We start from the raw sequence: 576,716 nt of genomic DNA, 5'->3' as shown, positions 1-576,716 counted from the left end.
AGCTCATAAGCTTATAGCCTAATTACTACCCTTTTACTATTTCGTGTTGGTACGAAACGCCTGTAAAAGGCTTTATATCTTCTAAAGATCACGTCGTCCATAAACAGACCCAGGCATCTTCGATAGGGTTCATGTCTGGAGAACATGCTGGCCACTCTAGTCGAGCGATGTCGTTATCCTGAAGGAAATCATTCACAAGATGTGCACGATGGGGCTCGAATTGTCGTCCATGAAGATGAATACCTCGCCAATATGCTGCCAATATGGTCACACTATCGGTCGGAGGATAGCATTTACGTATTGTACAGCCGTTAAGGCGCCTTCTATGACCACCAGCGACGTACGTCGGTCCCACAAAATGCCACCCCAAAACAGCAGGGAATCTCCACCTTGCTGCACTCGCTGGACAGTGTGTATAAGGCGTTCAGCCTGATCACTTTGCCTCAAAACACGTCTCAGACGATTGTCTGGTTGAAGACATATGCGACACTCATCGGTGAAGAGAACGTGGTGCCAATCCTGAGCGGTCCATTTGGCATGTTGTTGGGCCCATCTGTACCGTGCTGCATTGTATCGTGATTGCAAAGATGGACCTCGCCATGGCCGTCGGGAGTGAAGTTGCGCATCATGCAGCCTCTTGCGCACAGTTTGAGTTGTAACACGACGTCCTGTGTCTCCACGAAAAGCATTATTCAACATGGTGGCGTTGCTTTTGGGGTTCCTCCGAGCCATAATCCGTAAGTAGCAATCATCCACTGCAGTAGTAGCCTTTGGGCGCCCTGAGCGAGGCATGTCATCGACAGTTCCTGTCTCTCTGTATTCCTCCATGTCCAAACAACATCGCTTTGGTTCACTCCAAGACACCTGGAAGCTTCCCTTGTTGAGAGCCCTTCCTGACACAAAGTAACAATGCGGACGCGATCGAACCGCGGTATTGACCGTCTAGGCATGGTTGATCTACAGACAACAGAAACCATGTACCTCTTTCCTGGTGGAATGACTGGAACTGATAGGCTGTCGGACCCTTCCATCTAATAGGCGCTGCTCACGCATGGCTGTATACATCTTAGGGCGGGTTTAGTGACATCTCTGAACACTCAAAGGGACTCTGTCTGTGATACAATATCCACAGTTCTGGGAATCGGGGTGCTGCAAAACTTTGTGATGTGTGTAGATTGAATCACCCAAACAGTAATTCTACTTCATTATCCCAGTCTGTATCTTTTAAGAAATCTACACTCCTGGAAATTATAATACGAACACCGGGAATTCATTGTCCTAGGAAGGGGAAACTTTATTGACACATTCCTGGGGTCAGATACATCACATGATCACACTGACAGAACCACAGGCACATAGACACAGGCAACAGAGCATGCACAATGTCGGCACTAGTACAGTGTATATCCACCTTTCGCAGCAATGCAGGCTGCTATTCTCCCATGGAGACGATCGTAGAGATGCTGGATGTAGTCCCGTGGAACGGCTTGCCATGCCATTTCCACCTGGCGCCTCAGTTGGACCAGCGTTCGTGCTGGACGTGCAGACCGCGTGAGACGACGCTTCATCCAGTCCCAAACATGCTCAATGGGGGACAGATCCGGAGATCTTGCTGGCCAGGGTAGTTGACTTACACCTTCTAGAGCACGTTGGGTGGCACGGGATACATGCGGACGTGCATTGTCCTGTTGGAACAGCAAGTTTCCTTGCCGGTCTAGGAATGGTAGAACGATGGGTTCGATGACGGTTTGGATGTACCGTGCACTATTCAGTGTCCCCTCGACGATCACCAGTGGTGTACGGCCAGTGTAGGAGATCGCTCCCCACACCATGATGCCGGGTGTTGGCCCTGTGTGCCTCGGTCGTATGCAGTCCTGATTGTGGCGCTCACCTGCACGGCGGCAAACACGCATACGACCATCATTGGCACCAAGGCAGAAGCGACTCTCATCGCTGAAGACGACACGTCTCCATTCGTCCCTCCATTCACGCCTGTCGCGACACCACTGGAGGCGAGCTGCATGATGTTGGGGCGTGAGCAGAAGACGGCCTAACGGTGTGCGGGACCGTAGCCCAGCTTCATGGAGACGGTTGCGAATGGTCCTCGCCGATACCCCAGGAGCAACAGTGTCCCTAATTTGCTGGGAAGTGGCGGTGCGATCCCCTACGGCACTGCATAGGATCCTACGGTCTTGGCGTGCATCCGTGCGTCGCTGCTGTCCGGTCCCAGGTCGACGGGCACGTGCACCTTCCGCCGACCACTGGCGACAACATCGATGTACTGTGGAGACCTCACACCCCACGTGTTGAGCAATTCGGCGGTACGTCCACCCGGCCTCCCGCATGCCCACTATACGCCCTCGCTCAAAGTCCGTCAACTGCACATACGGTTCACGTCCACGCTATCGTGGCATGCTACCAGTGTTAAAGACTGCGATGGAGCTCCGTATGCCACGGCAAACTGGCTGACACTGACGGCGGCGGTGCACAAATGCTGCGCAGCTAGCGCCATTCGACGGCCAACACCGCGGTTCCTGGTGTGTCCGCTGTGCCGTGCGTGTGACCATTGCTTGTACAGCCCTCTTGCAGTGTCCGGAGCAAGTATGGTGGGTCTGACACACCGGTGTCAATGTGTTCTTTTTTCCATTTCCAGGAGTGTACATTGAAATCTCCACAAACTACTAACTGTTTCCTCTTATCTGACAGGTAGCTCATTAATGCATCTGGGTTTCTCGTTTATAGCTGGAAGTTTTCTAGAGGGGATCTGTGGACAGTTACATTTATCAGTGAAGTAATCTGCAGTAGCAACTCGCATATATATGATTCTAGCTTCTGAACAACACAACAACTATCTGTTCATATATTTTTTACTTTGTTTCCAACTTTTACATATGTTGCAACCCTTCATTTTTCCGTGTTAACTCTACATAAGAAAGGTGCAAGTCTATTATCCTTGATATTTAAGTTCTGTGTCTCAGTTGTTAAACGTTGATGAGAGACGGACAGAGCATCTATCACTTCAAAATTTTTATGCATCTTCCAGGCCCACATCTATCTTGTTTTTTAATCCTCTAATGTTCTGATGAAACAAATTAACAAATTCTTGTGGAAACTTAACATACATTATGATCTTTTTCTGCACTATTTTCTTTCTAAACTGCCTGTCTTTAACATGATTATAACGTAAAAAGCGACTCCTTTGACTCCAGCAATCACAGGGATTTTGCGTTGTGTGCTTGCGAACCCCCATTACACTTTCTGCAAGATGCTCTGCGAATCTTTCCTACCTCTGCTGTTCACATGCAAAGGATGAAAACAGTAAGCAGTTCAAATATATGTAGATTGCAATAGTTATTCTGAGATGAAGAGCCTGCGCAGGATAGAGTAACGTGGAGAGCTGCATCAAGCCAGTCTTCAGACTGAAGGCCATAACAACGATAGCAACAACAACGATTTTACTTGCAGAAAGTATGATTTATAAAATTCTGTACGATTGTGGACGCAAGGTAACATAAATAATTAAAATATGTAGTCAGGTGTAAGTACTCGTAAATCTATGAATGGAAACAGCTTAGAAGACATTAAAAATAAGACTGGACAAGAAAAACGTGTTAATCGACAATTAAACTCATTTTCGTGGTAGTATACTGGCCATAAATAAAACGAAAACAATTACGTACAAAACAACATTAGAATGAATAGGAGTATATATGGGTGAGAAGTTTGGGCAATAAGAAAGACAGAAAGATCAACTGCTATCCGTTGAAATGGATTACTAGAGAGAGAGAGAGTTCTGGAATGTCAAGTTAGACCACATCAGAAATGAAGAAATCAGAAAAATTAGAGAAGTGGAGGGAAATGAAGTGAACGCTTTTCACGGGAAGAGGTGATTTAAAATAAGTGGATGATAATACATTCCTGGAAATTGAAATAAGAACACCGTGAATTCATTGTCCCAGGAAGGGGAAACTTTATTGACACATTCCTGGGGTCAGATACATCACATGATCACACTGACAGAACCACAGGCACATAGACACAGGCAACAGAGCATGCACAATGTCGGCACTAGTACAGTGTATATCCACCTTTCGCAGCAATGCAGGCTGCTATTCTCCCATGGAGACGATCGTAGAGATGCTGGATGTAGTCCTGTGGAACGGCTTGCCATGCCATTTCCACCTGGCGCCTCAGTTGGACCAGCGTTCGTGCTGGACGTGCAGACCGCGTGAGACGACGCTTCATCCAGTCCCAAACATGCTCAATGGGGGACAGATCCGGAGATCTTGCTGGCCAGGGTAGTTGACTTACACCTTCTAGAGCACGTTGGGTGGCACGGGATACATGCGGACGTGCATTGTCCCGTTGGAACAGCAAGTTCCCTTGCCGGTCTAGGAATGGTAGAACGATGGGTTCGATGACGGTTTGGATGTACCGTGCACTATTCAGTGTCCCCTCGACGATCACCAGTGGTGTACGGCCAGTGTAGGAGATCGCTCCCCACACCATGATGCCGGGTGTTGGCCCTGTGTGCCTCGGTCGTATGCAGTCCTGATTGTGGCGCTCACCTGCACGGCGCTAAACACGCATACGACCATCATTGGCACCAAGGCAGAAGCGACTCTCATCGCTGAAGACGACACGTCTCCATTCGTCCCTCCATTCACGCCTGTCGCGACACCACCAGAGGCGGGCTGCACGATGTTGGGGCGTGAGCGGAAGACGGCCTAACGGTGTGCGGGACCGTAGCCCAGCTTCATGGAGACGGTTGCGAATGGTCCTCGCCGATACCCCAGGAGCAACAGTGTCCCTAATTTGCTGGGAAGTGGCGGTGCGGTCCCCTACGGCACTGCGTAGAATCCTACGGTCTTGGCGTGCATCCGTGCGTCGCTGCGGTCCGGTCCCAGGTCGACGGGCACGTGCACCTTCCGCCGACCACTGGCGACAACATCGATGTACTGTGGAGACCTCACGCCCCACGTGTTGAGCAATTCGGCGGTACGTCCACCCGGCCTCCCGCATGCCCACTATACGCCCTCGCTCAAAGTCCGTCAACTGCACATACGGTTCACGTCCACGCTGTCGCGGCATGCTACCAGTGTTAAAGACTGCGATGGAGCTCCGTATGCCACGGCAAACTGGCTGACACTGACGGCGGCGGTGCACAAATGCTGCGCAGCTAGCGCCATTCGACGGCCAACACCGCGGTTCCTGGTGTGTCCGCTGTGCCGTGCGTGTGATCATTGCTTGTACAGCCCTCTCGCAGTGTCCGGAGCAAGTATGGTGGGTCTGACACACCGGTGTCAATGTGTTCTTTTTTCCATTTCCAGGAGTGTATTTGCGGCAAGGTAACTGCAGGAAAGGCACTATGAGTACGGGAAGGACTTAATCATGGCCTTTTTAGATATTGAGAAGGCGTATGATAGTATCTGTAGGGACAAGCTCTGGGATGTGCTGAACGCAAAAGGGATAGATGAAGAGATAACACGAAAAGTCAGAAAAATGTATGAGGGAAGTGAGAGTTGTGTGAAAGTGGGGAGGGAACGTACTGCATGGTTCAAGCTGGAAAATGGTCTGCGACAGGGAAGTGCACTTTCGCCTATATTGTTTATTATTGTTATGGATGAAATCCTACAGCAAGTATCAGATGCAATTGGAGATCATAAAATGAAAGCAATGCTTTTTGCCGATGACCTGATGTTAAGGGGAAATTGCAAGAAGGAGGTGCAAGAGCAGTTAGATGCATGGGAGGCAAAGGCAGCTCAATATGGAATGCATTTCTCTGCAAAGAAAAGTGAAATAATTGTCACAACAAGGAAGAAGAATAGGCCAAATGTGGATATAACTTGTGGAGGGGAAAAACTACAAGTGGTAGAGAACTTCAAGTACTTGGGAAGCATGATTGAAAGTAAGGGGGGAAACGCAATGGAAATAAATGAAAGGTGCAGAAAAGCAGGGCAGTTCTACAAATGCATTAGGGGGCTTATTTGGAGCAAGGAGGTGCCACAGAAATCCAAGGGAATTATATACCGAACCTACTTTGTCCCCATATTGGCATACGGAAGTGAGACATGGGTAATGCACAAAAGCGACAAAAGTAGAATGCAGGCTAGTGAAATGAAGTTCCAGAGGAGCAGGTTGAGTGTAACAAGACGAGACAGATTGCGAAATGTGTATGTGAGGGAAAGACTAAAGGAGGAACCAGTACAGGACAGGATAGAAAAATCAAGACTGCAGTGGTATGGACACATGAAGAGAATGGATGAGGGAAGAATTCCAAAGAGGATGTTTGATCAGCAACTGGAGGGGAAGAGGCCCAGAGGAAGACCAAGAGATAGATGGGTGAAGGGAGAGAAGGAAAGTGTGACGAGAAGAGGAGAGAACTGGACGAAGGTGGAAGAGGGGGAATGGTGGAAAGACAGAATACGATGGAGAGGCTTGTGTTCCCGACAGACCCAGCCAGTGGCTGGAAACTGTCCAAGATGATGATGATGATGATGATGAGTGTGTAAGCTTAGGGACTGATGACCTTAGCAGTTAAGTCCCATAAGATTTCACACAAATTTGAACATTTTTGAATTTTTGACAGATGTTCAGGAAGTTATAGACTCAGGGAATCTCCAAGAAGGGATTGGGAAGACCACAAATAATGGGGACTGAGAAACAAGAAACGGCATTAACTGTAAACAACTCGGGAAAATATATAAAGTATTTGGGTGACAGCGGTCGTCAGAGAATTGCTCTACCTAATATGCCTCTACCGCCTTTCTTGGTCTAGCTAGTCAGCTAATTAGTACCTTAACGGTTCCATTATTTTAATTTGTTCTGGTATGTCAAATGTTTACTCTTTGTGGTAGAATCCGACTGGGAATTCCAGTGCTGGTACATCGTCTTTGACAACATAAAGTTTGTACACTACGAATCAAAGTCCATTAGTGACTAATCGACGCTCGGTAATTTTCCTCACATCGTATTCAGACAGTATCCAAAATGTGTCCAAATATGTCGAGCATAGTACAGTCTGAATGTTTAAATTAACCGGAGACTATGGAGGTAGGACAAGGCTCTAACGGTTCAAGTTTCATCGTTTCACGAGACTGTGAGATAACGTAGAATATAAAATTAGAATGATTAACAGCTACACCTACTAAAAGTTTCTATCGTTTTGCACAGCATGATGTCTCAGAGAATTATATTGGCTTCATTAACATATGTTCACTGTCTTAAATGAGTCTCTTGAGAGGATAAATCAGTAAAATGCTTGAGTAAAAATAGATAAAGCTATAAAATAAAATAAAAAGTAAATATTTTAACGCATAAGTATTTCCCGTTGTGATAAAATTTCTGTAGTACGCCATAGATACACGAAAAATAAAAGAAGCAAACCAATAGATGCATTGTGAAAACACATACAGTTAATTCAGCTGCTACTGATTACAGGTGATTTGCGTGAATGCGAAAGGTAACTGTGCTCCAAGGCTGTGGGAATTTTTCACATGGTGAGAAAAACCTAGAAGTAACGAACATGACTCCTGTGCAGATCAGATTGAGATAACAATGAGAGAATCTCTTTGTCTGCGCCTCGTCTTTAGAGACATTTATTTAGTGTATAACAGGGAGATATTAGCAGTCAAATGATAATACAAACAACTAATAACTTAATCTTGTGTATATGATGCTGAAGGATTTTGTTTCTAAGTTTTCTTTCAAATCGTAGCCATAGAAGTGAGCAGATTAAATTTTTCTTCTTCACGGAAGACTCAGAGACAAAGTAACTCACTCATTTCTTGAGCAATTCATCCAAGAAAAGGATATGGACCGGAAGGACGTTGAAATCAGTGGGAAGGATAATTTCCATCGCCAATAGAACTTCAATAAAACTTCTTGAATTTGTTAAAGATCTAGCCTTAAACGTCAGAGAGATGATTTAGAAAAATAGTTAGCAGAAAGTGAATTCAATGGTGCTGCTCGGAGAAGTTGTTCAAATTGTACCACTAAACGTGGGAGAATGTATTTTCTGTAAGGTTCAGTAGTCACAACTAACTGCACCCAGGGATTAATCAGTGTATTATGAATACGAATATTTCAGTGCACAACTATATTATAGCTACTTTACAGCTATATGAAGAAGAGACCATGAATCACTAAGAAAAAGATGAACGGCTGTTAATACTTGAAAGCGGATTCTTTGATTTTAGGACTGTTGTGTGGTTGCTTGATACGGAGAAAGAATCAAGGGTTCTATGGCATGCTTCATCATCCACACAATGTGCAAAGAAACCAAACAGTATAAGCGACAACATTCCGCGCTTTGATTTTAAAGCTTGATGAGATAAATCCAAGCGGTCGAACAAAGGGTAGGTAACAGGATCGTATTCTGGAAAACCTGGTACTGTGAGTCTGCGAAAACAGGTAAGAAGCAGCAGAATGTCGTGGTTGCCGTGGACCAAATATTAAAGTGGCCGCTTGATATTCAGTGTCGTTGAAAATCAGACATGTACGTTTGTGAGCAAGCAGTCAGCTGAAATTCGATACCGCCTCCATCGCAAGACAAGCTGAGTTGAGACCTGAATTGCTTCCAAAAACACGCAGTCTACAGTTGCAGGAACGCCATGAAAGAAGTATCCTTGAAAGACATTGTACAACAGCGCACACAAAAAACATGGCGTTGTCGAGCTGCATTATTTACACTGGTAAATACAGTACCATACAGCAACCATAGGGAGAATCTAGAGTTATTCGTGTTATGAGAAAACTAAGTTGGATGTTTAACAAAAGTGTTAATTTGTTGGAATAGTCTATTTGCATTTTTGCCACTTAATATTACAAGGCGACCTGTGGAACTCGCAGGTTTCCATTCGCTGACTTTTTCCATAACATTCGCAACGCTTTTACAAATTACGCGCCTCATTAAGAAACAGCGTCCGGCCTGTGATCATAACTTCGGTGGGGCATACTCCCCCCCCCCCCCCCCCCCCTCGGGCATGGATGTATGTGATGTCCTTAGGTTAGTTAGGTTTAACTAGTTCTAGGGGACTAATGACCTCAGAAGTTGAGTCCCATAATGCTCAGAGCCATTTGAACCTTTTTTCTAAGTTCTAGGGGACTGATGACCTCAGATGTTAAGTCCCATAGTTCTCAGAGCCATTTGCACCATTTGCACAAATGTGATTTTTTTTTATATTTAGTACAGAACAGTTGCCTTATTGTATTTTCAGAAGCTAATGTGAGCTTTTATACGGGGTTCTACACATGATTAGATCCACGTCCAAGATCTTGCATGTCACGCTATTTTACATTAGTCTTACAACTGAAAACCTGTTACTAACGGAGAACACTGACGGACCAGGTAACCATGTAGTAATATTCCTGGTAAACACTTGGGCCAAGAGAAAAGTATTTCCTAAGCGGCTATGGAAAAAAAACTAGGACATATCTAGCATCCCGAGCTTGAGCACTAGCTTGTTGGAATATGGCGCCAAACATGTTACGAAAGGCGTGATGGGTACGACTCTCAAGGGGAAGGCCTGAGACACGGCCAGCCGATTCGGCTCAAATTGGGAAGGTCGCTTGTGTACGACATAAAATGAAGGACTCTAACATATTTTGGCTCAACACCCCACCGTTTTTATGAAAATCACCCATAAGGGTTATGATGAACAATCGACTCAAAATTGGCGGGATCGACAGATAATTGTAAATAGAGCATTTTTCATCATCAGGTATGGCGTCTGGAAACGCATACTTTTCCAGAAATCGAGGAAAGAAACTTGTACAACTGCCGCCTATGTAACCACATGGTAAACGCTTTTCGCCGAGAGCGCCGATAGCGTAACACCCAAGGTAACGTCGGCTCTAGGCCGTGTTGTGAAGAGGGCGTGCGCGGGGCTCTATGCGGCGCTCCGTAAGCGGGCCGTTGTCTACTCGCACGGGTAGTGGTATTGCAGTCTAAACAGATCGCCTCGAACGCCGATGGCGCTTTCTTATAGAAAGGCCACGACTTTTTTTTACACTATCGGACTTAACATCTGTAGTCATCAGTCCCCTAGAACTTAGAACTACTTAAACCTAACTAACCTAAGGACATCATGCCCGAGGCAGGATTAGAACTTGCGACCGTAGCAGCAGCGCGGTTCTGGACTGAAGCAGCTAGCACCGCTCGGCCACAGCGGCCGGCTCGATTTATATCTCCCGGGGTCTTCGGGCAGCAACTGTCGGTGCTGAGCTGTGGCCCACTGTATTCACCAACCATCAAGCCTTCATCTGCGCCGTGACTCTGCCACAACAGACGAGCAGTAGTAGAGGACCTTGGACTCTTAACATTCTTCTGGAAGAGGCTTGCCGTGTAGCCGTCACTGATACCTGGCATAAATGTGAGTGACGGCGTCATACCTGTGATTCCACAACACAATGGTGGACATACTGCACCAAACCAGCTCTTCGCCGCACGCTCATGGCGTATGGACGAGACAGGGCGCTTTGGCTCCGATCCACCTCTGAGTTTTACTACGCGGTCTTACGGGAACTAGCGTCGCAACAACCTTCACCAGAGCGCCAAATGGCCGTCCACAGAACGCAGGCAAGGCTTCTGCAGATCACGGCTGACAGATTGGACGACACGCGGGTTCGATTGAGACTGCAAGATTCCATCCTAGAGGAACGTGCCTCTCTTTATCACATCGTCGGAGAACGGAGACACCGTAAGAGACGACTCATCGCGGCAATTATTTCTACGGACGGGCAACGCGCAGAGACACACAACGCCATCTCCAATGCCCTCTCAGATTATTATTGCACTCTCTATCTTGAAGAACAACGGCGTGACAATGACATTGAGGACGTCCTGCACGAACTGTCACCTTCGGGTAGGGCGCAAGCTGACGCCACATTCTTGGAGGCTGTCACGTGGGAAGAAATACGCATGGCCCTCTCGCTTGAATTTTATAGCACCTTTTCTGACCTGATGGGGGAAAATTGGCAGATGTGCTGCGAACTCCTGGATCCGGACACCAGCGTCCCCCTCCCCCCACCCCCCACCCCGAATTTTTGGAGAGCATGCTCATCCCTGTGTCAAAACCAAACCGAGGGGGGAGGGGGGGTGCATACAGCAAGCTTACGGCCGTTGACGTTATTGAATTCGGATTACAAGCTGTTCGCTCGCATTCTTCGTGCTCGTCTCCTCGCTATTGTCAAAGATGCCATTCATGCCGACCAAACATATCTGGGAGGTGGCGGTAATATACACACGGCGTGAAGCTCTTATAGAGATGCGGTGGCGCTCATGTCGGCATGCCGCTTAGAAGGCACCCTCGTGGCCGTTGACTTAAACCACGCATTTGACCGAGTTGAGCACCATTTCTTGCAGGCTGTCTTACAGAAGATGGATCTGTCCCCAATATCGACAGGAGTGGTTCTCCGCCTCATCCACGGAGCCCATTCCACAGTGCTCGCCATTGTTTACTATTGAGCGTTCAGTGCGACAAGGATGTCCCCGGTCAGCCTTTCTCTTCGCCGTCACCCTCGAGCCTGCACTTCATGGTCTACGACAGCGTTTGGAGGGCATTCGCCTCCGCGATGTGCATTTTAAATGTTGTGCCTATGCGGACGATGTAGTATTTTTGGCGAGGTCAGCAGAAGATATATGTACGGCGATCGCGTGGCTTCAGCAATACGGAGAGGTGGCCGGGAGCCGTATCAACCTGCGAAAGTGGATGTGGACAGAGGATTGCATAAGAGTACGCCAGAGCCCATTACCAGAGTCCTGACGATGAAGTGTTTGGGAGTGACCTTCCATGGGAACGTGCAGCGTACAGCAGCAGCAACGTATCGCAGACTACTTAATGTGATCCGCACGCAAGTTCGTCTCCATAGCTTTCGAACACTCGACTTGATCATGCGGGTACATTTTGTCAACGTCTACCTCGCTCCGAAACTTAATCATTAAACACACGTTCTCCCGATGGCCGCTACGGTAACTGCCAAGTTCCAGGCGGCGTTCGGTTATTTTGTCAGCGAGAGTAGGGTGTTCAAGAACCGTTACGAGACGCTAACGTTGCCCACACATGCAGGTGGCATTGGAATGATAAACGTGCACAACAGGGCGCGTGCTCTCTTCCTGCGGACGATGCATCGCCTACGTACTTCGGACAAGGACACCCTCCCTGGTACACTGATTCAGAAGGTGTTGCCTCAGTCCCTCCGGTCGCACTGTGTCACATTCGCACCTATCTGTTCGAAATATCTGTTGAATGTCTTACCGACCACGCGGGATCCTAGAACCAAGGACTTCTAACGCTTTTCTCAACGGACGCTGCCTGCTAATGTGGTTGAACGCCGACATCCGGCCGCTGGCTGGAGGCAGGTGTGGAGTAACATACACTCGTCTTTCCTTCCCACCACGGTCAGGGCACTGTGGTATGTGATAACGACTGAAATTCCCCACCCGACAACGTTTACACATGATACATATTGCCGAGGATCCTCTCTGCCCCAGATGCGCCGCTGTCGACACCGACATGCACCGTTTCATTTGTGGTACGGCTGCCGACTGCTGGCTCCTCACACGGCGCATGTTGGCGTTGTTGCTGCGACGGACGCCTCAGTCAGTAGAGCCCACCGAACTGATCCATCCCTACGTCACTTACTTCCCTGCTACTCGTCATAACGCCACGGTGTGGTTAAGGGTATGGCATTGTCATACTTTTTTAATGAGAGCGTTGCAGGTTTGTTAGATTACCTACATTATTGAACGAGTAACTACACGATTTTACGGCGCAAAGTGTCGTATGGCACGCTCTTTGCGTTGTTTACGCGCCCTCCAGACCATTTGAGGTGTACCGGGTGTGAGAACAGACTGAGATATTGCACATGATGGACTGATGAGAGGCATAAGCGGTAATAATAGGGTGTTTCACCCTCGTTGAACGGGATGACGACCAGGACATCCCGCCGTCTGGCTGCTGTGGACACCCCCGAGAAAAATAAGGATGAAAAAAAGAATTACAAATAAAAACATAAGAACAAAATGAAGAACAATAGCATATAATAATGTGTTGTACCCATTCCTTTATCCTTTTATTCTTTTTTTAATAAAATGTTCAGAGGCATATTTAATTTTTGTTCGTGGGCGGAGCCTGAAGTGGTGGAGCACGACCGTCCTACTTAGCTGTAGGGCGAAAGCGGCGGTGGCACTAGCTATGTTTTTGTTTTTAGGTCAGATAGGTTTCTGGGGGTAGTATGGGTGATAGAGGCCAACGCCTGAAGTGGAAGATGTCCAAACAGTGCATTAAAACCTATTAAGTTTTAAAAAATAAAAAATACAAAAGAAAAAATTTTTACTTAAAAATGTGGTCAGCGCATGTCCCTAAAAAGCAGGAGATGCAGGTTCGGAAAAAAATAATAAAAAATGATAATAAAACAAAGGTAACGGGCTGGGAAGTGGAGAACCCGGGTTCGAATCTCGAGGAAACTGTACGGTTTTCATTTTTTAAATTGTATTTCGTATCAGAATTCGTAGGGATAGGGGGGTTAATAAGGTACGCAACTGAACACGTAATAATAATAGTAGCGAGGTAGGCAAACTAATTTCCCAAACGACATGATTTAGTAAAGAATGAAACTTTCAACCTTTGACACAAGAAGACAACTCCGAGTAGGAGTGCTGCGAATTCCTCACGGGGGACCACAGACAGTCACCCGCGTGACGATTGTTTACAGCGAAGCACGGGACAGGATGCACGCGGGGAGAGTTACGTTGCCTCCGCTGCCTGTTCGTCATGTCATAGTAGTGTGTCCAGCACGAACCTTATAGAAGTTAATCGGAAATGGTTGTTTTTCCCTCAATAGGCTATCGCGAACCTCAAGGGTACATGTAATGATTTTTCATCGTTAATCCGCCGAATAAAATATGTTTTGTGAAAGAATACAGTGATCTTCCGTAAGTAACGTGTTTTGTACTGTATGTAGTTTGTAGTAATTAGCTTCTCTCTTTATGCTGTAGTAACTAGCTACTTTTTGTTTGTTTTATATCTTTTAGTTGCATAATCTGAATAATGGAGGATGTACACCCTTCGACCAGCGCTGAAATAGATAGATGGAAGCGTGAAGCAGACGATGGCAAGCGGGAAGTTACCGACGTTGCGCTTTGGTTTGTAAAAGTGTTTCAAGGAAGATGTATTATTAGTGCACTACCAGAAGCACACAGTTCTGTTTCTCGACGTTCCAGATTGATAGGAGCGGCTATCGTCGAGCGATTTGTGTAGCTGACGAACTAAATGACTTCTGTTGATCCTGAAGAACTGTACCATGAAGGCGAAGCAGAAGGTGATTCAGTGGAAGATATCATGACTAGTGAATCGCAAAATGGTCATAACACTTTGGAAATGTCCACGTGGCAGGCAATATGTGCTTCATCTGTTTCCCGATGAATATTACGAACCGGTTACTAAATGATTGAACTACGGCGCTATACCGCATGTAGTAGAAGTAAATGCGGTAACGCTAGCCAGGAATCATCCAAACTGGAACCTACAAACACTGGAAAAACATGGAGTAACAACAGCTCTGAAGAGGAAGAAGGGATTAAATTATGGAAAAATTATATCGTTAAAGGAGGGACAAAATACGACAAATACCAGGCTATAAATAAGTGGACATTCGACCGATTTGTCAAATCTCGTCGTCGTAACGAGAATATAACGACGAGAATAATCCAGGAAGGGGCTGCAGCTGCAGCGCTTCAGTATTCGACCAAAAAGGATTTTACGTTTGCTGCATCATTATCTTGGGCAAGGAATTGCAAATCGGAATATAAAATTTGTCAACGGCACGTCACTAAATACGTCTCCACAAGGAGGTAAATAATATAGAAGATATACAGAAAGTGGCGGCTCTTTTCAGCGCACAAACGGTGGCACTTATGACCGGTTTTAATCGTGATTACGTGATCATCATCGATCAAACAGGATGCGAGTATCGGGTGAACATTCGACGCACGTTATCGGATAAGGGAAAAACAAACCTAACACACTCGTACACGGCGCAATAAGCCATCACAGCCTCCGAAAAGTGTTGCCTAGGGTTTTGCTGTGTTTACAAGAAACGAATGTTACATTTTGTCCTCGGGTTGTAGAAGAAGTCAGTCGCTTAACCGACTCGTTGAAACATGTTTACATTAATTGCTCCAAATCCAGGACATTGACAAACGCGATTTTCACAACCTTTCTTGAGAATGTTTTAAAACCATATATTGCTGATAACAAATTTTGTCTAATATTGGATTTCTGGCCTGGACAAACTAATACTGTAATGTATGACACGATGTTTATAGACGACGAGTGGCAACCGACATGAACGGCAAAAGTAATGACGCCAAACTGCACACCTGTGTGCCAGCCGTGTGATGCTTATTTCTATCGCAAGGTTAAAGACTTTATTTCGAGGCTTCAGAATTGCAGTGTGCTTCTGGAAACCCAGCGGGAATTGCACAACCGCAAGGATGAAATAGCTATTCACGGCATAATTCATAACAAACTTTCAGCGCCGATTTCCGAGGCAATGATATCGTATGCGTGGTACGCATCAAAATTATTTCCCGAAAGAGACATATTTTAAAATGTAAACCAAGTCTGTTTTCCGCCGACTCTTCGGAAGGTACAGTGTAGCTGTCGAAAAATTGCATTCATTACATGTTCTTGGTGCCGTGAGTATATTTATTTCGAATGTTTGTATGAGAATACCATCCATCTAGTAGTTTGAAGAAAAGTGATTACACGTGACAGTGACTGGAAGAGCCACTGTAAAGTGACCATGAGTAACATTTTAGTTGTTTACTATCCAAAGTGGCTTGAGAAATTTATTCCCCTACCTTTTTATCATTCCTTATTGATTTACTTCTCTTATTGACCCTCCTATGCCTTTCAGTTAAGATGTGGGAAAATACGAAGAGAGGAATAACATCCCTCGAGATTCGAACCCGGGTTCTCCGCTTCCCAGCCCGTTACATCTTTTTTTAATCTCATTTTGTTCGTTGCATTTGTTCGAGACGGACGTCCCATGACACCGTTTGTAGTTCATTTTAGATCAATTCACTCAGTTTTCTTTATTATAGAGGGGAACTAATTCTCTGACCGAACACGCTGAGCTACCGTTCCGGTGTTACCTTGGCCGTTGCGCTGTTGGCGCTATCGGTGAAAAGCTTTTACCATGTGGGCAGTTGTAAAAGTTTCTTTCTGGAAAAGTATGCATTTGTTGACCCCATGCCTGATGACGAAAACTGCTCTGTTTACAATTATCTATCGACCCTGCCAATTTTGAGTAGATTGCTCGTCATAACATGTAGAGGTGATTTTCTCAAAAACGAGAGGGTGTTGAGCCATCTTAGAGTCCTTCATTTTAGGCTGTACACAAGCGGCGAGCCAAATTTGAGCCGAAGCGGTTGGCCGCGCCTGAGGCCTTCCCCTTGTCAGCCTTTCCCAGTTCCCGGAAGTAGTGGTGACGGGTGGGGGTACTCGCACTTCACCACTCACGACAGTCCACGATAACCCATTGTTCGGCTAGCGTTAAGTACCACGCTGCCCGATAGGTGGTTACTCTTATCCCTCAGCGCCTAAAGCGTGTCTTATCGACTCAGGAACGAGTAAACGGCCGACCACACTATTAAGTTACGAGTTGGCAACGTCGCTGAACAGCACTTTCTTCCCAGACCCGCCGTCAGTGACACAGAAGTGCGCGCAGTAGTCACCCCTACAGCATTCCGCCATATTTTTAGAACTGAAGCGATCCTGAAGATACTTTAAACATTCTATGGTTGTCTCCTGACCTAATACATTGACATATCATGAACTGAACAATGCAAATGTAAGTGTCGTATGGGACACGGTGTGGGTTCACCGCTTGTCGGAAAGGGTGTTCTTGCTCCTCACACGTTAGGCCCCTTTTCTTGCGGGTTTGTGACAGTTGTGTCCTATCTGTAGTTGTAGAACGTGGATGAGTGCAACGGATGCACGTGTAGCGTTATGTTACCTCCCAATTCAGTGGCGCCCGGGCAGGGGGCGGTCCCGAGTGAGCTGCCCCTACTGTGAATTCATTTACTTTACGAATAAGAAGCGGACCTGTAACTGCAGGGCCCGGATTTTTATGGCCTAAAATACCGGAAATTATCAATAAAATAACCTCAAAATATCTATACAATGGTGTAAAAATAATATGGTTCATATGTAATGTGAGTTATATAGCAGAGTAATAAAAAGATTTATAGGAGGTTGGAACCGAAATTACAGAAAGAATAATTAATTTAAAATTACACTTAATGAATTTCATTCGTTGAAGATGTGCGAAAATTGTTGTAGAGCCATCTTTAGAGCTATTGCAATGTATGGCAGTCAGCATGCAGAGGTCCTGGAAAGTGAGAGAATTTGTAGTGAGATAACTTTCATCAATTTTTAAAACAATTGAAGCTTGCATTTTGATATTCTCATTTAATTTCGAATATGAATGTAAAATATCGATATTTCAGAAATAGGCATTGGTAAAGTACCTATATAATATATCGATAATTAGTTTCTATACTCATACCTGGTACAAACTGACACTGTAAGTGACGCGACATAGAGGATGAGCAGATGAACTACCGATTTATTTTCAACGCGCACAAATGCATTCTCGGACAACATTGTTGCCTTTTTCCTAGGGGAACAAGCATGTTCGTTCTTCCCAACGTTAAAAGAATGAATTGTTGTTCCATAAATGGACGTTTAACACAAACATGCAAAACATAGAATAGAATCATAAAAATGATATCTTTGAAAAATTAAGTACAGTATGATACCTATATGACGAAAGCTGCAAAATTAAATTTGCATTTTATAGTCTAAATTTTCAGTGCGTAGTTATAGAGAAAGAAAGATTACTTGTCAACAAGCTCGCTATAAGCTATAATAAAATGAAATGAAGCTGTCGATCGATTGAGTGACGAAACTACTGCATGTGTCCCATTAATAGTCCTGGAGCCAGGTGGCACTTCTGATGACAAAAAGTAAGAAAGCTACGATTCTTTCCTATGGTTTATTTCATATTGCCAGTGAACGCATTTGCGGTCGGTGAAGAAATGTGAGACATTGCTGATATGAATATTATGTTGAACACAAACGAAAAGAAAAAAATAATAATAATCACTCTTAAACATGAGAAAAATATGCACTGAGTAGAATGATACTAGGAAAACTGAAATTTGTCTGAGTTATGGTTAACTATGAAAGTTTAATAAAAAAAATAGTTCGCTGAGTATTCCGCGGTGTTAAAGTGTTCTGCTGGCGATTGAAAAATACGGCGCATCGCTATGCCCGCGGGTGCGTGTTATTTTACACTGCATCAGCTGAGCACTGTTCCACTGCGAAATACTCAGCGGACAATATATTGAGTGTAACTGTTAATTATAACTATTATTTTATGAAGTTGCAGCTTTCTTGATTTCCGATATCTACGAGGCCTGTCCAGAAAGTAAGCTCCGATTGATTGCCAAATTGAAACCACAGTGAACATCAGAAATGTTTTACTTGTAACAATTAGCTACACCTTTCAGCTACTTCTCTACGTAGTCGCCGTTCTGACTTAGACTTTTGTCATAGCGTTGTACCAACTTTTCAATAGCCTCATCATAGAAGGCAGCCGCCAGTGCTTTCCGCCAATTCTCCACGCTGGCCTACACCTCGTTGTCTGTGTCAAAATGTTGTCTTCAAAGACAGCGGTTCATATGACCAGAGATGAAACTCAGGGGGAGACAATTGCGGACTGTATTGTGGGTAATCTCACATTTCCATTTGAAAACGAAGCAGGAGCATCTTCATTGCCCCTGCAGAATGCGGCTGAGAATTGTCTTGAAGAAGAAACAGCACGACAGTTATGTAATGTTAGCTGCATAGCTTCAGGCGAAATTTCTCACCAGGCCCTCGTACTTGGCGGCAGACACTATTTTCTAGACATCTTTACGCACTCACTGCGAGCTCAGAAATGAGAAGAGCGACGTGATGCTAACTGGGGTTATACTAGAGACACTACCCAACACATCTGTGCAAAGCTTTATCGGATTTTCATAGTCGTTTCCATTTCGCGACCGATCGGAGCTTACTTTCTGAACGCCCCTCGTATTAATTTTGATTAATATGACAAGTGCTCGTATGTGCGCGTATGCGTTGCATCCATGCCACTGCATCAGTTGTTTCTCTCTCTGGCTATCAGCCTAAATTATATTGTTGATTATGTTAAAGTACATAATTTAGTTTAATGCACTTACTGAAAAACAATTTATTTACAAATACATGTGAGAAACGAGAGACATAGTTTATTATTCGTCATCATCGTCCCCAGAGCTATGAAAATGGCGTAGCAGTGACTGTGGTACTTTTGATAATTACTAATGCTTGCCAACAATATAACGTTGTTGTTGTTGTTGTGGTCTTCAGTCCTGAGACTGGTTTGATGCAGCTCTCCATGCTACTCTATCTTGTGCAAGCTTCTTCATCTCCCAGTACCTACTGCAACCTACATCCTTCTGAATCTGCTTAGTGTATTGATCTCTTGGTCTCCCTCTACGATTTTTACCCTCCACGCTGCCCTCGATTGCTAAATTTGTGATCCCTTGATGCCTCAAAACATGTCCTACCAACCGATCCCTTCTTCTAGTCAAGTTGTGCCACAAACTTCTCTTCTCCCCAATCCTATTCAATACCTCCTCATTAGTTACGTGATCTACCCACCTTACCTTCAGCATTCTTCTGTAGCACCACATTTCGAAAGCTTCTATTCTCTTCTTGTCCAAACTATTTATCATCCATGTTTCACTTCCATACATGGCTACACTCCATACAAATACTTTCAGAAACGACTTCCTGACACTTAAGTCTATACTCGACGTTAACAAATTTCTCTTCTTCAGAAACGATTTCCTTGCCATTGCCAGTCTACATTTTATATCCTCTCTACTTCGACCATCATCAGTTATTTTACTCCCTAAATAGCAAAACTCCTTTACTACTTTAAGTGTCTCATTTCCTAATCTAATCCCCTCAGTATTACCCGATTAAATTTGACTACATTCCATTATCCTCGTTTTGCTTTTGTTGATGTTCATCTTATATCCTCCTTTCAAGACACTGTCCATTCCGTTCAACTGCTCTTCCAAGTCCTTTGCTATCTCTGACAGAATTACAATGTCGTCGGCGAACCTCAAAGTTTTTACTTCTTCTCCATGAATTTTAATACCTACTCCGAATTTTTCTTTTGTTTCCTTTACTGCTTGCTCAATATACAGATTGAATAACATCGGGGAGAGGCTACAACCCTGTGTCACTCCTTTCCCAACCACTGCTTCTCTTTCATGCCCCTCGACTTTTATAACTGCCATCTGGTTTCTGTACAAATTGTAAATACCCTTTCGCTCCTTGTATTTTACCCCTGCCACCTTCAGAATTTGAAAGAGGGTATTCCAGTTAACTTTGTCAACAACTTTCTCTAAGTCTACAAATGCTAGAAACGTAGGTTTGCCCTTTCTTAATCTTTCTTATAAGACAAGTCGTAAGGTTGGTATTGCCTCACGTGTTCCAACATTTCTACGGAATCCAAACTGATCTTCCCCGAGGTCCGCTTCTACCAGTTTTTCCATTCGTCTGTAAAGAATTCGCGTTAGTATTTTGCAGCTGTGACTTATTAAACTGATAGTTCGGTAATTTTCACATCTGTCAACACCTGCTTTCTTTGCGATTGGAATTATTATATTCTTCTTGAAGTCTGTGGGTATTTCGCCTGTCTCATACATCTTGCTCACCAGATGGTAGAGTTTTGTCATGACTGGCTCTCCCAAGGCCATCAGTAGTTCTAATGGAATGTTGTCTACTCCCGGGGCCTTGTTTCGACTCAGGTCTTTCAGTGCTCTGTCAAACTCTTCACGCAGTATCTTATCTCCCATTTCACCTTCATCTACATCCTCTTCCATTTCCATAATATTGTCCTCAAGTGCATCGCCCTTGCAAAAACCCTCTATATACTCCTTCCACCTTTCTGCCTTCCCTTCTTTGCTTAGAACTGGGTTGCCATCTGAGCTCTTGATGTTCATACAAGTGGTTCTCTTCTCTCCAAAGGTCTCTTTAATTTTCCTGTAGGCAGTATCTATCTTACCCCTAGTGAGACAAGCCTCTACATCCTTACATTTGTCCTCTAGCCATCCCTGCTTAGCCATTTTGCACTTCCTGTCGATCTCATTTTTGAGACGTATGTATTCCTTTTTGCCTGCTTCATTTACTGCATTTTTATATTTTCTCCTTTCATCAATTAAATTCAATATTTCTTCTGTTACCCAAGGATTTCTATTAGCCCTCGTCTTTTTACCTACTTGATCCTCTGCTGCCTTCACTACTTCATCCCTCAGAGCTACCCATTCTTCTTGTACTGTATTTCTTTCCCCCATTCCTGTCAATTGTTCCCTTATGCTCTCCCTGAAACTCTCTACAACCTCTGGTTCTTTCAGTTTATCCAGGTCCCATCTCCTTAAATTCCCAACTTTTTGCAGTTTCTTCAGTTTCAATCTGCAGTTCATAACCAATAGATTGTGGTCAGAATCCACATCTGCCCCTGGAAATGTCTTACAATTTAAAACCTGGTTCCTAAATCTCTGTCTTACCATTATATAATCTATCTGATACCTTTTAGTATCTCCAGGATTCTTCCAGGTATACAACCTTCTTTTATGATTCTTGAACCAAGTGTTAGCTATGATTAAGTTATGCTCTGCGCAAAATTCTACCAGGCGGCTTCCTCTTTCATTTCTTCCCCCCAATCCATATTCACCTACTATGTTTCCTTCTCTCCCTTTTCCTACTGACGAATTCCAGTCACCCATGACTATTAAATTTTCGTCTCCCTTCACTACCTGAATAATTTCTTTTATCTCGTCATACATTTCATCAATTTCTTCATCATCTGCAGAGCTAGTTGGCATATAAACCTGTACTACTGTAGTAGGCATGGGCTTTGTGTCTATCTTGGCCACAATAATGCGTTCACTATGCTGTTTGTAGTAGCTAACCCGCACTCCTATTTTTTATTCATTATTAAACCTACTCCTGCATTACCCCTATTTGATTTTGTATTTATAACCCTGCAATCACCTGACCAAAAGTCTTGTTCCTCCTGCCACCGAACTTCACTAATTCCTACTATATCTAACTTTAACCTATCCATTTCCCTTTTTAAATTTTCTAACCTACCTGCCCAATTAAGGGATCTGACATTCCACGCTCCGATCCGTAGAATGCCAGTTTTCTTTCTCCTGATAACGTTAACAGGAGGCAAATTATTATCCTGCCGAACTGTTAACACGTCTAGGAACTTGTTTAACGTATCCGTTTAGAAACACTTTAATTTTCCACTTTTTTTGGAGCAGAATATACAAAAACCTTCAACGTTTGTCATTATCGAACAAGCTCTAGGCCTTTAGGGCTTAACGGCCTCACGGATTTCGTAGCAGATGAGACGCTCAGGTGAGGAAAAGCGCGCGCAAACTGGACACAGGTTTCCCAGACGCGCGCGTAGCGGTGTCATCAGCTGAGCATTTGTCCTACTGCGAAACACACACTGAACTATTTTTTTTCATTAAACTGTTATAAATAACTCTTATGCATCCAAATTTCAGCTTTCTTAATATCATTCTACTCAGTGCATGTTTTTCGCATGATTACGCGTGAAGCTGACGTGTAATAACCTAAAACAAAGTCAGCTGACTACCTTTTTCCGTTTGTTTGCAACGTAATAAACGTATCAACAAAGTCTCAGCTTTCTTCGTAGTGGCTTTTTTTTTTTTTTACCACTGATACGCTTGTGTGGGAGGCTGTCGAGGCTACGCTCATCCCTAGCATGCAAGTTGACGATCACTTCCTTTATTACCAACACGAAATGAACTATAGCCCAAATTTTGAGTTTTCTTTAGATAATGTACTAACAGTGACAGCTGGTTTCCGTACTATAAGAAGGTTGTCCGTGGTCAGAATTCAGTCTCAGAAATGTTGTCTTCCTAGGGAACGAAAAGGCACTCTCCCATTTCCTTCATCAACAGGTGCGCACATGGCTGTATATCTTAATGGGTATTTGTGGAATAAAACAGCTGCACGTTTAACACGCTCGACAAAAGTTCAGGGTCTACTCCTTCAAAATTAAAATCATAACCGCCAGGCGCTAATTCAAAGTAGCGTATTGTGTTCTATTTCTTTTCAGTTGTTGGAGGGGTGTTAATTTCTACTATGTGGCCTCTGGTCGGTACTTGTCCATAGAAATAGGAAGTCGTTGTCATCGAAACTACTGCCAATCTATGCGATCTAACCGTGGGTGCGACTCACTGAATAACTGTTGTAGATCAGCCTTCATTTAATTATTTCATGACAAATACCATCAATGAACAAAAAATTTGAATGTGGAAGTCTCTATGACGCGCTGTCACAAACTCGGCTGATCGGTATGGCGCAAGAAGGTTGTCGGCAGTGAATGAAGTTGCGTCTGAATTTTTCAGTTTTCCATAGTCAACAGTGAGTTGTAATTGATCAGTGGGGCATGACTGTGGTTTATTTAGGATTTTATGCATTGTAAGTCCAAAAGCATAGTGAATAGATAGGAAAAATAACAGACATTGGTGAGCATTTTGTACCTCATAAACCAGTGCTGGCCAACAACTGCGCTCCCTGCGAACGCAGTCGAGTCTGCTGAGCGCTCTGGCTTCCCCCACCGCTGCAGGTGTGTGAGTGAGGCGGCTATTATCCTGAAGGCTATACACGCGGGAAACTTAGGAAGGCACGTTTACAACACATTGCAGCTACTTCTAATAGAAGATTATTGCTGCATACTTTTATAAACAGGCATTTATCACGTGAATCTATTTTCAACTTGTCAATTTTCTGCCAAGGCAATTACCTTTATTACTCGATTAAATAAATACATCATATAGTGCTAATATGGCGAGGAGAATTACAAACACTAAAATATCTATAGTGGCTTGTCTGTGCAGTTGAGGACATTGCTCTTTAGGTAACATTGTATAAAATTATTGTAAATTCCTGGATTGGCAAATAGATAGTTGAGCTGGGTGCTCCACTGTACATCTATCACTTCAAGTCTGCACTGGTCTAACAAATAAATCAAAATCCATTTTAGCCATGTAATGTAATTTAGTTGAAAACTCACTATTACTTAATTGCTGAATCACATACAGTCCTGTCTGGTCCACAATGGCCGCCTTGAGTTATGGGAAACGTTTCATGTCATGAACTTGAAGCTGATTTTTTCACAAGAATATTTATTGTTTTATATCATCAGCCATGTCCACCATATCTGTTACCAAGTGCTTCTCCCGTTGCATTACGTCACTTAAGGAATTCAAAGAATTTGTGATGTCAACAATAAAAGATTTTGTCACTGCTCCAGTTACACTTAACTCAGTTTTATTCCCTAACGGCCGCTTTCAGTTGAGCCCGCGTTCACTGTCGTTCATCATTGAAATTGTTTATTATATCGTCGTTGTGGCTTGACTTTTAATGACTTTCTACTAAATGTTTTTCCATCTCATGATAGTATGATGGCATGTTAAGCCCTTTGCTTGGCCTTTAAACGATACGAAAAGTAAGGCAGTTTCCATTCAGCACTGAACGAGAGGCTTCTCCTAACGTTCCTACATGACAGACGGAACGCCATCAACTGTGTCACATGTCCTCACTTCATGAGACGATGCAGAGAGTAATCCAGAGAGCTTTGGAATTTAATTAAGGGCATGGACGCAAAAATTGTGATCTGGAACTTTACACCAACATATCACTTCGCGCTGTCATCCAAATACCAGCAATGAAAGTTTCACCCACTACCAGAATTCGAAATGGCTTACCTTCGAGTCGAGCGGCACCACGCAGGGGTGAGTAAACAATCTCGACTATGGAAGTGAGTCTACCCGAACAATTATACTAGGTAGTCGTGCTCAGTGGGTCAGTCCGCTGTCGGCGGTGGTGGTATGCGCTCCCGTCGCCTTGGTGACTCCGCACTTTGTTACTGGCGTTCGCTGCCAGGTGGAATTTGTGAGTACTGACTTTAGAGTCACCCAGTGGATACGAAGTACAGGAAGTTTTAGTTAAAGTTTTCCTTTCCGTATGGGTTACAGAGGTCCAAAGGTGTTCGAAATTGTCGATTGGTTTTACGATAAAATTGGTTTGGAAGATGGGAATGTAGTCGCTTACACTTGCGATTTTCTCCCTAATGCTGTGCATGCAAAGCTAATAGACATCGGCACTTGTATTCGAATAATAACGCAGATATATCGTTCTGCGAAATTTCAGAATTCTGAAGGTGTTGTGAGTGCTGCAATCAGCTAAGCTGAGATAGGTCTTCGATCAGTTCGAGTATTTAATTTTCAATTTCAAACGGAATTCGAGTAGATTGACGGAAAAAATCTTAACAACAAAAAAATTAATGTGGAGTAATGAAATGTTGGGAATACATTTGTTTGAGTAGCATATTTAAGTGATTAACATTCTAACATCACAGGTTGATGTGAGTGTGAGATAAGCTAAGCTGGTACATTAATAATCGGCGTGTAACCGCCAGAATGTTGAATGCAAGCTTTCAAACGTGCATGCACTATGTTATATAGTTACCGGATGTCAGTTTGTGGGACGGAGTTCCATGCCCGTTGCAGTTGGTCGATCAATACAGGAATGGTTAATGCTGTTTGTGGGTGACGCTTGAGTTGTCATCCGATGATGCTTAATATGTGTTCGATTGGGGCCAGATCTGGTGATCGATCAGGCTAAGGGAACTATCGACACACTGTAGACCATGTTGGGTTACAACAACGATATGTGGGCGAGTGTTACCCTGTTGAAAATTAACCGCTAGAAAATCGTTCAAGAGTGACAGATGAGCAGGACGAATCACCAGACACACAAATTTGCAGTCAGAATGCGTGGGAGAACCACGAGAGTGCTGCTGCTGTCATACGAAATCGCAACCCAGACCATAACCCCAGGTGTATGTCCAGTGTGTCCATCACGCAGACAGGTTGGTTGCAAGCTCTCAGCTGCCCTCCTCCCAGCCAACGCACGGCCATTACTGGCACCGAGGCAGAAGCAAATTTCATCAGAAAATACAAAAGACCTCCACCCTGCCCTCGAATGAGCTCTCGCTTGGCAGCACTGAAGTCGCAAATAGCGGTGCTTTGCGGTCACTGGACACTGGAATGCACTCTACAGGGAGACTGACTCGAAGACGTCCTTGAAGTAACCGACTTGCAACAGTTCGCTGTGTCACTATGATGCCAACTAATGCTGAAATTGCTGCTGTAGGTGCATTACGATACGCGAGAGCCATATGCCGAACACAACGGTCTTCCCTCTCCGTAGTGCCACGTGGCCGTCCGGAGCCCAGTCTTCTTGTGACGGTACTTTCTCGTGACTACTGCTGTCAGCAGACATGCACAGTGGCTTCTGCAGTATCGCAGAAGGAACATCAAGTTTCTCGTAGTGCTGTTACATGACGTCGTACAAGGCATTCCTGACTAGCATCAACTCACCACTTCTAGGCGGTTACAGCCTGTATTGAAAGCAAACACTATGTGCACCTACATAGACGCGCTACTAGCGCTACTCTTATGCTACTGGCGCGAAATACGAATAGACATCTTTCAGATGTGGAGGCACACCTACCAACTTCAGCTCCTTCTCGGTGTTGCGATTTTCTTCCGTCGATGTATATTCGAAACGCCCTGTCATCGTACGGCAACGTTATACAAGTAACAGCCGAGAAATGGTAAGGATACGAACACTTTAACGTTTACAGTGGAGTCACCCTAGTGGTAAGTTGGCCGAAGTGGCCTAGCGGTTCTAGGCGCTACAGTCTGGAACCGCGCGACCGCTACGGTCTCAGGTTCGAATCCTGCCTCGGGCATGGATGTGTGTGATGTCCTTAGGTTAGTTAGGTTTAAGTAGTGCTAAGTTCTAGGGGACTGACGACCTCAGCATTTAAGTCCCATAGTGCTCAGAGCCATTTGAATCTAGTGGTAAACAACGGGCATCCGCGGACGTGCGTCATTTGCGGCTCCACAGTACATCTGAAAAGCGGATGACCGAGTATCAAACCGCAACGTCAAGACCGACTCCATGAAGCAGGAAGAATAGCATATGCGCAAATCTAGCAGATCCGCTGTCGCCAGGCGTAGAGCCGCCAGAACCGAATACAAAGCCGGCCAGGCACACTCGGGGCGGCGGGAAACTACACAGTAGGATCGCGCGAGCGGGCTGCCCTTAGCGAAAATTACTTATTTTTTTATTGAAAAAGTAAGTTACAATTTTCATTTGCCTTTTTTTGTAGTTTTTGTTTCGTTTTCATCTTCATCATTTGAAAAAAGAATAATATTTAAAAAAAAAGAAATAATTTGAGGTTGAAATATAAACAAATTTTTGTGGTTTTGACGAAAATGTAAAAAGATGACAGGACAGATTTTTCAGCGCCATCATCTAGTGTGATTGTCGACGAATATCTCGGAATGGTTTCTTCGAGCTGGTGACAGCCAGTCACAACAAAGAAGATTAGTTAGCAGTGTGAAGTTGTATTGCTAATGCTATGCATTAACGGAAGGTACTCATCTGTGTACAACACTGGATGCCTTCTTGGCTAGGTAGCCAACATCTCACACTGCATTTACTCTGATATTCGCTATACTTAACAATTATTTGACTAACATGTACAGTTTGTCAGTGCATTTGGCATATTATGTCTGTTCCATAATTCTAGTTGTCTTATTTACTGCTGCATCTCGCCTTCCTCCTCCTCCTGTTCCTCTTCAGTGAGCCTGTTTTCGCTGTGACTGTGGGCATCGCTGTTCACCCTCTGGAGATTACTGTTACGTTGCTTATAGGCATGTCTCTTATGTCGTGTCCTCAGGTGCTCTTCAATTTTTTAAAATACTGTTTGTTAAAGCAATTAGTTGTGCCCATTGTTCTTCGTCTCTTATTGCTGTTTATATATGTATGTCTGTTTCTGTGTAGTCTAAGTTTAGCGCATGTCTAGCGTTCGCATATTTCCCGCTGAAGAGGATAGTGTTTTCTGGGGAATCTTCTCCTCTGCATTTGGATATTGTAGGTGTCTGTCTCAGACTCACCTCGTTTAATTGCGTAGTATAAGGTCCATGTCCACTTAAGAAATGTACCATACCGCGGCTGGGATCGATAAGTTTCATTCTCAGCCGCTCCCTTATGTCAGGGAAAAAGTCGTATGTACAGTCTACGTCCCTCATCATTTACATGCCACTCACCTTGCTACGTGTCCAAACGCTAACTTCTAAGGTTTTTTTTTAATTTAATCGTATGGCTAGTGCCCTCCGTCGGGCAAACCGTTCGCCGGGTGCCGGTCTTTCAATTTGACATCACTTTGGCGACCTGCAGTCGATGAGGATGATAGGATGACGATAAAGACAGCACAACACCCAGTCCCTGGGCGGAGAAAATTCCCCGACACAGCTGGGAATCGAACCACCAGGTTTTAACAATCTGTCACGATGACCATTCAGCTACCGGGGGTATACTACTTCTAAGGTGACGTGTCATCTGTATCGGTACACCAGTTACCATGTATCTCATCTAGTCTCCTTATCTTTAACTAGTACATTGCAGCTGTGTATTTGATCGTGATATACACTCCTGGAAATGGAAAAAAGAACACATTGACACCGGTGTGTCAGACCCACCATACTTGCTCCGGACACTGCGAGAGGGCTGTACAAGCAATGATCACACGCACGGCACAGCGGACACACCAGGAACCGCGGTGTTGGCCGTCGAATGGCGCTAGCTGCGCAGCATTTGTGCACCGCCGCCGTCAGTGTCAGCCGAATTGCTCAACACGTGGGGCGTGAGGTCTCCACAGTACATCGATGTTGTCGCCAGTGGTCGGCGGAAGGTGCACATGCCCGTCGACCTGGGACCGGACCGCAGCGACGCACGGATGCACGCCAAGACCGTAGGATCCTACGCAGTGCCGTAGGGGACCGCACCGCCACTTCCCAGCAAATTAGGGACAGTGTTGCTCCTGGGGTATCGGCGAGGACCATTCGCAACCGTCTCCATGAAGCTGGGCTACGGTCCCGCACACCGTTAGGCCGTCTTCCGCTCACGCCCCAACATCGTGCAGCCCGCCTCCAGTGGTGTCGCGACAGGCGTGAATGGAGGGACGAATGGAGACGTGTCGTCTTCAGCGATGAGAGTCGCTTCTGCCTTGGTGCCAATGATGGTCGTATGCGTGTTTGGCGCCGTGCAGGTGAGCGCCACAATCAGGACTGCATACGACCGAGGCACACAGGGCCAACACCCGGCATCATGGTGTGGGGAGCGATCTCCTACACTGGCCGTACACCACTGGTGATCGTCGAGGGGACACTGAATAGTGCACGGTACATCCAAACCGTCATCGAACCCATTGTTCTACCATTCCTAGACCGGCAAGGGAACTTGCTGTTCCAACAGGACAACGCACGTCCGCATGTATCCCGTGCCACCCAACGTGCTCAGGAAGGTGTAAGTCAACTACCCTGGCCAGCAAGATCTCCGGATCTGTCCCCCATTGAGCATGTTTGGGACTGGATGAAGCGTCGTCTCACGCGGTCTGCACGTCCAGCACGAACGCTGGTCCAACTGAGGCGCCAGGTGGAAATGGCATGGCAAGCCGTTCCACAGGACTACATCCAGCATCTCTACGATCGTCTCCATGGGAGAATAGCATCCTGCATTGCTGCGAAAGGTGGATATACACTGTACTAGTGCCGACATTGTGCATGCTCTGTTGCCTGTGTCTATGTGCCTGTGGTTCTGTCAGTGTGATCATGTGATGTATCTGACCCCAGGAATGTGTCAATAAAGTTTCCCCTTCCTGGGACAATGAATTCACGGTGTTCTTATTTCAATTTCCAGGAGTGTATATGAGGCATATTCTGAGCACCACACAAACAGTGCATCCAATGAGGTGGCGTCGAAGGCTCAAGATAGCCTAAGCAGGACACTCCTCTGCCCTTGTCTGATTGGTGCTTTGTTGGTGACCAGGTTCAGTCCGTGTGCCCAAGTGCTAGCTAAGAAGCTGAATGCGCATTCGAAGAGCCCACAGTGTTATGTCCGTATGATCGATAGAGGTAGTCTGTACTGTTCTGAGCTCAGCATCGCCAGTTTATGTCGTATTTTTTCTGCTTTGTCTCTTGTTAGACTGATGTGTTCGTGGAAATACAGTTCCTTCTATGTGTACCTCAAGATAGCATGTTACATATTGTCGTTTGAAGTTTATGTCCCCTATTTTAACTGAAGGGTTCCTTTAGAGTGATTCTTTCAGTAATGTGTACGTCGTTTTGTTTTCCGCTCTCCTGGGTTTGTTGTTGTGACACCATTGTGTAATTCTTTGTAGTATAACACTGACTTTCGCTTCTAGCTGGGCTCTGTTGTTTGCAGTGACTGCAACTAATAAATAAGACAGTGGAATCCATGGACGCAGCAACTACCGACGTTCCTTGCAGTGTGCCTGAGTGGTTCGTCGTTACATCTGGAGAATAGATGCCTCACAATCATGCAATCATATGCAGTAGCTACTATTAATATCAGTAGAACTGAATCCGACGTGAAGGTGAAACGTCTGTGGTACTATTTATATCGAGCCGATGTGGACATAGCTGTGCTTCAAGAGGCGGTTGAAAATAAAATCGCTGATATACTCCAACGGAAAAAAAAATCGCGCGACGTAAACGAAAGTTGCTAGGCGTGTTTCTACATCTGAAAGATGATGTCTATTCAGATTTCGCGCCAGTCGGCTAAGAGAGGCGCTGGTAGCGCCACTAAGAGGATACAAATCTGGTTTGCTTTAAATACGCGTTGTAACAATCGTGCGCGTTAGTTATCTTCAAAGTCGGACGTGGTGAGTTGATACTTGTAAAGAACGCCTTTGAAGCGACAAAGACGCCATTGCAAAACATCACCGTATTTGAACGAGGTCCTGTAACAGGGCTGCGAGAAGCTGGATGTTCCTTCTGCGATAGACTTGGCAGGAATGTAGCCACTGTACATGACTGCCGGCAGCGGTGGTCACGGGAATGTACGGTCGCAGTAAGACTTGGCTCTGGACGGCGGAGAGTCGTACTGCGTCTGCAGCAGCAACATGAGTGACAGCTGGCTCCAGAGTAGCACAAGGAACTGCTACAAACCTGTTACTTCGAGGACAGCTCCGGGTCAGACGCCCTGCAGCGTCCTTTCCAATGATCCCAAAGACAGCTGTTTGCGAGTTCAGTGGTGTTAAGCGAAAGCTCATTGGAGGGCAGGGTGGATGTCTGTTGCGTTTTCTACAAGCTCATTCTGCCTCGATGCCACTGATAGCGATGCGTTTGTTAGAAAGAGCCCAGTTGAGAGCTTGCAACCAGCCTGTCTACATGATAGACACACTGAGCCTACACTTGTTGTTATGGTCTGAGGTGCGACTACGTATGGCATCAGGAGCACGGTCATGGTTATCCCACGCAACTGACTGGAAATTTTTACGTCAGTTTGGTCATACGACCTGTTGTGCTGCCATTCATGAACAGCATTCCAGGGAGTATTTACCAACAGGATAACACTCGCCCAAACACCGCTTTTGTAACCCAATATGCTCTACAAAGTGTCGACGTGTTCCTTTAGCCTGATCGATCTCGAGATCTATCTCCAACAAGCACATATGGGACATCATCGGATAACATCACCAGCGTCATCCACAACCAGCATCTGTTTTGATCGACAAACTGCAACATGCACAGAACTCCATTCCACAGACGGACATCCGGCACCGGTGCAATACAAGACATGCACGTTTGCAAGCTTGCATTCTACGAGTACATTCTGACGGTTACACGCCGGTTATTAATGTATCAGCATTAGACATTTGCAATGGCTTATCTCATGCTTATATTAACTTATGATCTTACATGTTAATTACATAAATATATTACCTAGACAAATGTGTTTCCGAAATATCATTAGTCTACATTAATTATTTTTTAGTGTTGCAAATTTTTCAAATGGTTGAAATGGCTCTAAGCACTATGGGACTTTACATCTGACGTCATCAGTCCCCTAGACTTAGAACTACTTAAACCTAACTAAGCTAAGGACATCACGCACATCCATGCCCGAGGCAGGATTCGAACCTGCGATCGCAGCAGGTGCGCGGTTCCGGACTGCAGCGCCTAGAACCGCTCGGTCACAGCGGCCGGCTGCGACTTTTTCCGTAAGTGAGTTTGGATAGGATGCTATCATGAATATGGGACAGGAATGCGTGACTGTAATACCGTATAAGGTGCGCATACCATGCGAAGCCACAATCTAGACTCTAAACTGGCAGAGGGATTGCGGAAAGTATTTATGCTCGGATTGGCTCCGTAGGCAAACGTGATAGATGCGCTTTGTTTCACGACGAAATAATGAATCTCATTCGAGTTGATGTAATTTTAGGAGGAGATTTTAATTGCGTGAAGAGCTGAGTGTCTTAACGACCGGAATAGACTTAATAGACACTTGGAGCCTCCTTCGCCCACGATCTATAGGCTATACGCAGTACTACCACCTCCACAATTAGGCTAGAGAGGATTTACGCCACTACTGATTTTCACATAATGTGGTTCACCGCGAGATACAAATAATTAATTTTTGGACCACTGTGCGTATCACACCACTGCTCACTACTTTAAACAGCAATGCTTTCTGGTGGTATCAGATGCTGGAATATTATTTTCTATGTTTACGAGACTTGTACAGAGTACAAACGAATTGGGGGCAAATAGTCTTCGAATGATACACATCAAAACGAAAATTATTGCTTTGGAACGGCAAGGCAAAAAAGTGCCGCTCACAAGGGAGACCAACTAATAATGTATGTTGGTATACCGTATTATAAGGAAAGCCAAAAGAGGCAAACAGAAAACTATTACTACACGGATCTCTATTCTGAATCAGTGACAGACCTTACTATGTTGTCGAATATAAGCGTGGAGGATAAGGCCACAAACGACGTTAAAAAAAAAGAAAAAAAGTATTTTTGCTACTCAGATTTGAGACTAATTTTGTCAGTTACAATAATCCGAAATTTCGGTGGTTAATATTCGTCACTAACCGGAAATTGTGGCATACATTTTATACATTTCTAAAATGTCATCTACTTACCAGCTTTTCTTTTTTATCGTTCTTATCCAGCTGTGTAGGAAATAGAGACGTGGCCTGGAGAAAACAAGAGGCAGAAATACTATAGCAGAAGAAAAGGAATTATGTAAGTTAGGAGACAAGCTTGTTTATGGGACCGTAGCTGTTAGAGAAGAACATAGATGAAAATACAGGAGAACACGCTGTTGAAAATAAAGACGTTTAACAGAAACGCGACTGCGGTTGGCATGTAAATGGAGCATGAAGCCGAGGGCAAGCTACTTAGTTTTTCACTACAGATAGCGATTTCCACGTAAAAATATAGAATATAAATTGATAAAGATTCTTCTTCACTCAGGTGCCTGTCACGTCTAGCAGGCTCACTCACGCTGACGGTTTATACACTGAGGTAACGAGAGTCACGGGTTTGTCCTAGTATAGTGTGTGATCTCCATTTGCCCGGTTTAATGCAGCAACTCGACATGGTATGGACTCGAAAGTCGTTGAAAGTCCTATCGAGCCACGCTTCATCTATAGCCGACCTCAACTGCGAAAGTCTTGCCGGTGTTGGATGTTGTGCACGAACTGGCTTTTCGATTATGTCCCATAGACGTTCGATATGGTTCATGTCGGGCGATCTGGGTGGCCACATCATTCTCACGATTTGTACAGAATGTCCTTAAAATCAATGTGAACGATTGTGGCCCGGTGACATGCTATCTTCAATTGGGCACATGAAATCCATGAATGCCTGCAAATGTCTCCAAGTAGCCGAATATAACCATTTCCAGTCAATGATTGATTCAGTTGGATTAGAGGATCCAGTCCATTCCCTGTAAACACAGCCCACAACATTATGGACCCACCACCGGCTTGCACATTGCCTTGTTGACTCACTGGGTCCATAGTTTCATGGGGGCTGTGCCACACTCGAACCCTACCATCAGCTCTTACGAACTGAAAACGGGCTCAGCTGACCAGGCCATGGTTTTCCAGTCGCCTAGGGTCAAACAGATATGGTCAGGAGCGCAGGAGAGGCACTGCAGGCGATGTCGTTCTGTTAAAAGGCAATCGCGTCGGTCGTCTGCTGCCACAGTCCATTAACGATAAATTTCGCCGTACTGTTCTAATAGATACGTTCGTCGAACGTCCAACATTGATTTGTGCGCATTGTTGCTTATGTGTTAGTACTGACGTCTCTAAGCAAACGCCGCTGCTCTCGGTCGTTAAGTGAATAGCATCGGCCACTGCGTAGCCCATGGTAGGGGATAATGACTAAAATTTGGTATTATCGGCACACTCTTGACACTCTGGATCTCGGAATACTGAATTCACTAACGATCTCCGAAATGGAATGTCCCAAGTGTCTCCCATTCCGCATTCAAAATTTATTAATTCCCTCCGTGCTGCTACAACCACATAAATCTCCTTTTACACCCTGTGTGTGTGATACTACCGCCACATGTATATGTGCATACCGCTATCCCATGACTTTTGTCACATCGTTGTAGTTTAGGATAAAGCGAATGATTTGTCACGGTCATAGACCATGTGTAGCCTATCGTATGCTATAGAACCGTTATCTGTATCCAAAACCCATCCTTACTATGAAGGGCGTTAATAAGTATTGCAACACGCTTTTTTCAGACAGCAGGTTGGTTTTATCCAGAATTCCAATACGTCATATTATTCTTCAGTCTTTTGCTACATAACCCTATTTTTCAAAATAATCTCCATTCAATGAGAGGACATTACGTCACCTTACTGGGAGGTCCTGTATGCCCGCGTGGTGCCACTTTACTGGTCGACGTTGGAGAGAACGTCTTACTGCATCTGTAACCACCCCATCATCCACGTTCTGCTTTTCGCGGAGTCCGTTCTTCATTGGGACAAACTGAGGAAGTCGGAAGGCGCGAGATCCGGGCTGTAGGGTGAATGAGGAACAACTGCCCAATGTTGTTGTCAGGTCTTTGAGTGTGAGCCGTCGATCACTTTGAATGAGAGTGTCCGCACGTTCAAAGACTGCAGGAGTCACAGCTATGTGCTCACCGGCACCCGGGAGATGGGATATCTTTGCGCGATCTTGTTGCGATGAAGACAGACGCCTCGCCTAACGACTCACCGTGCTTTTGTTCACTGCTGGGTCTCCATAGACATTCTGCAAGCGGCAAAGAATATTTTTGATGACCTGGTTTTCCGCCGAAAGAAGCTCAATGACAGTTTTCTGCTTGGAACACACCTCTGTTACAGATGTCAGCCCACGTATAGCGTCGCCACCTATTGGAACTTCACGAAACTATAGGCACTGAAGAAGGAATATTCCACGATTCCCCACAACTTCCAAATTTTTTCAACATAAATTGGCCGAGAAAAAAGAATACAGACATAGACCATGTGTAAGCTATCTTATGCTACAGAATCACTACCCGTGTCCAAAACCCATCCACGCTACGAGCAGCGTTCAATAAGTAATGCAACACTTTTTTCTGAGAGCAGGTTCCATTACTTATTGAGCGTCAGTGGTGTATTCGATATTATAGAGTGTCCCGTGAGTTACCAAGCTAGATGCTGATACAGCAGGGTGTTAGGGCGAGATTGTTTAAATTTTGGAAGTTATTTTTATCTGGAAAATTTCTTTACCTTTCTTGTAGTTCCTATATGCAGAAAGCATAAACCTGTTCTCCTGTCCTGTCCGCTACAACGTTATTTCTTAGAAACGCGGTTTATTTCAATTATACATGAGTATACAGTTACTGAATTTTTTTCTTCTGACTACGTTTCCTCTAAGTTGTTTCCGTTTGGTAAAATTTATTGGCATTGTGCTGTAATGTTATCTGTTGTTCTTTCTTAATAACTTTTGAACGAGCATTGGTGTTGTCATTACCCTGCTTTATTGCCTGTCGAAGTGTATAATCGAGCACACAGCCACCAAAAACGTTGCTGTGAGTAACGTGATAATTGTATGGTTGGCAAAGGATTCTTCTTCTTCTTCTCCTCAGAGATCACAGGCCATGTAGACCAAGCGCTGCATCAACTGTCTGCTTCCACCGACTTCTATTTCTCGCAGTCTCTCTCCACCCTGCGGAAATTCCTAATGCTGCGATGTCCTTCTCTATGTCATCTTTCCACCTTGTACGAGGTGGGCCCAATGGTCTTGTTGCCTGGAGTCTTCCTTCAAATGCTTTTTTGGTGATTCTGCTGTTTTTCATTCTAGCCACATGTCCAGCCCATTGCAGTCTCATACTTTCTAATTTCTGGATGATAATGGGTTGCTTCATTAGCTGATAAATTTCATTGTTCTTTCGAATTTTCCATGCGCAATTCTCCAACACAGGTCCCCAGAGTTTTCTTACTTTTCTTTCGAAAACATTCAGTTTTCTCTTTCATTCTTTGTAAGCTTCTAGCTTTCTGAACCATACAGTACTATGCTGCAGATGATTTGTATATCTTCATCTTTGTGCTGACTGACAAAGCTTTACATTTGAGTGGGTTTCTTAGTGAGTACAGACATCTTGACCCTGAGGCTATTCTTCCGTTTATATCCATTATTATGATATTTTTACTGTTGAAACGTGATGCAAGGTACCGTATTTAAACTGAAGAACTTTTATGACTTTAGAATGTTGGTCAATTTCAAAGTAAGGATTTGGGTTTATGACTCGACCTATTTCCATATATTCTGTTTTCTCTTGGTTAATCAAAAGCCCCATTTTGCTTGCACTGTGCCAGAGAGATCTGTACATGTCTTTCAGTTTTTCTTCAGTTTCACTCAGCAACACTATATCATGTGCATAAGCCAGGAGTTTCACTTCACTGTGTTCGAATCGGAGACCATTGTGTAGATGTAAATTACTCTCCCGAAAAACTTTCCCTAATGTAAGGTTGAAGAGGACACATGAAAGAGCGTTTCCTTATCGTAAGTCTGTTTTAACTGGAAAGGCAGGGGATATGGATCCTCTGAACTTCACTGCTGCCCGGGAGCCATCCACTCACGGTTGTATCATACTAATGATTTTACTGGGTATACTAAATTTTCGTAACGTGTTGTAGAGGCTACTTCTTTGGATGCTGTCATAGGCTCGCTGGAAGTCAATGAAGAGACAGTGGATGTTTTTGTTGAATTCCCAGTATTTCTCAAAGATCTGTCTTATAGTAAACAAGTTATCAGTTGTGGAACGGTTTGTTCGAAATCCAGCCTGGTAATCTTGAATAATGCTTTCTGCGTAAGGATTTTTTCCAGAAAGAGCTTTGACAGGATTTTGTATGTTAAGTTCAGCAAACTGATTCCTCTGTAATTTCCACATTCCATTCTGTTTCCTTTCTTGTTTGTGGGGCAAATTATTGCAGTTCTCCAATCTTCAGACACTGTTTCAGTTGTCCATATCATTGTGATAAGGTTATAAATTTGTTTGTGTAGTTTGTTTCCGCCTTCTTTTAACATCTCTGCTGATATTTGGTCCTCACCTGCTGCTTTGTTGTTTTTTAACTTTTGAGTGGTGTGGATCACTTCCTGTTCTGTGATTCTTCATTCGTCATTATTAATACTGACACTCTCAGACATTGCGTAATCGAAGGTTATGTGTGGATCAGTGGAATGTAACATTTCTGAGAAATACTCTTTCCATTTTTCGAGGATATCTTCCAGCTGTGTTAGCATATTTTGATTTTTATCTTTTATGAATAGGTTCTTACTTTGATAACATGCAACGTTAAGTAATCATGAAAGCATAAAAGTAACAGTTCTGCAACAGTGACGAAAGAATTGTAAGAAACAGATGTAATTTTTTAAGAAGATAAGTTAATGGTCGAAGGTGAAAGCAGTGATTATTGGATCTTGAAGAAGACTTCAAATGGACAACATAACGCACAACATAGCAGAAAATTAAGGACGTCAGAATGAAAGTAGCTTCGATTAGCAAATGACGCGCGGGCTGTTGACCACCTTTTACTTTCTATCCGCCAAAGCAATATGGCGAAGGCCATTTCATTTTTAGTTTTTGACTTCCATTTCTGCATGGTTTCTTTTTTAGCCGTTGCTACACGTCTCTGTTTTTAGCTGTCTTCTCTTATGTCAACTGGGAGTGAGGTATAGTCGATTTTTAACTCCTCTCTGTCTTCGTGTTCTGTAGTTTTTGACTTGGGCGCTTATGAGCCCAGTTGTTTTTTGTGCCATAAAGCAAAACACAACATCATCAAATATCTTCAACACAAGAAGAATATATTACTTTGCCAACAGTTACAACAGTTATTCTGTGGCTGAAGAATCTTCTTGAAAAATTTAAAATATTCATTAAAACTCAAACTTTTATGAAGATAATCAGTCATTCACACGTCTAATACAGGAGTAGTAACAGAGACGACAGAAGCATGTGGATATTAAATACTGTTTCAGTGTCTGTGTATAGCGAAGGTCATCTGGATGTTCAATACATCTGAGGGAAAGGTGGCAGTTATTTTAACAAAAACAACTACGAGTGTACAGTTCAGTAGACTTTGTCCGCAGATGGGGATAGTGAGATTTCCAGATACTTAATGAAATGATTAAATTCGGGGAGACGATGAAGTAATGACAATTTAATAATTATGCTTCGCGTTATTGCCTCTTTGCTTTTTATTTGTGCTTTTCTCTGTGTTTTACGAGGGCTGGAACTAACAGTGGCAACTATTTATTTACAGCTCGAACAAAGAAGATAAATGTTTCAAAGTTTTACTGACCTTCAAAGTAGTCACCAGCATTGTGTATAACCCGTTGCCAACGATGTGGAAGTCGTAGGATACTCTTAGCAGTGCCAGTTGTGTTAACAGTTCGAGCGGCGCGGTCTATTGCCCAACGAATTTGTAGCAGTTCTGAAGCGAATGGCGTGAAGTGTCTCCTTCAGTTTAGAAATTGAGTTGAACTTACGAGGGGAGTGCATTAGGTTGTATAGCATTTAGCAGCACCATCAGTCATACAAATCAGTAACAGCTTGCACTGTACGTGCTTGAGCATTGTCCTGCAAAATGATGGTCAGGTCCTGCAGAAAGTGTCATCACTTCTGTCTCTATGCTGTTCATTTTTGGAACACAACCTAAGACCAGCTTAGAGACAGAAGTGCTTAAGGGGACCTGCATGTTGTGACTTGTAGTCTTTACTTGTATTTTGAAATTTAATAGCTCATAAATTTTAAGAGTCACTGGAGTCAAACTTTAACCAAATAATTGGTATATTGTGACCTCAAAGTAAAAAATAATTTTAACAGTGGAATACATACCAGAGTGAATATTTATTTTTATCTTACATATTGAATTACACGTAATTTTTATTTTAGGTACACTGTACTTCCATACTATTCAAAATAAAAGATCAAAACAAATTTTATTCCTTTCATTATAAACTTGCTGAAACAATAAATCAGGAATATTTATCAATTTTGATGTTTTGTGTATTTTTTAAAAATATGTTTTCACAAGTAAACTTTTTCTCCTAATAATTTAAGAATATATGACATGCTCCAGCTTAAAATATTTGATACATTGCGGATTAATGTGGTTCTCTGCGCAGACAAACACTGTATTATTATTCAAGCAAAATTTTGTTTTTGTAGCTTTAATACTGGATGAGATAATGATACTTAGTATGCAAAAACGTTGATCGCTGGAAACAGGAACTCAGGTTTTTCATGTTATTTTCTTCTGAATGATAACATGTCAAAACATTCCAGCTCCATAATCTTGTTGATTCTGGGTGTCTTTTCATCTTCTTTAATTTCCTTTCTTTTCTTTGTCATTCTGGCTGGTCTCCTTTGTCACTCTTTCAGCAACTTGCGTGTCCTCTCGTAGCAGCCCACTCCTCGTGTTGTGCCCAGTTTTGGTGCTTACTCCGCTCATGGTTTTTAATCTGCTTGTTACTCCATCATTGAAAAAACATATCATCGCGTCAATCATTCCAATCTGGAAAACTGACATGCCACCAAACACAGTTTTTGGCAAGCGTTCCCAAATAGCAGCTATTGAAGCTTCCATTCAGATTCTGTGTTTTCCATGTAAACATTTTTCCAGGAATTCAGAAACTGAAAACAACTATATATTGGCTTTAGTTCTACCACAACATTTTCTGGCGTGGGGTGTGCATACGTATGTTTTTGTCCATTAGCTTCACACCTGTTATACTTGCACCATGAAGTATTTCCTTTGGGCAGAGGCCCTGCTATGGATGCTCGTCAGTGGATGTTCTGTGAAAGGGCATTGGCCAAACTACTTTCCTCGTCTCACTGACAAATGGCTCTGAGCACTATGGAACTTAACATCTTAGGTCATCAGTCCCCTAGAACTTAGAACTACTTAAACGTAACTAACCTAAGGACATCACACACATCCATGCCCGAGGCAGGATTCGAACCTGCGACCGTAGCAGTCCCGCGGTTCCGGACAGCAGCGCCTAGAACCGCACGGCCACCGGGGCCGATCTCACTGACATTTTGGCTGTTTCTCCCAATGGTTAGACCACATATTCTGTGAGGTTTTCTATTTCTGATTTGATGACTCTACCTTGTCCACCAATTGCTCTGCCATCTGAGAGTTTTTTCCTGTCATATCCATGCAGAGTTTCCTAAGTCTTGCCCCCATTCTCTTCAGGATATGTCCTATACATATAGTTTCCTTTTTTTAAATTTCAGTTTCTCTATATGATTTATCAACCACAATACTTCTGAAGCCTTTAGAGTCACCAAGTTAGTGTATCGTAGACCACATCTAGCAATTAACTTACTAAAAGTGGAGACTGCTCCCTTGTTTTCCCTGCCACCGCTGACACCTTCAAAGTTTTTGTCACATTTGTGTTCATTTGCCTTATTGGCACAACCTAGGCAGTGTTATGTCAGACATTCACAGTCCAGCACCTTGCCTATATCTACAAAGGCAACTATGACAATTCCACTCACGATATATGGTCTCTCCCGCCAGGAACAATTCCAATGCTGAAACGTTATCAGCATTTCATCAAATATCTACAGCTTCTTTCGCTGCCCTCTGCATAGATCCTTCACTGACTTCTGTTAGGGCAGTACGCAAACGTTTATAGTGCCTCTCAGATTCGACAGGTGGCAGTGGGAGATCCATCATAGTACAGAACAGCTGGGCTGCTTTCCTTCCCTTCCCAGTACACCTTATGGCATAAGCAAGACGATATTCACTTCACTATATTTTGTGCATTTTAGAAGAGATGTCGTACATTTCGTTCGTTTACAAACTTGACATTACCCCACAATTTTGCTGGATAGGCCTCTTCTCTTACGTATGTCCTTAGTAAATTAAAGGATTTTTCACAATTACAGCATTTACATTTGCAATAGACAAAAGCGATCCTAAAAGCTTGTATTTACTAATTAAAATGTATCCGTTAATTTCACCATTTACAACACCAATATCTTCTGACTTTCGGTAAGATGTTTTGAAGCACTGCCTGGCGAACTTTTTGACTTATACTCACTTGGCTGCGGCGTAACAATGTCTTCATTTTTACAATATCCAATATCATACCTGTGTTGATCACCATAAAATTTACTACTGCAATTAAACTTCTTCTTTTTTGGCATTTTGCGATGTAAAATGGTTGAAATATGCAGTTAGAACAACAAATTTATAATACAAACTCCGGCTAAAAACATAAGTAGTATTGCAGTGAAAGTGTTCCCCGAATTGCGATGTAAAGTTCCTTCGAACACGCATGTCCGAAGAAACTATGCATCGTAATTCGGACTAACACTTTCACTGCAATATCATATTTAGCCGCCGACGCCGGGCAAGCGACTTTCAAGTAAAACATCTGTATAGGAGTATACATAATGGATGTATGAGTACAAGTTGTAGACACATGGTTGACGACAAATGGAAGTTTGGATGTGGTCTGAGTCACAAGTTGTAGACACATGGTTGACGATGAATGGAAGTTTGAATGTGGTCTGAGTCACAAGTTGTAGAGACATGGTTGACGACATATGGAAGTTTGGATGTGGTCTGAATCGCGCTCGGATAGCTAAATGGTAAGGCGACCGTTCGCGATAAGCGGGAAATCCGGGTTTGAGTCCCGGGCCGGCACAAGTTTTCAATGTCGTATTCCATTATACAGTTGATGGTTGTCCATATTCGCAACTGTGAATACGTTTCTTGTAAGTAAACTAAGTCTACTTGCATCGACAGAAAGATAGGTTGCAATTAATCCCTGCTCATAGTACAGTCTACGTATGTTTTCTTCAAGGATATTACACAAACGACTTGCTGTGGAAATAGTGGTGCTAAAATTAACCAACGAGACACTGTAGGCAAGGTTTCTGTTTGACAGTAGTGTGACAGCTAGGCATTCACGCGTCGCATCTGCTATAGAAAGTAATTTAATCACGAAAATGACTAGGTGTTATACATAAAGTATTTATTTTTTGATTCTGGAAGAACTACAGAATCTAATTAAATAAAAAAACATTCCGTTTTTTGGGCCCTCATGACATCCAGAACCCCTTAAATTTTATTTATGCTGCTGGTTGCACTGACTGATTGCTGTGAAAGCATCTATTGAAATTACGTCTTTCATACAAGGAAGCTAATGATAGTCAAAAGCAGTAAAGGTTGCCACACAACAAATGTCAGACAATTTCAACTAAACGTACCTGCTAAAATGCCATGCTACGCACAATAATGTAGGGATATGTGGCATCAAGAATTTCAACCACCATTTTCACAAATTTTTCGACAGATTGACACAAATATTAGAAAATAATGGAACAAATATGGGTTAAGCAGACTGTAGCATCTATTTAATTTGTCAGCATCTATTTAATTTGTGATTTACAGTGGAGTGGAACTGTGGTTTTTAAAACTGTGTAGACAGTAATAATGGAAAGATTAAGCTAATTTAACTTTCATATGATTTATATGAATTTGTCTTACATATATGAATTTGGTTTACTTATACAACTGTGACACTACAAACGTCTTTGTTGATATCGTCTAGTCGTTTACTAAATGGTAGATATATACTACATATTTCCGCCCATTATGTTGCCCCAGATATCACCGGCGTTTTCAATTGGTAGTTCATGAAATTTATTTCTTGTATGACTTATTATATGTGTATGATAACAGAATTTTTATAATTAAAAGGTTCAATTTTGTGCCCAGGTGGCAGGCAATCAAGATTAAAGTGAGTTTGAACGTCGTGTTATAGTCGTCGCATGAGCGATGGGACACAGCATCTCCGAGGCAGCGATAAAGTTGGGATTTTCCCGTACGGCCATTTCACGCGTGTACCGTGAATATTAGGATTCCGGTAGCCGGCAGGGGTGGCCCCGAGCGGTTTTAGGCGCTTCAGTCCGCAACCGCGCTGCTGCTACGGTCGCAGGTTCGAATCCTGCCTCGGGCATGGATGTGTGTGATGTCCTTAGGTTAGTTAGGTTTAAGTAGTTCTAAGTCTAGGGGACTGATGACCTCAGATGTTAAGTCCCATTGTGCTTGGAGCCATTTGAATTTTTTTTTTTTTTTTGTGCCCAGGTGACCTCTACAACCCCAGAGCAATCCTGAATGTTTCTCAAGCAGACAAGTTTTGTTAAGCTTTTGCGCCTTGATAGTAGGAAAATAAATGTGTCGTTAGTAATTAGGAGCTGTGCCCGCCTCCGTAGCTAAGTGGTCAGGGTGCCTGACTGGCATGAGAAGGTCCCCTGTTCAATTCCCGGTACCACCAGGGATTTTTCCTCGGTGGGAGGACTGGAACGGAGTACACTCAGCCTCGCGATGACAATTAAGGAGCTGCTTGAGTGAGAAGTAGCGGCTCCAAGGTCTGGGAAACCGACAACGGCCGGGACAGCCGTGTGCTGACCCCATGACCCTCCAAACAGCATGTATTGCGAGCAGTTAGTTCATGAGCCCACGCGAATAGTAAACGGTTGTGAAAACACACTTGACCTCTTAGCAACAAATAATCCTGAGCTAATATCAAGCATCAAAACGGATACAGGTATTAGTGAACACAGGGATGTCGTAGCGAGACTGAATATTGTAATCCCAAAATCCTCCAAAAATAAACGAAAAATATACCTATTCAAAAAAGCAGATAAAAATTCACTTGATGCCTTCCTGAGAGACAATCTCAACTCCTTCCAAATCAACAATCTAAGTGTAAACCAGATGTGGCTTGATTCAAAGAAACAGTATCAGCATTTATTGAGAGATTTATATCAAATAAATTTACAAACGACGGATCTGATCCTATTTGGTACACAAAACAGGTCAGAACGCTGTTGCAGAAACAACGAAAAATACATGCCAAATTTAAACGGACGTAAAATATCCGAGATTGGCGATCTTTTACAGAAGCCCGAAATTTAGTGTGGCCTTCAATGCGAGATGCTTATAATAGTTTCCACAACGAAACTTTGTCTCGAAACCTGCTAGAAAATCCAAAGAAATTCGGGTCGTATGTAAAGTATGCTAGTGGCAAGAAACAGTCAATGCTTTCTCTGCGGCCGGTCGGTGTGGCAGAGCTGTTCAGGGCGCTTCAGTCTGGAACCGCGCGACTGCTACGGTCGCAAGTTCGAATCCTGCCTCGGGCATGGATGTGTGTGATGTCCTTAGGCTAGTTAGGTCTAAGTAGTTCTAAGTTGTAGGGGACTGATGACCTCACAAGTTAAGTCCCATAGTGCTCAGAACCATTTGAACCATTTGCTTTCCCTGCGCGATAGCGATGAAAATACTACAGACGACAGTGCTGTCAGAGCAGAGTTACTAAACACAGCTTTCCGAAATTCGTTCACCAAAGAAGACGGAGTAAATATTCCAGAATTCGAATCAAGAACAGGTGCCAACATGAGTAACGTAGAAGTAGATATCCTCGGAGCAGTGAAGCAACTTAAATCATTTAACAAAAGCAAGTCTTTCGGTCCAGACTGTATACCAGTTAGGTTCCTTTCAGAGTACCCTGATACGAAAGCTCCGTAACAACGGTATACAACCGTTCGCTTGACGAATCATACGTACCCAAAGACTGGAAAGCTGGACAGATCACACCAATATTCAAGAAAGGTAGTAGGAGTAACCCACTAAATTACAGGCCCATATCATTAACGTCGATATGCAGCAGGATTTAGGAACATATATTGTGTTCGAAGATTATGAATAAAATTACAAGATACAGTGTGTAAAGTTTAACGTCTAGATGTTGTTCATGCTGCCGCTGGTGGACTCACAGAGCATTTGTAAAAGCGTAGCTAAAACTATGAGTGAGTGTTTTGCAATCAATCCCGTGTCTGTAGTATGTTTTTATAAATAAATATGGAGTTTGGAAAACATGTCATTCTTTTTTAAACACCCTATATATGCTCAATTGATCTGAAATCATCGACAGTGCGATGTGTTTCCCTTATTCACCACTGTTCTTATTTACTGCAACGTCGCAGCGTATTTCTGATATCGGCCAAGTGCAATGATATCGTGGCTGGATAGTGTAATACCTTTTGTATTGGCGCGTCCAGCAAACATATCACTTGGACATTCGCTGTGCATCGGGTGGAGGGCATATTGAACGGTATTTTGTGAAAGGCAAACTTTGATCTTAAACGTAACCTTAAAATCTGACAGTTCTATTGAAAATAAAAACTTCGTATTTCTTCTACGTAAGTTAAAATTCACTCCAAGTTGATATTTTCATTTATGTTGAAGATACAATTTTGTGAAACTGGAGGAATCTGTTTGAAGCACCTTGTACAGGGTGTTTCAAAATGAATGTACGGGATTTAAGGCTTTGTAGCACATATTACATTCACCTTGCAATTATAAATAATAAACTAAACGTAAGAGAAACACAAACAGTTTTTCTTACAATTATTCATTGTGAACGCCGGTCACACATCGAGTTGATGGGCGAGTTGTTCCGAAACCTTGATCAATGTGTCAGGAGTAACTGTTGCAATAACACTGTTTCTAAAGTCGGAGAGATCAGTTGGTATCGGAGGCTTATACACATGACAGCGTCAGATCGTATGTGAACGTGGAGGTCGTGCATAAAATGCTGTGGCAATCGGCCGTTTGGGCCCAATCCACCGTCCAGATACAACGCCGTTTAAACAGTCGCGTACTGAGTTATGCCAGTGAGGCGGCGCACCGTCTTGCTCCCAAATAAAGATGTGTTGTTCAGCTTCTTCCCATTGAGGCACGGGCAATAGCTGTCACATTAAGATAAGAACATGTTACAGTTGATTCACCGAAAAAGAAAGGCCCATAAACTTCCTGCGGGGATATTTCTTGGGGATAAGCGTGAAAGACTCGCATTCGTTCAACACGTTTTTTAGTCACTCTTTGTCATTCCCTACTCTTCCCATTGCGCACAGGTATACAAAGAAAACTGTTTGAGTTGCTCTTTCATTTGGTGTATTGTTTACAATTGTAAGTTGAACGTAAGAAATGCTACAACGCCTTTAAACCGACATGTTCCTTTTGAAACACCCTGTGTTTCCCGAAAGCACAGAAGACAGGCTGGTATCTTAAAAGGGCATCAAAGGGGATGAGGAGTGCTCTTGAAGCTGCCAACACGCAGCGACTCAGAGGGTATTCCGCAGCACAGCCTCGGCGCGCTCTCCGCTTTCCCGTGACTCAGCCCCTTCTGTGAGGTGCGGCGCGCGCCGGCCGCCTCTGCCTCTGCCAGCTGTGAATGGAGGCGCCGTGCCAGCGTTACGTCACACACAACCATTTTGCCGCGCCGGTGTAACTGTTCGCGGGTTGCGGACCCTCCAGCTTCCCGCTGTTGTCTGCAACGGAGCAATAACCTGCCGCGCATATCTACAGCCCACGCATGCGAGACCGGTCCATCGGCAGCCCGGCCGCCACACCACAACCTGCGAGACCACGCAGCCACCCACATAACCGGATAGAACGAGGGGGCGCACTGCTTCAAGCACTGATCTCTCAAGTTGGAGGACAGAGATTCAAATCCTCGTTCAACACAATTAAAGAATCACTTTTTCGAAACTGTCTCCCATTGCAGCGTAATAGTTGAAATTTGGCTCAAAGGTAGCTACAATTTTTCTCTGTAATGGTGCAAAGGCGTGGCGTAATGTGAAGCCACCCCCGGGCTTTGCGACGCTTCAAACAGCAAAGTGTCGAAAAGGTACGCACACCGGACGTAAGGGTTGTCAAACCCTCAGGCACTAGAGCAGCAGCGAGGCTATATTGTTGCCGATGTTTCTGAGAGACACATTTTTAAAGTGATCATCAAAGATGTGTGGCTGGCATAAAGGGTGTTGCCGAACTGTGGGTTCTTAGAGGAACCCTTTCCCGTTTTATTCACGCATATGTTAATACTGAACCCCCCCTCCCAGTTCCCCGCCCCCAAGTGATCACACCACAGGAGGACTCGATACGGGAGAGATGAAAAAGCATGAACACCTTTGCTGCATCGGATCTCGTTTAAATTTTGTCGAATGGTTTTGAATGGTGCTTAGTGGTTCCACCTGCACACCAGAGCAAAAACTGCAGTACCGCTACGCTCCAAAGATGTCATATCTCGTTCAGTGGGACAGCAGCCCCGCGATGTACTTAGAGTACGGTTGAAAAGCCCAGGGGATGGCAGCACTGTCGAACCTTGAGTCGCACTTCGTCCTGTTGCTCATCGCACTGCGAACTGTAGTTTTCGACCGATAAATGCGTGGGAATCAACGCCCCAAAGGAAGGGATGGTTTCATTGACGCTCTATACGATTCGTCTTGAGGGATTTTCGCGTCGATTCTGAGCAGCGGTGTGTCTTAAATGCCTGGGGTTGGATTCTGACCTCAATCGCAGACGCGTCAAAAGAAGGCGTGAAATATGGGTAAGAGAGGGTGTGACAACCCACCCATCGTGTGACAACTCCACGGTGGCATTGGCCAGAATTGTGATGAAACTTGGTGCCAATTTGACATCATTAACCCACCTTACCGCTCACATGAAATTCTTTTCTGTGGCCTGTCTTTCGCGTGTTTCAACCTCTTGTTGTTTGAAGCTGAGTAACTACTGCAACCTACATCCATTTAAGATGCGGTTGAAGAGACGTATGGCGGGCGACAGACAGCTTGGTATCCAACCGCTGTCCAGAGCGCCACCAGACACGCCTTTTGCCTGGAATCTCATTGATTGGAGTAGAATTGTCTTCAGTGATGAGTCCCGCTTCGAAATGAGCCCGATGACCAGCGAGGACGTATTTGGAGACGTTCCGGACGGCAGTGGAATACCGATCTGACTGTCGCCCGCCATAAGGCCCCGAAGTGCTGTCCGATCCTGGTAGCTGAGTGGTCCCTGTGACGGAATGTCATACCTAACGGCCCGGGTTCGATTCCCGGCTGGGTGGGAGGTTTTCTCCGCTGAAGGACTGGGTACTGTGTTTTCCTTATCATCATCATTTCATCTCCATTGACACGCAAGTCGCCGACGTGGCGTCAATTCGGAAGACTTGCACCAGACGAACGGTCTACCCGACGGGAGGCCCTAACAACGCGGTATTTCCATTTTACCAGAAGTGATGGTCTGGCGTGCCGTTTCTTTTCACAGCAGGACTTGTTTGGTCATTATCCGAGGCATTTTACAGTGCAGCGGTGTGTCTACGACATTATAAAAGCCGTTTCGTTGCCCTTCATGGCAAGCAATCATCGGATTACATTTCAGTAAGTAATGCCCGCCTGCATACGGCGAGAGTCTCTAACGCTAGTCTTCGTGCTTGCCAGACCCTAGCTGGCCCACCAACGTCCCCGGATCCATCTCCAATTGAGAACTTCTGGAGCATTATGGACAGGGCCCTCCCACCATCTCGGTATTTTGGCTATACAACGCGCCAACTGAACAGAATTTGGCACGATAGCCCTCAGGACATCCAACAACTATATCAATCAATGCCAAACCGAATAACTGCTTGCATAAGGGCCAGAGATGGACTAACGTGTTTTTTACTTACTCAATTTGTGAAGCTCTTTCTCTTGAATAAATCATCCAGTTTACCTGACATTTAATCATTTGTTTCTCTGTACATGTACATCACACCTACCCATGTCCGTCCCATTCGGATATTTCCTTCATGGTGCGTCGCTTTGCTTGTCTTAGATTGTGTGTTACACGGAAAATCGGCAACTGTTGAAGCCCGCGGAGGAGCACATACTGTAAACATATCTGCACTCTGGATGTTGAGAATGAGGGCTGCAGTTGACTATGTAGTAATAAAAAGTTGTTGGGTTTCGTGCAATCCTCAGTCTTTTCGCTGGTGAGCCTATCCTCTGTTTTGAGGTGGGAGTCCACCTCGGCTTGCTGTCGGTTCCTGAACTATGTTATGGACGAAACGTTCTCTACCTGCCCTGGCTACAATGCGGGAACGCAGGCATGCTCACGCCAGTTGCACTCAAGTTTTTCTCAAACGGTTTTAAAGAGACTATTCGGCGAAAACATTTGATCCTCTTGCATCTCGTAGCTTCATTTGTCAGCTTCGTGATTAACTGCCTGTCATTTCGTTAATGGTCATAGTTATTGTGACAGTCCTGCAAGATACCATGGGAAATCCGAATAGTTTGCAATGAAAGATAAGGGTTGCTATGATAACGTGTTTGTTGGATTTTAGGGCATACAGTGGTACGTACGAAATGTTGGAAATTTGTGGTAAGGTCTCATGGGACCCAACTGCAGAGGTCATCGGTCCCTAAGCCTACACACCATTTAATCTAACTTAAACTAATTTATGCTATGGACAACACACAAACCCATACCCGTGGCGGACTCGAACCTCCTACGGGGCGAGCCGCGATCCGCGATCCGCACGGACCGTGACAAGGTGTCCTTTGACCGTTTGGCTACCCCGCGCGGCACGAAATGTTGATAACATATTAAATTTGTCTTTAAACTTGAGACGAGATGTATAACTATTTTTAGTCTCGATAATATAGACTGTATGTTGTGCTCCCACTTTCAATCACGCCCACAAATGATGAAATGGAACTTAAATATTCATAACATTCCTCATGTCTCATAAAAGTCTCGAGATATCGAAAAGAGTATTTGGAGAATGATAGCAAGCAAAGCAAAGAGTATTTTGCGTTACAGGTAACATGTAAAACTTTCTCATCTACAGCAGTATATGAGTAACTAAAGATGTTTCAATGAAGTACTGTAAACATTTTAAGGACCATTGGTAATTGATAACACGACAGTTATTATTGGTTTCTAATAAGATAAAGGAAAAATTACACGTTTATTTTAATACTAACCATGAGGTTTTCGTAAGCTATCGACTTGACTTTTCCTCAATTGTTTGTTTAGTAATACACTGTGCAGTTGCAAATGCAATAGTGACGGTGAGGTGAAATCGTATATATCCCGCTGTATTTTGTCAAACAAAGCTAATTTTAACATGCCAACAAGAGAAAGTCAGGAGAAAATAAATCGTTCCTTCTGTTGCAATTTCGGCATAATCCTGTACACATTGTGTTTTAATAATAAACGGTTGATTTCTCGAATTATTAGTCGTCCTGGCATGACGAGGGTTATGCCGTACAACTACACCTCCCCTACCACGCTGGACTGGCTAAACACAGCTGGCGGTGCCGTCTTTGTTGCTGTTGGAAGTAGTTTGTCCTGTAGAGAAATTGAAGTAGCTAGTTCTCATGTTGGTATGGGTAGATGCCGTTCGTGGCAACCGGAATAAAATAATAATTGAATCCTTTTACCAACCTCCCAACTCAGATGATACAGTTGTCGAAAGGTTCAAATAAATCTATAGTCTAAATCCAAACACGTACCCTACTCATAGAATTGTAGTTGGTGGTGACTTCAGTTTACCCTCGATATGTTGGTGAAAATACATGTTTAAATCCGGAGGTACGCTTAAAACAACAGTCGAAATTCTACTAAACGCATTCTCTGAAAATTATTTCGAGCAATTAGTTCACGAGGCCACTCGAATAGTAAACGGTTGTGAAAGACACATGATGCCTTGGCAACAAATAATCCTGAACTAATAACGAGCATCAAAACGGATACAGGGTTTAGTGAACACAGGGTTGTCGTATAAAGACTGAATACCGTAAATTCCAAATCCTCCAAAAATGAACGAAAACATACCTATTCAAAAATGGAGATAAAAATTCATTTAGACGCCTTCCTAAGAGACAATGTCCACGCTTTCAAAATTAACAATGTAAGTGTAGACCAGATGTGGCTTGAATTCAGAGAAATAATATTGACAACAAATTAGAGATTTCTACCAAATGAATTAAAAAACGACGGAACTGATCCCCCTTGGCACATAAAACAAGTCAGAACACTGTTGCAGAAAGAACGAAAGAAAGCATGCCAATTTTAAATGGAAGCAAAATCCCCAAGATTTTCAATCCTTCACAGAAGCTCGAAATGTAGAGCGGACTTCAATACGGAATGCTTATAATAGTTTCCATAATGAAACTTTGTCTCGAAACTTGGGAGAGAATGCAAAGAAATGCTAGTGGCAAGAAGACACACTCAATGCCTTTTATGCACGACAACAGTGGACATACTATCGATGACAATGCTGCTAAAGCAGATTTACTATACGCAGCCATCTGAAATTCCTTCACCAAAGACGACGACGTAAATATTCCAGGATTCGAATCAAGAACAACTACCAACATGAGTAACTTGGATGTGGGTATCCTCGAAGCACTGAAGCAATTTAAAATCATTTAATAAAAGCAAGTCTTCGGTCCATACGTCTATAAATTAGGTTCCTTTCAGAGTATGCTGTTGCAATAACTCCATACTTTTAACAATGAAATACAATAGCTCGCTCAACGAATAAGTCATACCCAAAGACTGGAAAGCTGCACAGGTCTCACCATCATTCAAGAAAGGCAATAGGAGTAATTGACTAAATGACAGGCCCATATCATTGTGTCCATATGCAGCAGGATTTTGGAACATATATTGTGTTCGAACGATGTGAGTTAGGCCAACCTCGAAGAGATCGATCCTCTGACACAGAGTCAATACCGATTTAGAAAACATCGTTCTCGTGAACCACAACTAGCTCTTTACTCAGACGAAGTGTTGAGTGCTATCGACAACGGATGTGAAATTGATTCGGTATTTCTAGATTTCCAGAAGGCTTTCGACATTGTGCCTCTTAATCGGCTTGTAATCAAATTGCGTGCTTATGGAATATCGTCTCGGTTATGCGACTGGATTCGTGACTTCCTGTCAGGGAGGTGACAGTTCGTAGTAACTAACGGGAAGTCATCAGGGTCAACAGAAGTAATTCTGATGTTCCCCGAGGTAGTGTTATCTATATAAACAATTTAGGAGACAATGTGCGCAGCTGTCTTAGGTTGTTTGCAAACAATGCTGTCGTTTATCGTCTAGTAAAGTCGTCAGAAGCTCAGAACAAGTTGCAAAATCATTTATAAAATCTATCTGTGTGGTGCGGAAACTGGTTCAAAAATGTTCAAATGTCTGTGAAATCTTATGGGATTTAACTGCTAAGGTCATCAGTCCCTAAGCTAACACACTACTTATCCTAAATTATGCTAAGCACAAACACACACATCCAGGCCCGAGGGAGGACTCGAACCTCTGCCAGGACCAGCTGCTCAGTCCATGACTGCAGCGCCTTAGAGCGCTCGGCTAATGACTCGAACCTCTGCCAGGACCAGCTGCACAGTCCATGACTGCAGCGCCTTAGAGCGCTCGGCTAATCCCGCGCGGCCGAAAACTGGTAATGCGCCATAAATAATAAAGAATGTGAGGTCCACAGAAATTTGTTAAACTTCGGTTACAAATAAATTAATCAAGTCTCTCTTTTCTCTGTCCATCGCTTTCTCCGTCCTCCCTCTGCCCATCTCCTCCTCCACGCTGTCTTAATCATCTCCTCCCACTCCCTCTATCCATCTCCTTCTCCCCCACTCATTGCCAAACTCCTCCTCCTGCAGTCTCTGCCCATCTCCTCCTCCCCCAGCCTCTGTCCACCACCTCCTCCCCCATCTCTGTATATCTCCTCCTTCGCCAGTCTCAGTCTCCCACCTTTTTTGGGAACTGATAGTTTGAAACCATCGCGATTTTCGACTACTATTCCGGAAGGGATTTTGTTCGATGAAATTTACAGTTTAAATTTTGAACATAAATGACCATATTTGTCGGCCGAAGGCTTCCTATGTAAAGAGTCGTATTCTCTACTAACAACGGAGGTGCAAACAGAGGTTCAAGGCATTCTGTAGCCCTGAGGAGCAGGGGGGGGGGGGGGGGGGGGGACCGACCAACCCCTAATGGCAGATGAATCAGAATGACTGTGAATGTTAATCAGAGTGAAATAAATAAATTTTTCTGCGTCAGTCATGAAGTTTTATTGTATCCACTATGCATATCGACGGTTAAAAATCATCAGTTTTAAGGTTTCCTTTATACGTTTGCACAAAATCGCCAATGCTTACCACTAATAATGATGTAAAGGACGCCTTCCATTTACGTACATCCTTTATCGACAAATTACGTTTTAATTATTCCCCGCCGCGAATAAGAAAAATGACAAATGCACTATTTTCCATTTGCACGTAGTCTCTCTTCCCGGATCCCTTCTTCGCTCTCTCTTTATCGCATCTCGACACCGAGACAAATGCCCAGGTGGTTCCTATGAAAACGACCCAGCTGATTGCCTTCGGTATCCTTGTCCTGTTGTAGGTTTTGCGTTATGTACTTTCTCCAAAGTCTGTGTTACTTTTAAGCAGTAGATGTCTTGTGTGTTTGATAACTGCTATTAATATACATTTTATTCTTTAAGTTAGATTCAGATCGTATTAGTGTTACCCTAAAACTCCCACAGGTTACCATAAACTACGTCTGTAGCGGAAATCTAAAAATGTAAATAAAAAATATGGGCACTCTCACTTTGCTGCAATATTAATGCATGCACTTTCCTGCATCTGATAGTGCTTCATAAAAATCTTCTACCAGACGACGGTTAACCAGACGCTATGATTTGGATTTCATGCGTACATTAGCGTAAGAAGTACATATTTTTGCGACGTGGGGGTACCGTGTTTACGGTTCACATGCACAAAGGATAAACAACAGAAGATTCACAGCCAAGTCTGAAGGGCTGTGTGTATGAGATGGTTGTATGATGCTCCCTGAACAGAGTGTAGTCCAGTCTCACGTTTCAGGTGGCTCAATGTACGTATCTTGGTTTCAAATGCCTGGCCCGTCCGCGTCGAAGTACATCTTATCATCTTATCGCCTTATTTGCCGAGATTAAATTTCCTTATTGTTACTGAGGGTCTGTTTAGTTTTAACGCGAAAAACGGAAGTTTTACGATAATATTGAATAAGATGCAATGAATGACAGCCCTTGAGGAAGACACGTTGAATATTTTTGAAAGATGCGTGTCCTCTACATAATTTAAGTGAGTTACCTAACGTAATGTGCTATCCGTGACTCAGTGAGTGGAGTCACCACAACTCACAACTTCTGTATGATTGCCTTTGGAACTGACGTATACGAAGCTTCGCTGGGATATTCCTAGTCTGGGTCCAGGATTGCGCCGATTATGAGCGTCCGTACAAGTTGCAAACGCAGAGTGATTCGGGTACAAAAGACTACAAAACCTTTTCGTTCTCTTTCAGTTCGTCGTAGACAGTTTTCCAAACGAGACATCTGTGTTACGTATGAGTGAGTTATATATTCTGTTACTTCTTAGTAAAGACGATAATTTTGTCAAAACACTACAGGCAGAAAGAAAAAATGGCTCTGAGCACTATGGGACTCAACTGTTGTGGTCATTAGTCCCCTAGAACTTAGAACTACTTAAACCTAATTAACCTAAGGACATCACAAACATCCATGCCTGAGGCAGGATTCGAACCTGCGTCCGTAGCAGTCGCACGGTTCCGGACTGCGCGCCTAGAACCGCGAGACCACCGCGGCCGGCTACAGGCAAAAAGAACGAAAAGTTAACGAGGTAGGGTTGCGATAATGACAACCACTTCTACAAAATGATATAATGCTTATGACATTGAAGGTTACCTCTTTTAAGTTATATTAATACACAGAAGGTATCTAGTACTTGTATTTAGTTTTACTGAAAACAGAATTTCTTAGGTTAGTTTCGAAACCGCAACGCTGTTTAATTCTCGACGAGTAAGACCACTGAACAATCTCCAATACATCTTCAGGTGCAAATGTGGCCAATAGGAGAGAAAAACTTCTTTAGCAGAATATAAATAATACCATGAAGTCAGGATACAGTACGCTACAACGGAACAAGCAACGAAAACGGAGACGGAAAGGATTAATGTGTCTGTTATTGAAGCAATACACTATGAAACCGTAAGCATAGCACCGATTAGCTGAGAGACTATTGTGTTCAGCTGGAATCGGCAATAAATGCACGTGAGTGCCAGAAGGCATACCTTAATTTCCTGTGTGAGGTGGAACTTAAGTCATGACTTTCTTGGTAGTTTGATTCCATTAAGGGATAACATCTCACGTAACGGCCTAAAAAAACGTTTTTTGAGAATTTTTCTTAATTTACTATTATTGTTATTATTGGTGAAAAGAAAGGTGATAGAGCAATAATTCTTGAGGTTGATATTGAGCATATATTTAAGCATATTACAAAAGAAAAATTCGTCGGTAAATATTGCAGAATGGCAACACTGCAGCAAGTCTTCCGAGACAAATTGAAACTAACAGCAGTTACAGCACGTGGTATAGATCACCTCAAATTCAATCTGGAAAAAATGAAAAATCTATGCAACGTACATGAGTGTAGCTAGTGAACCACAAAGGGGATTTAAGAAATATTGATTTTTGTGTAATTAGCGAGTGTTTGAATAAAGTCGTCCAATTTGCACCAAAAAAGGACAGTCCTTTGTTAATAAATATTGTCTAAAGTAACTACTCGAAAATCACCTAATTGATTCACTTTGAAATGTTATTTCAAAGTTGTGGTTAAATTCAAAGTTGTGGTTAAATTTCCAAATAAAAATTCTGAAAATTGTTGGAGCTATGCTGCATGCCATTCCGAAAAATAATATTCCGAGAAAAATGCGTTTGAAGTTTTGAAATGTGTTATAGACATGAACAAACGAAATAATTCTACTTTTACAAAGCTCTTAGCATTAATCTGCTATCGCAGAACATGGACCGTCGTACTGATGCCGTTGGAATCGAAATCATATCCGCTAGTTTATCATAGAACGATTGAAATATCGGTCGTGGTAATTGCATGAACGCACAAAAATTTACAATTCTGTTTAGCCATACCCCAAGCAGGCACGTTGCTAGAACGATTAGACGCTTGATTTAATATATTGGTATAACAAATTCTGGGCAGGTCGGAAAAGCAATAAGTAACGTGAAACCTAAGCCTCGGGGACTTCGTTATTGCAACGTGATGTCTACAGTGCACGTTTTACATTTTGTCTGTTGAGAAATAACAAAGTAAACGGCACGAAAATTTATAATCCTATAGGTCAATCCGTAATTCACATCAGAATCCTGGTCACCGTCTTTTAATTTCTTAGCAGAGTCATTGACTCCTTTCGAAATGCTCTCAGACTCATATATGGATGCTTTATGACGTAGTTCTTCGTCGCCTGGTTTGATACGGTGTTTCCGTACCTTTTGTGCCAGCGTACAGTACCTACAGCGCATTCTTACTTGAAAGACGAAACTGTATATTATAAGATCACAAACTATGAAATGTCAATACTGCACACAAAAATCAAGATTCGACGCGAAAGGATTTTCTTTTTTTTACACGTACTGACGCTTGCTGACGCCAAACTAACGTTTTATTGTTTTGAGATGCTTCTGTACCCAGACGGTTCAGGCAATTTCGCGTTAGTGAAGGTAAACTGTTTCAGGCCGTTTGAAGCGCTAAAGAAGGAGCTTGGAATTCCATAGAATATTCTTTTTACGGATTAGACTTTTTTCTTCATATTTTAAAACGTTCAAAGCATCTTTTAAGACAACAAAAATGATTTTTTGAAAATTCTTCTTAAGTCGACAGCTGTAGACCATAGCGGTCAGGAGAGGTAGTTTTAAATTGCGGAGAATTAGAGTGTAAGAACAACAACGTTCTCTTGGGAGGGCCAGAGTGTTTTGGTTTGGTCTAGGTGGTATTATCAGTCGTCGGCGTTCTTGTGTTAAATTTTTGTCTTAATAACGAACTGGAAAAGGTTTTGTTGAAAGAAGATAAACCGAATTTTTGTATGCAAACGAAAATATTTGACTGCGTCTAAAACTCGTATTTTCTGCTATCATCCCGAGACTACATCTATGAGATTTGAAGAACGCTGCAAATATTCAAACTATTGTTTTCAAACCTGTAGTCTGATCTCGAGGTTTCCTGAGTGTATTCGGGTGGCGAAAGACTAAAACCAGTGTTGTAGTTGATGGGTCTAACCCATGTATAATCAAGTTCACATGTATAAGAGTATGAAGTCAACCGTGGTCGAACGATAAACGTTTTCTTTTTCGTGAGCGGCGAAATTAGTAACTACGTCGTGAAGTGAATTCGATTGCGTCACTCATCGTGTGTTTGTGACGTCACTATGGTTGCACAATGGCCTCTTAAAAGCTAACTAAAGAAGGTACAAATCACAGGTGCTGTATTTGCTTCTTTAACGAGATTCGTAGTTATCGATGCGCAAGGGCAGACACGATGCAACGGTCGGGATACAAGTAGTTCATTGAAACATAGGAAAAGCTTACTGTTTCCACGTCAGTTAATCGTGAAAGACACCAGTCATTCCGTCTCTCATATAATTTTGGTGGTTTTTGCCTATTGAGTTCGGCAATGTATCTTTTGTCTGCCTACATTTGGTCGTATTTTCTATGCTCATACTTTCCATGCCAGGGAGGAATATCACGCTGGGAAACTGAATTTTTGTGTCTTCATTCTCATTTTAATAACAGTTGAGACTCAGCTCAACATACACAATCTTTGACATTAAACCTGGCCGGCGAAAGTCCAACGAGATCTGAAACGAACAACAGATCACGAGACGAGACGATCATGGCACTGCTTTCTTTACCTCTTTGTCGTTGCTTTGGTGATGGGTAGTGCAGATATGTTACAACATCATATAAAAAACCATTTGAAATTTAAGCATAGAATATTATTCGAAGGACTGCAAAACTGAATTTACGATCTCGAAGTCACATAAACGCTATGGTTATTCTAATTACTTCATCAATATGAAAAGAGAATATTACGAGTATTTAGCAGGATCCCTCAGCACCAAACCCGAAAGTTAGTGAACGATCACAAGGTGCCAAATGTCGTCAGCGGTACTGCCAAGTCTCAACTCCACGGGCAGCTCACATTGTCCTCACTGCTGCGCACAGCCTATTCCAGACAGCAGTCAGTGGAGCTGCGCTAGTACACCACCAGATGCCGGTCTGCGGGTAGGCTTCAAACCGACAGCAGCTATTACACCATAACAAAAAGAAATGGGTTGCAGACTTACCCTGTTTGGCTTGCAATGAAAGATTATTGCAACATAACTAAAAATGCGTGCAAAACGATCTTGTCTAGAATGTTTACAAACATCAAGGTACTACGCACTTTTGGCCTCAAACAGACTGTATCTACATCTTCTATTGTGTCATAAGTAACTGTAATTTCAGCAATACCACCAGAATGAGGAGATATTATGGATAATAGACTAATTAATTGGTGTCATAGAATAATAAATCGTTTCATGCATCAGCTATCCCTACTCTCACCTTTCACGTTGCAAGCTATGTGCCTCAGCTACAATTACGGCGATGAGAGAGAGTTTTACTGCAGCAATGCCTTCTCCACATAGTTGCAAACCGCTCACTTTCTAAAACGGTAGCGACTTTCAAAATCAGTTCCAATTTTACTGAGAAAGCTATATTTTATCAATTCCTTTCACTACTACTTTAAGTGAGCACGTAACTGTCACAAGTAAGTGACAAATTTTAACGCTCCATGTAACATGTCTCCTGGCAACCCCGCAGGAGTAGCCGCAGTCGTCTGCTTCGCGAATACCAACGAAATGAGAGAAAATCTCTGCACAGATTCGAAGCAACTGTCACTGACAACAATCTGCATTTTGTTCATAACCTCGGTGTCAAACAAGACGGAATAAGTCATTGAATCAATGAACGAAGTTGTTAGTGTGCGTTGCTTGTCGTAGATCTGGACGGGTAAAACCTGTGAAAGCTTCAAACAGGAGGAATTCAAGATTAAATCTAGTTGAATATCTTAAATACAGATAGCCTGAAAGGTGATGTTACTCAGTATCAGGAGATAACACTACACAAAAATCAAATGCACTAGCGTGGAGAGCCCATATAAGACGGGAACAAGTATTTCGGTATACTGCTGCACCTACCACACCTAAGACGTCGCAACGTAGATACAAATACTTGGCAACTCTGTGATAGAGCATTTGTTTCCACATGTGGTCCTGAACCGTTCCGCTATATTCACTTGGTATTCCCTTTCCTCTTCGATGACTTATACTACATAATATTCCTGTAAGACGAGACGCTGAAACAGAAAATTTAAATTTTGGTTTATAGAAATGCCGTACTTCACGTAAGTAACATTTGTTCTCATCTTTAACTTCACGTTATGAGGCTCACCGTCCAATATTACGATGAGGAAAATCAGCTGTCAGCAGCAATGTTTCGTTAGAGGAGTGGTTCCACACGTGTTTTGTGATGCATGTGGGAAAGGAGGGGGGAGGGGGGCGGGAGAGGATCTTCAGTTCTAATCGAGGTGTAGTGGAGGTGCAAATTGTTAGAATAAATTCTGTGAGAAAATCTGAAGAAAACCTTCATATATTAAGTATTTTTACAAATTTGACTCGGTAAGCTGTGTTAATGGTCAAAGACATCTGATTTATGTATACCACGCTTCTTCAGAATATGACTGTCTCTGAAGAACTTGGTCCGCAGCTCGTGGTCGTGCGGTAGCGTTCTCGCTTCCCGCGCCCGGGTTCCCGGGTTCGATTCCCGGTGGGGTCAGGGATTTTCTCTGCCTCGTGATGACTGGGTGTTGTGTGCTGTCCTTAGGTTAGTTAGGTTTAAGTAGTTCTAAGTTCTAGGGGACTGATGACCATAGCTGTTGAGTCCCATAGCCATTTGAACCATTTTTTTTTTTCTGAAGAACTTCGACTCGACCGCCAGCGCCACAAATTTGAGTCATATGCGACCCGTATGTATGAATTTAGTTCCTCCATGTCAGATCCGTTTAATGTCAATGAGGCACTCTTGTAGATGTTTGCTGACACTGTTTCCACTCTGGATAGCTTAAAAAAGGAATAGTTTGGTGGTTAATTCTAATTCATTACCTTAAATATCACTTTTCATCAGCATTAAGTTATCCATGAATCCATACTGGGCCTCAGAATCTGCAGTCTGCCTGTATTGCTGTAAAGCATGGGAAATCAAACAACGAGAGTAAAACTCATTACACTACGGTTACTCATTGTGGTTTGAAGAAAACATACGAATTCCTCACGAAAAATTGCATGAAGAATCGCCTCTAAAAGGAAAGGAATCGATATACAAAGCATTGATAATACACACATCAAACAAGTTTTGAATCATCCCGATTCCCAGAACTCCTGAAGATAGACGTTGACTGCGGATATTATATCACAGGCACAGTCTCTTTGACTGTTCAGAGATGTCATTAAATCCGCCCTAAGACGTAAACAACCGTGAATGAGCAGCGCGTATTAGACGGAGGGGGTTCGACAGCCGATCAGTTCCAATCATTCCACCAGGAAGGGAGGTACACAGCTCGTGTTGTCTGTAGTTCAACCATGCCTAGACGGTCAGTACCGCGGTTCGATCGCGTCCGCATTGTTACTTGGTGCCAGGAAGGGCTCTCAACAAGGGAAGTGTCCAGGCGTCTCGGTGCGAACCAAAGCGATGTTGTTCGGACATGGAGGAAATACCGTGAGACAGAACTGTCGATGACGTGCCTCGCTGACGCCGCCCAAGGGCTACTACTGCAGTGGACGACCGCTACCTACGGATTATGGCTCGGAAGAACCCCGACAGCAACACCTCCATGTTGAATAATGCTTTTCGTGCAGCCACAGGACATCGTGTTAGGACTCAAACTGCGCGCAATAGGCTGCATGATGCGCAACTTCCCTCCTGACGTCAACGGCGAGGCCCATCTTCGCAACCACGATACCATGTAGCGCGGCACAGATGGGCCCAACAACATGCTGAATGGACCGCTCAGGATTGGCATCACGTTCTCTTCACCGATGAGTGTCGCATATGCCTTCAATCAGACAATAGTCGGAGACGTGTTTGGCGGCAACCCGGTCAAGCTGAACGCCTTAGACACCCTCCCCAGCGAGTGCAGTAAGGTCGAGGTTGCTGTTTCGCGGTGGCATTATGTGAGGCCAACGTACGCCGCTGGTGGTCATGAAAGGCGCCATAACGGCTGTACGATGAATGCCGTCCCCCAGCCGGCCGGTGTGACCGTGCGGTTCTAGGCGCTTCAGTCTGGATCCGCGTGACCGCTACGGTCGCAGGTTCGAATCCTGCCTCGGGCATGGATGTGTGTGATGTCCTTAGGTTAGTTAGGTTTAAGTAGTTCTACGTTTTAGGGGACTGATGACCACAGATGTTAAGTCCCATAGTGCTCAGAGCCATTTGAACCATTTGAACCAATGCCGTCCCCCGACCGATAGTGCAACCATATCGGCAGCATATTGGCGAGGCATTAGTCTTCATGGACGACAATTCGCGCCCCTATCGTGCACATCTCGTGAATGACGTCCTTCAGGATAACGACATCGCTCGACTAGAGTGGCCAACATGTTCTCCAGACCTGAACCCTGTTGAATATGCCTGGGATGAATTGAAAGGGCTGTTTATGGACAATGTGTCCCACCAACCACTGTGAGGGATCTACGGCGAATCGCCGTTGAGGAGTGGAACAATCTGGACCAACAGTGCCTTGATGAACTTGTGGATAGTATGCCACGACGAATACAGGCACGCATCAATGCAAGAGGACGTGTTACTGGGTGTTAGAGGTACCGGTGTGTAAAGCAATCTGGACCACCAACTCTGAAGGTCTCCCTGTATGGTGGTACAACATGCAATGTGTGGTTTTCGCGGATCACAAACTATATAATTAATTTTGAGTCATACTCATGTCTTACATATTAGTCTAATAAAGTACTCGTAAAATAAAAATGGGTCGTCTGCCTCCATTGCTATCGAGCGTGAAATGCAAATCATATCCATTTTCTGTGGAGCGTCACTCAGCAACAGTAAAGCAATTAATACTCTCCAAAGTGATGAGCTGTAGTCGACGCTATCGACACAGCGAGGAAGCGCAGCTCCACCGCCTCGGCAGCTGCTGGGTGCAAGCATGTTAGCCCCAGAGAGACTTGGCATGTGTTGCTTTCAGAGGCAGGCAACCTGCCGAGAAATCTGTCGCAAAAATGTTATTGGACGGAACGGTTATTACCGATGTGTAAGAAAGTGGAATACATTGTTTCATTCAGCCAACGTTCTGCTTACTGCTAGACCACGTGGGGAGAGACAGTATAGTACCTCGAACACAAGACAAGACTTTCTTCAGGACCAGCTGCAGCCTACAGTGTTGCCAGATTGTACAGATAGCCAGACTTTCGAGTACTATCAGCGTGACCACATTATACGTCCAATGTTGCGATCGGCGCGAACTTAGACTTTGCAGTGGCCGGCAGCCGTCGAGATTTTATGTAAAAGTATGTATCTACAACTGCCTGTCCCAAACATGGATGCTCACTCATTTTCTGTGAATGTGGGAGTACTAACAAACGCATGTAAGCAAGGGAATTCAGATGGGCAATTGGTTTAGCATTGCAGTAGCAGTCCGGGAAGGCAGTTGCACGGTATTTTCGAAGCTAGCTCCAGTGGCGTCAAATCGGTACCAGACTGTGTCGTTATATACGGGCGCGCGCCCCAAAGGGTGGAGACGCGTCGTTGACTGTTTCGTTACCGAGCACTGGGACGCTGTCTGCAAATTTTCAGCCGTTGAACGCCATGGAAAATTTAAGGCAGAGTAGAGAGCGTTTCTTGTCCTAAGGTTGCAGGAAACATCTGTCTTTCTAAAAGAAGCGTTTGGTGGATGCAGAGGCGACGCAGTTTAAATTAATGGGACGTGGACGTGAAACAAGCAGTCGCTGCTCCATGATCAGGTAAGTAATGATGTTGAATGCTAATTTAGTTTAGATTTCAAGTTATGTTTCTCTAGATGACGGAATACTCGCGACTGACGATTTCAGTATCGTTTTACATCAATTCGTTGTCTGATCAGTCAATAAGTACTACGTGCAATGTGTGTCCAGTTGACGATCGTGATTCTTTCCGCTGTGAGTCACGAGCTGGCTTTGATAGTTCAGTAAGTATGGAAGGTGATGAATTTTGCTTTCTAAACCTTATGTGTGAGTAATTGCGCGTCCATGTTGCACTCGCTCACCCCTTTGCTGATAAAGGACTAGTTTATTAGAATTACTTGCTCGTATGGAAACATAGGTTTACTATTTTTATACATGTTCCATGTAAATGGAATCTCAGAAGAAGGTTGGTTGATTTAAAAGAGAGAGGCGGGGGGGGGGGGGGGGGGGGAATCAAACTGCTAGGTCATCGGTCCCTCGTTCCGATTAAAATAGTTCCACAAAGGTGAGAGTAAAATAATCGAGTCATACAAAGCACAGCTGGAAGAAAGGAGAAAACCACAAGAATGACAGAAGGGCAACAAACACTAAAATGTACAAAATCGGACAAGAAAACCACAGAGACACACAAGAAACGTGTAGAAGAGATCAAAACAAGAGAGCAGATCACCATGGCTGGCTGACCATAAGAATATAAAGGAGAAGGCAGCCACTCTGCAACACATTAAAATCTCAACCCTAAAAGCACTAGGGTAGAGGACACAGAGCGACAAAGCACGTGCGCTAAAACTTAGATCAAAAGATAAAAACCACCCTCAAAATAACACTTAAAACTAAAGCTGCTGTTGAGGCATTGTCGCCCAACACCGAAGGTAGGGTGCTGGGAAAGTTAAAAGTCCACCGCAGAGCGGCTAAACGTGGGCATTCCAGAAAGAGGTGGACCACCGTCATTGGTGAGCCACAGCGACACCGAGGTGGGTCCTCGCGATGGAGGAGATAAACATGCGTTAGCTACATATGGCCAATGCGGAACCGGCAGAGGACAACTGATTCCCTGCAAGAGGACCGCATGGAAGACTTCCACAAATTCGTAGTCTCCTTAATGACACGCAGTTTGTTGTGCGTACTGTTATGCCATTCCGTACTGTTATGCCATTCCGTCTCCCAAATCGAAAAACCCTGTGGCGTAAGACAGAACGAAGGTCAGTTTCGGAGATACCGATCGCCAGAAGCAATTTCTGCGTAGCCTGTTTGACAAGGCTGTGGGCAAGTTCGTTGCCTGGGATTCCAACGTGTCCTGGGGTCCACACAAACATCACTGAACGACGGGACCGTTCCAGGGCGTAGCTGGACTCCTGAAGCGATGCTACCAAAGGATGGCAAGGGTAGCACTGGTCGATAGTAGGTTGCTCAAGGAGTCACAGGACTAACGACTCGCCAGGACATAAGCGGATGTGCTCAAGAGCACGAGATATGGCCGCCAGCTCTTCAATGAAAACACTGCATCCATCTGGCAAGGAATGCTGTTCAATATGTCCTCCATGAACATACACAAAGCCTACGTAACCATCAGCCATCGAGCTGTACGTGTAAACCACTTCATGGCCCAGGTAAATGTCAAGAACAGAGAGGAAGTGATATTGGAGAGCCGTAGGGTTAACAGAGTCCTAAGGGCCATACGAAAGGTCCAGAAGACTCGGAGGTGTACGTGAATGGACCTCGAGGAGAGGTGGTAACGGGGACTCCAGACAGAAGGGGCTGGATGCGAACCACAATCCTAAGCCCTGACCTGGGCCGCCGATGCGGGAGATGAACCGCCGTGGTTCGGAAAAGGAGACGGTAATTCGGATGCGCAGGAAAACTACGAATTTGTGCAACGTAACTGGCGAGCAGTTGTGCACGCCTAACCTTCAATGGAGGGACACCGGCCTCCACCAGGACACTGGTCACCGGGCTAGGTCGAGTAAACGCTTGGGGCGCCGCCGAACCGTAAACCAGACTCCCATAGTCAAGGAGGGACTGAACAAGGGCTCTGTAGAGCTGCAGCAGCGTAGAGCGATCTGCTCCCCAGTTGGTGTTGCTCAGGCAGCGGAGGACATTGAGGTGCTGCCAACACTTCCGTTTAAGCTGACGAAAGTGAGGTAGCCAAGTCAATCGGGCGTCGAAAACCAGTCCTATGAATCGATATGTCTCCACTACATTTAATGGATCGTCAATAAGGTAAAGTTCTGATTCTGGATGAACGGTGCGACGCAGACAGAATTGCATGATACACGACTTCGCGGCTGAAAACTGGAAGCTGTGGGCTAGAGCCCATGACTGCGTCTTGTGAATGGCTCCCTACAGGCCGCTCAGCAACACCAGTACCGGAGAAGCAGTACGAAATGCAGAAGTCATCTGCATACAGAGAAGGTGAGACCGACGGCCCTACAGCTGCTGCTAGACCGTTAATAGCCACTAAAAGTAGAGAGCCCTGCAGAACGCCATTCTCCTGAGTATGGGGTTACTATGGGAGGCACCGACTTGGACATGGAAAGTACGGAACGACAGTAAGTTTTGGATAAAAATCGGGAGCGGGCCCCAGAGACCTCACTCATACAATGTGGCAAGGATATGATGTCGCCAGGTCGCGTCGAATGCTTTACATAAATCTAATCGACGGCAACCAGATGTTGGTGTCTGGAAATGGTTGTTGGGATAGAAGACTAGAGGGACACAAGATTATCAGTGGTAGAGCGACCCTGGTGGAAGCCGCCCTGAGATGGATCCAGTAGGCCACGTGACTCCAGGACCCAACACAATCGCCGACACATCATATGTTCCAGCAGCTTACTAAGAAAGTTGTTGAGGCTGATGGGCTGGTAGCTATCCACATCAATAGTGTTTTGACCGGGTTTTAGCACTGGAAGGATGGTGCTCTCCCACCATTGCGATGGAAAAAGGCCATCGCACCAAATCCGGTTGAAGATGACGAGGAGATGTCACTTGTAGTCAGACGAGAGGTATTTAATCATCTGACTGTGAATCCGATCTGGCCCAGGAGCTGTGTCAGGGCAATGTGCAAGGGCGCTGAGGAGCTCCCACTCTGTAAATGGGGTGTTATAGGGTTCACTGTGGCATGTAGTGAACGAAAGGACTTTCCTTTCCATGCGCCGTATGGGGGTGCGAAAGGCTGGGGGGTATTTCTCCGACGCAGAGGCTCGAGCACAGTGCTCAGCAAAGTGCTCGGCAATCACGTTGCATTTGTAGATAACACCCGATGGGGTCTGGTACCTAAAAAGACGTCTGATCTTCGCCCAGGCTTCGGAAGGTGACGTATGGCACCCAATGGTTGACACGTACCTCTTCCAACACTCCTGTTTGTGTCGTTTCATAAGCTGGCGAATGCGGGCTCGGAGCCGCTTAAAGGCTATTAGATGCTCTAGGGAAGAGTGCCGCTTATATCGCTGTAGAGCTCACCGGCGCTCTTTAATTGCCTCAGTGACTTCCGGCGACCACCAAGGGACTGTCTTTCAGCGGGGGCACCCTAGAGAACAATCGTTGTAGTGGCTTGCTCAACGACAACATCGATCGCACCATGTGGGGCAGATTCAGCGGCGACAGCAGAGGTAAAGGCTTCCCGGCCTGCCTTGTTTAAAACCCATCTGGGTAGGCGTCCGTGAGCATGACACCAAGGGAGTGACAGGAAGATGAGGAAGTGGTCACTACTACACAGGTCGTCACGTGCTCTCCAGTGGATAGATGGGAGAAGGCCAGGACTGCAATCCGAGAGATCAATGGCCGAATATGTGCCATGTGCCTCACTGAAATGTGTGGGATCACCTGTATTTAAGAGGCAGAGGTCGAGTTGTGACAGTAAATTTTCGACCTCCTTACCCCGGCGAGTAAACGTGGCGCCTCTCCACAATGGGTTATTTGCGTTAAAATCTCCCAAAAGTGGGAAAGGTTTAGGGAGTTGATCAATCACTGGAGCCAATACGTTCAGGGGTACTGCACCATCTGGAGGAAGATATACATTGCAGGCAGTAATTTTCAGCATTGTCCTTATCCTGACAGCCTTAGCTTCAAGAGGGGTTTGAAGGGGCATAGCTTCACTGCATACTGAGTTCAGGGCATAGACGCAAACTCCACCTGACACACTATTATAGTCGTTCCGGTTCCTGCAATATCCTTTACAGCTGCTGAGGGCAGGTGTCCGCATAGCTGGGAACCAGGTTACCTGGAGGGCAACACAGAGAGCAGGTGTAAAGCTTAACAGTTACCATAACTCAGCCAGGTGGTGGGAAAAACCGCCGCAATTTCAATGGAAGATTACGTGATCGTGAGACTGGGAATGCATGAAACACTCAATGAGGCAGTCTACGCCTCAGGGTCACCTGCTGCCATCAGTTGAGTACCTGTGCGATCGACATCCATTGTGTCTGAGGGTCCAGCGAGGTCTAGGTCCTCAGCGGACGCCAGAATCTCCACCTCATCCTCAGACACAGAGCTTGTAGGTAGTGGTGATGTGCATGCGACCGCAGTGCCTTGGTTCTTGGGGGTCTTTTTCTTTTTAAGGTTCTCTCGCTGCTCCTTAGGTTTGTCCGGCTGGGAAGGCCTCACTGATTCAATCTCAGGGACTGAGGAGGACCATGAAGCCATACGACCAACTACCAGTGGTTGCTTCAGCAACTGGTGGATGTCAGTGTTGCCACTGGTAGGAACCTGGGAAGGGAGTGACCCGAGGGATCCCTTCCTGGCGAGAGGAGCCGAAGAAGACTTACACTTATCCGGCTTAGAAGTGGGGACTGATGTCCCTTATGGTTGGGGGGGGGGGGGGGTTGCTCCTGAAGTAGGTTGTGGAGGAGCAACAGGGAGACAGGGAGGGAACAGGGAGGGAAGTGCTCCCATCATCAAGGAAGCAGGTGGAGTCTGACAGCTCTGAGAGCCAGCTGTATGTGGCAGAATGGAAGATGGTAAAACAGTTGTCATAGCGGCGGCGTAGATTGATGTCATATGCATAGGATGCAGCCTTTCATATTTTCTCTTATTCTCAGTGTAGGTCAGTCAGTCCAGGATCTTGTATTCCATTATTTTTCTTTCTTTCTGGAGAATCCAGCAGTCTGGCGAGCAAGGTGAATGGTGCTCTCCGCAGCTGACACAGATGGGAGGTGGGGCACAGGGAGTATTGGGCTGTGAAGGGCGTCCCCAATCCCGACAGGTGACGCTGGAAGTGCAGTGGGAAGACAAATGGCTGAACTTCCAGCACTTGAAGCACCGCATCGGGGGAGGGATATACGGCTTTGCGTCATAGTGGTAGACGATCATCTTGACGCTCTCGGGTAATGTGTCAATCTTGAAGGCCAAGATAACGGCACTGGTGGCAACCTGACTATCCCTCAGACCCCGGTGGACGCCCCAGGCGAAATGGACACCTCGCTGCTCTAAATTGGCGTGCAGCTGATCGTCAGACTGCAAAAGAAGGTCCCTGTGAAATATGATATCCTGGACCATATTTAAGCTCTTATGGGGCGTGATGGAAACAAAAACATCCCCCAGCTAGTCACTGGTGAGTAGTGCCCATGACTAGTTAGAGGATGCTGTTTTGATCAAGACCGATCCTGACTGCTTTTTGGATTAGCCCTCCACCTCCTCAAACTTGTCCTCTAAATGCTCCACAAAATCTGAGGTTTCATTGACAAGAACGATTCCCCATTAACTCTCATACATACGAGTTACCGGGGTGAAAAGCTTTGTTGCCATCCTTAGCCTGGCGTCCCTCCCATGGTGTGGCCCTGATGCCACCCGCTCCAACCAGGTGCCCTCCCCACAGGCGCCACCCAGCTGCAGGAAAGGCCACCTGGCAGGATGGCCATTACCAGGAGTCCCGATGCCCCAGGGTGACGGGCATCTACTCCTTGGCATATGTAGGGAGTTAACGGCGCAGGCATCAGCAGAGCGATCCCTGTGTTGTCAGGTGGCTACAACCAAGATGGTACATGGTGGCCCACCACAACGGACTGACTGCCTTGCTGGATATCAGGCGCAAACGAGCTAAGAAGTCCATTATCATCGACAGCGCAGAAAGAGATACTGCACAGAGGATGGAGGAAAACACACCCAGGAGGGTGACCTCGCCTATCAGCTGGAGAATGAGCGGAAGTGCAGGTCTATGTCAACGAAGGATGCGAGAGGTCTCAGCGCATGATGGACACTATGCACCATGTAAGGCGCCATTCCACAATTGGCTCGCTCTTTGCCACATATTTTCGGATGAATGACGGAATGATTTTTTTCAACAGGCCACAGTCACTTCCATATCTCATCCTCCTCCACCTAAGCTATCACTTTCTTACTAACGTCGATTACGGCGACAAGGTCTAATATTAAACTTCCTGGCAGATTAAAACTGTGTGCCGGACCGAGACTCGAACTCGGGACCTTTGCCTTTCGCGGCAAGTGCTCTCCCAGGAAGTTTCATATCAGCGCACACTCCGCTGCAGAGTGAAAATCTCATTCAAGGTCTAATATTTCCTTCTCAAGAAGGAATTTTTCGACATTCTTCTTATACTAACCAATGTAAATAATTTATATTGATGACATAACGTTAATAATACGGATAAGCTTTAGTTTTAATGATACTTTGTCCCACTACTCCTTTCAGTCTTTCATTTCTGAAGTCCAGAAAGCTCGTATCACTGGTAAGCCACTAAAGTAAAACAAACCTGAAAGCAAATACCGTCGGCATTAGCGGAACCCAATGTGCACTACGTCGAGGACTTCGCACATCGTTAGCCCTGAAAAGGGCTGATTAACATGGTTCTCACTGGAAATTTGGGATCTGAGATACTCGATCAATTACCTATTTTGCCTAATGCACATTTGCACTCTCCGTTGGAAACTGGTCTCTCGACATCATTCAATGTCTGAAGGGTGATATCCTGGAAAGCCGCCACAATCCTTTCTCTGACATATTCTGGCGTCGTCGGGGGAGTGGAGTACACCTTCTGCTTCGCAGCTCCCCACAAGAAGAAGTCCAATGGTGGCGATCTTGGCGGGAATTCACGAATTGCACTACCGATACCAATCCATCGATTCGGGTAAGTTGCATTGACGTACCTTCTGACAGGTAAAGCCTGCTGTGCAGCAGTGCCGTCATGTTGAAAGCACATACGGGCTCGTATGTCTAGGGGGATATTTTATGCTAAAGGAAGCACCAGATTCTGGAGAATATGAAGATAGCGCAAGCCGTTGTATGTTTCACCATAAAAAAACAGGACCTATCACTTAATCTCCAACTATGAACACCCAGAATTGATTGACCACCTCGTCGCCAGCGAGGATTTGCTTCCGCCCAGTAGTGTGCGTTATGGAGATTGACTCCTCCCATGTTGTCGAAGTTTGCCTCAACTGTAAAGAGAGTGCGTGCGAAGAAAAAGGGATCACGACGTATTTGCGTATCGGCCTTTCGACTAAATGCTAGGCATCTCTCAGGAACCCCAGGCTCAATTGCGTGGGTGATATGTAAGCGATACGGGTGGAATTTAAAGAATCGTAAAACACGAGAAACCGTTGATCGAGGCACGCCATGCATTCGTTGAATCTGATGAGTCGAAAGGTGTGGATCTTCAGTGACGACAGCGCGAACTCTCAGAGCAATCGCGTCTCTCGGGCCCGTCTTTCGTCCCTGCTTTTTCAAGCTTCCTCTTTCAGCACGTCTTACCAGAGACCCAACTGTAACCTTTGTGGGATGACGGGCATCGAGATACCTCTCGGCATATAATCTTTGCGCGGGTGCATAATTGTCGCGACACTCGCCAACAAATTTTATCGTTCTATTTCTAACGGCGTGTAATCAGCCATTTCGGACATATTAGAGTCGAAAAATAAATTGTAGTGATCACTTTTATTATTATTGGCTTTCTTAGGTTTTCCTTCAAAGAAACATCCGGCAAGCGTGTTAACTTATGCTCGCTGTTGTTTACGCCACAACGTGAAGCCAAAACATATAGTATTCAAGTGCCCTCTTTCAGAAAATTAATTAGGTGTCTAACGGATGTGTGTCTTTCAAAAAGAGGGCATGTTTACATATCTCGATATTGACGTACATAGTAAGTAATGAAATACCTCATGGTAATCTGTCCTTTTCAAATATGGAGAGAAGGCAGAAACGAAAGACGGGCCCGAGAAAATCGATTGCGAGACAAGGAGACTCAGATAAACCTTTCTCTTATGGCCTCCAAACATTCATGTTGAGAATAATTTTGCTTGTACGGATATGGAAAAATTTCACTTCGTAGTAATTCATTAGAGTCTCGCGAGACGAGATTGTTCTGAGTCCCAAGAGGCGTAATTCATGAGTTCGACGAGGTGAATTTTTTCTAAATCCCTTAGCACACATTTTTTCTAACTCGAGAGAGAAAACCTAATGGGTTACGCCAGTCAAGAATCATTCTAAGTGAGCACAGCCGAGAAATTTTCAGAGTCTCCAAAGGTAAAATTTCTCTGAACCCCCAGTCATGACTTCAAATTCCCCGACAATGACGCCTATTTATTAGTTAGCCTCAAAGCTCCACTCTTCTCTTTGATTGTGCCGGCACAAGCACAATGCTGGTCTCTGATTCGGCACCCTCCAAGTGGTGCACATTGGTTTCCGCTAATGTCGACGGTATTTGCTTTCAGATTAATCTCTACTGAAGAATTTCAAGGCCATTTCAAGTTCACGAAAATTTCATCAGTGCACAGAGTTCAGAAACCATAAAAGATTTCCATTGAAAATTTTTTCCGATCTCACTTCGTTCTCGCGATACTGGTAACCTGAGAAAAAACCATGGGTTTTACGAAAAAAAGTTCCCTACAAACAATGGTTTTTTTCACGTGGAATATGAATATGGAATAAAAAATACGGGTTACCATTTGCAAAAATGAACCTGACCTTTGTTTGCCCTGAAAACAAGGTTCAAGGTCCTTTCGAGGTAAGCGTTCCATGACCCTCTTCAAACCTTACAACTTATACTAGAGACTTTTTCTTACAGAATTGTGCCACTCCAGAGGTATCGTCCGGTATAGATTAAAATGGGACACACTATATATGTATAGAAATAATATAGTTTATCAAATAAAGCTATTTAATCACCAGCTGTTGGCGGTCCTCACACACACCTTTTACAAATACTGACGAGTTGAGGGGTACCACGCCCACAAAATACATTGAGATGACGGTTTCCAAGTTTCTGGACACCAACTAAACAGTGGGCAACTAAATCTGCTGTTCACACCTAACGAAGGCAACCAGGAAAGTTGTCGAAATATCGTACAAATATTCAATGAGCATTGCAAATCGAAGAAATCTTTTACTTTCATAAATCAACTTTTCCTTGAAGTTAAAATGTTTTCTTGTGTACTGCAGCAGTCTGACGTCAGAAATAAACTAGTAATGAAGAAATCTAATTCTAGGTATAGTAGTGTGGTGTAAACAAAATAAAAGGAAAAGCAGATGAGAAGAAATTTGCATATACTACCAACAGAAACACAACGTAGCTCCACCTACACGAAAACAGAACTCTCGAAACAAATATCTGACACGGAGTTTTGTTTCGAAAGTTTACTGTGCTGGTGAGTGAAATCACATTTTATCTCTTTTGTTAGCGCGTTTACTTCTAACGTTTACTTCCTTTTATTTTGTCTACATTATCCAATGACGATAGCGCATCTCATATGAAATCCTGCCGACTGCGGTGGCCGAGCGGTTCTAGGCGCTTCAGTCCGGAACCACGCGGCTGCTACGGTCGCAGGTTCGAATCCTGCCTCGGGCATGGATGTGTGTGATGTCCTAGGGTTAGTTAGGTTTAAGTAGTTCTAAGTCTAGGGGACTGATGACCTCATATGTTAAGTCCCATAGTGCACAGAACCATTTGAACCATATGAAATCATCAGGCGATCTAATCGGTGACAATTTATTTCCCCAGAAAGGTGAGACAGATTTTCACGTCTGTTCATTTTATTCTTTTTGTAAATAGAAGGAACTTTGATAGCAGGGGTACTTATTAACACTCCACTTCTTTATTCTTCACGTCTACGTATCTGCTATATTCCACCCTCAGAGGGCTTCGAATTGTAACGTGTGACATGGCGTTGTGTAACTTTACTATGTAGGTACGTGAGAAACAGCATCCTGTAATCAAGTATGTAACCGCAGAAAGAGTACGTCCAGACATGGAGCACCCTCTCCTCCAGTATGAAAATGCCGGAGCACACACGAGCGCTGCGATATCTGAAACAATCCGACGCCTTGGGCTCACTGTCATCGAACATCCTCCATGTAGTCCCTATTCGGCCCCATCCGATTTTCACATTTTTCCAAGACTTAAAGAACACCTTCAAGGGCTTCACTTTGACAGTGGTGAAGTGGCGCAAGCAGAAGCTAGATTGCCGCTCCCCCAACAAGTGACGTTATCAACAAACTGGTCTCTCGGTGGGAGGGGAAATGTGATCATCTCAAGGGTGACTATGTTGAGAAATATATATGTAGGGATGAAGAACAAATACGTAGAATGTTGATAAGGTTTGTCAACTTAAAAAAACTTTAAGAATTTTCGCATAAATTCGGAGGCATTACATTTCAGCACGCCCTCGTATTGTTTGTCACCTGCTACTCTTTTCTGAGCTAGCGATTACCAGTAACTTTTAGCTGAGAAACGATCCAGCTCCGCAGTGCTAGAATCTATAAGTAAAATATCAGTACTCCAGTGCGTCATCTGTATAGCACTGCACGAAAGGATGATATTGAATCAAATATATTTCTATCTTGTTAATGATGATCATTACAGGCCTATGGAGTAATTCAATTCCTTAGACTTCCAACAGTTGAAAGTGAGCCGGATTAGCATGTGTCGTCATTTAAGCTGTCCGATGTCAGTGGTGCTAGCAGGTTGATTTTGTTGACTGCAGAACGGCGCTGAGGAGTAACTTTCGTGCGGGGCTGACCGCCAACCCTCGGACTGGCTGTTGCTTGATAGCGTGGGTGGGGGGGGGGGGTTACGGAAGAGGGGTCGCCAGCAGTCCCGTATTGATCACCCCTGGCTCTGGCCGCAGCCGCGCCGAGCTTCGCCCCAGTTTGGATACCGTAGAAGCGCACCCGCTCACCCAAAGCAGTTCACTACACGGCAATCTGACCTCAGTAAACACTTAGCTACGGAGTTCCGAACAAGACGTCTTGCAGCTAGTTAACGTTACGAACTTCGTACAACCACTTGAAACTTTCTTTTAGCAAATTAATTTAGTGTATAAAAATACATTTTTTTATCTAGGCAGACCAAACTTCCTAGAAAGGCTGTTTATTAAACGACGCCGTGAGTTCCTGCGACTGGCAATTATAATTTCTAGTTGACAGCTGATAATTTTTGTTGACAGTTACCGCCGGGTTTGGAGTCACTTTAAATATTTCTAGCAATTGTAGACCCACGATTAAAGAAAAAAAACATCGTCATAAAGGTAAAAAACGTCTTCCATCATTCCAAAATAAATTAACGTATACATAACTAATTGGATTTTATTTACTTAGTTGCTAATTTATTCATATGTTTATTTGATGTCGAAAATCAGGTCTTTTAGCAATTTTCTCATAACATAACATTAGTGTCAATTGAGTATAGTGACATTCTGACAGTAATGCATGGCAGCAGCGAGAAACAATTAAATCTGGAGATGAAGCAGATTAGTCGAGAAAGGAGCGAGAAATAATAGCGTGAATTAGATGAAATGGAAAGAAACAAAACAAGTAACCGATACGAATGAGATAGTGTTGACAGTGAGGAACGCTGGTTTGCTGTCTGACAAATGACGACAGCTGACATACGCTGATTACAATAGATAAAGCTTTAATTTCCTCTTTAATGCAGCGAGCTTTATTGGACATCGTATATTTAACGAGCGAGGTGACGCAGTTGTTAAGGAATTTGGAAGGACAGGTATCAAACACCGTGCGACTGCACAGGCATATGTTTTGTATGTTTTCCCCAAATCACTACCGCGATTGTGAAGGACCAACCAAAGGGTAAACCGTTGTGATTTTCTAGCTTGGTAACTGACAGTTATGACGAACATTTAATGCTGACTTCAAAGGCTTCAAATAGTACAGTTGTTAGCTACGATCAACATTTCTATTTTTGTGAACCTCACTTTATTTCAGATACAGTCACATTCTATGACACAGTCGTAATCGGTTTCGGCCTACAATGGTCATGGGCGACATTTCCGTTGTCGGGCTGAACTTGAAGTCGAAACCGGTTATCATTGAATCTTACAGTGTGCTTGCATCTAAAATAAAACAAGTTTACGACACGTCATTCAATACTTTCCTTCGAAGAAATGTCTTTTTTTTTTTCAAATTTCTGTCATTCAAAGCAGGCAACCTAGACTGAACCTTACGCTTTGCTGCAGAATGTGGGCTTGAAACAATAAAATCTTTACGTCGGATCCAGGCATAAATCTTGGTTTTTCCAGTTACGGTCTGAGATCTGTGCCATCATGACCCTGTTCATGACACGGCGGCATATTTCAGTCTGGGGTAACGATACAAAGACTAACATGGGCCAAATAAGATTCGAGTGAGCTGAAATAAAAGACATACAAATTCAAGTTCATGTTGAAGGCACAAGGTCATTAAAAACTATAAAGTTAATGTTTTCTATCTGTCACAGAAAACAGCATTTTTTATATAAAAACGAGAGCTTATTTTCAAGGTGCATGGCAGAAAAGGAGAAGAAAAACGTTAAATTTATATTTTCTCCCTGAAACTTGACACCTGTTCTGTGATACTATTTTCTTCCGTTTGAGCGAATCTTGTTTGCAGTAATTAGTTTCAAATCTAGCCCAATGTGGGTGTCAATAATTAAGTATCTGACAAGTGACTTGTTTCTCTTCGTGATGGTAAATAATTGCTCGCTCTGATAAGTGCATCCAAATATGAATACCATATCATATGACAATTTTCTGATATATTCAAACCTGGAAGACAAGCATGTGTAAAATACAGGTACACCCATTACACTGAACTTACAACTAATCTCTGAATCGCACTGAATCTCCTACTTTTATTTGCATTTGATTTGGTATCGGTTCAATATTTATTGAAAAAGCTGATGAAAATAAAGAAACCTTGCCTTCCATAATTTTAAATCTGAGGATCTTGTGTTAAAGTTAGGCCTACAAATCTTTCACCTCATTCCTGATACAATACAAATTCACTTGAAGTGGATTTATTTGTGTTATACATCTGCGTCAAATCTTCATTCTTCAAATATTTTTCCCAAAGAACCAGTTTATTTCCGAATGCCTCAACTTGTTGACACTTGTTCTAAATATTCTGATCTTTTCCTTGCAGTTTTAAATTTATTTTTTGGAAATTCGTGGTAAGTACTTTGGGACCAACTGCTGAGTTAATCGGTCCCTAAGCACTACTTAATCTAACTTAAACTAACTTACTCTAAGGACAACACACACACCCATGTCCTAGCGAGAACTGGAACCTCCGACGAGGGGAGCCGCGCGAACTGTGACAAGGCGCCCCAGACCGCGCGGCTATCCCGCGCGGCTTTAAATTTTAATTGTTTAAGATATTTTGAGATATTCATCATGAAGAATAAATATTTCAACCCTAAATAGTAAAAAACCTGTGTCTTCAGGTTTTAATTATTAATAAACGACGCATTTCTTCTTTCTAATCCCAAAAAACGCATCGCTTGTCGACTACTTGGTAGGGCCATCAAAATATTCTTTGCGTGTCGCATGCGGCCCATGGGCCGCAAGTTTGACACCCATGGTCTCTAAGTAAGTGTCTAGTCCTTATCGAAACTCGAGAGAGGCTATCTTTCACACTTTGGTTAACTAGCACTTTTCTGACAAACGATATGACAAAGAATTGCTTAGCTGTAATAGTTGCTGACAGGATCAACATCAAAATTCACTCTGTCGTGGAGTTGCATTAAGCTTCCAAATATGTTACAAAAGTGTGTCAGAGAAGAATTCGAAACTTGAATATTAGTATTCGCTTTTGATTGGCTTGTGGTATACAGTCCAATTGCTTCGATAATGGAAAGTTACTGCAAAAGACCAATTTATGAATTCACTTTTAAATTTGGCACACAGTTCTAAATTGTTTCGGCGTTTAATGAGAGAAGTCTTTGGCTTACATTATACCTGAGAAAATAATTACAGTAACTGCAGTTACTAATTACTTCCACTTTGCGTGAGAATCCCAACACTTTGTGGCATGTCCGGTTTTAAGATCCTGGATGCACCCTTGTTGCCTCATAACATATTCACGAGTTCCAACACGCAAAAGACTCTCCTATAAGGTTTTTTCTTGAAAAGTGTGAACATGCCAATCGAACTGGCTATGCCTCCTTGCTGTCACAATGATAAGCATCGGCTGGACTTTCCGAGAGCAGGATTCGTGTTGGTTATTTCAAAAAGCATTAATAATCTCAATAAAAGGGGGTTCATCAATCTGCTGAAATAATGTGTAGGTCCAAATTGACCACAGTTTATTACAAAATCTCTATGTCAAGTACACAACACGAATTTTTGTACAAAATGAAATCGAGAGTGATACACAGTCCACCTACATTAATGTGGCCATCACCCGTGTTCGACGTCAACGTGCAATAACCACTCACCGACGGCAGATGGCAGCACTAACAGTGGAGGGTATGTGAAGCGTGACGGGGAGACTCGGAAAATAGTGGAGCCGTCGTCGTAATGCGGAAACGGAGCGATTGTTGTGACGCCCAAAAGGGCATGATTATTAAGCTTTCGAAACAAGCGTGGAAGCATTTTCGAAACGGCTACAGTTTGTACGCTGTTTGTGTGCAGCTGTGGTTAAAGTCACCTTTCCTGGCAAAATGGCACTAACCAAAACCAGATCCGAAGAAACTGTGAAGCACCACAGGCCATAGATCACGCAGGTGAACGACGGCTGCATAGATGTGTACGGGTGAATAGACGTGCAGATGTTGACCAACTGACCACCTAGGTGAACCAAGAGGCTGCCAACAGTGTCTCCTGAACGACCGTTCAGCGTACGTTGCTGTATATGGACCTCCACAGCAAGCGCCTGGTTCATGCAACTGTGCTATCGTTCATCGGCGACGAAGGCTGGAATTTGCACGCGAGTGCCGTAACTGACGTCCACGGAGTGACGACAGGTGGCCTGTTCAGATGAATCACGTTTTCTGCTCCATCTGACCGCTGGCCGGTGGCATGCACGGCGTGAAACGTGTGAATGCAAACGAACTGCAACTAGGAGGAAGCGTTATGGGCTGGGGAATGTTTTCGTAGTATTCCCTGGGTGATCTCGTTATTGTGTAAGGCGCAATGGATTAATACATGTATGCATCTATCCTTTATGACCATGTCCACCCCTACATACAATTCGTTTTTCCTCAGCACGTCGGCACCTACCAGTGGGAAAATGCAACGTGTCCCAAAGCTCGCAGTGTACATGAGAGGTTCGAAGAGCACTAGGGTGAGTTAACCGTCTCCACGGATTTAAATCCAATCTAGAATCTGTGAGACCACCTCGATCGAGCTGTTCGTCCCACGGATCCTCAGAGGTTCACAGAGCACCAGGATGAGTTAACCGTCTCCCCGTATTTAAATCCAATATAGAATCTATGAGACCACCTCGATCGAGCTGTGCCACGGATCCTCAACCAGAAAACCTTGGCACAGCTGACCGTGTCACGGGAGTTGGCATTGCTCCACAGCCCTATCACTAAGTTCCGGAACCTCACTTTGTCTTCCTGCACGTTTCGCAGCGGTCCACGCTCCAAACAGTGGTTATTCAGGCTTTTGAGAGGTGGTCACGTTAAAGTGATTGGATAGTGTAGAAGGAAGGGTAACACGTGGTCGCTGAGGACGTTGTTATAACTTCCTATTTTATGTTCGCAATGACTTGAATGCGCGGGCCAAGTCACGGTACCAAATGCAAACCTCAAAACATCACACAAGCGCCTCCGGTCTGAATAATGCCCTCCACATACTCTGTATTAAACGCCTCATTCGGCAACAGACACCTTGCATCACTGGAAAGAAGCCAATACAACATATTATTTTACAAGCGATGCATGTACTGATTAAAAGCAATTAAGCAAAGACGTGCACAAAACATAAGAACAATACATCATGATAACAGAAAAATTCAATCTTTTTAGGTTACTGAAAGAAATAAGATAGTGAATAGCACGTATACACAAATTTCTTTTGGAAATGAAATTGCTACACAACGCAGCAATAGTTGAAGTACACTACACTCAGCGTCCAAATGGCAGCTTTTACATTAAGAGTACAGCAATAACTTGAGTTGCTATCACCTGATATTTCGAGGAAAGACGTAGGCACTGACAATTCAATTCATGTACAAGGGGCGTTCGGTAAGCAAAGCAACACATTTATTCCTCGGCCAGTTTCGGTTGAAAAAAAGTGAAATTTCTTGTGCGACATCGAGGTATATTCCCGCTTCAGTCCCTACACTTTTATGAAGCTCCGATAGGTCGTGGTGCTACATGTAGCTTTGAACATGGGGTCTGTAACCGAGGTGCGTACCAATCAGAAAGCTGTCATTGACATTTCTTTGGCTGAAAAACAGAACATCGCAGATATTCATAGGCGCTTGCAGCATGTCTACGGAGACTTGGCTGTGAACAAAAGCATGGTGAGTTGTTGGGCGCGGTGGCTGTCATAATCGAACAAGGTCGCGCACACCTGTGTGATCTGCCTCACACAGATGTGGCACCTGCATTGTTGGAACGTGCGGACACTCTCATTCTAGGTGATCGACGGATCACAGTTGGATACCTCGCTGCTCAGCTGGACGTCTCTGTTGGTAGTGCTGACACACTCGCCCATCAGCTGGGGTGCTCAAAGGTGTGTAGCCGCTGGATTTCTCATTCACCCTAGAGCCCAGATCTCGCACCTTCCGACTTCCATCTGTTTGGCCCGAAGGATGCACTCCACGGGAAGCAGTATGTGGATGGTGGGGACGTTATTCAGGCATGAAGACGTTGGCTCCGACGTCGACCTGTAGAGTGGTTCCATGCAGGTCCTCCCAGTACGGTGGCGTAAGGCCGTCGCAGTGAACGGAGATTACATTGAAAACTAGGGTTTTGTCGTCAAAAGAGTGGAGAATAATATAGAGATTGGAGTCTTGAATAAAACCAACCTGATTTCAGGGGAAAAAATGTGTTACATTCCTTATTGGACGCCCCTCGTATGATGAACTGCGGTGCAGTGCGGTAGACGATATGCATTTACCTGGTTTCTGTATCGCAATATACACAGTAATTTTAATTAACATCAAGGGTTGGAACGAGTGAGACGAAGCTAACAGGAAGCTGAATACTAGTCTAGATCTATGTACAAAACTGCTAATAACAAAATTCAACAATCCTGGACATCTGTGTCTAATTACAATGCGGTGACGAAAGCCGTGGGATAGCGATATGCACAAACACATATGGCGGTGGTATTGAGTACACAAGGTATAAAAAGGCAGTACATTGCCTGAGTCGAAACAAGGCCCCCGGAGTAGACAACATTCCATTAGAACTACTGACAACCTTGGGAGAGCCAGTCCTGACAAAACGCTACCATCTGGTGAGCAAGATGTATGAGACAGGCGAAATACGCTCAGACTTCAAGAAGAATATAATAATCCCAATCCCAAAGAAAACAGGTGTTGACAGATGTGAAAATTACCGAACTATCAGTTTAATAAGTCACAGCTGCAAAATACTAACGCGAATTCTTTAGAGACGAATGGAAAAACTGATAGAAGCCGACCTCGGGGAAGATCAGTTTGGATTCCGTAGAAATGTTGGAACACGTGAGGTAATACTGACCCTACGACTATCTTAGAAGAAAGATTAAGGAAAGGCAAACCTACATTTCTAGCATTTGTAGACTTAGAGAAAGCTTTTGACAATGTTGATTGGAATACTCTCTTTCAAATTCTGAAGGTGGCAGGGGTAAAATACAGAGATCGAAAGGCTATTTACAATTTGTACAGAAACCAGATGGCAGTTATAAGAGTCGAGGGGTATGAAAGGGAAGCAGTGGTTGGGAAGGGAGTGAGACAGGGTTGTAGCCTATCCCCGAGGTTATTCAATCTGTATATTGAGCAAGCAATAAAGGAAACAAAAGAAAAGTTCGGAGTAGGTATTAAAATCCATGGAGAAGAAATAAAGACTTTGAGGTTCGCCGATGACATTGTAATTCTGTCAGACAGCAAAGGACTTGGAAGAGCAGTTGAATGGAATGGACAGTGTCTTGAAAGGAGGTTATAAGATGAACATCAACAAAAGCAAAACGAGGATAATGGAATGTAGTCAAATTAAGTCGGGTGATGCTGAGGGAATTAGATTAGGAAATGAGACACTTAAAGTAGTAAAGGAGCTTTGCTATTTGGGGAGCAAAATAACTAATGATGGTCGAAGCAGAGAGGATATAAAATGTAGACTGGCAATGGCAATGAAAGCGTTTCTGAAGAAGAGAAATTTGTTAACATCGAGTATAGATTTAAGTGTCAGGAAGTCGTTTCTCAAAGTATTTGTATGGAGTGTAGCCATGTATGGAAGTGAAACGTGGACGATAAATAGCTTAGACAAGAAGAGAATAGAAGCTTTCGAAATGTGGTGCTACAGAAGAATGCTGAAGATTAGATGGGTTGATCACATAACTAATGAGGAGGTATTGAATAGAATTGGGGAGAAGAGGAGCTTGTGGCACAACTTGACTAGAAGAAGGGATCGGTTGGTAGGACATGTTCTGGGACATCGAGGGATCACCAATTCAGTATTGGAGGACAGCGTGGAGGATAAAAATCGTAGAGGGAGACCAAGAGATGAATACACTAAGCAGATTCAGAAGGATGTAGGTTGGAGTAGGTACTGGGAGATGACGAAGCTTGCACAGGATATAGTAGCATGGAGAGCTGCATCAAACCAGTCTGAGGACTGAAGACCACAACAACAACAACACTGCCGGAGCGGTCATTAGTACTCGAGTGATGCATGTCAAAAGGTTTTAGAAGTGATTATGGCCACATGACGAGAATTAACAGACTTTGAACATGGCATGGTGGTTGGAGTTAGACACATGGAACATTCCATTTCGCAAATCGTTAGGGAATTCAGTATTCCGAGATCCACAGTCTCAATAGTGTGCCAAGAGTACCAAATCCGAGGCGTTATCTCTCAACACTGACAACTCAGTGGCCGATGGTCCTCTCTTAACGACCGAGAACAACGGCGTTCGCGTAGAGTTGTCTGTGCTAACAGACAAGCAACACTGCGTGAAATGGTACGTTGTGGTCTTCAGTCCAAAGACGGTTTAATTCTACTGTATCCTGTGCGAGCCTCTTTATCTCCAAATAACTGCTGCAACCTACATCCTTCTGAATCTGCCTACGGTATTCATTTCATGTACCACCCATACTTCGCTCCCAGTGCTAAATTGGTGATTCCTTGTTGTCTCGAAATGTGTCCTATCAACTGAGCCCTTCTTTTGATCAAGTTGTGCAAATAATTCTTGTCTCTCCAATTCTATTCAGTACTTTTTAATTAGTCACACGGTCGACCAATGTAAATTTCATCATTCTTCTGTAGCACCACATTTCAAAAGCTTCGGTTCTCTTTTTGTCTGAACTGTTTATCGTCCACGTTTCATTTCCACACATGTCTACGCTATAGACAAAAACCCTTCTATCACCTAAATCTATATTCGATGTTAACAAATTTCTCTTCTTCAGAAATGCTTGTCTAACCATTACCAATCTACATTTGATGTTCTTCGACCATCAGTTGTTTTGCTACTCAAATGGCAAAACTCATCTACCGCTTTAAGTGTCTCGTTTCCTAATCTGTTTACCTTAGCATCACCTGATTTAACTCGAGTAGACTCCATTATCCTCGTTTTGCTTCTTTCATGTTCATTCTTTATCCTCCTTTCAAGACACTGTCCATTCCGTTCAAGTGGAGTACATGCTCGTGAAGGCAAAAGCCCCAGTTACAAGTCCCAGCCCGGCACACATTCTTAATCTGCCAGAATGTTTCAATTAGAATTTGATTACTGTACTCGACTGTTTGCCTCCCTCTACAACTTTCACTCCTCCTTCCAATCCGTCTAGTACCAAACTGATTATTCCTTTATGTCTCAGAGTGTGTCCTATCAACCGATCACTTCGCTTAACCAAGTTGCGCAACAAACTTCTTTTCTCCCCGGTTCTATTATTTCCTCATTAGTTAATCGATCCACCCATCTAACCTTCAGCATTTTTCTGTAGCACCTCATTTCTAAAGATTTATTTCTCTTCTTTTTTGAATTGTCTACGTTTCATTTCCGTACAAGGCTACATTCCAGGCAAATGCCGTCAGAAAAGGCTTCCTTACACTTAGATTTACATTCGATGTTAACAAATTCCTCTTCTTCACAAACATTTTTCTTGCCATTCCCGGTCAATATTTTATATCCATTCTACTTCGCCCGTTATCAGTTACTTTACTGCCCAAGTAACAAAACTCATCTACAGCTTTTAGTGCATTTGCTGAGCTAATTCCCTCAGCATCGCCTGATTTCATTACTCTTGTTTCGTTTTTTTTTTTTTTGGTGCTCATATCATCCTTTCAAGGTATTGTCCATTCCACACAAATACTTTTCCAAGTCCCTTGCCGTCTCTGACAGAACTACGATGTCATCGGCAAATCTCAGAGTTTTTATTTGTTCTTCCTGGACTTTAATTCCTACTCCAAATTTTTCTTTTGTTTCCTCTACTGCTTGCTCAATATACTGATTGAATAACATCGGGGTAAAGTACAACCCAGTCTTTCTCCCTTCTCGACCACTGCTTCCATTTCATGCCCCTCGACGCTTATAACTCCTATCTGGTTTCTGTACAAGTTGCAAATACGCTTTCGCTCTCGACATTTTAACCGTGCTACCTACAGAGTTTCAAAGAGAGTATTCCAGTCAACATTATAAAAAGTTTTCTCTATGTCTACAAATGCCTATATACGTAGGTTTTCTTTCCCTTAATCTATCTTCCATGAAAATCTTAGGGTCAGTATTGCCTCGTGTGTTCCTACTTTCCTCCTGAATCAAAACTGATCTTACCTGAAGTTGGCTTCTATCAGTTTTTCCATTCTTCTGTAAGAAATTCGTGTTGCTATTTTGCGACCCTGACTTATTAAACTGATATTTCTGTCAGTTTCACACCTGTCAGCTTCTGCTTTCTTTGAAATTGTAATTATTATATTCTTTTTGAAGTCTGGGGATATTTCGCCTTTCTCATACATCTTGCACACCTGATGTAGTGGCTGGCTCTCCTAAGGCTGTCAGTAGTTCTGATGGAACATGGTCTACCCCCGGGGCCTTGTTTCGACTTAGATCTTTCAGAGCTTCTTCAAATTCTTCTCGCAATATCATATCTCCCATCTCATCTTCACTTACGTCCACTTACCTTTCTGTAATACTGCTTTCAAGTTCATCACCCTTATATAGACACTTCATATACTCCTTCCACGTTTCAGCTTTACCTTATTTGCTTAGGGCTGAGCTCTTGATCCTCATACAGCTGCTTCTTTTTTCTGTAGGCAGTATTTATCTTTCCCCTAGTGGAATATGCATCTCAATTCTTACATTTTTCCTCTAGCCGTTCTTGCTTAGCAATTTTGCATTTTCTATGAATCTCATTTGTTAAACGTTTGTATTCCCTTTCGACTGCTTCATTTGCTGCATTTTTAAATTTTCTCTTTTCATAAGTTAAATACAATGTATCTTGTGTTATCCAGGAGTTTCTACTTGTCCTTGTCTTTTTACCTGTATGATCCTCTGCTGCCTTCAGTATTCCTTTTCCCTGTTCGAGTGAACCGTTGCGAAATGCTGCCTCTGAAACCCTCAACGATCTCCTGTTCTTACAATTTACCCAGGTCCCATCTCCCTACTTTCCTTTTTTTTTCAACTTATTCAGTTTTTATCTACAGTTCATAACCAATAAATTGAGATAAGAGACCACATCTGCTCTTGGATATGTCTTACAATTTAAAATCTGATTCCTAATTCTCTGTCTAACCACTGTGTAATCAATCTGAAACCTTCCGGTGTCCCCAGGTCTTTTCCACGTATACAACCTTCTTTTATGATTCTTAAACCAAGTGTTACCGATGATTAAATTATGATCTGTGCAAAATTCTACCAGGCGGCTGGCTTCCTCTTTCATTTCTTTCCCGGAGTCCATATTCTCATACTATTTTTCCTTCTTTTCCTGTCCCTACTACCGGTTTCCAGTCCTTCATCTCAATTAAATTTTCATGCCCTTAACTCTCTGAATAATTTCTTTTATCTCATCATACATTCCTTCAATCTCTTCATCATCTGAGAGTCTAGTTGGCATGTAAACTTGTGCTAATGTGGTAGGCGTGGTCTTCGAGTCTATCTTGGCGACGATAATGCGTTCACTATCCTGTTCATAGTAGCTTACCCGCATTCCTATTTTCTTATTCATTATAAAACTCACTCCTGCATTACCCTTATCTGACGTTGTATTTATAACCTTGTATTTACCTGACCAGAAGTCCTGCTCCTCCTCCCACCGAACTTCGCTAATTTCCACGATATCTAACTTTAACCTATCCATTTCCCTTTTTAGATTTTCTAACATACCTACTTGATTAAGGGATCCACCATTCTACGCCCCGATCCGTAGAATGCCAGTTTTGTTTCTCCTGATGACGACATCCTCCTGAGTAGTCCCCGCCCGGAGATCAGAATGGGGGACTATTTCACCTCTGAAATATCTTACTGAAGAGGACAGTAGAGCTGCAGCTCCTCAGTAAGTAACGGCTGCAGTTTCCTCTTGCTTTCAGCCGTTTGCAGAACCAGCACAGCAAGGTCGTTTTTGTTAATGTTACAATGCCAGATCTGTCAGTCATCCAGACTGTTGCCCCCGCAACTACTGAAAAGGCTGCTGCCCCTCTTCAGGGACTGCACGTTTATCTGGCGTCTCCGTCGTGGTTGTACCTACGATAAGGCTATCTGTATCGCTGAGGCGCGTAACCGCACTACCGATGGGAACGTCCTCGGTTCATGGGGGAGGATGGGGAAGGGGCGGACTGCGTGAAATAATTATCGCAGAAATGAATCTGAGAAGTTCGACGAAAGTAATCGTTAGGACATTGTGGCGACATTTGACGTTAATGGGTTACAGTAGCAGACAATGAACCGAAGTGTCTTTTCTGACAGCACGGCATGACCTGCAACGTTTCTCCTGGGCTCGTGACCATATAGATTTCATAGTAGACGACTGGTAAACCGTGGCCGTGCTGTATGAGTCCCGATTACAGTTGGTAAGAGTTGATGGTAGTTTCACCCCACGAAGCCATGGACACAAGTTGTCAACAAGGCACCGTGCAAGTTGGTGGTAACTTCATAGCGTTGCGGGCTGTGTTTAAATGGTATTGACTGGGTCCTCTGGTCCAACTGAACCGATCATTGACTGGAAATGGTTATATTCGGCTACCTGAAACCCATTTGCAGTCATTCGTGGAGTCCATTTTCCCAAATAAAAAAGGAATTTTTATGCATGACAGTGTGCCTCGTCACCGGGCCACAATTGCTCGCGATTGGTTTGATGAAAATTCTGGACAGTTCGAGCCAATGATTTGGCTACCCAGATCGCCCGACGCGAATCCCATCGAACACATGTGGGACATAATCGAGAGGTCTACTGGTGCACCAAATCCTTCAGCGGCAACACTTTCGCAATTATAGACGGCTGGAGAGGCAGCATGTCTCAATATTTCCGCAGGGGACTTCCAGCGACTTCTTGAGTACATGTCACATCGAGCCGCTACACTACGCCGCGCAAAAGAAGGTACGACACGATGTTAGGAAGTCTCCTATGACTTCCGTCTCGTCAGTGTAATGTGGTCTATAGCTGCACCGAGACATAAAAAACTGATGCAGTTAGACGAATCTGTCCCAAAGGTAAAAAAAGGGCAACATAAAGCTTTAAAATAGCAACATATACGCACGGTATATTTGCCAAACATTTTCGGGATTTTCTGGAGAAACTCTCCCTGTGACCTCCACATGAGCGATAAAACAGCAGTAGTTTTTGGTACCTTCCTTCATCAAGCTTTTAAGCATGAAGATAGGCTCGAGTGTTCGAATTATTTGTCAACCTCTGACTGCCCGACGCAACTTGACCTACCGAAGGCTCTGTCGTCTACACGTACTCCTTGGTCTTCAGCTGTGTCTTCATGATCTGTTATAATGTGGTAATTTAGGAATTCGCACCAAGAGTCATCCGATAATTTCTCACAGATGTTTAATTTGATCAATTGTGGAATATTGTTCATTGGTTTGTACTTTTCATGCAGAAGGCTGGCACAGCCCCTGATCCAAAATATTTCCGAACCGGGGAAAAACTTGATAGTGAACCCCCCCTCCCACTCGAGGGTTTGAGATACGACATCAAAAACTTTTAAAAAATCGATTTTTCAAAGATTTGTTCATTTTGTAGTGCACATCTTTCTGAAGAGTTTCATATGTAAACTACATATGTTAGAGGAAATGTAAGACATGTTATTTGGTCTTAAGTGTGTCAAAGCGTAGTGCCACGCATCTTCACACAGCTTTCTTCTATCACACGTCACTTTATTGCGCCCTGTGGAGTTCAAATGTGTATATTTTGTAATGGAAACCATCATTCCTATATTCAGGACAGTGGAAATCAAAATGTCCTGTGGCCGGTTTGACATCCTACCCACCTAAAAAAAAAAAAAGAACCTGACAATACTGGGTGGGAATATTTGTGATCGGGAGAGTAAGAATTCTTCAGAAAATCTGCACTCTTTATTGCTAATAACTTTTTGTGGGACATAAAATTAAATATAGGAAACATAAAACCAGTAAAGACAAGAGACATGCAAGACATTACACATTTCTTCACTTCTAGGTCACAGCATTTTTTACTCTCTAATCTTGCTACAGCTTCAAATGTCCTGTTTTCCTTTCTGCGAAAGAATCTATTATCTCATCAAACGTTTTGCTACACGAGGAGTCAAATCGTCGTTGTCGACTACTGAAAAAGCTATTAATACAATAGTACACAAGAGTGGTGGTGTTTCTCGATTTGATTACGTCTATTTTGTCCCTGTCTGCTAGATAAAACGAACAGTTCCTTATAATATTGCAGCAATTGTAATATACACTAAATAAGCGAGACTGTTTTGGCACAAATGATCATTTTTATCTACCTCATTTACATAAATAACACGACAGAATATAAATCAAGAAGTACCAATATCTAATGCCTATTAGGCCTACTACAAGCAAATAGTTTCATTTTAGGAAATAGTTTCGCGTTTAATACATATGCTCCAGTTCCTCAAGCGTGGGATCGAAACGCAGTTGTAGTACGAAATTTTTTTATAAATTTTGAATCGCCACATTCTTCCATATAATTTGTGTGATGTCTCCGTTTCTTCTCGTTTGTCGTTCCAACAATCTTGTCTCACTAATTCTGTAAATATTCCTGACGTTGTCGAAACTTAATCTCCGGTTAACTTCACTAACCCTACCAGAATCACCGGTTTAGTTATCCAGCGTTTACTCTCCGAATATTACGTGTTCGAACAACGCGTTTTCCGCTCTATTCCGAGAATAGAACGTAAGCGGATATTAACCGGCGTCTGTACAACTAGCGCTTAGTAGGCTAGCGATCTGACAAAAATTTTCTGTCAAGATCACCAAGAAGATAATGTGTAATCTTTCTTGCCTGCTATTCCAGTTAGTCGTTTATTTCCACTCTGGTAGTCTGACTATGGATTTCGCTAATAATTAAAAACGATTATCATTCGCACACCCAGTCAACCACATAAACGAACAGCGATTCGTATTCATCCGTTCGGGTTTCTTCGGCTCAGCTCGTATAGTCCCGTCCGCTTTTGACTGCAGCACAGTATCTTATTTCTTGATGCGGCGGGGATTCCGCTGGCAGAGGCATCATGTACACTGTGATCGCATTCATAAATCAACTTATGATTCGTTCAGAAATCATCTTATACTGTGTTCAAAAATGTTCAGAAACCAACAGGGATGCGTTTCAAAATCATATTCGGTAGACTAACGTGCACTGGATGCCAGGCGCTTCAAGAATATGAATTTGGCGGTCCCTGAAACGACCGGGGCAGATACCCCAATTTGCCCTCCCGGCCCCCCGACCCCTCGCTAGATCTGGGTCTGGACTGCCATGCAGAAGATCCGGTTTAAATTGCCGGTGCTGTCAGGGCTTTTTCCTTGTGGGAAGAGCAGAACGGCCCCTACTCAACCTCGTGGTGGCGGCTGAGGAGCTACCTGAATGAGGAGTAGCTGTTCCAAGGTCTGCAAAGTCGGAAACGGCCGAGAGAGCGGTATTTTCACCTCGCGTACCTCCATACCGCATCCAAATGACATTTCTGGCCGAGGATGAAGCGGCTGTCGCTCGGTCCTGATAGGCCCGTCTGCGGCCAGAGCGGTGGAGATATCCTCTTTGACGTGTTTTTATTAGGTAGCTTTTTTGTCTCTCTGTCCGGTAGAAATTTTACTGTTGATTTTAAACAAACATCCAGATGAGACAGACACATAAACTTTTAACGTAGCTCAGAATTGGATGAGAATACAATATTAACTCGCTTTCGTGCCTGGTGTGTTGCGGAGGGTACTTTGTTTCTCTGTCGGTCTGCCTGTTCGGTATAAAGTTTGGGGATTACAGATGTGTCCGATTCCACCCGGCCGCTTTGACCCATGACGTCATCAATATGGCGGAAATGGCCATTCTAAGAGTCTCCAATATGTCGCCTATGACGTCACTACACACACAAGGCAACAAACAAGAAAATACCTATAAATAAGTCAATAACATCTCCCTCCAAAAATACAATCAAACTAACGAGACAACTTCGGGAAATTGGGGCTTTTAGGGTGGGGACAAGCTAAATACAATACTACAAAATAACGCACCACAATCCAAAAACACACAAAAATGACGAAAAAAATTACAACATTCCGCTACACCGACAAAAATCTACAGGAATCGGACACTTCCCTTGACCTAGCTCAACTGCAACTGTATATATCACAGAAATAACACCTACAACTACGAAAATCGGAATCAGACATTTCTCTTGACCTATATAGGCCAACCACAACTGGCGATAGTAAAACACCAATGACTACAACTATAAAAAAACCAACATCGACTACGAAAAGTAAAATCAAAAATACAAAGACTAGCCCCAAAAAAACAATTACTTACACCAACAAATTCCGGCGCTGCAAACTAGGTTTGCTGCCCCCCCCCCCCCCCCCCCCGCCCCCGCTCAATAAAGTTTTCGTGTAGCAAATAGTGAACATAAAAGCCCATAGCCCTTCTGTATTTCTGTTTTTAGGTTTTACTTCCGATACTTTTCGGAAATGAAATCTAAAAACCGAAATGTCGACATTCAATGGACGTAATTCATAAAGTACACTTACTTCACAGTTACCTGTTAAGAAAATCCAGCCTATATCTAAGCCCTCTGCTAAGTGCAGGACATTTTTTTACTGTTCTAACAGTTACTAAATCCTTCATTTCTTATGTATTTGTTCTTGAATTTATTGGACGATGTGTGCCATCCCCATGTGTAGTCCATTTCTTTAAATTTGAAATGATTTTCTTTGACTTACATGTCATCCTTTATGCTAAATACGTAAATGAATTAAAAAGGTTTACATGAACGTTTTTTATTTATTTTTCTTTGCCATGACATCCTTCTTCAGTCAACTGTAAGTCATGTTGCAGGATTCAGGAATCATTTTAGTTAATCACTGAGAAGATACGCGTAAAACTAAGCGTAGTATATAAACTCAATGAATCTGAGATAAACAAATCATAACAATTGAGCGGGTGTAATCTCTGAGTGCAGTAGCTCGGCACTCAATCTGAGGTCCTCTTAACTTCTGCCAATACCTAAAAATCGTAATGTAGCTAACAGTCTCTCTTCGCAGCTTACAACATCTCTCATGACAGTATACTTTTCGTTAAGAATAGTTTAATGATCTTCAGCAGCTACTAAATTCATGACACATCCGTTCTCAGATAATTACGGAAATCATCGGCTCCCAGCTGCTTATGTGAGTGAACTTCTTTCTTTGCATTAGTCACTTCTTTGCCCACTGCTTTTTCTCGGCTTTTTAGTGGCCTTGTTACCTCTAAAACAGGCAAGGGAATCCCCAGTTTTTGTTTCTGCGTAAAACTAAGCGTAGTATATAAACTCAATGAATCTGAGATAAACAAATCATAACAATTGAGCGGGTGTAATCGCTGAGTGCAGTAGCTCGGGACGTGTACAGGCCGGTCGGTCGGCCGATAAATTGGTGTATATTTAGGGGCTTTAAATACTTCCCATGTAGCTTAGGGATATCGAAGTCTACCAGCGATCGGTTGGAAAATATACCAAAGGACTTTCCCGTAATCAATACGGAAAAATACGTAATCTAAATGAATGATGACTGAATCCACAGATAACTTTCAAAATTAACAAAAGTATGTCTATTACGGACTCGTGCAAACAAAACTGGGGAACCTTTTACATATTTTTTAGCATCAAAGTTTTCAGTTACTTTTCATAAATGTTTACGCTCCACCGGTCTCTCGACAATTGACCATACGGCAATGAAACTAATACAACATTTTTGTTAGGTTGTCTGGAGTTACTGGACTTGCTATACGGAGTCACAGTTGGAAGGGCGGGTACATAAGCGGGACCTTTCTCCAAACCTACAGAAAAATGTCGCATATCGTGAGATCAGGCTATGTAAGAGGCCAACGGTGCAGTGCCAGGTCTGTACTCCCCTCACGTCCGATCCATCCTTTAAACAGCTCACTGTTGGAAAGTGCGGTTTCTAGGGAGGTGGCACTCCGTCCTGTTGAAAAATTAAATTTTCAGCGTTTTTTAGCAAGCAAGTTATCGCTGGCTAGACCCTATACGCACTGGGTAATGAACGAGCGGGCGACTTAGTTTCACCAGGGGTTCCCCTACCAGCGTCTTGCCACTGGCGTCACTGTAAACTTTTTAGTTTCGGGACGTAGGTTAAAATTCACCCCAAGTTTCTATCTATTTGAAACTGAATGAATTTTTTTTTAACATTCCGTTATTGTATACTGATCTTCCATGATACATGTTTAGCCTACTAGTAAGTTAGAACCTTAGCATGCTGGCTCATCTTTATAGTTGAGCGTGAAAAGTACGTACTGGAATACGTCGAAAGCAGTCTGGTACGCAGTATGTATCCTATGACGACGCCTGTGGGTATTTACAGGGTGTAGGTGATGGTGGTGGTTAGTGTTTAACGTCCCGTCGACAACGAGGTCATTAGAGACGGAGCGTAAGCTCGGGTTAAGGAAGGATTGGGAAGGAAATCGGCCGTGCCCTTTCAAAGGAACCATCCTGGCATTTGCCTGAAACGATTTAGGGAAATCACGGAAAACCTAAATCAGGATGGCCGGAGACGGGATTGAACCGTCGTCCTCCCGAATGCGAGTCCAGTGTGCTAACCACTGCGCCAACAGGGTGTAGGTTCCCGTAGATTTTTCATTTATTTGCTCGATCGGCATTTACAAGGCGAAATATTAAACTAGGACACTGCAGCATTAAAATGACAAATTCAACATTACATAACACAAAATACAAAATTTTATGCAATATGACATTTTTTAAGCCATTCAATGGCATTGTCCGTGAGATTATGTATATCCTCCGCCATTAAAACCATGCACACTACACTCGATCAAGTGGGCCATTGATTGGTTGACTCCACATTCGCACTGACGGTGGTCGTTGGCGAAGCCCCATGTTTCCATCATCTCCCCGCATCTTCCGACACCCGTCCTCACATGGTTCAGCGTAGTCCACATTCTTCTGGAAAGCTTTAAGCCCTCTATTGGTATGCTTGGGTCAGTAACCAGTTTTCTGTTCTTTACTGTGCTTCTACTCCATAAACTTTTCCATTCATTTTCTGGGTCGAAGGGAAACACCTCTTCACCTTTTTGCCTTAGAGGTGACCTTTATCTCAGGCGTTTCTTTTTTGTGTGTGTCAGGTCCTGATGTATGGGAAGATTTGGGTTTGCCAGTATTTTGCTATATTCTGTTGATAGCAGCTGATTTCTTCTGATTTCAGGTAGGTAGCCAATCAGAAGGTGTAAGTTTAAATGCTCCCGATATTATTCTCATTGTTTCTCTTAGCTGGATATCGATTTTTGAAATGTATGCACACTTCTGGCCCATACAGGAGCACAACGCTCGGCCACGCTCTGTACCAATGCCAGGGCTGAAGTTCTCAATGTATTTCCATCACATAGCCAGGTGGTTCCGGTGAGTGTGGCAAGAATGGCATTTCTAGATTTCAGTTATTGTTTTGTATCCTTTAAATGGGCTCTGTACATTAGGGTCGCGCGGGGTGGCCGCGCGGTTAGAGGCGCCATGTCACTGACTGCGCGGCCCCTCCCGTCGGAGGTTCGAGTCCTCCCTCGAGTATGGGTGTGTGTGTTGTTCTTAGCACAAGTTAGTTTAAGTAGTATAAGTCTAGGGAACGATGACCTCAGTAGTTTGGTCACTTAGAAATTCACACATATTTGAACATTTCTGTACGTTAGGGTCCGCCTCCGTAGGGCAGCGGTAGCGTTGCCGCCTACCACGCAAGGGGGCTCGGGTTCGATTTCCGGCAGGGGACTGGGTGTGGTGTGTCATTCATTGACACGCAAGTCGCCGAAGTGGCGTCAACTAAAAAGACTTGCAATACGGCGGCCGAACCCTGAAGGGGATATCCCGCCAGTAAATGCCATACGATCATTTCATTTCATTTGTACATTAGGGACCGCGGATTATTTTCGTGTTTAATGGTCTGGTTATTCATGCAAATGTTCAGCTTTCTCTTGGCTTCTCTGTTATTGAGATACATGTTTACACTTACTGCCATGATTCGGTTGTAGATGCCATTTGGTGTTGTATAGATGCAACAGATTTAGGTCTTCATTCAATTTCTGCTCTATTTTTTGAAAAAAATTGCTTTGATAAGCTATTGCCATATCGTCCGCGTATATAAACTTACGGGACATTGTTCCTGGGATATCCGCAGTGTACAAGTCAAACAATAAGGGGGCAAGTACCGAGGCCTGTGGGAGTCCCTTGTTGAGCGCTATGCATCTGCTGGTTTTGCCATTAAGAGTTACTCTGATTTTTCTTCCGGTTAAAATGTTATTCATAAGTTTATAGGTCTGGCTGCTCTGAGTTTTTTCTGTCAGTTTATAAAGTAGGCCATCTTACACTGTAATATGCTGAAGTTAGATCCAATAGGACAACGACAATTTCCTTCTTGTCCTGACAGCCTTTTTCGCTAAAGATTCTGAGGGCAAGGACTTAATCACAGGAATTTCTCTTGGGCCTAAAACCTGCTTGCTCCATTGATAGGGAGGGTTCTATACATGGGGAGAGTCTGGTCATCAGAATTCTCTCAAATAATTTATACACAGCGTATAAAAGAGAAACTGGTCTAAAATGTTTGGGGTTGTCCCCATCTTCCCTGGTTTTAGGACAGCGACTACCTTGGCTTCTTTCCATATAGTAGATATTTTTTTCTGCTTGGTGCACTCAGAGAAAAGTTTTGCTACCCAGTTTATTCCTACCAGTCCTAGATTTTTAAGGAATTCTGTTAGGATATCAAAAAAGTTTATACACGTTCCAGTGGAGAAGAACTTGCTTTTTGTTAAAAGCGCAAATACATGTCAATATATTGAAAGGAACTGTATCTTCATCCTTTCATGACATCAAATACGAAAATACACATTTAAAGAAACGATTGAGATGCAATACAACTGATCGTTCATTGTGTATTTAAATTGCTATAACGAAATAATAAGTTTCACGACACGAAAAATAGTTGCAACACCATGAAGAAATTGGGGCTAAGCATAAAGTTTCTGATGCAGATTGCAAATCAGAATGTAGCTAACCAAGTAGAGTTTCATATTATCAGAGCTACAAAGCTACCAAGAAAGATACTCACTCATCCCAAGCTGCTTCACCCCTTGTTAAAATACAGTTTGTGTTCGTAGGATGTTACGTAACGTCTTAATTAGATGAAACGGCTAATTTTAATAGTACTAATTTCTCCAGTGCTTGAAACATGTACCAGAGCACCCTAGCTGGTAAGTATTCGGTTCACGACATACTTGTTCAATAGGTGAAACACATAAGAAACGGTATTTCCTTTGCAGAGAGGGAGGCTTCGTCATTTTCGGTAAGACTTAGTTTACGTCAGTGATGAGGTGGTTGCACTATGACGGAATTGTAGCCTACGATTGTCCATGTAATAAGCCCTGTTAAAACATCCAGGCACCAACCCGTACCAGTACACGAGAAAATCGAAAAAATATGTAATTTAAATAATTTTGATAATTATTCGTGGAGAGGTGCAATAGAATTCTATCCAACCTCCCAGAAGCACACAGATTCCTAAAAACACTGCACGAGCTACTATGTGAGCAATAGATAACCGCATGCTTGATAGAATTGGTAATTCTACCTCCCAGAACTATAGCACCCTTTCCATTAAATGGACCACCCGACAGGACCATCAACATTCAACAGAGCGAATGCACAAGCCAACTCACTGCTAATGAAGCGTCTTTCTTGTAAAGAATTCTCGCAGTATATGTATAATATGTGTACTTAAGTTAGCAATAGTCCACTAAATAACTAAAATACCTCTTCTCGCATTAATATACGACCTTCAGTGATGGTTAAGACTTAAATATTTATATACCATCAATCACTTACAAATCCCAAAAGTGTTGATAAGTGACACAAGTAAAATATTTTCGTAATAGAATCTGACATATAAATCCAGAAATATAAATTGTTACTAAGACAACATAAATAAACTTCTTTAAACACCACCTCTGATTATCTGTCCCTGTACTAAAGAATATTTAGCATTAATCGTAATGTTTCCATGCCAACCTCTTATGAAATTGTTTTAATGTCTTAAGCTTTAAGCCACTAGTTTTTGAAAATGATCATCTTTGGTTTTAACGATTCTCAATTCAGTTGTCTTATCGCTGGCTTGATCGTGCGTATGCTACTTTCAGAATGTCAGCACTGTAACTTTTATTTTCGTTTTTAAACTCTTTCCTTTCTTACAATCATTTATAGAAAGTTCGTTGTGGATAAATAATAACTCTGGGAGTAAAAGTTATTTTTACGAATGAAGGTTTATTTTCCTTTCTTTTTAAATGGAAATGCTTTACAATGATCAAGTGTCAATTGTGAATGAGTGACTGCAGAAAACTAATAACCACACACTAAACGAGATGAACAATACAAAAAAAGACTCAAAATAAATCCTAGGTGGCACCAACTCTTTATATCTGAACTTAAAGTTCAGATTTTCAAAATATCAGCCTCTTCAGGCGTTGGCCTCTCGCTTAATTGACGCTCATCCCTCTACTACAGAAATAATGGTAGCAGTTGGAATTTCCGCTTTTAAATGGTTCAACTATGGCAGTTTAGTCTCAATGGTACGTCACTAATAATACGACCGGGCAAAATACGCTATCTGTAATAATTCATCTCCTATCCGTATGTTCCTGTACTTGATTCGCCAATCAAGAAAAGTTTCGGGAATAACGCTCGATAAGCATTTATTCAACATACACAATAAAGTTACTACCGCGTAGTACAACTCTATATTCAAAAAGTTACACCCACGACTGACACTCAACTACCTTGGTGTGTGCCTTCGTAAATCTACGTTAACAATTTGCTACATCCAAATCAAATAGCGTGTGCACTAACTAATATCACGGGCAACACAACACAGATCACTTCAGACAAAATAACTGAAATCTAAACGATAGTGTCGTTGTATTTTATAGACTCGCGAATTCTACTATTAAATACTGACACAGCATACAAACCGCTCTTAAACTAAGGCCGTACCAACTTAAAATCGCCCGCATCTCGTGGTCGTGCGGTAGCGTTCTCGCTTCCCACGCCCGGGTTCCCGGGTTCGATTCCCGGCGGGGTCAGGGATTTTCTCTGCCTCGTGATGGCTGGGTGTTGTGTGCTGTCCTTAGGTTAGTTAGGTTTAAGTAGTTCTAAGTTCTAGGGGACTGATGACCATAGATGTTAAGTCCCATAGTGCTCAGAGCCATTTGAACCATTTTGAGCCAACTTAAAATCACTTGACCTTTCGTAAAATGTCACACAAAATACGAGCCTGACTATAAAAAGATTCAGAAAATGATGATACGAGTACTCATCATGCCCTATAAACGTTACTGTAGTTTTCAAACCTTGCATTTCAAACACAACTCAGCCCAAGAACAACTTCCTATACTTTTTCAACAAACTCGCCGAAAACTCCACATTGACGAAACAGTCGATACAATTTGCTCCAGGCTGGTATCGATCACGACATTTGTAAAGGTGGCATAACTCACAAGCAGTAACACATATGTCCTCTTACCGACTCAACCTCACTATCTCCTCAGCTCTTCAATCGTGACTGACTCAAAACCGCTTCAGTACCATAGCTGAACCATTAATTAAGACAAATGTATGACGCTACCATTCTTTCTTAACAATTAAAATAGAGAATCTCGTGGCCGTCGAGGATGATAGCTCACTCGCCCAAACTCTGTTATTGGCTAACAATGCTTTAGATGATCTACGCCGTGTCTGTACAACTACTTGCATGGCTGAACACAATACGGATTTTTTCTAGAACATTTTCAACAACATAGACTTTATTTGCAATTAAATAATAAATATCACATCCTTTTCCTTGACTTTCACACTTTTTGACTGCTATTACAACAGAATGAAACGATATATTTAAATCGTGACACAAAAATCGATAAAATAACTTTGATCAGTCATATGGTGTTGCCGTGCGGATTAGACTAGGGTTCATAGGTTACGGTACTGACTTCTCTGTGAGCTTTTGAAAGTGTTGACAAGTAAGACTGTCCATACGTTTCTAATCGGAGAAATCTTAGTCCAGACAGAAACCACGGAAGGAAAGGAATCTGTTGAGTAGCGAAAAATGTTTGGAACTTTCGGGCAACAGGGGTCGTAAGTTTTCCTGCCTATAAACATGTTATAGGATGAAAGTGAGTTTGCGATCTATGACTTCTCTGGCGTTGCAACAGAAGGTTTTACTGTTCCACAAAGTGGGTTGTATGAGTGCAGTTTTCAGGTGCCAATCTGCAGCCCTTATTATTAATGTGGGTGTCTTAATATATGGTAGTGCATATGCGCTGAAGTGAGTAAAGTATGAAGAAGAGAAGTGGTGAGACAACAGTGAAGTGTTAATAATTACTGTTATATCTCGCATGCCGAGATGACAACATCCATGAAAATGATCGGACGAGCGCGAAGCAGAACGACGCGGGGCGCCCGCAGTGAACACCGAGTGTCAACCCAACCGGCGAGCGGAGGGTCCGAAAGCAGTCACAGGCAAACACGGAGTTTCTGCCTCTCCATGACATTACTGCACTTGGCCTCCCCTGTCCGCTATCGGTAACGTTACAGTAAACAAGTACAGTGGTGAGTGAGGAAAACACATGGTACTGTGAATGCTTTCAAGACAGTTGTGAATATATTATCAATGTTTCAGCGTGGTCTCGTTAAATATCATTATAAAAAAACACGTGATAAACCGACCGAAGCGCCCTCACTCTAAGGTGCAACAACATCGTGGTCACTTATAAGTGCGCGACAACCGAAGAATTTGCAACATGACTACAAGCTTGCGTAAGCCAAATAAACAAGAATCCGCGCTTCCGACTTCGGAATGCGCGTGGTCGCACCAGGAAGGCTATGATTCCAAAGGCACTGCTCGTTGTACGCGATACTCACGGCGCTAACGCTGAAATGGCGGCACTCTCCGATTCTCGACAGCGAACAACTCCTCGTCCGACATACAGAAGTCTGGTGGGCACACCCAAATACTATACACAAATGATAAACTACTCAGCTGCGATAAGCCCGAAGATAATTACACTTCACGAACACGACATCAATTCCAGATGCGAAACCGCCTACAGTCACAGAGGTAGATGAAGTTATAAAACAACTAAGAAAACGAACATCCAGCATGCTGGAGTAACTTTGGTCAGAACTTTCAGTTAATCAGTAAAACGAAAAACCACTCCAAGTTGCAAATATTTTATTTTTAATTCGATGACTAGTTTCGGGCCAAGACCAATTTTCAAATCAACATAAAAAAGTCGAAAATGGCATTTCTGATTACAGTAAAAAATGTGTACCGTACATTTATAGTCCATACAGTTATCTGTATTCATTGTAAATGTACATTACGCATTTTTTGACATTTTCGGAAATGGTATTTTCGATTTTTTATGTTGATTCGAAAATAGGTCTCGCCCCGAAACTTATCATCGAATGTACATGATTGCTGGGAGCGGTGGCCACAAGAACGTACGATCACGAGAAGACCGAGCCCCGGACGGACACACGGGGCTACAGAGAGGGAAGACTATCGTGTTCGGCGCACGGTTCTGGAGCATCGTACTGCATCTGCAGCTGCAATTTGAGCACCAGTTGGCACCACAGTGACACAACGAACTCCAAAAAATCGGTTTCTTCAAGGATAGCTCCGAGGAGGACACACTGTAGCGTGTGTTCCACTGACACCAAACCACCATTATTTGCGACTTCAGCATTGTCAAGTGAATGCTCAAAAGTGTCAAGCGAGAGCTCGTTGGAGAGCAGGTTGTGTTTTTTGATGAAAGCTGTTGCTGCTTCTGTGGCAGTGATGCCCGTGTGTTGGTTAGAAGAAGACGAGTGTAGGTCCTGCAACTATCCTGTCTGCGTGTTAGACAGACTGGACCTACATCTGGAGTTATGGTCTGAGGTGCGATTTCGTATGACAGCAGGAGCACTCTCACGGATATTCTACGCACCCTGATTTCAAATTTGTACATCAGTCTGGCAGTTCGATCTGTCATGCTACCATTAATGAACAGCATACCACGGGGTATTTTCCAACAGGATAACGCTTGCCCACATACCGCTGTTGTAATCCAACATGCTCTACAGAGTTTTGTTGTGTTGCCTTGGCATGCTCGATCACCAGATCTGTCTCCAATCGAGCACACATGGGATATCATCGGACGACAACTACCGTCATCCAGAAACAGTGTTACCCTGAAAGGGTACAGTACCGCCCGACATTGAAAATATGTACAACATACTTCATTATTTTTGTCAGAACAACACATTTTTTTTTTGTAAAATAACTCAATTTCAATTAATACAGCGAAGCCGGATACCAGTGTGGGAAAGAATGACAATTTATTTATTTAATTGATCACATGTGCACTCCCACAAAGTAAATCCCTACATCCAGTTTGGTGAGATCTGTGAAATGAATGAATGTATGGTCGTCTGATAACCGCAGATAGTGAATGTGAATATATGATCATCTTTGAGACGATCCTTTGGCCACCTTTGGTGGGACCAAAGAGATGAAATTTACCTTCGAGCGCCTGAAATGTGGCTGACCAATACGGTAGCAAGGTGCTCCCCCACTTCGACAGAGGTGTGAGAGGACCGGGAGAACGGCCATGTTTCAGCACTGCCGCTGGATCTTGTGCTGTTAAGACCTTTTTTAGTTGTGCTCCGTAATGACAAAAGAGTGGAGACATGGTATGCATGTGGAATATTTAAGAGTAGTTTGAAATAATAATTTCTCTATTTCAGGAACTTTTGTGGGGAGAATTAAATGTCAGGCAGGTAATATTAATGGGATTGTAGTAATCTTCGGAAGTGACGAACGCTCACAATGAAACCACGTGTAGCAATAAGTTGAAATACTTCCATGTGCTTAAGTTAAGCTGAATTACTAGCGTGTGTACAATAAGTTGAAATATTTAAGAAATAGCGTGTGTACCATAAGTTGAAATATTTAAGAAATGGCGTGTGCAGGACTTGAAATTAGAGACGAGTACTTCCACGTGGTGAGTACTGTGTGAGTCTCAATCTGTGTATGAGACAAAGGATAAAGAGAAGTACTCGTCCATGGTATCAGTTGAGGACTCGCGTGTGTGATGAATATGTTCTTAATATTACTTTGCGTGATATGATTCCGTGTCACGCTAGATTCAAACTCTGAGAGAGAAGCAAGGTGAGTCGGCCGTCTATCCAGCAACGCCACTTGGCTTGCATTGCACAGGAAGACGTGAGGTATAATAAAAGATCCACCATCCTATCCAGAAAGTGCACTGTAGCGTTAAATAATTACGAGACCATAATATAGAGATTCACCAATGTAAAGCCATGCCCACTGGGCGGAATTTCTCATGTGTTATTGTTGTAGGTTATAGAATTTGTGTGTTTAGGTTATAGAATTAATCGGAATAAATAAGATAGTGAAAAGAAAAAGATTGGTGGACTTTTCCTTCGAATTGTATGTTGTCATGATGTCCCGAATTTATAATGTGTGCGCCATTCATATTCAGTGCGGTGGCCACGTGTTGATAAAAGCCGTTAAATAAAAGAACCTGTTCAACACAATGCCTGTACGTTTGCATGCTTGTATTCAATAATCTGGCGGGTAAACAGGTTACGAATCAATCAGCATTTCACATTTGCCTACACACATACTCGCGCTTGCATTAGCCTGTGATCTTAAAATGTTAATAACTTATACAGGGTGGTCCATTGATAGTGAGCGGGCCAAATATCTCACGAAATAAGCATCAAACGAAAAAACTACAAAGAACGAAACTCGTCTAGCTTGAAGGAGGAAACCAGATGGCGCTATGGTTGGCCAGCTAGATGGCGCTGCCATAGATCAAACGGATATCAACTGCGTTTTTTAAATAGGAACCCACAATTTTTAATACATATTCGCGTAGTACGTAAAGAAATATTAATGTTTTAGTTGGACCACTTTTTTCGCTTTGTGAATGATGGCGTTGTAATAGTCACAAACGTATAAGTACGTGGTATCACGTAACATTCCGCCAGTGCGGACGGTATTTGCTTCGTGATACATTACTGTGTTAAAATGGACCGTTTACCAATTGCGGAAAAGGTCGATATCGTGTTGATGTATAGCTATTGTGATCAACATGCCTAACGGGCGTGTGCTAGTATGCTGCTCGGTATTCTGGACGACATCATCCAAGTGCCCGGACCGTTCGCCGGATAGTTACGTTATTTAAGGTAACAGGAAGCGTTCAGCCACGCGTGAAACGTCAACCACGACCTGCAACAAATGATGATGACCAGTTAGGTGTTTTAGCTGCTATCGCGGCTAATCCGCACATCAGTAGCAGACAAACTGCGCGAGAATCGGAAATCTCAGAAACGTCGGTGTTGCGAATGCTACATCAACATCGATTGCACCCGTACCATATTTTTATGCACCAGGAATTGCATGGCGACGACTTTTGAACGTCGTGTACAGTTCTGCCACTGGGGACAAGAGAAATTACGGGACGATGACAGATTTTTTGCACGCGTTCTATTTAGCGACGAAGCGTCATTCACCAACAGCGGTAACGTAAACCGGCATAATATGCACTATTGGTCAACGGAAAATCCACGATGGCTGCGACAAGTGGAACATCAGCGACCTTGGCGGGTTGATGTATGGTGAGGCGTTATGGGAGGAATGATAATTGGCCCTCATTTTATCGATGGCAGTCTAAATGGTGCAATGTATGCTGATTTCCTACGTAATGTTCTACCGATGTTACCTCAAGATGTTTCATTGTATGACAGAATGGCGATGTACCTCCAACATGATGGATGTCCGGCACATAGCTCGCGTGCCGTTAAAGCGGTATTGAATAGCATATTTCACGACAGGTGGATTGGTCGTCGAAGCACCATACCATGGCCAGCACGTTCACCGGATCTGACGTCCGCGGATTTCTTTCTGTGGGGAAAGTTGAAGGATGTTTGCTATCGTGATCCACCGACAACGCCTGACAACATGCGTCAGCCCATTGTCAATGCATGTGCGAGCATTACGGAAGGCAAACTACTCACTGTTGAGAGGAATTTCGTTACACGTATTGCCAAATGCATTCAGGCTGACGGACATCATTTTGAGCATTTATTGCATTAATGTGGAATTTACAGGGAATCACGCTGTAACAGCATGCGTCCTCCGAATGATAAGTTCACAAAGGTACAGGTATCACATTGGAACAACCGAAATAAAATGTTCAAACGTACCTACGTTCTGTATTTTAATTTAAAAAACCTACCTGTTATCAACTGTTCGTCTAAAATTGTGAGCCATATGTTTGTGCCTATTACAGCGCCATCTATCACAAAGCTAAAAAAGTGGTCCAACTAAAACATTCATATTTCTTTACGCACTACACGAATATGTAATAAAAAATCGGGGGTTCCTATTTTAAAAAACGCAGTTGATATCCGTTTGACCTATGGCAGCGCCATCTAGTGGGCCAACCATAGCGCCATGTGGTTTCTCCCTTCAAGCTAGACATGTTTCATTCTTTGTAGTTTTTTCGTTTGACGCTTATTTCGTGAGGTATTTGGCCCGGTCACGATCAATGGACAACCCTGTATATGTTAACTGGATAAATGTACTACGGAAATTTCATTACTCTACATTAATCACTTTTGGTGTAGCGATTTTTTTCCGTCAGTATATTTTTGCTAAGTCCTTACGTAAATATACCAGGTGATCAAAATGTCAGTATAAATTTGAAAACTTAATAAACCACGGAATAAAGTAGATAGAGAGGTAAAAATTTACACACATGCTTGGAATGACATGGGGTTTTTTAGAACCAAAAAAAGGTATTGCTAGACGCGTGAAAGATCTCTTGCGCGCGTCGTTTGGTGATGATCGTGTGCTCAGCCGCCACTTGCGTCATGCTTGGCCTCCCAGGTCCCCAGACCTCAGTCCGTGCGATTATTGGTTTTGGGGTTACCTGAAGTCGCAAGTGTATCGTGATCGACCGACATCTCTAGGGATGCTGAAAGACAACATCCGACGCCAGTGCCTTACCATAACATCGGACATGCTTTACAGTGCTGTTCACAACATTATTCCTCGACTACAGCTATTGCTGAGGAATGCTAGTGGACATATCGAGTATTTCCTGTAAAGAACATCATCTTTGCTTTGTCTTACTTTGTTATGCTAATTATTGCTATTCTGATCAGATGAAGCGCCATCTGTCGGACATTTTTTAAACTTTTGTAATTTTTTGGTTCTAATAAAACCCCATGTCATTCCAAGCATGTGTGTCAACTTGTACCTCTCTATCTACATTATTCCGTGATTTATTCAGTTTTCAAATTTATACTGACTTTTTGATCACCCGGTAGATGAAATCGGTGATGACGAACAGACGCAGTCCACTTGTCAGAGAGTTTCATTTTAAGTTAATCGATCTGCCAGATATGAGCGGGATCGGTGGGCCGTGTCTCAAGCCTTCCCCTTGTGAGTGATGCGCCTGCGAGGAAGCCCGACAGATCGCTTGACCTACTTAACGGAGAGGCAATGCGACCCGCGAGCGCACGGGCAGCCGTTGCTGCCTCGCCGCCGACGTAAACAGTGGCTCGCAGCCCTTCCGGTAGGCTGACCGCCGCGGCGAGGGGTCGCCCGAGTATCGATTACGGCGTCGCGGCGTCGCGTGGCGTCCCACCCCCGGCGGCGGCGACAGCGTCGGAGGTGGAGGTGGAGGCGGCGGCGGTGGTGGGGGCTGCGTGTCCGGCGCCTCCGCCGCACTCGAGCCGCGGCGCCGCAGCCCGACGGTCGCTCCGGCGCAGCTCCCGCCAGCCTCTACAGGTACGTGCGCTGTTTGCCGCTCGCAGCTGGCCGGCGCGCCGCACTGGGAGCTGCGCTGCCGCTCTACCTCGTCTGCAGAGCTCTGTTCCACACTCGAAGAGTTTTATCGGTGAGGTTCGGCACGACAGGCCGGCTACCGCACGCGACGGCAGCGGACGCGGCAGGCGGGCACAGGTCCTGCGCGGTGCGCGGCCGGCATTAGCACACAATGCGGGCGGCCACGCCTTCCGCTCAGCTGGTGGCCTGGCCCGGACAGCGCCGGCGAACAGCGGCGCCTGGCGTCTCCGCAAAGTGGCCGACAAGGCGCCGGCACGCGGCACAGCGCACAGTACACGCCGCCGGCTGCGAACGGCGCGCGCCGCCGGAACTGTCGCAACCGTTGCCGCACGCACCCCGTCGCGTTTTCCCTTTCGATTGTGCTCCCACGTTTAATTCCAGCCTCGCAACACTCGTACGTCTGTACTTTGGGCGCGTTTACACAGTCGTTTTGACACCCACTCGCTTTCGGTGACGATCTCCGCATGCTGCGTACACTTCCTCGCTTCGCATGTGGCTTCAGTTGTTGTACGAACGGTTCGCAGTGTCGACTATGGATGCTATTACAGCGAGTTTCTGTGGCAGCTTCTCTGGCAGCTTGATAAGGAATTCCGTCTACTGCCTTTGTAGCATTTTTTTTTGTCCCCGTGTACATTTGCAAGCAATAGCTTCATCATCAGGGCTCTCTACTGGTATGTAAGAACCCTTCATGGGAGTGTAAACACTCCAAAAAGGCATATATATCAATTTTGTTGTTTCCTTTTGTTTATGACCGCAGTGACATCCTCAGATACGCGTTTCTAGTGTGGTGACATCATAAATAAAAGTTCCTATCTGTAGTACATACATTACGATGCGTTATCTAGCTAATAAAGAACAGACCTTACAACTGAATTTTAACATAACAACTCTATGCTTTCGTGGCTTCGATTTGCAGTTACAACCACTTTTACTGATACAGTTAACACCCTCTTAGCAAGCCCTTATAATTTTAATTAATATTGTGTTTATACTGGCTGCTGGTGAGGAGGAAAATTAGTTATTAGTATTTTATTAATGATCTCATTCATAAGCAGCCATATCACAGTCATCACAGTCGCTCAGGAAAGTTATAATTAAGCTTTACTTGTTTAATCACAATCGGACGACTCTCCTTCTCCCAGTCTCGATGATTCGAAGCCATCTGCAATCCTGTGTAAATAAAATGTCTTGGTTTTCTTGCGTTGCGTAGTCAGTCGGGAAACCTCAGATCAAGCGGAAAGTTTGCTTTGATAGAGTTTAATTATCCGATGAAATAATGGAGCTCTTGGATCTAATAATTGAAGGTTCGTTTCCAATTCATCGGAAGTTCCCTTCTGATTACCAACGAAATGACACCTCCGGGCAAATTTCCAATTAGAGAATACATATATAATGAAATTCCTTACACACCTTTGATGTAAATGCTCAGTATATATTTTCTTGAGTAGCATACAATATATTTTCAATCTCTTTCTTCCAGTAATCTCGATAGCAAAATTACAATTATTCAATGCGGCTGTTCGGCACGGAGAAGATCCTAGAAGTCCCCTCAACACACCAGAGAGAATATTACAAAGAGTAATTATGCGCTCATGGATTAGTAATAGTACTGTACTACTTTGCGCATCGATTCTGCGAGTATATAGATGGTCAAGTAGGGAACGTAATTCACTCTTAGAATTGTGCAGAGATAATTAGTAGAATATAAAGAGATATTACACCCTCTGTAGAGGCGCCAGTACCCTTCCCTAACTACGGCGAAGTGGCCAGGTTTTACTATCTGCGAAACCACTCCTTAATGGAAAAATCTGTGATAAGGTTTACTCTAAGTACAAAAGAACACAATAATTACTGTACAGGTAAAACATACCTTCAAAAGCCCTGATTTCTTGGAATCGTACGTACTTCTTCTTTAAGTGCATCGTCCTCCATGATCAGCAGCGAGACCTGCTGTTTGTCCGTCCGCAGCTCGTGGTCGTGAGGTAGCGTTCTCGCTTCCCGCGTCCGGGTTCCCGGGTTCGATTCCCGGCGGGGTCAGGGATTTTCTCTGCTTCGTGATGACTGGGTGTTGTGTGATGTCCTTAGGTTAGTTAGGTTTAAGTAGTTCTAAGTTCTAGGGGACTGATGACCATAGATGTTAAGTCCCATAGTGCTCAGAGCCATTTGAACCATTTTTGCTGTTTGTCCATGGCTTTTGTGAACGCCGATTCTGTGCTCAGGCCATCCACTGACTTAAGTTCTTTAGCCAGGACAATCTTATACGTCGTGGAACAAGTCTGCCTTGGAGTATTAGTTGCAACAGGTGGTACTTGTTGTTGCGCATTATGTGGCCAAAGTATTCGCGTTATCTTCTTTTGGTGGCAATGAGAATTTCTAAATCTGTATTAATATGCTGCAGTAGTGATACATTTGTGACTTCATCCATATGTGGTATCCTTAATGTTTCCGCCTCCTTAATTGAGTGGTCAGCTCGTCTGACTGCGATGCAGCGGGCCCGGGTTCGATTCCGGGACCGCTCGGAGATTTTGTCCGCTCGGTAACTGAATGTTGTGTTGCCTTCATCATCATTTCAGCATCATCCCTACGCTAGTGGTCCAATGTGGTGTCACGTGGAAAGACCAATCTCTTATCTACAACTATGGTAGCCGTCAACAACTCAGTTGCATAGAGTTGTATACTAAATACGTAGAATCGAAGTAGCTGAGTGCAAAGCGTAATGGTTGTGTCACGAATAGTCATAACTTTCTTCATTCCTCCGAAAAGAACTTCTGGACTGTTCATTTGTCCAGAGAATTTCTTGAGAGAACTCGCAGTTATCGTTGATTTGATATCCCAAATACTTTTATGGCACAATTCCTTCGATCTTACCATTAACGAGTACAATAGTTCCATGGACGTGAGATGGCTGGACATCTCGTTTAAACGTAAGCTCCAGGTTATGCTGTCTTCGGCAACGCTGTTTAGTACTTCTTGTAGATCCTCACCCTGATTGAAGCGAGATAGTGTATATGGGCACAACAAAAGTGTTACAAAATCTGTAGACGAAATTTATTATTACGTTTTTCATTTACTTCACTCACTCGTTTTGTCAGAAATAGCCACTGTAGCTACAATGGAAAAAAAGAAGTCGTTAGTGACCATATTATTCCGAATGACGTTGTTTTCGACGTGCACTGTTGTTAAATGTGTTCGTTTTCGACCGTTCACACGTGTACGGTGTGCTCTCAAGAGGAGCTATCATTCATTGATGTACTCCATAGTGCGTTGTTAAGGCTGTTTCAGAGTGGCACAGTAGTCAAAATCGTGCTAGTCTTTTTGTGACGTTTCCCTTTTGGCGACAGACTCCATAAGCTACGCAAGATCTCTTGCTTTGCGTATGTTTTGGCTCTGAGCCCTATGGGACTTAACATCTATGGTCATCAGTCCCCTAGAACTTAGAACTACTTAAACCTAACTAACCTAAGGACATCACACAACACCCAGCCATCACGAGGCAGAGAAAATCCCTGACCCCGCCGGGAATCGAACCCGGGAACCCGGGCGTGGGAAGCGAGAACGCTACCGCACGACCACGAGATGCGGGCTTTGCGTATGTTTTCAGTTGTTTGAATAGTCCGGAGCTTCAAATTTTGGACGCGGTTACAGAGAGCTTTTCAGACACTTTCTCTTTCGGTCATAAATTACTAGTCTGTGCACGATTCTCAGTCTGTTTCAACAGTGGGTATTTCGTAACTCTTCGGCAGTTTTGGCCATATTATTGCAAATCACAATATTTTCCGCCTGGACCTTTAGTATTAAATTCCTTATTCACGGTGCCCTCTTTTGAGGAGTGAACTCAACCATTGATGCGCTTCATACTGTGTTATCGTGGCTCCTTGAGAGTGGCGTAAATGAATACGTTGAATACCAATCAAGGTGTCATTCCAAAACACTGCAGGGCTGTGAACACAAGGAAACATAAAATAATTTTACTGGAAATTTATTTGCGCAAGATACGAGAGGTTATATCTACGTAAGTGTGTACTGAGAGGCAAGTAAAGTGAAAAATAAATCATAAAGTTGTCTCCAACTTACAGTGACGTTCTACACGGCCTTTTTGGCAACTAAAAATTGAAATTTTGATTTTAATAATTGCTGGTTTGAGTCAGCCTCTTACTTAGAAACGATTAGTAGCTGATGTGCAGCATTTTGCTCAATTATTTACAATTTATGCGTTATGGTTATTACTTATGTCTCGGATGATAACCATGTATGACATGCTACTTAAAGGAATCACTTAAAAGTCAAAGAACATAGGAACACACATCGATAAGACAGTGTGTTCGATCTTCCAATTATTATTAGTTGATACTAAGCGTTACGTTTTAGAATCCATCATTTTCTGTGGAATTAAAGCCCCGTTTTTCAGAATCGTATTTAGTCAGTTCTTTCATGCTTAAAGTACGGTTTTGAATTGGTCTATGTCCGTATGTAAACAAATATCTGAGCAAAAAGAGTACGTCAACTAAAACGGGAAAGTTATTTCTGATAGGTGGAGGGTCCTATATGAAGTTATGTCCAGCGTGCTAACTACGTATTCACATAAAATGATTTTGAAAACGAACTTTCTGAAAGCGGTTCCAGTGTTAATGTGTTGATGGCTTAGAGCAGCATCATGTCCTTGATAGAAACTGACAATATGTGTTACTTTCGATGGCTATTGCTGGATGAGTTTAGCGTAATCGTTTCATTGTGCTTTATACAGTCACGGTTTCACTTTCATCCGCTAGAGAAGCAGTAGGATCCGAGTTTGTTCCATGCACTATTTACGCAGTTATTTTAGCTATTGTACAGTTACTTATTCATTTGCGGTTTGAGGTGCACCATATTATTTCTTTTACTTGCAATGTACAGATGAACTGTCATAAGGAACTGCTGGCGGAATCTAATTTATAGAGAATAGAGCTGAAGTACTTTCGACGAGACAGCGTTAATTTATTTCATGTTGAGTATTATTCCCACGACAATAACCTTCATTAATTTGCCATTGATGACGTTCCTCCTTCCAAGACATTACACAATCATTATTTCGTTAAGTCTGCTGTGAATAAATTCTACCTCAGAAACCCATTTTCTTTTTGGTCTGTGTATTGGCCAAATGAAATATATCTTATAGAATAGTCTCTTAAGAACATCACTAGCGTTCAGCATCCATAGCACTCCTATCCATGTTTCGTTGAAATGTTCGGTACAAAGTTATATCACCGATAGTACTAAACTAAAACTATAACAGAAACAAGTTGGTGTGTAGAAAAAGCTGAACTACTAGCTGTCCTACGTGGTGATTCGGATATTGTCTTAACGCTCGCCATTGTTTAAGTTGATCACTCACAAATTAATTCGCATTTTTGGAAGGAATGACCATGTCAACGTAATTGATTATCTCATTTGCACCAGTAAGAGGGAACCGGCATTTGATAGCAAAGGGAAGAAAGGTAAGGAATTAACGTCCCGTCGAGGATGACACCATTAGTGATGGATCATTAATTACAATAGGACAAAGATGAGAGAAGAAATCAACTGTGCCCTTCTCGAAGGCAGATATCGTTAAAAGACAGATATCGTAAAAACATTGAAAACCTAAATCCATATCTTCTGATGGAGATTTGTACGCCATTCCTAGATGCGAGTGCAGTGCCTTGCCCACTGCGCGACCTCGGATTAGTTTGTTTATGAATTTATTCTACCTACGACGAAAAACATAAATCAAAATGACTGAACGTGGAGTACAGACTAACCCTGCACCACACATCTTATGTGATAGCGTTTGCACCAGCTTGCTATGTTTGGTTAAACAAACATACAGCATCATTTCCTCGACTGAAACGTGGGTAATACTCACTCTTGCATGTACTGCCCATGTTCTCGCAGTTTGGCGTATCCGTGCCACAAGGGTTCGATTTTTTTATTTTATTTTTAAATCATGTATGTCTTGCTTACATTCTCTTCTGGAAAGTATGTTACCACTGTTCTCTCTAATAACTGTTAGGTACATTAGACTTAAGAGTTGGCACAGAAGATGTCTAAATAGTCTTTTATGTCGTAAAGAAGCTGAGAGTTGCCGTCGCTATAAAACGTTTCTTAAAGAACAGCACACTGGCTACAAGAACGGTGTCGCAATGGTAACTTTCTCGTTTTACTCACGCGCTGAAACGCCAACAAAACTACGACGAATTATTCCACTGGAATTGAATGTGTTCTCGGTAATGTATATGAGCTAATCTGACGGACAAATTATTTTTTTAAATCTATGTTGCGTGATTTCTGGTATCTGTTTTGTAACGCAGTGTTCTTTTCGTGGAGTCGGCTACGAACCCATTTGTTTATACCAATGAAAGGAAATTTCCTACCAGCTGAATTATTTGTTTTTAATGTTTATCTCATGTATGTACAGCCGACTTCAAGACAATACTGTCTACTCTTCAGGTACCAGTTAGACATGCTTCATGAGTCGAATGCCGTAAGTACCGTAACTGTTGTTCCATCAAGGGAGGCGCCCACAATTCGTCTGCCACACAGTTTGGTGAGCCACGTCAAATGCCCTCCACTCTGACGCAGAGTTGATTTCCATTAGACCGAGCGAGGTGGCGCAGTGGTTAGCACACTGGACTCGCATTCGGGAGGACGACGGTTCAATCCCTCGTCCGGCCATCCTGATTTAGGTTTTCCGTGATTTCCCTAAATCGCTTCAGGCAAATGCCGGGATGGTTACTTCGAAAGGGCACGGCCGACTTCCTTCCACATCCTTCCCCAATCAGATGAGACCGATGACCTCGCAGTTTGGTCTCCTCCCCCAAATAACCCAACCCATTAGAATAAAGACATTTCCTTTATTTGGGGATACGCCTTTCCGATTACTGTGTTTTCAGTGCCTTCTTCCCATATTTACGTGATAATCTACAATGAATCGTGCATGCCAGCGAAACGAAGAAAACAAAACCAAGGAAACAATGAACGTGGTGTACATGGAGATAAATTGGCAGTAGAAATCATTTAGCGTGACATAAATCGAGAATACAAATTATAATGCACTTTTGTTCAACATGAACCTAGGTTTGATTTCGTGCAAGTACGGCTCGCACACCAGTGTCCATTAAGTCATGTGCAGTTTTTCCTTTTTTTTTTTTTTTGGTTTGTTTTGAGATGATCGATTTATGTTCCTCATCTGTATTATTATTATTTTCGATTATTACCTTTTAAGAGAGCGATTGAACCTGAGTAGTCATGATTTCTTCTTCTTTCTTCGTTCTTCCCGAATTCTCTTCATTCCTTCACTGTGTTCTGTCTTGCGCTCTTCCGACCATCTTTTTCCAGTTCTGTTCTCCGTATGTTCTTGTTTAAGTGTGTGTTTCTTTATGATGTTTCTAAACTGTTCTCTATTGTTTATGTTGTCTTCTGTGATCCCCAGTTCTTTAATGTCTTGTTCTGTTCCAGTGATCCACTTCGTCTTGGTTTTGCTCTTGTTTACTGTCTCAAAGATTTGCCTTGTGAGCCTGCTTTTATTCATCCTGCTGATATGTCCATAAAATTTCATCCTTCTCTTTCTAATGGTGTGTGTTATTGTTTCCGTGTCTTTGTAAATCTCTCTAGTTGGTCTCTTCATCCAAATTCCTTCCCGAAACACTGGTCCATACATTTTCCTCAGAATTTTTCTTTCCTGCTTTTCAACCTCTCTGGTCTTCATATGACCATGAATCACTGTAGTTTCTGCAGCATGAAGTGCTTCTTGTAGTGGTTAGCGTCTGTTCTACTAGTTGGTGCGGCTGCTCAGTGCTCTTCTTGATCTCAACAATCAAGTCGTAAACATGTGACATTCATAGAAGATCACCACAAAACAAATTTGAACTTGAATAAGCATGACGGAACAAAAAGAAAGAAATCCACTACCCCAGGCATCAGTCTCTAGACTGGTCATCGGATTCTGGGGGACCAGGAACGTCATTCGCAGAATAGTCGGAACTTCTCACCCTGTATATGTTTTAAAATACTTACACGGATTAAATCTACTTGTCTATTTACCTATCCATCTAACCATCAGCCTACCATTTGCCAGGCACTTAATTGTGAATTACAGACTAGTCGCGCAGATTTAGATGTTTCCTTATACTGAATTAATTCTAGAAGCCTTTTGACTACTGTATGTCAATTTATTATAATAAATCATACCTATAACATCTTATATCCGTATCACGCACACTACAAAGTGCATAAAAACAACCAAATACGGAGTTTAGCTCAGTATGGCGTAATAAAAGTTCTGCTAAGTTCGGCCTTTTGGCGACACAAACCCGATGTTGCATCTCATTGGCCACCTTCCTTTCCACGAGACAAAAATCTGACGTGGCAGATCTTCCTTTCACCCGTCGCATTGTAATGGAACGTGGAAATCCACGCTGTGACTTCACCAGCCCCTCGTCCACCAACGTTTTCACGTCGCTTGAGAGGGCGCTTTTAGCGATCTCGGTTGCAAAGGCAGGTTGACGAGAAATGTTTAGACTCACCGCTTGTCAGTAACTTGTCTTGTTGAGTCGACGGATCCGAAACGAGTTGCAGCAGATCACGAATGAGCAGATACTATTTATTGCTGTCAAGGTCAGTATTCTATCTATCAGACCGAAAACGTCTTGTCGAATTTAACACATGTCAAACTACCTTCGACCCAGAAAGTTATTTCAGGTGACTTTCCACCGTCCTCTGTGTTAATATTGGGCGACATCCAAGTTTCTTCTCGACTACTACAACAGCGAATACGAGCAACAAGCGTTTTGCTTCAGCTAAGCTTAAACCTTCCACTGCTATCATGCGTGACACTTTGCAGTGACAGCGTGTAGAATAAGCTAGATACAAACTAAAGCCGCCGCTGACAACTCGGTGTAACGTGATGTCAAACACACAAAATAAAATGAAGTGAGGACCGGAGTAAACGAAACCTTCTGCTTTTAAAGTTAATCATAGTCAACATTCACTTTTCTGACTACCTGCAGGGGAAGATGTAGATTTCTAACATATTATTTCTTCACCTGTGGAAACCCAGTAACGACAATTTAAAAAGAAGGATAGCAGAATAGCAGCAAGAACAAGTCTATGGCTAAAACATTGTCGGGACGAGAAGGAAACAGTCTTACTTTTCAACGGCACAGCTATGTTAAAATCTCTTTCAATTAATAGAGGAAACAGCCGCTTCCATGGTCAGTAGCTTGTCACATTAATGCCTCAATAATGAAACCAAGAAAAGATATAAGTAACAATAATCTCCGTCATGGACTAATCTGGTGTCATAATAGTGATGACAGGAAAAAGACAGCTGTATGCATTAAAAGACCACCAAATTGGATGAATTGGATGTAGTTATTTACACTCGAAGGCCACGATACGAAAAATAATCAAACACTTGGACACTGTTGTAAGAAAAACACGTAGAGCAGAACGTCTGTGGATTGAGCATACCAACATCGGACTGGGATTGTTACATGACTTTCGTATTACGCTGTTTGCTTACATTTTGTGGTACAACCGAAACTATAGTAATGCAAGCACTTTTCATGTTCATACATAATTATTTATTAGTATCAGCAACGGTGAATAAATGTTGCTGCTATGGTTGCAAATCGAAATAAGTCAAACGAGGAAAAGTTAGTTGTCTCAGGTACAAAAGTGTAATTACAGTTTTCAAATCAGAAAGAGACGATGTGGTGAAATTATTGACAATAAATGTAATAAAGAGATTATATAGTAGGTCTAATTTACGACTATATGGTTATATGTTTATGAGACGAGGGTTAGATAACTTCGGTATTGTTTGCTGTTAGCCAATCCGTTGAAAATACACACAGCTCGAACAATCTTCACTTTCAGATCATATTTATTACGACAGACTGAGTGCCCGCAGCTCGTGGTCGTGCGGTAGCGTTCTCGCTTCCCACGCCCGGGTTCCCGGGTTCGATTCCCGGTGGGGTCAGGGATTTTCTCTGGCTCGTGATGACTGGGTGTTGTGTGATGTCCTTAGGTTAGTTAGGTTTAAGTAGTTCTAAGTTCTAGGGGACTGATGACCATAGATGTTAAGTCCCATAGTGCTCAGAGCCACGACAGACTGAGCCTTTATCTCCCTGTTTCACAGGCCTCCAACACGTTTTGCTTATTTTAAAGTACTCACTATAGGAAGCCATAGTACTCGTACGTGGGTCACGGACGATGAATGTGTACGATTAATCATTTAGTTCCCGAAAAATGAAGGAAAATTAAATATATTTCACCAAAAACAAAAACAAAAAACAAAAAACCAGAAGGGTTCGTCCCTAAACGTATTTCAGTGCGTGATAAATCGCCAATTTGTCGCATGTCATAACTCAAAATATTATTTTCTTTTTCGGAAGAATCTCTTTTTGTCACAGAAGGAAGCCATTTCACAATGTTACTGCAACATAATTTACGAAAATGGAGACTCGGAAATACGGTGAAGTGCAATACCAAACATAAAAAAATAGCGGTGGATCTTTTACTCTAACAATAATAATAATAATACCATATGAACTTTGACGCCGACTAGCGATTTGTTCCTGCATTTTCCCTTCAATGTTTTGAGCCACGTTCATCCCAGATATTAAGTTCTCAACGTTAAGATGCCTATAAAACGCGTTAAAAAGTCCAAGTTATTTTGAACTGGACCTGTGTGTACTAGCAATGTAATAGCGTTCAAAATCTGCAGAGTGCGCGTGAGCAAACCTTACTTCACAACATAGTCCCTTGACTTTTTGTTCTGCACACTTGAATGCTCACTCCGTAGATTTTCTAATACTGCGTTTACCCTACTAATGACGTTTAAGTTGAAAGAATCGTCAGATACTGGGGAGATCCTGTTTCTTCTACGTCGCCTGTCGCGTCTGCGGAGTGACAGACAGTCGTCTGTCATTTCAACATAATTAATTTTTGACCTGCAGTACATCAGTAGAATGGCGGCCAATGTTAATTAATATTGTTGCTCTATTTGCTTTGTTTCTCCATTACAGTTATTTAGATAAGTGGCACAGGAAAGGACAACACGACAACAATATATAGTGCAGTACGAAAGAAGACGATCAGTAATCATAGACAATGTACGGCTACATTTGTATTTCATTACATGTCAAAAAAATTGATCAGAATTTCGAGCCGTTTTGGTACGATCGACTTTCATACGTAATGTGGGACTTCTCTTATACACAGGGCGTCACAGGAGGAATGGTCGATAATCAACGCTGTGACAGAAACGACCATTCGAAGCATATTAGAGTCCATATTCACTATTTTTTTTTTTTTTGTTTTCGTCCAAACTACCTCCTCCCAAAATATGGAAAGCAAAGAGCCTGCAGTACAAGAGATTCGTTTCACAAGATCAAAGAAGAAGAAGTGCTTGTAGTTCTTAAGCTCTCTATTGTAGAATCCATGTTTGCTGGACGTTTTTGCTTCGAACGATGGTTCCTGTCATATCTCTGAATACTGACAGTTACTCTGGGTACACACTGTATTTTGCATCAATGATAAGACGACTTTGTCACGAAATGATTGTTTGATAAATTTTGAGTTTGTAGCTTGTGTAATTGTTTTTAATAGCACACAAGGAAAATATGATCAATTTGGCTGAAGAAGACAGCTTGCGTCACGAGGGACAGACAGCGACGCCTCCCACTTAGAGGGTGTTTTCTGTTGGGTTTTCTTATCGCTAATACTTTTTGCTTGCCAGTTACGATACTTGAGCACGCTTCTGTGAAACGTACAACTCTTTCAGACACTCTGAATCGCTCTATGATACTGTTAAACGCTTGAAGAAAGCTTGAAACGTGATAAAGATTGATTGAGATTTTTTCTGTTTCTGCGAAGATTCCATGCGTTATTTCTCGGAAGATTTTGTTGAAATGTGAGAACGTCTGTTGTTGCAAATATTTATAGCAACCGTCCTATTCTCATTTTCATGTTGAAACGAAACAGAAATTCGGACACCAGACGCAATCGGGCATCGAACTGAATTCAGTGGCGACAAGTGGAAATTTTTGCCAGACCTTGACGCGAACCAGGAATTTACGCTTCAGAGTGGGTAGGGCTCGAAACCCGAGGCCTGGTCACACCTCCGCTGAGTATATGGGGCACAGAAAAGTGAGATCCACAGCAATCATCAGAAGTGGAAGGCTTTGTTGTTGTTTATTTATTTTTGTTTCTTTTGTTGTGGTTTTTACTATTATTAGGAAGTTATTTGGAACAGTCACCGGCCACACGGAAAAAAATGACTGGGGAAAAGGAAAGAATAATACATAAAATCCACGTATTTACTGCGCGCTCTCCCATCTGTTGTGGAGATCTAACAAAGACCCCTCGAAGATCGTTGGCAAATAATGTTCGGTAACGTGGCGTATGTTCGAGCGCTGCATGGGCTGTTTGTAAACAGGACCCGAAGTGGAGGCGAGATTTTGGTTCCCCGCATCGGCTGTTCGAGCACGTTTCCCGTCCAACCCAAATTCCAAACTTGTCACACACTACTTATGCAGCGTCCCCTGTCCACCACACTCACTGCTCGCAGCCTCACGCTGATATCCACAAGAGTTCGGGAGAAGAGTGCATCCGCACGGAAACGATCTTAATTCCCGCCAAGGAGTATATGCTTATACAGGGTGTTGGGGTATAAGAGGAGATGTTTCTGCTCATGACTGAGGGCAATGTACTGAACAGCAATGCATCAGTATTTACATCACTTGCAGAATAATAATTATATCTATTAGGAGTAGCATGTTGTTTAAGTTGGTTAGTATCTCCAAGTGCGCGTGACCTAGGAAAGCCATTAATATTGATTTTCCCCTGGGCAGCAGGTCGGGTATTGAAGTAAGGACGTGTAGAAACGAAACTTATACTCTTCACTGACAGGGATAGTCCACTTGCATTTACGACATTGCAGAAAAACTCAGTCAGTAAATTCTGTGACGCGTTTACGGTAAGACCGTTCGACGCAGAGAAAAAATGACTATCGCTGGAGTGGGTACATATTAAATTACCAGTGTTCACAATATCTGTACCTATATCATCTATATGTGCGATACCTGTACTTTCAGACTTGTCAGAAAGAACAAGCACCACACACATGTAAATTCTCATTTTCATAGTTTGTAGTTCAAATGGCTCTGAGCACTATGGGACTCAACTGCTGTGGTCATAAGTCCCCTAGAACTTAGAACTACTTAAACCTAACTAACCTAAGGACATCACACACATCCATGCCCGAGGCAGGATTCGAACCTGCGACCGTAGCGGTCGTGCGGTTCCAGACTGTAGCGCCTTTAACCGCTCGGCCACTCCGGCTGGCTATAGTTTGTAGTCACATTCGACACAGTAACTGTTACTGTATGAACGGAATTTTTCTTACCCTGTAGGTATGGAGGATTCGACTAACAGAACCGTTACTCGTTTTAAATTCAAGAATCGGTGTTGATGTTCCCACCATTCAAATTATAAGGTGATCTTCTATACGTTTCGGCGACGCTTGTGGGCGAATATGGGGCTGGTATATCACCTCTATAGGATCTGTTTCTATGTAAGGTTCAAATAACTCTGAGCACTATGGGACTTAACTTCTGAGGCCATCAGTCCCCTAGAACTTAGAACTACTGAAACCTAACTAACCTAAGAACATCACATACATCCATGCCCGAGGCAGGATTCGAACCTGCGACTGTATCGGTCGCGCGGTTCCAGACTGTAACGCCTAGAACCGATCGGTCAACCCGGCCGGCTCTACGTAAGGGGACTGGCGTAATCGTTAGTTATTCCTCATTAAACAGCACTTTTAACAATATTTGGGCTGATTAGCGACTTCCGAGACGAATTATCAAGAACACGAGTGCGACTGAGGACATTTAACTGGATAAAGTCGTCGTTTATACTCACACGGCTATGATCAGGGATCTCATAAATCTCATAAATCATCCTATATTATTTTGGTTGAAGTAGGTGCCACTGTGAAAAAAAAAAGTTGGCAATGGGCATAAAGTTCTCGCGATAACGTCTACTTTTGTGATACTAGTGGCATGTGATCATGATAGTTATAAGCCCGCAGAGACCTATCGAATATTAATAGTTTTTGTATTGTTGTCGTCATACTATGCGCAAAAATAAACTCATGTAAATGAAATAAATGCGATAACGCTACGATGCTCATCTGAGTAATTATCGAAGAAGATTTTACATTGTTGAAGGAAAAGACTATTTTCCAAAAATATATAAACGTCAGAACAATACTGATAGCATTATAAAAATTATGTTACTAAATGAATTTTCTATTTTAAATTTTACTGATATGTGAGACCCTATGATTAAATTAAAATTATAGGGTAATAGGAATCATTCGATACTAAATAACGTGTGATTTGTATTAATGAATGATCATTTTGCTCATAGTGATGGAAATGCGTTTAATCTAGGAGCGAGATAAGCGCCAACAATAGAAACTTCAGATTGGCTATGTGTGGGAGAATTCAATACTCGAAAATATGCTATTGCTGTTGTGAGGACAAACCGAAAGTTAAAACAATGGACCAGTAGAGAAGAGTAGAAATGTGGCACCCTAGAGATTAAAGTTTTTCCACGTTAGAAGTCACTTCGCTTATGCGCTTTATTATTATGGGAAGGTGAATATAAATAAATCTGCCTTCGGTAGCTGAGTAGTCAGCGCGATAGAATGTCAATCCTAAGGGCCCGGGTTCGATTTCGGGCTGGGTCGGAGATTTTCTCCACTCAGGGACTGGGTGTTGTGTTGTAGTAGTCATCATAATTTCATCCCCATCGACGCGCAAGTCGCCGAAGTGGCGTCACATCGATAGACTTGCACCCGGCGATCGGTCTACCTTACGGGAGACCCTAGTTACACGACATTTACATTTTTAATATAAAAAAAATTAAGTTGGGTGAAGAGTTATAGAACTGTGAATTACTAAAGAAAGCGGTTGTTATAATGTCTACAAGTCGCGCTTACTTATGAACGTAAGTATAAGAGTAACTGAGACAAAGCCGAAAGCAAATATGGTTTCTGATTTGCAGTGATTCAGCTTTCCACGACGCTTTACAAGAATGCCATTGCATTTGAATTTCCCTTTTTTATAACAGGAAATGGCATTCTACAAGTAACACACATATGCAGTAAAATTAAATGTAATTGTCAACTAAGCAGATCCATCTGAAGAGGATCGGACTACTTTCAGCCGGGATACACGACGCTAAATAAAAATCACAGAGTGACTGGTGCGGTCTTGTTAGGATATTCCCATTGTTCTGTCATTCAGTGTAGTGATAATTGTTTAAAGCCCCAACTAGGCTAACGTCAGCGAGAACAAGAAAATTCGACATGTGGAATGTAAACGTACCACCCAGGAAGCGTGTTAGGCAAGGGAGGAGTGGAACCGTTTATCGTCGAGATAAGCAGAGTTCATTGTAACCAGTCAGAAGGAACAGGGCTTGCTGTCGCAGGCCGGTAGGGAGACGCGTGGCCACGCCGGCGGCGGAAGACGTACAACTGCGGGCAGTCGGGCCGGCTCATTAGCCACCCTGCCGGCACTCCTGTTGAATCCGTCGGAGCACCGCGGGCAACACGAGGCCCCATTTGTTCTTCAGGACAAACGGCAGGAGGCTAGTTTTAATTTTAATTCGCGAGGCGTCCGCCGTCATATTCCCGGTGCGCTCGTGCGAATTAATTAAAAAAAAAAATAACGGTAAGTCTGGGAACCATCCAGCAGTTGTTAGAAGTCCCTTCTTTTAAATTTTATGTCTTTTAATTTATGGTCACACCATAAAATAAATACATAAATGATTTGGCGGACAGGTAGAGCATCAGTCTGCGGCTGTTTGCTGATGGTACTGTGGTGTACCGGAAGATGTCGGCGTTGAGTGGCTGCAGCAGGATACAAGACAATATATTCTAGCTGGTATGAAAAGTGGCAGCTGGCTCTAAACGTAGAAAAATATAAGTTAATGCAGGTAATTTTAACTAGACTACGGATAGGGCACTGTGTTTTTAGCCATCGACATCTTTTAAGTGGCGATCCTCCCCCGCTTTGTCCCTACTGCTCTCAACTGTGGACGGTGAGACACCTTTTACTTCAGTGCCCCTATTTTACTCCGCTACGCGCCCGTCTACAGCTGTCGCCTGATATATCTTCCATTTTAGCAGATGACACACGCGCACCCGTTCGCGTCCTCGAGTTTATCAGTGTCAGTGAGATGACGTCGGTCATTCGAAGCTCTTTTTGGGAAAAAAAACCCCTTCTATAATGGTTTTCTAAGATTTCCTTCTGTTTTTCAGTTTCCTCACTTTTTGAGTTTCGCTCCCATTGCTGCTGATTTACAATTTTTTTTTTTTTTTTTACCTTTCCCTAAGCCACAGACCGGGCGCTAATGACCGTAGCAGTTTTGCGCCCTAAAACAGTAACAAAAAAAGACACAGTCAGGTTCATTAAATATGATCGACGTTCTATAAACTTTTTTTTTGAAAGCAGGTTGGTTTTACTCATGATTCCAATACACCATATTATGACCCACTCTTTTGGCTACAAAGGCCTGTAATCCGCGTGATACCACTTCACTGGCCAACATCGGAGCCAATGTCTTGCTGCATCAATAACCTCACCATCATCCATGTAGTGCTTCCCGCGGAATGCATTCCTCATTGGACCAAACAGATGGAAGCCGGAGGGTGCGAGATCCAGGCTGCAGGGTGGATGAGGAAGAACAGACCAACAAAGCTTTGTGAGCTCCTCTCGGGTGCACAGACTTCTGTGAGGCCTTGCGTTGTCATGTAGAGAAGTTCGTTTGCATTAGTTTTGTGTCGACGAACAACTGAAGTCATTTCTGTAGTTTCCTCAAGGTGGCACAATCCACGTCAGAGTTGATCGTAGCACCATGAGGGAGGACATCAAAAAGAATAACCGCTTCAGTGTGCCAGAAGACTGTCGCCATGGCTTTACCAGCTGAGAGTGGGGCTCTGAACGTTTTGTTCAGAGGAGAGATGGTGTGGCGCCACTCCATGGATTGGCGTTTTGTTTACGGTTCGAAGTGATTAACCCATATTTGATCTCCTGTAACGCTGTACGACAGCAAAATTGTCACGATTAGCGTCGTGATGCTCAAGCAATTCCGCCCAGATGGCCCTTCGTTACTGTTTATGGTCTTCCGTTAGGCAGGAAACCAGCGAGCAGATACCTTTGAGCACACCAACTGATGGACGAGTGTGTCAGAACTACCATTAGATACGTCCAATTGTGCAGCGAGATGTTTGAGTGTGATGCGTCGATCACCTCGAATGAGAGTGTCCGCACGTTCCAACATTGCAGGAATCACAGCTCTGTGCGGCCGGTCGGCACGTGGGAGATCGGACAGGTTTGCGTGACCTTGTTGCGGTAATGACAGAAGCTTCATGCAACGAGTCACTGTGCTTTTGTTCACTGCCAGGTCTCCGTAGACATTTTACAGGCGCCGATGTATATCTGCAGTCTTCTGGTTTTCCGTCAAAAGAAACTCGATGAGGTTCTGTGCTTGCAACGCACCTCTATTACAGACGCCTCTGAAGGCTACGTATAGTACCGCCACCTATTGGAACTGTATAAAACTATAGTGGCTGAAGAGAGACTATTCCACGATGTCCCAAAACAAGTTCCGCATTTTTTTTTCAACCGAAACTGGCAGAGAAAAAAATATATGGCATTACTTGATCAATGCACCTCGTATCTACGTTTAACGTTAGAAAGCGATATGAAATGGAACGAGCGTGTAAGGATTTTCGTGGGTACGATGCATGGTCGACTTCGGCTTGCTGGGGGAGTGGCTCATCTGTGAAGGAGATCGCGTTCTTGAATACTGCTCGAGTGTCTAGGATCACCACCAGATCAGTTTAAAGGAAGACATGGAAACAATTCAGAGGCGGGCTGCTAGATTTGTCAGAGGTTCTATCAGCACTCAAGTGCTACAGAGATGGTTCGGGAACTAGAGTCCCTGTAGGGCAGGAGACGTTGTTTTCGAGGAACACTGTTGAGAAAATTTAGAGAATCTGCATTTGAAGCTGACTGCAGAACGATCCTACTGCCACCAATGTACACGGTGACCCAAATGTTCATTAACTCTTGAAAATGCAATAATTCAGGGAAATTGAAAATGAGCGTTTGGCGTCATTGGCCGGGAGGCCCCTTGCGGGGCAGGTCCGGCCGCCTTGTTGCAGGTCTTATTACATTCGACGCCTCATTGGGCGACCTGCGCGCCGGATGGGGATGAAGTGATGATGAAAACATCACAACACCCAGTCCCTGAGCGGAGAAAATCCCCGAACCAGCCGGAATCGAACCCGGACCCGTAGGACGGCAATCCGTCACAGTGACCACTCAGCTATCGGGGCGGACATTCAGGGAATAATATAGGTAGAGAGGTAAAAGTTGACACACATACCTGAAATGAGGTGGGGTTTTACTGAACAAAAATGAGTGCAAAAACTGGCAACAAAAGGCACTGGGCAGCAACACGTCAGTGACTCTGCCTGAGAATGGTGCATAAATTGAACTGTAGTAAGAGATTCAGTTAGGTCATCCCTAGCGTGGCTGATAAACATCTGCTGGAAGGTACGACTTTTATGCAGGATGGTGCTCCACCCCATAATGCTACACTTGCTCTCTTGCGCACATCGTTTGTTGAGGATCGCTTGCTGAGCCGCCGTGCCCATCATGCTTGGTCTCCCAGGAGACCAGAGATCCATCTGTGTGATTATTGGTTGCGGAGGGAGCTGAAGTCGGAAGTCTACCGCGATCCTCCGACCGCGTCAGGAATGTTAAAAGAAAAGGTGCGATGGCAATTTCTCACTATACCTACAGTGCTATTCAAAACAAAGTCCTTAGACTGCAGCGATTGTTGATAAATGACGGCCGGCTTGCTGAGCATTTATTATTGTTATGCTAATTCTTGCTTTTGCATCATATGAAGCGCCGTCTGCTGTCCATGTTGTGCACTTTTTTGGCTCCAGTAAAACCCCACGTCATTTCAAGCAATTGTATCAATTTTTACCTCTCTGCCTGATTATTCTGTGAAGTATTGAATTTTTAAATGTTAACGGGATTTTGGGTCACCCTGTACATTTCACCTAAGGGCGATGGACACAAGATAAATTAGGGCTCGTACGGAAGCTTATAGACAGCTTACAGACAGTCGTTTTGCTGTCGCACTGCTTGCGAGTGGAACAGGGAGGGAAATGATTAGTAGCGGTACAACACACCCTCCGCCGTGGACCGTACTGTGGCTTGCAATTTATGTATATAGATGTTGATGCAGCTGTAGTATTGGAAATGTAATATATTATTCGTTATTCTTCATCTCTATGTACTAACATCCTGGGAAAACCATTCAAGTGCATGACAGAAGATGCTTATCACTGGAAATTGGTTAGGATTTCTACCTACTCCAATTGCTCAAGGAGAGCGGGAACAACGACTGATTAAAGGTCTCAGTGCACTCTGTAATTAGCAAGGAAGTATAGTAAGGGGAGTTGCGATGACGTCACAAACTTGAAGCCAATGTCCGGAATGTTAGTAAGGCCAAACATTAGCTTATGGTGGAAGAGTATTGGTAAAAAATGCCAGCTTGCCCCATTTACAGGTGTACTAATCGTTCTGATTATAATCTGAAGTGTAAAGGAATCGTAATACATTCATAAGTGTACTCACTCAAGCGATATTTTCTTTATAAACACGAATTTTAGTTGCGCTGGTTACTTTTTGTGTAGTGGTTTTATTTCCATCATTTGACTTTAAACTTCCCATCAGTACAACTCGACCAGCGCCAAAATATGTTCTCAGCATTTTGGGAAGAGCACATAGACAGGATATTGGTTATTAAGGAAAATGCTGGTTTATAATAGTAGCCTTTTCACATCTCATACTTCGCTTCTTGGCTATTCGAAACACGTGTTAAAAAAGAAAGTGACAATAATGTGGCCAAATGCGTTGTGTAACTGGATGCCTTTAGGACCAGAAAAACGTCTGAGAATGTCTTCTGGACACTGTGTTACTCACGAAAGCACTGTAATATTTACCGTTTAAAACTACTGTTGTATTAATACGACAGACACCAAGAACAGAAAGCAGTTGTCAACAGTAATCTGTTAATGCTTAGCGGCTACTAATATGGCGGCGCAAGCTTCAAAGCAATGCACAACGTTAAGTGTGTAGTGCCAGCTCCCCTTATTATACGTCGACGGTAATTAGCCTACTCTTACCTTCGCGGTCCTTTAGGGAGCGCTACATACGGGGCTGAAGCATGGCAGGCAGCATTCCTGCCTAGCGCTCCGAGAGCTGAGGGCTGACGACGAACAGGAAAATGAAGGCTGCAGCGGACGCCGCTATGCCGAGACCGCCTTGTCTGGCGCCAAGTAGTTTTCTGACAACACTACTTGGGTTAAACTAGATCTGCGTTCTGTATTAGGAATACGAGTACTATGACGTCTACGTACTTGTCCAAAAAAGAAAAAGTGGAAAAGCCACATCCTTTGATGTCGGATGGGAATTATCTTGCTTTTTGTAGCGTTTAAGAGCCACGCAAAGTGCTGAGTATGCCATCGCACTAATGTAAGCTGAAAAAATACTTACTGAAACCTCATTACAAAACCAGCCGCGAAGACAAATATGATGCACTTGTTTTTGTGACAGACGACAGTGAATAACGGAATAGCGGAAAAACAGATTTAAGAGTAAGCAAAGTGGTGATAAAATCTCTTACGGTCGACGTCATCAATTCTCTGAGTTCATTAAATACCTTAGTGTAAGGAGACAATCATTTGGTAAGAGTTATGGCAGACAAGATTTATGCTATGAAACAAAAAGTAATCCTTTGGAAACATCAGCTTCAAGCTCATGTCATGGAGCATCTACATCGTACTCCACAAGCAAGCTAACGGTGTGTCGTAAAGGGTACTTTTGGTACCTCTGAAACCCTGCTTGCTGTTCCACTCGCGAATGGCGCGTGGAAAGAATTATTGTCGGTAATCTCCGATATTAGGTCTAATTTCTCGGATTTTCTCATCGTGGTAATTTCGTGAGACGTATGTGGGAGGAAGTAATATATTGTCCGACTCTTCCTGGAAAGTGCCCGCTCAAAAAGTCAATAGTAAACCTCTCAGTGATGCACAGCGCCCCCTCTCGTAACGCCTGCCACTGGAGTTCGTTGAGCATCTCGGTAACGCTCTAGTGCCGACTAAACGATCCCGTGACGAAAAGTGCCGCTCTTCGTTGGATCTTCTCTATCTCTTCTACTAGTCTATCTGGTAGGGACTCAAGAATCGGTCGAAAAAGTGCCTTGTAAGCCATGTCTTTCGTGAATGAGTCACACTGCCAGCACATTCTTCCTATGAGTCTCAGTCTGAAATCTGCGTTTCATACCATTTGCTTTATGTGGTCATTCCGCTTTAGACCGCTTTGGATAGTTTCTCCTAGATATTCTACGGTAGAGACTGTTTCCCGCATTTTTTCATAAAAAAAATGGTTCAAATGGCTCTGAGCACTATGGGACTTGAGGTCATCAGTCCCCTAGAACTTAGAACTACGTAAACCTAACTAACCGAAGGACATCACGCACATTCATGCCCGAGGCATGATTCGAACCTGAGACCGTAGCGGTCGCGCGGTTCCAGACTGTAGGGCCTAGAACCGCTCTGCCACTCCGCGCGGCTTTTGTCATCAATAGTGTAGTTGTGCAGTAGTGGGTTTCTTTCCTGTGTACGCGCAATATGTTACATTTATTTACGTTCGAGGTTAACTGCCAGAGCCTCCACCTTTCAGCAATCCTCTGCAGGTCACTCTGCAAATCGACACTGTTTTCTCGCGTTGCTACTTTCTTACAGGTAACCACAACACCTACGAACAGTCGGTCGTTTGCGGACCAGATATAACTGTTTTAGTAACTGAAGCATTTTATATGCGTTCTCATAGAGATTCCAAGACAGTGCACGACTGAACACGGATGGTCAAACCATTCTCGCTTTTGGCTGCTAATGCATCTTATTACTTGCAACTTGAGCTGATAGACGTGCTGTGTAGCACCCTTCTCGACCATCTGTTTGTCCAATCCAGGAATTTACAATACCTTTGTAAAAAGTTATCTCAAGAGCAATATCCTCGACTGCACAGGCAAACTGCTAAATCTAGTTGAATGTTTGATTCAGTACTCATGTGTGAAGGTTTTTTTCTGTTATGAATTTGACACAGTCCCGCCAACGTTTACATTTAACATATTTTAATCTGCGTAATTCCATGCGTCTGATATCATCGCGAACCGTAGTCCCTGATATATTACATACTCTAAAATCGAAACGGGTATAAGTAAATTACCATCATATCTTAATGTAAAATGTCTATATGTAAAGCGTTTTGTAGTCCTGCTCGCCGTATTAGCGCTATTTAATGTACTTATTTTATCAAGTAATAAAAATTATTACTTTGCCAGAAAAGTAAAAAGCTGGAAATAAACACACTTGTTAAACTTTTGCATATAGTAGTACGCTGCAGTATTCGCCTGTGTAATGTGTCCCTCGAAAGAATAGTCATTGTTAAAGAAAATATTTGAAATTCAGTCCTCGGAAAGCTAATTTTTCTGAGTCGGGATATATCACACAGTTATCACATGAGGAATACAATAAAGAATACAAGTGTTCACCAATGTCAAACATCCTAGTCTGCTAAAACGCCTCCGTTAGCTGTTATTATATTTTTTTCTTTGGGATCAGGTGCACAATCGTCCCTGGGGAGTGGAAAAGCTTGATGACGGCGTACTTGATGTTTGATGTATAATGCACAACTGTGTTTTGCATTAGACAAAAATCAGTAATCGGACTTCGTGACAAGAAAGTTAGATTGCAAGTTAGACTTACAAAGAATGCAAATACGCTAATAGCGTGTGTATGACGCGCAATCGACACATCACCAAACCAATCGCTTCCCAACGTTACTGAAGTGCTGAAACATATACAAAGCCTTTACATATTATTAGTAGAGGATACTAGCACCTTTTCTAAAACATAACACATATCTCAGCTTAATTATCATTATTATTATTATACCAAAATTACATAGAGCAAGGAAAATGGCTTGCTTACATGATATAAGACGTAAGAAAAAGGGTGAAGAGCACGAGATGTTTTGTGCTCAGTTATTTTAAAAAAATAAGAAACTAAATTACTTAAACGATTATATGCATTAGTAGTAGTATAAGTTACAACTTGATCTCTGATGTTGAAGAGAGGTTAATTGTAACACCTCTTAGAAGTAGTTGCGCTGTTTTGCTAACACTTCTTCCTAAGTTTCCCACTTCTGCAGCCTTTGCACGTAGCCATCTCTCTGATACACTGATCTGAATAGCGCAATGGTGGGGGAAGCCAAAGCCCTAAGCAGACTCCGCTGCGCTCTGGGAGCGCATATCTTGGCCTGGCGTCATTCAGATTCTTTGCTTAATACTAGTTATTGAAACTTTGTAAGTAGCTTTCTCAGTGATAAGTGGGGGTCTATCTTAAAGCGTCTACCAATTCAAGATTTTCAGCATCTCCGTGACACTCTGCCGTGAACCAAATAAAGCTGTGACCATTTCTGCTGCCCTTCTTTGTGTACGTTCAATGTTCCCCGCTACTTCTGTTTGGTATAGCTCCCGCACACATGAGATGCGACGCAAAGGTGTTTTGTTAGCAGTCTCCTCTATAGACTGACTGTAACTTCCGAGCATTCTGTAAATGAATCGCTGTCTGCCACCTACTTTACTTACGACTGTGTTTATGTGATCACTCCATATTTGTATAAATTCATCAACTCCAACAGTGACTAATTAATGTTAAGAGTCATAGAATACTACTGATTTTCTGAGTTTTGTGAAGTGGGCAGTTTCACATTTTTTTACATTTAAATTAAGAGTCTTTGTACCACTTTGAAATCTTACCGAGATCTGATTGGACAGTTGTGAAGCTTTATTCAAAAAGCACCATGTTACAGGTAATATGATTATTTACAAAACGTCTAAGGTTATCATGAATATTGTGTGCCAGATCATTAATATAATACATGAACATCAGTGTTCCTAAACACTTCCACGGGGCACACCTTCAGTTATTTCCATTGACTCCAATCAAGAAGCACTCTGCTTCCTCTCTACCTAGAAATTCTATCAATTCAATCATGAATTTCATTCCCTACACCATATAATTGTACTTATGTTTACGAACGTTCGTGTGGTACCGAGACAAACGCTTTTCGAAGTCAAGAACTACTGCGTTTACCTCACTGATTTGACCCGTGGTTCTTAGGCTGGAGTCTCAGGAAAGTGCAACTTGCGTTTCGTGTGACCAGTGTTTTCTGAATCCACAATAGTTGCCCTGGAAGAGATTTTTCTGTGCTAGATATCTAATTAAGTTTGAGTCCACGTGTGTTCTGGGATTCTACAACACAACAGACGGTCGTTGACTTTTGTCAAATATTTATCCTTTCTTACGTAAGTACAACACATTTCGGAGATAAAACTCCATTTTCAACGTCTACATTCTGGTTTGAGGGAAAAAATGCAAAAAGACTGTCTACGAAAGGCTGTGACTGAATATACATACAGCTGATGAAAATGTTTATATTAGTTTCATCGAATATTATTACTACCGCCTTTCTCCACTAATGCTACCTTAGAAATTACTACATTGTTCGAAGTTGCGACTGACTTTTTGTACACTATCTAGATGCAGAAATTACCGATGAAAATTGTGGATGAAAACAATAAATACTGTATTAATATTTATTCTGTGGAGTCAGTAAATATTAGAACTGTAATATTAGCAGCACAAACTTGATGAAAAAACTACCGTGATTTACTAAGCCTCATGAGCGAAACAGAATTAGAGGATATGAGGACCCAACATCCTCATACGAACAGAGTCTTTTACGGGAAATAAATAAATCTCATACCATAAAGATTAGCTAAGATAATAATGTGAAACCAAAGTTTGTATTGAGTCGCGTATCAGTTACGCAATTTCAAAATACGTCAAATTTTGTCTCCTGTGCTATACAGGTATGGCAGAGAATAAAAATATGCTAATAATGTGATAGGTTTATATTATTACCATACCATTAATAAGAATAAGTAGCTCCGCTTTTACTTTCGTCATAGTGTAACATCATACACTAGAAGCGACTATTCATCTCACATCAGATTTGCAGCCTGCGTCTACAACGAGATTCTAGACTTTATCCTAAGAAAATTATCTTGCCCTGAATAACAAACATGAATTATGAAATCATTGTTCTAGCAAACTCATTTTCTGCTCTTCAAACATTATGTCAGAAAAGCAAAGGGAGGAAGTACTTCCATGGTATTTCACTTTCGAAAAAGCTTCTATCTAGTAAGACAACCGACAGCTATTACTGACGTATTTAGTGTATGTAAGACGAGCGCCCAGCAAGTAAGTTCCGTTTGGCAACAAAAACCAAACGAGTACAGACACAAAAAACTATTTATTGGAAAAAAATACGAATCTTAAACTATCTTTCTACTTAAGTCCTACTGTTCTGTACGCCCTTGTCATGGCTTGACACAAGTTTTTGTATGCCTCCCGCGTAGAACGTAGCCTCTCTGACGTCAACCACTTACGGTTACCCTTTACGAGTTCTTCAACTGGACAAGCCAGCTCTTCATTAACCATCAAATGGTTCAAATGGCTCTGAGCACTATGGGACTTAACATCTGAGCTCATCAGTCCCCTAGAACTTAGAACTTCTTAAACCTAACTAACCTAAGGACATCACACACATCCATGCCCGAGGCAGGATTCGAACCTGCGACCGTAGCGGTCGCACGGTTCCGGACTGAAGCGCCTAGAACCGCTCGGTCACACCGTCCGGCTCATTAACCATCATTCATTGACTACTTCGCTCGTCGTCGTACACTTGATCACGTTCTTCATGAAATGTTGGACACATCTCCTTACCACTGAATGACTTATCGCATTTTCTCCGCAAACCTCGCAAATCAGTTGATGAATACTGACTGGTTTATTGTTCTTCACGTTCATGAACTTAATTACAAGTCTAATCTCAAAGGTGACAGGATTTTCAGTCAGTTTCGCCATTCTAAACAAGCTCTATGCAACATAAAAGGCACACAGAGAACTCAAAAATGTTTGGTCTCCGACGCCTTGCTCCGAACTGCGACTGTAGCGCTGCCACGGAAATAAAAACAAACGGAACTTACCGCTCTCTGTATTAGGTTGAAGATCTCTCGAAAGAAAGAAGTGGCTTTTTATGCTGTGAAGAGACGCATCAACAAGATACCATCTTTGGATGTCCCTCAGCGAACTATTAAGATAATTTGTCTTCATGTTATACGCTAACGAGTTCTCGGAGACATTAGGCGTAGCCTCAGATATTCCACTGGTCATGCTTATCCAACAAAAGCGAAGTATTCAGTGTCATTCGTGAGTCACGGCTGAAACTATTGCGTTACTTTCGCAATAGAACCCTTGTCGCCAACATTGCCAGTCATGCAGCAAGTAAATCTAAATGTGCTAAACAACAGACGTAAGCCTAGTGTAACAGCGACCGCACAGCTGTGTTGTCAGCCAGAGCTGAGGAGTGCCGGTGCTCAGTCCTCAGTGGATGTGCTCTCGCAGGCGAACCACGGCAGCCGCTGCTCGCCTGCCTCGTGAACAATGGTCTTGGGAAGTATTCAGCCCAGTAATTGCGCCTGCCTTGAACTTCGCTGTGCACACGTTCACCTTCACCCCATTGGTGGGCTGGCACCGGATGTCGGCGACAGTTGGGTGCGCTGCTCTCAGGCCCAGACCGGAGCGACTTCTTTTGGGTCGCCCTGTGCACATCCCGGAGCTACAACTCGGCAAAACACGTTTAATCATTTCCAACCATTACCATAAGTGATAGAGGTGAAACATTTCAAGTGCACGACGTGGTAAATCTTTTCAGATTAACCTTCATCTCCTCTTCTTAATGAATCTGACTCCTAATTGGAAACAGATTTGTTTTCAAAAATAGTTTTATCCCATGCAGTTTTCAGAATGAATCTTTGATTTTGCATCGTAATGTGAACTGTACTGAAATTTCCTGGCACATTCAAACAGCGTATCGAATCAGGACTCGAACCCGGAACCTTGAAGTTCTGTCGGTAGGAGAAAAGTACTGGGGTAAGAAAAGCTGTGACACCAGGAATCGACACCAGGAATCGAGTCTTGCCTATATAGCTCAGTGGCGAAGAGTAGTCCTCGGTGAAGCCATGGTCCCTGGTTAGACTACTGGTCCGGCACACAGTTTTAATCTGCCAGCAAGTTTCAATGCAACAACTCGTTCAGCTTGTCTTGGAAACAACTCTTTATTGTAAATTCACTGCCAGACTTTTTTGCGCCGTAGTACTCCGATAGTGCACAGTTCCATCAGCAGAACATGCCCCTCTTCCTGGTGATGTTCTATGTACAAGGATTGGACAAAAATGTGCCAACATTGCGAGAAATATATGCTTGAGCATAGACGCAAGTGCTAGCCAGATCTGTGGGTTGCGGTCTTGTATTTGACCAAGCGCGACACATTTGCAGTGTCCTTAATAGCGTCAGTCGTGGCCAGAACAGTGTTCTGTGTAGTTGAGTGTGCATTATATCGGAGTCAACTGAATTGTTGGTGCTCTTATGGTGCGAGCTTCAGTAACCAAGGTAGCCGAAGTGTTTGGTTTTCCAAGAACTCATTATAGTGAAGATTTATACCCTATACAGGGAAAGTAAAAAAAAAAAAATCATCAGCTAAGTCACGACCTTGACGAAAGTGTGTGTTGAGTGATCGTGACAGAGAGTCATTGAAGAGAAGTGTGACGCAAAGTATGAGGACTACAGCTGCAAAAGTCACTGCAGAAATGAATGTCGCACTCGTGAACACTATCAGCGCCAAACAACACGAAGGTAGTTCGATAAGCAGGTCATTGCAGAGCGTGCTGGAATTACAAAACCATTCATCAGTGATGCAAATGCCAGTCATGCTACATACAAACCGTTATACCTCTTACGTCGAAAACTGAACTTAAATTTTGTTGTACGACTAGTAATCAGTAAGACTTCATAATAGCAGATTACAGTAGACGATGCAATTCTCGTTAGTATGTACACACCCAGTTGCGAGTTAACAGGCTTAGAAACTCATTTTGTCTGCTGAGTTTAAAGCGAGCGAGCGAGCTCAGGCCTACCTTCGTGACGTACGTGCCGGGCCTGTCTTTCTCGTGAGCCTTGGTCTGTGAGGGATTGACGTCACATTCGTCCATCACACACTTGTGGTCACCCTTGCGCCGGTTTCTTTGACATTGAACATCTGCCCTAGACAATGTTGGAATGTGAAACCCGCATTCTTGTGTAATTTCCGATAAGCGATGTCCCACGCTCCCTGCACCGATTACAATACTAAAATGTAAACTTTCACGGCCGGAAATATCATGTCCATTATAATTATCCGGGCTGTTATGCCGTGGTCGGCTGATGAATTCTGAGGTGATTCCCAACGTTTCGTCTCCGACTGCGGGAGACATCTTCAAGGGGGTCCGTAGCATGATGGTCCAACACACACACTGGCTCGCTACTGTAGCGAGCCAGTGTGTGTGTTGGACCATCAAGCTACGGACCCCCTTGAAGATGTCTCCCGCAGTCGGAGACGAAACGTTGGGAATCACCTCAGAATTCATCAACCGACCACGGCATAACAGCCCGGATAATTATAATGGACACCGATTACAATGCCACATCCATAGTCGCTTAACTCTCGACACGCTGCCATGGTGCTAACAGGATGCTCAGATATCGTTCATACACTCGCGTCAAACGCCGTAACATTCGGACGCCAGTACATTGCACTCTTTATTTGGAGTGAGGCTCTTGTCACTGACAAGGGTACAGCGCCTACTCGGCATCACCGTTTTCATCTAAATTTATGCTGTATGCAGGGCTTGGACAAAAATGAAAGCGACAGAAATGGAAACTCCAGAACACCAAGCGTTTAAAAAGACATAGCATTTTTGGTGCGGATCGGGCGAGGCATAAGCCATTTAAGTTAGCCTACTTTGCAGGCAGCAAATGTCGCAGCGGGAAGAGTACACCACCGTAATACGAGTGCCCAGAGTTGGGTCATTACGCGCGATCTGTTCTCTTTATTTTCGATTTTTATGTTATTTTCACTGCAAATAAACCACAATAAGGTTCATTCTATGGTATTTATTAATATTCACCTAAAAGGCTTGGGAAGGAAATGCAAAGGAAAATTTCGGATTGCAGATAAATGCCTAAGAAAGGATTGTACTTCTAGGGTCGACGAGGACTTTGCAAATAAGTTTCCAGATCGGTCAATCGGCCGCTGGGGACAACAGCCACGGAGCTCGTTCGCTTGCTAGCTATGAAATAATAAAAGTATCTATTTTTATATAAGAAGCTGTCGTGTATCCTTTGCAATCCCTTCCTGGAAATTTACTTACGATTCCAAATTTTGCTTTTCTTTTCTTTTTCACGCCTTTTATGCAAACATCAATAAATACATTGAGCGTTACCTCGGTTTATTTGCGGTGCAAGTAACCTAAAAATTGAAAATACAAAATGGAAAAGAAACTTCTGCATGGTGGACTCGATCCCAAGACCCACGAATTATCATTCTACACTGTTCCTGTTGCGCCAAGCGCGGCCTGGAAACTAGGTTAATGTAAGTGACTCAAGTCTCGTCAGACCAGCGCCAAAAATGTTGTTTCTTTTACCGTCTGGAGCTTCCACTTCTTTCACTTCCATTTATGGACAAGCCCCGCCTACACTCCAAATTTGGACGAAACAGGTGATGACTAGTAGGCGCGGTTCCCTTGTCAGTTTGCTACGGAATTTTCCTTGTGTGTTTATTTTTTTCTTTATATTTATAATTAATATTATTTGCGTTACCTGAATTATGTGAATTTGCTTGTATCTAGACTTTCTACATGTATATTTTCTGTTGTACCGGTACTTGGCTCTGAGAGGTTTAAATGTGTGTAAAATCGGAGGTACAGACAGTTGCCGGCCGGTGTGGCCGAGAGGTTCTAGGCGCTACAGTCTGGAACCGCGGCACCGATACGGTCGCAGGTTCGAATCCTGCCTCGGGCATGGATGGGTTTGATGTCCCTAGGATAATTAGGTTTAAGTAGTTCTAAGTTCTAGGGGACTTATGGCCTCAGAAGTTAAGTCCCGTAGTGCTCAGAGCCATTTAAACCATTTGAACAGACAGTTGAAGCACAGTGATTAGAGAGACAGCAATGGTGTTAGATTCTATGGACGTTGAATGTCATAAAAATTAAAGTATGAGCGACTCAAGGACTAACAGTTAAGGAAATAGGTGTATAAGGAACGTGTGATTCAAAGTGATTAAAACTGTTGAATGTTTCCAAGCAAATTATGAGCTATAAATGACGGAAGAATGTGGACTTTTACTGAATACCAGCGAGGAACGATTGATTACTTAATGAAGTTTGGGTGCATCACGTCTAACTGCTTCATGTATCTTTTCTGTATATTAAAGGATCGTACAAGTCATAAATCGGCCGTGCGTTCAAATATTGAAAATTGAAGAATGTGAGTAAATCAGAGATATTAGTCCTATGTGGGCGTTTATTCAGATAAACTACTGCTCCGAATTTACTTGTACTTTCAAGAAAAGTTGTTTGACTCATACCAATTCGTCGTACAAGAATGTGAAGAATCATTTTAATGCACGAGTATATTCGCATTACATCAAGAAAGGCTCCACGCCACCTCACCAATATCAGCGAAGGCAGAGACAGCAGCATCAGTAGCCGTCTTTCTACGTTACGAGGTAGGAGAGACTTCTCTCTATACATTTTTGGAACATTTGACAAAGGAAAAGAAAAAAATCGGAAAGTTCCTACTGTTACGTAAGAAAAAAGTGTTATTTAGAAACAATGTCGCAGACAAATATAACTAGGAATCTGACATACTCGTATTTAATAAGTAAGTAATAATCTGAGTCAAAAATTACCACGATGCTTTGAATATATTTATTAGGTTTTGATTGGAGGCAGGTGTTTAATAAGCAACAATCAGATTTAATAACTGCAAGACACTTCGTAGCTAGCGATATGTTAAAAGATAAAATATTTTGTTCCTAGTAACAAAGTAATTGCAAAGTGTAGCATATCAATTCTACTGGTAAAACTGTTCATAATTATGAATATGCTATAAATGTTGATATTGTGTATTTACTAATATACCAGGTGATTATAATTAAACTTTCCGTATTTAACACGTTACAACACGGAAACTAATTACCGTACGAGTAGCAAACTTGGTAGCATTAATGTCAAGGACATGGAGAAGAGAAATAATGCAGAATCAGTTCAAGTGAAACACTTTTAATGTGCTGCTGCAATATCATTACTGCTACAAAAGGGGATCAATACGGCGCCTATCAGTGTCCAGAAGGGTCTGAAAGCGCAGGATTGCAATCTGTATAGCCGAACGAAACATGTTCGCAGATAGGCTGGCTACCTCTCTAGATATGCTGCGCTTCAGATCAGCATATGTGTGAATGTTCCCCTGGTAAACCCTGTCCTTCAAGTAGCCCCACAACCAGAAATCACAGGGAGTGAGATGTGATCGTGCCGTAGAAGCATTTGATAACGATCGGCTGATAATTCGAACATTTCCAAATGTGTTTCGGAGAAGCGGTTGAACTTCACGAACGATGTGCGGTGGGGCCCCATCTTGCATGAAAACTGTAGAGTTCAATGCGTCTCTCCCTGTAGGGCGGTTATGACATGCTGGCGAAGCATATCGCAGTGACGCTGGTCAGTCACTCTGCACATCTTTGGTCCTTGAACGCCAGCCTGTTCAAAATAGGATGGGCCAATGATGAACGTAGCCGGGAAGCCACACCATACGGTGTCACATTCACCGTAGAGAGAAACTCCATGCACAGTGACTGGAGGTGAAGATCCCTACACTCGGCAATTCTGCGTATCCACCTCACCCGTCAGAGAAAAATGAGCTTCGTCTGTCCACAGGATGGTCCAGGGAGAGCTCTCGTCAACTTCAATCCTTGAGAGAAGCCGGCCGGAGTGGCCGAGCGGTTCTAGGCGCTACAGTCTGGAACCGCGCGACCGCTACGGTCGCAGGTTCGAATCCTGCCTCGGGCATGGATGTGTGTGATGTCCTTTGGTTAGTTAGGTTTAAGTAGTTCTAAGTTCTAGGGGACTGATGACCTTAGAAGTTAAGTCCCATAGTGCTCAGAGCCATCTGAACCTTGAGAGAAAGTGGAGAGCGAAGTCAACACGTCGCTGTGCGCCCTGTAGTGCAAGCTGCTGTACGATATGGATCTTGTACAGATACCATTTGAGAACGGTTTAAAGCACCTCCCGTACAGTAGTCCAGTGGATGTTCAACTGTCGTGACACAGCACGCGCACTGCCTGGTAATCGGGAATTGCGCGCAGCGTTGTCAGCCATAGCAACAGCGATTTCAGCAACAACCTGTGGTGCAGCTGGTTGTCAGCCTCTTCCCGGCGCGACGTCCAATTCTCCAGTTGATTTGAACTTCATCATCGTTCCGCGCACAGCAGTGGGGGGAGGGGGGGGGGAAGGAGGACCCTTCCATAATCCTTTCAACCGGCGATATTCTCGAAGAACAGCTGCAGCATTACTGTTATTTCGATAATATAGCTTCGTCAGTATTACCCTGCTCCTTTTGTCCAAGCTCATGTTGACAAGTCAACAAGAGCACTGCGACTGGTCAGGTGTGTGAGACTATGAATCACTATGACTGATCACGGCACCCGGTGACCATAGTTGGAACTGTACGGCGGAGCTGTGACGCATGGAAGTCATGCACCGCATATTCTGGACATTAACATTACCAAGTTTGGTATTCGTATGGTAATTAGTTTCCGTGTTGCAACGTGTTAAGGAGGCTAGGACATCAAACGGGCTGACTTGGAGCAGGAGAGGCATCACAGAACATTTTAATAACTAGTGTCTAAACTTTTACAAATAAATTCACAAAACTTCGTCAGCCTCACCAGGAAGGATTCAGGATTCACACTCATTGCAGTGGAAGTTCGAAAATATAACAAAATACATTTTTTTACGTGTGAAATTTCATCATTTTTCTCACTTACTAATGGCAACATTTGTTGCTATAGGTACACTTTTCTTCATAAGTTAGAGAGATTCTTCGATGAATTTTGCACAGCATGCTTATCATACTTACAGGTGTATGAAACTCTAGAATTTATTTAATTTATGAAAAATCGAATGAGCTTTTATATTTTAAACTTCATGATTAGAAAAAACACAAATTTTATAGGCATTTACCTCAATTTTTACCACAGTTTTTAATAGAATTGGAAAATTCTAGAGTTTCATACACCTTAAAGTATCGTTTGTATGCTGTGCAAAATTCATCGAAGGATATATCTTACTTGTGAAGAAAAGTGAACCTATAGCAACAAATGCTGGCATTAATAAGTGAAAAAAATTATGAAATTTCACATGTAAAAAAATTAATTCGTTATTATTTTCGAAGTTCCACTGCTAAGAGTGTGAATCCTGAATCCTTCCTGGTCGTGCTGACAAGGTTTTATGAATTTATTTGTAAAAGTATAGATAGTGGAAATTAAAATGTCCTGTGGTGCCTCTCCTGCTCCAAGTCGGCCCGTTTGACGTCCTACCCCCCCCCCCCCCTTAAACAGAGAAAGTTTAATTATAGCCACCCTGCATGTGTTTTGAATACAGTCTTTCCACCGGAATTAAGCTGATTATAGCGAGACTGTTACTAACAAGGGAACCTCCCCATCGCACCCCCCTCAGATTTAGTTATAAGTTGGCACAGTGGATAGGCCTTGAAAAACTGAACACAGATCAATCGAGAAAACAGGAAGAAGTTGTGTGGAACTATGAAAAAAATAAGTTTGTATAAACTGAGTAGTCCATACGGAAGATAGGCAACGTCAAGGATAGTTCAAGCTGAGGAGCGCCGTGGTCCCGTGGTTAGCGTGAGCAGCTGCGGGGCGAGAGGTCTTTGGTTCAAGTCTCCCCTCAGACAATTATCAAAGTTCAGGGACTCACACATAATCAACTTCACTCTCCAAAATTCCAGGACATGTTCAGATTTGCTTGGACATATGCAGAATTTGACGGTCTACACACGGAAAAATTTGAAAACGTTAAAAACATATGTTTGACAGAGCACAGGGAAAACTGTGCGACTGTGAAACTGTTGCATTCATTTGTTGCAGTTTATGTGACAAACTCTTATATTTTCATCACTTTTTTGGGAGTGATTATCACATCCACAAGAAAACCTAAATCGGGCAAGGTAGAAGAATCTTTTTACCCATTCGCCAAGTGTACAAGTTGGGTGGGTCGACAACATATTCCTGTCACGTGACGCACATGCCGTCACCAGTGCCGTATAGAATATATCAGACGTGTTTTCCTGTGGAGGAATCGGTTGACCTATGACCTCGCGATCAAATGTTTTCGGTTCCCATTGGAGAGGCAGGTCCTTTCGTCTACTAATCGCACGGTTTTGCGGTGCGGTCGCTAAACATAGACACTAAACTTATTACAGTGAACAGAGACGTCAATGAACGAACGGACAGATCATAACTTTGCGAAAATAAAGAATGTAAAATTTTCACTCGAGGGAAGACTTGAACGAAGGACCTCTCGTTCCGCAGCTACTCACGCTAATCACGGGACCACGGCGCTCCTCAGCTCACATTGTCCTGGATGTTGCCCATCTTGCGCATGTACTACTCAGTTTGTATATTTTGCTTATTTTTTTCATAGTCCCACACAACTTCTTCCTGTTTTCTCGATTGATCTGTGTTTAGTTTTTCAAGGCCTATCCACTGTGTCAACTTATAACTAAATCTGAGGGGGGTTCGATGGGGAGGTTCCCTTGTAAGAAAATAAAATGAAGAAAAAGACCGATATAGTCATAAGTTTACTTTGCAAACGCTGGCTTCTGTAATGTAGTGATCGTCACTCCTTCATAAGGCGATTGTATGCGAGTACTATGCGTACAGGTTTGACGCTAAGTTGAAATATATGTGTGCTGATTGTGGACAGAAAAAAAAACTAGGAAGATCCGTGGTTGACCTGAAAGGTAACAGCGTGGCCTAAAAAGCAATTGCCGTGTGAGAAAACTAATAAAAGTAAGAGAAACTAGTTGTGCGTTTCGTCGGTACGTCCAGCGACAGTGTCACTCTCGTTGTCAACCAATTTAATGTTGGTAATAGGTAATCGTCGCACTTGTGCGTGAGCATTTGCGGAACCATTTCAACTGGAAAGTGTGTGCGCCTGGCTACGTGAGTAGGTTGCGGCAGGACAACGGTGTGGATGATGGGACAGTAAGTAGAGGCGATCTGCGCCACACGGAAGAGGAGCGCGCGCGTGCCTCCTTTGCGCCGAGCGGGTCACGGCGCGCGGCGAGGGTGGGGCGCCGGCTGTACGTAGCGTGCCGTACTCACGGGCAGCGGGCCGCGACCGGCCTTGTGCGCCGCCGATCAAGCGGGCAGCCTCCGTACTGCCTCCAACCGCGCTGCAGAGGCCCCTCCCGTGCTGCGCCGCACATCGCGAGCCGTACTCAGACATCTGCACTACTAAAAGGCTAACCCGATTATTGGCACGCGATCCCAGCTGCAGGCTGCCTATCTAAACGAATGTAAAAATTTAAAACGCTGTCATAATCTACTCGATAAGAGGTATAATCTTATACACTACTGGCCATTAAAACTGCTACACCAAGAAGACATGCAGATGATAAACGTGTATTCATTGGACAAATATATTACGTGACATGTGATTACATTTTCACGCAATTTGGGTGCATAGATCCTGAGAAATCAGTACCTAGAACAACCACTTCTGGCCGTAATAACGGCCTTGATACGCCTGGGCATTGAGTCAAACAGAGCTTGGATGGCGTGTACAGCTGCCCATGCATCTTCAACACGATACCACAGTTCATCAAGTGTAGTGACTGCATATTGTGACGAGCCAGTTGCTCGGCCACCATTGACCAGACGTTTTCAGTTGGTGAGATATCTGGAGAATGTGCTGGCCAGCGCAGCAGTCGAACATTCTCTTTATCCAGAAAGGCCCGTACAGGACCTGCAACATGCGGTCGTGCATTATCCTGCTGAAATGTACGGTTTCGCAGGGATCGAATGAAGGGTAGAGCCACGGGTCGTAAGACATCTAAAATGTAACGTCCACTGTTCAAAGTGCCGTCAACGCGAACAAGAGGTGACCGAGACGTGTAACCAATGGCACTCCATACCATCACGCTGGGTGATACGCCAGTATGGCGATGACGAATACACGCTTCCAATGTGCGTTCACCGCGATGTCGCCATACACGGATGCGACCATCATGATGCTGTAAACAGAAATGGATTCATCCGAAAAAATGACGTTTTGCCATTCGTGCACCCAGGTTCGTCGTTGAGTACACCATCGCAGGCGCTCCTGTCTGTGATGCAGCGTCAAGGGTAACCGCAGCCATGGTCTCCGAGCTGATAGTCCATGCTGCTGCAAACGTCGTCGAACTGTTGGTGCAGATGGTTGTTGTCTCGCAAACGTCCCCATGTGTTGACTCACGGATCGAGACGTGGCTGCACGATCCGTTACAGCCGTGCGGATAAGATGCCTCTCATCGCGACTGCTAGTGATACGACGCCGTTGGGATCCAGCACGGCGTTCCGTCTTACCCTCCTGAACCCGCCGATTCCACATTCTGCTTACAATCATTGGATCTCGACCAACGCGAGCAGCAATGTCGCGATACGATAAACCGCAATCGCGATAGGCTACAACCCGACCTTTATCAAAGTCGGAAACGTAATGGTACGCATTTCTCCTCCTTACACGAGGCATCACAACAACGTTCCACAGGGTAACACCGGTCGACTACTGTTTGTGTATTAGAAATCGGTTGGAAACTTTTCTCATGTCAGCACGTTGTAGGTGTCGCTACCGGCGCCAACCATGTGCGAATGCTCTGAAAAGCTAATCATTTGCATATCACAGCATCTTCTTCCTGTCGGTTAAATTTCGCTTCTGTAGCACGTCATCTTCGTGGTGTAGCAATTTGAATGGCCATTAGTGTATGTTAAGTACTGAATACAGTTGGATAAATATTACAGTTAGAAACTGTGTTTATGTCTTGAGGCAGAGCAACTTACGGTGCGCACATATCCGGACGTTACTCATACAGTATTTGAGAATGAGAGCACTTAGCGACTATAAAATTTACACATTAACTTCAAACCTTTAAGAATCATTTTCCCTCAGCTGTCCTCAAACTGGGGGACTTGGGGAGGGGCTTGACCCCGGGGGGGGGGGGGGGGGGAGAGGTGCAGAGAATAATGGTGTGGGGGCTCCAACTTTAAAATTGAAAGATTAATATTTAATATTATGTAAGAAAAAGAGTTCCGGTCAACAAATGTTGCTAGCCTCAGATTCTTGTTTCCACAAACAAAGTTAAGAAACTCCCAATCATAAATTTGCTGTCTTATTTCACAAGGACTCACCACCTGATCCTGTCAGCAGGAATGCAGAAAAATACAATAATAATAATATCATCACGCGGCCCCTGTTAGCCATCACCAGTGGTGTTAGCTACCAACCAATCATTTAACTACTAATAATCAACACAAGTGAACTTTTTACGCAACGGCATCAACCAAGGGGAAACGTGGGTCTTAACTGCAGCTGGAAAAGAGTCTCCTAGTCGCTGTTTCAAAGATATTACCAAGAACGGATCTGTTGCCTTCACAAATTAAAGCACTCATATCACACAAAGTGTAGAAAATGTCAGAATATTTCCGAATTTTGAACCGTGTGCATTTTTATTCTTGTTTATTTCTTTCTTGGATGATCAATTTGAAAATAACGGTTTTCAAATTGGCATTTAAATGTTGGCTATTCTTCTTCCGTCATTTGTACGTTGTGATGTTCGAAATATCAGAACATTCTAAGTGAACTGAAAGGAATATAGATTTAAACAGTTAAATTTTCACAACTAATTTACGAACTAATTTCTAAAAAAAATATATGTAGTGAAATACACATACATGCTTAGTTCCAATAATTGCACTAGTTGTATTTTTTACCTTTCGCTACCTTTGAAAAAACGTTTACCTCCTATGTGCTCAAAGGGTTATCGTTAATTGTTGCTATTGTTGTAACTAATAGTTGCAATTGAAGCACTACTTTGAGTACGCTTCATGAACGCAAATCATGCCTCAGTTGAATAAATCCCAGTCGAGGGACATCGGAAGTTAATCAGCTGATTGCAGCCTTACCATATGATCCTCATTCGTAAGTCTATAACCAACCAATGGACACTAAGAAGGCTGCTAAGTGTCTTATTGCGATTACTTTTTCAGTGTGTCACACTTTTCGATCCTCTGCGTATCTTTCCAATATGTATGAGCGGATGCTGTGTAAATGTGTTGGACTTAGAAAGGAGAAGGGCTGTTTAAAAGAGTGTCAGAAGATGCAGTAGGATTCTCAAAAGAGAAACTAGGTCGGCTACACACAGGGATTGCTTGAAAGAATTCAGAAAGATCGTTTCAAAGAAGTGTAGAGGGCAGAAGCTGGCCTTCAGCCATTAGCAACGTGATAATGCGAACGAGGGCCGGGGTGGTGGGTCGGTAGCGTGGGTTGGGGACTGGTAGCAGGAACGTGCTGAGGTGAGCACGCAGTTTGGAGACGCTCCGTCTGGAAGGTGGTAAGATGTGAAATGCAATATATCGTGGTAGGTACAGTTCGCGAACCAGCAATTATGTGCTCAGGCATCTCTGTGGGTAGCTTCCCAGCCCTGTGCGACTGCTCTTTTGCATTAATTTATGTAGTAGCGGCATTTTGCATTGTGCTTCGCGGTGTACTTCAGCGCGTCGACCCACGGAATGGTTGTGGCCTAGTGTGAGATAATGAATTCTCTTTGGCCTCTCTACAGTGTGACAATTAATAGGTTAATGATACGAGACCAATTAGATATTTCAGTACTTATCAGCACCGATAGCACTGTAGACCAATGGTTCCAGATTATGTTAAACTATGCCATCTTAATTTGTAACAAAATTTCCGTCACGTGAAATCAGTCTTAATTGATTATTATCAACGTCAAATTCATAATTATAAAAGAGTAAGAAGCCCATATTACTTTATTAAATAGTTCCAAATCAACTAGCCTCCCCCCTCTTGATGACCCAGTAGGAATATGAGCGTAGGTCTGAATAATGCTAGAGGTTACCGCCTCCGTTAACGAGTATCATGGTCGTTGTTAGTAATCACACGACGAAATTCTCACGCTCACTCAACCACAGAATACAGTAGAGGAGAAATATAGACAAGAATACAATGCCATACTAGTGTATGTGCACCAAACAAGCAGGCAAGCAGCACAGGCAAGCACGTACGAAAAGACTGTCACCGCGCATAATAATTAAATAGCAGTATATAGATTTCGTGGGACGTTTTTGTAGCAAGTATGAGTAATGCTGAGTAAGGGAAAGGATAGGGGTTGGCAAAACAATTTATGTTTCAGAAAGTTGTCGCGACGGAAAAGCTTTCAGGACCCCTGTGGTTGCTAACATCCCCCACTAAAACGATGAAAGGAAAAAAGTTGATCGCTTGATACATTTTCGCTGTCCATGCAATGAAACTTCAGCAACAGGCCCAACGCTTTAAATTATTCCTTCTTTACTAGTAACTGTATTCGTAGCACATTGTGCAGACAGTATACACAATACTCTACTTAATGCAGCTCCAAAATTTTATCACCGCGCGACCACGCTTCAGGAGATGTGACCTCGTGAACACTGAGATGCGTGAAAAACTAGCTTTTGCTTAAAACGGACCGCAAATTATCCACTCTATATTCACCCTGCGTTTGATAATGAAAGCACTTAGCGATTTCCAAAAAACTTTAAAAATATCGTAAGACTTTTCTAAGCTTTTTTTCACTTACATGCCTAAGGTCAACTATTTAACACAGTAAATCATTTGCAAAGTAATCAAAAGTTGGAAGCTGTTTTACATGGGAGAATTCGATTCTTCAAAGTTCGATTCTGGGTTTATTGGTTCTACTTAAACTTGTAATGACATCGGCTCTGACGAGATTAAACTTCTCGCCTTTTTACTCAAGAACTCTAAGTATGCTGGGTAAACTAACGAACTTTAACAGTGAATGTGCCTACATATTTTACTCGGAACTGTAATTAATTAATATTGATTCACTTGAGAACTGGAATAACCCATTGCTACACCGAAGTTACTGAACATGTCACAAACACAATGAGTAAACAATACCACCGAAAAAAATTAAATCACCGAAATCCCATAAGCACCTGATGTCAATAAATCATAATATTGCCCAAAAAAATTGAATAAGTTGTTTACAGGACAGCTACCTCAGAAAACAGCCAATCAGAGAAAGAGTTTGTTCTCACCTCCCGTCTTGCACACATTTATTACGAATAGCTGCTCTGCTGTTTCAGCTGTCGGTTACCAGTTAGAGGGGCACAACTGCCGTCTATAAGGGAATTGTTGTCACTTGTTCTTAAATCCTACCGTCCTCAGTGCGTTACCTTCTTCTATAGGGTCTCCGAATATAATTGTGAAACTGCGTAAGAAATTGATAAAACTATTCTGTTCTGCAAAGCGAACTCAATACTACACTTTAACGGGGAACGTATTCAGCAATACGGATCTGTACAAGTTTGCATTTGCGTTTGCATTTGCACTGCGGTAACAATTGTGCCACATTATACAATTACTACGCTCAAGTTTTTAAAGCGTTTAGAATGTCGTCAACTCCCACGTTCTACATTTATGGAGGAGGGAAAACTGTACTGTTTCTCAACAAGCCCGAGAAAACTTTCACAGTTTCCCTATATCTTTTAAAAACTCTAATGTGACAGCCTAATCAGGAAATTGATCACGATTTATTTCAACTTTGCTTTACTCGATCATGTCGTCATCGTGCAAAACGACGTGCGAGATGCAATAAAAACTGATAAACTTGGTATTAACCAAACCTTTAAGTAATAGCAAGTGTCCCAAACAATGTAGACGACTATAGAATAAAGTGTAAATCGTTCGCTCAGCTATGCTACTACTTTTAATACAAACTGCAATTGAACCACTGCAGGAAGTAGGAGTCGATTTAACATGTTAAAGGGACCTATTTCACACACTTCCTATTAAAGTGATACATTGCTTGCTAGCATTTACGTAGACATTCAGTGTCATAGATATACGTCAGCAGCTGTAAGCATGCATTTCTCTCAAATGGAAATTAAATGGTGCGAGAGAGAAGTCTCTATCAGGCTGCATATAACCAATTTCTGGAACAGTGTTACAAATTCTTGTCAATGTTCTTCAGGATACACACAGTTAATGCTCCTCGCCACTTTAATTTAACTAGTTTGTCGTAATTTTCTATTTCCAGTATCAAGAAGAAAATCACAGGAGTGTTAGTAAAGTTCTGAGCATATGTGAAGGAACAAATGATTCTGGGTATGTGGCGGATATATGGTACGTATACTATGTGATCAGAAGTATCCGGACAAACACGAAAACATATGTTTTTCATATTAGGTGCATTGTGCTGCCACCTACTGCCAGGTACTCCATATCAGCGACCTCAGTAGTCATTAGACATCGTGAGAGAGAAGAATGGGGCGCTCTGTGGAACTCACGGACGTCGAACGTGGTCAGGTGATTGGATGTCACTTGTGTCATATGTCTATACGCTGTATTTCCACACTCCTAAACATTCCTGGGTCCACTGTTTCCGATGTGAAAGTGAAGTGGAAACGTGAAGGGACACGACAGGACAAAAGCGTACAGGGCGACCTCGTCTGTTGACTGATACAGACAGCCGACAGTTGAAGAGGGTAGCACTGTGTAATAGGCAGAAATCTATCCAGACCATCACGCAGGAATTCCAGACTGCATCAGGATCCACTGCAAGCACTATGACAAGCGGGAGGTGAGAAAACTTGGATTTCATGGTCGAGCGGCTGCCCGTAAGCCACAAATCACGCCGATAAATGCCAAAAGACGCCTCGCTTGGTGTAAGGAGTGTAAACATTGGACGATTGAACAGTGGATAAACTTTGTGTGGAATGACGAATCACGGTACACAATGTGGCGATCTGATGGCAGGGTGTGTGTATGACGAATGCCCGGTGAACGCCATCTGCCATCGTGTGTAGTGCCAACAGAAAAATTCGGATGCGGTGGAGTTATGGTGTGGTCGTGTTTTTCATGGAGGGGGCTTGCAGCCCTTGTTGTTTTGCGTGGCACTATCACAGCACAGACCTACACTGATGTTTTAAGCACCTTCTTGCTTTCCACTGTAGAAGAGCAATTCGGGGGAGGCGACTGAATCTTTCAATACGATCGAGCACCTGTTCGTAATACACAGCCTGTGGCGAAGTGGTTACACGACAATAACATCCCTATAATGGACTGGCCTCATAGAGACCTGACCGGAATCCTGTAGTACACCTTTGACATGTTTTGGAAAGCCGACTTCATGCCAGGCCTCACCGACCGACATCGATACCTCTCCTCAATGCAGCACTCCGTGAAGAATGGGCTGCCATTCCCCAAGAAACCTTCCAGCATCTGACTGAAGGTATGCCTGCAAGAGTGGAAGGTTTTATCAAGGCTAAGGGTGGGCCAATACCACACTGAATTCCAGCATTAGCGATGGAGGGCGCCACGAACTTGTAAGTCATTTTCAGCCAGGTGTCCGGATACTTATGATCATATAGTGTATAATGAAGCATTGGAATCTTTTGCTGCTCTGGAATTTCCCTGCTTCAGATTTATAGCCAGTCACTTAAGTAAAAAAGTCCGGTTAACTGCCAGAGGATTCGGCTACCGAGGGTTCCGTAAAAGCTTAGTTATGAATACAGATAGTTCATCCATCCCTGGGTCAGTGGATCTCGACGATTTTCGCCTGTTATCGATATCAATACTAGCAAGGTAACGTTCCCGGAATTTGAAGACTTTCGAGAATGACAAAAAATTTTTTTATATAAATACAAATTAGCTATTTTCGAATTTTATCCTTTACTTTCCCTATAATCCTTGCTTCTTGACAAATTTCATGTTTCTTGGTCAGCGAGTACCCCACAGCTTTCATAAGAGAGTTTGTGAGTATCGAAATGAGTGAGTTAAATGGCCGTGTCTTTTCATTACACTGACTTAGAAGCTTAAATTTTTAACATCGCCAAGGGACAATATACCTAGTTATGTGACATAAACTTCAGTTTGGTACGTCTAGGTCAGCGGGAAGTACCCTGTGAGTTTGAATGTGTGAGTTTGCGAGAGCTAAAATATGTGACATAAGTGGCCGTACCTTTTGATAGCATTGACTTAGGAACTTACGATTTTTACACCATCAAGGGGCGATAGACATTAGTAATGGTTAATACCAAGTTTATCAGTTTTTATTGCCTACCCGTTCCTGAGAAACGATTTTTAACAGACAGACAAGAAAGTAATCATATAAGGGTTCCGTTTCTACCGATTGAGGTACAGCACCGTAAAACATCTTTAATACATACAGATGACTGGAAATTTTTTACCTTAACAGTAATATCGTCGGTCTTGCAGACAGGTATGTGCAGACAGGCGGAAGTTATTACTCCAACAGCGGAGTTGTCCGTCTGGTCTTTGGAGGCATTGCTGGTCATACCGCAAAGTTGCACTGATTTCTTCCTATGATGCTGTCCTTGGTCTCATTACACGACGGGAAGCGTGTTCCGCCAGCTACCGTCACCTCGCACATCGATTCCGTTGCTGACCCTGGCTTGTTAGTCCTTAGCAGTGGTCGCTGTCAATGCTAGCACGAACTGGAACTCGGTTACCGGCCTTCGGATGCGGCAGCTGACAGGAAATATTGTAAATCAAGTTCTGTGCACATGTGCACGCGTACCCAGTTGACATATAAATGTTCTGAGTCAAGAACTTCGTCATTGTCTAAGACGTACTAACGATTCGATCAGTGCTGCAAGTGGCGCTCCTGAAGATGTATCATGTAGCGACATAAACTGAGAAGACCAGTTCCAGTAAATACCGAACCGGTGGTTTGTTTTAAAGCTTGAAACTGCAACGTGCCCAGCAGTATTTACCAGAAACATAATCTGTACATTTTCATATCGGATTGCTTCTCAATGGTAAAAACAGCTAAATTAGCAGAGCACCAGTGCGACTGGAGCGGGTGCTGAGCCCGTTGGTTTGTTTGTGCTGTGTGTAACTGAATATGTTTGAGAAACTAATATGTAAAGAAGTCGCAAGTGCGTTGCCTATATCATATCATATATTTGAAAAACTAGATGTTTAATCGAGTTATTGGCTGTAAAGCCCCTCGGAGGTTATCCGTCTTAATGGGAAGATTTTCTTTTTTCGCCTGTACTGTCATCTTTTCATTGTTATCCGTGTTTCGAGTGTAGCTGTTTCCTGTGCATAACTGACTGTGATACAGCAATCATACCGTGACCAAGCTGCAGCCGTTCTGAAAGAACGCAGAGACCAACATGTGAAGACTCGACAAGGAATGGCAAGTCACTGCTATGTGCAAAAAGGCATCAGTACCTCCCCATGTCCTACAAAAACATAAAAAGCTCTTCCCTCTTGACCTGAAAAAGAAACTTGTACAAACACTTACACTTTCAGTTGTTCATTACAGCGATGTTATCCTGCAAGGTCTTTCTCCATTAAGCTCACGGCGCCTGGAAGTGGTTATGAATGCCTGTGTTCGTTTTATCTGTGTTGTTCGACTCTTTGATCATATTTCACCATCATATGCACAGCTACCCTGGCTGGGTGCAAGTAAGCGCGGAGATTTCCATTCCCTCTGCCTTCTCTACCGTCTTGTCAACCTATAATGCCCCGCCCATCTCTCCTCGACCTTAATGCCCTTGTCTGAACAACTTGGCAGAAACACTCGCTCCCATCAGAGTAAAATCATTTTTGTCTAACTTTCTCGAAGTCCTTCTCGGCAGCAGCAATCCGACTCTGGAATATACTCCCGCAGTATATTAAAAAAATTGGATAACATTTCAAGCTTCAGAAGACAGTTAATAACATACCTGCTAAAGCAACATAAGGATTACCATTATTCCTCTACACACTCGTTACCCCTGTATATCCTCTTTCCAGCCTGATCTTCCTCATTTCCCAGTATTCTTAGCCGGTACAGTCTCGTTAAATTTCCTTTTTCCGGAACTCGCTGTATCAAAAAACATTAATTCTGTACACCTATAAATTCTTTTTATGTCTGTCACTGTCATTATTATTATTGTCACCATTAATAGCAGCAGTAGCACATGTACTACCAGTATTATTTTTATTAGTTGATTGACACTTTTACCTGCTCACATTGTCACTGTAGACTCTCAAATAGTTTTAATAGCATTTCCCATTTTAGAATTGTTATTTATTAGGTAAATATGATGTAAAAAAGGTACTATGTAGATGAAACCTTGGTACAATGTAAGAGAGGGCCTGATGGCGGTAATAAGATCGAGTTTAATAAATACATAAAAGCGATTGTTATAGGGCCAGCGTGAGAACAATGTAGAACCGTAGATGGAGCACAGCCTGCCTCTGGAGTGATTCGTTACCACAGAGAGCGATGACTACCTGTGAAAGGGATCTCCGATTACCTGGACCACTAGGAAGTTGGAAGCAGAGTTCTTGTACTTGTCAGATGTTATAATTGTGAATCCATTGGCTGTCAAATTTTCTAAAGGGAGACTTGGAGATACACTTGTATCTCTTTCGAAAATATCACTGCCGTTCACTGTCAAAGGGTCTGCTCGTGGCCAGTAATCGGTACCTAATTCAGCCAGTGCTATGACACCTGCATTAAAATTAGTAGGATCATATTCACAGTTACCTGATCGTGTGTTATTAATACAACATCCTGGCCCCAGTATTCCGCTCCAGTCGTTGCAGGTGATCAATTAATAATTGTGGTTCAGTGGCAGGACTCCGCTCCCTATGGATTGTCGTTTCTACATCTGATCTCACGAAACGAATAATGTTTTTAGTTGACAACTGGAGATACGGTACACCTTTGAATGGGAGATTGGAATGCTTTCTGATGACGATCAGGATGCAAGTTCTGAGCTAATACTCAGACGGGCAACTGAAAAGTTGTTGTCGTTGTGGTCTTCTGTCCTGAGACTGGTTTGATGCAGCTCTCCATGCTACTCTATCCTGTTCAAGCTTCTTCATCGCCCAGTACTTACGGCAACCTACATCCTTCTGTATCTGATTAGTGTATTCGTCTCTTGGTCTCCCTCTACGATTTTTACCCTCCACGTTGCCATCCAATACTAAATTGGTGATCCCTTGATGCCTCAGAACATGTCCTACCAACCGATCTCTTCTTCTTGTCAAGTTGTGCCACAAACTTCTCTTCTCCCCAATCCTATTCAATATCTCCTCATTAGTTATATGATCTACCCATCTAATCTTCAGCATTCTTCTGTAGCACCACATTTCGAAATCTTCTATTCCCTTCTTGCCCAAACTAGTTATCGTCCATGTTTCACTTCCATACATGGCTACACTCCATACAAGTACTTTCAGAAACGACTTCCTGACACTTAAATCTATACTCGATGTTAACAAATTTCTCTTCTTCAGAAACGCTTTCCTTGCCATTGCCAGTCTACATTTTATATCCTCTCTACTTCGACCATCATCAGTTATTTTGCTCCCCAAATAGCAAAACTCCTTTACTACTTTAAGAGTCTCATTTCCTAATCTAATTCCCTCAGCATCACCCGACTTAATTTGACTACATTCCAGTATCCTCGTTTTGCTTTTGTTAGTGTTCATCTTATATCCTCCTTTCAAGACACTGTCCATGTTTCACTTCCATTCACACTCAAACATAGCTTGCAATCTTCCATTAATTCTTTCCACTAACGAAATATTTAGTTTTACGCTATTTTATTTTTCTAAAGTTAAGTGAGTAATATAGAAATTGGCACGCACTGGCGATTCCAAATATCATGACCACTGCCCGCGGCGAGAACAACTACCAGCTTGTTGTAGCGTTGTGAGCGTGTGTCGTGGTTGTTGTTGTTGTGGTCTTCAGTTCTGAGACTGGTTTGATGCAGCTCTCCATGCTACTCTATCCTGTGCAAGCTTCTTCATCTCCCAGTACCTAGTGCAACCTACATCCTTCTGAATCTGCTTAGTGTATTCATCTCTTGGTCTCCCTCTACGGGTTTTACCCTCCACGGTGCCCTCCAATGCTATATTTGTGATCCCTTGATGCCTCAAAACATGTCCTGCCAACCGATCCCTTCTTCTGGTCAAGTTGTGCCACAAACTTCTCTTCTCCCCAATCCTATTCAATACCTCCTCATTAGTTACGTGATCTACCCACCTTATCTTCAGCATTCTTCTGTGGCACCACATTTCGAAAGCTTCTATTCTCGCGGTAAGGAGAGTATACTGGTGTGCGAACCTCAACAGCGAAATTAACTTTTGCGTGATGTGCCACTGTCAAGTGACAAAGATGGATGAAACTTGGACCATACGTAGATAGAACTGCTGTAGTATAGTACATCTACATCTACATTTATATTGCGCAAGCCACCCAACGGTGTGTGGCGGAGGGCACTTTACGTACCACTGTCATTACCTCCCTTTCCTGTTCCAGTCACCGGCCGAAGTGGCCGTGCGGTTAAAGGCGCTGCAGTCTGGAACCGCAAGACCGCTCCGGTCGCAGGTTCGAATCCTGCCTAGGGCATGGATGTTTGTGATGTCCTTAGATTAGTTCGGTTTAACTAGTTCTAAGTTCTAGGGGACTAATGACCTCAGCAGTTGAGTCCCATAGTGCTCAGAGCCATTTGAACCATTTTGTTCCAGTCGCGTATGGTTCGCGGGAAGAACGACTGCCGGAAAGCATCCGTGCGCGCTCGAATCTCTCTAATTTTACATTCGTGGTCTCCTCGGGAGGTATATGTAGGGGGAAGCAATATATTCGATACCTCATCCCGAGAAGCAACCTCTCGAAACTTGGACAACAAGCTACACCGCGATGCAGAGCGCCTCTCTTGCAGAGTCTGCCACTTGAGATCGCTAAACATCTCCGTAACGCTATCACGCTTACCAAATAACCCTGTGACAAAACGCGCCGCTCTTCTTTGGATCTTCTCTATCTCCTCTGTCAACCCGACCTGGTACGGATCCCACACTGATGAGCAATACTCAAGTATAGGTCGAACGAGTATTTTGTAAGCCATCTCCGTTGTTGATGGACTACATTTTCTAAGGAATCTCCTAATGAATCTCAACCTGGCACCCGCCTTACCAACAATTAATTTTATATGATCATTCCACTTCAAATCGTTCCGTACGCATACTCCCAGATATTTTACGGAAGTAACTGCTACCAGTGTTTGTTCCGCTATCATATAATCATACAATAAAGGATCCTTCTTTCTATGTATTCACAATACATTACATTTGTCTATGTTAAGGGCCAGTTGCCACTCCCTGCACCAAGTGCCTATCCGCTGCAGATCTTCCTGCATTTCGCTACAATTTTCTAATGCTGCAACTTCTCTGTATACTACAGCATCATCCGCTAAAAGCCGAATGGAACTTTCGACACTATCTACTAGGTCATTTATATATATTGTGAAAAGCAATGGTCCTATAACACTCCCCTGTGGCACGCCAGAGGTTACTTTAAGGTCTGTAGACGTCTCTCCATTGAGAACAACATGCTGTGTTCTGTTTGCTAAAAACTCTTCAATCCAGTAACACAGCTGGTCTGATATTCCGTATGCTCTTACTTTGTTTATCAGGCGACAGGGCGGAACTGTATCGAACGCCTTCCGGAAGTCAAGGAAAATGGCATCTACCTGGGAGCCTGTATCTAATATTTTCTGGGTCTCATGAACAAATAAAGCGAGATGGGTCTCACACGATCGCTGTTTCCGGAATCCATGTTGATTCCTACAGAGTAGATTCTGGGTTTCCAGAAATGACATGACACGCGAGCAAAAAACATGTTCTAAAATTCTACAACAGATCAATGTCAGAGATATAGGCCTATAGTTTTGCGCATCTGGTCGACGACCCTTCTTGAGAACTGGAACTACCTGTGCTCTTTTTCAATCATAACCTTCCGTTCCTCTAGAGACTTGCGGTACACGGCTGTTAGAAGGGGAGCAAGTTCTTTCGCGTACTCTGTGTAGAATCGAATTGGTATCCCGTCAGGTTTAGTGGACTTTCCTGTGTTGAGTGATTTCAGTTGCTTTTCTATTCCTTGGACACTTATTTCGATGTCACACATTTTCTCGTTCGTGCGAGGATTTAGAGAAGGAACTGGAGTGCGGTCTTCCTCTGTGAAACAGCTTTGGAAAAAGGTGTTTAGTATTTCAGCCTTAAAGGAAAACTGTAAGAAGGAAACTGTAAGAAATACTCAATGAGGTGAACAGAAATAACACTCTTATTCAGAGTCAATAACTACACTGAAACCACCGTGATCCATGATGATCGTAGACGTTACAGAAGGCGAGACATGGTTCGAAATATTATGTGTGAATTCCACGGATGGCGGTGCTTGTTATGTAATGTCCTCCCACGCTGGCTTCGAGGTTGATAAGGAGTTCTTGTAGTAGGGCGTTCCATTCCTCCACCAGAGCAGATGGCAGCTGCTTGAACGATCATAGGTGCACGTGAACGTGCATCTCAATCGTGTTCAGTGGTATTTAATTCGGGAGAACGGGGAGCCCGATCTGTTCGCCGAACACCCTCTCGTCCCAAGAGCTCCTCCACCTGCGCTGTTCGATGCGGTCGCCCATTGTCGTCTAAACAAATAGGACAGGAGCGAGCAGCACTCGCGCTCTGAAGAATTCGTACAAACATAACTGTGTATATAGATATTTCGTCTACGGTTTTTGACGAGAGAGTTTGGAGTGTCAAAATACGTGATATAAATAACCGAACCTTTTGCTTGCTATTGACTTGAAAGCTTAATTTTTTTACGTCGCTAAGTGACCGCAGCCCTTAGCATTTGACATAAATTTCAACTTGCCTACCTTTACCTGTTCCTCAGCAAAAGGGATCTTAACAGACGGACCCACAACAAAGTGATCCTGCGAAATTTCCGCTTTTTCCTCCCCACATGTTAACACCCGGACCACCAAAACTGTGTGCGTTACGTCTTCGCACCTCTCGCCATATAACCATCCGTAATGCACCCAGGAACATTATCAGGCGTGATTGTTTTGATAGTCCAGATATGCGGAGTGGCATAATGTTGCATGGGCGTACAGACTTCCAAACCTTTGAACCTGTCAGCGTTATTGTGACACGATACACCTACCCTGTGTTTCTCTTTTAGGAGTGCATTTGGCCCTGACTTAATTTTTATGGATGACAATGCGAGTTGAACAACGCAGGTGGAGATGCTCTTCGAACAAGAGTATATTCGGCGAATGCATTGGGCTGCCCGTTCTCCCTATTTAAATCCCATCGAGCGCCTGTGGGAAGCGTTGAGCGGACGTATTGGTACATGTCCACATGCACCAACGACCATCCAACAGTTGTCAACCACGCTGGTGGAAGAATGGAACACCCTACCGCAAGCATCACCTACCTTCTGGCCAGCACGGGACCACGTTGCGAATCATATATTGTCATCTGTGGTGATCACAGATCCTATTGCAAACCATGTCCCGCCTTCTATAACGTCCGGCCGACCATAATGGATCACAGTGATTTCAGTGCGTTATTGTCTTCGAATAAAAGTGTCATTTCTGTTCGTCTCATTACGTATATCTTTCAGTTACATTCTGTTGCTCTCATCGCATGTTGAGACAATGGCGCTGTCAATTACAATTAGGCGCGAAGGAAAAAATGTAAGTGGAGAAGAGTCGAATTGAAAATAATTCGTTCATAGATACGGACCCGCAAATGGGGAAATCCAAAAACATACGCGGTTTTCACAAAGGACAGATTGTTATGACCCAGCACCTGTGAACGAGCATCTCGAAAACATCGAAAATGGACATTGTATCAGTGGAAACGTGTCACCTGCTCATATGAAAAACGTTTCTGATAAAAATACCTGGTCGATGCTCGTGTCCGCACATTTTGTGATTAAATCACATCTGCTGGAAACACGAGCCGCGCCAGGGATGCAGGCCGGTGGGGAATGCTATGGTAAAAGTTCATCTGATCCTTCATGGGACCTATGGTAGTAATCTAAGCTCCACGATGACTATGGACAACATCAACGTCTTCCCGCAAGGCAATGGCATGTTCCGGCGAGATAACTCTTCGTATCACAAGGCCAGAATCGTGCTATGGTTGATTGAGGAGCCTGACAGTGAAGTTACGTAGTTATCTTCGCCACTACATTCGCCTGATGTGAACCTGATGGACAAAGTGCCCGTAGACCACTAGCCTGTAATTTATGGAATTGCATGACCTATGCGTAGACATCTGGAGCAACATAACTCCAGAAATCTATCAACAACATGTCGAATCTATGTCACACAGAATCGCTACTCTGTTGCATTCGAGGAATAGACCAAGACGCTATTAAGCAGGTGGTGTTAATGTGTTGGCTCATCAGCTTGTGTAAAAATATAGACGTTCGTAGAAAAAAGCCCCTCATGACACCTCCAACCCCCCCGCTCCCCCACCCCACCGACTCGAGACCACGCCTGACAGGAATGTAAGAGGAGGAGCGGAGAGCAGCAGGCGAGGCTTCATTGCCAGCACGTGCGGGCGAACGGCCTCTCTCAGCGCCGCCAGCTGGTGAGTGAGCCGGCGGCACGCACGACCCACGCGAACCGCACGACCGGTTTGCGCGGGGCCCACCTGATGCTACGACCTGGGGTCGAGGTTAACGCGCTGAGCCAGCGGGCTGTGCGGACCGGCCAGCTGTAGCGGCGCCGACGGGTCACTGCTAGCCGCAGTACCTTCTTGCGCGCAGAGGGTCAAGGTGTTAGAATTAGTTACAGAGGTTTACCGACAATCATTCTTCCCTCGCGCCATTCGCGAATGGAACAGGTAAGAGGAGGGGCGGATTAGTTAGTGTTACCACAGGTACTCTTCGGCACGCACCGTCAGGTGGCTTGCGAGCTATCGATGTAGATGTAGGCGTTAGCACGCGCGCGTGGTATTGCCCTGTCTACAGTCGAGGTAGTTTTAACGGGGTTCGTAGCAACACTACACACACTAATCGAAATGTAAAGTGTTAGAGAAGAGTCGTGCATTATCGGCCAGCTTAAGTTTTTTGACTTTACTGCGTAACTATGACGGTTAACTGAATTATTGATATACTCTTCTCTTACTTCAAGAGATGTTCTATGAATAGCATAATGTAATTATTTTTATTTGTAGTACTTAATTACAGGGAAATTGAAACAGCTACAATTACAGAGCTTGTGGAAAGTGCCTTGCAGTATCGGCCTATGTCTTTTCTATGATAATAATGCCTGTTAATGATATGCTGCCGCGTGGGATTAGTCGAGCAGTCTGGGGCGCTGCAGTCATGGACTGTGCGGCTGGTCCCGGCGGAGGTTCGAGTCATCCCTCGGGTATGCGTGTGGGTGTTTGTCCTTAGGATAATTTAGGTTAAATAGTGTGTAAGCTTAGGGACTGATGACCTTAGCAGTTGAGTCCCATAGTACTTCACACACATATGAACTTTTTTTTTATATGCCGCTTTGATACGTGTTGAGTAATAACACAACACATGAGTATGGGAATTTATTGTTACTACACACATCGAAATAAGTTTTGCATCACCTCGGTTCTGAAATTTCCGGAACCTGTACAGAAAATTGGAATAGAGATCAACATAAACATCATTGCATGTTGTACCACCATACAGCGAGACCTTCAGAGATGGTGGTCCAGATTGCTGTACACGCCGGTACTTCTAATACCCATGTACTCTTGGATTAATGTATGCCTGTATTCGTCGTGGCATTCTATCCACAAGTTCATCAAGGCACTGTTGGTCCAGATTGCCCCACTGCTCAACGGCGATTCGATCTAGATCCCTTACAATGGTTGGTAGGTCGCGTCGTCCATAAACAGCCCTTTTCAATCTATCCCAGGCACATGCGATAGGGTTCATGTCTGGAGAACATGCTGCCCACTCTAGACGAGCGATGTCGTTGTGCTGAAGGAAGTCATTCACGAGATGTGCACGATGGGGGCGCGAAATGTCGTCCGTGAAGACGAATGCCTCGCCAATATGCTGCCAATATGGTTGCACTGTTGGTCGGAGGATGGCATTCACGTATCGTACAGCCGTTACGGCGCCTTCCATGACCACCAGCGGCGTACGACGGCCCCACATAATGCCACCCCAAACAGCAGGGAACCTCCACCTTGCTGCACTCACTGGACAATGTGTCTAAGGCGTTCAGCCGGCCGGAGTGACCGAGCGGTTCTAGGTGCTACAGTCTGGAACCTCGCGATCGCTACGGTCGCAGGTTCGAATCCTGCCTCGGGCATGGATGTGTGTGATGTCCTTAGGTTAGTTAGCTTTAAGTAGTTCTAAGTTCTAGGGGACTGATGACCTCATGAGGTAAGTCCCATAGTGCTCAGAGTCATTTGAACCATTTTTTAAGGCGTTCAGCCTGACCAGGTTGCCTCCAAACACGTCTCCGACGATTGTCTAGTTGAAGGCTTATACGACACTTATCGGTGAAAAATGTTCAAATGTGTGTGAATTCCTAAGGGACCAAACTGCTGAGGTCATCGGTCACTAGACTTACACACTACTTAAACTTATGCTAAGAACAACACACACACACACACACATGCCCAAGACAAGACTCGAACCTCCGGCGGGAAGAGCCGCGCAGTCCGTGACGTGGCACCTCAAACCTCACGGCCACTCCGCGCAGCCTCATCGGTGGAGAGAACGTGATGCCAATCCTGAGCGGTCCTTTCGGCATGTTGTTGGGCCCAACTGTACCGCGCTACATGGTGTCTTGGTTGCAAAGATGGACCTCGCCATGGACGTCGGAAGTGAAGTTGCGTATCATGCAGTCTATTGCACACAGTTTGAGTCGTAACACGAAGTCCTGTGGCTGCACGAAAAGCATTATCAAAAATTGTGACGTTGCTGTCAGGTAACGGTCATCCACTGCAGTAGTAGCCCTTGGGTGGCCTGAGCTAGGCACGTCATCAACAGTTTCTGTCTCTCTGTCTCTCCTCCATGTCCGAACAACACCGTTTTGGTTCAAATGTTTGTAATTAATTTTATTTATTAATTTAAATTTAATTTATTTTGTTTAATCACCGTGTTTTTTCGTTCACATTATTGCGTTCTATTTATCATTTTGTTTGGAATTCGTCATATTTATAAACCCTTCTTTCATTAAATCTTCATCTGCGTTATTTTGTCCCTAGTGCAATAGGAATTTGGGTTATGTTCTAAAAATTTGTATGACGATACCATGCAAAAAAAATTGCGCATCTGGTAACGAAAAATACATTTTTCCCGCCACTGCACAGTCAATATAAATACACTCCTGGAAATTGAAATAAGAACACCGTGAATTCATTGTCCCAGGAAGGGGAAACTTTATTGACACATTCCTGGGGTCAGATACATCGCATGATCACACTGACAGAACCACAGGCACATAGACACAGGCAACAGAGCATGCACAATGTCGGCACTAGCGGTTAAAGGCGCTGCAGTCTGGAACGCAAGACCGCTACGGTCGCAGGTTCGAATCCTGCCTCGGGCATGGATGTTTGTGATGTCCTTAGGTTAGTTAGGTTTAACTAGTTCTAAGTTCTAGGGGACTAATGACCTCAGCAGTTGAGTCCCATAGTGCTCAGAGCCATTTGAACCATTTTTTTGTCGGCACTAGTACAGTGTATATCCACCTTTCGCAGCAATGCAGGCTGCTATTCTCCCATGGAGACGATCGTAGAGATGCTGGATGTAGTCCTGTGGAACGGCTTGCCGTGCCATTTTCACCTGGCGCCTCAGTTGGACCAGCGTTCGTGCTGGACGTGCAGACCGCGTGAGACGACGCTTCATCCAGTCCCAAACATGCTCAATGGGGGACAGATCCGGAGATCTTGCTGGCCAGGGTAGTTGACTTACACCTTCTAGAGCACGTTGGGTGGCACGGGATACATGCGGACGTGCATTGTCCTGTTGGAACAGCAAGTTCCTTTGCCGGTCTAGGAATGGTAGAACGATGGGTTCGATGACGGTTTGGATGTACCGTGCACTATTCAGTGTCCCCTCGACGATCACCAGTGGTGTACGGCCAGTGTAGGAGATCGCTCCCCACACCATGATGCCGGGTGTTGGCCCTGTGTGCCTCGGTCGTATGCAGTCCTGATTGTGGCGCTCACCTGCACGGCGCCAAACACGCATACGACCATCATTGGCACCAAGGCAGAAGCGACTCTCATCGCTAAAGACGACACGTCTCCATTCGTCCTTCCATTCACGCCTGTCGCGACACCACTGGAGGCGGGCTGCACGATGTTGGGGCGTGAGCGGAAGACGGCCTAACGGTGTGCGGGACCGTAGCCCAGCTTCATGGAGACGATTGCGAATGGTCCTCGCCGATACCCCAGGAGCAACAGTGTCCCTAATTTGCTGGGAAGTGGCGGTGCGGTCCCCTACGGCACTGCGTAGGATCCTACGGTCTTGGCGTGCATCCGTGCGTCGCTGCGGTCCGGTCCCAGGTCGACGGGCACGTGCACCTTCTGCCGACCACTGGCGACATCATCGATGTACTGTGGCTACCTCACGCCCCACGTGTTGAGCAATGCGGCGGTACGTCCACCCGGCCTCCCGCATGCCCACTATATGCCCTCGCTCAAAGTCCGTCAACTGCACATACGGTTCACGTCCACGCTGTCGCGGCATGCTACCAGTGTTAAAGACTGCGATGGAGCTCCGTATGCCACGGCAAACTGGCTGACACTGACGGCGGCGGTGCACAAATGCTGCGCAGCTAGCGCCATTCGACGGCCAACACCGCGGTTCCTGGTGTGTCCGCTGTGCCGTGCGTGTGATCATTGCTTGTACAGCCCTCTCGCAGTGTCCGGAGCAAGTATGGTGGGTCTGACACACCGGTGTCAATGTGTTCTTTTTTCCATTTCCAGGAGTGTAGATTATTTGGTCTGTTCTTTTTAGCTGATAGGTCAGAATTTTCAAACAATTGAATATTTTAATAGGTAAATATAAATAAATTTATATTCATGAAAATTTCGACTGGAAAAAGAGTGATATAAAGAAAAAATTAAAAACATTAAAATAAGTTCCTACAGTGATTAAAATAATGTGACAAAGGAATAGAAATAAAAAATTACCTTTAAACGAATTAATTGAAGAAAAATAATGATCAAACTCGTTTCGATGAAGACTGAAAACTAAAAATCAATTACTACTCCAGAAGAGATTCGAATCCACAATCACCTATTATCCTACCCACTACACCATTCAACCAGGCTACGGGATTCGATTTTTTAATATTATTGAGCATCGTGCAAAATTCCGAAGTTTTTTCGTCAGTTATTCGAAAACGAGGGCCCACGAGAGCGAATGGCTGCAGGGTGTGATAACTGGGATTTTAATGTACTTCACCGTATATTTGCTTTCAAAAAGTCGATCCTATCGCTGGGGACCTCTCTTTATTAGTCGGCCTTCGATGGCTTGCTCGTGCATTAGTAGCGGGAGCCACATACTACACGATGCTTTAGTTGCTTCTTGTAACAGCTGTATTGCTTTTTGTTCTTCTGTCAAGTTTCTTCGGAACGCTTGGAGAAAACTACAAGTTAAGTAAAATTAGTGTTTACTGTATTTACGTGTTCGCTAAACATTTCTGCTCGTGTGTCCTTGGAGTCTTTCGCGACGGCATACATGAATAAAACGTTCTCGGTTTTCCAGCCGCGTCAATTCGAATAAAATCCTCGAGTTTTCGATGGCCATCTCCGCCATCGTCGTCAGGAGTTCACTGACGACGATGGCGGAGATGGCCTTCGAAAGCTAGAGAATTTTATTCGAATTGTCGCGGCTGGAAAACCGAGAACGTTTTATTCATTTCTGCTCCTGTCCAGCTTCCCTGCACCACTCTGTATCCGACGTCTGCTTACAGTTGTGTACGAAGTAGTACACAACAAAGAGATGCTGACGGTACGCAATAATGTTTACCTAGTCCACAACTGTCATTGCACCCTCATTTATTTATTAATTTTATTTATTATTTATTATCTTGACTAGATTAGGACTCTGTCTTACATGAGACTGGGGACAGCACAGACAAAAAAGGATTACAAAAACTATTTTAATTTCTGTTTACACTTGTGGTTCATTTAGGTACATCTAGCAAATTATTATGAGACCAATTATAATTACCAATACAAATAATAACCGTGTGTAGTAATAATTCGCAAAAATACGAGGGGCGTTCAGAAAGTAAGCTCCGATCGGTCGCGAAATGGAAACGACTATGAAAATCCGATAAAGCTTTGCACAGATGTGTTGGATAGTGTCTCTAGTATAACCCCAGTTAGCATCACGTCGCTCTTCTCATTTCTGAGCTCGCAGTGAGTGCGTAAAGATGTCTAGAAAATAGTGTCTGCCGCCAAGTACGGGGGCCTGGTGAGAAATTTCGCCTGAAGCTATGCAGCTAACATTACATAACTGTCGTGCTGTTTCTTCTTCAAGACAATTCTCAGCCGCATTCTGCAGGGGCAATGAAGATGCTCCTGCATCGTTTTCAAATGGAAATGTGAGATTACCCACAATACAGTCCGCAATTGTCTCCCCCCTGAGTTTCATCTCTGGTCACATGAACCGCTGTCTTTGAAGACAACATTTTGACACAGACAACGAGGCGTAGGCCAGCGTGGAGAATTGGCGGAAAGCACTGGCGGCTGCCTTCTATGATGAGCCTATTGAAAAGTTGGTACAACGCTATGACAAAAGTCTAAGTCAGAACGGCGACTACGTAGAGAAGTAGCTGAAAGGTGTAGCTAATTGTTACAAGTAAAACATTTCTGATGTTCACTGTGGTTTCAATTTGGCAATCAATCGGAGCTTACTTTCTGAACAGGCCTCGTAATAATACAGGGCATTCAGAGTAATAATAACGTTGATTAGTCTATCACTTTTGAACCTGTGTGTAGTATCATGAGAAGCACAAGGGATAATGGAGTCCCATGTCCACATGCCCCATGACAGCCAGGACGAATGCCTCCCTCCCATGGCACAATACTGCACCCACTGACCTGCATCTTCCGAACATCCTTTCCCCTCGATGACGGCGTATCTGAACACGATCATCTACCTGATGTAACCAGAAATGCGATTCATCCGGCCAGCAGACACGTTTCCATTCATCCATGATAATCCCATGCCACTGCAATTATAATTGAAGATGTCGTGTGCGCCGAACGATGGGCTCTGACTTGCGCATACAATTTCCTTTCATTGAAGGTTTTATATAAAATAAATTTAATTTAATTTAAAACAGTAATAACAAAAAAGATAAACGAAATCAATAAGAATAGATTTAAAACATTTAAAAGACGAAACAGACACTAATCTTAAAATGAATCTCTTCAGTGTTACTAAACCTTGATGAACCTACGGTGGGAAAGTCTGTTGTTGAGGGGGAAAAAGTTAGATGTTGAGTAGGATAGGAGGGTGGGGTATAAGTATGTAGGATGTAGTATCGATGGAGAAGACTTGGATGCTGGGAGACAGGAAGGGAGAAGTACACTCCTGGAAATTGAAATAAGAACACCGTGAATTCATTGTCCCAGGAAGGGGAAACTTTATTGACACATTCCTGGGGTCAGATACATCGCATGATCACACTGACAGAACCACAGGCACATAGACACAGGCAACAGAGCATGCACAATGTCGGCACTAGTACAGTGTATATCCACCTTTCGCAGCAATGCAGGCTGCTATTCTCCCATGGAGACGATCGTAGAGATGCTGGATGTAGTCCTGTGGAACGGCTTGCCATGCCATTTCCACCTGGCGCCTCAGTTGGACCAGCGTTCGTGCTGGACGTGCAGACCGCGTGAGACGACGCTTCATCCAGTCCCAAACATGCTCAATGGGGGACAGATCCGGAGATCTTGCTGGCCAGGGTAGTTGACTTACACCTTCTAGAGCACGTTGGGTGGCACGGGATACATGCGGACGTGCATTGTCCTGTTGGAACAGCAAGTTCCCTTGCCGGTCTAGGAATGGTAGAACGATGGGTTCGATGACGGTTTGGATGTACCGTGCACTATTCAGTGTCCCCTCGACGATCATCAGTGGTGTACGGCCAGTGTAGGAGATCGCTCCCCACACCATGATGCCGGGTGTTGGCCCTGTGTGCCTCGGTCGTATGCAGTCCTGATTGTGGCGCTCACCTGCACGGCGCCAAACACGCATACGACCATCATTGGCACCAAGGCAGAAGCGACTCTCATCGCTGAAGACGACACGTCTCCATTCGTCCCTCCATTCACGCCTGTCGCGACACCACTGGAGGCGGGCTGCACGATGTTGGGGCGTGAGCGGAAGACGGCCTAACGGTGTGCGGGACCGTAGCCCAGCTTCATGGAGACGGTTGCGAATGGTCCTCGCCGATACCCCAGGAGCAACAGTGTCCCTAATTTGCTGGGAAGTGGCGGTGCGGTCCCCTACGGCACTGCGTAGGATCCTACGGTCTTGGCGTGCATCCGTGCGTCGCTGCGGTCCGGTCCCAGGTCGACGGGCACGTGCACCTTCCGCCGACCACTGGCGACAACATCGATGTACTGTGGAGACCTCACGCCCCACGTGTTGAGCAATTCGGCGGTACGTCCACCCGGCCTCCCGCATGCCCACTATACGCCCTCGCTCAAAGTCCGTCAACTGCACATACGGTTCACGTCCACGCTGTCGCGGCATGCTACCAGTGTTAAAGACTGCGATGGAGCTCCGTATGCCACGGCAAACTGGCTGACACTGACGGCGGCGGTGCACAAACACTGCGCAGCTAGCGCCATTCGACGGCCAACACCGCGGTTCCTGGTGTGTCCGCTGTGCCGTGCGTGTGATCATTGCTTGTACAGCCCTCTCGCAGTGTCCGGAGCAAGTATGGTGGGTCTGACACACCGGTGTCAATGTGTTCTTTTTTCCATTTCCAGGAGTGTAGTTATGATGTCCGTAAGGCCATAATGTGTCGGGGAAACTGGTTAGGGAAAGAAGGGGAGGGGATGGAAGGTGTTATGGAAAGCTGGGCATGGAAGAAAAAAGGAGTCACGATGAGCTGGAATGGATGAGGTGGATTATAGTTGGTTAGATCGGTGTAAGGGCGGAGTTCGTGATCTGGGAGAGGGATACGACTGAAATTTCGTTGGGAGATGATGTGGAGCGTGTGGGGGTGTATGGTTGGTAGGATAGATCGGTAGAGGAGCAGCAGTGTACCGTACCTGGAAGTTAGGGGACACACAGTAGGAATATCGGAGTTACGTTTGTGGATGGTTTAGGTTGTTCGAAAGATGAGGTGAGAATCCGATGAAGATCCATGTGGGGGAAGGTAAACAGATGTGGAAAGCGAGTTAGAGTGTATGGCGTTTAAATATCTTGGTGGATTTGTAGAACGTAGTTGAAGCGGTTATCCATGCAACTTTTGCATAGGAGAGGATGGGTGGGATCAAGATTTGGTATGTGTGGAGGACAACGGAAGGGTTCAATCCGCAATCCTGGCCAGTTAGAAGTTCAGTCTATTGTGGGCTTTCTGCTAGGTTGTTAGTAGATGGTTCTGGTCGATATTTAGTTCAAAATATTTTAATGTATAAGCTGTTTGGACAGGACAATCGTCAATGGTAAGGTATAAAATATGGAGGCGGAAGGTACGTTTGGTTCATCCTATAATTACTGCCTGGGTTTTGGAGCAATTGATTTTGAGGAGCCATTGGTCACGCCAGGAGGTAAACTACTGAGATGGAGTTCGAATGATAGTGGAGATTTCTGCAGCATAGGATAAAGAGCGAGGAAGTGCGTAAAATAGCTTGTCAATTGCTCGTGGTTTTAGCGACCTTCAGTCACTTGCCATAGATTCTCATGACAGTAGCAAGCGAATAGCCGACCACCTCCGCCGTTTCCGATATGCTCGTCCCTGGCGCCGTGCGATAAGACTCGTCGAATGACCTGCACGTCGACGAGGCACTAGACTATTACTTTACCTCACAAACAACAAAGGGAAGGAAAAATGAAAGAAGTGTCGTCGCGGCGCTGTAAAACAAAACAGAAATCTTTGTGAATCCCATAAGATTGTTTTCACCACGTCAGTCGGAAGAAGAACATCAGCGTTCGCAGCTCGCCTGGGTATCTGCCACTGGCGCGGCGTCGCAGAGTGTAAGCCGTGTCGCGGGCTGCCGGCAGCGGCGCCTTACAAGGCAGGCGGCTGGGCTTTCTCCTCCGGCCGCTGGCTGGCTAATTACGCCGGAAGCTGGACCGACAGGTCGGGTTCTGCTTTTGGCGTCCACTGCACGACAACCCATCATGTATGCGGTGAGGCATGCGCCCATCCGCTGCCCATTATGAAGAAGCGACATCGGTCTCTAGCTACTGGGCAATGAAATTAAAAATTACGTTATTCACTTAGTGGGCGTCCTAATTATCTTGAACACCCCAAATAACTTTTTGTCCAGAAGCAAAATAAAAAAAAATATGTATCCTGCACTAGCACATAGTACAGGTATCCAGCGTAACGTAACTCGCCCACTTGCTGGAGTTGACGGTAAACTAATAAAAATACAGGGATATTCATACCGGTCATGGAATCGACCATCTTCAATTGAATATATGTGTCGGAACAATCCTCACCAATGAACAGAAGGTAGAAATGCTCATCTATGAAAAAAAAAAGTTACAGAACAGTAATTGAGTTTTCACATTGTTTCCTGCAACACCAGCAAGTACACGTCCATTCACATTAATGCGACCACAGCCTATATTCGACGTCAACGTGCAATACCCACTCAGAGACGGCATTTGGTATCACTAGCTATGGAGAGTATATAAAGACGGTGCGATTTATCTGACGTAACAAATGACATGATCATTGCCTTTCGGGACAAGAGTGGTAGCATTTCTGAAACGGTTAAGTTTTTAAGCTGTTAGAGTGCCGCCATGGTTGAAGTATACCACGGATAACAAAATGACGGTATCGAAAACCAGTGCCGAGGAAACTGTGGTGCACCACGGGTCATAAAATATGTTCAAATGTGTGTGAAATCTTATGGAACTGATAAGGTCGTCAGTCCCTAAGCTTACACACTACTTAACCTAAATTATCCTAACGACAAACACACACACCCATGCCCGAGGGAGTACTCGAACCTCCGCCGGGACGAGCCGCACAGTCCATGACTGCAGCGCCTCAGACCGCTCGGCTAATAACGCGCGGCTTGGGTCATAGATGACACAAGTGAACGACGGCTGCGGAGACGTGTACGTGCGAATAGATGTACAGCTGTTGAGCAACTGACTGACCCGATGGACCAAGGTGCTACCAACAGTGACTCCTCATCCACCATTCAGCGAACCTTGCTGCGTGTGGAGCTCCGCAGCAGGCGTCTGATTCATGAACCAATGATAACTGCTGTTGACTGGCGAGAAACGCTGGAATTTGCCCACCAGTAGCGCAACTGGACGTCCACTGACTGACAAGAGGTGACATTTTCAGAATCGCGTTTTATGCTCCATTACACAGATGGCTGTCGGCGTATTCGACGTGAAACGTCTGTAAGCAAACACTCTGCAACAATCGCTGGAAGGGCCCAGATCGGAGGAGGAAGTGTTATGGTCTAGTAATTTTTTCGTAGCATTTCCCGGGTGATCTCATCATTGTGGAAGGCACAATGGATCAAGACAAGTACGCATCTATCCTTGCGGACCATGTGCCCTTCACATGCAGTCTGTCTTTCCTCGGCACAGTGGCATCTACCAGCAGGACAATGCAACGTGTCACACAGATTGCAGCGCCCATGCGTTCTTCGAAGAGCGCCAGGATGAGTTTACCGTACTCTCCTGGCCACCAACCAAGAATCTGTGGACCACCTCGATCAGGTTTTCAAGAAACCTAGACCAGCTGGCCACGCCTCTGAATTCGGCAATGGTCTACATCCCTGTCGATACCCTCCAGAACCTCACTGACTCTCTTCCTTTACGTTTGGCCGCGATACGTGCTGTAAAAGCACATGTGGTCACATTAATGTAAGTGGACACTGTAATTTGCAATTACAAAATGCGTGTTATCACTTACTTTGATGTTTCCTATTCTTTTGGTATGCCTATTGGTTCTCCTGTAGGTACTAGATGAATACTAGTTTTTAATTAACTTATTGTTACAATTAAGCAGTTCATTGTACGTAGCCTTGGTTGCTTTGATTCTTGAGAGTCACTACTTATCTTTACATAAACATAATTTGGAAACAACCGGAATTTGAATTCAACAAAAAGTGTGAACAATATTACTTGATTCCAAGAGCTGAAAGGTTATGTAACAGTAAGAAGTTTCTTGCAATATGAGAGATATTCCTTCTCCATGCTGAAAACGGCACGAGCCAGTTATGTGATTACATTACCAGCCTTAGCACAGCTTCACTCTGTTTGAGTCCATCTGGTTTGAGTGAATGGAACTAGGGTTTTCTATTTTCTAAATAAGGTAGTAATTAGAAATACATTTTTAATGGAAACCTAACGTATCGCTGAAGAAGATTTTATTATTATCCACTTGTTGCTGGGTCATAATCCATTCAACAAATGTCCTCCGAGCAAATGGAGAAACATGGTCAAACATCGCAGCTATTCCAACTGCATAGAGCGACATTAATTCGAGTGCAGAGGATTCACTACTATTGGAATCACGCACAAGGTTGACCACAGACCGAAAATTGCGTAGAAAATTTTCGGAGGGCTTCTGAAGTTCACTATAGAACCCGTTTCTTCGTATCAATAAATCATATTAGGCGCAATTGCCTCATATGTTGTTTCTCTGTGAATGATCAAAGCGCGAAGACATCACATTTAGTCTCTCTGTTCTTGTAATAGCCTCCTTCGTAGCCAAGGTCGCTAAATCGTGCTTGTCCGGTGGGGTAGCCGTTTGAATCCTGATTGTGGAAGAAATTTACGTGGACAGTATTTGTTAGGCAAGGGGAGGAGAGTTGGTGGCCTAAAGTTCCTGATCTCCCCACTTTGTGCCAGTTTGCTAGGCTCCCTGTACTGTCTCTCGGATTGAGGGCGTGTGATGTTGTTGATAGTGCTATTTAATAGTAGGTAACAGGTTTTAACTCGCCATTCCCCATAACAACTTAAATTGATAACAGTACAAGCACTAATCACAGCACTCCACACGACACAGTATACGCGACACTTCGTAACAGGTCGGAAGAAGGAAACAGAAAAACACCTCCACTACGACCTTCCACAAGATGGCAGTGCGGGAATCCCGAATCTGCCTTCATCCCTAATTTTCTGAACATGGAGCTGACTGACTTTTCTGAGTTTATTCTCCTTATGCGTGTTCACTATCAACACTCGTGTCATAGCTGTAATTCATGCTGTCTAATATTTATTTACTGGTATCTTATTATACAATTGCTGTCTTATTATCCAATTATATCAATAAGTCCACTAAATCATTTCTAAGCGTTTATTTACTGTCTAAAGCTAAAATATTTTAATAAATCACTGTCTAACGTATTAAAACTAAGTATCAGCTACATGTAATGTAACTTTACGTAGTTGTGCCGTTTTGCATAGGAATTATGAGAAGGTATTTCTGAAACTTCTGATGCTCCGACAGGCAGAGCGTATAGTAAACCATTCACAGATAACAAATCATGACTATAAGAGCGTAGAACTTTGCAGCCACAGTCTACTCAACAACATTCTGCTGTGCGTATATATATATATATATATATATATATATATATATATATTGTGTGTGTGTGTGTGTGTGTCTGTGTGTCTGTGTGTATCACCGCGGCTTGATGTGATGCAGCTACCGATTCTTGGGCTACTATTACAGTTACCGTGATGAAATCTGCCTGCAATTGTAGCCAAAACGTCGGTAGTTGTACCACATCAAACGTAGGTTGTTGTATCACATCATAATGTGGTCACACATCTAGAAGTATTTTAATGGAAAAAGTATCAGTACTCCCTACAGCTATATACTATATTACTACAGTGAGATTAATGTCGAATTCTTTGATCAGGCCATCCGTTGTGGCCGAGCGGCTCTAGACGCTTCAGTCTGGAACCGCGCTGCTGCTACGGTCGCAGGTTCGAATCCTGCCTCAGGCATGGATGTGTGTGCTGTCCTTAGGTTAGTTAGGTTTAAGTAGTTCTAAGTCTAGGGGACTGATGACCTCAGATGTTAAGTCCCATAGTGCTTAGAGCCATTTGTACTATTTTTTCTTTCATCAGTGTTACATTATCCAAACTGTGTCGTTAGAAAACCGTCGCGTAGAATGTATCACATGGGTGCCCCTGCACCATCGAGTGCACATTAGTCTCACAATTGCGTGGTGCTGGCATCCAATACCGGATCATTATTGGACTTGTCAGCAGATATTTCGTCTGGGGCCTCCAAGGAGAACATGGAAGCCGACGCCCCGTTGCGCTTCCTTAATGAGACTAAAAAATCATCTTCTGTAAAGATTTATTCCGTTAATCCTAGGCTACTGGCATCGTTTAAAGCACCACTTATTGGTCGCGTCATAAAACCTACTCATACTCTTCCTTATTTCTGGTCTGCCTTTCCTAATGAACTCTTTCGACTACTATTGATTTTTACCTTCTTGCAAAAGATATTTTGCATTTTGGTACTCTGCTAATTTAGCCTTACATACCGGTGGCTTAGTGGGCAAACGTTAGGTTACAGATCCCAAGGATTCGAGGACAAGTTTCAGTCGGTCTTAAGATTTTTTTCTGTCACTATTCGCTTTTTTCACCATTAGTAATGGTATCTCCAAACCAAACTACAATGTGATTCGGAGTGCCCGTTGAACTTTAGGACCCCTATAATTGCCTGGATAAGTCAGTTCAAAGGTCGGAAGGTGGAAAACGCGTACCAGCTATAACAGGACTACGCATGGCAAAGAATTGCGGTTTTCAAAGCAACTTACGGATTGAGAAGCTGCCAATTTTCCTCACTACAAAATTACACGATACACACTATCAGAACCCCCATCCTTCCTTGAGTTGTAAGTAAGAAGTTTGTTCAAGTTAATCAGGAACAACTTTAAGTTCCCAAGCTCTATGGATTTCACTCTGTTTGTGGATTTCACCCAGAACATAGAGCAGTCGGTGCTGCCAGCACACTTTATCTTCTTTCATAACTGAGATAAATTAATTATAGATATATTTTATTTCTCACTCTATCGTAATATAGTAAACCCAAGAAAATCAAGAAACGGGCTTGCATTGAGTTGTCTAGAAGCGTACCCTGTCATTCGTTCGAAAGTTTTTTGAAACACTAATACCTTTAGTTTTGCCCGCTTGTAAACGTTACTCGTCTGCAAAGGGAACTGGAAACATTCGTCCATGGTATCTGTTACCAAGGAAAGCGTGTGATTTACGACCTGTGAAAGAATGTCCGGTTTTATGAGTCAGGCAACACGAAATACGACGGACGAGTTTTTGTCCTTCACAACAAAAACGATAAGGACACTTCAGTGTCATACTGTTCTTTTTTACAGGCGTCTAGGGTGACGACATTTTTTCCCCGTATTACTCGCGGTGGTGTTTACAACTTCCGTAGCAGGTAGCCGCCCAACCGCCGTCAGTGAACAAACATCGATGCCTCACATGGTGTTCCTAAGCAGAGTGAAAATGAGAAACGGGGGAAACAGTTTCAGTAAGGAAAAGCATTACGTGATAATTATGTCCGAAGACACGTGATATTTCAGGACTAAAATATTGTTTGTATGGCTGAGTAGGAAAAATTTCTTTTGTAAATATGGCTTCACTAATCCATGAACGCTATAAAGTATTGATGTATGATTGCACAGTGCAGAAAAAAATGACTTCACCAAACCTCTCGCTTTACAGATAAGTGGAAATATTGTCTATTCATAAGTGCACATGACATATTGTGTCCACAATGACTGTCCTCAAACCGTGTGTGAACGAGTACATTATGATGTTCAGAGTTGACAATGAAAAGTACAGAAAGCAATCACGGGAGAGAACGCAGGAAATGTAACCAAATTGCTAATCGATTTATATTTAAAGAGCGGAATACTTGGCTTCAGGTCTGAAGGTTTATTAGAGAGAATTTACTTCTCACAGCGTTTATGTGACAGAGAATGAGAGAACCAACGTGGACGTCAGATAGCCCCTTTCATTTACGTTCGTTATAACAATGACCATTTCGCACATAATTCATATTATGTCCTTGATTCTATTTCTCTGTGATTTATTACTGTGTGTATACCTTAAAATTTTCGTACTACAAGACAGCCATCTAATTTTCTTTTACGAACTACACGCTGTAACGCAGAAAGTTGAACACACATGAAGGCCGCTGATACTTTAAATATGTAGGGTCTTTTTTTTATAAAAAAAGTACAGTGTGTTAGAAAGAACAGGTAATTTTGTAGTCGTGATTGACAGAATGAGTGAGTCCATCACAGCAAACAGGACTGATTGGTTTACTGAACAGAATAATTTAGTTTAGAGAGAATAGCCTGCTGTCAAAAGCAGGCTGCACTCTGTCGGGCGTAACAGTACACGATATCCTGGAGGGGAGAAATCGTAGTCGTCCGGGTATTACACGTGCATTGTCTGAAAAATAAGTGACATCCTTGACATGGGCAGTTGTGAGAGCAGCGTCAGGTATGTTAACGTATTCATACTTATTAGAAAAGATCTCGAAACTGTCTACATCTACATCTGCACAAATGTTCGGCAAGCCACCGTATAATGCGTGGCGGAGGGTAACTTGTACCACTAACATACATGTAACATATTGCGTATACATAGGAAAAGAAATCCACTACTGTACAGTTACACGATTTATGACAAATTGCTGAAAACAATATCTGTCGTAAAATATGTAGAAGTAACTATCCAGATCAGTCTTAAGTGAAATGACTAAATAAAACAAACAGTAGGGAAACAAGAAGCCAGACAAAATTCAAATGGCTCTGACCACTATGGGACTTAACATCTATGGTCATCAGTCCCCTAGAACTTAGAACTACTTAAACCTAACTAACCTAAGGACATCACACTCATCCATGCCCGAGGCAGGATTCTAACCTGCGACCGTAGCGGTCACGCGGTTCCAGACTGAAGCGCCTACAACCGCACGGCCACACCGGCCGGCAGAAGCCAGATAGATTGATGGGAAGAATCGTAAGGAAATGTAACTCACCCGCGAAAGAAGCGGCTTAAAAGGCATTTGTTTGAGCGATTCTTGAGTAATGTTCATCGATATGGGACGCTTACCAGATAGGACTGAGAGAAGAGATGGAGAAATCCAACGAAGAGTGGCGCGTTTCGCCACGGGATCGTTTAATCGGCACGAGAGCGTTACAGAGATGCTCATTAAAGTCCAGTGACAGACGCTACAAGAGAGGCGTTGTGCATCGTGAAGAGGTTACTACCGAAATTTCGAGAGAGTACTTTCCGGGAAGAATTGGGAACATGTTACTTCCTTCCACATACCACTCGCGAAATGTCCACGATGAAAAAATTCGAGAAATTGGAGCTAATACAGAGGCTTACGGACAATCACTTTCCCCACGTGCCATTCGCGAGTGGGACAGGGAAGAGTAGTTGGTGGTACCAAGTACACTCTGCCACACAGTAGATGAAGCTATTTCCTGTCCTGTTCCACTCGCAAACAGGGCCAGGGGAAAACGATTATCTACAAGCCTCCAAGTGTCCCCATTTGAGTTGGTGCAATATCTCCATAAGACTCGCGTGTTGATCGAAGCTACCGGTAACAGATGTAGCAGGAAAACTCTGAATTGCTTCGATATCTACCTTTGATCCGACCTGGTGGCGATCCTAAATACTCGAATACTCAAGAATGGGGCGCACTGGGGTTCTGTAAGTGGCCTCCTTTTACAGATGACTAAAGTTCTCTCAATAAACCGAAGTCGACCATTCGTCATCCTTACCACAATCCTCACATACTCATTCCATTTCATACTGCTTTGCAACGTACGCCTAGATATTTAATCGACGTGACTCTGTATCAGAAAAGATACTACTAATGCTGTATTCGAGCATTACGGTAGTGTTTTCTTAATCATCTGCATTAAGTTACACTTTTCTACATTTAGTGCAAGTTGCCATTCATCACACCAACTAAAAATTTTGTCGAAGCCATCTTGTATCCTCCTACAGTCCTTCCCGTATGCCACAGCGTCATTAGAAAGGGGCCGCAGATTGCTGCTCACCCGTCAGTCACTTATGTATGTAGTTTTATGATACTTCCGTGGGGGACTCCTAACGATACCCTCGTCATTGTTGAACACTCGCCATCGAGGACAACATACTGGGTCCTAATACTTCCTCGAGCCACCCTCGTATCTGGAAACCTACTCCGTATGGAATCTGCCAGTTGCCCTTTGTATATGGTTTTCAGAATTCCATGTAAGAAAAGGGCAACCTAAGTTTCGCACTAACGATACTTTGTAAATCCGTGCCAATCGGTGCAGAAAAACATTTTTGTCTCAAAGGAAATTTGTTGTATTCGAAATGAGAATATGCTCACGAATGCTGCGACAAACCGATGTTGAAGATATGGGTATTTAGTTTTGCGGTCTTTCCTCTTAACTTTCTTATATACAGGAGTGAACTGGGCTTGGGACTTAGCTCTGGGCGAGAGATTCGCGATAAATGCAAGTTAAGTAAGGGCCTAATGCCATAGAGGACTCTTTGTGAAACCGAACTGGGATTCAGTTCGGACCTGGCGACTCATTTGTTTTCAACTCTTTCAGTTGCTTCTCTACGCCAGCGATGCCTATTCCTACGTCCTCTATATCGGAGTCTGTGCGATGATCAAACGTCGGTATGTTTGTACGATCCTCCTGCGTTAACGATTACTTAAAAACAAAATTTAAAACTTCAGCTTTAATTTGGCTATCTTGTGTTGTCATACCAAAAATGGCTCTGAGCACTATGGGACTCAACTGCTGAGGTCATTAGTCCCCTAGAACTTAGAACTAGTTAAACCTAACTAACCTAAGGACATCACAAACATCCATGCCCGAGGCAGGATTCGAACCTGCGACCGTAGCGGCCTTGCGGTTCCAGACTGCAGCGCCTTTAACCGCACGGCCACTTCGGCCGGCTTGTTGTCATACCAGATTGGTCAACGAGTGACTGGGTCTGTCGACTCCTATAGGAACGTAGGCTATCGGTATTTTAACAGTGATATACCCATACACCGTGATATGAATCATCTCTGCAAATGGAGTTTGGTGAGGACCTCTGCGACGCTTTCGTGGTTACTAAACGAACCAATGACATAACAGCATGGCTATCTTTGGACCTCCTCTATTTCTTCTATTAATATGGTAATGGTTCCAGATTCACAAGCAATGTTCAAATAGCAGTCGAAGAAGTGTTTTATAAACTACCTCCTTCTTTGGTAGACGACACCCTTTGACGATTCTTCCATTGAATCTCACTCCAGCGTTTATCTTCCTTAGATTTGTTTCACGTGATAGTTCTATTTTAAATCACTCCGCACGTATAGTCCCAGATGTTTAATGGATGCCACTGCTTCCTCTGACTGTCCGCCAATATTGTAAGCATTCGGCAACGAAGATTTCCGCATATTTAAGTGCGACACATTGCATGTGTTTATGTTGAGGGTCAATTGCCAATACTTGCAAGAAGCACCGATCCGATGCAGGTCTTCCTGCTTTTGACTAAATTTTCTAGCATTGCATCTTCTGCATATACAACAGCATCATCCACAAAAAGCTTCAGGGGAATTCCGACGTTATCCACTAGACCATTTGTTTACCAGGAGAACCCGAACTCCAGCAACAACATTTCGGAAGTTGTTCAGGGTTTTTTTCAGAGTATTTTGATAAGAGGAACCCAAGATCTCCTATGATTCGCTACAAAGAAATTGCATTTCCGTTGATTTCTTACCCCATTTTACTTTGTTCCGTGTCGCACTGAAAACATCCGCACAGTAGTGTGAATTCCGACCGTATGTACTGTGTGTCTTGTTTGGAAACTCACATGTTTCGTTCACCCGCAGTTCTTGTTGTTGACACAGCTAATGCCCCATTACCTCCTCCCTGAAGCTTGCATTTAGACCTGCTCGGTTGTCTCTCGTGTTTGATTTTCCATCTGTATCAGTTGTGTGTTAACAGCGATACGTAACGAATAGGTAGGTTTGCCTATGAAGAGTTGGCCGTTATGCAACTCGTTTATGGGTACCTAAGGAATGCAATGTAAAGAGCGCCACAACAACGCTATGCTCAGATGTTCTCGCAGCGTTGGCAACATCACAGTACTAGAGCACATGTAAATAAAACCCTACTCTGAGACTTTTTTTATTGTACGTTTTTGTGACTGCCTATTGCAGGTGTTTTCATTGTTGCGAAGGTATATTTGGACACGTTAAAGGTAAATGGGGTAACAAATCGAATTAAGTGTAACAAAACTTTTGCTCTGCGACGAGCCATCAGAGATCAAGGGTCCCTTACGCGAAAATACTCAGATAATATTTCTGAATAACCTCCATATTGTGTCCGTAATGTTAGGAGACCACTGTATATTCCGAACAGTAATGGTGCTATTACACTCTCTTGAGGTACACTGTAACTTACTTTTACGTCTGATCACTCCAATAACAATAACATGCTGTGTTCTACTTCCGAGCAGTTATATAACAACAATTTGAATTTTTTAAATCAATATATGAATTTGAATGAGTCCTTTACATATTTTCATCGGTGCTGTATCTACGTCAACTCAAGTGGTGCTGTAAGTCAACTGCTTTCCTAATATAAGGTGTAAACATAAACAGATCGTGCACAGGAAGGTCATGCTCGCAGTGGTCAATATCCATTAAGTAATTAGGCAGTTTATTATAATGACAATATCGATGAGTTTCGCAAGAATACTGTGTTGAACATATTTAGGGGGAAAGTTATGGGACTCCTTACTCCATTACTGAATCGATAGTAAGTAGCTGGGTGTCTGACATAAGTCTACGCATAAAACAAGAAACTTCAAGTTGACCGAGAGGGGCATTTTTGGAGAACGACAATCTGCTTAATAAAAATCAGCACGGATTCCGTTAACAGGGATCTTGTGAAACTCAGCTGGCTCTGTTCCCCCAGGGATCGATCTCGGTGCAGACAAAGGCGTTCAGATTGTTGAGATTGATGCCGCGTTCCTTGACTTGAGGAAAGCATTTGACACTTCCCGCACTGCCGTTCACAAAAAAAAAAAAAAAAGTAACAGACTACCAGACCTGGATTCACGACTTCCTTGCCTACGCAATTCGACACACCGCTCTTAGCGACACAAAATCTACAGATATAGAGGTAATAGACCAAGGAAGTGTGATAGGTGCGTTACTGTTTACAGGTACATAAATGATGTAGTAGAAAGCATCGGAAGCTCTTTATCATTGTTCGCAGATACTGCAGTTATCTACAAGAAAGTAGCAAAGTAGAGGATCGATGAATGGTGCATGCTGGCAGCTGACCACGAACGTAAATAAATGTTACATACTGCGTGCGCATACATAGGAAAGGAAATACTCTACTGTACAACTACAATATTGATGACAAAATGCTGGAAAGTCTTTACCGTAAAATATCTAGCAGAAACTATCCAAAGCGACACAAAGCGAAATGATTACATAAAACAAATAGTAGAAAACGCAGATTTCAGACTGAGATTCAGAGCAAGAATCTTAATGAAATTTAGCACATCCAGGAAAGAAGTGCCTTACAAGGTGGTTGTTCTACCGATTCTTGGGTACTGTTCATCAATCTTGGATCCTTACCAGATAGGACTGGTAGAAGAGAGAAAGAAAATCCAGCGCAGAGCGGCTCGTTTCGTCAGCGATCGTTTAATCGGCGCGAGAGCGTTGCAGAGTTGCTCAACAAACTCCAGTGGCATACGCTGCAAGAGAGACGTTGATAATGACTAAAGGGTTTACTACTGAAATTCCTGGTGGGTATTTACCGGAAAGTGTAGGGGCAACCTCTTCATAAGTCTCTCCAAGTGACCACAACGAGTGAACCCAAGAAATTAGAGTTCCAAGGAGGTTTACCGACAATCACTCTTCTCACGTGTCGTTCGCGAATTGAACAGGTGAAGGCGGTACCACAGGTATCCAGTACCACACACGTAAGGTGGCCTTCGGAGCACAGATGGAGATGTGGAGAGAAGCCCTATCTCGCAGTGCTGGCGGTGAATGAGTTGTTGCCATTTGGCGGACCTGGAATTAGCGGAGCGTGCTCTCCCGCACGCTGGGCCTCGCCCCACGCTGACGCACGCGAATAAACCTGCGCGAAAGCGGCAATAAATAGCCCTGCCCGGCGCGCCACGCCGGCGCCTGTGCTGGCCGACCCGGCGCGCTCTTCCGCGCGGCTGGTTGCCTACAGAGGCTAGCGGCAGCGGGAGGCGGCCGACTGCTTTGACGCGAGTCGCGACGCGCAAACACAGAGCACACTAGGCGCACGATTCCGATAACTCCACTCAGCATCCCCGCTGCAACAACAGGGAAAGTGTTCGCACCCGTCGATGTCTATCGGCCACAGCGAAATCACAAGTTTCATTGTAGAATCATGTGACTCCAACTTGTTACTTCTTCACAGGGTTCTCCACACAAATCGTAGTCGCCCTTTAGCCTTGCCAATCTTCCTCCACCGTCTTTTTCGGTCCACGTGTTTTTCTCCAGCTAGTTCCGTAGTACTCATAACCTCTGTGATCAATTCATCTCAACCGTGGTCTGTAATATCTGACATCTTCCTTCATCGCCCGTCTGGTGATCTGCCTTTCTTTGACCCATTACGTGCCCATGCCACCTCAGTTCTCCTCTGTTTAATCACAAGCGCGCTTTCTACAACTCCTTTAGTTCCTCCGGTCTCTATCCTTCACTGCTCCAAAAATGTGTCTCAGTAGTTCATTCTCAAATATCAGTATTTTTCTTTCTATCTATTGAATAGGAGTCCAGGTCTCTGCTCCTTATAGGGCCTGGGATCTATTATAATCTTCTAGATTCTAATCTTCGTGTATGTCGATAGAATCCGGAACTTTAGTAGTTTTCCGACTGTAAACATTGATTTGTTTCCTGCTTGAATCTTGGCCATTATTTCCTGGCTTGGCTCATTCCTTTCGCTGATTACTGCCCAAAGATATATGACCTCAATATATGCTCAGAAGGTGGTGTACCACAGCTCGTAAAAATTTGGAGAACGCTATGATTACCGCCAGAAATTGCTCATGAAATTACTTTATTTAACAAGAATTTTCGGTCCACGGACCATCATCAGGCGCATAAAAGCTTTTACATCACATCACGCGATAAAATACCATTGGCAGCAGCTAATAAGAACCACGAATTCGTCACTGCTGTCACATAGTAATATTTTAATGGTGGTTGCAATATCCGTGTTTATACAGTGTCTGTTTCTTCACACTACGATGGCCTTCAGACATGAGTGCATGTCTGAATGAACAGACTCTGTTCTGACGAATTCTTGTGAATTAGACCACTTACGTAAACACAGTCACGCAAACGTAACTCAAACACACATGACCACTGTCTACCGCCGCAGAAGCCAGACAGTCTGGCTTCGACAGCCAGAGACAGTGGTCATGGGTGCGTAAGTTGCGTTTGCGTGAATCTTTGCATATGTGTGTATGAGGTATAATTCAGAAGAAGGCCTTTTGGCCGAAAGCTTGCATGTTTCAACTCGGTATCTCCACCATGTGATGAGTAGCGGTCTATCATTTTCAAAATACTGTCATATTTTAACGTCTCTATGATTTGATTTCATAACATACAGAAACTTTTGATACAGCCTATTGTGTCTTCATGAACTACTGCCTGAGATGTGGTTGGATTCATCTGAAACTTGAACAAGATACCTATATCGATGTTAGTCATTTATACCACTGTTTTCATACTTTTCCATCTCTTCGTCTTGCTGCAGTCTTTGTTCCAGCTACGTCATGAATGCTGAATGCCTATCGTTGCAAGAACTAAGTGCTTACAGAAAATACTTTTAATTATGACGTAAAATGCTCGATGTAATAAAATCTCTGTCTTCCTCTCCAGTCACTTCTGCCTCTGTGATGTTCATTTTTTTAACACAACCTACGGCCACCTTAGAGACAGAAGTGATGACACTTTCTGCAGGACCTGACCATCATTTTGCAGAGCAATGCTCAAGCACGTGCAGTGCAAGCTATAAGTGATTTGTTTGACTGATGGGGCTGCTAAGTGCTATACCACCTACTGCACTCCCCTGAATTAAGCCCTCGTAAGTTCAACTCGATTTCTAAACTGAAGCAAACACTTCACGACATTCGCTTCGGAACTGTTACAAATTCGTCGGGCAATAGATCGCGCTGCTCTGTCAACACAACTGGCACTGCTATCCTACGACTTCTATATCGCTGGCAACGGGTTATACACAATGCTGGTGACTACTTTGAAGGTTAGTAAAACTTTGAAACACGCATCTATTTTGTACGAACTGTAAATAAATAGTCGCCACAATTAAAGTTACAACCTTCGTATATCACTGTCCATACGTTTACTTTCCAGTAACTTTCCTTTTCTTTACTGTTACCATACAAAGCTATGCTCTTCAGTATCTAATGCAGACGAAATGTTGAGGTAGTTACGTTACCAAGGCAAAGATTGATGAAAACACCAAAATGCTTTACCAGAAATAGTTCTGTTTGAGCTTTTGTGCCCTCCCTCTCCTCTGACCTCTGAACTGGCTTACCCTGGTGGATATGCGTTCAAAGCCGACTACGAATTATGGTGCAATATGGTATTCTTACATTAACAAATCATCACCATTGCTGAAATGAGAGATAAGCGACAGAAAAAGACCTTGGACTAATTCGAGACTGAACATCGGACCATTGTATTTCTACCCTGATATTTACCCACCGCATAACAATACAAATCATAGGAACACAGGTGTGGATATTAGTATTTCTTTATCTACTCGCCGCAAGTCGAGGATAGGCAGGAACCTACTATCGAGCATAACTCTAGCTCGATTGTCATTTGCTATTTTTTTCAGAGCCGTTTTATATTACGCAAAGGAGTATCTAATTTCCTTTTGAAAACACTTGACAACTGCAGCTATACTTATTAGGTCATTTTAACGTACTCAGACAGGACTCACTGCAAATCCATTATGGAATCACATGTATATGAAATGTGTCACTGATTCCATAATACCTACAATCTACATCTATCTTAAATAATATCATTATTTTCATATTTCTTTGATATGCAGACCGAGTATACTGGGATTCATAGCTACATAATCACAGCCGGCCGTTGTGGCCGAGCGGTTCTATGCGCTTCAGTCCGGAACCGCGCTGCTGCTATGGTCGCAGGTTCGAATCCTGCCTCGGGCATGGATATGTGTGATGTCCTTAGGTTAGTTAGGTTTAAGTAGTTCTAAGCCCAGGGGACTGATGACATCAGATGTTAAGTCCCATAGTGCTCAGAGCCATTTCAACCATTTTTACATAATTACAATACGTGGCTTTTCATTCACGTCGGGTAACAATAAGAGTTTGGCTCTCCAAGACAAGCGTAACACGCGTCACTCAGTTTGTGTAACGCTGGGTTCACTGTCATATCCTTTCATGACTATGTAGCCGTAAACATTTTTGTTCATATCTGTGAAATATTCAGGCTACGTTTCATAGTCTTAATATCTATGCACGTATCGCTATAATTTCTAACAAAGCCCTATTACGACAGTTTACTCTTCTATTTCCATTCGTATCTACATGCAGCAAATGAGTTCGGAGTTTCTACTGCACGTTAATCTGAGGCACACACCGTGTATCCACGACACGTGGCCTGTAACTGAAAAGGTGTCATGATCATCTATCCATTGGCAAAAGATTACGGGATAGTCCCCCATTCAGATCTCCGGGAGGGGACTGCTAAGTGGGAGGTGACCATGAGAAAAAGATTGAATAACCAACGGAAGGATAACGTTCTACGACTCGGGAAGTGGAATGTCAGAAGCTTGAACGTGGTAGGGAAGCTATAAAATCTGAAAAGGGGAAATGGAAAGACTCAATCTAGATATAGTAGGGGTCAGTGAAGTGAAATGGAAAGAAGACAAGGATTTCTGGTCAGATGAGTATACGTTAATACCAACAGCAGCAGAAAATTGTATAACGGTAGTAAGATTCGTTATGAATAGGAAGGTAGGGCAGAGACTGATTTACTGTGAACAGTTCAGTGATAGGGTTATTCTTATCAGAATCGACAGCAAACCAGCATTGACAACAGCATTTTAGATAGACATGCCGACGTCGCAAGCTGAAGGTAGAGAGATAGAGAAAATATATGAAGATACTGACAGGATAATACAGTACGTAAGGGGAGATGAAAATAGTCATGGGGGACTGGAATGCAGTTGTAGGGGGAGGAGTAGAAGTAAAGGTTACAGGAGAATATGGGCTTGAGACAAGTAATGAGAGAGGAGAAAGACTAATTGAGTTCTGTAATAAATTTCAGCTAGTAATAGCGAATACTCTGCTCAGGAATCACAAGAGTTGGAGGTACACTTGGAAAAAGTCGGGTGATACGGAACGATTTCGGTTAGTTTACATCATGGCCTGACAGAGATTTCGAAATCAGATACTAGATTGTAAGGCAAACCCAGGAGCAGAAACAGACTCAGATCACAATGTAATAGTGATGAATAGAAGGCTGAAGTTTATTAGTCAGGAAGAATCAATACGCAAAGAAGCGGAATACGGAAGTACTAAGGAATGACGAGATGCACTTGAAATTCCCTAAGCCTATAGATATAGCAATAAGGAATAGTTCAGTAAGCAGTGCGGTTGAAGAAGAATGGACATCTCTAAAAAGGGCAATCACACAAGTTGGAAAGTAAGACATTGATACAAAGTAGGTAAGTGCGAAGAAACCATGGGTATCAGAAGAAATACTTCCGTTGATCAATGAAAGAAGGAAATACAAAAAAGTTCAGGAAAATCCAGGAATACAGAAAATCAAGTCACTGAAGAATGAAATAAATGGGAAGTGGAGGGAAGCTAAGACGAAATGGCTGCATGGAAAATATGAAGAAATCGAAAAAGAAATGATTGTCGGAAGGAGTGACTCAGCCTATAGGAAAGTCAAAACAGCCTTCGGTGAAATTAAAAGCAAAGGTGGTAACATTAAGAGTGCGACGGGAATTCCACTGTTAAATGCAAAGAAGAGAGTGGACAGGGGGAAAGAGTACATTGCAGGCCTCTATGAAGGGAAGATTTGTCTGAAGTGATAGAAGAAGAAACAGGAGTCGATTTAGAGGAGATAGAGGATCCAGTATTAGAATCAGAGTTTAAAAGAGCTTTGGGGGACGTAAGGTCAAATAAGGCAAAACGGACAGATAACATTCCATCAGAAGATCTAAAGTCATGGAGGGAAGTGCAAACAAAACGAATATTCAGTTTATTGTGCAGGATATATAAGTCTGGCGATATACCATCTGACTTACGAAAAAATATCATCCACACATTTCCGAAGATTGCAAGTGCTGACAAGTACGAGAATTATCGCACAATCAGCTTAACAGCCCATGCATCCAAGTTGCTGACAATAATAGTATGCATAAGAATGGAAAAGAACATTAAGGATGTGTTTGATGACGATCAATTCGGCTTCAGGAAAAGTAAAGGCAAGAGAGAGGTAATTCTGACATTTCTGTTGATAATGGAAGTAAGGACACGTACATAGAATTTGTCGACCTGGAAAAAGCGTTCGACAATGTCAGATGGTGCAACATGTTCGAAATTCTGAGAAAAATAGGGGTAAGAAGATATAGGGAGGCAATATACAATAAATGCAAGAGTCAAGAAGAAGTAATAATAAGAGTGGACGACCAAAAACGAAGTGCTCGGTTTAAAAAGAGTGTAAGACTAAGATGTAGACTTTCGCCCCTACTGTTCAATCTTTTCATCGAAAAAACAATGATGGAAATAAAAGAAATGTTCAGGAGTAGAATTAAAATTCAAGGTGAAGGAATATCAATGATACGATTCGCTGATGACATTGTTATCCTGAGTGAAAGTGATGAAGAATGAAATGAACAGTCTAATAAGTACAAAACATGGACTGAGAGTAAATCGAACAAAGACGAAAGTAATGAGAAGTAGCAGAAATGAGAACAACGAGAAGCTTAACATCAGGATTGGTGATCACGAAGTAAATAAAATTAAGGAATCCTGCTACCTAGGCAACAAAATAACCAACGACGGACGGAGCAAGGAGGACATCAAAAGTAGACTAGCACTAGCAAAAAGGGCTTTCTTGGCCAAGAGATGTCTATTAGTATCAAACATAGGCCCTAATTTGAGGAAGAAATTTCTGAGAATGTACGTCTGGAGCACAGCACTGTATTGTAGTGAAACATGGACTGTGTAACTGAAGAGAATCGAAGCATTGAAGAGGTAGTGCTACAGACGAATGTTGAAAATTATGTGGACTGATAAGGTAAGGAATGAGGAGGTTCTGTGCAGAAGTGAAGAGGAAAGGAATATATGGAAAATACTGAGAAGGAGAACGGACAGGATGATAGGACATCCGTTAAGACATCAAGGAACGATTTCCATGGTACTAGAGGGAGCTGTAGAGGGCAAAAACTCCAAAGGAAGACAGAGATTTGAATACATCCAGCAAATAGTTAACGATGTAGGTTTCAAGTGATACTTTGAGATGAAGAGGTTGGAACAGGAGAGGAATTCGTGGCGGGCTGCATCAAACCAGTCAGAAGACTGATAACTCAAAAAAGGAAAAAGAAAAAGAGAGAAAGAGAAAATCTGAGGCTCTGATGTTTTTGTGTTCTGTATAGCACGTGCAGTCATGTTTATTCATGAAAAGTCGATGGGTATAATTCTGTATCTATCATAGTTCGAGATCTAACATACCATGACTGTAAAATCCGAAGATAATACTGACGAGTGTACGGAATATAAATTACACTCACTTAAGTAGCTACTATATCCCTAAACTATAGCTCTTCTCGGTTAGAAAATAAATGAAGCACAGTACATTTCATTTCTTCTATATCCGTCGTCGCTCTCTCATGCCGTGCACAGAGCGTCTTTAAGATCGTACTTGTTGCAACTGTTTCCACTCTTCATTCGTTGCACAACTGCTCTTGGGAGGCAGCTGTGTGAAACGTGATAAACATTCTCAGAACTACCAGGTGTCTTGGAAAGGTCTTCCTGTTCCTCTTTGGTGACATTGCTTCTCCTTTCACCATTTTGTGAAATTGATGTCAAGTGTACAGGTATTGCAGTTGGCAGTAGTATTGATTCGTTATCGCTTACGTCAGAAGTAGTAACGCTATCGTGTTTATGCTTAACTTTCACGCAATGTGCAGATAATAATGATCCCGACAGCTTCGTGAATCAGATCGTCTGCTATACGCTTAGGAACCACGTTACTGAGACGTGGGTGGAACTCTGTGATAAGGTAACTGCCTGTCAATACAGTGTACGAACTCAAGCTAAGGAAAGAATGAAAGACTGGCAGCCATAGAGCTGTGATCCTGTCGGTCGTCTGCAAACCACAACGGCTTCCTGTGAGAGGTTATTCAATTAGCTCGCTGTTGTAGCGACCAGGATAAACCAAAGAATGGACGAACAAGTTTAAAGACAGATAGTCTGTAGCAGTTTTTTAACTATTCGACTCAAATAAAATACACAGTAATTATCATTAAAAACAAGTGAAACAAAGAATTATCAAACTACGCTACTGTAGACCAATATCATGCAACTTCAGCTGCGCTCGGAATCGCAAGCACAGGAGCTCCCCCTCTGCAAGATGCAGAGCATAATAGACAATCCACTAGATGCTGCATGGTTTGTAGTTCTCCACAGTCACAGTTGGGGGTATTCATAGGGAAGTGCCATTTCTAGAGATTATTCTTGGATCTTCCAACTCCGGAACGAAGACGGTTGAGTGACCTCCACACGATCCAATACTGTTCATAACCAGGTGAGACTGTTTCCGAATGGAGAGGCGAAGGAGAGCCGACACGATTCAAGTTGCGTACACAACGCCCAAAACTCTGCCGTACACGAGGAACATGTAGTTTTAGTTCATTCTGAGAGGAATTCGGTTGGTTCCGTCTTCACCCAGAGACTAAACGGCCCGTAATATACGTTGGTAAACAATCAGTGAGTCATAGTCATGTCTATAGGCAGATTCACAAACCGCCTCAGAAACTGTCCCAGAAAAAATCACGCTGTTGAAGGGGCAGTATCTCTGAGGAGGAGCACATTTAGCCAAAGTAAAAACCGTTGGAGAGTGAGAATCTCTAGGTGGTATTGCCACGTAAGTAACTCCGTTGTGAGGGTGAGCTCAAACCAGAAACATCCACTGTTGTGTCCAGCTCACCACAGATTCTTAGCCAGTCTCCTTGGATACTATCTGCCCGTGCTGACGACGTTTCACTCCTCGCTGTTAACTCGCCGCCGATGACGTTTATGAAGAGCATACAGTAGCCAGTGTTGAGTAGCGTCACGCACGATGCAGACTTCAGCCCGGCCAACCCGCGTCTCCAGGTCCAGCCTGCATGCTGTACATGCGAGCTCAGCCACACAGCCAGCTTGCCGCCACCCTCCCCCCACCCCACCCCCCACCATCCAGCCCCGCTTGTTTCGTTCTCTCCGAGCTTACTCTGGGCCAGTCTATACTTCCTTTTCCGTCACCAAAGCTCTATCTTTTATTTTGATTGACTATGCAGGAGCAGATTGGCCGCAGTGTCAATGGATGTTCGAGACTGCATGGTTCAGTATGGAGCCAGTTTATCCACTATTTTATATCCATCCAGTTAAAATACCTCCAGTATCTACGTAGGTTTTTTTTTTACTAGTAGGTTGTATGTGACAGAAATGACATTTAAGAATTTCTTTACTGATAGATTTTTGTAATTATGTTGAAACGTCCCCTTAGAAAAATTAATTAATTACTGTGCTGATAAACCTCTTACATTATTTGATTTTCAAACAGCTGAGCAGAACTGAACGCACTCAGACATTTCGCTCTTTACCTATTCTGATCAACACTAAACTGACACACAATATTTTTTAGCGCAACGCAATCTGACTTCCACTAATCCCTACAAAAGAATGGCCCTGACTAACATTAACCTATACGTTTCACAAATCACTTACCTCACAAAAATCTTCGTTACTCGAACTACTGCAATACAGCGAGCGCCACTACTGCCAGCTAAATAAAAGATTCTAACTACTGAAGGCACTAACTACTGATAGGCATAGTTAGCAAATGAAAGATTTTGATATAGAACAAACAATGTATTTACCTCAATAGTGTTCAAAAGTGATAATATATATACAGCAGTTCATGACATCCATTCTTACAAATGTACTGTTTCTGATGGACACACGTCCAGATCATCCGCTCTCAAAAATGCGCCATCTCACTTCCCCACATCTACCACTGCTGGCGGCTCACCTCCAACTGCGCAACGCTACACGCTGTTAACATCCAGCTGCCCAACACTACAATGGCAGACAACAATGCAAACTAGCCACAGACTGCACACAGCACAGCCAGTGATTTTCATACAGAGCGCTACGTGGAGTTACCAATAAGAAAACCTAAACAGCCTACTTACATAGCCCCCATGTTCCCCACAAAAATTTTTACAGACCCACCATACTCTCTACCAAGACTATAGTGGGTCTGCTCTGTGATGACCTACCTACCAATATTCTTCAAAACTTCGACTGACTCTGCGGTGGGTTTGCTCTGTTGTGGCCCATTACCTGTCAGCATGTCAAGAGTCAGCACTGTCTTTCCGTTGGAAGGACAACACTACTTCTTCAAGACTGCATGGAAATCCACTACTTCCGTGTGCATTTTCTTTTACTAATGAGACTTTGTGAGAAAAAACTGTAGTTACTACTGTGATGAATGATCAGGACTGTCTTTGCGGACTGTAAGAAAATTTTAGCTTTTGACCAACATTGTAACAATAAGTTTGTGCATTTGATATCTTTGTTATTGTAATTATGAAAAAAAATTTCAAATCTGTATTGGCCACTGCCCAAAACAATTTGTAAAATTTTTTGTGGGGAGCGTGGGGGCTATGTAAGTAGGCTGTTTAGGTTTCTATAATGGTAACGCCACGTATCGCTCTGTATGAAAATCACTGACTGCTGTGTGCAGTCTGAGGCTGGTCGGCATTGTTGCAATATTCTTCATTGTAGTGTTGGGCAGTTGGCTGTTAAAAGCGCGTAGCGTTGCGCAGTTGGAGGTGAGCCGCCAGCAGTGGTGAATGTGGGGAGAAAAATGGCGGAGTTTTGAAATTTGTAAGATTGGATGTCATGAACTGCTATATATATTGTGACATTTGAATACTATTAAGTTAAATACATTGTTTGTTCTCTATCAAAATCTTTCATTTGCTAACTACGCCTATCAGTAGTTAGTGCCTTCAGTACTTTGAATCTTTTATGTAGCTGGCAGTAGTGGCGCTCGCTGCATTGCAGTAGCTTGAGTAACGAAGATTTTTGTGAGGTAAGTGACTTGTGAAAGGTATAGGTTAATGTTAGTCAGGGCCATTCTTTTGTAGGGATGATTGAAAGTCAGATTGCGTTGCGCTAAAAATATTGTGTGTCAGTTTAGTGTTGATCAGAATAGGTAAAGAGCGAAATGTCTGAGTGCGTTCAGTTCTGCTCAGCTGTTTGAAAATCAAATAATGTAAGAGGTTTATCAGCACAGTAATTAATTAATTTTTCTAAGGGGACGTTTCAATGTTTCTTAACGCTAAAAGGTGAAACATGCTAGGAATATGTAGAGAGTCATTACAATGAAGCAAACTTGAATACAATATTATAGAAAGAGAAAAGGAAGTAGATGATAATGAGATGGGAGATATCATACTGCAAGAAGGATTTGACGGAGGTTGAAAAACCTAAATCGAAACAAGGCTCTTGGAGAATTACTAAGATCCTTGCGAGAGTCGACCAGACACATCTATTCCACCTGCTGCGCAAGATAAATGAGACAGGTGAAATAACCACCGACTTCAAGAAGAATGTAATAGCCCCTATCCGAAAGAAGGCATATGTGAATATTAGGAACCATCAACTTAATGAGTCATGGTAGCAAAATACTGTGACGAATTATTTGCAGAAGAGCGTAAAAAATGTAGGAGCCGATCTCGGGGAAGATAAGTTGGGGTTCCAATGAAATGTAGGAACACGCGAAGCAGTAACGCCATTACGTCTAATAAAACAAGTTGAAAAAAAAGTAAACCCACTTTTTTTAGCATTCGTAAATTTAAAGTTAACTTCTGAGGATGGCGACTGGGCTAAATTTTTTTAAATTCTGAAGGTAACGACTACAAAATACAGGGAGAGAAAGATTATCTACAACTTGTACAGAAACAAGACTGCAGTTATAATACTCGATGCACGTAAAAAGAAAACATTAATTGAGAAGAGAATAAAAAAAGATTGAGTCTGTCCCCAATGTTATTTAATCTCATCATTGAACAAGCAGTAAAGGGAAACCAAGGAGAAAATTGCAAAGGGATTTCCAGTTCAGGGAGAAGAAATAAAAACCTTGAGATTTTCCGTTGACGGAAAAAGACGTAGAAGAGCAACTGAATGGAATGGATAGTGCCTTGAAAAGAGATTGTATGGAAGCATCGACAAACGTAAAACAAGGGTAATGGAATTTAGTGGAATTATTTCAGCTGATGCTGATAGATGAAATTTGCTATCTGGGCTCCAAAGTAACTGACGATGGCTGAATTAAGGAGAATGTAACGGAAGGAATCAGTCTCTAAAAAAAAAGAAATTTGCTGAAGACGAATGTAATTTTAAATGTTAATAAGTCTCTTCTGAAGGTGTTCGTATGGAGTGTAAGATTGTGCGAAAGTGAAATGTGGACTATTAACAACGATGTGGTGCTACAGAAGAATGCTGAAGGTTAAGTGGGTAGATCGTATAACCACACTACTGGCCATTAAAATTGCTACACCAAGAAGAAGTGCAGATGATAAACGGGTATTCATTGGACAAATATATTATACTAGAATTGACATGTGATTACATTTTTATGCAATTTGGGTGCATAGATCCTGAGAAATCAGTACCCAGAACAACCACCTCTGGCCGTAATAACGGCCTTGATACGCCTGGGATGGCTTGTACAGGTACAGCTGCCCAAGCAGCTTCAACACGATACCACAGTTCATCAAGAGTAGTGACTGGCGTATTGTGACGAGCCAGTTGCTCGGCCACCATTGACCAGACGTTTTCAATTGGTGAGAGATTTGGAGAATGTGCTGGCCAGGGCAGCAGTCGAACATTTTCTGTATCCAGAAAGGCCCGTACAGGACATGCAACGTACGGTCGTGCATTATCCTGCTGAAATGTAGGGTTTCGCAGGGATCGAATGAAGGGTAGAGTCACGGGTCGTAACACATCTGAAATGTAACGTCCACTGTACAAAGTGCCGTCAATGCGAACAAGAGGTGACCGAAACGTGTAACCAATGGCACCCCATACCATCACGCCGAGTGATGCGCCAGTATGGCGATGACGAATACACGCTTCCAATGTCCGTTCACCGCAATGTCACCAAACACGGATGCGACCATCATGATGCTGTAAACAGAACCTGGATTCATCCGAAAAAATGACGTTTTGCTATTCGTGCACCCAGGTTCGTCGTTGAGTACACCATCGCAGGCGCTCCTGTCTGTGATGAACCGTCGAGGGTAACCGCAGCGATGGTCTCCGAGCTGATAGTCCATGCTGCTGCAAACGTCGTCGAACTGCTCGTGCAGATGGTTGTTGTCTTGAAAACGTCCCCATCTGTTGACTCAGGGATAGAGACGTGGCTGCTCGATCCGTTACAGCCATGCGGATAAGATGCCTGCCATCTCGACTGCTAGTGATACGAGGCCGTTGGGATCCAGCACGGCGTTCCGTATTACCCTCCTGAACCCACCGATTAAATATTCTGCTGACTGTCATTGAATCTCGACCAACGCGAGCAGCAATGTCGCGATACGATAAACCGCAATCGCGATAGGCTACAATCCGACCTTTATCAAAGTCGGAAACTTGATGGTACGCATTTCTCCTCCTTACACGAGGCATCACAGCAATGTTTACCCAGGCAACGCCGGTCAACTGCTGGCAACCTTGTATGAATGCTCTGAAAAGCTAATCATTTTCATATCACAGCATCTTCCTGTCGGTTAAATTTCGCGTCTGTAGCACGTCATCTTCGTGGTGTAGCAGTTTTAATGGCCAGTAGTGTAATAAGGATGTGTTGAATTGAATTGGGGAAAAAAGAAATTTATTGCTCAATTTTACAAAAATTAGAAATCAGTTGATAGGAAACCTACGGAGATATCAAGAAGTATTCAATTTGTCAATGGAAGGAAGTGTGGGGAGCAAAGATTGTACAGGAAGACCGAGATCTCAATACAGTGAGCAGGCTCAAATGGAGTTAGGTCGCAGCAGTTGTGCAGAGATGAGGCGGCTTGCACCGAATGGGTTAATGCGGGCTTCAAATCAGTCTTTACACTGAAGACTACAGCTACACAATTTCGAAATAGTACAAATCAAGCACCCATGAAGCGAATTAAGGGTACACCCTCGTCGTAGAATGACGTTACTGAAAATAACATCATAAGAATCCACTGACTTGTAGTTGCAATCACTTAATATACAACGTCAGGGAGTGATATTTAGAACGTTGTAGCTAGAGGCAAGGCGTGCAGCAGTCCAGTAGCATTAAAGGACACGTGGATGGAGTGTCCAGAGTCCACAGCACGCCTGGCTGGCGAGCTATCACACTTGGCGTGTTGACCTGCTAGAACAGCCCCTCTGCCTTTGGTGCGGTGGGTTGCGATCATTGTCAGCTCCCATGCCTGCTGGGCGGGTGCCTGAGGCCATACGGGCCAGCGAGCGACACAGGGGCTGTGCGGTCCGAAACCTGCACCGTGCATCACTAGATCTACATCTACATCTACATAGATACTCCGCTATCCACCGTTTGGCTGGTGGCGGAGGATATCCCGTACCACTACTAGTCATTTCCTTTCTTGTTCCAGTCTCAAATTGAGCGACAGAAAAACGATTATCTATATGCCTCCGTATGAGCCCTAATTTCTCGTATCTTATCTTTGTGATCCTTCCGCGCAGTGTATGTTGACGGCAATAGAATCGTTCGGCAGTCAGCTTCAGATGCCGGTTCTCTAAATTTTCTCAATAGCGTTCGTCGCAAAGAATACCACCTTACCTCCAGGGATTCCCATTTGAGTTCGCGAAGCACATTTGTAACACTTGCATGTTGTTCGAACCTAACAGTAACAGATCTAGCAGCACGTCTCTGAATTGCTTCGATGTCTTCGTTTAATCCGACCTGGTAGGGATCCCAAACACACGAGCAGTACCCAAGAATAGGTCGTACTAGCGTCCTACATGCGGTCTCCTTTACAGGTGAACCACTCTTCCCTACAATCCTCCCAATAAACCGAAGTCGACCACTCGCCTTCCTTACCATAATACTCACTTGCTCGTTCCATTTCATATCGCTTTGCGACGTTACGCTCAGATATTTAAACGATTTTGTGTCAAGCAGGACGCTGCTACTGGTGTTTCCAAAGATTTCCTTTTTCCTTGTCATCCACATTAATTTACATTTTTCTCCAGTTAGAGCTATGTGCCATTCATCACATCAATTACAAATTTTGCGCGCGAGATTAGCCGAGCGTTCTAAGGCGCTGCAGTCATGGACTGTGCGGCTGGTCCCGGCTGAGGTTCGAGTCCTCTCTCGGGCATGGGTATGTGTGTTTGTCCTTAGGATAATTTAGTTAAGTAGTGTGTAAAGTTAGGGACTGATGACCTTAGCAGTTAAGTCCCATAAGATTTCACACACATTTGAACATTTTTGAACTACAAATTTTGCTCAAATGGTTCAAATGGCTCTAAGGCACTACGGGACTTAACATCTGAGGTCATCAGTCCCCTAGAGTTAGAACTACTTAAAACTAACTAACCTAAGGACATCACATCTATGGCCGACGCATGATTCGAACCTGCGACCGTAGCAGCAGCGCGGTTCCGGACTGGAGCCCCTAGAAGCACTCGGCCACAGCGGCCGGCGACAAATTTTGTCAAAGTCATCTTGCATTGTCCTAGAGTCACCCACATACGACACCTTACCGTACTACACAGCATCATCATCAAACAACCGCAGATTGCTGCCCACTCTGTCAGCCATATCATTTATGTATGTAGAGAATAATAGCGCTATTATCACACTTCCCTAGGGCACTCCCGGCGATACCCTTCACCCTCATGAACATTCACCGTCAAAGATAACACACTGGATTCTGTTACTTGCGAAGTCTTTGAACCGCTCATATATCTGCGAACCTAATCGGTAGGCTCGTGCCTCCTTCAACAGCCTGAATGAGGCATCGTGTCAAGAGCTTTCCGGAGGTCTATTAATATGGAATATGCCTGTTTCCCTTCATCCGTAGTCCGCAGTGTATTATATGAGAAAAGGGAAGGCTGAGTTTCGGACCGGCGATGCTTTCTAAAATTCCGCTGATTCGTGGACATAAGCTTCTCGGTCTCAGTAGAATATGTTCCAGAATTCTTCAGCAAACCGATGTTAAGGGTACCGACCTGTAATTTTGCGTGTCCGTTCTTTTACCATTCTGATATACAGGAATTACCTGCGTTTCTTTTTCCAGATCATTCTATTTAAAGGAATGAAGGGACGATATAATTATGCTACCAAAGATAGAGGAGCTTTGCAATACTACCGTGGGGAAGACGAGCAATTTTTCGTCCGGTGACCTCAGCGTTCGCCTTTCGCAATAGGCAGGAAGGCGTGAGTGGCAGAGTGGAGAGCTGTGCTCCCCGCGAGATAGGAGTCTGCGCGCGGTGCGTAGGACAGGTGCGGCGGCCCACTGCCAAGGCCCCCGCCGCGCGCCGCGCCTCTGTTTACAAACGCGAGCACGCGGCCGCGATAGCGGCGCAGCGCAGCGCAACGCTTATCGCGGCAGATGCCGTCCAGCGGCGGCGCCCGCCTGACTCACCGCCACGACCCGAAATCGATTACGCGTCTGCCGGCAAGTCGATTGCTTGTCTCGTCACAGATGATAATCGCCTAACAGTTTATCCCCACACTAGACAGCGTGCACTTTCGCAAGTGGTTGTGAAAGACAGCGATGTGATCCCACGTCAAACTTACGGAGGGGAATATTGCAACGAGAGTTTCGTAAGCGGCTGCAGTTTCACCTATTGACGCTGAAACTCGTAGTAACCGCTGGGATATTGTACTCTTCTACCGGTCTCTGCCTGAGCTCAATTAATTTTTCACGACACCGGCTGCGCTTACCCAGCGAGTTGAAATAATTCCGCCGCGCGGGATTAGCCGAGCGATAAAAAAAAAAAAAAAAGCTGTCTAAGGCGCTGCAGGCATGGACTGTGCGGCTCATCCCTGGGGAACTTTGAGTCCTCCCTCGGGCCTAGGGGTCCGCAGCTCGTGGTCGTGCGGTAGCGATCTCGCTTCCCGCGCTCGGGTTCCCGGGTTCGATTCCCGGCGGGGTCAGGGATTTTCCCTGCCTCGTGATGACTGGGTGTTGTGTGATGTCCTTAGGTTAGTGAGGTTTAAGTAGTTCTAAGTTCTAGGGGACTGATGACCATAGATGTTAAGTCCCATAGTGCTCAGAGCCATTTGAACCATTTTTTCGGGCATGGGTGTGTGTGTTTGTCCTTAGGATAATTTAGGTTAAGTAGTGCCTAAGGTTAGGGACTGATGACCTTAGCAGTTAAGTCACATAAGATTTTACACACATTTCAACATTTTTATAAAATAATAATTTCAGAAGATACTTTCATCAGATTAATGAAGTCCCAGCATTCCTGTGGAGGAGTATTCCAGCACATTTATAGAAACAGAAATCCTCTGGATCAACGGGTGTCGGTTCGATCCTACTTGCAGAGTTGGACAGCAATACTGTGATTGCGGAACTAATACAGAGCAGCAAAATGAGTCGGGCCGGCAAAACACACTTTTTTCCTTATCAGGGTGTAAAAAAGAATTTATAAACACAGAAATCTAATAGGAATTGCATATTTTCTTAATGGTTTTCAATGAACAGGCTATAATAATAAAAGCGCACAGAAATCCCATGTGCTTGGAAGAAAACAGAGTTCAAAGAAAAAAAAAGTGTCATTTCAAAGAGCTACGCCACTCATACAAATACAGTCGGTGGTAACTTCTATTTACCACCGGTATGTAGGCGAAAATTCGTGTTCAAATCAGGTGGTAAGTATAATGCAGCGTCAGAAATTGTTCTAAATGATTTCTCCGACAGTTATTTTGAGCGATTAGTTCAGCAGCCCTTTCAAAGCGTAACTGGTTGCGGAAACATACAGAACCACTTAGCAACAAATAATCATCAGCAGATAGGGAGCACCGTGACGGATACACGGATTAATGAACACAAGGTTATTGTAGCGAGACTGTCCACCGCAACAGCCAAATGCACCAAACGTAAACGCAAAATAAATACATCTATTTTATAAAAAATTAGATAAAAATTCGATTGACGCCTTCCTGAGAGAAAATCTCCACTTCTCCCTAACCAACTGTGTGAGTGTAGACCAGATGTGGCTTAAGTTCAAAGAAATAATATGTGACGCAATTGAGGGATTTATAACGAAAAAATTAATAATGGATGGTACTGATTCCCCATGGTACGCAAAACAGATCAGAACACTGTTGCAGAAGTAACGGAAGCCGAATTTCAAAGAACATAGAATCCCCAAAACTGGCGATGCTTTACACCCGCGCCAACACACAATCAGTACCATCACTGCGTAATACCAGTTGTAATATTACACATGACAGCGCCGTTAAAGTGAAATTATTGAACACAGTTGCGAAATTCCTTGACCAAAGAAGACTTAGACACGGTATCCATATGGTGACAAAAATGCCAATTGTCTCCCAATAATGAAAAGTGTGAGGTTATCCACAAGAGTACGAAAAGAAATCCGTTAAATTTCAGTCACTTGATAAATCACACGGATTTAAAGGCCATCAATTAAATTAATTACCTAGGAATTACAATTAAGAACATCATAAATTGGAACGAACACATACGGATTGTGGGGAAAGGAAACCAAAGAATGCGTTTTATTGGCAGAACGCTTAGAAAATGCAACAGGTTTAGTAAAGAGACTGCATACACTACGCTTGTTGGTCCTCTGCTGTCTGAAGGCGGTTCGAAGAACTCTCTGCCAGGCACTTAACTGTGAACTGCAGAGTAGTCACGTAGATATAGGTAATTTACGCCAGTGGTTTGTTATGCACGTAAAGCTTACCGTCATGCTGTAACATGGATCGTTGATCTTAATGCCCCACGGAACCGGCGTCGGAAGCAGAGACTCACCCATCATGTAGGCAGCAACACGACACATCTTCTACGTAACGCTGTCCGTCTACAAGTCGGCTCATGTAAATCTCCGAAAGTCGTTGGCCTATCTTGGAGGTTGACTTCAGAGAATTTACTACACTGGCCAAACCAGATAGGATAGACACGCTCCTCCACACGGGAACAACATAGGGATTTGTGTCTGTTAAATTTCTGGTGAGGCCAATTTTGCACGCGGCCTGAGACTGGCAGTATCTCTTTCTTCTTCGCAGAGCTCTAACTTAACGGCCTCGTTCTTATTTCCTGTCCAAACCAACCACCAAAGTGCAAAATCGTCCTGAAAAGTAATTGTGTCTCATCAAACGCGCACCATGCTGTTATTCTGTCATCTCCCCCAATGACATCACTGACAATTTATACATTACGCGATTACGAATCAAAATATTTGTGTCGCTTCAGTATCTCTGACAGACCGGACAGAAATTGGTAAATGTGTGAATTAAGTTTGCCACATTGTAGAGTGCAGACCATATAATTCACTGATACGACTATATGCTTTCTTTTCACAAAAAGATCAGTTTAAATTGCATATGATTCGTTGGAAAGATACATCCGACTTGACAAGAATATCATACATACTCCACAAGAGCGAAGAAAGATACTTGGGGTGGAGTTTTAGCTTACGCGAAGGTTTTATTTTGAAAAGAACCATCTGATTTTACAACAGTGAATACATTCACATGGATACACACAGTCTTGCGGTACCTATCATATTTATGTTCAGGGTCAATGCTTTCGTTTATGTTCCACCAAAGCTCAATGTGGCCCTCAGTGGACGCACACAGCCATTCAGACGAGAGTCAAAGTGACCCCATACATCTGCGAACGTGTTTGGACAATGGATTCGCTGCAGTTGCTACGCAGTGCCGCATATCACCAAACGTTTCTGGAAGGGGAGGCACACAGATACAGTCTTTCACAACCCCCCCCCCACAAAAAAAAAGGAAAATCACGTACCTGGACAGCAGACGTTCCTGAAATCCAGTTACGAGATACGGACTCCCCTTGTAGCTGATCTATCGGCGAGGCACCTCACCGTTAAGATATGCTCTTAATTGTGGATCCTTCGACGAGGCACCTCACTTTTAATAAATGGCTTACATGCTGGTATCAGTGCGGAAAAGTTCCGTCCTATTGAAAAGTGAAATTTTCGCCGTGTCACCGCAATTGTGCAATGAACGAGCGAGTGAGCGAGCTAGCTCCATCAGGGAATTCCCTACCCGCCGACTACGCGAGCCAGGAACTTACAACTAACGCTAAGATAAATGGTTCAAATGGCTCTGAGCACTATGGGACTTAACATCTGTGGTCATCAGTCCCCCAGAACTAAAATTGCCTCCAAGTGTCTATATTCATTCATCTAGAAGAAACCGTCTCGTAAATAAGACGATGATTTTTGAAGCATGCTTACTTCCACCATTATTGCATATCGTCTACACATGTGAAGTTACTTCAGAGTCGTAGCAATCGCCTATTCTGAAAACGTCGTAGACTCTGTAAAGCTATGCCAGGGAGAACATTGTTTTATGGAGTGTCGGAGTTGATGATCTTAGCAAGGTAATCGTTATGGTACACAGGACTTTCTACACATCTTTTCTGTCCCGTCGATTCCCAGCCATCAGTCGGCAGAAATCAGGAGACTTCGTTCACTTAGCCGGCCGAAGTGGCCGTGCGGTTAAAGGCGCTGCTGTCTGGAACCGCAGGACCGCTACGGTCGCAGGTTCGAATCCTGCCTCGGGCATGGATGTTTGTGATGTCCTTAGGTTAGTTAGGTTTAACTAGTTCTAAGTTCTAGGGGACTAATAACCTCAGCAGTTGAGTCCCATAGTGCTCAGAGCCATTTTGAACCAACTTCGTTCACTTCGAGTCTTTTTTCCCCTTCTTTCTCCGACATCTGTCAACTTTTGGGGTGAAACGGTGTTGTACTACTTCAGTAGATGTTTCAGAATGTCTCGTTGGGCTATGTTCAGTTATTACGCCATAAAGTGTGATGCAGCAGCTCCCGTGCCAATGTAGGCTTGCAGCGCCAGTGTTCACTTCCGTTAAAATTTCCGGACAGAGAGGCTGGGCCCCCAGTATAATGCTATACACTACGGAAGGCGGTTATCACTGAAACAACCGGTTTTCGGTTATATCTTTTTTTTCAGGCTAGTTTAACCTGAGTGCTCAAACTCAAAATAGCCGGTTTCTGAAATAACCGATTTTTGGTTTTTATTCTTATTATTCCCTGTAAAACTTAGAAATCGAACAAAGACTGAAAAATTTTGACTCAGTTTCAAAATACATATAATCGAGAGACGAGTATTAAATTAAACAGGCACATAAAACAAAACTTAGTGAGTCCACTTTTCTCTGCGTTTCTTCAGAAGTGATAAGTAATTGAATACTACAAAAAATTGCAGGTATTCTCCTGTTGATTCTAATATTTTGAAACTTTGTTCAAAAATCGTGTTGTAATCGGGGATCGTTTTACTACACTACTGGCCATTAAAATTGCTACACCAGGAAGAAATGCAGATGATAAACGGGTATTCATTGGACAAATATATTATACTAGAACTGACATGTGATTACATTTTCACGCAATTTGGGTGCATAGATCCTGAGAAATCAGTACCCAGAACAACCACCTCTGGCCGTAATAACGGCCTTGATACGAAAATGGTTCAAATGGCTCTGAGCACTATGGGACTTAACATCTATGGTCATCAGTCCCCTAGAACTTAGAACTACTTAAACCTAACTAACCTAAGGACATCACACAACACCCAGCCATCACGAGGCAGAGGAAATTCCTGACCCCGCCGGGAATCGAACCCGGGAACCCGGGCGTGGGAAGCGAGAACGCTACCTCACGACCACGAGCTGCGGGCCTTGATACGCCTGGGCATTGAGTCAAACAGAGCTTGGATGGCGTGTACAGGTTCAGCTGCCCATGCAGCTTCAACACGATACCACAGTTCATCAAGAGTAGTGACTGGCGTATTGTGACGAGTCAGTTGCTCGGCCACCATTGACCAGACGTTTTCAGTTGGTGAGAGATCTGGAGAATGTGCTCGCCATGGCAGCAGTCGAACATTTTCTGTATCCAGAAAGGCCCGTACAGGACCTGCAACATGCGGTCGTGCATTATCCTGCTGAAATGAACGGTTTCGCAGGGATCGAATGAAGGGTAGAGCCACGGGTCGTAACACATCTGAAATGTAACGTCCAACGTTCAAAGTGCCGTCAATGCGAACAAGAGGTGACCGAGACGTGTAACCAATGGCACCCCATACCATCACGCCGGGTGATACGCCAGTATGGCGATGACGAATACACGCTTCCAATGTGCGTTCACCACGATGTCGCCAAACACGGATGCGACCATCATGATGCTGTAAACAGAACCTGGATTCATCCGGAAAAATGACGTTTTGCCATTCGTGCACCCAGGTTCGTCGTTGAGTACATCATCGCAGGCGCTCCTGTCTGTGATGCAGCGTCAAGGATAATCGCAGCCATGGTCTCCGAGCTGATAGTCCAAGCTGCTGCAAACGTCGTCGAACTGTTCGTGCAGATGGTTGTTGTCTTGCAAACGTCCCCATCTGTAGACTCAGGGATCGAGACGTGGCTGCACGATCCGTTACAGCCATGCGGATAAGTTGTCTGTCATCTCGACTGCTAGTGATAGGGGGCGTTCCGTATTACCCTCCTGAACCCACCGATTCCATATTCTGCAAACAGTCATTGGATCTCGACCAACGCGAGCAGCAATGTTGTAGTTGTCGCCACCAGCGCCAACGTTGTTTGAGTGCTCTGAAAAGCTAATCATTTTCATATCACAGCATCTTCTTCCTGTCGGTTAAATTTCGCGTCTGTAGCACGTCATCTTCGTGGTGAAGCAATTTTAATTTTTAGTGTATTTGAGCGTCACGAACAGTGAAAACTGAGGTTGAAGAACTTGTTTTTCGTGCTAATTTGTCTGTTTTCAAGAACTACAAACAGATAAAGGCATATTATGTAAATACAGGCAGAATTTGAGCAACTTTCTATTTTAATTGTATACTATTAATGAATTACTGTTAAGTTTTTATTGTATTACTGTTACCGTAATTTCATTCTTCTTTTACTATTTCATAGAAATCGCAGACAAATTGGTAGAGTTTTAAAGCAAATAAACGGCTATACTTCACTGCTATGTCACTTCGTAAAAATATTTCCTATGGTTGGTGCCGTTCTGCAATAGAACGGATGTCCGGCGACGGCAGCGAAAAACTACCGTAAAGACCCGGCGCGGTCCAAGTCTTGCACACTGCACGTACACGGCTACCTTAAGCCACGACACACGGCAACAGGAATGCTGTACCTACTCTTACGCCACGTCTCTGCTGCTCGATTCTTCCAGCATTGTTATCAAAATAGGAATAATCGCTTTTCCCACTTTCATATTTCGAACAAATACAAATTTTGCGAATAAAAATTATTCTTTTTTAGGCTTATTTAAAAAGGAAAAAGTTTAGTCCTGTTGCTATGACTAACTGATATTTAGGTTTTTTATTTAGTTTTCACACAAAACAAATATCGAAATATACTGGTTATTGAGAATTAAAATTCCGGTATATGTTTTAACCGGTCGTTTTTTTGCAATAACTAGCATTCACTGACGTTTCGCCCCCATTAGAAAGTGACATCTTCAGAGATACATCGGCGATTGCATCCAAAGCTGAAGGGGTCCCCAAATTGATAGGCCCATTAATAGCTGTGTGGAGGGAATCATCATACGTCCACACGACTCTGCTTACTATATTTGCCGAAAGCCTCGTCTCGGTATTTTGAACCAATCACGAAATAGCAGGTCTGTTACGCCTTACGCGACTCGCGGTGCATACCACTGAACTTAGCGGTACCGCAGTGACTTACAGGGGCGGAGGGCACTCTGTGCTCCAGTGGCTGCAGACTGCGCTGGTGACGCCAGCGGCCGGAGAGCCACCGTGGCGTCATCCGGCTATTTCGCGGTCGATCCCCCAGGGACCTCCCATAGTCGGCGCCGCCTTATCGGCGCTCTTCGGCTCCACTCGGAACGCCTCGGGGAACACCGCCGATATCAACAACGTGCGCCTTGTGCAAAGGCTTATCTGCCACGAGCCATCTGTCAGCCGGCGTCATCCAGCCTACGTTCTAGGGTCCTTACCTGGCTTTACAAGGCACGATCGTCAACACAAGCTGTTTGAAACGACCAAAGCTGGACACCTTGACCCGTCGCGCCACTTCCTACACTGTATTCGACTTTGTTTGTAGAGTTCCGTACCTAAATCGGTAAAAATGGAACCTTTATAGGAGTGTTTTGCTGTCTGTCTGTCCTTCTATTAAGACCCCTTTTTCTCAGGAACAGGTAGGGATATCAAGTTCAATTTTACACAGCATACTAAGGTTATGGATCCTTGGCGGTGTAAAAAAAATTAAGCTACTAAATCAAATCAATCAAAAGATACGGCCATGTGTGTAACATGAGTTGAAACTCGCAAGATCACTCATCAAAATCTATAGGGTACATTCCGTTGACCCTGAATCGTGAAATTTGGCAAGAAGCAAAGCTTCACAGTGAAAGCAAGGGAAACAAATGAATATTGTTAATTTGTAATTATATCACACGAAAAAGAAAGCTTTTTTGTCATCTGCTATTGGACTGTCTGTCCGCCTGTTGAGACCCCTGTTTCTCAGGAATGGGCAGATGTATCAAGCTCGGATATATGTCACGTACTACTTACAGTACCTTGGTGGCGTAAAAAAATATAAGTTTCTGCTACGATGAAATCTAAGTTTACGGTCACATGTTTTGATACAAAATCATAAAATTACAATATCAAAGCGAAATTACACAAGGAATTTTAAATTTGATATTAAAATATTCCGAAAATCTCGGAATTCCCGGCACCTATATCTTGCCAGTGTCGATATCGACAGCCAACAAAAGTCGTCGAGATTCTCGAGCCCCAGGACGGATGAACTGTCTATATACACTGATGAGCCAAAAAATTATGACCATCTGCTTAATAGCTTGTTTGTTGGTAGGTTTGTGGATGTTTGTGCCATTAGAAGTCTACGCACAGGTCATCTAATTCGCGTAAATAACGGGCCGCTGATTTGCGTACGCGTGTTGCAGCCCGATAGCGACCCAGCGACTCCGTAGGATTTACATCACGTGAATTAGGTTACTGAGACATTAACATAAGTTCACTATAATGCTCCTCAAACCACCGTAGCAAAATCTATAGGGTATATTCCGTGGCTCCGATACAAGGACAATTATACTGCTGAAACATGACATCGCGGTCGGCTAAGAACCAAGCACAGAGAAATGCAGGTGGCTGCCAACTGCCAGCATGTCTTTGATTACTACCATAGGTCCCATGCAAGCGCAGGAAAATGTCTCACACTGCATAATACTGCTTCCACCAGCCTGCATTTGTGGCACGCTGCGCGTTTCGAGCCGCCGTTAGCTCGATGACGGCGTTTGTGGAGACTACCATTGACTTTGTGTAGCAAAAATGTGATTCATCCGAAGATCCGAGACATTCCCGTTGATGGACAGTCAAATTCCGATGGCACCGTGCCCACTGCAATCGTAACTGACTGTGTCGCTGGGTCAACATGTGAACATGTATGGGTGGTCTGCTGCGGAGCTCCACGCCCAACAATGTACAATAAAAGATGTAGTGCTCTTTTCCGCACAGCAGATAAGACTCGGAACCCCACGTTCTGTGAAGAGTCGTGGACATCCAACCATTTAGCGCCTAGTGGTAGTTTCACTTCCCTCCTGCCTCTTTCCGTAGATGCTTACGTCATAGCACGTGAACATTTGACCAGCTTCGTGGTTTGGGGATACTCGTTCACAGGCTCTGCGTCATAATAATCTGCCCTTTGTCAAAGTCCATTATCTCGATGGATTTCCCCATTTGCAGCCCTTATCTTCGCTAGGGTGATCCCCCGTCCATGTCTGCTCCGCTTACACACTTTTGTTACCGCGTCACGAGCCCACAACGCCTCCAGACGGCATCCAACGTCGCTGTGGGTAATGGTCAGAATACGTTGGCTCATCGTTCTGTATCCAGTAATAAGAAAACGTCAAGTATTTCATAAAACTTAGAAAAAAACATTTACACCCTATATCAACATTACTTTCTGAACGCACAAGAAGCTACAGTACTCACATAGACACAGGACATTCTTATTTACAATCACCATGAAGCTCCAAAAAAGTGTATTGTTCTGCATCTGCTTTCCACAGTATGTCGTCATCTTACAGACTAATCACGTTTAAAAGTAACACATACCATAGTTCTATGATCGTAAAATATTTTGTTTCTATTTACCACTGTATATACAGCGTAGTTTTCGTAAGAGTCATCAGGAGCATTTTCTCTGGTGTTTCGGCAGACATTTGCAGTTTAGTTTTTGAAGTGGAATCGGTACAAACAAACACTGCTCATGCGGCCCCCAGTATAAACGGAAAGCGTCGGTCTGTCTCCCATTACATACAAAACGATTCTTAAAGCGGAATTTTACGTACCCATTCGAAAGAGCGGTTCCCAATTTGTCTAGTGCGACACTCGTTATATCGATATGTGTTAAAAAGGACAGTAAAACATTAAGAATACTATAACTCTAGCAGCGGTTGAATAGCGCTGCTGCGCGGCGGTAGCAATCACTGTGGGCCATGGCGGTGCTGTCATTGATGGAGCACTGGCTATCCTTTGTGTTTTACTGTTCTTGTTAATATCCATCGATGAAACGAATGTCACGTGAATTTGTTTTTCTTTGGACTGACCTCACCTACAAATTCCAAAAACGAAAATGCATATATCTCTGACGAAATACCCAAGAAAAGGCAATGGAAGACTTAGGAGAGACATGTAGTATATTTCAAAATTACGTAGACGTGGTATACATCACTGGTTTGAAAAAAAAGAAATTAAAGTTTTCGTGACTATGAGGCATTATCAAAAGGAGTTGCTTGAGTTGATATATTTTAGCATCTTGGTGGTGGTTAGGTATAAAATGTCATTTATAAAACTGTGGGGTGCAACACAAAGAAGATTGAGCCATGACATAAAGACAGAGACAGCACAAAACTATAGTGATTAGTGTGATTGGGATAACTATCAGAAACAGTTACTCAAAACCTGCCATGCAGAACACTGGCCACCAGTTAAATAATATAAGTCGTGATTTTCATATCCATATTACATTAAATCGATATAAAGCGGACTTACATAAAGAAGTAAAATATTAGTTAGTGATACAGTACATGGAAACAATTTGCTGTACGTTATAATATAAATTCTCAAAACTAATTTTCTCAAAAAGTTCGTCACAGTCGAATGCTTGCTTCATTAATAGCAGGAGTACTCTGAAATACCTAGTACTTCTAACAAAATGGTGTGATTTAATTAATATAACATTTGTCATAGCTTGAATGGCTATGTAATATGAGCTATATGCCCTTCGTACAGAATGCTGGAATTCTAAAAAACATCGATCATCTGCATCCACTACATTTTAATCGTAAATACAAAGAATAACTATGAAGAGATTTTCTTGTCGGCGTTTTCGTATTCATTGCGTCGGGTATAGCATATATGCTCCCATAGAGGATTAGCTTTTTTTCTCTAATTGGAGTATAAATCAAAAATATGAAGTGACGTATGAGCACCCCACGAAACGTGTCTTGCTATACTATGATCAGAAATGAAAAGTGACTGAAGCAGAAAAGTCTGAAGTTGCGTAAAGTTGATAGTTATTGCCTTCACCATTCGTAGCGTTAGCTGCCTTTCCCTTCCCTAGGCATTGATTCACATTCAATTCTGTTGTCACATACTTGACGTCCCGCTTTTCATTTCAGCACCGATGGAAACCACAGCGTTAGAACAATGGAATTTTCACACTTGTCACTGACGGTGTGGTCACAATGCGGAGAAACGTGTAATGTAAATGTCTAGGAGAACTCGAAGGCCGTTGCAGCAGCCTTTCGCCGGCGGACGCACAGTGGCTGTCGGTAACTCAGTCCTTAGGCCGTGACGGAAAGACGCGACATGCCAAATCATTTCCATCGATTACACAAAAAGAGCGCGGAGCCGCTACTGTAAGCGAAGAAGGTCACGGCTGAACGCGGGTGGCGGACGATTTCTCCTCCCGCAGCTGTAATATCTCACACCTCAAAACAGTTTCACTGCTGAGATTGCGGTGCGGAACGTACAATCTACGTAGATACTCGCACAGTACGACCCCCGCAGCGTCGCACGAAGAGTGCCTCCCTACTCTCGCGATCACCATGTGAGACAACGTAAGTATATTTCAAACGTTCTTTTGAGCGTATGAATGTACGTTTTTCTTCGTTTCTCTAAAGTATTTCATACAAATGTCGGGATGGTTTCTCCGAAAAGACCACGGAGGAGTAACTACGCAGAATGACCTGGAAGTGGAAAGGCCTCACAAAACAAACAGTAGGAAAAGCAGTTGCCGGACTGAGATTCATTGGAAGAATCTTGAAATGTGATTCATCCACGAAGGATGTGGCTTGTAAGGCTCTTGTTCGACCGAATCTCGAGTACTGCTCATGAATCTGGAATCCTTTCAAGTTAGGGTCGGTAGAAGACATAGGTAAGATCCAACGCAGAGGGACGCTTTTCGTCACGGGATCATTTAGTCAGCACAAGAGCGTTACAAACTCTCGTGGCAGACGTAACAAGAGAGGAGTTGTGCATCGCAGCTGGGTTTACTATTCAAATTTTCGAGAGAGGACTTTCCGGAAAGAGTCGGGAAACATTTTACTTCCTACCACACACATCTCGCGAAATGACCACCACGAGATAATTCGAGAAATTATTCATACAGAGACTTACCGACAATCGTTCTTCCCACGCGCAATTCTCGAGTGGAACAGGGCAGGGAGGAGTCAGTTAGTGATACGAGAAGTACCCACCGCCACTTACCGGTGTGTGGCTTGCGGCGTATGATGCAGATTATGCTAACGTGTACTCAGCAGCTTGATGCCTGCATACGATTCGTCTAATTTTTTCATTTATTATTAACTTTTCTGATTTAAATTCAAATATATTTATTTATTTACTATAACTTTTCTGATGTAATTTCAAATACTGACTCGTTACATGACAATGGAGACTGGCTCCTCAATTAGGTCCTACGGAAAGTAAACTAACAAATAAATATCTACATAAACATAGCGTCTAAGATCTTGGACACGTAGGCGTTTCCGCTCGAAGAAAGTGCTTTGAAAGAGCATCGAATTGCTATCCGATTTTTACTTTCGGCAAGTGTACAGCCGTCAGAAATATTCTCTCGGATGAAGAAACAGTTGGGTCAGTAGTTGCATGGACCGTGCGAGCCTTTACGCGTGCGTGGAAAAGTTTAAAACTGGCAATAAAAGTATAATCGACGAGCGCCTCTTTAGTCATACTGCAGTAATTTCGTACTTATTCAGGAAGATCGATGACTTACAGTTGAAGAAATAGCTGACAGATATCGACTGAGTATTGGCACAACTCAATTTAACATTCAAAGCAAACTGAACTACCGTAAGACTTGGGTTCCCAGAGAGCTAATCATTGGTTCAAATGGCTCTGAGCACTATGGGACTTAACATCTATGGTCATCAGTCCCCTAGAACTTAGAACTACTTAAACCTAACTAAACCTAAGGACATCACACACATCCATGCTCGAGGCAGGATTCGAACCTGCGACCGTAGCAGTCGCGCGGCTCCGGACTGAGCGCCTAGAACCGCTAGACCACGGCGGCCGGCTAGCTAATCATTAATCACGAAGAATGGAGACATTAAAATGGTGTAGCAGACAAGTATACGAACACGGGACCTCGTTCTTCGAGTACAGTGCTGTTGCCAACTGTGCTCTCTAAGACTCATCTCATAACCCGACTTCACTGACTGACTGCAACCAGTACCTCTCTCTAACTTTGCAAACTTAGAAAAGTAAACGAAATTCCCAACACTGGAAATGATTGCCATCAGCCTTGCTCGCATACATTAACACGCTGCAAGCTAGTTTGCGAGACATTGACGAGTGCGAGGCACGAATCGTCTGTTGGTCTGGTGCACCGGTCAGCTCGATTGCGGTTTTTAAGCTGTTTTCCAGTGTTCACAAGATCCACAGGCAGATGGCCCACGCGAGTTCCCCCAAAAATCGTCCTCACAGGGGCCGCGGATTCGAAAGTCTACGTGCAACCGGACGAGTTTCTGACGTCAGAGCATGGAAATTGAATGTTGCAGAGCCTTTCAGAACGTGCAGAGCTATGCCATGCATATCAGATATTCTGAAAACGCACCAGAACGTGACCAATGAAATGGAAGAACGCCATCTTCGTGAAAAGAAGATCTCTTCCCGCTTCAATAGAGCACGTCATGCCTGCTTGGATACCGGTAGAATTGTGTGCTGATGGACTCTTCTAAAGAACAGTGCCTACACAAAGTCAGAACTACAAATTATCGCAGTAAGCTCTCTTACGCGTAGGCTCTATCTTGTATCTTTGACAAAGTGGAAAGCTAAGTTATAGTTTTCCCATTCTCAGAACTCGCCTACGTCACCTGCAGCTGCGAATTGCTGCTAGGGGGCGCTGCGGTCGCGTATGATCACGTTCCGCGACACTTACGGCATTTAAAAGCCGGGTCGTTCAGTTAGGGGCGTTGCATTAGTATGTATACGTCACTGATCAAAAAGTATTCCACAGGAATCGAAGTACTGTTTCATAGCTCGCGCAGTACGTACCCTGCTTGACAGTTTTCATATCCCTCCAGCTCCTTACCCTCATCGAATTCGGAGTAACGGAAACGTGCCTTAGTCGCCTGTCTTCTATCCCGCCCTTTCGTACCGACTCGGTAGAAAACATTTTGTCACTCTCCATGTTGTCTTTCCCACATACCATTTTGCCCGACTTGGGCAGAGTCGGCAGTATACCTAACTCTACTGTTGCCGGGTTTCGCTCGCTACGAATTCCACTGTACGGCAAATCGCCGGCTTTTCAATAGTCCGTAGCACTAAACAGGGACTGTTAACATGGGTCTGGCAAGTGACCAGTACAGAGCTGCTGCCGTCCGGCGATCGTATGTCGCCGCTCGTTGTCACAGCAGAATTCGCCTGACAGCCTGTTTGTGGCCTTCGTGATGCAGTGGCTTGGTGTTTCTGTTTACGACTGAAAATGAAGTGATCGTATGACATTATGTGTCGGGAGACCCTTTATCGAATTTTTCGGATTCTTATACAACTCTTTGTAAATGACGCCACTTCGGCGACTTGCGCATCGAAGATGATGAGATGAAATGATAAGAACAACACAAATATATAGCTCTCGAACGAAGAAAATATTTGACCCGGCCCGGAATCGAACCCCCCACTGTCTAGAGGCAGCAACACCAACCAATAAACCACGAGAGGGGCATGACAACGATTTCGACTACTGCAACTTCAGCTATTACCATTAATGCCAGCACAGATACGGTGACTTCATCAGTATATACTAAAGCGACATCTGATCAGGAAATAGAAAGCACTCAGTGGCGTATACAAGAGCACAGTAACACTCACAAGGTGATAGGATAACAAAAAGTATTTATGCGTAGTGGCTACATCAGTAACGTTGTTCAGTAACTAAGATAACGAGTACGTAACGAATGCTTTGTGATAGTTATGGTTTCGACAACACCCAATACAAACAGAGGATGCACAAAAATATGAAATATCACAACACATTACCATACCTAACACATTTTAGTAAAACCATTTGCATTGAAAGCAGCATGCAGAGTCCAGTCTCTGAATGGGTAGGCACAGTCCCTGTATGGCTTTCAAGGGAATCTTATACCATTCTTCCTGCAAAATAGCGGTAAGTTCAGAGATAACGATTATACGTGTGAATAGCGACACACAACCTTGTCTCCAAAGTAAACCCTAAAGGCTCAATAGTATTCAGGTCTGGTGACGTGGTAGCCACATGATATGGGACGAGTTATCATTGAGCTCGGTGACTCAGTCCTGAACGATGTGACCTGGGCGAACAGGGGTCTTGTCTTGGAGCACAGCATCACCTTTGGGGAAGATACATTGTAGCATGGGGTGGACCTGATCAGCCACAATGGCTACATAACCCTTAACAGTAGTGTGACCTTGCTGAGTACCCATGCGACTCAAGGAATACCGCGATATGGTTGTACAAATCGTCACCAAATGCACTCCATGTTTCACTATTGGGAAGGAAACTCAGCGATAATTTGGAAACAGTGTGCAGAAAGACTCGTCCGATCAAGTGACTTCCTTCTAGTTCAGTTTTTATGGCTTTGGCACCAAGTTTGTTTTCCCGTTATTAGGATTTACATCACTGATGAGTGGCTTGTAATTCCAGCGCGTCGCGCTGTTCTCAGCGGTGGTCTAGCGGTTCTAGGCGCGCAGTCCGGAACCATGCGACTGCTACGGTCGCAGGATCGAATCCTCCCTCGGGCATGGATGTGACCACAGATATTAAGTCCCATAGTGCTCAGAACCATTTGAACCATTTTTTGCTGTTCTCAGCTCATAGAGCTTGTCAGTTTCGTGCTGATCGGATTCGTGAATGATTCAGTTCTGCAGTGACTTTTGCAGCTGTCATTCTCTTGTTTTTCGTCACAATCCTTTTCAATGACGTCTCTGACGATCACTCAGCACACACTTTCGTCCGCGTTGTGGCTTAGCGGATGAAGTTTTTCCGCTGTCCCTGCATACTATATAAATCTTTGCCGGCCGGGTGTGGCCGAGCGGTTCTAGGCGCTTCAGTCTGGATCCGCGCGACCGCTACGGTCGCAGGTTCGAATCCTGCCTCGGGCATGGATGAGTGTGATGTCCTTAGGTTAGTTAGGTTTAACTAGTTCTAAGTTCTAGGGGACTGATGACCCCAGATGTTAAGTCCCATAGTGCTCAGAGCCATTTGAACCATTTTTGACATAAATCCTTGATATTGTGCCTCTCGAAACAACATACCGTTCAGCTACCTTCCTTCCGGAAGCACTAACCACAAGAGGAGCACCAACAGATCGTTCAAATGGCTCTAAGCACTAAGGGACTTAACATCTGAGGTCATCAGTCCCCTAGACTTAGAAATACTTAAACCTAACTAACCTAAGGACATCACACACATCCATGCCCGAGGCAGGATTCGAACCTGCGACCGTAACAGCAGCGCGATTCTGGACTGAAGCGCCTAGAACCGCTCGGCCACAGCGGCCGACGAGCACCAACAATTTGTCCCGTTCGAATTCACTTAGCTCAGACACAATGCACTCAAAGCGACATAGAACAGTGTTCTAACCACGACTGATACGTCCAGCGCATTTAGTGAATTGCACAGATACCGTTGGTGGTCAGATACAACGGTGCAATATGCACGCTTGGCTAGCATCTGCATTTATGTTGGAGCATGTATTTCTTGCAGTATTTCCATATTTATGTCCAACCGCTGTACCGCACAAATTTTAATCGTTACATTTACAGCCCCAGTTTCTGGTCTAGACCACGTCAGCGCGCTGCACACGTCCGAACTTTAGGTTAGCTGCGGAAGGAGGCCCACCCGTCCACGAGGTTAAAATAAAATTAATTTTCCAAATCACGGACTGAGCGCACGGTGTACGGCGCGATAAGTGCTAAGAAGAGAGAGAGCTGAAGCGACTGTCATCGGATCGTCGTTGGCGGAAACACAGGAGCCCCGCGTGGAACTGATCTCGTCCCGGCTCAACCACTGCGTGGTCACTATCGGCCCGGCCCGGCAGAGAACAGGTTTTTTCGTCAATGGCGCGGTGAACCGGCTGTGGCCCGTCGTAGAGGCGGCCGGGCCTGACCGCGATCTGGCCGCTATTTCGGGACGTGACCTCAGAGCGCCGTGCCGCATTGTTGGCATTCCCCCGGTCGTGCGCGCCGCTCGCTCTCGGAGTCGCTTCGTTTGCGCTGCAAGTCGGGCGCGCCGGGTCGCGCACGGACCCTCCTCCTCCAGTAGCGGGCCCTGCCTTCCGGTGGCAGCGCGCAGCCGACGCGACGAGTCACTGCGCCGTACCTCGCGTGGCGCCAACGGACCAGCAGAGTTGTAAACAATGACTGGCTTCTGTGCCGCATCATCTGCTGCAGTTAGCCCTAGGACGCCCAAGCCTTTTTTTCTAACTTGGATGCCTAAGGAGGGGGGGGGGGGGGGGGTTCGGCGAGCCCACAGCTATTAAATAAGTTTACTGACGAAAAATTACAACTTTTAAAATGGTTTATGTATTTTAACTAAGGCATCGGTTTATAAATGTTGTTAATTGTTATAAATATTGGACTGAGTGAATAAAAAATTGACATATTACAATACAAAATACAGATGTGTTCATATGTAATAGGCTTCTCTGAGTCCTCAACTTCAAGGCAAGAGACACACTTCACAATTTTTTCTGAATGTATGTTACACACATGTTTATGGCACTGTCCACAATACTGTTTTTGATTACTTAGATTGTTGTACTTCTGTTTCTTTGTTTTAGTATTTCTTACACAAATATGGCACCGACCTATCCCTGCAGGAGGCTGATGTGCTTCTGTTGTCACTTCTTTGATTTTCTTTTGTAGAATAGTCTCCAATGATTGAACAATTTGGTTAGATAACCCTCTTGCATTGGCATTTCTTTCTTCTACCTGTAATTTCACTAGTTCCATCCCAGCTTGCAGAAGATAAAGCTTCCATTTGTTGTGTTTCTTTTCATTCCATCTTGGATGTAGCTGGATGAATATTGTGGTTGCATTGATAGCACAAATGTCGATGAGACAGTAAAATACAGATAGAGGCCATCTCTTAGGTCCCCTCTTGCAGGTGTACATACGCGCCATTTGATCAATGGTATCAATTACACCTTCAGTGGAATTATAATACGCATTTATCTCAGTTTTATTCTTCTCTCTTCCAACAGTGCCTTTATCTTGCTGCATTGTTGACAACGTCAGTAAGGTTTTACTTGGTTTCGTTTTTGCTGTGTAGGACACCAAAGTTACTGGAGGCCTACCTGTTGGGAACTGCACTAACTCACTGCAAGTTTACAAGATAAATAACAGCTGACTGACAGCAACAATCACTTCCTCTGAAAATAAACCGATTGTTGTGAATATCAAGAATATCAACCAACAAGAAACTAACTTGCATTGTTGTAGAGATGAGAAATACGAAATCCTACTAAGGGAAATTTTCTATAGCATGGAAGCCTAAGGAGGGGGGGGGGGGAGGGGTGTTTGTTGGACCCATAATAATTTTATTTATTTTTTCTTTCAAAGCAGGAATTTTCTATAAAATATATTGACACTAACGTTTCATAAAATAGCCAACAAACAATAACTCAAATGGAATATATAGTATGAAAGTTACTTGGGCAAAAGCAGGGGACATAAAAAAATTGTAGGTTGAACGAAACCCCCCCCCCCCCCCCCCCTTAGGCGTCCTAGGGTTATTAAGGAGTGCGCAACGCCAGCAGGGCTACAGTTGAGAGACAGCAGGTGACGGGTCCTCCCTGTGTCATGCACAAGCGTCAGATGTAGAAGTAAATTCGGGTGTGCCCCAGGGAAGTGTATTCGGACCATCGCTTTCCGTGTTGTATATTAACAACCTTGCGGGCAATATCAATAGTAACTTTTGTAAACCCTCCTCGCCAGTTTTGTAAAGGCCTCGTCGCAACTGCTGTGGAGGCCGAGTTACCACTGTAATTACGGTTGGGCGAGTTTGTGAGTTCATGAAACGGCTTCTGGTGCAGTACACCGCTAAAACAATTTCTCCCTGCCACTATTACACAGCTATGCCCCAGGGTCAGGTAACCGGATAGGAGAACGAAGATTCTACAACACTCCAACTAATTAGTAACAAAGTCACACAATTGAGTTAAAATGTTCACTTATCTTCGCGAATAATTGAATAATAAAGTCTGCAACATTGCTAGTAATACAACACAGAGAAGGCTCTCAACACCCAAGTGCAAATAATCGTAGGTAAACTTCACTGTACATAGCAAATGCAATTTACAATAACTGTCTGTTCACCTCTAAGAGTTCACTAAACGACGTTCCCTATCTCTAAGTCTGCCCTGGACGAGGATCTATAACCAAGTGGGCGAGAGCTACTCCTCTCTCTTCTCAATAGGCTGTAAGTAGACTGTTTAGGTTTTTATGCTGGTAACGCTACGTAGCGCTCTGTATGAAACTCACTGACTGTGCTGTGTGCAGTCTGTGGCTGGTTGGCATTGTTGGAATATTCGCTATTGTAGTGTTGGACAGATGCGAATAGCGCGTAGCGTTGTGCAGTTGGAGGTGAGCCGCCAGCAGTGGTGCATGTGGGGAGAGAGATGGCGGAATTTTGAGAGCGGACGATGTGGACGTGTGTCCATCAGAAAGAGTAAATTTGTAATACTGTATATCATGAACTGATATATATGACTTTTGAATATTATTAAGGTAATTACATTGTTTGTTCTCTATCAAAATCTTTCATTTGCTTACTATGCCTATCAGTAGATAGTGCCTTCAGTAGTTAGAATCTTTTATTTAGCTGGCAGTATTGGCGCTCGCTGTATTGCAGTAGTTCGAGTAACGAAGATTTTTGTGAGGTAAGTCATTCATGAAAGTTATAGGTTATTGTTAGTCAGGGCCATTCTTTTGTAGGGATTGTTGAAAGTCAGATTGTGTTTCGCTAAAAATATTGCGTGTCTAGTGTTGATCAGAATAAGTAAAGAGAGAAATGTCTCCGTACGTTCAGTTCTGCTCAGCTGTTTGAAAATCAGATAACGTAAGAGGTTTATCAGCACAGTAATTCATTAATTTTTCTAAGGGGACGTTTCAAGGCTTCTGTCCGTTGTCGTCCAGTCATTGGCGAATTGTACTCGGCCGGCAATTGGCCGAGGCGAAGTAGGTATCTCCATCCTCAGCGCCGCCCGTGGCGCTGGTGGAACTCGCGCAAGTGGTGAGTCTCTACGGCACTGGCACCAGCTCGCATCTTCGCGCCTGTGGTGCTTTTGCCCTGGCTGTGTCTTGTTCGGACGTCACAGCAGAAACATACTTTTCAGGGATGATGCATTGCTCTGTAATAAAGCACTATCTGAAACATACTGCACAAATATTCATTCAGATCTTGATGAGATTTCAAAGTGGTCCAAAGATTTGCTGCTTGCTTTAAACGCTCGGAAACATAAAATTGTAAACTTCACAGAACGAGAAAACGTAGTATTCTATGACTACAGTATCAGCGAGTTATAACTGGAATCGATAAACTCATACAAATGCCTAGATGTAACACTTTGTAGACATATGAAATGTAACGATCACAAGGACTTAGTTGTAGATAGAGCAGGTTGCAGACTTCCGTTTATTGTTAAAATCCTAGGGAAGTGCAGTCGATCTACAAAAGAGGTTGCTAACAAGTGACTCGTGCGACCCATCCAAGAATATTTCTCAGTGTGCGGGACCCATACCGAACAGGACTAAGAGAGGATGTTAAACGGATACAGACAAGGGAAGCACGAATGATCACAGGTTTGTTTGACCCATGGGAGACTATCCTGCAGATACTGAAGAAACCGAACTTGCAGACTCTTGATGATAGATGTGAACTATCCCGAAAAATCCTCCTTTTAAACCTTCAAGACCCTATTTTAATAGATGGCTCTAGGAATATACTACAACCACATACCTATCGTCTCGGCACGGATCGCGAGGATAAGATTTACACAGTCATTTTTCACGTGAATGTGACGAGAAGAAACCGTAACAACCGGTACAACGGATCATACCTTCTACCATGGAGAATGTAGCACAGTATATATGTTAATATAGATCCGTTGCAACAGATGCCGTTAGCTGAGCATGGTCAGTGCTGGATGGTGATTCGCGTGGTAAGATCAGTTCAAGCTACAAACGAGACAGAGGAGTTCTCTTGCAGTTTGAGTGCAAAAATGCCGTACTTTGATAACTGTCGACATGTCAAACAAAACAGTGAATGGCTACAGAATAGAACAAGGGAAGAATTTTCTGTTTTTTATTCAGATTTTAATTACCCGAAAAGTAGATGTTTTATGAAACAATTGCCGGTGTGTCGTCGAGCCGGAAACAACGGAAGGGAGCATGAAGGCTGTTGCAATTCCAGTACTGAAATTTAACGCCCTAAGAACTCAGTCTTGGCTTGGGTTTGACACATCATGTGTCACTTATAAGTTATTTGTGAGTAGACTTTGATTTTGCGTGCCACTATGTTAGTCGCTACTGGAGACAGACACGAGGGACTTTAGAGATATGACACACGAGGAATGATTTTTGGTATAGTACACACAGCTGGAGTGACGGCAGGCACAGGTAAAAAAATGGTTCAGATGGCTCTGAGCACTATGGGACTTAACATCTTAGGTCATCAGTCCCCTAGAACTTAGAACTAGTTAAACCTAGCTAACCTAAGGACATCACACACATCCATGCCCGAGGCAGGATTCGAACCTGCGACAGTAGCAGTCGCGCGGTTCCGGACTGCGCGCCTAGAACCGCGAGACCACCGCGGCCGGCTCACAGGTAAAGTGATTAGAATTTTTCACGAGTTGTTCAATACAAGAGGACAGTCCATCAGTTAATGGTAGCCCTATTTATTATTCAGAATGGCTACACCACAAACCTGCAGTTATATGGTTCACTACTTATGAATACAGTTAGTTTCCTCAAATAAGCGCTAATCTGCGAGGACAGAGGAGTAACAACTGAACGTTACTTATGTTCTAGATGCCACACAGCATCGAATGTGATGTTGGACTGCCTGGGAAAATGAGGGCAGACATACTCGTGGTTAAGGTTCCGGTCGACCACCTCTGACCACCACAATCGGGAATCGCCGTACTGTATACCAGTTATGTTGAAACCACTTCACATCTGCTCCTGCCAAGTTAGAACAAGTAATGGGCTGCCTGTAACATTCTGTATCATTCCACACCATTTTTCGGAGACTAACAGCAGCCGGAGTAGGAAATTACCGTCCTACGCGTAGCTGATGTAACACAACACAAATGGCTGCATTTGTAATGATGCCGTGACGGAAAACATGGGCTGATGTTGAATGACATCACATTGTGTTCAGTGATGAATCGCGATTCTGCACCACCCTGGACAACCATCTTTAGCGAGTATGACAGCGACCTGGGGCGAGGTCCCTTTCTTCCAATATTTTGAATAACCACAGTGGTGTTACTCTTGGCGTCACGGTGTGCAGAACTATCGGGTATGATTTCAGGTCGTGGCTGGTAGTGACTGAGGGGAGTGTGGCGGAACAAAGGTTCGTCTCGTACACCCTGCGTCATCATGTGTTACTTCTCATGCGACAGTATGGCAGTCCCATTTTTCAACAGGGCAATCCTCGTCCGCATGTGTCACGGGTCTCTATGAACTGTCTGCCTGATGCCGACAAGCTCATGTGATCAACAAATTCTCCTATACAGGGAGATTTCCTCCACCGTATACCGACTCTAGGGATCGATGAGAAGATGCGGAACAAAAAAGGTCTAATGAACTCATGTCCGGAAATGCATGGTTTCCATTCCAGAGATCATTTATTCAGTCATACTTTGATACAGAGACTGCAGTCTAATACGCGCTGTACCAAGCAGCCACAGTTACAGTATGCATAGTTTCTTCCTCGAGGGTGATACTGTTCTTCATATGTAATGCCCTAGCGCCCTCTCCTACCATAGTAACTGGTAATGTTGTGTCCGATTCACTACTCTTGCTGACTCACCTTGTAGTGGATGTGATACAGCGTTGCACACAATGGTTTCGTATTCAAATCGAGAACTTGCCGAGTGGTGTTTACTTACGGAAAGGAAAATGGCAACGGGCGGTGGGCAGCAAGGATGTATCAGGAGACCTATCCCTGCCGACAACAACCACAGCATTCAGTGTCTGCCGTTTGTCTCAGACAGCGACGTTTCAGGAAACAGGAAATCATGGACTTATCTGAAATGTTAGGACAGCACACTTGGAGGAAAATGTGATTAACACTGTGAAAGGCGACCGCCGTGTGAGCACCGGGCAGTTGGCCCACCAGCACAGGGCAAGTCATACGACCGTGTGGAACATTCTCCATAACAATTGTTATTGCCCTTATCACATACGCTGTGTCAAGGGATTACTAACGACGAATTTTCCACATCGGGAGCATTTTTGTCACTGGTTCCTTCATAAGGCTACCACGATTCCGGGATCTGTGTCGTCCAACCTATTCACAGATTACGCCACCTTTACGAGGAGTGTTATCTTCAACTTTCACAATAGTCATCTGTGGGATAATATGCAGAACCCCCATGGTATGGTGACAGCGAATCATCAGCGTAGGTGCAGCCGGAATGTGTGGGCCGGGGTAATTGGCGACCGTATTTTGGGACCAGTCTTCCTTCCACTTCTCCTAACTATCGGCATTTCTTGTGTGTGACTTTGCCTCCCCTGCTGGAAGAAGTGCCATTGATGACTCGAAGGATTATGTAGCTGGTACATTATGGTACTCCAGTCCACTTCGCCATTAACGCCCGAACGCATATCAATCGTGTCTTCCCTGGTCGACGGATCGGACGAGTGGGTCCAGTTGCATGGTCTGCTCGTTCACCGGATCTCAACCCGTGCGATTTCTGCTTATGGGGCCAAGTATCGTGTATGCAGAGCCCATTCCAGGTGTGGAGACACTGGTACAACGTATTCATGCTGCCTTCGACACTGTTCGGATGCAGCCTGGCCGATGTGAACGTTTGAGACAGCGCTTACACGCATGCGTTGAAGCACACAGAAACCATTTTCAACACATATTGTAACCGTGGCTGCATGGTACAGCGCATATTAGACCGCAGTCTTTGTAACAATGTGAATAAATGGTCTCTAGCATGGAAACCATGCATTTCCGGACATAAGTTGACCGACCTTTTTTGTTCCGTATCCTCTCATCGATCGGTTTCTAAAGTTTGTATACGATGGGAAAAATCATCCTCTATAAAGTGTGTGGGACCTGCTCAGACGTCAAGTCCAAGGTGTCACGGACTAGTTGTAGACCAGTTTGCATCAGGAGAGGATACAACGGTTTTATCACATTTTTCCCGACTGAATCAGTGGATGCACCCAGGCCAGAAGGGGTGCAACCTCAAACTGATAAGTGGACTCATACTGCCACGTCCTTCGTAAACTGGACTCGATATTTTAATCACCGAAATAGCTCCACATATCCTGTCAAGCCGTGACGTTTCGTTTCGTTTCCTTCTCCCATTTTGAGTGCTTCACCTTTTTGTCAGGCAGAGTACATGACGACCATGGAGGTAGCTTGAAATGTGTCCTTTAGTGTTTCAGGTTATTTTAGGAATGTATAAAGGTACATAACAGATTGCTTCCTGCAGGAAAGCTGTATTAAATTCAGTGGATACTGGATAGCGCTCAAGTCATTTCGCCGTTAGTCAAGATGTAAATATACAATTTCCTGTTTCCCAAAGTCAATTTATGTTTCCTACACGATTTCGTCATTTACCATACAAGGCTGAGAATTCTTCTCTTCTTCATTACCACGTACCCGAAGGCCAACTGATTTACTTTTGAGGTATGTCTACACGGACCATGAAAATTGCATATTGTTGCCAGTATGGCCAGGAGAAAATAGTAGTAAGTGATTAAACTTTTTTTCCATTCGTAGATGATGTGTTTAAGCTCGCATAAGGATGAAATTTTAGTCAACATATCTGACAGAAAGGACGTGCTGGTAGGATTTGGTCAAGCTGTTCATAGAGTAACACTTCCCATTTCCGTCAGTACATAAGTATTGGGATGTCTTACCTTGAAGTTCACTACAAAATGTGCTATATATCTATGATCAATCTGGATACAGCTGACTTCATTTCCTGTTTCGCGTTAATTTTCCCACGATCAGACCATGCCACGCACCTCTCACAACAGATCACGAAGACGGGTCAACATATTTTTAGTTGATCTCTCTGCACCCGTTACTGTTACGGTAGGTGTCTAATAATGGAAAATTTTCGTGGCCCCCTTTAGCACAGACACGGAAAGTGTCGTAGACAATGTCGGAGAATTTAAGTTGTGAGATGTTTAAAACCTTTCACAGAAATCTGATAAAACACAATTTATGTAGAAATAATCCACATATCTCTCCGAAAATTTTATCTGTGAGGTACAATATTATCAGTCGAAGTTGGCTACAGTTTTAGTCCCCTCGGGCAGAGCTGTTTTATTCGTTTCAAGCAGTAGCGTGCGGTGTTCGATTTCCAAAACTATTACATGCTCCACGGTCTTACGGAGCATCGTGCCATCCAGATAGCAAACTATTTCACGAATTTCCGTTGTTTCTGCGAGCCGTCATGCAATTTGCCGCCACGGAGAGACTTCCTGTCCGGTACGCGCAGCTCTGGCAAAAAGCTGCAGGCGGCAGGTGGACGAGAACCTGCAGCACACAACGGCGCGGGCTGAGTCGGCGAGCTTCCTGCGCGAACTTTGCCTACCAGAGAGAGACAGCTGTTAGCTGTACAACATTTAGGATACGTGACGTTGTGGTCGTGTTAACGGAACCATTGTGTCCTCCGATAACTGCTCACAACTCATTCAGTAACGATAAGCAGGAGGACAAAATCGTTCAAATGGCTGTGAGGACTGTGGGACTTAACGTCTGAGGTCATCAGTCGCCTAGAACTTAGAACTACGTAAACCTAACTAACCTAAGGACACCACGCACATCCATGCCCCAGGCAGGATTCGAACCTGCGACCATTGCAGTCGCGCGGTTCCGGACTGAAGCGCCTAGAACCGCTCGGCGACGGCGGCCGGCCAGGAGGACATTGCCCTAGGCATGGTGCGAGTTGGTCCACCACGTTGCTTGCTGATGAATACTTGCCGTCAAGCAACCCTTGTGGGCGGTATCACGAAAGAGAATGACAAGAGCTGCCACTCCATAGTCGCTGGTTTCAATCGCGCCGCCACGGCCCGCGCGGCTCCCCCCGTCGGAGGTTGGAGTCCTCCCTCGGGCATGGGTGTGTGTGTTGTCCTTAGCGTAAGTTAGTTTAAGTAGTGTGTAAGACTAGGGACCGATTACCTCAGCAGTTTGGTACCATAGGAGCTTACCACAAATTTCCAATCGCACGTACTCTGCATTCTTCCAGACGTTAGATCAAACCAGTTGGTAAAACTCTAAGAGATCAAAGTATTATTCACGCATAAGAGTGTATATACAGTGTGAACAACATACGCAGATAAACTTGTAACAGAAATTGTTGTCTTTGTTTATGGTAATGATTGATCAGCAGTGACACATACATTGTGTTTGTGTCATGACACTGGCTTGTGAAGATCATACGTTTAGCCACCGAAACTCTATTTCTCACAGTTCGCATCATTTAATATTTCATCCTTGTACTTCACCGTCTTCAGTGCAGTTTACTGTTTTCGTCGGATCATTAAACTTATGCTATAAGCTATGCCGACGCGAATACTAACAGTAAATACAGCCGAGAATTTTACCTTTACGTAATTTCTGTGCTATACAATGAGCCAAGGCTGTGCGGCAATATGTGTTTTAGGTGGAGAGTCGCATAAGTAACACAAAGTAGTTTCGGGCCCACACAACGTATCGAAACAAGGTTTCCTATATGTAACAGTACAAGAACGAAGTTTCTTCTTTGCGATCAGTATTCCTAACCTTTTTAACTAGAGTGTTAGTGAACCAACAAGGCTTCTCTTTAAGTGTCACCATTTACGTTAACTGTTGTTAAGGGGCTTTGAAAAGAAAATACATAGTGATAGACTGGTTATTATAGTTTTCACTGAAATCTTTGTGAGAATAGCCCATGGTTGTTGCAAATATGAAGACCAAGGCTCATTTCCTTTGAACCTTAAAGTCCGGTAAGAGGTGGGAATATTGCACTGTGCCTTCACACACACCACGTTTCCCGCCTACTGTCTGAAAAAATATCATTAAGTATCATCTTGAATTAAAACGCAGTGTAAAACGTGTCTACGAACGTTGAGGACAAATTTCTGACATCGTTACGTCTAAGAAATGTTACACAAAGATTTATACGTAAATATTTGGTTTACAGGTTGTATGCAGAGAAATTAACCAAAATAAATATTCACTGTTCTTTCTACTAATGACTGGTTTCGCTTTATTCTTAGGACAAATGAATAGTGCTTCCGTTTGAGTCAGCATCAACTGGCACATTGACCCAATCACTTGCGCGATTCAATCGCAATATGACGACCGTATGTGAAAGTGGTCCACAGTTCGACACGGTAAAATTTTTAATTTGTAATACTATTGTAGTGCGACGTTTTGTACACTTATCTGGTTCACGAGTGCTTTCGGGACACGTGTTCCTATAACATTTCGTACTTATCTCGATGTCAGCCACCTTCAACGAGGTGCACATATTTCAGATTCAGTCTTTGTATGCATCTTCTCAAGATTACTCAAATGCTGTTTGTCTTTTATGGGAACGAACTTGTTCCATTCACTCACGGTACTTGTTGTTGACAAAAGCAACGTCTACTTTACTCTTGATCTTGAAGCTTGCATTCTATACCAGTCGCTCTTGTGTCAGGTCAGTCTTTCAGGCAGTGTTAGACGTTCGTTAACGTTGGATAGGTTTAGTGAGGAAGAATAGGCCGATTTGCATCTCGTCTATGGGTTCAGTGAATGCAATGGAAAAGCGACACGACGACGCTATGATCTGTTCCCGCAGCAACGGCGACCATATCACAGACGTTTTGCATCTGTACGTAGGCGCCCAAGAACAACCGGCTCCTGCCGTGCTATACGTTTTGGTGATCGCGTACTACAGACTTTTTTCGCTGTTGTTAAAGTATTTTCACAGAAACGAAGGTAGCTATGGTAAAAAAAGAGGAATAAATCACGATTGCATTATTACTCTGCAACGAAACGCCGGACACCAAGCGTCTTTTATACCAAAATACTCAGAAAACATGCCTGAAGAACCTTTAAAAATTTAACCGCTGCAGTTCTGGATCACCCTGTATGTAGTAAATTCTGAGACAAAAAAAACGACATACCACGAACGAATGGGCCGGAAATCGACAGATGCGGTGTACATGTATAGACAAACAAGTAACTACAATTTCAGAAAAAATGGATGATTTATTCAAGAGAAACAGTTTCACAAATTGGACGAGTCAACAAAGCCTCTGGTCCATATGCAGAGAATTATTCGGTTTGTCATTGACTGATAAAGTTGATGGATGTCCTCCTGTCCTGTCCACGCCAAATTCTGTGGACTGGCATGTTAGATCGTCAAAATCCCGAGATGGTTGGAGAGCCCTGCAGTAATGCTCCTAACGTTCTCAACTGGGGAGAGATCCGGTGACCTTGCTGCCCAGAACAGGGTTTGGCAAGAACGAAGACAGGCAGTAGGAACTCTCGCCGTGTGTGGGCGGGCATTATCTTGCTGAAATGCAAGGCCAGGATAACTTGCCGTGAAGGGCAACAAAACGGGCCTTAGAATATCGGCGATATATCGCTGCACCATTAGAGTCCCGCCGATGACAACCAAAGGGGTGTGAAAATAAATGGCACCCCAGACCATCACTCCGGGTTGTCGGGTCGTATGACGGGCGACAGTCAGGCTGGTACCCCACCACTGTCCGGGGCGTCTCCAGACAACTCTCCGTCCAAGAATCTGACTGACTGGAGCAGAATTGTCCTTTGCAATGAGCCTCGCTTTGAACCGAGCCCCGATGACCATCGAATGATTTTTTAACAGTTTATTAATAAAGTCTGTTTAAATACACAAGATTTACGAGTTAATTTTTTTATTTGTGTATTTTGTGATTCACAGAAATCCTCGTAGAACATCACACTGTTTAAATATTTTCAACGGCCGCAGATTGAACGTGGGTGTTCACATGGCACACGAGCACATCCACATGGCCCGGCGAAAGAAACTACCTTAATATAGGGAATTAAAAACATTGGGAAAATTTCAAAGTCGATATTCTGGAAAATTTTTGAAAGATGCACCGAGCTGATCTGGAGAATTGATATTTGATTTTATGTAACGTATAAAGTGGTCAAAATAAATGTTACATGTTTGTCAAAATTTTAATACTGAACATTGTGATCCAGAAATACATTATTGTATCAGTACACTGGCCCATTTCTAATGTAATTCTAGCTGAAACAGTCCATTTTTCGACCGTGAAGTGGCAGTTTATACAGACTATGGCAAACGTGTCACCTATAAAAATTGCAGTATTTGTGTTGAGTGTCATTATGAGAGTTGTGTTGCTTTAGGATGGTTCTGACAACAGTGAGGAACGATATAGTGTAGTCATTCTGATGGAGCAGGGAATGAGGCTGGAAGTCCACTCAGCGAATGTCGCTGTTACTGAATCTGGTGATTCGACCTGCCTTGCTGCCATTCTTGAGCGGCCTTCCAAGGAGTATTTTCCAACAGGATAAGGCGCTCAGCCGGCCGAAGTGGCCGTGCGGTTAAAGGCGCTGCAGTCTGGAACCGCAAGACCGCTACGGTCGCAGGTTCGAATCCTGCCTCGGGCATGGATGTTTGTGATGTCCTTAGGTTAGTTAGGTTTAACTAGTTCTAAGTTCTAGGGGACTAATGACCTCAGCAGTTGAGTCCCATAGTGCTCAGAGCCATTTGAACCATTTTGATAAGGCGCTCGTCCACATACTGCTGTTGTAACCCAGCATGTTCTGCAGAGTGTCTACATGTTGCCTTGGCTTGCTCGATCACCATCTTTGTCTCCAATCGAGCGCATATGGGACATTATCTGACGACAACGAAAGTGTCTTCCACAACCAGCATTAACCGTCCTTGTGTTGACTGACCAAGTGTAACGGACTTGGAACTCCATCCCACAAACTGACGTCGGCACATGTGCAACACAATGCATGCACGTTATCTCACAAAATAAGCATCAAACGAAAAAACTACAAAGAACGAAACTCGTCTAGCTTGAAGGGGGAAACCAGATGGCACTATAGTTGGCCAGCTAGATGGCGCTACCATAGGACAAACGGATATCAACTGCGTTTTCTAAATGGTTCAAATGGCTCTGAGCACTATGGGACTTAACATCTGTGGTCATCAGTCCCCTAGAACTTAGTACTACTTAAACCTAACTAACCTAAGAACATCACACACATCCATGCCCGAGGCAGGATTCGAACCTGCGACCGTAGCGGTCACTCGGTTCCCGACTGAAGCGCCTAGAACCGCACGGCCGCACAGGCCGGCGTTTTCTAAATAGGAAACCCTGTTTTTTATTATATATTCGTGTAGTACGTAAAGAAATATTTTAGTTGCACCACTTTTTTCGCTTTGTGGTAGGTGCTGCTTTAATAGTCAAAAACGTATAAGTACGTGGTAACACGTAACATTCCGCCAGTGTGGACAGTATTTGCTTCGTGATACATTACCCGTGTTATAATGGACCGTTTACCAATTGCGGAAAAGGTCAATATCGTGTTGATGTATGGCTATTGTGATCAAAATGCCCAACGGACGTGTGCTATGTATGCTGCTCGGTATCCTGGACGACATCATTCAAGTGTCCGGACCGTTCGCCGGATAGTTACGTTATTTAAGGAAACAGGAAGTATTCAGCCACATGTGAAACGTCAACCACGACCTGCAACAAATGATGATGCCCAAGTAGGTGTTTTAGCTGGTGCCACGGCTAATCCGCACATCAGTAGCAGACAAACTGCGCGAGAATCGGGAATCTCAAAGACGTCGGTGTTGAGAATGCTACATCAACATCGATTGCACCCGCACCATATTTCAATGCACAAGGAATTGCATGGCGACGACTTTGAACGTCGTCTACAGTTCTGCTACTGGGCACAAGAGAAATTACGGGACGATGACAGATTTCGCACGTGTTCTATTTAGCGACGAATCGTCATTCACCGACAGCGGTAACGTAAACCGGCATCATATGCACTATTGGGCAACGGAAAATCCACGATGGCTGCGATAAGTGGAACATCAGCGACCTTGGCGGGTTAATGTATGGTACGGCATTATGGGAGGAAGGATAATTGGCCCCTATTTTATCGATGGCAATCTAAATGGTGCAATGTATGCTGATTTCCTACGTAATGTTCTACCGGTGTTACTACAAGATGTTTCACTGCATGACAGAATGGCGATGTGCTTCCAACATGATGGACGTCCGGCACATAGCTCGCGTGCGGTTGAAGCGGTATTTCATGACAGGTGGATTGGTCGTCGAAGCACCATACCATGACCCGCACGTTTACCGGATCTGACGTCCCCGGATTTCTTTCTGTGGGGAAAGTTGAAGGATATTTGCTATCGTGATCCACCGACAACGCCTGACAACATGCGTCAGCGCATTGTCAGTGCATCTGCGAACATTACGGAAGGTGAACTACTCGCCGTTGAGGGGAATGTCGTTACACGTATTGCCAAATACATTGAGGTTGACTGACATAATTTTGAGCATTTATTGCATTAATGTGGTATTTACAGGTAATCATGCTGTAACACTATGCGTTCTCAGAAATGATAAGTTCACAAAGGTACATGTATCACACTGGAACAACCGAAATAAAATGTTCAAAGGTACCTACTTTCTGTGTTTTAATTTAAAAAACCTACCTGTTACCAACTGTTCGTTAAAATGGTGTGCCATATGTTTGTGACTATTACAGCGCCATCTATCACAAAGCGAAAAAAGTGGTCCAACTAATACATTCATATTTCTTCACGTACTACACGAATATGTAATAAAAATGGGGTTCCTATTTATAAAAAAACGCAGTTGATATCCGTTTGACCTATGGCAGCGCCATTTAGCGGGCCAGCCATAGCGCCATCTGGTTTCCCTCTTCCAGCTAGACAAGTTTCGTTCTTTGTAGTTTTTTCGTTTTACGCTTATTTCGTGAGATATTTGGCCCGGCCACGATCAGTGGACCACCCTGTATATTTCCTGACTGGAAATGGAGGAATAAAGGACCTATGAACATGTGTTCTAACTAAAAAACATCTCAGCACCAAAACATAATTAATTTAGAGTTTAGAATATATATATATATATATATATATATATATATATATATATATATATATATATATAATGAAATTTCTGGAATACATTTGTCGAGATAAGGTGTTTAAGTGATTAACATTACAAGGTCATTGGTTAAAAGCAACGTTTACACGAAGATTTCTGCACACCTTCGGCATCAGTGCCTGCACAGGTATCTCCGTTGGTTGTGTGATTGGACCGCACATCCTTTTTCCCCAGCTAACAGGTGCCAGATACTTGATATTCCTGCTACAAGTGATGGCGGAGTTTAATGAAGATGTGCCACTGGACATTCGGCACGAATTGTGGTTCCAGTATGATGGCGCGGCAGTACAATTTGCAGTCGTCTCCGGAGACATGCGGATCGGTCGAGGTGGACCACATGTTTGGCCATCAAGATCCAAAGATGTAACCCCTCTGGACTTTTTCTTGTGGGGCTGTATATATAACGTAAAAACACACATCTCTTCTTATCAGTATAAATGGATTAGCGTTTAACTGAACTGTTGAGATACAAACACGCAGGTTCCACACCAAATCCATAGGAGCCTCCGAGGAGTTCTCGAGCTACGACAGCTCCGTGGACGAGGGTGGGTAAAGGCAGAGGAGGGGGAGGGCGAGACCAGGTGGCGGCAGCGCGCGCGACTCGCGACCCACTTGCAAATCCGCGGCAGGTGCGGCCAGCCAGCCTCTTCCTGTTTCCGCCGCACGCTCTCCCACCCTCCCCGCGCAGAAAATTCGCCTCGAGGACGACTTCGTACGCTTTTATTTTTCCTACGCCCGCTGCCGTCTGGCTCTCGTTGCGCCGCCGCAACGGCGGACACGCCAAACCTTTTTGTGCTTTCCGCCGTCCGCCGGGTACTGTGCGGTGTGCACCGGTTCCTTACGTTACGACGTCAGTACTCTCAGCGTCTTGTTTGTTCCAATCTACTCTGAAACACATTGCTATAGATCACAGATTTTCCTACTCTCCAACCTAGTCAATTTCCGTTCTCTATACTTCATATACAAGGCAACGGCCTTGCCACAGTGGATACATCGGTTCCCGTGAGATCACAGAAGTTAAGCGCTGTCGGGCGTGGCCGGCACTTGGATGGGTGACCATCCAGCCGCCATGCGCTGTTGCCATTTTTCGGGGTGCACTCAGCTTCGTGATGCTCGACCGAATAGTAGCGGCTCCGGTCAAAGAAAACCATCATAACGACCGGGAGAGCGGTGTGCTGACCACACGCCCCTCCTATCCGCATCCTCGCGGAGGATGATACGGCGGTCGTATGGTCCCGATGGGCCACTTGTGGCCTGACGACGGAGTGCTTACTTCACATACAGCGTGATTTAAAAAAATTCACCCGATTGTACAAGCACATATATGAAGACAGAAAGTAAAAGTTCTTGCCTGTAGCTGTGAGTTTCCGGTTTCCGTGGCAACCAGTAGACTTTATATGAGAGAGAGAGAGAGAGAGAGAGAGAGTAAATTACTGAAAACTTGTATCGCAAATATTGCGGGAATGGAAACTGCTATTGATGTGCGGTGTTAGCCAATAAATAGATTGTAATCATAGTTATAAACTGCGTTTTTTGTGCAAACATACACTATTTAAATGGTACACAATGTGTAGTGACTTGAACAAACTAAAAGTAGGGTAAATTAGAATTTCATTGGTGTTTGCTGCAGCATTCTAGTGCGAGTCGTTTACGAATACCGTATTTTGAAAAGCTCCCACACCGACACCTGTATAATACCTGTGGTAGCACACACTAAAGGACAATTGCATACACTAGTTAAGTGAATCTTGACCAGTAACGAGAAAAGTGACCATCATAGGCTGTGTTCAAAACGACCACCGGCATCGGCAGTACACGTTTCCAGTCTGATATGGAACGACTGCTCCACACGTGGTATCATTTCAACAGTGATGTCCGAGCAGCCTGGAGGAATAGTCATCGTATATCATCGGGAGTTGACAGCCTCTTTCAACTTTCCTCACAGAAAAACGTCTACAGGCATCAAATCCGTCGAACGGACCGGCAGAGGTACAGGTCCTCTGGGCCCAATCCAATGACTTGAAAACAATTCGTGAAGATATGCTGTAGTACTTCCTGCACTATGGGCTAGATAGCTATCATATTGGTACCACATGTTGATCCTAGTCTGCAGAGGAACGTCTTCTAGCATCCGTGGAAGAAGATCTGTTAGGAGGCTGTGATAATTGAGTGCGTTCAATTTTCTCTCTATGAAAATCCGGCCTATGGGCTGATAATTAACTATCCCACACCATACGGTTACACTCCATGAACGCTGACGTTCCACCTGACGAAGCCAATGGGGATCGTCAACAGACAAATGTTTCGGCGGCTTATCTGGCCACGATTGATGAATGTGGTTTCAGCACCAAAAAGGGTACATGATACCTCTGTATTATCCTGTCTTAATGCCAATATACAGAAGTTAACACGATACTCATAATCGTTTCCATGCAACTCTTGATGGAGAGAGATGTGGTAGGGATGCAACCTATGTCGATGGAGAATGCGTAGGATACTTGCCTGACTCATGCAACTTCCTCGCGCGATTGTGCAGGAGCTAACGTGCGGATCAACTGCAACAGCAGCAAGAACATTAATTTTACGCTTTCCTTCTGTTACGTTGTCTAGGTGTCACGTTACCACTTTCACGTAACTGGCTGAAGAGGTTGATAAATAATTGCTCCGATGGTCTATTGGGAGTTTTGCACTGTTCCTACCTCTCCATACAACATGAGCATGTCGGCTTTTGCGTGAATGGCAACAGACCTGAAAAGTTATGAAATTCAGGCATGCGTTATCTGTTCAAAGATGGCAACAACATTCCACATATTTGATGAGAATTATGCAAAATTTAGCTAAATTTACAATAATATATATAAATATATAATCCGGTGATGGTCATATTCAATATTTTTGAAAGATAAATGAAAACTTTGTTCCAAAACTTAAATGTAAAAACTGCTCCAAGGTGAGTGCTTATATGTGACAAATATACTACTTTGAAAATAAAAACTTTGTAGCCCAATGCATAAGGTAAACTTTTTCCAAGTTTCTATTTCATTTGTGAGGGAGATGTACTCTTGTCATTTCATACGAATGTTTTTGAAACACCCTGTACATCTGTCGCCAGCCCTGGTTGACCAAAAATTTGCCGCAAAGTAACTGATGAGATGTCGTAAGCAACATTCATGACTGATTAGAGCACCCGGATTTGAAAGTAATTCCCTACCTGTCTTTTCTGATTGAGGCATACGAGAACATGTCTCTGACTGTTATTTGCCATTTTCAAAATTATTTTCTTTTTTCAAGGGTCCTAACCGCGCATAAGATAGCGGTAGTCGTTTGTAACGGAGTGTTAAACAACAGGTCTGAAAAGTTATGAAATTCACCACTATGCATTATCTGTTCAAAGATAGCAACAACATTCTACGTACTTGATAAAATCTATGCTAAATTTACAATAATGTAAATCATTTAATAAATTTCGAGCAGACTAATATAACAACCACCGTCAAGAAAATCTCAAAATTTCATTCAGTGACATATTGTGATATCTTTTGACCTATGCAGTCACTTGGTTATTAGACTGTCCAGTCACATTAATGTGACCACCTACCAAAAGCCCAAATAACCACCTTTTGCAGCGTGGCCCGTTGTGGCAAGTGCAGGAAGAGTGTCAGTGAGGTTTTGGGAGGTACCGACAGGGATGTGAAGCTATGCTGGCTCCAGTCCCGTGGTCAGCTGCGCCGTTCTCGGTCGAGGGTCCATGGCGTATAAAGCCCAATCGAGGAGGCCCTATAGATTATCCAATGGGTTGGAATCCGAGGAGTCTGGTGGCCAGAGGAGTACGGTAAACTCATCCTGGTGCTCTTCGAGCTGTGTGACGCGTTGCGTTGTCCTGCTGGTAGATGGCATAGTGCCGAGGAAAAGTAAACTGTATGTAGGGGTGGTCTATGTCCCCAAGGGTAGATGCGTACTTGCGTTACTCCAATGTGCCTTCCAGAGTGAAAAGATCACCCAGGGAATGGCGCGGAAACATTTCCCAGACCGTAACTCTCCCTCCTCCGGCCTACATCCTTCCGACGATTGTTGCAGTGTTTACTTTCTGACGTTTCGCGTCATACACGCCATCGGCCACCTGTCTGATGGTGCATAAAATGTGATTCGTCTGGAAAGGCCACCTGTCGCCACTTAGTAGACATTGAATTGCGGTACAGATTTCAGCCTTCATAGCCGTTGAACAGCAGTTTACATGGTTGCACAAACGAGGTGCCTGCTGAGGAGGCCCAAACGCAGCAATGTTCGCTAAATGGTATCTGAGGAGACACTGTTTGTAGCCTCTTAGTTCTTATGGGTAGTCAGTTATTCAACAGTTGCACGTAGAGCTTTACGGTTGTCTCGGCGCCAGTTTTTGATAACGACATTTTGCCAAGCAGGGTATACTTTCACCACGGCTGGAAGTGAACAGTTTACAAACTTAACTGTTTCGGAAATGTTTCCACCCTTGACCTGAAAGCCAATGATCATATCCTTTATGACGTCACATAAATCGCTCCGTTTCCGCATTACGACAGTCTCCGCGTCACTCCAACACGCTTCACGTACGCATCATTGCTAGTGCTGGCACCTGCCATCTTGCACCTAGGCGTTGGACACATTAATGTGGCTGGACAGTGTATTTTTATTGGTTAATGTTGCGACCGGTTTGAAGGATGCTCTTAATCACTTCATGTCTGCAATCCTGCTCAAGCCAGAGTTCTCGATAATTTGTGTTGGACTCTCTATCTTTGTATACCTTAAAATTCTCCAGTATCTGATTGTACATTTGCCACTAATCTCTCACCTCATGTAGTAAAAACTTTCCGAGAGGTCGGTCGGATTACCTTTCTTTCTGATGTGACAACGGATTTATTAATTTTTAGGCTTAATAAAGAAGGATAGCGTTTTCTGTCGCAGCTCACGGTAACTGTATACCATAAATTAGATAGTGCTCAGCTATTTCCGTGACAGAAGGGTGAGATAAGGACACTCACAGCAGCTTGCTGCCGTGTGGGAAGGACGGGCCACGAATCTAGAGCTGCACTCTGTTCACTGAGTTTTCTTTGCCGGCCTCACAGATTGATTAAAAGTATGCTCTTAGGGCTACATTTTTACCTGATTTCAACATTGGGAGATTAGGATGTTATTACCTGTACATGAGGAGGTTCCAACAGTTAGTCTTTTTTTTTATGTCTGCTCCAGTAGTGTAATCGGTGAACAGGATATTGACTACTGGTTTGTTGAACACTAAACTACCATACTGAATATGTGCTCTTCTAGTCGCTAAATCATCAATATATTTAGGACTTTAGATTAATTGGACTTCTGTATGTCTCTGGAGTAACAGAACGTCGGAATTTTTTCCGTTACTCATGTCAAACAGTAAAATATTCCTGTCAGATTATCTTCCTTGAATTTCAACAATAAAAGTATCGCTGTTTCAGACGTATCAGCTGTGCCTGTAACTCAGTATCCAACCATGAATCACACTGCAGGTTTCTAGCACTTCAGCAACAAAAATGAAATTAAAAAATTGAATTAAACATATTCATCAATATCTCGATCTTTAAGACGGAGTTCCCTGTCAATTGTATTGTGATTTAGGAAAAACTGTAACCAATGTGTAGCTACAGGAATTATCCTAGATTTTTAAGTACGTTACACATTTCTGCCAGTGAAAACTAGTTTTTCTCGTTTCCTATGACAATGTGGTTCCAAGAACAACTATAATCTAGACATACATGGAGAAAAAACGTAGCGAGGCTGACTTAATTAAAATATCGTTATGGTTAACTATGTTTATGTGTTTTTTTAATGACTGTCATTCATAACAATATCTTCGATTCATTGCAATAAAGTTTACGAACCTCTGCCAGTAGAGATATGAAATTCGAAGCTTTCTCGAGGGATGCAGCAAAGCTTTTAGTTACAGCAGACAATTTTTTTATTTCTGCAAGAGTAGATTTAGATATAGATTTGTATGAAAGAATCCATAAGAATATTAAATATAAAATTTGTATGACATTTATATCATTGCTGCGAAAAGCTTTGAAAAAAGGAATCGAACATTTGGAGCTAACGTCTCATTGCAGATTCTCCGGCGGGTGCATGTGAATGACTGCCATGACACCTTTGAATATAATAAGATGGAGTTTCGGAAAAATTTTAGAGTACCTTGATTCTAAAATCAAATGAAATTTGTTTACGTGTGACAGCTGCTTTCAAATGTTTTGCATGTTGGTTGCCATTTATGTAGTTCGATTTGCTTTAATAGTTTGTTAATTATCATCATTTAAAGATTTTGTGAAGACCGAAAAATGACTAGGGAACTTTTCCATGCCTTAATTTCTGCAGTTCCTTAATCCTCATTCACGCCTAAACGAGGTGTAGATCGGCTTAGACATTAATTTGGCGAAGGAGCCCCACCTAAATTATAATTGGTACAGAGAATTCAAAGGAGATCGGATTTTTCTTAGTGATGAATTTCGTGAAAGGGGCCCAAGAACTGATACTACTGACGAAAATATTCCCGTTTTTCGAGCAATCCTTGAAGAAGATCGACAAACATGTCATACATTTACGCAGGCGTTATTAGGCACTGGTCTGAATCAAATCCAAAACTTTTACATCAACACTAAGACGTGAGAAAACTTTATTGTAGGTAGATTCCACATAAACTGATTCCCGATAAAAAAGATCAACGGCACTGATTGAGGCAGAAAAACTCTGAAAAAATTTCAGAAAGGCACTTTAAAGCTGGTTTGGAATATAGTAACTGTTGGCGAATCTTGGATACTTTATTGTTATCGTGAAATGTCTGTTCACCGCTAATTTTTGAAAATGTTCAAAAAAATACCCAAAAAGTAAAAATAATGTAACATTACGACAACACTTCATCGCATACTGCAAAACTAACAACTGAATATCTGGATGCCAAAAAGGTCAGCACCATTGACCTTCCACCGCACAACACTGATCTAGCATCTAGCGATTTCCTTTTATTTCAGAAAATTATAGATTAAATGCTTGTACTCAGATTTTCATCAGATGAAGCAGTGGACCATGGTTACGAAGTGCATGAGGAAGAGTGGCCCAATAGTTTAAGGACTGTGTTCATTAATTGCAAAATTCATTGAAGTTAAAATGGAATTTTTTTTTGAAGAATAAAATTTTTTGTGTTGTCATCGCATTAGGCCGATAGCAGGCACCGGCGTTCCGCCCAGAAGGGACAATTTACAGACTCTGTAGGACTTTAAACATCAGAATACAAGGGAAGGAACTTGAGAAACAAGCGGGTCGTTAGAGCGTATACTCAGCGACGGAAGTCGGCAGGTGAAAAGAGCGGCGCAGAAGAAGCGTACGAGAGCACCATTCGCGAAACACCCCCGCGGGCCGTGCTTTATGTGCGAACAAGCGTTCGTTAGGCGCGCCGGCCCGCCTTATCGACCAGATGCCTCCGCTGGCGCTGCCGGCGCTGTTGCCGCTCGCTGTCTGCTCGCCGCGCCACGGCACGCCGGAAGCGACGCGGCGAGCTTCTTATCGGCCACATGACGCCGAGCCGCCGCCGTCGCTTCCTCCACTGGCGCAGAGGCGTCGCCAAACGCCAGCGGTCAGCAGAGCCCGGCCTGTGTCCGACTGCTGGTGCTAGACCCGCTCGCACCCACTGGGAGCTCGCTGGCACGCGAGACGCCAAATCAGTAGCGCGCCATCGAGGTTCCATTACATTCCAGTGCTACAAGAGCTGTCCCACGTTGGTACGCCATAAATATAACCTGTTGTTGTTGTTGTCTTTAGTACGAAGACTGGTTTGGTGCAGTTCTCCATGCTACTCTATCCCGTGCGAGCCTCTTCATCTCCGAATGACTACTGTAACGTACTTCCTTCTTAATCTGCTTACTGTATTCATACACTACTGGCCATTAAAATTGCTACACCACGAAGATGACGTGCTACAGACGCGAAATTTAACCGACAGGAAGAAGATGCTGTGATATACAAATGATTAGCTTTTCAGAGCATTCACACAAGGTTGGCGCCGGTGGCGACACCTACAACGTGCTGACATGAGGAAAGTTTCCAACCGATTTCTCATACACAAACAGCAGTTGACCGGCGTTGCCTGGTGAAACGTTGTTGTGATGCCTCGTGTAAGGAGGAGAAATGCGTACCATCACGTTTCCGACTTTGAAGCCTATCGCGATTGCGGTTTATCGTATCGCGAAATTGCTGCTCGCGTTGCTTGAAATCCAATGACTGTTAGCAGAATATGGAATCGGTGGGTTGAGGAGGGTAATACGGAACGCCGTGCTGAATACCAACGGCCTCGTATCACTAACAGTCGAGATGACAGGCATCTTATCCGCATGGCTGTAACGGATCGTGCAGCCACGTCTCGATCCCTGAGTCAACAGATGGGGACGTTTGCAAGACAACAACCATCTGCACGAACAGTTCGACGACTTTTGCTGCAGCGTGGACTATCAGCTCGCAGACCATAGCTGCGGTTACCCTTGACGCTGCACCACAGACAGGAGCGCCTGCGATGGTGTACTCAAGGACGAACCTGTGTGCACGAATGGCAAAACGTCATTTTTTCAGATGAATCCAGGTTCTGTTTACAGCATCGCATCCGTGTTTGGCGATATCCCGGTGAACGCACATTGGAAGCGTGTTTTCGTCATCGCCATACTGGCGTATCACTTGGCGTGACGGTATGGGGTGCTATTGTTTACACGTCTCGGTCACCTCCTGTTCGCATTGACGGCACTTTGAACAGTGGACGTTACATTTCACATGTGTTACGACCCTGCGAAACGCTACATTTCAGCAGGATAATGCATGACCACATGTTGCAGTTCCTGTACGGGCCTTTCTGGATACAGAAAATGTTCGACTGATGTCCTGGCCAGCACATTCTCCAGATCTCTCACCAAATGAAAACGTCTGGTCAATGGTGGCCGAACGACTGGCTCGTCACAATACGCCTGTCACTACTCTTGATGAATTGTGGTATCGTGTTGAAGCTGCATGGGTAGCTGTACCTGTACACGCCATCCAAGCTCTGTTTGACTCAATGCCCAGGCGTATCAATCGCCGTTATTACGGCCAGAAGTGGTTGTTCTGGGTACTGATTTCTCAGGATCTATGCACCCAAATTGCGTGAAAATGTAACCACATGTCAGTTCTAGTATAATATATTTGTCCAATGAATACCCGTTTATCATCTGCATTTATTGTTGGTGTAGCAATTTTAATGGCCAGTAGAGTAAATTGGTGATCCATTGATGTCTCAGAATGTGGTCCATCAACCGATCCCTTCTTTCGGTCAAATTGTGTCACAATTCGCTTTTCTGCCCAATTCTACTCATTAGTTATGTGATATACACATCGTATCTTCAACTTTCTTCTGTAGCTCAATACTTCAAAACCTTATATTCTCTGAACTGTTTATCGTCCATGTTTCATTTACATCCATGGCTACACTCCGGACAAATACCTTCAGAAAAGATTTCCTAACAGTTGAATCTATATTCGATGTTAACAAATTTTTCTTCATACATGCTTTTTTGTCATTGCCAGTCTACATTTTATATCCTCTATACTTCTACCATCCTCAGGTATTTTGCTGCCCAAATTCTAAACAACTATTTTAAGCGTCTGATTTCCTAATCTATTTCCCTTAGCATCACCTGATTTAATTCGACCACGATCCGTTATTCTTGTTTTGCTTCTGTTGATATTCGTCTTATATCCTCCTTTGGAGAGACAGTCCATTCTAATCAACTGCTCCTCCTAGTACTTTGCTGCCTCTGATACAATTATAGTGTCATCAGCGAATCTCAAAGTTTTTATTTCATCTCCCTGAACTTTAATTCTTGTTCCAGATTTTTCTTTCGTTTCCTTTACTGCTGGCTCAGTGTACCTATTGAATAACATCAGCGATAGGCTACAACTCTGTCTCAATTCCTTCTCAACTACTGCTTCTCTTTCATGTCACTCAACTATTATAACTGCCGTCTGATGCCTGTGCCAGTTGGAAATAGCCTTTCGCTCCCGTATTTTATCGCTGCTGCCTCCAGAACTTCAAATAGGGTATTCCACTCAACTTTGTCAAAAGCTTTCTCTAAGTCTACAAATGCTATAAATGTACGTTTTCCTTTCCTTAACCTATATTCTAGGATAAGTCGTAGGGTTAGTATTGCCTCGCGTGTTCCTACATTTCTTCAGAATCCAAAATGATGTTTCTCGATATCGGTTTCTTACAGTTTTTTCTGTTCTTCGGTAAACAATTCGTGTTACTATTTTGCCGCCATGACTTATTGAACTGTTAGTTCGGTAATATTCACACCTTCTCTTGAGGTTTATCTCCGCTGTATAGACCTTCTATACACTTCTTCTACTTTTCATCTTTCTCATTTTTTGCTTAGGACTGAGTTGCTTCTGTTTTTCTCGCAAGCCTCTTTAATTTTCCTGTGCACCGTATCTATCTTCCCCTGTTATTTACAGTTGTGAGCAGGCTCTGGTAAGTAGTGGAGGTGCGACCGTAGTGCGTCAACGTTGTTGTGCCACAAGTCGTAATGCAGCAGCATCTCTGAATCAAGTTCAAGACATGGTCCAGCATGTTTTGGAGAAAAGTCAGTGCAAAGTTTGTACCACACACCTTGACGCCCGAATAAACATGACACCGTGTGAACGCCTGCCGCATCTTGGTTGAAATGCAGAACACGGACAGTTTTTTCTGGAAAACATCATCACGTTGACGAGACTTCATGGTATCAACACCAACCTAAAAAAAAAAGACATTGAAGCTAATTTCTCAACATCTTCCCAAAGAAGGACTTTCCTCACAGCTTCTCATGGCTGTATAAACGCTCTGTGCTTTGCACTCAAGTGGTGGGAGACTGTATAGAACATCTCAGGCTTCAAAATCATCACCTTCGCTTTGCTCCATTTTTTATTACTACACCCTACAAACATTTGGGCTGATGGGTAATGCGTCAGTCTGTTGTACGGAATCAGTGCAGTAAGATGGGTCCAGATGGAGACGACGGAATGGCAGACAGCAGCTATCCTGTTTGGACGTGCTCATAGCCATACCGTCATTGACGTTACCCGATTTGTTGGTGTACCAACGCGGATCGTCCAGTGAGCCATTTAGGAATGGTGTACCACTAGCAACCACGTAATGCGGTGTAAAAAAAATGTGTCGAGAAAAGACCCTAACCGACAGGGACTGCAGACGTGTATCATGCCTTGTCAGTGACAATATTGTTTTCAAACCCGATAGCAAGTGCTGCCGTCAGTGAAGGAGATCCATCTCAACCAGCCTCCGACCGAACAATGTGAAGGTGCCTGCATGCTGTGGACACTTGGAGTCACGTACCTCGCGAATCACCGTTGCCCGCAGTGGCACACAATCTCTTCTGTATGACGCCACGGGACGAGGTCAACGTCCAGCATCGGTAGCAGGATCCCACATAGCTACACATCTTCAGTGAGCCAAATAACACAGGGACCACACTCTAGGCAACTGGGGGTATGTAGTGTGGTCCGATGAGTCTTGATTTAGCCTCTTTACGAGTGATGTAAATCATCGAATATGCCGACAACACAATGAGACCTTTACCACCAATACGGTGTAAGTTCTAATTCAGGCCACTGGTGATTTCGTGATGCCGTTGGGGTGTTCTCCGTACCATGATTTGGGCTCACGAACATGAACTCAGATGTTGATTTCGACATTCTCTATGATCAACTGTTGTAAGAATATGCTGTGGACACTCACGCCTTCAAAATGACGATAGCCATCTTCACAGGGCATTACGCATACGTTCCAGGTTTTACGAACACTATGACGACAATCACATCTCTACTTGGCAGCTAAATCACTCGATCTTAATCCTATAGGAAGGTGTCAGGGACTATTTTGAACAGCGGGTGAAACGCAACAACCCATATACCCGTTAAGTTGGTAGCTCTAAGTGAACCAATGATCAGCGAGGGGCTTCATCTGAACATGGCATACATGGAGAAATGTTTGGATTCCCTTCCTTGGCGAATTGAGGTCATTGTCAACGCAAGAGGCGATGTTTCGCGCTGTAACCTGGAGGCGAGTAATTTTTGGTCTGTTGTGCTTAACCTGCTTTTAACAATCAGAACGTTTATACGGGTATTATTAGCATGTTCCATCACACGAATATACGGGGCGTGCCACGTTACGTGGACAATTACAGTATTCCGCAAACTTTTCGAATATCACAACACGATACTCTGTTAGTGATCATAGGGATTATAATAAAATTTATGTCGTAGAGTTAATACTTGAAACTCTTATCTACCAACGCATTTACACTCTTTTATGGAGTGATATATTACACTCCTGGAAATGGAAAAAAGAACACATCGACACCGGTGTGTCAGACCCACCATACTTGCTCCGGACACTGCGAGAGGGCTGTACAAGCAATGATCACACGCACGGCACAGCGGACACACCAGGAACCGCGGTGTTGGCCGTCGAATGGCGCTAGCTGCGCAGCATTTGTGCACCGCCGCCGTCAGTGTCAGCCAGTTTGCCGTGGCATACGGAGGTCCATCGCAGTCTTTAACACTGGTAGCATGCCGCGACAGCGTGGACGTGAACCGTATGTGCAGTTGACGGACTTTGAGCGAGGGCGTATAGTGGGCATGCGGGAGGCCGGGTGGACGTACCGCCGAATTGCTCAACACGTGGGGCGTGAGGTCTCCACAGTACATCGATGTTGTCGCCAGTGGTCGGCGGAAGGTGCACGTGCCCGTCGACCTGGGACCGGACCATTCGCAACCGTCTCCATGAAGCTGGGCTACGGTCCCGCACACCGTTAGGCCGTCTTCAGCTCACGCCCCGACATCGTGCAGCCCGCCTCCAGTGGTGTCACGACAGGCGTGAATGGGGGGACGAATGGAGACGTGTCGTCTTCAGCGATGAGAGTCGCTTCTGCCTTGGTGCCAATGATGGTCGTATGCGTGTTTGGCGCCGTACAGGTGAGCGCCACAATCAGGCCTGCATACGACCGAGGCACACAGGGCCAACACCCGGCATCATGGTGTGGGGAGCGATCTTCTACACTGGCCGTACACCACTGGTGATCGTCGAGGGGACACTGAATAGTGCACGGTACATCCAAACCGTCATCGAACCCATCGTTCTACCATTCCTAGACCGGCAAGGGAACTTGCTGTTCCAACAGGCCACTGCACGTCCGCATGTATCCCGTGCCACCCAACGTGCTCTAGAAGGTGTAAGTCAACTACCCTGGCCAGCAAGATCTCCGGATCTGTCCCCCATTGAGCATGTTTGGGACTGGATGAAGCGTCGTCTCACGCGGTCTGCACGTCCAGCACGAACGCTGGTCCAACTGAGGCGCCAGGTGGAAATGGCATGGCAAGCCGTTCCACAGGACTACATCCAGCATCTCTACGATCGTCTCCATGGGAGAATAGCAGCCTGCATTGCTGCGAAAGGTGGATATACACTGTACTAGTGCCGACATTGTGCATGCTCTGTTGCCTGTGTCTATGTGCCTGTGGTTCTGTCAGTGTGATCATGTGATGTATCTGACCCCAGGAATGTGTCAATAAAGTTTCCCCTTCCTGGAACAATGAATTCACGGTGTTCTTATTTCAATTTCCAGGAGTGTATTTTAAACGCCAGTCAGCACTTGCAAGGAGAACTGCATACAGATAAGCACGCGTTGACAGCCCCAGCGAAAAGTTTCATAATAATGTCTCGAAAAAACTTTAAATCTTACACCGATATACATGCGCCGAAAAAGCGAGCACACTGTTCTGCACTGGCAGATTTCAGCCTATATGCGTTCGTTGTGAGCCGCAAAAAAAGTCATAGCTCGTGACCTTTTTCGTTATTATGCATTTTCTGCAGCTTCAAGACAACAGCACGTACGCGCGCCGAAAACAGTGGTTGGCGGTGTCCTGAAATTCAGCATAGCTAAACCTCTACACGATCTCATTACCGCGTGTATTCCTGAACGATTTCAATATGAATTCATAAGTTGTCGGATGTTGTTAAAGAATAATGTCATCCCTTTGAAAACAAGTATAATAATACCGCCAAAATCTTGCAATGGAAAATACATGGGGGGGAGGGGGAGGGGAGGGGAGGGGCGGCCGCTGTTGGCCGAGCGGTTCAAGGCGCTTCAGTCTGGATCCGCGCGACCGCTACGGTCGTAGGTTCGAATCCTGCCTCGAGAATGGATGTGTCTGATGTCCTTAGGTTGGTTAGGTTTAAGTAGTTCCAAGTTCTAGGGGACTCATGACCTGAGATGTTAAGTCCCATAGTGCTCAGAGCCATTTGAACAATTTTTTTTTTTTTGGGGGGGGGGGAGGGTGATATTAATAACCTTAACAGTAACCATAGTTTTAATATTTCTTTAAAGTCAGTACCGCCATTAGACTGTTGTTTATTTACAGTCTTACATTTACACTTACACAAAATAGATTTCGGCTGTGCCATTATCAAGCCGAAATCATGATTGTGTAAGTGTAAATGTAACACTGTAAATAAACAACAGTGTAATGGCGGTACTGGCTTTAAATCAATATATTATGACTGTGTGTGACCCCGCTTTATGAAAAAATTGTATAGCTTCAATAGTTTTTACCGTTTACGAAATATTAGAGTGTGCACATTAAATAGAACTTCTTGTGTAACAATAAATTTATGTATTTTTCGTCATTTTCACATACTTACAATTTTATCTATGTGTTCCATCTGTGTCAGAGATTAAAAGTCTTAGCTCCCGGGATTTTCCCTTGTTTATGCTCGCTACTGTTCCGGTACACATATTGGTAATATTGCTTGTCGGTGGCCTGAAATTCAGCGCACTTTTTTTTTTAATTGATATATGATGATGGCGTCCTCTTGGGTAAAATATTCCGGAGGTAAAATAGTCCCCCATTCGGATCTCCGGGCGGGGACTACTCAAGAGGACGTCGTTATCAGGAGAAAGAAAACTGGCATTCTACGGATCGGAGCGTGGAATGTCAGATCCCTTAATCGGGCAGGTAGGTTAGAAAATTTAAAAAGGGAAATGGATAGGTTAAAGTTAGATATAGTGGGAATTAGTGAAGTTCGGTGGCAGGAGGAACAAGACTTTTGGTCAGGTGATTACAGGGTTATAAATACAAAATCAAATAGGGGCAATGCAGGAGTAGGTTTAATAATGAATAAAAAAATAGGAGAGCGGGTTAGCTACTACAAACAGCATAGTGAACGCATTATTGTGGCCAAGATAGACACAAAGCCCATGCCTACTACAGTAGTACAAGTTTATATGCCAACTAGCTCTGCAGATGATGAAGAAATTGATGAAATGAATGACGAGATAAAAGAAATTATTCAGGTAGTGAAGGGAGACGAAAATTTAATAGTCATGGGTGACTGGAATTCGTCAGTAGGAAAAGGGAGAGAAGGAAACATAGTAGGTGAATATGGATTGGGGGGAAGAAATGAAAGAGGAAGCCGCCTTGTAGAATTTTGCACAGAGCATAACTTAATCATAGCTAACACTTGGTTCAAGAATCATAAAAGAAGGTTGTATACCTGGAAGAATCCTGGAGATACTAAAAGGTATCAGATAGATTATATAATGGTAAGACAGAGATTTAGGAACCAGGTTTTAAATTGTAAGACATTTCCAGGGGCAGATGTGGATTCTGACCACAATCTATTGGTTATGAACTGCAGATTGAAACTGAAGAAACTGCAGAAAGGTGGGTATTTAAGGAGATGGGACCTGGATAAACTGAAAGAACCAGAGGTTGTAGAAGGCTCAGGGAGAGCATAAGGGAACAATTGGTAGGAATGGGGGAAAGAAATACAGTAGAAGAAGAATGGGTAGCTCTGAGGGATGAAGTAGTGAAGGCAGCAGAGGATCAAGTAGGTAAAAAGACGAGGGCTAGTAGAAATCCTTGGGTAACAGAAGAAATATTGAATTTAATTGATGAAAGGAGAAAATATAAAAATGCAGTAAATGAAGCAGGCAAAAAGGAATACAAACGTCTCAAAAATGAGATCGACAGGAAGTGCAAAATGGCTAAGCAGGGATGGCTAGAGGACAAATATAAGGATGTAGAGGCTTGTCTCACTATGGGTAAGATAGATACTGCCTACAGGAAAATTAAAGAGACCTTTGGAGAGAAGAGAACCACTTGTATGAATATCAAGAGCTCAGATGGCAACCCAGTTCTAAGCAAAGAAGGGAAGGCAGAAAGGTGGAAGGAGTATATAGAGGGTTTATACAAGGGCGATGTACTTGAGGACAATATTATGGAAATGGAAGAGGATGTAGATGAAGATGAAATGGGAGATACGATACTGCGTGAAGAGTTTGACAGAGCACTGAAAGACCTGAGTCGAAACAAGGCCCCGGGAGTAGACAACATTCCATTAGAACTACTGATGGCCTTGGGAGAGCCAGTCATGACAAAACTCTACCATCTGGTGAGGAAGATGTATGAGACAGGCGAAATACCCACAGACTTCAAGAAGAATATAATAATTCCAATCTCAAAGAAAGCAGGTGTTGACAGATGTGAAAATTACCGAACTATCAGTTTAATAAGTCACAGCTGCAAAATACTAACGCGAATTCTTTACAGACGAATGGAAAAACTGGTAGAAGCGGACCTCGGGGAAGATCAGTTTGGATTCCGTAGAAATGTTGGAACACGTGAGGCAATACTAACCTTACGACTTATCTTAGAAGAAAGATTAAGAAAAGGCAAACCTACGTTTCTAGCATTTGTAGACTTAGAGAAAGCTTTTGACAACGTTAACTGGAATACTCTCTTTCAAATTCTGAAGGTGGCAGGGGTAAAATACAAGGAGCGAAAGGCTATTTACAATTTGTACAGAAACCAGATGGCAGTTATAAGAGTCGAGGGGCATGAAAGGGAAGCAGTGGTTAGGAAAGGAGTGAGACAGAGGTTGTAGCCTCTCCCCGATGTTATTCAATCTGTATATTGAGCAAGCAGTAAAGAAAACAAAAGACAAATTCGGAGTAGGTATTAAAATTCATGGAGAAGAAGTAAAAACTTTGAGGTTCGCCGATGAAATTGTAATTCTGTCAGAGACAGCAAAGGACTTGGAAGAGCAGTTGAACGGAATGGACAGTGTCTTGAAAGGAGGATATAAGATGAACATCAACAAAAGCAAAACGAGGATAATGGAATGTAGTCAAATTAAATCGGGTGATGCTGAGGGGATTAGATTAGGAAATGAGACACTTAAAGTAGTAAAGGAGTTTTGCTATTTAGGAAGTAAAATAACTGATGATGGTCGAAGTAGAGAGGATATAAAATGTAGACTGGCAATGGCCAGGAAATCGTTTCTGAAGAAGAGAAATTTGTTAACATCGAGTATAGATTTAAGTGTCAGGAAGTCGTTTCTGAAAGTATTTGTATGGCGTGTAGCCATGTATGGAAGTGAAACATGGACGATAAATAGTTTGGACAAGAAGAGAATTGAAGCTTTCGAAATGTGGTGCTACAGAAGAATGCTGAAGATTAGATGGGTAGATCACATAACTAATGAGGAGGTATTGAATAGGATTGGGGAGAAGAGAAGTTTGTGGCACAACTTGACTAGAAGAAGGGATCGGTTGGTAGGACATGTTTTGAGGCATCAAGGGATCACAAATTTAGCATTGGAGGGCAGCGTGGAGGGTAAAAATCGTAGAGGGAGACCAAGAGATGAATACACTAAGCAGATTCAGAATGATGTAGGTTGCAGTAGGTACTGGGAGATGAAGAAGCTTGCACAGAATAGAGTAGCGTGGAGAGCTGCATCAAACCAGTCTCAGGACTGAAGACCACAACAACAACAACAAATATATTTTTATTGTAGCAATCGTAGTCTCATATTAAGCATAACGTCCGAAACTGAAGAACGTATAGTTAACTGATACTAGCAGCTGCTACTTGTTTCTCTGCAAATGTGACGTAGTAAGGGGTGAAAGTGACATTCGAAGCAATTAATATGGCGGGGCACAATGTTCACAAACATTGCCAGTTAGCAGTACCGAAAACAGGTGATTTTACAACTTGATCACATTAGTGTAGAAGTTACTTCAGGATCACATACTTCCAAATACATACTCCGAATGCCACTGTGCAGCGCTTAAAGGAGCATGCTTCACACCAGTATCAGTCACTCCTTGTCCGTCCACGTACGGAGGACGGAAAACATGTCACATGGTACTGTACGTGGCCTAATCTCTCTCACGGTACTCTCGAGATTTACTATAGATGTAGTACTGCAGCGGCCTACCTCTAAAACAGTAAATTTATATTTGTCCAACTTAGTTTCCCGAAAACAATGTAGTTGTTCTTCTCACGTAGCACTTTTAAGCTCCAATCTATCTCTGTTACACCATTTACTGTGAAAGAACACAATAATGGAATGAATTCAATGAAAAATGGGAAAGCAGCTAGACTCGATGGTACATATGTGGAATAGATCAAACACTTCGTCCCTGATGGCAAACAGTCAATTTTACACCTCTTTAACCACCGAGCGAGGTGGCGCAGTGGTTAGACACTGGACTCGCATTCGGGAGGACGACGGTTCAATCCCGCGTCCGGCCATCCTGATTTAGGTTTTCCGTGATTTCCCTAAATCACTCCAGGCAAATGCCGGGATGGTTCCTCTGAAAGGGCACGGCCGAATTCCTTCCTCATCCTTCCCTAATTCGATGAGACCGATGACCTCGCTGTCTGGTCTCCTTCCCCGAAACCAACCAACCAACCAACCAACCTCTTTAACCACTGCCTAAATCGTCAAAGATCCCAAATATGTGCAGGAAATCAGAGATGTTAGCACTATTGAAACCTGGGAAAGACGCAGAGCAAGCGAAAAACTACCGCCTAGCAGTGCTCCTATGCCATCCGTATAAGCTGTACGAAGTAATGATCTTAAACCGCATAGCGAATATCGCAGACCACAAGCTCATTCCCCAACAGCCTGGATTCGGTCCCGGAAAATAGTGCATCTGTCAAATCCTGCCCCTTAGAGAACATATAGAGGAAGGGCTTGAAAACAGGGGAACAACAACTGTAGCTCTGGTAGACTTAACTACTTTGCATACGACACCGTCAACCACAGAATGCTCATGAAAAAACACCTACAACACATTTAAGGATCATTAGCTCATACAAGTTCTAGTATCTCTGTTACAAAGCAGTTTTATTTATTTATTTAACCTGATTTATTTATTTCACTTTTTTTACATAACAGTTGCCTAAGAAGTGACCATTTTTACAGTACTAGAATGATTTGAATGCCTATAGTGACAATGTGAGTAAATTAAACTGACTATGAACTGATGAAGTTAATATCGACAGTACTTCTATCACTGCTGCTGCTGCCGCTAATTATGATAATAATAATAATAACAATAATAAATAGAGGAAGATAATATCAACAACAATAACAATATTGATAGTGGCAGATACAAATAGAATTTACAGGTGTACAAAATAGATGTTTTCTGATACAGCGAGTTCTCGGGTAAGAAAAATTAGGGAGACTGCATCAGCCGTGAATACTGGAAAATGAGGAATATCGCGGTGGAAAGAAGGACGTACAACAGTAAAGAGTGTGTAAAGGCACAATGGCAATCATTATTGTTGCTTTAGTAGGTATGTTATTAACTGTCTTCTGAAGCAGGAGATGTTATTCAGTTCCCTAGTGTAATGCGAGAGATTATTCCAGAGTCGGGTTCCTACTATTGAGAAGGACTTCGATAAATTGGCTGAACGATGGAGTGGGATGGAAAGGATTTTGCTCTGATGGGAACGGGTGTTTCGGACAAGGGTGTTAACGTCGAGGACATATTCGGGGGACAGTGTTCGTTGATAAGACAGTAGAAAAGACAGAGCGTATGGAAATCTCTGTGCCTATCTGCACACAGAGGGAATAGCCGTACATATGATGGTGAAATATGATCACAGATGACCGTCACAGATATAATGAACACAGGCATTCATAACCAGTTCCAGGAGCCGTGAGGTTTCCTGAGAAAGGCCTTGCAGGATAACATCGCTGTAATCAATAAGTGGAAGTATAAGTGTTCGTAAAAGTTTATTTTTCAGGTCTAGAGGGAAGGGCCTTTTTATATTTCTGTAACGCTGTAGGGTAGGAAAATCCGATGGTGTCGACAAAAGGACAGTCTCCGTGCGCAAGTAATCAGCCAACATAAGTCTGTAATGCCCATTTCTTGTATGTTGATAATCTGGCTATTACTTCACAAGGAAAGAGCCTTCAGGAAGTCGAAGGCGAAACTGTAAAACTCGTTAAATATCTGTCTGAATATTACTGAGAGAACTCCCTCAAACTAAGCCCCTCGATGACACAAGCTAGCACTTTCCACTGTCACTCGAAACAGGCAAACACGAAGCTGAGCCTCACCTGAAATGGCCACAATCTGCAACACACAGACACACCAACATACCTGGCTGTCGTGCTGGGCAGATCACTGACATACAAATGTCACAGCGCGAAGACACGCTATAGGTTGCTGCCAGGAACAACATTTTGAGGTAAGTAGCGAACAGTAAACGGGGAGCTAGACCAACTTTATTAAGAACAACTGCCCAAGCAATTTGGTTTTCCACAAAGGAATAAGCTTGCGCCGTATGCTCCAGGTCCACAAATGCCAAAATGTCAACTCAAGCCTAAGTGACACAGGTATGCTACCAACAGGACGTATGAAACACACAGTACTTGGGTATTTATATAAAGCGGCCGGACTCTCAGATCCTGAATCTCGAAGACATGCACATGAGCACAAAGAAAAATTTAAACAGTCTTTCATTGAGCGGGACCCTCTACACGTTGCTTCATGCACACTTAAATCCTGCAAGAGATTCCTTAGCAGCGAGCTTAGTGATCCCCCGAAGGATTACGTTGCCTCACAAGGGATGTCCAGAGGCAATACATCAGGTTGGAAGATTTGCAGAACACTGAATCGCGTCAGAACTGGTGTAGTGCCATTTCAAAAAAATCTGCTTCAGTCATCATCATCATCAATGTGCTACCATAGCGGAGGTTTCACACGCAGCTCTCCATGCAGTCCTGTCATTTGCTACCCTCTATCCTTGTTTTCTATCCTAATACTACTCACCATCTGCTTATGTTCTGCGTCGTCCTCCTCCTCCTCATCATCATCATCATTATCTTCTTCTTCTTCTTCTTCCATTTACCGTTTCTTCTATAGCATCCATCAGCAATCATTCTCTTCTCACCGAATATGTGTCCAACCAAAAGTGTTTTCTTTTCCTGATTATCTTTAAAATTTTCCTCCTTCCCCACTCTTCTACACACCTCCTCATTTCTCGCCTTGTAGACGAAGCAGACAACAAATGCGGCTATGGTGAATTCCAGGACATGGAAAATCTTCTATAGCGCTCCAACTGTCACACGAGGTAAGCAAGACCATTGCACTATGATGCGATCTAAACCGAACTGTTAGGATTATGGCAGCTCGTTCCTCCATCATGCCAACTTGAAAAGGGCCTGAAACATTGGGTCAGTACTGTAGGATAGGACACAATAGAGGCTTGTATTCGATTTTCTCAGCAGAGACAATGTACTTTAGAATCCTTCAAACAAGTCTACGTTTCCATTCGTCTTTCCTACCACCGTTTTGATGTGGTCTTTCTGTTTTATCTCGCTTCGTCGTATTACCGCTAGGTATCTAAACGGTATGACATGCTCTGGAAGTTTACTACTAACGCAGTTACCTGATACTATCGGGATCTGTGCCGCATTAATTCCACTGACTCAGACAGCGGGAGGGCGGCGCATTCCACACCCGCGAGGTCATCAGGCACGCCGGCCACAGGTATGCCAAGCCGATTCGCGTATTTTCCTCCCACGCGTCTGCAAAACGCTTCCAGTTCTGTCTCACTTGATAGAAACTGCCAATACTCACTCCGCTTCACTTTCTAGCTACGCCACTCTCCGACTGCAACAAATTATGTTCAACTTCCAAGATAACGTTATGTTGCAGCTCAGTCACGATTAGCCTTGTATTGTGTTTGTTTATCTCAAGCTTCATGCTCCGACAGTTCTAAAGCCAAGTTTCTCAAAACCTCTAGTGTACAATGTTCAAATACTCCATTAAGGTCTAGGGTGAAGTCCAGGAAGGGCTCTTCGCAGTCAACATCTGTATTAAATACATCAGCCAAGGAAGACATAGAAAAACAGTGGGCAGCCCAAATAAGTCAACTCTAAGCAGGGTTAAAGCCAGCGGAATGCTTACCAGACGAATACAGCTAAGACTGGACCACATGGAGATCGCTGTACAGGCTACGCACGGGTGTTGGAAAATTTAAGGACAACGTTATGAAGAGGAGATATTTACGAGGACCAACATAATGTGAATGTAGAGAAGTATAGACAACGAAATATCTGTGCCAGTGTTATATTGCCATTATTCTTGCAACGAGTGGGGGGGGGGGGAAGGGGGCGGAGGTGTGCCGGGAGGGGGAGTAGAGGTGGGGAAGGGAGGGGGAGAGACTGTTCAAGGTGCAAGAAAATGCTATAACAGTTACTCGTATCGTGGAAAAGATTGTGTGATTTCAGTTTTGTATGTGTGATACAGTGAGTTCGGAAATTCCCTCTACAAACTTCGAGGACTCGTTGAGGGGAGTGAGTACATGATATTTTTGATGGGACCCATGCCCGCCATGTACTGTTTCCGCGCTGCAGTCGTTTGAAAACATGTTCGTTCGGTAGGTATTCAACACAGGAGTCGTGGTAGGCGGTGGCTACATCGGATCGTCTGATGTCATTTAAGTTTGTCCTACCTCTCTGACCTAATTCGAGCCTCGTTCAAGCGTCTGTGAAAGAGCGAAATGGTTAAGTATACATTAGCAAAATACACTGACATGATCTCTCTGAAAGTCGAAGCGCACGGTAATTGAAGAACTGCTCGTCGCCTTTATCAAGATCGTTCCCCACAACGTCCGATCCCATCGCACACCCTTTTCGCCACAATTATGCAACGGCTTCGAGAAAGGATACCTTCACCGTCAGTAGGCGTGATTGTGGTGTTCCAGGGAGACTCCGTACACCCGAACTGGAAGAGACCGCAGTACTGCATCACGTTGAACAGAACCCATCAGCGAGTACAGTCACAGTTTCTTTGGCTATTAATGAGTGAAACTGTAAAGTCATGTCTAATTAATTACCTGAAAATTGGTCGCGTTACCAACGTGTTTTCAAATGGTTGTTACACGGGAACGGTACATTTCCGGACATGGGTTCCAATTCAAAATTACTCCCCTCTACAAGTCCTAGAAGTTTGTAATGGGAATTTCCGAGCACCCTGTATGTATAAATTCATCCTATTTCCTTATCTGAAATTTATAGAATCCTATGCCTATGCTTCTGACTCGAGTAAATAAAAAAAAATGTTAAAATGTATACTCATCCACCTGAAAGGTGGACACGTTTCGAAGGAGCTAGTCATCATCATCATCATCATCATCATCATCATCAGAATTATTCTACAAGACTGTTATAACACCGATAAAGATGAAAACATAAATAAAAAATCAGAAATTCATTCTCACACTCCTTCTAACAGTGTTTCCTAAAGTATGGTTCAACGCCACTCGCCCAATCGGTAAAATGAACTAAAATTAGTAGGCGTATGCAGCCCATGAATATACCAGCCAGTATCACAGCAACAGCTACTCGAGTGCACGACCCGTACACCTCCGGCTACAAAAACGTCCAGATAGAAACACACGAGTAGCGCGGCTGAACACTTTGTGTGGATAGTCAGAAAATCAACGACGCCCGCCAATGATCAAAGACAGTGCACACCCATAAGGAGTTGTCCGGGACTTCGAATCTCGTCGCGCGCTAAATGTCAACAATTTTACTGTAATTAAAGTAGCTACTCACATACTGATATCTAGCAGATCTACACTTTTTCTAAAAAGTCGTTTGCATCTTCTTTAATCTGTTCATTTAATGTGATTTCATTTTTACCAATTTTTATCGTAATCTCAAACTGTTCTAGTTGAATCAGTTTCTATTCGTATTCTGTATGTGCATAATTGTGAGGTTTTCTTCATCACCAAACAAAGGATGACCAGTTTCATAGATGTTCATGGCGACGGCTGACTTTTCGAAATTATTAAGCCGAAATATTTCTCTCTGTTCTTTGTACCTCAACTTGAAGGATTAAACTGTTTGACCGATGTAGTTCGCATTATAACTGTTACACTGAATATTGTAGATACCATCTCTGTCATATTTATCGATCTCTTGTTTTAAATTACTTCTTAATTTATATCTTACACGTCGTTGGTTTTCAAAGCGGCTTGATCTAGAAACGGCTTAAAAATTTTAGCTACTTTCTGAGATTAGTAACCGAAATACGAAATCGTAACGCTCTTAACATTCTGTATGGCATTCCCATTTACCTTCATGTATTATTTTATTCATTAAGGTGTTATGGTATCCGTTAGATTTGGCTAGCTTTCTTATAATGTACAGCTCGGTCCTCCTATCCTGTTAACTCATCGAGACTAAACGTTCTACCTACCAGGCAAAGAATGACGGGAAGTCTTAGGCCATTTTGAATGACAAGGGTTGTTATGTATCAAAATATCCGTTATCCTCGCATCCTGTACACTTTCAAGGCCTGCTTACCATACTACTTGATAATATTTAGATCAAGGAATTGCAGTTCACGATTTATTTCTTGTTTGACAGGGAATTCAATTTTACCGTGCACAACATTAAATCATAACCAGTGTAGATAAGTAGCAAACATGTCCGCTGTAGTTCCGAATATGCTAAAGCCCTTAGCCAGACCGTCTTCTTGCATGTAAAATTTATTGTTAAAAGAGAAGCAGTTATATTTAAGAACAAACTGCAGTGGTTCAGTACATTCAACAGTTTATTATTTAGACAATCTTATATTTGGTACAGTCTGCACTATGCAGCAAGTCGTTATTGCGATTTACAACAACGCCCTTGGAAATCGTGTCGTATTTCTCGACGCAGTTCCTACAATGTGTCGCAACACACATTTGCGGTGAAAGCTTTACCTTGAAGCACAACCCGCTAACAATACACCTGTCAGGAAAACTCTATACACATTACTTCCTTGTCGCAAAGAGTGGCTTGGTTTCGTATTTTTTGGCTATTTCGAGTGTGTCAACTAGATGGAGTTACATAGATTTTTACGGCGCTATGTCTGATGGAATGGTGATCCGGCTCAACAGGCAATCAATCACATTCAGGAGTACGCTGATTCCGAAGGTACTTTTCCATTCGTGTCAAAAGCATCAGTACAAAGAAACACAGAAAAATTACAGAATACGCAAAACAAGTAATGTAACATAGACGTGTCATGATGTAAGTGCATGGAAGACTACGCCATAGATTACCAAACGTGGGCAAGCACAAGAGCGTTTGAAGCTGCTTGAAGTATCTTCCTCGGTGCAAGACGCAGAACATATCTGGCAGCAGAGCAAAATGCCCATGGTTAGCAATTTTATGTAGTCACAGTTGGTAGTGACGAAATCTCCATTTTTAAAAATTAGTTTTGGATGTGCCACCTCTAGAGCGCAGGCCATTAAGTACACGCCACGTTTGTAGTCCATTTCTCTCGGTGGAAAGGAGGAAGATTTTCAGATGGTTGGAGCCAAGGATCATACACAACTTGTACTTTCCGCATTTCCGATCTTCCTGTGGATGGAGCTGTTCGGAAGATATTTCTGGTTTTTGTAATCTTTTAGTGGATTTCAATCTCAGGACGGATAGCGCATGATGATGTGATCGACGGCTAGGTTAGGTGACAAGGTTTGTTCTTTCCACATAGTCGTCAACCTCTCAACGAATGTAGGGAGGAGCAGTACATGCCAATGATCTATCTCGGCAATTGGTGTAGTCCGCACACATCTAGTAATAGGCCTGTACGTCTCATTCCGAGCCTTCTCGACCTCTTTGGCGACCAGACAGGGCATGTGCATTCTGTAACGGAGTAACAAACTGATAATGCCGTTGTTCTTGAAGTTCGTGGCTTAACCTCCCCTGTGCACCGATTATCTCCCTCAGGACGTTAGTTCTTGCTTCTACTTTGAACCCTTGACATGGCAGTGTTTATATAAGAGGAGGTGCGATCAAGTGTCACAGACATTTTGGATACGGTGTAGCGTCCAGTTGTACTCCTTGCCATGAGACTCTGAGCTTGTAATGTGCCTGTCTATGTTTAAGACGAAAAACACACAATTTAGTTTTACCTGGATTCGGTAAAAAGTTGTCTTCTTCAAAGTATCTGCAAAGTGGACTTCCTCTTTTTTAAACGAGTTAGCCTAATCTGCGGTAGCCACACTCAATGCAAATTGTTCGAGTAACTTGTAGAAACATATATCTTTGACAAGACAGTCGTTCGAGGCGGAACACATCTTCCGTGTCCTCTTCAATGGAACAGTCCTAGTCTATGTCTTTTCTGAAAAACTACTAGTTTCCGCATAACTGCGTAATGCTCAATAGCTAGTGCTTCACTAATTTTCTCAATTCTGTAAAGTACGCAGATTGGACGAAAAATGGCTGATTCTGAATTTATGCGCTTTGTTACGGAAACTAATTGTTGCTTAAGTCATGTTAGCTGCTCTCATTTCCATTCATTTCATCTTTAGAAACACCTGTCGCAGCTCGTAAATCAGCCACAGTTAATGTAAATGACCTATATCAATGTAAATGACCTATATCCCTTGAAAACAGGACAAACTTCGTGTTTTGCATCTGCAAAACGGCATCCACGCCGACTGTTGCCAGAATTCTGCAAGGTTGCTTGCTATGCTGGTCACCTAGCGTACATTACTTCTGATGTTGTCAGCTTCAGTTTCTACAGAGTTATACGGACGTATATGGAAGAACAAAAGGCCGATGGTCGCACGCAGGCCCCAGTCGAGGTCGCACGCATTTTTGGACTATGGTCATCTTCAATTAGTAGAAGATCATTTTCGAATCGCGAAAACCATTTGTAATACTGCATTAAACCTAAAATTTTACATTTCACCGTTGGTCCCATAATTAAGACATCGCCGCGAACTCTTTACCACCTCTAGGTCAAACAGCAGCAGCTCAAAAAATAGTCGATGTATCACCCACGTAAAACATTTCGGCACTAGAGGCTCTAAAAGGCACAATTCTGCCTGCATAATGACGCTGGAACGATTTCTTGTCGCGTCTTGCATCTTAAACCTGTCTGGTAGAATACAACCTTCTTCTACTGTTTCATGGGCACAGTTTTCACTCAGAATCACAATTCACGTTCCACCCTCCAAGAACGCTATTGTCTCATTAGATATGCTGAAATGCAGCTTAAGCGAATGGAAATTGCAGCATGCAGATGCGTCCACATGACTTGTCTCGTAAGCGTGGTTCGGATGCGAACGCCAGGTAGCCCTCAGTACGTCCTTTATGCTACTTCCCGTACTGCATTACTGGAATCGCTAATGCACGCAAGTAAATCTATCACCTGACCGCCAGTTCGGAAGTTAGCAGATGGAACAATGCTGTTGTAAAGAAGAAATCAAATTCTGAAGAGCCATGTCTCTCGAACAGTTCCTTTAGCTAAACATTCGTTCCTATGCGAGGGTTTTAATTACCACTTCGAAAAAAATCGAGCTGTGGCCATTATAGTTGGCGGTGGTATTAGCCCTCTCCTACATGCTCAATCTTCAATGTGACACGTTTTTCCCAACGACGGATGACTTGGCGAAGACCTTGGTTCTACAAGTCTGCGTTCTTGCTGTTCAGGAAATTTTAAGCTCCGAAAATCACTTAGCAGTCATTGCGGTAATGACTGCCACTCAATGTTTGCTTCATGAGAGGAATGAGGAAGTGAATCAGCTAATGAACTGTCAGGAGAATTTATTTATTTATTGCTTGTTTAGCCCGATCAGGTTAGAGCCTTACCGTAAGGCCCTCTTTTACATCTGACCAGGAACAAAGTATACAAAGATATTACAAATCACTCCCAGTAATAATAATAATAATAACTGAGGTTGATAACAATACATCCACATCTACATCTGCATGCTAACTCTGCAGTTCACAATTAAGTGCCTTGGCAGAGGGTTCATCGAACTACCTTCAAGCTATTTCTCCATCGCTGCACTCTCGAACGACGCGGAGGAAAACGAGCACTTAAATCTTTCTGTGCGGGCTCTGGATTCTCTATTTTATCATGATAAGCATTTCACCTTATGTAGGTGGGCGCCAACAGAATATTTTCGCAGTCGAAGGGGAAAGTTGGTGATTTGAAATTTCACGAGAAGATCCAGCCGCAACGAAAAACGACTTTGTTTTAATGATTATCACCCCAGTTCGCGTATCATATCCAACAGATTTCGAGACAGTTTCGTTGTGGTAGCTAATAAAAGCATCTCAGACTGAAGTCCACGCTAAGTTTAGAGAGTCAGTAAAATATCGCCATTCTTGGAAATTTTGAGTTCTTATAAATGTGGCATGTTTTTTTTCGTTATTTCTGCAACGGTGTTCTGTCCCATTTTGTATGCCATGGAGAATAAGTACTATCCTTGCTAATTTGTTTGGTGTTTATCTCTCAACTGCCGTCTGTACTGTTTCTTTGAATTCAAACCGCATTTGCTTCACGCTTACGTAGATCGGAAGGAGTGGAGACTGTCTCTAAGAAAGGTGCCAGGAGAAATTTTATCAGATTTTTTAAATAAATGGCCTTTGCGCTTATTTTTGGTTGGTTTGGATATTACGGTATCCAGCCTTGCTACAACAGTATTGTGGTTTGCTCAGGATTATTTGTTGCTAAGGCGTCAAGTATGTTTTGGCAACCATTTACATTTCGAGTGGGCTCCTGAACTAATTGTTCAGATTAATTTTCTGAGAAAGCATTCAGTACAATAATAATAATAGTAAAGGGCGTTTGGAACGGTATATAGATTATCTTTGCACATTTCAGCCATGTTTAGTATTATCAGAAGTGCAATGTATGAAAGAAGATGAGAAGATTGAAATGACAGTGACAGTGGCTGTTAGGAAAGAACAGAACATATACAGAGAACTTTACCGACAAAAGGGGAGGGAAAAATTGTGGGACAGGTGGGCGGACGAGAGTGAGCTGCACAGGATATGGGAAAGAAGACTAATATAATAAGTGGACCATTAGCTGTCTTTTGAAGTTTGGAAGAAATTTAATTTCTCTGATGCTTTTAGGGAGATTGTCCCGAAGTTGGGTTCATGATTCGCAAAATTATTTAATGAACGTGGCAGTTCAAATTGTTCAAATGGCTCTGAGGTCATCAGGCCCCTAGAACTTAGAACTAGTTAAACCTAACTAACCTAAAGACATCACACACACCCATGCCCGAGGTAGGATTCGAACCTGCGACCGTAGCGGTCGCGCGGTTCCAGACTGAAGCGCCTAGAACCGCTCGGCTACTGTGGCCGACAACGTGGCAGTGTTGTGTGATGGTACAGAGGGAATCTTACATTGTTGAGAACGAGTATTTCTGCTGTACTGCTCAGAAAGTAGAGTAAGACTTGAAGGCATATAAGGGTGGAGTTCAAAGCTTAAGAGGACGACAGGGAAAACATAGAGTATGATAGACTCTATGCCTATCGGCATGATGATAGTTGTTGGTAGATTTGGTGTGATATGATGGTCGCAGACTCACTCATCAAAACCTACAGATTAACTATTTACATACACAAATAAGTGTATGTGGGACCCTAAGTGCGCATGTCCTACTCGCCCGTGTCCGATATTTTCCTGTATCTCCCAAAGACATGGTAGCATTTTTTTCTAATAACAGTCTGTTACTAAGAAAAATTACAAGCACGTTTCCTGGACAAATAGGACACAGATGTGTGTGTATGGACGGTGTAATAAACGGGAATTCTATATTACACAGCGCTGTAAGAAAGAATTTTTTAACTCCGTGATGCACCGTCTCTTGCAGTTACGTTTGCAACAGGGCGAAAAAAACGGGGAGATAAAAATTTTAAAACAGACTGCAGTAGCTAATGTATATAAAACTTCCGATGTCACTAAGACTTGCAGAGCCTACTGCTTTGTTTCGTTACTGACTGATCAAGATACCTTTTATAAAAAGATATGTTTTTTCGGTTTTTTAAAATATTGGTATATTTCACATAATTTTTCTGTTTATTTCCGTAGATTCGAAGATGGCTGCTAGTCAACTGAAATCGGTAATCATCAAGTTGTAGTTACATTTTGTTGCGTTGAAGACTAAAATTTGTTAAAAACAAAATATTACTTTAGAACTGATAATTAAAAACGTGCCTTAACGTTCCCTGGCTACATATTTGTCCACATGTCACGTACTTAAATAACGTCCAGGCTCACCCATTGTGTTCAGACGTAACTCCATAATTTGTTCCCTTAACGTAATCCACCTCTGAAGGCTACTATGCGGTCTTGACCTCTGCAAGTTAAGAAATTAAGAACCAAAAAATAAGTTGCGCACCAAAGATGTTTCGTAATTTATAGCCGTGGCTTGTCAGATACAAATAGTATCCCGCCAATAGTTGAATAGTGTCTTGTTATTGTTACAGAATCTTTCTAATAGAAGTCGTTTATATCACGGAAGGAACATTTCTGCTGAACATGAAAGATTATTTCGTCTTCCCAGCTATGTTCCGCAAACTAGATAAGTGAGCCGTTGCAGAATAAATGTTTTGAAAGCTCGTATTCTAACTATTGTTGCAGCTTCTGCTTGGTGGAGAACATATTTTCATAATAGAACCGGTTTCATTACTAATTCATTTTTGCCAAAATTTAACGCATGTACCTGACTTCAAAATCATTTTAAATGATTTCCGTGAACAGCAGAAGCGATTAATAACAAAATGCGATTGGCAACAGGCTTTTGAAAAACTTTAATTTAGTAATGGATAAAATATCCACTATAACATCGAGGTGATTCCCTATGAATACTAAATGCCATTGTTCGTCTACAGGTGTGATCAGTTTGGGTTCAGAAAAATGTAGGAACACACGAGGCAATACTGGCCCCACGACCGAGCTTAGAACGTAGAATGTAAGCTGACACAATTATTTAGAGAACAGCCGCGCGTGATTAGCCGAGCGGTCTAGGGCGCTGCAGTAATGGACTGTGCGGCTGGTCTCGGCGGAGGTTCGAGTCCTCCCTCGGGCATGGGTGTGTGTGTTTGTCCTTAGGATAATTTAGGTTAAGTAGTGTGTAAGCTTAGGGACTGATGACCTTAGCAATTAAGTCCCATAAGATTTCACACACACATTTAGAGAACAGTGGAACAAACTCATAGAAACTGACCTCAATTTGGGTTCAGGAGAAACTTAGGAACACACGAGGGAATACTGACTCTACGACTGAACTAAGAAAATAGACTGTAGGGACCAACTTACATTAGTAGCATTCGTAGCTTTAGAGTAAGTTTTTGACGATGTTGAGTGGAGTATTGTCACTGAAATTCTGAAGATAGCAAGAATCAAATAAATGGAGCCATAGGTTACCTACAACTTGTACAGAAACGAGACCGCAGTAATAAGAGTTGACAGCGACGAAGTGAAGGCGTTAGATGAGAAGGGCGTAAGACAGAGCTATAGCTTATGCCGCCACTTTATTCAGTTTGTACATTGAGCAAATAGTGAAGGTAACTGAGAAGGAATTTGTGAAGGAAATTAATATTCAGCTAGAAGAAACAAAAACTTTGTTGACGTAATTCTGTCGAAGATGACATAGGACACGGAAGAGTAGTCGACTATAAAGGACAGTTTCTCGAAAAAGAGGTGTAATTTGAATAATAATTAAACTAAAACAAGATAACGGGATGTGATCAGATACCATTAGGCGATGCTGAGTGAATTAGATTATGAAATATGACACTAAATGTAGTAAGCATGTTTTGTTATTTGTTGAGTAAAATAATTGAAGATGGACGAAGTAGAGAGAGAATATAAAATGCGAACTGGCAAGCGGAAGGAGAGAATTTCCAAAAAAGAGAATTTTTGACACAATATAAATTGAAGTGTCGGGTAGTCTTTTCAAAAGGTATTTGTCTGGAATGTATCCTTGTACGCAAGTAAAATGTGGACGATAAACAGTAAAGAGAACAGGGGATGTTTATGAAGATTGGACGGATAAATCAGATACTTATAAAGAGGTTCTAAATCGAAAAAAATGGTTCAAATGGCTCTGAGCACTATGGGACTCAACTGCTGAGGTCATAAGTCCCCTAGAACTTAGAACTACTTAAACCTAAGTAACCTAAGGACATCACACACATCCATGCCCGAGGCAGGATTCGAACCTGCGACCGTAGCGGTCGCGCGGTTCCAGACTGTAGCGCCAGAACCGCTCGGCCACCATGGCCGGCTTCTAAATCGAATTGGGAAGAAAAGAAATATGTTACGCAACTGTTTAAAAATAGCAATCAATTGGCGGGACACTTCCTAATGCGTCCAGGAATAGTGAGTTTGCTAACAGAGAGAAATGCGGATACTGAAAACTTTAGAGGGAGACCAAAGCTAAATTATAGCATACAGGTTCAATTGTATGTGAGGTACAGTGCTCATGCAGAGATGAAGCGGCGCGTACAAAGTAGACCAGCTTGCAGAGCCGCAGCAGATTTGTCTTCTGGCTTATCAGAACAACAACAACAACAACAAGAACAACAACAACAAAATCACTTCTTTCACCTTTGACAATAAGTTATATCTATGTAAAAGGATGACATGGCCGCCAGGAAGCCGCAGTACGAATTTTAAATTATTCAAATGGTTCAAATGGCTCTGAGCACTATGGAACTTAACATCTGTGGTCATCAGTCCCCTAGAACTTAGAACTAATTAAACCTAACTAACCTAAGGACATCACACACATCCATGCCCGAGGCAGGATTCGAACCTGCGACCGTAGCAGTCGCGCGGTTCCGAACTGAGCGCCTAGAACCGCGAGACCATCGCGGCCGGCTAAATTATTCAACGGCTACCTTCTACGTCACTGTCATTACCTGGTTAGGAAGCCTGTGGCGTACTGTCTAACTATGGCGAGGCATTATCATTAAGTGTGTCTGATTCGCCTTAGTTAGCCAGTATGACTTAATTGTCCTGACCAGATAATGACAATGCTATCGAAACTAATAGCTAAATAAAGTAAGTTATACTGCAGCTTCTCGGCTGTCATGTTTCCCTCTTTTAAATATTCAGAAGCTGTGAAGCATCACAAAACAAAATATATCGAAACTTGCATACGTAAGAAATTCAAATGGTTCAAATGGCTCTGAGCACTATGGGACTTAACATCTATGGTCATCAGTCCCCTAGAACTTAGAACTACTTAAACCTAACTAACCTAAGGACAGCACACAACACCCAGCCATCACGAGGCAGAGAAAATCCCTGACCCCGCCGGGAATCGAACCCGGGAACCCGGGCGCGGGAAGCGAGAACGCTACCGCACGACCACGAGATGCGGGCTAAGAAATTAAGATTGCACCGTGGGTAGAAGTCCATGCCAAGATGTTGGTCCTGTAACTGGCTTGATAAATCAGTTCAAAGTTCAGAGGAGGTCAAGGACCCCTCACCTCCTAACAGGACCTTCCTAAGTAAAGCACATTGGTGTTCAAACCCATTTTCGGTTTCAGCTAGCGAAACAGAAGATTGTAGCGTTATTTTTGTTTCTACTACTCATATTAACACTGTTTCCTTGCCTTTCATGCAATTGTGACTAATGAATACTCGGATAAGGCATTTAGAGATGTAGTGAATTCCCCTAAACATATGATGCTCCGAACGTGCTAAAATTATCTTTCACCTAACATTAGTCGGCGCAATAATATAGCCCAATATTATTAAAAGTACGTCAGCCTTTACATTCTGAATCTTTCCGCTTCCAGTGAACAAAAGATCATGAAGTTTCTCAACAAAAGATGACAGGTCGGTTTCAGGAATAAGTATGTGTGTTGAAGGGCACTTTTTTCACATTATAGCTGTGTTCTTTGGGTACAACGTCGTGAGGGCTCCAGTTTCGTATTTCAGTGGTATTATCATATGCGACGGCATTGTCCGAGCCAGTAGGACGACGTCATCCCTGGATTAAATGAAGTAGCATAAAGCCATTTATTTGAAACCAACCAACTTAGCGAAACCTAATCTTAAAGCAGTGATGATTTGAGCTCCATTCCTCCCGTTGTGAGTCAGTATCTTAATTACTTTAATCACTGAGCAGTCTTTGTCTGTGAGACAAGTTGAGACTCTTTCTCTTCCGTTTATAGGCAGAACTACTGTCATGAAGAGGACTTATGCGGCCTGGAGTACCATTCTTCCTTACAGATGTAATCTGCCACGACTACTCCATAAAATGCTTAGAATGTTCACCTTTCTGCTTTATTTCCCACTAATCTTGCCTGCTCACTACAATTGCAAATAGTATTACGTCAATCTTCATCTCCAACTGCACCGGAAAGGATACTCGAAATAGCGACAGACAGGAAGGAAAGGACGTTAGAACTGTAACACTATTCAAGTCTCACGCCACGTAACGCAGACATGGATAAAAGGTTCAAGTTGAGATCAATATAATAAAAGTAACACAACGATGTCAATATTTATCAAGACTTAAAGATTATCTTCATCAAATATCGATACAAAGCGGCTTACGACGTGTTTATTCGATACTGCTTGCCAGACTGCTTAGACCATAACTCAAGTTTCATGTGTGCATGAAGTTGGAGGACATTCAATGGTCATTTTCGCGATGACAATAAACCGTGAGTGTTTTGGTGTTATTTGAGTTACATGCGTCGGTCGAAGATGAACCAGTGCTGTGGATGGGTCTGTTACGTGTTTTGCCTCTGTCATTTTGTATTTAGTGGCAATGGTGTGCTGAATTTAGCATGTTACCGTTTGGACGATCCGCAGTTAGCATTAGTTTTGTTTGCATATGATAGTCCTTCGCAGTCTCTTGTAAATTCGTTGGTGGTCGCGCTAATGTTCTTAAAGGAACTGCTGAAAGATTACGAGGACAACATGCCGTCGATGGCTAGCTTAATGGCGACCGGTCGAGGTGCCGGAAATGTGTCATTCATGTTATATGATAAATGTTACCTGGATGTGCGCTGGTAGACTGACGTACCCTTCCTTCAGAACGCTTTTGGATTTATATTCCAAAAACACAACGATCTCTTTCCCGTTGACAGGAAAGTGGAAGGTTTTACCAGTGAAACTATTACCGAGAGGAAATATTACTAGAGATTAATATCCCGTCGACTACGTGCCCGTTAGAAACAGAAGACGAGCTCGGCCTGCTTAAGAATGGGGCAGTAGATCAGCTGTGGGCTTTTCGAAGAAAGCATAAAACATCCCGTCTTTTATCTCAACTGATTCTGAGCTATCACGGAGTACCTCCCAAATGACTTGCAAAGTAGATAATTAGATACACACACATATGAGAAGTCTGGTGTCTTTACCACGGCGGCACCTCGATCGGTTTATAAGGTAGAACCTATTTCGTGACAAAGCAAGCATCGCTGCCGTTAAGGAAAAAGAAATTTGATGTCTTGCTTGAGAAGAAATCGATATTCTCAGCTATCGTGTATGGACGGGAGTGAATGTCCTGTACAGGATTTTCTGCGACGTTTGTCATTTAACATGTAGACCTGTGCCATTGACAACCGTCTTATTGTTCGTTAATGCACCACTTAAATGGTTTCTTAGTGTGCACAGTGTGCGTAATTACATCGTAACAATTTGTCGATGTACGTATGGGATCATACTTTGGCAACAAATGCAGGTAAGACCCGGTGCTTGCTCTTCAGCAGTGGTTGTGCACTTTATTAATTAAATCTAGCGTGGGATTTGGTTCTTTCCTGACGGTGTTGTCGAATGGCCACCAAGGTCACCCACTCTTTCTCCAGTACATTACAGCCGCGCGGTCTGAGGCGTCTTGCAAGATCCACGCGGCTCTCCCCGTCGCAGGCTCGAGTCCTCCCTCGGGAACGGGTGTGTGTGTTGTCCTTAGCGTAAGTCAGATTAAGTAGCGCTTAAGCTTAGGGACCGATGACCTCAGGAGTTCGGTCCCATAAGACCTTACCTCAAAATCCAATAAATTACTCTATCTGTTCGTTGAGTAAAAACTGAAGTTTACCGACGATTAATTTTATATGGTCATTCCATTTTAAATCACTCCTACTGCCTACTCCCAGATTCATGGAATTAACTGCTTCCAGTTGCTGACCTGCTGTATTGTAGCTAAATAATAAAGGATCTTTCTTTCTATGTATTCGCAGCACATTACACTTGTCTACATTGAGATTAAATTGCCATTCCCTGCACCATGCGTCAATTCGTTGGAGATCCTCTTGCATTTCAGTACAATTTTCCATTGTTACAACCTCTCGATAGACTAGAGCATCATCCGCAAATAGCCTCAGTGAACTTCCGATGTTATCCACAAGGTCATTTATGTATACTATGAATAGCAACGGTCCTACAACACTCCCCTACGGCACACCTGAAATCATTCTTCAGAAGACTTCTCTCCATTGAGAATGGTATGCTGTGTTCTGTTACCTAGAAACTCTTCAGTCCAATCACACAATTGGTCTGATAGTCCATATGCTCTTACTTTGTTCATTAAACGACTGTGGGGAACTGTATCGAACGCCTTGCGGAAGTCAAGAAACACGGCATCTACCTGGGAACCCGTGTTTATGGCCCTCTGAGTCTCGTGGACGAATAGCGCGAGCTGGGTTTCACACGATCGTCTTTCTTGAAACCCATGCTGATTCATACAGAGTAGATTTGTCTCCAGAAAAGTCATTATACTTCGCGTAATGACCACGACGAGAAGATTTGAGAAATTAGAGCCAATGCAAAAGCCTCGCAACAATAATTCTTCCCGAGCGCCATTCGCGAGTAGAAGAGGGAAGGGGAGGGTCAGTTAGTGGTACCAGAAGTACCCTCTGATACACACCATTAGGTGGTTTGTGCAGTACGACGATGCAGATCCTTGCGTGTGCGATGGTTCAAAAGCGAAGTCTATAAAAGAAAGACAACAGAAGAGACTAACAAAAGCTGATCGGATTGTGAATAGTGCTGCCCTCATGAAAGATAGAAGAGCTGGAAGTGTTGTTATCAAGAGTATTCGTTAAGTGCTTTGGCGTTCGGGGTGGAGTTTTCAATGGTCAACTTCGAACTTAATCATATGCCTTTGCTTAACATCGACTGTTAGTATTAGTCTGTCTTGCATTCTAACAGCTGTACCTCTGTAATCACTAAAAAATGGATACGTTTTGTGTAGAACGTTTTATTCGAATTTGTCTAAGTACCGCCTCCTAAAATATTTAGCATTCGTCGTATTCTGCTGGCAGGAGTTGCGCCTGCGATTACGCGTAGGAAGAGCCGTCGCACGTGAGCAGCGGGTGGAAAGCGCTGCCCCGTTCCCACGTGTGACCTTGCGGCTCGCGCCTCGCGAGAGCAGCGCCTGGGAGACGCGGCCAGCACTGCGTAACGCGCCACCAGCCGGCGAACTCCGTCGTCTTTCCTAGTGGTGGGCCAACACACTGGTCTCACTGACCGATTGGCCAGTCGACCGCTTTTGCGTTTAATCGACTTGATCAGTATGAATGAAACAACCGGACATTAGTCCCTCTGACCAAGTCAGCTGCGTGAATGTTTTCACTCACTCTCCTGGTATGAGTGGTTTTTCACTTAATGTGATACAACAGACTGACACAACTCTCTAACAGTTACGGCAGTTATACGCGACCGAGTCACATTAATGTGACCAACTGTCAAAATCCTGAGCAACGTTCTTTTGCAGCGCGGACGTGCAGAAACAGAGGCAATGAGGTTCTGGAAGGCGCTGACAGGAATGTGCAGCCACGCAGACTCCAGAGCCTGGCCAACTGCGCTAGCTTTCACGGCGGAGGATCCGTGGCTCGATCGAGGTAGTCACAGAGATTCTCGATATAGTTTAAATTCGGGTAGTGTAGTGGCCAGGGAGTACGCTAACTCATCTTGGTGCTTTTCGAACCACGCACGTGCACTGCCAGCTGTGCGACACGTTGCATTGTCCTGTTGGTAGATGCCATCGTGACGAGCAAAAAAACAAATTGCATCTACGGTGGGTATGGTTCTCATTCATTGTGTTCGCATTCGGGAGGACGACGGTTCAAACCCGCGTCCAGCCATCAAGATTGTTTTCAGTGATTTTACTAAATCGCTCCACGCAAATGCCGGGATGGTTCCTTTGAAAGGGCAGGGCCGATTTCCTTCCCCATCCTTGAAACAGACCGAGCTTGTGCTCCAATGACCTCGATGTGAACCAACGTTAAACTCAATCTCCCTTCCTTCCTTGTTCTTCCACACTTGTGTTGATCCATTATGCCTTCCAGAATGAATATATCACCCAGTGAATACCACGAAAACATTCCCCAGACCATAACGCTCCCTCCTCCGGCCTGGACCATTCCTACGATTGTTGCAGGGCCGTACTACATGCCAACGGCAGTCTGTCCAATGGAGCATACTAACTGATTCATCTGAAAAAGCCACATGTCGCCTGTCACTGGACGTCCAGTTGCGGTACTGGCGTGCAAATTCCTGCCTTCGTCGCCAATGAACAGCAGTCAACATAAGTGCACGAACCAGGGGCCTACAACAGAGGCCTATACGCAGCAACCTTCGCTGAACAGTCGTTTAGCACACACTCTTGGTAGCTCGTTGGTTCATCTGGGCTGTCAGTTGCTCAACAATTGCACATCTCTGCAGCTGTCGTTCAACCTTGTCATCTATGACACGTGGTGCATCACAGCTGCCTCGTCGCCGATTTTTGATGGCGCCATTTTGCCATACTCGATGTACTTTAACCATGGACGCACACGAACAGTTTACAAACTTAGCCGTTCCGCGGAAATGCTTCCACCCTTCGCCCGAAAGCCAATGATCATGGCCTTTTGGACGTCAGATAAATTTCTCCGTTTCCGCATTACAACAACGACTGCACTGTTTTTCCACCCCCCCCCCTCCCACCAACATCCCTCCGACACTCTTTATAGACCCTCCATTACTAGTGCTGCCACATGCCGCCCGCGAGTGGTTATTGCACGTCGATGGCGATGCACAATCTCTCCCCAGTTGAGAACGTTTGGAGAGTAATGATCATGGCCCTCCAACCGTAATAGAATTTTGACGACCTAACGCGCCAACTGAACAGAATTTTGCACGATATCGCTCAGGAGGACATCCAGCAACTATGTCAGAGTTAATCAGTGCCGAGCTAAGTAACTGCTTGCACAAAGCCTAGAGTTGAATCAGCGCGTTATTGACTTGCTCAGTTTGTGAAGCTCTTTCTTTTGAATAAATCATCCAGTTTTCCTGAAACTGTAATCATTTGTTTCCTTGTACATGTAAATCACATCTACCGATTTCCCTCCCATTCGGATAATTCCTTCGCTATGCGCCAGATTTTTTTATATTTTTTTAGAATGAATTTCTGATACGAAGAAACATTAACTGATGAAAGGATTGTGGTATTCAGGTTGATTCGAATGACTATTCAGTGGAACAAAGTTTCTGAACTTTGCCACAACTGTATTCACTTATATTTGCGCACACTCATCTGTTAACGAAAGATACTTCTGCATATTGAAACACGAAAATTAATTAACAGAAATTTAAAGAAATGCTTCAACATTAATTCATACATGTTTAATACCAATATGTAAGTGTGGATCAACTAATTTTTCATGAAAAAGTATGTATACAATGATCTTTATATCCAGCTGGAGATATCGTTACTTACCGTTATCGTATGTTTTGTACAATGTTACTGACTTGATCGCGCTACAACTGTCAGGGATTTTTCCTTGGTGGGAGAACTGGAACGCCTCGTGATGCCATCTGAGGGTATACTGAATGAGAAGCAGCGACTCCAAGGTCTGGAAAGCTGACAACGGGCAGGAGAGCTGTGTGCTGACCCCGCGCCCCGCTTTACCACGCCCAAATGACGCCATTGCCAGAGAATGACACGGCGGCAGGTAGGCACGTTTTACTGAGCTGGCTTATTGAAACTGAGCTGAGCAGAGAAAGGATGGTATACCTTGGTGATCACGTATCAACACCGTTGCGACTAGGTGAAAGGCCTGGCTAGGTTTGATGTTCTCGGCCACTGGTCCATTGGAACGTGCAAGAGTTCCGTACACATCCTATACAAACTTTGACAACAGATTCCGATGGAATTAGCACGCACACTGCACCCAGGGAAGGTCGCCAAATCGCCGTTTGTTGACTATCAGTGAAGGTTTCGGTAGTTCACCATTACAGTTCCACCGAACGAGGTAGCGCAGATGTTAGCACAGTGGAATCACATTCGGAAGGACGACAGTCCAAACACGTGTCCTGCCATCTTGCTTCACGTTTTGGCTTGTTTTCGTACATGGCTTAAGGTTCAAAAATGGTTCAAATGGCTCTGAGCACAATGGGACTCAACTGCTGAGGTCATTAGTCCCCTAGAACTTAGAACTAGTTAAACCTAACTAACCTAAGGACATCACAAACATCCATGCCCGAGGCAGGATTCGAACCTGCGACCGTAGCGGTCTTGCGGTTCCAGACTGCAGCGCCTTTAACCGCACGGCCACTTCGGCCGGCCATGGCTTAAGGCAAAAGTCGCGGTTGGATGCTTCCTTTGAAAGGGCACGGCTGATTTTCTTCCCCATGCCGTCCTAATACGAGCTTGTGCTCCGTCTGTAATGACAAAAATGTCGACGGGAGGGTAGACACCAATCTTCCTTCCTTTTTTTCATAACAGTTACAGTTAACGAACCTGGTTTTTTATTTTTATTTCACTTACGGGCTTCTCTCTTGGTTCTGTGCACACTTGGTTCGCGACTACTTTGGCTTGTTTCCTGTTTTCAGTTATCCTACTGATCTATGTGAGCTGACTACTTGCTGACTGGACTGCTCCAGTGGCCGCACCTCGTGCTACTGCGGTTTCACTGCTTCAGTTCGTGACTTCCACAGCTCCACTACTCTACGTAATTCATCACACGCGTGGTTTCTTTAGTTTACAATAAAAGAATATATCAACGATACTGCACCACGTGTGAGCTAAGAAACAAAAGTGAAAACTTCTGTAAACGAAAATGTAAAGATTAACTCGTATCCACATACGAGATTTGTGACAATCGTTGAAAAAAATGGTTCAAATGGCTCTGAGCACAATGGGACTCAACTGCTGAGGTCATTAGTCCCCTAGAACTTAGAACTAGTTAAACCTAACTAACCTAAGGACATCACAAACATCCATGCCCGAGGCAGGATTCGAACCTGCGACCGTAGCGGTCTTGCGGTTCCAGACTGCAGCGCCTTTAACCGCACGGCCACTTCGGCCGGCCATGGCTTAAGGCAAAAGTCGCGGTTGGATGCTTCCTTTGAAAGGGCACGGCTGATTTTCTTCCCCATGCCGTCCTAATACGAGCTTGTGCTCCGTCTGTAATGACAAAAATGTCGACGGGAGGGTAGACACCAATCTTCCTTCCTTTTTTTCATAACAGTTACAGTTAACGAACCTGGTTTTTTATTTTTATTTCACTTACGGGCTTCTCTCTTGGTTCTGTGCACACTTGGTTCGCGACTACTTTGGCTTGTTTCCTGTTTTCAGTTATCCTACTGATCTATATGAGCTGACTACTTGCTGACTGGACTGCTCCAGTGGCCGCACCTCGTGCTACTGCGGTTTCACTGCTTCAGTTCGTGACTTCCACAGCTCCACTACTCTACGTAATTCATCACACGCATGGTTTCTTTAGTTTACAATAAAAGAATATATCAACGATACTGCACCACGTGTGAGCTAAGAAACAAAAGTGAAAACTTCTGTAAACGAAAATGTAAAGATTAACTCGTATCCACATACGATATTTGTGACAATCGTTGAAAAAAATGGTTCAAATGGCTCTGAGCACTATGGGACTCAACTGCTGAGGTCATTAGTCCCCTAGAACTTAGAACTAGTTAAACCTAACTAACCTAAGGACATCACAAACATCCATGCCCGAGGCAGGATTCGAACCTGCGACCGTAGCGGTCTTGCGGTTCCAGACTGCAGCGCCTTTAACCGCACGGCCACTTCGGCCGGCCATGGCTTAAGGCAAAAGTCGCGGTTGGATGCTTCCTTTGAAAGGGCACGGCTGATTTTCTTCCCCATGCCGTCCTAATACGAGCTTGTGCTCCGTCTGTAATGACAAAAATGTCGACGGGAGGGTAGACACCAATCTTCCTTCCTTTTTTTCATAACAGTTACAGTTAACGAAACTGGTTTTTTATTTTTATTTCACTTACGGGCTTCTCTCTTGGTTCTGTGCACACTTGGTTCGCGACTACTTTGGCTTGTTTCCTGTTTTCAGTTATCCTACTGATCTATATGAGCTGACTACTTGCTGACTGGACTGCTCCAGTGGCCGCACCTCGTGCTACTGCGGTTTCACTGCTTCAGTTCGTGACTTCCACAGCTCCACTACTCTACGTAATTCATCACACGCATGGTTTCTTTAGTTTACAATAAAAGAATATATCAACGATACTGCACCACGTGTGAGCTAAGAAACAAAAGTGAAAACTTCTGTAAACGAAAATGTAAAGATTAACTCGTATCCACATACGATATTTGTGACAATCGTTGAAAAAAATGGTTCAAATGGCTCTGAGCACTATGGGACTCAACTGCTGAGGTCATTAGTCCCCTAGAACTTAGAACTAGTTAAACCTAACTAACCTAAGGACATCACAAACATCCATGCCCGAGGCAGGATTCGAACCTGCGACCGTAGCGGTCTTGCGGTTCCAGACTGCAGCGCCTTTAACCGCACGGCCACTTCGGCCGGCCATGGCTTAAGGCAAAAGTCGCGGTTGGATACTTCCTTTGAAAGGGCACGGCTGATTTTCTTCCCCATGCCGTCCTAATACGAGCTTGTGCTCCGTCTGTAATGACAAAAATGTCGACGGGAGGGTAGACACCAATCTTCCTTCCTTTTTTTCATAACAGTTACAGTTAACGAACCTGGTTTTTTATTTTTATTTCACTTACGGGCTTCTCTCTTGGTTCTGTGCACACTTGGTTCGCGACTACTTTGGCTTGTTTCCTGTTTTCAGTTATCCTACTGATCTATATGAGCTGACTACTTGCTGACTGGACTGCTCCAGTGGCCGCACCTCGTGCTACTGCGGTTTCACTGCTTCAGTTCGTGACTTCCACAGCTCCACTACTCTACGTAATTCATCACACGCATGGTTTCTTTAGTTTACAATAAAAGAATATATCAACGATACTGCACCACGTGTGAGCTAAGAAACAAAAGTGAAAACTTCTGTAAACGAAAATGTAAAGATTAACTCGTATCCACATACGATATTTGTGACAATCGTTGAAAAAAATGGTTCAAATGGCTCTGAGCACTATGGGACTCAACTGCTGAGGTCATTAGTCCCCTAGAACTTAGAACTAGTTAAACCTAACTAACCTAAGGACATCACAAACATCCATGCCCGAGGCAGGATTCGAACCTGCGACCGTAGCGGTCTTGCGGTTCCAGACTGCAGCGCCTTTAACCGCACGGCCACTTCGGCCGGCCATGGCTTAAGGCAAAAGTCGCGGTTGGATGCTTCCTTTGAAAGGGCACGGCTGATTTTCTTCCCCATGCCGTCCTAATACGAGCTTGTGCTCCGTCTGTAATGACAAAAATGTCGACGGGAGGGTAGACACCAATCTTCCTTCCTTTTTTTCATAACAGTTACAGTTAACGAACCTGGTTTTTTATTTTTATTTCACTTACGGGCTTCTCTCTTGGTTCTGTGCACACTTGGTTCGCGACTACTTTGGCTTGTTTCCTGTTTTCAGTTATCCTACTGATCTATATGAGCTGACTACTTGCTGACTGGACTGCTCCAGTGGCCGCACCTCGTGCTACTGCGGTTTCACTGCTTCAGTTCGTGACTTCCACAGCTCCACTACTCTACGTAATTCATCACACGCATGGTTTCTTTAGTTTACAATAAAAGAATATATCAACGATACTGCACCACGTGTGAGCTAAGAAACAAAAGTGAAAACTTCTGTAAACGAAAATGTAAAGATTAACTCGTATCCACATACGAGATTTGTGACAATCGTTGAAAAAAATGGTTCAAATGGCTCTGAGCACTATGGGACTCAACTGCTGAGGTCATTAGTCCCCTAGAACTTAGAACTAGTTAAACCTAACTAACCTAAGGACATCACAAACATCCATGCCCGAGGCAGGATTCGAACCTGCGACCGTAGCGGTCTTGCGGTTCCAGACTGCAGCGCCTTTAACCGCACGGCCACTTCGGCCGGCCATGGCTTAAGGCAAAAGTCGCGGTTGGATGCTTCCTTTGAAAGGGCACGGCTGATTTTCTTCCCCATGCCGTCCTAATACGAGCTTGTGCTCCGTCTGTAATGACAAAAATGTCGACGGGAGGGTAGACACCAATCTTCCTTCCTTTTTTTCATAACAGTTACAGTTAACGAACCTGGTTTTTTATTTTTATTTCACTTACGGGCTTCTCTCTTGGTTCTGTGCACACTTGGTTCGCGACTACTTTGGCTTGTTTCCTGTTTTCAGTTATCCTACTGATCTATATGAGCTGACTACTTGCTGACTGGACTGCTCCAGTGGCCGCACCTCGTGCTACTGCGGTTTCACTGCTTCAGTTCGTGACTTCCACAGCTCCACTACTCTACGTAATTCATCACACGCATGGTTTCTTTAGTTTACAATAAAAGAATATATCAACGATACTGCACCACGTGTGAGCTAAGAAACAAAAGTGAAAACTTCTGTAAACGAAAATGTAAAGATTAACTCGTATCCACATACGAGATTTGTGACAATCGTTGAAAAAAATGGTTCAAATGGCTCTGAGCACTATGGGACTCAACTGCTGAGGTCATTAGTCCCCTAGAACTTAGAACTAGTTAAACCTAACTAACCTAAGGACATCACAAACATCCATGCCCGAGGCAGGATTCGAACCTGCGACCGTAGCGATCTTGCGGTTCCAGACTGCAGCGCCTTTAACCGCACGGCCACTTCGGCCGGCCATGGCTTAAGGCAAAAGTCGCGGTTGGATGCTTCCTTTGAAAGGGCACGGCTGATTTTCTTCCCCATGCCGTCCTAATACGAGCTTGTGCTCCGTCTGTAATGACAAAAATGTCGACGGGAGGGTAGACACCAATCTTCCTTCCTTTTTTTCATAACAGTTACAGTTAACGAACCTGGTTTTTTATTTTTATTTCACTTACGGGCTTCTCTCTTGGTTCTGTGCACACTTGGTTCGCGACTACTTTGGCTTGTTTCCTGTTTTCAGTTATCCTACTGATCTATATGAGCTGACTACTTGCTGACTGGACTGCTCCAGTGGCCGCACCTCGTGCTACTGCGGTTTCACTGCTTCAGTTCTTGACTTCCACAGCTCCACTACTCTACGTAATTCATCACACGCATGGTTTCTTTAGTTTACAATAAAAGAATATATCAACGATACTGCACCACGTGTGAGCTAAGAAACAAAAGTGAAAACTTCTGTAAACGAAAATGTAAAGATTAACTCGTATCCACATACGAGATTTGTGACAATCGTTGAAAAAAATGGTTCAAATGGCTCTGAGCACTATGGGACTCAACTGCTGAGGTCATTAGTCCCCTAGAACTTAGAACTAGTTAAACCTAACTAACCTAAGGACATCACAAACATCCATGCCCGAGGCAGGATTCGAACCTGCGACCGTAGCGGTCTTGCGGTTCCAGACTGCAGCGCCTTTAACCGCACGGCCACTTCGGCCGGCGACAATCGTTGATTTCGTAGCGGCAAGTTATCACTTTTTTCCGTTACAGTGGTAGTATGTGCTCTCTCAGAAGAAGGTCCTACGTTTTCAGTCCATGTTCTGGTAGCAATCGTAGGGAGTGGAGACCGGTGAGAAGCCGGCCGCGGTGGTCTCGCGGTTCTAGGCGCGCAGTCCGGAACCGTGGGACTGCTACGGTCGCAGGTTCGAATCCTGCCTCGGGCATGGATGTGTGTGATGTCCTTAGGTTAGTTAGGTTTAAGTACTAAGTTCTAGGGGACTGATAACCACAGCAGTTGAGTCCCATAGTGCTCAGAGCCATTTGAACCATTTTTGAACCGGTGAGAAACGCTCTTCCATTTTCCATCTGACTTTGGTCAACATACAGGCGAGTTCATAAAACGTTTGCCGGCCTGGTGGCCGAGCGGTTCTAGGCGCTACAGTCTGGAACCGCGCGACAGCTACGGTCGCAGGTTCGAATCCTGCCTCGGGCATGGACGTGTGTCATGTCCTTAGGTTAGTTAGGTTTAAGTTGTTCTAAGTTCTAGGGGACTGATAACCACAGCAGTTGAGTCCCATAGTGCTCAGAGCCATTTGAACCTTTTTTTTTCATAAAACAAGGGGACTGATAACCACAGCAGTTGAGTCCCGTAGTGCTCAGAGCCATTTGAACCTTTTTTTTTTTCATAAAACGTTTGACGTTGGCCACACATCATTTCAAAATCAGCCCTTATTACCATTGCCTATGTTTGGAGGTCAACATTTCGAAAGCAGAAACGAAGTGCGCATTTAAGATATGAGAAGTGAGAGACTGGGACGTTTTAAATTATATTGTATCTGAGAACTGTGCGTCCTCCAGGCAAATGCCGGGATGGTTCCTTTGACAAGAGCACGGCCGACTTCCTTCCCCGTCCTTCCCTAATCCAATGAGACCGATGACCTCACTGTCTGGTCTCCTTCCCCGAAACAACCAACCAACTGTGCGTCATTGCTTGATGGTAGTATCTAAACGCTTTCTGTTGGATGAGCGCAACAGAAGACACTTCACATTCGTCTCACTTTCTGTGTTTGCAGCAAGGGATGAGTTATTTCTCATATACACGAAAAATACCTTCACCGGATGACGTCACGAGCGTGACATTACTTTTTATGGTCCCGACGCTGCGGCACGGGCAGTGGTGGGGCGAGCTTTCCTGTGCTGTTGCGCCACTGCAGCATGAGGTATACGTATACTACTCCGGGCTTGCGCAGGGCCTCACGACCCGTTAGCTGCGCGGCCCACGACGAAAGTGAGCCCCAGCTCCGCAGATGCGTATCTCGGCGTTGGCAAACTCTCGGCGGATCCCACGGCGTAAGGCCGAGCCGCTAGCAGCAGAACTCGCGCGCGCTGCGCCCGTGCCCACGTGGTCGACTCACTGCGGCCAGCTGCTGCTCCGAAATCTGCCGACGCCTCTTCTTCGCTTCCTGCCGATTTGGTTAAATCTACCACTCATTTCTTCATGTATTAAGAAGTCGCTGGGGAATTTTCTTCTTTATAGTCAACACCAAGGAAACGAAAACAGCTTCGAAGGAAACTAGTATTTAAATCTTTTATATGAGTCCACGAACAAAGGGGGCCCACTATCACTAGCTCCCCCTCGTTTTTCCTTAATACGTCCACACAGGAAGCAACAAGCAAGAGCGTCCCGCTCACGATGATGGTATTTCCGGATTGCGTCCACCAATTCGAGCAAAATTCTAAAATTGTCGTTACAAGAACAACTTACGAACTGGTGCTTTTGAATTTTCTTCGTACTTACAGAATTTGAACCTTAGTGTCCGGACATCGGTTTCCTTAAGCAGTATCATCATGCAAGTCACGCAAGTAAAAAAAAAGGAAGATGAAGAAGAAAAGAAAGAAATCGCCTTTGAACATTAGAAGATTTCCGAGCTTGAGTACAAAATACCAAGCGAGTGAAAAGAAAACAGCAGCTGACTCCTGCGTATAAAAAGGGTAAAAGAACGGATCTGCAATTTACAGGCCAATATCCTATACACCAGTTTGCTGCAGGATTCTCTAACGTATTCTCATTTCGAATACAAGAAATGTCCTTGAGACGGTAAAGCTTCTGTCTAGGAATCAGCACGGATTTAGAAAGCATCACTCGCACGGAACTCAGCTTGCCCTTTTCTCGCACAATACCCTGAAAACCATGGATGAACGGTAATAGGCGGATTCCGTATTCCTAGGTTTCCGGAAAGCGTTTGAAGCGCTGAGCCACTGCAGGCTCCTAACGAAGGTCTGAACACACGGATTAGCTTCCCAGATACGTTAGTGGCTCGAAGACTTCTTAAGTAATACAACCCAGTACGTTGTCCTCGAAGGCGAGTGTTCAACAGTCTCTACGGTATCGTCAGTAGCTCCCCGGGGAAGCCTGCAGGAGCGTTCTTACATAAATGATCTGACATGTGAGCAGCAGTCTGCGACTATTTCCTGATGCGTACAGGAAGCTGTCGTCGTCGAGTGACTGTACGAGGATACTGGAAGACAAAATCCCTAGTTGCTATGATGAATGGCACCCTGCTATAATGTAGAAAACTATAAGTTAAAGCAAACGAATTTGGAAAACGATCTCGTAATTTTTGAGCACAACATTAGTAGTGTACTGATTGACACAGTCACGTCAATTAAGTATCCAGGTGTAAAGTTTCCAAACGATATGAAATGCCACGAGGGCGCAAGGACGGTAGTAAGTAAGAACAACGCTCTACTTTGATTTACTAGTAGAATTTTAGGAAAGTGTAGTGTAGCTTTTTCATGCCAAATTATAAATTATCGTGTGTGTGATTAGCAGTTAAAAATAAAGAACTGCGTCGTACAGCCCTTCAGGAAATTAATGTCCGGTACTGAGAGTCCGGGCCGGCCGGTACTCCAGGTCGCGTCACCTGTTACCAACGCAAAACAAAGTTTAACTGCATCTGGATTACATACTGATTGACTCAAAAGTTTCCTCTTTTTATGTTACCTGCTCATTTTTACTTCACACATTTGTTGCATTCCTTACTTAGTTAAGAACTGACGAAATTGTGACTACGAATAACAAGAAACAAAATTATTGCTAAGCGACTAATCTGGCGCACTGTAACCAAGCGTCAGTTGCAGGTTCCCAATCTCACGATTAACAAGGGCAACAAAAACCTGATTTTCAGTATTTCATATAATTATTGACCAAATTTAATATGCTGTCATAATTTACTATTAAGAGATACCCTCAGACTTCAAGAAGAGAATAATAATTCCAATCCCAAAGAAAGCAGGTGTTGACAGATGTGACAATTACCGAACTATCAGTTTAATAAGCCACGGCTGCTAAATATTAACACGAATTCTTTACAGACGTATGGAAAAACTGGTAGAAACCGACCTCGGGGAAGATCAGTTTGGATTACGTAGAAATGTTGGAACACGTGAGGCAATACTGATACTACGACCTATCTTAGAAAATAGATTAAGGAAAGGCAAACCTACGTTTCTAGTATTTGTAGACTTAGAGAAAGCTTTTGACAATGTTGACTAGAATACTCTCTTTCCAATTCTGAAGGTGGCAGGGGTAAAACGCAGGGAGCGAAAGGCTGTTTACAATTTGTACAGAAACCAGATGGCAGTTATAAGAGTAGAGGGGCATGAAAGGGAAGCAGTGGTTGTAGCCAGGGTTGTAGCCTATCCCCGATGTTATTCAATCTGTATATTGAGCAAGCAGTAAAGGAAACAAACGAAAAATTCGGAGTAGGAATTAAAATCCATGGAGAAGAAATAAAAACTTTGAGGTTCACCGATGACCTTGTAATTCTGTCAGAGACAGCAAAGGACTTGGAAGAGCAGCTGAACGGAATGGACAGTGTCTTGAAAGGAGGATATAAGATGAACATCAACAAAAGCAAAACGAGGATAATGGAATGTGTGTGACACTACACACTATTCCTAACTCATTTTCCGAAACGTAAAATCCTTAACACGATGTCAGTGTTAATGAGAATAAGATGACACAATGCGGCATTTACGACAATCTGCAGAATATAGTCAAATACGCTATCGTTATTATGCATGCATGGAAACATGCGGTCAGAGAAACTGTAAAAATTTTTTTACCCACTTCAGCTGAGAATCATGGAAATGGACACACTGCACTTGATACTGTTAAGAAGGAGGCAAGGGCAATGAAGGCGGGCACGTCAGCTTGATGAAATGCGGCGACTAGCGTTATGGCAACGTAAACGCAATTTTCGGTACTTGGCAGGATAGTGCGCCTATGTCTTCTGCTAGACGCTTTGTATTCGTGGCGCTGTGCGCGCTGCAGTGCGCATGCGCGGATCTGCGGCTGCATGCTTTTGATTGGCTTACGCGACACGAGCCGACAACAGCGCTTCAGTTCTCTAGACCCGAACGGTATCGCTACCGAAATGCATACTGAATAATGCAGGGACTCTAATTCGAGTACTAGACCGTTCGGTGCTCTTGAGTACCAAAACGATCGGCACAATGGCGGAAAGATACAGAATAGGCACCCCAGGACTATATTTTGGATGCTCGGGTGCGTCCCACTTGTCCCTAATGGGCGAGACTGGTCTGCCAGGTCGATTGACGTCATTTGTCGAATCGCGACTAGCACCCTACTTGGCGAACTACGGTGTTTGTCCTTCGACAGCGAAGGAAAGAATAACGGCACGTTGGTGCGGTTGGGACGGATTTTGTAATAATATAACCACAGTTCACATCTCCGCATTTTCCGCACACACCTCGGGAAAACAAGAAGGCCACACTAATCCCTTGCCTACATATGTCTTATGTGGCGGCATAGGAATCGCGCCATGTCGCATATACGCTTAAGCAAGCCCTCTAACGGAAACTATTTGATCGCCCCTTACACCTATGCCCGTTGTCGAATATAGCTATTACCTTGCTTTCTGGAATCAAACTTCAATTCGAAACAGTGCTTAGTGTGTGTTGTTGTATAAAGCGATTTTAGCTTTCATTCGTCGGCGCTGATCATCGTTTACGTTGTCCGCAGCTCATTGTCTAGTGGTTAACGTCACTGGTTCTTGATCGTGCCATGCTACGTTGGTTTCGGAGGTATTCTTCGCTCAGAGACTAGGTGTTTGTGTTGTCCTGATTATTTCATGTCATCTTCATCACAAAGAAGCGCAATTCACCCAGCTGACGTCAAACTGAAAAACATGCCTCAGGCGGCTGAACAATCCCTGACGGTGTCTCCCAGTCGATAATGACACATGATCATTTGATTTCTTTTATCGTTCATGTTACTTGCAGTTGTAACATTCGCTCTTCCTGTGCTATCAGCTATCGACTTAGTCTCAATATCGGTTCCACACACTACTTGGTGCACAGCAGTGCCTGCCTAGTTAGTGTCAGGCTACAACGCTTAATTTGCCTTGCTAATACAGAACTTGGTTCTCTCGAGCGTCCAACTGGGTCAGTGAACATTGTAAACACGTCAGTTCAAAATCAACTAGAGCAATTCGTCCAATTAACTGAATTTCAGTGACATAATTGTAACGCACTCACCCACTTACGCACCTCTGGCAAGCCTTGGGCAACTGTGAGACTGGTGTTGCGTCACCCAGTTATCTGTAAGAGAAGCAACATTAACTGCACTGCATAGCGACGCTGTTAGCTTATTTTTCGAACTTACCACGCACAAGCGGAAGATCGTTGCGGCAGCCGCGCCTCCGATATTTTAAAACTAGATAAAAGAAGGAGTTCAAAGAGGAATACATGTTGTAGAAATGCATGTACCATAATGACAATAATTTATTTGTATAATTATATAGGTTCTCCCTAAATGTAAAGTCACAATGTCATTTGGCCCTTTAAAGTTGCTACCCTAATGGAGGCCGTTACAGTGAGTTGTCGGCTTCATGCACCGTTAGAAAATTAACTGAAAAGGGCTCTCACCTCACCTCAAAATGAGTTACTGCCATCCAAATTTAATTAATATAATGAGAAAACAGAAAACATGGTAATCCAAGTTCGGTTAGAGTGCACAGATTTACACACGCGATTCTCGACTATCAGGACAGTATCAAAAACATGAGAGGTCTGAAAAACGAGCGTTACAGCTGTTTCTCACCATTTAGTGGTGAAGTCCGTAGTGGGCTCCATGTGTTTATTGTCCTCGCCTCATTTATCGGTGGAAAACCAGGGACGGAAGATTTGATTTGATTTATTTATTCATCTCATAATGATGTAGGATTTGTCATAATAATACAGTGAAAATGAAAAGCTCAGAATATGGCTACATACATAACAGATACATTTTTACGAGGCTAGAGTAGGTGGTCGGCTGTGGCCTTAACGAAGGAACCGTCCTGGATTTGTCTGAAATGGTCTGGTGACGCCACGAAAAACCTAGCTCAGCATGGTCTGTCGGCGCAAACTTCAGTCTCCCTAATATAAGGCCAGTGTCTTAACAACCGCACTGCCTCATTCGGTGGACCCCTATTACGCAATAATCTTCGATTTACACACCATTGGCATTAGATAACTTATAATACGAAACATAGCTTTGCATCTCATCATGGAACGCACTAAGGACTCCCACTGCTGCTTCCTGGACCACAAACAAGCTGCTATGCCCTTTACACAACCTGTAATCGGTTCGGAAAACTGATACATGCGGAGACGTAACACGGCTGACTTGTTCGTTGTCCCCTCTGTCTTTTGCGGTGGTAGCTTATGTAGCCTCTCTGGCCCTCTGCCACATTCACGTTCTTTCCTTTTTTTTATTTTTCTTTGAACATCTAATAGTTTGTCCAAAATCTTGTTCTAACTGGAGAGATCCTTTCTGTAACCGAAGCTTTACGTCATTTTTCATGAAGATCCTGCGAGAAACAGATGGCACTTTTTCGAGACACAGGGCGACCTCGTCCCTCCCAGAGGGTGTTCTAGCAGAGGAACGACGCGGTGTGGTTCTCTTCAGTTGTATTCCTCCGCACTGGACCTTCGTGAGATTCCAGAACGCTAAACTCGTCATGTTGACCGTTTGTTTTCTCAGCGTGCCATATCAACTGAGTAATGAAGCTGGTCACGAAACAAATGACTGCAGTCTCCACTTACTCATTAAAAGGGCTTTCTCCAATGAGATATCGATTTAAAATTAAGTTAGATCTCATATTCGAATTTACCTGCCTCGAGAGTGAATGTGTGAAAAGTTTGGTTAAAGAATAACAATATCTGTGGCTTCGTAGACTTCCCTGCGTAATAATTCTTCATAGTCTCCTCAGATTTGCTGCCGGATCCTAATATCAACATGAATTGATATTTCGATAACTTGATATTTCAATAAATCAGCGGTAGCAGAACATTGCCTAAACGAGGAACACGGAATGAAGTTTGACGAGGAGTTGATAGTTGCCAGTATTTCCGATTTTTGGAACAGTATTGGCAGTTCAAATTATGTTGGCAAACATTTTGATTAGTAACATGACATTGCTCGGTGCTGCCAACTCGAGTGTTTGAAATTAGTCTTTGAGCGCGATATATCTTTTCCGCTAGTGTTCTACTAAGGGCGGAACCACCAGATTAGTCTTGGAAGGCAGTAACTGCGGTGCGCGGCGTATGCGCCGGGTGCGGTACAGAGGGCTATATAGGACGACGATTTACTTCCTTGGCATCAGTTTTCAACGTGACTCAGAAGCAGCAGCAGCATTGTTCTGAAGATTGTGGACAGCTGGATCGCCTAAACATAGAATCATGTTGATTTTAGGATGCGGCATCAAATCCGAGAAGATTATCGATAACAACAACTATTAGATTATGTAGGTATTACATATACCACTTTGTCACAAATATTGTGGGCCTACGGGAGGATGGGTCGATTTTCTGGACAGCACAATTCACTGGACATGAGTTGTCACTTACGTAGCATTGTTGGTAGGGGTGATCTAAGGAAGATGCATTTATTTGTCATCCTGGTTCCGGTCGGTAGCAGTTTATGAATTCATTTGTTGGCCGACGCATCATGTGGGCAGCCGTTGTTGATCCCAAGATGGCAGCAGCACAGTCTGTTAGCGGTTCCACAGCCATAATGTCTCCTAGGAGCGATAGATGCCGTTGGCTGAAAGCTGGGATATATGCAGATGTGTCACTTCCCCATGGTTCTGTCCCACGTCGTCAGTGCAGGTCTCGTCTCTGATGGTGTAGCCAAAGATTCAACCAGAGGGATGAGTGGTGCACTGTTGTGTTTAATGTCAGGAGCTCGTTCTGCACTGGATTGAGTGATAGTTGTTCACGACTGCAGCATCGATCAGAAGTGACGCTACCTCCAAAGTGTACAAGCAGTGATGTATTCGTATATGATTAACTCTGGTTAGCTAGGTATGAAGAGCTAGAGCCTGCAATGATCGCATATATACTTCTGCAGCATACGTCTTTCTGTATCTTTTTCAGCAACGCCCAGGAGACATTCTCTTCCAGCATAACAATATCAGTGCCTAATCTCTCACTTCACCTTACCCAACGCTCTCTAATACTTCTTCTTCAACTTCCAGAATACTCACCTACATCATTAAGAATGTGTGGGTCACGATGGAACAGCGCCTCATCCTGTACGTATTACCGGGAACATTCCCTAACTGACTTTAACAACCTGTGAAAATCCCTTGAAGGTTGTCTTCCAAGATGAAATCAGTGCCTCTCTTGTAGCAGCGATGAACAATTGCGGAAGTTCGTTGCAACAATAGGAAGCTTTACCAGCTACTGAGACTGTTGCCTAAGATCCTCTGTCAATAGATATAAGAAATGAAAGTAACATCAGGTATGTCCCAAGCAAGCTAATGTCCTTTTTATATTCAGCGTGAATCAGAACTCCACGGACGAACTTTCAGAGTTTATTCAGGGATACCTCTAAGTGTTTTGATACAAGGGACTCAGAGTCACCAGCGGCTCGTTACAAAGTAACAATGTAATTATGTTCAAATAACTTACGGGTTTGCTGCCGGGTGACGTCGTCGACCACCGCCGATATTTCGATAGGAGCGCACCCTGCCATTCTCAAGGGACAAGTGCGAAAAAGGGAAAAGTTAAGGTCTCACAATGTAATTATGTTTTATTCGGAATGTTACCGCATTCACCTTTTTTTCTGCAGAAACGCGTTCACAACAATGAAGAAGCTCGCTAATCTGCAATAACCAAAACGTACAGCACACGACACAGACTAATCCAACAAACCTCAGACAAAATATGTACACTTTCGTGAGGAAGCGTTCAGTGTATTCTCTCAGGTTTCAGTGCAACACGTACGAAATGCATAACTGTTCCCTTACAAGTACTGTTCAAAATATCGACCACCATGATCACGACAGAGTGTACAGCGAACCACCATCGACTGTCTTACACATTCAAGAATACCAGAATTTTGGCGGCTGCGATAATCCTACCAATCAGGTCTGCGCGAGAATCGACTGGAGTCTCGTAAACTAGGCTCTCCTCCACATGTTCCCAGAAGAAGTTCATTGGTGTCATGTCTGGTGACCGATCTGGCCATGGAACAGAACCACCGCGATCAATCCATTGTCGCCCAAACTGCACTTCAGAGTGGCTCCTAACATCTACAGCGAAGTGTGTAGGTACCGTCAGTGAATGGGATCAAGACGCATAACGCATACCATCATGCACTATTTTCAATGCAGTACAGGTACAAAGCTGATTGGGGCAAGAAACCAAACGGCATGCAATAACTATGTAAGGAGCCGCCGGAGACCGTAGGCCCCTTACACCAAAATACTCAGAAGGTATACCTGAACAACGTCTGGAATTTTGTATAAGCGATATATCAGACAGGATCAGCAGAGGTCTTAAATTGCCTGTTGACGATGTTGTTGCCTGGACGTAGATTCACTGGATCACTGCAAGGAAATGCAAAACGAATCAGTCAGTATACTGGTGAAATGAATAAATTGCATCATTCTTTAAACGTGGATAAGTACAACATAATGCCCATAACAATGACAAAGAACCCGATAGTATCCGATTACAGCATTATTTGTAATCTTCTGGAGCCGTAACAAATAAAATTAGTGGTAGGAAAGGCAAATGGGAGACTAAAAGGGTTTTTCGAGAATTCTTGGAATGTGCGGTGCATCTGTAAATAAAACCACTTACAAAAATCAATGCACCCATTTCGAGATCAGACATTTGGATATCTCATCAAGTAGGCATTAAAGAAGGCACAGAACTGATTTAGGGATGCAAAATGGCAATCGAAATGAAACAGAGATCTTTGAAAGAAAGAAGAAGTCGTTCTCGAGCAACCAGAGAATTTCAGGGCACCCGTGGTTGTCCAAGGATCGGTACAATGACGGTTGACTAGAGACTGCTGCAACGTGCTTTAAAATATTTTATGGAAATTGTAAAAACCTCGTCTGTTACAATTAAAATTAAAAATATTAACGCTCTCGCTAAATACTTTTACCATCTTTCCGACTGTTTGTAGATGAGAATGACGGTGCACGTTGCAAGCTTATGTAAAATAGTTACCACTTTTAGTATTGTCTCATTTCGGCCTATTGTTGGACATCTCTTGCAATTCTGCGTTCATTTGATAAATAAGTTCGACAATTACAGCAAAATTTGTATGCTATATTCTGCCAAGGCAATAAATCAACGGAAGGCATGTGTCTAGTAAAAAAATAATTCTGAAGGTTCGGGAAACGAATCTTCATTTGTGATATTATTAACTGGTTATGGAAAACATACTAAATATAATGAAGTGAAAACAGATATGTGCAGTTCTAAAGGGGTGCGAGGAATTTAACACGTTTGATATTTAAGCAAAAATATGTTAGGTCACCGATGGGAATGAATAATCATTTCACTAACGTACAAAAAATTATTTCCATTTACAATGAATAGTATTGACAAGACTGACGTTGTAAATCAACGACAGATACGTTAGCGATGAGCTTCGTTGGTCTGTGGTTAGCTACATGGTTGGAGCAACAATGTTCGTAAAAAATTGAGCTTTAAGGTCAGGCACCTTCCACTTTTTTTAAGCAAAATGGAAATTTATTTATTTTATATGCATTTTATATCATGGACTTACGACCACAGTAGCAGATTGAAAGAATATCTTGGTTATTATATCTTGTGGAACTGCTAAAACACTTCAATAAGAACTTGCAACAACAAAACCATTATGCGGTCGCCTAATTCAGCTCGCAATATCTGTCACACATCGAGAGGCTCTGACATTCGTTTTCCTTGTTTCAGGTGAGTGCTGATGGGTCCTTCTGAGTGAAAATGAAAACTATTTTCTACAGAAATCACTTATTTCTCAAGAAGGTAAGTGAATATTCATTTTCGATTCTACTTATTCTTTCGCTGAAGCACAGTGATATTTGAATTAACATATGTCACAAAAAAGCCACGGGCACTTGCTTGAGCTGAGTGAAATTTGACTCTCTTTAACCGCCTACCCACAACTGAGAATAAAAAAAAAAACCAAATAGATATGCATAAGTTCTGGCCACTAATGCCTGCTCCCAGAAATTATTTCAAATATCTATACCGTTCCGTTGTTGTAAACGTAATGAGATCGCCAATTTTGCTATATTGATCTACTACTGATCGACGAATACCTTCCCGGTATCTGAAACGTACTGATTATTCGTTAGTCTCTTTCCAATTCACTTACAACTCTGACTGTAATAGTGACCCTCCGCATCATAACAAAAGTCTCTTCTCAACATTCACCCAGCGCTAAACTCTACTAGAATATCAGTCGCTCTGTAGCGCTAGTAAGACCACCTTGGCGCTCAGTGACTTTGTTACGTATCATATACTATACAGGGTGAGTCACCTAACGTTACCACTGGATGTATTTAGTAAACCACATCAAATACTGACGAACCGATTCCTCAGACCGAACGTGAGGAGAGGGGCTAGTGTAACTGTTTAATACAAACCATACAAAAATGCACGGAAGTATGTTTTTTAACACAAACCTACGTTTTTTTTAAATGGAACCACGTTAGTTTTGTTAGCACATCTGAACATATAAACAAATACGTAATCAGTGTCGTTTGTTGCATTGTAAAATGTTAATTACATCCGGAGATATTGTAACCTAAAGTTGACGCTTGAGTACCACTCCTCCGCTGTTCGATCGTGTGTATCGGAGAGCACCGAATTACGTAGGGATCCAAAGGGAACGGTGATGGACCTTAGGTACAGAAGAGACTGGAACAGCACATTACGTCTACATGCTAACACCTTTTTATTGGTCTTTTTCACTGACGCACATGTACATTACCATAGGACGTGGAGGACGCATAAATTGGCCAGCCTGTTCTCCTGATCTTTCACCTCTGGACTTCTTTCTGTGGGGTACGTTAAAGGAGAATGTGTACCGTGATGTGCCTACAACCCCAGAGGATATGAAACAACGCATTGTGGCAGCCTGCGGCGACATTACACCAGATGTACTGCGGCGTGTACGACATTCATTACGCCAGAGATTGGAATTGTGTGCAGCAAATGATGGCCACCACATCGAACATCTATTGGCCTGACATGTCGGGACACACTCTATTCCACTCCGTAATTGAAAACGGAAACCACGTGTGTACGTGTACCTCACCCCTCATGGTAATGTACATGTGCGCCAGTGAAAAAGACCAATAAAAAGGTGTTAGCATGTGGACGTAATGTGCTGTTCCAGTCTCTTCTGTACCTAAGGTCCATCACCGTTCCCTTTGGATCCCTATGTAATTCGGTGCTCCCCGATACACACGATCGAACAGCGGAGGAGTGGTACTCAAGCGTCAACTTAAGGTTACAATATCTCCGGATGTAATTAACATTTTACAATGCAACAAACGGCACTGATTACGTATTTGTTTATATGTTCAGATGTACTAACAAAACTAACGGGGTTCCATTTAAAAAAAACGTAGGTTTGTGTTAAAAAACATACTTCCGTGCATTTTTTTATGGTTTGTAATAACCAATTACACTATCCCCTCTCCTCACGTTCGGCCTGTGGAATCGATTCGTCAGTATTTGATGTGGTTTACGAAATATATCCAGCGGTAATGTTAGGTGACTCACCCTGTATATATAAAAGGATAGTGGAACGTGAAAGGTCACGACGAATGTTCGGAGCAATGAAAAATTAATTTTGTAAGATTCCTAACAATTTACTGCGTTTGTCGATTCACAGCTTACAGAAAATCCTATAAAAATCAACACCTTGATATTACTAATTGAAACTCATTGTACTGCAGAACTATAACAGCATATAGTTCTGTGTTCAGATTAGTTCTCCGTTCATCAGTTAAAATACATTTTCCCCGATAAATTAGGATAGAATCCCAAAGCAGCATTACCTTGGGTAAACATACAGCAATTGATATCGAAGTCGGGTAGATTGTTATCATAGCAGCACTGCTTAAAACTGGCATGTGCAAATTAGCGAATCAGCAGCAGTCAGCTGGCGTCATTTGCAGATACTACACGACTATAAGTTTTAGACTGGGAGGATAGTTGACATGACGGGGGGGGGGGGGGGGGGGAGAGGAGAGGAGACAAGTGGAATCCCACCTTGCTCGGATGGCGTCGAAACATTATCTGATAGATAAACGAATGTGTACGGTGAACGGAAGACTGCAGCTCATTGGCAGATTGTTGGAGCTAAGACATAGGCGGCTAGAAGGTTAAATGTTCGTTCCTCTGTTATTACCATGCTCCGTTTATCGTAAGTTTAACACGGAGCTAAACATCGCGCCATGTATTCCTCCACGTTCGTTGTGACCACATCAGAGTTGCGTTCCTGCGGTAAGTAACTCACAGCCAATCGATTACAGTCGCGTAGGTGCGATTTTTCCGTTGCGTTTGTGCTGCAAACTCGCAGCTCTCACATCGCCTTGCCGTCCCATTTTACAAGCAGCTGTGAGAGAAACAAAATGTAAAATTCCCTATATATGTGTGATCCGTGAAAACGATGAGAAACTGGCAAACAGTACAACTTCAAATTCCACACATTTCAGTCACATTCGTAAGACCATCAGCTATGTTCCACGTTAATGTGCAAATAACCCATCAAAGACGGTAGGTGGCAGCACTAGCTGCTCGTATAGAGTGTCGGGGGGACACGGAAAATAGTGCAGTCGTTATAGTATTAGTTTAAAACAGTCTTGGTTGCAATTTTAGCTTTTTTATTTATCAACTACGCGTTTCACCTTATTTAGGCATCTTCAGGCTGATTTTAATTTGGTGTTTCTTAGCATGATCCTCTAGACAGTGTAGTTAAAGGGCCTCGTCGAGTACATCAGGCCAACATCGCTTCCGTTAACCTCAGTAAATACTTTCTAGGTGGACATCAGTGACTCCAAGACCTGCATAACGCGTACACGTTCACAGGAGAAAATAATATTACCTGCATAACGCGTACACGTTCACAGTAGCATATAATATTATTTGCTCCTGTGAACGTGTACGCGTTATGCAGGTTTTGGAGTCACTCATGTCCATCTAGAGGTATTTACTGAGGTTAACGAAGGCGATGTTGGCCTGATGTACTCGACGATGCCCTTTAACTACACTGTCTAAAACATCGTCCTAAGAAATACCAAATTAAGATCAGGCTGAAGATGCCTAAATAAGGTGAAACGCGTAGTTGATAAATAAAAAAGCTAAAATTGCAACCAAGACTGTTTTCGACTAATACTGTTAAACACTGGTTTGCTGATTCATGCCACAGATGGATTGGAAGAATTTCTGCAGTCGTTGTTGTAATACGGAAACGGAGAGATTTACCTGACGTCCAAAGCGGTATTATCACTGGCTTTCGGGCCAAAGGTGGGAGGACTTCCAAAATGGCCAAGTTTGTGAACTGTTCGTGTGCCGCCATGATTAAAATATACTTTGCATGACAAAACGGCGCTGTCCAAAACCAGCGCCGAGGCAACTGTGGTGTACCACGGGCCACACACTACTGGGGTGAACACGGCTGCGTAGGGGCGAATAGACGTGCAACTGTTGAACAACTGACGGCGCAGATGAACCAAGGCGCAACCATCAGTGTCTCTTCACCGACCGTTTAGCGAACTTTGCCGCGTATCGGCCTCTACAGCAGGCGTCTGTTTCATGAACATATGTCGACTGCTGTTTATCGATGACTGAATCTGCTCGCCAACACCGCAACTGGACGTGCACTGTGTGCCGTCAAGTGACATTTTCAGAAGACTCACGTTTCACGTTCCATGGGACAGATGGCCGTTGGCGTGTGTGAAGTGAAACGTCTGAAAGCAAATACCGTGCAACAACCGTCGAAAGGGCCCAGGCCAGAGGAGAGATCGTTGTGATGTGTAGGATGTTTTCGTAGCATTCCCTGTGTAATATTGTCATTCCGGACGTCACATGGATCAATAGATGTATGCGTGTAGCCTTTGGAACCACGTCCACCCCTGCATGTAGTTTATTTTTTCCTCGGCACGATGGCACCTACCAACAGGACAATACAGCGTGTCACACAGCTCGCTGTGTACTGCACGTTCGAAGACCTCCAGGATGAGTTTACCGTGTTCCCCTGGCCACTACACTTCCTGGATTAAAACTCAACTGAGAATCTGTGGCACAACCCCGATAGGCCCGTTCGCGGCTGGCCACGGCACTGGAGTCGAGATGACTCCAGATCCCTGTAGGTATCTTCCAGAACCTCATTGACTCTCTTCCTGCAAGTCTCGCAGTGAACCGCGCTGCAAAAGGATGGTTATTCAGGCTTTTGACAGGTGGTCATGTTAATGGGACTGGACAGTGAATTTGGTACAGTTTGTAAGATGGGTAAAATAATACAACGTGAAACTGCGTAATAAGCTTCACAAGGAATCAAGTAGAAAGTGAAATTTACGAGAGGGAACAATCAATAGAAAAATCTGTTCAAAAATAGGATTTTTATCAGCGTTTGGTACGCGTAATGTAAAACCGAATTGTCCAGATTTCTGCGTATAGCCAAATACTAATGAAACAGAAGTCGTTGGTAATCTCTCAACTCCCTTCCATTCCAGGACCCATGAAGGTGACCATTTCCCACGCTTAGCCCTCTGATTGCATTGCACGATTCACAAAATGCTCAATTCCCCTGTAGTCTTCTCGTCTTCCAGGGCACAGACTCTTTACCTGTATTCTGTTTTTCTTTCCGCGAACCTAATACACAGGAACTTTGATAAACTCAGGGGTTATTTCTGAAATCCTGCATATCGCTAACGACGTATATTTTTCTAGAAACTTCTCGAAAAAATTCAGTGCAATATATGTCTTTCTGCCTTGTAACTGGTTTCACTACAAAACTGGTTTCACTACAAAACACGAAGCGGATCTCGTGAGCGGAATAGAGAAAGCGCGCGTACAACGAAATTTGAAAGAACATCTACACAAATAAGTTGTTTAACGCATGCTTCAGACTGCCTTATATTGTATTATTCACGCTCGATTAACAAAAAATGGTTCAAATGGCTCTGAGCACTATGGGACTTAACTTCTAAGGTCATCAGTCCCCTAGAACTTAGAACTACTTAAACCTAACTAACCTAAGGATATCACACACTTCCATGCCCGAGGCAGGATTCGAACCTGCGACCGTAGCGGCCGCGCAGTTCCAGACTGTAGCGCCTTTAACCGCTTGGCCACCACGGCCGGCGCTCGATTACAATGCATAAATAGGGTCTGTTTCAAGTGGCGTCACTTATGATGTAGGTGCACTGTGCCCTATGACCAATGCTGAGGGTGAACACACCGCGAGTGCGTTTATTCACATGAGCGTAGATCAAAGGATCACTACACGTTCTACGAAGTTCATCCAGTCACGATCCAAGACTTCGAAGGCACCAATGGTTGTGTTTATTGTTACGCACTCAATGGAACACTAAAGAAATGTCGTTGCAACTACATTCTGTTTGTGATGCAGATAGTGAAGGGACGATATTGTAGAGTAGTGTGCGCTATAGACCGCAGCAAAATGGTACGTATGCTATTTAGCGGATAGAATAGTCAGACTTAGACAATTTAGCACCCTGATGGAAAACTTGGTTATTGGGTCTTAATGTAGGGACTTGGGAGGTGGTCACTTTCACGAGATAAAAAATGCAATGATCTTTTACTGCAGTATTAATGAGGTACTTCTACAGAGAACAATGTCGTACATACACTGCCTGACAAGACACGATCGGATGTCAATGTAACGTCGTACCCTTACACAGCATCGGCGGATGAGTTGCAATTCTTTGTGACAGATAGAACGGCCACCAGGGTGCATTAGCGTTATTCGTGTTCATTATTCTTACCAGACCTGGTGGGATAGTTAAGGGACGTGAACAGCGGTAAATGTTATGTGAACCCTGTGAAGGACACGGAGATCCCGTGTCTCATGCTAGACAGTACCTCATGGTTTTTGAAAGAGGCCTCATTGTGGGTCTCCATTTGGCCATTTGGTCGAACATTGTGTATCCAGACGTTTGAGGAATTCACCCGTGAAAATGTTGGGCTACATGGCAAAGTGAGGGCAGGCATTCTCGTCGTCAAGATTCCGGTCGGCAGCGGCTGGCCACTACCAGGCAGTAAGGCCGCCTTGTGGATCAAGCATATCGTAACCCTTTCACATCCATGCCTGCCATTCGATAATTCGATGACATGTAATTGACTCCCGCAACATTCTGCGCCATTCCACACCATGTATCAGGAACTAGGTGCAGCCGGACTAGAGAATCACCGTCCCTGCTGCTAACACCACAATACAAACGGCTATGTTTGAAGCGGAACAGTGACCCGGAAGCGTTGACTGTTGATGAACGGCGTCACATTGTGTTCAGCGATGAATCGCGGTTTTGCATTGACCCGGATGATCATCATCGGCGAGTATGGCGGCTACCTGGAGAGAGATCCCAATCTTCCAATGAGATCCACGGTGGTTTTACGCCAAACGTCATAGTCTATGGAGCCATCGGATATGACTTCAGGTCACGGCTGGTAGTGACTGAAGGAACTAACAACACAAAGGTACGTCACAGACATGTGGCAATATCATGGTGCCATTTTTAACAGGGAAATGCTCGTCCATGTGTAGCACGTTTGTCTATGAACTGCCTGAATGATGTTGAGGTGCTCCTGTGGCCAGCAAGATCCTAAGTCAGTCCTTCAGTCCCCATTGAACAAATGTCGGACAATCTCGGATGTCAACTCTGTTTCATTACCAGAATCCAGGATATGAAGGACGATTTACAACACTTGTGGGCCAGGTTGCCTCAGGAGAGGAGAGGGTATCAGTGACAGTACACAGGCCACAGGGGATGCAGCGTCGAACTGTTAAGTGAGCTCATACTGCCAAGTTCTTTGTAAATGTGACTCGATTTTCTAATCACGGATGTAATATCATGTACCAACTCGAGAAATTTCATTTCGTTTCCTCCTCCCTTCCTACATGCTTCGATTCTTTTGTCAGGCAGTGTAAATATACGTGGGAGTAAGAATATGTGGCGATACGAAGTGGAATTATCATATACCGTAGGTTCAGTTTCTGTAGAAGTAAATAGCAGGATCCGATTTATTACACAGAAATTTAAACCGTGAAAGAAATTGCTTGATTATACTTGAAATACTTGTACGCCTTCTCCTGGAATATTATTGTGTGTGGGGTCTCTATCATATTGGAAAAAAAAACATGCAATATAGGTTATAAACAAAGAGTAGTCCGAACGAGCACTGACTAGTTGGTTTCGTAGGAGAGAGTAAATGAACTGCTCAAAAATCCCAGCTGGCAGATATTCGAAGGATGTCCCAAGATATCTCGCGAAAGCCTACTTCGGTATTTCGGAGAATAGGTTTTCAGGTGGTCGACCAACGAATATTCTCTAGCTCCCCATGCATCGTGCCTGCGGCGACTCTGAAGTTAAAATTGTACTAATATCGGCACGCACAAGGAACGGGGGGGAACCTTAAATAGGGCAAGAAAAGAACATTTTGCAGAGATTTTCAGTGTTCAGGGTGATCTAAATAGTGAGGGCAGGTTACGGAAGACAATGCTTGAGAAAGAAAAAGGAACAAGTAAGGTTTATTGAGTATAGCGGAGGAGCATGTTTTCTACACGAGGGTCATTTTATTCGCAACATGCTGCACCCTGTAAGCACATCTCAGTGGGTGACACATCATCATGTCGCTTGGAGGGTATGTCTGAAGTGGCTAACATGGGCTTCGAAGAATGCACACAAATGTCACAGTGTTGACTGCCCCATTCGTTTAGATCCACCACCCTCGATCCGAATAGCGTCACAGACGAAATGAGTACGTTGTTCCAATGCCTACATGCCTGCATGCCTGCATGCGAACCGCATCATCGATAGCTTTTACATGTCCCCACAAATAAAAGACCAAAGAGTTGAGGTCTCGCATCCAGGCGGAACATTCAGCTTGACTGTCTCGTCTGGTCCATTTACCGGCGAAGACATTGTCGACATACCGCTCCAAGTTAATTTGAAGGAAGTCTGTAGCTTCAATGTGTAAACCTCATAATCTTTTGAATCCAAAAGGGACTTCTCGAAGCAGAGGAGTTGCTAGGTCCTGCAGGCGGTGAAAATATTCTCTACCTATGAGACGTCTTGGAACGACGACCGGTACCATGGGGTAGCCGCTAATATTCCCCGCCCACTGACTGAGACAAAAGTTACCGATGGTTCATCGATATCATGCCAACAGCAATCTGCACAGCCCAGATATGGATACTGTAAAGAGTGACGATAACGTTCTGGTAAAATCTGTGAAGAGGATGCATGATTTGAAGCGAAAAGTTGTGGCGAAACGGAGAACATACTAATGCCAAAACTTGTTTGACTTACTTCACTCTTCAAGACTCGTATTATTTAATTTGACACTATCGATTTCAGTTTTACTCAGCTTCGAATCGGTTGGTGGTGCGGCGATGAGGGAGTGGAGTTTCTACGTTGTTATGGCATTGCGAGGCTTTCAGTCTAATGTCTGTGAATGATGACAAGATATGTAGGATTCCCACAGTAGACATACCTTTTTTCGATGAATGTACTTGACTTTTCAACCACATCTGAAGATGTGACGTTGTGTTTCGAAATACTCTAGATAATATGAAATAAAATCCATACATATCATAAAAATGTGTTTGTGTGTGTGACTTCTAAATCTCCTCCTATACCACTTGATCTATTTCAACCAAACTTGTCACACGTGTACCTTACTGTCAGGCAACAAGCTCTGTCTGTCTGTCTGTCTGTCTGTCCAACTATTAAGAACCCTTTTTCTCAGGAACGGGTAGACGTATCAAGTTCGAATTTAAGTCACATATTAAGGTTTATGGTCCCTTGGAGGTGTAAAAATTGTAAGCTTCTAAGTCAATACAATCAAAAGATATCGCCATTTATGTCACATATTTTTATATTCGAAAACTCACTCATCAAAACCTACAGGGTGCTTTTTGTTTACTTAGAGTCATGAAATTTAGCGAGTAGCAAGGTTTTCATAGCTCAAATAAAGGAAAAATCCGAAAACAGCTACTTTACAATTAAAGAATACGAAAAAAAAATTTCTTCTTTTTATCCATCTGTCTGTTCGTTTATTAAGACCCTTTTCCTCTGGGAGAGTTGGGCATGCCTATTTAAAATTTATGTTACATACTGAGGTCTGTGGTACCTTGGCGGCCACATAATTATAAGCTAAGTGAATGCAGTCAAAAGACACGGCCATTTATGTCAGATACTTTCATACTCGAAAACTCACTCATCAAAATCTATAGGGCGCTTCCCGTTGACCTAGAATTATAAAACTCGGCAAGAAGCAAGGTTTCATAACACAAGTAAAGTGAAAACTCGGAAACTTGTTAAACTGTAATTATACCACAAAAAATATCCTTTGCCATTTCAACATACATGGCGTTCATCATCTGTCAAAAGAATAATTAACGAATATTACTGCATAAAAACATAAAATGTAACTTGTAGTCATGTTTTAGTAAGTAAAGAAAAATGGTGTTATTAAATCTTCCCTCTCCACATATATGAACTAAAGTTCCCTGTTCGCTTCCTTTTGTATGTCCGGGCCAGTATAGTATATATATATTTGTATGCAACCCAACTCCCACTTGGCCTTTTTTTTCTTCTTAATATCGCCCAGTGCAACTCGTTCCATTGTTTAACATCACCCGATCGGCGAACATTCGTGCAGCTTTACAAGCTGAAAACGATGTCTGCATGACTGTTTTGTACGTGAAGCGACCTCTCCTGAGAGTTGGGAAGCAGGTCGCTGTGTCCAAGGCAGCGCCCTTCAGCCGCTTCTGGGATGCAGGTGCAGGGCGAAGCGCGGCCATACGGGCTGAATGCCACCGTCCCACTGTCCGCCCCCCCCTCCCCCCCCCACACACACATACACACACACACACGCACACACAACAACGGCCTCCTCTGACGACAAAACAGCACCAGCTCGCTCGCCAGCTTCATCTTCATTCGCGGCGACTTTTGTTTTTTGAGTGCTCCTGGCTTCTTACTTACGGCTGTGTTCGTTAAATGGCTCGTGAGGCTACCGTCCTAATGTGGCGCACTCTATCAGCCGGTCGCCCTGTACGGAATGTGTGCCAGCGCTGCGTTGTAGAAAGCTTCTGCGAAATGAAATGAAGAGATATCGACAGAAGAGTGAAAAAAATTAAGCCTCACTGACTCATCTGACACCAGCGAGCGACGTGGCTTAGTGATTAGCGTCGTAGACTCGTGCATGTGGAAGGCGGCTGCTGTCATTCTGTTTTATCCTTCCGTGATTTTCCTAAATCAGTGCGGGTGACGACCAGAAATGTTTTGCCGGCCGTTGTGGCCTAGAGGTTCTAGGTGCTTCAGTCCGGAACCGCCCTGCTGCTACGGTCGCAGGTTCGAGTCCTGCCTCGGGCATAGATGTGTGTGATGTCCTTAGGTTAGTTAGGTTTAAGTAGTTCTAAGTCTAGAGGACTGATGACCTCAGATGTTAAGTCCCATAGTGCTCAGAGTCATTTGAAGCAGAACTATTTCTTAAATAAACTCGAGCTGTTTATTTTCACAATTTTTTATAAGCGAGCTACTCTTTTTTACCATGATTATTACTGACATTTGGTCCATAAGACCTTACACTCATCCTAGTCTCTTACTGACAGCTGCACATTGGAATTACTTCCTATACATACGGTATTAAATTTAAGAAAGATTTTCTACCATACTACATGCCCTATAGTTTTATGAAGAGGCACCGCGAGTATATTCACCGCCCCTTGTCGAAGTGATTTTAACATACTCTAACACAAAGAAAACGAGCACCACGAAGGAATTATCCGAATGGGACAGGAATCGGTAGGTGTAATTTACATGAGTAGTCTTGAACGAACGGTGACAAAAGCCAAAACAATAGGGGTTGACGTGCTAGGACATGCACTGATACTATGAAATAGTGCACTGATATGGCAAAGTACAAGCCGAAATCCAGTTCTGCCTAATAAAACCTGAAAGAAAAGGACGACTGATTGCTGTGCTCGATCATTGAAAGTCATATCACAGTCGTTGAGTGTACCCGCATTCCTAATGGAAGGTAAGCTGATGAAGACAAACAAATGATTACAATTTCAGAAATATTGGATGATCTATTCAAAAGAAAGAGCTTTACATATTGAATAAGTCAATAACGAATTGGTCCACCCCTAGGGCCCATGTAAGCAATTTTTCGGCTTGGCACTGATTGATAGAATCTTTCGATATCGTACCGTTTCTGTCCAATTGGGGCTTTAGATAGTCAAAATCGGAGATGGTTGGAAGGCCCTAGCTAGCGAAGGCAAACGCGAAGACAAGCAGTTGAAACTCTCGCTGTGCAGGCCGGCATTATCCTGCTGGAATGTAAATTCAAGATTACTTGCCATGGAAGGCAACACGCAGATCCGTACATACTACAAAAATGTGTGTGTGTGTGTGTGTGTGTGCGTTCCACATCTCCTAAACCACTGGACCGACTTCAAGCAAACTTGCTACACATATCGCTTATTGTCAGGCAACAATCGCTGTGGTGGATAAGAACCATCCGACTATCGTAGTTCAAGACATGACGTCATGAACAGTGGGAAGCTCGAAAAACTGCCGCACCATCCATGACGTTTAAATTTATTACTTCTTCGCTACTAATTCTGCTCTCAACATATTTCATCGACAGTATCCACATGTGCCGCTTAATGTATCTACAAAAACATCTCATTGTACGACACACAGTTCAAGTAATAAGACGCCATAAACACTGAGATACGTGAAAAAATCTCACATTATGCATGGAGTTTTACTACGTTTATTCTTTACTATTAAGACACTCCTGCAGTCGAGTCACCTCAAAGTAATGCCTGACACCTGGCAGTGTTTTTGACAGCTTTCAACTGCGAAGTCTATAGGTGGGAACGATAGCCGCCTGTAGATCTATGAAATGGTGTTGCCACTATGACGTTTACAAAATCCGGCTGTAGGCAAGCGAAGCAGGTGCGCCCAGCGTACAGAAAGTGTTCGGGATTATGAATCTTAATATAGATGATGTACTTGTATGTTTGTACGTTACTCATATTTCTTTGTAAGTCTGTTTCATAATTTCAAAGGTATTTTCAAGAATACATGGAAATGAAATACACTACCGGCCATTAAAATTGCTACACCACGAAGAAGACGTGCTACAGACGCGAAATTTAACCGACAGGAAGAAGATGCTGTCATATGCAAATGATTAGCTTTTCAGAGCATTGGCGATACCTACAACGTGCTGACATGAGGAAAGTTTCCAACCGATTTCTCATACACAAACAGCAGCTGACAGTCGTTGCCTGGTGAAACGTTGTTGTGATGCCTCGTGTAAGGAGGAGAAATGCGTACCATCACGTTTCCCACTTTGATAAAGGTGGGATTGCAGACTATCGCGATTGCGGTTTATCGTATCGCGACATTGCTGCTCTCTTTGGTCGAGATTCAATGACTGTCAGCAGAATATGGAATCGGTGGGTTCAGGAAGGTAATACGGAACGCCGTGCTGGATCCCAACGGCCTCGTATCACTAGCAGTCGAGATGACAGGCATCTTATCCGCATGGCTGTAACGGATCGTGAAGCCACGTCTCGATCCCTGACTCAACAGATGGGGACGTTTGCAAGACAACAACCATCTGCACGAACAGTTCGACGACGTTTGCAGCAGCATGGACTATCAGTTCTAAGGCCATGGCTGCGGTTACTCTTGACGCTGCATCACAGACAGGAGCGCTTTCGATGGTGTACTCAACGACGAACCTGCGTGCACGAATGGCAAAACGTCATTTTTTTTCGGATGAATGCAGGTTCTGTTTACAGCATCATGATGGTCGCATCCGTGTTTGCCGACATCGTGGTGAACGCACATTGGAAGCGTGTATTCGTCATCGCCATACTGGCGTATCACCCGGCGTGATGGTATGGGGTGCCATTGGTTACACGTCTCGGTCACCTCTTGTTTGCATTGACGGCACTTTGAACAGTGGACGTTACATTTCAGATGTGTTACGACCCGTGGCTCCACCATTCATTCGATCCCTGCGAAACCCTACATTTCAGCAGGATAATGCATGACCGCATGTGGCAGGTCCTGTACGGACCTTTCTGGATACAGACTGCAGCCCTGGCCACCACATTCGCCAGATCTCTCACCAATGGAAAATGTCTGGTCAATGGTGGCCGAGCAACTGCCTCTTCACAATATACCAGTCACTACTCTTGATGAACTGTGGTATCGTGTTGAAGATGCATGGGCAGCTGTACCTGTACACGCTATCCAAGCTCTGTTTGACTCAATGCCCAGGCGTATCAAGGCCGTTATTACGGCGAGAGGTGGTTGTTCTGGGTACTGATTTCTCAGAATCTATGCACCCAAATTGTGTGAAAATGTAATCACATGTCATATAATAAAGCAGGTTTTTGACTATAGATATTTACTAGTCCAAGGTATCAACTATACATAACCAGGTGAATAGCTGGTGGCAAGAAATGCAATCTCCAGGATTATTCCAGAAGATGATAACGCGTCCTATAGGCCTAGTGGCCAAGACAAATGTTAGCCCTAGCCGGATGAGAAAGAAATCGCAACTAATATCTATCTTTTCTGGAAACTGGTTTCAGTCAGAGAGGACCGTCATCGGAAGAGGAGTGCAGCTTTCAACGGCGTAGGCAGCGGTCGGGCACGAGGAGCACGCTACATGGCAGCGCGCGTGTAGCGCGTTACCCGCAGTGGGGCAGGTGTACGTAGGCAGGCGAGGTGAGGTGAGGCTGGGCAGCCTCGGCGGACCCGTTAGCGCCATGCGGGCGGCCTTCACCCCGTGACCGTGGGGCCCGTGACCTTGCGGCACTTCCCGACCTGCGCTTCAGCCCGCGGGCGCCCGCCGGTCTCAGGAATACCGTGCCAACACTCAGCCCAGGCGGACCAGGCTGCGAACAGCTACTGGTGGCCCAATCCGTAACTGGTGCGCTTCCGATTTCGAGTCGTTAAAAAGAGTTACGTTATTACGACTACATCGTGCGAGGGGGTACTGATAAGAAATGCCTCCAAATTTTTTTATGTAAGAACTCTTAAAGCTTTCAACTAAAACAAACATCATTAACACTCTAAATCTTAATTCTTCCTCTGCACATACATTCATGTTCAGAAAAAAATAAAACAGAATACCTTGAAAGATTATAGATAGAATGTTCATATTCACAGGACATGTAAATTAGTGTCTTCTGCAGAAATGATTAGCATTTGAACCATGTAGGACAGCAGGTTCAAGGTCAGCGTCGACATCGCAGCGCAACACCACCTACCGGTAAAAAGTACCTGCACCTCTCGTTGCAGACGTGCAATGTAGCGCAACTTTACGCTAGCACAGGTTCAGTTAAGGAAAGGACTAGGCCACAATTCTCAAACATGATTGGCTTTATTACAATACCACTCTCTGAGCAAGTTTTATTCCTTGGTACTTACTTTTTAAAAAAGCACAGAGCATAAAATTTTAAGACAAAGTTTCTCATGAAAACATTACTCAAATTAAATACAGAAATCTCAAAAACAAATTCAAACTGACAAGTAAATGACTTTAGAGTTAACTTCTGTAATAGTTCAACACAGTATCATTAAAAAACATTAAACAAACTCGTAGTTTCAAAATTAAGCCACCACTCACGCAGCTACAAATGCATCAACAGATAATGGTTATAATAGGGGGCGTATACTCAAAGCTGGATTACACAGCTTTCCTGTCATTACACATGAACTGCCGCTCTTGGTACGAGCCCTTTTACTCTCCAACAATCAACAGGCCCAGCTCGCCCGTCTCCTCATGCAGGTCGTTGTGCGCGCGGGAGAGAACACGAAGTAACAAGACAAGCTTCTAAAAAACACACAAACATATGGTGTTAATTCAACAAGCCCCAAAAACATGTTCATACGTGCTTCAGGGAATACAGGCCACACAATAATGACAATTTAAACTATGGCCTGGAAAACTTCAAACAACCAATTGATCCAGTAAATAAAATAAAATAAAATTTAACCACACTTGAGAAACCATCAAAATACGGGCATTTCACTACTAAGGAAATCGTTCAGTATTGGCAGTTGACAATACCCATAGCACAGATTGAAGTAGCTGACGAGAATTTCGAATGACGCAACAAGAGGCAGCAATGCATTAAATCACGCTGTTACCACAGTGCATGCGCTGAAATTTTGCTGATAAAAAAAAAAAAAACTATCCATGGTTCCAATGCCGTCGTGAGTAGAAACAAGGCTGTCCACTCAGAGTCCGGTCAACCAATGAGCGTCAGAATCACCAGCGCCAATACGAACAGTCTCAGTTCTACGCGTTGCCAGCTTATACTGCCGTCCAGCGTGCTTCCAAACACAGTGCATGCGCGACTCACGCCTTCTAGCAGCTCGTGTTCACTCTCTCTTCACTTGCTTCCTCTCAGGTGCACGCTAAATAGGCAAACTTTACGACAGACGGGAGGTCGATGTGCACACATCATGCAAGATGCCTCGCAGACGTATACGCGAACCGTACCCTCAAATCAATGAGCATTGTTTGCATGACAGAATGTGATACATCCAGCCGGGAAACTGCTGCTCGTATGGGACAAAGTGTTTCGGCAGTGCAACGGGTGTGTGCAGAATGGTTCATAGAAGGCCGTAGAATATGACGAGATGGTCGGGTCACATCACCCAGACCAACCCCAGAGAAGATCGATATCTCATCCGAATGGCCTCGCAGGACAGATCCGCGTCCTCCTCAACTCTGGCGCAACAATGTAACTCATCGTACGCTATCATGGCTGACAGCCCGTCGCCGTTTATTGCGGAAATGTGCAAAAATATGCTAGGCGGCAGTTGTGTATGGAACGACGTCACTGGAATAGGAATGCATGAGATAGTATTTTCGGATGAATCCAGGTTTGTTTGTCTGAAAATGATGCCCCCTTTTCGGTTCGCCGCAGACAGGAGGAGCGGTACCACAAGGAATACATTCATATAAGACATTCAGCGCCAACTCAAGGCCTTATGGTGATGGTGTGCTAGTGGGCTACAACCACGAATCACAGCTGGTGCGTGTCAAGGGCACTGTGACCAGTGTGACCTACGTGAATTACATCCTACGACCTGTAGCCATGCCCTTTCTGCACAACACCCCAGACGCCATTTTTCAGCAAGACAATGCACGACCACATGTTGCCGCACGAACACGCATCTTCTTCGTGTCACAGGATGTTAACCTTTTGCCCCGGCTCACCAGATCACCAGGCTTGTTGCCAATCGAAAATGTGTGGTATATAGTGAAAGGAGACGTGTCGCGCTGTGACCTAATGCCGACCACCACAGATGAACTTTGGAACCAGGTGAATGCAGCATATAGAACAGGACGCCATTCGCACCTTATACGGGTCGATGTCATCAAGCCATCACACCCCATCAGGGCCCATGACGGACTCTGTACCTATTAGGCAACAAGACACATGCTGAACCGAGGTGACTGAAATGCTAATTATTTCTGCAGAACATGCTAATGTACATCTCCTGTGAATATGAACGTCTTATCTCTAGTCGTTCAAGGTGTCCTGTTTTTTTTCTGAAAATGAATGTATTTATTTGTCAACAAAGTCACCCTGGCGACGAACACGTTTCTCCCAACGAGAAATCGATTTGTTGATACCGTCACTGTAGAATGTTTGACTTTGTTGACGGAGCCACGAGCTCACTTCTGCTTGCACCGCTCATCACTACCCAAGAGCAGTCCTCGAAGGTGTTCTTTTCGAAAGCAGATGAAAATCGGATGGGGCCAAGTCGGGACTGAATGGAGAGTGATCAATGACAGTGAACCTAAGGCGTCGGATTGTTGCAGATGTCACAGCGCTCGGTTGTGGTCTGGTATTGTCATGCTGGAAGAGAGGGTGCTCCATGTACGGACAAACTCTTCGAATTCGTACAGTTTTTAGGGCCTCGCAGTACCTTACAGAGTTCATGGTGGTGTCTGTTCCCGTGAATTCCAAATGCATCACAGCTTGAAAGTCCCAGAACACTGTGAGCATGACTTTGCCTGTTGATGGCATGGTCTTGAACATTTGGCAACTGTGACCCTTTGACGGGGAACTTCACTGATGCTCGCGTGCTTTCGGGGTCAAAATGATGAAACCAGCTTTCATACCAACGTCGCCATTTTACTGACGTCGATACATCATCGTCGTGCACATCTTCTATTCATCTACGGATTTCAGTTGGAGCCACGTCTTCTGGTGTTTGAAATTACATATGGCACGGTGTTTCTCACGCACCGACACAGTTACGTTACACACCAACATTCGGAGCAGCAGAGAGTTGCATCTTACGTCAACGAATTAGGGACCGAGTAACATACATGACATGTAGTACCCCAATTTCATAAGTTCTATTCAATAACTTGAATAATCGTTTGGTTGCCCCCTCCCCAATGTTTTCAGTAATTCGGAAGGAATTTTATGTATCCATTCCACCTTCTTTGACCGAAAATATGCCAAAGCTCTGTGAAATTCTGTCTCTAATATTGTATCTCCTATGTCTTCCAAATCGACAGCCATTGCTTCTTCTATCACGTTGGCAAACAGTTCTTCCACTACGTAGAAGCCTTGAGTGTACTCCTTCCATCTATCCTCCTCATTCTTATGTCGTCGTTCATCGCTGGTTCTTCAGCCAGGCATTTTCCCATCGCAAGATCAGCAGGGTGCCTTAAACCTCTACCAGCTCCTCCGCCCGCTTTTGCTCGACGACATTTGCCAATTAGCCTATCAGCCAAGTCCAGAGAGAGTTTAAAGTTAAGACCTGCACTCGCCTCGTTCACTAGTTTAACTTTTCATGCATTTTGCGACTAATCGTGCTGCTCTTAGACGAAGTATTTCCATGAGAGCATTATAATGAAGTCATTTTTTGTATTATTTATTTAGTTTTATCTACTGGTTTGTCGTTTGTGAGTTGCAGGAAAGTAGCGTGAAAAAATTTACATGACCTTTCTATTCGTTTCAGTATTTTCTGTATGTCGTTTGGTTTTCCGAGCACGTCGATAAGTCACCCATGCACAGAAGATAGCTCACATACTTCCTACTCTCATTTCGGATGTTGCTGTCATGACTAAAAGAACTAATTTACATCAAGCATTTGATAGCATTTCATTGCTTTCAGGAAAAGGCAAAGAATGTTTCTGAAACAGTAACGTCAATGAATTATTCGCTTTCCACTGTGGTGAAAGCGTGGCGTGATTGGTTAAGGAGTGCAAAGGAACCCAATGCCAGGCGAAACTGTTTTGTTCTGTGAGCTACTTGTTTCCTTGGCATATGATGTCGACTACGAGTGGGATTAAAGCATATGATGTCGACTACGAGTGGGATTAAAAACCAACTGACGTCCTACTGAAGAATAGCATACAGTTCAAATTAACCAGCGTGTCATGTCTACCACAACATCTCAACTGAACCGTGCCGTTTATGACGCCCTTAAGCAGGGAGATGTCGTCGGCACTCATGACAATGGCGATGCATAGACGAAAGAATCTGATTTGGCTCGACGGTATCGGTAGTATGCTAGGAACACTTCTCCAAGGCTTGATTTTTTCTGCTTCGTAGGTGGGCAACTGATGCTGAAGGCCAATCGACATGCAACGAACACGGAACAACAGAAGGCGGGATGAACATATGGGTTTCAGTCTTTTTAATGGCGCTCTCTATCAGCGTTAATCGGTGTGGCGACCATCGCTGAACGATTCACTTCCCTACTCATCCTCTGAGATCACCTGCATTCCTGTAAGATGCTGGTCTTCCCCAGGAGAGGGAGGGAGCGCGGCGAACATGCATTGATAATGGAAGGGAGGTCAAAATACATACTTACCTGGTACCCCAAGTCCTATTGATGTTAGCCCAGTCAGATTTCTGTGCGATAACCTCGATCCCTCACGTTCACTGCGTGAGTCATCTGCCATGCAGCATTGGAGTAATTTTTACCGCTATTCTTAGCAGGTTACATTAGAATTAATAATTTATCTATAAATCTCAATTATTTCGAACGTTACATCGAAGTTCACTAGCATATGCTAACGCAGTGGCGCTCTATTAGAAAGTAGCTGGATCAGATCCTGATGTTTGTCAAAGGCGGTTTGAATAATGGTGCTAGATAAGATTATCATCACGAGGATGTGGCTTGTTAGATGGGGAGAAGTAGTTATGCGCAGTTCCGATCACCATATCGTGTACTAGTATCCTGAGTTCAGTCCCAAAACTCGCCTTACGTATGGAGCGACGGAGGAGCTGGAACATTGTTGATAGTGATGTCGATGTCAAACTCGGAATGCCATCCCAGCAATTCGATAGAACTAGCTGTGCAAAACACAGTAGAAAACTACAGACGTACCACAGTCATTCGCAAGATAAACGTACACACTCCGCACTACATTTATAGGTGTGAGGAAGGTAAAACACCACCAACATGACCTAGCACATGTCAGCAGTTTGGATCATTGACGACTATGAGACTGACCTTGACAGGGTTGTTAAAAGCATTTCAAAACTACAGTTCCTGTAAACCTAGCATTGTTAACTGCTTGCACTTGATCCATACTGTCCAGTTGCATATAAGTTTTCTTTAGTAGAAATTTCATTTTCTAGTGCTATTTATTAAGAATTTTAATACATTACATGATCTAAGATGTCTCCCATTTTACACAGGAACCTTATTGCTGAAATAATCAGTTGACGTAAGTTATCCACGAATTTTGTGTGTGCACCGTGTATAAGGTTCAGCATATTTCAAAATCGATGGTCACGTCGTTTGTGAAGCCGATGGTCACCACAAAACACTGCATTCGCTTCGTTCGGACACGGTGATCATGGTGGTAGCAGGTTCTCCGAAGATGTGTGAATTTTGAGTTCCTTTGTTTGAGAGACCAATGATAACAGGTTTAAAAATTATTAGTGGAAGTCCCGACGACGTAGACGTTCATTGGATGGGGATGGTATAAAAAACCATTCGCGTTCCGTTTGACTAACACTTCCGGGAAATTTTAATTAGAATGGATAGATTTTACTAACCACTGCACCAACTTTCTGGGTTACATTCTCACGGTAAAAAGGAGTTTGCCAGTTAGTGGCAAAGACTGCCCTTATTTTCCTAAGAATGCTAAAGTGCCCTCTTCACAATAAAAAGAGGCTTCATACAAGAAACCTTGGTTCAAATGGTTCTGAGTACTATGGGACTCAACTTCTGAGGTCATTAGTCCCCTAGAACTTAGAACTAGTTAAACCTAACTAACCTAAGGACATCACACACATCCATGCCCGAGGCAGGATTCGAACCTGCGACCGTAGCGGTCTCGCGGTTCCAGACTGCAGCGCCTAGAACCGCACGGCCACTTCGGCCGGCAAACCTTGGTTCAAATAAAGGCTTTGTTCTAATTTCTTGCAAGACACATGATGCGTTGTTCGTTATTGTACAAGGTTGTTAACAGGTTAAGGTCAAGTGTAACTCGCAAGTTTAGATGCATTGAATTGCGCTCAGTGGGAAAGTTCCTTACTCGCTGACGCAGTGGAAACTGAGAATATGTGAAGTGGTACAAAACTCATTGCAGTACATATGCCAGTGACGTAAATACAACACTGCCTGTTCATATGACAACACCAATAACAAATGCAAATAATGAAATTTTGGGTGTTGTGCATGTGCAGTAGTAGGAAGAACAATTGATTAAATTTTTAGGTAATTTGGGGCGTTGTCGTATCCACAGAGGAAAAAGGCCAAGTCTTGTAAAGAAATAGTGAGTCAGATTCAATGGAGCCGCGGGAATCGGCAGGGTGCCAGGTGTCACTCGACGACGAGTACACAGCCGGCGACCACCAAATAGGATGTGAACACAGCTGCAGTACCTTGCATCCATGCCAAATATTCTCAGCACACATCTAGACCAAAATGATGGGGGCGGAAAATTTTCCGAAGTAGCAGCACAGAGCTAGAAGAGGACACAGAGAGATGTTCTGAAAAGAGAATCCATACTCATCTGAAGCCAATAACAAGCAAGAAACGCGGTATACGGACAGAATACTGCCGGCCGCGGTGGTCTCGCGGTTCTAGGCGCGCAGTCCGGAGCCGTGCGACTGCTACGGTCGCAGGTTCGAATCCTGCCTCGGGCATGGATGTGTGTGATGTCCTTAGGTTAGTTATGTTTAACTAGTTCTAAGTTCTAGGGGACTGATAACCACAGCAGTTGAGTCCCATAGTGCTCAGAGACATTTGAACCATTTGAACAGAATACTCTTCCCTCTACCCATCCTATGGAAAGCTACAAAAGACGAGTGTAAATCAGAGCCAACAAGAAGGTAATATGTCTTCAGAATCACGTCATGTCAGGGGAAAAGAGAGGAAAGACCGAACAAAACTAGAGTGCACAGCGATCCTCGGATTTTGGACACGGGTTCCCATCTGGAGTTTATTTTTCTTCTGTGTACCGAAGCACAATGGAAATTTTAGATGGGAAACCATGTGCGAATACGACATCCACCGAGGCTACAGAGCATCGCATTCAGGAGACAAAGCCTTTCTACGCAGCAGCTAGCTGCATCTTCTCCACTGGTGATTGTGGCAAACAATCGCGATTACTGAATAATAAACAACTTTGCAAAGTGTTCCGCGTACAGTCCGTCAGCGTACAAAGTCACATTTGCTGCCGAAGGGGTGGCCTAGTGGCAGGCGCAGGTGCCTATAACTTCGACCCTCTGTAGCGTTGCTGGATGACTTTTCCGTACATGGCTTCCTATCCTCACTTTGTTCCCCATAACACCCTCTACAACACCTCGAAGTTTGCTGGTATTTTTTTGTATTGCCCAAGATATTGCATTTCTCCTAGCTACCTTGTGCAGTTGTCATGAAACGGTAATCGTTGCAGACCAGCTTTATGGTATCAGCATTTTAATCGCCGTAAGTGTAAAAAGGACTGTCATATTGAATTATCTTGCTGGTGCTGTTTCTCAGAAATCGATTGTGGTATAACACTCACCGCCATAATGCCTTTACAGCCAAAATGTATGAGAATGACAATCGAAATCTGTTATGTTGGGGTTGTTGAGTATGATCTGTGGTAATTACTGGAAGCCGCAATTAGCGTACTTCAGTCAAAGAAGAATCAATGTGCTCCCTCCAGTCAGCGCCCAACAAGCTCCTGAGCCACTCTCGTTAGAGGGGACAGGAAGGTAAGACTGGCTGTTACAGCCCGACAGCTGTGGAAACGGACAGGTTTACGCGACGGAAGTAAGCCGGTGGTTGTGGCAGCCGCAGCGTCCGCATCCGGCCGCCGAGCAGCCCCCGCGAGGTAGAAAGCCAGCCGTCTCCGCGGCTCCCTGGCTGGCTGGCTGGCTGGCCGTTCTCCAGCGCGTGGACCCTGTCTGCTGTACACGGCAGCCGCTCCACGACTGCGTTACGGAGCACGCTGGCGTTCACTGTCTGCCAGCAGCCAGGACGGCCTCCGGGACTTGTCTGTGACAGCCAGAGCAAGGGATGTCAAACTGTTTCAATATTATTAGATTTCCAGAAGGCTTTTGATACTGTTCATCACCAGCGACTTCTAATCAGCTTGCTTGCCTATGGAGTATCATCTCACAAGAGGACCCGCCATACTGTAAATCACAGATTTTGATGAACTTCAAATATGTTGTAGAGGCAGTTACCTTGAGTAACTGGCATCCGGTTTTTTAGCGACGGGCCTTGGTTTTTGAGAAAATCGATTTTGAAGTTCATTGTGTGCTTTGTATACCCGTAACATTATATGCATTCCGAGCAAGTCAGCGTATCGCAATGGTATAGGTTCACGGCTACCGCGCTGGAAGTACCGTCTTCGAATTCTTGCTCCCATTTTTTTTTAATTTGATCCTAACTTTCAAAAACGAGTAGACGAATTAACTGAGAAACACAGAAATGTAGTCGTGGCCTGCACGAAATGTGGGAAGTCACGAAACTGGTGTACGAAGAATTTTTGCGCTCTCTAATTCTTCCGTATGTGGGACAGAAATTTTTTTTGTAGATTATCTATTCGTGGGGAGGGCAAACCGATTCAGCTTTAAACGGTATTCACTGATGAAAGGAAAGCGAGCACCTGCACCCTACAAGTGGTCCCACCAAAGTGCACTCCTTATTGCCAGCCCTGTGATGTTTATTTTTGCCGACAGGTGAAAATCTTCACGAGAATTATCCAGAATGCTGCCGATTTGATGAAAGACAATAGAGAGATCGCTTCTAGGGAAGATTCGATAAAATTACATTCGCTAATCCTACATCAATTCAGCGCTCCTAATTTTGAAAGCATTGTTAGATACGCATGGTTCGCATCGAAATTAGAGGATGAAAGAGAAATCTTTTTGAATGCAAAATAATTGTGTTTCCCGGTATCGCTCATAAAGAAACCGTGCGCCTGCAAAACGGTAGCTTTCTTAAAATGCGCCTGGTGCTGCGAAAATTGTTTCTGTGATAAGTATCACCCACAATATTGTTCTGGCACATCAATCAATGTGGACGGTGAAAAATAAGATTTTGTAATACTGTATGACAGAAAATATTAATAACTGAATATATCTTTATGATTTCGCACACCTTACACTGTTTGTTGATATTCTTTGAAATAAAATTGAAAAATGCGGTCGATTTTGAAAAAAAAAAAAAGAAAGTTCACAAGCAGGATTCCAACACGGTACATCCGGCGCGGAGGCCGTGAACCTTTGCCACTGCGCTACACTCACTTGCTCGGAATATATGTAATGTTACGGATATACAAAGCGCGCAATGAACTTCAAAATCGATTTTCTCAAAAACCAAGGCCCGGATATCCAGGTACTCGGGGTAAGTGCCTCTACAACATATTTGAAGCGCATCAAAATCCGTGGTTAACAGTATGAAGGGTCCCCTTGTCAGTTGCGCCACTGGATTCATGATTTCCTGTCAGGAAGGTCACGTTCGTTACAACTGACAGCAACTCATTGAGTAAAACGTAACTAATATCCGGCGCTCTCCAAAGAAATGTTATAAGCAGTTTGCTGTTCCTGATCTACATAAATGATTTAGGAGACAATCTGAGCTGTTCTCTTAGCCTGTTTGCAGATGATGCTGTCATTTACCGTCTTGTAAAGTCATAAGTTGATCAAAACCAGTTGCAAAAAGATCTAGACAAAACATATATATGGTGCGAAAAGTGGCAATTGACTCTAAATAATGAAAAGTGTGAAGTCATCCACATGAGTACTAAAAGGAATCGGCTAAATTTCGGTTACACGGTAAGTCACACACATCTAAAGACTGTCAATTCAACTAAATTCTTAGGGACCGCTTATGAATAACTTAAACTGAAACGATCACACAGACAAGGTTGTGGATAAAGCAAGCCAAAACCTGCGATTTACTGGCAGAACGCTTAGAAAGTGCAACAGGTCTACTACAGAGACTGCTTATAACACGCTTGTCCGCCCTCTTCTGGACTGCTGCTGTACGGTGTGGGACCCGCATCAGTTGGAACTAACGCAGGATATAGAAAAAGTTCAAAGTTCGTTTTGTACCATCGCGAAATAGGGGAGGGAGTGTCACGGATATGATAAGCAAATAAGGGTGGCAATCATCAAAACAAAGGCATTTTTCCTTGCGGCAGGATCACCGACTTTCTCCTCCAGAAGTGAAAATATTTTGTTGGCGCCCACATACATAACATACAGAAATGATCATCATAATAAAATAAATCAGAGTCGCACGGACGGAATTAAGTGTTCGTTTTTCTCTAGCGTTGTTCGAAAGTGTAACGACAGAGAAATAGCTTGATGGTGGTTCGATGAACCGTTTGTCAGTCACCTGATCGTAAATTGCAGAGTAATCATGTAGGTGTAGATGAAATATCTCTTCGTTATCATTTTTGACACTTCAAAACTGTCACATCGAACCGGGACTCGAATGACAACACCATCATTACGCAGGCAATGCTGCTTAAAAAGAGACACCAGTAACGTCCTGGAATTAATAAGAAAGAGTAAGGACGTAGAGCAGGTTGAAGCAATAAGTACGTTTTTGAAAGGTATAGGAGGTGGTCGGTGGGGGGTGGGGAGGGGAAGGGGGGAGGGGCTCCATCATTCCTGCGATGGATAAGTCCACTGTTTCGAATCATGGTCGTGCACGAAGTTTTAACTTGACACACATAACAATAGCTGTGGTAACACTCTATGATAAAATTATTCCACCTCGTATGCAAGATGTGTGACACTGGGGAAGTATCCTGAGACTTGAAGGGAAATGTAGTAACCCAGTTACAAAAAATCCAAGTGCTGACAGGTGTGAATCTCATCAAACCATCAGTTTAATAAGTAGTTTAGAATACCGGCACCAGTTATTTGCGGAAGAACGGAAAAACTGGCAGTAGTGACTTCACCAATTTCAGTTTACAATGTGGAAAAGTATAGGAACACGCGAGGCGACTCTGACCCTACTACTTGTCTTAGAATATAGACTGAAAAATGGCAAACGTACGTTCACAGTATTTTTAAATTAAAAGAGAGTAGTTGACAATGTGCACTGGAAAACACTTTTTCAAATTCTGTATGTAGCAGGGATAAAATACAGAAAGCGAAAGGCATTCGTGACTTGTACAGAAACCAGACTGCATTTATGAGAGTTGAAGGACACGAAAAGGAAGCAGTGGTCGAGAAGGGAGTGAGACAGTATTGTACCCTACTGCCGATGTTCCTCACTCTGTACATGAAGCAAGCAGTAAGGCAATCGAAGGAGAAATTTCGAGATGGAATTAAAGTTAAATAAGAAGAAATAAAAATCATGGCCTTGTTACCCTGTCAAAAAGAACAAAGAACAAGTCCTTTGCCGTCTTTGACCAGTTGAACGGAATGGATAGTGTCTTGAAAAGAGCTTAGACGGTCAAAATTAAGTATTAGTCTTGTTCTGAAGTGAGACGTGGATGATGAACAGTTCAAGAAGAAAATAGAAATGCATTGCTTCATCAGAATGCTGAAGATTAAATTGATAGATAGTATAAATGAAGGGCTTATTTCAATACTGGTACAAGTCCATTACCTCCACTTTCCTGCCTATAATGCTTCTGACATTAATGATCCAAACAAACAGAAAGAAAGGTTCATATCTAGCAAGAAACCATATGCTTGAATACTTCTGGTATCTCAGCTGCAGATTTTTCAGCTCTCATTTAACTTGAGGACTCTGTATCTCAAAATGAACTAAAATGGACTTGTACCACTATTGAAATAAGCCCTTCAAATAATGTGGTGATGTGGAATCAAATTGAGGACTAAAGAAACAGACTAAAGGAAGGGAGTCAAAAAATAGTGAATTTTGTAATGGAGGGAAGTGTGTTTATGGGAAGGGCGAGGGGAGGTGGGAATAATTAGAGACGCAGATTCAAATGGAGTTATGCAAGGATGAAGACGCTTGCACAGGATACCCTAGCGTGGAGAGCTGCTTCAAGCCTCTCTGAAGACTACACTATCAGCGCATCAGGCATTCGAATACATGGTTGTTAATAGCTGACAGTGCGGTAGCCACGAACTGCAAGTAGCCACTTCGAATCCACCTAGTGGAAGATTTGTTCATCACCAGGATTTTGCCATCATGGGAGGAAGCGTCCTTACCATAACGTTTCTGACCACAAGTCCTGGTTTAAATCACAAAAGTGACAGTACTGCTCGAAAAGAAAGGGCATGAGACACTATTTACGATGACCGGCATGTCGTGTGAGGGGCATTAAACTCGAACGCTTCCGAGCCCCTATCGCCGTATCCGCATTTCTTCATCTGCTTTCCCTCTCTCGTTGATGTCCACAACACGTACACAACACACGACTCCATAGATACTCATCACTGCCACCTACACAAAACATCTACACTTCAGACACAGAATGCGCAATTCGCATAGGAAAAGACCCAAATGGGCGAAAAAAATAAACTAAATAATAATAAAATGGTCTCCGGCGGCTGAATCCACACGGCTCCCCCCAACAAAGAATATTATATAGTACGTACTTTTTAACGCAGCATGTACTATGCCCAGTGTAAAATGACGTCGTTTAAAATACCTTTATATTTGTCATGAATTCTTGAATGTAGCACTGAAATTCCGAAATAAGAGTTGCCCCGTTGAAACACAATGTTTTACAATTTTTTGGTCCATTATATACTAACCCTAACAATATATTATCACATTAACGACATGGCATCTGTTTTACATGACGTAGGGTAATTTGTAAGCGGTTCACCACTGAGTGGGCAACTCAAGAGGTGAGTATTTATGGAAGAATATGTACGTTTGTCTTAATAGGATCACGCCAAAGACATAACAAAATGTAATGCAGACCTATTAATATGATCACCTATCAAAATCCTGAACGATCATCTTTTGCAGCGCGGACCGTGCGACACGTGCGAGAACAGAGTCAGTGAGATTCTGGAAAGTACCGACAAGGATGCAGAGCCATGCCGACACCAGTGCTAGGTTTCTCAGTTGAGGATTCTTGGCGCGAACAGCCCGAGTGAGGTGGTCCCATATATATGTTTTAAATCTGGGGCATTTGGTCGACATGGGAGTATGGTAAATTCGTTCTGGTGCTCCTCGAATCACGCATGTACACTTCGAGCTGTGTTACCCGTCGCATTGTCCTGCTGGTTGATGCTATCCTACCGACGAAAAGCAAACTGCAGATGGTGTTGAACTGGTCCCCAAGAATAGACGTATACTTCATCCACTGTGCCTTCTAGACTGACGAGATCACCCAAGGAATGCTACGAAAACATTCCCCAGGCCATAACGCTCCGCCTCCGGCCTAGATCCTTCCAACGATTGGTGCAGAGTGTTTGTGTTCAGACGTCTGACGCCTATGGCCATCTGTCCGATGAAGCATAAAACGTGATTCATCTGAAGAGGCCACCTGTCGCCACTCAATGGACGTCTAGCTGCGATATTTGTGTGCAAATTCCAGCCTTCGTCACCGATGAACAGCACTTAGCGTGGGCGCATGAACCAGGAGCCTGCTGCCGAGGCCCATAAGCAACGGAGTTCGTTGAACAGTCATTAAGGGAACAGTGTTGGTATCCCCTTGGTTCATCTGGGCATTCGGTAGTTGCATGTCTGTTGTCTCGTACACATAGCGCCATTTTGCCACGCACGGTATACTTCAATCACGACGGCACGCGAACAGTTTACAAACTTAGGCGACTCAGGAATGCTTTCACCCTTGACCTAAAAGCCAATCATCCTTTTGCTAATGTACTGGTGCTGCCACCCGCCGCCTGTGAGAGGCTATTGCACGTTGACATCGAACTTAGTTTGCGGCCACATTAATGTGACTGGACCACCTCATAGTGCACCTTAAATATCTTCCTGTCGCCTAGACTGTGACACCATCGGAGAACGAAACATGAATTAAGTGTTGAAGATCGCAAACAAGTAACACAGAAGCAGAAAATCAATTAGCTTTTGTATATATTAAACGAGACACAGAAAAGAAATACGATAGAGCCTTTTACAGAGGGGGTAAACACCAATCCACAATGTTGGGTTGAAAGTGTTAATTGCTTGTAAAAGAAGAATACAAAAGATGGATAATAATATCGTCCAGCCCCCAGAGAGTTCCAAATGGTAAATAGCGTGGGAAATTGGTCTGAGAGATAGAGGGGAGATATTGGTTGACCGTGAGAGTCAATGAGATTAGAGTGCAGAGGGCAGCATGTGCGGCTACTTTTACCAAAGGATCATCGGCGTGTGGTGTGCAGCCGGCTCGCAGAACAGACTGCGTGCGCCATAATTTTGGAAATCACGGTAGCCATGTGCAATCGTGCATCCTCTGTCGACTATATTCCTACCGTGATTACTCCATGCACGACTGACTCTAACCTGATAGAGGTCAAAACATGCGGCAGACTTCCGCGCCAGTCTTCACAAACTGACCGCAACCAAACGGATGAGACAAGAGGTTGCATACGAATGTCCTGTACAGCGTGTCTCCGTTAGCTGGGTGGGTTGCCTGCACCAGTAGAACACAGCTCGCGGAGACAACCTTACAGGGGAGGGTCCGCTCACCTCTCTTACTGCCTTTTTTTGTGGTGGGGCGGGAATGACTTCCAGGCTCTTAGGCTGGCCTTGCTAAGGTGGTACACTCAAGGACACTTCGGAGAAAGGTCTTCCTCCGCGGCAACGTGGTCGCGAAGCAAATTTGAAACGACCGGCTCTTGTTCCTTTAACTGTCCACGGTTATATTGGAACTTCTTCAATAACATGCTTGCTGGGTATCGAAACTATTCTGACCTTATCATCCAATGGTCCTGTACTTCAGTAGCACATGCTCATATCAGGAATCCCTACAAAAATTGGTTTTATACGGTATACTTACATATTAAGTTTCCCAGCTCATTTCATTTGCACTCAGTCGATCCTTGATTGTACTTACTGGATTCGTAATTTCCCTTCTGTCTGAATCTATAATTGGATTTCATGTCAGCTGAATAATTCTCTATTCTTTTCTCGAAAGGCTGGACGAAACTGTTGCTATGACCTCTCTCTGTGTTTGGGGAACACATACAAGAAGTTCCTGGTTCTTTAACGCCACTTCGGTAGAAGTTCTACATATCGCGTAAAGAAGTTCTTTAAAGTCTCCTTCAAAGTTGTGATACACACACAAAAGATGTTACAATGCTACGATCTAAATTTTGAAATTAAGTTTTAATTGTTTGTTGAGAGACCTTATAAGCATTCTAGACTCAGTCGGGATTTCAGCTCAAAGCTCTGTGAAAAAATTTTTGAACTGCTATTTTTCGTTGTTGAATTTCATTTTGCGGAATGCAGTACGACTGTTATTGATTTACTACTATTTTTTCGAAATCGAATTGTATTTCATAAGCAACTCCATAAAAGATCGATTTTGACTTATACTTTGGAACCTCATCATAGTTTTGTGGAAAATAACATGACTCTATGACATGAATTTCTTACCTCTTTAAAGAAGCGTAACGAGTTTCCATTATCGATGTTGCAGGGCATGTGATTGTGTACTGACTGAATATAAATAAGGTTATTGCTACCAGTCGTTTATGAAACATTTATTTCCGTAAACTAGTTTCCGATACTTTTCACGTTCAATCTTCAGGTGGAGTATGAGGAAGTCACATGTTTATTTTCGTAGCGTTATGCTGGGCACTAGCTCTGTGACAGTGAGCTAACGAACCTTTTAATTTATCGCCGTGAGTGGCAGTTATATGCAAGTTACACAGAAAAAAGAATTTCTTTGCTTACTACAACTGTTTTGACAGCATGGTTGTTATCTACTTGGCAGCCTCTTTTTTCAGTGTCTGTTAGCCACAATGAGAATGGAAGCTGGCCGTGATTATTAACAGCAAGGTCCAATAGGGTCGGGGAACATTAAAGAAATATACGACCACTGTCATTACTGCATCCCATCCAGTTTTAGAACGGACTCCACTATTTACGTCTGTCAGTAGCTGGTGATGTATGACCACCTGAATCGCTTGCAAGTAAATTCAGTGATTTCCTTACAGCTTCCTCGGTATATCGCTTAAAATTGTTTTCCTGTAATACGGTGTCCGCATATTTACACTCTAAAATAACTGAGCTCTACCCAAGGCTTTAAGTTCGATATGTTTCAATACTCGAACTCTGTATGGCGTTGCTTCCAAATTTCTGCATCATATTATGCTAAGAACCGATCTTTCACAAACTATTAGCTGTACCAAAACGAATAAAATTGTCCAGGTAATAATACTGCCAGAAAATTAAGAACTCTTCGGTGCATCCTTGGTGCTGATCAGTTTTGAAACATTCAAGTTAATTCACTGATAATGCAAATTTCCTTATTATTAAGGTAACGCTAAAGTCTGTTAGTAGCAACAGATCAATATGACGCTTTTTAGGATTGATAAACAAACAGCTGTAGTATTCAAGATCAAGGGAATAATTTCTTGCCCGTGGTGCCTATTTTTGTAACAACTGTAATTCCAACAATGGTGCAAGCTGTCCGCACCCTTCATGATGGCAGTTCTTGGGTAAAAGTCAGTACTCTCGAGATCAGTTCGCCAAGAGTGGCCAGTGATTCAAGGTCAGCTGAATGGTGACAAGGAAATGCCGTAAAATTTTCAGGTACAGTGTTGGCAACTGAACGCCGAACGCTGCAAATATTTTGCAATAGATTGTATAACTCTCAGTGAGAGCGACTAGTCCCAAAGTGAATCAATATTATCTTGCAGACGAGCGGCGCTCTGACAGAAAGAGACGTGACGCAGAGGAAAATGTGAGGTTTATGTAGAACATAGTCAGGCACGATTGTTTTCTGACATTGCGAGGCGTTGCAAAACACTTAGGAATGTCAGACAAAGATGTGCATACCATTACCTGCGATGAGCCGTGCATACTTAAGATTCACATAATGAGTGTCCGAGTATGTGGCATTGGGAGGCTACGTAGTAGCTGGGAGTTCAGCTGCAGGCGGACGCGTGACACTGCAAGCGTACTGTCGCAGCACAATACACTTTGCCATGAGCGTGAATAAGAACGAGAAACGTCTTTAGGCATAAACAATACTTGTCCAAGAAGTGTGAATGGTATTCGAATCGTTCTTTACAGATTACATTGTTTGCAATATGTAAATATAACCTGCGATGTTTTGCAATTTCCAAGACGGTCTTTGACTTTATTTTTTTCTCGACTACCAATCAAACTTGTTGAGCCTAACTATTTTAGGAATTTTCAGTAATTACAAAAGAAACAGTTACAAATACCAATTCTTCATTTTGACAATTACTTCTTGCGTCTCGTTTTATGCGTAATGATCACTTTCTTAGATGTTATCGCATTGTTGACTAGGAGTCAGTATGTTACATACAAGCTGTTTTAGGACCTTGCCTACAAACCTCGAGCAGTAGTAGCTGTACTTTTTATTAACGAAAATTTTTGCTTTCTTCCTAATACAATATTTGTACTTTATGTGCGTAAGACGTCATTAAGATGCTAAGAACAGTAACAAACGTACACAAAATAAATTATTTAATGACATATTCCAATGAAAGTCTCCTTCTTATTTACTTTGACACAACTGTCAGGTAAAGCCTGCATTAGATTCACTTTACAGAATTACTCTGTTGTATGAGAGAAATAATACCAGGCCAAGATGTGAAAGACTTAGGGTTTTTTTTTTTTTTTTTAAAGAACTGATCAGTTTATGACAATGTGTCGTATCTAAATTAACTTTCTCAAAAATTCACTTTACGCCACATAGCACATTTTGCAGGAAAATGTGTAAGAATTTTGTGGATTAGCGAGATTATCAAAGTTAGACGCAAGGTATTGATATCGAGTTTGGGATGAGGCAAGGAGACTGAATCTCTTGTCTGATTTTCAGCTGTGTTTTCGACAGTGTGATGCACGAGTTACCAAGTCTTGAAAATGGAGTCAGGCTTGAGAAACATGGAAATGACAGCTGACTGATTTGTCCTTAATAGATGACCTTGAATTTTCTCGTGACTTTCTAGACACAGTTGCAAAACACAACAAGGAGCAGAAGACACAAACAGCAAAGGCGGCACTCCAGGTCTCCTTCGAGTAAACTAGATTAATTAAAACCATCAAGTGCACTAGAGTAGAAGATGGAAAAATGAAACGGACGGGGATGTTTAACTATCTACGTAAGTGGATGGAATCAAACACATCCTGGGAAGGAGACTTTGTTTCACAGATCATTAAAATGGAAACAGCGTTTTAACTAACTAAAAATGTCTGTAAGAAGTAATCAGTATCAATTAATACCAAGATAACGAGAGTGCAGCACAGTAGTACTACCGTAGGCACTATATACCGTATAACGCCTTGTTATGAATAGTAGAGGTCTGCTCGACAAATTGGGAATAAGAGGAACACAAAAAAATGGCTCTGAGCACTATGGGACTTAACTTCTGAGGTCATCAGTCCCCTAGAACTTAGAACTACTTAAACCTAACTAACCTAAGGACATTACACACATCCATGCCCGAGGCAGGATTCGAACCTGCGAACGTAGCGGTCGCGCGGTTCCAGACTGTAGCGCCTAGAACCGCTCGGCCACCCCGGCCGGCTAAGAGGAACACAGATTTTGAAGATAATCCTAGGTCCAATCGAAAAGAATGGCAAACTGAGGAGAGGAAACAACACTAAACTTTATACACGTGTAGAAAATATCGCAGGCACCATTCCTAGTGGGATCGTTTTCAGGATCTTCCAGTACTTTCGCAATAAGAAAGCAAATAAGGCGTGGTTTACTGAGGTAGGAACATTCCTGCGAGAAGTAAGGATAACACTGCAGGATAGCCACAAGAGCATTCCGATCAAGAAGAAACTCAAGACGAGCTTGCTTTCCAAGGAATGCCAAAACTAAAAAGTGGCAGAACATTGAGTGAAGCAAGGCCTGAAACAAATGCGGAAACAAGTTAAGGCTCAGTTGCAAGGAAACGGAAAAGTACTGTTAAAATAGCGCGGTGCTGATTATGAGATGGCCAATACGTCAAGAAGAAGAAAAATAATAAACAAATTGTTATCAACTGTGTTTCTTTCATGACAGGAGAAAACTAGATAAATTCAGTCGCAAAGTAAACCTTAATTCCGCTAGAACCGAATATCTATGAAGAGAATAGCATGTCGCATCGTCCGATCACGTGCTGAGATTCATCTAATTAGCTTGTGGAACTTTTACAGAAATCTCCATAACCTAAAGGAGCAGTTTGTTTTAATACGACTGCGCTCTTCAGTAAATAGCACTAGATGGTGTAAACGTGCGTCACACCCACTGCTCGTTTCTTTACACTCGATACGCTTGGCGGGTGCCGGAGGTGGCACAGCTATCAGGGCGTTGCGTCACCGGCCGACCTGACTCAGCCGGCTGCGGTGCCAGTGCACTTTGCAAGTGTCGCCTTCATCAAAGCCCGCCGGCCCTCACGTACGTCCGGACACCACTAACACGTACGTCGTGTCCAGCCTGTCCTATCTGGAATCCTATATTCCTCAGGCTTGTTTCTGGAAGCCCACCAGCGACCGCACAACTGTGATGTCACTGGTGTCGTCGAATCCATCGTACAAATCACGGTATAGCTGAAACTTGACACTGGAAGTATTCAGGAAAAAATGGTCTACGTGTTATAGGGGGCAGGAGGGATATCTAAAAGTCTCAGTTGATACCGCTGAGTGTACAATGGGTGGAGAAATACAATGCCTTTCAATTATTATTGAAGATTTGTGCATTCTCAATTTTCCGTTCTTTACGTAGTGGTAGTTTGTTAAACATTTTTGTGTCAAAAATCTTCCCTTTTTTCTTCTTTGTGTCTAGTCGATTTTCGTTATCGAACTAACGCATGCGCAAGCCTTGCGTTTGTCAATTTCTAATAATGACGTGCTAGTCTTAAATTCACTTCCACAGTAATTTATCTACGTCCCCATCATAATCCACAAGTGACCTGACCGTGTGTGGCAGAGGGTACTTCCAGTACTATTTAATGATCCCCCTTACCTATTCACCCGCGAATGACGGATGGGAAGAATGATTGTCAGTAAGCCTCTGTATTAGCTCTAATTTCTCGAGTTTCATAGTCGTGCACCTTTTGCGAGGCTTACGTGAGAGAAAGTAATACGTTATCCGACGCTTCCTGGAAAGTTCACACTCGAAATTTCAATAGCAAATCTCTTCGTGATACACAACACCTCCCTTGTAACGTTTGCTTCTGGAGTTTGCTGAGCATCTCTGTTATGCTCTCGCATCGACTAAACGAATCCTTGACGAAACGCTCCGTTCTTCGTTGGAGTTGTGTCTGCTCTGTCATACCTACATGGTAATTAAACCAGCTTGATGAACAATACTCAAGAATCGGTCGAACAAGCGCCTTGTACGCCACTCCTTTGTGGATGAGTATCATTTCCTTAGATTCCTCCTGTTCCGGTTGTTGTAATGTTTAGATATCGCAATTGCTCTCGCGTATGACGTATAATGAATGAGGTGCAATTGGTGAAAGTCGAACATTAAAGAATTATTTTACTTTCGTTTATCCAAAAAAATATGTCGCTACAAATAATTTATTAATTCCATCTAAACAACTTCTAAGATTCGTTGCGACGTATTGTTCTTCTTGTAGTCATGTATATATGGACCAGCCGGACGTTGTGGCCGAGCGGTTCTAGGCGCTTCAGCCTGGAACCGCGCGGCTGCAACGGTCGCAGGTTCGAATCCTGCTACAAATAATTTATTAATTCCATCTAAACAACTTCTAAGATTCGTTGCGACGTATTGTTCTTCTTGTAGTCATGTATATATGGACCAGCCGGACGTTGTGGCCGAGCGGTTCTAGGCGCTTCAGCCTGGAACCGCGCGGCTGCAACGGTCGCAGGCTCGAATCCTGCCTCGGGTGTGGATGTGTGTGATGTCCTTAGGATAGTAAGGTTTAAGTAGTTCTAAGTCTATGGGAATGATGACCTTAGATGTTTAGCCCCATAGTACTTAGAGCCATTTGAACCATTTTTTACATATAGACCCTGCCAGATCTAAACATTTGACAATGGTTACATAGTCTAGCGGTAACATCTTTGGAGAACACACTGACCATCTTGTAAACAAAACTGCAGTAAGTGGGAAAAAGCGTTCATGATGTGAGCGACCCGTCAGCAGTACTTCGACGAGTTACTACACTTCAAACCTCCCCTTACAAAAATTTATGAATGATTGTGCTGATAAACCCCTTACGTTATTTGATTTTCAAACAGCTGAGCAAAACTGAACGTGCACAGACATTTCTCTCTTTACTTATTCAGATCATCAATAAACTGACACACAATATTTTTAGCACAATGCAATCTGACTTTCAATAATCCCCACAAAAGAATGGCCCTGACTAGCAATAACCTATACCTTTCATGAATCACTTACCTCACAAAAATCTTCGTTACTCTAACTACTGCAATACAGCGAGCGCCAATACTGCCAGCTAAATAAAAGATTCTAACTACTGAAGTCACTAACTACTGATAGGCATAGTTACCAAATGAAAGATTTTGATAGAGAACAACCAATGTATTTACCTTAATAGTGTTCAAAAGTCAATATATATATATATATATATATATATTACTATCTCTGATGGACGCACGTCCAGATCGTCCGCTCTCAAAACTCCGCCATCTCTCTCCCCACATCCAACACTGCTGGCGGCTCGCCTCCAACTGCGCAACGCTACGCGCTGTTCACATCCAACTTCCCAACACTACAGTAGAACGTATTCCAACAATGCAAACCAGCCACAGACTCCACACAGCACAGTCAGTGATTTTCATATAGAGCGCTAGATGGCGTTACCAACATGAAAACCTAAACAGCCTACTTACACACTGCCGGATCGAAAGTATTCGGACACCCCTATCCATTGCGTAATAGATCAGTAGATGTCCCAAGAAACCGACCTGCCAGCCAAGAAAGTGGTAAGTTTTGTGTTGTCACTATGGAGGCAGTAACACAAGAATGGGTCGGTGAGGAAAGCTCAGCCGCACGGGATTAGCCGAGCGGTCTCAGGCGCTGCAGTCATGGACTGTGCGGCTGATCCCGGCGGAGGTTCGAGTCCTCCCTCGGGCATGGGTGTGTGTGTTTGTCCTTAGGATAATTTAGGTTAAGTAGTGTATAAGCTTAGGGACTGATGACCTTAGCAGTTAAGTCCCATAAGATTTCACACACATTTGATTTGACTTCGAACGTGGACTACTCATCGTATGTCAGCTGAGTAACAAATCCATCAGGGACATTTCCATCCGTGAAAAGCTGCCCAAGTCGATTGCTGCATTTCTTGTGACTGTAAAGTTGAAACGCGAAAGAACAACCACAGGTAAACCAAGAAAAAGCAGACGTCATGAACTGACAGTCAGGGACCATTGCGGAGGGTAGTTGGAAAAAAACCGCATAAAATCATCAGAAGGAATCACTCGTGAGCCCCAAAGTGCTATCAGTAGTCCAGCTCGTACAACGAGTGTACATACAGAGTTAAAAAGAAAGGGGTAGAGTGGTCGAGAACGTCCTCACAGGGCACATTTTTCCGTAGCCAATGCTAAGCGATGCTGGAGATGGAGTAAAGAGTAACATCACTGGACAGTTTACGATGGGATGCGAGTGATTTGGAGTGATGAGTCACGCGTTATCCTGTGGCAGTCCTTCTAAGGCGAATGTCTTAGAATGTAACTTGCCATCATGTGTAGTGCCAACGGTGTACTACAGAGGAGATGGTGTTACGGTACGCAGGTGTTTTTCGTGGTTACGGCGAGGTCCTCTTAGTGCATTTAAGAAAACGCCTAATGGGGAAGGATAGGAATACGTTTTACAAAAGGAACTGTTCGGGACCGGTGATTCATTGTATAACCATTGCAAAAATGGCTCTGAGCACTATGGGACTTAACATCTATGGTCATCAGTCACCTAGAACTTAGAATTACTTAAACCTAACTAACCTAAGGACAGCACACAACACCCAGCCATCACGAGGCAGAGAAAATCCCTGACCCCGCCGGGAATCGAACCCGGGAACCCGGGCGTGGGAAGCGAGAACGCTACCGCACGACCACGAGATGCGGGCTAACCATTGCAACGTACTCCGTCATAAAGCAGCATATGTGAGGTGATAACGTTCAGGAAATGGGCTGTCCTGCCCAGAGTCCCGACCCGAGAGCTAAGGCATGAGTTGGAACGTCGATATCGCTCCAGACTCCAGCGTCCAACGTCATATCGCCTTTTGTTGTGGCTGTCACAGAAAAATCGACTGCCATTTCTCCACAGTCATTCAGACACGCCATTGAAACTGTCACCAGCAGAGTTTAAACCGTCTTACAGGAGAAGAACGGAAACATCCCTATACTAATGCCCATTAATACGTGTCCGAATACTTTTTATCGGATAGGATATGTAACGTATTCAAATGCGAGTATTGGTTTACATATGTTAGTGTGGTTTTCTACTTGAATTTCCTACTTTTTTTCTGTACACCTCTCTTTTTTTATACCGCTAAACTCAAGAACGAGTCACGGTACGATCCAGGGAGTTACGAGTATATAATGCGGTAGCCCTCTCTCCTCTATCCATGAAGGAGGGAGTGCTTTTGAAGATATAAGGACTGGAAAGCTTCGCCCTCTCGAAAATTGTAGAACATTCCAGAACAATAGATAGTATTCGAGAACATTCCAGAACAATAGATAGTATTCGAGAACATTCCAGAACATTCTAGAGTGTTCCACAACATTTCACAATGCTCCTGAATGTTCGACAATGATCCGGGATGTTATGGAATGTTCGTGAATAGTCTCTAACATTCGTGAAGATTCTAGAATGTTCGGGAACATCACAGGTCACTATGGAACATTCCAGAACACTCTCTAATATTATGGAATGTTCTGGAACATTGTGGACAATTCGAAGCCCTTTTGGTATGTTACTTAAAATCTGGAAAGGAGTAACAACCACTTGCCTCCTATCTGGGTGGTAGAGAGATGGGGGACTAGGAGATAAACAGACAGGGTGGGAGGAGGAAACGGACAGAGAAACGGAAGAGCAGAAGATGGAACGAGACGGGAGAGGAGGCCATGGACACAGATACGAAAGGGAAGGAGATGTACCGGCAGAGAGGAGGAGCAGCTGGAATTAAAGAGGGGAGGAGGAGATGGATAGAGAGTGGGGGTGGAAGAGGTCAACAGAGAGAGGGAGTAGTGGAAGTGGACAGAGAGAAGTAGGTGTGGACGTGATGGACAGGATAGCGGGGATGAAGAGGGAGAGGATGAGCTGAGCGAGGTGCGAGGAGGACGTGGATGGAGGAAGGGGAAGGAAGGGACGGACAGAGAGAGGGGGGAGAGGGGGCAAAGGAGAAGAAAGGGGGAAGGAAGAGACGGACGGAGAGAGGAAGGAGGAGGATATGGACTAACAGAAGATTGGAATAAATAAATATCCAGACAACGCCGGGTTGCTCGACTAATATACTATAAAAATTCATTTGACGGCCACTTGAGTTTTATATATACTATACTATTGGCCATTAAAATTGCTACACCAAGAAGAAATGCAGATGATAAACGGCTATTCATTGGACAAATATATTATACTAGAACTGACATGTGATTACATTTTCACGCAATTTGGGTGCATAGATCCTGAGAAATCACTACCCAGAACAACCACCTCTGGGCGTAATAACGGCCTTGATACGCCTGGGCATTGAGTCAAACAGAGCTGGAATGGCGTGTACAGGTTCAGCTGCCCATGCAGCTTCAGCACGATACCACGGTTCATCAAGAGTAGTGACTGGCGTATTGCGACGAGCCAGTTGCTCGGCCACCATTGACCAGACGTTTTCAGTTGGTGAGAGATCTGTAGAATGTGCTCGCCAGGGCAGCAGTCGAACATTTTCTGTATGGCACCCCATACCATCACGCCGGGTGATACGCCAGTATGGCGATGACGAATACACGCTTCCAATGTGCGTTCACCAAGATGTCGCCAAACACGGATGCGACCATCATGATGCTGTAAACAGAACCTTCATTCATCCGGAAAAATGACGTTTTGCCATTCGTGCACCCAGGTTCGTCGTACACCATCGCAGGCGCTCCTGTCTGTGATGCAGCGTCAAGGGTAGCCGCAGCCATGGTCTCCGAGCTGTTAGTCCATGCTGCTGCAAACGTCGTCCAACTGTTCGTGCAGATGGTTGGTGTCTTGCAAACGACCCCATCTGTTGACTCAGGGATCTAGACGTGGCTCCACGATCCGTTGCGGTTGGGACCCAGCACGGCGTTCCGTATTACCCTGCTGTTTGTGTATGAGAAATCGGTTGGAAACTTTCCTCATGTCAGTACGTTGTAGGTGTCGCCACCGGCGCCAACCTTGTGTGAATGCTCTGAAAAGCTAATCATTTGCATATCACAGCATCTTCTTCCTGTCGGTTAAATTTCGCGTCTGTAGCATGCCATCTTAGTGGTGTAGCAATTTTAATGACCAGTAGTGTAAATATTTTACATTTTTCATTTGTGATTTCCAATAATGTCTCCGATTTACCTGAACGTGAAGTTAGATATGTTATAGCGTGTGTATGCACAGATCTTGATTCTTAAGTTCTGGAATGCTTTAGGTTTCTCGTAATTCTGAAATATGGTTACCATTATACTTGTCCCTTATTTGTTTTTATTAACTCTTTTATATCATGTTTCCCAGTATTCTTTTAAATGTTATCCCAACAAGGAGTTAGGGATCCTGTACAATACGGTATTCGCACATCTCCAAAATTCTGCATGGATGATATTTTTTATTTCGTCTCAGCCAACTTTTCTAGTTGACAAATTCTTATGCTCGATTTTCTAATATTTTAATTATTCTCTTTTTGCGCCTTCGGCATTGACTCAGTTTTATGTTGTTCTTCCCCTCTACCATCTTGTCCAAAAATTTGTTTTTTTTTTTCTTCCGTCTCGTTCTACAGTGGGAAATGAGCCTAAAGTTAAGTGTACAGATATTGTAAAAAGAAGGTGTCAAGTCTTTTTCAGCTATGCTACAGATTTAAGATAAACGTCAGTAAAGTGGTCAGAAGAGTACACTAAAATACGAAATGTAAAAAAATATATCGGGAAGTAGAAATACCTGGATGCTAATATCACTGTGGAAGGAAGGGAAGGAAAGTAACAGTTTAAATACCGCCTCTGCGAAGGTCCTTAAAACGGAAACGAGCGTTAACGATGAGAAGAACCTACCTAGCGAAGGTGGTGGACTTAAATTGCACTTTACGTTACCCTGACATTAGAAAGAAGAATAAGGAACCAGTGTGAAAAGTTCAGCTACTTGTAGATTTGAAGTACTGGTAGTAAAACAAAAGCAAATATTACGAATAAAGAGCGCAGAGAAGAGCTGCAATGATGTGAACTTACGTCACAGGATAAAATCAGGACAGAAATGGTATCAAGAGACATAAACCACTCCATAAAGAAACAGCTGCTACTGCGATACGATCGCATGAAGTCGTTATTTGTGGAAATGTTGCCACAAAAGAGCTTCGGAGTGGACTCCTGCAACGGCAAGATGAAAACCTGAATAAATACGTAAAGAATGAGCGAAGGAATTTGAAGGAAATCATGGTGAGAAGAGATTAAGAGAAGGCAGTTACAGTGTTGACATCGGGCACCTCCAATGTTCAAACGTCTGGTGAAAGTGCAAATTCTCGCCAGATGATGGGTAAAAATGGGAAGTTCTCCGGCGAGCACACCAAGCGCACACAGCATTCCAAGCGGCGGGACCGCGCCGTGTACCATACGCGGCGTTGCAGGAAGTTCCGCCCACACCGCCTTCAAGACCGGCCACGATCTGTAATAACGGTCTGCTCGCAACAAGTTTCGCGAGCTCCGCTGGCCAGGGAGCGGCTGCGTCGTTAAGTGATGGGGATACGCTTCGTTACTCTCGCCGGCTGCTCTCGCGTTCCTTGTAGCAGGGGCACGCTGACCAGCGGCACGCCGCCACTTGCGAAGCAACTAGAGTATTTCAGTGCCTTGTCATGCAATGTCGTGCCTTCCGTTTGTAGTCAGCGTTGGTTTCTGTACACTACTTGACAACTGCTAAGGAACGGAGACACTGTTGTTCAGGAATAATGACAGGCACTCATAGACGACATGAAACACAGCGTATACGTAAAAGAGGTGGAGTCGTAAATTTATAACGAAAAATGGCAGACAGAAAAGCAAGATAAGAGACAAAAACAATGTTCATGTTTGACACAGGTCAGACTCCCAACATAAAAGTCGATATCGGACTCTCGTTAAGGAGTATGCCCCCCACGGGCAGTAATGCATCTTTTACACCTGCTATTCATGTTGTATACCAAACTGTTGAGGAGTCCTTCTGGGATATTTTCTCACTCAACTCTCAAGGTAGTGTGTTCGTTGAGAAAAACGTCTGCTAAGAGCATCTGAGGCATGAGCTGTAGGGTTTACGTTCGGGTAGCACGCAGGCCGTTCCACACGTTCAATATCTTCACTTTCCAATGTGTCCGACACCTCAACTGTCCTGTGTGGGCGGGCATTGTCGTCCATAAACAGAAATTTGGAACCTGCGGCATCCATAAACAAAAAAATGGTTCAAATGGCTTTGAGCACTATGAGACTTGACATCTCAGGTCATCAGAGGCAGGATTCGAACCTGCGACAGTAGCGGTCGCGCGGTTCCAGACTGAAGCGCCTAGAACCGCTCGGCCACACCCCTAAACAGACAGACATGATCCACAATAATTTATCTGCAATATCGATGTGCTGTAACCGTACCCCGGGCGAAGGTATGCTGTGGTGTTCGGCCATTATGCATAATGCTTGCCCACACCGCAACGCTTAGGCCGTACTGATGACGTTCATAAACTTTCCTTGGCGTGTAACGTCTTCCCCTCTCTATCTCCCCACAACCTGGTGTCCAGAATCACTTGCAACAACCAAGCTGTATTCGTCGGAGAACATCACTCTGGACCACTGTTGCTTACCCCAAACAACATATTCCCTGCTCCAACGAACTCTTTCTCGACGATGACGTAGTTGAAGTGGGATGTACTTAACAGGCTTCCGAGCATACAACCAGCCTGATTTAATCGCCGCGAAATGGTTCTGGCAGACACATGTGTTCCGGTAACAGTTTCAAAGTCTCCAGAGATTTGCCTGGGAGCGAGAGGTCTGTTACTTTTCCCCACTAGGGCAGCGTATCGATAATATTACAGTGTGGTGGTCCACCTACGACCACCAACACGCTTTCGCATAGCATTTACACTTTCAGCGGCCTTTTTTAATCGCTAGATGACGCTTTTGCACATAGCCATTGCCGGCCGCGGTGGTCTAGCGGTTCTGGCGCTGCAGTCCGGAACCGCGGGACTGCTACGGTCGCAGGTTCGAATCCTGCCTCGGGCATGGGTGTGTGTGATGTCCTTAGGTTAGTTAGGTTTAAGTAGTTGTAAGTTCTAGGGGACTTATGACCTAAGATGTTGAGTCCCATAGTGCTCAGAGCCATTTGAACCATTTTTTTGACATAGCCATTGCTGTGGCAACCGTACTGACTCTTTGACGGGCTTCAAGGTGTCCAACAGCTCATCCACGAAAGTAAGCACTCAAATGATGTCTTGCAGACATGTTGCCGTACCATACGGAATGTCACACTAATCGGTTCCACAACAGTCTTCGTCAAACATTGTACCGCGTGAATTGTCAGCTACATTCAGAGGGTACGTGCACAGGCTTCCTTGCAGTTGACACGTTCCGCTCTCTACATTTCACTATCACTGGTCGAGTGTTCCGCTGCAGCTGTCGATTGTTTCTTAGCAATTAGCACTTGTTTCTTGGCAAGTGTCATATGTTCCTTAGCAACAGTCAAGCTGTGTAAAATAATACCAATATTTTGTTCGGCGCGGAAGCATGACGATGAGTGTGCAAAGTCTGTAACATCTCGTTTGCCAAGGAACTGGGGATGCTAATTACTGCTTCCCGTTATAACTACTCCTTAATGAAATCTGTCTTAAGTTATACATCTTTTATTTAAACGAACAGCTCAGTTCCTAAAATCAGTACTAGAAATTAAAATAATCTTCATAAATACGTTTCCTGACAAAAAAGTGAAGAAACCAGAAGACATGGTAGTATGACAAAGTAACTTCGTACTCATACACACCATTGGTGGATACGTAAATGATTAAAGTCGCAATTTTCTGTGACAGATAGAACGTCCACCGGAGTGCGTTAGTATTGCTCGTGTTCAATGTAGTTACCAGACCCACTAGGGCACATAAACTTAACTCCTCCCGAACAGGCCATGAAGGCCCAACGGTACTGACCGGCCGCCGTGTCATCCTCAGCTCATAGGCGTCACTGGATACGGATATGGAGGGGCATGTGGTCAGGACACCACTCTCCCGGTCGTATGTCAGTTTCCGACACCGGAGCCGCTACTTCTCAATCAAGTAGCTTCTCAGTTTGCCTCACAAGGTCTGACTGCACCCACTTGCCAACAGCGCTCGGCAGACCGGATGGTCACCCATCCAAGTGCTAGCCCAGCCCGACAGCGCTTAACTTCGGTGATCTGACGGGAACCAGTGTTGCCACTGCAGCAAGGAGTAGGGCATATAAAGGGCCTGAAATGCTTTGGCACTGAGCGATCACTGTGGAGGACACAAAGATGTCGCGTACTCGTCTGAAACAGTGGCATCAGCACCTGATGGATTTTGAAAGGGGTCTCATTGTGGTATCCAAATTGTTGGGGCGTTTGGATGTGACGGACGCTGTATGTTGAACTGTGTAGGAACGTAAGGGCAGGCATATTCGTCACCAAGTTTTCGACTCATCGTGTCCGACAACCACAAGGGAGGGTTGCCGCATCGCGTAACAAGCACACCGTAACTCCTCTCACATCCACGCCTGCTATCCGGGAACAAGTAATGGACTTCCTGCAATATCCTGTGTCGTCCTGCACCATTCATCGGAGGCTAGCAGCATTGTTTTCAGCGATGAATCGCCGCTAGGCATAAACCTGGATGTCCTTGGTCGGTGAGACGGCGCCGACCTGAGGACAGGTCCCAGTTTTCCAGTGTTTTAGAGACGTTTAGAGAGCGTTGTTACTTCTTGAGTCACGGTGTTTGGAGCCATCATGTATATCTTCAGGTCACAGCTGGCAGTGATTGAGGGAAATCTGACGGTAAAACGGTACGTTGCGGACAAAAAAATGGTTCAAATGGCTCTGAGCACTATGGGACTCAACTGCTGTGGTCATAAGTCCCCTAGAACTTAGAACTACTTAAACCTAACTAACCTAAGGACATCACGCACATCCATGCCCGAGGCAGGATTCGAACCTGCGACCGTAGCGGTCGCACGGTTCCGGACTGCGCGCCTAGAACCGCGAGACCACCGCTGCCGGCCGTTGCGGACATTCTGCGTCATGCGACAGCATCGTGGTCCAGTTTTTTGGCAGGATAAGTCTCGTTACACATGGCACGTGTCTCTGTGAACTGTCTGCGTGGTGCTGACATACTTCCGTGGTCGGAAGATCCCCGGATGGGACGTGTGTGAAACCAGCTCGGACGTCATCTCAGTCCCAGTGGCAGCATGCAGCATATATATGACCAATTGCAGCAGTTTCGGGCAAGCTTGCCCCAGGAGGGGGTAGTCAGGTGGTTTGGTCCAAAAAGTTGTATATTATTCAGAAACACACACTGATGAACCAAAACATTAGGACCACCTGCTTAATAGCTTGTTTGTCCGTCTTTGGAATGAAATACATCACCGGTTCCGCGTATCAGGGACCCGACAGATTGTTGGTAGCTTTGTGAAGGTATGTGATATACGCATAGGTCATGTAATTCGCGTAAATAACGGGTCATGATCTGCGTACGTGGTGATGGCGCCCAGTAGCGACCCAGATGGGTCCATAGTATTTAATTTAGGGGAATTTTCTCGCCAAGACATCAACATGAGTTCACTATAATGCTTCTCAAACCACTGTAGAACTGTTCTAGCTCCGAAACACCGACAATTATACTGTTGAAAGATGACAACACCGTCGGAGAAGAATCAATCATAAAGGAAAGCAGGTGGTTCCCACCTGTCAGCGTGTTCTCGTTCACTAACACAGGTTCCATGCAAGCACAAAAGAATATCTCCCATAGCATAATACTGCACTCAGCAGCCTGTGTTTGCGGCAGGCTGCGTGATTCAAGCCGCCGTCCACCTCGATGACGCCGTTTGTGGAGACGACCATTGACCTACTATAGCAAAAATGTGATTCACCCGAACAGCCGACACATTTCCATTTATCGATGGTCGAATCCTGATGACCCCTCGCCCACTGCAGTCGTAACTGACGATGTCGTTGGGTCAACATATGAACACGTAGGGGTGGTCTCCTGCAGAGCTTCATGTTCAACAATCTACGGTGAACGATGTGCTCCGAAACACTTATGCGAGCACCAGCTTTGTGCTATTTTGGCAGAGATACCACAGATCACCATTTATCCTACATTACAGAGTAGACACGCCTCCAAACCCCACGTTCTGTGAAGACTGGTGGACATCAAACCATTTTGCGCCTAATGGTAGTTTCACGACCCTTCTATCTCTTTCCGTAGTTGCTCATGACAGTAGCACGTGAACATTCGACCAGTTTCGGCGTTTTCGAGATATTCACAGGCTGTGCGTTATAATAATCAGCTCTTTGTCAAAGTCATTTATCTCAACGGATTTCCTCATTTGCAGCCCATATCTTCGCTAGGATGATTCCTCGACCATGTCTGCTCCGCTAACATACTTTTGTAAAATAAATTTAATACATGTTGCCAATGCATCATACATGTAATGGGGGCGACCCCGTGCGAGGTGGTGCAGTGATTAGCACACTGGACTCGTATTCGGGATGGCGACAGTTCCAACCTGCGTCCAGATTCAGATTTTCCGTGATTTCCCTAAATCACTTCAGACAAATGCTGGGATGGATCCTTTAAAATGGCATGGCCAGTTTCCTTTCCCATCCTTCCCCAGTCCAAGCCTGCGCTCTGTCTCTAACGACCCCGTTGTCGGCGGGACGTTAAACACTAATCTCCTCTTCCTCCTCCAAGTAAGGAGAGCGCTGTAGACCGGTATAAGGTACACCGAAGCCATCTGTGTTGTAAATGTAAGCAGCGGTCTCAATGTGAACTCATCTTGTGACGTGTATAGTCCAGTTGGGGCTATGTGCATATACAAATGGTTTTAACTTCTTAACTTACATTTACTGGTACGTATTTTATGACTGACCTACATTCAAAGTTTATGCAACTGTACATTTAATACGGTATGCATGTCACCATATTGTAACTGGTGCTTTACATGTATTCAGCACTGAAGATGGCGACACAGTGACCGAAATCTAGATATGCAATAAACATCATTTGCGACTGATTGATGTACCCTTTACTATTTGATAGTTTACTCCTGTCCACGAACCTTTTTATCAGTCGAAATATTTATAGACACATAAACAGTTGCTTAAGAAGCATTGATGGCTAACTACAAATGTAGGAAACTTCAAGAGCTGCAACTTATAAATCGAGCAGTAATATACAAAGAATCAAAAAATTTAGAAACGGTGACTTCTCTCCATCGTGCGAAATTTCATCAAACTTTTCATCGAACTTCGAGGATACTGTAGTAATTCCAGTACCAATGAAGTCAGGTGCTCACAGGTTTATTAGCGAACCAGCAGTTTAATAAGCTATGATTGCAAGATATTATCCACAGAAGAATGAAATGGACGATACGAACAGACCAGGGGCAGGTAAATTTTGGATCCTGAGAAATGTTGGGACCGCGAGGCAGTACTAACTTTACGACATACTTTAAAATACAGTGTGACGGAGGATGAATCTACATCGATGGCGTATGTAGATTTAGAGAGAGCTTTCCACAATGATGACTGAAATACACTCATTGAAATTCTGCAGGTGTCGAAAGGCAGTGTACATCTTGTATAGGAACCATACTTCGGTCATCAGAGTCAAAAGCAATTAAAGGGAGATAGTACTTAAAAAGGGAGTGAGACAGAGTTCAGCCTCTTTCTGTGTTATTGAACTGTACTCAGATTAAGCGGTATAGGAAACGAGGAGAGCTATGGAAAAGGAAGTTCAAAGACAATAAACAAAGACTTTGATGTTTGTAATGCTATGAGAGGCGGCAAAGGACTTGAAACTGTTTTGTATGGGAACTTTCTTACATTTAGAAAATATTCATGCTATTTAATTTTAAGTAGATCTAGAATTCGATGGGGTAGGACAACTTCTTTGTTTATGAGTTTCAGCTTGAGATGATTCAGTTGGTGCTGTCCAGCTCACCGCATCCTTTTAGTACTTTGTGCATGGCTGAGGAGAGATAAAAATTTTAACATCAGCGTTATCTCTACAAGTAAGGATAAAATGTTACGACTACAAGATAACCTTTGCGATCCTCAAATAGTGAGTCGTGTCGGTCATTTGTTGGGTAAGAAAGCAAACAAGAGTTTATCAGATGAGATTACGTAAAATTTCTCGCGCGTTGTGGTGTAAGCGAACGTTCCTGAGTTCATTCTCTATTTACTGTCTGCACGAATCGACTTACAATATCTTGTCTACGGGTGATACCAGCTGTTTAAAGGTAGGTTCAAGAGTGAGGCACTGTAAACGGCCGATCTTATTTGGTCTGAAAAGACAGATCAAATATTTATTTCTATTTCCGCTGCAGTTTTTTATCTCTTCAACTGGAGGTTTCCGGCATGTGTGTACCTAGTAAAGGTCGTCAAAATTAAATACCTGTCGTCTGTGTTATAAGAGCAAGTTGACGTCAGAGGGAGCAAGGTTCCTGGCAGGACGATTGTAATACGGCCAAGAATAAATACTTTGAAGCCCGTGATTTAAGGTTATTTTGAAGGGAAAGATTGTCTTGCAGATACCCAGCGAAAAATATATCTGGTTTGCGAAGCAGCCGCCATTAATGACAGCAGGAAAAACGATGGTGCTGGCATTTGACAGATGGTCAATTCAGTGCGCAAGACAAAAACGACAGGCTTCAGCAAGTGCACGTCTAAGCAAGACACTAAACAGAAACGTAACAGAAAACTCATGCAAGAAGCTAAACGGAAATGACTCTCCACACTCTGGGGACAGCTTGCAGCTGACGCAAACTGTGCCATACGAAACTTTCCACCAGTGGCCAGGGAAGATACATGTTAGACTAAAAATGGCTGAACAGTAGTACTGGATAGGCCAAAAAGTTAATGCGAACGTTTGAACAGAGTAGGAAATGTCGGTGATTGTTGACAAATTTATGCGAGCTCGTAGGCTTGCAGGGCCGATGGCTCTTTTGTTAAAATTTCTGCTGGGCGTACAGCCGTAATAGAAAGCCGCTGTGGTAGGGTCTGTCAAGTGTTTCACATTATGACGAGAAGGATTTTAAAACAATTATTGATATTCTTGTTTTACTTAACTGTTAATCGGAGCTTTTTTCGGATTTCTCCTTGTATTTCTAATACTCTGAGAACGTGAAAGTATCGGATTTGAAGAACTCGTCAAGATTTTATTCACATTTCACTATCGAAAATCGTTCTAGATTTTTATCAATTATTGAAACATCTTCACCAGACAATCCAACTTATCTCTGCTGTGATTCGATGTCCATTTCACTGTGCCATCGAGACTGAATCGTCATTGTCTTATTTCTGGAAACTGTGAATGATACGATAATTTTTCCAGAATGAAGTTTTTAACTGCAGAGGAGTGTGCGCTGTCCTTTCTTTCAGGAGTGCAGTTCTGCAAGGTTCGCAGGAGAGCTTCTGTAAAGTTTGGAAGGTAGGAGACGAGGTACTGGCAGAAGTAAAGGTGTAAGGACGCTTTCCCTTGAAAGCGAGGTTTTCAACCTGAAGTCTAACTGAATTGCACTACTTATTAACTGTAATAGTTAGACATAAAAGTGTTTAAGTTATCTAATTTTGACAGTTTGTCAAATATTTGAAAGTAGGCGGAAGCAAAAGTTACGGTCGCAGATCAAACAACACATTTCATGATAAATGACAAACATACTTGTTCTCGATGCATGTTTATTTATAGTGGTGGCTGTATCTTCAAATTAAATGTTTTTTGCCTGCTAAAGCAAATGCATATGCTGAATTTTACGAGAGACTTCTACGTCAGGGAATTTAAAGATTAAGGAGTAAAAATAACCTTCCAATGTAATAGCGATATAGATAGAAATGGGGGTAACATAGCGTCTCATTCGCACTTTGGTTAGACCAATGTGGGGATACTGTGAGTGTTGTGTGTTGCACTGGCGATTTTTTTTAATAAAAAAGTCAAATTCCTTCAGAGTTCAAAAAGACAAACGACTGTTTGTAAAAATGCAAATAACAGTTAGATATCTATTATGAAAAACGGACAACAAAACGAACATACAAATATTACATTTTCAGAATTATGGTCGCACCCTCCCTAACTGAGAGGCTTTTGCTTTGCGGCAGACATCGGAGGGGTGGTCATCAGTCGCTTGACTGGTTTTATGCGGCCCGCCACGACTTCTTCTGTGATAATTGGCCTCTATTCTATTCACTTTAATATGCACTGTCAGATTATTCCGATATTTAATTAGATAGCACGGTGTCAGAATAAACAGAAATACGAAACTTCTTGTTAGAAAGGTGGTGGAGCAAGCTAGGGTGAAGTATTATTGCGCGCAAAAGACAGAAGTTGTAAGATCCTGTGTTATCCACTCCTTCCTTTATGAGAGAGACAGAACAATTACCATGGAATGCGGAAAAAAAAATATCGCTAGGGTTTCGCAAAGTATGCCGTTCTCAATGAAGAGATACGAATGTCAGACGTACCGTACGGTACGCTCGATATCAAAGAAGTCGAAGATACCGTCGGTAGCTGTCAGTGGTTTTTCAGCGACGATGGAGTTTTCCGTCATCATAAAAGTGTTGTGAAATGTAGATTATCAAGATATAATAGTTTACAAAGTCCGACAGCTGACCCTAACATAAGAAAATATCTCGTAATGTAATGCGTGTAAATAATCGTGTAGATCCAACGGAATAAGACTAAGTCACTGCCAATCAATAACTGGAATCATTCTTTCCCGTCGTATACCAAACGGTATCTATTAAGTAGGAGTCTTATTCAGAATGACCATTTGAATTTATACTGAACTTTGTAAACGGTGTGAGAAGTCTACTACCAATAAGTGATTCACCTCTCAGAGAGGTGGAGGCCTCTTTTACTTAACTGGAAAGGTCAGTGTTACACCACTTCAGCCGTTAAACGAAGCTTGAAACGTAGAGGCAAGTGCTATAATGTACTGACGCAGAATGGTGCAATACCAGCATGGCAAATTCGAACGCGGAAGAAAGGCGTGTCGCCGGGTTACGGGTTAGTCATGCCGCTGTGTTTTGGCGCACACAAGACACGATGCTACGAAAGTGGAACCGATGGACAAAATAAGCCCGTACAGCCTAGATAGTACGGTTCCACGCACCGAGATCACAGCACATTTCTTTTCTCCCCATAGTAGTGGTAATGCGGATAAGTTAATTTACTTTACACATCATACACAAGCACAACTTTCTCTTCGCCTTTACTTGTGTTTATCCCGTGGTTACAGGTCCGTTGTTTTCATGATACTGCAAATATCTGTAACCGATTGCCCCACCTATCGCCACACTTGCCATTTACCCAACGTTTAGGGGAGTCTTGTGTGTCATCTGTATGCGAATAGCGTAAACTTTAGTCCGTGGGTTAACATAATTTTGCTTTTTGTATATCGTAATTTCAGAGGCGGAGTTTGGGTACCGACCTTATATTTTCCTAAACGAGCGTAGAAGAACGCCTAAAAGCCACGCTCAGGCTGGTCAATGTACCACACCAACGGTATTCAATCCACCGCATGGATTCGATCAGGTTCTGGCTCACATACTCGATCCGCAAGCAAGCGTGTTACGCATTACGTTCGGGAGCAGGTTCTGATGCTGTTTCTTAACTAATGGAAAAAGTAAGAATTTCAAAGGAGCTTCACGAATGATCATTCACTTGTTAAACCAGCGAGAAAATATCAAGTCAAGGAACATCCAGCGGGTGGCGCTGCAAGAATAGTCCTACGCATCAAGTAAAGGCTAGTTTTTAAATTTCTGAGAGTCTACAGAGGGGCCAAGAAATCTGTTACTTCTTCATCCCGACATAATTGATCTTGACGTAAAATTAGGAGCGATATTGCAGTGCCTGTATTGTTCAGACGTACGATGCAATGCAAGCATGCCCGAAGGAATAAGCATTGCAGTAACTATAGCCCCTGTGAAAATCATGTAATATATTCGCAGTTGTGAAATTAACAACCATCAGCTGTATAATGGAATGCGGAAAATCAAAGTTTGCGCCGGATTGGGAATGGAAACCTGATTTCATGCTTATCAGTGAGTGGGAAATTCGGGATCGATTCCCGGCCTGTCACTCCATTATGCAGCTTCTGCTTGTCCATATTCGTAACTGTGAATATGTTTCATGTAAAACTAGTAGTGTTGTATTGTTAAAAGTTTTATATAATCGCACAATGTTGAACTATGGTTCCACTCCTATTCTGCAGATAAAATGATCGTCCACATAACAATCACCAACCATAAATGGTACTTTCTGTAGACAATACTAATGTTATAACAAATATCATTAGAGAGGAAGCAGTAGAAGACATTATTAATAATGTTTTCGAAAGAAATGTTCTGTAGTTCTCTGAAAACGAACATGCCCTTGATTTTGAGAAAATATACTACAATTAATTTTGTACAACAGATAGAGCTATACCAACAGTTGACGTTGCGCATGAACAGGAGTCAGTAAACATAGCATAACACTCCAAATTATCGGCTGTACGAATTGCTAAAAATTGGAACTGAAGGAAACACAGTATTGATCTACTCAGACAATCAAATTCAGTCACTCTTGCTCTTCGTATAATTGCCAGTCTCGGAAACAAACGAATTCACCTCCTGACATACTTTGCATATTTCGACTCAGTAACGTCGTAGGGAATAATTTGAATAATTTTCTGAATGGCCCAGATAAAGACTTAAATGCTTCTCGACAAAAATTTCGATCATTTGCCAAATAACATAAAACATCCGACAGGTAGCGAAGCTTGATCTAAGGATAAGCTAAAATCATTTCTTCTGAACAATTCATTTTATTCCATGGACGAATTTTTATTTAAAAACTGATAATCTGTAAATAAATCTGAAACTTATCATGTAGATAAATACTGTTTACTTACTCGTTCCACATAATTTCGATAGAAAAAATCGTTCAAGTGCTCCGTGGAACTTGGCAGATCATGATAGCACTATAAAATAGGAAACACTTTCCAACGTTCTGCAAAATTACTCGTATATTTTTTTGGCCACAACCTGGCTTTCGGCTTCTTAACCACAGTCAAATGGTAACAGAATGTCGCAAACACGGAAAAAATGGGTTGAGACTTACACAGATATTACGAGTATTTATACAGAAGATGGATAACATTTAGAGTTTTTACATAGGAAATTATTACATTGTTATACCAAGCAGACTTACATTTAATTAAATAGGGAAAAATAAAGTTTTTATGTGGAAATACATTAAACAACAGATGAAAACTAATATAGTATTTGTATACTTAATAACTTAATTAACAGATGGGAAAAGGAAACTGAGTTCGTTCATTTAATACTAAACTAGCAATTTGCGTCATATGTATGGTGATTTGTGGCGTTTCCATTAGAGTCATCTTTCTGCTTCCCTTAACAGAATGTAAAACTTCACCCGCTAGATCACATGAGTGGTTTTCCATAAACAGATCTTCGGGGAAGGTAATATCTTTCTCCAGCTTCTCTCATGTTCAGATAATCTAATTGCCATAACTCTGCCTGACTAACCAACATATATTTTCCCACAGAACTTGTATGTGATTTTACACACACCACTTTGTGCTAAGGATGCACTTTGTCTTTACTACTTAATAAAAATTTCGATTTGCTCTCGGTATTGCACAGGTCTATAGTTGCCAGACTTTAACTTATCTGCGAGGTTACGTAAAATTTTGCCAACATATGGGATGATGCATCAGTTTTTGTAACTATTGACAAGTTTCTCCCCAGCGTACACAAGTGTAATTTTACGCATTTCCTTTTTTCGCATCACACAATAAATCAGGTCAAACGTGCAGCCATTTTTGAGATAGGTGTGTTCGGTGGTCTGCCGCTCTGTCTGAAAAGCAGATTCAGGTAATAGTACAGGTATGGGACCATGCGCCGTCGAATGGGAAGCTGCATGTCTGTAGCTGTATGGGTGCAAGGAAATTGCAGGTGTCACCGTACCTATAGTTTTTTCTACAAATGCTAAATAAGCGTCACCTTGTGCTTAAATCTATCTTTAGGTCCAAGAAAATTTTAGAAGAGTCTCCAATCTCCGTTGTGAACTGAATTTTGATTCTTCTGCGAGTTTAAACGTTGTGGTAATGTATCTAATTGTCTAGCGGTACCGGTCGATAAACACGGCGTATCAGCCACATATCTGAACCACTATTTAGTTTTTCAACTCAGTGGCTGTTATAGTAAGACAACTTATTGTAAGATGTCCATGAATATTTCAGATAGTATAGGACTAAGAGGGGAACACATAGCTGGGCAGTCAGGCTGACTATAACACGCCTTCTAAAACTACATACTTGCGGAGCTACGATTATGTAGTGTAATTCTGCAGGATTTACTTTAGATTTATGTAAAAAAATTGTTAATGTGTTTATACACTCATCAACTAATCTTAGTGGATAAATGGTATGTACATATTGCAATAAACTAATGTACTACGGTCTGTCAGAGACCAAATTGTTCTCTCAGTCACTGGTAATATATAACGTAGTTTCTTTAACATCGTTTGCCACTTTTTAAAAACATTGTAAAGAGTAAAGTCTCTTTCTTATTACCCTTTTATCTCGAGACTGTCTTCATGTAAAGCGGTTTTACAGTGCATGTGTTGTTCAGAAGTACGACGCAAATTTCCTTCGGACATGCATGTGTGGCCAAAGGAACAGACTCTGCGACGACAGCAATCGTTATGAATTACATGAAATGTAATCGCAGTTACGAATATGGACAACTATCAGCTGTATAACGGAATGACGACAGCGAAAATTGCCGGCCGGGGTGGCCCAGCGGTTCTAGGCGCTACAGGCTGGAACCGCGCGACCGCTCCGGTCGCAGGTTCGAATCCTGCCTCGGGCATGGATGTGTGTGATGTCCTTAGGTTAGTTAGGTTTAAGTAGTTCTAAGTTCTAGGGGACTGATGACCTGAGAAGTTAAGTCGCATAGTGCTCAGAGCCATTTGATTTTGAACAGCGAAAATTTATGCCAGACCGGGACTCGAACCCAGATTTCCCGCTCGAATCCCGGTCCAGCACAAGCAAGAGGGGAAGGATCAGATTATGTAAAGAAACACCAATAACCACAGAAGACGTTTTGTAAATAAAAGCGAAACGTGTCTGGTGTAATTCTTTTTAATCAGATTGCAGTCAGCTCAAGACAGATACCCTATACATAGTGATAGAGCATAAATTTCCATTGCCGTCATTCTGTTATACAGCTGATGCGTGTTCATATTCGCAAATGCGAATATATTTCTTGCCTTCATGGAAGGAAACATTTTCTTATTACTTGCAACTTTAGTAATAATATGGGGTGTTCAAAAAGTCTCACCGCAGTGCCGTATGATTGTTAGCCGCGCGTGCCGCAGGCCGCAGTGAATATACCGAAATGAAACTGAGTGAAATACAAGTTATTAATTTATTGAATATTCATTTTTACTTACAAATTTTCACATTAAATATTGGAAGTTCCCCCCCCCCTTCCCCCCTGTTGTTGAATACACAATTCAATTCGTCTAATCATGTTTCCAAACACAGGTTGTAACATTTCTTCTGTAACAGAAGCAGTGAAAGTGGATATTGCAGTTTTCAATTCATCGATGGATTTTGGACGGTTTTATGGACAGTTGCTTTCGCTACACCCCAGAAGAAAAAGTCAGGTGGTGTGAGGTCAGTCTCTGAGAAATCATGCAATCACCAAAAACATCAGCAAGCAGTGACGTTGCAACGCGAGCTGTATGCGCGGTTGCACCATGTTGTTGAAAATAACCGATCAGTATGTCACTTAACACAAGTTCTCTTATGAGTGGGTACAGAATATCACTGCAGTATCGTTGTGCGTTTATTGTTGCGTTGGAAAATATGGCACCACTTGAAGGAAATCCTGCCTCGTGCATGGATGTGTGTGATGTCCTTAGGTTAGTTAGGTTTAAGTAGTTCTAAGTTCTAGGGGACTGATGAACTGAGAAGTTAAGTCGCATAGTGCTCAGAGCTCAGGCGAACAATCATACGGCACTGTGGAGAGACTTTTTGAACACACCGTTGCAATGATATTTAAGTTCACTTATGCTCTTATTAAGTAGGTCAAAATGCCTTTACTCTTGATGTATTAAGAATCTGGTGACCTTTCAGGCATTTAACTATATTGGCTAGAGATAGGTTTGGTTCGGTGTCGAATGGGCGCCGTCAGCGTGCCATCCTGCAATCTAAATTCCTTGTTACGGAGTTCGATTACTGTTTTTGTTTTATGCAAATCGTTTGGTGCATTGTATTCCATTTTATCAAGGTCTGCCGTCACCATACTATGTTGTTCCTCAATGACGACTCTCCAACTGACACTAACCAAAATCGAAAAATTACAGGCCCAGGAGAAGTCTTTGAGCAGATATGAGTTACAGTACCATTTAACACTCAAATTTTAATTATTCATCATTCTTAATGTGTTGCTGCTATGGTCAGTGTGATGCATCCCACTTCCGAGATATTAGCTTTCGGAAGATCTAAAATTTCCGTAGTTCTACCTGCCTTGTGTACCATGGGGGATCCGCACTATCTCTTAGCAGTTTATTTGGTATATATCTCACAAATGTCGTCGTAGACCTCCTTTGAATTTAAACAACATCTGGTCTGCTGTTTGAGGAATGTAAATGTAGATTAACAGAGCTTCCCGACCCCTTAGTTACACTACTGTCCAATAAAATTGCTACACCACGAAGATGACGCGCTACAGACGCGAAATTTAACCGACAGGAAGAAGTTGCTGTGATATTCAAATGATTAGCTTTTCAGAGCATTCACAGAAGTTTGGCGCCGGTGCCGACACCTACAACGTGCTGACATGAGGAAAGTTTCCAACCGATTTCTCATACACAAACAGCAGCTGACCGGCGTTGCCTGGTTAAACGTTGTTGTGATGCCTCGTGTAAGGAGGAGAAATGCGTACCATCACGTTTCCGACTTTGATAAAGCTCGGATTGTAGCCTATTGCGATTGCGGTTTATCGTATCGCGACACTGCTGCTCGCGTTGGTCGAGGTCCAATGACTGTCAGCAGAATATGGAACCGGTGGGTTCAGGAGGGTAATACGGAACGCCGTGCTGGATCACAACGGCCTCGTATCACTAGCAGTCGAGATGACAGGCATCTTATCCGCATGGCTGTAACGGATCGTACAGCCACGTCTCGATCCCTGGGTCAACAGATGGGGACGTTTGCAAAGACAACAACCATCTGCACGAACAGTTCGACGGCGTTTGCAGCAGCATGCACTATCAGCTCGGAGACCATGGCTGCGGTTACCCTTGACGCTGAATCACAGACAGGAGCGCCTGCAATGGTGTACTCAACGACGAACCTGTGTGCACGAATGGCAAAACGTCATTTTTTCGGATGAATCCAGGTTCTGTTTACAGCATCATGATGGTCGCATCCGTGTTTGGTGACATCGCGGTGAACGCACATTGGAAGCGTGTATCCGTCATCGCTGTACTGGCGTATCACCTGGCGTGATGGTATGGGGTGCCACTGTTTACACATCTCGGTCACCTCTTGTTCGCATTGACGGCACTTTGAACAGTGGACGTTACATTTCAGATGTGTTACGACCCGTGGTTCTACCCTTCATTCGAGGATTTCGCAGGATAATGCACGACCGCATGTTGCAGGTCCTGTACGGGCCTTTCTGGATACAGAAAATGTTCGACTGCTGCCCTGGCCAGCACATTCTCCAGATCTCTCACCAACTGAAAACGTCTGGTCAATGGTGGCCGAGCAACTGGCTCGTCACAATACTCCAGCCACTACTCTTGATGAACTGTGGTATCGTGTTGCAACTGCGTGGGCAGCTGTACCTGTATATGCCATCCAAGCTCTGTTTGACTCAGTGCCCAGGCGTATCAAGGCCGTTATTACTGCCAGAGGTGGTTGTTCTGGGTACTGATTTCTCAGGATCTATGCACCCAAACTGTGTGAAAATGTAATCACATGTGAGTTCTAGTATAATATATTTGTCCAATGAATACCCGTTTTTCATCTACAATTCTTCTTGGTGTTGCAATTTTAATGGCCAGCAGTGTAATTTTGTTGCGTAAGAGTACCAGCTATCAAAAGGGCTTCTGCTGAGATCAGTTCCCTAGCAACGGCCCGCCGGTGTTTGTTTGTACTTGCGCTTGACGGCCTCAGCAGCGGGGCGGTCGTTCTCCGCTGAGTGGGGGCGCTGACGGCAGCCAGCCTCCGCCGCCGAGACTTATGTGACAGCCCAGCCCAGCCCGGCCGTTCCGTCTTATCGCTGGGGCTGGGCTGGCCTGAGGGCTCGCAACTCACGGGCCACTGCCCGCCGTAGTCCTCCCCACAAGGCCCACACTGTCCTCTGCGCCCCCGTCCACGCAGGAGCGTTACCGTTTGTTTCTACGGCCACGCGACAGGCGACGGGATTGTCTTTTGTTCCCACCGCCACTCAGCGTTTTCTCTTTGCAGACGCAGTAAACAAAGCCATGAACCTGATGTGCAGTTATGGTTGTGATCATGATGCGTCCACAGCGAGAAAGGAGGGGGGGGGGGGGGGAAGCAATCTAGATCCTGGAAATCATTATGTGCACGTGATAAGGATGGCATCGGGGACGTGTTAGAATAAAACATTGCGAATGACTTTCTCTTTTCAAAATATACTAAACCCCGTACGTATCGCCCCCAAAGGGATCATGAGTGCAAGATTAGATTAATTACGGGGCGCACAGAGGCATTTAACTCTAGAGCATTGAATAGGAGAAAATTTTACTTTACTACTACACCACCTTACGAGGGGTGTTCAGTAAAGTAATGCAGCCACTTTGCTTATCGATCAATTTCGGTTGGAAATTTGACTCTAGAGCACTGAAGGGGAGAAAAGTTTACCTTACCACTAAACCATCGAACGAGGAGTATTCAATAAGTAATGCAGTCATAAAGATGAGCACATGTCCTTAAAACGTAATGATAGTGAAATTAAAGAGTTTTTCACTATCATTACGTTTTAAGGACTTGTGCTCTTCTTTTATTCACCATGAATATGATCTGCTCCCACTATTACTTACTGATCTGTTTCAAGATGGTGATTTTACATCTGGCATTTTGAGGGGAGCCAATATTTTATTAATTTACGACCAGCTTTGAACTTGACAACATATTAAGTGGCCTGCAACGTATGTTAAAGACATAAAATCAAATACTTGAAAATGACATAAAAGGACTAAACGTGCGTTTTACTTAAATAAACAATAAAACAGTCAAATAGCGGTGCGTTCCTTAAAAAAATATTGTATGACTGCTGGTCAGCAACATCAAAAACTGTGTATAATTCTTATTCGATTTGCCCCCAAACACTGTCTACGCTCTTCGTCAGTGTCGTTGACTCGACGTTCATGTAGTTGGCTTGCGTTCCACGTGCATAGACCAATATTTCGACGTCTTACTTGTGCTTCTGGACCAAAAGGAGTTGGTGTGGTCAAGATAAGTGGTCTGCCCTGTATATTGACTGTTAGAAAGTGTATCCATGATCGTTTGTCATTTGTCGTAAAATCTCAAAACTCCCCCCCCCCCCCCCTCCTTTTTCCCCTAACATCCTGAATATGCTCTTCCTTGTGACTGCGACTTTCGGTCTGCGAAACAAAGGTGCTCATGTTATGTGTGCTACCACTAGTTATGCTTGCAAGGGTTAGGGTGTAAGGGTGTCTCATGACGAAACATGACAGGAAAGGCCATTGAAGCAACAATTTCATGTAGACATTTGCTATATTTCCACATAAAAATCCTTGCGATTCAAGAAACACGATTTACAAAAAAATCAAATGGCTCTAAGCACTATGGGGCTTAACATATGAGGTCATCAGTCCCCTAGATTTAGAACTACTTAAAGCTAACTAACCTATGGACATTACACAAATCCATGCCCGAGTCGGGATTCGAACCTGCGACCGTAGCAGCAGCGCGGTTCCGGACTAAAGCGCCTAGAACCACTCGGCCCACAATTTACAGACGAAAATCATTTTGATTCAGGAAACTTCAGAATATGCAAAGGAAAACCTGCAGTCCAGCTGAACATGGGACCCAATCAATTTGGCACAGCTTTTGTTGTGCACAAATCAATTATAGACTCAATAATAAACTCCCATTCAACATCAGCAATAACCTCGAAAATCTCAGCAAAATCTGGAAACAAGGCATACACACTGATACATGCACATGCCCCACAAATGATCACAATAGAAAAGAAACACAGGCAATAGATGACTTCTGGGAACTACTGGAGGAAACCTTAAATAAAATGCCTACTCATCACGCCAAAACTATGTTAGGAGATTTCTATGGACAACTCGGCAAAGAGAAATATTTCAGGAAAACCGGAATTCATACAGCTCACAAGAGAACAAATAAAAACGGCGAGAGACTGATAAACTTCTGCGAATATTTTGAGCTTAAAATCATGTCTACACAATTCCTTAAACCTGTAAACAAACTTACAACATGTATATCACCAAATTCAACTTTGAGTGAATTTCAGATAGACCATGTTGCCATATCTAATAAGAATACCAAAGCAATACTCAACGTACGAACAAGAAAGGGATTTCTTGAGTCAGACCACCATATGCTGCAAATAAAGATTAGATTTCAACCTAAAAGAAAGAAATCACCAATGAACAAAACTGTTAGAACTGATCCAGAATACCTCAAACTTCACAAGAGGGAAATTGTCCAGGAAATTTGGCAATCAAACGCAACGAACTGGAAGAAACTTGCAGAAGTACTCAAAAGCACTATGAAATTTGCCAAACTCACAAGAAAGAGAAAACACAGATGGTGGAACAGTGCCTGTGATCAAGCAACAGAAGAAAGAATACAAGCTTGGAAAACTTTCAGTAGCAACAAAATTACAGTAAAATGGCAGGAATTTTTGAGAACACAGAAGAGTTCTTCCAAGTCAATACGAAGAGAAAAACGAAGATATGTTATAAGCCGGCTTAAAGGAACTGAACAAAAATTTATCAAGAACAACACCAGAAATTTTTACAAAAACCTAACATGGTATCAAACACCTAATCTGTGCTTTCGCCGGCCCGATGGATCTCTATAAACCAACCCTAAAAAGGACTGTCAAATTTTAGCTAAGTATTTTCACTCTCTTCTCAACTGCGACCCTCCGACAGAATAACTAGATTTCGAAAAACCCACATCCAATCACGATTCAAATCCACCATCACTCAAAGAGGTAAAGGAAAGAATCAGTTCTTTGAAGAACAACAAGTCTTCAGGGGAAGACGGAATCATAGCAGAAGTATGGAAATTAAATGACAATAATCTCACACAAGCAACCCACAGAATTATATCAAATACTTGGGAAACTGAACAAATACCTGCAGAGTGGAAATGTGCATTAATTCACCCTCTCCACAAAAAAAGGTGCTAAACGGATCCAAATAATTACAGGGGAATTTCACTGCTCCCTGTAATGTACAACATTCTTTCAAAGGCCCTATTAAACAGACTAGAAGGCGACCAGTTAATAGGGGAGTATCAGGCGGGGTTTCGCAAATGTCGATCTTGCATCGAAGATATATGGAACTTCAAAATAATTTTGCAAATGAGAAAATGTAGAAATACTGTGGTAACTTTTGTCGATTTTAAAAAGGCTTACGATTCAATAGATAGACAAACATTATTCCACACTTTAGAGGAGTTCAGGATTGACAGGAAATCATGGTCAACTATTCAACAGGCATTAACAGATACAACCCCCAAAGTTAAATTCATGGGAGAAACATCAGAAACATTTCATATCCATACTGGTGTTCGCCAGGGAGATAGAATATCCCCTCTTCTGTTTAACATTGTTCTGCATAAAATTGTCAGGGCATGGGAAAAGGAAATAAAAGGAATTCAGCTTGGGATTAAAAAAGAGCTGAGAATCAGGGTGAAGTGTCTGGCTTTCGCGGACGATCTTGCCATTCTAACGAACAATAGAGAGGAAGCCAAACTTGCATTGGAAAAGCTACACGAAATCTCAAAGAAAACTGGGCTACAAATCTCCTACGCGAAAACACAGTACATGGAAAACAAACCTGTAGGTAATCTCCCCATTACTACTCAATACGGGAAAGTGGCACAAGTTGCCCACTTCAGATATCTGGGAGAGATAATCCAACCATCAGGACTGAACTCAACAGCAAATAAAGATAGACTCTCCAGATTACAATAAGCATATAGGCTCACTTGGAATCACTGTAATAAGAAATCTATTTCTGTCAATGCAAAATTAAGGCATTACAACACAGTAGTCCTACCGGAAGCAGCTTATGCTGCAGAAACTACAGTGATTCATGGTCATACGAAGATCAGAGAGTTTGAAAAGCAGGAAAGAAAAATTCTGAGGAAAATATATGGACCAGTGTTTCGGGAAGGAATTTGGATGAAGAGGCCAACTAGAGAGATTTACAAATACATAGAAACAATAACAGACACCATTAGAAAGAGAAGGATGAACTTTTATGGACATATCAGCAGGATGGATAAAAGCAGGCTCACAAGGCAAATCTTTGGGATAGTAAGCAAGAGGAAAAACAAAACAAAGTGGATCACTAAAACAGAAGAAGACATTAAAGAACTGGGGATCACACAGGAGAACATAAAAAATAGAGAACAGTTTAGCAACAGCATAAAGAATCACACACTTAAACAAGAACACACGGAGAACAGAACGGGAAAAAGATGGTCGGAAGAACGCAAGAGAGAACACAGTGACGTATGAAGAGAATTTGAGAAGAAGGAAGAAGAAATCATGACTATTCAAGTTCAATCGCTCTCTTAAAAGGGAATGATCGAAAATAATAATAATTAGCTATATTGTGAATCGTTTCCTCGATCTAACACAACGAATGTACCATTGGCGTTTACACTGTTTGCGCATGATTTCTGCATCGACCACGTATCCTCTTTGCTCTGAATGAGCTCGTGTACTCCGAATAACTCACTCACCATGAAACAATCAACCGATCACAGTTTCTAAATGACAGTAACATTCATAAATGTAATTCTGGAAGGGAAATGGTTCAGACTCGGACTCAGTATGGTGTTTTAAGAACTCACGTCCTACCCAGTGACGTAAAGAGTTTGACCGATAATAAAAGTAACTGCAAACACGAACTAATATCACATCTACCTGACAACTCCTTTTAACCCACAGTAGAATTTCTAAACCTGTAGTAGTATGGTGAGCGCGATCGCGATTGTGTGAGTAAATCCGAGTGCATATTCGTGTTGTGTTTGTGTGTGTGTGTGCGTGTGTGTGTGTGTGTGTGTGTGTGTGTGTGTGTGTGTGTGTGTGTGTCTTTGTGTATTTGTGTGTGTTTGTGTGTGTGTTTTTAAGAGAGCAAAAGAATGACTTACCATGGTTAAATATGAATCACTCTATACACGTTAAAAATAGGAGCAGAGAGATTGAGTTAAAGCAGTGTGCGTATAGAAAAAAAATATAACCTGACGAACCATGTGCATGGTCAGTATTTGCTACAGTTTTCGCTGAGTAGGTTACTCGTTCCACATCATAGCGACAGAGCGTAATTATGATGAACAGAACACTCAAATCCCTAACTAAGAACGAACGAAACCACTCCGTCGAAATCACTTCTGACTTTTAACACAGCCACACTTTGTCTACTTATTTAGATTTCATTCTTTGAACCAGTTCCGGCGTCGCAGACGCCATCTCAATCGTTTTTGTGCTAAAAACTACAAACAGATTGTGTCTCAGCGTAAATATACAGATTTTGGTAAATTACATTAAAACTGCATTATACTGCCATCAATTTAGATAATAGAAAACAGCATATTAACTTTTGTACAGGATTGCTTTGACAATGAGGCTGCGACCCAGAAACTGGCCACAAAAATGTGAAATATATAGAGACATAACATAAAAGTAACATAGTGTTGCTATGGAACTGCTATTTCCAGAGAAATGCTTCTGCAACTATCTATTGATGATTTGCTCTACATCTCGATATTCTAAGAACATGTGCGTGACGTACATGCAGAAATTTTGTATTCATTTCACTTGCTGGTTAAATGCCAATCTTTATGAACTTATGTAAATATTACTTATCAATGCGGCCTCATTTATACAAAATGTAACGAAAACACACTTAATAACCGTCTATGGTCGCAGGAGAAAACACACCATAAAGCGAGAATAAATTTCCTAGTTCTTTTCTTTTCAGTCTTCGGCGAAGCGAGTGAGGTGGGGCAGTGACCAAACATTGGACCCGCATTCGAAACGAAGGCGATTCAAGTTCCCGTCCGACCATCCATACTTAGATTTCAGCTATTTACCCTAAATTGCTTGAGGTGAATGCCAGACTGGCTACTTCGCAGTGAAACTGCCTATTTCCTTCCGCATCCTTTCATAATATTAGCTGGTGCTGCGTGTCTAATGACCCCGTCGTCGACCCTTACCTTATTTCCTTCCGTCTTGATATGTGATACAGAGTGGTCGGTGATACGCTCATAGAATCATGGTATTTTGTAGGAACGGTTAACAAGACGCTATTACTCAGATTTCTTACATTTTTTAGTAAATATATTAATTCAAAAACTTTTGCCGTCCAGTCGCCCACAATGACTGCAATGTATTTCTATCGGGATGAAGTCATTTCAGATTCTGCTATGAGTGCGCCATAACTTCCCAACTTTTGTTTCTCTAACCAGTGGATTGATCGCTGTAGCGCCATTATTTAAACACCAATACCTGCAAATCTAACTACATCAGTTCCCAGTTTACGGGCGTAGGATGAAACCACAGTACTGTTAGTTAATAACAATAATCACAATTTTGCATATTGTAACACATCGAGTACTTTATTTAAATATATTTAATCATTTTATCACTAATAAAGGGCATACACAGCATATGAATTTCAGGACGTAGAACTTCAGTGTTATCTTTCAAGATATTTGAGCAATTAAGTTGTTTTTACGAAATAAAGTAGCTATTCAACAACACTCAAGAGTCTCTGAAATGAGAACAGTAATATGACGCTAACTTTTATTTTTTGATGAGCTAAGTATGTCATTCATACTAGCCTAAGCTGTTCGCTAAAAGCATGAAGAAATAACTGTTATCACAAAGTGAAACCGATCAAGAATGTTTACAGATCAAACTAGAATAAATGGTGAAAATGTTCATGACGGTTTATCCTAAAATTCATTGATACATTTGTTTGGCTACAAATTAAATATAACGGATGCTAAATTAAAGTTCACACTCTTTGATTATAACTAGAATTCAGATCAACGGGACGAGATATTCGGTTATGTCGCAACGGCTGTAGTTAGAAAACCTCGTGTACAACGGAATGAAACAGGGAGAAAATGTAGCAATGATATCATTACTATTTTCTGTATTATGCTATGTTCTTCAGAGTGCGAATAAAAATGAAATGGATGAAATCTGAAAAGATCTATTGGCGCTCAACAGGTCCTTGTCTTGTTATCCACTTTCATCAGTTGTTACGCTGTACCCACTCAGTACGAAAAGTTTCGAGACTAGATTAAAGAAGAGAGAGAGAGACAGAGACAGAGAGAGAAATCAGATGGTGTTTTTAATCATTCTGATGTTCTTGAGCCGGCCGGTGTGGCCGTGCGGTTAAAGGCGCTTCAGTCTGGAACCGCGTGACCGCTACGGTCGCAGGTTAGAATCCTGCCTCGGGCATGGATGTGTGTGATGTCCTTAGGTTAGTTAGGTTTAAGTAGTTCTAAGTTCCAGTGGACTGATGACCACAGCAGTTAAGTCCCATAGTGCTCAGAGCCATTTGAACCATTTTTTGATGTTCTTGATGTTCAACGTAGTCTCTCCTCACTTGGTTACATTGTATACACTATTCATATAGTCATGTGAAACTGTCAGAAAAGTTCCTCTTTGCGATGTTGTTCAACTAGTGCGTCACATTGGTCTGAATGTCGGTTATGTAGTCAAAGCGTGACACTTCAAGGAAATTTCTGCAGTTTGTCGATTTGAGGTAGGTTCGTTTTTTTTCAGAGGATTGTCTGCGTTTTGCATTTCATTCAGGTCGCACAGACGTCCACGAGTCGTGGTTTTTGTTCGGGAGTCAAGGTTTGTGGGATAAATTGTCACACACTTTTGTCTTCTTGAAAACATTCTGGAGAATGTCCCGAATACTTGATTTAAAGATGTTTCTCCATGGCGATTTGTGACATTACGGTTGCATGTTCACTGCTTAACACTCTCTGCTCACAACTGACTGGTCAAGTGCACAGTTTTTGCTTACGGCTGTTAGCTCAAGGTGCCACCGTAGTTACTGCTCTGATGTCGCTTGTATGGCAGGAATAAAATCAGCATCGCAACTTTTTTATGGACGGTGATACCATGGTAGTGCAGAGGTCACCTAGAAAGAACAACATTTATTATCTTGTTCCTTCGATGTTACAGGAAACTGGGGATTTCATATGTGAATTATTTTGATTAGGAGCACAGAAACTGTTTCATCCTAGTTTCCACTCAGCTGTGTTCACTGTTTACTTAATCTGAAATAGATTTTGAAACCTTTTATAGCTTCACCCTCAGTTATTGAGATGGAGTACCCATGCAAGTGTATCCTTTTCTATGTACAATAGGATCTTCTAACGCGGTAAATGTGGCAGCATAGATCGATTCGATCCACCGACATCTCACAGCTGGCAACGGAAAGTCACGCTTCCGACAGACTCCGAAGCTGGTCGCGCGGGGACCCGGCGGATCCAGTGACGTGTGCCCGCAGAAACCACGCCTTCGGTGGCTCCGACTATGAGCGTCCTCTACTGCCGCAATATAGGATGGGAGACTTAAGCTACACGTCCCAGTCTCACTGGCAGTCTTCCACAGTCTTCACTCTTAGTCAGCATTTGACAGTTCTTCCCTGTATTAGTAATGAGAGCCTCACACTGCACAACGTTCTTTAGTTTGCTTCTTGTAATGGGTGGACTTTATTGTCGTTTGTTCTTTTGTGAGGTTTCTTCGCGACACTTGGAGAAAGCTACAAGTTAAATAAAGTTTCTGATTACTTCGCTAATCATTTCTGCTCCTGTCTAGCTTCGCTAGAAACGACAGCTGCATCACCATTCTGGAGCCCACCTCTCCTTTCCATTGTAGACGAAGTAGTACACAACAATAAATGTAAGACTCACTATTTATGTGGTAAACTGTGGTGAACAAATGACATAATGTTACGCTTTCCTTATACCTACAAACACAAATATTCTGTTGTCTGCTACATCCATTTAAAGAGTGTCGTCGTCTGATATATTCTCTACAATCTGAGTCCTACAGGCGTTTTAATTAACGTTTCTCAAGTATCAAAGATGCCTTCTCAGTGTATCTCCGAGTAAAGAAAATGGTTCAAATGGTTCTGAGCACTATGGGACTCAACTGCTGTGGTCATTAGTCCCCTAGAACTTAGAACTACTTAAACCTAACTTACCTAAGGACATCACACACATCCATGCCCGAGGCAGGTTTCGAACCTGCGACCGTAGCAGTCGCACGGTTCCGGACTGCGCGCCTAGAACCGCGAGACCACCGCGGCCGGCCTCCGAGTAAAGATTTCTACGTTTCTCGATGCATACGAATATTTTGTACGGCATCATCAAATATTTAGACTTTGAAAAAAAAAACAGTCAAGATCACGTTGTTTATATTTTTTAACTGTAATTAGTGGTTTTGGCAGAACGAGGTCATTCAGCTATAACGACCTGCACCAGATGTCGCCGGTGATATCATCGGCTCTTCTGTATTTTATGTCTGAAGATAACCTATTTCGACCATAACCGACAATTAAAGTAAAAAAGTGGTCTAGACTATTTTATTCAGAAAACTGTAAGACAAGATCATTGTTATCTCCTGTGGCATTGAAGACTGTTATTGAAATTAACGATCTACATTTACACCTGTATTCCTCGTGAGTCCATACAGTGAATTTCGGAGAGTACATCTACTGGTTGCTAGTCATTCACATTCCCTTTCCACTCTCGAGCGAAGTGAGGGGAAAACGTCCATTTATATGCTTCCGTAAGAGCCCTAGTTTCTCTGATCTTGTCTTCACGGTCCCTGCGCGAGACGTATGTTGGTACCAGTAGGATCGTTCTAAAGTCTGTCGCAAATGCAAGGGTCTCTAAAATTGTCTCAATAATGTTTCGCGAAAAGAACGTCTTCTTCCTTCCTGCGCTTCACATAGCATTTCATCGGTACTTGATCAAACCTACCGGTAGCGAAACTAGCAGAACGCCTGTGACTTGCATCGATGTCTTCCTTTAAACCGACGTGATGGGGATCCCAGACAATCGAGCAGTACTCAAGAATCTTTCGCACAAGTGTTCAGTACATGGACTGCATTACACATGAGCTGCATTTTCCTACAAGTCTCCTAATACAACGAAGACGACCATTCGCCATCCCTACAATCAGTCTTACGTGCTCATTCCATTTCAAGTCACTTTGCAACGTTACGGCTACATATTTACTCCATGTTACTGTATCGTGATAGAAACAACAGCAGCAAATACTTCTTTCCTCTACTTAATGGACTTGGTGCATTTCGGTGCAAAAATAACGCACATTAGTTATAACGTGACTCTGTAGATTTCAGTATGAGCTCAAGTTAAAACGTGTTGCAATCACTGAGAAAACATTATTAGCCCACTTCAGTGATATATTTACCGAAATATCTTGAAACCCTTACGTTAACAGCGATTGTACAGTACTCGAAGAATTACCTGCTATCATATTGACGTAACAGATGTCTCTGTTTGCCATCATTATCTCATACAAATATTTGAGCACTGGTTGGGGAAGAAATACCTCGGATCGACTTTTCTATGTGCAGTCGAACGCAACTTTGATACTACACACTATTAACACCTGTAAGTGAGCCACGTATAAATAGAAGATAAAACAGCCTATTACAGCGTAGCGCAAATATTTATCTCTACTGCCTGACGTCTTATATAAGTGAAATGTAAATGGCTGCGTTGTAAGTTAGGATTAAAATCATCTTCGGAAAAATGTCACGAGATGCAGTTCCGTAAACGTAATTAAATGAATAATCAAGGAACGAGCATCCAACGTCTCGCTTGGTTTTATCGTCAGATAGACACACAATTATTATACCCACAAGTCCTTCATATAGCAGAGGAAAAATATGTCGGGTCCGTCACGGAAATCGCATGGCTTTCAAATAAAATGTACTTAGCCAGCATCGATTAAAAATATTTCTGTTTGTGATTATACACAATATATGTTGGGTAATTAATTGTTTCATTTATGTTTCGAAGACCGCGTCGCCCAGATGTTGGCCGTCTACTTTTGTGCGCGACCAGAGATGGTCCCGAAAACTCTGAATGGCGTAACTAACATCTGACGTGGAATACGAACGATTTGATCCTAGACGCCCTCTTCAAGGCTGGCTTATGAACATCGGGACTTAAGATTTTCCCACGAAAAGAAGTCACATGAGCTTAGATTAGGGGAGCGAAAAGGCCAGTGAAGATTGGCACGTTTGGCAACCGATCCCGTAAGACAGCCGTTTAATTCAAACTGTGTGTGCAGTTGCACAATCTTTGGAAACCACTGCTCGTCCCCTACTTTGAAGTTCTGGGAAGAAGAAGGTTTGGAGCATCGTAATGGATCACTTCGAATTAACAGTAAGCCTCAAAAAAGGATGGGCCAATAATACTCTTCTCCCCAACTGCACACCATACAATTATTCTCATAGGTGACAGCGGACGAGAATGCACAGCCTTTGGTTCGGGTTCGATCCTTTTTACCGTCCCATGTCCAGTTTTTGTTAACACTCTCTCATTAGGTTTTAGTAAAACAAACGGAGAAGACGTTTGGCGACACCGTCTCTGACATGCTGGTTGAATTTGAGCGCACAGTAGCCTGATTGGCTTACTTCAATTCTACTTAACCCAAACACGGCGCAACGTATCAAATTTATTTCCGAACAATTATTTTTCAGCATAATCTACCCTGCAACGCCCTTACAAGCTTTTCAGACTGTTTCTGACTAGGTCTCAAAGACAAAATCGACGTTTTCCTCAGATAATATTTACTTTCATAACGGAGTGAGGGAAAAAGAGAAGGGTGACAAAAATTCAACAACTCTTGGACAGGGCGTCCATAGACTATCACTTTTCAGAGATTATTACTGTCGTAAGATTCTGAGATTCAACTCAAAGGAAATAACAACGGGAAAATAGAGAAATTGGATCGTAGCACGGAAAGAGAGACTGAGGACATGGTGTGAGAGATGTGGATGGTAGAAAGAGAGAGCAAAACGACTACTGATCCTTTCTTTGGATCTGCTCAAAGTGAATTTTGTTTTCCTAAGAGATGACAAGTGTGAGAGTTCTGGACTGTACTATGGGAAGCTTAGCAATAACTACAGAAACTTCCGAACGCAACTGCTATGATCAACCAGTAAAGCTAAACAAGACACTTATTCAACCCAGAAATGTTAAAATATTTAACAAAGGTTCTCAGAGACCATAGGGCGATTTAGCTGACTACTCAGTCATTCATTATCGATGTGAACTGATGCGTTGTCCCATTTGAAGAAATGGTATGTGTGGCGAACGAACGTTGAAGCCACTTGCAGCGTATGGTGCGTTTGTAGACGTGACATCTGAGCAGACGGGTACAGCACGTCGCAAGTTAACCGACGTTGAGCGTGGGATGATAATCGGTGCAAGACGAATGGGTCCGTAGTATATCGGAGGCTATATAAGGATTTGGCTTTTCGAGGTTAACAGTGTCTAGCGTCGATCTCCAGTATCGCAGAGGAGATGTTTCCACGCGCGTAAACCGCGGCGCAGGGCGACCAGAAGTGTTGCACGAACGTTCGTGACGTCGCCTCCGTAGGTCCATACGACGCGATCAGTGGTCTATTAGTGATATCGTCGCTGATTTGAATGTGGGCATCAGGAAGCCATTTCTACAACGAGTCTATCATGTTCAAAATGTCGTGCAAGATGCTGAAAAGTTATCCTCCATTGATTTCCCCGCTTTTGTAGTTCCGCAGCTCAGTTGGTAAAAATGGAACTCCTACAGGATGGCTTTGTTGTCCTTCTGTCCGTCTGTCTGTCTGTTTGTCTGTCCGAATGTTAAGAACCTTTTTCGCAGGAACAGAAAGAAGCTTGGTTCAAGTGGTTCAAACAGTTCTGATCACTATAGGACTTAACATCTGATCAGTCCCCTAGACTTAGAACTACTTAAAACCTAACTAACCTAAGGACATCACACACATCCATGCCCGAGGCAGGATTCGAACCTGCGACCGTAGCAGTCGCACGGTTCCGGACTGCGCGCCTAGAACCGCGAGACCACCGCGGACGCTGCACCACAGACAGGAGCGCCTGCGATGGTGTACTCAACGACGAACCTGTGTGCACGAATGGCAAAACGTCATTTTTTCAGATGAATCCAGGTTCTGTTTACAGCATCGCATCCGTGTTTGGCGACCGTAGCAGCAGCACGGTTCCCGGTTAATGCGGCTAGAACCGCTCGGTCACAACGGCCGGCAGAAAGATGCTTCAAGTTGAAATTTATATCGCATACTAGGGTCTACGGCTCCTTGGCGGTTTAAAAAATTGAAGCGTCTAACTCAATGAACTCAAAAGATACCATCGTTTATGTTACATATTTTGATACTCGCAAACTCACTCATCAGAACCTATAGGGTATTTCCCGTTGACTTAGTTCGTGAAATTTAGCTGGAAGGAAGTTTCACAGTGCAAGTAAAGTAAAAAATCCGAAAATTGTTGATTTTTAACTACATCACAAGAAACAATTTTTTTGTTATTTGTTATCCGTCTGCCAGTCAGCCGTCTGTTAAGACCCTTTTTTCTCAGGATTGGAAGAACTATCAAGTTGAAGTTTATGTCTCATACTAAGATCTATGGTCTCTTGGCGGTGGTAAATATTTATGTTTCTAAGTCTGTGCAATCAAAAGATACGGCCATTTATGTCACACGTTTTGATACTCGCAAACTCACTCATCAAAATCTATAGCGTCCTTCCCATTGACCTAGAATCATGAAATGTGGCAAGAAACAAGTTTTCACAATAAAAGTACGGAGGAAAATACGAAATTTGTTACACTGTTACTAAAATATAAAAACGATATTATTTTCCATTACAAATTTACATAGCACTCGTAATCTGTCAAAAATCTGGTCTTCAGTAAAAGGTGGAGTGATTCACGACGAAGGTTTGTGTATGACTTACAAATATGTCGTGCTAATTGGCTGAGCTACGACGACGTGAAAACAATGCCGTTATCGTCTAGCGGTGATAGACATGAGGATGAGCCCGCTACCACCTGAGTGACAGTCTGTGGCTACGACACATACAGCATCTGTAATGCTTCAAAGCAAAATACTGCTAACTGGTGCGGCATTGCACTTCCATTGTTTGGCATGAAGTTCCGATGTACCACAAAGTAGCCACTGAAGCGTTTCACAGAACAATTTGGCATTTGCGAAACAACAGTAGGTTTGAGTTCAGCTACTTATGCTATTAGGGTCATTGCAAATTTTGGCGATATACATCTCAGTAAATTAGCTTACCACGCCTATTTTCATTCTCTGCTTTCGTATGGCATCATACTCTGGGGTAACTCGTCATTGAGTAAAAGAGTGTACATTGCACAAAAGCATGTAATCAGAATAATTGCTGGAGCTCATCCAAGATCATCCTGCAGACACTTATTTAAAGAACTAGAGATCTTCACTGTAGCCCAACAATGTATATGTTCACTTATGAAATTTGTTATTAACAATCCGAATGAATTAAAAAGTAATAGCAGTGTACATGGCTACAAAACTAGGGGAAAGGATGATCTTCACTACTCAAGGTTAAATCTAACTTTGGCTCAGAAGGAGGTAAATTATGCTGCCACAAAAGTCTTTGGTCACTTACCTAATAGCGTCAAAAGTCTGACAGATAGCCATATAGCATTTAAAAGGAAATGAAAAGAATTTCTTAATGGCACATCTTTCTACTCATAAGATGAATTTTTGGATATAGTAAGTGTGTAATTTCCCCAACCCCCACAAAAAAATATTAAGTGTCACGTAATATTTTGTGTAATGTAATATCTTGTATAGACACCTTTTATTAACCTGGCACGTTCCACATCATTACGAATTGTCGTATTCATGATCTATGGAACAAGTACTAAACTAATCTAATCTAATCTATGACCGGCAGTATCGTTCCCTTCTCCAGAGACTTCTGCCAAAAGTTGACAGTAATCGCAACAGGGACGAGAGCAGACGAAGCCAACGCAGTTTTATGAGAAGCTTTTGTAGCTGCAAAAAAGCCTTTTTTTTCAATGAGTGCCCCCTCAATTCGTGTATCCAGTGCATGTCACTCTCTCCCTTGTTTCCCTGTACTACAGAACGAGCTGCCCTTCTTTGAAATTTTTCGATACACTCCGTCAGTTCTATCTGATACGGATTCTACACCGCACAGCAATACATCAGCAGAGGGCGAACAAGCGAAGTATAAGACGTCAATCTTTGTAATAGACCTGTTACATTTTCTAAGTGTTCTGCCAATAAATCGCAGTCTTCGGTTCGCTTTCCCCATAACATTATCTATGTGATCGTTCCTGTTTAAGTTATTCGTTATTGTAATCCCTAAGTTTTTTGTTGAGTTTACAACCTTTAGATTTATGTGATTTATCGTGTAACCGAAATTTAGTAGATTCCTTTTAGTTCAAATCACATGGCTCTGAGCACTATGGGACTTAACTTCTGAGGTCATCAGTCCTTCCTTTTAGTATTCATGTGGATGACTCCATGTGAATGACTTCACATTTTTCATTATTTAGAGTCTATTTTTGCACCATACTGATCTCTTGTCTAAATCATTTTGCAATTCGTCTTGATCATCTGATGTCTTTACAAGGCGGTAAATGACAGCATCATCTGCAAACAATCTAAGAGGACTGCTCAGTTTATCTCCTATGTCGTTTATGTAGATCGAGAGTAACAGAGGGCCTACTACAGTTCCTTGGGGAACGCCACGTTTTAATTCTGCTTTACTCGAAGATTTTCCGTCAGTTACTAACGAATCCAGGTGCGATACTCCAACGGGTGCCTGCCAGGTTGCACTAACATGCAAAAGCTGAATAAATGCAGTTTTGTTGAACTTCGTATATCTTCTCAGTGAATGTGAAGAAAAGCTGAAACATTATTTAGAACATTCTTCTGCGTTTACAAAATGACTTGACAGTTTCTATTTCAAACACGCTCATCAATGAAATGAGAAAGATGAAAAGAGAATCGAATTTCATGTTAGTCATTCTGGGTGAAGGAGCTGATCTGTGTAATTTGTCGCAAGTCTCCTTAGTAGTTTGCTATGTCACAGGTGTTGGTCAAGACCATGGAAGGATTTTAATATTAATGAACATGCATAGAGTCACCAAGGAGCTCTATTTACGTCCGATCATTTGAATAGATGCCAACGCCCTTGTCACGTTGAATACACCAGCTTTCTCATGAACACCGAAGTTAAGCAACATCGGGACTAATTAGTACGTGTATGAGTAACCACCTGGGAACACCGAGTGCCGTTGCCTCAGGGTCGCCCAAGCCGCCAGTTGAAATACTTGCACCAGGCCGTTGAGCTGTACAACAATATTATTATTATTATTATTAATTGAATCGAATGCAATCAAGAGTGATAAACACGTTTCCTTCCGTTCACCGTTTCGCTCGTCGACTGAATACAGTTCTGTGCAAGCCGTGTCGAAGATCAGGAAATGCAAAATTTTTCCCCTCACTCTGAATAGCCTTGCAACAAAAGGAACCTGAGCTCTAGATAAGGAATTAAAGAAACGACTTCTTAAGGTGTCAATCACCCTGAGGAATTCTGCATTCTGTTTTGCACAATCTTTACTGCAGTAGACAGGTTTTGACTGTAAGGAGTGTCCCGTAAAGAGGGATGGCTACACCGCTGCTCGTGGATTTGAAATCATGAAAAATTTTCTGGTAAGTTCCTATGGGACCAAACTGTTCAGGTCATCGGTCCCTAGGCTTACACACTACTTACTCTCACTTAAACTGACTTAGACTAAGGACGACATACATACCCATGCCCGAGGGAGAACTCGAACCTCCGACGGGGGGAGCCGCGCGAACCGTGGCAAGGCGCCTAAGACAGCGCGGCTACCCCGCACGGCTGAAATCACGATGCAAGATACCAGTTTCAGTTTTGTTCCTCATACTTTTCCAGACACTTTCGCCTCTAACTGACGTCTTATTTGGTATATTGCAAGCTGGATTTTACGGCTGTAGCTAATGTATAACAAAAATTATTTCCAAGAAACTATGAAAACCAAACGTGAAGGATCTGAAAGAGTCATTTGTGAGTCATGGTGACCAAAATATCTATGACGCAGTAACTAATCATTCTGTTCATGATGTTGCAGTCAGTTTGGAAACAAACTTTTGATGCATCTGCTACAAAATTTTGGACACAGTGATGGCATCAAGATGGATTAAATAACTTGGACGATCTGTCATTTTGCCGGCCGAAGTGGCCGTGCGGTTAAAGGCGCTGCAGTCTGGAACCGCAAGACCGCTACGGTCGCAGGTTCGAATCCTGCCTCGGGCATGGATGTTTGTGATGTCCTTAGGTTACTTAGGTTTAACTAGTTCTAAGTTCTAGGGGACTAATGACCTCAGCAGTTGAGTCCCATAGTGCTCAGAGCCATTTGAACCATTTGATCTGTCATTTTCGGAACTTTTAAATAAACACAGCATCAATATAAACACTATTACCCTGAATTTGCATTGTTGTTGTGGTGGTCTACAGTCCAGAATCGGCCGAAGTGGCCGAGCGGTTCTAGGCGCTACAGTCTGGAACCGCGCGACTGCTACGATCGCAGGTTCAAATCCTCTCTCGGGCATGGATGTGTGTGATGTCCTTAGGTTAGTTAGGTTTACATAGTTCTAAGTTCTAGGGGACTGATGCCCTCGGAAGTTAAGTCCCACAGTGCTCAGAGCTATACAGTCCAGAGACTAGTTTGGTGCAGCTCTCCATGCTAGTCTATCCTGTGCAAGTTTCTTCATCTCCGAGTAACTACAGCAACCTACATCCTTCTGAATCTGCTTAGTGTATTCATCTCTTGGTATCTCTCTATGAATTTTACCCTCTAAGCTTCCCTCAGATACAAAATTGTGATCCCTTGATACCTCAGAACGTGTTCTACCAACCGATCTCTTCTTCTAATCAAGTTGTCCCACAAATTCCTCTTCTCCTCAATTCTGTTCAGTACCTCCTCATTAGTCACGTGATCTGCTCATCTAATATTAAGCATTCTTCTGTAGCAACACATTTCGAAAGCTTCTACTCTCTTCTTGTCTACACTATTTATCGTCTATGTTTCACTTCCATACATGGCTACACTCCACACAAATACTTTCAGAAAAGACTTCCTGACATTTAAATCTATGCTCAATTTTAACAAATTTCTATTCTTCAGAAACACTTCCCTTGCCATAGCCGATCTCGATTTAGTATCCTCTCGACTTCGACCATCATCAGTTATTCTGCTCCCAAAACTGTTCAAAACATGTTCAAATGTGTGTGAAATCGTATGGGACTTAGCTGCTAAGGTCATCAGTCCCTAAGCTTACACACTACTTAATCTTAATTATCCTAAGGACAAACACACACTCCCATGCGCGAAGGAGGACTCGAACCTCCGCCGGAACCAGCCTCACAGTCCATGACTGCGGCGCCTGACCGCTCGGCTAATCCCGCGCGGCAACCCAAAACTGCTAAACTCATCCACTACTTGCATTACGATCACTAAAGGACTGCTTTGGATCTTTTTTTTTCTGTTGAAGGTCACAGAAAGTGATTGCATATACTTCCGGAGAAATGTGCCAAGAAATATAGGTGGTCTGTTGAAGTGTCCTGTCAAGTGGACACAGGAGTCCATACTGTGAAACTGTAAAACTCTTTGAACTTATTTTCACTATTCCTGCATCCAGAGCCTCAACTGAGAGAAACTTTTCAGGCATGAAAAAGGCAAAAACAACTGTGTATATAGTTCACATCTCTATTATCCAAAATGAATTTTCACTCTGCAACAGATTGTGTGCTGATTTGAAACATCCTGGCGGATTCATAAAGTGTGCGCCAGACCGGATGTCGAACCTAGGATATTTTCCTTTCGATGGTAGGTGATCTACCGATTGAACTACCTAAGCACGTCGTGAGTCGTGCTTGGATAACTCGGTCGGTAGATGATTTGCCGTCGAAAATCAAAGGTCACAGGTTCGATTCGTAGTCTAGAGTAGACAATTTTAATGTGCAAACAAGTGTTGGCTCTATTATCTGTTAAGAAGGATCTGCTGCAGCACCTGAGGTCAAATTTTACGACGCGGTGATCAAAGAAATGGCCATAAAGGTTATTTCATATTTAAAAACGACGTTTCATTCTTTTGTATCTGCTTACCTTAATTAAAAATTCAGTACAATCCGCTGTTCGTTACGATACTTGCTATGAGGTGTTGAAAAGTATCGAATAAAACACTATCGGTGTCGAGATGAAAGTCCTCGATACTAATGGCCGAGTGCATCATCCTCGGTCAAAAAGCAAGACAACCAAGATTTTTATTTATTTATTTATTTATTTATTGCCAAATTATAGACCTGTTACCTGACGTTTAAAACAGGTCGTACATCTTACAATTTTCGTTTTTCATCTTTTTACAGTTTTTTTTCTTTTATCTACAACATTTACAAAGAATGATACTTTTCAAAATAACAGTAATTTAAGGTTGAAATATAAATATAATAAATATAAAGACAACCAAGATCCCGTGAATACGGTTAAAAGTAAACCGTATTTAAAATGTCTCTGCGGTGCACCAACGTTAATAGATGGTCAGCAAACCGTCGTCGGCCAACAGGGTTAACTCCCTGTATTGCAATGGAAGGCACCATAGAGATTCAAAGTTGTTACTAGAGATATGAATTTTCGCACGGCAGCCTACATATATGTTTTCTAGACAGTATCTTATGAGTGACGTCATTCTCACATGCTCTCATTTCCTTCAACAAGCTGAAGTGTGGTTATACCCCGCTACTAGTCCGTTCGTTTATGTATGGTGAAATGGAAAACAAAAGATGGACACCAAATTTTTCGTAATTCGATATGGATATACGTCCCAATTGGTCGGTGTGACTGCATCAATTCTAGAAAACAAAAGAACTGACGGCTGAATCATAATAGGAGAAAAGTATTGTGTCTCTTTTCGGTCATTACTTCTTCATTTTTGCCGTTCTACTCAAATACCTACCCCTTTTAAATATGAAATACATCAAATATATGGTAATTAACACGTCTAACTGTCATTTTTATAAAATACACTGCTTCTTATTTCTAACTATAATATACTGCATACAAAAATCTACTTTTCATTGCAAACAAAAATTCTTAATTACCGATGTTTCACAGAAGATTGTTACTCAAGATCCTATGATTAAAAACCTACAAATTAGATTTTTTCTATACTTTTATTTTTTACACTTCATTTAAATGCTTGTAGAATATGAAACTTTGTATCTACCCGGAATCGAACACATTCCCACCATACAGCGAGCAAGCACGCTACCGCAGAGTCACACTGCTTATCAAGAAAAATTTCCCTTATATATCAAATATTGTTGGAAAACTTAGAAGTCAGTTTTCTGGAGAATTTTTGAGAGTTGTCTCGAGCTTATTTGGAAGAGCTATGAACTTCACATGCAATAATTACAAAAAAAATTCTGGAATCCTACTGTTGTGTGGCTCTCTTGTTAGAGAAAAACAGGGAGTAGGGCCACATTTGGAGGTGCAATGTAATTCTACTGTTGGCAAACTTGATTGATCAATTAATAAATCATCTGGGCTCATCATACGTATAGGGTACAGTATACGATGCCTTGAGCCTGTCCCAGTACGTCGAAATGCGCCACCATCTTAATACTGTAGACTTATACGGTGTAACCCTGGTCATCTCGAGAAAACCGGGTGTGAGGCACAGTCAAATTTAACAGTGGTCAGCTCCCTCGTTAACTTTGATCGAGGACGTTGCACCAGAGTTTTTCGTTGAGAAGGGTTAATTGCTGACTTTACCGCGCTTAACGTTTAATCGAGGTTGGTGCATTCCTCTGTAAGACGTAACGCTACTGTTTCCGCGTCCCTACGCACGCTGCTTTAAACTGGAACGAGCTATTGGGTGGTTACGTAGCGAAGTTAGGTTGCTGTTGTGATCGGAACCTTACAGTAGGTTCCGCGAAGCAGTGCTTTGGCGGCGTCTCGCCTGCCCGGAGTCTCTGACCCCAACGTTATCTGTGTGCTGGGCTGGGCTGGGCTGGGCAAGCTTTGCGCAGGCGCAGCTGGTGCACGCCGGACGGCTCCGGTGTTTACAGTCGATGGCCGCGCCGCGCCGGACAGTATTTTTAGCGGCTGGACTGCCGCCAGGCGCCTGCTCTTGCCCGCTGACGGTGCTCCGTACACCACACAACACTGTCGCGTTGTGTGTCTCGGAAAAATCTCCTCACTACTACTCAATCTGTGTCCACGCACACAGGTTTACGTATATAACCTTACCGGGCAAAATACTAATCACTTCGTTGAACAGCACGCCGGTCGCTTTGTCGAGCTGTATTTTACCCAGAATAGGTACCCGTAGAGTATAAATGTCCGTGGAGTGATCATTCGGATGCGCAGAACGAGAATTCTGTCCGCAGCATCTCCTGCAGGTCAATTCTCATGACTCTGGGAAGGCGCATTTTAGCCCGAATAGAACTTAGCGAATTTTGAGAGTTATTACTGCACTTATACATATTGTCGAATCTCTGTTCTAATTAACACTCTAATTGACATTGCATAGGAAACTGACTCACGCAGAAATACTCTGACACGCACAAGGCGCTTAGAAACTGCGTAGACTGGAGGTACCAATCAGATTGTCATGAGTATATTTTATCTGCATATGAACATACCAGCAGTATGTAAACACTGACTGGAAGCGTACTCAACTACATCTGCATATTTATTTCGTACTTGTGACGTAAACGCACGGCCATTAAATCGCAAACATTCTCTCTGCAATACAAGACTTTATGACACTGTGTCTCGATATTTTTTAATATATAAAGTGTCCCATATCAATACGACATTTACAATTATACACTTGTTCTACATGCCTGTAAAAAGTCACTGGTCCTCCTTTCACGTACTTCCCTTTAAATCCGTGGCAACGACAATACTGCACCTCAGCTGTTACTAAAACTCAGACGTGCAGAAACATGTGTAAAATTCAAGTTTCGCTATTACCGCAAATTGTTGAAAGGTAATGTCGTCCCAAAATCACATGATAAGCAGGATTTGATGTTGAGATTACGCGAGGTTGGCTACCCTCACTCCATAGATATATATATGCTCTGTGTTGGTGCCAGGCGATAATGTGGCTCTCCACCGCTGGCTTGAGTCATGGGAGTGAGGTGGTGTGTGTGTGCCAGTCGGTTGTATGAAAATAGCGAGATGAGACGACTCGCCGTGGAGGAGTGACACAGTGGCACAAATGAGCGATTGCGTTTGGATAAAACCATTACAACGCCGTAACTGAGGTAGCCCGGTTTGTTGCTGTTACAACGTTAACTTTGTAACATGTCTACAAAGAGTGGGGCACCAATCACACCACATAACACGGCGTAAGAACAGTCGTCGTCGAAAGATCCTAATCGACATGGATCGAAGACGAGGGACACACCTTGACGCTGACAACTGGTTTTAATACCGACAGGAGCTGCTGCTGTCAGTAGCCGGCCGCTGTGGCCGTGCGGTTCTAAGCTCTTCAGTTTGGAACCGCGTGACCGCTACGGTCGCAGGTTCGAATCCTGCTTCGGGCATGGATGTGTGTGACGTCCTTAGGTTAGTTAGGTTTAAGTAGTTCTAAGTTCTAGGGGACTGATGACCTCAGAAGTTAAGTCCCATAGTGCTTAGAGCCTTTTTTTTTTTTTTTTTTTTTTTTTTTTTGCTGCTGTCAGTAAATTTCCGAGCCAACATTGGACATCTGGAGTCGGGCATCTCACAAAAGTTTATTGTTCACAGCGGCACATAAATCTGCAATGGGTCAATCAAAACAGAAACTGGACTGTGTGAAACGTTGTCCGGTGAGCCACGATTCTGCTTCTTTTCAACTGATGCGTCGAATATCCGACAGCCCAGCGAGACGCTGAACGTGCAGGTTTGGGAGTGCGTGTGTCTGGTTGGAGGTGGTTGTGTGAGGTTCTGTGTGAGTGTTTTTCGTACCATGACTTTGGCCCAGTCTTTCACGTTACCACGAACGTGAACAAAGTTGTGCGTTTCCACATTCTCGATGGTCAAGTGTTGGCCCTTATTCTACATCTTGATGACGACAGATGAGTTTGCAGGCCTGTACGGATACACTTCTCGTTTGACGAATCCTCACGCATACTATAGCGCCTCGAATGGCCCGTTGAACCACCCGATGTTAACCGTAGAACAGTAAAGTGCGGGCGGGGGCGGGGGTGGATGTCACATTGTTACTAAACCAACGTGAATTTTATTACTCCTTATTTTATTCCAAAGAAGTCATAATTTATGGTTTATGCACTAGCTGGCTACAATTATAATGTCTCCAATGGTACATCACATGTAAAATAAGTACAAAATGTCCTTTTTTTACATTCTGTACTGACAGTTCCGGATTGTCTGGAACCGCGAGTTGGTACCAACTGCAATCGTAACTCTTACGAGGGTTTAGTAATCTACGGTTAATGGCATAGAATATATCTGTGACTGTACGTAAAAGCGGGTGAAACAGAGCAGTCAACATCCCCGCAATTTGGCATTCTATTGGATCTACTCGTCAACGAGTTATTTCAGCTGGTCATGGCATACGGGAAGAAATACGACTCTTCATCGCCTAATTGAGGCCATTATCGGGATTAAAGGCGGTTACATGCTATTAGTGTGATGTTTATATGGGATTGCGTTGTCTCCCAATTGTTTTTGGCGAACAATGTAACCTAGTACTGTGTTGTGATGGACCCCCATACTGTCGGATACGGGGAGACGGGTCTGGGGCTAAGTGTAAATAAGAGAGACGTCGTCCAAATGAGCGATTGCGGACCTCCAACAGTGGTCTCTACAAGTTTGACTTTCAGTTGGCTTTGCTTTTACATTCACCCTGAGATGACGAGTATAGTAGTACTTGATCACTTGCATATCGGTTGGACTGATGGGGAGATGAATCAACGGCAACGCAACGTTAGTGCTACACAAAAACCAGACGAAGGGGGGGGGGGGGGGAGGAGGCGGGGGAGGGGGGGGGGGAGGATAATAGGAGAAGACTTGTAGAGGATCGGTGCCTAGTGCATGGACTTTCAGCACACAATGTAAATAAATGTAAAGTATTGAATGTAAATAGGGGAAGAGATTCATCGCTGTACGATTACACAAATGGTTATAAATCGCGCAGAGACAGTAACATGCATGAAGTACTTACGAATAACCACTTGGAGTGAGAAGAGTAGAGAAGATCCATCGAAGAGTGGCTTTCGCCACTGGTTCGTTTAGTAAGCGGAAGAGAGTTACGGATATGCTCATCAGACTCCAATGGCACACGCTACAAAAGAGTCGTTGTGCAGTACGCGGAATTCACTGTTGAAATTTTGAGACAGTAGGTCCCAACGTATCGCAACCCAGAAAGACCAGTGATCCGATTCAAAAATCCAGTACTTGAGAAAATCGACTCCAAGAATTCTATAAAACTTATGGAAATACACACACCAAAAACAGTTTTGTATCAACCCTGTTCCCAGAACTCCTGAAGATAGACGTTGACAGTGGATATTGCATCACAGACACAGTCCCTTTGACTGTTCAGAGATGTCGCTAAACCCGCCCAAAGATGTAAACAACCATGCATGAGCAGCGCATATTACACGGAGGGAGTCCGACAGCCGATCACTTCCAGCCATTCCACTAGAAAGGAGATACACGGCTCGTGTTGTCTGTAGTTCAACCATGCCTAGACAGTCAATACCGCGGTTCGATGGTGTCCGCATCGTTACTTTGTGCCAGGAAGGGCTCTCATCAAGGGAAGTGTCCAGGCGTCTCGGAGTGAACCAAACCGATGTTGTTCGGACATGGAGGAGACAGAGAGACAGGAACTGTCGATGACTTGCCTCGCTCAGGCCGCCCAAGGACTACTAATGCAGTGGATGACCGCTACCTACGGATTATGGCTCGGAGTAACTCTGACAGAAACGCCACCATGTTGAATAATGCTTTTCCTGCAGCCACAGGACATCGTGTTACGACTCAAACTGTGCGCAATAGGCTGCATGATACGTAGCTTCACTGCCGACGTCCAAGTCGATGTCCATCTTTGCAATCACGACACCATGCAGCGCGGTGCAAATGGTCCCAACAACATGCTGAATGGACCGCTTGGGATTGGCATCACCTTCTTTTCACCGATGAGTGTCGCATATGCCTACAATCAGACAATCGTCGGAGACATGTTTGGAAGCAACCTGCCTAGACACACTGTCCAGGGAGTGCAGCAAGGTGATGTTTTGTGGTGGCATTATGTGGGGCCGACGTACGCCGCTGGTGGTCATGGAATGCGCCGTAACGGCTGTACGATACGTGAATGCCATCCTCCGACCGATAGTGCAACCATATCGGCAGCATATTGGCGAGGCATTCGTCTTCATGGACGACAAAACCCATCGTGCACATCTTGTGAATGATTTCCTTCAAGATAACGACATCACTCGACTAGAGTGGCCAGCATGTTCTCCAGACATAAACCCTATCGAACATGGCTGGGATAGATTGGAAATGGCTGCTTATGAAGACGTGACCCACCAACCATTTTGAGGGAACTACGCCGAATCGCCGTTGAGGAGTGGAACAATCTGGACCAACAGTACCTTGATGAACTTGTGGATAGTATGCCACGACGAATACAGGCATGCATCAATGCAAGGTACCAGTGTCTACAGCAATCTAGACTACCACCTCTGGAGGGCTCGCTGTATGGTGGTACAACACGCAATGTGTGGTTTTCATGAGCAATAAAAAGGGCGGAAATGATCTCTATTCCAATTTTCTGTACAGGTTCCAGAACTCTCGGAACGGAGGTGTTGCAAAACTTTTTTTTATGTGTGTAGTATAAGGGTCCTTTAAATTTCAAGTAAGCAGTTTTGACTGAAACAAGTTTGTTTGTGTGGCTATCCTCCGCAGAAAGCACAGAAATACTCGACTTGTAAATAAAACTGCCTTTTCTTGCTGAAACGTAATTTATTTTTCCCAGACGCATCTCGCCTTTTTCTTGCTCTACGGTGTCCTCAGTGGGATCCATAATGACGCAGTTTTGTTATTTTTAAATTATCAAACAGTTCACGTCGCTTTTTCTTAAATGTAAGTAAGTAATTACTTGCAGTTTGCTGTGATCTGCGTTTCCTCTCATCTGGTCTGGAGGTCGCACTACCACAAATTTGTATTCCGAACTTTTTCGCACTGTTCGCCATGTTTCTCCTTTTTTTGTGATGTACTGCTATGTACATGGTGATCGGTGTGAAAAAGTTAAGAATACAAAATTGTACATATGTGTCGAAAATAAAGAGGTTGTGCGACCTCCAAACCAGATGAGAGGAAACGCAGATCACAGCAAACTGTAAATAGTTACTTATTTAAATAAAAAAATGCGTCGTGAACTGTTTGGTAATCTAAAAATAACAAAACTGTATCATTATAGATCCCACTGAAGATGACTCAGAGCAAGAAAAACGCGAAACGCGTCTGCGAAAAATAAATGACGTTGCACCAAGAAAAGGCAGTTTTATTAACAAAACAAGTAAATTTGACAGTAAATTCCATTATTGACAATAAGTTCTGTACTCGTCGAATCTGAGTGTTATCAGGTAATTATTAATCAGCTATTTCAGTTGTCTCACATTTCTTGATTTTCTAAAACTCTTTTTTGGTTTTGTTATAACCCCTCGTGTAATCATTTGGCCACTTTCTCACCTCAATATATATATATATATATATATATGTACTTACGGTAATATATACGACATTCGAAGCTCCATCAAGCAAAATTAGTACTTAAGTTAAAATAAAATTGAAAAACAAGTTAAAATTATTGCGTCAATTAGATACATTTTAAGGAACACAATTTACGAAAACATCGAATCATAATTGGGCTTGGCTTATGTAATCCAGGAATACTTTTCCCGAGAAAAGGAATTCAGTATAAACTTTTCAATATGAACTTCCTTTATAGCATAAATTCCCTTTTTTTTCTTTTTTGTACGTTGCAACGTATGACATTTCGTAAGTTTTACAATAGCTGAAATCTTCAAAACAGTGTCTGAAGAGCATTGTAATGTAAGATACAGACACTGTATAAACACCGACGTTGTAAAAAAAAAGACTACCTAAACCTAACTAACCTAAGGACATCACACACATCCATGCCCGAGGTAGGATTCGAACCTGCGACCCTAACAGCAGCGCGGTTCAGGAGTGAAGCGCCTCGAACGGCTCGGCCACAGCGGCCGGCACCGACATTGTAATAATCAGTTATGTTAAAAATTACATTCAACCATGAACGGTTCGTTCTTACGGTCCAGAGGGACCTGCCCCATCAGAAACTTGTGATATAGTTTTATTCTGCGTATTTTTTTTTTCAGTATTACATCAAACAGTTTGAGTATGACATGATTCTGGCGCAGTACGGGTGACAGAGGCCAGAGGTAATCAGGCGCAGTTTCCCTTGATTCGTTGCAGAAACACACGATGTCACTTTGTGCTGCCAGTAGCGGGGCCAAGTCTTCCGCTACTCCTCCGTCACCTCTCCTCATAGCCCATCATTCCGCAGAGAAGGACCTGTTTTCTTTCCCCCACTTCATTCAGCCGAGGGCCGAGGGCCAGCGCCTCGTGGCCCATACTCTCTCTCCTTACCATACCCCCGCCTCGGTAAATTGCAGTCCGCGGCCAACGAATCATCGGCCTCGCTACAGCCCGGGGCCAACGAACCTGCAACGAACTTGTGACGTCACACCAGTCGGCTTCGAGGCCTACGAGAAAGACAGGCTGCGGCTCGTACGTCACGAAGGTAGGCCTGCGCTTGCTTGCTCGCTCGACTCAGCAGACAAAATACGTTTCTGCACCTGTTAACTCGTAACTAAGTGTGTACGAACAAGCGATAGTTGCATTTTCTACTGGAATCCGCTATTATGGAGTCTGTGTGTTCAAATGTGTGTGGATTCCTAAGGGACCAAACTTCTGAGGTCATCGGTCCATAGACTTACACACTACTTAAACTAATTTATACAAGTACTAACAACAACACACTCATCCATGCCCGAGAGAGGATTTGAATCTCCCGCGGGAGGGGCCGAAGTGGAAGAGACTAAATGCTATAAACAAGCCGTTATACCATTTATATCGAGTATTGATCTTAAATTAGCCGGCCGGTGTGGCCGTGCGGTTCTAGGCGCTTCAGTCTGGAACCGCGTGACCGCTACGGTCGCAGGTTCGAATCCTGCCTTGGGCATGGATGTGTGTGATGTCCTTAGGTTAGTTAGGTTTAAGTAGGTCTAAGTTCTATGGGATTGATGACCTCAGAAGTTAAGTCTCATAGTGCTCAGAGCCAAATGAACCATTTAAATTAAATTTTGTTGTATTACTGTTAATCAGTAAGACTTCATAATAGCAGATTCCAGTAAAAGATGCAATTCTCGTTAGTGCGTACACGCCCAGCTGTGATATACAGGTTTAGAAACGTGTTTTGTCTGCTCAGCTGAGCGAGCGAGCGAGTTCAGGCCTACCTTCGTGACGTACGCGCCACGGCCTGTCTTTCTCGTGGGCCCCGAGTTGGCTTATCCGCCATTCTTCGCGAACGTTCGGCTCCATGCTGACCCCACGGGGAATCAACATTTAACTGAAAAGGCAGCCACTAAAGGTCTTAATTTTGTTGTGTGCTATCGAGAACATGCATGCATTTAAACACAGAGTCAACAATTATTAAACTCGGTTGAAATAGTAACTCGCTCCCCGCCGGAGACTGCTGCTAGCATCGTAAGACCGGCAGTGCCACGTGCTGTATACGCATCGGCCTGTCTTTCACATGGGCCTCGGCCGTTTCCCTTCCTCCGTTTCTCCCCAGGCTGTAGCATTGCTTGGGGCCATCTCGGGCGTGTCCTGCTGACGGGCCGACTCACGTACACCCCTCTTTCCCCACACTCCAGGGAACCCTGTGTCTCCGTCATGTTACCGCCCTCCCACCCGTTCGCACCGGTACAGCTGGCTTGGGCCCGTAACCCGAATTGTCACCTACATCACTTTAGGAACCTTCCTATAGGCCAACGGGAAATGTTGCAGACGGCAAAAGTGGTCATCTTCTGTCGTGTTCCGTGTTTTGAGACTTGTGCCTTAGTAAATATGAAAGAGAAACTAGAAATCAAGCGGTCATGTGAACATGAACCAAAAAGTTTCTTAATGTCTCAGCCTGATGGAAGGAAGAACCCAACTTTCTGCAATACATGGTTCTGCAAAAAGTAGCGGTTGAGTGAAGAGACAGAAAAGTTATTTTGGTGGTGAAGGATTGTGCAACGTGGTGGTTACGTGCAAACCGTTGACAAGCGAAATAATAAGTACAGAGGACTTGCAAGATACAACTTATTTATTACTGATCAACAGTTTAACCCAAAGAGCACAGTATTTACCCAAAAACTTTGTACAAGTGTCTCTTATTCACAAACATGAAAAATACATTACACAATACATTTCTAATTGAATTAGGTGCAAACAAGAACTTCTTATAAACACTTCAATAATAAAAGGTAAAATCAGTTTCATTTAACAATTTAACAAGGGCACTTGAATAATAAGGTGAAACGTTTCTTTTGAACAGGATGCACAAGTCAAAAATACATTACACAAAACCTTTCTGATTGAATTACTTGCAAACAAGAACGTCTTACAACTTCTATACTAACTGTAACCGTTTCAATAATAAAAAGTAAAATCAGTTCCATTTAACAAAGGGCACTTGGATAATAAAGGTGAAATAAGTTTCTTTTAAATAGGTTACCTGGGCAAACGCAATAGGACAATTCACATAATTTCCAATTTCCGCTACCCATCAAGTATTTCTCTAAGTTCAGCTCACGCTGCACGTAAGGTATAATTCAGAACACTAGTCTCCTTCCTTTATGATTTTGAAGGTAAATATATAAACAGTATAACAAACGGAACAGACGCCTTGGCGTCCCAATGCAGAGGAAACTTAATGCAAGATCCCCACTCACTGCAACCCGAAGAACTCACTGGCCGCCGCATTGGTTGCCATTTTCCGCGCGGCCAAAAGAACCTCCGTTCCCTCTGGTACTGGTCGGCCAAGGCGTCGTACTCCGGACATCGATTCAGACATGGACTAAGTGCGCGGTGCAGTGCTGCAACAGAAAAGCACAAACACACAGCCACAGCCAAAAGAAACAACGTTAACAGTCCCAGAATATAGTAAGATAAAATTCTGCAAAGATAGATCACATCAAGACAAAGGCAAATTAAAAATGGTTAAAGCATTAACTGTAGAGTTCAAATTTCAAAATATGTGAAATTGCCCCAGCACAAACAGATTAGTTTTAAAATGGGCAACGATAATACAAAGCATAATATTATTACACCAGTACGTCGCAGCTCCAATACAATATTGACACTCATAAGAAAAGGTAGAAGCTAGTGATAACACGGATAGGCCCAATTGCAAAACTAGAAAGCTTGAATGTCTATTTCTTCAATAGACAGCTGCATGGTACATAGTTCTACTCCTAAATGAATAACGCATTGCTCAGCGTCCTGTGTATAAGACCATGGCCCAGTCACGCCTCAAGAACCTGCAAACACTGGACTCGCATTCGGGAGGACGACGGTTCAATCCCGTCTCCAGCCATCCTGATTTAGGTTTTCCGTGATTTCCCTAAATCGTTTCAGGCGAATGCCGGGATGGTTCCTTTGAAAGGGCACGGCCGATTTCCTTCCCCATCCTTCCCTAACCCGAGCTTGCGCTCCGTCTCTAATGACCTCGTTGTCGACGGGACGTTAAACAACACTAATCTAACCTAAAAGAACCTGCAATAATAGGCCCGCTTCCGCACTCTGAGCCACATACACCGGTCAAATCCAGCTAACTCCATGCAAACACAAGTTTCACTCTGAGCAGCGACACGTACCGGCCGTTCCGAAGCCAAAAGCCAGTCTGGCCGCCAGCCCACCAGCACCACCACCGGCCAACGAGGCAAAGATAAGCAACGCCAGAGGGAAACAATCGATCCGGGTGAATCGAATGGAGAAAGCAACTGGCGCCGGCGCCTCCCCACGTATCAGACTGTGTACAACATTCGGCTGTTAGGATCTAATGTATTTAAGTGAACGGATTAAGACACGTGAGGAAAGCGGGCTGCATGTAGAAAATGCTACTAAATATAAAATGTTTGGCACTATTAACATTGCTACTCACATTGATTTAGCTTATAAAATGTCAGTTCAGAAACATAATTAATTACTTACGAAGAGGAGACGCATATTAAACCGAGTAGTAGAGTGCTTAATTTTTTGTGGAACTCATGGATTAGCACTAAGGGTTCAGCTAACTGCAGCGATTTCTTAGATTTCTTTTCTCTTCAATGAAGTAGTGACAATGTTCTACATGATAACTTAGACAGCTCTTGTATATCCATCTGTAACTATATGTCACACCATATACAAAATGAACTTATAGGCTGTATGTATCAATAGTACATTATAGAAATGGTTGAAGACATTAATGCTGCCACTTTTGTTTCTGTGCAGGCAGATGAAACAACACATATACTTGCAAAAGTCAGTTGGTCATTATACTGCAGTACATTAAGAGGAAATAACCTGCTGAAAGATTCCTTGATTCTGACATAAATGGCAGATATGACGGTTTTATAGCAACAGTTCGGAACCATTCCGTTATAAAGTTTATTGACTTTGTATCTGGGCCCACCAACGAAAATGAGCACCAGTCGCCACTGCTTTCAACTTACCTTATACATGAAAAATTTCGCAACTCACAATGTGCCACTCTTCTTGAATGACCTATGCACACCTCCCAGCAGCAACGCTGAAGAGACACTGGCCTTGCCGTGGCAACAAAACTGATGCAACCGTCCTAAAGTGGACAAACTGCGAGACAGAGCTGTGACGTTTTTCGTGAGCGTTAGGGCACTTCACACGTAGTTTTCAGTGACAAAAACTAAAAATTGTGCCTTTTTGACTTGTGTCACTTTTCTTGCCCGGATGCGATATTATGTCCTCACATATACTGTACATCTCGCGAAATGGTCAGTCTAGAGAATTACAGTATATCATTTTTAGTGATACCTTCCAGTTTGAATAGAAAGAACGATTCGCATTCGATTGGGAATTACACATTTGGACAGGAAAGGAAAAAAAAATCTCACAAGCAGGGCACGTAGAACCCCCCACTTAAGTTCCAAGTAAACATTGAGCAAATTTGTGTTAAGGTTGGAGAAGAATGGAATGGGACGCCATAATTCAGTGTTTCTGTACATACACACTGGACTCGCATTCAGGAGGACGACGGTTCAAACCATCGTCCTGACATCCTCCTCCTTCTCTTGCACCTACCTCTGTGTGGAAATTAATTAAGAAAGAAATATGAGACACATGGCGTACGGTAAGTACTAGGCGCCGAGAGCTGATATATTATTGTACATTATTCGGCGGAGTATCTTACAAGTTGAAAAGCCGGTTGTACTTGTTACAACCATAACCTCATCTGGTGTGACTACTCCAGCAGACACTATGTCTTACATATTATATATCCCGCTTATCGTACTGTCTAAAGAGCAAATCATCTTCAAGCTGCTAATAAATGATACGGCTATTGCAAGAACCAGTGCCGCTGTGTTTAAGTGCATCTGACGCCAGGTTCGACCGCCTGACGTGGTCAATCGTGGTGGCCTCGACGCATGACGCGAGTCTAATTCAGAACAGCCACCTAAACAACACCGGTCGGAGTGACGTCATCTTAGTCTAAAATACTTCCACTCTGCTCCCATTTCCCCGCTGCTACTTTCTTATGGAAATGTTATTCGCACAGTCCAAATAACCGTCGAAACTCTTACAGAAGCTCAGTTGCACAGTACAAAGGACGTGTATAAGCGTGTTCGCTTATTTAATAATGAATAGCATTTTTCATTCAACGATTGCACAGTCGAAAAATATGTGGTATATATATTTCACTTTATTATCTCTCAATGAAAAAAAAATTGAAATAAACCTACTCATTTTGCTTGTTGCGTCAAATTTAGTTAAAGTCTAATATTGGAAGTGGGTAGGAATGTATGTTACGGTAACACTAAATGTCGGACTGCTTTGTCAGGCTGTACTCACTCCATTCCAATGCATACAAGTTGTTTTTGACGTAGTATTGACATATGGCACAGAGTTCTGAAACTGCAAGGACACTCTGTTTCACATAGTTACCGCTGTATTCACATTTGCAAGAAGAGTTGTTATAACAGAAACTCTATGACCAAGACTGTCCTTAATGGGCAAAACGTTTCTTTGATTTCCCTAGGCCTAGAATCGCACCTTTAGCTCTGGTTGCTTCACAAAATACACAGTCTTTAATTTTGTTCATCGTCGGCTTAGAATGAAAATCTTGCATCTTAGAAAACTTGTACGTGATTTTCTCACTTAATATGCTTACCTAAAAATATACGTAGGTTCTTTTTTTCCTCATTAGGGCGCAGCACGTAGCTCATTTCCTGTCATTGGCTTACTAACAGTTGAGATACGAGATTTGTTGCCTAATAATAATCTTTTTATTTTATTTTTAAGATATGTGTTTTTCATTCCAATCTGACGTCATTCAGTGTTGGATGAACGGTCAGAATATTTTTTTTTTTAAGATCTTCACTTCAAAATATCAACGTAATTTTTTTAACACTTGATCCATGAGTGATGAATCCCTGTCTATCAATGCGTCGACCACAGTTGGGCGACATGAGGAAAACCGATCCCATTTCGATTCAGTTCAGGAAGGGACAGCTTCCGTTGTACAGAATTTAAAAGCCAACCTATTATACCCGTTTAATTTGTAACGCTAATACAGAAAAGGGCAGTTTTCCTCCCTCACTATCAACACTTTAAACGTAATATTAGGAAGCACATTATTGCGATAGATTATTTGATAGTTTGCTTCCGTGCTATTGAATATTTATGGAGTGCTTGGATTTATACTAAGGTTTTTTTTGCGTATGTGATTAATTTCAGTAACATTACATTGTTTCGTTCGTTTGATCACAACTTAATTTCTGCTTAACGAAAGGAACTGTTTGAGTATCAAACGCAATAAAATTTTAGATTTGTAAACATGGTAACCTTTCAAAACAGAAAAGTCACCACGTCCAGACAGTCTTTGAACACATTACAATATCCTTGTATCAATGGCCCCAGTCTGTTTTGTACAATTGACCACAGATGCGCCGGCCACTGTGACCGAGAGGTTCTAGACGCTTCAATCGGGAACCACGCTGCTGCTACGGTCGCAGGTTCGAATCCTGCCTCGGGCACGGATGCGTGTGATGTCTTTAGGTTAGTTAGGTTTAAGTAGTTCTAAGTCTAGGGGACTGATGCCTCAGATGTTGTCCCATAGTGCTTAGAGCCATTTGAAACATTTTTGAACCACCGATTCCCGAGATAATTTTTCGCTTTTTCCGGAGTGTAGCGATCTTTGGACGACTTTCTATAGATTACGGTTGTTGGTGAGAACTGAAGCGGGAAAGTGGAGGCAACTCTAGACTGGCTAGCTTGGCATACGAGGAAAAAGTATCGTTGTCTGAGGAGACAAGCACATCTCGTGTCGACGCGACTGAAGTGCGTCTCGTTGATTCCACGTTCACAGGATGCTTACACAATCACGTGGGTATTTGTAGCGAGGGAACAGTGTAACTGTACGTGAGACGGGGAAGCGGTAAGCCGGCGAGCGGATGTTTGCAAGAGACCGGTTTCGCTTCCCGCCACTTGTTCCAATTTGGGTTTTAAGGACGTTCTCTGCGGCCCAGTAAGCGGAAAGTGAGAAAGGTTTTAAAGATGAAAGGCTCCAAGTAATGAAGCTGCAGTTAACCACTTTCATTAAATGTTATGTCACAAAAATAAATTGTATCATTTGCTACGCCGATGATTAACACTGGGTAGCGGAGAGGAGGAGAAACAATTTCAATTATTTTTTTGTGCAGCAAGAAGGCTTCCTACCAAACTAATCTCCATCCGAACAGGTCTCTGGACCTTAACAGTTCTGGCCGACCGACGTGTCACCCATAGTTTTTGGGGGTCACTGGATGCGCATATGGAGGGGCGTTTCGTCAGCACATTGCTCCCCCGGCCGTTGTCAGTTTTCGTGACAGGCGCCGCTACCTCTCAAGTAGCTCCTCAGTTTGCCTTACAAGGGCTGAGTGCACCCCACTTGCCAACAGCGCTCGGCAGACCGGACGGAGACCCATCCAAGTGTGCAACAAGAAACAAATCCACATAGTCGATGAAGCTCCTTTTTCTCCGTGTTTGCTTTCAAATAATAATTATAGAAACAGTGTTCTGCCTCGAGCAAAGACAACTTTCTTCTTTAATATCTATAGATGCTTCTTGTAAGATACACCATTGTCAATAGGTTAATTTTATTTTCTGTCGAATAATAAGTAAGAATTTTGCATTGAAATACATACAGCTTTAGGAAATATGGTACTTATATCCATAACACTACTAACAAAATATATACTTTCATATCACACACTGATGATCGTGTCTGCCTGTTGGTCTATCGCTTGTTGCACAGTGCCTGCCATGCTACAGTTTGCCATGTGCAGCTAAACAGGGTTTCTCAACAGTGTCAACACATAAAACAACATGATGGAACAGGTGAATATTTCGTAAATAATGATACAGTGCGTATTAACCAGTACAGCACCGAAGCATGACCGTGTGGAAACAACAAAAAGTAAATACGAATAAATTACATGCACTCCGCCCATACCCCCCTCCACATAAACGCACAAAATCACCAATTTACGAAACCCATCACAAGTAACATGTCCTCACAACATTTTCGAAAACTGTTTCATTAATCTAGCAAACAGTAGTTGAAAAGTAGTTAACAAATCAATATTTACGGCATAATGTCGTATAAATAATTGCTATTTTATAATGTTACATTGAAAAAGCGCAGAAAAGAATAGTCTGATTGTAAGCCTAAGATTTCGGCAAATATATGTAACGTACTATTGACAAATCACGATTTGTTGCACTGTTGCCAAATACTAGCTGTACTGCAGACGACAAAAAGGTACACGAACATCAGCATGTAATATTAAGGTACCGTATACAATAGTTAATTATGTTATGGATATAAGTAGCATAATTCCAAAACTGAGTATATTATCGTGCAAAACTTTTACCTGTGGTCTGAGGCATCTTGTCACGGTCCGCGCGGCTTCCCCCGTCGGAGGTTCGAATCCTTCCTCGGGCAAGGGTGTGTGTGTCGTCCTTAGCTTAAGTTAGTTTAAGTTAGATTAAGTAGTGTGTAGGCTTTGGGACCGATGACCTCAGTGGTTTGGTCCCATAAGACCTTACCACAAATTTCCAAATTTTTTTTTTCCTGTGGCTTGAATGAAAATAAACTCACTAACGATGATGAATCTTCGCCGAAACATGTATGGGTTTTAAAACGGAAAATTGTGTTTGTTTACAGCAGAACAGTGTTTCTGTAATTGTACAAGAAACTTTTCGTTTGTGAAAAATTTTGGAAATTTCTTGTAAGGTTCTATGGAACCAAACTGCTGAGGTCATCGGGTTACACACTAATTAAACTTACGCTAAGGACAACACATACACCATGCCCGAGGGAGGAATCGAACCTCCGACGGGGGGAGCCGCGCTCGTTTGTGAAGATTGTATAGATTCTTATAGAAACAATTATTGTTTGTCACAATCGAAATTTTCTATTTTTTCACAAGCTGTTTCGGCAATGAACAGCAATGAACAGTCATCTCCTTTGGTTACATATGAAGCGTATCAGCTTCTGAATATCTGCAGCATGTACAGGACGGATGTAGATAATACAGAAACTGACACCTTTTATCTAATTAGTGTAATATAGGGCTAATGATGACTGCACACAGACCAATAACCTCCACGAATAAATGCCACCCAGAGATCTAAATTGGAAACACAGTTACAGTAAAGGTGTAATAAGAGAGCTTTATTGTCTCCAAGAGACATTGTGTCAAAGTCGTTGTGATCCTGAAGACACAGGATAATCTTTAAGATGGAGTTAGTGGAGACATGACCACCAGTAACTGTAACACCACCCATGTGCATTTTGAGACTGTCTTCAATAGGAGATCATTGTAGTTCGTACTAAACAGCCGCCGGCCGGAGTGGCCGAGCGGTTCTAGGCAATGCAGTCTGGAACCGCGCGACCGCTACGGATGTGTGTGATGTCCTTAGGTTAGTTAGGTTTAACTAGTTCTAAGTTCTATGGGACTGATGACCTCAGAAGTTAAGTCCCATAGTGCTCAGAGTCATTTGAACCATTTTGAACTAAACAGCCGTTCTACGAACTACACACTATCACTTCGACAAACATCAAAACATGGCTGAAGGTAACTCAGCCCACTCGAACATCAACTTCAGACAACACACTTTTGAAAGAACTGTGACAGGGCACTAACTGTCATTCTAATATGTTTCTGCAGCGATTGAGGACGAATGTCTTATAGGAATCGCTTTCTACGTTCATTGATGAAGCCTCCAAATTATTTCGAAGCATGGCAGCGTTTCGAGTGCTGGCAAACACTGCGACAAAATACTGAACGTTGTATGTTTATCAGAAGCAGACATTTAACATTAACATTTGCAGTCGCCTTACCTGTATGATTAAGATGTATACGCTTTGGATGAATTAACCACACCAATCATGTATTTACACATTTAGTATCTCAAGGTCGATTAACGTTAGAGACATGCTCTAGAAAATTATGTTTTAACCTAAGTATACCAATATTTCCAAAACACACAACGTACTTCGAAGATCTGTTATTGTATTTTGCAATTATTACTGAAATTTTCAAAAAAAATGGTTCAAATGGCTCTGAGCACTATGGGACTTAACTTCTAAGGTCATCAGTCCCCTAGAACTTAGAACTACTTAAGCCTAACTAACCTAAGGACATCACACACATCCATGCCCGAGACAGGATTCGAACCTGCGACCGTAGCAGTCGCGCGGTTCCAGACTGTAGCGCCAGAACTGCGCGGCCACCCCGGCCGGCTGCTGAAATTTCAGAAACAGACAATTGACTTCGAGTACTAAATAATAACATATTTACGTAATGTAGCACAAATCACAATACGCATTATGAGTGAAAATAAAGCAGACATTTAAGAACTGAAAAAATTAGCAAGATGGGGCAGTGGTTAAGAGACTGGAGCTGTATTAGCGTAGATCAATGTCTGAGTCTAATTACCGTCATGCAGATTTACTAAATTTCTTAATCACTTCAAGCGAATAACAGTATACTTTCCTCAACATAGTCTTATCCGATTTCCTTTTCCTCCCTGAACCAGTACTATTGAGTTAATACTTCCTTTCTCATCTGACTCACTCTTTACATTAAAAAAAATACAAAAATACAAAATTTGCTAAACGATGAACTAATCCAAAGTCATTCCTAGTCCATTTACACTCTTTTACAACCACTTCATCTTGGAAAAGCTTCCTCGCGGATATGTAAATTCTTGCACCAGCTTGCATATCACTCAGTATTGCAGCCATCTTGTTCATTTGCACAATAACAGAGCTATCAAGCGACTAAATTTCTAACCATATGATTGAGCCATAAAAGACATCAGTGCGCTTCAACGATGTAACAATACATTTACGTATTGGCATTACAATAAGAAAATATCTTTTTGTGTGTTCTTTGTAATTTTCTGACTTTCAAAATCCATGTAATTACTACGAAACACAAGTTTTCTTCCCAAATATTCGCAGTAATAAAGGAAATTAGGAAACTCTGTTTCATACACGTAGCTGCTGCCCGTTAAAAAGACACGAACGTCCAACATTTACGCGAGTTATCTCAAATCGAAATCCGAGGCTGCTAATAGACAAATTGCCCAATGGAGGAGCCTTTCGCTGGACGCGGGAGCGACAGGCGTCCGGAACAAAAAGCTGTCTCGCCATTGCGGCACAGGTTGCCTTTCCCAGCCTCACTTCTCTTAATAAACCCCACTGCGGTGGCCTACTTCGCGCCTTACATCTGCTCAACCGTAAATTCCGATGAGTCACAAACTACTTTCGTAGTTGGCTACTTCATTGCTCACTACAATGACGTTTACGGCTTTTGTTGGCACAACATATTTTCTCTGGCGTCGCGCGTGCAGTCGCAGCAGACTTTTGTTTCACTGCTGAGGGCCGAACGTCCCTGGGGTAACAGCTAGAACGAAGCCGCAACTGTAAAGGTGGAAACGCCTGAAGACTTAAACCTTTATCCGCTTGATTTGCTGTAAATTATTCTTCGAATTTGTTCCTAGATAGCAGTATTCTGGTTCCTCTTTTTTGACAGAACGAATGGTGTTAGCGAAATGTGGAGTGAAGCGCTACGGAGACAATGGCGTTCTCCACTTCTGTTTGACGAAGGTAACTGACGACACCTCCCAAGTGGTACTGGATGCTCGCTGTTTAATCCTGACATCGGAACTAAATAATAGAATACACGAAAAATAGCTTCGACTTAGATTCTTAACTTACGTATTTTGTTAGTGTGCCTAGCATTATATTTGTCAAGTCGAATTCTTGGTAAAATGAGAAAATGCAATGTGCCGCAGGCTCTGGGAGACATAATCTGCTGTACCATTTCATTCAGACACTTTACGCTCTTCCTTAGCATGTACCTTAACAAACTGGCATTTACAAGCCCTGAACAATGCTCTTTCTTTGAGTAATGTCTTACCAGCAGTGTAATCCATATTCTTGGCAACGGCGAAGTTCCTCAGGACAGTATCGGTAATCTACATCTACATCCATACTCTGCAAGTCACCTGACGTTGTGTGGCGGAGGGTACTTCGAGTACCTCTGTCGGTTCTTCCTTCTAATCCAGTCTCGTATTGTTCGTGGAAAGAAAGATTGTCGGTATGCCTCTGTGTGGGCTCAAACTCTCTGATTTTATCCTCATGGTCTCTTCACGAGATATACGTAGGAGGGAGCAATATACTGCCTGACTTCTCGGTGAAGGTATGTTCTCGAAACTTCAACAAATGCCCGTACCGAGCTATTGAGTATCTCTCCTGCAGAGTCTTCCACTGGAGTTTATCTGTCATCTCCGTAACGCTTTTGCGATTACTAAATGATCCTGTAACGAAGCGCGCTGCTCTACGTTGGATCTTCTCTATCTCTTCTATAAACCCTATCTGGTAAAGATCCCACACTGCTGAGCAATATTCAAGCAGTGGGCGAACAAGTGTACTGTAACCTACTTCCTTTGTTTTCGGATTGCATTTCCTTAGGATTCTTCCAATGAATCTCAGCCTGGCATCTGCTTTACTGACGATCAACTTTATATGATCATTCCATTTTAAATCACTCATAATGCCTTCTCCCAGATAATTTATGGAATTAACTGCTTCCAGTTGCTGACCTGCTATATTGTAGCTAAATGATAAAGGATCTTTCTTTCTATGTATTCGCAGCACATTACACTTGTCTACATTGACATTCAATTGCCATTCCCTGCACTATGCGTCAATTCGTTGCAGATCCTCCTGCTTGTACAATTTTCCATTGTTACAACCTCTCAATATACTACAGCATCATCAGCAAAAAGCCTCAGTGAACTTCCGATGTTATCCATAAGGTCATTTATGTATATCGTGAATAGCAACGGTCCTGCGACACTCCCCTGCGGCACACCTGAAATCACTCTTACTTCGGAAGACTTCTCTCCATTGAGAATGACATGCTGCGTTCTGTTAGCTAGGAACTCTTCAATCCAATCACGCAATTGGTATGATAGTCCATATGCTCTTACTTTGTTCATTAAACGACTGTGGGTAACTGTATCGAACGCCTTGCGGAAATCAAGAAACATTGCATCTACCTGGAAACCCGTGTCTATGGCCCTCTGAGTCTCGTGGACGAATAGCACGAGCTGGGTTTCACACAATCGTCTTTTTCGAAACCCATGTTGATTCCTACAGAGTAGATTTCTAGTCTCCAGAAAAGTCATTATACTCGGACATAATACGTGTTCCAAAATTTTACAACTGATCGACGTTAGAGATATAGTTCTGCACATCTGTTCGACGTCCCTTCTTGAAAACGGGGATGACCTATGCCCTTTTCCAATCCTTTGGAACACTACGCTCTTCTAGAGACCTACGGTACACCGTATTTCTTTTCTTGCAAGAAAGTCCCAGAGAACAGAGCTATTCAGTATACTGAACACAGTTTGTACTTGGCCCTCACTTCGTGTAAGTATGTTGAAACTGTATCTAATTTTCTACTAGTTTATAAAAAAATGTTCATTCCGCGTGACTTCTGGAGTAGATTACCTATGTGTTTATTTGATTATTATGTATCTTTACTTTAGTACAGTGTGGTCATAGGCGATTACTGATTTCTAAACCTTGATCATCCGAGCGAAAAAATTCCCAGCTATCTAAGGAATTAACTAGGTTAACGCAAAATAAATAATAGAAAAAATGGAAAAAACAGTGAGCTATATGTAAATAGCCTCGTACTACCAGCAAAGATCAATATTTCAAGAAAACAATCTCTTTCTGGTAGAAATGCAAATAAAACCGGTATTTAAAACTGCACTGGGTTTTCCGCAAAAGCTTACAACATTAATCAAAATATCCACGGGTGTACTGCCGGTCTACAGTGTCCAACGGGCACAATATTTCGGCGATCATACATGTCGCCATCATCAGGTGAACTGACGGACTGAGCTCCTGTGAACGTGCCGGCACGGAGATCCGTACACTACGGCTGCTCAGGGGGAACTGGAGTCGGTCGCGGCGGCGGCCGATTTAAATACCCTCCGCCCGCGACGCGCTCACTCCGCCGTCCGCGCCCCGCGCCACGGTCGCGCGGCGGAACAGATTGCGACGGCGTCTGAGATGACGTCGGTGTGATGGCTCTGTCCGCCGTGGTCGTCACAACTATACATTTGCTCGATTTACTCTTGATTAACCCAATCGCTGGTTCCCAAGCCTTGCTAAGATTGTAGCCACAGTCACGGTTTATGAGGTCGTCATTGGTGCGAATTTCGATGGCCTCTCTAACAACGCTGTCCCAGTATCTCGACGTCTGTACCAGAATCCTCGTGCGTTCATACTCCATTGCGTGATTTTCCGACAAACAATGTTCAGCGACCGCCGACTTGCTCGGATACATCAGTCGAGTGTGCCTCTGGTGTTCACGGCATCGATCCTCGACGGTACGCATCGTCTGACCAATATACGACTTGCCACATTGACACGGAATCTGGTACACGCCGCCCTTCCTCAAACCGAGGTCATCTTTGGCGCTCCCCACCAGTGCACGAGTTTTATTCGGAGGACAAAACACAGTTCCGACCCGGTGTTTCTTCAAAATGCGGGCGATTTTCCCCGAGAGTGCGCCTGTATATGGGATAAACGCAGTGCCTACCTCCTCCCTCGTGATTTCATCCATCTCCACAGGTTGTGCTGTAGTGGTTGGGCGGAGAGCACGTTGAATCTGCCACTCGGAGTACCCATTTTTTCGAAATACAGTTCTCAGATGTTCCAATTCCTGGGGTAGACTCTCTGCGTCAGAGATAGTGCGCGCCCTATGTACTAGAGTTTTAAGTACCCCGTTCCTCTGTGAAGGGTGGTGGCAGCTTCCTGAGTGCAGATACAGATCAGTGTGCATTGTCTTCCGATACACCCCATGACCTAGGGTCATGGGGTCATGGGGTGTATCGGAAGACAATGCACACTGATCTGTATCTGCACTCAGACAGCTGCCACCACTCTTCACAGGGGAATGGGGTACTTAAAACTCTAGTACATAGGGCGCGCACTATCTCTGACGCAGAGAGTCTACCCCAGGAATTGGAATATCTGAGAACTGTATTTCGAAAAAATGGGTACTCCGAGTGGCAGATTCAACGTGCTCGCCGCCCAACCACTACAGCACAACCTGTGGAGATGGATGAAATCACGAGGGAGGAGGTAGGCACTGCGTTTATCCCATATACAGGCGCATTCTCGGGGAAAATCGCCCGCATTTTGAAGAAACACCGGGTCGGAACTGTGTTTTGTCCTCCGAATAAAACTCGTGCACTGGTGGGGAGCGCCAAAGATGACCTCGGTTTGAGGAAGGGCGGCGTGTACCAGATTCCGTGTCAATGTGGCAAGTCGTATATTGGTCAGACGATGCGTACCGTCGAGGATCGATGCCGTGAACACCAGAGGCACACTCGACTGATGTATCCGAGCAAGTCGGCGGTCGCTGAACATTGTTTGTCGGAAAATCACGCAATGGAGTATGAACGCACGAGGATTCTGGTACAGACGTCGAGATACTGGGACAGCGTTGTTAGAGAGGCCATCGAAATTCGCACCAATGACGACCTCATAAACCGTGACTGTGGCTATAATCTTAGCAAGGCTTGGGAACCAGCGATTGGGTTAATCAAGAGTAAATCGAGCAAATGTATAGTTGTGACGACCACGGCGGACAGAGCCATCACACCGACGTCATCTCAGACGCCGTCGCAATCTGTTCCGCCGCGCGACCGTGGCGCGGGGCGCGGACGGCGGAGTGAGCGCGTCGCGGGCGGAGGGTATTTAAATCGGCCGCCGCCGCGACCGACTCCAGTTCCCCCTGAGCAGCCATAGTGTACGGATCTCCGTGCCGGCACGTTCACAGGAGCTCAGTCCGTCAGTTCACCTGATGATGGCGACATGTATGATCGCCGAAATATTGTGCCCGTTGGACACTGTAGACCGGCAGTACACCCGTGGATATTTTGATTATCAAATACGCCGGGAGAAACCTAAGAATCACTTACAACATTGTTTCTCATTTGGCAATTCCTATTAAAACCATACGCATATTTCCTATGACTGTCTTGAGTAGTGGTGTTTCTGTCGAGCGACTTCTAAGTTAACGTAACAGATTTTAGAAAGTGTCTGTCATGTAAGATAACGTGTATCTTTTAATATAATTAAGAAAGTTAATTTATCAGATAAATAGTACTGGTGATTCTGCGAAATAATGAAATTATTGCTCCTGCGCAGCTGGTGTTAAAATGCTCTACAAAAACAGCGCGGTACCTCGTGTACTCTGTATACAATAAATACACTGGGCTTAATATCTTATGTTTTTCTCGTGATCTGTATTAACTTGCTGCGTGCTAAATCATTTTCTCATACGTTGTTGTTGTTTTATTTTTTAAAACCAAAACGATACGCCTCGCTACACCAGCTTAGCTCGTGTGCATTAAGATCTGTTAGGCCTTTTCCAAAATATGCATTGTCGTCTGAAGACAATAAAAAACACACGTTACACACGCTTATCAGCATTAAATTGCTCGCTTTTATGGTTTGTTTCACTTTTGTCCTAATCTCCTCCTTGCTGAAAACGTTGAGTCCTGTCCAAACATTGTTATCGTATTCGTACTACAAGCTTAGAGAACACAGACTACATTGCTAACTACAGCAAACCATTGCGCCTGAATCGTATCTGGCCTAAGATATTTCAGTCTTTATTCATATCAGTTTTCTGTTTGAGAAATCTTACTGACAACTTTAACTTTGCTCTACAGACTCATAACGGGGAATATTTTCGAGTCAGCAGACCTCGCCTATAGCGTCAACGGGCAGAACAACGCACGTTCATGTGAAACGAAACCTCAATAATGAAAAGTTATCCAAGTGTTTCTCAAATATGCCAACAACTGTGTAGGGCAACTACATTAAGTCTTACTGTATGCAGGCAAAGTGCTTCTGAGTCCAGATAAATGTAACTGTTAAGTCCTGACAATGCTTCTCCTACCAGTTATGTAGGTTGATACTGCCTTTGATGACTGTAGTAAGGGTCTTGTTAAGACCATAAAGGATTTCGCTTTATTTTAAAGCGTCTTCAATGATCAGGTTTTTTTCCTGCTCGCATCATTCTTAACATTCTTCTACACACAAGTGTTAGATTTTTGTACGAAATATGGACTAGTGTACAAAACTTAAGGACGAAAGTAGCTTTCGCGTGATGTGTCACTGCCAAGTAAGATAGCTCGATAAAACTTGACCCATAGTGTAAAGAACTTCTACAGTATTGTACGGAAGGTAACTGAAATTACACGAACAGAAACGACACTTTCTTTTCAAAGACAATAATGAGGCTGGTCACCGCGAATTATGATCGTTCTTTGGACATTACCGAAGGTGGGATCGTGTTCGACAATGTTCATAGTTGCGTTACGTGTTACCATCAGTCCCCATATGAAGGTATGTCCAGCATTGTCGAACACGATCGTTTCGACGGTCCAAGTATTATAGTATAAGGTGGGGGCATAATCTGGCACGGGTGCTCTGACCTCCACATATTTGATCAAGTTACAGTCACGAAACAACGTTATTGTGAGACTGTATTCTTTCCCCACGTGCATCTGTTCAGAGGTGTATTCGTCCCTGACTTCATTTTTATGGATGGCTGCGCGACCGCAGTGAACTGCGCAGGTGGAGAAGTTCTTGGAACGAGAGGAAATTCTATAAATGGACTGGGCTGCCCTGTCCTCTGACTTAGATCCCATCAAGCACGTGTGGAACGCGTTGGGCAGATGTCTTGCAGCACGACCACATGCACCAACGACAGTACAGCAGTTGTCAACGGCGCTGGTGGATGAATGGAAGGGCCTACCAAAAGAACTCCTTGCCAGCATTGTGGCCACCATGGGAGCCCGTGGTACGGCATTTGTTGACGTCCGTGCTGATCGCACATCCCATCAAGAACCATGTCAGGCCTTTTGTATTGTCCAGAGGACCATCATAAATAGCGTTGACTTCGGTGTAATTACTGTCTTTCTACGAGGCTGTTTAAATTTAAAATTTTAAAAGTGCTGTAATATTTTTAACTGTAACAAAGAGGAAAAAACTTACATGTAATTTTTGACGTAGTCTCTCTGACGGTGAATGCACTTATCCCACCACTTCAGAAATGCACAGATACCACGGTGAAAGAATTCTTTTCGTCATGTCTGTAGCCAGTAGTGCAACACGGTTTTCACCTCTTCGTCACTTCTGAAACGCCTGCCTCCCACGCTTCTTTGAGTGAACCGAACTGATCAAAGTCAATAGGAGCTAGGTCTGGTGAATAAGGAGGATATCCTGACATTCTGAATAGTCTCAGATGTGGCTGGCTCAAATGGCTCTGAGCACTATGGGACTTAACATCTATGGTCATCAGTCCCCTAGAACTTAGAACTACTTAAACGTAACTAACCTAATGACATCACACGACACCCAGGCATCACGAGGCAGAGAAAATCCCTGACCCCGCCGGGAATCGAACCCGGGAACCCGGGCGCGGGAAGCGAGAACGCTACCGCACGACCACGAGCTGCGGCCAGTCTCAGATGCCTTACAGGCTGTACGCAGACGGGCGTCGTCATGCTGCAGCAACACTCCCGTGGTCAGAAGTCCTCGTCACTTAATCCAGATTGCAGGACAATGTTGAGTTTTCAGCATGCCTCATGCCTGAATAAGAAGTGCATGTTGACAGCGGTGTGACCATCTTCTTGTGGACGATGCTGCGTTGTAGCATCACTCGGCAACATGTCGGTCACTTTCTGAACCTCAGAGAACACTTCTACCAGCTACCATTACACAACTTTTTGAAATTATATGTGACTTTTAACGTTTTATTTGTGTTTAGGTTGTTTTTGGGGAAGGAGACCAGACAGCGAGGTCTTCGGTCTCATCGGATTAGGGAAGGATAGGGAAGGAAGTCGGCCGTGCCCTTTGAAAGAAACTATCCCGGCAGTTGCCTGGAACGATTTAGGGAAATCACGGAAAACCTAAATCACGATGACCGGTCGCGGGATTGAACCGTCGTCCTCCTGAATGCGAGTCAAGCCTGCTAACCACTGCGCCACCTCGCTCGGTCCTGTTTCTTAGTTTCCTTCTGTACTGTACTGCAGCAGTTCTTTCTACGAGTGGTCCAGGTTTCACTCAGCTGTGTTACTTCATGCAAAAGTTATTTTTGGGTTTGAATTTTGCATACCAGCGGGTTTACGTTTTTATTTTGTGTAGGTTCACTGCTATCTAGCTATTTCATGTACTTACTACAAATGGTGTGTTATAATTCTGTAATATTAACGTTGATTAATCCTTTATAGACCAGTTTATACTCTGTATTTTGATCTTATCAAAATTAAAAGGTTCATTTTTTCGCTTTCATTGAATGGTGGATGAACTGTTTTACTGTACTATCTCTACATGGGTTTAACTATCATCATCGCAGCAGTTCATACGCGGCAAAAAGATAACGACAGTTTTGGAGGAATAAGTAACGTGAGGACTCAGGACACGTTGGATATAACAACTGTGAAGTCGGAACGGACAAGAATGCCTAAACCATGAACTGGAGAAGAAGCTGATGAAGCAAATGCTCGTCGTATGTAAACATCAGCGCATCAGAGAAATATTTTCGGAGACACAAAAGAAATTTACTATGGCTTCATCATAGTAATTAGCCATGAAATAAACGTAGCGAATCCAAAGTATTTCGGATCTAAGACAGTATGAAAATATGCCTCTAGTGCGCATATACACCTGAGATTCTCCCAGAAAATTTTACTAATTGTTTTCGCGATACAGATATCGTGCTAGATTTTAGAATAACGGTTATGAGGATTACATTCAGTTGGTAGCTTACTGAGAAAGCGAGACATGTTCGAACTGTGTTCGTGGACTAAGACGCTTATAACGTTTTTCATAGGAGGATGCTATGATAATAAAAGCAGACCAGTTCCCGAGAGTCGAGTAATCCGACTGTAAGGACACGAGGAGTTTGCATTCAGTTGCGAGAGAGTTCAATGCTTAGGTCTGAAATGATCGAGGTTGATACATCGTATCAGTCAGTACGTTGCTTTACAGCGCGTATCCAAGTTTAACAAGCCGGAAACTTTAGGGGCTTGATTCAAAATGCAGAAATGTGTAACATAATTCCCTTCTAGTCTTCCGCTCGGATGGAAACCAACCTTGTTAAGCCGATTTTTTTGTATTCGTATTGGATAACAGAGCGAGAGAGACAGAGAGAGAAAGAGAAAGAGGGAAGAGTAGAGGTGAGTTTCCTCGTGTCCTCCCTGCTCGCGCGAATAGGAGGTGCCTAACGCTTTCAGGCATTTGTTTCATCTTTAAGTGTTTGCTAGTTTCTGATGAGAGATATACCTCATCTGAAGACAGTCAGTACTCCTCAGCAGCGTGATCAAAACGAAAGAGAATGGGATAGAGCCGAAGAGGAAAAGGGGGTGTGCTGTACGCCGGGTGCGGGCGTAATGCCTCCTTTCAACTATTTACACACAAGGGAACTTAGGTCACACTCCACCTTTAGAGGAGTGAGTTAGAATTTCTGTAAAATGACGGCCTTACATTTTTATTTTTGTATTCATCGACCTTTTTACGTCTTCCTTGCCGTCAAAACAAACTCTTCGTGAATAATTTAAACAGGGCATTCATTAACCACTGGATGTATGAGAAACATGCGATTTTTGCGCTTAACTTCTACATCAACGTCTACATTCCGCAGGCCACCTTAAGGTGTGTGCTGGAGGATACTTTGTGTAATAGTGCTACGTCCCCCTTTTCCGATTCCAGCCTCCGATGTTCGCGGGGAGAACGAATGCTGGTAAGTCTCCGTGTGCACTCTAATTTGTCTGATTTTGTCTTCGTAGTCTTTCCGGGAGATATACGTAGGAGGAAGCAAAAAATTGGTTGACTCTTCTAGGAGCGTAAACTCTCAGAACGTTAACAGTACATCATACCGTGGCGCAGAACGCCTCTCTTGCATTATATGCTACTGGAGTTGCTTGATCATCTCCGCGAGGCTTTCGCGCTTGTTAAATGAACCTTTAATGAAACGTGCTGCTCTTCTATGGCTCTCCTCTATTTCTTCTATCATCCTATCACCCAAAACTGACAAGAATTATTCAGGTATTGGTCGAGATTTTAGTGAGCCACTTCCTTTGTTGATTGACTACATTTCATAAGGATTCTTCGAATGAATCAGTCCGACATCTGCCCTACCCGCAATTAATTTTATGTGGTCGTTCTACTTCAAATCATTCCTTAGCATATTCCTGGATATTCTGTGGAAGTAACTACTTTCAGTGATTGTTCTTAGCCTCTGCCAGGCACTTAAATGTTACTTGCAGAGTATCCATGTAAATGTAGATGTAATCATATTGTAAAGGGTCTTTCTGTATTCGCAATACGTTACATTTTCTTATGTTGAGTGTGGACTGCTAATCCCCGCACAAAGCATCGATCTTCCGCATATCACCCTGAATTTCGCTACGATTTCCTAGCGTTGCGACTTTTCTGTGTACGACAGAATTATCCGCGTGAAACCTGATTGAGCTTCCTTCCTTGGGACACATTTGAAGTTACTTTTACAGCTGAAGACTTGCCTCCATTGAGAATGACATAATGTGTCCTGTTTTCTAGAAATTCTTCACTCCAGTCACACAGTTGGTCTGATACTCCGAACGCTCGTATTTTGTTAATTAGATGTCAGTGCGCAACTGTATCGAACGTTTTCCGGAAATCAAGGAATACTGCATGTACCTGGGCGCTTTTATCTACCGTTTCCTAGGTCTCGCGGACGAAGAGAGCGAGCTAGGTTTCACACGGTCGTTGTTTCCGGAACCCACGTTGATTCCTACAGGAGAGATTTTCGATCTCCAGAAATGTCATAATATGCTAGCAAAAAACATGTTCAAAAATTCTACAACAGGCTGACGTTAGAGGTATAGGCCTTTGGCTTTGTGCGACTGTTCGGCAACCCATCTTGTAACTGAGTGTGGCCTGTGCTTGTTACCAATCATTAGGGACGCCTCGCTTCTTGAGAGACCTACGATACATGCTGCTAGAAGAGGAGCAAGTTTTTGGCATACTCTGTGTAGAATGGAGCTGGTATCTCGTCAGATCCAGTGGAGTTCCCTCTTTTGAGAGATTTTAGTTAATTTTCTATCTCTTGGTCACTTATTTCGATATCTGCCATTTTGTTCTTCGCGCGACGGTTTAAAGGGGGAACTACAGTGCCATCTTCCTCTGAGAAGCAGCTGTGGGAAAAGACGTTTATTATTTCGGCCTTTTATATGTTGTCCTCTATTTCAGTGCCATTATGGTCACAGAGTATCGGGACAGATAGCTTCGATCCGTTTATTGATTCACAAAAACTTCTTAGGATTTTCTGTCAAATCTAAACTAGCTCAACGCACGATCTCCTCTATGATTCTTTGAGAGATAAAATAGCCCCTTGCGTTCTTAGGAATGACAGTTGCAGTGCCTGTGAATGGACAAGACGGAATTTTCATGATATTGTGTATTGCAATTCTGTTGGATGGTGGCAGTTTTTTACTAAACTGAGCTTCAAATGATCGATCAGGAAACCAGCACGTCTGTCGTGTGTTTTTCGTGATCCCTAGCCGCTTTCTTCTATTGGTATGCTACAAGATTCAGAGTCGTAAAGTGGAACCACAACTAAATCGTTGGTGTCTTTCGTATCAAAGAACGCTTCACCTTCAAACAATTCAGAAGATCCCAGAATGAGATTTTCACTCTGCAGCGGAGTGTGCGCTGATATGAAACTTCCTGGCAGATTAAAACTGTGTGCCGGACCGAGACTCGAACTCGGGACCTTTGCCTTTCGCGGGCAAGTGCTCTACCAACTGAGCTACCCAAGCACGACTCACGCTCCCTCGTCACAGCTTTACTTCTGCCAGTACCTCGTCTCCTACCTTCCAAACTTTACAGAAGCACTCCTGCGAAACTTGTAGAGCTAGCACTCCTGAAAGAAAGGATATTGGCGGAGACATGGGTTAGCGACAGCCTGGGGGATGTTTCCAGAATGAGATTTTCACTCTGCAGCGGAGTGTGCGCTGATATGAAACTTCCTGGAAACGTCCCCCAGGCTGTGGCTAAGCCATGTCTCCGCAATATCCTTTCTTTCAGGAGTGCTAGTTCTGCAAGGTTCGCAGGAGAGCTTCTGTAAAGTTTGGAAGGTAGGAGACGAGGTACTGGCAAAAGTAAAGCTGTGAGGAGGGGGCGTGAGTCGTGCTTGGGTAGCTCAGTTGGTGGAGCACTTGCCCGCGAAGGGCAAACGTCCCGAGTTCGATTCTCGGTCCGGCACACAGTTTTAATCTTCCAGGAAGTTTCAATTCAGAAGATGTTGATTCAAAATTTTCACCTCTTGTGCTGACTGTTGACGATGTTCTGTCGCTTCTAACAATATGGAATCCATGCCTTAAGTAAAAGGTAAAAGTATCTTGCAAAACCATTCTGTTTATGAAACTAAACATATGTTCACCTGAAACAGTTTTGGCGTAAATACTGTTACGTTCCAAAAGAAATTCTCAGTTGTCACTTTCACAGTTCTTCTGTCTTTACAACTATTAGTGTAGCTGTGTCGAACTGCAAATTGTTGTCATTAATCTTGTCACCATAACACACCATCCATGCAAAAGATAAATAAAGTATTCGATATGCAGCTTGGTAGCTAAAGGGCCTAAAGGAGCCCTGTCATGCATTACATCTGTAGCATTGCAAAATTGATGAAGAAATTAATTAATTTGATTTTTACCAAAAATATTTTTCCTAAAGAACGTCAGTTTTATTTACAAGGACTACACAGATCATGATCTGAAATTAACCATTTTTAGGACAGTTCATTGATAAAACGAAATGTTGTCGAGTCCAAAAGACTCCTGTTAAAGTTCGAAGGGTTAATGTGAGTCCGTAACAAAGCCATCTTTTTTCCTCTTCCTTTCAATTACCACATTTCTTGAACACGAGATAGCTGCAGCTTCAACCCTTAGACCATGGCTCACCTACCTGTCCTTATAACTTGTCTGGAATTTCATAAACTTCTCTTTTAGGCTGTTATTTGTTATTCTATTTCAGTTGGTTCTTTTCCTATTCACTCATTTTTAACAGCCTACTGCAACGCCGCAATGCACATGCTTTCAGCTTCTGGTCGTCGAGTTCTCACACTATTCACGTATCACATATAGATGTTAGCCAACGAGGAGGCACTTTGAATGAGGCGATGGAGTCTTTCTCAAGAGCGACGGTTCTCAACTCTCCATTTGGCGATCCTGATTTTCGTTACCTCTAGTTTCCAAAAATTATTATTGCTAAATTGTGGCATAACCCTTTAAAAAGCTCTACGCCCAAGTTACTTCTCCATTCTTGTCCAATTCTAACTTGTCTTCCGCCTCTAATAGCCTTTAGTCACTCCTTTTTGTAAAATTTGTAGTCCATTTGTGCTTGCATTTCAATTTAATGTTTATGTTGATTGGCGTGCATCTTATTTTACTTTCTTGGAAGCGTCTTCTACGTCCATAAATGCCTTAAAGATGTCTTGACGTTTCCTATTCTGCCCACCGTTTCCATCGACGAGGTACGAATTGACGCCTGGACGCCTGGGCATCATTACATTTCTCAGCATGAACTACTTACTGCCCGATATCACTGCGATTTCTCTTTTTCTGACGCTCTGTTTGGTGCACTCGACAATTTTCAACCGAGAAAGGCTTGACGGTAGAGCAGTAGATCTCACATTTATCCAATCTTGCTTCCTTCAGTTGTGGAGTCATCATGTTTTTTTCAAGAACAATAAGGAAAAGACTTCTGTTCACAAATATTGAGCAGCGGATTAACAAACTTTTATTTCCTACAGCCCAAATTCATTTTAGTGGGTTCGACCATACTAACAAACCATTTACGCTGTATTCCACAAACTTAACCTCTAATATCAACACTCTTCAATTATACTCGTATATTCTTATATCACGCTATTACACGGTTCCGTCCCCCCTCCCCTTTCGTTCAGTCTAATGATATATTCTGGACATATTTCTGCTCTTCCCAGAGTACTACACTTCCAATGTTAATCGCTTTACCTTTACTGCTGGAAATTACAGATAACTTTCTACGAAGCAACAACAGACCTGTCTACAATTTCTCTCTTAGTCACTGTAATTTGGATTCTTGGAACTTCCAGTTTGTTTTCTTTATACGTCTACGACCTCTCTCCTTCGATGGTTATACATCCTTCATTCGATAATACGCTGAAATATCACAAACCTATTCGCTTGCGCTTTATCTGTACCTGTTGCAATAGATGCAGCTGTAATTATTTCCTTATGACTTAAATGCACCTCCTGTTCTATCACAATGCTTTTTATTAAGACTGTGCACACTGTCTCAGAGAATTTATAACGCTGTGTGAGTTCTTAATTGTGTTACATACTCTCCTAGTAAGTGCTTCCACTTACTCTATAGATTAATAAACCTTTTTCTTTTTATACATGTCTAACTGATATCTTGTTACGTATCAAGTTTTACCACGTATACTTCCCTCTTTTGTCGTTTTTGAAAGCCTTATCCGTACACATACACTAATAAGACGAAACATTGTGACGACTACCCAACGCGACGTTGGATGCCGCCTGGTGCCGTTGCGGGCACGTGACGCGGTAACAGAAGTCTGTAAGCGGAGCAGACACTGACGGGAGATCGCCTTATCGAAGATAGGGGCTGCAAATGGCGAGATAATCGACTTTGACAAAGGGCAGATTATTATTACGTGGAGCCTATGAACGAGTATCTCGAAATCGGCGAAGCTGGTCTAAGGTTCACGTGCTACTGTTGTGAGCTTCGACGGAAAGAGGTAGGCCAGTGAAACTACCACTAAGAGCTAAATGGTTGGGCGTCCACGACTCTTCACAGAACGTAGGATTCGCAGGCTTGTCTGCTCTGTGAAGTAGGATAGATGGTGATCTGTGCCGAAAGGGCACAATGTTGGTGCACACACAAGTGTTTGGAGCACATCGTTCATCGTACATTAACATGGAGCTCCGCAGCAGACCACTGCTGCGTGTTCACATGTTGACCCAACGACATCGGCAGTTACGATTCCAGTAGGCACGGGACCATCGGGATTCTACCATGTCGGCTCTTCGGATGAATCACATTTTTACTAACTCGGTCGATGGTCTTCTCCACAAGCGCCGTCATCGAAGTGAACGGCGGCACGAAACGTGCAGGGCGCCACGGACACAGGCTGGTGGGAGCAGTATTATGCTGTGGGATACATTCTCCTGCGCTTGTATGGGACCTGTGGTAGTAATCGAATACACGCTGAGAACCGGGAACCACCTTCATCTCTTCATGCTTGATACTCCGCGATGGCGATGTCATCTTTCAGCAGTATAACTGTCCGTCTCTGGGAGCCAGAACCGTGCTGCAGTGGTATGAGGAGCATTTCGGTGAAGAGCTCGTAGTAACTGGCGGAAAGTCATCGAGTGATTTCTGGCGTTCCCCAAGGTCTTGTTATAGGCCCTTTGCTTTTCCTTATCTATGTAAACGATGTGGGGGACAATCTGAGCAGCTGAGCCGGCCGGAGTGGCCGAGCGGTTCTAGGCACTTCAGTCTGGAACCGCGCGACAGCTACGGTTCGAATCCTGCCTCGGGCATGGACGTGTGTGTAGCCCTTAGGTTAGTTAGGTTTAAGTTCTAGGGGACTGATGACCTCAGATGTTAAGTCCCATAGTGCTCAGAGCCATTTGAACCATTTTTTAGTAACCGTCTTAGGTTGTTTGCAGATGACGCTGTCGTTTATCGACTAATAAAGTCATCAGAAGATCAAAACAAATTTCAGAACGATTTAGAAAAGATATCTGAATGGTGCGAAGGTTGGCAATTGACCCTAAATAACGAAATGTGTGAGGTCATCCACATGAGTGCTAAAAGGAATCCGTTAAACTTCGGTTACACGATAAATCAGTGTAATCTAAAGGCCGTAAATTCAACTAAATGCCTAGGTATTACAATTACGAACAACTTAAATTGGAAGGAACACGTAGAAATTGTTGTGGGGAAGGCTAACCAAGGACTGCTTTTTTTTGGCAGGACACTTAGAAAATATAACAGATCTACTAAGGAGACTGCCTACACTACGCTTGTCCGTCCTCTTTTAGAATAATACTGCGCGGTGTGTGATCCTTACCAAATAGGACTGACGGAGTTCATCGAAAAAGTTCAAAGAATGGCAGCATGTTTTGTACTATAGCGAAATATGGGAGAGAGTGTCACAGAAATTATACAGGATTTGGGCTGGACATCATTAAAAGAAAGGCGTATATCGTTGCGACGAAACCTTTTCACGAAATTCCAATCACCAACTTTCTCCTCCGAATGCGAAAATATTTTGTTGACACCGACCTACATAGGAAGAAACGATCACCACGATAAAATAAGGGAAATCAGAGCTCGTACGGAAAGATATAGGTGTTCGTTCTTTCCGCGCGCTATACGAGATTGGAATAATAGAGATTTGTGAAGGTGGTTCAATGAACACTCTGTCAGGCATTTAAATGTGATTTGCAGACTATCCATGTAGATATAGATGCAAATGTAGATGACCTCACTTTGATGTCTCGGTGACCAAATTCGCCTGGTGTAAATCCTATGTAAACCATCTGGGTCGCTATCGAGTTCCATCATCGCGTACCCATATCAGCGGCCCGTTATTAACGTAAATCATATGACCTGTGCGTAGACATCTAATACCACGTACCACGAACATACCAAAAAACTGTCGTATCACTCATACGCAGAATAAGTGATGTATTTCGTCCCAAAGACGGACAGACAAGGTATTAAGCGGATGGTCGTAATGTTTTGGCTTATGAGTGAACATTCATTCACTCAAATATTTCCACATATTTTCTCGTTGTTGTGTCGCAGTTAACATACATGATTCTCGTACAGAACTGTATTGTACGTACTCGGGCGTCATATTTCTCCAAATACCATGGGAACTGTGCTAGTATTCTCTAACTTCACAAAAGAAACTGAAGAGGTCTAGTAAATAGTGATCTTAGATGAATTAGCACCAACTCACGAGACACGATCTCCTATGACAGATATTTGTATCTAGTTCTTAACTGGTAGCAGCCCGTTTTATACTATGACATGTAATTCAGCTTTTAGAATTTGGAGACCTTTTTAAGAAACCATCTCCGAGAAACTACAAGTCAAATATGTATAAATGCAATATTTACTTGAAGGATTAACTAACTATAATTGAACAAATTTCATTTTTGTAGGAGAATATCGTAGTTCTGTTTCCCAGAAATATGCTCTCACAATATCAATGACTGATGCTTAAGGCGTCTTTTTCATACAACTATGAACAATCTGTTTTATCACTATATGATGTTTCAGTTTTTGTGGTACCGTGAACGCCCAAGCATAGGCAATGGCAGCCGAGGGAGTAGTGACCATGCCTTCACGTGTCATGGCTACGTCTTGGGAGTGTCAGATGTCGCCCTCCTTGAAAACTGAATACCAGTCGTCTTCAACCCTATCCTAGGACACGGGGCATGAGTAGGTTTCACGAACTTCACTCTTTCTAATCAGAGCTTATCAACCTGATAAAACGAGAGTAATGTAGACTTTCACTCTGCAGCAGTGTGTGCGCTGATATGAAACTTCCTGACAGATTAAAACTATGTGCGAGACCGAGACTCGAACTCGGGACCTTTGCCTTTCGCGGGCAAGCGCTCTACCAACTGAGCTACCCAAGAACGACTCACGACCCGTCCTCACAGCTTCAATTCTGCCAGTACCTGGTCTCCTACCTTCCAAACTTCACAGGAGCTCTTCTGCGGGATGGGTCGTGAGTCGTGCTTGGGTGGCTCAGTTGGTAGAGCACTTGCCCGCGAAAGGCAAAGGTCCCGAGTTCGAGTTTCGGTCTGGCACACAGTTTTAATGTGTCAGGAAGTTTCAGAGAGTAATGTAATCGAACGAATCTAACCGTCGGTGCCAGCCGCGGTGGTCGAGCGGTTCAAGGCGCTTCAGTCTGGAACAACACGGCTGCTACGGTCGCAGGTTCGAATCCTGCCTCGGGCACGGATGTGTGTGATGTCCTTAGGTTAGTTAGGTTTAAGTAGTTCTAAGTCTAGGGGTCTGATGACCTCAGATGTCAAGTCCCATAGTGCTTAGAGCCATTTTATCCGTCGGTTAAGGAAGCTGCGCTAATCATAAAAAGAATTCCAGGCCGACTTGAGCTGTGTATTTGTTGTGAACACTGCCCTATCATGCAGTCACTTCGAAGATTTTATCTTGATGAAATAAGAATGAGTAAAACATTTCATTACCATAGGGATGTAGTTACTATGAAATACCTTCAAAGGGCACACTGAAAACTTTGATTGAAATTGAGTGTGATATGCTGCGTGTCGTACTTTATTTCATCCTTAGAAAACTCTGCAAACTGGTGTTCTACACATTTAGAGGAAACTTTCTACTTCAAAAAAGGATCCTCAGTGCCTTAAACTAAGTGTTCTCATGAGGCCTAAGACTGACTATGTAGTCTTTCCTACACGTTATACAATTTATTTAGTCAACTGGATGCACGATTTAAGGTACTGTAATAATGGTACCTCTAAGTGTTCCAGTAGGAAACTTATTTTTTTCTTTTTTTGAGTCATTAGTCTTCTGATCGGTTTGATGCCGCCCGACACGAATTCCTCTTCTGTGCCAATCTGTTCATCTCAGGATAGCACTAGAAACCTACGTCCTCAATTATTTGCTGGATATATTCGAATCTCTTTCTCACTCTGCAATTTTTGCCCTCTACAGCTCCCTCTAGTATTCCCTGATGTCTTAACAGTTGTCTTATCATCCTGTCCCTTCTTATTGTCAGTGTTTTCATATATCCCTTTCCTCTCCTATTCGACACAGAACCTCCTCATTCCTTACCTTATCAGTCCACCAAACATTTAACATTCATCTGTAGCACCACACCTCAAATGCTTCGATCCTCTTCTGTTCCGGCTTTCCCACAGTCCATGTTTCACTACCATACAGTCCGCATCTCGTGGTCGTGCGGTAGCGTTCTCGCTTCCCACGCCCGGGTTCGATTCCCGGCGGGGTCAGGGATTTTCTCTGCCTCGTGATGGCTGGGTGTTGTGTGCTGTCCTTAGGTTAGTTAGGTTTAAGTAGTTCTAAGTTCTAGGGGACTTATGACCACAGCAGTTGAGTCCCATAGTGCTCAGAGCCATTTGAACCATTTTTGAACTACCATACAATACCGTGCACCAAATGCTCATTCTCAGAAATTTCTTCCTCAGATTAAGGCCTACATTTAATGCTAGTAAACTTCTCTTCACAAGCAACGCCCTTTTTGCCTGTACTAGTCTGCTTTTGGTGTCCTCCTTGTTCTGTATGTTATGGGTTATGAATTTTCTAACTTCATCTACTTCGTGACCATCAGTCCTGTTGGTAAGTTTTCGCTGTTCTCATTTCTGGTGCTTTTCATTACTTTCGTTTTTCTGCGATTTATTCTCAACCTTCGATTTACCCATTTCTTAGTTCTTTCATTATGTCAGCAGATAATTCCCTCCCGCCGTAGAGGCTCTCTAAAAGATCTTTTCTCCTATTCACTCTTTCCTCTGCAATTAAAAGAAATATTCCCTTTACACAGATTTGCTTTTAAAGATTTTTTTTGCATAGATTGAAGCCTCACAATATTTTTTTTACTTTCTTCCTGTGCCTTTTCGCCCTAGCTTCTCTGCTCTCTCTATTGAATTCCTTTCTAAGCGACTTTTCTTTTCCTGATCATTTTAAAATTTCGTTCTTTCGTAGATCAGCTGAAGTATTTCTTTTGTTATCGAAGGTTTCGTCGCAGCTAACTTCCTTGTATCTCTATTTCCCTGTCCAACTTCCATGACTGCTTTTTGTAAGGCACGTCGACTGGTCTTCAAACGAAATAGCTACTGTGCTATTCACTATCGATTTATCTACGGCTCAAACACAATCAATCAATACTTGATGCTTCAGTATGTCGCTTCTTTACACACTGATTCTTCCTGATCATTCTCTCAATCTCTCTTAACCATTACTGAATTGTGGTCTGTGTCTGTAACTGCTCCTGAGTACTTCTTACAACCCAGTGTCTGATTTCGGAATCTGTGACTACAAGACGTAAGCCAAATGCTCTCTTCCTGTACTCTAGATTTTTTCCAAGTATATCTCCTCTTACTGTGATTGTTGAACAATGTGTTTCTATTACTAACTGAAATTCACTGCAGAACTGAAGGAGTCTTTCCTGTCTCTCATATTTCCTATCGGGCCAGATTTCTCCCGTATCTCGATCTTTTGTCCTCCCCCAATTAAAGATTATCAGCGAATTGTGTTTAAGAGATCCTGCAGTTACATTATCGTACTTTTCGATTATAAACAGTACTCCCCATGTACACTTTGTTTTTTCTGGTTTCGTGACCGTACAAGCAGAGGCAATGGCGACTAGGAAATAATAGTGTGGCCTTTTCATGTCATGACAAGATCTCGAAGAATGTTTGCTCGTTGATGTCATTCGCTGCAGGATATGCAGTTGGTCTCACAGGCGCCATCTTTCCACTTGACAGCAACTCGATCAGACAATGACCACAGCTGACAACTGATCATTAGTCTTCTCCCTCTTGATTTTTAATGTCTAAATATCGATTGTGGTGCCGCGTTGGATTCACTGGTTCAGGGCTTATGTACCTAATAAAGGCAGAGTATCGAAGTTGGAATAAAGTTTTTCATCGCTTCGGCAACCTGCACCAATCATAAAAATAATTCCAAGTCGACTTTACCTCTGTTTGTTGTGGAACTTTCTCTGTCAGTCAGTCATTCATACATGCACTGTTTTTTGAAGATTCATCTTAACTGTACATACGTTATAGTCGTGTCTACAGCCTCAGAGAACATCAAACGCACATCACCATTAACTAAATATTGCAGTACCCCACTTCTTTACACATTGATACTTCTTTATGACTCGCTTAAACTCAACCTTATTTTCATCATTACCGAACTGTGATCTGATTACGTATCTGCTCCTAGGCACGTCTTACAATCCAGTATCTTATTTCGGAATCTGGTTTCTTCCCATGTCTCCAGGTCTTTCAGCTATCCTTTTCCTCATTCTTGAATAGTGTATTTACTATTGCTGTCTGAATTTTGCTGAAAAACGTAAGAAGTCTTTCAGCTCTCTGTTCGTATTACTGTGCTCGTATTCTCTTGTAGCTGTTTCTTCTCTTCTTTGACGTACTAGCATAACAACCCCTCTTGATTATTAAGTTATCGTCTGCAGTTACTTATTGACTTACTCGTTCATTGCCCCATGCGGTTCTTCCACATTTTCATCTTCTGCTTACGATGTCGGTATGCAAAACTTCGCTGTAGTTTTTGGCGTTGACTTGCTGCCGATTCTGGTGAGAAAATACTATCAGTGCATTGTTTGCTGTAGCTAACTGTTTGCCTTATCTTCTTGTGCAGAACGAATCTTTCTCGCGTCATTAGGTTCCTGTTACTGTTGATATCCCTTATATGCATATGAACCAGACATAATTTCCTTTCCACTTCACTTTACTGTCTCCCACTGCATCTAGACTCGCTTTTGCATTTCATTTTTCAGACCTGTTACATTCCATAGTCTAGCTCGTAGGATTGATTTTCCACTCTTTTTCTCTTACTCATCTCGTCATAGCAGTTCCCTTCAGACTTTTTTGAGCGTTCAGAGATATTTACGGCACTTTTTTCAATTACAATCCACATGTCCTGCGGAGACACACTGTGTGTCATTAATGTAGCGGTTTCCTTTGCCTTCTGCACTCCCATACCGTTCATAATATCAAATTATCTGATTCTTCCACCTCTTTAGGGATAGTTCCCACCCCTAAGGACAGGAAGAAGCTCTGAACCTCTTTCCGCTTTTCCACTCTGTTTGACATATCTGTTGGCAGAATGAGGGTGACTCCTTATGCCGGGATTCAACGACTGCCATTGCTAATGGTTTTTTTTATTGAAACTGTAACGAGTGTCCAGAAATCGAACACATGACGCTGGAATTTTTTATTAATAAGCAAAAGACTACTTCTAGAACACCTTCTATTTATAAATTTATTCATGGTTCTCTCTCAGTCAGCGAAATTTAGATTTTTGGAAAATGTCAGCTACTTATTACATTATGTTGCTGACGATCTCTGCTGTATATCCTTTCGTCTTTAATAAGCTGAAGTTTTTTGATACGCCATTCTCTCTTCTGCTTTTTCTGTAATGGTGATAATCGCTACACCTTTCATTACTTCTTTATTTCCTATCCCTTCTCGTCTACCACAATGCTTTTCTTAGCGCTGTGAATACCGTCCCAGTGAATTGAGAACGCCATGTCATTTCTCAGTATTGTGGCGCACCTTACTCTTCACAGCTTCCACTTCTGTTTTCTGCTGAAGTTCTATCTTGTCCTTATCTGCATCCGTATTTGGGTATGCTTTGAGGTTTAGATTCTGATTTCGAAATGCTTGTGCAGTTCAGTCGATTTTTTGACATAGTTGAAATTTTACTGACTTGCACGTTCTTCACCCCTTGTTACTGAAAACCTTATCTTTCGACATGTATTTATTATTTCATTTATTTTATCATATGTAATCTCTGTTTCATTGTCATCATTCACATTTAAACCTGTACTCTAAATACTCAAACGACACTTTTTCTCCGAATACCATGGAAGTAATAGCTGCAGCTATTTACAACTACACTAACAGGAAAACGAGAGGACTACTAAACAGTGATCTCAGATCGTATAGCACGTTTTCGCAAAATGCACACATTAAAAGGAGTTTTTCATCTCCTCGGTTCCAAGAGTTCCGGAAACTCTACAGAAAATTGGAATAGCGATCAACATAAACATCATTTCCGCCCTTTTTATTGCTCATGAAAACAACACAGTGCATGTTGTACCACCATATAGCGAGACCTTCAGAGGTAGTACCCCTCGGGTGGCCTGAGCGAGGTATGTTATCGACAGTTCCTGTCTCTTTATGTCTCCTCCATGTCCGAACAACATCGCTTTGGTTTAGTCCGAGATGCCTGGACACTTCCCTTGTTGAGAGCCCTTCCTGGCACAAAATAACAATGCGGACGTGATCGAACCGTGGTATTGACGGTCTAGGCATGGTTGAACTACAGACATCACGAGCTGTGTACCTCCTTCCCAGTGGAATGACTGGAAGTGATCGGCTGTCGGACCCCCTCCGTCTAATAGGCGCTGCTCATGCATGGTTGTTTACATCTTTGGGTGAGTTTAGTGTCATCTCAGAACTGTCAAAGGGACTGTGTCTGTGATGCAATATCCACGGTCAACGTCTGTCTTCAGGAGTTCTGGGAACCGGTGCGATGCAGAACTTTTTATGATGTGTGTATAATCTCGGCCACACACATATTTGTCTAATTATTGACTGATAACAGGTCCTTACAAACTGTAACATTTAATTCGCCTTTTTATAATTTGAAATAACAAAATGCTTCCCTTGTGAAACCCAGTAGTTGTGTAAAAGACAGCATTTAATGGAATGACATTTTATTAGTGAACAGAACCATTTCACGACTGTAACATTTTCATTTTACGATAATTGCTGATGGATGCTATTTAAGAAGTCTTTAATGTACGCTATCGTATATTATCGAATTTATCAGCACTGTCTACGGAAACTTAGTTTTGTGACTAAACAGTGTTTTAATTTTCCTGGTTTCGTCGACGGAAAAGCGAAGGCAACTATGGCCGAGGAAAAACATACCAATGCCTCTGTGTGTCATGACATGTTCACAGCGAATGACAGCACGTTGATATCAGTAGGGCCCACCGGCACCATCTTTCCTGTTAGCAGTCACTCTACCCTTGGCTGGCTATAGCTGGTAAGTGATCACCATTCGGCTCTCTCTTGAACCTGAGTTTTCACGATCATAGATTATGGCGTCGGGTCTGTTTCCTTAGGCTATGCTCTTTCAGTTCTTAGCTCATCTACATGATAAGACTAGAGTATCAAAAGACGAATACATGTGTCCGTCACTTCAGGCAGCAGCACGAGTCATAAAAGAATTCCAAGACGACTTAGGCTGCGTATTTGTCACGGACACTGCTCGATGATTCTGTCATTCATTCACGCAATCGTTTTCGGAGATGCTGTCTTCAGGAAAAACCCAGAGGATATGCGAAGAATCATACTTACATTGCCCCGGAAATGGAGATGTGATCAAATACTTCAGTAAAGTAGGTCAAAAGTTGAAGTTAAGTGGTTTATACTGCTGGTCAGTCTCTACTTTACTCTTAAAAAGGCTCCAAATTATCTTACACTACTACCAAAGATTTACTACTTCTTAAAAGGTTCCTGACAAAATGCTTAAAGGAGGGGAAATTACTTTCTGTGTAAATTCTCCATTTTATTATTTTTGAAACTATGTGCCATTATTAGTCGTGTCTTTTTACACTTTTGAGAAGTTGGTGCAGGAGTTAAGATCCTGGACTTAAATAGACGAGAAGCGAAGCGAAAATTCTCGACCGCCATGCAGATTTAGCTTTTCCGTGCGCTCCCTCAATCATTTAAGCCGAATTTCAAAACAAAAGAAGAAAGGAAAATTATCTCTTAAGGGTATACGGAACGCCTTATGCTTACAATGTTAAATTGAGCTAAAAGTTAGGAACATTTTCTCATTTGTTATTTGGACGACACTCTTGATTTTTTCATAGACCGCAGAGATATTTTCTGCTTTTATGCTGAATTATTAATTTTGAAAAAATAATGTATAGTTTTTCAGATATTTTTTTTGTAAATGTTAAAAAAAGTTATACATTTTAACAAGTATTTTAAAATTTACATCCATTAATACAAAATAATTCCACATATCTTTTAATTCAGATATATTAGAAGGTCTTAAGGAACAACTACAGAAAATTTCATCTTTCTACTATAAATAGGCCCTGAGAAAATGTACCTTATACACAAAAAAAACTAAAGTTACGGGAAATTAGCTTCAAAGTTTTTACTTCAGTACAAGCCTGCTCCATTGCTTGTATCATCAGAATCGTCCAACAGCTTCCTCTTGATGGCTCTGCTATGCTGTCTAGCCATCTTTGAATATACTTTTGTGGCATTATCTGAAGACCTGAGCCGTTCCTTGTCCAATCAAAGCATAGCTGCGGCAGTTCGTAGTCCTACACAGAGCCCCAACTTCTGCAGAATTTTGCACTTTGTTATATTGCCCTGATTGAATGATGAAGCAGCATCATAAACGCCAAAGTGAAGTGTGTTTATACCCACAAACACAGTTTTAGGTAGTCTATTCCATATCACATGGTTCACACACTCATTTGGATTTTGAGTCCGGCCATGAAGACATTTCTTTAGTAGACTAATATCTGCGAGGTCTCGGAATATTGGTTTTATTTCATCCATTATGGCAGGTGGCAGGTGATGAGGGTGATTTTATTGTTTCTTAGTTACCTTGCCTCTGTTGTACTTGCACCAACTATCGTCTCCTTTTGGACATAGCCCATGTCCATACAGCTTCAAAGCTGTATGAAAAAACAGAGCCCAGACCTCTCTTCTCATTAATTCTGCATCTGCTGTATTCTGTCTTATTGCTAGACCATAGCACTTCTGAATATGATCTATTGTAGCATCTGTCAGTCTATTTTTCCCATCTAAAGTTTTTCCATTGCTCAATTTCTTGCCTTTCATGGTAGCCTTGAGCCGTCGAAGTCTTGATCCCATCCTTTTCTGAACATGGCCAACACACTCCAGTTTGGAAATTTTCACATCGTTACCATAGGGTCTCAGTTCCTCAATATCTTTGGAAGCCTTTGAGTCACCATCTCCAAGATAATTTATGTATCTAACGTTGTACCATTTTACTGAGCGTTGATAAATACTTCTTACACCAGCAACTTCCATACCACCACTTGACCCATAGTAATTTGCCATGCACTCCTCTTCATGTTTAGTTTTCATTTTCTCCTTGCATCTGCAATGCTTGGAAAGTATTGCCACATCAGCTACCTTACCAGTGTCCACACTTGTAGCTGTTACTACACCATTCAGAGATGTGTGGCCTCTCTTCTGCCAGCTTCCATCAAAAGCTATGGAAAAGTCTCTGCTATTATTATTTTCAACAACTGCTTCCTCAACAGCATCTTTCATGTTTTCCTGTGCCACGTCTTCTACAGCAGAGCCTACTGCAATTATGTGTTTGTTAAATTTTGAAGGTGGAGGAGGGAGGTTCATCACACCACACAACATGGCACATGCAGCCCTGCCCTTTCCTATACACCGTAATCCATAAACCAGTCTAATGTTTATATCGTATAGTTTACCTGTATCTGCAGTAACATGTGAGGAATTGAAGAAAGTAACACTGTGTTTGCAATAACTGCACATCAACTTTAATTCACAAGCAAGTCCTACATGTAAGTTTGTTTTCAATGAAACACCACATTTTCCACATTGTTTGCAGCACACATTATTCTCCAAAACGTCTGATAATAAAGAGACGTTAATTACCTCATATTTTGTAGTCCCAGCATTTAGTTTCTTGTATTCATCTTTAATTCCAGCTAGTTTTCTTCTTGAAGCACTTTCCGGTGTAGTGGCAGCAGCTTCACTCAATGTATCACTACCAGTGTTGAGGTTAGTCGCTACTGGGACATCAGATACTGATGAACATGAATCAGACGAATTTTTAGTACACTTTACTTTCTTGCGCCAATGTACACGCTTTCTAAATACCTTCAGACTAGGTCTTGGCATGTTGAAGGAGAGAAAACTCAATTACTTCTCCACATACGACTTTCACAACAATTACATGGATGTACTCACAAAGGAAACAATACAAATGGTGCAGAATCTATTGTCAACTGTCTAGCAGTGTAGCCAACAGAAAAGCTAACTCTCTTGTGCTCAATTATATCTCTGGCAAGGCTGTCTATATCAGGTATATTTCGCGTCTCATATACAAGGTGCGGAACATCGTGTGTCTAAATTATTTTAAAAAATTATTAAAATAGTTCTATTCACGTCATCCAAATATTTTATACATGGTATTAAACGGGAGAGTCTAAATTTTTCGAAAATGCATTTACCCAAAAATCGATTTGTTCATCGAAAAACTCATTCCGTATACCCTTAAGGTGAAATCAATGAGACGGAACACAAGGTCGGTTTGGGAAGGACGGAGAATGTAATCGACCATGTCGTTTCCAACGGAGTTGTCCCTGCATTTTCGTTATGCAATTTAGGGAAACCACGGGAAAGCTAAACCTTTGTGTCTGGATGAGCGTTTGAACTGTCGTTTTCCGTAAAGCCAGTCTCTAAGGAGTAAAGTTCTCCACAAGTTTCCTAGATGACGCGCATGGCTGCTGCATAGCAGGTGAGGGTGACCGTTATCTCGCATGCTGAACTACTCACACGGTGTATGATTCTGCGTGGAACTCCGCAAACAGCAGGGCGCGCGAGCAGGCCAAATTACAGTCTTTCTCAAACGATTGAAACGAAACTATTCCATAAAAAAATTTGATACTCGCACATCTTATAGCTTCATGATGAACTGCCTGTTATGTTGTTAATGATGTTATTTATTGTCGTATTAGGATAGGTTTGTACATATTCGTGTCACAAACATTCTAATGCAGTTGAAATTGCGACAGAATCATGGAACAGTAACTGATGGAAAGGCAAACCTATAATTTATAAAAATGCTCACTCTCGGTATAAAAGTAAAGTGAAATTTCCTCACATATGTTGTACCAAATCCACGGTAATTTTCGTTTCGCCAGCTATCGATGGCGCTTAAATATTACAGTTTTTCATTGAAAAAAATTGTAGTTGCTTGAATATCGCCGTAGATATGGGAGTTTCGCATATTAATGGTATAGCAAAATACTTTCCTCTTTGCGTACTATCATTTGACGAAATCTTGATTCAATGTCTGACACCATTTACGACATACGATGAATTTTGTCAACATTTCATTCTGGCTTTTCCGCTGGCGCGCGAGTTCGGGACGAAGTGCTTTATATGCGAGCCAATTTCTCGAGATTGGTAATAGATAGCAATATCCTTCAAAGTTTAAAGAAAAATGCAATAGGTAAGCTACATTTCATACACAGCAGAATATAGCCTACCATGCACCAAACACAAATTCATGGCGACCTCTATTTTTCAGTGCAAACTTTCCAAAATTCTTGCAATAGTTTACTTAATCCTAAAATATCAGAGTAAATATGACGATTAACGAAATGATAGGCAGTTCGTTATGAAGCTGATGAATGAAGTTATAAAATATGTGAGAATCAATTTTTTTTAAATAGTGGGTTCCCTACAAACGTTCGGGAAAGATGGTAGGTCGGCAAACGGAAGCATGACACTCTGTTTGGTCTCGATGGTTAACTGGCGTTGTCTGCGAGTTCCCGCACTGTAGGCTATGACGTCGGTCGTCAAACAGGAGTCCTGATTGGCCAGCTCAGTTAGCATTCAGGGAACCCTGCTAGGCCTCACAAGAAAAATAACGCCGGAACCATCATGTGAAACATGCACAGCTCGCCGCAGGGCAGCTTGCTAGCAAACGACAGAGCTCTCAAGGGACCCTTCGCCTGAGCCAGCAAGTAAGCTCGCAGCGAACCCTAACTCTGTGCGAGACGGAATTAACGCGAGTGCCATGTGCCAGCCATTTTGCCCCTTGCTCGATGGGAATGACAGTGTGTTTGGCCACCACAAATTGCCTTCCTCATCCTTAACCATTACGCAGTCTGTGCCCCATCGCTGATGACTTCGCTGTCGACGAGAAAGTGTGGGAAAATTACGATACATTTTCCAAAACTCATTAGCGATCGAAACGCTGCGTCGATTCACTACAAGACGCCGTCACGCGGTCAGAAGGTTTTTTTAATGTCTTCACAACTGATGAAATGGGTACACAAACGTATTTTTTTAGAAATACATCCAATGGAATGGCTCTGCTAATTATTGTTTCCACTGTTCGAAATAAATAAATCTTGGAAGCATGATCACTGAAGACTTGAGTTGTCATCAGGAGAAGAAAACTAGCATTGCGATAGAGAAGGAGGCATTTAATACAAAATTGAAATTATTATGTGGTAAGCTACAACGACTATTAGGAAAGTGAAGTCCAATCGGGTGCGAAATGGAAACCACAGTGAAAATCCGATGAAGCTTTGCACGGATGTGTTGGGCAGAACCTCTAGTATGCTCGTCGATCAGGTTGGTTGGTTGATTGGTTGATTTGGGGGAGGGAACCAAACAGCGAGGTCATCGGTCCCGTCGGACTAGGGAAGGATTTGGAAGGAAGTCGGCGGTGCCCTTTCTAAGGAACCATCCCGGTCGATCACGCCACGTCGCTCTTTTCAGTTCTGAACGCGCACAGTGAACTCATGAAGATCCCTAGAAACTAGTCTCTCCTACCAAGTATGAGGGCCTGGTGAAATAATTCGTCTGATGTCTCGCAGCCCACATAACACTACGGTCGTGCGTTTTCTTCTTCGTGACAATTTTCGTCTGCACTCTTAAAGGGCAATGAAGATGCTCCTGCAGCGTTTTCGATAGGAAGTATTTGATCACACACAATATAGCCCGTAATTGCCTCCCCCTGAGTTTCAACTCTGCTCACATAAACCGCTTGGCACAGATAATGAGCTGTAGACCAGCCTAGAGAATTGGTGGAAAGCCTTCTATGACGAGTGTATTGGAAATGTCTAAGTCGTAGCGGCGACTACGTAAGAAGTAGCTGGAAAGTGTAGCTAACTGTTGCAAATAAAACATCTATGATTTTCACAGTGGCTTCCATTTTTCGATCGATTGGACCCTACATTCCGAACAGTCGTCATAGTTTTTCGTGTTTTGTCTGGAATGTGGCACCCTGTGGAGCAGAAATATGGGCACTGAGACAAGAGAATGAAAAAGGGCAAGAAGCATTTATAATATGAATATGGATGGGATTAAAGAGCCTTGGCAGGATGGAAAGAATGGGGAGCGGAAGAGTGTTGAAAGAGTTGATGAGAGGAGCAGACCGATGCAGGTTGCTAACAAATACTTTGAAGGACTAGCTTGTAGGAGAAGATTGAGACGAAGAAGGGGATACAAGATGGTAGACTACATATAGGGAAGCTGAAATTACACGGATCTAAAGAGCATGGCCGAAGACTAAAGAGCGTGGATAATTACATGTGAAAACCTGCCTTTGGACGGAACACTAATGATGACGATGAGTTCGAAAGACGTTAAAGCGAACAGGGATCTAGCTCTAGGAGCGGTAATCTTTGGTGAGAAATGGCCAGCTAGATATCAGCCTTCCTTTTGCGGTGACGTCAAGAGGAGATACGAGGTTGAGAGGCGGTACAGGGAAACAGCACTCAGTGCCGAATATGGTGTCACTGCAGCCCCGCTGCAAACTTGAACGCCTGCAGGGCGCGGTGCAGGTTTGATGTTTCAGCCCCTTGCTGGAGTTACGGTAAAGTAAGTACACAAGTCAGGCATCTTTTTCGGATGAATGGATGTCCACGGTAAGTGTGAAGGCATATCTCAATCTGTGACAGATATGAGAAATAATTTCTCTGTAACACATTTTCGATTTACAATTTAATGACCGGCTTCTAGATGTCACGTCTATTGGTAATGGCAGATCTCATGTCGTGGTCACTGATGAAGTAAGTTCGTAAGGGGCTGACTGTCTCTAGAAATTTCCCTCACTGCTGTTGCGGCTGAAGGACGCTATTCTTCAGTGATGAAGAATATATAGTGCATATCACCTCGCGACCTAAAATAGTAATGTTTCTGAAGTGGTGCGGCCTATTAATTCCTCTGGCCACTATGATGAAAGTGTATCGAGAATGTTTCACCAAGTAATCGGATGCTGAGTAGAGTATGGTTCCGTACATGATTCATTTGCCTGCATTGTATTCTACAGCCTATTAAGTAAGAGCGTGGTCGGCATTACACAGTGATGGTGAAAGGTACCGCCATGGTTCTTTCACAGCCAAATAGAGGGTACCCATGTCCTTCTTGCAATTTCCGTAAAGTATTCGTTTACTTTGACTTTTTGACTGAGATATCGAAGAAGAGACATGATTGTAGCGCATTGTCAAAGTAATCCACATTTCTAATCAATTTATAGCGCATTTCTTTTGTACAAATGACTTGATTTCTTCATACATTCAGACGTCGCGCATGACTCATTTTTGAATCTTTGGGGTGGTCACAGAGAAACACCATCTCAGAACGCGACGCGTACGCTGCACTCACGTCTCCTCTTGTATACCTCAGTCACGAATTCAAAGTAAAAGAATGCTTTATGGACATTGTATGAAGGATAAAGGTTCCCTCTGTTGGGCTGTGAAAGAACTAAGGCGATATATCTTACCGTCTGTGTGTAATGGCGACCATGCTTTTGCTTTACAGACTGTATATCACTTACGGCGAAACCTCTCAGTCATCCTTTAAATCTCCTTAAAAGATATGCACAGATTAATAAAATTTAGTCACGCTGTAGCTGTATGCCTAATTACTTTTTATTAACAATTACTGCATTTATGTGACATTGTGATAAACTACGATCATCTTTATGAAGTATTTGAAAATTGTTTCAATAAAGCTGCTTCGATCGCGTGAACGTTGTGTATTTCGTTTGTTGACAGGTTTCGATCTCTTATAAGACCATCAGTAGACCATGTTTTACTCTTTGGTGACAGCAGGAGCCGGTTGCGAGTGGAGGCTCTGTGGAGCCAGTGTTCCACACGCTTCCAGAGCGGCCTGCTGCACGCCACGGAATACTGCTGCCCCCAAGGAGTAGAAGACGGTCTGGAAATGGTCTTATAAAAAACTGAAACCGATCACCAAACGAAATATATGCGATCGAGACAGTTTTCTCGAAATAATCTTAGTATTATTTTACTAGTCTCTGTTTTTAGTTAGGACAATGTTGCAGATAATTTTTATGAAATATCTATGAATAATTTGGACTGTCAAGTCCGTGGGAGAAAACATTAGTCACAGCTTTAAAAGCACACTAGTCACCACGGAGTGCTGTAAATGGTGCAGAACTGGTACAAGGGGGTCATATGACCCTCCACTGCATCTTTAAATACTGACAGTGAATTTTTGTGTACAGCGTTATGACATGGTCCGACGGGGATGGCAGAAGGGAGCTGCCACGTTTGGCCTACCCGTGCCGACTTAGTGAGTGAAGTTGTCCAGTCGGCCGGAGTGGCCGAGCGGTTCTAGGCGCTACAGTCTGGAACCGCGCGGGCGCTACGGTAGCAGGTTCGAATCCTGCCTCGGGCATGGATGTGTGTGATGTCCTTAGGTTAGTTAGGTTTAAGTAGTTCTAAGTTCTAGTCCCATAGTGCTCAGAGCCATTTGAACCATTTTGGTCAGATTTCTTACTGTGTCAACACGGACTGTCCAAAGTGTCTAAAAGTAACGATTTACTACTCGTAATCATCCTATCCGGAGTTTGAACAGTGGTCAATATCCTAACCGACAGTAATCGGGGGCGTGCGTCATGACACGTCGACGACAATCGCTTTCAGTCCCGACAGGAAAAATTTGCTGACAAAGAATGTAAGTCCATGTGAACCAGTTTCCGCTCTGACATTGCTAAGGGATCTGAATGCAACGGACATTTGCCGTCGGGTGCCTCGCAAAGGTCCATTGCGCATATCGACATATAAAGCTGTACGTTTTCAACTTTACCAAACAACAGAAAAACTGGAGAAGAGCTGACTGAAGGCATGTAGTGTGGTCGTGATTTTACCTGTTTCCAAATGATGCACAGTGTAGACGTGTCTGACGGCTCAGTGAAGCGTTTAACCCGCACTGTGTAAAGGGTGTAGGTCAGGCCGCAGGTGACTGTGATGTTTCTGGGGTGTTTTTCGTACCTGAACTGGGACCCACCCTTTCAGATTAGCGTACATATAACCCATATTTGATCTTCATGGTGGGTATGCTGTGGACTCTCCTGTCTTCCATGATGACAACTACCATATTCACAGGGCAGAACGCCTACGTTCCTGGTTTGACGGACACTCAGACACCCTGTCGCCCCTCGACTGCCCCGTAAACCGCCACACCTGAATCTGTGACTATTTGTAACAGCAGGTGATACGTAACAATAAACATTCCCGTAATTTAATAGTTCGACGGGATCTGATACTTAATTACTGGTTTCACGTGGATATGATGTACCTGACGTAACTTGGAGACTCTTTTTCCTCACAAAATTGAGGCCATTATCACGGCCAGAGGCGATGTTACATGGTATCAGCATGATATCTCTGATAGGTAACAGAATTGTTCCGCGTACAACAAAACCAAATTATGCACTCACTTATTTCATCAAAATCAGTTCGCTACAGTTGACTAGTAAGTTACTAAAGCCGTGTTCTCGCGCTCCATCGGTAAATAATATGTGCGACTAAGTTGTTTGCATATAGGGAGCCCCAGCCACAAAATTTGTTAAAATACAATCCTTTTTCGGCCTTGGCTGCTATGTAATCACTGTCACCTATACCACAGGATAAGCTGATTTCGGCACGTGCCATTTTCAAGGGCTACTCCTACTGTTGTAATTTTACACCATCGTCCTTTGTGGTTGTCGACATATGTGCATCATTCATTTGAATATATAACCGTTATCTTAGTAGTCTCAAGTGAGAATGGCATTCCATACTCGTCAGTGATTTAAAATAACGATGTTCTCGCTCGAATCTATTTCGACAACGGTTATACAGGATGGTCAGAACAACCTGAAAATGTTATAAGGGTGTTGCAGGGTAACTTGAGAAGAGAAATAATTGTTCCAAAAATATTTCGATACGTTGGGCCATCTCCGATTTAATTAAGTTTGAAGTTACCCAATCAGGTCGTTGCGCTCACAAATTCAAGCAGTCTGCCAGAGACAGTGTCGCCAACAGAGTTCTTCGTTTGTCTTCCTCGAACCTGACAAATGTAGCTTTTGCTCAACTAGCTTAAATTTATCACATACGAAAAAGAATCATTTTAACTGGTATTTACCATCTGAACAAGTGGTACCTCACGGACCCACAGATGTTTGTGCACTACCGAATTTTAGCGCGTTCAAATGCTTGAATCTGTGCACGAAACTGCTTGATTAGTTAACTTCGGTGCTAATTCAACCGGAAATGGCTCAACGAATCTTTTTTTAACTATTATTTCTCAGCACAACCTTCCCTCCAACACCCTCACAAGCTTTTCATTCTGTCTCCGACCACCTTGTAGAATTAAGTGTCAGCCGCAGATTTGTATACACCACCGAGGGTGACGGCTTAAAGCTGCGATGATAGAGTAGCTTTTGAAAATGACACATGGCCAAAATCGGCTGAGGAGTGTAATAGTGGTTGTATAACAGCCACAGCGGAAACTGGAGTATTGTCTTTTAATGCGTGCGAGGTCTGTCTCCAGAGAAACGGACTGATGCTGCCGATATGTGTTCTAACTAGATGTAGCGGTTCCCACCTTCAAAGTAGGACGCATTTTGGTCTACAAATGTATGCATCTGTTTCTTCCACTGCTCAGAATATGTCTGCTTGCCACTTTCTGTGAGACTGTGCAGAGCTTCTGCCGTTTCCGCCTTTCGGTGGAGCGCAAGCGCGCGCCTTTATCAAACCGCTCGTTCACAGCCAATTAATCGGTCGAGCAAGCCGAAACTTGTCCCAACCTAACGACAGCGTTCAAGGTCCAAAACCAGCCGCACACTAATACTCCACGACAAGCAGTTCGTTTGCAATGCGAGCAGTCTTTTTTATGTCAGATATCGTTTACTTATGACAGACTCTAACAATTGCTGATGCTTAGTTGGTACTGTTAAAGTAATTATTGTAGTTACGAATAGGATTAATAACCAGAATAGTAAGTAACATTTTGTGACGCTGTAACTGTATACCTAATTAGTTAATTTTAATGACGTTCTAACTGGTAGAATGGAATGAACTGTATTTGTCTAATAGCGGTAAATCACACACAAACCACTTTTACATTTTTAAGATGACTATATACTGAATCAAAAGAATGAAAGACAGGAATTTAACGGAAGCATGGCCCAGAAATTATGAAAATTTCTTATTTCGATTTTCCTTACAATCCTCTATAAAATAACGTATATATGATGTATTATAAGTATATTTCCATATTTTCTAAAAATATGATGAAACAGATTTTTCGCGATATTTTCCCTGAGAAAATCGGTCAGTCATACTCTTCAGTAATTTCTCAGATAACGTATTGTGGAACGTGTTCCTACAGTTGGCTAACATGGCACTGCAGGTAGTTGTTCCCGTTTCAGACGACGAATCTGAAGAATCCTGTAGCTTCGTGAATTATGTGGTCAATTCAGTGCAAACATGCCACCTTTCAGTAATTTAGTTTTTAAAACGTAGATGTCTCTAAGGAGGCACTAAAGTAACAGAACAACGACAGTTTCTTGTGATAATGCTAACAATGATATTTGGAGTAGCGATGTTGTATGTGAGGATACAAGATACTTCCTGAACCTGAAGACCAGAATACTTTCATCCTGATTTTGTGTACGACCGTGATTCATGTCATCGATATCTCATTATCAGTCATATCTTTAAAAATTTCCTCGATGACAGAGTTTGGTAGACTACGGTTATGAGTAAAAGCATACTCTCATTCTTAATATCTGTTGTATTCGCACGAAATGTTTGGCACCTTTCGATATAACCTACGTAAATCTTCATGATCTATAGGCGCTGTATATTATACATTCTTCCCTTTGGCTTATATGATGCTATTACCATATACAACAAAAACAAAATGTTATTAACTGACATGCACCCGAGAAAATACATCATCAGTGCTACGTCATTCATAGCCAATGAGAATTCGTGTTTTGTGTGGTAAAAGCACGCTTTGGAGAGGCAAGGACGAAAGGTAGCAAAGGAATATACAAATGAAGATTTGTTTAGTGACAGAAAATCCTTTCTAACGGATGGTACTTCTTTAAAGTGTTATTGAAATTTCAACCGCTCTTTCCCTGTTATGTGTTTCTTTCTTTTTCTTTTACCACGTAAGGAATATACTGAACTATATGTAATAAAAAACTTTTTTGTGTTTATGCAGCATATCGGTTTACACGTTTTGTCATCACCTTTTCATAACGTGTCAAAAATAGATATTACCAACAGAATTTGGTTACGTGTAAATTTAAGGGGGATCACTGCTGATAGCTTCGGCGGGACATTAAGGGGAATCAGCGATTCGAACCCGGGATATCCTGCATACTGCACCACGCATTCATATAATAGAATTTCGTTGAAAAGTCATTTTAATTTCTGCAGCTATAAAAATGTTATCTCAAAAATAATTAACATACATTACGGTGGAGTTCCATGGTGTTGATCCAAAACGCGCCGCCACACTCATTTTAGTGGTAAAAGACTCGATGGGAATTTTCAGGTCCTCATCGGCAGGGAAATATTACACTTACCCGTCTCATGGCTGAGCTCGACTGCTGTCCCCGTTTAAGTGGTACCCCGCTAGTTGTGAGCCCAGAGGCGGTGATCGGATACGGCTGTTCCTCACAGCAGCAGTGCTAGCTGGCTCTAGCTATGCACTGTGCTCGCGAGCGTCTAACATTAACAAAGGCTTTGCCTAGGCATTCCATAACACTATACGTAAAAATTCGTATTGAAAGTGGATTGTTTCGTTTTCATAGACAGTGAAAAGCGGCATAAAAATCTTACGCAACTGGTAAAAGGTTAGTCCGTCGCTCCTCGGTAGCATAACTTCATAATTATAAACTAAAAGCAATTATTGATGTTCTATGGTGGTAATTTATTCTGATGAAACATTTTTGGCTTGCAAGGCCGTCACAAGACGACTGATTATTGTGTCGAGGAGGATGTAGTACTGGTGAACAACATTGAAAGAGATATTATACAGGATTAGTGAAGTGCAACATTAAATAATAGTTATCTTTGACAGTATAATAGGAACGAAACTATAAGGAAATATAAACCAGAAATTGTGTGTGTGTGTGTGCGCGCGCGCGCGCGCGCGCGCATGACGATGAGGCGGAATAGGAGGACAACGTGAGAAAATTATTACACTCAATAAAAGAGAAGAAACGCATGTTGTGAAACAACAGAATAGCCTATTTAATAATTTCAGTTAAATTAACAATCTTGGTAGAAATATAGTACATTGCACTACACAATTAAAGGGTCACTTTTTTGAAAACCTCTGATATTCTTCTGAAATCTGGTTTCGCGGCACAGAGCGGATTAGGTTGTGGAAAGCGGCCATGATTAGTTACTGTTAGTTACACAAGAACACACAACTTTATTCCTAGAAAACTAATGCACAGTTTTCTCTTTAAAACAACAAGGATCAATTCACGGCTGAGAGCCCAAGTAACTTCTCAATAATAAAGTTTAAATAATTCCTTTCCAAACACAATGACTTAGAGAATAGGCTGAAGGCCTTACTTAAACAAAATTAAAATATCCTTAAATAATTCCTTTTTAAGGCACCAGAATTTAGACAAACGGCTGAAGGCCTTACTTAAGTAAAATTAAAATATCTTCTTGGCTAAACGCCCAAATAATATTTCAGATCAGCAAAGGAAATTCTTTAAAAGGCAAGCATTTATAAATCTCGGCTAAAAGCCGTATTAAGGAAAATTTAAATTAATTCTTCGGCTGAAAGCCCAGTAATTTTTCAACATAATAAAAGGCAACCTTTAAAGACAAGCATTTACACAGTGCAACAGAAAACCATCTTAAGAAAACTTGAAATATCTTAACAATTATTCAAAATAATTAAAGAAAAACCTTAAGCATTTACACAGCATGGCTGAAGGCCATTTTAAGAATTCAAGGTAATTAAAGACAGACCTTACAGACAGGAATTTACACATTACGGCTGAAAGCCACAGATTATAAAACAAACGCGGCTGAAGGCCTAAATTCAGAGCAAACAAGAATTAAAAAAAAAAAAGAAGAAGCTGAAGGCCTAATCTTAAAATACTTCACACAAGGTTCGGCTGAAGGCCATATACTGAACATAGAACAGACAAAAGTAATACACGGCAGAAGGCCTGGTACAGTACTTGCAACAAAAGAAACTCACAATCACAAACAGCAGAACAGTAGTGCTCAGAAGTGTTCCAAGTGTCGGCCTGGGGAATAAACTAACAACAGGTTAGGTGAGACAGGCAGCCAGAACGGCTGAAGAAGCAACGAACAACCTAATCAATTCCCCCCGTCAACAATCCACGTCCGACCCACGTCCGTCAAGATCACCAACTGACGAGGCCCAGAAACGGTCAAAAGACCAAATACACTTCGCCCAATAAGACGGCCGACCGAACGGCCAACCGACGGTCGTTCCCGCTCGAGTCTGCTTCCGTCGGACAGTACATCCGTATCGCCAGCGGTCGCTGAGTACTGGCTGTCCGCGCCTCACTGGAGCTCCGTCCCGACCACTGAACTCCAGACACACGACTACCCGGAAATACTAGCGTTCGCTCCAGAGATGGTACGACAGTGCACATATCGATAAGCGCTGTTGCTGCCACTCACGGGCAAGCAAACCAGCAACTTAATGACGCCAGTGATTAAAAGAGAAACAAGGCGACAGAACCACAAAAACAAGATGGCGAGCAATAAACGGCATAACCGCGAGCCGCGCTCGGCTCATCTTCATTGCGACGGATAAGTTAGAAATATATCTCGAAGGTGCCTACGACCTTCCTCTCTAGTAGACACTGTCGCACTCCCCTATGCTCATGCCACACAAGGGCGTGAAATGTGACGGCTACAAAGGCAGTAAATACTGTCTCACGTTCAATGGTTTTGAACGGACCCTATTTGTTCACCCCATATATCAGAACAAAAACTGCGCTTGCGCTCCACTCCAAAGGAGTCAAATTACGTTTAATGATATTCCAGCCCCACGATGTCCTTGAATTGTCTGGGGGTGGGGGGTATCAGCAGTATCTAAGGTAATCAAGAACGTCATTCTGTTGCACATCGCACTGCAAAATGTTTGTTTCTGACCACGAAATTTTTTTAAAATTAACACCGCAGTGGAAGGGATCATTTCATTGACACCATCAGTGTCACCTCCTCGACTGAGTGGCGGTGTGTCTGAAAGGTTTTCTTTGTCTATTCTTAGAAAAACCGCGTGATTTCAACACTGGACGTCGCGGTTCTGACCTTCATTGTAGAGGCGTCAAGAGAAGGAGTATGATGTGGGCAAGTGTGTGATAGTCTCCACATTGCGTGACACGTCCATGGTGGCATTGGGCAGAATTGAGGTGAAATTTGGTACCAAGTTACATTATTAACCCGCCTTACACTTAACATGAACTTATGAGCTCTGGTTATTTTTCCACATGTGTCGACACCTTGCTGTTTGAAGCGTCGCCGAATCGGAGGGTGACGTTTCAGGGCAGAGGAAGGTTGTGGGCACCTTTCGAACTTGTGTGTTGCACTGGAGAAAGTGAATGGGTTTCGAAAAAGTTATTCTTTCATTGTGTTACTCAGTGTAAATGCAAGACAAGATTATTTGAGAATAGCTTGATAAAGAATTACATATGGAGAGTGAAGATGGCATTTACTTTGCGTTTGCGTTTCACTAGCTACGTTTAATACCTTTTTCAATGTTTTTCACAAGTACAGTACGCTCTGTTATGATTATGGTGAATTATAGGCTGATGATGTGTTCGCAAATCGAAAACCTGTGAAAGGAATAAACTGATACTGTATAGCGTCCACAACTTAGCGCTTTTCGTTTACGGTGCAGAGAATTCAGTGGCAGTTTACAAATGTTTATTTACTGCCCTCGAAAGTTGTTTGTGCCTTGACTTTAATAGCATCGATTGTACGTCTTGAGCGAGAACAAGAGAAGTGTCTGTGATACTCAAGTGGGCAGATCAGCTGCCCATCAGGCTCCGGACTATCAGCAAACGCCGGTACGTTGTCAGCTGCTAAGCTGCCTACCGCACAGGTGCCTCGTGCGCTGATCCCGGTATGTGCTGCGTCGTCCAGTGCCGTGTCGATAACGCTCCCTGCTGCCATTGACTAAAATCAGTATCATGCCTTCACGTTTTCCTTGTCTGTACTTTGATAAAAGAAACTGATCACTTAACTTGATTTATTACCTTACAACGGCCTGCGGCAGATCGGTTTAACGCAAATACGAAAAAAATAGCAACACCAAAAAATAACTGATGTAAAGTAATGAAATTTCGGTAATATATTTGTCTAAGTAAGAAATTTAAGTGATTAACATTGCAAGATTACAGGTGAGATAAGGCCCTGAAAATGTGCAATGCTAGTACATTAATAATGGGTGTAACCGCCACAATGTTGAATGTAAGCATGCTAATGTCCCTACTTTGTGTTGTACAGGTGCCAGATTTGAGTTTGTCAATGCTGGGGCGGTTAATGCTGTTTGTGGCTGACGCTGGAGTTCTCAGACGATGTCCCATATGTGCTCGATTGGAGACAAATCTGGTGATCGTGAAGGCCAAGCCAACATTTCGACAATCTGTAGAGCATGTTGGGTTACAACAGCGGTATGTGGGCGAGCGTTGTCCTGTTGGAAAACACCCCTTGGAATGCTGTTCAGCACAAGAGGTCGAATCAACAGACTGACGTACAAATTCGCTATCACAGTGCGTGCCATAACCACTAGAGTACTCCTGCTGTCATACGAAAAATCAACCCCCCCAGACTGTAATTCCAGATGTAGGTCCAGTATGTCCAGCACGCAGACAGGTTGGTTGCAGGCCCTCACCTGGCTTCCTTGTAACCAACACAAGGCCGTCACTGGCACCGAGGCAGAACCAGATTTTATCAAGAAACACAACACGCCTCCGCCCTGCCCGCCAGTGAGCTCTCGTTTGACACCACTGAAGCCGCAAATGGCGGTGGAATTCACGCTACAGGGCGCCAGGTTCGGAGCTGTCCTTGAAGTAACCGCTTTGCAACAGTTCGTTATGTCACTATGGTACCAACTGCTGCTCAAATTGTTGCTGCAGATGCGGTACGATAAGCCAGAGACGTACGCCGAACACTATATCTTCTCTCCCGGCAATGTCACATTTTTATCTGGAGTCCGGTCTTCTTGCGACCGCACATTTTCGTGACCACTACTCCCGGCAAGCATGTACAGTGGCTAATTCCTGCCAAGTCTATCTGCAGCGTCGCAGAAGGAACACCCAGCTTCTCGTAGCCCTATTTACACGACCTCGTTCAAACTCAGTGAGGTGTTCGTAATAGCGTCTTTATCGCCTCAAAGATATTCTTGACTAACACCAAATCACCACATCCAATCTGAAAAGATAACTAACGCTCAAAACCGTTACAGTGTGTATTTGAAGCAAAGCTGATTTGAACAGTCATCATTTTTCAGATGTAGAAACACGCCTATCAACATTCGTTTATCTCACAGAAATCCTGCTTGGTGTTGAGATTTTTCTCCGTCATTGTATTTGATGCCTTTAAACTCTATTCTTCCTTGCTGTCTTGCAAATATCGACACTGATGGAAACAAGAAACTTAAATCAAATGCCTTCCAGCAAGGTAGCGAAGAAGATCGATTCGCTTGAGAAGATCGCAACCAGTCGCGGTTTTGTTTTGACAGCGAATATAAGAGTCGAAGGCCCTAAAGAGAAAGAGAAAAATTTTGAACAGGAATTAAATTTCGGTGAGCACATTGAAAATTTTTAACGTTTGTTGATGGCGCTGTAATTGTGTAACACATAGCAAAGGACATGGAGAATCAGTTGAACAGTATGGAAAGTACGTTGGAAACATGCAGCGGAAATAAAACGAGCTTAGTGGTGTGTGCTCGTGTTAAAGTAAGCGATTTTGAAGGAATTGGATTAGCAAATGAGACACTAAAAGTGCTAGATCAGTTTTGCTATTTGGACAGAAAAATAAATGAATATGGACGAGCTAGAGAGGATATAATATGCGGACTGGAAACGTCAAGAAAATAATTTCTGAAAAAAGAACTGGTTTGACATCTAAAGTGCGTGTAAAAGTTAAGAAGTCGTTTCTGTGGGTATTTGTCTGCAGTGTAGTTTTGTACGGCAGTGGAACGTGGAAGATTTACAGCAGGAACAATAAGAAAAAAAAAAAGCTTTCGAAATTTGGTGCTACAGAAAAATACTGAAGATTATATGTGTAGATACAATGAGTAATTAGGAGGTACTGGAAATAACTGTGGAGCAAAGAAATTTATGGTACGACTAGTTCACTGTACACAACCGTGGCATAGAGGAAGAGTTAATTTGGAAATGGAGAGAAGTACGGAGGAGGATAGTGAAAGTAGTAAAGGGAGACCACTCATTGACTGCAATAAGCAGCTTCAAATGGATGTTGGCTGCGCCAATTGCTGACTGCAACAAGCAGTTTCAAATGGATATTAGCTGCAGACGTTATGCAGAGACGAAGAGTCTTGCACAGGATAGATTATCGTGGTGAGCTGTTTCGAATCAGTCTTCGCACTGAAGACTACAACAACAAAATTTCTAACGCTGTCATAAGTAATCGTAGTTCTGTAACCCTTATTTACAGTTAAGTTACATGCAGTATTTTATGTTACTCTTTGAATTCTCCTACGTCACCCTCTATGTTGTTATATTATGCCGTTTGATCATGATCCACAGCACCGCTGTCTGGCAATTCTTAGACTACATTATCGATAGAGACGAAATTTGATATGCATATGAAACATATTTATAGACCGATTACTCAGGAAGTAATCACAGAAGTTAAGAAAGAGATTGTAAGGAGATATTGTGAGCCAATTGCTCTCCAGATAAGATAACCTCCTCTACTGTTCTCAAAATAAACAGCAGTCAGCTGTTTTGCTTGTTTACAACCTGATTCACAATCAGACGCCACTTGACATTGCTTTGTGTTATTTCAAGGTATTCTTTGAATTTGCTCTCAGTGTCATTCCGAAGATGCTACTAATAAATTACATGAGTGTATCACTATTGATTGAACTACAACTAATTTCAGCGAACATTGCTGACGACGTTTGCACATTTCGACACACTAAGGTTAATTTAGTTTCTCATTATTATATTTACTGTTATTATGAGTTAATAAAGAACGGCTGACTTATGTTAATCAAAAGGTAAATAACTATGGTCAAAATATGTGTTTGACCGATACTTCAAACTAATGTGACGTTCGTATTACTCTTCGATTCGGAAGTAATCTGTACCTTTTTCTAGAATCAGACGCAATCGGAAGTAACTGGCAGTCTTCAAAGTAAAAAAGCGAATAATATGTACGCTGAGGATCATGTCTCTTGACGAACTGTGTGCCTATCTGAACATGCTAATCGTTTTCCCTACAAGGAGGAGTTCGTTTATTAATGCTGTTTTTGTCCTGAAATATTATTATGTAGTGAGTAATCCACAAAATGTCATAATTTATCTTATGTTCTTCTTTATATTTCCTTTTCAATTTGTATGAGATCCAAGTGTCTCCATTCACTACATATTCCACTGCAAAAATAAGCATTTAAAACGGAAGAAGGCTGAACTTTGTTGTATATTCAGTAGGAAATATTTCATTAATGCACTTACAATGCACATTACATTTATTAATAATTACAAGTATATTGTCGTAGTTGTATCGCTAAATTATGTATATATAACAGATTATTGAGCCATTTTGATAGGTAGATGCTTCAAGTACATTTCAATGTTCACGGACGGAGGCACATGTTACAACTGTTCAAAACTTCGCTTTCATTTCATGATGTTTGCTTCTGTACCTCAAACATCAATAACTTATCGAAGATATAATGATGAAGCGGTAACTAGTTATAAGGCGTATCCAATTTGAAACCAGTTAACCAGTTTATATGCACGTGTATGTCTGTTGCTCAAAGTGTATCACTGAAAACCTCACTTACGTATGTTCCAAGATTTTACATTATAAATCAGAACATCTTTCAAGTTATTTCAAAGGGGCCTCTGATACAACTTACATCTATCCAGAAGTGTGTCAACGTACTGTATAACAAACATATCAGTTGTATGGTTAGCTAAAGGTAGGGTAAGTACTACTATTTGGTTAGAGGTAGGAAAGTCAGATTAGTTTCACTTTCAAATGATTTCATAATATCATCTGGTCTTTTATTGCAGCTTGTCTCCTCTGTCACCAACGTATTTTCTTTTTTTTTTTTACTAGTTAAGCCTCAGATAACGTTTGTTTCCATAGTGAGAGACGCTAATATCGTAAAACTAAGCATATTAAAGGTATATGCCCATATTTCGCGCACTCGGTGCCGGAAGGGCTATAGAAAAAAGTTAAATTTGTAATGGAACGGAGCTCGTATGCAAGGAGACAAGAAGTTTAATTTAAATGTTTTGGTTGCGCTCAAAAATGTCATGGTGAATGCAGGAGTGGACAGGCGAGCAGCGAGGCTAGCTGAGGGTTTCAAGAGACACAGTAGCCCTTTGTGAATGGGCACATGGAATGCCAACTCATAGACTTCGCCGAGGGGGCGGCGCCAGGCGAAACCATTGATCGCTATGAGATGGGAGTCAATCGTCCAGTTAGCCTTGTGTGACTAAGAAGTGATCGAGACCGCTAAAAACTGAGCCAACGAATCACAGCCCTGCATTTGAACTGTGTATGTCCTATCTAATATATAAAAATGTTCAAAAATTCGTGATATAAGGAAAGAGGGCCGGTCTCCCACCAATGAATCTAGAAAAATTAAACTTTTTCTCAAAACTGCAGTTACTGTAAAATGAGAGTAAGAGGTGAAGCATTGTGGTTGGAATTAACTACCACTGATTGCCTGGCACAAACATTCGTTGTGCGAGCCATTCTGGAGACGATACAGCTCGAAAAAATGTGTGCCGGACTGAGACTCGAACTCGGGACATTTTCTTTTCGCGGGCAAGTGCTCTACCAATTGAGCTACCAAAGCACGACTCACGGCCCGTCCTCACAGCTCTACTTCCGCCAGGACCTCGTCTCCTACTTTCCAAACGATCTGCCAGGAAGTTTCATATCAGCGCACACTCCGCTGCAGAGTGAAAACCTTATTCTGGAAACATTCCCCAGGCTGTGGCTAAGTCATGTCTCGGCAACATCCTTTCTTCCAGGAGTGCTAGTTCTGCAAGGTTCGTAGAAGAGCTTCTGTGAAGTTTGGAAAGTTGGAGTCGAGGTACTGGTGGAAGTAGAGCTGTAAGGAAGGGGCGTGCGTCGTGCTTGGCTAGCTCAGTTGTTAGAGCACTTGCCCGCGGAAGGCAAAGGTCCCGAGTTCGAGTCTCGGTTCGGCACACAGTTTTAATCTGCCAGGAAGTTTCATATCAGCGCACACTCCGCTGCAGAGTGAAAATCTCATTCTGGAAAAATGTACTTCGTCCGGGGCACTCGTGAGCGGCGGACGCGAAAGGCTTCTTCATCGACACTGGTGGATAGATTTGTATATAATGATGCACACATTGGTGAAATGTTGTGTATGTGTTACTCTGCTCCACTCGTGTTGGTTTTCCCTATGCAGGGACAATTTGTGGCCCAGCCATTTCGTATAAATATCTAATGTGAAATATAAATAGTGCTTCCGAAAAAAATTGATCAAAAATATATTGTCGTTGGGATGTGACAGTTGTAATAAGAAACATTATTATCCTGAGTTAGCTTTGCTCATTCGTGTTGAGAACATGGTGACTGCCTTGGGGCTTTAATTAGCTCTGTGCAGGTACCACTTCCCTGGAAAGGGTAGAGGCAGTAGATGTTTCAAAAATTTTCATTGTGACTCCGTTTTCCTTGTGGCAAGCTTGGACGCTGAGCAGACCGCCCACAGTCACTCGCCTTTAGCTCGTGATGCTGACCTGTTAATGTTCTCACAGTAAGCGTCACTGAACAACGGAAGCGTTCTTTGTGTTCAACCTCCTTGGCCACTAAGGTGCATCAGACATGGGTACACATGGGACTGCGCGAAGGCGCGACACTCTTGCTTGCTGGTGCCTGAGCCGCTAACACTCTCCTCTCCCACTCCTCCATGCCATCAGTTGCATTTTGGTCTCAGTGGCCACCTCCCCACTTCCCGTGGTGCCAGCAGTGTATACCCTTTTCCTGAAATACCGCAATCACTGGTTATACAATGTCACATCAGACGTGAAGGTTGCTGTCTGTGGATGGGCCACTCCCGTAACCGAAATTGCAGCTCTGAAGATGGTTCTAGAGGAACCGAACCGGTCATGTGAATAAACATTTTTGCAATCAAGACGGATTATAAGTAACACAGTCTGCTCTGCTGCTAGACAGTCACATTATCAACTATATACGATAAACCTACTTTTGGCGTGGCCTGTTCGGATCCTCTTTAGACCAAATCTTCCTGGTTATAGTTCAGACACCTGGTCCGGTTTTGTGGAGTTTTCATAGCTGCTACGTCGGAAACATCTGTAAGACTTCGTTTGTGTTGAATCATGCCAGAACGGTCCCGCTTGCCTAGGCCGACAGATGGTGGGCCTGCTCTGTGACCCCAAAACTGAGCGAAATCAGATATTAGGAACACACATTGTTCTATGCTCGCTTTACGCCTTCTTCCTAAATGAATAGGGCATGTTGCTGGCTTGTGTACATGATAACGTGACAGATAGAGAGATAGTAGTTTTCTCAGAGCTCTATTTATATACTCTCACGAGCAAGGACTTTCCAAGTGTGGACTTCCTCCCTTCCGCGTGTCTCTGGATCGCAGATAACAAGCAAAAAACATAGGTCCGGAGGTAGGCGTAACGGCGGAAACTGTGGACAGTGTAATGACAAGCAAGTCCCGGTGTGTCCTCGGGCGGCGCACGCGCTCCATTCAGCGGCAATCAGCACGCCGTGCTGCACTCCGTGTGCTGCACCGGCGCGGCGAGTCGCTCTCCTTGAGGCCGCAGCAGCAGCAGCGGCAGTGGCAGCCGCGCCCGCAGCCGTCGGCGAGGTATGCTGCGCCGGCACTTCCTCATTCACTCAGCGCCGACACTCGCTGCCGAAACGTCACTGCTGTATAACAAAGGCCAGAAACGCATTCAGGTACGTCTCGTCCAGCTCGGAGACGTCGCCGTCTTTGCGTCAAAACGTCTCCGGTGCACTGCAACCAGGAGAGCGGTTTGCCGTCACCAGAAGTGACGCCATAAGTGGTTCGGGCAATTCTCTTCCGTATACGAGTTATGCATCTGCTGACAAGTTTCTCAACGTTTTATCGCATTACCGTAAGCGTGCGTAGAATGCGTCTGACCCTACGAGCAGGCGCGAAAACAAGGAACCGGATCCGGGGGGGGGGGGGGGGGGGCGGTATGGACGGATGAGAAAATATGTCGTGCCCCAAAAACATCATAGTAAACGCGTTCATTTCATATTCTTACATATACGGGATGTCTATCCTAAATGGCTCAAGACTTAAGACGCATGTCCTCCGGTATTTCGGCAATTATTTGCAATTTCATTTTTGTAAAGTGTATACGGAGTCAGCCCACACACTGTTCATCCAACGCACAGTGTCAATGTAAAGCGTCGGCTTGTTTCCCGTTACAGACAAAATGATTTCTTAAGCGAAAATTCACGTGATCATTCGATAGGGCCATCCCAGTTTGGTCTACATCTATATGACTACTCAACAAATCACACTTAAGTGCCTGGCAGAGGTTTCATAGAACCACCTACAGACTCTTCCCCTATGGTTTCAATCTCGAGCAGCGCTCTGGTAAAAAAATACACTTAGACCTTTCATTATGTGCTCTGATGTATTTCATTACGATGACCATTTCTCCCTCTGTAGTTTGGCGTCAACAGAATATTTTCGCATTCGATCGAGAAAGTTGTAATTGATATTTCGTGAAACTATCCACCCCCCCCCCCCCCCATTTCGCTATACTAGAAAACCAGCTGTTTTTCTTTGAATTTTCTCGATGTCCTCCGTCCATCCTATCCGGTAAGGATCCCATACCTTGCACCAATACTCCAGAAGATGACGGCCAGGCTTAGTGTGGACAGTCTCTTTATCAGACCCGTTTTATCTTCTAAGTGTTCTGCCAATAAAACGTCATCTTTGGTTCGTAATTGTAATACCTAGGTATTTTTAATAACTTATGTCTTGACCACACTTACATTTTTCATGAGCCTTACGCGTTTCGACTTTCCGTCATTTTCATAGGCATTACTATGTCACCCATACAAAACATTACATACTTGTATCACGTCAACATTCTCGAGCACGAGACAAGTGCAGACTTTGAAAATCATAAAAAGTAAAGACGCGTAAGGTTGATGAAAAATAAAAGTGTGGTCAAGATACATGAAAAGTTATTAATAGTGTACCCGGATGGCTGCGTCGTCTCATGGCATTTTCATGCAAATTGCACCTACGTATTTAGTTGAAATGACAGCCTTTGGACTTGCGTAATTTATTATATAACCAAGGTTTAACGGATTCCTTTTAGGGCTAACAAGGATACTTTCCATTATTTAGAGTCGACTGCTATTTTTGATGCTATACTAACACCTTGTTTAAATCATTTTGCAATTTGTTTTAATCTTCTGATGACATTACTAGACGTAAATGACAGCAACATCTGCAAATAATCTAAGAAGGCTGCTCAGATTGTCTCATAAATTGTTTATACTGATGTGGAACAGTAGAGGGCCTGTAACATTTCCTTGGAGAACTCCTGATATCACTTCTGTTTTACTCGATAACTTTCCGTCCATAGTAGGAACTCACTGACGAAAAGTTACGAATCCAGTTGCTTAGATTTGATCGAATCACTATATGGGAACCTTTCTTAATTTTCAATTTTTACGATGCTTATCCTGCATATAAACCGTGATAATGCTCAGTATACTGTATTTATTAATATTCAAAAGAGATACGAAAAGGAAAGGTGAAGTAAAATTTGGTATTGCAAATATATTTCGAGAAAGTAATTGAGGAGGGGTTGCTAGCAAAAACTCCACTAGTCACAAAAATCGAAAAACGAGTTAGAGGTGCCGTCAAGTAGTGTTCAGCCTTACGCACACGATTACACAACGGCTTTTGTCGAAAACACCTCATGTCGTACAGTACAAGCCTCTAAATATAAGGCGATTCGGCGAAAACCCGGCAAGTCTGGAGTGTTTCCGTCCTCGTGCTTCTCGGTTATACTCCTCTTCTCCGAATCTTTACATTAATATGGACACAAATGTCCAAGAGTGGTCGTGAAAGAGAACAAGAAAGACGAAAAAGGAAGGTAATATTAGTGACGCCAAAGTGCGTTTAAAAGAACACGTTGACCACATCGGGAAGCTGGTGCCAGATCGCATGACTGGAGAGGAATGCAAGTTCGTAGTATTGTGTATTTATTGTATTGTCGTTAGTCGTTAAGGTGACCATTTCTAAAACTCTAAAACTGGTACATTTGAAACAGCACAGACTTCAGTTTCATTTCTACTTGTCTTTATCTTTCCTTTAAATTTAAGGTAAAGAATGCCACTAATTTCTTTTATTTAGACAGTAAAATTAATTTCCCAAACAAAATAAATATTTGATATTAAAATGCTTCCTACGTTTTTTTATAATTTCACAGCCAGATTGGTTTTATTTCATAACTAACTAGGACAATAACCAAAGTACCATTATAGTACAGGTAAGACCAGAACGAGTGGCCACTTTAATTATTACTGGCCACCTTAATTATCATCGTTTTTTTATAATTTCACAGCCAGATTGGTTTTATTTCATAACTAACTAGGACAATAACCAAAGTACCATTATAGTACAGGTAAGACCAGAACGAGTGGCCACTTTAATTATTACTGACCACCTTAATTATCATCGTTTGGTCTTGTTACTTCCTAGTATTACTTTGATTGTTTTATACACATCATATCTATGGAGGCTGCGCTGTTTTGAGAAAATGTAGGAGAAGCCCATCGTAGGATCATTGAAGACTTTAACAAAACAATGTCGAAAGATGCCCACATGGCACATCATCACAGCTTCGAAGATCAAAACTTCTGACACCGTCAACTTACCAGGAGCTTTCACATCCCCTCCTGGAGTGAAATCTGTGAAACAAAGAGTATTACTGAAGCCGTTTTGGCACTGCTGCATCAGCAGTTGTGACTATGAGACACTGATGACGATAGTGATGACTGTGAAGATTAATGATTTTAGATGTCAATTTATGCAGTATATCACAATTTTCATCCTATTTCTTTAATGTATAATAGTTAAACAAATACAAGTCGTCAGATATTACTTCGTCCTGACCAACATCTGCATGGACTATATTAGTAGGGCTTCTATTGAACTGCGCAGAACTCCAACTGGTCCAATCTATTATCCTTCTCCACACCTCGAGAACATAATGTGGTATCACTCAAATAGTTCCGATAACATCCCTGATGCCTACAGAGTATTTAGACAAAACAAAAACAAAATCATCTGCTTATGAGACGAAGACATGTGGTTTTTATCGTTTTCCCAACAGTGTGATTTTCTGACTAGTGAGGCTTTTGCCGGCAACCACTCAATTGTAAGATGTACACGAGAATTTCATACCTAAATTTAGTTACTTTAGTTACTTTACAGTAAAACCTGTTGGTGATTTACACGTGCTGGGGTAATATTCATCGTAAAAACAGGGAAAGCAGTAATTTTCTCGGCATAGTGCCGACGTTACAAACGCCGCCTTTTACGATTGCAGGCTTGTTTAAAGATTTCTAACAAGCAATAGACTTGGTTTACATTTACAAAAGGTTTTCTCTCGTCGCACAGTTTGGTAGTAAACCACGGGTAAACCATCATTTCGCCAAATATTAGGGATAGCTTGTGATATAGTTTGGAATGCATTTTGATGCGGTAATCTCGGGATGTTATTAATATTTCTCTCTCGACGCGATCAGAGCAATTTTGAAGCTGTCTGATCAAATTCTTTAGCTGACGATACAAATAGACATCACACGGTAGCACTAGCGGAGTGTATTTAGAGGGAATCACCGTAACACTGCTTCTTCATCGTGAAAATTCTTTTATACAATGCTTGGGCATCTGTAGCTCCCCATTCCGTCATTTGTATTTCTGTCCATGACCTGGATATGCCACAAATTTGAACGAAATCGGTGATGACGAGTAGACGCTGCCCCATTGGAACATGCAATCTGATTAGAATTAGTTTGTAAGGAAAGGTGTCAAAAGGGTTCTGGAAAACTAGAAATGTTGAATCAGCTTGAGATCTCCTGTCGATAGCTTTCATTACTTCTTGTGAATAAAGAGCTAGTTGTGTTTCACAAGAACGATTTTTCTTAAAATACGTGTCAAAGAGTACGATATTCGTTAGCCGCATATTCCTGTGAATCTGCGAGTATTTCAGTTGTCCTCTTTTCTTATACGTGTTTTACTTGAAAGTGGGTGAGAACTTCTGACCATTTTCAGTGCTATCTAACAAGGCGTGTGCTATTATTGTGGTGTGGGTGATGATGGCTGACATTACGAGAGACTGAGCGCAGTTTTATTTCAGATTGCTTTTTCTTTCTATTATCGTATTTTCTGCTTCTTAACTACATTCATTTCCATTAATTTTCGCAAAGCTGCTGATAACCTCGAGGCTGAGCGCCCCTAACCCACGAACCACCACCAACACATCGATACGTATTAACAGGCTGATGCATGGCAGCAAAAGTCGCTGCTAGGGTGGTGGTTATTCATCGTGTTTTGCTATCGCTGTTAATACACTACTGGCCATTAAAATTGCTACACCAAGAAGAAATGCAGATGATAAACGGGTATTCATTGGACAAATATATTATACTAGAACTGACATGTGATTACATTTTCAGGCAATTTGGGTGCATAGATCCTGAGAAATCAGTACCCAGAACAACCACCTCTGGCCGTAATAACGGCCTTGATACGTCTCGGCATTGAGTCAAACAGAGCTTGGATGGCGTGTACAGGTACAGTTGCCCATGCAGCTTCAACACAACACCACAGTTCATCAAGAGTTGCTCGGCCACCATTGACCAGACGTTTTCAATTGGTGAGAGATCTGGAGAATGTGCTGGCCAGGGCAGCAGTCGAACATTTTCTGAATCCAGAAAGGCCCGTACAGGACCTGCAACATGCAGTCGTGCATTAGCCTGCTGAAATGTAGATTGGTTCAAATGGCTCTGAGCACTATGGGACTTAACTTCTAAGGTCATCAGTCCCCTAGAACTTAGAACTACTTAAACCTAACTAACATAAGGACATCACACACATCCATGCCCGAGGCAGGATTCGAACCTGCGACCGTAGCTGCAGCGCGATTCCAGACTGTAGCGCCTAGAACCGCTCGGCCACTCCGGCCGGCTGAAATATAGGGTTTCGCAGGGATCGAATGGAGGGTAGAGCAACGGGTCGTAACACATCTGAAATGTAACGTCCACTGTTCAAAGTGCCGTCAATGCGAAAAGAGGTGACCGAGACGTGTAACCAATGGCACCCCATACCATCACGCCGGGTGATACGCCAGTATGGCGATGACGAATACACGCTTCCAATGTGCGTTCATCTTCGTGGTGTTGCAATTTTAATGGCCAGTAGTGTACATATCGATAAAACGAATGTCTCACTAGACTAAGTTGGGACCGTTCTATCGAGTGAGCACGTAGAATTCCGCTTTATAAATTAGATTGTTCGTAACGGACACTGGGCGTAGCATGAAATACGTGATAAGCAGTATTTGTTTTGGGTTGACTCCAACTACATGTTGCGAAAACCCAGACTGCAAACATCTGCCGAGACGTCAGATAAAATGCGCCTGGCGACTCTTAGGAGAAACTGCCGGTTCAAATTTCCAAGGCAATGGATTCTAGAAAATTACAACGGCTTTTCAGTTTCTCGGCCACGGGGATGGGCTTGTGTCCTGACCGCCTGCGGAGGACATTCCAGTTGGGTGAAGACCCACGTTTATAGGCTGACTAGACCTACTGGCGACAACAATTCCGACACGGTGAGAGAGTCAACTGGTAGGACAGTAAGCTGCATAAAGTTAAATCAAGACAGAAGGGGAGAGAACTCCCTCTCAAGGAAACATCACCAACTTGATCTCATATTTTAAGGAGAAAAAAGCACCCTTTCAAGAATCAACTGCAGAAATCTTGGCTGCGCGGAAATTTGGACCGTAATTCTGACAGTACGTAGTTATGAGCTTCTGAAATAGCAGTTTTTAAACTTTGGCATGCTCCAGTTGTTTGTCCCTCGCTCCGCCCCACTGCAGCCGCCTTACTGTGAAGTAATATACAATGAAGTAACAGCCAGAGCCCTCGCGGGATGTTGAAGGTGAGGGAAGACGAGTGTTGGAGGTGACCACATTGGGGCACATTGGCCCAACATGCTTTAAAATCTTTTTCGAGAACACGTGCTATCCCACGTGAAAAATACTAAAATGAGTAGATAATATTTGAAACTCACATATGCGTTCAATATTATTTTAACAAAATTCTCGTACTGATACTCTGCAGCTATATATACGCCTCAAAATCAATATATAAAAACCAAAGCAAGTGAAAAACTACTATCAGAAGAAAAGATTTTCCGCAGTCACAACTTTTAATAATGCGAAAATTCGGAACACTTTATATTCTGTAGAACATAATTACTTTTACTGGAAATAATGTTAACTTTTATTCAAGTCTCATTATCAGACTTGAGTAGCAAACTGATTCGCGATATTGTATGCGTCGATGTGAGCAGTAGCCAGGCAACAGTGTCCTCGCGTTGCCTGTATAGATGTACACAAAGTTCAAGGAAATACCTTACGCACCGCACTGTATTGTTCAAAGATCGCTGGTATTCCGAGGAAATAAATGAGTAATTTTAAAATGAAAATATCAGAACATGACTCGCTGAGGTAGAAGACTAGCAGTTTACGTGCCTTGTATCGTACATTGCCACGGAGGGATTTCTTGCTTCCTGGAGATATAGGTGTCATATCTGGATTCTGATGCCTCCAAATGTGCTACTATCATTTCTCTTTTACGCCTTTTCTTGTTGCTTTTTTATGTTCTCTTCTTTTTACGAAACCACCTAATAACCAGACAGAAATAATTCTGATTTTCGTTAATTTGCTTAGAAGTGTACCTTGCAGTCAGGCAAAGAAAGAATCACTACCTGTGGAAGGCGCCGACATCCTGGAAAGCAACAGAGTTGAACGCAGTGGCCCAAGTTCGCCTGACGCTAGTTGGTTTATGCAACACTGCATGCAAGACGCAATGCCATCGGCGTTAACCAGATGGAATGTTGAGCTCAGCCTCGTGCTTGCCGAAAATAATAATGGATTACGGATGCGTCCACCTTTCTGTAAGTACACAATTATTATTAAAGGAAAGGAATAAGTTGTACTTTCAAATAGGTGGTCCCATACTTACTCCATTATTGTTAACCAAATATGACTCTAAGCACTGCCAACAGGACTGTCTGAATTATCATGTATTTTCGAATCACATCCATTATTATTTTCATCGATGGAACTGCTTGACCCTTTCAATTAAGCTGCATATATTTTCACATTAATCACCCCCGTAATGTTACACTGTGCACGTCGCACTTGCCTTTCTTACTTACAGTGGTTACAAATATAAACTGAAAACGAAGAAACATCACTTGAACGGCCCACCTGCCCAGGTGAAACATTATACCATGATAACATCGTAATCTGCTAGCCAGAGAGAATCAGTTTGAAACTGTATTGTCTATAAGATGAGAAGATGTTGCATAGTAAAATTTACAGCAGCTTGATTGTTAACTACTGTTAACGATAGAATCCAATTCCTTTTTGTAGTGTCTCCCGGAGGAAGAGCGTGAGATATTACTGGCGGTCACGGTGTGTCACCATTGGACTTTGTTGAGATGGGCATCACCAGTGCCGTTTTTTGTAAGGAGTACGCTTCATTGGGGAACAGGGCTTTATGCTTTCTCTTCATTATGTCCCTGTATCCACTCCTTACAATACAAGCAAACACTACATTACACGCTGATGCTTGTCTCAAATGTATCCTGAGTACTCGACAAATAGTGGGAAAACAGTAGTGGAATTTTTATTTTTTCTTAATATACTTTTTGTTCTTTGATAGCTATTTACAGTGGAACTCAAGCACAAACATATATACATATATATAAATATGTAAAAAATTATATGTTCATGTTATGTATTGGAATGTTACATAGATCGTTTGCATTTGCGGTTACAGTATTGTATGTTTATTTGTCTTCTTTCCTATTTTCTCTAATACTAGTATTTACTTATAAGTATATTTATTTCAGTAGTGTTCCAGTATATCGCATTCTAATTTCTTCTGAGTTCGGTAAGTCAAACCACTTAAATAGCGGGTTGATTCATACTGTCAGTTGTTCTTCCTAAAAGTTCTGAATACCAAAACTTTGTACCTCGATCTGTTACAATGACACGACGTCTGTCACATTGCTAACTGGACTAAAACTGCAACTGAAAGTGGGCGACAGATAGGTAAATACTGTGCACAAGGACTCAAATTTCGCAAAGGTCAATACAAACAAGCATTTTCAATACCACGAACATTTTGTTTGACAGAGGGAAGCCGCTTTCTTTTATTCTTTCGGTACGCACCAGGTAAGAGCCACATTCACGTCACTAACTTACCTTTACGCTGTCACCAGGACCCGTTCATCTGCGCGCCTTCTACCACATTCTTATCAGGTCGCTGTCTTGTCTGTCTGTCTGTTCGGTACGAATTTAGCAGTTGATTATCAGTTAACTTCCTGATTAACCACAGACTTGAAATTTAAACATAGCTCTAAGAATGAATGAGAATGAAATAGTGTACTGGCAAGAAACACCTACGTTCAATACAGGAGGGGTCGTTGGAGAAAACGGTGTGACGAAGACGCATAACGCAGAGTAACGCCTGTCCAGTTGGGTTTCATGCACGATGGCTGTGCTTATCGGATTGCATCACAGCCCCTGCAGGCACAATGTGCGACAATTACCTGCTCTGGAAAGGGTCTGCAGCAACTCATTCGATTTATAGGTACACTTCTGTAACACACACTTAAGGCTGATGGCGAGATTTAAAAGGGGTGATATACAAGCGTAACTCAGGGGCGACTGGTACAATTTCAACCAATTTTTCCATACATGTGTCACATTTCACCGCGTTTTTTGTCTGTCTGTGCGGTACAAATTTTGCAATTGAGTTCAAACTAACTTCGCAAAGATCTAAAGACTTGAAACTTTCAACATAGCTTAGAATTGGATAAGATTGCAATTTTGGGTCGTATAAATAACCCGGAGAATATACTTTATACTCGAATTTTTGGAGAACATTCTAAGGTTTGTATGAATAAGTGAGTCGGAGAGTATACTTCATCCGAGAGCGTTCCTAGCTTGAGTAAATGGAAGGTGAAGTTGCTCAAAACAAAGAACATTCTCCGATTTCGTATGAATAAAACTAGAGGAACTTCTCACAAGCAGAGAATATTCTACGTTTTCTGGAGTAAGCTCTGTACGTACTCCGAGCTGAGAAATTTCTGCTGAGGTTTAGTTTCACCGACTTTTTGGTAGCAACGGTAAAATTTAAGTTGCTTGGGAGGTAAAAAAAGATATACGTAGCCCGAAGAAACACTGAAGGGAGAAACTGTAGAAGTTTATACGGGTTTAACAATAAAAACATTACTTTCCTGGAGAGTTTCCTCTCAGAAAATCGTGAAAAAAGAGGGGGCTACCTTTCAAACGAAGTGAAGATTAAAACATTTTTGTTACTGTTTAGCAGACCCAAGTTTTCAGACTGATGTAGGAGAAGACTTAGGTGTACACCAAACAACTGTGTCACTTGTATTTCCTGACGCTCATCATCATGTCTTCTCACAGCATAAATGTAATATTTTATTCTGTTAGAAATAAGAAGGCGGATCACAACAATTAATAACTAGTTTATCACCAACGTAGCGATGTGTTTCTCGTAGTGAACTGCACGGGCGTCCGTTTACGTACTTGAGACGCGAGCAGACCATCATGCGTCGTATTTAACCAAAATTATCTTCTTTTAGAAGATTCTGACAGAGTTCCGGTTTGGAGTAGACGAAAATATCATGCAATCTTAAGATTTCGTACGCATAATGTGTTCACCTAACTGCAATAATAAAAAAGGTTCCCGCATGTCAGAAATTCGGTAACATCACAAGTAAATACATTTTCATGAACTGTCCGTAATAATTGTAATTCGGCTGGTCCCGGCGGAGGTTCGAGTCCTCCCTCGGGCATATGTGTGTGTGTTTGTCCTTGGGATAATTTAGGTTAAGTAGTGTGTAAGCTTAGGGACTGATGACCTTAGCAGTTAAGTCCCATAAGATTTCACACACATTTGAACATTTTGAATAATTGTAATAACTTGTTGCTGCACATGAAAGGAATTCGAAATGTAGGGCAACTCTTCCAGAACTCACTGATGCCAGTTACATATTTGTATACTGAATAGCTTGCGTGTTTGACGAAGCTGAATGAAAAGTAACATTAGGCGTACGTTTTGTGCCGTACACAGCAGACGACGCACACCGGGAACCTGCTCAAGAAGGGCGGGAGGCAGTGAGAAGGAACTATCTCATAAAAGAATATGCTTCGAATCTTTTATTCATACGAAATTGAGAACTATCTCAGAGAATGTTACTTTGTTCTGAGAATCTTATCTAGAGGATATTGTTCTTTTTATTGATACGACCCATTAACTCGCTTTTTTGTGTGGTGTGTGACGGGGGTACTTCATTTACCACTCTCGTTTCCCGATGAGCTAGACACTTGAAACTTTCAACATAGCTCAGATTTGTATGACATTGATACGCTCAACAAGAGCGCGGCTCATTTTTTTTCCAACAATTACCCAATCGTCTCCAGTTGTAAAGAACTCGTTGACAGGACGCTACACTCTATAATCTTCCTTTTCTTAAAGGTGTCAGCGAACGCGCGCGCGCTTGTATGTGTGTGTGTGTGTATGTGTGTGTGTGTGTGTGTGTGTGTGTGTGTGTGTGTGTGTTTTCTTGTCAGGAAGTTGATAAGCTTCAGAAAGCAAATCAGCGTTTGCTTTGGGTTCCTAGCAGATATCCACGTCAATTGTTTAATGAAGAAAACCGTCACTTTTTGTGAAATACAGAACGTGAATGGACTGCCAGTAGCGTAATAAGCGCAACTGAGATTTCTAAGGCTTTGTGTTAGTACAAAAAGAAATCACATGAATGAATGGTCACACGTGTTCAGCACTCTGCCAGAGTATATTTTAAGGCTTGTGAGTAACATAACGAAGTCAGATAATTGGAGAGTTTTCCTGTTGACTGTCATGAATATTCCTATTTCACGAGACTTCTACACCAGGAGAGATAGAAACTTGAGGACAATTTTAACTTCCGTACCGAAGTAAGTTGCCAGTTTATGTGGCACGTGCAACCACTACAGCTCGAAGCATTCGAGAATGAAGCCGCCTGTCTAAAGATAGACTTTGTTCATGTAAGGACAAATCCACAGGTCGCCACCGTGTGCTCCACAAAGACGTAGAACGCATTCAGCGGACTTTGGAATGTAGTTCACACAAGTCTCCCATCGTACGACGCTAGAGTTAGGTAGTCCTCATGCGTTTGTCTGGCGTGTTTAGTGGTGATGTTTGTATTTCAAACCATACGGAATTCAGTTTTTTCGAGCCCTTCATGTTGGCAATGAATGACATGTAGACTTTTGTGAATTCATTGTAGTTGTGGAAATGTAATATAACAACGTCGTTTCACGATTAGTGTTTAATAATGAAGCTACATTCCGTTTAAGCGCAAAAGTGAACTGCCACAGCTTAAGAATGAGAGGAATGCACAATAAAGTCGAGTACGAGACAGACGAACCAAAGATTCCTGCGTTTTGCTCTGTTTCCCGGGAAAGATTTACAGACTGTCCTTTTTCGCGGAAAAAAAGATTAAAGGAATCACATATCTGGCTATGTTGCCTGCCTGGACAGCCGCAAGCGTTAGCACGCCGCTACAGAGATTCGGGGAGATGCGACGGTCCCCGAATCGAATCCGTCTGGCGGTTTTACGACGAGGGCTGGTTTTCCAGCCTAGCAGGATGTAGTTTTTAGGTTTCCCACATCCGTCTGGGTGAATACCGGACTGGTACCCATGATCCGCAACGAAAATGTTTAGAAAACGCTCGCACACTTGGACGTTGAATAACACTAGACGCAGATAGTTGGGGTACGCAAACTCTGGCAACTGTCAAGGAAGGGAAAGGGGAGGGGGACATGGAGACAGGAAGGGCATCCGGCTACCCTCTACCACCAACAATGCCGAACCTAATAATTAAGACGCCAAGCCCGTGAAGATACGGGACCTGGACATGTTGAAGACATGACTTTTTCCACACTTACGAGAACACGCAGAAATTTCATCGCAGTAGAACGGAGCAACACTGCACTGAAAGCTGCATGCAAGAGCATATCATAACAGTGAGCTGTCTCCACAGTGGTTCAGCAGTAAGGGGCGAACGGATCTCATATTGCACCCTTAGGCTCCAAGTCACCTCATGTCATTGTGTTTTTGTTTCTGAAAGAGCCCGTCCATTACGTGGCTTCGATTCCATCTATAATGGGCGATCAAGAAGTTTCCATTTGAGGACGTTGCTGCAGCTTATGTACAATGTAGCGCGGCTCCGATGCGGGTACATAGGCACCGACTTGTAGACAACGATTTGGTGTGACGTCCGTGTTCTCGGTTGCCGAAGGACAAACTCTGGTAGACATCTATCGGAGACTGAAGAATGGTTACGGGACAGCACGTCTATTGAAAACCACCGTTGTGGAATTGCGCGCCAAAGGGTGCTGCTGCATTATGATAATGCACGTCCTCATACCGCAAATGTTGTACCGCACAAGTTACGCCAACTCTAGAGGGAGACACTTTAGCAGCTGCCCTGTAGCCTTGATCTCTCACGAAGTGATTTTCACGCCTTCGGTCTCTCAAAAAGGCCTTGACGGCTTGACGATTCCCGTCGGGCGAGGATGTGCAGGCAGTTACGGACTTCTTCACGCAGAAGGACATGGGGTTTTACCAAACGTGTATCTTCAACCTGGTACGTCTGTGGGATGATCGTCTCGGTGCCCACGTCGAGTCTGCGTGATTAGCATGCCGATTCTGTTCTGTATAGCCCTCGAACGGAAACATTTTTTTTCGATCGGCCCTCATACTTTAGTGAACTGCGAAGCTGCATAGCAAGAGCAGTGATTGCAGTAACTGGGCACATTGTAATTTATAATAGGTGAAAGTAATTGTAAAATGTATCCAAATGTTGTATGAACATGCATGTGAAATATACATGTATAAAATATGTCTAAAATTGAACGGTTCTTTTTAAAATAAAAACTTTCTTGTGTAATGCCCAAATCAAAATTAATTCGAAGTTTCTATCTTCACTCGTGTAGAACGTATAGTCTTGTGTTGGTTCAAATGGCTCTGAGCACTATGGGACTCAACTGCTGTGGTCATAAGTCCCCTAGAACTTAGAACTACTTAAACCTAACTAACCTAAGGACAGCACACAACACCCAGCCATCACGAGGCAGAGAAAATCCCTGACCCCGCCGGGAATCGAACCCGGGAACCCGGGCGTGGGAAGCGAGAACGCTACCGCACGACCACGAGATGCGGGCATAGTCTTGTGTCGATAGATATTTATTTTTGAAACACCCTGTATAATTCATATTAATACGTAATATTAAAAGTCTTTCTATTGTATCTCAAATAACATATTCACCTCTGACTTCTTTCGCCACAACAGTGACTCATCTCCGCGTGATGCATACAATATGACAATGTTGCTCTTACGTTTACGAACCTCACTGGGACTGTAGTCTGGTCCTGAACAGCGACGCAGTGATCAGGAGATCAGCCGGCAGTACACGGCCAGTGCATCAGCTGTATAAGCGCCTGCCTTTCTGTTCGCAGGTACTCCAAGCACGGCCGCCGGGCTCGACGACGAGCTGCGAGGGCCATGACGCAGACCGCGGTTTCCTGCTAGGCGCAGAGGTGAGTTTTCACTGCCGTTCTATCATCTGTCTTACTCTCCTGTTGACCCCGTGGCCACTAAACGTATGCTTTGTACGCTATGCACCCGACGGCATACTAGGCCAGACGTAATTTGTGACAATCTCAAACGCGTGTTTCCTTTGACAGGAAGGTAGGAACGGACTTGAGTCAGCTCAAATCTAAGATAACTACTGTGATTAACAAATGTGATAATTCCATTGACAGGTCTTACAGGAATTACATCTTCCCAGATCCCCTCTTACTCAGGTAGAATGAATATTTACCTTAGGGAAACACAGTGATTGCCTTGTAATTTTTTTTTATTTGTATGGGCTGATTTTGCTAAAGGAGGAAAACTACAGGGTGCGATCCGTAATCTCTAAGGAGGAAAAAAGGTAATGTGGGCATATGACAAGGAATACGATCCATTAGAGGTACACCCACTTGAAGGTCGAAAGTGTACGTTTCATTGGTTGAAAGAACACATGACAGAACACTGGGCTTGTCCAAAAAGCCACCATGGTGCTGCGATTTCTATCATCCACCATACTCAGAAATTGGACTACCTTTACGAGGTGGAAGGGTGACTAGTCCCAAGAGACGGTCGCCAATAATCCCCGGCTGAATTGATGCTGAAGATCCGCTACCACCACACCACGTGAATTCTCTGTAGCAGACAGATGTGTGTTGTGAGGGTTGACGACACCGCCCCTCGTAAAGGTATTCCCATTTTTGAGTACGGTGGATGACAGAAATTGCAGCACCGTGGTGGCTTGTTGGACAAACCAGTGTCCAAACTGTCTCCGAGGGCACAGTTCTGTGGGTAATAAGGCCTACACACGGCAGTTGTGAGGAATGTTCTACACGGTCGTCTGGTATAGCCCGTGCCGGTGGGCCACCTTCCTCTTGCTGATGCCGGGGTCAGTGTCAAAGGTCTTTCACCTCCACCATCAAATTGTTGTACCTCCCTCGGAACGTATTCCCGGCGACATTTCCATACGACATATATGCTACTTATCCTCTCAGGAGACGTTTTCTCCACTTTTTCCTCAATTAGCAAACTCATCCTATACAGGATGATTTTTTTCCACCTTGTACAAACTCTAGGGATTGATCGATGAGAGGATACAGAACAAAAAAGGTCCTATGAACTTATGTCCCAGAATGCATGGTTTCCATGGTAGAGACCATTTATTCAATCATACTTTGTTACAGAGACAACATTTCCATATCACATATATGCTACTTATCCTCTCAGGGGACGTTTTCTCCCATTTTTCAATTAGCAAACTTATCCTGTACAGGGTGATTTTTTCCACCGTATACAAACTTCAGGGATTGATCCATGAGAGGATACGGAACAAAAAAGGTCTAATTACCCCATGTCCGGGAATGCATAGTTTCCATGCTAGAGAGCATTTACTCGATCGTACTTTGTTACAGAGACTGCGATCTAATATGCGCTGTACCATGCAGTCACAGTTACAGTATGCATGGTTTCCTTCTAGAGGGTGCTACTGTTCCTCATACGTCATGCCCTAGCGCCCTTTACTGCCATAGTCATTGGTAATGTTGTGTCGATTCACTTCTCTTGGTGATTCAACTTGTGGTAGATGTGATACAGTCTTTTACACAATGGTTCCGTATTGGAATCGAGAGCTTGCCGGCATGGCGTTTACTTACGGAAAGGCAAATGGCAACGGGCGGCGGGCAGCGATGTTTTATCAGGAGACCTATCCCCGCCAACAACAACCGCAGCATTCAATGTTTGCAACAGTGTTTCGCCGTTTGTCTGAGGCAGGGTGGTTTCAGGAGGAAGAAAATCGTGTTCGGACCCCAGACATGGAGGAAAATGTGATTAACACTGTGGAAGGCGACAGCTGTGTCAGTACTGGGCAGATGGCCTGCCAGTACAGGGTAAGCAGATGAGCGTGTGGTACATTCTCCATGACAATTGTTACTACCCTTATCACTTACAGCGTGTGCAGGGTTTACTAGCGACAGATTTTCCACATCGGGAGCAGTTTTGTCACTGGTTTCTTCACCAGGCAACCACGATTCCGAGATTTGTGTCATCCATCCTATTTCCAGATGAGACCACCTTTACGCGGAGTGGTATCTTCAACTTCCATAACAGTCATCTGTGGGATAGTATACAGAACCCCCATGGTACGGTGACAGCGAACCATCAGCATCGGTGCAGCCGGAACGTGTGGGCTGGAATATTTGGCGACCGTATTTTAGGACCAGTCTTCCTCCCACGTCGCCTAACAGGCCGGAACTATCGGCGTTTCTTGCGTGTGACTTGGCTTACCATGCTGGAATAAGTGCTATTGATGATTCGAAGGGTTATGTGGGTGCTACGTGATGGAGCTCCAGCCCACTTCACCGTTGACGTCCGGACGCTTTTCAATCGTGTCTTCCCTGATCAACGAATCGGGGTCCAGTAGTATGGCCTGCTAATTTACCGGATCTCAACCCGTGCGATTTCTGGTTACGGGGCCCTCTCAAAAGCATCGTGTATGCAGAGCTATTCCAGATGTGGAGACACTGGAGCAACGTATTGATGCTGCCTTTGTCACTGTTCGGATGCAGCCTGGCCGATGTGAACGTGTGAGACGGAATATGCTACGGCGCGTACACGCATACACTGAGGCAATTGGAAACCAGTTTCAACACGTACTCTAACTGTGGCTGCATGGTACAGTGCATATTAGACCGCAGCCTCTGTAACAATGCACGATTGAATAAATGATCTCTAGCATGAAAACCATGCAGTTCCGGACCCTTTTTGTTGCATATCCTTCATCGATCAATCCCTAGAGTTTGCACACGGTGGAAAAAATCACCTCGTATACAGGGTTGATACACTACTAGCCATTAAAATTGCTACACCACGAAGATGAAGTGCTACATAAGCGACAGGAAGAAGATGATGTGTTATGCAAATGATTAGCTTTTCAGAACATTCACACAAGGTTGGCGTCGGTGGTGACACCTACAACGTGCTGACATGAGGGAAGTTTCCAACCGATTTCTCATACACAAACAGCAGTTGACCGGCGTTCCTGGTGAAACGTTGTCGTGATTCCTCGTGTAAGGAGGGGAAATGCGTACCATCACGTTTCCAACTTTGATAAAGGTCGGATTGTAGCCAATCGCGATTACGGTTTATCGTATCGCGACATTGCTGCTCGCGTTGGTCGAGATCCAATAACTGTTAGCAGAATATGGAATCTGTGGGTTTAGGAGGGTAATACGGAACGCCCTGCTGGATCCCAACGGCCTCGTATCACTAGCAGTCGAGATGACAGGCATCTTATCTGCACGGCTGTAACGGATCGCGCAGCCACGATTCCTGAGTCAACTGATGGGGACGTTTACAAGACAACAACCATTTGCACGAACAGTTCGACGACGTTTGCAGCAGCATGAACTATCAGCTCGGAGACCATGGCTGCGGTTACCTTTGACGCTGCATAACAGACAGGAGCGCGTGCGATGGCGTACTCAACGAACGAACCTGGTTGCACGAGTGGCAAAACGTCATTTTTTCGGATGAATGAAGGTTCTGTTTACAGCATCATGATGGTCGCATCCGAGTTTGGCGACATCGCGGTGAACGCACATTGGAAGCGTGTTTTCGTCATCGCCATACTGGCGTATCACTTGGGGTGATGGTATGGGGTGCCAATGGTTACACGTCTCGGTCACCTCTTGTTCGCATTGACGGCACTTTGAACAGTGGAAGTTACATTTCAGATGTATTATGACCCGTGGCTCTACCCTTCATTTGACCCTGCGAAACCCTACATTTCAGCAGGATAATGCACGACCGCATGTTGCAGGGCCTGTACGGGCCTTTCTGCATACAGAAAATGTTCGACTGCTGCCCTGGCCAGCACATTCTCCAGATCCCTCACCAACTGAAAACGTCTGATCAATGGTGGCCGAGCAACTGGCTCGTCACAATACGCCAGTCACTACTCTTGATGAACTGTGGTATCGTGTTTAAGCTGCGTGGGCAGCTGTACCTGTACACGCCATCAAGCTCTGTTTTACTCAATGCCCAGGCGTATCAAGGCCGTTATTACGGCCAGAGGTGGTTGTTTTGGGTACTGATTTCTCAGGATCAATGCGCCCAAATTGCGTGAAAATGTAATCACATGTCAGTTCTAGTATAATATATTTGTCCAATGAATACCCGTTTATCATCTGAATTTCCTGTAGCAATTTTAATGGCCAATAGTGTACTAACAAAGCTGACAAACTTCAGGGAAGGATTCCTGACTGGAAATAGTAGAAAAAGTGTCCTATGAACGGGTATCCGGAAATGGACCGTTATGATGGTAGATGGCACTGACGAATGAAAGTTTCACTGACCACTTGCGGTGTGTTCCTAGCGTGTTGCAGGCTGTGTAATTGAAGCAGCATGCGGTATTCATGTAGGGAACAAACCCAGGTGGTGTTGTGTTCGGCCAAGCAGATGGAAACAGTCGAGAGGCAGCACGACTATACCCTCATAGACACCAACCTCATCACACAACCTTTCAAGCCCTTTTTGGGCGATTGTGTGATCATGGGTCCTTTCAGGAAGACGAACGTGCAGGAGGTGGCGAACTGTGCGTACACCAGATCTGGGGGCCGAGGTCTACAAGATATTGGGACCAATACTAATACATGCTCCAGGCAAGTGGCCCGCTAACATGGTGTAAGCGAAAGTACTGTTATGTGTTTCCTGCATGACATTGTATCCCTTGGAGACCAATTTGAACATTCCTTATGACGTGTCTGCTCTGCAGCTCTGTACTGTGTTCCAGGACGATTTGTTGTCGTCGCCCGCACAGCGTTCATTTCCGGACACATGTTCATAGGACCTTATTTCCTCCATTTCCAGTCAGGAATCCGTCCCTCCAGTTTGTCGGTTTTATTAATGCACACCCTGCATTGCAGCTACAGTTCACACAATTGGTATCATTATCGATTTAGAACTATTACCACGTCAACATCAGATTCCGGACACATGTTCATAGGACCTTATTTCCTCCATTTCCAGTCAGGAATCCGTCCCTCCAGTTTGTCGGTTTTATTAATGCACACCCTGCATTGCAGATACAGTTCACACAATTGGTATCATTATCGATTTAGAACTATTACCACGTCCCACGTCAACATCAGATGATCTCTTTAAACGGAAAGGAAAGGCGTGCGGATGAAATAGTAAAATACTAGGAAACTAAATTACAGATCAAAATTATATACATAAGTACACGAGCTTGAACACGTTACTTAGGAACTCGGCAACCGAAGAGACTTGTAGAGCGTCCACAATTTTAACATGTCTGCACTCTGATTGTTGGGATTGAAGGTCGCGGTTAATCACCTACTAATATAAAGCTCGTAACTCTTAATTCGCAAATGTAGTATTAAAAATAAACACAATGTAAAATATATTAAGCCTTCTCAAAGTGAATACTAGTAATTAATTGCTTAACTGCTGTTGTATCCAAGTTAGACATGTGCTAGAAGCAGGACGCGGTCCGCGAGTAGCAAGCTATTAGCTATCTCTCGCAAATGCACACCAAATTGTTTGCGTGAAAGAACTGATGGATGAAGCTACTATTACAGAAGTCCGAGCCGTCAGGAAAAGAAACCGCAACGACGTGAAGAGAGGAAAAAACATGGAAAAGAGATATCATAACAATCAGAAAACAATTTTGTTAATTAAATCGCGTTGTTCATTTAATAACAGCAGTGGATACTTCATAAAAATTAGTAGAAATTTCAAGCTCTTGAAGTGTATCCATATAGCATCACGTAGGAACATAATGACAGATGTCGAAATGTTGACCTATGCGACTACTTTATTCTGCATTTTTCAAAATGCGACATGTAAGTTGTTTTGCTGTATTACTACCTTAGTTGCAATACTGTCTAAGCTTCTTTTTCTGTTTTTACTGGCTTCTGTCCCGTATGTTCACGTGGTTGGCCTGTTAATTACTAGAAGAGCGTAGCGTTCCAAAGGATTGAAAAAGGGCACAGGTTACCCCGTTTTCAAGAAGGGACGTCGAACAGATGTGCAGAACTATAGACCTATATCTCTAACGTCGATCAGTTGTAGAATTTTGGAGCACGCATTTTTTTCGAGTCTAATGACTTTTCTGGAGACTACAAATCTACTCTGTATGAATCAGCATGGGTTTCGAAAAAGACGATCGTGTGAAACCCAGCTCGCGCTATTCGTCCACGAGACTCAGAGGGCCATAGACACGGGTTCTCAGGTAGACGCCGTGTTTCTTGACTTCCGCAAAGCGTTTGATACAGTTCCCCATAGTCGTTTAATGAACAAAGTAAGAGCATGTGGACTATCAGACCAATTGTTTGATTGGATTGAGGAGTACCTAGATAACAGAGCGCAGCATGTCATTCTCAATGGAGAGAAGTCTTCCAAGTAAGAGTGATTTCAGGTGTGCCGCAGGGGAGTGTCGTAGGACCGTTGCTATTCACAACATATACAAATGACCTTGTGGATAACATCGGAAGTTCACTGACGCTTTTTGCGGATGATGCTGTGGTATATCGAGAGGTTGTAACAATGGAAAATTGTACTGAAATGCAGGAGTATCTGCAACGAGTTGGCGTATGGTGCAGGGAATGGCAATTGAATCTCAATGTAGACAAGTGTAATGTGCTGCGAATACATAGAAAGAAATATCCTTTATTATTTAGCTACAATATAGCAGGTTAACAACTGGAAGCAGTTAATTCCATAAATTATCTGGGAGTAGGCATTAGGAGTGATTTAAAATGGAATGATCATATAAAGTTGATCGTCGGTGAAGCTGATGCCAGACTGAGATTCATTGGAAAAATCCTAAGGAAATGCAATCCGAAAACAAAGGAAGTAGGTTACGGTACAGTTGTTCGCCCACTACTTGAATATTGCTCACCAGTGTGGGATCCGTGCCAGATAGGGTTGATAGAAGAGATAGAGAAGATCCAACGGAAAGCAGCGCGCTTCGTTACAGGATCATTTAGTAATCGCGATAGCGTTACGGGGATGATAGATAAACTCCAGTGGAAGACTCTGCAGGAGAGACGCTCAGTAGCTCGGTACGGGCTTTTGTTGAAGTTTCGAGAACATACCTTCACCGAGGAGTCAAGCAGTATATTGCTCCCTCCTACGTATATCTCGCGAAGAGACCATGAGGATAAAATCAGAGAGAGCCCACACAGAGGCATACCGACAATCTTTCTTTCCACGAACAATACGAGACAGGAATAGAAGGAAGAACCGATAAAGGTACTCAAAGTACCCTCCGGCAGACACCGTCAGGTGGCTTGGGGAGTATGGATGTGGATGTAGATAGATGTAGATATGTTTGGCAATGTTAGTGGCAAAGCGTGGCTGGATTCTCTTCCTATCGGCAACAGTTCCCGATACCGACCCTCCCGGGACAGAATTTGTGCTTCTCTTCTACCTTCCAAGGAAAATGGCAGTTGTCTTGCTCACCTTGTGGGACCACGATTGTTGGGAGAAAGGACAAAATGGTGGATTTGTTCCAGAATGTCTGCGCTCTGCAGCGGATTGTGCGCTGTTTTGAAGGAGCCTAAACCATTTCTCTGTAACACTTGTACTACCACACCCGGTATCCGACGCAGAGCTGCATCTCCCGGTCGTCTGACTAGACGAGTATAGCGGGAGAGGGCGGCGCTGGTGTCGGGTATCCGGCGGCGCTGCAGGTGGCCCGCGTGTCCGGATAAGGCCGCCGCGACGTCCGAAATAACGCGCGCCGAGCCCAGAACGGGCCACACCAGGCCAGCTTCCGGCTGCATCGCATTCCTCCAGCGGGCCGACACGCCCCCTGCTCCACGTGCTGCCTCCGATCTTCCAGATCCAGCGCCGACACCGGCAACCGCCCTGCGAAAATGTTTTGTTAATTACTCGTAAGAAATCGTTTCATCGAGGTAGCGTTTTGACGTGCAGAAGTGGACATAAACACTCCAAGAGCACTGGAACGAAAAATCTGTGTGCCTGTGGGATAGGCAGTGGATTGGAGACAAACATATACAGATGTGTGATGTCGGCTACTCATTGATGCTGATTTAGATTTCATCACTGACGTCTAAACGTCTATGGACGACAACAGTCGATCCCAAATCTAATTAAGTTATCAATATATACTATGGCATAAAGTCATTAGATGATGTGTAGCTGCTGCGAGTTTGTTGTGTTATAACTCATTCAAATGTACTAAAAATGTCTATTTATAGCTGAAATCTGGATATGCAAGTATAATAAAAAAAACAGTGGGATTACGACTACTTGCTGTGTTACCATCCTCCCTTGTCATAGTCTACGGTCGCTTTACAGTCACTGTGTACAACAGTTCCTTGTGGAATCAAAGCTGGTTAATATAAAATATACTTAACATTTGTTACTTCCATTTCTCTAGAGGATTGAATATTCCATCATTTTTCGGGAGTGCATCCGGGATTATCATTAACTATTGTACCGATATGTCGACTGAAAACCTTTCAGCCATTCTCAAAGTGAATCGCTTGCAAGATTTTAAAACACTTTACGATGTGAAGTAAACGTGCACGCGTCAAAGGTACCGTTGTTGGTAACAAGAGCGTCTGTCACAGATAAAACTTTACGCCTCTAGAGTAAAAATATATAAGTACAGAATCAGCAATACACAGTACTTACGAAGTATGTCGTTAATTATTATGGATAGCATATGTTGGACTGACGGGCAATGAAGACCTATAACAATATTTCCTTCGAGAACGCAGACGTGAAATAATGGGTTTCCATGATTTTTCGAGCTGGATATTCTCTTCTCGCTTGTGCACGTTGTCTGCTAATTGTATTTCCACAGCTTCCTTTACCACTAAATCCTAGTAGGATGACACTGGTAGCCAGTGTGTTCACTCTCCCGAAATCCATTTCAATGTCTGACATTCCAACCGATGCAATTATAGTAATCAACCAAATACTAATCACTGCGGATTTTCTGACTCTATGGTTGCTTTGTTTTACTCCTAGACTCATCTGATTTAAGCTATGACTGATCCTCTTGTTGCCAACACTGTTATCTTTGACGCACGCATTTTTGTTCCACAATGTAAAGTGCTTTAAAAATCTTGCATATGACGCGCCTTGAGAATGGCTGAAAGATTGACACCTGAAATACCGGTACACGAGTTAATAATATCCCGGATGCAGTCCCGAAAAATTATGGAATATGTGAAATATTTATTTATCAACAAAAGTCTCGCCCTCTTCGGCGCGGCCCCCACCCGTCTCCCCCCTCTCCACCCCTCTCACTCTCTTCTTCCCGTCTCCCTCGTCTCCATGTCACTGGCAGTTCCTCTCAGTTTGCTCATCGTCATCAGTGTGCTATGTCAGTGTTGTGTTTGGTACTGTTCTTCCGTGACGTCAAGAGCTGTGATTTTAACTGTGTGCTGGACTTGTACACAGCTACGCTGTCCATCGATACTTTTATTCTCCGGGCATACTTCACCTTGTGTTCTTTTAACTGTCCCAGAGTGTGTTTTGTTGTGTGCGCTATTTTTTACGGTTTTTATCTCCATTTTACAGTCGCCCCTTTTTGTCTGTTCTCTTCCGTAATGGTTTCCCCTTTTTATATCTATGTACGCCATATTTTCTCCTTTACTTTATTTTAAATGTCTTGTATTGTATCATAAATGTCTTTCAGCTGAAGAGCAGCGCATATGCTGCTACCAGCCCGCTCCAGATGGGCCGTTGAAATACACTCCTGGAAATTGAAATAAGAACACCGTGAATTCATTGTCCCAGGAAGGGGAAACTTTATTGACACATTCCTGGGGTCAGATACATCACATGATCACACTGACAGAACCACAGGCACATAGACACAGGCAACAGAGCATGCACAATGTCGGCACTAGTACAGTGTATATCCACCTTTCGCAGCAATGCAGGCTGCTATTCTCCCATGGAGACGATCGTAGAGATGCTGGATGTAGTCCTGTGGAACGGCTTGCCATGCCATTTCCACCTGGCGCCTCAGTTGGACCAGCGTTCGTGCTGGACGTGCAGACCGCGTGAGACGACGCTTCATCCAGTCCCAAACATGCTCAATGGGGGACAGATCCGGAGATCTTGCTGGCCAGGGTAGTTGACTTACACTTTCTAGAGCACGTTGGGTGGCACGGGATACATGCGGACGTGCATTGTCCTGTTGGAACAGCAAGTTCCCTTGCCGGTCTAGGAATGGTAGAACGATGGGTTCGATGACGGTTTGGATGTACCGTGCACTATTCAGTGTCCCCTCGACGATCACCAGTGGTGTACGGCCAGTGTAGGAGATCGCTCCCCACACCATGATGCCGGGTGTTGGCCCTGTGTGCCTCGGTCGTATGCAGTCCTGATTGTGGCGCCCACCTGCACGGCGCCAAACACGCATACGACCATCATTGGCACCAAGGCAGAAGCGACTCTCATCGCTGAAGACGACACGTCTCCATTCGTCCCTCCATTCACGCCTGTCGCGACACCACTGGAGGCGGGCTGCACGATGTTGGGGCGTGAGCGGAAGACGGCCTAACGGTGTGCGGGACCGTAGCCCAGCTTCATGGAGACGGTTGCGAATGGTCCTCGCCGATACCCCAGGAGCAACAGTGTCCCTAATTTGCTGGGAAGTGGCGGTGCGGTCCCCTACGGCACTGCGTAGGATCCTACGGTCTTGGCGTGCATCCGTGCGTCGCTGCGGTCCGGTCCCAGGTCGACGGGCACGTGCACCTTCCGCCGACCACTGGCGACAACATCGATGTACTGTGGAGACCTCACGCCCCACGTGTTGAGCAATTCGGCGGTACGTCCACCCGGCCTCCCGCATGCCCACTATACGCCCTCGCTCAAAGTCCGTCAACTGCACATACGGTTCACGTCCACGCTATCGCGGCATGCTACCAGTGTTAAAGATTGCGATGGAGCTCCGTATGCCACGGCAAACTGGCTGACACTGACGGCGGCGGTGCACAAATGCTGCGCAGCTAGCGCCATTCGACGGCCAACACCGTGGTTCCTGGTGTGTCCGCTGTGCCGTGAGTGTGATCATTGCTTGTACAGCCCTCTCGCAGTGTCCGGAGCAAGTATGGTGGGTCTGACACACCGGTGTCAATGTGTTCTTTTTTCCATTTCCAGGAGTGTACAATAGAGGGGAAAAAAGTGTCTGATTTCAGTTCCGGCGAGATAGTGCGGCGGCCTACTCCCCAGAAGATGGCGGCTACGTGGACTGCCGAAATATTGTGTCCAGATGACGATATGTTACAGCTGGAGACCCGACATGAATACAACCAAGTCACTTAAGTCCGCAGCGAGTGGTCTAGTGGCTAGCATTGCTGCCTCTGGTTTCACAGGGTCCTGGGTTCGATTCCCGGCCGGGTTGGGGATTTTTCTCTGCCTGGGGACTGGGTACTTGTCCTCTTCATTTCATCATCATTCGTTACAGTGGCTAGAGCAGACTGTGAAAAAATTGGACTGTGTAAAAATTGGGACTTTGTATGAGCGCTGATGACCGAGCAGTTGAGCGCCCACAAACCAAATATCATCATCAAGTCGCAAAAGAGTTGCACTGCGTTGTGCCATTATGAAACATGGCCACAAAGATATTCGTTTAAGTGACGAAAAATTTATTCATTATGGTAAAAAGTAGCCTGGGTTTTTGTCATCACCAAAGGCAATATTTTGTCTCTAACACTTCATTATCGATATTGAAACATCGATTCTTAAACTCTCAAATTAATGTTTTTGAATACTGATGACCATCGAACATCCTAAATAAATATAACCATTAAGTATAGCAAATGGTACAGAAGAAACACATATTTAAATCTATTAATTCTCGTAGGACGTGTGAAGAGGAAGACAGATGACAGGACGCCCAAAAGAATAATAAAAAGTCCACGATGGAATAACAACAATATTATGAAAAGAATAGATTGCTACTCACCATGTAGAGAAGAGGTTGAGTCGCAGACAGGCACAACAAAAAAACTGCTGTAAATTTTAGCTTTCAGCTGAAACGCCGTCTTTGAAGCAGAACTCACGCACATTCGCACAAGCACAACTCACACACACACACGACCACTGTCTCTGGCCGCTGTGGTTTATATTATTTTATTACGATGATCATTTCTCCATATGTAGGTTAGCTACAATGAAATATTTTCATATTCGGAGGAGTTGGTGATTGAAATTTCATGAAAAGATCTAGACGTAACGATAAACACGTTTTTTTAATGATTGCCATCCCAAATCGCTATCTCCTGTTTCATTACAATACGAAACGAGCTGCCCTTCTTTGAACTTTTTTCGGTGTCCTCCGCCAATCCAACCTGGTGAGGATCCTATCCGCATAGTAATGCTCTAGCATAGGACGGATAAAAATATATCTTAGTTGCTGACATTGCACGCAGGAAAATACCTGCGCTACGTCAACAGAGAATTACACAACTCCTTTCACCAGAAGCGAAACGTGGACTCTCGACGACTTCTACTGTTGCATCTTCCCTAGAGTCAGGTAGGCTCAACACGGCACGATCATTCAGGCTAACCATTAACCTCGCGAGAGTTGTATTTGCAATCATGTTTTTACTTTATTACGTTAGTGCAGCAAACGCGCAGGTAGGATGTATGTGGGCAGGCGATCTTATTTGACTCCCTCACGCCTGTTTTCGCAACATTGATCCATAATTCGAAGGATACACCTGTTTCATTCGATGTGATCTGTCTGGCTGTACCCAGACAAATGGCTCTGAGCACTATGGGACTTAACTGCTATGGTCCTCAGTCCCCTAGAAGTTAGAACTACTTAAACCTAACTAACCTAAGGACATCACACACATCCATGCCCGTGGCAGGATTCTAACCTGCGACCGTAGCGGTTGCGCGGTTCCAGACTGTAGCGCCTAGAACCGCTCGGCCACTCCGGCCGGCATTACCCAGACATAGAACTAGAACATTCTTTAGTGCTTTCTTGGTTAATTCTATTTTATATGTGTTTCAGTACTATTTTACCGAACAATTGTTACGTAACGCGAAAAGAATCATTAGTGCCATTATGGTTTGAGTCTCAACAATAAATTACAATTCTGCTTGTGAGGCACAGGGTCTTGGAAATTTCATTGCAGTTATTAAGTAATCCTTATCTGTTGGCCTCTACCAAGCAAACGACTTAGTCCTCCATTTATACAAGCTTAACCAGAACACTCCGTTTAATAGCAACGTCCAATACATTCTACTACAGTGGCGTTCAATGAGTAATATAGCACCTTTTTCTCTCGGACTGTTTCGGTTGAGAAAATGTAGCATTTGTTGCGGGACATCGTGAAATATTCCCGCTTCAGACCCTCCAGTTTCATGAAGTTCTGATAGACTGTGGCGCTATGTGTAATATTCAAAATGGTGTCTGTAACAAAGGTGCATTCCAAGCAGAGTTTTCATTGACTTTCTTTTGGCGGAAAACCAGAGCATCGCAGATATTCATAGGAGCTTGCAGAATGTCTACGGAGACCTGTCAGTGAACAAAACCACGGTGAGTCGTTGGGCGTGGCGGCTGTCATCATCGCAACAAGGTCGCGCTAACCCCTCGCGTGCGCTCAGGGCGCACACTGATGTGACTGCTCCAGTGTGTTCGCGCCACAAGAATGCAAACGAACTTCTTCTCCACGACAATGCAAGGCCTCACACAAGTCTGCGCACCCGAGAGGAGCTCACGAAACTTCATTTGACTATTCTTCCTCAGCCGCTCTACAACCCGGACCCTGCACTTATCATCTCTTTGGCCTAATGGAGAATGCACTCCATTGGGAGCAGAACGTGTATGATGGGGAGGTTATTGACGCAGTATGATGGTGGTTCAGACGTCGACCACTAGAGTGGTACCATACAGGCATACAGGACCTCCCAGTACCCAGTAAGGTGGCATAAGACCGTCACATTGAATGCAGATTATGTTGAAAAATAGGGTTTCGTAGCCAAAAGAGTGGAAAATACGAGTAATATGGTTTATTGGTATCCTGAATGAACCTCATAAACCTAACCAGCTTGCAGAAAAAAAACTGTTGCATTACTTACTAAACGCCCCCGTATCATCTCAAAACTTTTACTTCCTTCCACCGCTTAGCCTTCATCATCTCCTCACTTGCGTCTTTCCAGTTTCTTATTTTTTCATGACCACTAGCTCGCTCCCATATGATTTTTATTTTTCCTTTCGTCTCCCTCCTGTAAATGTCAATAGACTAACTGTAACCTTGGGAATATTCATATTATCTAGTATCTATTATTATTATTATTACAATGGCCAAATGAGGAAAAATTCTTTCTAGTTCTTGATTAATTACTAAGTAAAATGATTAAATTAACGTACAAATCGTTTCATATTGTAATCTGATATAACAGAGAATGTCAATAGAAGACTGCCCTCGTGGTCAATGGACCTTGAGTATGACCACTGCTCATCCGAGTACAATTCCTAGTATCCGTATCTGCTGAGTTGTATATCTACTTGAGAAAGTGAAAAGAATTTTCCTGGTTTATTTATCTTTATTCGAGAGATGACTGTTGGAATAGAGCTGTTATCATATCTGGGGAACACTCGCAGCAATCAAGTTGTAACCTGTGCGGCAGATAAGAGTAGCATCTGCCGGCACACGTGATGCAGTCATGCACGCGTGATAAAGCAAGAGCGTTATCGACGTCTTCTAATTCGATCATGGATCTGCACCGGAAACTGTAAAGTTCGCAGTTTCCAACTATAAACAAACACTTAGCAGCATCAGAACTTTAATAAGAGGGCTGTTTAGTAAGTAATGCAACTCTTTTTTCTGAAAGCAGATTAGGTTTATGCAGGATACCAATACACCAGATTATCCACCACTCTTTTGTGAATCACTGGAGACGTACTTGCAGACTTGCCCTGGATGTTATTTTCCACAGAGTGCCGTAACACTAAATGGTAAACAGATATGAATTTCTATTAATACTAACGCCAGAAACTCATAAGGACAGACACTACGTAAATTTCTGCACACTGTTCTACACAGTTAGAGAGAAAATTGATTTCAGTCGTGCTGTACGTCAGCTGTAGTTCTTCCAAGAAAGGCAACTTCCCCAAAACGCGTGCTGCTCGGATTTTAATTTATAGACAGATTATATCTCCCCATTATTTCCTGTCCAGTTCTCTCGCTGAATAGATAAAATAACTTCACTGAGATCTTGTTTAAATAGCAGAGTTATTCTTAGTTTACAGGGTATTTATTTGCAGTTGTTAAGTGAGCTATTATGCAAAAAAGGCCTACAACTGGAGCTGCCATCTGTATGCCACACGGAGGAGCCTGCTCCCCGTGTAACATGCTGTCAATATGTATTCGACAAGATCGATTTCATTAGCTCCACTATCAATGGCTAGAATACTTTTCGAAGCTTGTGGGTATCAAATGCATCACAGCCTCGACTCTCCTGACATCTAAAGGGGCTCACAGACTTAAGTTCGCCACTCTTTAACAGAAGTAGGTCACCTAGGTGTTATGGAACATCGGATATTTCAACACAATTCAAGCAATGCACCACAGCTGATTACTGTTGTAGATTTAAACATGAACAGTCATATTCCTTCCCGCATATTCACAAGCACCTTGCAAGATATGCTGTGGTTGTGTGGTAAGCGGCTCCGCTCATTGCAGCCCACTCTACAAGTGCCAGCAGTTCCAGAATGGAAGAGATCTATGCCTTCTACCAGCAACACAATTAATGGCAAGAGAAATGCAGTAACTTACTGGTCATTCATTAATACACCACCAAGTGGCTGCAACACGGTTACAAGCCGTTACAATATGCTGTCAACGACAGACCGCAGCAATATGTCACATTCACCAGTCCAATCCCTTCCCCGCCAACACTACATGTGTCACTGACAATATCACACAAATTATACAGGGTAAATCACCTAAAACTTGCACTGCAGATATTGCGGAAATGGAAAGTGCCATTAATGTGTGGGTTTCACAGAATGGATTTATAGTCATGGGCTCGTATTGTTAACCAATAACCAGATTGTAATAATACTTAGAAAGTTTAATTTTGTGCAAACATACATTTGTTTGTGCCATTAAACCTGCGTAGATGCTAGGTAAGGTGTTGTTACGTTTCCGTCCAGTGTGCTTGTGTTTTACTTGAGTCCATTGCGACTTGTTAGTCAGTGTGACGGTCCAAGCAGTGGACTATGAGTGGACGATGGGTTTTACCAGTGCAGGAGAGTGTAGGAAGAATGCATTTCGTTCTTTTACGATATATGCGGCAAGATATCCCAATAGATGTCAACCACCTCGGCAGTTAGTTATCAGCCTCTTCAAACAGTGGTAGTGTAACACCTGCACAACGTAACAGAAGGAAACAAATGACGACAGAAGAGCGGAAAATCAACGTTCTTGCTGCCGTTGCAGCTGATCCGCACATTAGCTCCCGCGCAATCGCACGAGGAATGGTTGCATGGATCAGACATGGGTCAGACAAGTGTGCTACGCATTCTCCATCTCTCTCTATCAAGAGCTGCTTGGCAACGATTAAGAGAATCGTGTTAACTTCTGTACATGGGCGTTATGACAGGATATTCCAGATGAATCATATATCTTGTTTAGTGACGAAGCCACATTTACCAATAATGGCCAGGTAAACCGCCGAAACATGCACTACTGGTCTGTTGACAAGCCCCGTTGGCTTCGTCAGGTGGAACGCCAGCGTCCATGGAGTGTAAACGTGTAGTGTGGGATAGTGAACCAGCAGCTCTAGGCCCATGTTTCACAGACGGAATACTGAACACGCAAAAGTATCGCAGCCTCCTACCAGACCATCTACCACAATGCTAGAAGACGTCCTCTGCAGACCAGAAGGAACCTGCGGTACCAGCATGATGGCTGTCTAACCCATAGAGTATAGAGCACGAAGTACTACAGCATGTCTTCACGAATTGTTTCCAAATCGTTGGATTGGATGCATGGGACCTGTACCTTGGGCGGCCCGTTCCCAGGATTAGATTCCCGTCAACTTTTTTCTGTGGGGAAAGCTGAAAGACGCTGTCTACGAGGACATACCTACTACATCCGATGATATGCAACGACGTTTTACTGCAGCCTGCTCGGACATCTGCGCTGACATGCTGGCACGAGGCAGCAGTCGGTATGGGAACTTTTCAAAATACGATTCGCCTTAGAATCCTGCAACAAACACCACTGACATTGTAATTCACCTTCTTTTAGTGTGTTAATTGAAATAGACATTATTCCATTTAAAAATGTGTATATTTGCACGACAAATACACTTTCTAAGTATTATTACAATCTGTTGATTGGCTAACAGTACGAACCCCTGACCACCAAACCAATCTGTCAACACCGCACGTCAATAGCACTTCCCATTTCCGCAATATTTGCGATGCTAGTTTTAGGTGATTCACCCTGCACAGTTTTCAGCCCTTGGTTATAGGAACGTATTTTACGTAAAGGTCCCTTAAAAACCGCAAACTAGCACTCACTTAATAACCTGAAAATAAGTCGACTATACAAACATAATATCAGTGGAGTTATTTGGTCTACTTCCATAAGAGAACTGAATGCTGGAGAAGCATGGTTTGTCTGGAAAGAGAGCAGCCCTCGTGGTGGGAGAAGTTGCCTTTCCTGGAAGATCGCTACGGCTGCCGTACAGGATGACTAAGAATCAATTTCCCCTCAAGCTGCGTAGAACAGTGTGCAGGGATTTACATAGAATCCATCCGTATGCTTCTCTTCCTGTACTTAACATCTCCCACCTGTATTCAGTGTAGTTTTAACACGCTTTATGGAAAATAAATCCCTCCTTCGGTAGTGTCTGCACACTACGTCATCAGTGATTCATTACGCGGGCTGCGGAACGGTCGTTTTAACTTCGAGCAATAACTGCAGCGGCTTTTTGTATCGTAGTGTGGTGGAGAGAGTGGGAAATCGCTTGCTTACTCTTCAGTTCGCAGACCTACAAAGGAGAAAAGTGGTTCACGACTACAATCTGGCAACCTGCCTACCCTCACGCGTCTATCCCCCCCCCCCCCCCCTCACTCCAGCCCGCAACAACCCCAGAACACAATTCATCCATTGCTACTGTTTTCTACTTCACTTATATGTGGTATACACATTTAATATTTGTGGTTAACCCACTCCATTTAAAAACAAACATCAATTTTGTACCATTGAAACACAGTTTTTAATAATCTGCGATTTTTCCATGCCCTGCAACGCGGAAACTGTTAGTCCTACGCCGGCCGTTGGTGGCCGAGCGGTTCTGGCGCTACAGTCTGGAACCGCGCGACCGCTACGGTCGCAGGTTCGAATCCTGCCTCGGGCATGGATGTGTGTGTTGTCCTTAGGATAGTTAGTTTAAGTAGTTCTAAGTTCTAGGGGACTTATGACCTCAGCAGTTGAGTCCCATAGTGCTCAGAGCCATTTGAACCATTTTTGTTAGTCCTACAGAAAAGAAAATTGTTTTTATAGACTGACGACGTAATTTATATTACGATACGATAACAGTGCATTATTCGTGGTTTTATCACCTGACGCTAACGATTTTATATTTCGTCTAATATGATGCTGTGAATACGTTTATGAACCTGATCATAGTCAGACGACTGAAAGTGGTTGTATATATAAAGTATTTCATCAGCAGTTCAAGGCTATAATGTGACATTTCTCAAGTATATAAGAGCTAAGGGGCACCTCCTCCTGAAAATACGTTTATTGTTGCTGGCTTTTTTATTCCATCTAGACCTGAAGATGATCTGCAACGTCGATACAAACCGGTAGTTAGTAATAATAAGTTGTGATCCAGACGGTGTTTGTTTATTTATTATACTCGTAGCTTCATCAGCAAATGCAGCCATACTGATCACTGCTATTATGCAGCCAACACTGCCATAAAAACAAATCCGAGACCAAATCGAGCAGCCCTAAATGGACACTCGATAGCTAAGTGCCAACAACTGTTGCCAACAGCAAGTACCATCAGTGAATGTAATAAGTTTGTTTTCGTAGAAGACACGCAGCGTATAGCTCTGCATTTGCTCTGTCGTGCAGATGTTTTCATTACTACACTGACACAAAGACAAAAAGGAGCAAAAAAATCGTAAGAAAAGCAATTACTTTGTAATGAATCACCTGAAACCACGAGCCCATCATACCAAAATACTTAGGAAATGCACTTGAATAACCTCCGAAATTCGGGTTCGTGCTGTAAGCTTATCATATCGCTTGTTGCAAAGGTCGTTAGCACATTTAGTATGGGTGTGTTGCTTGGTACTAGCAACCATTTGCATCTCACTTCATCTCTTGTAATAATGAATTCTGATTATAAGGGGCTGTCAAATGAAAACGAGACAAACGGGAAAAAAGTAAGCAAACCGTCCATTGTTTCAGAAGTATTCGCCATAATTGTGAGACATGATAGTCAATGTCTTCACGGAGAAATGTTTACGATTGCCTACGGGACCATGATTGTACCCAGGCGTGCACCTGTTCGCCCGGAGCAAATTGACGACGACGAATGCCTTTCTCCAAGGCTCCAAAATTATGGAAATCGCAGTGGATGAGATCGGGAGTGTATGGAGGATTTGTAATGGCTTCCCAACGAAACTTCTGCACCGTACTCGAAACAACCTTGGCAACATACAGGAGAGCATTATCTTGCAACAGAATGTTGCCTTCCGTCATCATTCCTGGGCGTTTGACTTGACGATGCGCTTCAATTTTTGCAAAATGTCCACATGTCCCAGGTACAACAATGTTTCAGTACGCAGCCGCAGACACTTCTCCATGAAGACGGTTACCCTATTGACTCACATTGGTCTAAACTGATTAACAGTTATGAGGTTTACTTTTGAAATAATAAATAGTTTACTTACTTTATTTCTATCTGTCACGTTTTCATTTGATTTTCCCTTATACGTCACATGTTTGTGGGATATGAGGAGTTATATAATGCCCTGAAAAATGATACAGAGGAAGACGAGTAACGGGGACCACTATTCAAGATAAAAAACATTAACACTAACTATTTATTGTTAGGAACATTTTGATGCAAATGTTGTAGTTGAAGGTCATTTTTAACCGCGTTTGCTGTGAAATATATAATTATGGAAATAGGTTTCTACCTTTATCAAACACAATTTTCTTCTTTCTGACGATGGTAAAACTTCACTGAAACGTGTGGGTTGATAAACAAAATTGTTTTTCCTCAAATCAAAACACTGTCTCCATAATTACATTGATCCAAAAGATTAAACTGAAAGTGTTAAGAAATAATAGCAATTAAAAATGAAATAAATATGCATAATAAATTGAAGAATAGTATTTCGTGTTGAAACATTGTCGCGTCTAATTTTGCGATTGTTGTTGTTGTGGTCTTCAGTCCTGAGACTGGTTTGATGCAGCTCTCCATGCTACTCTATCCTGTACAAGCTTCTTCATCTCACAGTACCTACTGCAGCCTACGTCCTTCTGAATCTGCTTAGTGTTTTCATCTCTTGGTCTCCCTCTACGATTTTTACCCTCCACGCTGCCCTCCAATACTAAATTGGTGATCCCCCGATGTCTCAGAACATGTCCTACCAACCGATCCCTTCTTCTAGTCAAGTTGTGCCACAAGTTCCTCTTCTCCCCAATTCTATTCAATACCTCCTCATTAGTTATGTGGTCTACCCATCTAATCTTCAGCATTCTTCTGTAGCACTTCATTTCGAAAGCTTCTATTCTCTTCTTGTCTAAACTATTTATCGTGCATGTTTCACTTCCATACATGGCTACACTCCATACAAATACTTTCAGAAACGACTTCCTGACACTTAAATCTATGCTCGATGTTAACAAATTTTTCTTCTTCAGAAACGCTTTCCTTGCCATTGCCAGTCTACTTTTTATATCCTCTCTACTTCGACCATCATCAGTTATTTTGCTCCCCAAATAGCAAAACACCTTCACTACTTTAAGTGTCTGATTTCCTAATCTAATTCCCTCAGCATCACCCGACTTAATTCGACTACATTCCATTATCCTAGTTTTGCTTTTTTTGATCTTCATCTTATATCCTCCTTTCAAGATACTGTCCATTCCGTTCAACTGCTCTTCCAAGTCCTTTGCTGTCTCTGACAGAATTACAGTGTCATCGGCGAACCTCAAAGTTTTTTATTTCTTCTCCATGGATTTTAATTCCTACTCCGAATTTTTCTTTTGTTTCCTTCACTGCTTGCTCAATATACAGATTGAATAACATCGGGGATAGGCAACAACCCTGTCTCACTCCCTTCCCAACCACTGCTTCCCTTTCATACCCCTCGACTCTTTATAACTGCCATCTGCTTTCTGTACAAATTGTAAATAGCCATTCGCTCCCTGTATTTTACCCCTGCCACCTTCAGAATTTGAAAGAGAGTATTCCAAAATCAACATTGTCAAAAGCTTTCTCTAAGTCTACAAATGCTAGAAACGTAGGTTTGCCTTTCCTTAATCTTTCTTCTAAGATAAGTCGTAGGGTCAGTATTGCCTCACGTGTTCCAACATTTCTACAGAATCCAAACTGATCTTCCCCAAGGTCGGCTTCTATCAGTTTTTCCATTCGTCTGTAAAGAATTCGCGTTAGTATTTTCCAGCTGTGACTTATTAAACTGATAGTTCGGTAATTTTCACATCTGTCAACACCTGCTTTCTTTGGGATTGGAGTAATTATATTCTTCTTGAAGTCTGAGGGTATTTCGCCTGTCTCATACATCTTGCTCACCAGATGGTAGAGTTTTGTCAGGACTGGCTCTCCCAAGGCTGTCAATAGTTCTAATGGAATGATATACAGTGCATTTTGTGAATCTTCTTCATGTAGTAATCAGAGTGACATTTCTCGATAATCTACATCACACACGGCGTGGCTTGTGACATGAAACACTAGGCGTAAAGATTCCATTCAAAAGTATGGAAAACTCGGGTCGCTACGGATGTGCGACGCTGTTCCTGTGAACAATGCGATAAGATGCCGCGGGCGATAGCGCGTATGTGCGGCTTCCGCTGTGGGCTACGAGCCTGGCGTGTGTGGACGTGTCGTGGCTAGACACTTCCCGTCGTGTGTGGACTGCTACGCTTTTCTTTCCGACAGTCGGTTCACTTCAGTCAGCACAAATTTCATTCGTCTGAGCTGTGCCCAAAGCTGAACACTTCTCATATGAATAATTGACCGCGATATTCTCCGAATCTGAACACGTGCGGCTGCCTTTATTGGGGTTATATAAATGACAAGGTGTACAGCAATAACCCCAAAACAATTCCTGAGCTGAAAACAGCCATTCAGGAGATCATATACAGTATCGAGGTTTCGACGCTTTAGAGGGCCATGCAGAATTTCGCTACTCGTCTGCGCCACATCATCGCAAATTATGGCAGGCATATCGAACATGTCGTAATCTAAATCCGAATATCTATAGTGACATTTAGATGTTGAATAAAGTGTGTGCACACCGTAGTTTGTAACTGATTTACGTTCTGTTTTCATGTAGACCAATAATTGTCACTCTGTTTACACTACTGGCCATTAAAATTGCTACACCATGAAGATGACGTGCTACAGACGCGGAATTTAACCGACAGGAAGAAGATGATGTGAGATGCAAATGATTAGCTTTTCAGAGCATGCACACAAGATTGGCGCCGGTGGCAACACCTACGACGTGCTGACATGAGGAAAGTTTCCAACCGATTTCTCATACACAAACAGCAGTTGACCGGCGTTGCCTGGTGAAACATTGTTTTGATACCTCGTGTAAGGAGGAGAAATGGGTACCATCACGTTTCCGACTTTGATAAAGGTCGGATTGTAGCCTATCGCGATTGCGGTTTATCGTATCGCGACATTGCTGTTCGCGTTGGTCGAGATCCAATGACTGTTAGCAGAATATGGAATCTGTGGGTTCAGGAGGGTAATACGGAACGCCGTGCTGGATCCCAACGGCCTCGTATCACTAGCAGTCGAGATTACAGGCATCTTATCCGCATGGCTGTAACGGATCGTGCTGTCACGTCTCGATCCCTGAGTCAACAGGTGGGGACGTTTGCAAGACAATAACCATCTGCACGAACAGTTCGATGACGTTTGTAGCAGCATGGACTATCAGCTCGGAAACCATGGCTGCGGTTACCCTTGACGCTGCATCACAAACAGGAGCGCCTGCGATGCTGTACTCAACGACGAACGTGGGTGCACGAATGGCAAAACGTCATTTTTTCGGATGAATCCAGGTTCTGTTTACAGCATCATTATGGTCGCATCCGTGTTTGGCGACATCGTGGTGAACGCACATTGGAAGCGTGTATTCGTCATCGCCATACTGGCGTATCATCCGGCGTGATGGTATGGTGTGCCATTGAGTACACGTCTCGGTCATCTCTTGTTCGCACTGACGGCACTTTGAACAGTGGATGTTACATTTCAGATGTGATACGACCCGTGGCTCTACCCTTCATTCGATCCCTGTGAAACCCTACATTTCAGCAGGATAATGCACGACCGCATGTTGTAGGTCCTGTACGGGCCTTTCTGGATACAGAAAATGTTCGACTGCTGCCCTGGCCAGCACATTCTCCAAATCTCTCACCAATTGCAAACGTCTAGTCAATGGTGGCCGAGCAACTGGCTCGTCACAATACGCCAGTCACTACTCTTCATGAACTGTGGTATCGTGTTGAAGCTGCACGGGCAGCTGTACCTGTCCACGCCATCCAAGATCTGTTTGACTCAATGCCCAGGCGTAACAAGGCCGTTATCACGGCCAGAGGTGGTTGTTCTGGGTACTGTTTTCTCAGGATCTATCCACCCAAATTGCGTGAAAATGTGATCACATGTCAGTTCTAGTAAAATATATTTGTCCAATGAACATCCGTTTATCATCTGCATTTCTTCTTGGTATAGCTACTTTAATGGCCAGTAGTGTATGCAATACATTTCACACATTTACTTTCAGAGACAACCGCCAGTCATTGCACCGAGCGTCTATTCTGTGCAAGTATTTTCTAACGTTGCAACCAACCTACAGACAACGTCAACGTGCGAGAACGTCCTCTCGGTGCTTCCGATGTTACTCACTAGATCATATTTTTTATACTTATTGCAAAGAGTAACGTCCCTATAATACTCCTTCAGAGTACTCCCCAAGTCATTTTTACATGTGCCGATTTCGCTCGGTTCAGAACGAAGTTTTGAGTTTTATCTGCTAAGTAGTCTTGAATCTACTAAGAAATTTGGCCTGATAGCCGATAAGTTCGTATTTCGTTCACTAAACCACATCGCGGAGCTGTATCGAATACCTTCCAGAAGTTATGAACACGACATCAACTTGTGCGCCGTTGCCTGCGACACTCTGAATCTCATGGACAAACAGCTACGATTCTATATACGTCTCTCCATTAAGATCAATGTTCTGAGATTTTTTTCTAGAAGTCTTCAGTCCAGTCACATACATATATTCTGTGAGGTTTCTCTTTGTTTGCTGTGAGAATGTGTTGAAGATTTTCAGTCAATAAATAAGAGTTCCCGCTCGACACGACTATCTACAGCCCTCTGGATCTCGTGAAGTGAAAGAGCAAGTGCCGGCCGGGGTGGCCGAGCGGCTCTAGGGGCTAAAGTCTGGAGCCGCGCGACCGCTACGCTCGCAGGTTCGAATCCTGCCTCGGGCATGGATGTGTGTGATGTCCTTTGGTTAGTTAGGTTTAAGTAGTTCTAAGTTCTAGGGAACTGATGACCTCAGAAGTTAAGTCCCATAGCGCTCAGAGCCATTTGAACCATTTGACAGAGAAAGTGGGGATTCACATTATGGAAGCTTGTTGAATCCTACAAAGAAGCTATTCTGTCTCCAAACTAAAGTTGTTATTCACACAGATAAATGTGTTAAATAGTTTTATTACAGTACAACTCCTAAACAGAGAGGAAGTTTCTGTAATGTTATACAGTGACGGAAATGGAGGGTGTTACACCATGACAATCTTCCCGAACGCTACCAAAATGACATTCCAGTATATCCATGTCCATGGGACATATTGATTGAAATTTAATCCTTCTGCGAGCTTATTTTCAGTATAGATAAATGCCGTTCCTAATGATGAAGAATAGTGTGAGTAAATGATGGCTATTGGGAGTGTCTACCGTTACTGGAACTTTTCAGGTGGAGATCGCAACACAGTATGCACAGAGGACGTTCGCATGCTACTTATCGTCTTGTGTCGGATTGTAAGGAAGGTCGAGTAATTGGAGGACAAGGGAGCATCATACCGACAGATCGCACAGACAGTTAGTTGTAGTGCAGTGACTGCAAGACGAGCGTTGACGAGATGGGGTCAGGGCAGGGCACCAGCTTGGCAGGAAGACTAGGACTACATCACGAGAAAGTTGTAAGAATATTTGAGTGGCTGTGGCGAACAGACTGTTGTCAGTAGCTAACGGTCGATAAGATGCTACCGGCGGTGTGTCGCTATGAACCGTCGGAAAGAGGTTACTGGAATATGTGGAAGATGAACTTTGATCTTGAGTCGTTATGCGTCGTTTCTGTGGTGATGTCATACTGCAGACGACAGAAACTTGCGTGGTGTAGAGTAAAAGAGAACTGAGATACCTACTGACGTTCAGTGGTGTTCAGCGCATAGTTTCGCTTCGATTTGTGGCTGCCAGGTCGACGCCGAGGTGAAAGTTTACACGAGATATCTAGGTTATCTCTCCAACACCTGGAACCATGGTGTGGGGAGTATTGAGTATATCGACAGGACTGATATGATAATTGTTGAACGGAGATCGAATGCTCACCAGAATGTGGTGAGAATTGTAACATCTGTTGTCAAATCCTTCACGAACAGGCTACGAAATGGTAAACAACTCCAGAAATGTCTTGAGAGACCTAAAGATCCTTCGCTGGCCCTGCCGATACCTTGATTTGTCATTTACATAGCACGTTTGGGATTCGACGGGGAGACATGTACTTTCTTACCGACTTCCCCTGAGCGAGGTGTCGCAGTGATCAGCAAACTGGACTCAAATTCGACGAAGGTTCAAATCCGCGCCCGGCTGTACTGAATTAGATTTTCCGTGATTTCCCTAAATCGCTCCTTTGAAAGTGCACAGACGATTTCTTTCCCCGACCTTGAAACATTTCGATCTTGTGCTCCGTCTCTAATGGTGTCGATGTCGAAAGGAAGTTAAACCCTTTTCCGCCTGTAGGGGTGGCGAGTGGAGACACCTCTACGTTGTCAGGATAGTATCATTGAACTGTAGAGCGTCATTTGGCGCTAATGAAACATGATAAGAAAGTTAACTTTTTTTTTCATTCAGATTTAGAGGTAGGCTCTGAGACCCAGAAGTGCCTGCAGTGATGATCAGGAACAGAGACACGGATGGCCCTCTCACCCAGCATCGACGATGATGTTAGTGTGATAAGGACAGTGAGATGTAGTGATGTTGGAAGACCCTCAGTCTCTCCATCAGCGATGTGGTCGGCTGCCAATGTGAAGTCCCATCAGCGGCAGGTTGTGGTTACTTGGATGCTGTCATCGCGGGGGCGGCAAGCAACATGTTCACGAGAAGTGCTGTAATATCTAATACGCAGATGTCATTACACCGTAATAATCACTGCATCGAGTGTACCTCAGTCCGCACCAAGATATAATACAAACGGTCAGATGCCGGCCTGTGGATATAAAAGTCTGAGCTTCACCAGTTCACGACAGTCATTTTTCGCGCCTGACGATGATGATGGAGGCAGTCATCGAAAGCTTCGAGTTTATCCGAATTTGACACGGCAAGCATACCGAGGATCTTGTCAGCATTGAATCGAGTGCTTCGGTACGAACACCATCGATCCTAATGACCAAATAAGTTCAGAGCGGGAGAACGGCGTTATTTATGGAGACGGGCGGGAGGTAATGACGTGAAGCTCTGTTCACTATGACCAAATGTGGCCTGCTTCTCTACTAGTGGTCAGCAGTCTTCGTTCCACTGTGTTTGCTGAACAATGTGTTACAGGCTTTTAACTGCACTCTGAGTCTGTGATAGGTGTTACTGCACCCGAGAAATAGCTTGTTGCTCCATGTAACAAAAGCTAGCACATACAGGGTGATTGAGTTGCCCCAACTATGTGTTTCGTGCATCGTGCAACGCCTTCATAAACCATGCACGATATTTCTTCCTCTTTCGGCCCTACGCGCAAACTATTATTCCTACATAAAAAATTAACAGCACATTTTTTTTCAGAAAATTTAATGTAGTTAAATCTTGTGCTGGGATACGTTCTCGCTGGTGCCACAGATTTGGAGCCTTTCGAGAAAAACGTGTTTTAAGATTACTTTTGTACGTTTTTATGGAATAATTAGATAATTTCGGCCTCTACCGAAAACATATCCCAGGTACAAAATTTAATTACATTAAATGCCCTACAAGAAGGTGTGGTCATTTTTCTGTAGGACTAATAGTTTGAGTGTAGCAAGTGAGACTATGAAAATCTTTCACGTCGTGGTAATCGAAGGTGTTGCAGGTTGCATAAAACAAAACGGCAGCGGCAGCTGAATCACCCTGTGATTTCTGTTTGTCTCTCTCTCTCTCTCTCTCTCTCTCTCTCTCAGTGGATGTTCTGCTGAATTTGTAATTTGTGTCTGGGTATTAGTGCCGATGCAGCAACGTGTGCTCCTGACCTCGACCGACTTACAGTATTGGTTGTTTCTTTCTGCTACATAGCTACACTACTGGCCATTAAAACTCCTACACCACGAAGATGACGTGCTACAGACGCGAAATTTAACCGGCAGGAAGAAGATGATGTGATATGCAAATGATTAGCTTTTCAGAGCATTCACACAAGGTTGGCGCCGGTGGAGACACCAACAACTTGCTGACATGAGGAAAGTTTCCAACCGATTTCTCATACACAAACAGCAGCTGACTGGCGTTGTCTGGTGAAACGTTGTTGTGATGCCTCGTGTAAGGAGGAGAAATGCGTACCATCACGTTTCCGACTTTGATAAAGGTCGGATTGTAGCCTATCGCGATTGCGGTTTATCGTATCGCGACATTGCTACTCGTGTTGGTCGAGATCCAATGACTGTTAGCAGAATATGGAATCGGTGGGTTCAGGAGGGTAATACGGAATATCGTGCTGGATCCCAACGGCCTCGTATCACTAGCAGTCGAGATTACAGGAATCTTATTCGCATAGCTGTAACGGATCGTGCAGCCACGTCTCGATTCCTGAGTCAACAGATGGATACGTTTGCAAGACAACAATCATCTGCACGAACAGTTCGACGACGTTTGCAGTAGCATGGACTATCAGCTCGGAGACCATGGCTACGGTTACCCTTGACGCTGCATTACAGACTGGAGCGCCTGCGACTCAACGACGAACCTGGTTGCACGAATGACAAAACGTCATTTTTTCGGATGAATCCAGGTTCCGTTTACAGCATCATGATGGTTGCATCCGTGTTTGGCGACATCGCGGTGAACGCACATTGGCAGCGTGTATTCGTCATCGCCGTATTGGCGTATCACCCGGCGTGATGGTATGGTGTGCCATTGGTTACACGTCTCGGTCACCTCTTGTTCGCATTGACGGCACTTTGAACAGTGGACGTTACATTTCAGATGTGTTACGATCCGTGTCTCTACCCTTCATTCGATCCCTGTGAAACCCTACATTTCAGCAGGATAATGCACGACCGCATGTTACAGGTCCTGTACGGGCCTTTCTGGATACAGAAAATGTTCGACTGCTGCCCTGGCCAGCACATTCTCCAAATCTCTCACCAATTGCAAACGTCTAGTCAATGGTGGCCGAGCAACTGGCTCGCCACAATACGCCAGTCACTGCTCTTCATGAACTGTGGTATCGTGTTGAAGGTGCATGGGTAGCTGTACCTGTCCACGTCATCCAAGCTCTGTTTGACTCAATGCCCAGGCGTATCAAGGCTGTTATTACGGCCAGAGGTGGTTGTTCTGGGTACTGATTTCGCGGGATCTATGCACCCAAATTGCGTGAAAATGTAATCACATGTCATTTCTAGTATAATATAATTGTCCAATGAATAGCCGTTTATCATCTGCAATTCTTGTTGGTGTAGCAATTTTAATGGCCAGTAGAGTATGTCACCACCTCTGCCTTGTGTTACCTTCGGCTGTGTTAGCGTGAACTTAAGGAAAATAATTTCTTCCCCCCTTCTACTCTGTGGCGTAACATTTCCTTCCTTCCAACGTCCTGCCAGCAATCTTCCCCCCTTCTACTCTGTGGCGTAACATTTCCTTCCTTCTAACGTCCTGCCAGCAATCTTCGGCAACTGACACGTCAAGTGTTCCAGGCATGGCTAAAAATCCCTCAAGATGACATGCAGAGGCGGTTTGCTTCCACGCCACAACGAAGGCAAGAGTATATTGGTGCTCTTTTGGAATCGTAGCAGCTACTGATTCTGATAGATGTCAGTTCCGTATGAAATGAAAGTTTTATCACTTAATACCCGGAATGTGAAGAACGCCTCCACAAAGTTTCATAAATACCGGACCTGTGCTTCACGGTGTAATTGACCCCAGTAGCTTCTAAATGGAGCATAAGACGGGGGAAGTGGCCTTCGGTACGCTTCTCATCCACGGAACGCGCCGCGTCGCAGGTGTGAGTCAGAGCAGGCGGTTTACAGCGGGCAGTTCGCAACAAACGGCGGCCGGACTTCAAAGGGCTGCGGTGGTGCTCAAAGCGCTTGTGTCGACTTCCTCTTGACTTTGGGCTGCGGACAACATCGACATCTATTTACAGCAGGATTTTGGAACATATACTGTGTTCGAACGTTATGAATTACCTCGAAAGAAACGGTCCATTGACACACAGTCAGCACGGATTCAGAAAATATCGTACTTGTGAAACTCAACTAGCTTGTTATTCGTACCTAGTAATGAGTAACAGCTCACAGTAAGCGACGGGAAATCATCAAGTAATACAGAAATGTTATCTGTCATTCCCCAAAGAAGTGTTACAGACCCTTTGCTGCTCCTAATCTACATAAACGGCTTTGGAGACAAGCTGAGCAGCCCTCTTAGATTGTTTGCAGATGATGCTACTTTTTACAATCTAGTGAAGTTTCCAAAAGATTAAAAACACTTTGAAAATGACTTAGACACGATATCTGCACGGCGCGAAAAGTGGCAATTGTCTGTGAATGAGGAAAATTGTGGGGTCATCTGCATGGCTATGAAAATAAATCCGTGAAATTTTGATTACACGATTAATCACATAAATTTAAAAGCTGTCAGTTCGGCTAAATAGCTATGAATTACAATTACTGACAACTTAAACTGGAACGATCACATCGATAATGTTATGGTGAAGGCTGACCAAAAACTATGTTTTACTGGCAGACACTTAGAAGATGCAATAGGTTTATCAAAGAAACTGTTTACACAACCTAGTTCGTCCTCTCCTTGAGTGCTGCTGTGCGGTATGGTATCCTTAACAGATGGAACTGACGGAGGACTTCGAAAAAGTCCAAAGAAGGGCAGTTCGTTTTGTATTATCGCGAAATAAGGAAGAGAGTGTCACGGATGTGGTAAGCGAGTTGGGATGGAATCATCGAAACGAAGGCGTATCTCGTTGATCTTTTCACAAAATTTCAATCACCAACTACCTCCTCTAAATGTGAAAATACTTTATCGTCATCAACCTACATAGGGAGAAATCGTCATCGTTTAAAATAAGAGGATTCAGAGATCGTACAGAGATTGTTCAATTTATCCACGCTGTGTTAAAGACTGGAACAGTACAGAAATAGTCCGAAGATGGTTCAAGGAATCCTCTGCCAGGCGCTGAAGTGTTAATGCAGATGCAGATGTAGAAGAAGGTGACCGCATTTGTTTTTGTCCACCAATTATACGTTTTATGCCGTCCCTCGTTACCGTAATACGACGATATGAATGTACCGTGTGTGTGCTGTTCACCCGTTTCGACGTGCAGCCAAAATATTACTCTACTTCACCAGTTTGAAGCTACTGAGTTAGACTCTGGTCCTGGGGAGATGCAGGGTGTAGATTTTCGCCAACCAGTCCAGTTTGAGGTCTTCTGTAGTTTCCCTAAAGCAGCAAAAATGAATAGCAAAATGGTTCCTGCGACATCTGCGACAATACTCCGAAAGCCATCTTACGATGTATGGCAGGTACTGGTATCTTTTTACCATATTCCTGTTCCATTCACGAATGGCGCGAGCGAAGTATGAGTCTCGGTAAGGCGCCATATGACATCTAACTCCTCTGATTTTTTTTACTCGCGATTTTTTCGCGAGACGTGTGTCGGCCGACACTGCTTGGAACGTACGCTCTTTAATTTCAACGGTAAACCTCTCCTGGTGCACAAAGTCCCTCTTGTAGCGTCGGCCCCTTAAGTTAGTTCTGCACTTCCGTAACGATCTCCAGCAGAGTAATCCCATGGCGAAACGCTCTTCCTTAAATTTCCTGAATCTCTTATATTAATCCTTCTTGGTAAGTGTCTCACACTGATGAACAATAAGAATCATGCGAACGAGTGTTTTGCAACCCACTTCTTTCGTGGATCGACTACATTTCCTTAAGGTTCTCCCAATTACTCTCAAACTGGCACATTCTTTTCGTACAATTGTTTTATATGCCGATTCTAGTTTATGTCATTCTAGGTGATTACTTCTCGGTATTTTACTACAGTTACTGTTTCAAGTAGTGTAATCAACCAGGATCCCCCAGGTCACCACCAACTGCGTATTCCATCCTTGTCTATTCCCAGTTAGCACTAGCCGCCACAAATTTTCTCGATCCAAACGTTCAGTTTAAACCTATCCCCTGTGCACCTCCAGAAACTGCAGAAAACAAGCTATAGGTAGCCTTCATCAAACTGCGGAGTTAATAACACACTTGATTATAGGAGTGTCGGAACATTGTAGCTAGTGTCCACATTCTTCTTTAATGTGTAAGCAAACATTTAAAACACGAGCTACCAGTTCGTCCAATGCCACCCGCCCTCACAGCTTTACTTCCGCCAGTACTGCTTGTCCTCTCTTCCCAACCTGACAGAAGCTTTCCCGCATACCTTGCAGGTCTAGCACTCCTGGCAGAAAGTATACTGCGGAGAAATGGCTTAGCAACAGCCTAGAGGAAACATAGGCTAAATAAATTTCTTCGCTCATTTTAAAAATCTAAATCGCTTGAACTTTGCTTACGTCGGCTGTTTATGCAGAAGCCAAACTAGATAAACGCAAAATTTCACTGGTCTGCGTCGTGAGATGCAAACCCCAGCCGAGCCGAGCGTTGGCTGAAATATCTGAAAATGCGTCCCGGGCAGAGTGCAATGCGAGCGCTTGTTCCATCTCACACGAATTTCTTCCTTGTTCCGGACCCGGCCCGAGGGCCCCGGTTGCCCACCCGTGGCTTAGGCAGTTATTTGCAGAATTAATTTTAACTCGGCATCGGAGAGCGCGCTAATTTGAAATTTGGGATGGTAGGAGACGAGCTACTGGCAGAACTAAAACTTTGACGGCGGGTCGTAAGTTGTGCTTGAGTAACTCAATCGGAAGAGAACGTATCCACGAAAGGCAAAGGCGCCAGATTCAAGTTCCGATATTGCAAAGTTTTAATCTGTGAGGAAATTTCAAATCAGCGCACACTCCGCTGCAGAGTGAAAATTCATTCTGGAATAGCAGCCTAGTGCAGAAACATCCGGTGACCTTGGTAGCGTTGGAATTAAACCGCTACGGCTGCAGGAAACGTTTCGCTAAGGTAATAGTACACTTTTCTTGAAGAATGATCGGAGTTACACTCACGTTGCGAGCTCGTATCAGTCCTTGTTGCCTAATGATGTCCTAGATTTCTGGCAACAGATTCTACTGGAACTGTTTCCTTAAGACAGTTGCCGGCCAAATCTGATCCAATGAGCCGCGTATTCACGATACCGCACCACACATTAACTGAGTCAATTGCGACAGTTCCTGATTATGTTTCGGATAAACATTGATTCATAAATAATCTTAATCTATTGCATCAGTTCATTGATAGTAATTACTCCTTCACACATATCACGCCGCGTAGTTTTAGATTCTTCCTCATGTTGTAGCCCACATTAGTGGTGATCAGGTTCTTTAAAATTATCTACATCTATGTACAAGCTCCACAGGTCCTCATTCGGAGCATGGCTGAGGGCACCCTATACCACTGCTAGTCATTCCTTTCCTGGTTCACTCGCAGATGGAGCGAGGAAAAAACGACTTTCTCTGTGCTTCCGTACGAACCCTGTTATCTATTGTCTTCGCGGTTTTACGCTAGATGCATGGAGGGAGGTAGGAACAGGATAATTCTCCAGTGTGTCGGAAATTTGGGTTCTCTAAATTTTCTCTATAGTGCTACACGGCAAGAAAGTCTTCTTCTGTCCAGAGATACTCATTTGAGATCACGGAGCATTTCCATAAAACCCGTGTGTTGGTCGAACCCACCGGTAACAAATGTAGCAGCACTCCTCTGAATTTCTACCACGTCTTCCTTTAAGTAGAGCCATTGGGAACCCCAAACATTCTGTCATACTCAAGAATTAGTTGCACAAGTGTTCTGTACTTTTCTAGAATTCGCATTTCCTACAATCTACCCTACGTATTCGTTCCATTTGATATTTGATGTAGCTTGGTATAGTTGTGCCTAGATATTTAATCGGCATGACGAAAAAAATGTGTGTGAAATCTTATGGGACTTACCTGCTAAGGTCATCAGTCCCTAAGCTTACACACTACTTAACCTAAATTATACTAAGGACAACACACACACCCATGCCCGAGGGAGGACTCGGAACTTCCACCGGGACCAGCCGCACAGTAATCGGCATGACGGTCTCAAGCTGCGCACTACTAATAATGTATTTGAACATTCCCACTCATTTGCATTAACTTCCAATTTTCCACATTTAGAGCAGGATACCGTTCACCGCACCAAGTCGTCCCGTATCCTCCTACAGTCAACCAACGACGACCATTCCCCGAACACTACTACAGCATCATCGGCAAACAGTCGCATAAGCTGTTCACCTTTGTTCTGTGTGCCGTATTCACATGTACGATGTATCCAACTGCAGCGAAATTATCTTGCAGATGCTTATATGAGCACAATGGATTTTCCGACTTTGAATCCTACCTGGGTTTCTGTCTTTTGTGGGCAACACGCTTTGGAATACAGATTCAACCTGCCATAAGATTCCCTTTTCATTTTACATGTCGCATATCAACAGAAAGTAAACGAATTTGCCTCTGCATTTTAAAGGTATTCGTTGCGCTCGTTTCGATTGCTCGAAAAATGTTTTTTACTTTCTTAGCGCTATACCATGTTTTTCTTCCCTTCACTCATACAACCATTCCAAATTCGCAACGTCTTAGAAATTCAAAAAAAAAAACTTCATTGCAAGTTGGATAATACTAATAACGAAGTATACAACGTCTGAGAATAATATTGAAATTAATACGACGGTCCCTCAGTTAATAGATTTCAGGCAGTGAGAAAGAACATTTTTACACACACACACACACACACACACACACACACGACTTGACACAAACCCAAACATAAGTTACAATTTAAATCCAACTTTTAAAACAAATGCCACTAATAATTTATAAATATCTAAATTCTTCATGAAAAAGGAGATTAATACACGAAACGGAAGTGGTTGATGCATACGGACCAGCTCCGTATTCAGCTGGTTGGACTCTCTTCTGTGCCGGCCGCGGTGGTCTCGCGGTTCTAGGCGCGCAGTCCGGAACCGTGCGATTGCTACGGTCGCAGGTTCGAATCCTGCCTCGGGCATGGATGTGCGTGATGTCCTTAGGTTAGTTAGGTTTAAGTAGTTCTAAGTTCTAGGGGACTGATGACCACATCAGTTGAGTCCCATAGTGCTCAGAGTCATTTGAACTCTCTTCTGTATTGAGAGCAGCAGAAGAAGATATGATTAATGTTCAGGAGGTCGCCACAGCGGCAATATGGAGGTTATCTGAGGTGTATCCTAAAAGATGTTGTCGATGGCAGCCGTAGTTCAATTTCAATTTACCACCGACCTTCGCAAACTGTTCCGTGATCTCTAAGTTCACAGTCCCCTGTGTAGCATACCGCAGGGCCTTCGGTAAATGTGGATGAATTCGCCTATACCAGGTGCTCTTGTGTAGACCTTCAGTCTCTAATGCCTCGTTTAGGTCACTTTTGGTCTAGCGTCTAACAACAGAAAAGAGATCTTCCGCGGGAATGAGCCGATCTTTTATGCCAGCCGTTGTCGCGCCCTCGGCCAATTGACCAGCGTTTTCGTTCTCCACAATTCTAGCATGGCCTTGATCCGCACAGGAGACCCCCTTATCGGTTCGGCAGCAGCAGCTATTTGGTACGGTGAGGTACCCCCTTTGTCCTTACCGACTAAAGGAAGTGGTTTCAGCGCTAATAGCGAGTCCGCGAATACGACAACATGTTCAGCCACTATGGTTATGTCGTAACTTAGCGCTCTGTCAGTGGCTAGGAGTTCAGTCCTGTAAACTAACACCTCTTCCAATAGACGAAGTAGCTCACTCTACTTATTTTTAATATCAACGTAGGCACAGCCGACGGGACCCTTGTTCGAGGGTTGAAACTTTAATAGTTGGTTCAAATGGCTCTGAGCACAATGGGACTTAACTTCTGAGGTCATCAGTCCCCTAGAACTTAGAACTACTTAAACCTAACTAACCTAAGGACATCACACACCCCCATGTCCGAGGCAGGATTCGAACCTGCGACCGTAGCAGTCACGCAGTTCCAGACTGACGCGCCTAGAACCGCACGGCCACCGAGGCCGGCGAAACTTTAATAGTGGCAACTATTTATTTACATCTCGTACAACATAGATACGTGTTTCAAAGTTTTGCTGACCTTCAAAGTAGTCACCAGCATTGTGTATAAACCGTTGCCAGCGATGTGGAAGTCGTAGGATACTCTTAGCAGTGCCAGTTGTGTTGACAGTTCGAGCGGCGCGGTCTATTGCCCGACGAATTTGTAGCAGTTCTGAAGCGAATACCGTGAGGTGTTTCCTTCAGTTTAGACATCGAGTTGAACTCACGAGGGCTTAAGTCAGGGGAGTGCAGTAGGTGGTAAAGCACTTAGCAGCCCCATCAGTCAAACAAATCAATAACAGCTTGCACTGTACGTGCATGATCATTGTCCTGCAAAATGATTGTCAGGTCCTGCAGAATGTATCATCACTTCTGTCTCTAAGCTGGTCGTAGGTTGTGTTACGAAAATGAACAGCATAGAGACAGAAGTGATGACACTTTCTGCAGGATCTGACCATCATTTTACAGGACAATGCTCAAGCACGTACAGTGCAAGTTGTTACTAATATGTTTGACTGATGGGGCTGCTAAGTGCTATACCACCTACTGCACTCCCCTGACTTAAGCCCTCGTCAGTTCAATTCGATTTATAAACTGAAGGAAACACCTCACGGCATTCGCTTCAGAACTGCTACAAATTCGTCGGGCAATAGACCGCGCCGCTCGAACTGTCAACACAACTGGCACTGCTAAGAGAATCCTACGATTTCCACATCACTGGTAACTGTTTATACACAATGCTGGTGACTACTTTGAAGGTCAGCAAAACTTTGAAACACGTATCTATTTTGTACGAGCTGTAAATAAATAGTTGCCACTATTAATGTTCCAGCTCTCATATTTGCATCCGTCGGTATGCTCGCCAGCTCTCTATAAAGCTTTCTAAATTGCTGTTATTGACTACTGGGTTCTCAGAATAGTACATACTACTGTGTATGTCTGGTACTTGGTAAGTTTGTACTCTTGCTCCAAGTAGAGTAGCTGTCGCGTTCTTTGGTGTTGGTACTTGCTTAGCGTTGAAAATGTCTCCACAAGAGGTCGTGTTGATTTATTTATCCAGTGACGGTCGGTGTAGCATCACGCTGTGAGGTCGCAGATTTTTTTTTTTTCACAGAACATCCTCAAAGCGTTTTAGGTGTTTCAGAATAGATTTTCTACTGAGGTATTGTCTCCTTGGTGATTAGGGTGCTTCCATTGTTTCAGCTGTGTGGATCCAATATTTCCTATGCGTAATCGCAGAGCTTTGTATTGATACCTGTCAAGTGTCTGCGGCTGCTGCCTGCAGGCCCTGCCGTACAGCAATCAGGCATAATGCAGGTAGGGCGCAGCAGCTCTCGATACCTGTGTAAGGCTATTACGAGATCGGTACCCTCAAAACGTTTCAGAGCGTTTTCATATTTATCTTTGATATGATCTATAAGGCGGAACTATCGAACGTTATTCTTTACATAAAAGCCTAGATATTTAACACATCCTTTAAAGGGAATCGCGTAGTCGCATGGCTTCGCTAGTTTTGAATCTGTGTCAAGAGTGTATACAGCCAGTCGACTTACTGGGCGTAACGGCAAGTCTGTCCTCCTGTAACCAGTGTTCCGAGAGTTGTATTGTTTCGCTCAAGATATTTTTAATGGCCTCCATGGGAGGTCCAGTAGGATAAATACACACATAGTCAGCATAATGGAGTATGCTAATTCTATCTGGTAAGATACAATGGAGGTCACTGGTATAAATCTTAAATAACAAGGGAGAGAAAACTGATCCTTGTACCAGCCACGAACGTGTCGCCCTCTGTCTGGTAATGCTCTGATCCAAAGTGGTAAAATGTCTTGTTAAGTCACGCAATAAATCTAGCGTTTTATATCTCGAAACCTTTTGTTATCTCATGATAGGATGATTAAATTATTTTATCAACCGATGAACAATGCTTAGGCCGGCCGAAGTGGCCGTGGGGTTAAAGGCGCTGCAGTCTGGAACCGCAAGACCGCTACGGTCGCAGATTCGAATCCTGCCTCGGGCATGGATGTTTGTGATGTCCTTAGGTTAGTTAGGTTTAACTAGTTCTAAGTTCTAGGGGACTAATGACCTCAGCAGTTGAGTCCCATAGTGCTCAGAGCCATTTGAACCATTTTTGAACAATGCTTAGGCGCAAACAGTTAATAAACTATGGTTTCTAAAATAAGAACCCACTGCGTTGTATACCGTCTTTTCAAAGATTTTCATAAAACTGATAATAATGATATTTACAGGTACATCAACATCTGTTCTCCTCAACCAATCGTAAGGAATGTTACGTTAGATACGTGTTGCACCACTATCACATCCCATTCGCTTATCGCTTGTGGGAAGAAAAACTGTCGGTGTCCCTCTGCAAGGGTCTGAATTTCTGTCATCGCGGTCATTATGCGACGTGTATTGGAGGGCGTGGTACGTGCTCTCGGAATCAGGTTCCTTGGGATGAGTAGCACCTGTCTTACGGCGTCTCTCACAGTACTTCGCAGAGCAAAATATATTTTTGTTGACGTGTTCTACACCTTTGAAAACTTGGTAAATAACGTTATAACTCCGTAAGTTGCTGTTTTTGAAATACGGGAAGCTTTGGCAGGCGGAAGTGGTTCAGTTTACGGAACTTCCACGATTGATCTTACAACTACTTCATTTTAATGGAAAAATCTACAAGCAAAATAAATACTTAACTGTGTGCTGTAGCCTGACGTATGTATTAGGTAGCATTTTTCTTGATTATGTAGAAAATTAGCTTTTTATAGAATGCTAGTTGAAAAGATAGTGTGCTATAGGTGCTACGTAGATGACACTAAAATTTAGTTCAGTGGAACAGAAGAGGCGCCATCCACACTTCATCAGATATTCAACGAATTGCACAAAAATATAAAATTCACCATTGAACATAAAAAAGATTATAATGTTTTCCGAAGAGGGGCCAGCGGAAACCGTTCACAAGGTCTCATGTCATTACTTGATGCATAAAAAGCGTTTTTGCTTGCCATGTTAGACTGAACAGTATTCTTATCACTATATGATAAGAACAATGAAATAGAACTAAATACGTTCGGACGGGTAGCTATGGAAAATGGATAAAATCATGAAACAGTGAATTAGGTCTATAGAGAATAGAAAAATAAGAACTAGGAGAGAAATAACGTTAATAAACTAAGAAAAAAATAAAAACCAAAATAGGACTCTATCAGTCATCTTCTCCTCCCCATTCTGTCTCCTCATACTCTATGAACCTATCTTCCTCTCCTTTTCTCTTTCAGTCTCCAACTCCCCACCTCTTTTTCCATATCCCCCCCCCCTCTGCCGGCCGAAGTGGCCGTGCGGTTAAAGGCGCTGCAGTCTGGAACCGCAAGACCGCTACGGTCGCAGGTTCGAATCCTGCCTCGGGCATGGATGTTTGTGATGTCCTTAGGTTAGTTAGGTTTAACTAGTTCTAAGTTCTAGGGGACTAATGACCTCAGCAGTTGAGTCCCATAGTGCTCAGAGCCATTTGAACCATTTTGAACCCCCCCTCTGTTTTCCACCTGTCCACTACCCCTTTACATCCTCCACATAACTCATACATCACCCCCTCCTTCCCTCTTTCTGTCCATTTCCTCTCCCCCTCACTTCGTCCATCCCCTCCCCTATCCATTTCAACCTGTCCCCAGTCATGCTCATTGGCATGTGTAGTAGAGATGGGCAAAACTGTTCTTTTCAGAGATTGGATCAGAACTGTTCACTCCCTGAAATGAATTAGCTGTTTTTCATGACTCACCACTCATTTACAAAAGAAAATAAATGAAAGGCACATTGCCCTTTAAACTTGGTTTATTCCAGTACTATACCTGTATTTTGATCTTATTTGATCCTATTTTGAAGTAACATAGATAATGAGTAAGAATTTTGTATTGTTTATTGAAATTTCCACGATATGACAAAGTTTTTGATTATTGATTTATTTTGCACTAGCGTGGTTTTTTGGGTGATCGGAAAATGTTGTAACTTCAGATTTACATTAACAATATATTTGGCTATAATGTATTAAAATTTCATTAACCTCATACAAATACATCGCAAGCCATATATTTTTCCTTTCGAAGACGCCTAAAATCGCAAAATCCGTACCAGAATAAGGAAAAAAAATATAAATTTGACTGTAAAACGAAAGTGCTGCATATAGCCTTACGCAGAATAAAACAAGGAAAATATTGGTGTATCACATTTTGCGATACGTTTATCGGTTCGCTCGTAATTAAAGCGTAAATTCGAGTGTCCATAATAAAAATCCTATAGTAAGAGTAGTCATCAGGAACCTAATCAGTTTAAACAAATAAAAATAAAATAAAAACAATTGATGTATACATAACATAATAATGTAATATACATAGCGGTATTACTATGAAGAACAATATCCAGTGGGGACAAACTCCGATGCAGAGGCGCTGAGTCGAGCAGGTCGAGCCGCGAGCTGTATTACTGCGTGAGCTGAGACCGCAGAGACCAGAGTGACACCAGAGTCGCTTTGCTCGACGCTCTGGCTAGAGTCGAGACGGTGGGGTGAGCGTTGAGCGGGCGAGTTCCGTGGGTGGGGGGAGCTCACCCGCTCGGAGACAAATCGTCCGCTCCCTTGCGAGCAGGTTTTTGCAAGTAGTTCCTATGTTATCCGCTAGGTGGCTCTCTGTCCTGTTGCTGGCATCAACTGCCCAGAGGGCAGGACGTGCGACTGAAACGATCGCCGACAGAGTGCGATGCGAAGTTAAGCTGCGCCAGACACTGCACAGTGCACACGGCAGACGACGCACAGAGACGGCCCGGCATATGTGAAACACAAAATCCAATGGGGCACTGCACAATGCAGGCAGCCAAGGTAGAAGCAGGGCAGAGGCCGGCGCTGGCTGTGTTGTGTGGCGTGCACTGTGCTCTGACCAGCAGAGGCGCTGCTGATATGCTCCGTCTCTCTCTCTCTCTCTCTCTCTCTCTCTGCCTGGGAAACGTTTGGAGCTACCGTTCTTTTTTTCTGAATCACTGATTGTTCACTCCTTTGAAAGATTGAACTCTATGAATTAGTTCAAGAGCGGATCCCCCATCTCTAATGTGTAGCCCCTGCAGTACAGTTCAATAATGCAGGCCGATACTATTCGCACAACATGCCTGTCATCCATTGAAGACTACATGTCGGGGCCCGGAAAACCTTTTCTTGCTCCTGAAATGTAGGCTTCCCTTCAAAGCAGGTTGATTTGGCAGGATGATACTGTTCTCGCACAATATGATTGTCGTAAAGGGCAGCCTAATCACCAGAGGCTAGAAAAAAACATTTTTTGGCCATACTTCTGCTCCTATTAGAACTAGAAGGTTGTAAATCCCACAGCGCTAATACTCGTGAGGCTCGCTGTTCCTGAGCCAAATTTGGTTGAAATCAATCCAAGGGTTCGGGATGAGATCTTGGATGTACGCACATACACTCTGTTTTACGTATACTGGGTGTCTCTCCTTTGGGTCATCAGTCTGATTCTCTCTGGTATTTCAGCAGATATTTACAATTTCGTTCTTGCAATGCGTAATTGGAGTCAGCTCAAAGAAGTACTGCTCATTATATCTCTCATGCAATGCTCAGTATCGATGAAAAGCGTCGGTTTTTTTGCTGTTACAAATAAAATGATTTTTTAAATCGGAATTTTACGTGCCCATTCAACACAGCGGTCCCAAATTAGTCTAGTGCGATGTTCGTTTTATCAGTATGTATTAACAGGGACATAAAAACATGAGGACCCACCTATTACTCCAGCAGCAACTGAGCAGCACTTCTGCATGTTGATAGCAGTCAGCATGGGCCAGGGCAGTGCTGTCATTGCTGGACTACTGGTGCCCTTCGTGTTTCACTGCTCTTGTTAATATATATCGATAAAACGAATTCGCACTTGACTAATTTTGGAGCACTCTGTCGAATGGGCAAGTAAAATGACGATTTAAAAATAATGTAATGTGTAACAAAAATGTGTAACAAAAATAATGTAATGTGTAACAAAAAAGTATAACAAAAATAATGTAATGTGTAACAAACTGACGCTTACTGTTGACGATGAGCCTTGTATGAAAGATTGAGAGGAGTAGTATTAGTTTGAACTGCCGATTTCAGCACTTCGAAAAAATTAAACTCCGAATGTCTGCCGAAACACCGGAGAAATTAAACCTGATGACTCTTAGGAGAGACACCCTATGTAATAGACACATTACGAATATACACTGCCTGAAAACAATATTAAGCACCAAGAAGTCTTTATGGGATGTGAATGTAACTTCGTAAACTTACACGGCGCTTAGGTAAATGATTATTTTTGCAATTCCGTGTGAGCGGTGGAATGGCCACCAACGTTCAGTAGCGATAATCGTGTTTAGTGTTCTTAAAAGGCCTGGTAGAGTTGCCATGTGATCACTGTGAGATGATGAGAGGTAGCGTTGTCAGCAATTTACAGAGTTTGAAAGGGGACTCATTGAGTTTGTCCCCTTGGCCATCTGGTCGATTCGTCCAATATCTTAATTTGTGAGGCTTTCGTATGTGAGTCTGGAGCCGAGCGACCGCTACGGTCGCAGGTTCGAATCCTGCCTCGGACATGGATGTGTGTGATGTCCTTAGGTTAGTTAGGTTTAATTAGTTCTAAGTTCTAGGCGACTGATGACCTCAGCAGTTAAGTCGCATAGTGCTCAGAGCCATTTTTTTTTTTTTCGTATGTGACAGTGGCCCAGTGCTGAACTGCATGGAACACGAAGGCAGACATACTCTTCATCAAGCTTCCGATCTGTCTGTCCATCACAAGCGGAAACCGCCGTATTGTGCACCAAGCACGTCTTAACCCTTTCACATCAACATTTGCCATTTGAGAATAAATAATGGACATTCTGTGCCTTCTCGCATCATTGGTTAGGTTCTAGCAGCAGCTGTACTAGGCAGTTACCATCCAACGCATAGCCCATCATTATCAACACAACACGGACGTGTGGGTTTCGCGTGATTTCGTTACTGGGGGTATGGACTGCTGATGAATGGCGTGGCATTGTGTTCAGTGATGAATTTCGGTTCTGCACTATCCTGGGTGACCACCGAGGGTGAGTGGCGAGACGACCTGGTGAGAGGTCTCATTCTTCCACTCTTTTGGAGAGGCACAGTGATGTTACTCCTGGAGCCATCATGTTTTGGTGACTCACTGCGTGTAACTTCAGGTCATGGCTGTCAGTGATTGATGGGACTCTGACGGCACCTTGGTTCGTCATGGACATCCTGCATTCTCGTGTGTTAGCTCTCACGCGACAGTATCGTGGTAACATTTTTCAATAAGACAATGGTCGTCCACACGTGACTTTTGTCTCTTTGACCTGTCTGCGTGATGATGAAGTACTCCCGTGGGCAGGAAGATCCCCAGATCTGTCTCCAATACAACATCTGAGAGTCCATCTCGGACTTCAACTCTGTCCCAGTGCAAGTATCTGGTCTATCATAGACCAATTACAACAATTCAGGGCCAGCTAGCCGCATGGTAGGATGCAACGCTTATGTGACCTTCTCCCCAGCTGAACCGGTACATGCATCCAGGTCAGGAGAGGGTGCAACGTCATACTGCTAAGTGGTCTCACACTGACAGTTTCTGTATACTGTTGATTCTAATCTGCTCATGAGCAGCCATAGTGTACGGATCTCCGTGCCGGCACGTTCACAGGAGCTCAGTCCGTCAGTTCACCTGATGATGGCGACATGTATGATCGCCGAAATATTGTGCCCGTTGGACACTGTAGACCGGCAGTACACCCGTGGATATTTTGATTATCAAATACGCCGGGAGAAACTCAAGAATCACAGAAATTTCCTTCTTCGTTTCTTTTTCTTTTTTTCCTTTTTGGTCAGGTAATGTAATTTATCGTTCTCAAGCAATCACTTTGTGAAGTCTCGGTTATCGGAAACAATCAACGTGCGCCGAACGTATGTCTGCTCTGTTTGTGTATTCCGTCAAACATTTTATGCCATACTGGAGTTTGTGTTGCCGTCGACGCTTCGCCACGAGTGCTAAAACGGGCTCATTAACAGCCCGAGCACGTATCGAGCACCCCAGCAAGGCGAAGGCTGGCCGTGCCGGGAAGGTCGTGACAGTGGCGGCGGCGGCAGCTGAACTTCCAAGGAAACGCGGGCCCGCACGTGAGCCAACTTAGCGCGCCGGTCACTGCGCTGCTGCCACTGACGCTACGCGCTCGCCTCACTCCTGCACTCGCCGTTTCAGGGAAACAAAGACTGGCGCCGTGGTGCGATTGTATTCTAAAGGGAACGCCTATAAAAACTGCCCTCTGTTCTTTACATTTTCCCATTCGCAACTATTTGAGGCTCCGGGTTTTTCCAACGCTGACCAATTGCATTTGCACACCACTTCTGCAAAGACACAACCACCGCCTTGGAAAAGAGAAGGAGTGATGGGTTTCACCGTTCTTAATTGTCTTATTTAGGCTGTTTAAGGTGATTTATTAGTGTAATGCGTATTCCGCACTACCATACTACGAGTATTTATACGCCAAGCGACCATAAAACGGCGCAGGTCATTTGCAAAACTTGTTGTCGGACAGATGCACGCTACCGTCGACTTATTTAACTGATGTCAAACTTTTATAGGATTACACTACTGGCCATTAAAATTGCTACACCAAGAAAAAATGCAAATGATAAAACGGGTATTCATTGGACAAATATATTATACTATAACTGACATGTGATTACATTTTCACTCAATTTGGGTGCATAGATCCTGAAAAACCAGTACCCAGAACAACTACCTCTGGCCGTAATAACGGCCTTGATACGCCTGGACATTGAGTCAAACAGAGCTTGGATGGCGTGTACAGGTACAGCTGCCCGTGCAGCTTCAGCACGATACCACAGTTCATCAAGAGTAGTGACTGGCTTATTGTGACGAGCCAGTTGCTCGGCCACCATTGACCAGACGTTTTCAATTGGTGAGAGATCTGGAGAATGTGCTGGCCAGGGGAGCAATCGAACATTTTCTGCAACCATAAAGGCCCGCACAGGACCTGCAACATGCGGTCGTGCATTATCCTGCTGAAATGTAGGGTTTCGCAGGGATCGAATGAAGCGTAGAGCCACGGGTCGTAACACATCTGGAATGTAACGTCCACTGTTCAAAGTGCCGTCAATGCGAACAAGATGTGACTGAGACGTGTAACCAATATCACCCCATACCATCACGCCGGGTGATACGCCAGTATGGCGATGACGAATACACGCTTCCAATGTCCGTTCACCGCGATGTCGCCAAACACGGATGCGACCATCATGATGCTGTAAACGGAACCTGGATTCATCCGAAAAAAAAAGACGTTTTGTCATTCGTGCACCTAGGTTCGTCGTTGAGTACACCATCGCAGGCGCTCCTGTGATGCAGCGTCAAGGGTAACCGGAGCCATGACTCCGAGCTGATAGTCCATGCTGCTGCAAACGTCGTCGAACTGTTCGTGCAGATGGTTGTTGTGTTGCAAACGTCCCCATCTGTTGACTCAGGGATCGAGACGTGGCTGCACGATCCGTTACAGCTATGCGGATAAGATGCCTGTAATCTCGACTGCTAGTGATACGAGGCCGTTGGGATCCAGCACGGTATTCCGTGTTACCCTCCTGAACCCACAATTCCATATTCTGCTAACAGTCATTGGATCTCGACCAACGCGAGCAGCAATGTCGCGATACGATAAACCGCAATCGTGATAGGCTACAATCCGACCTTTATCAAAGTCGGGAACGTGGTACGCATTTCTCCTCCTTACACGAGGCATCACAACAACGTTTCACCAGGCAACGCCGGTCAACTGCTGTTTGTGTATGAGAAATCGGTTGGAAACTTTCCTCATGTCAGCACGTTGTAGGTGTCTCCACCGGCGCCAACCTTGTGTGAATGCTCTGAAAAGCTAATCATTTGCATATCACATCATCTTCTTGCTGTCGGATAAATTTCGCGTCTGTAGCACTACATCTTCGTGGTGTAGCAATTTTAATGGCTAGTAGTGTACTAAATATTTTTTGTGCTCGTGCATTTCTAGGGAACGTAAATGTCATGCACGGTAGGGGACTTCTGTGATGAGGCCGGCCGGGGTGGCCGAGCGGTTCTAGGCGCTTCAGTCTGGAACGGCGAGACCGCTACGGTCGCAGGTTCGAATCCTGCCTCGGGCATGGATGTCCTTAGGTTAGTTAGGTTTAAGTAGTTCTAAGTTCTAGGGGACTGATGACCATAGATCTTAACTCCCATAGTGCTCAGAGCCATTTGAACCATTTGAACCATTTTTTCTTCTGTGATGAGTCCCGCTTCGAACTGAGCCTCGATGACCAGCGAAGACGTGTCTGGAGACGCTCCGAACAGCGGTGGTAAATCTCACCCACAAAAATCTTGTGAAACATCCGTAAATCTCATCTACAAAAATCTTATGAAATCCTGCTGGCTTTGTTCGTCCATGAGATTCAGAGCGACCAGGCTGGCACCGTTAATTTAAAATTTGCTTGTGTGATATTGCTGTTCCTAGCATGTCTTACTAGTTTTGGGTTCATAGCAAGGACGTTCATGCCGTTAACTGTCACGGTATTGACATTTTGTATTTCTGATATGCACTATAAGGCAACAAAAAAAGCACCACGGATCAATGTTGCAAATTGGTGACAAACTAATATTCATAAGGTATCGGCGGAAAATGCAAAATTGTAAACTTCAATGGCCCATGGACCAATATGGCCGCGCGGAGTGGCCGCGCGGTTAGAGGCGCCATGTCACTGACTGCGCGGCCCCTCCCGCCGGAGGTTCAAGCCCTCCCTCGGGCATGGGTGTGCGTGTTGTTCTTAGCATAAGTTAGTTTATGTAGTATGTAAGTCTAGGGACCGATGACCTAAGCAGTTTCAGTCCGGAACCGCGCGACTGCTACGGTCGCAGGTTCGAATCCTGCCTCGGGCATGGATGTGTGTGATGTCCTTAGGTTAGTTAGGTTTAAGTAGTTCTAAGTTCTAGGGGACTGATGACCACAGATGTTAAGTCCCATAGTGCTCAGAGCCATTTGAACCTAAGCAGTTTGGTCCCTTAGAAATTCACACAAATTTGAATATTTGGACCAATATGTGACGCTGCAGCGCAATTTCACAACTCAGCTGGCAAGGATAGTAAACAGGGGACATGTCGATACAGGGCATAAACTGTTTGTGAATTTCGCGTACTTAGTTGGACAGTAATTATGCTTCGTAAAGGCACGTGAACAATATATGCAGATGTCACAGTTTTACAGAGGACGTGAAGTTGGGCTGAAAGAAGCCGGACGCAGTAACTGGCTAATTGCTCGGCATTTGAATAGAAGCGATGCCTCTATTCGACAGTGATGGCAGGAACAGGTGTGCGATGGCCGAACACGGCAACAAGAAGAAAACGGTCGACCCAGAGAAACGACAGAGCGAGAGCACCGAGCAGTCGTCAGGTAGGCACTCAGAGACCCTGATTCATCATTACCACTGATCCGACGTGCAACTGGAGCTTAAGTAACCACAAGGACCATTAATAGGCACCTCACAGAAAGGGGGCTGAGTTCACGGCGCCGCTTGCACCGAGTACCATTGCCTCTGTATGCCAACAAGCCCCTTTGCAGTGGCGCCGGGCACATTCGACATGGAATCTCATTGACTAGAGAAAAAATTGTCTTCAGTGATGAGTCCGGCTTCGAATTGAGTATAAATGACCCGAGAAGACGTGTCTACAGACGCCCCAACAGCAGTGGTCTACCAGCCTGAATGTCGCCGGCCATTATTTGGAAATACAGGACCATCTATAGCAATAAATTTAATTTCACTACTAATTATTGGACAAAGACTTCTATTAATCCTAGAATCAGCAGTAGCTATAATTCAAGCTTACGTTTTCTCAATTTTAAGAACTTTATATTCTAGAGAAGTATACTAAACCTATGTTAACAACTCACTCAAATCACCCATTCCGCCATTTCAGTTCATAGCAGGACCCCTTTGCTTGTCTTCCGCGGCATCCTTAAAGTACAGCGGTGGGTCGACGACCTGTTTTGTTGCCCTTCTTGGCAAGCCATCCTGGGCTTACATTTTAGCAAGATAATGCTCCCCAGCACAACGCGAGAGTTTCTGTTGCTTGTCTTCGGGCTTGCCAAACCCTACCTTGGCCAACAAGGTCGCCGGATCTACATCTACATGATACTCCGTAAGCCACCACACCGTGCGTCCCGGAGGGCACACTGTACCACTAGTAATCATTTCCTTTACTCTTCCGCTCGCAAATCACTGTATATATGCCTCCTTATGAGCCCTGATTTTTCGTATCTTATCTTCGTGGTCCTTACGCACAGTGTATGTTGGCCGCATCAGAATCGTTAGGTAGTCAACTTCAAATGCCGGTTCTCTAAATTTTCTCAGTAGTGTTCCTGAAGCATCTCCGTGGCACTTACGCATTACCTACCGTTAACAAATCTAGCAGCCCGCCTCTGAATTGCCTCGATGTCTTCCTTCAATCCGACCTGGTACGGATCCCAAATACTCGAGCTATACTCAATAATAGGTCACACCAGCGTCCTGTATGCGGTCTCCTTTACAGGTGAACCACCCTTCCTAAAATTCTCTCAATAATCCTAAATCGACCGTCCTCTTCCCTACCACAGTTCTCACAAGGTCGTACCATCTCATACCGCTCTGGAGTGTTATGCCGAGATATTTAAACGACATGACTCTGTCAAGCAGGACACTAGTAATACTGTAGGTTTTATCTTTCTGCTCATCCGCATTACCTTAGATTTTTCCACATTTAGCACTAGCTTCCATTTATCACACTAACGTGTATCTTCCTACAGTCACTGAACTTAGACACCTTACCGTACACCACAGCATCATCAGTAAACAACCGCAGCCTGCTGCCTACCATGTTCACCAAGCATTTATGTACACAGAGAACAACAGCGGTCCTGTCACACTTCGCTGGGTCACTCCTGACGATACCCTTGTTTCTGGTGAACACTCGCCGTCGAGGACAACGTACTGGGTTCTATTATTTAGTAAGCCTTCGAGTCAGTCACATATATGTGAACTTATTTCATACACTCATAACTTCGTTAACAGCCTACAATGGGGCATAGCGTCAAATGCTTCCAGGAAATCTAGAAATATGGAATCTGCTATTGCCCTTCATCCATAGTTCACAGTATATCATATGAGAAAAGGGCAACCTGAGTTTCGCATGTGCGATGTTTTCTAAAACTATGATAATTCGTGGGCATAAGCTTCTCAGTCTCAAGGAAATTTCTTATATTCGATCTGAGAATATGTTCAAGAATTTTGCAGCAAACAGAAGTTAGGAATATTGGTCTGTAATTTTGCGGGTCCGTTCTTTTACCCTTCTTATGTATTGGAGTCTCCTGCGCCTTTTTCCAATCTCTTGATCCTTCGTGCTGGGCAAGAAATTCACGATAAATGCAAGCTAGGTAAGGGGTCAATGCCGTAGACTACTATTTGCAATATAGAACTGCGATTCCATCCCGACCTGGTGATTTATTTACTTTCAAACCTTTCAGTTGTTCATCTACAGCAGAGACATTTTTTACTAGGTCGCCCATACGGGAATCTGTCCGGTGATCAAATGACGGTATGTTCGTACCAATCTCCTGTGTGAACGATTTCTTGAACATAAAATTTAAACCTTCGGCTTTCGTTTTGCTATCTTCAGCTGCCACACCATACTGGTAAACAAGGGTCTGAATGGAAGCCTTAGACCCACTTAGCGATTTTACGTACGACTAGAATTTTCTCGTGTTCTCTGCCAGATTTTTTGCTACGGTGTGGTAGTTGTTTTATGCATCGCGCATAGATCTTTTCACAGACACGCGAATCTCTACTAACCTTCGCTTGTCGTCATTTGTGCGTCCCTTTTTGAACCTATAGTGCACAGCCTCTGCTTCCCCAGCATCTTACGAAATTTTTTATTAAACCATGGTGGGTCTTTTCAATCGTCTATACAATTAATAGGCATGTAGCTCTCTAACTTAAACAACCCAAAATTGCGTGTCATAAGTATTCCGCTACCGAAGTGGTTACGAGGGCGTGATGAAAAGTAATGCCTTCGGATTTTTTTAATTGAACACTTCCAAAGCTTTTTACATAAAATAAAATTTACTAACATTCATATCTTTATTCTTAATTTCTACGTATTTATTTCTCAACATAGTAATCCTGGCGACGAACCCGTTTCTCCCAGCGAGAGACTAGTTTGTTGCTATCGTTACTGTAGAATATTCAAGGAAATTCAGGAATACAGAAATCCTAGTCACGTAGGAATGAAATAAATGGGATGTTCTGGGAAGCTAAGGCAAAATGGCTGCATGAAAAAAGTGAATAAATCGAAAAAGAAATGATTGTCGGAAAGATCGACTCAGGATGTAGAAAAGGTTAAACAAGCTTCGTCTTCGTTAAATAAATGCAGAGGAGAGAGCTGATAGGTAGAAAGAGTACATCGAAGGTCTGTATGGGGGAGGGGGTGGGGGGGAGGACATGTCTGATGACGTGATAGAGGGAGGAGATATGGGATCCAATACTAGAGTCAAAATTTAAAAGAGCTGTAGAAGATTTAAGACTAAATAAGGCAAGAGGGATAGACAACATTCCATCGGAATTTTTAAAATCATTGGGGAAGAGGGAACAAAACAACTATTCACGTTGGTGTTTACAATAAGGCTCTCGGGAAAACATTATCCACAAAATTCCGAAGATTGAAAGAGCTGACAAGTGCGAGAATTATCGCACAGTCAGTCCAACAGCGCATGCATCCAAGTTGCTGTCAAGAATAATATACAGAAGAATGAAAAAGGAAACTGAGTACCTATTAGATGACGAACAGTTTAACTTTAGAAAAGCTAAATGCACCAGACAGGCTGTATTGGCGTTGCGGTTGAGAATGGAAGCAACATTATAGAAAAATCAGGACAAGTTTATAAGATCTGGGGCCCTGGAAAAAACGTTCCACAATGTCAGATGATGAAAGACGTTCGAAATTCTGAGGGAAATAGGGGTAAGCTATGGGGAAAGACGGCTAATACACAACATGTACCGAGCCAAGAGGGTAAAATTGGAGTGAAAGACCAAGAACGAAGTGCTCGGATTAAAAAGGATGTAAAGCAGGAATGTAGTATTTCTCCCCTACTGTTCGATCTATACATCGAAGAAACAACGATGGAAGTGAAAGAAAGGCTCAATAGTTGCATTAAAATTCAAGATAAAACGATACCTGTGATAAGATCCGCGGAAGACATTGCTATCCTCAGTGAAAGCGAAGAAGAATTACAGGAATGTACAGTTTAATGAGTACAGTATAGGGATTGAGAGCAAATCGAAGAAAGATGGAAGTAAGGAATGAGAATCAGAAGCAGATTAAGTTAAGGAATTCTGCTACTTAGGCAGAAAAATAGCCCACGATGGACGGAGAAAGTACAAAAAAACAGACTAGCAATGGAAAAAAGGGCAATCCTGGCCCAGCAGATAAGTCTACTGGTATCAAACAAAGTCCTCAGTATGAGGGAGAGATTTCTGAGAATGTACGTTTTGAGCATAGTATTGTACAGTATTGAAAAAATTACTGTCGGAAAATGGAAACAGAAGAGAATCGAAGAATTGTGAGGTGTGGTGCTACAGAAGAACGTTGAAAATTAGGTGGAGTGATAACGTAAGGAATAAGAAGGTTACTCGCTGAATCGACGAGGAAAGGAATATACCGAAAACACTGATAAGAAGAAGGGATAGGAAGGGACTGATGGCAAAGAAAGAAAGTTTTTGACTTTGTTGACGGAGGCACAATCTCGCCACTGCTTGCACTGTTTCACCACTGTCAAAATGAAGTTCTCAAAAACGTTCTTTAAAAGTTTTGGCAACCGATATTCGGAACAGCGTAAAAATTCGGTGTACTTTTAAGCAAGCTCTCGTACTTTCTGCTTGTAGTATCTTTTCTCGTAGTTATCAACCACAAAACTTGGCAGGTACATTTATTTCACAACCTGATTCCTATAAGGTTTACTTGACTTGACCCTCTGACACTGAAAGTAGAATACATCCGCATTTAAAAATATTAACCGAAGTATGAGTATATTTTCTTCACTAATGAGGATGCAATAAAAAATAAATCAAATTTGACCTTATTTGATTCTTTCTTCACTTCTTGGCCGAACTTCGTAGTTATAAATAAAAGCAGAACAATGTGTATGTTCTACAGAATCAATTTATACCGTTAACCGGTTTCCGGCTCACCACTCCATCATCTGTCTTTAACTGTTGTCGTCAATGAGGGTATAATATTGGTGAACAACATAAAACAAGGAACACATCGAAAGTGAGATACAAACACAGAGTAAATGTCACTTTTGACAGCGCCGTGGTAATGTAATTAAAAATGCTAAAATTGAGTAAATAAGTATAAAGGTAACAAAAAACATTAACACTAAACGTCGAAAACTTTCTGCCTATGTTACAATTTAAATTAAATTAATAACTACAATAAAATAAAATTACTATAAATTGTTACATTAGCACTGCTTTTTCGATGTTTAGTGTCACTATTTATCTTCTTTCCTCCCCTTATATTTATTTACTCTCCAACATTTTTAATTACATTACTATCAAAGATAACATTTACTCTGTGTTCGTATCTTGCTATTGACGTGTGAAGTCTTTATAATGTTCTTACAGAATATTGTACTCTCCATGACCGAAATAACACATAGACAATATTGTGCTTTTCGCTCTGTAAAACAAATATAACCTATTGTGCATAAATAAGAGGGAAGGACCGTTACTGATAGCCAGTGGGATTGGTGATCAACCATTCAAAACGGTAAACAGTAAAAAGTCTGGCATGAACATCGTAGTGCTTTACTAGGCGAGGTCCCGTTAGAATGGGTAGGTCCTTGTTTCCCACCAACTTGGAAACTCACTTACCCAACCGCTTTAGGTGGACCAACAGTTTCAAAATGGTTCAGATGGCTCTGAGCACTATGGGACTTAACATCTGAGGTCATCAGTCCTCTAGAACTTAGAACTACTTAAACCTAACTAACCTAAGGACATCACGCATATCCATGCCCAAGGCAGGATTCGAACCTGTGACCGTAGCAGTCACGCGGTTCCCGACTGAAGCGCCTAGAACCGCTCGGCCACCGCGGCCGGCCAAGTCGGTAACCTTTTCACATGGATCACCTGAGTATAAATGATAGTTCCGCCAAATGACTACAATTTTATATCCTGTATACGCGATGCTACCGCCATTTGTATATGTACATGTCGCTATCCCATGACTTTTGCCACCTCTGTGCACGTTATGAGGACCCTTATTGATAAGAGGAGAGAAAAATAAATATTGGAAAGGTAGATGGTAGAGACAGAATCTTAAGATGACGTTATGCGGCCACGAGAGAGGTAACTTACAAAGTCTTTGTTTTACCGACTCTTGAATATTTCTCGTCATATTGAACGCTTACCAATCAGTGTTAATACAAAATATTCTAAGAAGACCGGCGTGTTACGTCGTAGTTTCGTTTAGCGAGCGCTAGAGCAACACAGAGATGCTTAACAAACTCCAGTAGCGTATTCAACAACAAAGGTGTTGTGAATCACGAAGGGATTTACGCTTAAAATTGCGAAAGTGTATGTTCCAAGGATTGAGACAACATATTACTTCCTGTCTCGCATAACGAATATGACGGTAACTCATACGAAGGCTAACCGGTGGCCGCTCTTCCAAGTATTCGCGAACAGAACAGCAAAGGGGGAGATATGATAGTGTGACCAGAGCTACTCTTCGACATACACCGTAAAGATGGCTTGCGCAGCGAAGATGCAAATAAAGACTTTGCTTTTACGTTGAATCATGCAGTCTCAATGATTTATTGACATCACGTCAGGCATTATCTTATGCAGCAGGAGTATGCTAGGGATTTGATGAAGTCCGTATTTGCTAATGGTAACTTCTGCTCAATCTTCGCGTATTCTCGCCGCTCATGTACGCAAAACAGGATCGACTGATGACTACAAGCCTCTTAATTAAATTTTTGCTTATAAGTTTGTAACGTACTTTCCAGAATTTTGTGAAGTTTAGATGCAAATGGAATCCATTAAGGTCTTCAAGCCACAGAATTCCTACACGGTCGTCAGTTTTTCAGTGTTCCCTTGTGTGTTGTCTGTATATCAGATTTTTGCACCCCAAATTCCACACTCCTTAAAAACATGAGACATTCTTTGCCATCCATCTTTAGTTAATGGGTTTTGGGTTGATCTCTACGCAGCAGAGACAGCAAGAAAATCAATAATTTTAACCTCGTATACGAAATGCTAGAAACAACACAGGGAAGGCACAAGAAATGCAGACTAACCCTCATAACCATGGGAAGTCAACCGCATGAAGTCACTAGCAGCCGTGATTTTCGATTAACTGTATTGGCTGCGTCTGACCTCACCAAAGCGCGGCGGACAGCCCAGTGACCAATGCTCTCTCTGCTCCATTGATTCTCACCCCCACCCCCACCGCCCTTCTCACCTTCTCCACTCTCTGAAGAACAGTGTTCTGTTCAAAAATGGCTCAAATGGCTCTGAGCACTATGGGACTCAACATCTTAGGTCATAAGTCCCCTAGAACTTAGAACTACTTAAACCTAACTAACCTAAGGACATCACACACGCCCATGCCCGAGGCAGGATTCGAACCTGCGACCGTAGCAGTCCCGCGGTTCCGGACTGCAGCGCCAGAACCGCACGGCCACCGCGGCCGGCAGTGTTCTGTTGCGACAACGGAAGAGATTTTACATGGAAATATTCCACTCTCATCGATGCGGGAATATGATCGCACAGTTTTTACGCAGAGAAGTGACAAGCGACCACTAGATGTTAAATAGATAGCTCTCACATTTCTACACAGTTTATGGGGAAGGAAAGCAATCTCCCTTTCATCGAGTGGTCTCCCTTTCATCGAGTGGAGTTAATAGTGTGTTTGATGCCGTACGACTCGAAAGGAGGAAAAGATAGGTTGGAATTAACGTCCGCAGGACGACGACATAAAAGCGAAACACATTTTGTCATTAGTGAAGCATGAGAAAGAAAACTGCCCGTGGCCTTTTCAATAAAACGTTCCCGATATTCACCTTTAGCAATTTCGGAACATCACGGTAAACCTAATTTTGGGTAGTCTGATGGTGGTATGAACTCTCCTTCTCCCATAATACAAATTTCCTGTACGTTGACCAGTACGACGTCTCGCTCAGAGTAATTGATTTTCCTTCGTGGAAACTCGTGGGCGATGAAATGTTGGTGAAATGGATGCCATGTTCAAATGGAACATCTGCAAATTGCTGACAATGTCCTTCGCAAAGTAGTTGCGCACGGTTGATCCTGCAACTAACTACAATAATGTACAGGCTTCCTTTCTTTTATAACAGCTTCTACTGTGCAGTATTTCCTAAACGGCAGAATTATACTGTAATGGAATCCCTGCAGAAGAAACCTACAACAGCAGACTGGTACAGTAATCCGGAAATCTGTTATATTTCAAGGAAATGTTGTTTGATGCAGACGAACAGACAATGACTGAAATCTGGCGTCTCAGAATGCTTTCAGAAACATACAGGAAATGCTTTTACCTAATTGGCGAATATTAATAACATTATAAGTTTAGAAGAGTTAAAAGTTGTTAAGAAACAGAATTCGAGTCATTTATAATGTTTGGGCTCAGAATCCGAAAATGAAGCTTTAATTTACTGAGTGGCTCTCATCTTTAGAAAATATCTGTTTTCTGCATTCCGTAAGCAAAGATAAAACAAGTATGAAGTATTTTAGGAGTTCATCTTGGTAGCCCACCTCTGGTACTGCGTTGCAGCATCATCCCGTTTCACCATCCAGCACCAAATACTTGACAGGGCAGCACTCCGTCTCCCTCCACACCTCTACTCTGTCAAAGAACGAGCCTTTTGAAAGCGATCACCAAGCTCACGGCTCCTGTCCTCAATTTGGCGGGTGGAATGCCAGCTGTTATTGTAGAAACTGCATTTTTAGTGACAACTGTTGCTCTTTCCTACGTGGAGCCTCATTTTACTCGTAAGGGGGACGACGATACAGAACTGTTAGTCAGTAGCATGTCTGGTGGGCTCCCTTCAAATCATAGGCAGACCAAATTACATACGACCTTTCCCATTCATTCATGCATAAGTTTAGACAAATACGTAGTAAACATATACATGCTACGCATTTCTTGTTTTGGTCCGCTACCTTACGACAAAATACAAGAAATATACTTCCTTGAATCAGAAGTCATTTCACTGCGAATGTACCTCACATTATCTTCATTATTAACATATTTGCGTCACATTGTTATATATGCCTGTCAATATAAATATATGTAGTAGACTGCCTTATGTGAGTACATCACAACACAATTCGCTCTACATTTCGACATTTATCAAAACCCGGCCATTTTATTGCAACAGTTCTTAAGGACTGGAGGCGTTTATCTCACAACGATGCTACTGACTGCGTGATGAAAACATGTAGTGCGTGTATGATGGAACCATGCTGTGAGAATTACGTCATACTCAAGCAGTGGTACCAACTGCTAATAGAGGAGACGCTACATTTAGTGGAAAAGTGTTATTTCCGGTAATGGCTTCATATAGAAAATTAAAGCCATTATGCAAATCTAAACGTCAAATCGAATTCAACGATACGAGATTAAAATGTTTAGTTGATTTCATTTCCATTTTGTGCATGCAATAGTGTGAGAATTTACATAAGTATTCTTGTGTATTGAATTGACATATGGCAGTATCATATAATAATAATAATAATAATAATAATTCACTTAACCAGGGTAAGAACCTTAAAATAATGTTCGGTAACAGGGAAATAACGAAGTGCCTTGAACGGCAAGCATGGTAGCACAAAATTGTACAAGATACAGAATGAAACGTCTCCGTACCCACCACACTACTAGAACTGCACAGATACGATGTACAGTTAACGACATATTACGTCTCTGAATGATGATTAGCGCGTCTGTTTTCGGTCATTTACAACGACGTACTATTCTTCAAATTTTCTCTTCTGCTGTTTGTGTATCATGAGCCGTCGACGGTTTCATACGCGCCTTCACATTCTTTTGTAAATATGACTCCTTCAAACAAGGTTTCATCCTTTGACGCACGGTATACGGCCATCTAGACACAGTTTCGTTGTGAAAACCCATACAAACTCCCTCTACCTAGCGTGAAAATTTCTACAGCGGGAACTGCAGGTTTCGCCATCTGTTCGGTATACAATATACAAGCTGTGAATGAGCAATTTATTGATTCGCTTTTGATATTCATCTGTTGGTTCTGTTGGTACAGTTACCTATTGCACTGTCACAGGGGTCGCAAAGGTTAGTTAAAAAATTCCTAATCCTACCAGTGTGGTGCAATTTATTGTGTTCAGCTTCAAATTATAGATTCTTAAAAAATTCCTAAATCCTACCAGTGTGGTGCAATTTATTGTGTTCAGCTTCAAATTATAGATTCCTTTGCAACTGGACAGACAAGTCAGCTAACAGGTCAGAAGAATGCATCGACATAGTACATCGAATAATACCGTGTACAATACAGAGTTGTACTGTTAAAAGTCAACTGTGTATTTGTGATCGTTTTATTTTATCAACGTTCTGACACTATTACTAGAAACAAAACGCTACTGCAATAAAACTGAATCTTCGGTTGACGAAAACAAAAACAAACCTAAAAGGGCACCAGCAGATTTAACGTCGCCATGAGCACCTTAGATCAGCTACAAAATTTCACTTTACGTAAACAACATGTTTCAGTGCAACAGCGCCAAAATCTGATTTTACTGAAAGAACAGTTGGTTTAATGAAATGAGGCTTAGAGTGCAAATTAGTAGCTGTTACCAGTACTTCGTGAGGAAGTAAATTACATAATATAACTTTGTCTGTGAAATTTTCGTCATCTCGAAGAAACAATTCAGCAGCTCTGGCTCTAAAGCGGCGGTTTTCCGGAAGATGGTGCTTAATCAGTAATTAGTGTCATATTTGCCGTCGTTCACTGGTTAGAACAGCAACAGCTTATTTTGTAGTTGCATGGGCTTTCTGGATATCTTCAGATAGAAGAGCCTTTGAGCATCTACTTTTCGAAGGAAATAGGTCAAGAGAAGTTGTCGGCCGAATGTGAATTACTATATGAAAAAGATTTTAATAACAGAATGTCTTTGTAGTATAGATGTGCTCCGTCCGCTCCAGATCGCGAGAATATGGTGCACAATACATGAACAGCAGTTCACTATCATGCTCCTTCAATTGCTGTAGCACGATTCTGTCCTTGTGAGACTGAAAGTAATCCTGCTGGAAAATGCCATCGTCGGCGGAGAGGAAATAAGGCATTAAGAGATGCAGGTGTTCCGCAATAATGTTTAGGTGGTCCACGCCTGGCTGGTGCCTTAGATTCCTACCACAGGTCCCGTGATGAGAGCGAGAGTCGTCCAAACGTCAATCTCAACACAGCCCCCAGCTGGAATCCCGAGAAGTTTTCGTTAGCTATATTGGACGCTTTAAGTTTGCAACCAGCGGCCACGTCACACGGAAGTTAAGTGGCCCTCACACGTGCAATGTTATAATCAATACATCAGTGTAATGGCTGTCTGAGAGTGAAAATTGTCTTATTGTCAGTACTAGAAGTTGTAAGTAGGTTGTTTAGGTTTATATGCTGGTAACGCCACGTAGCGCTCTGTGTGAAAATCACTGACTGTGCTGTGTGCAGTCTGTGGCTGGTTTGCATTGTTGGAATATTTGCTATTGTAGTGTTGGGCAGTTGGATGTGAACAGCGCGTAGCGTTGTGCAGTTGGAGGTGAGCCGCCAGCAGTGGTGGATGTGGGGAGAGAGGTGGCAAAATTTTGAGAGTGGACGATCTGGACGTGTGTCCATCAGAAAGAGTAAATTTGTAATACTGGCTATCATGTATATATGATGACTTTTGAATATTATTAAGGTAAATACATTGTTTGTTCTCTATCAAAATCTTTCATTTGCTAACTATGCCTACCAGTAGTTAGTGCCTTAAGTAGTTAGAATCCTTTATTTAGCTGGCAGTATTGGCGCTCGCTATATTGCCGTAGTTCGAGTAACAAAGATTTTTGTGAGGTAAGTGATTCATGAAAGGTCTAGGTTATTATCAGTCAGGGCCTTTCTTTTGCAGGGATTATTGAAAGTCAGATTGCGTTGCGCTAAAAATATTGTGTGTCAGTTTAGTGTTGATCGGAATAAGTAAAGAGAGAAATGACTGAGTACGTTCAGTTTTGCTCAGCTGTTTGAAAATCAAATAACTTAATGGGTTTATCAGCACAGTCTTTCTTTAATTTTTCTAAGGGTATGTTTCAAAGTATTGGCGAACAGTATCAATGCCAAGCAAAATATTCCCATTAATACCAATGTGTGCTGAGCATATGAGGGCGAATACTGTCAGTTTGACAATTGCCCATGCTGTTGTTCGCACTTTTAAGTGTGGCTTCTGTATAACACAGCCGACATATTCCATTTCAAGATATTTAAACTTCTTAAAACGAACAAAGAAATGATGTGTGCCCGACCGAGACTCGAAATCGGGACCTTTGCCTTTCGCGGGCAAGTGCTCTACCATCTGAGCTACCGAAGCACGACTCACGGCCGGTCCTCACAGCCTTCCTTCTGCCAGTATCTCGTCTCCCACCTTCCAAACTTTACAGAAGCTCTCCTGCGCACACTCCGCTGCAGAGTGAAAATCTCATTCTGGAAACATCCCCCAGGCTGTGGCTAAGCCATGTCTCTGCAGTATCATTTCTTTCAGGAGTGCTAGTTCTGCAAGGTTCGCAGGAGAGCTTCTGTAAAGTTTGGAAGGTGGGAGACGAGATACTGGCAGAAGTAAGGCTGTGAGGACCGGCCGTGAGTCGTAGCTCGGATGGTAGAGCACTTGCCCGCGAAAGGCAAAGGTCCCGAGTTCGAGTCTCGGGCGGGCTCACAGTTTTAATCTGCCAGGAAGTTTCATATCAGCGCACACTCCGCTGCAGAGTGAAAATCTCATTCTGGAAAGAAATGATGGCTTAATTTATTTAGAGATACGGAAACAACCTGTGCCAGTGCAGTCTATCATCAGAAGTATTTTTGGACAAATATTTAAAAAACCCTTCTTAATATTTTTTATGGATATTAACACCCTAAATTTCAAACACTCGAATGATGAGCATGTCGCCAACAAACGCAAAGTTACTCCTTATTGGTTGTCGCAGAGGATTGCCTATCTGCCGGCCGCGGTGGCCGTGCGGTTCTGGCGCTGCAGTCCGGAACCGCGGGACTGCTACGGTCGCAGGTTCGAATCCTGCCTCGGGCATGGGTGTGTGTGATGTCCTTAGGTTAGTTAGGTTTAAGTAGTTCTAAGTTCTAGGGGACTGATGACCACAGCAGTTGAGTCCCATAGTGCTCAGAGCCATTGCCTATCTATCTCATTTCTCATTGCCTTATTTTGTTTCTATTCTTTCTGGTGTTAACATTAATAAATAATTCTTGTCCGTTGTGGACATGTTAGAGAATTGCAATTGTTGAAACTGAAGGTAATTTACAATGATTTAGCTAAAACCAGTTACATTCATAGGCTTTTTTTTCCACGATGGAATTTCAAAATGCCTCGCCTTCAAATGTTTATATTTATTTACGTGTTCTTGAACATTGTTTCTCACTAACGGCGTTGCAAAATTTTGCAATGGAATTTTTAAGATTTTTAAGACGACTATTGTGAAACGTCGTAAGTAAATAAACAATGCCCTGACGGGAAGATAAATATAAACATCATAAAATGGGGTGCACTCAGAAACACTTGTTTTGAGACATAATTTGTTGGCATGGCCTGTCGTGGAAACGGTGCCATCCATATCGCTGCTTTACCCCGGAAACGTTAACTGCACGAACGCTATAAATAGTTTGGACTTTATGCGGTAGGGGCGCTGCTGTCGCGTCACGCAGCCCGCGAACTTTAAGCATGTGAATCAGGCTGGCAGGTCATCAAAGGTTGCCTATGCCTGTTTTAGGCAGAAGAGGAAAAGGACTTAGAAGCCAATGGACACACAATTCCTATTTAATAAAGAGCTCTTTTCATATTTATACTTGAGTAAAATATTTGATCGTATTGGAAAAAAATAATTTTTCATTGCAATCACACACGCCTTACAAATTTTTATAGTTCATAACAAAGTCATATTATGGGAAAACTGTAGTCGACAGAAAAAACTGAAGTTATATGTGGACACGATACGACCTTGAGATTGAGCTATTACCTAACAAAAAGTAATAAAAAAATAATTTTTCATTGGTTTGTGTTATGAGATGTAGCAAACTGCAACTCTGATGCTTTACGGATCTTTCCATGAAAAACTTTAGTACTTTTTTCCCGAAAGTAAAGTTGTGTCGGAAACTAAAGCAATGTTTATGAACAATGTAACGTACCTGCTAGTGACAGATCACTATATCCGTCGTACTTGTGTCTTGCGAATACACTTTCACATTTAATTCGGCAGAACAAACGAAATACGCACAGTGAACTCGAAGTCATCTCTACGCTCCACACGCACACCATGTTACCAATATCCATTACGAGGTAGCCAGTGAAGCAGCCGTGACACGCAGTTCCTGTAGTGCTCATTCACACACGCAGTAAAACATTTCGAGGCGTAGAAAGCTACACAAGAGGGAGAAATGATCGAACATACGTAACCGCTCACGTGATGCTTAGAAGGAGACACATCATGCAAAATCCCGTGCTGGTAATAAAGACGTACACACTTCCCTCCTCTCGACTCCCACCACACCTGCTTGGAAGGACTCCCACCACATCTGCTTGTCCCGGATGACGTGTCGACGCCGGCTCTCGGTTACTTTCCACCGTTCCCCTTTCTTATTCCTTCCTTTTCTTTCTCGACCACTCCAGCTTTCGCGTTCCTCCAGTGACGCGTCCCGCGGGAATATTCCGCTCCTCCAGACGGGTAGCGGAGGATAGTGCGACTAATGCGGGAAACACGGCGTGCCTCTGCAGGAAAGGTGGGGGCAACGCGTCAGGTCCGGCGCCCAAGGTCGGCGACCACAGCTGCAGGCAGACATCCCGTCTCGCGGCGGTCCAGCGCTCTGTTGATAAACAAGAGCTGCAACCACAACACGACATTTTCCCAGGAGCGCTGTTTCGTACCAAAATAATTCCTTCTGACAATTACAGGGCATGGACAAAAACATGAAAACACAAAAACACAACAGATTACAGAGCCTAAAACGGTCTACATCTACATCTATGTGATTACTCTGCTATTCACAATGAAGTGCCTGGCAGGGGGTTCAGTGAACCACCTTCAAGCTGTCTCTCTACCGTTCCATTCTCCAACGGCGCGCGGGAAAAACAAGCACTTAAATGTTTCTGTGCGAGCCTGATTTCTCTTATTTTATCGTGATGATATAGGTGGACGCCAGTAGAATGTTTTCGCAATCGGAGGAGAAAACTGGTGATTGAAATTTCATGAGAAGATCCCGTCGCAACGAAAAACGCCTTTGTTTTAATAATTGCTATTCCAATTCACGTATGATGTCTCTGGCACTATCTCCCCTATTTCGCGATACTACAAAACGAGCCGCCCTTCTTTGTATTTTTTCGATATCATCCGTCAGTCCCATCTGACGCGGATCCCACACCGCACAGTAATACTCCTGAATATGGCGGATACGCGTGGTGTAAGCAGTCTCTTTAGCAGACCTGTTGCACTTTCTAAGCGTTCTGCCAATGAATCGCACTCTTTGGTTTGCACTACCCGGAACATTATCTATGTGATCGTTCCAATTTAGATTATTTGTAATTGTAATCTCTAAGTATTTAGTTGTATTTACAGTCTTAAGATTTGTGTGATCGCGTAATCGAAATTTAGCGGATTTCTTTTAGTACTCATGTGAATTACTTCACACTTTTCTTTATTCAGGGTCAACTGCCACTTTTCTCACCATACAGATATCTTATCTAAATCATTTTTCAATTCGTTTTAGTCATCTGATGACTTTACAAGACTGTAAATGACAGTATCATCTGCAGACAATCAAATAGGGCTGCTCAGATTTCTCTTATGTCGTTAATCTAGATCAGGAACAACAGAGGGCCTATAACACTTCCTTGGGGAACGCCGGATATTACTTCTGTTTTACTTGATGACTTTCAGTATATTACTACGAACTGTGATCTTTCTGACAGGAAATCACAACTGAGGCGATATTCCATAGGTACGCAGTTTGGTTAGAGGACGCTTGTGAGGAACGGTGTCGAAAGCCTTCTGGAAATCTGAAAATATTGAATCAATTTGTCATCCCCTGTCGATAGCAGTCATTACTTCATGAGTACAAAGAGCTAGTTGTGTTTCACAAGAACGATGTCTTCTCAATCCGTGCTATGTGTCAATACATAGTTTTCTTAGAGGTAATTCATATTGTTCCGATACAGTATATGTTCCAAAACCCTACTGCAAATCGACGTTAGTGATATAGGCCTGTAATTCAGCAGATTACTCCTATTTCCCTTTTTGGGTATTGGTGTGACTTGAGCAATTTTCCAGTCTTTAGGGACGGAACTTTCTGTGAGCGAGCGGTTGTATATAATTGCTAAATATGGAGCTGTCGTATCAGCATACACTGAAAGGAATCTGACTGGTATACAATCTGGAGCGGTGGCCTTGCCTTTACTAAGTAATTTAAGCTGCTATGCTACACCGAGGATATCTACTTCTGTGTTTCTCAAACGGTTCAAATGGCTCTGAGCACTAAAGGACTTAACATCTGAGGTCATCAGTCACCTAGAACTTAGAACTACTTAAACTTAACTAACGTAAGGACATCATACACATCCATGGCCGAGGCAGGATTCGAACCTGCGACCGTAACGGTCGCGCGGTTCCAGACTGAAGCGCCTAGAACCGCTCGGCCACACTGGCCGGCCTGTGTTTCTCATCTTAGCAGTTGTTCTTGATTGGAATGGACAAATACACGTCCTGTAAAGCTGCCAAGGGTATCTTATACAATTCTTCCTGCAGAATAGTGGCAGGTTGAGGTAATCATGATAAAGGTGGATAACGATCACGCACTCGTCTCTCCAAAATAGACCACAAATGTTCAATAACATTGAAATGTGATGGCTGGGGTGGCCAAAGAAGATGCGACAATTCATCCTCTTGCCCACAAACCCAGTCCTGGAGGATGCGAGCTAGGTGAACAGGGGCTGTCGCCTCGGAACCCGGCATCACCGTTGGGAAACAAACATTGTACGTGGGATGAATCTGATCACCCAAAAACATTCACAGAAATGCAACACTGCAGAGTAACCACTGGATCCGTGGGATACCACAATATGGCTTCCCAAAATCATCATCAAACCCCACCATTTTCCGCTCTTGGGATGTAAACTCGGCCAGACTCGTCCGACCAAATGACATTCTTCCATCGTTCCACAGTCCAGGTTTTCCTGTTACGGGCATTTTCATTACTGATGAGTGATATTCGAATTTCAGCTTGCACTTCAGTTCCCTGCTTATGGGGCTCCCTAATGTGTTGTTTTGGTGCTGACAGGATTCGCGAATATGACATTCTGTTTTACAATGACTTTCGCAGCTGTCGTTCTCTTTATTTTTCGTCACAGTTCAATGACCGGCCGTCACAATCACTCAACACATACATTCGTCAGCTATGTGACATCTACATCTACATTTATACTCAGCAAACCACCCAACGGTGTGTGGCGGAGGACACTTTACGTACCACTCTCATCACCTCCCTTTCCTGTTCCAGTCGCGTATGGTTCGCGGGAAGAACGACTGCCAGAAAGCCTCCGTGCGCACTCGAATCCCTCTAATTTTACATTCGTGATCTCCTCGGGAGGTATAAGTAGGGGGAAGCAATATATTCGATACCTCATCCAGAAACGTAACCTCTCGAAACCTGGACAGCAAGCTACACCGCGATGCAGAGCGCCTCTCTTGCAGAGTCTGCCACTTGAGTTTGCTAAACATCTCCGTAACGCTATCACGCTTACCAAATAACCCTGTGACGAAACGCGCCGCTCTTCTTTGCATCTTCTCTATCTCCTCTGTCAACCCGACCTAGTATGGATCCCACACTGATGAGAGATACTCAAGTATAGGTCGAACGAGTGTTTCATAAGCCACCTCCTTTGTTGATGGACTACATTTTCTAAGGACTCTCCCAATGAATCTCAACCTGGCACTCGCCTTACCAACAATTACTTTTATATGATCATTCCACTTCAAATCGTTCCGCACGCATACTGCCAGATATTTTACAGAAGTAACTGCTACCAGTGTTTGTTCCGCTATCATATAATCATACAATAAAGGATCCTTCTTTCTATGTATTCGCAATACATTACATTTGTCTACGTTAAGGGTCAGTTGCCACTCCCTGCGCCAAGTGCCTAACCGCTGCAGACCTTCCTGCACTTCGCTGCAATTTTCTAATGTTGCAACTTCTCTGTATACGACAGCATCATCCACGAAAAGCAGCATGGAACTTCCGGCACTATCTACTAGGTCATTTATATATATTGTGAAAAGCAATGATCCAATAACATTCCCCGGTGTTCGCCAGAGGTTACTTTAACGTCTGTAGACGTCTCTCCATTGACAACAACATGCTGTGTTCTGTTTGCTAAAAACTCTTCAATCCAGCCACACAGCTGGTCTGATATTCCGTAGGCTCTTACTTTGTTTATCAGGCGACAGTGCGGAACTGTATCGAACGCCTTCCGGAAGTCAAGGAAAATGGCATCTACCTGGGAGCCTGTATTTAATATTTTCTGGGTCTCATGAACAAATAAAGCGAGTTGGGTCTCACACGACTTACCGGATGACGTTTCTCCGCTTTCTCTGTATGCGCGAAAAATCTTCGATATTGTGCTTCTTGCAACACCAAACACTTCAGCCACCCCGGTAACGGAAGCACTCACCATACGAACACCAACAATTTGCCCACGTCGAATTCACTTAGCTCGGGCATAATGCACTCATTACTGTACAGAACACTGCTCTGACAACGAGTGACATGTTGATGACATTGCACAGGTGCCATTGAGTTCAGCTACAACAGTGCACTGCAGGCTGGGCTGCATTTATACTCAAAGACCCATTTCTCGCGGCGTTTCCACATTTTTGTCCAGTCTGTGTTTTCATATCTGACGGTTGAAATGTCCATGTTTCTAGATACTTTGCCAGTTGACCAGACATCAAAACATAGCTAGCATCTGGATAATCAATTCGGAGTAATTCTAGTCTTTACGGACATTTGTTGCAAAGAGCAAAAGTTGTCAACGTCGCACAGTTTTGTGATCAAGAACATAACGCGCCCACTTCTCCTCCCTCCTTGTCGGCCAAATACTGGTCATTAAAATTTCTTCCACCAACAGGATTTTAACCGGTTAACCAGTTTACCTCCGAGTCAAACACCACCGCAAAAGCGTGCATTATTGACTTCGGCTCTGGAGGTCGGTGTATAGTGAGACAGCAAAAGCAACATAATTTCCCCCAACAGTCTTGTGAGTTCTAAATTACTCTATTGTTTTGGTCTTCAGTCTGATGCTGATCTGATGCAGGTCTTCAAGCTACGCTATGCTGTGCAATACTCTTTCTCTCCGGTTAATTACTGCAACCTACATCTTTTTGACCCTGCTTACTGTATTTATGTTTTTGTCTTCCTCTACAATCTTTACCCCTCACACTTCCCTCCAACACTAATTTGTTAGTCAAGTTATCCACAAATATAGTTTTTCTCGAATTCTATTCAGTATCTCGTCATTAGTTACGCGATCTACCCATCTAATATTAAACATTCTTCTGTAGCACCACATTTCAAAACGCTCTATTCTTTTCTTGTCTGAAATGCTATCGTCCACGTTTGTCTTCCGCATATAGCTAAACGGACATTAAATCCAGGGCTTTTGTCAGGTCTCTCTCAATGGAGTCAAAAGCACATTCTTGGGTCCCAGTTGCCAGTTAATCGATTTAAGCAAAACGGCCAATGCATCTGGAACAGATTTGTTATTTGAATCTACGATGAAGAGAATGGGTACCCGCACACTGCCCTGTGGAAGGCAATATTTTTCGTTCGACGTCGTCTGTGCTGGCCTCGAAAGTCAAAAAGAAAATACCTGTTGGTTTGACGAAGGGTTCTTTTGTCCTTGTTACTGTGAAGACATTTGCGTAATGGCAGTTTCAGCAATGTGACTGCGTGATTAATTTTGTCAGAAGCCGCTGTTAGGACCACAAACGCAACCTCCGTGATGTTCTTTTTTCGCAGCCGTCGTTGCGTGAGTGTTTGGAAGTATCAATTTATTCCAATAAAAGGCAGACTGTGCAAGTTGAATGCTGCTAAATTCCGCATAGTTTTCAAGAACTGCACTTTTATGCGTACTTTAAAGATAACTGGAATTTCTGTTATTATAGGTTATCTCTCTTGAGCTGACTGCAATGTAATTAAAAAGAATTACAGCAAACGCGTTTTGCTTTTATTTACAAAGCATCTTATGTGGCATTGTGTAAATTGGATACACATGTTTGTACCTAAAAGAATCAAAAAATAAATGTACAAACCTCTGTATCCAATAAACAGAATACCACGGAAGATGCTTTGTAAATCAAAGCGAAACGCGTCTAGTGTAATTCTTTTTAATTACATTGCAGTCAGCTCAAGACAGACAACCTATAATAACAAATGTTAACAGCTGCTGCGAAAGATGGCCACACAAACAAACGTATTACAACTGGAAGTCAATACTTCTTGTGTACTGTGTATTCGGATCTTTTACAGTCTCACGATTTCCAACATAACTTAATGTAAATTTTATGCAAAATTCATTATAATTCGCATAGAATGCCACTTTCCAACAGAAATTAAAGTTTTGTTACATACACACATTAAAAAAAAGTTTTTCATCACCCCATTTTTCAGAACTCCTGAAGATAGACGTTGACTGTGGACATTGTATCACAGATACAGTCCCTTTGACTGTTCAGAAATGTCACTAAGCCTATTAGACGGAGGGGATCCGACAGCCGATCAGTTCCAGTCATTCCATCAGGAAGGAACTACACAGCTCGAGTTCTCTGTAGTTCAACCATGCCTAGACGGTCAATGCCACAGTTCGATCGCGTCCGCATAGTTACTTTATGTCAGGAAGGGCTCTCAACAAGGGAAGTGTCCAGGCGTCTCGGAGTGAACCAAAGCGATGTTTTCCGGACATGGAGGAGATACAGAGAGACAAGAACTGTCGATGACATGCCTCGTTCAGGCCGCCCAAGGGCTACCACTGCAGTGGATGACCGCTACCTACGGGTTATGGCTTGGAGGAAGCCTGACAGCAACGCCACCATGTTGAATAATGCTTTTAGTGCAGCCACAGGACGTCGTGTTACGACTCTAACTGTGTGCAATAGGTTGCATGATGCGCAACTTCACTCCCGACGTCCATGGCGAGGTCCATCTCTGCAACCACGACACCATGCAGCGCGGTGCAGATGGGCCCAACAACATGCCGAATGGACCACTCAGGATTGGCATCACGTTCTTTTCACCGATGAGTGTCGCATATACCTTCAACCAGACAATCGTTGGAGACGTGTTTGGAGGCAACCCGGTCAGGCTGAACGCCTTAGACACACTGTCCAGCGAGTGCAGCAAGGTGGAGGTTCCGTGCTGTTTTTGGGTGGCATTACGTGGAGCCGACGTACGCCGCTGGTGGCCATGGAAGGCGCCGTAACGGCTGTACGATACGTGAATGCCATCCTCCGACCGATAGTGCAACCATATCGGCAGCATATTGGCGAGGCATTCGTCTTCATGGACGACAAAACCCATCGTGCACGTCTTGTGAATGACTTCCTTCAGGATAACGACATCGCTCGACTATACTGGCCAGCATGATCTCCAGTCATGAACCCCATCGAACATGCCTGGGATAGATTGAAAAGCGCTGTTTATGGACGATGCGACCCACCAACCTCTCTGAGGGATCTACGCCGAATCGCCGTTGAGGAACGGGACAATCTGGACCAACAGTGCCTTGATGAACTTGTGGATAGTATGCCACGACGAATACAGGCATGCATCAATGCAAGAGGACGTGCTACTGGGATTAGAGGTACCGGTGTGTACAGCAACCTGGACCATCACCTCTGAAGGTGTCACTGTATGGTGGTACAACATGCAATGTGTGGATTTCATGAGCAATAAAAAGGGCGGAACTGATGTTTATGTTGATCTCCATTCCAATTTTCTGTACAGGTTCCGGAACACTCGGAACCGAGGTGATACAAAACCTTTTTTTGATGTGTGTGTAAAGCTGAAGCCTGCCTGCTGGATGCTGCAGTTCTTGATAATCTGCGACTCGAGGGAAAATTGGAAAGAAGTTGACAGAACAACGGCTCGTCGAAGTCTTTAAAGAGTTCTCCCAGATAGATGGGGATGAAGGAAGTATGTGACGGTAGCCTGTTTAAAACACCATAGCTACAAGCGACGGTAGCCGAACCGGGAATGAAACCCGAGTCCTTCTGAAATCGAATCAACTGTGCCACGTCAATCCACCGCTGGACCATTGTTGAAGCTGTCAGTGGCTCATTGATCATTTGCTCAATAACAAAAAATGTCTGTGAGGTAGCAAAGCAGATTTTAAATCTAACCTGAAATTATTTCTCCTAAACAATACCTTCTATTCCATGGACCAGTTCTATTTAAAAACTGGTAACGTGTAGAAAAATTTGTATTCAGACACTTATAAAGTACACTGACGAGCCAAAATATAATGATCACCTGCTCAACAGCTTCTTTGTACGTCTTTGGAACGAAATACATCACTTATTCTGCGTATCAGGGATCCAACAGTGTGTTGGAATGTTTGTGGAGGTACGTGGCGTTAGATGTCTATGCACGGATCATGTAATTCGCGTAAATAACGGACCGCTGATTTGCGTACGCGATAATGGCGCTCGAAAGTGACCCAGATGGGTTCCATAGGAATTACATCAGGCGAATTCGGTCACCGAGGCATCAACTTGAGTTCACTATAAAGCTTCTCAAACCACTGAAACACAGTTCTGGCTCCGAGACAAGGGCATTTATACTGTTGAAAGGTGACGTCGCCTTCCGGGAAGACATCGAGCATGAAGGGGTGCAGGTGGTTCGCAGCTGTCAGCGTGCCTTCGATTACTACGACAGGACCCATGCAAACGCAGGAGAATATCTCCCACAGCATAGTACCGTTCATCATACATCGTTGCACATAGAGATCCGCAGCAGACGAACCTATACATGTTGAAAGGCCCGTGGCGCGCTGCACGTTTCGAGCAGCCGTTCGCCGCGATGACGGAGACGACAATCGACCTAGTGTAGGAAAAATGTGATTCACCAGAAGAACTGATACGTTTCCATTGATAGACGGTCGAATCCCTATGGTCCCGTGGCATTTACAATCGTAATTGACGATGTTGCGTCAACATGCGAACATGTATAGGTTCGTCTACTGCGGATCTCTATGTGCAACGATGTATGATGAACGGTGTGCTCCGAAACACTTGAGCGTGCAGCTATCTCTTTTGACAGAGATGCTGCAGTTCACTATCTATCCTACTTTACAGAACAGACAAGCCTCTGAACCCCACGCTCTATGAAGAATTGTGGACGTCTAACCATTTAGTGACCGTCCTTCTACCTCTTTCCTTACATGCTCACGTCAGTAGCACGTGAACATTTGACCAGATTCGCTACGGTGATCCTCCGTCCGTGCCTGCTCAGCTTACATACTTTTGCTATCGCATCACGTGCCCACAACGCCACCAGGCGACATCCACTGTCGCGGGGGGCAGTGGTCATAATGTTTTGGTTTATCGGTGTGTATACAGTCCTGCAAACTGACGGTTCCACATCATTTCCATAAAAGACATAATCTATGGAACACGTAACTTACTAAGTAACTAACTAACTAGCTGTGTGACTTATGGGTCCAAAAATGTGCGCAGATCGGATTCTACTAATGTAAACGATAGAAAAATCAATGGCAGGCTTTCCCGAGTAAGGTTTTGTTTCAAGTCATCCTCTAGAGCACGTATAATAAAACATATCTTGAAAATGAGGAGAAAACATGGTCGATCATAGCTGTTGAAAAATACAAATCATTTATAGATGACAATAAAAGGGTGGAAGAGTAGGCAGAGAACGAAGTTTGCAGGCGAGCGACATATTGTAAGGTAATGGTATAACGGCAGTAGAATATTCTCAGCGGGGGTATGGAGGAACTTGTGGCTCGTTGATGATCTTACATTCAAGTTATCATCGTTAATTTAGCTAAACGAGGTGTCGTTACTAACGAGCAATAAGATTATTGGAATGATGGCTCGTTGAAAACTGGTAGCCTTCTTTAAGCTTCTGAGACTTTGGCACTCAAGTTAACTTCTAGAGACGTGGTGCTAAAAGTGCAGGCCTACGTGGTTCTTAGGCTGACTACACAGATCGCGGAACCGTATAAGCCCTCAACTGATAAATCTGCTTTAGTTCTTATAAACCATTCACGTACTATTCTTAATTTTCTTCAAATATGAAGGGAAGCACTTTTTAAATAATAAAGAAATGGTGAGATTTCTAGTGATTATGAGCTTGTATCGTATGGTTTGCCCATGTGAGAGCTCTGAGAACATGGACCTTGAAAATACTGTACTTCACATTTTGCTCATGGGAAAAAGTGTGCTATTATTCTAGAGAACCTTCCTTTGATGTCATCTTGTTTTTGCATGGATCCATGGTTAGGTTCTTGGGGGAGGGGGTCACAATTATTTACTCTCTCTTCCCGCCCCCCGCCCCTCCCCCCTCATTTAATGTGCCACAAATGCCTAGGATTTTAACATTAACAGAAATGAATTGTATAAGATATTTTAAAGTTATCATAATAATTTGTTTACATCAGTGGTTAGTACGGTACTTTTGCTTTCTTCTTGCGGGGGGGTTCATGGCCTGCACAATGCTGCACCACATACTGTGCCCCCCTCCCACTCCCCACTCCCCATATCTTCACCTGTCTGCTGAAGCCCATATCACACGGAGCAAGGTTTACTGTTAATTTACTTAATGGCTCGGGCGACGTCTCACAAGCAAACAGGGTTGACTGCTTGTCGGGTTGCCTGCAGGGAGTTTCGCATTTCTGTGAGTGACAGCTCCGGTGCTACGTTCGTGGTAAGAGTCTGTTTGATGCTGCCTGTGCTGGTCAGTGAGGACTTCTGTTGGTGTCTGACAGCATGACCTGCAAGTCAGGGAGCCCTCACAAGCGCGGATGGGCTGAAAAGCGATCGTCTATAATGTCATATCCTCACAGGGTGTTGTAATTACCGCGAACGGCTCCACATTGAAGTAAGGTAGCCATATAATTGATGCATGAAAGACGGGTCGTTCATATATACTGTGGAAACATTATTACAACGACCATCTGTACATAATACAGGTATTTTCCCACAAAAAGCTTGCGTCATGCCTTGATAGCTTCAGCAGTCAACGAAGGTTGACAGATTTGTAGGAAATAAACAGAAGCTACGTAATATATCACTAGCCAGCGTAAAAATTGTTACTTTCCTGCTGACTTACTAGGTTATACTTAGCTACCATAAGTTGTATGACCCTATGTAATGAGAGTTTACTAAGTCTCTAAGAGTTGTTTCTCTTTTGTAAATATATACCAAGGCTCCTTTCCAGTTCCTTAAAGAAGCCTACGACACACGACGAACGAGTGAAAAAAGACGTGGAGATACTTATTGTGTTTCACATGTTTGCGTGGGACAAAATTTGCGAGCGGTCCGTCATTTAGTATACTCTGAACAACTATATATTTAAAGAGATCTCCGTGATGAGGATGTAGACAGCTGTCTTAGTGTTTCTCAGAGATGTAGATCATATGTCAACGGCGTTTTCACTTTCTGTTGATCTCTCTCCTCCAGTGAATGAATTCGTAAATAAACACAGTGTTGTAACATATTCCTGACGAAGGAACAAATATCTGCACCGAATCTGGAGGTACCATTGTGAATAAGTCGTAGTAAAGGGTCGTAGATGTCCATTTTTGCACACACAGATACTAGGAGCTGCTAATTAGCGGAACTGCTTCTGGGCGTTTCACCTCGTAGCCAACATACGTCTCGTTCTTCACGCTGCATCTCGATGTAATATCAGCAACGCAAATCATTCCTTCATTTCTGTACTGACACTGATTGTAGGACAAAATTACACACTAAGAACGCTTTCGCATTAAATGTAAGTTGCCTTCAGCACATTCTCCAATAGAACGTATGGACCAATTGTTAAAGCACATTTCACATTATCCTTTTCATTTCAGATAAGCTAGAGACTACTTCTTTCATCCTTTACGAATAAATAGATTGACTCTTCAGTTTTCATTTCCATAAACATTACTCAGAGATACGTGATCGATCATAGAAGACACTTGACTTGTATTCGAGAAGACGGTGGTTCAGACACCCACCCGGTCATACGGTGTTAGCTTTTCCGTGGATTCCTTATTTGCTTAAGACAAATTCAAAACTACTCAGTCGATTTCTTTCCTCATTCTTCCCCAACCCAAATCTGAGAACTACTTCTTATGACTCTGCCGTTGACAGGACGTTATCTCCAATCGTCATCCTTTTTCGATCATATGAGTGCTGTACTATCTCCTTGTCTTTCAAATGCTTAACTCGTACAAGGGAAAAATTACATATTTATTGAATCCGAAACATAACATTATCAATAGATACTGGTAGTTCCTCGGATTAACTCAGTATGCAACTTTTTCCGTATACGAATTAAGCTCTGCTGCTACAATAGACACTTTTATAGTCCTTTACGTGAATAATCTACAGCTAAAAGAAGTATGAACTCTGAACATTGATATTTTAACCCGGAAAATCTTCTATATCACATTCCCCTTCACGATTTATATTTCCCTCACTACTTAACATCTTATCTGAGTGCTGTGGGTGTCACTCTTTTCTCAAGAACGTAAGGGAGTTACAAACATCTTCGTAAAGAATATAGTACAGCGTCTTATACTAGGGGCGTTCAATAACTGATTAAACACATTTTTTCCTGAAAGCATGTTGGTCCTATTCACGATTCCAATACACCATACTATTCCCCACTCTTCTGGATACAGAAGCCCGTTTTACAACATTGTTCAATGCGACGACCTTACGCCATCTTACTGGGAGGGCCTGTTTGCCCGCTTGATACCACTCTACTGAGCCAACGTCTTCCTGAATCAACAACCTCCCCACCATCCACGTACTGATTCCTGCGGAGTGCATCCTTCATTGCGCCCAACAGACGAAATTCGGAAGCTACGAGATACAGGTTGTGGGGTGGACGATTAAGAACAGTACAATGAAGCTTTCTAAGCTCCTCTCGTGTGCGCAGGATTGTGTGAGGCCTTGCGTTGTCATGGAGAAGGGGAAGTTCGTTTGCACATTTATAGCGACTAACAGGGTGAAGTCGGTTCCTCAGTTTCCTGAGGGTAGCACAGTATACTTGAGTGTTTATCGGTGCACCTTGAGGGAGGACATCAAGCAGAACAACTCCTTCAGAGTCCCACAAGACCGCCGCCATGACGTTAGCGGCTGAGGGTGCGGCTTTTGAACTTTTTCTTCGGAGGAGAGGTTCTGTGGCGTCACTCCGTGGATTCCCGTTTTGTTACCGATTCGAAATGATGACCCCATGTACCATCGTCTGTGACGATGTTGGACAAAAAATTTTCACTCTCAGCCTCATAACACGAAAGCAATTCCGCACAGATTGTCCTTCGTCGCTCTTCATGGTCTCCTGTTAGGCAACGAGGACCCCAGCGTTCACACATCTTTGAGTACCACAACTGGTGGGCGAGTGTGTCAACACAGACGTACAGTTGCGCAGCGAGGTGTTTGACTGTGGCCCGTGGATCATCTGGAAGGAGAGTCTCCGCACGTTCTAATGTTGCAGGAATCACTGTTGTGTGCTGCCGGCCGCCACGTGGGAGATACGACGGCTCGCCCAATGACTCACCTGCTTTTTTTTTCACTACCAGGTCTCCGTAAACATTCTGTAAGCGGCTATAGATATCTGCTATGCTCTGGTTTTCCGTCAAAAGAAACTCATTGACGCCCCTCTGTTTGGAACGCACCTCCGTTACAGACGTCATTTTGAAGGCCGCCATCTCCTGGAACTCCATGAAACCATAGAGCTGAAGCAGGAATACTCCACGATGTCCCACACCAAATTCCGCATTTTTTCTACCGAAAATGGCCGCCAAAAGGTGCGTTGCATTACTTACTGAACACCCGCCGTAGACGGTAATCTTATCAGACTCAAGAGTTTTCTGCGTATTAAAAAGGACAGCCACTTGGGGATAGAATCGCCTTTGATGAAAGCTGTGTGTTTGCATGTAATTCACACGCCCATAATAGCTACTTTTTGTCTCTCGAGTGTTGTTTTTCTCTTGTGCCTAGCACCTAGCGTTGTCTAGCGTTCATTTTCTTGTAGACCACACTACACACTGACGTACTGCATGGCTTTAATGGTAATGTAGCAAAGAGTACGCTAGCCGCCTCAGTACATGACATAGATGAAGGACGCGCACATTAAAATCCACAAGCTGGTTCTTACAAACTGATCTCACAAATAGGACCTCTATGCAACTCCCCAGCCGCAACGATCATTGTAAGGCAGTAAAGATCTTTGACGAGACATGTTTCAAGCCCCAACACTCCTACTGAAGCGTCACATAGGACACCATGACTTCACAGCATGCGACCACTTATCACAGTGCCTCTGACCGACGCAGTCACCTCACACTTTCTGTTAAGCAGCACTCAGCATTCACTTAATGTAACGTATGTTTTAAAAAAAAGTCTCCTAATCTTTCCAGTGACATCAGGTGGTTCAAGTCCCATTAGCTATGGGCCGAATACTCCCTGGCCTGGTAATTGTTATTGGAAACCAACGACTCGTTACCTGACGCTTTAATTTCTACGGTCCCTTTTATAACGCTATCCCAGAAACTATTTGTCAGTTTATACAGACGTATGTGATATGTGGTCGAACACTGTTCTGTTGAGTAATGCCAATTTGCCTCTACAGAACGTTGGAAGAATGGTACTTCTTCCCAGGTTGCCGCCATACTCGCTGACATCGGTCACCCGGAGTAGTTGAAAACTGCGATTCATCGCTGAGCTCAGGGCGATGTCATTCACGAGCAATCCATACTTCCCAATCACGACATTACTAAAAAAGCAGCCGTTTGTGTTTTCGCGTTAACACCGGCCTACGCATGGGACGATAATCCCTTAGTACGGCTGCTGCTAGTCTCTCTTCTGACGAATTCGCTGACGTGAAGGGGTTATGATGTGCTTGGTTTACAATACGGATATCATCCCTTGCGGTGGTAAGACGACTGAAACCTTGAAGACGAGTATGCCTGCCATCACTTTCTCATGAAGTCCAATATCGAGCCACTATCAAATTCATATGTCCTACAGATCTTGATATTGCACATATAAACCAAACGGCCAAATGGAGACCAGTTATGAGGCCCCTTTCAAACTCTGTCAGGAGCTGATAACGTTGTCTGAAACGAATACGCGGCATCTCCGTGTCCTTCACAGTCCTCAACATCTGACGCTGTTCACGCTCTTGAGACCGTTTTCTCTTCTTTTATTCTCCAAGATACAAGATTGCTCACCTGAAAAGGTGTTCACCTAGACTTCCCAGTGTGTGTATGTCACTCTGGAACTCTGCTTTGCAGGAAGTGACATGCTTGTGGAGATTTGTCCAGTGGGAGAAGAGATAGCACTAGGGTCTTCAACGTGTTGGTTTCTCACTGTCTCCACCTTATGCTTAGGCTTAGTGAGACATAGCATGCGAACAAGTCCAGTTTTTCGGGATAAAATTCAACGTACAGAGTTTTGAATTACAATTAGTAGTACTGTTTAGTATTACGTGCCCATTATTGCGCACCACTGTAAATGACAGATCATCGGTACAAGATTTGCTGTACCTGCGAAAGTTTGAAGAATATATATTTATTGTGCTTTGTTAAACCGCTTTTTACGTATTGCAAATTGGCACAAGTTTTTTTCTCCCTTACTGTTGTGCTTCACTGTGCGTCACTGTATTATCGACAACATTGCCAACATAGCTCGACTAAAACTCGTCTGTTGATAAGCCCTCACACTTAACCACATACGACGCTAAGCGAAACAATCGAACAACCAGAATTCGTTTGGAACTATAGCAGTACTAATCAAGCTCACTAAAATCTCTGTTTTCGGTCCTGCTTCATGTTCTTGAAGCCTAGAAGAAATTCGGAAAGGGAACTGAAGTTCAGGGAGAAGATGTAGTAGTTTGTCGACGGCATTATAATTCTGTCACAGACGGCAAAAGACTTCGAAGACAGTTGAACGGAATTTATACTGTCTTGAAAAGAAAGGTGAACATAAAAAAACTAAAACAAGGGTAATGGAAAGTAGTCGCTTTAAATCATACGATGCTGAAGAAACTACTTTAAGAAATTGTCGGTTTGGTAGTAAATGAAATGAAGAGTATGAAAATTGTAGAGAGAGATCAGGCACGAAAACAAGACTAAAGTCCTCAATAACAGCTTTTATAATAGTTTTGCCTGCCATGTTTCAACGTGTTTCCGTAATCTTTTCGCGGGTATTTTAATGTTTAAGCTAACCAAAATCGCTAGTGCGCATAAAATGCGCGTAGTGTTCAAGTTAGTGAAAAAAATTTCATTTGTAGCTATTAACACAGTTTATATGGAGGAAAAATTGTACATCGAAAAAATATGAATGCTTATCACTGAGCAGTTTATATGCAGGAAAAATAGTACATCGAAAAAATATGAATGCATGTCGCTGAGCAGTGCCCCACATATCAACAGTGCTACGAGCCCCGTGCTACCTTAAACCGGCTCTAAATGGAGATAATTCCCATTGCTCTTCACAATAAGTGCAAGAAAATCACAGCGATTTACGTCTCTGTCCTTTTATATTCACTGGTGCTCTCCTCTCAGATGGAGTAGTGCAAAAGGATGCGTGAGCAAGACGCTCTAAGGATATATATCTAGGAACTCCATCGCTGTTCTCCGTGGCCCACACTTTGCTTGGTCAGCTTGCAGATGTGCAATAGTGGCCTGCAGGAGAATAGCGAAAAACAGACCAAATTATTTCGCTGTGTATACTTCTATTAAATTGCTCTCAGGATCAAACACACTGCAGCGAGCAGTGCATTGAAAAGAACTTTTCTCTGGCAGATGAAAACTGTGATAGGGACATAGACTTTTATCTAAATCTATTTATGCCACAGTCGGTAGTCCATCAACGAGTCGTCCACGGGTCGTCCCGCTGGCGAACTTTGAGCTTCAGTCGGCCAACACGGCTCTCCAACTCCAGACAGAGTCTGTTTGGTTATGAAAGGTGGGGGACAGTCTGGAGAAAAGGACATGCCTGTAGTCTTGCCAGTTGGATTCAGCGGAAGCAAGCACTCTACAGAGGAGCGGCTGCTATAATGACCACTATTGCTCCGATTACGTGTACGGGATCGGGGCTTGAGTGCGGATAGTTGTGTACAAAGAGCGGCATATGATCGGCTCTGCCGTCCGAGTACACTTTGCAGAACGACTCAAACCATCAGTCTGAAAACAGGCACCAGCCAGGGAAGGCAACCATTCTATGAAAATACTTCGCTTCTCCTCCTCCCTAACAGAGATAGTCTGCAGCTTCACTGAGTAGCGTCTGAGCGCGTTGAAGAACTGGAAGGGATGTAAAGCGAATGACTACGACCGCACCAATTCCAGAGTAGTACAACCATAACCCTAGCCCAACTACGGTCTGCCCTTGATGCATATCAGTGGGCGGTTTATCAGAAAGGACCAGCAGCAGTATAAGACTGTTCGCTGACGAAGCAGTTGTGTACATGAAAGTACAGGATTTGGACACAGATATGGAAACACCAAAAACCGCATGCTCGAACATAAATATAGATGCTAACCTTACCTGCAGGATGCACCGTTGTAATTGACAAGGAGCGGCATCTGTGCGATGTGCTCAGTATGTTGCAAGTGTCAGTCATGGTCAGAACAGTGTTCTGCATTATTGTGAGTGCGTCCATAAGCAAGGTAGCTGAAGTGCTATTTTTTTCAAGAGACGCCATATCGAAGATTTGTTCCGGTAATTCACATCGCGGGTGAATGTGTGTGCTGAGTGATCGTAACAGACCGTAATTCAAGAGGACTGTCGTAAAAAGTAAGCGATTGACAGTTTCAAAAGTCACTGCAAAATTGAATGTCGCACTCGCGAACCCTATCAGCACCAAGTGTGAGGTAACGGGCGGGTTGTGGCGCCCTGAAAGTATTCTAAGTTCAGAGTTGGTGTGGCCGCGCTGGGGCGTCTCGACGGACCGCGGCCAAGTGGTGCCGAACGTTAGCCGGGGTCCGGCGGCCGCGTGGCTGGGAACCCAATGGCGTCGCTGTGTCGATGAAAGAGACTTGTATGCCTAGAGTGCCAAAGATGGCGGACTTTGTGAAACCATAATGGCAGACAATTCACAGTTTGTATAGAAATTAATAGTAGCCAGATGAATCATGATACCTCAAAAAGAAACACGTACATTGCACGACGATTCTGATGCTGTAATCAGATTTTCAATATCTTTATTAGTTCAGAATTTAGTATCTGACGGTAAATTATACAAGTAACACCCAGCAACGAATTTCCAAAATCTAAATGGTTAATCCGATTTCGTCGATCGACGTGTCTTTAGAAAGCTATTAGTGTAAACCTAAATTGGTATAAATTACAGGCATGTAACTTGAATAGTAATTGAGTTATTGGAGGTCAAAGTGCTCGATTACTATCGATCGCGTCAGGTCATAAGTACTCCACAGTTACACGAAAAACCGATAGCAGCATTCTTGTTAATATATTTATTCATCTATGTCTTTGTTTATACCCGATATATGCTATACATGAAGAAATTGGTCAATTATTTACTGTGTTTTAGAAAGCACAGAGACATAAGGCTACTGGCTTACTGCTGTTCTGTTCCTTTGATATATGTTTATTTAATTTATGTATGTGTTTAATAATGTATTTTAGAGCGTGTTTATGGTCCAGCCGTAGGAATATTTATTTAATTTCAGGTTATTTAGGAGCGCAACAGGTCGGTATAGCCCTTGTGAAACGGTAATAAGTAATGCTCGTTAAAGTCAAATGGAATCCTTAGAAGAATGACAAGGTAATTGCCGCGAAATCCTGTTGGGTTAGTTTAGTCAACCAGTACTTGAAGAAAACTATTCAACCATGATATAACTTGTGAAGGGGTCATGAGAGTAGCACATGAGGTACTAGTGCGCGTACCATTAAATATCGCAGTCATTTTTCCCTCTCTCAGTACAAGAATGGAATGGAACTGCGGATCGCTAATATTGGACAGAAGTACCCTCCATCCGGCAATGTACGTTGGCATCTGGCGTGTGTGCGAAGATATAGCTTTACATGGAGGCATATACCTTCAAGTCTATCCCTCTGAAACTGACGCTGTGGAGACCTGTAGGAAAGAAATTCTTAATACTTCTATACACCAAAAAGTTGGTTCAGTTAAGGATGGCTTTCTCCTGCAGCACATCGAAAAATCATAAGGGGCTCGTCTGATAAATCAGTATGTTCAGCGTAGTTCAGGAGCGGGAGGAAGACAGTTTGATTTCCTGATTTCGTTTGGGACACCCGAAGATAAGGAAATACCTCTCTCAGTCGTCCTGCCTCCTCCGTTGTAGCGCTCAGTGTAGCTGTGCGAGAAAAGCAATACTCGCTTCCTGTGGAGCTCATAAACAACAGAATTAACAAGTATCACACATGTGGCAACGGAATCATTCACGATGGAGTCCTTGGATAAAAAGGTTAACTTGCGGCATCAAATTCGGATGAAGTACCAAACTTTCTATGATTGCCTCCATTGTCGTCGTCAGGAGCCAAGGCTGTCGTGAAACTGGCGAAGTTCCCACATATATGATCAGAGGACAGCATCTGATTGATTAGATTACTTCACTCAGATGGTGCATGCCATCTACGTCCATAGGTCACTTTTGCGCTCCCTGTCCAGAGTTCCGTGCAGCGTCATTACTTACGTCAGGCAATAAAGGCTTTCTCTGTGCTGCACTCTTTCCTTATCAAACCTACGCTTCCATACACTGGTAAGTGCACAACCGGTATCTCTACTGAAATTTTTATCACACAGTCTAATTACCACTAATGGAGTCCCAATAGTTCGATGCATAAGCCAGAATTCTCGTTTGTTTAAAGATAATCTCGTGTTTATTTAATAGGCTGTACAGGACCTCCGTTTAAAAGTAACACCACTCAAGTTGTCGTTTTAGCATCTCCCAACCTGGATCCCTTTCTGCAGCAGTCCTCGATCCAGTTTGATCTGTTCTCCTCACCGTCCCCTATACATTACCTCATCATCATGCATCCCATCCCATTTCCGTCCAAAATTTATCCAAGACTATTCTCGCACCAACTGGAATGCCTGACAGGAATCCCTAGTACCCATATTGGCAGCACCCACCAATCTTACAGCAACCTGATGATGCTCATACCATGTGCTTCCTGTATAAGAGTTCGTCAGACGTTATATCCGCCCACAGTCCTACCAAGACCGTACACTACCACCACCCTACCCTTCCCTCGCAAGCCCTATTCCTCCTCCTAGAATCTCGTCGCTTATACAGCTCCTTCCTAGAGACTCGTGACTGGGATAACCTAGCATCCCACTGGAAAATGTGGGGACACATCAGGAACTTATTAAATATTAGAAAAGGCCGGAATTGGTGCCAAACATGCAGCAGACTTGGTACTATACTCCCCATTAATTCTTCCAAATGTTGGAAAGCATTGCATCTACTCACCAGCAGTAATTCCATTCCTCACTATACGCTTCTCCACAACAACCATTCCCTACCTAAAAAACTGACCAAATGTGACCACTTTGCATCCTCTCTTACCGACATCTTCACAACACCTGACGGCCCTCATTCTCATTACTCCCTCTTCCATACAATACAGGAACGCACACTGTCACACCCCTGGTTCGCAGCTTCCAACGCTTGGACAGCTTCTATAAAGAGAATTACATACACCAATCACAGCACACCACATAAAAAATTACTTTACAAAAAACGCAACACTTTCCACAGTCACGACATAGTTGCCTCTGCCGGCCAGAGTGGCCGAGCGGTTCTAGGCGCTACAGTCTAGGCGCAGGTTCGAATCCTGCCTCGGGCATGGATGTGGGTGAAGTCCTTAGGTTAGTTAGATTTAAGTAGTTCTAAATTCTAGGGGACTGATGACTTCAGATGTTAAGTCCCATAGTGCTCAGGGCCATTTGAACCTCTCGTCACAGAAAGGAATGTCCCTTCTCCTTTGTAGTCTCCTTTAGCATCCTTTATAGCACAATCCTCTCCACAGGTTACTATCCTGAGCTGCGAAAAACCTCCAGAACTGTATTTTTGCTCAAGTTGCGTATAACCTCTGATGGCACTTACTCTTACCACCACATCAGCCTCACCTCAATGTTATCAAGGTCTTTGAATCCACTCTCTCCAAATGGATCCATCAACACCTGAACCGACACCACTTCCTTTCAGTTCACAAGGTTTGCTTCCATCCCAACTTCTCATCTGAGAAACAAATCACGTAGCACATTCATCTTCCATCCCCCCAGCTAAACAAACAAAAATCCGCAATTTTCGTATTCCTGGACCTGTACATTGAATTCAGGTACCCTTTTGAAACTCCAGACATATCCACTTCCCAGTAACTGTGTCTTTCCTATCTAATCGTCCATTCTTTCTCGTTATTAGCAACACAAATTCTCATACCTTCCATCTCACTGCAGACATACCCCAAGATTCTGTCCTCTCTTCTCTTTTTTGTCTCCTCCACCTTGCCAACATGCCCAAACCGCCTTCACCAGTCCCTCTCCTTCAATATGTTCATGACACCATTGTCCTAACCTTCTACCCTACATTTCAGAAATCTCAATGATCTTTCTAAATCTATCTCTATCAATTCACCTCGTGATGCAACTATGGTTCCTCAAAACAACCTTTTTTTTTCTTTTTAATGTTCAAATGTGTGTGAAATCTTACGGGACTTAACTGCTAAGGTCATCAGTCTCTAAGCTTACACACTACTTAACCTAAACTATCCTAAGGACAAACACACACACCCATACCCAAGGGAGGACTCGAACCTCGGCCGGGATCAGCCGCACAGTCCATGACTGCAGCGCCCTAGACAGCTCGGCTAATCCCGCGTGGCAACCTTTCCGAAACCCAAGCAATAATAAGATGACGAACCACCCGTAATTAACAATCCCGCAACTTTTACCTTATCATTTACGAACGTCCTATTCAGTTAACTAAAACACCTCGGACTAACACTTAATCACCAATTAACAAGGGAACGCCATCTATTAACCGTTCTACAAGAACACTACAACAGACTAAAACTGCTAACCGATCGACCGCGGGGATTACACTGTTCCACAATCCCTCACATCTATAACTCCCTGATCTGACCGGTCTCCTGTTACGCAAATGTTACATGGATTTCCGCTCCTCCAAATTTCTGTGTTAACGTGCCACAGCAATGACTCGTCCGCAATATTGGTCGCGCTAGACCACTCGTGAGATTTTTTTTTTTTTAATTTGACTTAAAAGTAGTTACCATGTTCCCCATGTTGCTCTAAGACCCTAGATTGCCACACGCTCCGCCCAGCTTTTCGGATCTGCTTGCCCTCCCCTACGCGAAAAAACTATCAAATTACAAAATTTTCCACACTTCTCTCCCACACTCAGCATCTACGAATATCCTGTGTTACCCGCAAACTTGACAGCACCCACCGTCTATTCGTCCTCCTGCTCTCCGATCCTAGTACTCTGCGGCGCCTATACCAGCACATTCCTTCCAACACTACACCTGAACACTCACCACATCCTCTCGCTATGCAACTGTAATCACTTTCACTTACCTGACCACGAAATTCGCCCCTGGTATCTACTTGTCCTACCAGATGTAGCAACGCCCACACCTCCTACTACACGCCACAAAGTACTTTTGATTTACTTATTTTTAAGTTATCAGCTTTATGACTTGTCTGATACTACCCACCACGAATTCCTCTCCGGTGCCCCCTACGTCCTCAATTATGTGTTGGAATATTCCAATCTGTGTCTTCCTCTACAGTTTTTACCCTATTCCGCTCCCTCTAGCAACATGGAGCCTGTTCCCTGATATCTTAACACTTTCTGTCCCCGCTTCTTGTCAATGTTTTCTGTATGTTCATTTCTCCGCCTCATTCCTTACTTTGTCAGTCAATATAATTTTCAACATTCTTACGTAGCACCACATCTCAAATACTTCGATTCTCTTCTGTTCAGATTTTCCCACAGTTCATGTTTCATCAACATTAATTGCTGTGCTTCAAAACGTACATTCTCAGAAATTTCTTCCTCGAACTAAGCCCTATGTTCAATACTTCTCTTTGCCAGGATTGCCCTCTTTGCTTGTGCTAGTCTGCTTTTCATGCTCTCCTTCCTTAGTCCGTCACGGATTATTATTCTTCCAAGGTAGCAAAATTCCTTAACTTGGCCATCATCAATTTTGATGTTGAGTTTCTCTCTATTCCATTTCTGCTGCTTCTCATTACTTTCGCCTTTCTCTAGTTTAGTCTCAATCCATATTCTTTACTCATTAGACTGTTCATTCCATTCCTGTAATTCTTCTTCACTCTCATTGAGAATAGTACTGTCATCAGCAAACCTTATCATTGATATCCTTTTACTCTGACTTTTATTCCCACTCATGAACCTTTCTTTTATTTCTGGCATTGCTTCTTCGATGTACAGGGTGGATAGTAGGGGCGAAAGACTGCATCCCCGCGTTACACCCTTTTTAATCCGAGCACTTCGTTCTTGGTCTTCCAGTCTTGTTATTTCCTCTTGTACATATTGTATATTACTCGTATTTCCCAATAGTTTATTCCCTTACTACTATTTTTCTCGGAATTTCGAACATCTTGCTCCATTTTTATATTTCGAACATTTTCTTCGGTTAGAGAAATTCTGTTGTTCAAAATGGCTCTGAGCACTATGGGACTTAACTTCTGAGGTCATCAGTCCCCTAGACTTAGAACTACTTAAACCTAACTAACCTAAGGACATTACACACATCCATGCCCGAGGCAGGATTCGAACCTGCGACCGTAGCGGTCGCACGGTTCCAGACTGTAGCGCCTAGAACCGCTCGGCCACCTCGGCCGGCGAAATTCTATGAACGCCTGGTGCCTTTACCTTTCCTAAAGCCAAACAGATAGTCATCTAACAGACCTGCACCTACATACATACTCCGCAGGCCACCAAACAGCGTGTGGCGGATGGTACCCTGTACCACTACCAGTCATTTCCAGTCACTCGCAAATAGAGCTATGGAAAAAAGACTATTTACATGCCTCCATATGAGCCCTAATTTCTCATATCTTATCTTCGTGTTCTAGTCAGCTTCAAAAATCGGGTCTCTAAATTTTCTCAGTATTGTTTCTCTAAAAGGACTTCACCTTACCTCCAGTGATTCCCATTTAAGTTCCCGAAGCATCTTCGAAACACTTCCGTGTTGTTCGAAACTACCGGTAGCAAATCTATTAGCCCGCCCCTGGATTGCTTCGATGGGTTCCTTATTCAGCCTGGTATAGATCCCAAACACTCGAGCAGTAGTCAAAAATAGGTTACACTAGCGTCCTACATGCGGTCGCCTTTGCAGATGAACCACGCCTTCCCAAAATTTTGTTAATAATTCGCTTTCCCTACCACGATCCTCAGATGTTCGTCCCATTTCATATCGCTTTGCAACGTTACGCCCAGATATTTAAACGGCGTAACTGTTTCAAGCCGGGCACTATTAATGCAGTATCCAAACATTACGGGTTTGTTTTTCCTATTCATCCGCATTAACTTATGTTTAGAGCTAGCTGCCATTCATCATCCAACTAGATATTTTTTCTTCGTACATCCATAGTTGAAATGGGGGACAGTGGGAAGTCTACTGGTATAAATTTCTATTAAAAATGAAGAAATTCCTTCAGCTGTATTTTATTTTGGCAACTAGCTTCAACGTTGTAACAACGTCATCTTCAGGCCCTATTAAATATACCATACATACAACAACCAATGTGACATCTTTGAGTTGTTATGTAAACAAATATATTATAGACATATTACGTAATGGACTAATTCAATGACTAGATCACCTTTACAATACGAATGTTATACGCTGTCTACTTTACTGTGTGTCTTCTTTCTGATAAGTGTTTATTAGAGGAACAGCAAATGTTTTACAGGTGTGACGATTTGTTTCGACTGTCAATACCTAGTTACTTCTTTTGGACTACTGCTATGAACTTGATCGTTCTATTGACTAGAATTACACTACGTGTGACCAAGGTCACTGCCGTTGATGAGACAAAGATGTTGAAATAGGGTTTTTCAGCGACATGTTAACTTACATTTTTATTCGAATGAGTATGTTTTAGATTCATTAGTATGTATTTTACACCACAGACTACCTTTTATTAACTAGGTTCCATATTCGTTTTCCGGTTACTTGTTCGTTTTGCGACGTTATGATTGACGTTGTTTAAGTAACTCGCTTCACTGTCACTTTAGTATGATGCCAAAGCAGTGTTATGCAAACATAACTCTATTTCTACCTTTCCCTCCCTTTATTATTCTGTAATGATGGATCTTACCCTACATATGTCTGATTAGCAATGCATATTCTCTATAGCACTGTGTATTATCCGCAAGCGTAACGGCTTGTCACCTAAGTTTTTTATATATACTCCCATTTCATTTACTGCTTCACATTGATCTGTAATAAAAACGATCATGTATATATAATTTCATTTGTACTTATTTGTACCACATATATTGTTAATTTCCAGAATGACTGCATTTAATGAAAACGTCCAAAATGTAATTCATTTTATTGAATTCGTCCATTATGTAATATGTCTATAATATATTTGTTTACATAATAACTCATAGATTACTGATGTCACATTGGTTGTTGTATGTATGGTATATTTTATAGGGCCTGTAGATGACGTTGTTACAACGTTGAAACTAGTTGCCAAAATAAAATACAGCTGGAGGAATTTCTTCATTTTTAATATAAACTAGATTTTTGTCAAATTGATCTTGTATCCAGAATGAAATTTCCACTCTGCAGCGGAGTGTGCACTGACTTGAAAGTACCTGACAGATTAAAACTGTGTGCCGGACTGATACTCGAACTAGGGACTGGCGGAATTAGAGCTGTGAGCACAAGTATCTCACATGGTAAAGCAGTTGTCCGCGAAAGGCACAGGTTCCGAGTTCGAGTCTCGGTCTTGCACACAGTTGTAATCTGCCAGGAAGTTTGATCTTGTATCCTCGACTTCCTTTTCCATTCTCCTGTATATTATTCTTGTCAGCTAGGATGCATGAACTATTAAGCCGAGTGAGCGATAGGTCTCGTACTTATCTGTCCTTACTGTCTTCGGAACTGTGTGGATAATGCTCTTCCCTGATAGTCCGTTTGTACATGCCAACTTGAATAGTTGTTTAGTTGCCACTTCTCCCAATGATTTTAGAAATTCCGATACAATGGTATCTCTGCCTTCTGCCTTACATTTTCATGTAAACTCTTCAAAGCTCTTGATCCCCTACCTCTTCCATATCGACTCCAACTTCTCCGTTGCTACCTCTATATCACGGGGTCCCGGCTTCGATACGCCACCGGGATGGGGATTTTCTCCGCTCGGGGACTGGGTGTTTCTGTTGTCCTCATCATTCCATCATCCTTCATGAAAATGGTGAGATCGGACTGAGTAAAGATTGCGAATTTGTGCCGACACTGATAACCGCGCAGCTGAGTGCCCCACAAACCAAACATCATCATCTAACGTCTTCTTCTATGACGTCATCGGACAATGCCTCCACCTGATAGAGGCCTTCGATGTATTCTTTCCATCTCTCCGCTCCCTTCTCTGAGGCTAACACTGGATTTTACACTGCAGTCTTAATTTTACCTTCCATGCCTTTTTCATCTAAGGTTGTTTTGACTTATCCATATGATGAGTTAGTCCTCCCGAAAATCATTCCTTTTTCGATTACTTCACATTTTTCCTGTTGCCGTTTCGCTTTGGCTTCCCAGCACTTCCTGTTTATTTCATTCCTACGTGATTTATGTTGTTGTATTCCTGACTTCCCCTGAACATTTTTGTACTTCCTTCTTTCATCGGCCAGCTGAAGTGTTCGTTCCGTTACCCAAGGTTTCCTCCCAGCTACGTTCCTTGTTCCTGTATTTTTCTTTCCAGCATCTGTGATTTCTCTTTTTAAAGATGTCCACTCCCTTTCAGCTTAAGTGCCTACTGTGCTATTCTTTATCGCACTTCAAACCCATCTCATTATTCCTCAGTTCTTTAGTATCCCATTTCCTTCCACAAAGACTGTTCCGTGCGATTCTCTTAAACTTCAGTCTACTCTTCATCGTCACTAAATTGTGATCTGAGTCTATATCTGTTCTTGTGTACGCCTTACAAACGAATATCTTATTTCGGAATCTCTGTCTCACCATGATGTTGTCCAGGAGGAATCTTCGCGTGGCTCTAGGCATTTCCCGTGCATACATTCTCCCCTTGTGGTTCTTGAACGGAGTAGTTGCTATTTATAGCTGAAATTTGTTGCAGAATTCAATTAGTCCTTCCCCTTTCTCATCTCTATTAAAGAGCACATATTTTTCTGTAACAGTTTCTTCTACTCCTCCCCTACAACCGCATTCTAATCCTCCATGGTTATTAGATTTTAATCTCCCTTTATACACTGAATTACCCAAATACCTATAACTCCTGTAACATCCCTTACCCCTGGTAGTGTACATAAACTCTCCACTTCATTCATCTACGTATATATCTTAGACAACCAAGAAATCAGCTTTTTATCATTTAACCAACACACTACCATCTGTATATTATTTTGTGGAAACACTCATGTAAAAACTGTGATATATTTTAAATTTTTAAAATCGTTTGGCTAAAGTGCGGCGACTGTAGCCACATACAGCCCACTCACGCCTATGAACAAATATAAAGATGACGTTGATGTTCAGCGCAGCAACTGGCAGTAGATAATATAGATTTTCTCATGTAAAGGGTGTCACACTGGCAGGTAATATTATAAGTATCACACTCTTTGTGTGTGCTGTATTGGTGCTTCGAACATTCGCATGTTTAATTGACTACATTCGTGTATGAAACTGGGAAATCCATTTTGTACATTTTAACTTGTTTGTTTGCTCTTAAGAGTAACATTATATTTTATTCATTCTGTGATTCTGTGCCACTTATTCTACACTTTGTTTAAGTTTCATGTCGGTTCCTATATACTACACACATTATGCTTGCATTTATGATATTTGATTTATAGAAACTGTTTTAAGTTTATTTACGTACGTTGGTTGTGAACACAACAAGGAACTGTTGTGGAATATCAAATTAAAATACCTATGTGCGTTTAACTGGGGAGCTTCAGTTAAATCATTTCGAGCAGCACAGGTTTGGACGGGCCAGTGATTTCGGAATTTGAATACGGTTGTGCAGGCAAGAATCTGTTACGTCTAGTGCGCAGCGTGAGCGACTGGCGAGCGGCAACTGCTCCGAATTAAAATAATTTATCTGTGTGTGATTCTCTGGGAGCTTCGGTTAAATCATTCGTGGAGCCACAGATTTGGACTGGACAGTGATTTCGGAATCAGGTCAAGGTCGTGCAACTCACTACAGTCAAGAATTTACAGTTCTTCTGGCGTGCAGCCTGAATGAAGCGGCTTGCAGAAGCTGTGCCAAAGCAAGCCGTGTGCGGTTAACTGGGAGTTTCAACTGAGTCATTCCGACCAGGCCACAGGTTTGTACAGGACACTGATTTAGGAATCAGCGAATGGTTGTGAATGGCGCTACAGGCGGGAATCTGCAGCTACACCGGCGCGCAGCGTAAACGAACTGGTGTGCGGAAACTTGCGAAACTGGACGACCTCGCCGTTAACTGCTGGCAAAAGACAGAAAACGCGCCCGCTTCGCTGAACCGCGGCTTACTCACCGGCCGGCGCGTATCGCGTCGCGACGCGTCGCGTTGTTGTCGTCGTCGTCGTCGTCGTCGTCATCATCGACGGCGCGTATGGGAGGAAGGGGAGGGAGGAGTGCGGGAGGGGGAGGACGAGCGCGCCCATTGGAGGGAACCTGGACGGCGTTCCCTTATAATCGAACCGGTGCCACGCGCTCCGATTAAAACAGTGCCAACCCGCTGCATGGCAAGGAAGATTCGGATTACATGTACCACCGACGATGAGGCCGTTAGAGAAGCTGCTGAATAGGTGAGTACGGGCCTGCTTCGGCACTGCTCACAGCCGAGCTTTATTTACTGGTGTGCGGAACCACGAAATTCCGGCCTCATTGGTAGAGCGCTTTGGAATCTACGACGCTGAAGCAAAATTCGGATCGTAGCGATCGAGCCACAACTACGACGCTTGTGTTCACTTCTTGCTGATTTGTTCTGCCGAAGTGTTTGTGCTCCTCACAACATCGCACTTGCTTATTAACATAGCAAACATTGAAAACATGTAATCATATTGGCTAACTGTGCTCATGTTAACAATCTGCTCAATCTTAGCATACGATAATATGTTGAATGCAAGGGGTGTCTTATGTAAAACACAAGTTTGTTTACGTCCATCGAAACAAGTATCACAACTGTAGGCGCAGAATCATATTTTACTTTCTTTTGCACAATTTGGAAATATTAATATCTGTTGAAGGTTATTGAATTGTTGTTATTGTTGTTGTCTTCAGTACAAAACCTAATTTGATGCAACTGTCCGTGCTAGTCTGTTCTGTGTACGCCTCTTCATCTTCGCATAATTACTGCAACCAACATTCACTGCATAAAGCCTTGGTATCTTTCCACAATTCCCCCCCCCCCGCCTCTCCACCCCCACAGACTGATTTCAGTTACCAAATTGGCTATTACTTGTTGCCTCAGCCTATGTGCTATAAACCGGTACCTTCTTTTAGTCAGTAGTGCCATAAATTTCTTTTCGCGCTAATTCGATTCTTTATCTGCTCCTTAACAATTCGATTTGCCCAGCCTATCTTCAGCATTCTTGTATAGCACCAAAACATATTCTCGTTTGAGCTGTTTATCGTCCAAGTTTCACCCCAATAAAGTACTTTCAGAAAAGACTTCCCGCATTTAAATTTATATTCGATGTTAGTAAATTTCTCTTCTTCTGAAACTCTTTTTTGGCTACCGCCAGTCTACATTTTATACCATCAATCAATAAAACAAAAATGGCTCTGAGCACTATGGGACTTAACATCGGTGGTCATCAGTCCCCTAGAACTTAGAACTACTTAAACCTAACCAACCTAAGGACATCACACACATCCATGCCCGAAGCAGGATTCGAACCTGCGACCGTAGAATCAATAAAACATATCTACTACATTTAGTGTCTGTTTTTCAAATCCTTTTCCCTCAGTATCGTCTGTTTCAATTCGACTATATTCCATTACGCGTGTTTTACTTTTTACTTTTTTGATATTCGACGTATAATCTCTTCAAGATACTACAGACCTCGGTCAGTGACAGAATTATTATGTCATCAACCACCCTCACAGTTTTTCTTTCATCCCATGAGCTTTCCAAATTTTTCTTTGGTTTTTTTTTTCTGCTTCGTAGATGTACATACTAAATAACATCTGGGATAGGCAGTTTATTGACATGGTTTCAGTGACAAGCGACAACTTTGTTTGACAGAATGAGTGTTTTCTTTTTTATTATTGATTTAAGTAGATGTAGCTGCATGTAGGGGGAAATCTGCTGTAGCTGCTCCTGGAGATATAAAAACGTACCAAGCGTGATGGCGGGAGTACTCTGCTTCGAACCCCAGTCCAGTTGTCGTGATTAACATTTACTGTGGTGTTCCTAATCAGCTTCAGACGTGACAATCTCTTCTTCCATTCCTTCTCTAGCTGAGCAAGTGCAAAACTCTATATTTCTTTTAAACAAAATGCTGTTAATGCTAATAATCAATTAGGTAAGGTAAAATATTAAATACAGATAAAATAACATTCTTCACTAGATGTCTGATCATTTAACGTATGTAAGAATAAACACATGCATGAAGTGTCAGTTGGATTTATACGAGTTTGAAATTTTAAGTAGCAAAGTAATGCTAGTGACTTCTTGAACAAATTACCCTTTGCCAATTTTTTCAGTATTTTACCTGATTCTACAGGACGTATTTAATAACTTTTCTCTCAGGGTGGAAAGGGTTATCCTCTTCTTCTTCACTGGTGGGTTGTTTTAAGAAAGCTATCGACTGGAAGCTTTCTACTTGCGACCGTTCTGTACTTCGTCCTTAATCCACTGCGAACTTTGTCAACTTTAATGTCATTCAGCATTCTCAGTCTTCTCCTTCCTCCCCCTGTCTTCACTGGAATCCTTCCTTCAATGCCTCTTCCTTACAGGCAGTTTCTTTGCAATGCTTATCCCATTCAGGATGTTTTCTCATTCTTAGACTTTCCACTAGTTTTCTCTCTTCTTCTATTCTCATAAGTATTTCTCCATTCGTCGTTATGTAGTCCATTTAACTTTTAGTATTTTTCGCCAATCCAAACTTCATAATTATCCAAGTATTTTTCTTCTTTCTTTCTGACTGTCCGCGATTCGTTTCCATATAATACTAGATTCCAGACAAAACACTTGGCCATTCCCTTTCTTAATACTACCGGAATTCTTTTTGCTGTCAACAAACTTTTTCACCTCTTTCGTCCATTTTCTGTCATCAAGTATCCCAAATATCAAAAAAAAAAATTCTTCTTCCATTGCCTTTCCTTCCAATGATATTTTGAAGGGATCTTCATGTTTTATAAATCTTATCACTTTGTTCGTTCCTATGTTTATCGGCATTTCATACTCTGCTTCCATCTTTACAAGCCATTTCAAAAATTGTAATTATTCCCTTGATTGAGCTAATACTATTCGATCGTCTGCGTACGTATTTATCTTTATCCGTTCTTCTAGTTTTATGCCACTTCCTTTTTATAATGTGTTATCTGCTAGTTTCTCAGCATGAATAGCGAAAACTGTTCCTGAAAAATAACACCCTGTCTCAACAGCTCTTCCAACACCTGCCCTTTCAGTTTTCTCACTGCTAATCCTTACTTCCACTTTCTGTCTCGTGTAGAGTTCCTTCATACGTCTTCTGTCCTTCCAGCCTACACCTACATTGTTCACGGTTTTCAGGAAGATATTCCAGTTAACTCTGTTAAACGCTTTATCCCAGTCAACATAAAGTGTGTACATATCTATCATCCTCAAACATGCAGTAGCATCTCGTATTGTTTCCTTACCTGAATACAACCTCACCCATGTTGTCTTAGATTTTTCTTTCTAATCGTCTGAGTAAAAGGCTACAAATGGCCTTTGTAATGTGACATAATATGAAATTAACTGTCCCGCAATCTTTGCGTTGTTTTATGTTGTATCCTTGATAAAGGACTCGAATAGTTATAAGTGCATTTTCAGGCCAAATGCCTTCGTCACATATCGATGAGATCGGTAGATCAGGATACTGCGCTATTTCCGAATGCCTTTAAGCTTCACATAGTATTTTACCACAATTCACTGTTTTCCTCCTTCTGAGAACTGTAATGTCCTCCACATCACATCTACTTTGGTTCATATACATTTCATCACATTCCAATTTTACTCGCCTATAAATTCCTTGTTTTTCAAATAATTACTCAACATGTTCCTTCCAGATCTTTTTTTTTTCTTCTATGTGTGCTGTCATATATCCACTTTTGGATAGTGTACTCTTTTTGCTTACTTTTCTTGGATCTTTATTTTTTATGTTCTTAATTATTCCGCACATTGCTTCTAATTTACTTTCCTTTTCCAGTTCTTCAGTCTCCTCACACTGACTTTTCATACACTCCTTTCTAGCCTCGTCATTTGATCTTCTCATTATACTGTTCAGCTTTCTATACTGTTGCTTTCCTTTTACACAACAGTCATTCTCAAATTTCCTACGTTTATCCAGTTTATCTGACGTATTTGATGTGATCAATTCTTTCCTATTCTTTCCCTTCTTTACTTCTGCAATCTCTTGCCCTAAGGCTTTCAGAATTACATTTTTAATCAACTTCCATTCCTCCGGTACGCTGATCCTTTCTGCTGAATTTTCCAGTTATTCTTCAGCGATATGAGTTAGCGCTTGGATTGTTCTGGTTCTAGCTTACTCATATCCTATTACCTTACCAGTTGTTTTCGTTTAACATTCTCCAGTCTTGTTCGTAGGCTTGCCAACATCAAGTTGTGATCAGTAACAGTTTCTGTTCCAGAGAAGGTATTCGCCATTTTGATACTGTTTTTGAATCTTTAGTTAGTAATAATAAAATCTGTCTGGAATTTGGATTATTACTAGGGGCTTTCCATGCGCACAGTCTTCGTTGATTGTTCTTGAACAAAGCTTTTGTCATCCAGAGATTGAAAGCGTTCACAGAAGGCTATTACACTGATATCCTCTTCATTTATGTTTCAAGTTAGAATCCTGCCACTATATATTGTTCTGTTTACTTTTCCCTACTATGTCGTTCCAGTCTCCAATTATCATCCTTTTTTCTTGAGCCTTTTCATTACCTTCATAGATTTTCACGATTTGTTTCTATATTTCATCTATTTCCTCTTTCTCTGTATCAGATTATGTCGTGCAACTTGAATGATCAAAATATCCATTTAGGTGCTTACAATGTCGATTGATATTACTCTTTCATTAACTATATTAACTGACATAATCTTCTTATCTAGATTTTTCTTGTAAATTAAGCCAACTCATTTGCTTTTCTCCTTCTCGTTTAAATATTACTTTATATTATCCACGCTCAAAAATCTTCTTCCCACCGCACTTGACTTTGTCCTAAAATATTAGTGTTGCACCTCTTATTTCTCTTAGCACTTTTTCCAGTTTATCCATATTACTTTTCAATTCCAATACTTCCCATTTTCTCTTTTTTTTATTCTCTAAGACATAACACTGCTCTCCTGAAAAAGTACCGACTAGGAGCTTCGAGTGTGAGTGTATCACTGTGAAAACCTTTCTTCTCAAGAACTGCCATGCTTGTGAGATTCGTCCAGTGGAACAAGGGATATCAGTAGTGGCTTCAGTGCAGTAGTTTCCCGTTGCCTTCCGCATCATATGCCGTTGACCTTAATAAGTTAATTCGCCTTTAGGAATTGTTTCCATTCTAGTTCCATAAGGGCGCCCCCTCCTTGATGCCGCTCAACCATCGTAAAATAGACAGTTGACGGTTGGTCGAAAGGGATCTCTTATCCCATAAAATACTCGTTTGAACAATATCTCTACAGACTTAACCCCTCTCTTTGCCACGGGGAGGATTTTTCCCTCCTCGAATCTACGAACGTACGGGCATTTCCTAGACTCTTCAGTACTTCCAGCGAGGCAGATGTTTATATGTTAACAACAATTAAGATGACCACCGATTATTAAGTCACTAACGAAGCTTGTAAAGATAACCTTTAATGAAACAATTTTGCGTAATGGATCCATAATATTCCAAACGTTGGTGGCAGTGCCGATGTCAGAAAATTCAGACACAACGATGTGCAATAGAACTCCTAGACTACTTCCGATGCTGCTGAAAATTTGGAAACCGAACTGCGTCTGGATCCTATGAAATCTGGATCCTATCAAAATAAAGGGAGAAATCAGAAACAGATGGCGCTAGAATGGAACCCATTCCTAAAGGCGGATTAACTAATTAAGGTTAACGGCATATAATGCGGAAGGCAACGGGAAACTGTTAGTTGCACAGTTGGTACAACAGATATAAAGCAGATCCTTTAAGATCCCACAATGATATGTACTGAAATGTACCGTTTATTTCTAGGAAAAACCCTGTATTACTGTACCAAATGAGTCCCGGAAAAGTATCATTATGCCGTGTCCTGAACTTGTTTGATGCGTTGATTAAAAGGTATAAGAACGTGACAATATAACTGGTCGACAACAACATCAAATTTACGCTAGGCTGCGACGCCTATTGTGTGAATACAGTGCAGAATTCACCTTGGTTTCTGTTTCCAAATTATATTCCAGCAGTAAGAGTTTAAATTACGTATGGTGAAACATCATACAGTACTCATGAATTAATGGCGAGTGAGCATGTAACTTTAGAATGTTTTCAGTTTTGTCCATCATTTCTTGATAGTTCGCAATGTTTCTTGATAGTTCGCACTGTCTCAGCCAGAACCACTATTTAGTTTGCGCTATGAGAATTGATGTGTGGTTCTAGTTTCTTGTGACAATCATTCGTCCAATTAAACTTACGTTTGCACACCAGTTTATACTGACAGATCTTTCCTGTCATGTTTTATTTGCTATCTTGTGCTCTTGTGAATGTGCAGTGTTTCGCATGTAGCACAAGCTACCACAGAAAACAACTGTATCAGTCATACTGTTCTGGATTTATGTCTCACATATTAAATAGTGATTGGTAACAACACGAATGAATATGAAGTATAATGAACATAGCAGAACGACTGTACAGACATCGAACTATTCAATGCAATATTTCTGTTTGGATATATTCAACTGTGGAGGAAGGGCACACAGAGTTTTCCGTCAACAAAGGTCTCGGTCGGTTGATTCGTCAGCACCATTCGAGCATCCAAGATTCATGCAACAAAAGAGTGAAGAAAAAGCTCAGAACAATTCAAAGACGCTGTCAAAGGTTTTTAGTTGTTCGGATTAAATAATACAACTGTAACAATCCGATTTCTGTGATTTCAAATGGGATAAGCTGACGCGGAATGTTTTTTTTTCCGTAGATATTGGAAAAGAGCTAACTTTTATGACAGTCTTTCGCACAGTATAAATAAAAGGGAACGAACGTTGAAACGTTATATAGATATTTTTATCTCATTCCTTTCAGGAAGTGCTATTAAAATAATGTGGACATAACCTTGCTAACAATGAACAAGGTCCTACAGCGATAATCTCGAATGTTATTATCACCCACCTAATAGCATGCTGGCATACTTTTGCTACCAAAAATCAACTTCAGTTCAGCATAGCAAGACTTCTAAAAGTTCTCAACAAAATCGGAAGGTAGATGACTGGAAATTTTCCTGTACACATCACCAAATCCGGTGGACTACAGGGATGTAATGCGTAATATCTGGACTGGTTTTCGATGACACCATACATCTAGGTAATTTGCATGACAAAATGTCAACTGCAGTTTACGATCATGCTCCAGACAGCAGTACTACGGGTACTGCTATTGGACATGGACAGTTCTCCTGATACGGATCGCTACAACTGGTAAGAAAGCATTAGTCGTGAGGAATGCAAATGGTCAGCCATGATACCGACGCATTCAGCAGTTAATGGTGTCTCCTGTGACAGTCATGGATCTGCGGGAACACCAAGTAAATACCCTAATAGCAAATTAGATATGCGATCCGTGCATAAGTAGCCACCAGACGCTGACCAAAAAGGGAACGCATGCTGCCCTGTTATACACATGACGTGACATGAAGCATAATTGATCTGATCAAGCAACGTCTTTAAATTGTTCCGTAATCCGAACACACAGTTCCCGTGGCCGTGAAATCATAGTTGCGTTAACAAGAACAAGTGCTACCACGCATTTTGCAGGGTCTCATCTGCAGTAACTTGGTTGGAAGCACTTGTAGCACTGTCACCAGGCGCGTTCACATTTACGGCCTATTCAGCCTTACAGAGCTGGCAAGTGTCCAACACATGCTTGATGTTTTATTGCCAGGAAATATATCTGTTATTCGTCCATTTTTAAGAAAATACTACCATTGCAGAAACAAGTATCGCCGCTTATGTAATTATCGCTTCCAAAAACCGACCATTCCAATATGTCCTCTTCCTAAAGCCGTTGAAATCAACAGCTTCTCATTCTGTATTCCAAACACTTGTTGTATACGTTTCGTGCCTCTACGTCTTAGTTACGTGACCTAAGCGTGCACGTTGGCGAAGCTGAGGTGTGGCTGATCAGTGTAGTCGTAAATGTGCTATAAACAGCAACAGCACAGCGCCTCTAAAATCGAAGAGACGACAAATTGCTCAATGTATCACATGAAATGGAAAGAAGAAGCCACAACTGTGAAAAAAACCTTCAAACTGAAAACAAAGCAACCAAAACAGCTTTCTTTATCGCGGTTATACAAGTGTAATGTACTTCGCGACATCAAGACAGACGCATTTAATCTGCTCATCAGTCAGGTATTTAAGAAAGTAGCTGATGTAATTGTGTACAAAGAGGGGAGGACGGAGATTTCATTTCGAGTGGTCGATCAGGCAGTTCTCTCTCTCTCTCTCTCTCTCTCTCTCTCTCTCTCGTGTGTGTGTGTGTGTGTTTATAAACAGCATACACAAAAAAGGAGAAAAAATATATTCCTAGACTGTCAAGTTAGACATTACTTAGCAAGATCTAGCGCAATTGTTGAAGTGAGTGCTGTATTGGTTTCCATAATTTATATTCTTACTTTCATAGCTAAGGGTGTAAAAATATGGAAATACACGTCTTCACAATAAGTGTAAGTATACGACGTCTAGGAAAGGAGCAACATACTCACTAACCAATTAATATTCAAAAGAGTTGCGTGTTGTGGATAATACACCAACGTGGGTATAGGAAATGGTGTATTCCACACACAGTTTCCAGTTTTTTATTTGATACGTTCATTACACACTCACAAATTGTATCTTAAAAGCGCAGTGAAAACTACACAGAAATATCATGACGTCGATGGATCGGAGTTTAATTTAAAGTCAAAAAACCTGAAATTAGTGTAATTTGTAATACAGATGAATATAAAGAAAACTAAATGTAATGAGACATAACAGCGAAATAGAAAGTGGATAAATCTGCTTAAGACAACATTGTTATTTGCAACTACGACAGTACCTATATGTGTCTTTTACCAGCAATCAGTCATTTCAACAAAGTGTTCTCTTCATTCTGAGCTTTTTGCTGATGAAAAGTTCTTTAACACAATGTTTTCATAGTCGTACTGTTGGAATTTCAGGTTACAAGCAAGAAAAACGAAACAGTCTTCTATAACTATTTTACGTAACAGCGAAAGTAGCATATAATAAAACTTACCAGTGGTTGGTAGTGGAGTAGTACGTTCTAATCTATGATGCAGAGACATTGCTGCATTGCGAATTTTCTGAGCTATAGAGAACACACCATCGTAGGAAACAGACTGCTCGTTAGAAAAACAACAGCATCGGCCATGACGATGGAAGGTTTCATAAAACGGTTTTTGTTTCTGATCCTTGCAAATGTTCTAAAAGTAATGTTAAACAGTACAGCTAATTTGTCAACGATGTGCTTCTCTCCCTAAAAATATTACCGCATTACCCTGAACCCTACAGGGCGTTACTAAGCGCATTGTGTGTTTGTAGTTTAGGGGCACTCATCTATAAGGTTATCAGCGCCCGAACGAAAATTAATAGAAAAGAATGTAGTTAAAACCTATAAAATTCGATAAAAGAAGTAAGAAGCAATTTGAGCTAAAACTTCACTCACTCTCTCCCAGTCGCACTCATTATCACCCGCACTGTCACACTAGCTCATATCCCGTAAGACAGAATTAAAATGATCAGATGTACAAAAACTGTCAATTAAAACACAAGTAAGACAAGAGAAAAACTAAATATATTTACAGGATTATGTGGCTCACTGGTCATTAACAAAAAACACGGATGAGCCAGCCACCCTAACAACACATTAAAAAGGTCGCCGTAAAATTTTAAGGAAAAAGTCGGACATTTTCAAAACCTTAAAAGGCATACCACGCTCCTGTCATTGTCAGTTACAATACAGGGCAAATCCGTCGACAAATTAGCTGCTGCCCTCTTGTCTGAATACAAAATACAGTCTATTAAAATGTGCTCCACCGTGATCTGCACACCACAAGCATCACACGTTGGAAAACCGCCATGCTTCCGAGAGCTGCGTCCAATGCGAAGACGAGTGGGAAGGATCTCATACCGCCTGCGTGGCTGGAAGGAGGTACGCCAGGCCGCGTCGTGGACCTTATAGACGCGGCTTACTGTCTGTAATTTCGGGTGTAGTGGAATACGACATGCCCTCCATTTCCTTCATTCGGAGGACTAGCTCGTCCTTCTAGTAGTGGGGCGGAGTAAAGTGAGAAACTATACTTTAACCTATAGTGCATATGTCCACTTGCAGCGGATACATAATAATGGTCGCTTCTTTGGAATTTTCAATCAGTCCTGAGCCTGCAAATGTTCGCAGGGCACAGAACCAGTAGGGAGTGTTCTCTGGAGTGGACTGCGTGCATTTGCAGTCTCAGGACTGATTGAAAACGCCAAAGAAGCGACCATTAACAGCTGCCCACTGCAGTGGACATGTGCACCATAAGGGGAATTCAAAGGCAGAGCTACTGTGGTACTTGTCACTGTACACACACACACACACACACACACACACACACACACACACACACACACACACACACACATTCACACACACACACAGTTTTTCGAGCATAAAAATCGCGTTATGTATCGAGAATATGCTGGGACCAAGTAAGAATCAAACTGAACATTTACATTAATAATCTGACCGTTAAACCAACTGGCTTAATGATAAGAGCGCCAAAAGTAAATTGGTATGGCACGCCATAGCTTCTCATAAACCACTGACACAGTGAAGTCAAGTCAAACAAATGGGAGAATATAATTTTAGGTACGCATCGCAATCTGCAATCAGTTGCTCGATGTCTTGTACATCAGGTGTAAATGTGGTAGTCTATGTTCTCTAACGGCTACACAAAATAAATTTACAAGAACTATCAGAATACCGAGAAGTGCAATTCACATTCAAAGTAAATTTTGAAATATACAGTACACACAGCCAGTGATCGATGTCAAACAGAGATGAAAGGGAGTTCAGTAACTTACCAGTCACGCTTTTTTCACAAAACAAGACAACCAAACGCATTTTCTGGAGCACTAAATTACATATGTAGTAGCGTAGAAGTTGTCGGTTTTTCGGCCTTTCGCCACAAAGATCAAAAGTGAAATGCCAAAAATTAAATGAATAAATTTAATGGAACGCCGTTATTCATCACATAAGCTCACTTACGAGCAATATCAAACCAGCAGAAAGTTTTTTTCATGTAAACTACCAAAATGGTTCATTGGCACGCCCACGGAAGTGACCGTTCACGAAACCGAAGGGGTTTTTCGTCGTCATCGGTCAGTAGTGAGTTCACACTCTCCAGACAGAAATATACGCAGAAATTCAGTCTAAACACCTCATAACGCCGCCAAGTCTCTACAGTTCTTCTGTCTAAGTAATTATGCTTATGACAAGTCTAAGACTTTCTTCGGTAGCCGGCCGCTGTGACCGAGCGGTTCTAGCCCGGAACCGCGCTGCTGCTACGGTCGCAGGTTGGAATCCTGCCTCGGTCATGGATGTGTGTGATGTACTTAGGTTTGTTAGGTTTACGTAGTTCTAAGTCTAGGGGACTGATGACCTCAGATGTTAAGTCCCATAGCGCTTAGAGCCATTTGAACCATTTTTTTCTTCGGTATTTTTCAGTTCGCTAAATCGTATATTAAGGATAATACCAAGAAGCAATACGAAATTAAGAGATCACCTAAAATCAATGTTAGGGGGGACGAATGAAAGACTTGGATTTTTCTTAAATGAGAAAGTGCAATGCACCTGCAGTGGTAATGCATACAAGACAATAGTGAGACCAATTTTAGAGCATTCTTTCAGTATTTGGGGTCCTTATCAAGTAGGTGCGGCAACAGGCATCGAACGAAATCAGAGATGCTCTGCCAGGGTCGTAACAGAGCAGTAAGACCCACACGAAATGCTCGGGGAGCTAAATAGAAATCGTGTAGTTCTTGCGAAGCCCTGTTGAGTAAATTTAATCTTAAAAGAAGACTGCGACCATTATGTTTCCAGCATGCATATCTTGCTTGGGCACCATGAGAATGAGATGAGCGAGATTAGGGTACCTATAGAGGCAGATCCACAGTGATTTTTCCCTCGCTCCATGTGGGTTTTTTATACAGTAGTAGGGACATTGGCGAAGTACTATGCTCAATGCACGTCTGTTAACAGATGGAGACCAGAGATAAACTGTGGATGACGGTAGTCCCACAAGATACGGGATGTTTTTGTTTGGTACATTTCCCGGAAGCAGAGACCACAGCATGTGGCGAAACACGCGACAGGAATGGTCAGCTAACAACAGTCCATCGCGCTTGCGACTTCCTCGTATGGCTGATCATGTGGAGACTACGTTTCACTCCCTGCTAGTAGTACTCAGTAAATGCACTTCTCTGCAGAGCTATATGTTTCGGTGTATTGTACTAAGAATTCCAGACGTAGCTATGCATGTACTGTGTACCGAAATGAACCCTACTCCCGCTGTTCCCCTTCCTGCCCCTCCCCTCTCTCTCTCTCTCTCTCTCTCTCTCTCTCTCTGTCTGTCTAGTCAGATGTCCAGAAGTAAAATTTTTTCTCCCTTCAGTATTCCCTAGCGATTTTCGGCTTTTAATAATTCCATGGGCAATGACGACTTCTCTTTCGTTAATATTTTTAGCACTTTAGTTCATTTTGCGCATTCCAAGAAAACATTACGTTCCGCTGCCTATGGCCTTCTTTTAATTATCTTCTCAGGCTTCTTCACTGTGTTACTGGAATTGTATATGATCTGAAAATTTTGAGAGCAAACTAGGAATTTGTGACGAATCAAAATGGAAATTAGATATTTCAAAAATCTTGAGTCGCCAAGAGAGCAACACAGTATTTCACTTTATAAGTAAATGACAATATACGGGTCAAGGAAATCAGAAGTTGTATTAATCTACCTCACGCATGCACGATTGGTAAATGCGCAGGTCTAAACACTGCCCTAGACAGTTCATTTTATGTAGGTGGTAACCTACAGCGTGCAAATATTGAAAGAAGCGTCATTATCAACAGGCTGTTCTACTGCTAGAATAAAAAGGTTTTATTGAATATTGTTGCTGTTGTTACTGTTCAGTCAGAAGATTGTTCTGATGCAGCTCTTCCTGCGCACGCTTCTTCATATCTGAATTACTGTTGCAAGGTACATTCATTTGAACATGATTACTGTATCCATGCCTTGATCTCCCTAAACAATTTTTAACCCCCACCCTATCCTTCATTACCAAACTGACTTTATTGACTACCAGTTTCGATTACACAAACTCCCAATCACAAAATATCAATCCGGTGTATTCAGCTTAGGTAATGCAGGGACGTTGACAGTAAAATTTAATCTGAATGGTTCCTAGTAACCATTTCCCCCGACCATTATACACGTGATGTTTCAGAGTCCTGCCATCAAACAAGTAGCAGTGTTAGATATTGTCATAGGGAACAACTTTTATTAGAGAGAAAATGTTTGATCACACTGCCCGGTAAACCTAGGCATGCCTTTGTCCCTCCCGGGATGACGAGATTTCACTGAACTAGAAGAGTCCACTAAGCAAATGTGCTGCATACTACCTATCCCAATAAACTCTTAGAGGGCTTTTCGACAAGAAAGCCTTACGAAGGAGTGTCTCCAAGTGGAGAAAGATATTTTCGAAGTGACACAGAAACTTTGATTGACTCAGCTACTTTGCCCATGACGTGATCTATCACTCCTTGACGTTTGATACAAATATTTTGAAATATTTGAAATATCCTATATACTCGTACGGTTTTCTTTTTTTTTATTGTGCCTTTCTTTGGCATCAGCGCAGGTTGGGCTTGGTTATGAACGGATCTGACGCGGTTAATTTTTAAAGGGTGGCCGGATGCCTTTCGTATCGCCATCCCGTTATCCCCCCCCCCGAGACAGGATGTGTGTCATGTGATTCATGTGAAAGAGTACTAAAGGTTTTCTAAATGTTTGTGAATCGTGTAACTGTGGCGGGCTTGGGTGCCAGCCACGTGATTTTCAGTCAGAAGGCATGACTGAAAAGAACCGCTAAGATTACAATTTATTACTGATGCCTTAATATTACCTATGATAAGCACGCTAGCTTGATTTTTTTATGGACCTCATGAAATCGAAACGGACAGTCAATAAAGAGCTTTTATTCAAATTTCAATTGCTCCTGCTGACAGTGATATTATCTGAACATTACACAATAGTCTGAAGATTCTGGATTTTACAGTACGCCCGCAGCGCAGTCAGACAACAAGATAAACGTTACTCAATTATGATGTATTTTGCTACTTATTTGAAAGGTAAGATACCTTTCACTTAAACGCCTTTAAGCTGCATATGGAAAACTCGTTAATTCTTCAGACTTCCTGCAGCAACGTTTTCAATAAGTAAGCGTCATTTGATACAACCGTGCCGTCTCCCATACAGCAATAAATGGTTCAAATGGCTCTGAGAACTATGGGACTTAACATCTCAGGTCATCAGTCCCCTAGAACTTAGAACTACTTAAACCTAACTAACCTAAGGACATCACACACATCCATGCCCGAGGCAGGATTCGAACCTGCGACCGTAGCGGTCGCGCGGTTCCAGACTGAAGCGCCTAGAACCGCTGGGCCACACTGGCTGGCCAGCAATAAATCCACTTGTTAGCTCTCTTTTGATCATATATTGCCTAATCACAGATAATCAGTCGCGTGAGTTGTGAAATTTCATTGGAAATGATCTCGACTAGTTTCTTCTTAATCCAACTCCCACTACGACAAAATTATTGTGTGTTTCTTCTTATTCTGTAGACGAGGTGTTAAAATGACGCATTTGCAGTCGCAGGAACCGTGAACTTATCCGAGCGCTGTCGGGATTTAGCTAATGGATGATTAAACTTCAGGCAATATTTAACAAACTTCCATTTCTCGCCCATCAATAGGAAAGAAACTTCAGAGTGGCTATTGTTGTATTGTACATTCGATCGATAAACAAACAGTGTCTCTTTGCAGCACAGCGTGACTACTTGTACGCTGATGGCCATCTGCTACTTGAAAGGAAGAGAGTTCTTTTTTTCCTTCTCCATATCACTGGGCTGTCTTACCGCTTATTAACGGAGCCTTACGGACAGACAAATCAAGATTACATTATCTTTCAAGAAGCTATGCGTCCACAAAGAAGTTCTAACCTTTCGGCCACATTACAGTAGCAACAATTAACGTTATATCTTCGAAGAGAAATGTAAACATTAAAAACTGGTATGAATGTCGCAAAAAAGGTAACTGAGATAAAAGTAATTTGTTCAAATTCTAAACTAACACTGCGACACAAATGGCATAAAATTATGCTTTACAGGAGTGTTTCTGGTACCGTGACATCGAATTAGCGGTATGGTGGATGGGTGGATGTGGGAAGTACAAGATGTTTACGTCAGAGTCCATAGTTCACTGATGACGATTGCAGGAGGATATGTAGGGGCCATTCGGCATTTTCTGTGGAATGTTAGTCTGTGATATACTAGGTTCGAAACACATTCGAAAAGTAAGCGCTGTTTGCTTACAATTAAATGTCGTCAACTCAGAACAAAGTTTTGCAAATGCAAAGCCTTCTAAAGATTATTTAAAATATATAGAAGTCTTCGTGATGACTCACTTGTTATTTGACTCTGTGTAAAATCAAACAACAGTGGCTTCGAAAATCGCGGCTCCCGTCAATTTCGACGTGAGTTTTCGAATTCGATTTTTCTTTGCAAAAGGTTCAATAGCTGCTCAAATTCCTTCGGAGTTGTGCCTTGTTTATGTGTATGATAAAGAGCGGATTGGCATGTCCAATATCCAGGCCGATGAAATCGAGCAACGAGTGGACCGGAAATTGCGATTTGATCGACGCTTGACGGTTTGTACTCTGCTTGATGAAGTGGTTGGTGAAGAAAATGGATTCCACACTGTCAAGAAAAGCTCAGATATCACAAGTAATGTGCAGTGTGATACCGGAAGTGCTTACCGACCAACACGAAGCAAAGAATGTCGAGCAGGCGTGCGATGTTGGACCGCCATCCACAAGATGTAGATGATTTGTTTTCGCACATTGCTACGGGTGGCGAGACGTTGATATCCTACATCAACGCAGAATGGAAACAGCACTCAATGCAGTGGCGCCATTCAGCTTCAGCAAAGCAGAAAAAAATTTAGTCAGTGTCCTTAATCGAATCGCAAAATGATGACTGTTCATTTTTCGAGACAAAAAGGATGTGCTTTTTATTGATTTCATGGGAAATAGGTAATGGTAAAGGAAGACAAGATACCAACAGGAACTGAGACTCACTTTCATCCAAAATACAGATTACCCAAAAGGCAATAACACGCCTACCGGCCTACGCATCAGCACAGAAAACAATGAAAATTGACAGCAGGCTGTGGCTTTCAACGTTTCCCGCGATAAATCGGAATCTGACGACAGCTAAATACACAGTAAAAGATTTGGAGCCCATGACCGTGTTTTAGACTGCATTTCAAAATATCTGGCTGAAAAAGTAAGCTGCGTGGAGTTGTTTTCTGGCGACCTAAGTAACTGTGAATAGCGGTTAGTTTTGATGCTATCATAATATCGGGAAAGTTGTAGTGAGTGAAAAGATGTCGTTCTTACTGGACTCATTATTGGGCATTATACTGTATTCCAAACAGATGATATCCAATCACTCACAGTATTGAATTTCGACGGCTACTTAAGATCACTTCTTTGCTCTACATCAACACGTATGTCAATGACCGCATGTATATGATCAATTAATGCCTTCCAAGAGTTCGACGAACTGTAGACTTCGATCGACGCAGCGTTAGTTTGCAATGTACTGTACCTCCAAGCGGTATTTTCTTCAATTCAGCGTCCAACCCATAGGACCTGTCACTATAGTTCATGATAACATGAAGTATGCGGTAGCAGTGTAACTTAACTTGGTTTGAAACGTTGAACGTTGACAATCAATGACGTAAGCTTTATGCTTTCCTTCTGGTTTTATGGTTTAATAATTTCTCTGTTTTGCTGGTAATATGCATTATTACTTTATTTAGGATGTGAACAGCGTCTAAAGTAAATTTTAAAAATACTTGCAATTAAAACAAATTACTTTCACAAGCGCCGAAGTTGCACGAAATAAACATACGAACGTTATCAGTGTAGCTAGTAAATAATGCACTATACTCATCATACTGCAACCTGTTGAAGTTTAACTTTGGTATTCCCGTAGGAATTTTATGCGTCACGTATGCATGATAGTTCGAAAGGCTCTCAGTGTCCAAACTTCTCTGCTAATGTAAGTCATAGTCTTATTACATCCGTAATATGCAGTTCACCATAGAAGGCACGACTGAATGTAAATTTAAAAATGTGGAGGTTTGATCCACGCTACTACATCACGCTGGACCATACAGGAAAAAAAATCGTCATGCATTTGCTCCTCCTGTTTCGTGAAACGTAAATTAGACTCTGTAAGTACCCAACAAGGATTGCTAAAAGTTTAAAAAACTCAAGGTAACTAGGCTCACGGCTTTGATTCCTACCCTGTCAATGCCGTGCTTCTTGATCCCGGAAAGCCTTCGGATACAGTTCCGCATTGTTATTCCAGGCGGTAACCAGTTTTACACGCCACTCGTCACTGCGATAGAAAACAATGCCGGACACTGACGGTGAGATCCTCACAACCTCGGTAATAGCCCGTCCCCACTTTTTTCCTCCTTCATCCTCTAATTTCCGATCAAGAATCCGCAGATTAGCAGTGTGTTTTGCATCGGATAATATGTGCAACGATGGACACACTACTGTATTTCATGCAGTAAGATACGCCTGGTGCGTAGAGATAAAGGACCAGGATAGATCACGACACGAACACGTGCATGTCTCTGCCGTATTCAGTTTCCGACAATAATGCAATGTTTTTAAACCTAATTGCCAAAGGAAGGAAGATAGGAAGATTAGAGTTTAACGCCCCGTCGACAACGCGGCATTAGAGACGAAGGACAGGCTGGAAATATTTCAAGGATGGAGAAGGAAGTCGACCTTGCCCTTTCAAAGAATCCAACCCGGCCTTTTCCTGGAGCGATTTAGGGAAATCGCGGAGACCCTAAACCAGAATAGCCGAACGCGGATTTGAACCGTCGTCTTCCCAAATGCGAGTCCCGTGTGCGAACCGCTGCGCCACCCCGATCGGTCCTAATTCGCAGGGTTTCAGTTAGTATAGAACAGAGTGTTTCAAAACGACACATCCGACTTCACAAAACTATATCTTACACGTGAAGGAAGATAAAAACATGAAGGAAATTTCAACTTACGCATTAGGCCGTAAAGTTTTTATGGTCAAAAGAACCACCTGCTTTTACGAGGGTATATCTTTCACATGCACGCACGTATGTACAACCTTTGGGTACTGTTTGTAACTTCGTTTAGGATCAAAGTTTTCACTTGACTTTACAAATGTTCAATATGTCCTCCACCGAACGCATGGCAAACATCCAGATGATAGTCAAACTCGTCCCATACTTTCGCGAGCATGTCTTGAGCCTCTGCATTTACTGCTGTTGCCATCCGGCGACGCAGATCACGCAAAATTATTGGAAGGGCAGCCACATGGATAGAGTCTTTTATACATACCTTGAGAGCAGACGATCTTGGAGGCCAGTGGTGCAATGCGAAATCCATAAGGCTTAGCGGCCGATCTATCATTCGAGGTTTTTCTTTTTAAATAAGTAATACACCGCCGCTTGACTGTATATTATTAATTTTTTCTCCTGTATAATCTAGATTTCGGCTTTCAAGCCATTATCGAGAACAGTGGTTTTAGACTATCAACATCATTTTGCTGTGTACTGTGCGGGATGACAAATACACATTTCAACACATTTGCATAACTTTGATATGAATGTTACAAAATTAATCTCTTATAGGAATATAAGACACTCTTGTACAAGCACGTCATACATAGCGAAATGTGCCCAAAGCAGGTAAACATAAGAATAGCATATTTTAAAGGCATGTGCTAGTCTTACGTTTACTTGCTTTGGGCTGATTTCGCTAGATATAACGTTCTTGTACAACGTTGTCCTGTATTACTACAAGACATTAATTTCGTATCATATATAGCAGCGCTAAACAAATGTGCTGAGTTTTGTATTTTCCATCCTGCACAGTACACAGCAAAATGGCGTTAATTGTCTGAGAACATTGTAGTCGATAATGGCGTGAAAGCCGAAGAAAAATATTGTAATTTACAGGCAAATGACGGTGTGTTCTTTCAAAAAATACTGTATGACTGTGGCTCAGCACCATCGAAAACTTTTTATCATTCAGGTGTCAGCAGGACGTGCTCTTCTGGTTAGCATTGCTGACTGTCGATCACGGGGCCCTGGGTTCGATTCCCAGCCGAGGCGAGGATTTTCGTCGTTCGAGATTGTGTGTATGTGTTGTCCTCGTCATCATCGACGCGCAAGGCGCCGAGGTGGCGTAAAATAAAAAGATTTGCACCAGGCGGTCGAACTCCTCAGGAGGGACTCCTAGCCAAATATGCTACATGCACATTTCACTCTTGATCGTGGAAGCAGCTCATGGTTAATACATGCAGGTTCTAGGCCCTGTTTTCAGGATGTTCTCGCATTTGCGGGAGAAGTCATATCTCCAACATAATAAGGAAGAGAACGACCTAGCTCCACCAGGGAGACACTACTGGCAACCGCATGAGCCGCAACTTAAAACTGGTGCCAAGGCTAATTTTTAATTTCGATGGGGACGTTAGAAATCATTCTACGTTTCTGTCTTCATTCACGCGGAGACATACTCTTGTGCAATTAAACAGCCTGTACTCTCTCACGAGAACGGTTGTTGAACTGATGCAATAATTTATTAGATGTCATAAAAGTAGAAACAGCTTTTAAAGATTATAGACTTCAACAAAACGTGTTATTAATCTATTTTCTGACTGCCTACGGCTGCCGGCCGGTGTGGCCGAGCGGTTCTAGGCGCTTCAGTCTGGAACCACGCGATCGCTACGGTTGCAGGTTCGAATCCTGCCTCGGACATGGATGTGTGTGATGTCCTTAGGTTAGTTAGGTTTAAGTAGTTCTAAGTTCTAGGGGACTGATGACCTCAGAAGTTAAGTCCCATAGTGCTCAGAGCTTTTTTTTTTTTTTTTTTTTTTTTTTTTTTTTTTTTTTTTTTTTTCCCTACAGCTATTAGCAACGACCCACGCAACTCTTGCCAGATTTGATTCTAGAGACTAGTGACAGTTAAGAAGGAATGCGATATAGATTTTAGCAATTCCCAGGTGATCAGCTGTTGGGCATGTTTTATTTTTTATTTTTAATGCGAAGTATGAAATGATGTCAATGACAAGATTAATTGATGACGCAGTAGTCCGTAGTGAAACTCAAGAAGAATTACACAGGGATGACAGAAGTCGTGGGATAGCGACATGATAGTATAAGCCTACAGATGTTGGTTGTATCGCAAGTCACTAAAGGGCAGTACTGTCGTTTATACTCGGGCGATTCATGTGAAAACGTTTCCGACGTCATTAGAGCTGCACGACGGGAATAACAGGCTTTTAATGGTAATTGGAACTAGACGCATGAGATATTCAGTTTTGGAAATCGTTACGGAATTCAATGTTGTGAAATCCACAGTGTCAAGAGTGTGTCGAGAAAACCAGATTTCAGGCATTACCTCTCACGACGAACAACTTCACGTCCGAGAGCAGCGGCGTTAGCATAGAGTTATCAATGCTAATAGACAAGCAACATTGCGTGAAATAGCTGCAGAAATCAATGTGGGACGTACGACGGACGTAACCGTTAGGACAGAGCGGCGAAATTTGGCGTCAAGGGGCTATGGCAGAGTAAACCGACGGGAGTTCCTTTGCTGACAGCACGACATCACCTGCAGCGCATCTCCTGGGCTCGTGGGCACCGGTTGGACCCTAGACGACTGGATAACCATGGCTTCATCAGATGAGTCCCGATTCCAACTGGTAAGAGCTGACGGTAGGGTTCGAGTGTCGTGCAGGCCCCAAGGAGCCGTGGATCAAAGTTGTCAACAAGTCACTGTGCAAGGTGGAGCTGACTGCATATTGGCGTGGGCTTTGTTTACATGGAATGGCTGGGTTCTTTGGTCCTTCTGAACCGATAACGGACTGGAAATGTTTATGTTCGGCTACTTGGTGACCATTTTCAGCCATTCATGGATTTCATTTTTATGAATGACAATGTGCCACGTACCGGATCACGACTGTTCGTGATTGCTTTGAAGAACATTCTGGAGAATTCGAGAGAATGTGTGACATTAATTCCATCAAACATTTGTGGGAGATAACATAATCGAGAGGTCAGTTGTTGAATCCATGCTACGTCAATTGCTGCACTACGTCGGGCAAAAGGAGGTCCGACTCGATATTAGCAGGGATTTCCTGACTGTTGTCACCTCAGTGTACAGGGCGTGCTGAATGGAGTGAACAGTGCAATGAGTACAGGATATGAATTGAGAGTAAATCGGAGAAAGGTGAAATTAATGACGAGTAGGTTTTATATTACCACCACTCTGGGACCTTTACGGCGTAAGACTAATAGGAGAGAAAAAGAACATCCAACTAAGAGCAATGCGTTTCGTCACAGAGTCGTTGAGTCGCCGCGAAAGCGTTACAAGTTGTACATCGCGGAGTAGCTCACTATTGGAACTCCGAGAGAGTGCATTCCGGGAAGAATCGGTCAGCACGTTAATACCTTCCACATACGTTTGGCGAACTGACCACCACGAGAAAATACGAGAAATTAGAGCTGATACAGAGGTTTACCGACAGCCATTCTTCGCACACCCCATTTGCGAATGGAACAGGGAAGGAGGGATGAGACAGTAGTGCCAGAAGTTCCCTCCGCGACACACCGTCGTGTGGCGAGCGGAGTTTTTATATAGATGTTATAGTAGCGAACAAAAATAAAATTATATTGCCGTACTTCATACAGAAGAAATGAAACTTGTAAATAACATGATAGTTTGTGGTTTATTTAGAGAAATATACTCAAAAGTTCCTTCTTAAGCTGTTCAGTATGGCACAGCTTCAGTACCCCTTGGAAATTAACATTCTCAGTCATCACAGCCCTTCTCGACAGTGCTTCAGTCTGCCTTCTCTGAATCAGTGCTGAGGCACAATACGGAGTTGACGCGAAGCTCGACCTACACAGGATATTTTCCGCAGGCACAACGGCGATATCTGTTTCACGGAGACGCGGAAACGAGCCGGCTAAGTGGTGCCAGGGGCGGCTGTGACGTAATTCGCACATCGTCACTGACCGAGGTCACGCCCGCCCCGCCGGTGACCGCTTCCTTATAACTGGAAGCTCAGATCGGTGGACTGACTTCGCGCACCATTACAGTCGTCCACATTTAACAGACACATTTACTCACACAACTATCGTACTTGGAGGAGGGAAAGTTACTGCGGGAGCAGAAGACAGGGAATACCTTTCCAATTACGCGGCTGAACCTGTGCTTCAGCGTCTCCCAACCATTCATGCCGTAGGCCTTTACTTTCACGTTCCAGCTAAACGCGTATCTCATGTGGACAACTTGCTTGCGCCGAAGAACAACTGATGAAATATTTTTTCCCCATAACTTCAATTGTCGATGTTCTGGGAGAATTTATATTTTGTTGTACCAAAATATTAAAGATTGCAATCGCATTTCGGCGTTGTCGTTGAATAATAGCTCAGACAACAATATACCATATTACTAGCACTTCTATGGAGGAAGGGTGGCATATTGGTTAAAAAAAGGAAGGACATCAGAGACAGAGTATGAAATCTGTCGAAAACTTTGGGGCTATAGTTCTTTGTACAAGTTATTTCATTGCGTGTCATACGGAAAGTAAAAATGTGAATCGCGTATCTGAATGACTTTAAATGATTTCAGAGTCTTGATCTGTTGATTTTTATCGCTTCGTTGACAATAATGTTTAGTGCGTAAACAAAAGATCTGAAGGAACAATTAGAAACACTGAAAGAAAAGTCTCTGTTCTTGTACTCCTCGGTTGTAGTGTTAGTAGCTTTATTATAGCGTTTTTCTGTCTTTCAATATATATATATATATATATATATATATATATATATATATATATATATATATATATCCCACTAGAAACTGTTATCTTTGCCTGTAGCGTCAAAAGTTTTTAACTAATATGCTTCTGGCTTCTATGTATTTTGAGGCTTCGTCATTAAATAAATATAGTAATCTTATTATGAACAAATGTTAGTCTCTTACTACGCACAAAACCTCTGTTGGAAACTTACTGATTATTGTGATTATTGAGTTCTATGGTTACACAAACTAAAATATTATGTGATGTAGTCAGTTACTGTACAGTGTGTCGGTGGTACGGGGTACCTAACTTAGTTATATTCTGAAGTGTTATCAGTGCGAATTTTCCTGCTATTGTTCTACTTAGTTACTAGCTAATTACATATTATACGTCCTCTGCCGTTAACTTCTTTCCGCCGTACTGTACGTTGCTTTAGCATGTGTAACCGTAGAACTCAAAGTTCACAATAATCAGTACGTTGCCAACAGTGGTTCGCTTACGGCAAGAGACCAACATCTGTACGGAATACTATTACTATATGACGACGCCTGAAAATACACAGAAACAAGGCGTATATTAGTTAAAAATATTATGCGTTTCAAAGAAGGGTGCGTTCAAAGACAACATGTTTATAATGCGATCGTTGTATTTTCGTGCAAGTATCGGATATTATTCTCATGATACGTGTTCCTTCGCCTATAACAGATTTTTTTTTTTTTTACATGGGTATTCTTTTTCCCACTAAGGACTTAGAAGTGAATCGACTCACACAACAAGATCGAAACGACTTTGCCACTTAGTCAGCAGACTCACTGGTCAACTAAACAAGCAACGAACAATGTTGTGTAGCATATGCGACTCATGTAGCAGGTGTAGGTGGACAAATGTTCTCATTAAGCTCGTCAAACTGAGAAGAAACGGTTCCAGTCAGATATAGTGAGTCCTTGTCAGTTGAAAACTCCACATCACAGTCCGAAAGCCCGTTGGCTCTGAACATTTCCAACACTTAACGTCGTTGTCGGTAGTGAACGTGCAAAAATGCAGTCTGGTGTTGATTTATGTTGCACTTTAAGGATTAAGTCCCCTTGAAAGTTGCGGAGGGAACCTTTTCAGAGTCCAGAAGACGAAAAGAAGATAGCACTTCCAATAAGACTATTTAGCAAAGAATTACGCTTTTAAAATCACCCTTTAAATTACTTCTATTTTACTTACTACATCTAGAAGTATTTCGTTTCTCAAGATAAACATAAATATTTTCAGTGTCGATTACCTTGGAAACAAATAATTGTTGTTATTATCATTATCATTATTATTATTATTATTAGCTACTGTTATTACTGTTACTATTGTAGCTATTATTATTGTTATTATTATCATTATCATTATGATTTTTAACCAGACATGTTTCACCTAACTGTATTTGGCATCTTTAGTGGCCTGCAAAGAAATAAAAGAGAATAAAGGTTTCCAGAAATAACTGTAACCAGTCAACTTTTGCTTTATTCTTCAATTTTTATTTCCCATTATCGCTTTCAAATCGCCTAGCGATTCATCATCAGATGGTGCATATTTATTGCATGATTGCAGTATTGTGGAGGTCGTGTAGCTGAAGCGAAACGTAAAAACGAAACATGTAAGCCATTTCACGTCCTCTACAAAAAGTAAATAAAACTTTTTTTCGTTTTGTAAAGCACATGGAAGTTGTTACCCGAGCCTAAATTTGTGAATTTTGTGAATTTTTATTTGCGTTTTGCAAAGCGTAATGAAAAATAAAAACTGAAGTATAAAACAAAAGGCGACTTTTTGCAGTAATTTCTGGAAACCTTTATTCATGACAGTGGCAGCGTTCCACATCCATAATGGATAAAAGTTTGAATAAAAGAGAATATTGTTTGCCGGACCATAACTGTTATATTTTTGGGATATGTAGTGTTTCATGACAGCACTTTTAGATTACTTTAATGTTTACATTACTTACAAAAGCTGGATTGTAAATGTTAATGTAACCTAAACGTGCTGCCATGAAACACTTCATTTCTCAAAAATTTATATTCAAACAAACAGTTACTTCTTTTGTATCTTTATAGGCAAGTGAAGATGCCCAACAGAATCAAATGAATCGTATCTGGTTAGTAACCAAATAAAAATTTTATTTGAGAAATACGAGCAACAATTACATTTTTCTGCAAGAGAAACAGCATTACAAGAAAATATCCTTTTCAGAGACTCTCTTGTTCTTAAAAGTTGACAACGAAATCTGCTGGTGGCCAACTAACATACATATTCCGTTTATTTTATGATTTGTACTTTTCCTGCCATGTAATTGTTTTACCGATTTGTTCTCCTTTTTCGTTACAGAAAGCTACATCGTTACGTGAATCACCCAGCAAGGACTGAAGCAAAATTTCTTACAAGCAAGATGTGTTCCGCCATTTCAACAACACCTCTTCTGGCTAAGAGGTAAGTTTTTGCATCCGCAGTAATCGAAGGCATCGTACCGTTGGAATGTTACTCAGAAAGCGTAATTGTTACAAAGTGTGCCTAGTAGCAATTAGTAGACTTAAATATGTTCTTTCACATCAGTTTCATCATTCTTCGCACATGCTCACTCTCCGCAAGTTAAGCACCCGTACATGCCGTATCGAGCTGAAAGCACGCACTGATGAACCTTTAGAACCACCAAATTGCGGGACTGTTGATAGCTACGCTTCACCCGTTCTTTCCAAGTATGGTATTAAGATCGGGTGATTTAGCGGAGCAGTCGGGTTGCGACAGGATGCCTACGTATTCAACACGCTAGGAACGTTTTCCGTGCAATCTTGTTGCCATCGTAGAGGACGGAAGTGTCCACAACATGCTCATCATAAAGATGTAGAAGAAAGGGCAACACTTGATGTGCGAGAATGGTAAAATATACATCTCTGTTGATGTTGATGGTAACATCAATGCATGGGCTCAAGACATGGTATGAGAACACGCCAAAACATCACGGAACCACGTCCCTTTAGAATTACAACCTGTACACAATGTAGGTTAAACGCCTCATTGGGCCATCCGAGATATCGACGTGTTGCATCTTTCGAAAAAGAAAAATCGTGAGTCATCGGACCAGACTATACACCTTCAATCAGATACTGACTAGTCTCTGTGTTCTTTGGCTCACTGAAGACATGCAGCTAAGACATATACCGCTGAAATCAACTGCCTTTTGTGTGGCACGCAGCTCCAAGTGCCCGGTTCATGCAGTTCCCGTTGCAGTGTTCGCTCGGAAAGTGGTACCTGTGTACCTGCGTCCACTGACAGCGACAGTTCCTGGTGAGTTTGAAACCGGCTGTGATTGACACGGTGTGACACTAGTCTCTGGTCTCCTCACGACCGCGTTGTTACGTCCTGTTACACAGCTGTGAGCAGAAGTCGGACAGCCTTCGCTGATGTAGCAACAAATAGAGCAAATTCATTTGTGTTGTGGTAATGGGCACGTCCAGACTCGATAGCTCCGTCGTGTCTCCACATCGATCCATTTTAGAGCGCCGATTCGATACAACTGAGTAGCGCATATAGCCTGTTCACGGCGTCCTGACCGAGTTTTCAAGGGGTGCGTGCGGGCAGCGGAGGAACAAAGCTGCGCCTACCGAAGCTCAACACACAGACAGCCGGGAGGAGAGTAGCTGGGTGGAGGGACCAAGCCGCGATTTCCTCTGGCAATACACACGTGCCTATTGGTTTGGCTCGGTAAGGCGCTACAGTAACCTGATTCAACTACGGTACATATAGGTACTGTATCGCCAATGTTGGCAGCGGCCAAACATAAAACACTCGTGGCTCCTAAGTGAACCGACTTCTAGCGTCTTCAGCCCACCCGGGAGTACGAAGCCCTCTTTCACGACGTTAGGAACAAACTACACACTTCCACTGCCGTGACTTATAAGAGTGGTAAATGGTGACATTGTAAGTAGGCTGTTTAGGTTTTTATACTGGTAACGCAACGTAGCGCTCTGTATGAAAATCACTGGCTGTGCTGTGTGCAGTCTGTGGCTGGTTGTCATTGTTGTAATATATGCTATTGTAGTGTTGAGCAGTTGGCTGTTAACAGCACGTAGCGTTGCGCAGTTGGAGGTGAGCCGCCAGCAGTGGTGGATGTGGGGAGAGAGATGGCGGAGCTTTGAGATCGGATGATCTGGACGTGTGTCCATCAGAGACAGTAAATTTGTAAGACTGGATGTAATGAACTGATATATTTATTATGACTTTTGAACACTATTAAGGTAAATACATTGTTTGTTCTTCATCAAAATCTTTCATTTGCTAACTATGCCTATCAGCAGTTAGTCCCTTCAGTAGTTTGAATCTTTTATTTAGCTGGCAGTAGTGGCGCTCGCTGTATTGCAGTAGTTTGAGTAACGAAGATTTTCACGAAAGGTATAGGTTATTGCTAATCAGGGCCATTCTTTTGTAGGGATTATTAAAAGTCAGATTGCGTTGCGCTAAAAATGTTGTGTGTCAGTTTAGTGTTGATCAGAATAAGTAAAGAGAGTAATGTCTGAGTACGTTCAGTTTTGCTCAGCTGTTTTAAAAGCAAATAATGTAAGAGGTTTATCAGCACAGTCATTCAAAAATTTTTCTAAGGGAACGTTTCATAACATGACTGTCTAGAAACAGTTATACGCTATCTACAAAGTGTTAAGTTTTACTTATCACCTTGGGAAAAGTAAAGTAATGCAATTAAATTTTAGTTTTATTTGCAATCACACGCCTGCAGTCTCGCTACACATCGGAATCGCCTGCTTCTTGCGCAGCCTGTGTCTATTTCGTCAACTGCACAGGATTTAGCCTCATTCAGCGGCGTGCTACTGTGCTGTAGCGCTGAGGATTCCAATGCATAACAGGACCGCAGACGTATAGTTGCAAATAAAACCAAAATTTAATTACATTACTTTACTTATTATAGGTGATAATTACTACCGTTGGTGATGCGCTCCGAAGTCAGCAATGTATTTTTTAGGGATAACTAACACATTCTACGACAAAAAGAGAAAACGATGCACCACTAAGGAATTATTCGAATGGGACGGAAATCGGCAGATGTGATGTATAGACAAACAAATGGTTAAAATACCAGAAAATTGGAAATTTGTGGTAAGGTCTTTTGGGACCAAACTCGGGTAATCGGTCCCTAAGCTTACACACTTCTTAATCTAACTTACACTAACTTACGCTAAGGACGACACACACACCCATGCCCGAGGGAAGACTCGAACCTCCGACGGGGGAAGCAGGGCGAAATTTCAGAAAAATTGGACGATTTATTCAAGAGAAGCAACTTAACGAATTCAGCACTTCAGTAATGCATTGGTCCAGTTGTGCCCCTTGTGCAAGCTGTTATTCGGCGTGGCATCGATTGACAGAGTTGTTGCATGTCCTCTTGAGGGATATCGTGCCAAATTCTGTCCAATTGGCACGTTAGATGATCAGAATCCGGAAATAGTTGGAGGGTCCTGCACATAATGCTCCAAACGTTCTCAGTTGAGGAGACATCTGGCGACCTTGCTGCCCAAGGTAGTGTTTGGCAAGCGTAAAGAGAAGCAGTAGAAACTCTCGCCGTGTGTGGGAGGGGGGGAAGGGGGTGTTATCTAGCTGAAATGTGAGCCCAGGATGGCTTGTCATGAAAGTCAACAAAATGGAGTGTTGAATATAGTCGACGTACCGCTGTGCTGTAAGGGTGTAGTGGGTGACAACCAAAGGTGTCCTGCCATGAAAAGAAATGCCACCTCAGGACTTTATTCCTAGCTGTTAGGCCGTATGGCGGGCGACAGTCAGGCTGGTACCCCAGCACTGTCCGTGGCGTCTCCAGACACGTCTTTGCTGTTCACCGGGAGTCCGTTCGAAGTGGGACTCATCACTGAAGACGGTTCTAATCCATTCAATGAGATTTCAGGCCGAAGATGAGTCTATGGACGCCGCAGACAGCGGTGGGATACCAGCCCGACTGCAGCCCGCCACACGGTCCGACAGTAACAAGTGGTGGTCTGAGGTGCCATAGCAGCTCTCCTTTGGGTCTTATCTGAGGCACCCTTACAGCACAGGGGTGCGTCGGTGAAGTTCTAAGCCCCGTTTTGTTGCCCTTCATGGCAATCCTGTTTTGGGTCTACACTTGAGCAAGTTAATGCCCGCCCGCATACGGTGAAAGTTTGTACTGCTGGTCTTCCTGATGCCAGAGCCAATTTTCGCCAGCAAGGCCGGCGGATCTCTCCCCAATTGAGAACGTTTGGAACATTATCGGTTGTGCCTTCCAACCAGCTCGGGATTTTGACGGTCTAACGCGCCAGTTGGACAGAATTTGGTACGATTTCCTTCGGGAAGATTCTCAATTTGTTAAGCTCTTTCTCTTAAATAAGTTATCCAGTTTTTTTTGAAATTGTAATAATTTGTTTATCTGTTCATGTACACCAAATCTACCGATTTTTGTTTCGTTCAGATAATTCCTTCGGGGTGCGTCGCTTTTTTCTTTTTTTCCTTTGAGTGTATTTTCTCCAGTAAGCTTATTTTTCATAAATCTTGCACTATAAGTAGCTTCACTTTCGCTTCGAACCACTCCGAGTAGGGGGCCAGTGGATGGTGTTATTAGGCCCGTACATCTGATTAGCCCTAACGGAACAGATCGAGTTTCTGGAGCATGCGCGGTACCTTTGCCTAAGCTCGTCCTTGCTGCAGCGACGCGCCCTGCGGAGAGCGGCGTGGTGACGGTGTGGGTGTTGCCTCTGCGGCAGGTGCGAGTCGACGCTGCCGAACGAGGCGGACAGCGACGTGACGTTCCTGGTGGGGCCGGACGGGTGCCGCGTGCCGGGCCACCGCAGCGTGCTGGCCGCCGCCAACCCCGTCTTCCGCTGCATGTTCGAGGGCCCGCTCGCCTGCGGACACTCCGTCACCGTGCCGGACGTCCCGTGGAGGGGCTTCGCCAACCTGCTCAGGTGAGCCGCAAACTCTCTCTCGCAGCGGTGCTCTGCACAATGACCGCAAGTCATTGGGGGCAGTATTGTGCTATGGGGGCATTTAACTGGGCTTCCATTACCCTGTGATAGAAATAGAAGGCACAGTGACAGCTGTGGACTATGTAAATATTACTTTAGGCGTCCGCCTCGATAGCTGAGTGGTCAGTGCGGCCGAATGCTGTGCAAAGGGACCCGGGTTCGATTCCCGGCTGGGTCGGAGATTTTCCCCCCTGAGGGACTGGGTGTTGTGTTGTCATCGTTGTATCATCCCTATCGACGCGCAAGTCGCCGAAGTGGCGTCAACTCGAAACACTTACACCAGGCGACCGGTCTACCCGACGGGAGGCCCTAGCCCACGACATCTCATGGTTTTTTTTTTTTTTTTCTTTTGTGCTACCTGCATCACCTCGCGCTTGATTTCTACGCCGGCGACGATGGCATCTCCCAGCAGGATAACTGCCTGTGTCACAATCATACTACAGTGATTTTAAGAGCAAGATAGTGAACTCACGTTGACGTTTTTGCCAACAAATTCGTGTGATCTCAACCTGATGGAACACATCTGGAGCACTATTGGGCGCCATTTCTGCTATCACACACTACCGGCCTGTAATTTACGGGAACTACGTGATCTTTGCATAGACATTTCATCGCACGTACCTTCATAAAATTACCAAGCATTTGTCGAACGTATATCACGTAGAACTGCTCCTATTAAGCAGATAAATGAAATCAAACGATCGTGTGGCATCGTTGGCCGTGACGTCCCATCCGGGAAAGTTCGGCCGCCGGGTGGAAGTCTTATTCCAGGTGACGCTACATTTGGCGACTTGGGCATCGGTGATGATGAGATGATGATGAGCAAAACACAACACCCAATCCACGGGCGGAGAAAATCTCTAATCCAGCCTGGAATCGAACCCAGGTCCGCTGCATTGTAGGCAAGTACGTTACTAGTGAGCTAAGCAGGCGGACATCAAGCAGGTGTTCATAATGGTTTGAGTCATCTGCATGTGTTATGCCTCCACTGTCGGTAATACACTGTTCAAAAGAATTAGGGGAACGCATTTATTAACATCTGTTATGTTAAATCTGTTTTGTTACAGCCAGTACCTGTGGTCTTAAAGCATGACTTGAGATCTTCGCTTTCAATGTAGATAACAATTAAAATCATTCGTCGTCTATTTGTCTGTGTTACGCACTACAACGTGAGGTGTCCCCTCAGAAGGAAGTGACTACCGGTGTGCCAGTATTTTCTAGTGAGTTACGCAGATGGCAGTTAACAATATGTGGAAGTTGTACTCAACCAAACACATGCAATGCAGTGTAAGTTACAAGGGCGATGTGCTTGATCCAAAAAGGATGGACTTTCGGTCTCGTTCCTCCAATGCTTCTCCGTGTGTCATCCACAGCTTGTGGATACGCTACAGGGAGACAGGTTAGAACTCATGGTGGGCTGGAAAGATCGCTGACGCATTACGACCCTACGTGAAAACCGACATCTCCCCATCTCTGCGTTGCGGCGTCGTACGGACACTGCCAGAGCACTGCAAAACTATCTCAGAAGGGCCACTGGAGTCGCTGTGTCCGACTAGAGTCAGACTGTAACAAACAGGTTACGAAAAAGGACCTTACGACCCAGATGTCTTGTTCAAGTATGCCACCAGACACTAGAACACTTTGCAGCTGGTCTTCAGTTCCGCCGTTCCCATGTCAACTGGCAGCTTCGTCACTGGCGAAACGCATTATTCACAGCTGAGTCCAGATATCCTCTGACGCAAGATGATGGCCATGTTCGTGTGCCGGCCGGAGTGGCCGAGCGGTTAAAGGCGCTACAGTCTGGAACCGCACGACCGCTACGGTCGCAGGTTCGAATCCTGCCTCGGGCATGGATGTGTGTGATGTCCTTAGGTTAGTTAGGTTTAAGTAGTTCTAAGTTCTAGGGGACTTATGACCACAGCAGTTGAGTCCCATTGTGCTCAGAGCCATTTGAACCATTTGAACCATGTTCGTGTGCGGGGACCTGTGTTGAGCAGTACCTGCTAAAAGTTGTCCTGGAAATCGACAGATTTCCAAGATTGTATGATACTGTAGGGAGACTTCAGTGGTGTCAGCCATACAGACTGTCGTTATTCATGGTCGGCTTACTGCCAGGCAGTACATAGAACAGATCCTGTTGGGCGATGTGGTGGTTGGTGCATCAGGTGGTGGTCGTGTATTGCTCGTAATGCCAGGATCCATGCGGTGGGAGTCAGCAGCGATGTCTTGCAAAGCCTTGAAATTGAAGTAATGGAATGACCCGACCTAAGCTCCATCGTGCGTATGTGGGACGTGCAGACGTGTTTGTGCTCGTCCTGTTCCACCACAGGCTCTCCTAGGAGTCCCAAGGGCTCTCATTGAAGAATGGGAACGGATACCACAGGGCAACATATGTAGACTTATGCAGAGCGTGCTACGTAGGTGTCATGCGCTGATAAATGCTCACGTAGGGCGTACACGTTACTGAAGCTCTCAAAGTCCAATGAAGACCACCCAGGCTGAAGGGATTAATGATTGATTGCACTTTATTTTCGGCACCTGTCGGACATTTCATTTCTTTTTATAAAAACCATCGAGGATGTAATGATGTTTTCTTGTGAACTTAATTTGTGAAAGGTAAAGGTATAATTTGGTAACATAAGCGGTCCTCAATTAATGCTCAATACAGTACTGCAGACGCCCAAAATGATGTCCCCTAAGTCTTTTGACCAGTGTATTATTGACTCCCCTCCTCCTCTCACGCCGAGGAAACGCTTGCGGAATGTTCATAGTTTTCTGGAGTCTTATCTAACTGCGGATGATTCCGGCACGTTGTTTAGGCACCTCTAGCAAAGCCGGCGCATCTGCCGATGACACAGCGCGCAGTGCACGTGTCCCAGTGCCATCGACTATTGCTGCTGCGTGTGCTTAGCTAAATGTACGCCTGTCGCTAACTGCGGATGCTGCTGGCTGTGTGCTTAGGTTCCTGTACCAGGAGTCGGTGCAGCTGCCCACGGTGCAGACGGCGCTGGCGACTCTGTACGCGGCGCACAAGTACCAGTGCCACGGGCTGCAGCTGCTCTGCACCCAACATCTGGCCGCCAGTCTCGACACCTCCTGCGTGCTCGAAGTCTTCTCCAACGTTCGCGTCTACTGCGACAGCTTCGGCTGCGTCACGAAGGCAGGTCAGTTGTCACGCAAGCTACGGCTTATTCCAGTACCTATGCCTCGACCGCCGGGGAGCCACACTTAAAAGATCGTAACTGCTTAGAATTCAGAGTGTGTTGTACTGTTTTATCCATGTGATGAAAGTAAAATATTGCAACATAGCTGCTACATGGAGTCGCGAAAGGTACACGCAACCAGGTTCGAAGGCATGTGCATTCTGCAAAATGCTATAGGTCGCTAAGGAAAAAGGAATTCACTAGAAACAAACTGACTTTATTATATATATGAAGATGGTATTCGTTCTTTCGGACATGTCCTAAAGAACAGATACCATCTTTATATATATATATATATATATATATATATATATATATATATATATATATATATATATAGTTAAGGCTCACCGGCCATTTGACCATCTTCTTCTGTGCAGATGCACAAACAGTGCCCGAACTCTTACGGGAATCTGCAGAAAAGCCTGTATGCAGCTAAGGTATTCATTTCATTGTAATGACTTTATTATTCCAGTCTTACACGTTTCGACATTACCATCATCAGATATCCTAGAACATCATGGTGCACATGAATGCAACATGTAACTTTTGTATCTATGTGTAGCCTGATGTTCCTGGATATCTGATGAGAGCAATGTCCGAAACGCATAATATTGGACTAATAAAGTCAGCTTACATCCAGTCAATGACGTTTTCCTCAGCGACCTATTCAGCACTTCGCAGACTGCATATAAAATTTTGCAGTTTTCAATCAAAATGAATTATTTCTCTGCCTTTTATAATTTCTGTCTCGTTCTATTTCCATTTGTGACCAAGGACAGAACATTGCCTGTTAACAAACTTCTTCATAGTTCTCCTAGAAGTTTTGGATTGTCTTCGTGTGGAAAATTTTCAATAAATTCGACATTTGATCACTGCCATCTATTTCTTAAACTATGAATATGGGAGGATAGTCTCGACTCATACCTTCACAACCTTTAGCTGAATTTAACTTGGTAATAAACCACCCAAAGAAAAAAAAAACATTGCAGCTTCATCCATTTGGAAAAATAACCCACGCTACACGACTAGTTAAAAATTTTGCGGACGCAACCATTCCACATTAAAATTGACATTTCAGTTACTCGTACACTATTGCGCACAATATACCGATACGACAATAGCTAAATATTGCTCTTCCCCCGATAAGTAACTGTAAACTAACGTACAGAAAATGAAATAACTTACAGATAACGCTGGAACATGTCGAAAAGTGCTACATTCCACGAAACAGTATTAACAGAGTTAAATATACGTATACTGTGTATGATGGATACTGTCAACGAAGCTTATATATATATATATATATATATATATATATATATATATATATATATATATATGTGTGTGTGTGTGTGTGGATATGGGTGTATGTGAACACTATTTACCTGCATTTACGAAGACTTTAATGTTGTTTGCTTGTTGTTACTTTGTTACATTTATGGTGTAACTGTGCAATTGACGTGACCTATTTTTGTGTCAGAGATTTTTTATTATTAACGTCGACTTTTATTGTTATCGAATGTAAAATTTAGGATTGCCTTTTGTTCTGGATTATCTGTACATGAAAATAGTTTTGTCAAAGTAGGTTCTTTATTTCAAATTTCGGTGTGTTCGTTTAAAACATTGTTTCGATTTTTGTAAGCTGTATGCGGATCTCCATCTTTTCTAGAATGTTCATATAGATTCCCTTTTCCACTCTATGAAGAACAGAAAGATTACTAGCTTTAGCAAACTTCGGACCATTGTCTTTTTTCATACCCTAGAGTGCCCGGAACTTCTGCAGGGCTACTGGTGCACAGTCAACGTTCTTGTAAAAGAGCAGTGCCAGCAGCGCGATCCTTGATGGACACAGTCATGTTGGACGTCGCGGATGCAACTGAGGAGCATCCCTGAGCCGCGTGTTTGCTGGTGTGCATATTCTGACACTTACAGCGCCATCTATTGGTCAAATTTTCATTAACATTTTTTTCCATGATGTTCCTCCTGTATCAATACTTTGCTGCTTAGTTTTGACATCGTTCCGAACAGCGGTTCTCTTTCTATAGCGTTTTGAAACTGGAAGTTTAATTATGGACCCTTGTACTACTTTTTTTGATTATTCGAAACGAGTAACAAAAATAACGTTAAATAACGTTACGTTAAAGAGGCGAAACGCGTCAAGTTACTGAATGAAATGTGCATTTAAAAGCAGAAAGACGTCTTGAAATGTGTTCGTGAGGCTGTATTCTTCTCGAAAGCACTGTAAGCTTAAAACAACAGTTGCGCGCACTCGACAGAAATTAAGAACAAGAAGCAATAGTAAACAGTAGTCTGATAATGTTTTGGGAGTATGTTAGATACCCCCAAAACATTAACATTGCGGAGCCGGCTCTAAGCAACGTACAGCGTAAGTCTGCAGCGCCGACTCCGTTACGTGGTCTGCATACACTGTGTTTGTTAAAGTAGAGGTTGAAACTACCGCTTCAGTTGTAAGGCTTTTTTTTTACCAATAACAGTTTCGGGCTAATACATGCCCATCATCAGGTGTGATAATTTTGGGCTGTGAGCCCGAGCGCCACGATGGAGAGTATAGGACGCGGTGTACCACAAGTAGGAGCAGTGTTCGCTCTTTGGTGGTACACCACGTCCGCTACTCTCTATCGCGGCGTTCGTGGTCACAGCCAAAAGTTGTCACACCTGATGATGGGCATGTATTAGCCCGAAACCGGTCGTGGTCTAAGCACTCAAAAATTAAAAAAAATTAAAAAACTCTCAAACCTGAAGTGGTATTTTCAACCTCTGCTGTGATGCTCAGTTGCCTACGTTCCTCTGGCAGTATTCTTTGCGTTTGTTAAAAGTAAAGACTATTGAGCTGACCGTGACTGTTACGATTGTGCAGCCCCGGAGGGTGACGAGTGGGCGCCCTCCGCGCCGCCGTCAGACGGCGACGAGCAGACGTCGCTGGCGGCGGAGGCAGAGCAGGCGGCCGGGCTCGAAGCGGTCGTGGCGGGCTACGCGGCGCTGCGGCGGCGCTGCCTGCAGTTCTGCGACGAGCGCGCCGACGACGTGCTGTCGCTGGAGCAGCTGGAGGACCTGTCGCGCGACGAGCTGCTCGAGCTGGTGACGCGGGACTCCTTCGCGCCCTCGTCGGAGGCGCTGCTGTTCGCCGCGGTGGTGCGCTGGGCGCGCTGCCGCTGCCTCTGCTCGCAGCGGCCACTGTGCGCCGACGACCTGCGCGACGAGGCGGGCGACGCGCTGCTGTACGCCGTGCGCTACCCCTTCATGTCGCTGCAGGACTTCGTCGACGGGCCGATGCGCAGCGGCCTCATCTCCGGGGAGGACGCCGTCTTCTTCCTGGACCGCATCAACCGGCCGGGGGCGCCGCCCGCGGGGCCGCCGCCCAAGCACCTGGAGGCCCACCTGGACAAGATGTCCGCCCCGAGGGTGGGCGGCGGCCGGAGCAGGCGCAAGAGCTCCAGCCCCGTGGGGCGCCACGCGGGCGCCACCGCCACCGGCTGCCTGCAGAGGAAGAAGACTGCCAAGAAGGACAAGAAGCACAAGGGCAAGGAGGCGGACGCCGACGGCTTCTCCTTCTACTTCCTCAGCTGCCTGTCGTGCATACTCGACTGAGACGACGCCCTTTTGGAGTGCCTCGCTGGGCGGACTCACTCTTCCTTCGTGCTTCTTCACTGAAGTTCCTGGGACAAGCGACACTGGCAGCCAGAAGGAGTCGAAGCTCCTCTTTGTAAATGAGGAGTGGCTGCAGAACGACAGACGAGTGCAGTATAGACTGAACTACTTCGTGTGACGCAGTTTCCCTCGTCGAGAGTTCCAAACATTGTAAATTACAACTTGAGAGCTGTAGTGTCGTCTGTGCAGTGTGTCTTTCAAGAGACACTACGTGATCAAAAGTATCGATATATACCAAAAATTGTTGTCCTAGTTATCCCAGTCAATTAGAATCAAACCTCTTCGAATCAAACCTCTACGGTTTGGTAGATCTCGTCATCGGGAACAACTTTTGTCACAGATAACATATTCGCTGTCACTTCCCGGTCACTTTAGACATCCTTCGGCATTCGTCATCCCTCGGACGACGAGATTTCACCGAAAGCTGAACCTGTTAACCAGATGCGCTGTGTACTATACACCCCAGTTTACTGAAAGAGTGATTTTCAACAAGAAAACCTTAAGAACACTTTCTCGAAAGTTTAGAAGCTAATGAGGAACTTTAATTTCGTTTGGCCTACTCCCATTCATACGGAGCAAATGACTGGATTATAGGCAACACACAAGGCGTTCGCGCGCCACAGATTGACTACTCTCTGCCACCTCGCTGGGGCATAACCAATATAAAATGACGTCTACCATCACTCTTAAGCGTCAGCGAACATTTTCTCTCTGACAGAAGTTGTTCCCCTTGACGTGATGTATCACCCTAGACCTCTGATGCAAAGACCTTGAAACACCCTGTTTATCTATCGCTTCGAGTCGATCTTAGATTGTCAAAAAGAGGACAGAATTAAACTGAATTATATCACTGTTATACAGTCTCTGCAAAGAACTTCAGTAGTGGTAGCTACTGTTGTGGATCTATCTAATTTCCGATAGTTTCGGGTGGCATTGGTATGAGACATAATGTGATTTCTAACCAGACTGATAATCCCATTTTTTCTGTTTGTTATTTTGACGACTGACTTATACATCTCGCCAGCTGCCCCCATGCCCCCACCGTCTTAATTTCAACAGTTCGCTCTACTGCACCTCAAGAAGTCACTTACGACAGTAATCGTAATAATACGCAGAAAGTCCGTCATCCAGTGAGACACCCGTTAATAAATCTTCCATTGATCTGTGTACACCGGAATGTAACCTGTGTCTCGAAGAATCCCGTAAATGTTCCATCAGCTCGCAGTAGAGTAGTGGGCAGATGAAGTGCTGCAGTGATACCACTCCCCTACAGTACAGTGTAATGAGATGGGAGATCTGTCGCTTTGATGCACTCAGTCTAACTTCCAAGTTTGTCTCCGTTCGTAGGCAATAAATAAACCGTAAGATCAATCTTGCAACACTCTTCCGACACATCGGCGTATGGCGCAAACAAGCAGATGAAGCTATCTCGCCCTTACTTTAGTCCCCCGGTTACATGAAGTTCGCGATATATTTTCTTCAACATTGTCCAAATACTTTTGATCACATAGTGTACACTTTCCTAACAAAGCTGCCCCTAGCAGGCGAACTCACACACTCATGTCGCCACACAAATGATCTCATGCACTCGTCAAGATCGTATTCTCTGTGTCGTTATTTCCGGTTGACTTTCTAGTCCACCCGTCGGGTGAAGGCGGCTTCCGTCTGTTAATCTCGACAGTTTCGTATTATTTAGTTCCCATGCCTTATACCTTCATGAAGATTCCTTGCTTTCATAAATCGATTCGGCATTTTTAAAAGTATATATTTCAGTTTTATGAAATGATTGTTATATGTAGTATCTACAGCAATAGGCACTGATCATTCACACAAAATAAAAGTTTGTAGCTAATAATTTAATAACTGTGTGGCTAAGAACTACAATAGCAACAAGCAATCGCTATTGAACAGAAGAAATTCATTTCTTGGGCTTCTGTCATAATGTATGTACACAAACTGAAATGACAGAAAGATAATTATCCAATCATATTTTGAAGTTATGTCCTTCAAAAGATCTATACAAAAGAAATTATTTTTTTTATATTGTCTTGATTATTACAGTGTGCATTTCAATTAACTGCCATAATGCCGTGGCACGAATGTTAGTTATTCGAAAATTACTATTTTCACTACTCCCTCAATGCTTTTGGAGAGCTGATTTACTCTCAGATGTAATTATATCTCCGTATTTTGTAATGGTTGCTGCAATGTAATTGATGCACAGCGTTACAAAATTCCTTACTCGCCTTTATTTACTGAGTACAACTTCGCATCATAACAATAAATGTATATTTTAAATGCCATTTGGAGCTGTGATTAAAGTACTTCAGATAATGCTTTCGTCTGCATTAGGCTTTATATGTTACCATTTAATGCTTACAATAAAGAAATGTTACTCTATTATAGAACTTGTTTGCACCTGTCAACTGTTTATTGATAAATTCTTGTGACTCTTGCTGAAGAATTGGTGGTGCTTTGTGTTTTAGGAATGTCAATGATTGTTGCGAATTTTACGTTTTTAGTCATATTGTACTGTGAGCAAAATATGTGAAACAGGCCACATACCTACAGCAAGAGTTCAACAGTATAGATTGTTATATTATGATTGTTGAATAATTGATGATCACTACATGATATTGGTAATTTATATTTTAGTGAACCAGTAATCAGAGAAACTATGCGTAAATTGTATTTTTGTGTCGAATGATGACCTGACAAATACTTGCAATGTCCAAATTTGAGAACAAAATTGTATTTTTGTACATTATTCGCAGCCAACTTGTGTCTTCACCTATTTCAGTCAGGTCAAATTTGATGATTTGTTGAGTAGTTCCTCTCTTTCAAAGAACATCGTTCAATGTTTTTAAGATATAAACAAAATATTGTTGCAACTCCTGCCCAAATATTACACTGCCTAAAATGCTTGCACCAAATAGGCAAACCATTGTTTTATGATTTTGTAATTTATATGTGGTACCTGTATAGACCCAAACTGTTTAAATGGAGAACACAACAGGAGAAACAAACTTAAAATATGTACTACTTTTCTTGTAAATTTGTGTTTGATTCTCCTGTAATTAATGCTAGTCCACACCCTCTATGAGGGAAAATAGAAAATATTAGACTCCCATGCCATATTTATAGTAGAATATATAATGCTAAAGAGCAAAATATTATGAATGTCTTATTGATGTAATAAATGTTGAACCTGCTATTTTTATTTTTTTTAACCTAGAAAATGATTAAAAAATTCTGCAGCACAGACTGTAAATCTTACTAGAATCAGTGTTGGTTTTTGTTTAGATTGAAGCAGAATTCTTGGTTACTGCAATATTTATCAGAATCAGTACTTCATACAAAATATGATTCATTGAATAGTTGATTAAATCAACTCTGTTCGAGTGGCCACGTGTCACAATGGCTGTATGAAGAGTATTTTGCAAACATAATTCTCTTTGTGTACTTTAATGTTGAAATTTATTACACCATACTTTTTGTGCCTAAAATGCGATAGCCTCGTCAGTGGATGGTCTGAAATATTATATCGTTTTTGTTTTATTTGTGTTAGTTATAGATTTAAAACAGTTCATAGCCTGATTTTTTACGTGAAGTTGAATGGTATCTTCAGGTAATCTGTGGCCACATGAAGTGAAAACTCTAAAATCATCGGGACTGTAGACCTAACTGTATCACCTCACTTTATTTACGGGATATTTCACTTTATTTACAAGATATGCTTAAATTTGCTATTAATACGTCTTCAACCAAAAACTTTGTAATATTTCAGAATACCAACTAATGATACCTCTTGTATTAAAGGCAAAATGCTTATGGTATAATAGATTTCAAATTTTAGAGTGTAAAACGCGTTCTGCGTATAAACTAACTTCTACCTTTATTAATTCGTTATATCTCACTACTACAAGTTATGTGCTGTGGCATACCATGACGTATGTAATGAGGCAATTCTGGAGACAGCGTCTAAGAAAAAACCAAACTAGACAATTGCAATACATGGAAAATGTATAAATTATTCAGTAAAATAAAACTTTTTCACTTATTTGCCATCTTTAATTCAGTGAATAAACTAAACAATGATCTGATTAAAAAATCCATTGTTTCTAAAAATTAGTTTTCATTACTCTGACACAGTATAACATACAGTTTTTTTCGTACATACTACTTCGAACTTTTTTAATTCTGCTGATTGCCAGTTGAAATAACTTTACAATTATTTTGTTTTAAGTATATGTCATACAGAAAGAGTATACAAAGTCAAATGCAGCCTTATCTAAATAACAAATTAGTGTTTTCAAAAGTTTCTTCTGTCTTTAATACGAACTGCTGACATCAGTTCCATCAGCATTATAATCATAAAAGATGAAATCTTCCTCAACAACATTGAACAGAGGAAGTTTAAAGTATAACAATACACAACCAGGAGTATCACTCATATACAACATGCCAGATGTCGATTCTTTTAATAGCAATAGTGTACCATATCCCAAGAAGGATAAATAAAATTACAGTTTCATTTCACAGGAAATTACACTGTCGAATTGTGAATGGTACAATGATTCTCAGTATTTTAGAGTGTCTTCCACATGTGTACTCAATTTCAAATAATACTCTCCAGAGTAGTGCAAAAACCCATTGAATTTTCAATAGTGACGTTTCCATCAACTTTAATCCGATCCCGCTAGGATCAAATTTGAGGATTTTCTTACAAATGCCTAACACCACTTGAGACCTGGCAGTCAAGGAAGGCAGTAACCGGTTACGGTTGTGTACAGGGCTGTAATCAGTCACTATTGGTTCCCTTTTTCAATTACACATATTAATTTTAAAACGGTAATTCCAGACTCAGCAATAAATAAAGGTATCACACATTATTAACGATGGAATAAACAACTGTGTAATTAATAGTGCTTCAGTGCGTTACAATTTACCAAATGAGCATAAAATACAGACACAGCAAATAATGTTTTAAAAACAAGCCAATGTGATCCCAATTAGAATTTTAAGGCAAGTACCCACAGTCACGGCTAAATGCCTTTAACGCCAAGAACGACAATTATAAAAAAATTTAACAAACATACTGTAAAACAGCAATGCAATAGCAAAGGATCATGAAATCTTCAGTCTGCCTACAATCAATGGTGTGGAGATCCGTCAGGAATGACACGTTAAACTGGAGGTCCCGTATCCTAACTGGGATCTCTTGTGTGGATCGGGGACACGCAACAGGCCACTGAGCAATGCTGAATTATTGTTATTGGATTGAATAATAATTACTGTTTTAATTTATATATTACCACTGAATAGCATACATAATAAAATAAAGTATCTCTCTCATGCATAAAGAAATTTTCGAAGAATATATGCAGTCATTTGAAGTTTCGTGCTCCTAAAATCAGGTACCAGAGTATCAGCTTTTCAGAACTCACCGCGCCATACGCACTACGCTGGATGACCTAGTGGCACACGGAGAATTACAGTCTATTAAGAACTAATTGTACGATATTTCTTCGTCAGTCACTTCCACAAACAGTTTCTTCCAGTTAGCGGTCGACATCAGCTCCACTGCTTTCTGCAGCCTAGCTATGCGTGAAATCATTCAAACAGGTTGTTTTTCCTTAAGGATGTGGAGGAACTTTCCTGCGAATGATGTAAACTAATTACTAAGTACTGCAGTTATTTGGCACCACATCCTGTACAAGTGTCCACAAAAGTTCAAACGCTAGTGGCAACAATCAACAAACTACCTGGTAATGTCACAAAACAAAAAAACTAAATTACAAAGTGTTACAAGACCTGCGATTGTAGTTTATTACTGGATTACACATTTAACGTTGCTCATTGCATTA

The 576,716-nt window shown here is 43.2% G+C and overlaps 1 protein-coding gene across 2 annotated transcripts; it reads left to right on the top strand.

Moving 5' to 3' along the window:
• Positions 1 to 105,206: 105,206 nt before the first annotated feature.
• LOC126251364 (BTB/POZ domain-containing protein 1-like) lies at positions 105,207 to 574,909 on the top strand. 2 transcript variants are annotated; one of them, XM_049951743.1, is made up of 6 exons: positions 105,207 to 105,311; positions 443,416 to 443,496; positions 559,305 to 559,406; positions 563,714 to 563,914; positions 566,936 to 567,138; positions 570,059 to 574,909. In XM_049951743.1, the coding sequence occupies exons 3-6, from the start codon at positions 559,366 to 559,368 to the stop codon at positions 570,787 to 570,789; spliced, it is 1,176 nt and encodes a 391-aa protein (XP_049807700.1). In that variant the 5' UTR covers positions 105,207 to 105,311; positions 443,416 to 443,496; positions 559,305 to 559,365; the 3' UTR covers positions 570,790 to 574,909. The 2 variants fall into 2 exon arrangements, with proteins under 2 accessions (XP_049807700.1, XP_049807699.1); XM_049951742.1 differs by lacking the exons at positions 105,207 to 105,311; positions 443,416 to 443,496 and adding an exon at positions 534,036 to 534,143.
• The last annotated feature ends 1,807 nt before the right edge of the window (positions 574,910 to 576,716 follow it).

Source organism: Schistocerca nitens, chromosome 4 (assembly GCF_023898315.1).
Source record: "Schistocerca nitens isolate TAMUIC-IGC-003100 chromosome 4, iqSchNite1.1, whole genome shotgun sequence".
In the NCBI taxonomy this organism is placed as follows: domain Eukaryota; kingdom Metazoa; phylum Arthropoda; class Insecta; order Orthoptera; family Acrididae; genus Schistocerca; species Schistocerca nitens.
This window is presented reverse-complemented; position numbering and strand designations above follow the sequence as displayed.

Coding starts and splice junctions, on each gene's coding strand:
- LOC126251364 (XM_049951742.1), top strand. CDS start 534,115: ATGAGGCCGTTAGAGAAGCTGCTGAATAG. Junction 534,144..559,304: donor TTAGAGAAGCTGCTGAATAG/GTGAGTACGGGC, acceptor TTTTCGTTACAG/AAAGCTACATCGTTACGTGA. Junction 563,915..566,935: donor GGCTTCGCCAACCTGCTCAG/GTGAGCCGCAAA, acceptor CTGTGTGCTTAG/GTTCCTGTACCAGGAGTCGG.